Here is a 575,293-nt window from a genome sequence, read left to right as displayed (position 1 = left end):
GTGGTAGGTTGTTAATCTCCGTACGTGGACACCCAACTAAGGAGGCCACTCGTCAGCCTCCCTTGCAGTGATGTGGTCATGGGAACAAGTTCTAACTAATGGGATGTGAACAGAAGTGATGTGCACCCCTTCTGCGTCATGATCTGAAAGGGAAAGGCAGCTCTCCTTCCCCTTCCCCTTTTTTTGCTGGTTTGAATGTCGATATGATGGCAGGAGCTGGGGCAGCCATTTAGGGTCATGAGATGGAAGCTACGTGCTGAGGCGGCAGGACATGAATTAGCAGTAGGCTAGCTTCCCTTTGCCTTTCAGGCTCCCTCACCATCATTGAGCTGCCTCCAACCTTATAGGAGAAAGAGAAATTAGCTTCCGGCTTGTTTATAACAGCGTATTTGGGGGGCTGTCAGTCCGTTTTGGCTGCTATAACAAAATAACATGGACTGGGTCGCTTATAAACAGCAGAAATGTATTTCTCACAGTCATGGAGGCTGGGAAGTCCAAGATCAAGGCATGGGCAGATTCGGTGTCTGGTGAGGCCACTTCCTGGTTCATACACAGCCGTCTTCTTACTGTGTGCTCATATGGAGGTCTCTGGGGTCTCCTTTATGAGGGCACTAATTCCATCACCAAGGCTCTACCCTCTGACCTAATCACATCCCAAAGGCCCCACCTCCCAATACCATCACCTCAGGGATTAGGTTTCACCATGTGAATTTGGGGAGGACACAAATATTCTACAATGGTCTACAGCAGGGCTCCTTTGTTACAGCACCCAACCCTATACCTCACTCATATAAATGGTCGTCTAAAGGAGATACGATCTCTGTACCAAGTGAACTTGCTTACTATAGACTCAGAGCACACGGCTTGACGAGTGAGCAAGTGAAGGAAGGAATAGTTCAGGGTCTAAGCAGAGCCAGCTGGAAAAAAATAAAACCTAATTTGTCTCCATAGGCAGATAGCGTGACATGCTACGAGGCTCAACATTCTTCGGAGATTATGCTTCAGACAGTGGGCTAAGCGTTCCTGCTTCACTCCTCCATCGGCCTTTCCTTCCCTACACAAAGCCACGCACTGTGCTTATTCGGTCCCCTCCTGGCTTTTCCCAAAGCCAGAGCTGTAATGCAGGTTCTCATTACCTCTTACCTAAACCATGCCACCAGCTGCTGAGCCGGCCTCTCCAACTCCCTTCCTTCCCCAGAGCTGTTGCCATGGCAATTTGCCCCTGGCACAGCGATGATCAAAACCTTCCAGGGCTCCCCGTGGCCTTCAGGTAAAAGGCCAGGCTCCTTCAATTAGCTCCTGGCGTTGGTCTCCCGCTCACCTTCGCCATTTCGCTGTCCCGCGACACGCTTTGCCTCCTCCTTCCCGGATGCCTTTTTTCCAGGCTGACCTCTTCCCCAGAATGCCTTCCTTCTTCATCCAGCCTCACCCCTCTCTCTGCCTGTTACAATCCTACCCTTCTTTCAATATGCAGCAAAGGCCTTTTCTTTATGAGACTTTTCTATGTTTTCAGGTCAAAAGTATTCTGCCCCCTTTCTGGACATTCCCAGCCTCCTGTATTCCTAATACGGCACTTGTCACGCTGGGATTAGGACTGGATGAGGGGTGGGATGGGGCTGGGGGGGGGGGGCGGAGATAAAACAAGCAATAATTTAACAACAATACTAATGTCTAACCAGTCCTGAGGGCTTGCTGCGGGCCGGGCTTCTCCCCAGTGTTCTAGCTACATCAAAGCACCCACAGCCTGCTGCAGCCCTGTGGGGTAGGTACTATTGTCTCCACGTTAAGATGGGGAGGTCAAAGGCACAGCGAAGTGAAAGTCACCTGCCCAGGGTCGCACTGCTGGGACTTTGAATCTTGACCTGACCACTTGCCAGACACGTGACTTGAGGCAGGTCATTTCACCCCTCTGAGCCTCAGTGTCCTCACGTCTCAGCACAGCACTCGTAGGACATGTCGCCCAGGAAGCCCGCAGGCCAGGTCCACGTAGGTGGTAGGCACTCAATTCATGCTCTCCTCTTGTCTGCAGGGTTATGGCTCCTAAGTCATATATCCAAGGCTTCTCACATATTTCCCTGAACATGGTCGGTGCCCGTGAGCTTCTGTTTTGTCTCAGTGGTCGGCGTCCCGGTCACGCTCTGTCCACTACCTCACGGCATGAGGTCCAGTAATGGGGTCATTTAGGCACGGAGTGCCAGCTGGCCACTGATAATCCCTTCTTTAACCTTAGTAACAACAGTACATCTTAACCTAACACGGGCATTTGCAGGCTCTCTTGTTGCCAGACAAGACCTCACCAAGGCTGTAAGAGCAGAAGTGACGCCACGTGCTTCTCCTCCCCCTCCCCACTTCCTGCCCCTGGGGATGAGGATTTGATGCTGAGTCCTCAGGCGCCATGCAGATGAGAGGCTGGGTGATAAGATCCAAGGGCCTGGTCCCTGACAGCTTGCGTTAAGACTGCCGGGGGAGACACTGGGTGCTACATGTAGGCGATGAATCACTGGAATCGACTCTTGAAATCGTTATTGCACTAAAGGCTAACTAACTTGGATGTAAATTAATAATAATAATAAAAAGAGCGACGCGAGAGAAAAATGAACTTGTGGCTTGTTTAAGCCCGTTCTCGAACCTCTGACAGCCACCCAAACGGTACCCCAGCTGGCATGGTCTCACAAGCCCAGGAGGGCACGGCCGCACTGCTTCCTGGCTGAGTGGCCAGGGGAAGGTCCCCCAGCACCAGCTTTTACGACAGCAAAAGCACCTGTGCTACAGGGTTGTCGGGAGGATACATGAGATCGCGTGCACCAGCGGCTTCGCACAATGCCGGGCATGCACTGAGAGCTCAATAAATGGTAGTGACTGTTATTCCAGGTCAGCTAAAATTGCAGCTTTCCAGCTCCCCAGCCTGGATGTAGCTGGGCCACCGTGCTGCTCCTGAAATAGCCAGCATGATGATCTCATCCTCCCTCCCGTCTTGATCGAATCGACTGCCCCAATGTGTTTCTCTCCAGTCCCTCCTACTGATGTTGTCATCGCCCTCCCCTCCCCTCGCCTGGTGCACAGCATGGTGGGACTCATCCCAGTCCCAGCAGGAGAGCGGAGGAAAGTCACAACCCCGTTACCAAACGCGATCTGGACGGCTGGTGGGTCTGCAGGGCACACACTCGGCTCAGCAGGGGCCGAGGCAGGAGCCGGGTCCTTACAGAGCCACCCCGTGGGCTGGCCCTCTCCTGGCACAAGGCACCTAATCCTCATTCCGCTCTCTGGGGTCCAGAGCTCTGGATACAGTTGCACAGACGCTAAGACCAAGGATGAGGGATGTGAAATGATTGGTTCAAGGTCACACATCTGGACAGTGAAACACTAAGGTGGCAAGGAATGCATGCCCAAAGAGATCTCTAACTTTTTTTTTTTTTTTTTAACGTGTATTTATTCTTGAGAGAGACAGAGACGGAGCATGAACGGGGCAGGGGCAGAGAGAGGGAGACCCAGAATCCGAAGCGGGCTCCAGGCTCCGAGCTGGCAGCACAGAGCCCGACACGGGGCTCGAACTCAAGAACCGTGAGATCATGACCTGAACTGAAGTCGGACGCTCAACCAACTGAGCCACCCAGGCGCCCCGGGGTCTCTAACTTTAATTAGAATAGCTTGCCACCCGAGGAGGAGAGAGCGCCAGGGCTCAAAATTGATCTATCTGGGTATTGGGAGGGGAGTTCTCTTCCGAGTAGTATTTCTGCCCTCCGCTTCCTGCTTTTAGTAATGAAGCCCCAAGAGCCTTCACTGCTGCTGGGACTCCCAGTTTCACTTCCTGGGCCACCCAGTTGCCATCCTACAAAAGTTGCTGCCTTTCCAAACAACATGCTCCCTGCTCCCCAGGTTGTATTTTGCTCTCAGGTTAAATTTAGGTGTGAGTAAAAGAGAATCCAGATCGTAGGAAAGGATGTTTCCTTCAATAAACAAAAATGGAACATCTGTGCGCAGGGCCTGTTGGGGACGTGCTGGGTCCTGTGGTTTGGAAGCCCTCGTCCTAGGACCCAGGGAGGGTCACAGGCCCATAGCAGGTGAAATAGGAGGACATTGGGGCTCAGGGAGGTCACACAGGCAAGGCGCTGTGCTCCCGGCCCTGGTGGCTACCCAAGCAGCTTAACTATGATCTGTTTCATACATGGGGATTTTACCTAAACCTTCATCTCGGAGAGAAGAAGCGTCTGTGTGTAAAAATAACAAACAAGGGACACCTGGGTGGCTCACACAGTTAAGCGTCCGACTCTTGATTTTAGCTCAGGTCATGATCTCACAGTTCATGAATTCAAGCCCCGAGTTGGAATTCTCTCTCTCTCTCTCTCTCTCTCTCTCTGTGCCCCCCACTGCTTGAGTGCATGCGCTCTCTCTCTTTCAAAATAAATAAATACAACTTAAAAATAACAAAAAAGCTCCCCAAGCCTTGGTATATTAGACAAATCATTCACAGGGGATAGAACAATCCTTGCTTCTAAGCCTTGATCCTCTGTCATGAGTTCTTAGGCAAATTCCCTTACCTCTCTTTCTTTGCCTACCCTTAGAAGTCAGTGCCCTCGTTTGCAAGATGGGAAATCCGAGTTTCAGTTTGGGGGGTTGTTTTGAAAACTGAGATGACACGTGGCTGCCATCATTAGCCCCCGTCCGGAAGTCTGGGATCCGTGTGGGTTCTCACCCTCTCTCCTGTCAGGACACGCTCTCAAGGAACCAAAAGCAACAGCCCACAGATACACCGTACAGAGCCACTTAAGCCGGCATTTCTCAGGAAGCTTGCTCAGTAATAAAGTACTTGTTAATAATGTAGATTTTTGAGTTCGACCCACAACCACCACATCAAGACTTCTGCGGATGGGCCGTGAACTCTGAATCCACACTTTGAGTGAGCAGCCCCGGGGTAGTTGTTAACGCACACGGAAATAAAAATAATCCTGACTGGGGTGCCTGGGTGGCTCAGTCTGTTGAGCATCTGACTTTGGTCGGGGTCATGATCTCATTCTTTGTGAGTTCGAGCCCCTCATCGGGCTCATGGCTGTCAGCGTGGAGCTCGCTTCAGAGCCTCTGTCCCCTCTCTCTCTGCACCTCCCCCACTCACACTCGCTGTCTCTCTCAAAAAGAAAATAAAACATTAAAAAAATATTAAAAAAATAATCGTGACTTGGGTGATAAAACCCGATGGTACCTGCATAACCCAACGAATGGCTCAGGTGAAAAAGTCTGATGCCACCAAATTTCAGCAAAGAAGGAGACCAAATGCTTGGGGTTGCCGTGCATACCTGGGGAGGCTTACGGTGGTTGGGCAACCATAGAGAACCCTTGGGCAGCATTTACTAAAGAGACGGAAGGAATTTCTATGAAGCCGCACTTCCTCTCCCGCATAGATACACTCGAGAGAAGCAAATGCGTGTGTCCACAAAAAGACACGTCAAGGAACACTCATAGTAGCTTCACTCTCAACTCCAACCTGCGAAGAATTCAAATACTCATCAACAAGCAAATGGATCAATGAATTGAGGCTCATTCTGATTCTCACAGATTGCACGTTGATGAAAAGGAGTCAAACACAAAAGAGTGCATACCTGACAATCCCGTTGGTGCAAAGAACAAAAATGGGAAAAACCAGTGTATGGTTTTAGAACCGAGAACAGTGGCTTCCTCCGATGGATGGGTGTAATTAGCACCCAAGGGACTCTTCCAGTTGGTGAAAATGTTCACTGGCTGGAGTTTTCAATGGTCACAAGGGGGTATACATCTAGAAAAACGTCAAGATGTACGTTAAAGATGTGTTCCCTTCTGTATGAAAGTGAGTTGTTTTGTTTTTGTTTTTTAAAGCCGAACGTTTAAAGGAAATTAAAAGATGGTACTTAATCCTTTTAGCCATGGTGTGGCGCTGGTCTACACTGCTCTGGTCTCCCCCCTGGAGCTGGGTCCGGTGGGAGGTGGGGGAGCCAGATGGTCCCTGTGGCTGATGGCTTCGTCTCCGGGCACCTGCTGGAAAGCGTCTCCCTGACCCAAGCCCCCTTCCGGAGCCGTGGCTGGTGACACACTTTGTCACTCTTAACAGCTTCATTAAAGTGGCTGAGGGCAGAAATAACCCCAAGTCCAGACAGCTGGGAGCAAATAGATGCTACTCATTTTAAAGCTCAGCAAAATGTATTTTAGGGAAGCCCGAAAGAGCTTTACGGGGAGAGTCTGTCAAAAATTATCGCCGGCACCCGTCTCTGAAATGGCCCTATCAGCAACATCTTTTATACAAAATCAAAGCAAAACAGAATCGTTGCCTAGAAAGAAAATTTCAACGACATCCCAAGACTCCTCATTTGGAGGAATCAGTCCTCGACTCCTTCTAGAACATCTGCACCAAGGGATCGTCCAGCCTTTATGACCGACAGGGCAGCTCCTAGCCTCTCAATGTTTAGCGACTAAAACCCACTGAGGACTTAACCTGGCTTCATTTCATTTAATCCCTACAACGTCCCAGTGAAGTAGGTACTATGTGACTACCTTTTCACAGATGTGGAGGCAGGATTAGCCAGATTAACTGACTTGCCCAAACCACGCAGCTGGCGAGGGGCGGGGCCGGGGTTCGTGCCCAGCTCTGCCTATCCAAGGCTAGACCACATAACCCCTCTCCTGGGTTCCCCTTCCATCCAAACCAATTCCACCCTGTGACAGTTCTGATATTTAGAAAGATCGTCCTTATAATGAAGACAATCTGCCTTTTTTAATAGTCTTGCTTCCATGGCCTCTGCTGAGTTATTCTGCCTCTACTCCTTGGGGCCACACGGAATCATCTCTTTTTCTCTTACATGTGAGAACCCTCCAGATATTTGAAGACAGCCTTCACTTCCCCCTTAGTCTCCTCTGTGCCACAGAAAACATGAATGTTACCTGACAGCCACCAAGTGCAGGGACTGAGCCTGGGGGACTTCCAAGGCTAAAACCTGGATGGTCCCAGCACACCAGGCGATTGGTCACTCGACTTTTCAGGGCCTCCTAGCGGTATTACCTGCTGCATAGATGGTTTTTTTCTTTACAGGGCTTGTTCTATACAACTACCATATCATTCAAAACTCGTGTGGCAAGTGCCACACTCAGCTGGCTCAAACAAAAGAGGCTTCATAGGGTCACGGAGCTGCGGAGCTCGGGAGTTCCCGGAGCAGTGGAACCCAGGACTCGAACGCTGCGAGCAAGCCCTCGCTCCTTTCCACCTCTCAGCTCAGCCTTCTTCCATATTACTTTTGCCGTCAGTGGAGCTCTGTCCAGGCTTTTATTCTCCTCACCTGGTGACCCCAGCAGAAATCACGCCCAACACACACAGTTTCAACAAAACCGCAAGGACGAATCCCATTGGACTAACTCGGGTCACCTTCTTTGGCCGGGGGAAAGGACTACAATGGTTGAACAGACCTTGATCTCTTGTCTACCCGTGAGCCATGGGATGGGGAGGGGGGAAACTCACCTAAACCATTTGAGCTGGTAATAAAGGACAAGTGTTCCCTACAGGGGGTACTCTCATGCTATTCTGGGAAAGCAGGAGGAAGACCGCTGGTCAGGGGGGGACAGGGGCTGGCCATGATGGCACCTCTGCTCGATGGGTCCCCTCCATCCATTGGGACATTGGAACAGCTGGGTGTGGCCTTCGAGCCCTTCCCGGTGTGTCCGTCGCCCCCTCTCCGGTCTCCCCTCCCCTCCTCTGTCCCTGCCAAGCTCTAGACTTGCTGCTCCCAGACATGGGATCCCATTTCTCGCCGTCTACCTTTGCTTCCACGCCTCCAGTTCCTAGAGAAAGTCTCCACGTGTTTAAGGTTCACTCCCTTCAAGAGACGTGTCTCCGCCAAACCTCAAGCTCAACTGGTAACACCGCCCTTCGTATCACCTGTCTCCCTTATACATCTTTCCCCGGGGGCAGCGGTCACCGGAATAAACTCACTTATTACACATCTGTCTCCGCCATCAGACTGTGAGACCCTGAATATCAGGGTCTGCGTCCTGTTTGTCCTCTTTACTTCTCCCTTCACCTCGCCCTTCGCATGGAAGCCGCTCATTGAAGAAGGCGGATCAGAGAGATGAGCAGTTGGATCCAAACAGTCGGAAAGCGTGAACCTCTCATTTCATCCCTGGATTGCCTGCTCCCGGCATCTCTGTGTGAGAGGGAAATAAACATTTTGTAAAACTACCGCTCTTTGAGTTTTTCTGTTGTACGTGTTATATACAGATGACTTACTTTTCGTTGATAATCCACGAACTGTTTGCATAAAGGGATACATGTGTGCAGGTACGCGGGTGTGCAATTGGCGAAACAGCGGAAATTAGATCCGCTTTCTGTTAAGCAGCTTTCAAACCGAAGGGTCTTCTTTTCCCTCCTGGAATGGCAACTCTCTCGGTTTTCGGTTTAGACGGTTCTCCACCACCAAGATGAAGCATGAGTCGGTGTCTGTAATGTGTGTTCTGACTGAAGAGTGCTGGAGAACTTTGCTGGAGAGGAATGGCTGGCCAGTGAAGAAGGGAAGGTTAATGGTGGGTCTAAGTCGTTTGACAGGAGGGAAGTCTTCTGTGTCTTTGTACGAAGTCTTTCGTTCTGGGGTAAGACTTGCGCCTCCTGGTTTAGGCGGAGGTGAAAACTGACCCTGGTTGTCACCCTAAAGGTGACGGAGGGGTCAGATCTTGAGAGGCGTCCGCTTCCGGTGAGGCCTCCACTTAAAGGTGAGGTCTTTATAGTATCTCCATGGAAGAGGAGGCTTTATTCTCTCTTTCAGGGGGAATTCTCTCTTTCTGTCCTCTTAGCCCCAGGGTTTAGGAGAACATGGAGTTAGAAGTTCCCCATTGTTGGGGCACCTGGGTGGCGCAGTCGGTTAAGCGTCCGACTTCAGCCAGGTCACGATCTCGCGCTCCGTGAGTTCGAGCCCCGCGTCAGGCTCTGGGCTGATGGCTCGGAGCCTGGAGCCTGTTTCAGATTCTGTGTCTCCCTCTCTCTCTGCCCCTCCCCCGTTCATGCTCTGTCTCTCTCTGTCCCAAAAATAAATAAACGTTGAAAAAAAAAATTTTTAAAAAAGAAGTTCTCCATTGCACCTGCCCAAATGTCCCGATGTCGGGTCTCACGGTCCCCCTCTTTCCCTGTCATGGTCTGGACTCTAACATAGGACAGCGGTCTGGATTACATCTCCCTTCTTTGACACCCTGCCTTGGCAACTACTCAGATGCTGGAGTTTATCTTCAGCACACCCTGCCCGCGACTGTTGGAGACGAGACGCTCCCTTATAAAACGGCCCTACAGTAGTCTGGCTTTGATGGCAGCTTTTGTTGGCAATTAAGCACTCTTATCTTCTCTTCCTCATTTTTGAAGACGTGAATGCCATGAAAAGAGATCACCCCGTACCGAACTTCTCACAATCATCATTGCCCCCACACCGGTCAAGCGCGACTGCTGTCTGACTTCTTAAGCTTTGCACCGCACCTCGATTCAATTAATGCTACGTGAAACTTGAGTAGTGCTGATGCCATTTTGTGTGGGACGGTATTACCGTACCTACCAAAAGCAGTGGGGTTCCTATTGCCTTCTGACTCGTGGGAAATTCGACTCCAAAACCTCATCTAGAGGGTCTGTTGCCTTGGATCACTTCTGGACCCCACCGTCTTAGCCTGGATTTCCTCAAAAGCAAAGACTTAGACTGAGCTTAACTGAATGGGGTGCAACCCCAGGAGAAGAAACAAGAGGCAGGGAAGAAAAGGGAGGAAGTGCATTTGGGCCATAGCTTCTCGTTGGCGGCTTGGTCGTGTGCGGTATCTCTGGAGAGGCTGTATGGAATCACTGCATCAAGGGGAGGAAGGACAGGGATTTTTTTTTTTTTTTTTTTTTTTTTTTTTTGTGGGCTTCTGCTCCTCTCTGACCAAAATCCATCGCATAATGGCATCAACATACCTAAACATTTGATTAGTGGCTTTTGGCTCCCATGGGCGTCCACTGGGGAAACCAGAGTTAGGATGGGTCTAGTTGGCTTCCATCAAGATGGCGGAGGAACGGTTCCTTTGAGGCCAGTCCTGAGAGGAGGCTGCCCTAATGGCAGTGTTAGGATATGGAACTGTCGCCCCACTGGCTTCACAACATGACGGTGGCGTGAGTTATAGGTCTCCTGGAGACAGAAAGCCACAAGAGGCCTAAAGCGTCGCATGTCCTGGATTGGTGGTACCCATGCGTTAGCTGTTCTGCATCTGTTTCCCCAGAACCCCATTTATTCTTTGCTTCTCTCTGCTCTGTGCCCCGAGGACTGAATTACTCTTTCTCTCTTTCCCTGTCTCTGCTGGTTGGATTCAGTCAGTGGGAGACACCAGCAGGGGATCAGAAAATAGAGCAAAGAGTTGTGGAGGATTTCTCTGCCTCTGTCTCCCTGACTGTTGCTCTGATTTTAGCAGTGGCCGGAGCCCTCTGTGCCAATTGGATGGCCCTCCTCCCATGCTTCTGGTAACATGGGTTCTTCTTGTTCTTAGAAGCCGAGGATTGGTAACAGCTTCTTACTGTCACCAGTGTTTGGGTGTCTCAACATTCCTCAGTGGTATCCTTTATCCTGAACAGACTTCTGTACTTGGACCTTGATTCAATTCTCTTCAAAATCCTGGCTTAAGTGCCTTCTGTTTTCTATAGGGACCCTAAGTCTAAACCGTCTTTGTTCATCTCAGGCTGTTCTGTTGTTTTATCAATTTCTGTTTGAGCTTTTACATTTGACATTAACGTTCATACTAAGTTATTCTATAGCAGGAGAATTAGGACACACGTCCTTCCCTTCTATGAGTCATGTTTTCTTACAGGTTGGGGTCTGTGTCTGACTTCTGCAGGCCGTGATCATTTTGTAAGTATATTTATTTCTTCTGTGCTGGGTTTGCTTAGTCACTGTGTCATTCATTTCCATTTGGCCAGTGCAGGGCCAGCTCTGGGCAGATGTTCTGTTTCCTCTGATACCGTGGGACTGATCACTGACCCTGTTCTCACTGTATCTGATATCCGATTAAATTGTCCTCAAAGGTTCATTTTGAGTAAGGAATGGGTGTTTAGTGCTCTCTCCATTTCTGCAAACTGGTAAGAATAGCTCAGATACATATGTGTGTGTGTGTGTGTGTGTGTGTGTGCGCGCGCGCACATGTGCACACAAACCTCGGAGAGGGTCACTGAGGTTCTCTCTCTCTTTCTGCCTTCTGCAGAAAGCCCTATGTCCTTGACACCTCCTCCTTCTTCTTGCCTGGGATGCAGGATGCATATGATGCTAGATGTATAGCAACCCTTGTAAACCAATGAGAATAAAAGCCACATGTTAGAAGAAGGCAGAATAGCCAGGTAGAAGGAAACTGATTGTTTCACAGCATCTTTGAGCCACTGCACTTACTTTTGGACCTTTGAAACATGAGAAAAATAAGTCCCTTTCTTTTGAAAGTCACTGTGGTAGGATCAGTTATAACTCACAACTGAACTCAACCTACAGACACAGTGAGATCATCTGCACTTATTCCAATTTCATTCCTTTCAAGCCTCAAGGGCTCCCCTCTTGTCCACAGAACAGGACAAAGCGTGGTGAAAACGTGCATATTCTGACCCGGAAGCACAACCAGGTCCAAGATACTGAAAAGGCTGCTCATTCCTTACCTCCGTCATTTCTCCTTTCTTTAATTTACCAGGAGAAAGATCGGGCAATCATATATTTAAGGAGGGGTTAAGACTGAGTGTGGATTTGTTTTTTCCACTCGGAGTAAAATTAACTCATCAACAGAGACAATGAGTTGGTGGAAGAATTTACTTACTATTTGTTTGATATTGACTAAGCCATGGGATAAGCCTTCCAAATCTCAGCTCCCTGCTCTGTAAACTAGGGAGAAAACACGGATGGCCACTGTATCTGTTTCCCGTTCTCACTGTCACAAATCGCCACAAGTTTAGTGGCTTAACACTACACAAATGGATTGGCTTACATTTCTGGTGTAAGAGGTCCAAAAGAAGACTTCTCAGACTAAAATAAGGTGGCTCCTGTTGGAGGCTCCAGGGGAGAATGCATTGCTTGTATCTCCCAGCTGGTCATGCTGCTGGCACCCTTGCCCACGTCATTCCCTCGCTCTTCCGGTCCCTACCTCCTTGAATCACAGCACCTGCCCCTCCTCTGACGTCACGTTTCCCTCTGTGTCCCTCTTTTAGGCACACTTGTGGTTACACTCAGGGTCCATCCCAATCATCCAGGATTCTCTCTCCGCCTCAAGATGCTCAGCTTAACCACAGCTGCCAAATCCCTCCTGCCATATGAAGTGACATCCACAGATTCCAAGGATTAAAGCTGGTCATGTGGGGGGGACATTAATCAGTCTGCCACTCCTAGGACCGAAGCAAAATAGGAAGAGTGCAGGAGACGCTCGTGGAATCTCCAGGTCTCTTGATGAACGTGAGCCGGAGGGACCCCAGCAAAGTCAGGAAGCACAACTCACTCCTCTCTGCGAACACACTCAGAGGATGTAGCCCCGAGTCTATATTTGGGGGTCTGACAAATGCATTAGTAAATGCATTCAGGAATAATGCTGGATGAGTACAATGATGGCTGAGAAAGTGAACTGTGGGGGAAAGGCAGGGAGAGGAGGGTGACTTGGCACATTCCGTGCAGGACCTACGGCCCCTACAAGGAAGACGGTTTGCCTACCTGGGTCCTGGGGGATAAGTGTCCCCTACTGGGCCACTCCCCTGTGATGGGCTCCCTGCCTGAGCTTACTAAAGGGCTCTTCGGCCCTGCAAGGGAGCTTTGATCTCTTGCTCACAAGGGAGGGAACCCCAGGCGCTGGGTACCCCAGGGAGTGTGTCGCATGCTGGGATTCAAACCCAGCTCCTGTCTGGAGTCTGGGGAGGTTTGCAGCAGACAGGAAGGCGGGGTCCTCGGGGGAAGGGGAGGGACACCCATCTGCTGAGTGCCGGTAATGTGAGGTCACTGCTCTCAGCATTTCCCCCCTGGAGGTCGTAGCTTTGGAATAGCTCTACCAGATCAGCATAACGGGTCCCCCGACAGGAGCAGGCAGCTGGGACCCGAGACATGAGGCCCACTGCTCCGAGTGGAGCACCACTGGATTTGAGCCCGAGGTGCCTCCAAAGCTGTGTTCCCAGCCTTTGGACGAAGGTGCTGACATGGGCTGAGAATGAGGTCCCCGGTGCTAAGGAACGGGAGGCTGTCTCTTTCCTAGTAGAGCCACGATTCTCTCCAGAGAGTTGGGAAGACGTGATTAGGTAAGGAGAGTGGCAGTCCGGCCAAATCGCACTCTGGCTCCCTAGATGCACGACGAGGAGGCCTTCTATCCCGGGGGGGCAGCGCCGGGCTGCGGCTCTAGCCCCACAGCTCAGGGCCCGGAGGGCACTGCATGCGGGGAGGTGTAGGCTGGTTCGGGAGGATAAACCCCACCCACCTCAAGGCTCAGAGGAGCAGAGGGAGAACGCTTTGGGGGACAAGGTTCCCATTCCAGCGATGATTTGAAGAGGTGACGCAGCAGGGAACCTCCGGGGAGGCCAAGTCAGTGGCCGGGGGGAGGCCAGGCCTCTGACTGGGGTGCTGTGTGACCTGAGACCGCTTTCTCCCCTCCTCTGGGCCTCAGCACCCTCCAATTCACCCTCTAAGCTCTGGGTTCTTTCGGCCCCGAGAGTCTGGGACAGCCAGCAACACAACCAGCCTCTGGTCACGGGGAATGAGTCAGTGCAAAATGCAGTTTTTGCGTCCTTCTAAGAGCATTTGGCTATTCGACAGTATTGACAGGAGCCTTTGATTTTCCTGGACGTGGGGAGAGCTCCCCTCTGGCTGATGTAATAATAACTTTGACCAGTTCCTTTTTTTTTTTTTTTAAGTTTATTTATTTTGAGAGACAGAGAGACGGACAGAGAGTGAGCGGGGGAAGGGCAGAGAGAGGGAGAAAGAGGATCCCAAGCAGGTTCCTTGCTATCAGTGCGGGGCTCAAACTCGCAGACTGTGAGATCAGGACCTGAGCCCCGATCAAGAGTCGGATGCTTAAGCCACAGGCACCCCGCCCCGCCCCGCCCATCTCTCCAATTGTGCAGAGATCATAATCCCATGGCTTCAGAAGGGCCCAATTTGCCTCTCGCACCGGTTGTGATTAGCCGCCACTGCGTCTTCGAAACCAAAGCCCAAACCAACAACAAGCTGCCCTTACAGAGGGCAATGCCCTCACCGCCTTGCCATGGGCGCCTCCCTCCTTTGTCTGGGACCAGATGGCTTTTGAGTGTGTGCCTGCAAATTAGACACCTGATTTGCATTCCAGAATGCTGGTCCAAGCCTCCACGTCTCCTCAGCCTTCCCCACCCGAGGCAGGTGGGGTGCAAAGTGCAATTTGCGGGCTGCCCTTTCACTGAAGGACGAGCAAAAAAAAAAAAAAAAAAAAAAAAAAAAAAAAAAGAAAAGAAAAGAAAAAAAGCCTTAATCTTGCCTTGCCCTGTGGGGCTCTGCCCAGCGGCCAGGCCCCCGAGGAGCCAGAGAGCAGCGGGAGCAGGATTCTCTCCCATTCATTATTCACACCAGTGCTTCCCTTTCTATTTTTAATGTTGAGCGTAGAGCGGTTCCCTCCGCCAGCTATTTTTAGCAACGGTTGCTGCCAGCTGACGGCAGAGACAAAGGCACCGAGGCACCTTGAGAATGACAAATGGCAATCTGGGTGATGAAAATAGAAAGGCTATTTTTCTTCCTGGAAAGAAAGAGAAGCAAACGGCCACAGTGGCAAAGTTGCCGGGGCTTGAATTGAATTTATAATTTGGAACACGCAGCCGGCCACACACAGAAAGGATTTCCTCACTCGGTCATTCTCTCCCTCCCTCCCCCCCCCCATCCTTTGTCCCAGATCAAATGCACCCTCCTTTGTGAAGCTCTCCCTGAAGGTCCTTCTGATGAGCCCTGCTTTCTCTAGATACACCACCTCCATTAGTGCCGTCCTTTTCTGGAACCGCTTGAGGGCAGGGACTTTGATCTGGGGGGGGGGGGGGTAGGGGGGCGGGGGTCCAGCACTAGCAAGCCAAACCCACCGGGCACTCACGGAGGGGCCATTTCATTCTCCTGTTGCACGGCAACAATCTCACAGAATCCCAAGGTCAGACAAGGCTACTCTGAGACTCGGGGGTGGGGGCAGACGTCCCCCTCTCTTGGCTGAAAGGTGTTACCGTGACTTCTTTACCAGTCAGTCGTCCTCGCTCTGCTCTGCCCACCGTCCCCCCGGTAAGAATTAGTGAGATGTCCAGCTGTAGAACTGCACCCCCTTTCCGACTGCATCCAAACGAGAGCTGATCCCTGCTTCTGCAGACCAGCCCCAAATCTCCGAACAACCCCCCAGACCTAGACCTCGCTGCAATGAGTAATATACACAATTTGTTTAACTCTGGGGGTGGTGCCTTTGCCGGAGAGGGTTGACCTCATGGCTTGCACAAAGAGAAGGTCAATCGCGTTTGATGAATAATGGGAGTGGGAGGGGGGGCAGCAGGGACATGAGCCCCCAGGCATCTCCTTTGACCCACCCAAGTCCCACCCTGCAAGCGGCTGAGGGCTGAGTAGTTACTTTGTGTGGCTCTGTGCCATTACCTAGTTCCATCTCACAACAATCCCATGACGTAGGATTATTCCTATGGTTTCCATCAACTTTCTGACCTGCAAATAGATACTTCAAGACGCCAAGCACATGCCCCAGGTCAGCGAGGTCTTGAGGGCCAGACAAGACCCTGTGCCAGGTCTGGCTGTGCTCCTGCCCATCGCAACATACCGCATGCGCGTGTCTGAAAAACGGATACATTTAAACGCTGTCACAGGCTTGCATGTCCTAATAAGTATTTTAGTTTGAGGACTCTACCTGCCTCTAAGGTGCCGAGCGTGGTGAGAAACAGGTATATAAGGAAGGCACTGCTGGTGCCCTAGGGAACAGTCCACTCTAATCCCGTGTTTCCATCCTCCCTGCCGGTGACGGGCTCAGAAACCAATATCTGACCCGGTTCTAGGAACCGAGACGCCGTGTGACTCCTGGGAAATGGCCTGCTGCCCCCTCAAAATGAGGTCCTGGAGGACCAGGTCTTCTCCTCTCCATTTCGCCTGGTTGGGGTGTGACCTCCAAAGGTCGCTGCAGCCTCCGTGGTTCTCCGACCCCAGGGTGAGGCCAGCCCCTCCTTCTGGGAGACACAGGTGTCCTCGCTGACCAGGCCGGTTCACCCTGGACAGTCTGAAACTTGCATGTGATGGACCCTGTCTTGTTCATCACGGCATCATCACCGTCTCAAACAGTGCCGGGCACGTTGGAGGCGCCCAGAGAATATTTGTGGGATGCACTGACAAACGGAAGGTGCTGGAATGACTAAAAACCAGGAGTCTTTTTGCAAAACTTCAACAAAGTCCTGCCCTGAATAATATTGTTCAGGGGTAGATGTTGGGGTGGAAGGGAGACAGACTGACTCACCCAGTTAGAGGGAGAGAAGCAGCCCAGTGTCCAGCCGGGGGGGTGGGGGGGGGGTTGGGGGGGGTGAGTTTTGAGTCCAGGGCACTTGTTCCTCAGGGGGTGGGTGTCAACCCTGGGGTGCAGTGCACACCCCGTGTAGAAGACGCAGTGAGCCATAAAGCTGATGGTCCCATCTTATTCCCCATCGTCCAGTCCACACATGGCGTCGTGGGCCAAACGCTCAGTACCACACTGTGACGCGGGGAACATATTTAGAGAAACTCAGGATGAGGGGTCCTGAGAACTTTCAGGGAGCTGGGTATGTTTACACGGAAAAGGGGGAGACAGGAAGAGTGGGAGGGAAGAAATGGGAGTCTCCAGGGCACTATAGTCCCCCTGAGCGGTCACGTGCTCCGTTACTAAAGGAAACACTGAGAAGGGAGCGGGCGTGCGCGCGCATGCGCCCTCGCCTAAGGTTGCAGATCGCTAGAATCACGTGTGCGAACCTCTGGAGGTCACAAGAGGAGGTCCTCCGTAATAATCTCCTTTAAATGTGTCGCCTTTCCTGTCAGTGCTTTTCCCACTACGTTGAGATGGTGGTTCAAAGACTTCCTTGCACCTGCCTTTGGCCACCTCTTGCCATTGGGTTAATAAATTCCCTGTCGTAATTATCAGCCTGGAATCCCCGGGTTCCCCATCGTCAGCTTTGCGGTTTCCATCTCTCTGCTTCTTCGTGGTCGCTCTGGGCTCTTGACTTGCATTCTTCCATCCCTGATGTCCATAGGCTGGTACTTTGAACTTGGGGCCCACAGGACAGTCCTCTTATCTTTCTGACAGCTTTTAACCTCTCACATTTTCCGCACAGCAGCCATTCTGGGCCTGCTTCAGCCTGGCCCTACTAGGGGTAAAGGACATGAGTGTGACCTTAAGAGGGACTGCCATGTGAAACAGGCCCATGGGCTGAAAACCACAGAGAGACAGATTGCAGCTCACTATTAAGAGGAAGCTTCCCATATTGGGAAGAGCAGCTCAAAGATACAGCGGACTTCTTTTTGAAGTAGTGAGATGCCCAACACAGGGAGCATACAAGCAGACACCAGAATTACAGAAATGTTCGAGAATACCATCAGGGGTTATGGGAGTCTGGAGAGAGTGTTAGCGGCATCAAAGGGCTGTTAAAAGTAATTGCAGAGTCTGAATCCATAGGCTTCCTCCCTGGCCACCCCTCTCGCGAATATATATCGTGAAATGTACAGAAATGCCACTGTGATTCATAAAGTAAAACTTTATTTAAAAGGGTTACTGGACTTGTAGCAGCATAGTTTCTAGATCAATGGAAACTAACAATACAACTACTATTTTGTGGGGATCTGAGAGGTTTTTTGACTCTACAAGTGACCTTTAATTCTTGAAAGATTTGAGAAGCACAGTTTCAGTGGATTCAAATATCAGATAGGAGAAATCAGGTCAGATGACATTTACCTCCCTTCCAGACCAGCTTCCAAATGCTAAGTAAGCATTCACCTTGAGCTGACATTATTGTACAAAAGAGGAAAAGTAAGCAAGCTTTTAGCAACAATGTGATTTCTTTGTGTGTGATTTATCATGTTACCGAGAATAATGGATTGTTGAAAAAATATCTAAGGGCATGCCCATTTAAAAAAAAAAGAAGAGGAAAGGAAACTGCGCTTAGTAATTCAATTGTCTACATATTTGTAACCGACATTAATTTAAGAATTCAAAAAAAGAATCCATTTGGTCAGGCCACGCAAATGTCACTTATGTGGTCCTGAACTTTAGACTTTTGCTAAAGTGAAACACACAACACGCCCAAGTCTGAAGGAAGGAAAAATTCGTCATGGGGCATTTTCCAACCCCACTGAGGAGCTGAAAGAAACAGAGGCAGAAGTTACATCAGCCACAAAGTAGGACTTTCTGTCAACTTCCACAGCACTTGCTGGATGGGCAAAAGCTCTCCTAAGAGCCGAGTGTGGATTTTCGCTTCTGTGGGGTTTGTGCTAGAGAACATGGTTGGCTTCTAACCTAGGAGGTCACACAGCATCTGCAGAACGAAGAGTAGGTTTCCCGAAGCAAAATTTTAGTACATTTAAGGGAGAAATTACAAAACCTGCATCTATAGCAGAGAAAGGGTCTTTGGAGTGAGACAGGCGACCCGTGTTCCAGCTCAATTCTGCACCCAGCCTCGGTCTTGGCCCCAGTTTTCCGTGGGCCTGCTTTAATCATATTACCTTGGGTGAGGCATGGCGAGGCCAGGTGCAGTTCAAAAAAGAGAATCAAACTGCAAGGAGCAGACTCCCAGCTCCCTGGGGACATCACCTCATGCCACATGGGGTCACTCTGGATGTGGTGGGGTCAGCCACGAGGCAGAAAGGGAGGAGAGATCGGTGGGCAGGCACTTTTTATTGTGGTCTCCTTGGGTAGGGACATGCGAAGGCAGGGCAAGCGGGCTCCAGACTGGCTAGTTTGGTGGGCTCTGGGGCATCGGGCTGTGCCTGATAGTCTGGGTGGCTGTGGTGACCCAGAGTATGAGACTCAACGGACTTCTCAGGAAGGGGAGCTAACTAGCCTCTGGCCAGCGTCCTACAGCTAGGTGGGCATGGCCTCTACCAACTAATGTGTTACGCAGGTGTTCCACAGGCCTTGACCAAACCACCTCCCCTCTCGGGGCCTCAGTTTCCTCATCTTTAAGAACGGACTAAAAGTTCTTCAAACTCCCCTGAATTCTGAAGTTATTCCCTTTGACCAAAGCGCTTTCTGAGGTCATTTGCAACAGCTGCAAGAAATCCAGCGCTCTCCAGCTTGGACATGCTGAGATTCTAATTAAAAAAAAAAAAAAAATTTTTTTTTTTAATGTTTATTTTTGAGACAGAGAGAGACAGAGCATGAACAGGGGAGGGGCAGAGAGAGAGGGAGACACAGACTCTGAAACAGGCTCCAGGCTCTGAGCTGTCAGCACAGAGCCCAACGCGGGGCTCGAACCCACAAACCGTGAGATCATGACCTGAGCCGAAGTCGGATGTTTAACCGATTGAGCCGCCCAGGCGCCCCGAAGGATTCTAATTTAATATTAACAAACCGTTTTCAGAGTATTGCCGGTGTTGTCTGGAATGCAAAACGCACCACAGAATAAATATGAAACGCAGATCTAATTTGTAGTCGAAGTGTCTGAAGCCCTGGCCGACAGGTGGTTCACCTTGGCAGTGTTTCTGCCTCAAGTACAGACTGATGCACCAGAGGATGTGCCCCGGGTTTTCCTCTGTCTTGTCTCCAAGGGTGTACTCTTCCCTGTTCAATGGATTGTCATCGTCTTGGGGATAATGAATGTCCCTGTCCATTCATTCATTCAGTCACTCACCACCCACCAACTGACCCGAACATTCTATTTACCAGGTACTGTGTAAACACGGAGCATGCGAAAACAAAAAGCTAAGGCACCCCTTAGCAAACAGCTGTGTGCCCCTCAATGATTTCCACAGCTAGCTCGGGGAGCTCTTTGTCCCGACAAACGTGTTAGGGAAAGTGACAGTGAAAGAGCAGAACTCAGAACACTCTCACGGTTGTCCATGTGTCCCCAAGGAATGGCCACACACATTTCTGTGTATATGGAAAGTAGGAGAACGTTCTGGCCTTGTAGAAAACCAATGTGTGAAAGAAGTGATGTGTGGCTTTCCCTTTCCGGGCCTCTGTCTCTTCTTCACCTCTTCACCTCCCCCCCCCCACCCCGATTACCTCAGTCTCCACGGGTAAGCTACTTCCTGAACTCCCCCACCCCTTCCAGCCACCCCAAATTTTACCAAGCCCATGGTTCATCGGCAACATCATGTTGGGGGGGACAGCTTGATCAAGTTAAAAATTCAGACTTGAGGGGCACCTGGCTGGCTCAGCCAGTTAAGCATCTGACTCTTGATTTTGGCTTGGGTCATGATCTCACGGTTTGTGGGTTCGAGCCCCGTGTTGGGCTCCGTGCTGCCAGCTCGGAGCCAGGAGCCTGCTTTGGATTCTGTGCCTCTGCTCCTCCCCTGCTTGTACTGTTTCTTTCTCTCTCAAAAACAAATAAACATTAAAAAAAATAAAAATGAAATAAGAATTCAGGTTTGAGCCATCATTGTAGGCTTCAGAAACCCACTCGTTTCTTCTAAAAGTTCATTCTTTCTTTCCCTTTCTTTTTCTTTCTTCTTTCTTTCTCCGTCCACCTGATCGCACAAGCCACCAATGTGGAGGCATCCTGGGCTCCTGCCTGCCCTCCTTCCCGCTGCCTCCATCCCCCCCCTGTCACCCCTTTCGTGTGCCCGCCCCTCACCTCCACCCCTCTGGCACCCCTCCACCCCTCTGGGTTCTAGCTCAGACCCACACCGCCTGAGCTGGGACCTCTGCAGAGTCTAGGGAGGGCCCCTTAAGGCCCAGAGCCTTCCTTTGGGTCAATGCACTTTCCCCCCAACGACAGCAACTTAGACTAGCTGTCCCGGAAGCAGACACTGACGCCAGGATTCGGGTGCAGATGAATTTCGAGGACATGTTTGCAGGACCACCTGGTAAAGGAGCAGGGGAGGCAGAACAGGGATCTGGAAAAGAGTCCTGGGGCGGGGGGGCGGGGGGGCTGCCATTTCAGGTCAAGTCTCCAGCCTGCTCGTGCAGGAAACGCTGGGGTATGAGGGAGTCCGCAGAGAGTCTGTCCCGACTCGAGGAGCCGGGCTTCCCTATCCTGCACCATTCGGTTCTCGGCTTGTCTGCGTGGGACGGACGCAGAGGCAGACATGAAAACTCAGGGACATCAGCTATTTCCCCAGTGCCCCGCGGGGTAGGTGGGGGAGGGGTGGAGCCAGGCAATCTGGGTACATGGCTGTGTCCCCACCAGTCTGGTCCCCCTGCTGATTCTTCTTCTGTGCTCGGGGCACAGAGAGGCCAAGTGACTTTCCTGAGTTTCCACAGCCAGGTAGTGGCAAAGTCACAACTCGGCCCCCAGGTCCTCTGGCCCTGTTCGGGGACGCGGCAGGCAGCACAGGGCGCGTCTCAGAGAACGAAGCTCTGGCCAGTGAAGCGGCCGCTGATGCAGGCCGGGGATCCGTGTTGCCCTGGAACACCTCCAAACACCCTCGCCTCTCTCCTTCTTCCTGGAGCAGGACACGTAATGGCCAAGCGAGGTCTGAGTTCTAAGGATGCTTCTGGGGAGATCCTGGGAGCTGGGAGCAAAGGTCCCAGTGAGGAGGGAAAACAAATGAGTCAGCTCACCTCCCCAGCCGCCCCGATTGTGTGCCTGTTAAAATGCAAGTCAGTTCATGTCTCTTCTTGCCTCTGACCTTCCACTGGTCTGTTTTACCTTGGACAGAAGCCATGTCTTTATGAGGACCTCTACGGCCCTCTACAGCCTAGCCCTGCCCACTCCCCTCTTTCTGATCTTACTTCCAACTCCCCCATGCTCACCTGGATCGAGCCACACCTGCCCTCCTGCTAGGCTTCAGCTCGGTGCAGTCCTGCCTCAGGGCCTTTGCACTCGCCTTTCTCTCTACCTGGGATGCTTCTTTGTCAGATAACCACCTCCTTCCAGACATTATCCCCGGGGAACCCCATCTCAAGGCAACCTCCCCCGTCTCTTCCCATTACTATTCCCTGCTTTAATTTTCCATTTCTATCATAATTTTACTTACTTATGTTCATGATCTGTCCGCCTCCTGCCCTCCGCCCTGCCACACTTGGAAGCCCCCAGAGGGTAGATGCTATTTCTCTCTCCCTCACTCCCCGTTGTATCCCGGTGCCTAGAACAGTGCCTGGCACACACAATGTCCAAGAAATTTGTTGTCACCAAGAGTGAACTGCTCTGCGGGGTCGTGTCTGTGAAGTTTCCTCCCCCCCCCCACCCCCATCCCAGAGCTGTGCTCTGAATCAGACAGGCTAGGCTCTGACACTGACACTCAGAGTTAATGACCACGTGGCCTTGAGTCAAAAATCTCATCTCGGTCATTGAAAGTCTCATTTTTAAAGCAAGTATTATTATTCATATCTCACTGGGTCTTGGGAAAACTAAGACACAAAACATTGACACATGCGAACCACATGGCGGGTGTTGCCTGGGGACCTGGGATAATTTTAAAAATCTCAAATAACCACAGACCTGCGTACTTAGTCTCACCTCCGAAATTAGCTGTTAAGTGTGAAAAGAAGCTAGCAAGCTGGTTTTGCGGCATGAAGTCTGAGATGTTGCCTTATTATGTCAATCAACAGGTCATTTTAGTAGACACGTTAACAACATTTAAATAGAAATTTGGGAGGCTTCATGAAAAAATAAGACATAACGAGGAGGGGGGAATGTCTTCATTGTCTAGGCTTCCCTTCCAAAGCACCTTAAGAAACCCTTTTGCATAGATAGTTCTCTTTCATATTTAATATTGTTTCCTCTTGACCCCCTCCGTACATTTATGCTGATTTAGTATGTATATTCATTAAAGTATATTTAATAAAAAGCCTCTCATGTAAGGGAGAATCCCTCCCCTCTCATTCACGCATTTACCCTGCTTCATTCATTCACGGAACAAATGCTTATCGGACGTTTAACGGGTGCGAGGCCCTGTGCTGGACCCTGGGGTATCACGGGAGTAAATAATATAGTCTCTGCTTTCATAAAGCTCACGATTTAGGGAAAGAGAGATACTGAAACCTGCATGCAAATATCAACGATCTAATACTGAAAGTGATCCAGGGGGATACAGAAAAGGCACATGAGAATTCAGAGGAGGGGACAAATTGCTTCCACGTTGAGTCATCCAATGGCACGCGGTCCCCTTTGGCAGAGAAAACCTTCTCTCTGCTGGCTCTGTGTTGCACTCCAACAGAATGAGCGGGGGAGAGGCAGGGGGTAGCTCGCATATAGGACGGCCGCGAGCTGCCTCCGCCACCTCGGCCCCTCTGCCAGGTCTCGTGCGGGTCACTGTCATCCTCCTGCTTGCCACCTCCTGAGGCTTTTCCAGTACTCGTGTACGTGGTCATGGAGACAATGACGGAGAAGACAGGTACAGCCGTGGAGATGCCCAAAGAAATGGTTTGGGAGCGGCATGTTTTGAAGTCCTGTTGTACTTGGCAGGTCAGTGTAAAACCAGTAAAGCTAGGAGACACGACTGGCCACCTCCTCCAGGAAGCCAGTCTTGCCTCAGCTTCTCCTGGTTCGGTCCCCACCCCTTGCCCTGTCCTCTGGGTTCATCACTGAATCACCATCCTGTGATCATGACTGCAGACCAGGGTCCCTTGGGCCTTCTTTGTCTCTCGAGAAAGAGAAATCTTCCAGATCACAGAAAATACTGCCTCATCCACAGCATCATGCATTTCATTAGCGGCAATATTAGTTAACGGCATTTGTAACACAAAAAAAATACAATAAAATAGGACGAGGGGCACAGAATGAGGTGCAAATGGCTCCCTGACAAAGAGAAGACACGACTTAGACTAGCCATCCATCGCTTCCCACCTGAAGCCAGGGCGTGTGCATGGAGCGAGTCCTGACGGGTCCTTGACCTAGGGGGTCACACAGGATGTGAAATTGGATAGCGTTCACGGACTCGGGGGCGCTCTTCTGAGCTTAACGGAACCTAACATCCTGCCACGGGACTCCAGGTGATTCTGGAAGCACCGAGAAAGCAATGCCTTACGCTGAGCAGAGTTGAGATGCTAGAATTGCCACGGCGGGTGGGGAAGGCTCGGGGCAGGGGGCATCCCGGAACAGGTTCCTACATTGCGGAAGGCCCACCGGGTGATTCTCGTGAGGGCTCAGAGCCCAGACCATTGGCCGCAAACGAAGAAAGCTGTTAGGAGGGCACCTGCGTCACGAGAAGTCGGGGAGCGCCTCTGTGGGCCAGGACCAACGCAGGGGAAGCTATGAAAGAGCTTGGCTTGCAAATAGCCCTGCGGATGAAGGGACCCCCCCCCCCCCAAACAGTGGGGGCCAGCTGGCAGCACTTAGCCATCAGAAACTAGGGGGTTGCAACTATTCCAAGGGTTGAGCAGGAGGGCCTGACGCCCAGAGGACTGTGGAGACGGTGACGACAATGGGGCATCCTCAGGGGCGAAGCGGACAGGGGACGACGGCAGTACTCGGCCGGCACCAGCAGAAGACATCGAGGACGAGTGACCGCGATCTGGCCGCTGAAGGTTACTTGTTTGTGTAGCTGAAGGTTACTGGGTCCTACTAACCTCCCTCCATTCTAAGAGTCCCCTTGGGAGAGAAGCCCTCCAGGACGCTGGAGGCCCGAGTCCCCAAGCGTGCATGCGACGTGGATGCGAGCAGGGCATCGGGAGGACCGGGGTATACGTGTAGATGTGCTGCCCAGCTGCTTTTCCCGGGAAGAGCTGGCGGCCCGTTACGAGGGTGCGGGCAGCACAAACCCTCCTCTAGCTTGCTCCTTCGGGGTTTGCCTGAGCTGCCTCCCCAAGGTCACGCCCCTCCTAGGGCAGCTAGTGACCAAGTGAGACGGTGACCCCCCCGCCCCGCCCCTGCGTTCAACTAGTCCTTCGCAATTCTCCCACGGCTTTCCCCTGCCTTTATGAGTAGATAGTCCTCTGAAGAAGCCCTTCTTGGGCTTACCGTCATTGGAGAGCACCCAGGCTCTGACTGACACAACGGCCGGTAAGACCAGCACATCCTCGGAGACACCCAGGCCAACGCTCTGGGGGAGGCACGTTTTGAATTTAGCAGGTTAGCATAAAACGGGCAAAACTCGGGTTACAAACAGAAACACAGGCCTGCGATCTGTATGCTGCCCTGAGGTTTTGGAAAGAGTTTTGCCTGCGTTCTCAGCAGCCTATATAGATGGGGCATTGTTGTCTCCTTCCGCGCTGCTGACTGCCCGGCTTAGGTGTCACCCCCTGAACGGGCACCGACTGGCCACCCTCAGTCGGCCTGGAGTCGATGTCTTTTCCACACTGCCTCCCCTGCCAGGCTCAGGAAAACATTTGTTCTCTGGGGGCTTCCAAAAATATTGACAGTTCTTGGAAGAGATTCAACGCTAATTTGGGGGACTTTCTCTTTCTCTTTTCCATGGTGACAGCTTTCCTGACAGCATGAGGCCAAGCATTTCGGCTGTTTCAATGGTGAGTTTTGTTTTTTTGTAAAGATGGTGATGAGCTCATCTCTGTAGCTCCGTCTGGGTGGGTATGAGTGGCACAGACATCTCACACGCCAGGGCTGCGTAACGAGCTCTCGGGAGGACGATGAGCTCATCTGATTGCTACCGTGACCGTGGTCTTGGGGTTGGGCTGCCTTCTGCGTATCCGTGGCATCCGGGTTCTCGCAGACGGGCACCTTTGCTTCTGAAGATAGCTCAGCTGGCATTTTCTTTCCCAGCTGGCCATTGGCAGCTCTTCCCCGTAGAAATGATTCTTGCCGCGGACGCCTTCTCAAGCAGCGGTGGACGATGCCCTTTGTCCAGTGTGCCCTTTGCTGTCCTGTCTCCAGACCTTAGCTGTTCCCTCCCCCCAGAATGCCTGCTCTGCTCCATCCACACGGCCAAATCCCCATTGTCTTTCGATCGCCACTGTCGCCATGAAGTCTTCCCCCAGCCTCTCACGCTGGATTTAATATTCCCCTTATCCAAACATCCACAACAGTGTAGTTCTCTGATAACTTAGAAATAATATCTGGGCAGTATTTCCGCTTTCTAGGTATTTCACACATACATTATCGACCCTTAAAACTTACGATGTTATCCCATTAGTTGCTGAAGGCTTGTCAAAGTCATTGATTCACGGAAATTCTCAGTTCTCCCTGCCCCTATAAAGTTAGGTGAAGCCACGTGACTTGCTTTGGCCAAGACAACAAAACCGAGGGGCGCCGGGGTGGCGCAGTCGGCGAAGCGTCGGACATCAGCTCAGGTCACGATCTCATGGTTCGTGGGTGCAAGCCCCGCGGCGGACTCTGTGCTGACAGCTCAGAGCCTGGAGCTTGCTACGGATTCTGTGTCTCCGTCTGTCTCTCTACCCCTCCCCTGCTTGTGCTCTGTCTCTCTCTAAAATAAATAAACATTAAAAAAAAATAAAAACAAAACAAAGCAAAACTGATATGTCATTTCTGGGTCAAAGCTTTAGGGGCCAGGGTGCCACTGGCCACACGCTCTTTGACTCAACCCCGTAAGACCAGCAGTAGCCAAGGTCATGGCTACTCTGACAGTGGCCTGGATTCTTTGCTGGGTGCTGAGAACACAAGATGGTAACGTGGGTACAGCCTTGGAGATGCTCGTGGGCTGGTGCAGAGTGCCCGAGGGGAGTGCGTTACCAGTGCTGAAATAATGGCTATAATGGAAATATTTTCAGAATAATGGAGGGAGGTGGGACGGAGACCCTAAAGGATGATTCGACGTTAGCCAGGCCCCAAAAGCAGGAGTGTGCTGTTCCCAGAAGCCTGGGAAAGTACAAAGACAGGAAAAGAGCTTGCCACGACAAAAAAAACATGAAGGAAATGAATGGCCTCCCAAGGAGATCACAACGAAAGCCAACACCCTGGTGTCTTTGTCAACGTGTATCGTTATTACGGTGCCTTTATTACTAATGGCATAAAGGAAGCACAGAGTAAATGCTCATCCCCATGCCTCCCTCCCCAGGTCAAACTCTGTTCTGTGGTTGAGGTCAGGGACGAGGGCCGTTTTCATATTTTCTCGATAAATGTTGGGCAAGGAGACCTGGGTCTTTTCTCCCCAGTGCCTGCCTCTTGCTTCTTTTTTTTTTTTTTTTTTTTTTTAATTTTTTTAAGTTTATTTATTTATTTTGAGAGAGACAGACACAGTATGAGTTGGGGAGAAGCAGAGAGAGAGGGAGAGAGAGAGAGAATCCCAAGCAGGCTCTGTGCTGTCAGCACAGAGCCCAATGCGGGGCTTGAACTCACAAAACCATGAGATCGTGACCTGAGCTGAAACCAAGAGTCAGATGCTTTACCCAACTGGAGCCACCCAGATGCCTCACTGCCTGTTGCTTCTTTAGTCAATGCCCTCATTCAAAATTGTCAGTGGTGCCCCACGACCTTCAGAAAGGAAGTTCACGCTCCTGGAGAGGCATTGTGGCTCACTCCCAGTCCGTACCCAACCTACCATTCCAGGATCTAAGCGCACTGTGTTCCTACAGAAGCCCGTGTCCTGAACTTCCAATTCTCCGGGTCTTTGTTGATCATTCCTCCACCTTGAAGACCCTTCGTCCAAACCATGGCCATCTTTCAAGGCCCAGCTTACGTCTCGCCTCCTAGGTGGAGCCAGACTCTTGCCTGACTCCCTGCCCTCCCCCCTGCAGGGTAAACCCCTCCTCTCTGTTACTGTTGTTCTTTGCCCTGGTTGTTTCTAAGAGGCTGTTTCTCCTTCGGTTTTTGGCAGTTTTCCTATGATGTGCTTCGCCGTAATTTTGCTTTTCATTTATCCCATTTGGGATTTGTAGACATTCTGAAATCTCTAGCTTGATGTCCTTCGTCAGATTTATAAACTTCCCACCATTATCTCTTTAAAAATTGCTGCTGCCCCATTCTGGACCCTCTGTCCTTAGGGGCTCTGTTACCCTCTCTTCTGTATTTGTCTGTCTCTTCTCTTCTCATTTGATTCTCGGTATCTTTCAATTTACAAGTTCTCTTCTGGGCTGGGCTTAATCTGTTCAAGAAGCCCATAATGTGTAATTTTAGTTACTATATTTTTTTTCAGTTCTAAGATTTTAATTATTTGATAGTTTCTGATTCGTTGCCAAAATTCTCAATCCTATTTTTTATCTTCTGGCTGATGCATCTTTATTTTATAACTCCATTATTTATATCACCTATGGTTTGTTTCCATTGCCTGTTTTGTCTTCCATTAATATCAGCTTGTGTCTGGCGTCTTTATTGAGCGACATACATTGTTTATGAAGAACTGGGCAACGCGGACAAGGGACATCGCATGCTATGATTCCTGAGAGACAGGAAGTATGTGAGATGAGCCCAGGATTGTTCCAGTTTTCTGCCTTGGGGAAGTTTCTAGAATATTGCAGAGGGAGATGAAATCCAAAAAGAATGCAGACGTCTCTGTGCTCTGGAGCTGCTATCAGGGGTGGAGTTTTTAGAAGGGGGTACCGCAGAGAAGGAGGGAGCCATACATATAAGGAACTCCGGAATTAGGCACAGGGTTAACTTAAGTCTGACCAAATACTAACGTGTGCATGCAGAGCGGGATTCTACACAGCCCAGCAGAAAATAACTATAGCGGAGGAGTGAGCTGGATGGAGATTCTGGAGGCCTCCCAGTGCCGGGGACATAAAGGCGTTCAGACCAGCCGGGCAGACCTTGAAAAGCCACCAGACCACTCAGCTGACATCCCCCCAAAGCCCCGTGTACATCGGAATGTCCGGTGAGGTTATTTGGTGTTGGTTATGCATCGCATGCTGGGGGCGTGGGGAAGTTAACTTGCCCGTTCAGTTTATGGATCTTCCATCTGAGAAGAGCCATATTCAAGGAAGCGCACCCCGTGAGACTCGTCAGCACCCGGACCCAATTTAGGTGATGGGATTCCGATCTCACAGCTGAGACTGTAATGGTACAGGATTTGGGGGGATCTTGGGAAGGGGTGAGTGCATTTTGCACGTGGGGAAATACTTTATGACCGGAAGTTGGACTGTCGTAGAGATGGCCACAGATTCTCACACTCCGCCCATCGGGGGCTGGACTCATCCCTCTTCCGTTGACCGCTGAGAACAGCTCCTAGGCCAGCGTGCCCTTCTGGGCCCGTTTCATGTCTGTCTCGGGAAACCTGGATTCAAGACGGGCCCTCCTCTGTTTGACATGTCCCCACCAGGTGCTCTTGTCCTTCTATTGGTGATGTAGGGATAGACCACAGTGTGTTGGCCAAGCAGAAATTTCACTGAGGAATCAGCCTCTCCTTCTTGCTGGCTCTCACCAGTTTTTATGAGCCATTCTCTCGGCCCCTCTTTCCCTTGGCTCGTTAGATGATCAGAGTTAGAACTCTGAGGTCATAGGGCATAAACGGACTTAATATTCTTGCCACATCGTGGAAATGCCCTTTCAAAAAGAGGTTACAGCCGCTGACTCAGCTCCAGCACCAGGCAGGAGAAGCCCCTGTGGCCATTTTAAAGAGGAATCGGGGGCGCACGGATTTTCCCTGTCCTCGGAGAGTGACATCATCTCTTGGTGTTCCTGCCAAAAACGATTCCCTGTTGGGTGGACTGTGAAGCATGACTGTGTTTAAAAAGCCAATGAAAGGCTCTCAGAAAAGGGGATTTTGCAGTGTTTTCAAGTGAGTGGGAGGCCAGTTGGCTCTGGATCTGAGCTACGAAGATTTTTTGAAAAAAAAAAAAAAACGAGAGACTCACACAAGGGTTTTCTCTTTACATCTAAAACCTCCAACAGAGCAGGAAGGCACTTGGCACTCAGGGGTGGTTTCCGAACTGGGTTCAAATCCTGACTCATTAGCTGGATGAATCTCATCGTTTACCTCGGTAACTGAGTTTCCTTCACTGCACAGCGAGGTGAGTAACACCTCTAAGTGTTGCCGAAGCATGAGGAAGCATACCTCCCACCCTGCCCTCTCCCCTGAATTCCAGACTCCACCTGCCCACACAACCCTCCTCAGGTATCCAAAAGGTGTTGGCAGCTCAGCACACCCAAGGCCAAGGCCACATCCCCCCGCACGACCACGATCCCCTCCTAACTCTTCCAGACCTCGGTTTAAGTCGACTCCTCCTCCCCGTTTCTCAAACACTTCAAAGTCACTCTCGACTCCTCTCTCTCAAGAACACACACTCCATCTGCAAATCCTGATGTGTCTCTCCTGAAAACATGCACAAAATGCAGTTAACGTCTCCCAACCCCTTCCACCACCCCGTCATCTAAGCCAGCACGGTCTCCCTCTGGGTCGTCACCACCACTTCTAACAGGCCAATGGCTTTTCCCATTGCCCCTGCAGAGCAGCTAGGGCGGGCCTTTGGGAAAGTCTTACACTCGCTCCCACCCTTCAGCGTCCTCCCCGCCCACTTCTGTCTCAGAACAAAAGTAGAGCCGGCAGAGTCCTCTGAGGTGCCCTGTAATCTGGCCCCATTAACTCCCTGACGGCATCTCCCCCTGGAGGTTTCCAGCCATGCAGCCGCTCTGGTCACTCCTCCACGGAACTCCGATCATTCCTACCCCAGGGCCTTTGCAGTTACTGCTAAATCTACTTGGAACCCCCTTGACCAAGAAGTCCATTCTGAGTCTGACAAGTCAGTTTATTCTTTGCCCAAATGCCGTCCTCGTGACCACATTATTTTAAATGGCAGCCCCCGTGGTACCCTCTAGGCCTCTCTCTTATTTATTCCGCTCCATTTCTCTTATACCATATGGTTGGCTTGTTTATTTATTTGTTTGTTTTCTGTTTCCCTTCAGTCAAATGTAAACTCCATAAGGTTGGAGATTTTTGCCCATTTTTTTTTTTTTTATTGCTGTGTCCTTAGCCTGGAACACAACAAGCGTTCAATCAATATTTGCTTGAATAAAGTGAAGGGCGCACAGCAGACACTTAATAAATGTTAGTTATTATTATTCTCATTTTTACAATATTAGATTAGCTTCACTTAACCAAGTATGTCATGTGAAGGATGTGCGGTTGAGCCTAATTTTCTGGTTTAACATGAATTAAGTCATTGTTGATGAAAGAACACATTTAAAATTATATTTTACAAAACAACTCTTCTCTAAAAATAGGGACTGACTAAAATGACTTTTACTTGCTTACTTAACACCCCCAACTCACAGAATGACCTTCCTCAGATCTAATGAAAAAACAACGGCAGCTCTTTGGCCCTTGCCAGCAAGCGCCGTCTCTGCTCTCTCCTCTCTGGAGCTCCTAACAAATCTTATGGAGGGACAGAATAGTGGAGAATACAGACCAAGGGAGCACTGCTCACTCACCTTCTAAGAAGTTTGGTTTCTCCTTTTAGATATAGGCAGAGGCTGGAAGTGTTCATGTGCTGCAATGGCTGACCTCCTGATTGCATCATCACCATCACCATCACCATCACAATCACCATCACCATCACCGTGATCATCACCATCATCACCTTCATCACCCCCATCATCACCACCATCATCATCACCATCACTGCGATCATCACCATCATCACCATCATCACTATCATCACCACCATCATCACCATCGTCACCACCATCATCACCATTGTCACCACCATCACCATCACCATCATCATCACCATCACCGCGATCATCACCATCACCACCATCATCACCATCATCACCATCACCATCATCACCACCATCATCATCACCACCGTCACCACCATCACCATCAACATCACCATCACTGCGATCATCACCATCATCACCCCCATCATCATCACCATCATTGTCACCATCATCACCACCATCATCACCATTGTCACCACCATCACCATCACCATCATCACCATCACCGCGATCATCACCATCATCACCATCATCACCCCCATCATCACCACCATCATCATCACCATCACCATCATCACCACCATCATCATCACCATTGTCACCGCCATCACCATCATCATCACCATCACTGCGATCATCACCATCATCACCCCCATCATCATCACCATCATCGTCACCATCATCACCACCATCATCACCATCGTCACCACCATCATCACCATTGTCACCACCATCACCATCACCATCATCATCATCGTCACCACCATCACCATCACCATCACCGTGATCACCATCATCACCTTCATCACCCCCATCATCACCACCATCATCATCACCATCACTGCGATCATCACCATCATCACCATCATCACTATCATCGCCACCATCATCACCATTGTCACCACCATCATCATCATTGTCACCACCATCACCATCACCATCATCATCACCATCACCGTGATCATCACCATCACCGCGATCATCACCATCATCACCATCATCACCATCATCACCATCACAATCATCACCATCACCATCATCACCACCATCATCATCACTATCACTGCGATCATCACCATCATCACCATCATCACTATCATCGCCACCATCATCACCATCGTCACCACCATCATCACCATTGTCACCACCATCACCATCACCATCATCATCACCATCACCGCGATCATCACCATCATCACCATCATCACCATCATCACCCCCATCATCATCACAATCATCACCATCACCATCATCACCACCATCATCATCACCATCGTCACCACCATCACCATCACCATCATCATCACCATCACCGCAATCATCACCATCATCACCATCATCACCCCCATCATCATCACCATCATCATCACCATCATCACCACCATCATCATCACCATCACCATCATCACCACCATCATCACCATTGTCACCGCCATCACCATCATCATCACCATCACTGCGATCACCCCCATCATCATCACCATCATCGTCACCATCATCACCACCATCATCACCATCATCACCACCATCATCATCACCATTGTCACCACCATCACCATCATCATCATCGTCACCACCACCATCATCACCATCACTATTATAATCACCATCACCATCGCCATCATCACCACCGCCATCATTATTTTGATAACTAACAGTTACTAAGATGCTTACTATATGCCAGTAGCTTTATATGCATTTTATCCTCACAACAACTCCATGAGATCAGCATTATTATACACCGGATCTTACAGAAGAAGAAACCAAGGCTCAAGAGAGGTGGGTGGTATTTCCAAGATCATACAGCTACTAAGTGTCTCAGCAAGGATCTGCCCCATCTTTGTAAGAACCCACGTCTGCCAGGGGTTTCTACTGTACCATCATCCCTCCCTCAGCTGCAACCTTCCCGTGAATTTTGTGGTCCCTCTCTAGCCTGGAGGCAATTGTTTCCGATCATTGGACAGATGGATCTGGCCTGAGTTTGTTCTTTTCTATGAACAGCTGAATGAGTACATTTTCATTTCAAATCAGATTTTTAAACCTTATAAGACTTCTAAGGACTGATATTGGCCACGTTGGGAATCACTGGAGTTTATGCTGGGGAGGAAATTCGCAATCCAGGCTCGGCTGCCTAAAGACCTACCTGGAGAGAGTTCCACTTGGAGTCCCCCACTGAGCCCCGCTTTGTTCTGCTACACCCCCAGCATCTCTCCCATCCAGCATGGGGCTCCTGGCAGCTTAGACCCGGCACTGAAGGCAGGGCTAGTGTTTCCATGGTGCCAGGGAGTTGCCCTGACCTGTCCATTAACACAACTCACAATTGATCTAGTTGCTTGGAGACGCAATGTGCTCTGTTTAAGGGGTGAGCCAGGGACAGAATGATTCCAATTGGGAACAACCAGCTCTGGAAGCCCTGTGCCCTGCGTGCTGGGGATAGCGCACCTGTGGGAGCAGGGTGATCGGAAGGACACTGGTGGGCAAGGACGGCTTCACTTCTCTGACCCTAGGATTCTGCTGATGGCTAATGCAGACCTGCTGACGTTTCTGCTGAGTTCTCATTCCTGTCTGAAGTCAGCAGCAAAAGGGGTGCTAACTGCATTCAGGTAACACTTCAGAAGGTAATTTCACGCCCTGCCTCAGTGCTGATGAGGCACTATTAATTTGGGGACACTTTAACACCACTTCACTGTGCCAGCTTAGCAACCTGGCTAATTAATAGGGGGAGAAAAGGAAAGAATAAGGAGTTGATTTAAAGAGACATTGCAATGCAATATTAAAAAGTCACTGCAAATGTTCTGATACAAGGAGAGAGTTTGGGATTCTTTATATGCGTAGGTAAGATTATGATCTTATTAATATACAAATATAGAATTTTGTATATTTTTCTTACAAATCAGTATAGAATAGTATAAAGCAAGCATGTGCAGTGGGAACGGCATGGATTTGAAGTAAGATAGATCTGAGTTTCAATCCAGACTCTGTTCTTCCTAAAACAGCTGGAAGTCATTCAAGCTCCATGAACTTCACAGTCCTCATCTGTAAAACGGGGCTAAGACTTCCAACGCGGCAGGGTTATTCTGATTGGAGACTGCTGTTGACGATGCGCTTAGTGTTGCGTTGGCCCCCTAGCAGGCACTTTATAAATCGTTTATCAATGATCGTCAAATATGATAATGTTCCAAACTAGTAGAAGCATTCTTGAAGTGGATTCTATGAATCCAGAGTTTTTTGGACATACCACTCCACTCATTACCTTCCTGTACCAGGAATTGGCTGGATCAGACTCGAGAAGCCTGCTGGGTGTAGGTGGAGAGATGCTGTCCATCGCGAGCTCACCTGAGTGTCTGAACCGGCTCAGGGTCAGCTGGTCCACATAAGAACCAGGCTTTCAAGTCCAGAATATCCAGCCCCTGGAGGTTTTGGGGGAGGGCAGTGAGACGAAAGGTAGAAACTCTGAGGGCAGCACGGGGGAGTCGTTCAAATAGCTGATTTTGAGCCAAGCTCTGTGCAGATTCTTGAGAACCACTCCTAATTTTTTTGAGAGAGAGGGTGCAAGTGAACGAGGGGCGGAGAGAGGGAGAGAGAGAGAGAATCCCCCAAGGGGAAGGGGGGTGGAGAGAGAGAGAGAGAGAGAAAGAAGTGGGGCTCACCCAAAGCGAGGCTCAGGCTTGCCCAATGCGGGGCTCGAACTCACGAATCGTGAGCGGACAGCCTGAGCTGGAGCCCAATGCTTAACCAACTGAGCCACCCAGGTGCCCCGAAACACAATTTTTAAAAGGACGCATGTGTACCAAAATAAATGCAAGGGAGAGAGTTTGAAAGGCATAAACTAAATAGACTGGATTGGATGCCATGGAGGAATAGAATGGGTGTGGGGACGTGGGATTACAGAGAAAATAATTAAGACACATGCATGCATACAGACATGAAACACACCACATAGAGGCTTTGCATTAATTAATTATGACCTGTAATGAGCTGAAGAACATGATTGACTGTCTTCAGAAAGCTTAGATCCTAGGGGAGAAGGGAAGGTGAATCAATAAATCAATATTCATTCCTCATTTCTATAGTGCTGTTAGGAAATCTGAGGAATAATTCAGCCAACTGGAAACAGAGGAATCTAGATTGGTAGTCACTTAAATCTTTTTCCACTAAATATGAGGAATCCTTAGTATTAGCAAGCACTGTTCCAAGCCCTTGGGGCCACCAGTGACCTATAGGAGCTCATTCTGTGAACAGAACCTGATGTTCTAGTGGACAGGAAGTTGTAAAATCTCTCAAACTAACTGTCCCCATTCAGAGCTGCGCTCCAGGCCTGGCCTTAGGATGGGGAGGGCATTAAGAGGCAAGAACTTTTATGTCCCTCATTAAACAACAAGCCTGTTACGATTAAGACCTGCTTTTTTCACTTACGTCCCTCAGTGCCTGATTCGTACTATGAACCCTTGAAATGGCTGTCGAGGGAAGGAAATCGAGGGAGACAGGGAGACAAAGAGGCAGGCGATCCGTGTTATTTCAGAAGGTTGGAGAAGATGCCAAGCATCGCAGATAGCGTGCGGGAATATGTAACCTGCCACGACTACTCCTGCCTCGTGAAACCCGCACAAAGTCTAACAGCATACATTCTTATGAGATTCCTTGTCCCCCTCTTCGTTAAGACTTACTGATTTAGGTTTTTACCTCTAGCCTTAGCTAGGCAGCGACCTCTGAATTATTCCACTTTATTTTCTCCTCATCTCCCCTTCCCCTTGGGGGATTCTCTCTCTCTCTCTCCCTCTCTCCACCCCTCGTTCACTTGCGCCCTCTCTCTCAAAAACATTTTGTGTTTCAGCAAGTGTGTAGTCTAAAAAAATACAAAGATTATACTATGTGCTTTCAAGATCTATGTTTCTGCATGTACATCTAGCTCGCAGCCCCTGACAACTGAAAAGAAGGACATCCGAAGCATAGATATCATTATATTCATCCATTCCCCTGGATGTCGGGCCCCTCCAACTCTGTGCTGCAATAAACCACACTTCCCCGCGGACCTAGACGCGAGTCTTGCCGGGATACGCGTTGCAAGAATGGTTGGCGTTGATTGGCCAGGCGCCTGCTGAGGGTGTATTGCCCACTGGGCGCCACTTGTTACCTGATTTGACCGCCACCCTCCCGGCACCAAGAGCTGCAGACAGGTTTCCAGAGGAGAGCGAGCGTTCCCCTTTCTCCACCTCTTCCCAACACTTGATAATGACAAGTTTTTCTATCTCCTTGTTTAATTGGTCTCTTCTGATTGCTGGTCACGTGTGCTTGTTAGCGTTTAGATTTTGCCGTCTGTCCACTTCCTAGTCCTTTTTTTTTCCCGATCTAAGTTTCTCATGTGATTTAGACACTAACTTCTTATGGTTTGAGACTTTCAAATAACTTTGGATATAAGAGGTCGTGTTGAAGACGTCCTTCCCCTATGCTGAGATCCAAAATATATTCACCTACATTTTTTTCTATCACATTTATAGATTGGTATTTTGCATTCACTTCTTCATTCCGTTTGGGATTTGGAAGCAGAGGTTCCTACTTTTTTTCCTTCCCAACACTATTTACTAAATAATCCAGCTTTCATCCATTTGTTTGTGATAATTTATTTGTGATTCCACTGCTGTCACACATCATGTTCCCAGGGTCTATTTTTCATTTCTTTCCTTTGTTTCTATTCCTTTGTCAAAATCACAATACTTTTATTTGTATTGTTTAATATGCATTTATGGTTATGGATTAAGGGAACCTCTTGGTATGTCGCAAGGTGAGTCTGCAATTCATTTTGTTTCATTTTGTTTTGTTTAGTTGATTTATTCTGAGAGAGAGAGAACAAGCAGGGGACAGGAAGAGAGAGGGGGACAGAGGATCTGAAGCGGGCTCAGTACTGACAGCAGAGAGCCTGATGAGGGGCTCAAACCCATGAACTGTAAGATCATGAATGGAGCTGAAGTCAGATGCTTAACCGACTGAGTCATCCAGGCACCCCGTTTTGGCTTTTATTTTACGATTTGTCTTAGCCATTTGCTGACCCCCAAGTTCTGCTGCTGTTTTTATTGGAAGTGAATCGAATTAACTATTGAAGTTCTGACACATTTTTAATGTTTCATCACCCCTTCCCTGCACAATAGTGCATAGACACTTGAGTAAGGGCTTTTTTCATGTCCATTAGATAGAAGCTGTTTTTGTCTCAATATTTTTGCATGTTTAGGATAATTCTTAGGTACTTGATAGCTTTTGCTGACAGATGGCAAACTTGTTTGTGAATAGCAGCCTGTATCCTATCCTACTTTTAATTCACTGTCACTGATGTAGAGGGACACTATTAATGTTTTTGCATACTGATCTCACAACTGGGAAAATCTACTGAACTCAGTTGTTCTAACAACTTGTCTTTTTCTCTTAGGCTTCCTGGGAACATAATCACATTATTTGAAAGCAAGGTCATCCCAATACTTCTTATTTCTTACTTGGTTGTTTTTATGTTTTGTTTTGTTTTGCTTTCCCATCAGAACACGCAGTAGCATGCTGACCCAGAAGAGAGGTGGAAAACACCCTTTTTTGTCCCGAGCTTAAGGAAGTGCCTACAAATAAGTGAACTTCACGAAGCGTCATGCTCGCTATAGGTTTTTGGAGGAAGAAAAATCTTAGCGGGTTAAAGAAATTATTTTTCTTAATGCCCATTGTTCTAAGAGTTTTTCCCTTTATTATTTTTTTTAAATTTCCCCTTTGAAAATCATAAATAACTATTAAACTTTAGCAAAACTTTGCTGCATCTACTGAGATGATGATATGATACAGTCCTCCTTTATATCGATTAATGTGCATTAAATGGATAGATTTCATGATGGTTAAACCATCCCTGCATTCCTGAAGTAAAGATTACTTGCTAGTGGTGTGTAATTTTTATTAATTGATTGATACTGTATTTAAGAGTTTCATATCATTGTTCACAAATGAAATGGCTCCATATTTTTTTTCATGAACTGTCTTTATCTGGTTTAGTACGAAGATTATTCTAGATGGCATCTTAATAAGCAATATTTTCATCTTTTGTTTGCAGGGGGACCAACTTAGATGGTCTAGACTATTTTGTCCTTTGAAAATTTTATAGAATTCTTATAAAACTGCTAGAGCCTCAGAAATTTGGTGGTGGGGGAAGGAGGCTGAGGAGGGAAGTTTTTGCATTAAGTGAAACTTGGAAAATTTTCAAGATTTTAACAGCTATTGATTAGGTCAAGTTTTCTATTTTTAATTTTTTTATGTTTATTTTTGAAAGAGAGAGAGAGAGAGAGAGAGAATGAGTGGGGGAGGAGCAAAGAGAGAAGGAGACACAGACTTGGAAGCAGGCTCCAGGCTCCGAGCTTTCAGCACAGAGCCCAACGCGGGGCTCAAACTCCCGAACCGCAAGATCATGACCTGAGCGGAAGTCGGACGCTCAACCGACTGAGCCACCCAGCACCCCAAGTTTTCTATTTTTTAAGGGGTTTTTGTCATTAAAATGTTTCAGTGTTTCAGAAATTTCCAATGTATCAGTGTCTAGTTTCCTTAGTATTTTATTGAAAATTTTAAATTTCTATCATATAGGTCATGGATTTCCCTCCTTTCCCTTTTTTGTTCTCTATTTTGTTCATTTTGCATCATCTTCCTGTTTCTCTTGACCAGTCTTTCCAAATGAACAGTTTTCTTTATTATTTGCTTCTATTGTTATTCACGAATTCGTGGATTCGTGCCTTATTTTCACGATTGATTTCTCTTCATTGTTGGGTACATTTATAGTATGTTTTCTAGCTTCCAGAGATAAATCCCGAGTTTGTTTCAGTCTTTGATATATATATATATATTTTTGATAAATGCACTTGAAGTGTCAAGAAAAACTGAGGAATGCTCTGGAATGGACAGATACAGACCACTGACTGGGTGGCCTGCCCGCACAACTTCCTGTGTTACTTCCGCCTTCCATCCTCTGATTCACAACAGGACCAGCTGTCAAAAGTTGGGAATCCTGCGGATTGTGTCAGGTGTGTCAGGTGTGTCAGTCGCCGCCCTGTGGACAGACAGAGCTGTGTCTGTCTGTGAATTCATGACAGCAATCCCTCCTGCCTCTATGCTAGCGACTCACAAGTTCCCCTCGGGACCAGTGGTAACATCCTACTGGCTCACTCATTAGTGAGTTAAATACAATCTTTGCTATTTATTTATTTATACCCACGGGGGAGTTATAAATTTACCTATTTAAAAAAATGGTTTTGTTTTTTTTTTTTTAACAAAAGCTATAGATTTTCTTCTAAGCATTGCTTTAGCTTCATCCTTCAGATTTTGACCTATGATGCTTGACAGGGAGCTCACACTGAGATGAGCCCGAGTCTGGAGCCCTCGGGAAGCCCGGGCTACGTCAGATAGCACGGAAAGGTAAGGCCAGAAAAATAGTTCACTTGTGAACAGCTCAGTACAGTATCACAGTTCACTGCTGCTCCCAGAGAAATATGACCAAAGGACATTTAAAAAAAAAAACTAAACAAACCAAAAAAACCTCTTTTTTAGCTTTATCTGCGTGACCTCAGGAACATTAAATGGGATCTAATTCATAACTCTGAACAACCCTTCTAGATGGCATCCAGCGATCTTTATTTGGCCATGCATTGTGGTAACTATTTTGATTTATAGAGCCCGTCATAGGAAGGGGAAGCAGCCGATGGTCCCCTCCCCCCACCATTGGCCGTATCTTTTATTCATACACCAACAGGAGAGGAACCACTTCGTGTTTTCTTTGGGAGCAGGGAATGTTGCCTAAACTGGGGTTTCGTGGAGGATGAGAGGCGCTGAGATGGCCTGTGTTCTCCTGACAATGTCTCTTGTCCTACACGTTCTTCCGGAAGCTAGCCACTCCTCCAGCAAGATGTAGGGACTGAGTCCTCTCCCCTTGAAGCTGGATCAGGGTATGACAGAAGTAAGCTGTGTCACTTCCAAGGCTAGGTCATCAAAAGGCCACGCACTTCCTCGTTCTTCTGGGATGCTCGCTCTTGGAGCCTATCCATCGGGCTCTGGGGAAGGCTAGACCAGCCTTCGTGGACACGTGTCGGTGTTCTGGCCATCAGCCCGGCTGAAGTCCTGGTCAAAAGCCAACATCAGCTGTCAAGCGTGTGAGTGAAGACACCTCCAGGTGATTCCAGCATCCAGATTTCAAGTGATCCTGGGAATAAGAGAGAGAAGCTGGCTCCACCGTCTGTATCTCTGACCTACAGAAACTGGGAGTATAGTAAAGTGGTTGTTCTTTGTCACTAAGTGTGGAATGTGTGTTATGTGGCCAATGTAACCAGAACGGGCATTCTAACTTTTCCCTTTGGTGGTGGAGGTGAGCAGAGCCAGTAACCTGGTTCTCCATAACCCTGAGTGCTATCCGGGAGTCCCTGGGTCACTCTGGTCAGAGAGTTCTCCCTTCAACAGACCATGGGCAGGTGCACGACGGGCAGGTGCATCTCGCAGATGCAAGATGATGGCCCATCAAGTTGGTCTTAATTTGTCCCCGAAAAGGGCCCCATTTGTGTATAATTATCTCCACAATTGATGCTCTGGTCAAGTAACGGGTGCCTGTGTGTTGGCTCCTGCCTTCTCAGGGCCTCTACGCTGTCCCCGGACCTCGGCAACATCATCCGACTTCTGGGCAGCCCTGAGAGGGCTCACCTGTGCCCTCAGATTCAGCACATCGCCAAGCTCAGCTCAGTGATGCCGCTGACAGAGGGCCAATGCACACGTAACCCCCCGAATGGTGACGACCTTGGTGTAGTGGGTTCGAGGTGCCGGGGCGGCGGGGGCGGGAGGGGGGGCGGTGTTGGGAGATGCGGCCTCTCAGCAGGATGGGGCCCAGGTCTTGTCCTCCAGGCAACAAAGGGGGTACTTAAGTCGAGGAGGGGTGAAGCGGGAGTCACGTCGACAAACAGATGGCAGGAGAGTGCATGTGAGTTGTGGAAATGGATTTGGAGGAGACACGAGAAGCTCTTTTTGAGGCAGAATTGACAGGAGTGAGTCGCCACTTGCACGATGAACACAGGACGCAGTGATGGTGTTTTCCAGTCTGGGTGAGTGGGAAGCGAGGGCGTAAAACAAAAGCCAGAGGGCGGGAGGCCGGACAAGGTGCGAGAAGATGATGGACGGGCGAGCGTTGGAGCAGGAGGAGTCGGGTGACCTTCAGGAAGGCGTCGAGGGCCTGGAAGGGGGATTTCAGGAGCGTCAGCCTGGAGCTGGCATGGAAGCCACAGGAATGGGCCCAAGCGTCCCAGGACGGGGTGGGACAGACACACGGGGAAGAGGATGGGGCCGAAGGGGTCCCCCGGGTAGCAGCCTCATGCGATGACTGGACGGAGAACCGGGAGAGTGGGCTCTCAGAAGAGAACTTTCCCTGGCACCCGGTATGGCTCCTTGCACCTAGCAGGTGCTTCGTAAATGTCCGCCGAGCGAAGGGCCGACCAAGGCTGATCTCTAACACGAGGAAAGCGCCAGACCAAATGAGAGGCGCAAAAGTTAGGGAGCGAACTTGGAAAAGAACAGCTGCTTTTGGCAAAGGTCTGCTCCAGGAGTGCCAGACACGTTGGCCTGACAGGCGTCAACTGGAGACGGGCTAGCACTTTCCATCCAAATGTGTCAGGCAAGCTGTGACAGACTGCGAAATGGTGACAGACACACGCCGCGGTGCAGCCCCAGCTGTCACGCGGAGGGCAGCCGCCCGTGCGAGGGGAAGGAGGGCGCTGTCGCCCAGACCCTGCGGCCGGAGCAGTGCTCACCACCCCGCCCCCCGTGACGGCCACGGTCAGCAGCCTCCGGCCATTCACGGGCCACTCGTTTGCGGGGGGACCTGCTGAGGGGAGCAGGAGGCAGAGACGGGGACAGCCGTGCAGGGGACGGTGGGACATGATGGTGGAGAAGGGACAGTTCTTGCTGCTCAGTGACACCTAAAAAGAGAAGCAGGAGGAAGAGTTCGTGGACTGGAGAGCATCTGGGCATCGGGACCCGAAGCTGGCCCCCCACCGGGTTGGGGGGGCAAGGTTTCCTCTCTCCTGGGGCCCGTCCTGGCCCTGCAGAAACTGATGTGGGTGCATAGCCATGAGCCTTCCCAAGGTAGAAATGGCGCAGGGAGGGCGCCTGCGTGGCTCAGTCGGCTGGGCGTCTGACTGCGGCTCAGGTCATGATCTCGCCATTCACGGGTTCGAGCCCCGCGTCGGGCTCTGTGCTGACAGCTCAGAGCCTGGAGCCTGCTTCTGATTCTGTCTCCCTCTCTCGCTGCCCCTCCCTCACTCATGCTCTGTGTCTCTCTCTCTCTCTCTCTCAAAAATAAACATTTAAAAAATTATAAAAAAAGAAATGGGCACAGGGAGAATCTGCAGGGAACCAGAGCACCCACCCTGGAAGTGCGGGCCATCACTCGCACGAACCTAACACTGAATGCTCACCTCACCTCGCAGCAGTGATCGAGACAACGCATTCACACCTCCCGCTCTGCCTTTCCCCTTCCTTCCTTCCTCCGCGGCCCTCACCTGCCCTGGAGGAACATGCAGGCAGGTCCTAGGGTGTTTCCTCCTGCTCAGGGGGAACAGATGACCCTTTGGCGCTCAGTCCCTACTCGGTAATGAGACTGTCCCCCGTGACAGTCCCCTACCTGGCATGAACGTTTTCCACTCCTCTCCCTCCCCTGCCAGGGTCCCCGGCTGCTTAGGTTGGAAACCACAGCTGAAGAAGAGGGGACGTGTGGCCGTCCTCTCACCCTGCTCCCCTGCTTCTCAGCCGGACTCCTGGCTCTCCTGCTCCGTCCCTGAGTCCCGGAGGGCAGGGGCGGGTGAGGGCAGAGAGGCGAGAGGGAGTGTGTCAGCTCAGTTCATTGCACCCTCTACCACAGGGTGGACCCTGGGAACGGGACCTCTAAGGGCCACACTGACAGGCCCCCTTGCTCCTTGCCTCTGGTTGTGTTTGGCCGGTGGGAGACCCTAGCAAGAGATTGGAGGGAAGGAGGAAAGTAAGGTTAAGGCATTATTCCCCCAGCTCGTCCCTGTCCTTGGCTGTCTCTCTGTGGCCAGGTGGCCACTCCCTCTCTTTACCCATTCAAGTCCAAGGTCAGGAGCTGCCAGGTGCAGGTAAGATGGTCATCACACAGCTCGGTCAGGCTTCCTGCCCTGCCAGCCGAGGGGATAGGTGAAGCGGACGTTTCTGCCTCTTGAGGCCTTTTCATGGACTCTGCAGAGGCTCCCGGGTTGCCCTTCTCCTATGACCCGGATTCTGGCCAGTCCTCCCAGCTTCTTTCCTCAGCCCCGCACACAGCAGCAGGCCTCCAGCCTCCTGCCTGGGCTCCTCACCCCTCGGGGCAGCCCACATGGACAGCACCCACGACACCCCACATCTGGTCCTTAGCAAAGGCTCGGGCGTCCTGCCCCCAGCCAGCCTTGGGAGAGGGCCACATTCCCCACTCCTGTGGCACAGCTTTTCTCTGCGCCCAGGGGTGATTCTCCCGGCAGGATGGGACTCCGGCCCATCGTGGGCTTCAGGTTTCTCAGGCACGAGTCGGGCACCAGCCTGCGTGTCCCCAGCTTCAGGAAACACTCTTCAAAGCTCCCTGGTGCAATCCTGTGAAGGTCATCTCACGAAGTTTGGGCTACAAAGGAGGAACGCCGAGTCGGAGGCAGAGCTCACAGAAAGGTAACAGCTCCCTCCAAAGACATGTGTTCGTCCTTCTTCACCCCAAAGTCCCCCTGGAAGCCACACTCAGCAGGATCCAAGTGAGGACACGGCACGGGCCCTGCCCAAGGGTCTTAGAGCTCATGACCCCCAAAGACAGCATCCGCCACAAAGCCTTTCTACCCTCACACCTCTTTGCATATTTCCCAAGGGAGTGAGTAGCTTTAAGATTCACGAAGTTGGGGGCGCCTGGGTGGCGCAGTCGGTTAAGCGTCCGACTTCAGCCAGGTCACGATCTCACGGTCCGGGAGTTCGAGCCCCGCGTCAGGCTCTGGGCGGATGGCTCGGAGCCTGGAGCCTGTTTCCGATTCTGTGTCTCCCTCTCTCTCTGCCCCTCCCCCGTTCATGCTCTGTCTCTGTCTGTCCCATAAATAAATAAAAAACGTTGAAAAAAAAATTAAAAAAAAAAAAAAAAAGATTCACGAAGTTGGTTTGCATCTATCTTCTTTGAAAACATCGGCATGTGAATAGTCCCATTTGCTTGGGGAGGGAAAAGCCTTCCAAGGGGGACACTGAGTCCAAAGTGACCTAGAGACGATCCCATTCTAACATACTGTTAAGCCATCTTAGGGCAAGCCACCTGGTGTTTAGGGGCCTCAGTCCTAAAATGCGAGAGTGAGTTCAGAAGAGTTAGCTTAGTTTGCTCGTGCAATCGATTCACATTTGTCTGCATCACGGAAAAATACGCTCAGTGAAACCCAAGGCCTGTTTCCTTTGGTCCACCATTATTCTCCCCACACTTGGTCCACGGGAGGCACATGCCTACTGAACGAAGAATGAGCAAATGCTTAGTTGAGAGGATTTCTCTGAAGATCGGAAATGAAATGAGTCTAGGGAAACATTGGGCAAAAGACCAAAAACGCAACACTATGAAATCCAAAGATGCTCTCTCGGGAGCGGTGCGAATTTCCCAGCTGTAGGCGTGTCTTTTTAGGTCAAGCATGGTTGGGCCCGGCTCTCCACTGGCTCTCCCTTCTCTGATACTCTGCCTTGTTCAGCCTGCTCCAGTCCCACTGGCTTTCTGGCTGTTCCCGAAACCTCGTGCCATCCCAGGCCCTTGCACTCGCTGTTCTAGGTTTTTAGGACACTCCTCCCCCAGGATTCCACAAGGCTCACTGTCTCATGCTTGGATCTCACTGGCGATCCCTGCCACACTGTCCAGATTTTATACTGTGCATCTCCCACCTGGCCTGCTGCAAAGGGGCCTTGCGCTCACCCCAGATGACTGTGCATTAACAAACAGAGTTTTCAGGCATTTCAGGGACACTAACTCTGAACGGATGGTAATTCCTTGGAGACCCAGAACAGCAATGTGGTCCACGGTCAGGGTGAGGCTGTTTGTATTTCGGCTGGGGAGAGACTGGGAGGGGAAAGTTTTATTTTGAACCTAGCCAATTTAGTGCCTTTATACTTTCTCTAAACGCTGCTTAAAAATGGACGAATTATTTGTGTCTTTTGCCTTGCGGCTAAAGGCACTAGTGGAGACTTTGGCATTCTACATGGAAATCTCCTTCCCTAAACCTATGAGGGCAGTGGGTACACTTACAATGTTTCCATGTTACCCCGGGCAACAGCTTTGCTAAACTCTCTTCCCCTAGGTAAGGTGGGTCTCCTTTCCTCCAGCACCGAAGAGCACCTTCCTCTTTCTCATGAGCCCTCATGGCAACCTCCTCAAGGCTGGTAGAGCTGCTGTGACCTTCTTCTGGCCGATAGAGGCACCCTGCTCGGCTGTCCCCAAGAGAGAACCCGCACGACGTGCGCAGAGCACCCCAAGTCTCCCACTGCGGCCACCACTCTCTGGGCAGGTGGCTCCCAGCCAAGGACTGAGTGTGGCCGGGGGGTAGCTGGGCTCGACCGTCTTGACCCAACGGGCTCGTCCTCTGTGGACAATCCTGCACTAGAGCGCCTGTCTTCTCCGAGCTGTGTGCTGCCTTCCCAGGCTCCATTTAGCCCACGAGACTTCCACCTGCTTCCCTCTCGTTTTGCAGATGTCAAGCCCGTACCTACAGCCTTAACGGCTTTCGCTTCCTACTCCTGCCAGCTCTCCTCCTCCTCACCCCAGGCATTACCACCAGTAATCACGAGAAGAAAATTGAAACACCGCTAAAATCATATTAGAGCATTCCGATTTGATCTGAAATTACAGTTTTAACTTCTGAGCTTGACCAATTTGCTGAAGCACCGATTTAATAATCGGTCCTTTTATCTCCGACTTCGTCTCTCTGCATTAGCAAGCAGTTCTGTGATTAAAAATCAGCGTCTTAATGTAAGAGTTCTATGATTTACTGAACGTTTGCCCTAGCCAACATTTTATTATAGGCAAATGAGCTGTAGCATGTTAAGGTATGCACTTGAACGTCAAACTGGTGTAAGAATATTACTGCATAAAGTAGAAGTGAGACACTGGAGTAGTGATGGTGACAAATAACTCTGTGTTTACCCCAAACGTGGCATACTACACACTGTGCACTGAGGAAACGGGATCGGGTGGGTCCGTCCACCTGGCCTGATGTTTCAGATCAACGGGGGCACTTCAGGGTTATCTTCAAAGTCTGGATCTTCCTCACTTGGTATAATTTTGGGTTCAGATCGAACTCTTCGGGGCGTGGGGTTTTTCTCTCGAACTATGTTAGCCACATCAGGGAAGGAACGCTTGCTAGGATCTACTTCTAATTTCTCAATTCGCTTGCTTCTACAACAGAAAAAAAAAAAAAAAAGCAAGAGGAAATTGAGAGATGTCATTTTAAATTAAATTTCAAGTAGACTCAACTCGTTCATTCATTCATTCATTCATTCATTCATTCATTCAGCAAACATGGGCAAGTGCTCTCCTTAGAGTATGGAGATAATAGTAAGAGACTGTCCCGGGTTTCAAGTAGCTCGGAACCTTGTGGAAGCAAGAGTCTGACCTGTGGGGAAGTAAAGTGCTGATGCATGGGCAGCTGGAGGGGAGGTCGGCTGAGAGGCTCTGTTCACCTGAGAATATTTTTTTTTCAAGATTTTTAAGTAATCCCTACACCCCATGTGGGGCTTGAACTTACAACCCTATGATCAAGCAATGCGTGCTCTACTAGCCAGCCAGGTGCCTTGCACCTGAGAATCCTTAAATGGTGCTACAGCAGGCAATCCCCGCAGCCAGGGTCAACAGTAGAATCCCTGTAGGCAGGTCTTATGTAGGCTCAATGTAGCTAATCAGCCTCCTGGTGATGCAGACAATCCAGCCTGTGTGCTTTTGCAGGGGCGTTTGTATAAATTCAGGTGCCTAGAAATCTCCGCCCACCAGTTTCCCCCACAAGATCCCACCCCTGCTGTCGGCACCCAGTTCTTTCGGCAATGGCTATGTGGAAACAGAACAAGAAAGATTCCCGTATTGCCGTCATTAGAAAATTCTAGATAATATGGGTCATTGGGCTGCCGCCCTGTCAATTTTGATCTGTAGGCCTGGGGATGGGGCCCAGTACTTTGCATTTATATAAAGCCCCCCCCCCCCCCCCCCCCCCACCTATCCCCCAGGGATACTGATAATTAGTCAAATTATTTTGGAATCACTGCCCTGGTCACCCGGCCAGGCATTCAACGGAATACATTAAGTGCCTCCCAGATTCTAGACACCAGAAATCCCATGGTCTGTGCAAATAGGACGTTTCCTGGTGACATCTAACAGTGCAGCAGAGAGCTCGAATAGAACATTTATCACATTATCATGTAATCGTCTCATTACTGATCTGTTCTCCCCATTAGAACCAGCATTCTTGAAGCAATTATATTGTCTTTTTCATCTTTGGCATATAGCATTTGTGAATACTTGTTAAATAACGAAAAAAAATACTCTACTATGGTGCAATCATGAAATTAAATCAGAAACTGTCTCTGACCCAAAGAGAATCACGGTCGGTCTCATCCGGGAGTCCCACACTGATGTCCTGAGACCAAATTTAGGCAACATACACAAGGTATTGGGAGGAGGGGGGGGTCCGACTTTCTCTGGGAAGTGTGAACCCTCTGTTGTTCTTACGGCCCATCCCCCCTCCTTTCTGTCAGCCACTTAGCCCTTGAAGGCACTTGAGGTTTCAATTCTTCTCAGAATTTTGACTAATGCACATGGACCCGCTGAAGGAAAGTATCATGTATACAAAGAGTATAAAGTGTAAATTTTCCGAAGACCCAGATAGTACACTGTAAACTCTGAAGGAAATTCTAGTTTTTGAAGACCTATATTACAGTCATTATTAAATATGGCTCTGCTTTTTAATTACTGTGCTCTTGTTTAAAAGGCTGCCATATCTATGGCTTAATCAAGTAAATAGCGAAACTCAACTGTTATAATTATGTTGACTTTGAGGAGAAGCAGCGTCTCTCCTCATGCCTGGAAGTCCAGGCATGTATCTCTCAGGCCATAATGTCTGGATCTTCGTAATAAAGAGTGAACTCAGCCCAGATGCAGTTCTCCGTGGCTCACCCACTTCAGATGTTGTGAGGAGTAATTTGCACGCAGGACTTGAATCGGTCATGAGTCTCTGGGTAATAAACAGTGAGCCCATAAGGCCAGAAGCCCCAAAGGATCACACTAATCCCAAAATAAAGAGGAGAGGGCCTTTTCTCCCCTACTGTTTCCTCCCTTAATGTCAGGCACCCGACGTGACTGTTTTACCCACCACCTGTCTGTCAGGGCCAGAACCTCTAGAGTCTAGTCAGAATGACTGGTTGGGCAAAATGAATATTTTCATCAACGGTGGAAGAAAGAAAAAAAAAAAAAAGACTATAATCACCAGGCATAACACATCAGAGATTGAGTCCTTCTACTAAAGAACACAAGGAAAGAACTTTCTTCTGGTAATATGGTGGGCTAGCATACATGGACCAAAGATTCCCACCTCCCACTGAAAACCCTCGGGAGATCAGGAAAGATGTGATAAGATGATAAGGAACCATGAGGGCAGGATTCAGTAAAAGGAGGGACCAGAGAGGAAGTGGGTCCCTGAAGCCACCTTTGGCCTGAGGGCATTTGCTGAGCCCCTAAAGTGGTGCTTTGGTCTTGCTGGCCTTGCGGAATCTGGGAACAGAGGTCAAGGTCCTGAGCATGCCAGGTGCACAGTGATGGGACGCCCTCTCCCCTAGAAGGCTTCGCTCTCACGTAAGAGTGAATGAACAGTAAACCCGCTGTGCCTGCCCCCGCAGGCACTGTGAGGGAAGTAGGACACAGAAGGGCTGGGCTGTCACCACAGCTGGGGTTTCCACGGGTTTATAGCGGCCACAGTTAAAACCCAGCCACCTTGAATTTAGCGTAAAGTGGTTCCGAACGGGCAGGGTCCTCAGGTAGCGTCTGCCCCAGAGCGCAGGCCAACGCTCCCCGGGTGAGCACTTTTCGGGCCTCTGAGAAGCCCCTAGACTATCTTCTAAGGCAATTCGGGCAGCTTGTAGGAAAAACGAACAAGCACTCAAGGAAAAAGGGCACTTAGCGTGAGAACCGGCAGAAGCAACAAGAACGCGAATAGAGATGAGAAACTTCAGATTTTGAATACGACAGCACGGATTATGAAACCAAGGAAATGCTTCAGACTTAATACTATAATGTTGAACTTTTCCTCTGGGATCGGCAAGAAGACAGAGACGGTTGCTGTCACCTCCCTCCCACTCCGTCCTGGTGCCTTTCCCTATGCACTAAGGCAGGAAAACAAAAGGAACAGGATTAGGGAGAAAGAAACTCCACATTCTCTGTAGGTAGACAGAAAATCCAAAACAACTAACAAATGAATAAAATAGTAAGAGAGATCAGCAAGGCTGCTGGGTACAAAATCAAACACAAAAGTGAGTTACGTGGTGGGGGTGATACAAATACTGTGAATATACTGAATCCCATTAAAAAGTTGTACATTGTTTTTAATTTTTTTTTTAACGTTTATTTATTTTTGAGACAGAGACAGAGCATGAACGGGGGAGGGGCAGAGAGAGAGGGAGACACAGAATGGGAAGCAGGCTCCAGGCTCTGAGCCATCAGCCCAGAGCCCGACGCGGGGCTCGAACTCACGGACCATGAGATCGTGACCTGAGCTGAAGTCAGACGCTTAACCGACTGAACCACCCAGGCGCCCCCAAAAAAAGTTGTACACTTTTTAATACTCGAGACGATGAATTTGATGCAATATGTATTTTACCACGGTAAAAAATTCATTGCAAATCTATATCCTAGCAACAAAAGCATAGTTATGATAGCATCAAAATATCACACACCTAAGAAAAGTAATACAGTATGTGTATATTAAAAAAAATTTTTTTAGTGTTTATTTGTGAGAGAGAGAGAGAGAAGAGAGAGGGAGGGAGGGGGAGCACAAGTGGGGGAGGGGCAGAGAGAGAGAGAGGGAAGACACAGAATCCGAAGCAGGCTCCAGGCTCTGAGCTGTCAGCACAGAGCCTGATATGGGGCTCGAACTCATGAACCGCAAGATCATGACCTGAGCTGAAGTCGGACGCTTAACCGACTGAGCCACCCGGGTGTCCCCAGTATGTGTATATTTTATTTTATTTATTTTTTTTTTTTAAATTTTTTTTTAATGTTTATTTTTGAGACAGAGAGAGACAGAGCATGAATGGGGGAGGGGCAGAGAGAGAGGGAGACACAGAATCGGAAGCAGGCTCCAGGCTCTGAGCCATCAGCCCAGAGCCTGACGCGGGGCTCGAACTCACGAACCGTGAGATCGTGACCTGAGCTGAAGTCGGATGCTCAACCGACTGAGCCACCCAGGCGCCCCGCCAGTATGTGTATATTTTAAATGAATTTAGACATAAACCTGCGGCCTTCACAAGAAGTAACTCAAAATGGATCACTGGCCTAAACACAAAAGGCAAGACTGCAAAACTCACAGAAGGGAGCACAGGAAAAGAGCTGACTGACCCTGGGGGCGGGCGATGCCGTTTTAGATACAGCAGCAAAGGCACGAGCCCTGAAAGAAGTCGTCGGCGAGCTGGATTTCGTTAAATTTACAAACTTCTGCTCCATGAAAGACAATTTTGGGAGAATGACAAGACAAGCCACAAACTGGGAGAAAACATCCGATGAACAGCTGTTATCCAAAACATACCAAAAAACCCTCTTCGAATGCAACGATAAGAAAGCCGTGTGATTGAAAGAAGGGCCAAGGATCTTCACAGACACGTCACCAGGGAAGATGTGCAGATGGCAAATACACGAACGGAAAGAGGCTCCAGACCATGTGTCGTCACGGAAATGCATTTGTCCAAGTCCAGGGAATGAATAACACCAACTTTGAACGCTAATGCCCACTATGAACGTTGGGTGATAACGACGTGTGTCAATGTAGATTTATCAGTTGTAATAAATGTGCCACCTTCATGGGGGGATGGGGATAATGGGGGAGACTGTGTATGAGTGGGGGCAGTGGATATATGGAAAATTCCTGTGCTTTTCGTTCAAGTTTTCTGTGACCCTAAAATTGCTTTAAAGAAGAAAGTCTACTAAAAAAAAAAAAAAGACCTCGTGAAGAGAGGAGGAAGATGAGCCAAAGAATGGGCCCAAATTTATCACTCTGGCTCTGCTTTATGATCTTGGGCAGATTAATTTCTTTGAGACTCAGTCCATTAGGAATAAGAGGATTTCTCTTGTGGTTATTTTGAAGATGAAAGATAGGTGATGGATAGTATCATGTAGCACAGAGGAGGCACTCGGCACTCAACAAACCCATCCCGAGTGAGGTATGTGTCCCTCCTTGATCATACATACAGTGTCACAGGACCACAAGAGTTCACGGCATCGGTGACCTGCCCCACAAAACACGATCTCCTCCGGTCCCAAGGAACGGAACCTTACTCCACTGATCTTCCCCTCCGGTCACTCTGTCTCCACAGCATGAGGAAAGGGCCGCTCTGGCTACGAAAGGATCGATGGGCCTCTTCTGGCCCTCCCGGCGTATCACTGTGCCTACCGTCTTCCCGTCCCTCAAACTGACAACCTGCCTGACCTCATTCCCACGTGCGGCCTTCTTAGTTCACGGGATCGCCCAGCCAGAGGCTGAGGTGGTGTGGATGGTCCAAGTCCGTCAATGACTAAGGAGCACGCAAACAACCTTCACACAGACATGTTAAGTGTGGCTGCAAGGTGATTACTTCTCAGTAACAAAAATGAAAACAGCTTTACGGGGCGCCTGGGTGGCTCAGTCGGTTAAGCGTCCGACTTCAGCTCAGGTCACGATCTCATGGTCCATGAGTTCGAGCCCCGCGTCGGGCTCTGTGCCGACAGCTCGGAGCCTGGAGCCTGTTTCAGATTCCGTGTCTCCCTCTCTCTCTGCCCCTCCCCCGCTCATGCTCTGTCTCTCTCTCTGTCTCAGGAATAAACATTAAAAAAAAATTCAAAAATGAAAACGGCTTTGCAAACAGACCGTAGGAAGTACTACCATAAAGAATTGTGCTAAGACATCTCTAGTCCTCAAATGTCATCACCGTAATGGGGATTTTCCCGGGGTCTAAAGACCAGCTTCCACACTGGCTGCCCCTCCCTGATCCTTCACAAACGGGAGTCACACTCCTTTCATGTGTGGATGCTGCTGGGGGGTAATTATGACCATGAATATTCATGCTAGCAGAATACCCTTGAACCTCTGTAAATTACACTAATCTGGGAAATAGGAGACCAACTGGTCTCCAAGGTTAAAACCAGCAACCCAGCTTTCAGAAGGAATTCAACTCCGTACCCGTCGTTCAAACAAAGCCCACGTTCGAAAGTCCGCAAAACTTCCACAGTTGACTCGGGATGTTGTGAATGCCTGACGGCTTCTATTATGCAAGACGTAAATATAGCTCTCGTTCAGGTATTTTTGTAATGATAATTTCAGCATAGACATTTGTATCACAAAGATAGTTTGCCTGGGTTCAAAATAGATTTTGCCATCTGGACGGTAACAGTCTGGAAATCACGACAAGTGGAAGGAAAGTCGAAAGGCCCGGGATTGTGCATTCGAAGGACGCACTGAAAGAACGAGAGCTTTGTCCCAAATGCTTGAAGGGATGCCACTGGTCACGGGTGCTGAGCTTCGTTCTGAGGGCATTCAGGAGGCACCGCCGGGATCTTCAGTTAGGAATGAGGAGAGGCTTCCTGTCACCGGGGGAGTACGGACAGCGGGAGGGGTCCTGGTGTGGAAGAAGCTGAACCAGAGGCTCGCAGATGATCTGGGGGTAGGAGGTGGGCGGGAGGGCACATGGTGGGGACTCTTGGTCCTGGCAACCCTGAGAGCTTTAGAAGCTATGAAGTGACATCCGAGCCATGAAAGGGTAGCGTGAGCAGCATTCGACGAGGGCTCAGCAGGGCTGTCCCAACGTGTCAAGACTACCTGACCTTCAGGCATTCTAATTTTTTTTAATGTTTACTTATTTTTCAGAGGGAGTGACAGAGCACGAGCAGGGGAGGGGCAGAGAGAGACAGGGAGGCACAGACTCCCAAGCAGGCTCCAGGCTCTAAGCTGGCAGCACAGAGCCTCACGCGGGGCTCGAACCCACGAACCGCGAGATCATGACCTGAAGCCGAAGTTGGACGTTTAACCGACTGAGCCAGTCAGGCGCCCCCAGACCTTCAGACATTCTAAACTTCTCTCCCTCATTTTGCCCATCTGTAAACCGAGGATAAAAATGGTGAGGATTAAGTGTGTTACTATGGGTGAAGTACACACGATACTGCCTGATACATAGTAAGTGCTCAGTAGATGTTAGCAGTCGTTGGTGTTGACCTCACCATTCTCACCATTATTGACACAAGAAATTGGGGCCTGTATGCCCACAGATTTGTTTTTTAGGGATCAAGAGCCCTATAAATCCAGAGTCTAAGTTTTGGGAATAGACATGAACATTCACAGCGTGAATCATCTGTAAATGCTAAATAACTGTATCTTTGAGGAAGGTGCATTCTAGCCACCAAATGACAATGAAGAGAACTATAAGGAAGCTTCCGATGGCTGGGGAGGTGGTACCTTTGGTTTGTGTGCTCTCTGCTGCTGTCCGAGGGACTCGTCCCAGACTCTGACGTTTGTCGCCAACCTGTGATGACTTCGTCTACCTAAAATAAAAATATAACACACACTGAGTGGTGCATTAGTCTTGGACATATCCTCAAAAATATACAACATTTTAAGTTTTGCTACGTACGCCATGAAAGAGTCTAACTGTAAGCCCCTGCATGCGGTATGAGAAAGTTATATCACAGACTGGATCTGTCTTGCAAAGCCACAAGCTATCCTTCATTTGCCAAAGGCCAAGCAGGGGGGATATGGTGAATTAATTCACATAACAGATATTTTCTGAGAGCCAGAAACCTGCCAAACACTGCTTGGGGTGGTGGGGATTTAGGCGTGGTTGAGACACTGCCTCTGAACAGCTCCCCTCCTCCACCTCCACCTGGCATGTGTTGCAGTGGAAAGCAGGCTGAGCTGGAGGTTCGAATCCCTCCCTTCCCAGCACACTGGACCCCCAGGTCATCCTTCATAAAATGAAGGGATGAGATATGAGCTCAAAGGCCCCTTTGGGTATGAAAAGTTCTGTAATTCTTCCACTTTTTTGTTTCAAGTTTATTTATTTATTGGGGGGGAGGGGCAGAGAGAGAGGGAGAGAGAGAATCCCAAGCAGACCTCACGCTGTCAGTGCAGAGCCCGAGGCGGGGCTAGAACTCGTGAACCTGTGAGATCGTGACCTGAGCTGAAATCAAGAGTCGGACGCTCGATCGACTGAGCCGCCCAGGCGCTCCTTCTTCCACTTCTTCTAAGCCAAATAAGCTCAGTGCTAAGCGTGTTGAGGTCTCAATAAATAAAACTGACTGATATGATTCAATGAAGATTATTCGCACCCAGCACCTCCTACTAGAAAGCTCAAAGATCTAAGACTATGGGGGCGGAAGAGAACAGGTGGCCACTTACTAGACCCCGACACCATGCTGGACACATGCCTGCCTATCCTAGGCAGTTCATGTGTTTTATTTCACCCCCACCTCCCAGTATAACTATAAGACAAGGATTATTTATAGGCAGAGAGAAGGAACTCTCCTCATGTTGTTTTGGTCTGCTGATCAGGATGGGGGCTTCTGCCTTTTCTCTCCTTTCTTTCTTCTTCGTCCTTTTTTTTTTTTTTTTTTTTTTTTACAAGAGGCAGAGCATGAGCCGGGGCGGGGTGGAGGGGGTGTGCAGAGAGAGAGAGGGAGACACAGAATCAGAAGCAGGCTGCAGGTTCTGAGCTGTCAGCACAGAGCCCGATGCGGGGCTCAAACTCATGAATGGGGAGAGATCATGACCTGAGCTCAAGTCCAATGTTTCACTGAGTCACCCAGGCGCTCCGGCCTTTTATTTCCAGGGAGGAGAAAGATCTGGAGCGTGTACATTCCTCTCTCCATCCTAATCATCCTAATCATTTCCCTTTCTTTGGGGAGGAAGTGCTTCGTTGACTGGCCCCATCTCACCGGTGGGCAGGGTCATTCCCCTGCAGGTGAGGGACGCCTGCTGCCCTTCCTCTGTTGGGCCGGAGACTTCACTTGCTGCCCAGCAGCGAGAGGATCCATGAGGACACAGACTAGGCTTGGGCTGTGAGGGTCTGGTCACCACTCCTACCCCCACCTGCTGGCTCGGGCAGGCTGCACTCACCATCTCCGTTTGGGAAGCGAATCGGAAGCCCCGAGGTAGCCTCAATTCTAAACCAGATTCTCCAATCCAATCTTTACCCAACTTCTGCATCAGGGTGCTGGCCAATTAACCAAATTAATAGACCGGGTCGTCGGTTTCCCATTAGGGGCAGAGAGAGAGAGAGAGAGAGAGAGAGAGAGGAGGACAGAAGATCTGAAGCAGGCTCTTGAGGGGACAGCAGCAAGCCCAATGTGGGGCTCGAACTCACAAGCCACAAGATCATGACCTGAGCCCAAGTCGGATGCTCAACTGACTGAGCCACCCAGGTGCCCCTAAGAACCAGTGTTTTAGATAGTGCAGAGTATATTTATCTATCACATTTGACAACAATTCAATCCGTGTTTGTATGTGTGATTTTGTTCCACTCCCTTACACAGAGGAACACGCACACAGGCTTGCCTTTCCCTTCCCATAGACCTCACGGGAGGGCCCGTGTGCAACGCAGAAGGGAAAGATCTGCCGAAATGACACATTTCAACCTATGTACTGGACACCCGACCAGGAAAAATACCTTTAAGTACCACAAATGGCGTGTGCAATGGCCAGACTTTTGCTGAGACTCTGGGAGGAAGGAACAATGGACACTGCGCGTACTAAAGACGCTAAATTTCAGGTCCAGAAGAGTTTGTCCGGAGACATTTTCAAAGAGAGAGTTCCAGAACCGAAGAGGCCACACAGTCAAGGACCACAGACGAATGAGGGGTAGTCGGCAGAACACAAACTTGTAGAATACTGTGGGGGAATCAGCAACTCAAGCCACCAGTGCGATATTTACTGAATACTTAAAGGAGGTAATTCATGGAAAGGTCTGCCCAATGAAGCAGATTCTATCATCGTCAAACACAGGTTTTGGGGGGAGGAGGTTAATCCTAAAATGTTTTCTTTGCTATGTTTTAAAATATATTAATGTCATAATTTTGTTTTCCGGGCATTTCTCGCCGGCTAATGACTGATGCTGTATTTTCGGAGGTTAACGACGGTAAGGTATGAATGTTAACACTCTTTGAATACAAAAACTTAACTGGTTTTTGTCCTTTTCTTTAACAGAATTAGTGTGATGGATTCAAATATTTCCCCCTCCTTCCTGGCCCATCCTTAACGAGACGGAAACACTTTTTAGGTGCTGTTGAGTCCAGTTCTGGCTTGTTAAACCATATTAATATCAAAGACGAAGGAAAAGATCGATACGAGGGGGCTAAACAGACATCTCCAGTCAAGGGGAGCAGAGAGAGGCCATAGATGTTAGGGTGTTGGGAACTGGCACCTTCCTCCTGCAGTGTCTGAGGGAGACCGAAGCATCTCTGGGAGACGCGGTTGTGCAGAGAGAGCATAGTGTCCACTAGAATCTTCTGCAACGATGGAAGTGTTCTGTGCTGTCCGACATGGGGCTCCTGAACATTTGAGACGTGGTTAGTGCACCTGAGCTACTGAAGGTTTGATTTTATTTAAATTGAAGTAATTTTAACTGCCCAAGCCAGAGGGAAGGGAACATGATTACAGTGAGCCCCAAATGCATAGGGGCTTCTGATTCTTCTTCGGGGTGAAGGACGTCCATCCACACCAGTTACCCCTAATTCACCTGTAGTCCTTGACTCTGTGGCCTTTTCGGTTCCGGAACTCTCTGCTGCTCCCTTGACGTGCCTGGGACCTGGTACTCTTATGGACGTATGAGAACCCGGAGCCTGTGTTCCACTCTCTCTGATCACTGTGGGGTCGAAGGTTGCTCCCCAAGCCTGACTCAGGACAACTCTAGAGGACCTTGTCAGCCGCAGAGCTCGCTGGGCGTCGGCTGAGGTCTTTGTCAGGCCTCCACGGCAGCTCGGTTTTCCCCTTTCCTGCTCCTGGCCCCTTCCCTCCCGCTCACAGGCACCCCGCATGCTCCCCTCCATCTCAGACCTGTTCCTGGGGAGCCGGGGCACCTTTGCATTTTTAAAACTTGTTTTGAATATTTTAGTTACACTAAACGAGGCCAATGCTAGTGAAAAATCATTAAAATGTCAGTTTTAAGAACAAAGCTCTTGAGCCAAAAGTACAAATTTTGTATTGCTTCACATTGTAAACGCACTAAAGAGAATGGGAGCATGTGCATAATGAGAGTCTTAAAACACCCCGTTTCTAACACTGTTATTTGTCACATAATAAGCTCAGACAAAGATACTCTGTGTTTATGGAGATGCAAATAGCATCACAAATTTGGAACTTCTCTTCACAGGGAATTTGCTGTGCACCAGAATCTAAATGTGTTTCTTATTTTTAAGAGAGATTTTCAGCTTATTTAGTTCCAAAGATTCTTTTAAGTTTAAAAGTTAGAAGGAACTAAGGAAGCAGCACGAAGAAAAATATTAACACCAACATTCGTATCAACGCCAAAATTCATCCTAACGCCATTATTTATATTCACAGCAGGTAAAACACTTCCAATGAGCTCTGACTTTCCCCAGCAGAGGACCACGAGGTCCTGCAGTAGTGACCACTGTCTTCCTACCACACCCACAGCACCAGCATCGTTCTTCCTCTAGGAAGTGATGGTCATTAACATTAACCATCTTATTCATTTGCACTAAGTGTGTTTAGGGATGACTGATGGACGGCTGCAAGGGCCAAAATATGTTCAATAAATTAGATCAGGGGGACTAATGGTTTCCTGAATCCATAGAAGGAAATGTAATCGGCTTCCTGAAAACTTAATTGTGGGCCAGGCACAAAGGTACAAATTAACATTTTAATGATGTGATATTACTTTAATTCGCACAGAGTCATGTGATTTCGTGCAGCTGAAAGTTGGGAGTGGACATGGAGGTAGGAACCAAGTCTCCTCTACAGAAGGCAGAAGTCGCTCCTAAGGCTTTTCCGCCAGACGACTTTCCAGTCTTTGCTGACACAGTACCCTGGGATGGCGTCTCATGACTTCCTGAGGTAGCACTCAGCGCGGAGACAATCTACCTCTACTTATTTTATTATTTTGTTTTGTTTTGTTTTATTTTATTTTATTTATTCCATTTTATTTTATTTATTCTATTTTTATTTTATTTATTTTATTCCATTTTATTTTATTTTATTCTATTTTATTTATTTTATTCCATCTTATTTTATTTTATTCTGTATATTTTATTCGATTTTATTTTATTCTATTTTATTCATTTTATTTTATTTAATTTATTCCATTTTATTTTCTTTATTTTATTCTATTTTATTTATTTTATTCCATCTTATTATATTTATTTTATTCTGTATATTTTATTCCATTTTATTTTATTCTATTTTATTCATTTTATTTTATTTATTTTATTCCATTTTATTTATTTTATTCTATTTTACTTTATTCTATTTTATTTATTTTATTTTATTTTATTCCATTTTATTTTACTTATTTTATTCCATTTTATTTTATTCTATTTATTTTGTTTTATTTATTCCATTTTATTTTATTTATTTTATTCTATTTTATTTATTTTATTTTACTTATTTTATTCCATTTTACTTTATTCTATTTTATTTATTTTGTTTTATTTATCCCATTTTATTTTATTTATTTTATTCTATTTTATTTATTTTATTCCATCTTATTTTATTTTATTCCATTTTATTTTATTTATTTTATTCTATTTCATTTATTTTGTTTTATTTATCCCATTTTATTTTATTTATTTTATTCTATTTTATTTATTTTGTTTTATCTATCCCATTTTATTTTATTTATTTTATTCTATTTTATTTATTTTGTTTTATTTATCCCATTTTATTTTATTTATTTTATTCTATTTTATTTATTTTATTCCATCTTATTTTATTTTATTCCATTTTATTTTATTTATTTTATTCTATTTCATTTATTTTGTTTTATTTATCCCATTTTAGTTTGTTTATTTTATTCTATTTTATTTATTTTGTTTTATCTATCCCATTTTATTTTATTTATTTTATTCTATTTTATTTATTTTGTTTTATTTATCCCATTTTATTTTATTTATTTTATTCTATTTTATTTATTTTATTCCATCTTATTTTATTTATTTTATTCCATTTTATTTTATTTATTCTATTCCATTTTTACTTTATTTATTTTATGTGCCTTGAGAACTTGTTTGGAGTTTCTAGCAGGGAATTGCAGCCACTCGTATACCCTTGACTAAAGAATGATCCTCCTCTGTCAGGGAAGGTCATTTTCTTGGACTGAGCGAAGCTTTCGGAGGGACACACCTGGAGCAGTGAGGGAGGAAGGGGACACCCGCCTCGCCGGCTAGATCAGCCAAACCAACCCTGGTGATCAATGGGGTGACAGAGGTCGTAGCCAGATCACCCTCGCATCCATTTTTTTTTTTTTTTTTTACCGTAGATTATGTATTTTTTTGTTTCAAGTTTTTATTTAAATGCCAGTTAGTTAACATACAGTGTAATATCAGTTTCAGGAGTAGAATTCAGTGGTTCATCACTTCTGTACAATACCCAGGGCTCATCTCAATGAGTGCTGTCCTTTATGCCCATCACACATCTAGCCCATCCCCCTCCCACAGCCCTCAGTTTGTTCTCTGTTGTTAAGAGTCCGTTTCATGGTTTGTCTCTCTTTTTCCCCCGAGTTCATCTGTTCTATTTCCTAAATTCCACATATAAGTGAAACCATATGGTATTTGTCTTTCTCTGATTTATTTCTAGTTCAATCCACATCATTCCAAATAGCAAAATTTCATTCTTTTTGATCGCTTAGTAGCATTCCATTTTATGTATATACCACATTAAAATATATAACTTATTGTCAAGTTAGCTAACATACCAGCGTATACAGTGTGCTCTTGGTTTTGGGAGTAGATTCCCATGATTCATCACTTACGTACAACACCCAGTGTTCATCTCAACAAGTGCCCTCCTCAATGCCCATCACCCATTTTCCCCTCTCCCCCGCCCCTCCATCAACCCTCAGTTTGTTCTCTGTATTTAAGAATCTCTTACGATTTGCCTCCCTCTTTGTTTGAAACTATTTTTCCCCTTCCCTTCCCCCATGGTCTTCTGTTAAGTTTCTCAAGTTCCACATCACACACTTGGGCTGATGAAAACTTGGGCTGAGTGAAAACATAGGATATCTGTCTTTCTCTGCCTGACTTATTTCCCTTAGCATAATACTCTCCAGTTCCATCCATGGTGTTACAAATGGCAGGATTTAATTCTTTCTCGTGGCCAAGCAATATTCCATTATATATAAACCACACTTTCTTTCTTATTAGGAAACTGTCTAAATCCGGGGACTGGTTCTTATTAGGAAACTGTCTAAATCTGGGGACTGGTCATCAAACTTATTGTACGAATTTATTGTCGATGGACACTTGGGTTCCTTCCATGTACCTCTACTGTAACAAAATGTATGTGGTTGCTTTACCAACTACAGAAATTACTAAACCAATGAACCAAGACTACATGTGCTGTGTAAAATATAGTAACCAGACGCAAGGGAGAGAGACCCAGCTCTCGATCCTTTAGATTGAACCACAGGAATTACCAATACCTGACCATTTTTGACCTACAAAACAGTGATTTTACATGGTTCAACTTAACTGTTATTTATATGAAGCTGAGTAAGAATGAGAAAACAATCGCTCCACTTTAGATGAAGGCTTGCTATCGTGGTAAATTAAGAGAGCAAATGGACAAAGAAAATGGAATCTAACCAGAGATGTTCATTGAAGAACAAAATATAAAACAATCCATCATTTAATTTTTTTCTTGTGAATTTACCCTGGTTTCTCAAATCACAGTATTTAGGAAAATCAGAAGCAAATTTCTCTTTCTCTTGGATTTTTACTTGGTACCACGGTTTCAGCTATTGCCGCTATTAAATCTTCTCAAGAGATATTTACTGAGCATCTGTTATGTGCCAAACATAGGAGCAAGTGGTAGATATGGAAGGATAGGTTAAAAAATTATCCTTGATCATCTCATGAGAGATAAAGACACATTAGCAGTGAAAATGCATTGAAGGAAGTATGATTGACAGGTATGTGTGTACATTAAATATGGAAGCCCAAGGGAAGGAGGGATGTGCACCAGTGACATGGGGAAGGCTTACTGGAGGATGTGAGGTGTGATATGAATTTTAAAGAATAAGGAGGAATTTTCCAGAAGCTGGAGATTATGTGGTACATTCCCTACATCAGAACATTCCAGACAGAGACAGCAAGCCTGAACAAAGACAAGAAGGTAAATGACCACATAAACTAGCACAGAATATTGGGCAGATAATGGATGGAAAAAGGGCTGAAGCACCAGGCAGACGTCAGGTCTTGAGAGAGTTGATTTTAAGGTGCTTGGACTTTGCACAGGAGGCGACAGAGACTTTGCTGGTTTTTTTTTTTTTTTTTTTTTCCTTCAACTCAGCTGAAGGGGCAATATTCTCAATACACTCTTATTTTCATCAGCCCGAGTGTGTGATGTTAACAAAAATATTAAGTGCAGTGGCATGATGGCTTTTGAAAGAAAGTGTTTCTTTCGTCGCTAGGTAAAAAATACACTGTTTTGTTTTTGTTTTTGCCATTACAGCTAAATTGCTTTCTCCTCACCCCAAACTTCACTCTGAAAATACTACTGACATGGAGTCTTATTAGGAAACTGTCTAAATCTGGGGACTGGTCATCAAATTTATTGTACGAATACGTAACATGCGAATCATTGGCTAACTAATCGGCTCTTCCGGGCTTCTGTTGGCCTGTCCACTACGGATGTGTACGCGTTTCTCTGGCTTCCCGCTGTCCCACGTAACGTAGGTTTTAGACTCTGCATTCAGGGTCCCCTGGCACCCACACACCCTCTTAGAAGGCATCATTTACACGAAGGGCAATCCATTATTCACAATTTGCCCCAGAATGGGAGAATAGGAGACTTAAATGGAGATTTTTCCCTTAAAAGAATTTAACAGTAACAATTGGCTTTCGTACCCTTCGGGCCAGGCCTCTGCGGTATTTTAACGAGGGTGTGATGTGGTATCCACACTCACAATACAGGTACTGAGCCTGCGTGCAGTTGTGTCCGTTTGTTCTCCTGTCTCTGCTCTGCTCTGGAGAGTTCCGGGTCACGTGGCTCCCAGCTGGGCCTGGCCAACAGGAAGCACTGGAGGGAGGCTGGAGCACCTCGAAGGAGGCTCCAGGTGTCTCTCCCACAATCCCTGTCTGCGTGAGCGACTCCACTCCACGGAGGGAGGATCTCCTCCGTGGCTGCCCAAGAGGCCTCTGCGGTTCCGGTTCCTTCCAGGTGACCTGGTGCGTGTTTTCCACCACCACCACCTCCTCCCTCTGTCCTGGGAGAGGAGGGACCCACCTGATGTTACGGCTTGTTCACCTTGTGTAATACATTTCCTGAATTACTCCCGCAAGGTACATTCCTGTATACATTTCCTGTATGCATTTTCAGTGTTTCCTGAGTTTCCATCAGACCCTTAACTGACTTCCTCCGTGTGTCTCACACCTCAGGGTACTTGTTAAGACACACACTTCCACAACATCTAATTAGAATCCTCAGGATAGTGGCCTGGGAACCTAGTTTTTTAACAAGCTCTCTCCAGGTGATTCTATGGATCGGGGGAGTCTTGAAAACAGTCTTTCTGATCCCACAGCTTCGAGGCTTTTCCAGATGCCATTCAGTTACACAAGCACATTTACGGGACGTGCGATGGAAAGCCACTGGTGGGTTTTAAGCGTGAGCATAAAATGATCTGACTTACGTTTTAAAAAGGTCACTGTGGCTTTTGTATGGGGAAGGAATCAAAAGGTGGAAAGGACAGAAGCAGGGAAACAGGGAGGGTCCTGTATGAGATGGTCCAGCTGGGAGATGGGATTAGCCCGGACACGGCTGAGGTGGGGAGACAGGTAAGTAACTGAATTCAGTGTATGTTCGGGCGGTAGTGCTGACGACGTGTAAGGGTAAGAGGTAGGCCAAGGATGCCTTCTAATCTTCGACTTGGACAATTGAGCCTACGATGATGCCATTTTCTAGGACAGGGAAGACCGTGGGAGGAGCAGGTCTGCAGAAAGCAATTATGGGTTCATTTGGCCATTTGAAATCAGTCCGGCGGATTTACGCTTTCAGGCGGCTTATGAGTTGGCAGGTGCATATAAAATGTCTTTGATTCTAAAGCCTATACAGTTTGCTAATATTTAAAGCTTTTATTTTCCAATTAATAACTCTAGTTTGTATTTCCTGTGAGGTTGAACAGCACTTGGGGACAGCATTTTGAATTTCCCAATTGTAGTTAGTGGTTTACTCTGTATTTTATGCTTAATATTATTTCTAGGGACTAGTAATTAAATATAATTTCTGTAATTTTTTCTTTTGGAAATGAGAATAAGCTTTTTGGAGGGTTTTGTCTATTATGAACTTTTCAAATTATCTTAATTATATTGCTCAAATAATAAATGGTCTTACTCTTCATTGATCATATTTATCAAAGACAGAAATGGGTCACAAATCTTCTAGTAGAGCTGACTGCTTATCTGTCCTTATGTTTATAAGACCCTGGGCTTTCTACACTTAAATAACGTACAATCAATGCATATAAGGCCGTGAGTTGGATTTTTATTTTATATAATACTTTTATTACTATAGAATAACTCTTATTCCATTTTATGCTTCTTTGCTTTAAATTGTCATGTCTGATATTCATTTTGCCATAAGTACTCTAAATTTTGCTTGCATTCACTTCATATAGTTTTGTCCATTCTTTTGTTTACGTATCTCCCAGGTCTTTGAGTTTCAGGAGTGTTCTTTTGAGCTGGATAGCATAATGGATTTTACATCTGTTACTTTCTTACCAATATTCTGATTTTGTGTCTCCCTCCTGGTGTTTTTCCACTCCTAACTGTATTGACTTTTGTTTACATTTATTTTCTGTAATGCTTTGTAATTCATACATTTTAATTTAATTCCACTCATTTTCCCTGAGAATATTTATATTAAATTTCAACATGAACACAGTGCACTGAGAAGACCTAAATGTGAGACCTGGAAACATAAACATCCTAGAACAAAACGCAGGCAGTAACTTCTCTGCATTGGTCGTAGCACCACTTTTCTAGATAGGTCTCTTATCCAGAAAACAAAAATAATCTTGGGACTACATCAAAATAAAAAGCTTTTGCACAGTGAGGGAAGCCATCAACAAAACTCAAATACAACCTATGGGATGGGAGACGACATTTACAAATGATATACCCAGTAAGGGGTTAACATTCCCCCAAAACAAGAAGCTCATACAGCTCAACACCAAAAAAACCAACAGTGTGATTAAAAAATGGGCAGGGAGGGGCGCCTGGGTGGCGCAGTCGGTTGAGCGTCCGACTTCAGCCAGGTCACGATCTCGCGGTCCGTGAGTTCGAGCCCCGCGTCAGGCTCTGGGCTGATGGCTCGGAGCCTGGAGCCTGTTTCCGATTCTGTGTCTCCCTCTCTCTCTGCCCCTCCCCCGTTCATGCTCTGTCTCTCTCTGTCCCAAAAATAAATAAACGTTGAAAAAAAAAAATTAAAAAAAAAAAAATGGGCAGAGAGGGGTGAAAGGGCGGGCCTACGCCGGCCGACTCCATCTTGTTCTGTGTCCTTCACCTTGACCACACCTCCTCCCCTTGAGTAATCCCCGCCCCCCTCACCTGCCTAACAGGACTCGGACCCTTCCCCAGCCAATCGGCTGAGGCCACAGCCATTACCTCACCAACTGCCCCTAGGCCCCAATAAAACCTTTGTCCTTTTGAAACTCGCTCTCTCTCCCCAGTATCTCACCACTGCGTCGGGTGCAGGTAGGGGATTGAGCTCGAGCTAGCTCGAATAAAGGCTCTTTTGCTTTTGCATCGGACTCGGCTCCCTGGCAGTCTTTGGGGATCACGAATTCTGGGCATAACAAGGGGTGCCTGGGTGCTCAGTCGGTTAAGCATCCTATTCTTGATTTCTGCTCAGGTCATGATCTCACAGTCATGAGATAGAGCCCCATGTCAGGTTCTGCACTGGGTGTGGGGCTTGCATAAGATTCTCTCTCTCTCTCTCTCTCTCTCTCTCTCTCTCTCTCTCTCTCTCTCTCTCTCTCTCTCTGAAAAAAATACATGGGCACAGAACCTGAATAGACATTCCATATAGACATGAAAAGATGCTCAACATCACTGATCCTCAGGGAAATACAAATCAAAACCACAATGAGATAACACCTCACACCTGTCAGAATGGCTAAAATCAAGAAGATAAGAAACAATTGTTGGCGAGGATGGCGAGGAGAAAAAAGAGCCCTCGTGCACTGGTGGCAGGAATGCAAACTGACATTGTCACTTTGGAAAACAGTATGGAGATTCCTCAAAAAATTAAAAATGGAAATGCCATATGATCCAATAATTTCACTATTGGGTATTTACCCAGGGAAAATGAAAACACTAACTCGCAAAGATATATGCACACCTATGTTCACTGCAGCATTATTTACAATAGCCAAGATATGGAAGCAACGTAAGTGTCCATCAATAGAGGAATGGTTAAGGAAATATGGTGTATATACACAATGGAATATTACACAGGCATAAAAAAGATGAGATCAGGCCATTGAGACAACATGGATAAGCCTGGAGGGTATAATTCTAAGGGAAATAAGTTAGACCGAGAAAGACAAATACCATATGACTCCACTCGTAAGTAGAATCTAAAAAAAAAAAGCAAATGAATAAACAGACAAAAAGCTGAAATAGACCTATGAATCCCGAGAACAAACTTATGGTTGTCAGAGGGAAGCAGGGTGGGGGATTGGAAAAATTGGTGAAGAGGAGAAGGAGGTACAAGCTTCCAATTTTGGGAAAAGGCACAGCACAGGAAATACAGTCAATGATACTATCATAGTGATGTAACACGACAGACGGTAGCCACAGCTGTGGTGAACACAGCACAATGTACAAACTTGTCCAGCTTGAGTATAGTTAGCCCTGAAACTAACTATACTCAAATAAAATTTAAAAAGTTAACGGTATGTATTTGGTGGTTGCGAAAGTGTTCATATGTTTGTTCTCCCCACTCCCAGTTTCCCTGTTTTCATGTTTTAATCTAAGTTTTAAAAATCATACAACTCTCTTTCTTATATCTTCTTCACTACTTCTTCCAAGGAAAATAACTTTCTGACTCATTTTGAAACTTTACTCAAAACAAGGACAACTATTCCTATAAGACTACTGAAGTAGTTGAGGAGAGGGATGGTGGCTCAGTAGCAGGGCATTAATGGTGGGGGGGACCGGAGGACTGGGAATGAGAAGCCCTCCTTAGGTTTTCAATGCAAGCCAAATAGCAGGAGGTATTACAGATTCGATCCTAATTCTACACGAAGATATCCCTACACAAAGGTATCCCCTATTAGGGGAACCTAATGCAGCACAAGTCTTACTTTTTCTTTGCATTTCCAAGAACCTACCAGAGCACACAGTAGGTGATCATTAAAATATATGGAATGGCTAGGTGGATGGTAGGATAGGTGGATGGATGGGTGGGTGGGTGGATGGATGGGTGGGTGGGTGGATGGATGGGTGGGTGGGTGGATGGATGGGTGGGTGGGTGGATGGATAGATGGGCGGACGGATGGATAGATGGGTGGACGGATGGATGGATAGACGGATGGGTGGGGGGGTGGATGGATGGGTGGGTGGGTGGACAGATGGGTGGATGGATGGATGGATAGATGGATGGGTAGGTGGATGGATGGGTGGGTGGATGGATGGATGGGTGGGTGGATGGATGGATGGGTGGGTGGATGGATGGATGGATGGATGGATGGATGGATGGATGGAAGGATGGATGGATGGGGGTGTGGATGGACGGATGGGTGGGTGGATGGACGGACGGATGGACGGATGGATGGGTGAATGGATGGAGAGATGGGTGGATAGATGGATGGATGGATGGATGGGTGAATGGATGGATGGATGGACAGATGGGTGGATGGGTGGATGGGTGGACGGATGGGTGGATGGGTAGATGGATGGATGGATGGGTGAATAGATGGATGGCAACTAATAGGACTTATAGAAAAGACCCCTAGAGATGCCTGTTCTTGTCTTTTTGTCTACAAATGGGGAAGAGGCAGAAGTTCTATGAGAGCTGCGGCTTCATGCATGCTGAGCTCTGCTGGTGCTGGGCCTACCTGGAGGAAGGGGCATGTGGGGAGCCTTGGGAGATCCCATAGGTACAACTATGACACTCATCTCTGAGCCAGTAACATAATTCCAAGTTTAAGCAGAAGGGAAGAGAAGCTACTTAAGAAGAATCTGAGCCTTTTTGAAACTGAGACTTAGGAAGTGAGGGGTGAGGGCAGATCTGGGCCCGCAGGTGGTCACGGTCAGTGAGTGGATTCAACAGGGAGAAGACAGGAAGAACGCCCTAAGAAACCCACGTCTTTTTTTTGGTCTCTTCCACAGTAATTCACACAGTGCTTTATTCACACTAAGTGCTTAGTAAATCTTTAATGGATTGACTATTTTAATTGATTGATTAATAATTCATTGATTTTTCTAAAGTTTTTCATAATTTGGCAGGAAGTTTTTGAGTTCTAGCGCCTTACTTCCACACATGCTAAATAATTCCCTCATCTGATACAAAAAACTTTCGTATAACTTATTAATGGGTGTAGCATGTCTTTTCTCTACCACCGTTCTACTTAAGTATACACATGGCAGTGTCTTCCCCCATGCCTCATAAGTGATTTCTAAAAATGTCTCATAAAGCTTCCAAACTGCCTAAGTCCATTAAATACCAACCTGCACTGATGTAAGCCACTTACCTGATCTGGACGGTAGAGTAGTTGAATCAGTTACTGGGTAAACAGGACTCAGCAATAAGGCCCAGCCCTACGCCTGAAATAGACTTATTTTCCACCAATCCTGCATCAACTACAGAGGAATTGGGTCAGTCGTAAGTTCTCCACCTTGTTACATGTTTCTGGTGTTTATATTTATTAGTTATCCATAATTCCAGTGTTGAACATTTAAAAATGTGAGGTTCAGAGTCCCGGAAGAGAAAATTATTAATATAAAACTTCAGAATCTATATAATTTTTAATTTGCCTCTGGCATTAGAGGAAGTTTACATTAATCCAAATTCATTGTTGATAATTTAATAATTTCATTCTTTCTTAACTGTGCCCTGATTGACTTTGCTAAGAGAAGCATGTAATTCACTGAGTCTAATGAAAAAGATTTCTTTAAAGAAAACAAAATGTTTTTTCTATTTAAAGAAAGGTCATTAACCCACAATATTAGAAAATATATAAATTACCATAGGAATGTTATTTAAAAATCTTTGAACAGATAAAAATACCTATATAAATTAAACATTTTTGAAGTATATTCCATCTCAAACAAGTACATACCTGGCAGCAAAAAAAATTTAAATTTTAGAAAAAATGATCAGAAAAATAAGAAAGATAGAAATATTGGCTATGATCCCAAAGACACCCGAGTAGTCTGAGGAAAATTTTAGAAGGTGCAATTACTGACATTTATATGTAAAATCAATATGACAGTTGCAGAAGACAGCTACATGGCTTTGAAATAAAAGTAGAATCAATCTAACTATCAAACAGTTCCTCCAAAATTCTTTTATACTTGTTAATGCAATCTTATCTGACAGATCCCCCTGGATGATCATCTCCGCACAACAGCCTAAAATTGAAGACGGTATTTTATTAAGTTAGGGCAAACATCAAGGATGATAATGATGCTTCAAAAGCAAAGACAATATCCTTTTACAGTCTTGCAAGAGATAGTCTCCGTGGGAGATATCCTCCACGGACCTGGAAAAGTTCACGGTTTTTCCTGCCAGCAGCAGTTTGGAATTGCTGGGGTGTTTATATCATCCCCTTCCCCCCGCCCCCACCATAGGTTCTCAGGGTCGGTTTATTACTCTTCCAGTCTCTTCTCCGCTTAGGCGGAGCTATCCTGAGGTGTTCTGCAATATCTCCTAGAGCTTTCCCCCTGGGGTAGCTAGCTTCATAGAGCGCTCTCTGCTGGCTACCTTCCTTTCCTTCCCTACTTCCTGACCAGCAGTCCCTTACCACTCAAGTAAATTGCCGTACTCACATCCCTACACTAGGTTCCTCTTGGGGGAGACCTGAAATTAAAACAGTATTTTACAATCTGTGTCTCACAATTTAATATCTACAATAACTGTGGCTGTCTGAAGGTTCCCGGCCAGAAGGAAGAGCGGCAACCTGGCAGAACCAGATTCCAAAACACTGGTCGTGTTTCAACTGGATCCCATTCACGTCTCTGTGTGCCTAATTTATCTTTGAGTGTGCACTCGATAGTTACTTAAAAACTACCTATAGATGTGTGTGTGTGTGTGTGTGTGTGTGTGTGTGTGTATAGTTTAAAATAAAATGGTTGAATGGATAGATATTCACATACATATATATGACCAGACATGGTACTCACCTGAGACTACCTTCACTCAAGTTCAAGGCTCAGTTAGGGCCATTTTGATAGCCATTGAGACAGGCTGCTAGACCTTCTGAAGGGCTGGCTGGCTGCTTATTCACCTTACTCTTAGGTTACAGTCCATCAGAGTCCCCTCTCAAAGCGGGTATGGTTTACCAGAGTCTCCACCCATAGACTTATGCTTTTTTCTTCTCATCCCTGTGTGGCCACTGAAAGCCATTCCTTCTGCATCAGTGGACAGTAACTGTTCACTGCCATATTCGGTACTGATATTATTCAGGTGTTTCAAATATGCAGCCCACCTTCCTCAGTTTTGTTCAGCGTCATTATTGCTCCTGATGACCTTGCTGGCAATCAGCAGATGATGTAGCTCTCGATGTCATTCAGAGTCATGAGATGAGGTGAGATTCCCGTAGGGAATGAGTATACGTAGGGAAGAGAAGGGGTCCCAGAAATGAATGACCGCCACGCCCACTCTCTGAGGCCAGGGTACGAGAAAGAACCAGCAAAGCAGCAGGTAGTGGCAGAGGACATCCAGTGAGCAGGAGGATCCAGTGGCAGAGGAAGAGAAGCGAGTAAAAGTGGTGTGCATCTAACGCCAAGTAAACGAACGTTTACAAATGGAGGGACCGATCGTGGTGTAAAAAGCTTCGGAAAGGGCAAATCAGAAGATGAGGGTTTAGTAACGTGGAGGAGACTGGAGACCTCAAAGAGATGTTTCCACGGAGGGGAGGCGGGGGGTGTGAATGCCTAGATGGGGTTGGTTCTTTCTGACGAAAGAACTGAAGCAGCAAAATACAGATGTCCGTTCCAAGAGTTCGGCTGCAAAGCAGATGATGGCACTACCTAGAAGCGGATGGTTTTATTTTGTACCGGTTCATTTGAAAGAAGGAAGATGTCTTTAGCACGTCTTCTAATGCAAGATGCAGAAAGGGGAAATTCAATTCTTCTCTCTAGAGAGAAGAGAAAATTGTCAGAGAGAAAAAAAGGTCTTTCAAGAGCCAGTGGCAATGGGACCCAACACACACACGGAGAGTTTGGATAGATCACAGCCAGGTGGTTGGCCGAGGAGGCCAAACGAGGGAAGACGCGACCGTTGGGGTATGTGGAAAGGACTTTTTTTTGCTTCTGTTTTGTTTCAATGTTAGAAGTTTGAGAAATGAGCTGAGGCTAAGAAATGTTCAGAAAAAGGAGAAGTATGAATGGAACAGGAAAAGCTAGCAAGATGAGCAGGCAGCCGTCACTACAGATCCACTTGAAATTAATAATCAGAGAGTAGAAGTGAGCTTAGGTCGGGTGTATCATACGTATATCCGAGTCGAGGGCAAGTGCCGAGAAATACGTGTCCAACTAATAAAGAGAAGGGAGTCTGAGACTGTGTTTTAGGATCATGGTCTGTGATGTTCACCTTAATGTGTGACCTTCACCTCCAGTGCTCAATATAGCAGACTCCAGCAAGATGTTCACCAACTGAAGCCGTAAATATAATTTGCTGTTCAGTTGAGATAGCAACTTCCTTAACCTCAGTTAATTATTCGGAAAGAACACCCAAAGGAAATCACGAAGCGTATGCTTGGAGTGTTCCTGTAACTTGTCAGTTGAGAATCTAGATGGGAGTTTAATTTAATGACTTGGAGCAAGCTTCTCAGTGAATACAAAATTTCTGTTAAATCTTGTTAAGCTGGACTGTAATGAGATCATATGCCAAATATTCCCAGGCTGATGAGGGTAAGATTGTTTATGTACATGTAACTTAGTCTGACCACCCATTTAAGAAAACATTCTGAAGGCCAAGCATAAACTCAGGCAATGTGATGGGAAATAATTCCACATAAAATAGGATTACAATCCTATGTATGGGACCTAAAAATAAACCTCAGTAAATCTGTAGTAGCTCTGGAGAGAAAATCACACGCATACCAAAAAAAAAAAGTTCTGAGGGATATAAAATAAGAATAATAAATGGAAAAACATACATTATTAAACATACGGTTTTGGTTATGTAAATATATTAATTCATTCCCGTAACCATCTATAGATTCAATAAAATATCAATCATAAAAAATGTTGATTAATAGAGGAAGGGACGTTACCAATTAATGGGACAATATTAGTCACTAGTAACAACGAATAACATGAATTAACAGTAAACAGAAATGCAGTGTGTATTATGTCCCAAGTTCTTCTAACATACAAAAAGCTACATATATTAATTTATATAATCCTCACAATAACATTTTGTGACATGAGTGATTATTAATATCATTTTATGGACAGGGAATCTGAGGCACAGAAGGATTAATAATTTGCCCACGGCCATACAAATGCTGAGTACAATTACCAGGGTTTAACCTGGGTTCTCTGGCTCCAGAGCCCCTTCCTTAATCATTTCCCCTGCTTCTAAACTGCAATGACAGCAAAAATCCCAACAGCACTTTTGGAAGCAGAATTAGATAAAACTATTTTAAAGTTAACCTGCATGGAAAAATAATAGGGAAACGGTTGGGGGAGAAAATAATTAAGCAGGAGATTCACGTTCCAATACTAAATGTATTTCATCTATTTTTTAAATTCTTAAAATTTTTTTTTTTTTTAAATTTTTTTTTTAACGTTTATTTATTTTTGAGACAGAGAGAGACAGAGCATGAATGGGGGAGGGTCAGAGAGAGGGAGACACAGAATCTGAAACAGGCTCCAGGCTCTGAGCTGTCAGCACAGAGCCCGACGCGGGGCTCGAACTCACGGTGTGTGAGATCGTGACCTGAGCCGAAGTCGGCGGCTTAACCGACTGAGCCACCCAGGCGCCCCTAAATTCTTAAAAATTTTTAAGGTTTATTTATTTTTGAGAGAGAGAGAGAGAGAGAGAGAGAGAGAAAACATGAGTGGGGGAGGGGCAGAGAGAGAGGGAGACACAGAATCCGAAGCAGGCTCCAGGCTCTGAGCTGTCAGCACAGAGCCCGACGCGGGGCTCGAACTCACAAACTGTGAGATCATGACCTGAGCCGAAGTCGGGCACTCAACCGATTGGGCCACCCAGGTGCCCCATTAAATGTATTTCAAAGATGCACTTAAGGTATTCACTCATTGAACAAAACTTAACACCTTCTCTTTGTCAGGCTCTGTTCTTGGTGCCAGTGACAGAGTACTACTGATAAGAACAGACAAAAATCCCTGTTCTCATAAATCTTAAATTCTTGTTGAGGGGGATAGACAAAGAAATACACAAATATATAGGCTGTTAGGTCGTGATACAGTCTATGAAGAATATATAGCAGCAAGAGGGATAGTGAATGCTAGGGTAAGGAGGGGATGCTTTCTAGATACAGGGATCAGAAAAGACCCACGGATAGGAAGACACTTGAACTGAAACATGGAAAAGTTGAGAGAGCAAACCATGAGGGTATCTGGGGGAAGAGCATCCCAACAGACCGGACGCTAGGTGCAAGGGTCCTGTGGTAGAAGGCTGTTTGTCCTGTTTGTAAAATAACAGGGAGGCCAACATGGCTGGAATGATCGGAAGGTAAAGTGGTACAAGATGATGTCAGAGGGATAATGGCAGAGGGATGATGTCAGAGGGGGAGGTGGTCAGGACGTCTCGCCTTTAACTCTGAATGGTATGGGAAATGGGACTTGATCTGACTTACATATATTATAAAACCATCATTCTGGCGGCTGTGCTGAAAAAGGAATTACCAGCACTTCTCCAAAAAAAAAGACTGAGTTTGATAGAGGACACCCAGGGGCCATGTCCCTTGACTGGATACATCTAATGTAATAAAAGGCTACACACACTGGAACTGAGATTCCCTCTACCACGCCCCCAAAACTAAGGCTAGTGAGTAAAACAGTGCTAGAACCTAAGGGAAAAAATGCCACTAACCGGTGAACAGGACTGCGAAAAAACTCACGAAACAGAAAGTTTCCTACTCCTCTGCCTGCCATCTGAGCAGTGGATTGCCCGATGCTTCCCTGCCGAGAGAGCTCGAGTACGTCTTCATCCACTACCGCACTCGTCAACGGTAGCCAAGACATTGACCCTTGAAGTCATGGTGGGGAAGGTACAGTAGGGGACGGCATCCTGGGAGACACGGCGCCCACAAGTGAAGTTATAAGACGGTACGTGAAGACAGAGGAATTCTAGCAGCACGCTAGGGATTGTGACGTTTGTATATCGATTACATCTATCCACAGGACACAGACTCAGTGGCGGATGTCGGGAAGCATCTGGTGCTGTAGATGGCAGGAGGGGAAAGCCTCTTGGAATGTGGACCTGAGCTGAGAGGACCCACTGGCATGTCGGCAACAGAAAATTTAGCCACGACCCGAGACAGGGAGCAGACTCGATAAAACTTGCCTACAAGTACGCAGTCTGCAAAGATCCAGCCCCATTTAGGAGTAAGAAAAGGGAAAATTATTAATTTGATGTCTAAGACACAATGCTGGAGGAAGGGTCTGATGAGAAATATTATAGCATTTTGTGGATTCGATTACAAATTTTATGTCCTTGGAAATCGTACACACCCTTGAATTTCCACCAATAAACACAATATAATCGTCACAACACAGACACAATCAAACAGGTCAGCTCTTTGCAGTATTCTTTACAAATATTATCATAAAAGGGAACCAAATATCAAAGCTGATCTTCTTTTCGTTAATTTAGAGTATCCCAATATTAAAAACTACTAAAGGGCACGTTGGGTATTTCTGGAACTAGGTTATCAATATGTTAAGTAATGACAACACCATTTTGTGAATGAATCAAAATTGTACCTAAGGGTCTACCCGACTTTTACGAGATGCTTTACAATTCCAAGTTGCTGCCTCAGTAATTACAATGCAGCCAGATGCAGTCAATTCCACAGTAAGTTAGAGGCCTGGACATATAAATAGCTCAGTAGTTTGGTACTTCAAGAGTTTCTATGACGATGTCAATTTTCAGTAATGCATACTTTTAATAGTACGCATAAGTAAAGTCAGGGTTCTGGATTTTTCACTTGTGATGATGTTTAAGAGAAGGGTTTTGTTCTTTGAACTTTATAGTCCTTGCAAATATCTCACTCATGAATGAAAACCAACTATTTTGGGGCAAGAAATTATTCTCCGCAGGTTGTTTTCACTGACTATCTTTCAGTTTGAGGTGTGCAGTTCAGTGATTCGACAATTAAAGTCTTAGAGGAGAACACAGGCAGCAACCCCTTTGACATCAGCCGCAGCAGTCTCTTACTAGGTATGTCTCCTGAGGCAAGGGAGACAAAGGCAAAAATAAACTATTGGGACCTCATCGAAATAAAAAGCTTTTGCACACAGAAAGAAATAATCAACAAAACTAAAATTCAACCTACTGAATGGCAAGAATATATTTGCAGATGACATGTCTGGTAAAGGGTTAGTATCCCCAAAATACAAAAATCTTATAAAACTGGGGTGCCTAGGTGGCTCAGTCAGTCGAGCGTCGGGCTCTTGATTTCAGCTCAAGTCACGATTTCGCAGTTTGTGGGTTCAAGCCCTGCATCGGGCTCTGTGCTGGTAATGCAGAGCTTGCTTGGGATTCTCTCACTCTCTCTCTCTCTCTCTCTCTCTCTCTCTCTCTCTCTGCCACCCCCCTCACTTGCTCCCTCTCAAAATAAGTAAACTTTAAAAAACTTCCAAAACTCAATACCCCCCAAACAAATAATCCAATTAAAAAATGGGCCGAAGACCTGAACAGACATTTTTTCCAAAGAAAACATCCAGATGGCCAACAGACACATGAAAAGATGCCCAACATCACTGGTCATCAGGGAAATACAAATCAAAACTACAATGAGACATCACTTCACACCTTGTCAGAATGGCTAAAATCAACAACACAGGAAATAACACGTGTTGGTGAGGATGCGGAGAAAGGGGAGCCCTCTTGCACCGTTGGTGGGAATGCAAACTGATTATCTACCTTTTAAAAGTAAGAGACATATAAAGGAATGCTAAGAGGGATTAACTGAATAATAATTTAAAAGAAATAACAACAGAGATAACGCGCATCAATGTTTGTTGAACATAGTAGTCTAAAACCTTAAAAATAGATACCTCAAAATGTTATTTGTAGTTTATGAGTGAGAGCAAAATAGAACCATTCTGAGTCCCTCTATGTAAATTATCTCATCTTCAATGGCGCTCTTCTAGGATGCTTTTTAATAAGCCGCTTTCTATACTTATCATGTGTCTTTAACATGAAAAATTTCATGTTTCAGTTCGAATGGAAGTTGCAAAAAAAAAAAGAGATTGCTGATCACAGCATCACACACATGTGTAGATCAGAGGACTGAGGTAATTAGGTTATCTCTCAGAGTTCCCTATGGGCTATCCTAATTAGCATACAAGCACTTCCCTAACCGGTCGTAGTTACCAAGGACAATGTGATTCTTACGGCTGTGTTTGCCCTCTTATTGCCCGACAGCACATTGTATTTGCTTTTTTTACTGACTCAGAGCAAAAATACATACTTGATCACCCATAATTGATCTGTTACAAATCTGGCTATGGGAAAATGAAGGATTAATAAATTATTATCGAAACCTTACTGGTTAATCAAGTTTATTCTCTGGGGCAGACACCCCATCCCCATTGTCCTGTTTTTCCTCAAGACCAGAACCCCATTTGACTGGCTCATCTACTCTGCCCCTTTGAAACCTGAGTGACTAGGGCAAAGCTGACCCCACCCCAGGTCATGGGAGGAGATAATAGTAACCAATATAAAATAATAGAAACCAAACAAAGTGCTACTATCCCTTTGGCCAGAGATGGGTTTCATTGCCCAAGGTTAAGTTAATCAAGACTTGCTGGGCTCTTCAGCTAAATCGTCCTGATTAGTCCAGAGGAACTTTTGTTCCAAGGTGACGGGGAGGCTCATCTCTCTGTGTCTGTCCCTGATTCTCCGTTTTGTCTATCTTCATGCAAGGGAAGGACAAGAGAGCGTGCTATCCCCGTGGCTGCGAGTGCTCCTCTCAGGAAGGAAGCGAGTCTGAGGACAAAGCTAACATACTGGAGAGACCCTGACCCTCCCCTGCCCGAGCCCTCCCTACTTTCTCGAGATGAAACACTTCTTTATGGTTAAAAGTACTGATCGCCATGTAATAGATGTGCTCGTGAGACCTGTCCCACTTGGAAGGACGAGGGGACTCACACACACCAACCCCACCGCCGCTCTGGCTGCAGAGGTGGGAGGGGGCTGCAGAGGCGAGAACAACTGGCCGAGTGGTGACAGGGTGAGGCCCCCCGCCCCCCGCCCCCGGGTCCCAACTGTGCCCCGGTCTCAGCTCTGTTCTCACACGTCCTGGTTCTCCTGCCTTAGCTGGGGTGAGTGGATCTTCTGGTTCCCTCAACCAAAAGCAGCCATCATTAGCTTTGATAGGTCAAGTTCCTTCAGGAGCCGACGCGTCCAGGCTGGAAATCGATCCAAGTGACAAGTGACATGGCCTACCTTGGGCATGCAGATCACCAGATGCCCTGTCGTCTGAGATCGCTTAGCGGAGCTGCTGTCCGGCTTCACTTCGGCAGGAAGAACAAGCTGAAATGGCTGACGACAAACAGGAAGTTTGCGTATTACGGGAGAGGGTTACTTCAAGAGGCATTTTCATTACAAATTCAAGATCCACCGTGCCATTTTAAAAACAACGTGCTTTGGGGCGCCCGGGTGGCGCAGTCGGTTAAGCGTCCGACTTCAGCCAGGTCACGATCTCGCGGTCCGTGAGTTCGAGCCCCGCGTCAGGCTCTGGGCTGATGGCTCGGAGCCTGGAGCCTGTTTCCGATTCTGTGTCTCCCTCTCTCTCTGCCCCTCCCCCGTTCATGCTCTGTCTCTCTCTGTCCCAAAAATAAATAAAAACCGTTGAAAAAAAAAATTTAAAAACAACGTGCTTAGACTTAGGAAAAAAAGAACCCATGTCCGGGCTATGCTTGATATGCAGGAACTGTTCTACCTGTTTCAATGGACGGTCTAAAGAACAGTCATCAATCACAAACAGCAAAATAGCTATTGGTCCGTTTATGTTGACATGACTAATAATAAAGGGTAAAACTCCTTGTCGTGAACTATCAACGTATTTCCATTTTAAAGTCTTTATAGGACTCCTGTGAATGCTCATAATCAGCCAAAAATACTATTTCAAACATTATAAAATTACAATTGCTGTGAATGAAATCATCGACAATTTAAAGCGGGTACATAATTTAAATATAATCTCAAGCATAGGCTACGACATATATAACCATCTACTCAGCTTTGGAACAGTACTAACACAACAGAAATAAGTTAAAAATAATAATTTTATGGAGCTGCACCGTGGCTGGTCAACAACCATTCCCACCGTATACCATTCCCATTGTATAAAATCATGTGTCCAGGGGCGCCTGGGTGGCTCAGTTGGTTAAGCATCCGACTTCGGCTCAGGTCATAATTTCATGGTTTGTGGGTTCGAGCCCCACATCAGGCTCTGTGCGGACAGTTCGGAGACTAGAGCCTGCTTTGGATTCTGTGTCTCCCTCTCTCTATGCCCGTCCCCTGCTCGTGCTCAGTCTCTCTCTCTAAACTAAATAAATATCGAGAAAAATTGTTAAAAACGTTTAAAAATCATGTGTCTAAAAAGTAGCTCTCTGATTGGGCTTCTTTTTTCCTATTTTCATATTACTCTCACCATTTTTGAGGCAACCTAGCTGAGTTGTAGACTTAGCTTTTGAAATTGTTAACAGTCGACTGCATTATACTTACCTTCCCTTTGACCATGACCCGTACGTAAGTTGGTTGCACATCTACATCGATTAAAGAGGTGTCCATATACCTTCAAAATCAAACATGTCCAATCTTAGAATTTTCACAAACATTAAGCTTAAAGAAGTGCAAATAAAAACTAACATTTAAAGAACCGTGTTAGGGGCGCCTGGGTGGCTCAGTCGGTTGGGCGTCCGACTTCAGTTCAGGTCATGATCTCACGGTTTGTGGGTTCGAGCCCCGTGTCGGGCTCTGTGCTGACAGCTCAGAGCCTGGAGCCTGCTTCTGATTCTGTGTCTCCTTCTCTCTCTGCCCCCCGGCCCCCCACTTGTGCTCTGTCTCTCAAAAATAAATAAACGTAAAAAAAAAAAATTTTTTTAAAGAACCGTGTTAAATGAAAGAGAGGTTTACAATTTCCATGCTGAACAGGTCTTAAGAAGTTTGTCTTACGTTAATCCCTAAACCAAAGGAAATTCAATATATCAGCAATTTCATTTTTAGAGCCACAAGTACACTTGGCATTGATTGCCCCTCACCTAAAAATATCTGCGGCCTGAAAACACGAGAGGTTTGCAAAGAAAAAAAACAACCAAAAAACAAAAAACAAAAACAGCTTGCCAGTTCTTTCATGAATATTTTATTTTAAGCCCTTAAGACTGACATGAATAGCCAGGGATGTTGAGCCTACTACGAGTGGGGCCTGCAGACCCCCACTCCCTCTTCCTTAGCTGCTCTCTGTCCCCACAGCTGTTCTGCAGCTGCCACAATGCCACCCCCCCACCCCCGCAAGACTGGCTTTGCTTCTCCCTGCCAAGCTACCTCCTGCTGATTAAGCAAAGCCTTCCATCTATGGCAGGGACCCCAGGATCGGCTGGTAATTGTTCTCCTTGGCTTTATGAACAAATCAAAGATTCAGGCTTCATCTCGCTTATGTAGACAAACGATTATACGTATAATTGGACATTTAAAAATATTGTGTTGGGCGCCTCGGTGGCTCAGTCGGCCGGATGTCTGACTCGGGCTCAGGTCAAGAGCTCACGGTTTGTGAGTTCAAGCCCCACGTCGAGCTTGTTGCTGTAAGCGTGGATCTTCTGTCTCCCTCTCTCTCTCTCTCTCTCTCCCTGCCCCTCCCCTGCTCACGCTCGGTCTCTCAAAGATAAGTAATCATTAGAAAAATACTGATTGTGAACTTTAGCGAATGCAGTGAGGATTCAGAAATCACAAACATTAAGGAGAACACCAGGGCCGCAGGCACAGGCCTGGGTCACACAGACGGTGAGGAATTGACCCCACCCCCTCTTCCTCTGTTACCTTGGACGACATTCCTTAACCCCTCCCCGCCTGTTTCCTCACCTGGAAAATAAGGATGGGAAGTGCCCCGCCCCCTAAGATCGCAGTCAAGACCCAGGCATAGCGCCTAGTCCGGAGCTGGCGCTGACAAAGCATCATGCTTGTAATAATAAAAATAAAAATTCTCGTGACAATACCAAGGCTGGGCAAGGTCTCCCCAGACCTCGTTGAATATCTACCACGCTAACGGATCACATCTTCTCGTTCACGCGTGGGGCCTCCTAAAGCATTCATCTGCCCTTACCTATGAGGTCCTCGCGTGCTGTTCGCCTCTGCCCAAGACCACCTTCTGCTGGTCCTCTGCAAAGCCCACCACTTCTCATCCCGCAATCGTCAGCGCTCAGTCCAGCAGCTTCCCTGAGCATCCCCTATACACGGACCACCGGACTGCAGGACCCCCGGGCGCCACCCCCGGACTCTGGCCCTTCCTGTGAAGCACCCTGACTTATTAGACGCCTGCCTGTTTACTTCTGGCTCCCCCACGGGGCCGTAAGCTCTAGGACAGCAGAGACTGTCTTTGGAATGTGCCAGTGACAGCCTCCCGTCCCCGGTACATAGGAGGTGTTCTACTGACATTTCTGGATAGAGAGAAAGAATATACGGACGAACGAATGAACGAGCACATGGACGAACGAACGAACGAATGAATGAATTTAACTTTCAGAGACACATCCATGCGCCAATGAAGATCACGAGGAGTGTTAGTGTCATCAGTTCAGACAGAATCGTGGGAAGGGAAGGGAGGGATTTTACTACCTAGACAGGAGAAGTCGCACCACTCCTTGAAAAAGTGCACGACAGGGGCATGAGGAAAGTCTTCGTTCGGGAATCGAACATGAAGAGGCCAAGAGAGCTACAAAGCGAAAGGGGTACACATTCATTAAACTCCAGGAATATGACCAAAAAATGGGAAGAACTAAAAGGATGAATGAGAGTGTTTAATGAGACACAACAGAAAGGGAGCTCGGGTTGCTGCAGGGTCAGAGGACACGAAATCAGGAGAAGAGCTCGGCGCTCTTTAAAGGCAGATGGACTGGCGGTGCGTGGGCAGGAGAATTAACAGGAGGTGAGACGGGGCATCTTGTCATGAGAAGGAAGGAACACACGAAGGACTGGCCCTTCCTCACCAGAGCCGAAGGTGGAAACAACCCAAATGGCATCAACCGGTGAGTGGGTGAACAGAAATGTGGTCCGTGCAGACAATGGAGTATTACTCGGCCGCAAAGAGGAAGGGAATTCTAATACCCGCTACAACACAGATGAGCCCCGAAGACGTTACGCTACGTGAAAGGACACAAGACCACAAGTGATTCCGTTTATACGAAGTATCGAGAATTGGCAAATCTATAGAGACAGAGCGCAGGCTCGCGGGGGCCAGGGCACAGGGTACGTTTCTCATTTCCCTGTGAAATGACCACTTAGTGGCCATGCACTTCCGTTCTGCGGTGATGAGGTTGTCCTGGGGCTCAGCGGTGGTAAGGCCTCACGGCATCGTGAAGTTACCGAGTGCCTCCGAATCGGACACTTGAAATGGCTGAAATGGCAAATTTTAAGTTGCGTGTATTTTACCACAAGTAAACAAAGTGGGATGTCAGGCTGTGAGTACATGTCCTGGCCCCTCTGATTACTGTAGTTACTTTGACGAGACTCGCTCTCTGGAAATTTACTCCCTTTTGGATGAATTTCGGGATAACAATCCCTCTTCCTTCACTGGGTTACTGGAAGATCAGATGAGATAGAGCCCACAAAACGGGCCTCAGAAAGAGAGAGGACTGTATTAAAATGCATGCACGTGAATGTTCACTGGTTCCCATTACCAGTATTCATTCATTCGCTCACTCAGGCGTTCATTCGTTCCTGCGCTCACACCCTGTGGGTGCTGGAGACATAAGGAGGGCCGAACAAACAAAGTTCCTGCCTTGACCGCACATTTAAAAAAATGCAAGTAAATTCACAGTTTGTCAGGTAGAAATCAAAAAGCGCGAAGAGGTGGGGGAAGTGCTGGGGTAGGGGTAGGCACTGTTTTACATCGGATAGCGGGGCACAGGGGCCTCCATAATGAAGCGGCATGTGACCAGAGGCCCGCAGGAAGTGAGGCAGCCAGCCACGTGGGCACCCAGGGTGACGGCGGTGCAGGCAGAGGGATGCATGGGTGCAAAGTCCCGAGGCACCAGTGTGTCTTGAAAAGGCTGGAGAAGTGGAAAGACCCTATACGTGGACCCTGAAGTCAGACGCATGAAGGACAGCGAGCCGAAACCTACGATCCTAAAGAAATGAGGCAGGGACACAGCCAGGGGGGAAAGTGTCTGCTGGAGGTAAAAAAAAAAAAAAAAAGCTGCAGGGGGTACCCCTGGGTCTCTAAGAGGGGACTGGGAGGCGGGGGCCACCACCCGCTGCCTGGTGCTTACTGTCACATCAGAGTGATTTGGAAAAAACAAGGAGGAATATAAAAGGACAGTGGCAGTAGGGAAAGGCGAGGGGCCCGTGGTATCAGCGTTAGGAAACAGCAAAGCTGTGACAATTATGTAAACTAGGCCTGAGCGGCAGGGCCAGGGTGGCTCAGTCGGTTGAGCTTTAGAGTCTTGGTTTCAGCTCAGGTGGTGATCCCAAAGTCATGGGCTGGGCGAAGAGCCTGCCTGGGATTCTCTCTCTCCTGTCTCTCTGCCCCTTCCCCTGGTTCATGCGCCCTCCCTCACAAACAGGATTAAAAAAATTAAAAGTAGGGGCACCTGGGTGGCTCAGTTGGTTAAGCCTCTGACTTTGGCTCAGGGCATGATCTCACAGCTCGAGAGTTCGAGCCCCATGTCGGGCTCTGTGCTGACAGCTCAGAGCCTGTCGCCTGCTTCTGATTCTGTGTCTCCCTCTACCTCTGCCCCTCCCCTGCTCATGCTCTGTCTCTCTCTCTCTCTCTCTCTCTCTCTCAAAAATAAATAAACATTTTTAAAAATTACAAAAAAGGTTAAAAGTAAATAACTAAACTCTGCCTTCCAAACGGAAAGTCCAAAGTTCGTAGCCCTGGGATTATGGGTTTATTTACCTCTGCCTTTGTTTCCATTTTCATGCTTTTTAAAATTACGGTAAATTCTCGGGCTTAAAAAACAAAACAAAACTTCTTCGTTTGGCAAACCAAATTCCATTACAAAATACTTCAGGACTCAAGAGATGGCACTGAGAATGACACCAGAGAAGCCATTAAGTAAACCCATAATAAAATGACTTTACCTATAGACAGCAAGGTCCAGGATGATCTGGTTACGTTTTTCATCATCTTTCAAGGAGAAGTCAAGTCTAAGGAACAATCAATCCGTTGGGGGGAAGAAAAAAAAAAAGATGACGTCTTTAGCAATACTGTACAGGTATCCCACCCCTTATCAAAAGTAAACTTGATAATAAGTATATACTAATCCCCGATGACAAACTTATTCTGGGAGGTGTTATTTAAAACTCTCAACGGAAACCTACAATACACGCATAAATTATTTATTTACCTTGTTGAAATGTGAGAATCCTAAGGCAAACTACATACAAAAAAAGTAGCATTGGTGCAGAGATAGAGACATCTGGTGGTTAAAGCTTTCTTTTCGATTTCATTCAAGTTTGTTAGAAGCAAAACTAAAACGCTGGGATTGTTTATGGGGAAGAAAATGTCATATCTGCCTCCCTTACCCAGCGTTCTATCCCTTCCGTTTTAAATAGTCCTGTCTTCCTTCTTTCTCCTTGCCATCTTTTTTTTTCTCCTTTCATTGTTGACCTTTGCACCACCTTGGAAAATGCTGAGACACTGCCCATGATCTATCACCTCCATATAGACGAAGAAACAGAGGTTCGAGAGGTTGACACAGCTGGGAAGGCGGCCATGTGAGCCTGGAGAGGCAGGATTTCAAAGCCCTACATCTTTCAACTATACCGTACGGCTCGGTCTGAGGTATAACTTCCATAGTGTCAACATACCATTCAGAATTATTTGGCTGGTTTATTTTGAGCATTTCACTTGTCATACCATTCTGTAAAGTATACAGTAAAACAATATTAAAGGATGTATGCTAAATCGTTTGGAACAATTTGGCCATCAGCAAGATGTCTGTGTGGGGCCGTCCCTTTTGGTGAGTTCAATGACCCAGCCATGTGGGACTCCTTCAGTTGCTCAAATGACCCATCCCTTTGTGATCTCCTCTCAGGAGCTTTCTTATGTGCCGGTCCCTCTGCCTTGATTGCTTATGCCCCAATTTTCCAGCCAGCCAACTTGAACTCTCTCTTCGCAGATCATTTGAAAGGTAATTTCAGAGAGGTTTTCTACGGTAGAGATTGCTATTCATTCCCTCACGGTCCACTTCCCCTTTCTCCACAGTAATAGGACCCCTGATTTTAACCAGGAACATGGCCATGCAGAATAAAGGTGACACTTTCCTGCGCCCCCCGCAGCTGGATATAGTCATGTGATTTAGTTCCCTGAAGGAGAGCATTATATGGCACTCTCCAGGAATTTCCTTAAAGAGAGGGCGCATGTGTCCTTTTCTCCCTCTCTTCTTCTTCCTCCAGTTGGATGGAAGAGACTATGGGAGACCCAGTCATGAACTACAAAGACTACTTAGCAAGCTACTGCAACTCTCCGGGCAAGAGGCAGATGACACGTTCTAAGGTGGTGGGGGATGGCGTTAGTGAGAAACCGTGGATTCAGGTGATATTGAAGGAAGAAATTATAAAGTCACTGATAACATGACAGAGAGAAGAGTCAAGGATGAATCCAAGGTGGATGCTTGCTACTGAGTTGGAGAACCCTGGGGAACGAGACGGAAAGTGATCGTGGGGATAGAAATTAGGACTTCTGTTTCTGTCATGGTAAGTTTATAATACCTATCTTATAATCACATGGCGAGGACAAATAGCTCATTAAACATCCAAGCCTTGAGTTCAGGGAAGAGGTTGGATCTGGTTGTAATGTATAGATGGTGTTTAAAGCCATGGAATTTGGTGAGAGCTTCACAGAGTCAATGTGAAACAAGAAGGCAGCTGAGGAGTTGGCCACCACTTAGGTACATCACAAAGAGAATCTGGCAAAGCCTATGAAGACGAGCAGGTAATAAGGTCAAAGAATCTGAAGCAAAGGGAAGAAATTGCTTTAAGAAGGAAGATGATGATCAGTTTGGTCAAATTTGCTGGGTCAAGTACATAGGGCCTGAGATTTTAAATGATGTGACTGAACATAGGGATAATGAGACCACGGAACACAAAAATGATGTGACCATGGAACACAGAGATGATGAGAACACAGAACATGGAGATGATGTGACCATGGAACATGGACATGATGTGACCATGGAACACGGAGATGATATGACCACAGAACATGGGGGTGATGTGAACACAGAACACAGAGATGATGTAAACAGAAAACATAGATGTGAGGTGAACAGAGAGCTGATGTGAACATATAGAAATGATGTAACTACAAAAGTTTTATGTGACAGGATATGCAGACATGGTTTTAAGAAGGAAAGCGAAGTAGGGAACTGGTGACTGAGTCCAGGCATCTCCATGAGGAACCGCAGCTATAAAGAGGGGCAGAGAAATAGGGCTGATGCTGCAAGGGAAACTAGAGAAAGGGAGCTTTCTTATTTTTTTTTTAAGATGGACAATATCAGGGCACCTGGGTGGCTCAGTTGGTTAAGCATCTGACTCTTGGTTTCGGCTCAGGTCATGATCTCATGGTTCGTGAGTTTGGGCCCCAAGTCGTGCTGGATGCTGCTGGTGTGGAGCCTGCTTGGGATTCTCTCTCTCTTCCCACTCCCCTGCTCATGGTCTCTCTCTCTCTCTCTCTCTCTCTCTCAAAATAAATAAATAAAACTTAAAAAAAAGATACACGATGTCACAACATGCGTATACTGATGAGAGCAATTTGGTAGGAGGGAGACAAGTGATCCGGAAGAGAAGGAATCATTGCAGAAGCAAGTCCTCTACAGGAAGAGGTTTGGGATCAGTCCACCAGCAGAGAGAGTCACTCTGTAGGGGAAGTCCACCCATTGCAGCAGGAGGCAAGAGAGTATGTGGACAGGTCCAGGGACACTGGTAAATTGGATGGGAAAACTTCCGATTGCTTCTGTTTATGGAGTAAGAAACAAGGTCCCAGTCAGGACCACAGAATGGAAGTAAGAAGGGAGCAGGCAGTGTGAAAGCAGGCTACGGGAAATCAGAGGAGTGAATTACCCAAGAAAGTACAACATGATTGCCGGAAGTCCGCTAGAGATCTATGGTGGTAAATTCACAGTAAGACCGGCAGGGAGAGTTGAATGTTTTCTTCCAGCCTCACGAGGGCAAGTCCAGCAACAGATGGCATGGTAGATTTGGTTGAGATTACGAGAGAGGACGCGGGAAGGAAAGAAGGACAAGGGACTTGAAGATCCATGTCAAGGACGAATCTCTGAGACGAACCATAAAAGCATAGCGGAGTGACAGAAGATAAGAACACGAGGGGAGGGGGGAGGCAGGCAGGAAACCAGCAGGCTGAACAGATTCCTGTTCTTAATGGCGCTTCTGATTGTTGGGCGTGCAGGGCGCTCCCCGGGAGCACAGGAGGTGGTGCCCAGTGGGACACTCGAGGGAAGATTCTGGAGGCGGAAGAGATATAGAAGATGGCAGGTCTGAGAATAAGAGTGGGTTGTGTGGCTGGCTGAGGGAGGGAACGATGGCAGGGAGTGAGGCAGCGGGAAAAAGCAAGGCTTTGGTGGATTGTCTACAAGTAGGACAAAGTCACATGACCAGTGATGGGAGGAGAGGCAGAGGAGGCAGAGAGAGAGACAGAGAGAGAGAGACACTTGTCCGGGCGGGGGGTGGGGTGGGGGGGTGAACATGGTCTTCTGCAGCGAGTGGGGCAGAGGGCGAGCGTGAGGGCTGGGCAGGGCTAAGCGCATGACCGCGATAAGGACAGAGGTGGTATTATCTAGACGGCCCCGGCTCCAAGGGGGCTGGGAACTTTTAGGGAAAGGGAAGAAAAATGGTCTGAGAGTGGCTACCAGGTTCAACTTGCCTCGTGGTGTATGTACGTGGCGAGGGAGAATACGGAGGGCAGCTGTGGAAGCAGAACCCTGAGTTTCCCTCAGTGAAAGAAGATAAAAGGGACGTTGAGAGACAAGGTCGAGGATGGAGGCTTTGCTGACCAACACATACTCCAGAGGGCACAGAGGCAGGGAAGGAGGGGTCAGCAGGGGGGAAGAGAATGAGGTGTACAGAGCCACAGGGGACTAAGTTTCTGGTGGTGACGGATGACCCAGGAGGGCAAGGAAGGGTGGTGACGGCAGGATGGAAGGTGGTAGGAGGAGGTGATGGGTGTTCAGTTCTTCACAGAACCCCCCTCAATACGGTTAGCAGGAGGGGCAGGTAACGTGGACAGTGTGGTAGGGGGAGAGGTGGTCTCACCCGGGGCCCAGAGGGCTCTGAGGGTCTCCCTTAAGCCCCCTGCTATAGGCTGAGAGACAATCTTCCCACTAGATTTCTGAGCTCAGTGAATGCAGACACCTGTCATATTCACTGCCATATCCTCATGCTTAGTATCGTGTCTCAGGCTACGTTAATTTCTGCAGGAGAGAGAAGGGCTGTGTGTGTGAGGGGCTGGTAGATATGAACTTGATCACGGAAGTCACTAGAGCTGGGTTAGCACGAGCAGGTCAGTCACACCATCTATTAGCTACATGGCCTTGGACAAGCCACTCTACGTCTCCCAGGGTCAGGCTTTGAACCTCTGAGAAGAAAATACTGCCTGGCATGTAAGATTGCCACGCAGATGGAAAACACGATGCCTGGAAATGATCAGGACGGTCTCTTTATCCTGGTCCTGGTGTCGAAAACGAAGTACTGAAAAGAAACAGGCTTTGAGCAATGAAACGAAGCCAACGAGATTTAGTCCAAAGGCTTTTTGGTCGGTATTTTGGCTATAAATGGCCTTTTTTGGTTTTTTAAATTTTGCCTGCTTTCTAGTTTTAGATTTTAAGACAGCCAGATAGGGCAGCCATCATTACACTTGAGCATTTCCAGGTCGAATATTTTCCCTCTCTCATTAACGTCCCTGAAGGATCTCCATCAGTTTCTTTCCTCAGCTCTCACGTGCTTTGTAGATGTGTCCCAGAGCGTCCAGTAGAGGGACACATAGGAAAGGTACCAATACTCTCAGCCAGCTTGTTCGTGTGGCGCTTTACAAATTAATAGACATAACAATAATGCACGTGGAATTTTCAGGCAGAAAAGCGTATAGGGCCCAAAGTTTCCGCGGATACATAACTAAGATTCCCATATGTCAAGATCATTTTCTGAACGCCAAGAAAATGAAATATAACGTTATGCACTCGAAAACATCAGAGATGTTCTACTCTCAACTATGCACAAAATGACATTCTTATCGGGCTCCTCGAGCTGGTGAAGAACGCTTAGATATATTCTCCGCGAAGCAAACCCGCAACGGAAACCATCATCAGGACCACCCCCATGCGCTTGACTTCTTCAAGCCTCTCTTTGGCCTCACGTACTTGGGGTCATTCACATTCAACACTTTTCCATCTTCAGTGATCAAAATCCTGGGTGGTTTCACTTTCTTCTTCTTTCCACTTGAGATGGGAGCAAAGGGCAGTGGGGAGAGAGAAAAACAACGTAAAAGGAATATTTTTGTGACACGTTTAAGAAAAATTGATCAGGCATTTGTGAATACATGAATAATTCACTGTTATGAAGTCCATTCTGTTACTCCTATGCTGGGAATTGACAGGGCAGATTTCTTTATGATCGTTATCTGTATCTTTAAGGCAAAAATGTGACCTAGACAATTTGGCAGTTAATTCAAAAGGGGGAAAAATCCTCTTTTTCATGAAATATCCATGAATATTTAAATTCATCTATTTCATGCATGATTTACCCAGATAACTGTCGATTCTCCATTGGCGGATATAGCCTCTGCTTTAGTTAAAGTTTTAATTTTTAGGGGTGCCTGGGTGGCTCAGTCAGTTGAGCATCTGACTGTTGACTTTGGCTCATGTCATGGTCTCATGGTTCATGAGATTGAACCCTTCGTGGCTGTCAGCACAGAGCCTGCTTGGGATTTTCTCTCTCTCTCTCTCTCTCTCTCTCCCTGCCCCCCCTCTCTCCCAAAACAAATAAATGAACTTTTAAAAAAATTATAATTTTTAAAATGCCAAGTAGATTCGACTCTATAGAAATAAAAATACCAGTACATGAGATTCTACATAAACAAATGTCTATCACAGAATTACTCATAGTGGCAAAACTCTGGAGCTATGAGGAAAACCCATCAACGGAGGAGTCAGTGGCCTAACTATATTCATGCTATGAAATATTTTGCGGTTGTTAAAAACACGTGTCTGCTCTTTACCTCACTGGTCTAAAAAGTGGCAGAAAACGTGGATGGAGGAAAAGAAACAGTGCAGATAGGAAAGACTCATGAGATAACATAGAAAAATGTAGAGCGTAGTCCTAGCTATTTCAACATCACTGAAGACCTATAAAAACCTAAAAAAGCCTGTATGGACAAGCTCTACAAAACCACATGGAGGAATGTGTGTAGATGACAGAACTGTAGGCAAGTCTTTGCCTTGGATTTCCATTCTTCTAATCCCGATTTTGGATAGTGAACTGTATATGAAAATGTACATTTATTCACATTTTGCTGCATTTTAAGCTGGTTCTCCTGGTCCAGGTAAGTTAATGTGTCCATGTACCACATTAGTCTCCATGACGAGGACAATCCAGGGGCATCCTCCAGAAGGGGCAAACATCGCAGGGACCCATGGGACTGGGAACACCACTGTGCACTTGCACAGAGTGGCTTGGTCTTCTATCCAACCCAGCTGTATTTTTTTTTTTTTTAGGCTATCAGGGAGAGGAATTTTTTTTTCCTGGTTTCAGGCTCAATACAATGTATTATACGATATACTGTACTATGTATACATTTCAGGCATGCATACATATAGACATATATTGCATATACATGGGTGTATATGTGTATATATGTTGGAAATACAATACATATTATATAAAAACATGTAGAATTTCCATTGCAGAAGGTTCTTAAGTCTGCAGACCACTTTTACATTTATTGGTTCCTATGATTCTCTCAACCACACAGTGGAGTAGGGAAGGCAGGGAGAGAATCCCTGTTTAACAGACGAGGAAGGAGTTGAGGAGAAGTTGGGTATTTGCCAACATCGCACAGAGAGTAAGCAGCAGAGTCGCCACATGGACCCACATTTTCTGATGTTTTCTGATGCTCTTCCCAAAGCACTGGGTGGCCTGACCGTATATAGACCGCCAAATTTCACAAACAAGCATTTTGGATAAAATTCAATTCTCGTTTTTGTACCTCCCTATCTAGCTACTGAATAAAATTGTATGAAAGCAGCAGAGATTGCTAATGGTTGTGTTCACTCTTTCAGTTTCTTGCTCGCAGGTGACAATCACAGGGAAAGACACTGGGCTTCGTGCCTGTAACTGCCGTGCAGACGACGGTATTTCAGAGCTAAGTGATCCCATCCCCAAGCACACGAATTGTAAGCATTTCCGTAAGTGATACATTTTACGTACTAGATTTGAGCGATGACATGAAATGGAATGACACCGAGTCGAGCTTTTAAAAAGCTTCCCTGACAATCAGAGCATAAGCGTTCGAGCTTCTAACAAATCGTCAAGTTCGATCTAAACAGTTTCAGAAGTGAAAGCGTGCTGTTGAATGTCCAAGACAGTTGTACTGGGAAAACAATGCCTCATAAGACTGCTTTCTAATTTTGCAAATTATGAGACACAACGGAACTTATTCGTCCCGCAAAGTGGCCTTTTCCTCGGTGCCATGATAATCAGTATCTCTAACCCGGGACATCCCTACTGCTTGATTCGTTGAAAGTTGTTAAAAAAAAAAAATTTAAAGACATCCAAAAGACATCCAGCAGCACTATCAACGATAGCCAAAGGATGGAAAGAGCCCAAATGTCCATCGATGGATGAATGGATAAAGAAGATGTGGTTTATATATACAATGGAGTATTACTCGGCAATCAAAAAGAATGAAATCTTGCCATTTGCAACTACGTGGATGGAACTGGAGGGTATTATGCTAAGTGAAATTAGTCAGAGAAAGACAAAAATCATGACTTCACTCCTATGAGGACTTTATGAGACAAAACAGATGAACATAAGGGAAGGGAAATGAACATAATATGAAAACAGGGAGGGGGACAAAACAGAAGAGACTCGTAAATATGGAGAACAAATTGAGGGTTTGCTGGAGGGGTTGTGGGAGGGGGGATGGGCTAAATGGGTAGGGGGCACTAAGGAATCTACTCCTGAAATCACTGTTGCACTAGATGCAACTAATTTGGATGTAAATTTAAAAAATAATAATAATAGGGGCGCCTGGGTGGCTCAGTCGGTTGAGCGTCCGACTTTGGCTCAGGTCATGATCTCACAGTTCATGGGTTCGAGCCCCGCATCAGGCTCTGTGCTGACAGCTCAGAGCCTGGAGCCTGTTTCAGATTCTGTGTCTCCCTCTCTCTCTGCCCCTCCCCTGTTTGTGTTCTGTCTCTGTCTCAAGAATAAATAAACATTAGAAAAATTAAAAAAAAAAAAAACTTAAAAAAATAATAATAATAAAAATAAAATAAAGGTATCAACAAGGAGAAAAAAACAGAAAAAAAATTAAAAACATCCAAACAAGACCCTATGTAAAATGCCATAATTCATGACATCCTAAAGAAGGCAGTTTGATATTAACAAATGTCAGTAGACACAATTCAACAGGAAGCTGAACTTAGAAGCCAAGTCAATTAAGTGATGGCTAACAAAGATTGAACACAGAGAAGGAGTAAACCCTGTGCAATCAAGAAAATACAGTCCATAGCAGGGCATTGCCTCACTGTGGAATACCTTAATTTTTCTTGGTCTTTCCGTTGTTTTTCCATATGCCTAAGTGTTTCCAATCTAGATTCAGGAGTAAACAAAGAGGGCTTGTTCCAGAATTCCAGGTCATCTTCATTGTCCTTGAATCTCTTTTGGTTGCATTCCCCTTCTTGTCCTTCCTGGACATGGTCTTTGTGCTCTACTGAAAACGGGCTAGGAAAGAACAAACGGACACACAGAGCATGTGAGACCAGTACTGGATGTCTGAGTTTCATCCTAAATGCCGCCCCTTCAATCTCTGACACACTTTTCTTGTGTTGTCTTCGTACCTTTGAGTGACAAAACACATCTGAAAGAGAGCCAATGTAAGCCATGCTGGATGAACGTACTGTCCCAAATGGGACAGGCCCTCATCATCTAACACGGGGCATAGTGCAGTGATCGGATGAGAAGCTCCCAGGCTGGTGGGATCTGAGTCACCTGCGGAGCCGTGTGAAGGGCACAGATGCCTCGACCTGCCACCAGAAAGTCTACTCAATAGATGTGGGGTTAGGCCCAGGAATCTGTGTTTTATGACAGCTTGCAAGAGGTTCTGATGATCAAACTCAGGGACCACTGGGCCTTCCCAGGCACCCCACTTCCAGGCTGGGACCCTCAATTCCTGCCTCCACACTGCTCCCAGAGGAGTCTTGTCAACAGGCAAATTACATCATATTAGTTCCAGGTTCTTTAATGATGCTCTCTCTCCAAAATTCTCCAGTGGGATATATGAGATTCGTGGTATGGTCTTTTATGGACAACTTCTGATTTCATAGCTTTGTATAGGAACAGTGCTGTGTGCTCTTTTTTTATTCATGTTTTGTGGGTTGTCAAGGAGTTCTATGGTGTCTCTGACATCAAACGGGTATATGAGATATTCAACAGTCATTCAACGTGGATTCGAGAAATATTTCTTGAGCATCTCCTCTGTGCCCAGCACCAGAGATCCAAGCCCAGGCAAGACAGACAATGACAGTCCTTTCAGGAGATCCTATTCTAGCAGAGCAAAAATGACACCGTTCACATAGTAAGCACTGGGGAACAGTGTTCCTCACCTCTCCCTGCAACATACACTCTATTTCGAAATAACATTGCATGAAAAAATCCACATGAAGCCTTGAGTACCAAGCATGACAAACAGGAAGTGCTCACTGAACGTTACGTTTTGTTATTGTTACTGAAACGAGATAACACAAAAGGCTCATTTAGTTGACCTTCAGATAAGATGCTTTTTGAAGGGATAGACCAAAAGTACTAGAGCTTGAGGTTTAAACAATATAAATAGAACAGAGAATGATATCTGCTAACATTTTTTTTGCATATTACAAAATGTAACTAGTTTAATAAGCAAAATAATGCAAACTTCTGAAAATGAATACTTTGCCATATAGCTACAGTTCTCTATGGTGTTGAAAAGGCAATCTATTAAGGGGATTTATAATATCCTATCACATCCTAGGTAATCATCACTGAAATAATTGGTTCCATTTCCAGTTAAAAGAATTTGTTTAAAAAAAAAAGAAGAATTTGTTTTTGGGGGCGCCTGGGTGGCTCAGTCTGTTAAGCGTCTGACTTCGGTTCAGGTCATGATCTCATGATTTGTGGGTTCGAGCCCCACGCCGGGCTCTGTGCTGACAGCTCAGAGCCTGGAGCCTGCTTTGGATTCTGTGTCTCCCTCTCGTTCTGCCCCTCTGCCCCTCCTCCACTCACACTCTGTCTCTCTCAAAAATAAACATTAAAAAAAAAATTAAAAGGATTGTTTTTTGCTGGAAAGTGACTAATTGGTTCACTTTTCTATTTTGTAAAATGTAAAAAGATAATAATACACATAAACATCATTGCACTTAATAAAAACTATAGAAATATCAGCTAAATAACTTAAGTCTCCGAAGGCAAAATGCATGGAAATGTGAGCAGCCAGGAGACAAAACAGACTGATCTCATCAGGATACAAACAAACAATGGGCTCCTCAGCCACTTCCTTCACATCTGTGCTCTCAGAACTCTCTTCCCACTCGTGAGCACATCCCACAGCCCTATGGTCCCGTTTAGAAGAGTCCCATCTCCGCTAACGCTCATTTTCGGGAATTAGAGGCCTACAATTTAATTTAATTTATTATATTTTAGACAGAGAGGGAGTGAGCGGGGTAGAGAGGAGAGGGAGAGAGGGAGGGAGAGGGAGAATCCCAAGCAGGCTCCACACTCAACACAGAGCCCGACTTGAGTTCTATCTCACATCCCGGGATCGTGACCTGAGCTGAAATCAAGAGTCTGATGCTCAACCGACTGAGCCACCCAAAGGCCTACAGTTTAAACAAAACTTCACTTACATCCAAATCGAAGCCCTTGCCCTCCCTCTCCAAACCCCTCACCCCTCACCTAGCTCATGACTGGGCTGTGCATGGGGAGAGGGGCACGGGCTACGCCAACCCCCCTTCGCTCACCTACTCCTTCCCTCTGTATCCCACCTCGCTGGCTTCTTCAGGTCCCCCCGACTTCAGAAATTTGGGCCTGGGACAATGGATGGGGAGAAGGAGGCAAACATCTCATCTGACACTGATGCTCTTACACCTTGGCACCTGGCTCCCTTTCTAGGGCCGATGCCCAGTTACCGGTTTTGTCTTCTGAGCACATTTACTGGTTCTCAGAGACATTACAATGGCCTTCCAAGTACACTGTTCCCTATCAGAGTGACCAACATACTACCCGGCTGGTCATTTATGACAACTCAGCTTGGGCCACTGACAGTCCACCCCACGGTCCCTCATTGCCGCTACTCACTTGGACAGTATCCTTTCAAAGAGAGCCAAGTGCAGTTCCTTCTACCATGTGTACTTGGCCCACGGGGTATTCCCAAATCCTCGACATGACAGATGCTGAGGCGTGAGTTGATTCCATTGACGCCCACTCTCCTGACACTCCTGCTCTAGGCTATTCCAGGACACATCACATCATTTCAAGTCTCCAGGCTGGAAGCAGGCTGCCTCTAGTCAAGGGGTGAGATGACTGTCTCCCCTTCTTGCAGTCGCCCCCTGCATCTTTCTGGCATTTCTTCTTGCAGCGTTAAAAGGGAGTGGCTCCCTACTCCTTTCTGACTAAGCGGATGATTCACTATTTTGATGACCGTCCGCCAGAATGTCTGGATGTCTGTGCAAATAGGCTGAATGCAGTCATGGGAGGAACGGAAGGACCAGTCAGTCCTGTGGAGAAGTAATAGCGCAAGAAACCAACCCAGCCGTGTGCTTCTACTCAATGCAAGCAACAGCCTGCTGTCAACATTTGTCAACTTGTATGAAGCAAGAATAGTAGATGATCCCCAACACATTTTATGTGCCTATTATAACTGACGCAAAACACTGGGGAAAATGCAGTGAAAAAAGAATATTACAGCATAAACTCACGAACGTAGGTTTAAATATTATAAATAAAATATTAGAAAAATGAATGCAGAAATCTATTACAAATATATCACAGACAAAGTGAGTTTCTTCTGGAAATTCAAGGATGGCTTAATATTGGGAAATATATTAATGTGACTCAACACATTAATAGACAAACATGATTATTTCAATAGAGGCCAAAAAAAAAAAAAAAAAAAAAAGAAAGCATTTCATAAGATCCAGCATCTGTGATGATAAGAGCTCTTCATCAACTTGGAATCAAAGGAAATTCACTTAACTCTACCAAGACCCCACAGCAAATGCGTTACTTACTGATGAGAAATTGGAAACCTTCCTTTTAAAGTCAGAACCAGATACAGATTCTCACTCTTACTGCTGCCATTTCGCCCTCTACTGGGGCCTTAGCAGCCACCATAAAGAAAATCACAAAGCAGAGGCCTAAGGATTGGAAATTCTTTAAAGTTGCCATTTATTTTTTTAAAAAAAGTGTTTTTCCACATAGAAAACACAGGATCAGGGGCGCCTGGGTGGCTCAGTGGGTTGAGCGACGGACTTCGGTTCAGGTCATGAACTCACAGCTCGTGAGTTCGAGCCCCCGTGTCAGGCTCTGTGCTGACAGCTCGGAGCCTGGAGCCTGCTTTGAATTCTGTGTCTCCCTCTCTCTCTGCCCCTAACCCACTCGCATTCTGTCTCTGTCTCTCTCAAAAATAAATAAACATTTAAAAAAAAAAAAAAGAAAGAAAAAACACAGCATCATCTACAGACTACGGCACCTTTTTAAAAAGGTCAGCAAGATTGCTTAATACAATACCAGTATATTCGCCTCTTTATCCAACAGCAAGAACCAATTACAAGGGTATTTTAAAAATGCCATTATACAAGATACTTAGAGATAAATCTAATAAAAGAAAACCTTTATGGAGAAAAATTATAGAACCTTACTGAAGGACTCAGAAGAAGGTCTAAATAAATAGAGAAAGCTATTCCACAGATCAGCAAGGAAAGAATCAAAGTCATGAAGATGTCAACTTTCTCCTAATTAACATATAAATTGAATGCAATTTCAATCAAAATTACACTAGGGATTTTTTAGGGAATTTGAATAGCAGATTGTAAACTCCTAACAGAAAAGTAAAGAGCTAAGAACAGCCGAGATAAATCTGAAACATGGGAATACCTCCTACCAAATATCAAGATTTACCATAAATCTACAGATTAAAACCACATGAAGGTACATCCACGGAGCAGTCCAGGGAGCCCAGAAATGGACACACAAGTACGCATGTAAAGGGTATATGGGAAGGGTGGTGTGACAGATCAGGAGAAGAGCACCTTCATAATGGAGCAGACAATCAGCTACCCATCTGGGAAATGACAGGTACCCTACTACCCACCGTAGTCACAGCTTAATTCCACACAGACAGATAGGACACTGGAGTAATGAAACGTTGCCTAAATGAAAAATTTCATAAGTGAGACCAAAAAATACAAAAACAAACTTGACTATATTACCATTTTTTAATTCTATAAAGCAGAAGCACTTACTAAAATTAAACATAAGTCAAAGGCTGGGAAAAGATATTTGCAAAGCACATAACACTAAAGAATCCGCATCTAGAATATGAAATAACTGTAAGTCAATAAGAAAAAAACTTAACAATTTATTTAAGGTAGGCAGAGGGCCTGAAGAGTATATGAATAGCCAATACAAATATAAGAAGACACTTAAGATACTGAAACTCACTGGTAATTCTAGGAATACAAATTAAATATTAGGTGTTACTTAACAAACAACTTGATTGGTCCATGTTTTAAAATATCATATTATCCTGGGGTGCTTGGGTGGCTCAGTCGGTTAAGCGTCCGACTTCGGCTCAGGGAATGATCTCGCAGTTTGTGAGTTGGAGCCCTACGTCGGGCTCTGTGCTAACAGCTCAGAGCCTGGAGCCTGCTTCGGATTCTGTGTCTCCTCTCTCTGCCCCTCCCCTGCTCACGCTCTGTCTCTGTCTCTCAATAATAAATAAACATGAAAAAAAGTGTTTTTAAATATCATATTATCTAATATTGGCAAAGATTAGGAACTCTCCTATACTGTTGATATAGGAGTATAAATTAATGCACTTTAGAAAACAATTGGGCAACGACTATTAGGTTGAAAAATGTTCCTAATTAATGATGTGGCAATGTCACTGCTGAGTGCTCTAGAGAAACTTTCATACCTTCATAAGGAGACATGAGCAATATTGTCTGAAAGAAACAGAAGAAGGGAAACACCCCAGGTGGCCACCCAATGAGGGGAGTCCGCACCTGGACTGGTCTGCAGCTGACCCCAGCTCCGAGGGCCGTGCAGGTTGTTAGAGCTGGTGCACATCTGATTGGTCAGGGCCAATGAGTCACTAGCTGTTAAATATTTTGAACATCACCTCTGGGATAATCTGTGATTTGTTCATCCAATGGATTACAGAGTCAGAATGAATAAACTAGTTCCACCTGTCTTTATACGCAAAAATCTCAACAACATAACATTGAATACAAAGCAAAGTTGTAGAAAGATATTGTTTGTGCTAAACGCACACACACGCACACACACACAGCCACTCTTGTTCAAGGAGGCATAATTATATCACAAATATATCTAAAATATGGATGGGATCACATATACCAAATACACACTTAACTTTCAGGATGGCGGACCCCCTGAAGAGGAAAGCAGGGGATAGACTCTCAGTGATGTTATATCTTTTTATCGTTTTTAAAAAGATACAGAGCATAAATGCAAACTACTGATATTTATTAAATCTGGGTGGAACTATTGTGTCTATTGATTTTTTAAATATTTATGCATGTCTGAAATATAATTATTATTTTCTCAAGATTAAGAGATTCTATTTTCAAACTATTTAAAGCTTTCACCATATGGAATCAAATCAACTGACTGTGGCTGTAATTCACTTAAAATAAACAAGTGTGAAAAACTCTGGCTTGTAAAAAAAAGACCAATTTAGAGGCTTATTAATCACATTAAAATGTATTCATTATATAATTCACAAAACAGAATATTTTATGATGCAATCAAAATTGTTTGATTTATAATAATGTGATTTACATTTAACTTTTCTGAAATACCCGTGTTAACTCATCTTTCCTGTGCATCTTAGAGAGATTCGTCTGAGGATAATTTTAGATGCAAAGGAAACTTGGGAAGGAAGGAAAGCCTCAGAGAATTGTCACAAACAATGAGGTGTTCATACTCTTTATTCTCCAAATCGATCACCTGAAATATGATACTGTGAAAACTTTGGGAAGAGAAAAGCTGCTTTTAACTGAAGTTAAGTAGAAAGTAAAACCCTCGTAATTTGCGCACAGAGTGGCACTGATGTCTGCGTACCTCTGTCCCTCGAAGACTGAGTGCCTTCTCTCCTTGGCCTCATTTTCATCCTCTTCTCGAAGTTTCCTCTGAGCCTCTTCCTTGTCTTTGGCCCGTTTGAGGCGGTAAGCTTCCTCTTGCTCTCTGATTTGTTGTTCAATTACTGGAAAGTTCTGCAAGGCCTGAATCCTTTCTGAACGCTCGATTTCTTTACCGTCCAACCACTTGAATAAAAAACAACCAACATGGTGTAGTTATTCAAAAGTCACAATTTGAATCACGTTGACTTTGACTGGAATACTGTAAATTTAGAAATAACAAATAATGCACCTTGGTGATATGGAATTAAAAGCAAAGTAATGAATGGGAAACATCAGAAACTTTGATCTAAATCAATGTCTATTTCATATAATTAACAGAGTTACAGAGTATCTTTATGGGTAAAATAATAAGTATGTTGTCTGTTGAAACCAATTATTAGTGACAAGCTCTCAAAATCTATGGATTTTATACCTGCTCGCTATATAAAGAACATCAAAGCTTCAGGTCAGACCACAGCTCCAAAGTATAACGGTGCCACCTCGAAATGCTCTCTACAAAAAGGGGTCTTGTATATTAGACAGAGTTGGGCTCCAATACGAATGGGCCCATTTTCCACCCTCGACAACAAGATGCACCCAGTAGGTTGTCAATTGTTATGGTCACTGTTTATACCTGGTATTTTCAAAGTGATTTGCCAAGCTGAAATACTAAAATAAAAACACCAATTAAAATGTGAAGTTTCAAAGCTACTAGTTTAAAAACACCTATGTATTTTGCCCAGCCCCATTGTATAAAAAGAGGTAAGGCATTAGAAATGCAAGGTAGGCTGTATAACGGCCCCTCAAGAATGTTCACCTTCTCATCCCTGTGAATGTTACCTACCATGGCAAAAGGGTCTTGGTAGCTGTGATTAAGTTAAGGGTGTTAAGATGGAGAGATCATCCTGGATTATCTGGATGGGCCCGGTGGAACCACAAGGGTCCTCATAAGGGAAAGAAGAAGGCAGAAGTGGCAGGGTCAGAATCGGGGAGAGATCAGAGGAAGCCACCACTGCCGGCTTTGAGGCTGGAGGCAAGGGCCACAAGCTCACACATGCAGGCAGCCTCCGGAAGCTCAACGTGCAGGGAAAGGAGTTCTCCCGGAGGGAGGGCGGCCCAAGGCACGCAGCCTTGCCAACACCTGAACATCAGACTCCTGACTCCGGGACTATAGCGGCAAACATCTGTGTTGTCTTAAGCCACCACGTTTGTGGTAACTCACGACCACAGCAACAGGAAACTAATGCACAAGGAAAAACACACGAAGCTTGGGTAAAATAGAAATCTAACAAATTATCGGGATCGGTAAAATCATAAACCAAGATCACAATGCTGACATTTGGAAAAAGAATTTAAAATACGCTTTGGACACAAGGACCCATGTGGCTGTTGTGGATGGGCTGCCGGTGTCGGGCACGTGCCCGACAGCTGTCACAGGCTTCTAGCCTGACCGCCACAGCAGCAACCCGGGGCTCGGCTGGGCTGGCCCCTGCACCCTTCCAGGGATGTGGCTCATAGTGCTATGAGCCTGTTTCTGTGCAGGGCCTGTTTCTGTGATATTCTGGTTCTCATCAGTTCATTTTGTTAGTACGTCACTGGATAATGAAGATCAGCTTGGGTTATGTTTGAGCTCATTTATCATTTTATTCTAAATATATGTTCTGGATTCAATTACCTGAGTGACTCATTCTCTTAATCAAAAACATTTCACATTAGAAGAAATGTGCTCCGTTACTCCAGCAATCTCGACTATGCAGGACACGGCAGTCTAAAAACAAACGTCCTCTGAGAATAGAAGAAAATGCCTATGGTGAAGCCAGTGCATCCATGCGTTTTCTTGCAGAAGCATGGGGCCACACGCAGGTCAGACATTCTTGGAATTACATGAAAGTTAACATTACTCGTTTAATGTAAGCAGGTATAGGATTTCTCTAGAAACCACCTGTTTTTTCCCCAGGTTCCAAAAATATTAGGTTAGGGGAGATACAAGATAAGAGATTAGCCACATCGGGTAGAGGTTGTCAGATGAGTTCCCTGGACCAGCAAGCATCAGTGAAGAATCCTCCGGGGCGCCTGGGTGGCTCAGTCGGTTGGGCATCCGACTTTGGCTCAGGTCGTGATCTCGCGGTTTGTGGGTTTGAGTCCCGCGTCCGGCTCTGTGCTGACAGCTCAGAGCCTGGAGCCTGCTCCTGATTCTGTGTCTCCTTCTCTCTCTGCCCCTCCCCCGCTTGTGCTCTCTCTCCCTCTCTCTCTCTCAAAAATAAATAAATGTAAAAAAAAAAAAGAAAAGAAAAAAGAAATGAAAGAATCCTGTGTGCCACATCAGACCTAAAAATCAGAAACTCTGGGGTGGGGCCCAGCAAACACCACCCAAGTATTCCAAAGCATAGCAAAGTTTGAGAACTGCTAACACAGAGAACGTGTTAAGAGAAAGCAATGATAAAAAGAAAATACTTATAAAAGCACAGTAGCTTAAGACAGTGTAATACAGAGGTATGTAGCTGTAGTAATCTCAAAAACTCTTTAAGTTTTCAGTCTGCTATTAGTAATGATGAATGCCCTCCATGACTCTAATTTGCATTCCTCAACAAACAGTTTAGGGGCGCCCGGGGGGCTCAGTCAGTTAAGCAGCTGACTCTCGGTTTCAGCTCAGGTCATGATCTCACGGTTCGTGAGTTTGAGCCCTGCATCAGACTGCACACTGACCGTGTGGAGCCTGGTCGGGATTCTCTCTCTTTCTCCCTCTCTCTCTCAGCCATGCCCCCCCGCCCCAATCGTGTGCACTCTCCGTCTCTCTCAAAATAAATATATACACTTAAAAAAAAAAAAAGAAAGAAAGAAACAGTTCAGTTAAGCTCTGTTGTGTTCTGAAAGGAGAAATGTATTTAATCTATTCTTCAGAGTTTATTCAAGCTATCAAAACAACTTTAAAGTGTCGGTACGTCGAAGGGTTGGTTTCGATTTTCTGGAATCTTCCCTCCTCTAAAACTACCCCTTCCCCGACGATGCCGCGAATGAATCAGGCATCACTGCGGCTGCTTGTTTTCCTTTTTCCGAGGTTTCTGCATCATTAAAATAAGCGTACCTTTAACTGCTGTAGCGTGGCCACCACGAACTGCCTGTAGCCGTCAAAGTCAGCACACGGGTTACCCATGAGAAAGAGCTCCTTCAGGTGGATATTGTGCCCAAGCGTTTTAACGCTGCTCAGCTCTCCAATGAAGTTTACGGTCAGGTCGAGTTTTGTCAGCCCTTCACATCCTGTTGAAAGGAGTGGAAAGAACACAAAGCAAAAAAAAAAAAAAAAAAAAAAAAAAAAAAAAATCACACTGGTAATAAAATGTGTGTAACAGTTCATAGCAGAGACAACGGTTGGAATAGTTTAAGCCTGCGGATTAAGTGCATCACCCAACAAGTGGGTGTTCAGAAACAGCACCTCAAAGGGTTAGCTCTAATTCCTGTCTCAATCTGCACTTCCCTTTTGTCCCTGCGGCCAGGGGAAATCACTTTCCCTGCTCATATCTGCGAGGCCAGGGGGGAAATAACTTCCCCTGCTCATATCTGCGAGTCCCGGGCTGGTAAACATGTGCATTTGGTCACCATGTGGTGTGAAGAAAGCCAAGTACCAGCTGCTGCCAGGGAGCACCCGACATCAGGACGAAGATCCCTCTAGAGAGGACACCATCAATCTGTCTGAGAATTCTTCCAGGTAGGCGAGACACATCTCGCCATGAGGGGTGATGGTGGCGGGAGGGTTCCCTAAAAGGAAAAGGCGGTTCATAAACCCCAGGCATCAGAATTAATGTTCATGAAGTCACAGCGAAGACACAGAATGGCTCCAAGGCCACCGAGAATGGCACTGCAAGTATCAACAAAGGTAAAGAAGAGTTTGGTCCTCAGGGGAGTAACAGAAAAAGGGGCAGTCGCTGAAGCGGAGCTTGTCGTAAATCGGCCCCACCTACCTTCACTAGAGGGACAGCCGGATGCTACGGAGATCTGAAGCAACAGCCTTCACTCAGGTTCCCTGAGAGCTTGGTAGTTAGGAATGCATCCTGGAGAATTAGGCAGATGGGGGTTCAAGTCCCAGCCCAGCCTCGTCCAGAATTTCGTGTTTTCCTCCTATCTGGTCATATCCCAAACCAGAATCTTCCAAATGAGACAGTGCTAGCTCAGGGCTTCCAGATGGATGTAGGACCTCACCCTCCATTCATTCATTCATCCGTCCATTCATCCAGGAGTTACTGGGTACCCACTGTGACCAAGTTAATGAGCCAGGTCTTCAGGATAAAGTGGTTAAAAAAAATCCACGGCGTTTCACCTCAAGTGTATGTTTAATATAGGGAAAGGAGAAAAAAGATGGGCATTCCAGGAAAAGAAGGTACTTGGTGCAAAGGCACCGAGAAGTGAATCTAGAGGAGACAGAACCAGAAGGAGGCAGTGCCCATTGTTACATTATAAACCAGCCTAAATCAATATGTACTGGTTCTTCTTTTTCAATTCCCATTCATTGTTCAGCCCAGCGTTCCTGGCTGCCATCCCCAACATTCTAGTGGGTTTGTTCCTCTACAGGGGACCAAGGACCTTCGTACCGACAAAATTAACAGACCCCTCAATTCATTATGTCACTAGAACAGTCTGCTGACATGGCCTGATTAACCACAAATTCTCTCCTTTAAACATTTTTTACAGATTGATTTTCTTTGTCTTTTTAGCTTTATTTATTTGTTTACATCTAAATTTTTCATTGCAGTTAGTCAACATACCATGCTATATAGTTTCAGGTGTGCAATACAGTGATTCAACAATTCCATACATCACCTGTTGCTCATCACATCAAGTGCATCTCTTGATCAACCATGACTTCTCTTTGAAATGTTTCATCTGTCTTGGAAAAAGTGATACTGCTCTCTCCTTGTCCTCTTTTATGATGCAGTTTCTTCCTCTTGATCCCCATTATAGACTTTTCCACTCCATCAATGGTAATAGAGCCCAGATTTCCATCCTTGACCCAGTATTTTCTCTCCTCATGGCTCTCTTGACGACAACAGTTGCGTTCCTTGGTTTAAGCAACCCCAAATTCTGATGAGTCCCAAACAATAACTTTGTATCTGACCATCCAACCGAATGTCATACTCCTCTTTCCAAATGCCTGTAAGACATATCCCATTCGATATGTCTAAAAATGAATTCTCCATTTTTCCTCTCACTCTCCACTCCTCACGACAGCTTTCCTGCCTCCTTGATGTCTAAATCCTGTCAACGCCATTGCCATTTTGGTATCAGATGTGTTTGCGGCCAAGAGTCAAGCCAGAGTTAACTTGAGTGCTAACCTAAGTTGTTCCCTTAACCCCTCCATTACATCAGTCACCAAGCCGCACAGATCTCAATGGCCACGTTGTCCTACCTACTTCTTGTCCACTGTAATCCTGTGACCAACAGTACAGTTCAGGTTCTTATCCTCCTGTGCATGCAACATAGCATATGTCCTAAATCATCTTTCTATTTTGAAAACAGGAAGGAAGGACCAAAAGAAGACAAAGGGTGACATTTCAAAGACTCCCAACAAGTTCAAAAATGTATATGTATTTGATTTTATTGTAATTGTTTCCATGAAGGACCCTCCAAATGTTCATTATGGTTTTCAAAGTGATAAATCTTAATTGTTTTTCTACTTGGCCTACCCATAAGAAATGAAACCCCATCCGCCATTCTAATGAACAATTCTTGCTGAACTAGCCAGGCGTGAGAAAGCCTCTTCTTTGAAGTTAAGTACTCCTTCCTTTAACTGATTCCTCCCCTCCATCTCTCCTGTTCTTGGAAGATCCATGTCAGTGGCCCGTGGGGCTGAGAAGGTCATTGAGACAACACTGATCTCCCAAGGGGGAAAGCTCACACTATTAGAAACCCCACCTCTCCTTCCAAGTTAGGGTAAGGAAGAGGGATGGAAAAAGAAGACAGTTTATTATATCCCGGTGAATCCACGATGGAGGGGGGTGCGGGAGGTATGCTAGCTAATTCTTGCCATCCAGCAAAACATAAAAATAAACAAGTGGATATCCATCTTTTTAAAAAAATTTTTTTAACATTTATTTTTGAAGGAGAGAGAGAGAGACAGAGCGTGAGTGGGGGAGGGGCAGAGAGAGAGGGAGACACAGAATCTGAAGCGGGCTCCAGGCTCCGAGCCATCAGCACAGAGCCTGATGCGGGACTCGAACTCACGGACCGTGAGATCATGACCTGGGCCGAAGTCGGATGTTTAACCGGCTGAGCCACCCAGGCGCCCCTATCCATCTTATGTCTAAAATTATACTGCAATTTACTCAAGTAGGTGGGCTGAGTCTGTATATCCATCTTTCCCCCCCTCTTACCTCAAACCTTTAAAATTAAACAAAAAGTGTACATTTGCCAGCCAATATGATGCATCCTCCCTTCCTACTGCCCATCCCCCCAAACACATCCTCCACCCGCGCCCTGCGGCCTCCCTCTTAGAGCTGGAAGGTGGCGCCCCCATGGGAGAAGCGTCCAGGAAGAGGCCTGCGTGGGCTGTGGACTACGGTTCCCCAAACTCAGACAGACAACAGTGACAATGCTGCCCTCTAGTGGCGGATGTGCAAAACATACCGGAAAACAACTCTCGGCTTCCTTTGAGGTATTTTAACAAAAACAAGCCTTGGACAGGCCGACTGAGAGTGACAGTTTGAATTACTTCTCTGCCATCACAGACTGACATTTTACTACCACAAGACGCGCATACAGAGTCCATTTTTCCATCCCACTTGTTCCCATGAGAACGTGGAATGGGGCTGTCGAGTGGCAGCTGGGGGAGAAGGACGGCTCCAGTTCTCATGCAGAAAAATGCCCATGATGGAAGAAAGAGTCTCCCCAGTTCCAGCACTGATGATGGCTTTGGGGCCTTTGACAGCGATGACAGCTTAGGTTTCGAGGATGGACATTAAGAACGTATGATGAACACTTAGGTCACTGTTGGCACGCAACCTTGACAGCCACTGAAACACCCATTTCTACGCTGGGCGGCAAACACGCTAAAATCTACCACCCTAAGTAAAGTCCTCCTAATTTTAGCTATTGGCAGATGGGAGTGGGGTGGGGAGAGCAGCCTGCCTGCCTCTGCTCCGAGCCCCTGTACTCCAGAGTAAGGCCTGCCAGGCGGCGTGCCCAGCCCACAGCAGCCCTGCCAGCCAAGCGGGAGGCCGGATGTGGAAAGAGAACCTCACAACTGCAGAAGAAGCCAGCACTGGCCACCGGATCGGCCAAATCCTTTGATTGTGAGCAGACACCAAGTGTTACCAGACATCGCAAAATAAATAAAAGCACGAGACAGAAGCCCGCAAACTGAAACAAGAAACCTTCCAGAATGTGGAGTGACAAGACAAAGAGGTTTACATAAGGAATACAGGGTAAGAGGCATGGAGAATCGATCTAGGATGACCAAATCCATTTTAAGGACATTCCAGGGGAAGTGAGAGAAAAAAGGGGCTGGATATGTCTATTCCCTTGATCGTGGTGATGGTTTCACGGGTGTGTGCGTGTATCCAAACTCAACAAACTGTTCACTACCTATGTGCAGGTGTTTGTGCATCAATTAAACCTCAATAAAGCTATTAAAAAAAAAAGGTTGTGCTCCAAAGAGCATCAAGAAAGTTGACAAGAAGACCTCAAGATGAAAAGACGTATCTATAAATCATGTATCTGACCAGATATTAGTATCCAAAACCTATAGATAGGCCTTACAAATCAACAATAAAATGACAAATCACCTAATTAGAAAGTGGGCCAAGGTTCTGAATAAACATTTCTCCAAATAAGATACACAAATGTCCAAACTCATCCGTCATTAGGTAAACGCAAATCAGAACCATGATAAGACACCCTTCACATCCATCAGGATAGCCCCTAGAAAATAAAGAAAGAAATAAAAACAGGAAATAACAAGTGCTGGAGAGGATGTTGAGAAGTTGGAGCACTCAGAAATTGTTGGTGGGAATATAAAATGGTGCAACTACTTTAAAAAATAGTTTGGCATCTCCTTAAAAAGTTAAATGGAGAGTTACCACATGATTCAGCAGTTCCCTAGGTATGTACTAAATTAAGTTAAAACATATGTTTATGGGGCTCCTGGTTGGCTCAGTCAGTTAAGTGGCTGATTTCAGCTCAAGTCATGAACTCACAGCTCGTGAGTTTGAGCCCCGCATCGGGCTCTGTGCTGACAGCTCAGAGCCTGGAGCCTGCTTTGGAGTCTTTGTCTCCTTCTCTCTCTGCCCCTCTCCCGCTTCCCCTCTCTCTGTCTCTCTCTGTCTCTCTCTCAAAAGTAAATAAGCATTTAAAAAAAAAACCACGTTCATGCAAAAGCTTATACGTTAATGTTCATAGCAACTTCATTTATAACCAAAAAGTGGAAAAACTCAAACATCCATCGACTAATAAATGGGCAAAGTGTTGTGTATCCATACAATGGAATGTCACTCGGCCACAAAAATGAATGAGGTACTGATACCTGCCACATGTGGATAAACCCTGAAAACACGCTACAGACACAAAGGACCACATACTGTGCAATACCGTTTACATTAAGTGTTCAGAGAGAGGAAATTTATGGGCACAAACAGATCAGGGGCTAGGTAGGGCATGGAGGAAATGAGGAATGAATGGCAGTGGATACAGGTTTTCATATGGGGTGAAGGAATGTTCTGGAATCGGATAGTGATAATGGGTGTACAACCTTGTAACTATACTAAAAACCCTTGAATTGTATAATAGAAAAAAAGTGAGTTTTATGGCATGTGAATTATACAGCAATTAAAAATAAATGCTTCAAATATTTCAACTAAGAGACATCCTGAGAAAAAAGTACGATTTTCCAAATTCATCTTATTTTATTTTATTTTTCATTGAGGTATAATTAACACACGCATTATACTCGTTTCAGGTGTGCAACACAGGGATTCAATACTTGTACATATTGTGAAACGATCAGTCTACTTAGCATCCGTCACCTTACACAATTACAGAAGTTTGTTCTTTGTGATGAGAACTTTTAAGATCTACTTTCTTAGACATTTTCAAATATGCAGTACAGCATTATTAATTACAGTCGCCATATGGTGCATTACATGCTCATGATTTATTTAGTTTATAGTTTTTTAAATATAATTTATTGTCAAGTTAGTTAACACACAGTGTATCCAGTGTGCTCTTGGCTTCAGGGGTAGATTCCCATGATTCATCACTTACATACAATACGCAGGGCTCATCCCAACAAGTGCCCTCCTCAATGCCCATCACCCATTTTCCCCTCTTCCCTGACCACCCCCCCCCAGCAACCCTTAGTTTGTTCTCTGTATTTAAGGGTCTCTTATGGTTTGCCTCCCTGTTTGAAACTATTTTTTTCCCTTCCCTTCCCCCTTGGTCTTCTGTTAAGTTTCTCAAATTCCACATATGAGTGAAAACATATGATATCTGTCTTTTTCTGACTCACTTTCTTCTCAAGTGCACATGGAACATTCTCCAAGACAGATCACATACTGGGTCACATAACAGCCCTCAATAAATATAAAAGGAATGAGATCATACCATGCATATTTTTAGATCACAATGCTATGAAACTTGAAATCAACCATAAGAAAAAATTTGTAAAGCCTCCCAATGCATGGAGGTTAAAGAACATCCTATAAAGAATGTATGAGTCAACGAGGCAATTGAAGGAGAAATTTAAAAATATATGGAAGCAAATGACAATGAAAACATGACAGTCCAAGCCCTATGGGATACAGCAAAGGCAGTCCTAAGAGGAAAATACATTGCAGTCCAGGCCTACCTCAAGAAACAAGAAAAATCCCAAACACAGAACCTAACCTCACACCTAAAGGAACCAGAAGCAGAGCAGCAATGAAAGCGCAAAGCCAGCAGAAGAGAAATAATAAAGATTAGAGCAGAATTGAACAATGCAGAATCCAAATTAAAAAAACACAGTAGAACAGATCAATGAATCTAAGAGCTGGTTCTTTGAAAGAATAAACAAAATTGATAAACGCCAAGCCAGACTTCTCAAAAAGAAGGGAGGGAGGACTCAAATAGATAAGATCACAAATGGAAGAGGAGGGATCCCAACCGACACCACAGAAGTACAATTATTAGAGAATACTATGAAAAATTATATGCCAAAATACTGCACAACTTGCACGAAATGGACAAATTCCTGGACACCCACACACTACCAAAGCTCAAATGGGAAGAAATAGAAAATTTGAACAGACCCATAACCAGGGAAAAAATGGAATCCGTTATCAAAAATCTCCCAACAAATAAGAGTCCAGGACCAGATGGCTTCCCAGGGGAGTTCTACCAGACGTTTAAAGCAGAGATAATACCTAGCCTTCTGAAGCTGTTCCACAAATAGACACGGAAGGAAAGCTTCTGGACTCATTCTATGAAGCCGGCATGACCTCGATTCCCAAACCAGGCAGACCCCACTAAAAAGGAGAATTATTTTATAGTTTTAAGGTTTGTACCTCTTGGCTCCCTTCCTCTCTTTTGCCTGCTCTGCCCACCCCCACCCCTGACAACCACCGAATCTTCTGTTCTGTGTATCTCTGAGCTTGGTGTCTTGTTTGTTTTGTTTTATTATTCAGATTTCACATATAAGGAAGATCATACGGTATTTGTCTTTGGCTGACTTATTTCACTTAGCATAATGGCTTCCATGCCCGTCCACGTTGTCATAAATGGCAAGATTCCATTCTTTTTTATGGCTACATAATATTCCATTGTGTACACGTGTACGTCATTTTCTTTATCCAAAAACGTACCCTTTTACATGATAAATTTGAGAGGTACTAGAGATATTCAATGTAAAAATACAATCATTAAAACTAGAACTTAATGTAGAATGTATTTATATTCAGAAACTATAAAGAAAAAGTGAAAAGTTGAGTCTATTAAAATGTAATACTTCTGAATGATGCTAGCATCATAAATGGAACAAAGGAAAAGTAGCAGACTCAAGAGAAAATATTTATAGCATACATAACAAAACATTAATATCTGGAATGTTTAAGAGCAACTAAAAAAGATAAACCAAAATAAAAATAACCAATAAATGTAAAGTAGAGGAGATAAGAAATACAAATACTCTATAAAAATCTGAAGGATTATATGGACACTCAATACTAATAAGGGAGATGTAAATAATTTAAATAAATATTTGATAATAATGCCTTTGTTTGTTTGGTTTTTTTAAAAAGATTGCTTATTGGGGTGCCTGGGTGGCTCAGTTAAGTGTCCAACTCTTGGTTTCAGCTCAGGTCATGATCTCACAGTTGGTGAGTTTGAGCCCCACATTGGGCTCTGTGCTGAAAACCTACAGCCTGCTTGGGATTTCTCTCTCCCTCTCTCTCTACCCTTCCCTGGCTTGCTCTCTCTCTCTCTCTCTCTCTCTCTTAAAAAAAAAATATTAAAAAATTGTTTACTAAAATTATTAGTGAGGTTGTGTAAAAATGGGTACTCACATGGACAATCAGTACAAAAGTAAATTGATATAACCTTTTTGGGGAATAACTTGGCAATTCTTATCAAAATGTGCGTATTTAAACCTAGGAATTCCATTTCTGTGTGTTTATCCTATAAACACATGCACACAGAGCGAACTGTGAAGAATCCTCATTGCAGCCATGCCTATTATACAAAATGCTGGAAACCACCCAAATGCCCATCTGCAGAAAAATTGTTAGATAAATCAGTCTACCATCATTCTGGTAGAAAGCCCCCGTGGTTCCTGGATGTGAAAGAACAAGGTAATTTCACAGAAGAAATCAATTCTCAAAACAATACTCATAGTATGGTCCCATTGATAAAAAGCAAATGAAACAAAACTAGCTTGTATTCAACCAAGGTTTATTTTTTTTATAAATGTTTACTTATTTATTGAGACAGAGAGAGAGAGAATCAGAGAGAGAGAGAGAATCCGAAGTAGACTCCACCATCAGTGTGGAGCCCGATGCGGGGCTTGATCTCATGACTGTGAAATCATGATCAACCAAGGGTTAATTTTAACACCACTATCTCTGTGAGGGAAGCTGGGTTAGGAAGGCATGAAGTGGACTTCCATTTTCGAATTCATAGATCTATTATTATTTGAACTTTCACCAATAATTAATAAACGTAAGACTTCGGTAAAATGTTAATTTGAAAAGTACACCTATTGTTTAAGCAGTACGGTTTAAATCTAGATGCAAATCTCAATTTTAATTCATAATAAAATGTAAGAAGAAAATTCTTACCTTCCAAATTTTCAATTTTTTCAATGTTGTTTAAAGCTAAGTTCAAATATTCAAGTTTCTTGAGTTTGCTAACATTTTCTGAAAGATACAAATAATGTAATCAATTAACCTTCAAGATAAACGCTATTGTCACACAATCTACTGTGAAAATGATAAAGGGAATCTAAGCATTATTATGGTTATGAAAACCGTGTTGCTTTTTCGTGTCTGTACTTGGACATGAGAGATTGTTGGTTGCCCAAAGCAACACCCATGTCTTTCTCCGTAGCTCCTAATAGAACCCACTTCTGCTCTTGTCCCCAGCCAGCTCTAACTCCAGAGGCTGGCTTCACCAAGCTGGGCCAGTGCATAGCAACAGCATGTCCCTTGTTAATGACAATTCAGGACCTAGGCTTAAGCCAACCAGCCCCCGGCAATCTCCTGGCAACGTGTGATGCAGGAGAAGACATGCAAATCAAGGTCTCCCAGTCAGATAAGAGGGAAAGGTCTGTGTTCCATGCTTGGGGATGGTCTTTTCCTTTTTCCTGCTGGATGTTATTAGGGAAGAAAGTGATACCCTTACAGATACTCACAGTCCTCTTACAGCCACGAGGAAACCAGCAGCAGGAGGGAGCCCGTGCTGTGGTTGGGGAGCAGAAAGAAGGCATCGCCGAACCCTGGAGACTGTCCTATCTCTGGGCTTACCGGTGGGTAAGATATGTGATTTCCTTACTGGTAAGCCGCAATGAAGCTGGGGTTTCCTTCACGTGAAATCAAATTTACCCTGATACATACAGGATTATTGTTTTTAACAAACACAAAATCTCTTAGAGGCAAAATGATAAGCATAAATAAGTCAGAGAATTTCTGTAGGACGGGGACACTTAAAAATGCTAATAATACTGGGGCGCCTGGGTGGCTCATTTGGCTCATAAGCTTCCAACCTCGGCTCAAATCACGATCTCGCGGTTCAGGAGTTCGAGTCCCACGTCGATCCGTGCATCAGGCTCTGCACTGAGAGCTTCGGATCCTGTGTCTCCCTCTGTCTCTGCCCCTCCCTCCCTTGTGCTCTCTCTCTCAAAGATAAATAAACATTTTTTTAAAAACTGCTAATAATACCATAGGTAACATCATTGAGAGCTTATTATATGCCATGTATATTTCTAAGCATTTTGCATATATGATATCATTTAATCCTCTTAACAACCCCGTGAGGTAAAAATTACTGTTGTCCCCTTTTCCAAATAGGAATACGAAGGTGCAGAGAATTAATCACTTGTGCAAGGTTCAGTGGCAAAGCCAGGAAATCTTGACTCCTGAGTATATATCATGACACCACACCCTAAAAGCACAGTCCTTTCTAAGAGGACACGAATGTAGGAAACCCTGCTAAGGAATGTGGATTTGGGAATTCCTCACTTCAATAAGGCTCCTTCTGCCCATTTTCCATGGAGATTAGGAAGATCAAATATGATAAATTTATAGTTATCATCACCTTTATCATTGTTACATTTCGTTTAAAATTTAGAAAATGCCACCTACGTGTTCCCCGTAGACCTAAGAGTAACACTTTATCTCTCTAAGCCTCAGCGTACTCATTTGTTTGAAACGAGGATCTGGGAATAAATTCCTAGAGTTTCTCTTAGCAATTAGATGATTGTAAGTAATACTGATGTTTCCAGGAGGTTCTCTAGGCAACACTGGAGCATTCAACAGTCAACAGATTTGTGAAGCTCTGTGTGCAAACAGAGTGTCTAGTCTGCACCCTAAACAAAAATACCTGAAGTTATTACTGTTAAAACTACCAGCCGACAACAAAATACTTGCTCCTTCCCCACATTTGTTACATGTATAACCTTCTAAATGTGAAAAGGGTCTTCTGATAAGGAAAAAAAAAGGAAGATTTGTTTTAGGAGGATTTCTTAAACTATCTCTCAAGAATAACGGGCTGAAAAAAAAGGAAAACAGGCTAAGGAGGGGAGCCTGGGTGGCTCCGTCGGTTAGGCGCCCCAACTCTTGATTTTGGCTCAGGTCGTGATCTCAGAGTTCGTGAGGTTGAGCCCCAAGTCGGGCTCCGCACTCTCAGCGCAGAATCCTGCTTGGGAGTCTCTCTCTCTCCCTCTCTCTCTCTGCCCCTCCCTCCCTGTCAAAATAAATAAATAAACTTCAAAAATTAAAAAAAATTAAAAAAAAAAGAATAGGTTAAATTGGTCAGGGGGAGAAAAGGCTCTGCAGATAATAACACACAGCACTCTTGGCAAGCGGGAACGGAGGCAGCCAAACCGTGGTTCTAGCCCAAACCATCCTGGAAACAGTTCTCACCCATGGCCATTACCAGACCCACAGACTTGCCCTGGACCAAAGCCACCCCCTAGTGCAATCAGCTCTGCTCTCAGGTAGGCCTCAGGCTCACTGGGGAGCCATTGCAAATGCAGATTTGGGGAGCCCCCCAGCAGGTTAAGTCAGGAGGTCTGGGAGGGGGCTGGAGCCCCAGGTTAACAAGACCAGGGGGGTCCTGGGCTCACCCTGGGACCAGCACTAAGCACAGCCCCCCAAGCGAGCCCATGTGCACCCCGCAATGAGGAACAGAGCTTCAGGAGAGGCAACCATTTTTTTTGCAAGCTCCTACCTCGAGGGCACAAGAGCCAGTCTGAGTCCCGGAGAAACACTTTTGCTTGCTAATAAAGTGCCTAAGTGCCTATGGGTGGAGTAGCACTGAAAAATCCCATTATTAGGATTTAAAAGAGTGTTTAATTCAAGAATACTTTGGAAGCAGAAATGTAAGCTTTCTCACAGCTCTGAAAAGGCCTGAAATACTATGCCGCTAATTAGTAATTGTGATGGACCCAGCTGTGGAGATTGAAATTTCGGGAACTCTTTTAGATCTCTACAATTAGGACGGCTCCTTAATGCCCCCCCCCCCCACCCCGCAGAAAAGCTGGTGGTTTTCTCTAACAGCCTTTTTAATTGAACAGTGTGCCAGAGTTTCTAATCTCTGGTGAAGTGAAAGATGCCGAAAATAATGATCTGAAGAAAGATAAAGAATGTTAACAAATCTTCAAAAAATAATGCAGATTCCAGGCTTTTTTTTTTTTTTTTTTTTTTTTTTGCAACCCACCAGGGTTTCTCAGCCTCAGCAGCACGAACACTGTGGGGCCAGCCCGGGCACCACAGGACAGTTAGCGGTGTCCCGGGGTCCCGGTACAGGACATGTGGCGGCACCCCCTCCCCGCCCCCCCCCACGCCTGTGGCAACCAAAACCGTCCCGGGTGTCGTCAAACACCCCTGTCGAGAACCACACCGGGGCAAGTTCAAATGACCTTGCAGGCTGACCTCTGGTGCCAGTGCCAGAGCCACGACCCTTAGGTGACCCTTATGTCCGTCCCTTTTCCCCCCCGCCTCTGCCCCCGCCCCCACGTGGCCAGCCTGGGTGGATGACAACATTAACAGCAGTGGCAGCAGACAGCATCTGGGCGAGCGCGGAGCTCAAGAAGTAAGTGCGTTGTTTCACGCAGTCCCTGGTGTAGACACGGCAAGACTAAGTTAACAGACTCACCTGATTTCACACAGGTTTTTTTTTCCCCCCTTTTCCTTTTTGAGAGAGAGAGCATGAGCAGGGGAGGGACAGTCTGTGCTGTCTGTGCGGACAGCAGTGAGCCCGACGCGGGGCTTGAACTCACGAGCCCTGAGATCACGACCTGAGCTGAAGTCGGGCGCTCGACCGACTGAGCCACCCGGGTGTCCCCTTCACACAGTTTCTAGGTGGCCGAGGCAGGGATCAAGCCCATCAGGGCCTGCGCTCTCCTGAGTGTGGGAACACTCCTGTTTCCACCTGGCAGGTCCCCCTTCTCCCTGCCCCTTAACTCATTCTTCCCCCTGGGACCGTGAGGAGGGCCCACCCATCCGATGGATGAACTGGGAGAAGGAGCCGGGCAATGCCCGGTCCCCCTCTGTCCTGGCTTCTGGGCTCCTCCCACCAGCAGAGAGGACGCGCTCCTGTCCCCCTACTGCCATACGCAGGGGGCCTGCCAGCCTCTGGTTGCCCAGCCTGCATGTGACCGGGTGGACACATTTAACCTGAGGGCATTTTTAGGAAGCCCCCGTGGCGGCGGGTCTAGGCCACCTTCTCCAAAAGGTTTTGTCAGTTACGATGCTGACATTCTGATCCGTCTCCCCGTCACTTCATTCCTAACTGGAGCAGTAAACAGGGGTGTGGGTGTGGAACCCTCTCGAGACCCAATACGGAGCACACGGCCTCGCCCAGACACGAGCTCTGTAACCACGGCAGAACCAGCCACCATAGGGAATCTGACGAGGGTTTACTCAACTCCCATGCAACCCTTTCTGTTCCACGGAGCGGTGTGAAACCAGGACAAATGCCTGGATTCTATTTTCCTTCTTTCAAACTTTTACCAAACCCTGGCTACAAACGGGCAGGTCGACAAACATGCCTGAACATCGCAACTCCTCGATGGCGTCCCTGGAGAGCCTCAGGCAAGGGGACTAAGCAGCGTGGGAGCTCAGAGAAAGGTCCAGGCAGGCTCCCGAGAGCTGGCCGTGTCTGTTTGCCCGGGTGGTTCTTTGTCACCCGTGTCGTCTTTTTCTAAGAATCACCCTGCAACTTCCCCAGGTTTCCCCACTCAAAACGTCGAAGAAACCATGAGAACAAAATCCTGAACACTTACCAATTTTTCCAATGAGATTATTTTGAAGATAGAGGATTTTTAAGTCCCGGCACCATTTGTCAATATGCTCTAGTCTTTCTATTTCTTGCTGATGCAAGGAGAGCTCCTCCAGGGAAAAAATGACACAGTCATTGTGCTCGGAGTTCCGTCTAATAAGATCTTCTGTGACTGAAAGAAAATTTGTTATGTGTTACGTCTCCGTCCCTATGTTCATCATCAGGTTATGACATGACGAATGCGTTGGATTTTCTTCCCAGTTAAATGTCAATCCCCCAGGCCCGAGTGATTTTCAAAGGGGAAGAGAACAGACAAGTGTTGCCTTGTCTGGCGACACCATGGTGAGTCAGAGAGATTTTGCCTTTTTTGCCCAAGGTCTACCTACATTTTCCTCTAGGGATGGAGACAGAGTTGGTGGGTAATGACCATGAGAGTGTTGCTATGGCATATGTTGACATGACATCCTGTGGTGCTATCATGCCAAACTGGACGAGACCCGCTAAGGAGACCACGACAGGGCAACTTGCGACTAAGTGGCACAGTCTGGCCACCAGGGGGCCAAAAACGTGTAAGCAGCTCCCAGCGTTCAGTAAGGAAAGGTCTGTCCATTCAACCGACATTGATTAATTGAACTCGAGCTGGAGAGGGAAGAGGAGCACGCTAGATTTTGCACTGCAATCTTGTAGAGCAGCTACCCTGAGCTCTGTTTCCAGGAGGAATGAAAGGAGCCGCTCACGGGAGGGGGGGTAGTAAGAGTCCCTGCCCCTCTGACCAGAGTGCTATGCGGCACTGGGGGGGGGGGGGCTGGCCTGCCACGGGGGCACCGAGGGAATGGGGACAATTCTCTGGTCCACAGTTGGAGCCAAGAGCAAGACGGGAATCCCCTTCCTAAGACACACCCAAGTTAAAGAAGTGATGACAACGGAGAAACCCTGTTTTCCAGCGCTATTAAAAAGATCATTAATCCATTTTAATGTCCTGCCTTTTAGGTGGACAGTGGAATGCTACATGTCCAGCCCAAGAGACAACAAAGATTCATTTGTTGCCACATACAAGTGCCAGGCACTGTCCTAAGTGCTTTGCATGTATTAACATACGAGTACGTATAGGGGGCAGATGAGGAATTGACGCACAGAGAGGTTCAATAACTTGCCCAGGGTCTTGGACCTCTACAGGCTCCTCTAGCCGAGACAGAGTTCTTCACAGCACCCTCGGCTGCCAACGTCCACGCCACACTCTTAAAGGTGGACTTGCCCTTTTGTTAAAAAAAAAAAAAAAAAAAAGGAGTGGGGTAGGGGGTGCCTGGATGGCTCAGTCGGTTCCGTGTCCAACTTCAGCTCAGGTCATGATCTCACGGTTCGTCAAGCTCCGCATCAGGCTCTGTGCTGACAGCTCGGAGCCTGGAGCCTGCTTCCGATTCTGTGTCTCCCTCTCTCTCTGCCCCTCCCATGCTCATGCTCTGTCTCTCTCTCTCTCTCAATAATAGATAAACGTCAAAAAAAAAAAAACACAGTGAAAACAGCTACGAACTCGATCATCTGTGTGCAGGAGGCTGAACCCCTGCTATTTCTGGTGGTAGGAGATGGGGGTGCTTGCAAAGACAGTTCTTTGGAAGTCAGGGGAAACGGGAAGGTCTGGAGATTAACACACCATGCACGGGGCACGTCCTGCTGTTCTACGTTTTGGCTCAACTAGCAGGCAGAGGTGGCTAACGGACCCCCAGCCGGGTCCCGGGGAGAAGCGGGCCCAAATGGCAGGCAAAGGGACTAACAGGGAGTTCTGGCCAGTCCTGGCCCCCCGGGGTCCCTACTGCCTGCTGCACTCCGCTGTCTCCGGATGCCACGGCTAGCACGCAAACCAGCGTAAACAGAAAACAGCTCTCTGGAAACCAAACCTCTACCAGAAGGGCATGAAAACTAGTCTCCACACATCCCACTCCCAGAGTTGGCTCTACTAGCTTCGGTCAACTGATAGTGGATGGACGGGTACAGCACGTTGAGGACACAGCAAAGCTGTTGCGTGAAGTCAAACGTATTACCTGCCTCTGTAATTATCTGTAAGAACTGTCTTAGCAACGATGCAACAGGGATGAAGGGGTTGGGACGGCACAACCAATGTTATTTCAGCGAATTCAGTGAAATGTGGGAATTATTCGCTACTACGGGTAAGACCCTCAATGACCAGGAGGGTATGTGTAACCTTAACTACACCAATCCATGGAGCAGGGGGCCGGGTTTTTGGAGGCCTTGCCGCCATCAGACCTGGAGTCCACGGGGCCAGGAGGATGTGCCCATCCGGAGCCCATGCCCTTCTGTCTAGAACACGTCCCAGGTGGCGGAACAACAGAATTCTCTGCCCAAGGGGCCCCAGGCCTGCCTCCAAGCTCGACGCTGGCCACTTCTCCAGGTCCATCCCAGACCACACCATCAGGTACGCAATCCCAAAGTGTCCAAGGAGCAGCTGTTTGCTGAGATGTGGACGGATATGCAGGCTGAGTATCCACCTTCATACGTGGGCTTGAGGGGCCAGGATAGGGCCAGAGATGGGAAGAGAAGGGAGGGATGGCCGGGGAGCCAGCTCTCCCCAGCCCTGCCCCCCCAGCTCTGGCACAGATCCCAAGGGGTTTGAGAAACGTATTAAATGTAGCCTTCTGGGTCGTTATAAAGGTCTCCTTGTCAAGGGTGGAAAATGCATTTTATGCGGCAGTTTGATTATAACTTGATACATGGGCCTTGTTATAGTCTTTCCCTGGGTCCCCAGTTGCCCCTGAAGGCTTAGTGGGTTATTCATATTGAAGATATAAACCCAACTTGAATCCCACAGAAGCCGTCATCGGTAAGTACGGTTAAGTCGAATGTGTTCAGGGGAATTCTGAAAACACCTTGTTAAGCATCACCGTCTCTGGCCTGCAAAAGCTAACATCAGCATCTGCGCAGCCCCCCGGGGGCTTCCTGGGTCTCAGAAACACTAAAGGTATCTCAGGCCTCTCCAGCTCTACAGTCTTAAAGGCTTTTCCGATTTGTCCGACCCTAAAGGCCAGCAGCTTCCTCTACGGACACCAAATATCCTTCCTACATTCCCTGGCTACACCTTTCCTAAAATTCAGAAACCCTTTTCATTATGCTATTGCATGTGTGAATTTGATCACTTCCATGCGATTGCCAAACCCTCCCTTTCAGAGGCATGTAGATATTAGGAAGGAATTATGTTGATCCGTATCTCCTAGCCGCAACAATTAAGATGATAAAAGTCACCATTAGTCAAAAGGAATGGGGGGAGAGGAGCCCCGGCCCGTAGCATAATCACTAATTGGTGTGTGCATGCACACACAGGAGGGACCCACAGCTGATCTGGCACCCCAGGGACGCCTGCCCAACAGCAACAATTACAGACAATTAGGACAGATGAAAAGAAAATGGAGAATCACAGAGGAAGGCAAGATCTCCCAGCGGCCTACTTCTGGGCTCTTCCATATTAAGCAAGCTGACACGTGGCACACCATTTTATGGCGCTCAGGAAACTGCTGTTACGCGGCACTGCCCGCCTGCAACGGCAAACGTCAGTGAGGAAACCAGCGTCCCCAGGAAGAAATGTGCAAGAGCGTCCACGCGGTGGATGGGGACAACAGTGTTCCGCGTCTCACGACAGGAAAGCATTCTGTGGTTCTACGCACCGTGTAATTCAGACCAAACGTGCTCGAGCTCCCGGGAGCACGGTTCACCTTTGGGAAGCCCTACGCCGAATACGACAGCACTGCATTTACACGAAGTCATTCCAGGGATTTAAAACTGTTTTGGAAGTCTCAGTGGGTCGTCATAACGCTATTTCGAGAGAGATGGTGTGGGCGATGCCCACCACACAGTGGAGGGAGAACATTCCCGGGTAGCGGATGAGAAACAGTGTGCTTTCACGTCCTGATTTTGGAAAAATTCGCAGAGCAAAACGCAGGACTTGAATGGATTCTGGGAAGTGTCTCGCCCACGGGGGGGTGCTAACCAAGATATGGCTGGAGCCGTCGTGGCGGGTAAAACCACTGACAGCGTAACCACGGATTCGCACTTCTCTCACTAGCAGAATGCTACTAAGGATTCCGAGGGTTTAACCGAAACTCACCGGCCAGCCCAGGCTTCTTTTCGATTCCTTACAATGACAGGGTTCTCAACAACTCCAGGGAGGGCAATAAAATGACTTTGTGGGGTGGGGGCGGGGCAAAGGGCAGAAGGAGAAGGTTTCTGGAGTCCCAGAAGTTGTCAGGCTGCCGTTTCTACCAAGATTTTTCAGTGGCTTGAGCAAAGTTCTAGAAGCTTCCAAAGCCGCCAACTTAGTGTTCACTCCTTCAGGCTTTATATCGTGTTTTGTGAACAGCCCTCGATTCCTCACTAGATTAGAATAAAGTCAATAATCTGTGTTCCTAGCAGGTTTTGCAGAATGTTTAAACATCTCGGAAGACGCAGCAGATACATTTATGACTTAACAAGAGACGAAGGGGTCACAAACAGGAGAAGGTCACCTCTTGTAGCATCTAAACTGTTCTTTCTTGTATGGTTTCCAATGGACACTTTTCAAAACAGGATTGCTCATTTGCTCTGCCTTTTTTTACTGACTCGAGGTCATCAGAACGTGCAACGCTAGCCACACGACCTAACGCAACGATACCCTCTAGCGTCTATTCACACAGAGAATGCTAGTAAAGACCATGGTGAAGTGCCATGGGGCAGTGACAGAAGTGTACAGAGGGAACAGGGAGGACAGAGAAAGGGGGGATCAGGGCTACTGAGTGACAGGAGGGACGTCAAAAGAGGCATCATGGAGAAGAAGCCTGGGCTGAGTGTTGAAACGTGAGTAGGTATTTGCAAGATAAACAGATGAGGAAGGGCGCTCCGGCTACAACGGACACTATGTTGCACTTCCCAGATCCCTCCTTCCAAACTGAAGGATCAGTTCCTCCAGCTGCTGGGAGTGGTGCCAGTGGACTGCCCTCAGGCTGCCCACTTTCTTCATAAGTCACTCCGCTGAAATGACACCCCGACCAACGCCACGCCCCTTCCCAGGAAAGCCCATATCCAACGACTGGCTGATGAGGGGCCATAAGGGCCCAGCGCTCTCACCCGAGCTTGGGAAAATCAGAATGTCCATTTCCAGTTTAGACCTCCAAGTATCCGGGTGGGTTTGTGGGTAAGGCCTTTGTTAAAATGCATCATAGCCCAACGTCCTTCCCCGCCCAGTCTTGCCTCCTTCCCTACCCGCTCCAGTAACGTTCCCGAGTGAACCTCCTACACACTAATCTGCATCGAAGAGTCTGCCTTCCAGCCAACCCAACCTGAAAGGGTTGATATCAGAAGTGGTACGTGAAGGCAGACGCTAGCCACGACGGGCCTCCGGAGTCAGAGTCGGCTGCCCGAGTGGCAATGAGGACACCATTACTGGTGGTAGGTGGGGCACAGATGGCGTCGGGCACAAGGCAGCTGGGGGACGTTCAACGCTTGCACTACAGTGTCAACCCATTTGGAATACTATAACACAAGTGCCGTAAAGCAGGTGGATTATAAACTAGAAACATTTATTTCTCACAGTTCTGGAGGCTGGAAGTCCAAGGTCACAGCACCGGCAGATCTAGTGTCTGGGGACAGCCGGCTTCCCCACTGATGGTAATCTCACACAGTGGAAGGAGCAAGTCAGGTCTCTGGGGCCTCTTTCATAAGGGCAATAATCCCAATTATGAGGGCTCCCTGCTCATGACCCACCTCCTAATACCATCACATTGAGGATATGAATGGGGGGGGGGGGACACAAACATTCAACGTATAGCGAAGAGGATAGTCATGGAAGAGATCGCACCAGTAAGTGTGACGTGACACACTGGGCAATAGAGAAATACAGGGGACACTATAACTCAAAGGACAGCTGTATTGGGTGGCTGCTGTTGTGGACACTGTTGGAAAGGAAAGGCTGGACGTGATTCATCGGACAGTTAAAAAAAGCCAGAGTAGCACACTGGCAGCGTATAAAGAGGTTTGCTTCCTAAAACCAGAGGGTAGAGAGGCCAGACAGCAAGGACCAGGACTAAATCATAAGAGGAGCAGGAACTTCATGTTCCAGACATGATGGAGTCATAGGGACAAGAAAATCCAGGAAAGAAATATATGAAAACACACACACACACACACACACACACACACACACACACACCCCAAACACTGAACATCAGGAAATCCAAAGGGAAGTCAGAAAGTGTCTTGAACAGAACAAAAAAAAGGTGGGACGCCTGGGTGTCTTGGTCGGCTCAGGTCATGAACTCAGAGTTCGTGAGTTCAAGCCCTACATCGGGCTCTGTGCTAACAGCTCACAGTCTGGAACCTGCTTTAGATTCTATGTCTCCCTCTCCCTATGTTCCTCTCCCACTTGCACTCTGTCTCTCTGTCTCTCTCAAAAAAAAAAAAATATATTTTTTAAAAGGCATATCAAAATGTGTGTGATATGGCTAAAACATAAGTTGGGGAAAATTAACAGCACTAATGCCTATAGTAAGAAAGGAAAGAGGTCTCAAACATTAGCTTCCTCCTTAAGAAGCTAGAAAAAGAATAAATTGAACCCAAACTAAGCAGAAGAAAGGAAACAAAAAAGAAAAAAGATTAGACCAAAAATCAGTGAAATAGAAACAAAAACAATGGAAAAAGTCAATAAAAATACATAAAAAAAATAAAATTGGTAAACATCTAGCCAGACTGATCAGTAAAGAGAGAGAAGACAAAAATTTCCATTATTAGCAAGGAAAGCATGACATTAGATTATACAGAATTAAAAGGCTAATAAGAGAGTAATCTAACTATGCTAATAAATTCGAGAACTTAGATTAAAAGGGAAAATTTCTTAAAAGACACAAACTACCAAAGCTCACGCAGAAAGACACAGATGAATCAAACAGCCCTGCATCTACCACAGTAGTTGAATATGTAGTTCAAACCTTTCCACAAAGAAAACCATAGCACAGGCATCTTCACTGATGAATTCTACCAAACATTTAAGAAAAAATAATACCCAGTGTACAAAAACACTTCTATAAAATGTACAAAAATTTAAGAACTTAAGAAAATTTAAGAATGCTTGCTAAGATAATTCTACAAAGCCAGCATACCCTGAGCCCAAAACTAGACAAATACAAGGCCAAGGCTGACCACAAGAGATGCTTTTAAAGACCTGGGTTAACTGATAGAAACTGGGATGACAGACTCCTAAAACAATGAAGGTCAGTAACAACACTTAACTTTAGAAGCTAGGTGGATAGATGTTCTAATGAGGGACAAGGTTGGGGTGGGGCCAGTGGTCTACATCCACGGAGGGCAATGGAGATGGTGAATAGAATATGACATTCCTAAGGACAAAATAGATGCTCAGCCAACAAAGGTACTACTCAATCTGTGCAATCAAAAGACAGCAAGGATTGATGACCAGAAAACGAAGGACAGTTGCCTCAATAAAAATTCACAATTTCTTGCCAGTCTCCAGGCCTTAGTGAGTTTTGGGACCCGAAACGAGGGTTGCCAGATTTAGCGAATAAAAATACTGGGTGTCCTGTATTTTATTGGACAACATGTTGTCTAAAAGAGAGGCTGTGTCCCCAAGAATAGTTGGTAAGGATTCATGCAAATCCTTTCCAAAAGGCCTGCTGGCCATTTACTTGAGTGACAATACCCTGGGGAAGGGGGAATACCAAATCACTGGGACGCTTGGGGGCTTAAGATTTGAGCTGCCATTAACATCTGGAAACAACAAAGCATTGCCTTACCACAGTGGGGACCTGTGGGGGCCGGGTAATAAATGGAATCATGCCCGCGACCAATTCATTAACACATGTTGAAGAATATTTGGGTTGTTTCCATTTTTTAGCTACTATGAAAGCAGTTGCTATAAATAGTCACACACAGTCCGTGTGTGTACAAAGGTTTTTGTTTTCCTTTTGTAATAGCTAAGGATTACACGGGTGGGAGACAAAGTTTTCGTTTAATTTTTACCAACGTTGGTCTAATTTTTTTGTCTACTGTTTAGAAAGGAGTGTGAGAACAAATACCAACTGGTTTAGGATCGGGGCTTTTCCTATTCACAAATCACCCACCCCCTCCACCACCAGGCTGTGAGCTCTTGCACGGAAGAAACCTCATCATCAAGCACAGTCTCTTGATTTTAAAATATTCACTATGACACTTCCACCAGAAGTGAGCAATTAGGCTGAACTGTACAAAATTGTAATAAAGGAGAAGAGAGTCGAAGATGGTGTTCGCGGGCAAATAAAGATGTTAATCCCCTCACGTTGCACATTCTGCGGGTGTATTTTTAAACACTTAGCAACGCTTAGCCAAGTCGGTAAAACGGTTCTATTACTGCCTTCGTTTTGGAGTTGGGGCTTAGGCCCACATGGGTGAAGTCACTCGCTCTAGGTCTCAAGGCTGCCAGGTGGAGGAGGGGGCGCCGGCTTCGGTTCCCTCCACCCCCGGGTACGATGCCTAATCGAACAGTGTGGACGCTGCAGCCCTGAGACAGTGACTAGCCCGGGACCACCCGGCGAGCAAGGAGGCGCTTGGGCCCCGAACCGGATGTGTCTGACGCCAAGCCCTGGACCTTCCACCACCCCCTCTCACGAAGCCCCCGCCTTTCTCGCCCACCGCATTTTATGGACGAGGAACCTGAGCCCCGAGGAGGCAAGGCTGCCCGCCGGGTCGGCGGAGGGGCTGGCCCAGCCGCACCTGAGGAGCGCAGGGTTGGGCCGGGGTGCGCGGGCGGGAAGGGGCGGCGGCGGCCCGGGTCCCCTGGGACGTGGGACGATGCCCGGAAGGGGGACGGTCGAGGGCGGCAGGGAGGAGGGGACGCTTACTCCGGCCCATGGCGCCTCTCGGGTTCACGGGCCCGCGAAGAAGCTCGGACTCTTAGGACTCCGTACACGCTTCTCAGTCACGCCTCCGCGCGTCCACAGCGGGCCTCGGGAGCCATGGCAACGAGGACTCTACGGCGGCCGCACTGGGCCAGGCGCCGCCGCGTTTCCCGAGCTCGCGAGAAGCAGGGGGCAGAGACTCCGCTACGAGCGCTCTCCCCTCCCCGCACCCCGTCCTCTTCCCCGTCCCCACCCCGCCTTCCCCGGACGGGTCCCCTTTCCCCAGATCGTCTGGACTGTCTAAGGAGAACCACGGACGCTCGCTTCCAGGTGGATCCGCCTCCCAGGCGTGCCTCCCAGCCCGCCCTCCACTTTCTCCTCTCTGGGGAGTTAACGCGCTCCGGAGCCAAGGGGGTCAGGATGGCGCCCCCACTGCCCTCGCCGGCGGGGCGGGCTTAAACTTCTCATCTGTAGGATGCGGGATAATAAAAAACTTCAGGAGATCCTGGTGGAGGTTTTTAAAGAGATGATTTGAGTAAAGGAAAGACACGTTTTAAAAACAGCCTCCCTGTAAAGGGTAGTTGTCCTCGTTGGATTTCATCTCCTTAGTCACAGCCCAGCACCGATCTCCTCCTAACAGGTTTTCTAAAAACACCACCCTCAGCAACTTTCCCTACCCACCCACCACTTTGTGGCTGCCAAAAATAGAAAGTGCATCTCCTGGAATTCCCATTACTCCTCTTGCATTTCCCCAGACCCCTCCCCAAAGTGCCCAATTCGCTTTACCCAACTCTGGACTAGGAAGGACATCAGTAATTCATCCTCGGTTAGCTTCATATGTTCATATGTCAGCGCTTTAAGGGATGACAAAGTTGTTTGCTTGTTTATTACCACCTTCACTCATTTTGTACCCCCCCCCCCAGCCTCTGGCAACCAGAACTGATTTATTCTTTGTATCTCTGAGTTCATTTGTTTGTTTTTAGATTCTGCATATAAGTGAGATCCTAGAGTATTTGTCTTTCTCTGCCTGACTTATTTCACTTGATGTAATACCCTCAAGGGTCATCCATGTTGTAACAAATGACAAGATTTCCTTCTTTTAACGACTGAAATATATATATATATATATATATACACTATATATATACTATATATATATATACACTATATATATACACTATATATGTATACACACACATAGAATCTTTTTATGACTGAGAAGTATTTCATATATATGTATAACCACATTTTATTTATCCATTCATTTTTAAAATTTTTTTTTAACATTTATTCATATCTAAAAGAGAGAGCACGAGCAGGGGAGGGGCAGAGAGCGAGGGAGACACAGAATCTGAAGCAGGCTCCAGGCGAGGAGCTGTCAGCACAGAGCCCGACACGGGGCTCAAACTCACAGACTGAGAGATTGAGAGATCGTGACTTGAGCCAAAGTCAGACACTTAACCAACTGAACCACCCAGGCGCCCCTATCCATTCATTTTCTGATGGACGCTTAGGTTGCTTTCACGTCTTGTGTATTATAAATCATCCTTCAAGAACACGGGAGTGCAGGTATCTTTTTGAATTAGTGTTCTCATTTTCGTCAGATAAATACCCAGGAATGGAATTCTGGATCATACGGTAAGTTCTATTTTTAATTTTTTAAGGAACCTCCATAATGTTTTCCACAGTGACCACCCACCGATTTACTTTACCACCAATAGTGCAAGAGAGTTTTTTTCTCCACATCCTCACCAACCCATGTTAATGCTTGTCTTTTCGAGAATGGCCGTTATAACAGGTGTGAAGTAATACCTCATTGTGGTTTTGATTTGCATCTTCCCGATGAGCAACTTGTCATGTGCCTGGTGGCCATGTGTACGCCTTCTTCGAAAAAATATTGATGCAGATGTTCTGTCCATTTTTAAATAAAAAATTGGCTATTGAGTTGCCTGAGTTCTTTACATTTTTGTCTATTAACCTTTTGTCAGATACATAATTTGCAAATATTTTCTCCCATTCCATAGGTTGCCTTTTCATTTTGCTTGATGTAGTCCCACATGTTTATTTCTGTTTTGGTTTCTTTTGCTTTTGTTGTCAGATTCTCCCCCCGCCTAAAAAATCTTCACTATGACTGATGTCAAGGAACTTACTCCGGACATTTTCTTCGAGGAGTTTTATGGTTTTGTTTTGCCTATATTATCATTACAAAGTAATTATTACCCTCTGTCCCTTTGCAAAGAGAGAGAGAGAGAGAAAGTATGTGTAAAATATTGTTTAAAAACTTCTTCCATCCCAATCTTAGTAAATAGTACAGAGTCCGTGGTCTCATCTTGAAATGTATGTGATGTTTACATTATGAAAGAAGATTCATAGAGTAACGTGGAGCGTAAAGAAATGTGTTCTTTCAGCAGGAACCTGTTAAGCATTCACTGTTGCTGAGTATTAGGGTTTGCCAAGTGGCGACAAGAACTTGAAGTGAGGCAGAGAGACAGGAGCCAGGAGGGTGGAGGGCAGGAGGGGCTGGAAAGCCAGTCAGTTTGGCTATGGGCACAATTGCATGGGGTGATCAGATGAGGGGTGATGGAGGCCGTGAATGCCAGCTCAACTAGAACAGAATGGTGGGATCTCAGGCACTATGTCCCCACAGTGGGAGAACCATTTGGAGCTCCAAGGAGACTCCCAAAACACTCCAACTATCAATTTAGGTGACATCCACCGATCCTGCCCAAAAGCCTGGTTCTTGTCGTTTCACTGTGTTTTGGAAGCAACACGTTGCCGGGCGAGGAGCATGAGCTCTGGCCTCGGAGACCCGGTTCAGATCCACAGATCTGCTACCGCGTGGCGTTAGGCAGATGACTCCACGTTCTTGAGCTAATGCTTCCCCCATTTGTGTGTGGAGCTGACCATACAGGCAACGTATGGCTGTGCCACCAAGAGAGGGGTCTGTGAGCTGGCGTCTGGTTGCTCACGGAGGACGTGACATTCCATCAGCCACAGGCGAGGTTAGCAAACGGGCCTATGCCCAAGTGACAGCGAGAGGTTCATCAAGGCTAAAAAAGGGCTATTTCTGGCGGGGAGCTGGTCCTGGGGGATAAACCAGGTAGAAGGGTAGTTTCTGAGATGACAGAGGCATGAAGTCAGGACCAGTAGAAAGGACCTTGGCCTCTGGGTCACAAGAGACAAGAGGGAGATATTCTAGGACTCTAGAAAGTTCTCAAGACCAGTTGCAACCCAGATATCTGATGTGTTGGCTCTGAACTTTCATCCTCACGCTCACACGGACTCACTCTTAAACCCTGTGGGGGTGAAAAGGGCCTGGAAATTTTCCTATGAAACTTAAAGTCTGTTACCTATGAAACTTAATATCTATGGAGCAGGGGTCTTCTATCCATTTAGATGCAAGTAAACGAACAACAGAGCTGTGCTCAACATGGTCCAGTGTTTTGAAAGTGTTAGTTAATTCTTACATTAACCCTTCGAGGTAGAAAGTGTTACCATCTACATATTGTCAATAAGGAAACTGAGGCCCAAGGAGATTATATTACCAGAATTTTATGCCCCAAACTGAATTCTCTCCTGCATCACTTTTGAGGGCAGGAGGGAGTTTATTTTTCATCTCCGAATCCTACCTCTCAGCACAACTCCTGATACTCACTAGGTGCCCAATAAATCTTTGTTGAACGATTTAATGAGCAAGTCAGTGAGCCAGTCTCTTTAAGAGCGTGGCACCCTGGATGCACACATCTCATGACTTAAATAGGATCACCACAGAAGTGTCCATGTTTTAAGAGAATCTATCAGGTTATCCAGGAAGGGTGTCCCATTCTTTGGGTCATTGGACACGTCCTTGGCTTAATACCTTTTCCCCAAAATCTAGGATAGGAGCTCCTTTGGGGAGCAAGGTCTTGACGGATTGTTCTCCACTCTGGTGGAAAGGAGAAGAGCCTCAGATGATAAAGCAGAGAAACAGGAATATCTACTTCATGATTTGTCATGGGCCAGGCCAGGGTGGTTTTGATGTGTCCTCCCTCAGCCCAACATCACAGTCACTCTGTCTCTTAGGAACAAAGGACCCATGGGGCACATAGGACAGGTGTACGATGTGCTGTGATTGTTACAGTCCTTGACAGAAGGGAAATGGGGGAATAAATCACAATGTGACAGCTCCAGGCAAATTGGAGTTTATTTTACTCAAACTGAATGAGATTGTTTAGAGTCACGGTGTGTGTCTATTTATGCAAATAATTATTCAAAACAGACTTGTTTCTTTGGCCCCTGGAAATGTAACTAGATTGAGTGAGGCCTCCTGGGGAAATGACTACAACATTTTTGTGTACATAAGTAGGAGAAGTAAATCTCAGAAAGGGTTTTTTTCTTTTTTAATTTCCAATAACAGCAAAATGATCCTCCTTCTTCTTTTGCGTTGGATAAATTCAAGAGACGACCTAGAAAGCTATTTGGTTCTTATTATTTTCATTATTATATATAATTTAGTATTTTTATGATGTGTCACAAATACTGTGGTTACATTTCAATGGTATTAATATTCCGCCAGAAGAGTTTCCTCATTGCATCTTCATGACAGGTAAATCCCCAAGTTTACCAGCACCTCTATAATATCAATTACTTGCTTGCTTGCCTGCTTGCTTCCTTTCTTCCATCCATCAGCAAATATTTATCAAGTGCCTTCCAGGCACAGTTAGGAGTAATTGAGACAATGTATGTAAAGCTCTTAGAAGGGCACTTGCCATTTAGGAAGCGCTCAGTAAGGATTAACTATTCCTGTGGGTTGGTGGGGAGAATGGGTGATGGGCATTGAGGAGGGCACTTGCTGGGATGAGCATTGGGTGTTGTCTGTAAGTGACGAATCGTGGGAATCTACTCCTGAAGCCAGGACTACACTGCATGTTAGCTAACGTGACAACATATAAAATTAATAAAAGGAAAGGAAAGGAAAGGAAAGGGAAAGGAAAAGAAAAGAGAAGAAAAGAAAAGAAAAGAAAAGAGAGAAAGGAAAAGAGAAGAAAAGAAAAGAAAAGAAAAGAGAAAGGAATAGAGAAGAAAAGAAAAGAAAAAGAAAAGAAAAGAAAGAAAGGAAAAGAGAAGAAAAGAAAAAAGAAAAAAGAAAGGAAAAGAGAAGAAAAGAAAAGAAAAAAAGAAAAGAAAAGAAAAAATATGCATAAGTATCTAAAAATATAAAAATAGGGGCGCCTGGGTGCCTCAGTGGGTTAAGCAGCCAACTCTGGCTCAGGTCATGATCTCACGGTTCCCTGGTTTGAGCCCCGCTTTGGGCTCTATGTTGACAGCTCAGCGCCTGGAACCTGCTTCGGATTCTGTGACTCCCTCTCTCTCTGCCCCTCTCCCGCTCACTCTTTTCTCTCTCTCTCTCTCTCAAATAAACATGAAAAATTTTTTTGACATAAAAATAAATATGCATTATCAGATGTGAGGTCCTCAAACCTCAGACTCTCCGATGATTCCATGCAAGTACAAAAACATATCTCAAAAGCAAGTGTAAAATGATTATTAAATTATTCTCCGCAAGTTCTCCATCTGTTAACAGATAAAGTGAGGTACACTAAAACCGTCAAGAGTTTGAGCAACCATGGGTTTGAATCAGGCTGTGCCAAACTGAGTGGTCAGGTGTGCCTCCCTCCCAGGAGCTGGTGGACAAGTTTTTATAGAGAAGACTGGAAGCAAAGCAAGGAAATCATTGGATCGGCTTATAGCTTAAACAGTTGCCTTATTTGGGAAAGCCCCGTTGGCTGTGATGGGTTGTCTGTAGGTTCCGCCTCGGTCACCTTGAGGCATTTGTAGGAATTGACTCTGGCTTCAGTTTTGGCTTACTTACACAGGCTGCCCAGGCGACAGAGCCACCTCCGTGTACTTGGCTCCTCGCCTAAGCACCTGAACACCTCCAAACTTTTTGCCTGTCTTTGCTAGCTTGATCCAAACTGCTGCCCGTCTCCGTTAGCTCAATACAAGTAAGAGTTGACCCTTCCGGACGGCCTTTTACTAATCTGCACCTACTCAGAGCAGAGTCATCGGGGTATGCTCCTCTCCCACTGAGGATTCAACAATTCACTTGACTTTCTTGTTCCTTCATCTGTGAAATGGGAAAAGTAAAGGGCCTGCCTGCTTGTGTTTCAGAGAGGTTTACAAGAGAGAACGTGTCAAGAGTTTGCCTCCACTAAGTGCTCGGCCCGTCTCCGTTTTTGTTGTCACGCGCGAGGAAAGGTGGAGGGCGATGGCTTGTCCCAGGGAAGACCCCCGGGTACAGCCAGTGGTTAGACCAACAGGGGTCAGTCATGCCTCCGTCACCGTCCCGAGAGTTGGACCCATCAGCACACGTTTCCACTGGAGGAAGAGGCTCTTGATCTCGGAAGGCTGCCGACCAAGTTTTTCCCTGATTCGTTTATTAGTTTGTTTCAAGTTCGGGGGTTTTGTCATTTTTTTAGCCCTTCTTGGAAGACACGTAGTAGCAGGTGCTGAGCCCCCCCCCCAAAAAAAATTGGAGGAGAAAAAGCTAAAAAATTGTATGCACTAATTTAATTTTCTCTGAGAACTGGGCGAACAACAGCTTTGTTCCGTTTGAGTGTTAGAACACCTGGGGCCAGCTCACAGAAAACCCAAGATCTTGTCTGAGAACCACTGAGCTCTACCAACAATGGGCAAGGGTGGGAGAAAGTGAAATCCACAAAAATTAAAACTCTATCTCCAAAAACATTAATCCTGCCTTAATATAATCTACGAGGATACACTTGAAATGAGGACCCCGGGTAAATTTGCAAGCAACTGCCAATTTTGCTAATGATAATAAGTTTATTTTAATTGCTAATATATCCCTAATTACTCTAGTTCTAAAATGTTTACTTGGCTGCCAGTCATCTTTGATTTATGTTCTTCGTGGAAAGAGTTTGTCATATCAATCAACCCGTTTCAAGTTCGGGGGCAGCTGCTGAAGATGATCTCACCTTCCTTGTCACACAGCTCGGCTGGGTACCATTCGTCCAAAGGCAGAGAGAGGCCTTCCCCACCAAATCTTCTAGAATTCATAGCTTCCTGTTTCAGCTGGAGAAGAGTCGTATTTTTAAGACCGGTTACATAAGCAAAAAGGACTGACACTATCCATTCCAAACTCTCTTTTTAATCTGATCTCCTGCCTGTTCCGTCTCCTGTATCTATCTGAATGCGTGCGTGTGTGTGTCCAAATCATTGTTCCAAGAGCATCATGTAGTCCGTGTAAAGATTCCTAATCTGGGGGAGGGGGTGGTGCATGACAGGATCCCATTGACCTATTTTCTCATTTTTCCCCTCTTTCAACAAACATGTGTCGAGCCCTTAGGCCTGGGGTGGTGTGGTAACCAAGATTGACAAGGTCTTGACTATGCCACAGCCATATACTCATAGAAGGAGACGTACAGTAAACAAGTAGATAAACAAATGCTCCGTAAGATGATTGCATGTGATATGTGTTAGGAAAGTGATCTTTCCTAATATGTGTTAGGAAAGAGCGACTGGGGAGAGGCTGGCCTGCTAACAGACAGAATAAGGCAGCTCGTATGATGGGGAAGATGTGCAGAGAAATGTTAAGGGGTAGGTAGGAGGCAAATAATCGGGTAGGACCTTGTAAGGAGACAGGATGTTATTCCAAACGTGATGGACACAGGTGCGTACAGAGAGAAGACCACGCGAGGACCCAGGGAGAAGAGCCTAGAATACGCCCTTGCCTCACAGCCCTCGGAAGGAACCAGATCTACCAACACCTTGATCTCAGACTTCTCACCTCCAGAACCACGAGAAAACAAATTTCTGCTCGGTGGAAATTTTGAGAAGGCGATGCGGGTCTCTGAATGTGGAGCGGAGATCCGAACTGGAGATTTAGTTGGCCCGGTTCTAGTTGACAGATGTGTTGACACCCATGCCCGTGGATGAGAACACTCTAGAAGTGAGTGTAGCTAGAGGAGAGGGCCAAGAGCTAAGCATGAGCATTCTCTGAATTTTGAAGTTGGCACAATGTGGAAAAATTAGCAAGGAAGACATAAAACCAGTGGGGTAGGAGGAGAAGCCAAGTAAGAGAATTGCTTCCAAGAAAGAAGGACTGACGAAATCTTTAAAATGCTGCCATGGGTCAAGTTGAGTGAGACCTAAGACTTGATCACGAGATCAAGCATCGTTGAAGGGTGTCGCAGCTTTGCCAGGGGCTGCTACGGTGGACGGTGGGCTTATAATCCTGACTGGCGTGGGTTCAAGGAAGACTTGGAAGAGAAGACTTGGGGACAAAAAATTGTGGAAGAAAAACCTACCGAGGAATTTTGCTGCTACTGGGAACAGAGCAACGGAGAAAGAGAGCAGTTATAAGGGGTGTGGAGTCCGAAGAGGGCTTAATTAAGACAGGTGTTATGATAGCACATTGGCATGCCACTGCCTAGAAGAGAGGGCAATTCTTGGAGGAATCTCCATAAATAGAGAGGAGGGGGCGGGCTGCAATCGTGAGTGGTGAGTCGGCCTTAGATAGCAGCAAGGACCTTCCAGCCACAGCACAGGGAGGGAGGACAGTAGGAGCAGATGCCCGTGGGTGGATGAACACAGTGCCAATGGCTGGTTGAGTCTTCTTAGCTGTTTCTATTTTCTCAGCGAAATAGGAAGCAAGGACATCAGCCAAGAATGGCTTGGAAAGGATGTCTTGAGGGTTCGAGGCGGAAGGATAAGGTAGCAAATGGCCAGGCTGGGGACGGGGAGAGTGAATACACAGAACGGGCTAAGATGATTGCCAGGCATCACCACACACACCTCGAGGGTTGTGGTCATGCATTTAAAGACAGCCTCCCTCGTGTTTGCTCGCGAGCCATCTTCGGCGTGCGGAAAACTGCGTAACAGGCATAGCTTCAGATGCAACCAGAGCTGTGGGTTTACCGAGAAAGCGCAATGAGTGGAGGGACATGCAGGGGAGCGACAGTGACGACGGCTCATGGGACCTAAGGTGAAGAGGTGCGGAAATGAAGACACCATGGAGTGGTATCAGGACCGACGGAATTTGACGTGGTAGCATTGAAAAATTGTTGTAGGTGAAGAGGTGGTGAGCTGGAATAGCAGTGGTGGTCAAAAGTGGAATGTTTAAGAGGTGGCCGGGTGGCTCAGCCGGTTGAGCACCCGACTCTCGATTTCAGCTCCGGTCACGATCTCATGGTTGGGGGATCAAGTCCCGCATCTGGCTCTACGCTGGGCATAGAGCCCACTTATTCTCTCCTTCCCCCTCTCTCTGCCCCTCTCTTGCTCATGTGCCTGTGCATGTTCTCTCTCTCTCTCTCTCTCTCTCTCTCTCTCTTTCCCTCTCTCTCTCTCTGTCTAAAAAAAAAAAAAAGTGGAACGTTCAAAATTGAGACAATGGAGGAAGTAACGGCAGGGTCCAAGGTCTGACGGTGATAGTGTGTGACCGTTTTAAGGTGGAAGACCAGATTACAAGCACAGAAGCAGTAAAGGAAGTGAGAGGTCAGACAAGAAGCGCATGAAGGATGCTCGACATTAGCCACCAGGGACTGCAAATCCCTCCGACGGTAAGTACCACTATACTCCTTTAGGGTGCGGCTGAGATCAGAAAGATAGACGTCACCAAGTGTTGGTGAGAACTGGGAGAAACTGGAACCTTCGCACGCTGCTGGTGGGGATATAAAATGATGAAATTCCTTTGGGAAATAAGTTGGCAGTTTCTTAAAACGTTAAACATAAATTTACCATGGGACCTAGCAATTTCATTCCTAGGTATCCACCAAGGAGACATGAAGACGTCTATCCCCACAAAGACTTGCGTGTGAATTTCCTAGCAGCCTTATCCACAGTGGCCAAGAAGCAGAAACAACACAAATGCCTGTAATGAATCAATAAACAAAATGAAAAGAAACGAAGCAGTAATTCATGCTACAACATGGAGAAACCTTGAAAACATTATGCTAGGTGGAAGAATCCAGACCCAGAAGGTCACATGTTGTGTGATTCCATTTATATGAAATGTCTAGCAAAGGCAAATCTGTGGATATGGGAAGCAAATTAGGGCTTGGCTGGAGCCGAGGGGTGGGAGTGAAAAGTGACGGCAAATAGACAGTCAAAAATGTCTTAAAATCGGGCTCTAGTGCCGGTCGCCCAACTCGATAAATTCATTTAAAATCATTGAGTTGGGGGGGGGGGCCTGGGTGGCTCAGTTGGTTGAGCGTCTGACTTCAGCTCAGGTCGCGATCTCACAGCTCGTGAGTTCCAGCCGCGCATCAGGCTCGCTGCTGTCCGTGCAGAGCCCGCTTTGGATCCTCTGTCTCCCTCTCTCTCTGCCCTTCCCCCCCACTCTCTCTCTCTCTCTCTCTCTCTCACTCTCTCAAAAATAGTAAACATTTTAAAAAATCATTGCGTTGTACACTTGAAATAAAGGAATTTTATAGGATGTAAATTATAGCTCAATAAAGCTGTGTGTGTGTGTTTTCATCAAAAAAGGAAACTAAAAAGGATGAAGGAAATCGAGTGGCCCGAGTATTCAAGGGGATAGCTGTGTGTGTATTGACATCTCCAGGAAGATTGGCAGGAGTCATCCTAGAAGGAGTAACGACCGGGGAGGTGCTAACGTCTTCAAGAAAAGAGGGGTCAGTAGTCGATGCACCAAGAAATGGCAGCAAATGACGCGGTCTGATGGCCTGAACTCTAAAATCAGAGGTTTCACGGCAACCGGGACAAAGATCCAGAAATGGCCATGAGAAGCAAGGACACCCAGCCTGCTGCCAGGTTCAGGGATACGACGACTCTGGGAGAGAAATCTCAGTGCACGTGCTTATCATTTATAATGAATCATCACAACAGCCCGGAGAGGTATGCGGGGGAAGATCCCGGACTGGGAACCGGACACGGGACCCTAGTCTCAGCTCCTCCAGTGGTTACCGATTGACCTCAACTTACCCTCTTGGACCTTCAACCATAAAATGAGAACAATAATCACTCTCAACGTCGCAGCGTTGTTCTGAGGGAGACCCAAGAGTATTTACAAATCCACCCCCACGTTTCATAATGGGAGGCCACAGAGCTGTTCTTCGCAAATACTCTCCATTTTTTGCTGAGATGGAGAAACCTGAAGTTCAGAGTGGTTAGGTGATTTGTCCAAAGCCACACAGCACAGAGAAGACAAGAGTTTTATCTCCTCCCATCCTCCACGCTGCCTCCCCTTGGCAAAGCCTCCTCCCAGGAGCAGCACCCCTCTAGGGTTCCTATGCCCACTCTGAGAGAGGAATAATAAGTAAACATCCCATGTCAGCAGTGCCACAACATAGTCAAATCTCAAGAAGCCCTAAAACTAAAGTAGACTAAGCCTGGTATACAGAAGCCTCTTGGAAAATCTGGACTCAGCCATTGTTTCCACCAGAAGCCATGGACCTCCTGCTTTCTTTCTCTGCACCAGCCACACCGTAAACCTCGCCATTTCTGTGCTGGATCATGTCCAGCCATCGGCCCTTTAAACGGTGACTTACCGATTCCTTTCTATTTTCCAAGCAGTCTTCTGTGCACTGAGGATTCAAAGCATTCCTGACCCGCTTGGAGCTTTTATTCTGGCGAATTCAAGAGGCCAGAGCAGGAGGAAATCAAAGACCAAAACCACAGCAAGCAAATAATAAACTCCGTATACAAATGAACAGGCAGGAAATGAGACAGTTCAGTTTCCGGGGGCGGTGGGAGTGGATGGGGAGAACATTCCTAGAGTGGTTGAGCAGGCTTCCCCGCAAAGGTGGTATTTGCCTGATGAGAGGGAGCTGGCCTTGAGAAGTTCAGGGAGAAGAGCGTTTCTGCCAGAGTCCGGCAGGTGCAAAGGCCCTGAGGTGGAGGTGGGCTTGGTGTATTATAGGAACAGAAAGGGGAGCAGTGCCGTGGCCATGGCATAGTGAGCAGAGGGGAATGTACTGTGGGATAGAGTGTCTTCAGCAGGAAAGTGAAGTGATCTGATGTACCTTTGAGAAAGATCACCGTATGTAGCTGTTGTGTGGAGGACCGGACTATGGCCTGGATGATTAGAATGGGCACAGGCCAGCTAGGAAAATTTCTCCCTTCAAGTAAGTGCCTCCCTGGTCTTCAAATGTCCCTTCCCATTTTCTTCCGCTTCCAAACTCATGCCCCTCCTTCACGAGTATGTCAGAAGGCTGCACAATAGCCAGAAGGCGGAAACGGGTCAAATGCCCATCGGTGAATGAATGGAGGAACAAAAGTGATGCATGCTTACAAGGGAATATTATTCAGCTGTACTGAATAATCAGGAGTACCGATACCTGCTATGGTGTAGACAAACCTTAAAAACATCACGCGACGTGAAAGAAACCAGACACAAAACGCCGTGTATTGTACGATTCGATTTATATGAAACATCCAGAAGGAGTAAGTCCATAGGCAGAAAGCAGACTAGCTGTTGCCAGGGCCTGGGGGACGGGTCATGGAGACTGACTACTCGAGGGACGTTGAAACTGTTTTGGAGCTTGATCGAGGTGGGGGCCGCACAACACTGTGACTGCGCTAAATGCCGCTGAATTCTGAACTTTCAAACGGCTCATTTTATGTCGCGTGACTTTCACCTCAATTAAAAACTTTAAAGGAAAGAAAGCGGGCATTACATGTGTTTTTCTAGCAGGCAGGATAAATGTATTCCGACTGACAGCAGTTGGGAGGAAGGATCTATTGGAAAGACACCGATTCGTCAGAGACTTCCAGAAGGAGCTGGACAACCAGGCAGTGGGGGGGCTGGCAGCAGGTTGAGTGCAGCCCTGGCTGAGGCCAGCTCGTCCCTGTCCCCGGGAGACAAGAGAATCTGATCGGCCAAGCTGTGCCCCGTGCCTCCGTGCTCCCCACGGTCTGCGATGTGGGTATGAGATCACAGCCTTCCCCAAACCCACACACTGAGGGCGGCGTCACTGAAAGAGGGGAAGAAGGGATAAGAGGCAGAACAAGACAACAGATGTCACCACAAACACCCTTCAGCGTGGCGCGTACATTCTTTCACTGCATCTGTCTGGACAATGTTTGCAGCTGGCACTGCCCGGGCCCTGGGGATAAAAGTGGTCTCTGCCCTCCCGGAGCTTGTAGTCGTGAGGAAAGATGGTCACCAGCCCTCCGCCAGTGGGCAGGACGCTGTGCAATGGAGTACAGGGGACACCAGGGAAGCTTTTCTGTCTGTCTGTCTGTAATCCAGGCAGAGGTAGGAACTCCATACCTTCTTTAGGCCTCTGGGGCCACCTCGAGTCACTTCTGTCTTATTGCTCTTCATACTGGTGTCACTGCGTGTCTGTCTACGTCACTCATTGGACAGTGAGCCCTGAGCTGCATGGAGCTCAGAACTAACACAGGGGCTAAGAGTTGGAAAAAAAAAAGAAGGAAGGAAGGAAGGAAGGAAGGAAGGAAGGAAGGGGAGGAAGGAAGGAAGGAAGGAAGGAAGGGAGGAAGGAAGGGAGGGAGAAGGAAGGAAAGGGAGGAAGGAAGGAAGGAAGGAAGGAAGGAAGGAAGGAAGGAAGGAAGGGAGAAGGAAGGAAAGGGAGGAAGGAAGGAAGGAAGGAAGGAAGGAAGGAAGGAAGGAGAGGGAGGGAGGGAAGAAGGAAGGAAGGAAAGAAGGAAGGAAGGAAGGAAGGAAGGGAGGGAGAAGGAAGGAAAGGGAGGAAGGAAGGAAGGAAGGAAGGAAGGAAGGAAGGAAGGAAGGAGGAAGGAAAGGGAGGAAGGAAGGAAGGAAGGAAGGAAGGAGAGGGAGGGAGGGAAGAAGGAAGGAAGGAAGGAAGGAAGGAAGGAAGGAGAGGGAGGGAGGGAAGAAGGAAGGAAGGAAGGAAGGTAGGAAGGAAGGAAGGGAGGGAGGGAGAAGGAAGGAAAGGGAGGAAGGAAGGAAGGAAGGAAGGAAGGAAGGAAGGAAGAAGGAAGGAAAGGGAGTGGGGGACGAGGGAGAGAGGAAGGGGGAGGGAGGAAGGGGGAGGGAGGAAGGGGGAGGGGGAGGGAGGGAGGAAAGGAGAACACATGGATATACTGGATACACTACATTTTAGTTTGTTTCCTGCTTCCTTTTTGATAAAGGGCCTTTAAAACTAACTTTTGTTGTGTGGCCATCTTGAACTCCACACTGGGGGTGGCTATGAGATGACTTTCCTACAGGGTGACAGCTGATGGCTGCCCTCTCACTAAATCATAGCAGGGGGCTGGGCCTGACATCTGCCGGAGCCCTCTGCTTCCAACAGGACAATGGCAGCACGTTTGACCCCAGATGGCGGCTGTTTCCATGCCCAAAGTCCTTCTCACCGGGTGGCTTGTTTTCGTATCTCATCAACCTTGTAACCGAGACGGGTTTCTTGGATAAACACCAAGATGTTGGCAGTGGCCGTCTCTGAGTTGAAGGATTATGGGTAACTTCTTCTCTCGTTTATTTGAATGTTCTCATTTTTTGTTAAAAAAAAAAAATGATGGTGAATCACTTCCAAAATAAATAAAATCAGATTATTCATTTCATGAAAGTGAATCCTTCCTCATGCCACTGTTTAAGCTCACTTTCTCTTGCTTGGTGTTCTCCATGACAGTTCAGTGATAGTCCCCTCCCCTTGATAAAGAACCACAAGGCATGGCCTTAGGCCTGTTTTCAGAGAAGCTGTTACTATATACCTAGCATCGGGGAAGGTGGGCCGCTCTAGGATGTGGTTCTTGATTTTTCCTTTCACCAAAAAGGAGAAGAAAGAGAAGAAGAAGCTGGTGAGGCCGCTGGCACGGAGATTCAGCTCTCTCCCCTTGCCCACAGCAGAGCCCTTGTAGACTCAACCCGAGTGTCACCCACAGGGAAATGTGCCATTTCAATCTGCTTTGGGCTGGAAGATGGGTCACCTTCCCTCTCCACAATGCAAATGCAAGATGACCTTCTGCATTGAAAATAAAAGTCCAGAGGCACCAGCCTTGGTCTCCTCCCCCCCCCAACCCCCACAACTCCCACTCCTGCATTTCATTTCCTTTGTTTTCATTTCTTTTAAGGCTCCCAAAGGGTAAGAAAATTTTTGCCAGCTTGTAGTATCCACCTGCTAAATCGCTCCCCACCCCCTAGGTACCCACCGGGTCTGGCTCCCTGGCAGGTGCTGCTTGCAGCTGTAGCCCATTTCACCCAGCACGGGACAGATGGAGGGGTACAGCCATCACAGTGGGATAGGGTTTTTTTTGTGTTTTTTTTTTTTTTTAATACGCGATCAGACCTTCATCGGGGCCTGGTAGGGAAGTGTGGCATCGAGGCAAAGTATGCCAAGGTAGCAGGTGTCTGCTCCGCCGTGTTGCATGAGCAGTAGTGGGATTCCTTTCGGGGAGGAGGGGGGTGGTTGGCATCCCCTGCGGCACAGGCAGATCGTTTTGCATCTGAGTTGCTTTGAAGTAACCACCGACCCTGCCCGGAGAAGCATTGAGGGGAAATGACACTGGAGTCTCCAAGACCTGAGCGGAACCCGGGCTTCGGCGATCGTGAGTTGTGGGACGGCACGACGCTCGCATTCTGAGGTCTGCCTTCCTCACCTTTAAAACGTGGCAGTGGTGGAGTCTGCGAGAGCCCGCGGGGCATCCACATGCTCCCCTACACGTCCCAGCTCTCCCCCCACCATGGTTGTGTACCTCTCACCTTCACTCGTGGTGCGGAAGGGAAGGGATATGTCCCTCCCCAGTCTAAGGCAATTAAGTGGGCAAGCTTGGAGGCCAATGGCTTGGTTAAAAGATAACGGAGAGCCAGTCGGCCCACATTAGTCGTTAACTGTTGTCTGGTCACGGCAGCTACAATATGAAGTCAACCTTGGCAGGACCTCGGTAGGGATTATAGAGAAGGCGGGTACAACGTCTCGCACGTCGTACAGGTTCCGTCAAAATGGCTGGTCTTCCCATGAGCCGACAGCTATGGAAGCTGACACGAGCAGAGGGCCTCCAGCAGACGCGACGGCGCCACGTGACCTCTCTCTCCTGTGGCGTCTGGGTCGAGTCATCCCTCTGAGATTTGAGAATCTTGAGGTACGAGAAAGAGGGCAAAGGTCACAGGTTGGCTCTGGTCATTTAACCTCTTGCCCCCCGGGACACTTTTTCCCGAGTTAGCATTTCTGGAGAGAGTGACGAGGGCAATATTTAACCTTCCGGGTGCCAGGCCGTTCACCTGTAACGCTTCCAGCAGCAGTCAGTAACGGGCAGGGCAAGGGCCGAGGGGTCACACAGACCTGGGCGTGACTCCTAGGCCCCCTACGTGCCCTCCTTGTGCTTGGGAAGGTTATCAAAGCTCTCTAAGCTTACTGTAAAATGGTGGCTATTATTCCTGCTGAATTTGTTGGGGTTATCCAGAGAAACAGAACAGGATGTATGATGGGTGGATGAATGGATGGATGGATGGATAGATGTAGATCTACACAGATCTGCATCTAGATATCTATGGATATATATACAGATGGTCGCTGACTGACAATGGTTCTTACGATTTTTCAACTTTGCATTGCCGAAGCGATAGGCATTCAGTAGAAACCACACTCAGAATCTGTGCAAAGGGGCTTTGCAGACGGGATTAAGTTAAGGATCTTAAAATGGAGAGACTATCCTGGATTATCTGAGCGGGCCCAACATAATCACAAAAATCCTCATCAGAAAGAGGCAAGGGGTCAAAAGTCGGAAAAGGGGGCGTGACAGCAGAAGCAGAGGGATGTGTTTTGAAGAAGGAGGTAGGGCCCGAGGGTCAAGGAATGGAGGCAGCTTCCAGAATCTGGAAGAGCGAGGAAATGGGGTCTTCTCTGGAGAGTCCAGAAGGAACGCAGCCCACTGACGTCTTGATGAGACACTCCTAAGACTCATTTTGGGGCCATCGGACCTTCAGAACTATAAGATAATACACTTATTTTGTCTTAGGTCATCAACTCTGCGGCAACGTGTCACTGCAGTGATAGGAATCTTAAATAATTGGGGAGGAAATGTCCCCGACACAGTAAAGTCTGACATACTTGTAAACAATCATTTTTATTGCTGCATCTAACTTTGAAAGGTATTATCATGTAAACGTAGTGACCCTCTGTAAAACCGTGCACAACACAGAAGACAGGCAACATAAGCAATTCTCAAGGTGTGCTCTCCTGACAGAGCATCAAAACAGCAGGCTCTCGGGGGCGCCTGGGTGGCTCAGTCGCTTAAGAGTCCGACTTTGGCTCAGGTCATGAGCTCACGGTTGGTGAGTTCGAGCCCCGCATCGGGCTCTGTGCGGACAGCTCAGAGCCTAGAGCCTGCTTCGGATTCTGTGTCTCCCTCTGTCTCTCTCTGTCCCTTCCCCACTGGTGTCCTGTCTCTCTCACTCTCAAAAATAAATAATAAAACATTAAAAAAGTTTTGAAAAAAAGAACTGCCTAGCTGGAGAACAGCATGCAGAACCAATCTGAATCGCAGGCCCCATTTACTTCGAGAACAGGCACCACGTGAGAGCAATGACAGGGAGCGTCTTGTCCAACTCTTCCGCTGGCTGTACAATTGTACCGTGTTTATGCATGTCAAGGCACTCAAGTGTTTTGCCTTTTTTTTTTTTTTTTGACCCTTAAGGATCTTCTTCTGTTCTATTTTTAATAGCACGTGAGTGAAAGGCTATCATGAACCCCAAGAAGGTTGCAATCTTGGCAAGGAAATGGTTCAAAAGAAGAAGGTGCTTTCCCAAAGAGAGGCTCTCTCCTGCCCATTTTTCACGAACCCTCATCTACTGTCACCAACTCCCATGAAGCTGCTCCCTGGGGACAATGAACTTTTTCTTCACTGTATTTTATGTGCAAACTGCAATTTATTTACTTTGCTATTCATTTATTCGAGAGAAAGAGAAAAAAAGAGAGAGAGTAAGCAGGGGAGGGGCAGAGGGAGAGAGGCAGGGAGACACAGAATCCAAAGCAGATTCCAGGCTCTGAGTTGTGAGCACGGAGCCCGACACAGGGCTCGGACTCATGAACCGTGAGATCGTGACCTGAGCTGAAGTCGGATGCTAAATGACTGAGCCACCCAGGCGCCCCATATTTACTTGCAAGTTGGTATTAATTGAACAGTTCAGCAAGGGAGAGGGGTTTGTAGGCAGGCCCAGGAATTTGCATTGTTAAAAGCGCCTCATGGAATTCTCTAGATGAAAATTCATGTATGAAAACAATGCCTCAGGGAATAAGAGGGGACCATCTACCCACGTGGTTGGTTCTCTATCACATTTCCCAGCCAGTTCCCTTTCAACTGCTAGCGTTGGCAAAGTAAAGACGAATTGATATTATCTTCCTGAGCAGATTACAATTTAGGAAAGCAAAAATGAGATTTAAAAAAAAAAAAAAGACACATAACCAAATTAAAATGGTTTTTTCTCAATAATGTAGTTGCTCACTCCCTTCCAATAAAGCAGTTGATTCCAAGCAGACTGCAAATCAGACAATTTCTGGATATTCAGATTGAAGTCATTCGTCAGAGACCGTCCTACGTGGTTGGCAAATTTTGGCAAACCTGGAGCAGAGAAAAGAGAAAAGAAATACATGATTCATCCAGATAGACAGGAAACGCGGTAACTGCTGAAATCACTGTGCACACGCACACGCACACACACTAGCTTGAGTAATCATAATTAGGAGGAGTAGAGCCTCAACTTGGAGGAGCTTTCATTTTTATCCCAGCTCGGTGCTTACTTAACCACCATTTTATATTGTTTTCTTTCCCCACCTGCACCACTTCCTCTAGAACAGAAATCCTTACAGGGTAACAGGTGGGTTTTCCCCATAGTCTATTCATTCATTCGCCAGTGACGTAAGCACACATTCCAACAGGTAAGAGCAGAGAGAACAGAGGTTACCCATCTTGTTCCTCTGAAGTCATAAAAGTGCAGAATGCGCCCTGCTGATGCTAACGCACGACTGGCAACATGGGACAACTGTGATGGCCTTCATTTGGAAGGGACGCTTGGGCCACTGGTGAACGATACAGACAGTCCCCAAACTCGCAGGCTTTAAATTTAACAAAGAAGGTGGATGAATGAAAATCGCATTACGGGGTGGGAAAGGTTTGTTTGAGAACTATGAAGTGTGAAAGGATAGGACCCTAATCTAATCTACTATGCACGCTGCAAGACAGGCAGGGGACGGCTGTTCCGCTCATGAGTGTTGAGCTGAATTAAGTGCTTGTCCTCCAACCCCTTAGATTTTCATCCTTGATTGTTGGAGGAGCCTCATGAGTCATCCTTGACTCTCGATATTAATAACCATGTCTTTGGCTTATTAGCTTCTGGATATGTTTATGTGCGAGGGAAAGGGTTGCAAAATCTTTAAGATACAGACATGGAGCTTTTGGCTATAAAGGAAGTACTTTAAGAAATGGTATAGCAAATCCATCCAATTTAATGAATACTTACGGTGTATCTATTCTTCTCTTTTTTTACGTTTATTTATTTTTGAGAGAGAGCATGCATGGGGGAGGGGAACAGACAGAAGGAGACACAGAATCCGAAGCAGGCTCCAGGCTCCGAGCTGTCAGCACAGAGCCCGACGCGGGGCTCGAACTCACGGACCACGAGATCGTGACCTGAGCCCAAAGTCGGACGCTTAACCGACTGCGCCACCCAGGCGCCCCTGGTGTATGTGCTATTCTCAAGACATTCAGATGGATACAAAAATGAAGTCAACAGTCCTTGTTTTCACGGGTCTTAAATGCAACAGTGTGTGTCCATGAGGCTGGGGAGGGGGCAGCAAATAAGAAAAAAAAAAAAATGGAGAGGGAACAAGAGAAGAACAAGTTAAAGTATGAACACAAATAACCAAAGGAGGAGGGATCTTATTGAAGCTGTGGATGAGAGTGTGTAGGAGAGAAATATCATCCTAATCCTGGTCTAATTTCTTTTAGGAGATAACAAAATGAGGAGCTCAGGACAGCGGGAGGTGCCCTGAAAGCGACAGGTGACACTATCCCCTGCAGGTCAGAGATTGGCATTCCAGGAGGCCTTCCCTGCCTGCTTCCCCCATCCTCCTAGTCTGGCAGAACTTCTGTCCCGGTGTTCCCCTAGCCTCTGTGCTAACTCTGTACTTGCACTTAACCCTATTAAATGCGACTTTACCTTGCCCTTTACATGTCTCTTTAGACTCAGAAATCCCGAGGCCTTGGCACAACAACCTTGGCACCTCGGGGAAGTGTGCGACCCTTGGGAGAGACTCCATCAATGTCTGCTGAGCAGAACTGGACATTCAGCGCAGCGCAGAATGTATCGTAAGTTCTCAGCAGAGATTTAGGAAGGTTAAGTGATGCCACTTTAGAAATCAAGTGGTAAAGAAGTTACAAACCATCTTTCCAGGGTTCTCACAGTTGATGTGCAAGGAATTACCCAGACAGGTTGTTAAAACTGAAGATCCCTCAGGAATTGGATTCAGAAGAGCTGGAATCAGGATAGACGCTCCCCAGTTGGTTCTAGAACAGATGTCCCCGTGCCATGCTTTGAGAAACTCTGCTCTCATTACAGTCCCTAACAAGGTGAGGCTGGTCTTTTCAATTAATTGCACAAATTCATCTTAAAACCCAGAAGGAAGGGATTTAAACCATGCACACCATCTGCCAAGCAGTGACAGTTGGACGTTGAGTTACGAAGTGGCTCTGTGGCTGGAAGTCTTTTGTGTAGACCTCGTTGGTTGGTCCGGTCCTGAACAGTGCGACATCACAGCCCAGAAAGCTGAACATGAGTGCCAATCTGTCCTCAGCGCTGGCTGAGGTACACTTCTAAGTTCTGCAGACACGGAGAATAACCCGCATCCAGAGGGTAGGAAGTGAGGGTCTTAGAGGAGTTTTAAATAAATGTTATTAATAGACAAGGGCTAAAGAATAAGAAGTTCTTGGGTGACCTCAGGACCCAATTTTCTAACCACGAGGTGGACCACATCTTGGCTATATCAAAGCCTGTCCCCAGAAGCCTGGAATGCCAGGAAAGGAAGGGAAACATCGCTCAGACTGTCAGGAAATCAATACTGGCTGGAGTCCTAAACAAAATAAATCTTCACCAAGTCCCATTGTGATTTCAGCATTAACACAGTGATTTCGTAAATAGGGCGGCACAGCGTCGAGAGCAAAGGCCGGTGAGCTAATTTGAATTATAGAGCTCCGTCTCTAAGCTATGGGAGCTGGCCTCTGGCAGCCATATAGAAGAGGGGGTCATTAACACAATCCATCTTGCAACGGGATGGGGTTTTGCAGGCCGTTTGAAATTCTGTGAGCATCTCACCCAGACCCCAACAACACTCTGAAATATGATGAGCCAGGGCAGTCAGCACGCAGGGGGATCGTAAAGTGAGTGAGAGGTGGCAGAGACATCACACTTTGCAAGCGAGACCATTTCATGGGCAGTTTGCCAGCTATTTGGGGAACTGTAAGATAAAGGCCTCTTAATAGGTATTTATAAAGTGCAGTGCTATGAACCTATAAAAACACTTTAACAGGGGACCTACGCATTTTAGGTTCACGTTATTTATTAAGTCCTACTGCCTCGAAGCTTAATTTTCTCAATTTTGAAGAACTGGTAAAAATGTAAGAGACTGGATGAGAACGCTATGAGATTTTAGCATTAACAGAAAGTATTCTTCGAGACAGATGACGGGGACGCTTCCTGTGCGTGGTCATTGCCATCCATTAGGCAGCCAAAAGCAGTCTCAGGTAGCTGGCTACAGTCAGCTTCGTCAGGATGATGGTAACACAGTCAACACTTACTGAGCACAAGTGGTGGCTTCGAAATAGTCGGCAAGGCTGAGAAACAACGACGTGACAGTATCTTGGATAAGAAAGAGAGAATATCTAAGAATCGCTTCAAAATGACCAAAATTGGACTGAAGTACAGGGCAGGGATCAGAGGAATAATTTGAGAGATTGTTACTTACAGGCAGTAGTTATCACCAATGGGCACGTGAGGACACTGGCAAATATCCCTCCCAGAAAGCACCTGAAACAACAGAATTTCCCAGGTTTCGTAAACTAGTTACGCATTTCCAAAGTGTGGGCTGTTCTTTTGGACTAACGTCTCGTAATTTCAAGATTTGCTATAAAACTTCAGTAATAAACATAGTGTGGTTTTGGCCAGACAATAGACATACAGGTCAATAAAAGAATGGAGAGACCAGAAATGAGCCCATACAGATACAGTTAAGCGAGTCTTAACAGAGGAGGAAAGGGAATTTCATGGATAAAGGATAGTCTGTCCAACAATAGTGTTGAAACAATTGTACATCCACATGCAAAAGAATGAGCCTCCGCATATACATCACAGCCGAACACAAAATTTAACGATTTAACTCAAAGCGAGTCGTAGTCTGAAATGTGACCACAAAAGTACAAAACGTCTACATAAAACAAAGGAGAAAATCCAACTGCTTTACCACCTCACCCCAAAAGTGTGTTAAAATGTCAGGTTTTTACCAATCTGATGGGTGTTGCTTCAGAGAGTGGATTTAAAAAAAAAAAAAACAAAACAGAATAATTTCTTGGTTGTTTTTAGTTTCAAAACATGAATCACTGGAAAAAGTCATAAATACATACAAAGGGAAAGGAAAATATCATCGAAAAACTCCATTGGCCTAAAGCAGCCACTGTTAAATTTTTTTTTTTTTTTTGTTAAAATTTTTTTTCAACGTTTATTTATTTTTGGGACAGAGAGAGACAGAGCATGAACGGGGAAGGGGCAGAGAGAGAGGGAGACACAGAATCGGAAACAGGCTCCAGGCTCTGAGCCATCAGCCCAGAGCCTGACGCGGGGCTCGAACCCACGGACCACGAGATCGTGACCTGGCCGAAGTCGGACGCTCAACCGACTGCGCCACCCAGGCGCCCCGCCACTGTTAAATTTTGATGAATACCCTTTTTGACATCCCCTTGTATGCCTTTAAAAAATTCGTTTAAATTGAGATTTGAAAAATGTACAGTAAAGCCTTTAAAGTGCACATCTCGGTGGTTGTTTTTTTTAACCTGAACTCCTGCATTCACCACCCGAGTCAAGATATAGAATTATTTCCAGCAGTCTCTAACGCTTCCTTTGCCATCCTTCCTATTCTTTCCCCCAGAATTAACCACTCTTCTTTTATCTATAATAATGGATTCCTTTCGCCTTTCCTTGAATTTTGTAGGTATCTGAAATGATACAGACTCATGTCTGAGACCCATTCATGCTATTACCCATGTCGATAATTTTTCTCGTAACCATTCTCTCACTTCAATAATCTTTTTATTTTTCAAACAACTTTAGATACACAGGGAAGTTACAGACATAGTACAGAGGGTTCTCATACACCTTTCAGCAACTTTCCCGATTACCAGCATCTTACGCTTCTATGGCACATTGTTGGAAGTGATGAGCCAACATTGCTGCCTCGCTATTAACACCATGTGCCATTTGTAACTTACGGTTTTCCCTAATTTGCCCGTGTTCCATGACGGCATCCGGGATGCCTCAGACATTTAGTCATGGCTCCTTGGGTTCCTCTGGGCTATGACAATTTCTCAGACTCTCCTTGGTTTTGATGACCTTGACAGGTTTGAGGAGTCCTGTCCAGATAACGTGTAGAAGGTCCCTCGACCTGAGTTTTCCTCTGGTTAGGCTGGGGTCCAGAAGGCCACAGGGGTGAAGTGCCACTCTCATCACCTCGCATCAAGGGTACATGCTATCCACGTAACTTAGCCCTGTTGATGTTAACCTTGACCACCTGAGGTCACATTTGCCCGGCTTCTGAAGTTTCCTTTCCCCCTCTTTCCAGGTTCTGTTTCTTGGAAGCAAGTTTCTAAATGCAGCTCAGGCTCAAGGGACAGGTTGTCCAGTTTCCTTCTTAAGAGGTGGGGGCACGGCGGGGGGATGGGGAGCATCTACAGGAATTAACCGAAGAGGAACATTTCACTGACAGTTCTGTGAAATCACATAAAAGGTCCCATGATCCACGATGGTTGGGAAACGCTAAGTTCAATAAAGCCAATCATGTTTCTTCATGACGTTATTTCACCGGGCCTTTATGATGCTGGTGCACAAATGGTCCTCTGACCTGGGATATACAATGCAGACTTTTGCAAATTTATTTTTAGCGCACGACCTCCCCCACGTTTCGTTCTTTTGGTCCCATTGTGATCCAAAAAGCCTTAATACTTCTTAAACCTCATCATTATTTGGGACGCTTATTTTAGAATACAGATTCTCACTAGATCTAAATTCGTATCACAAGGGTTGGGATTCAGGACCTGGTATTTAAAAACACAACTCTCCCAAGTGATGTGAGGTATCTGACCCTCAGGAGGCGGGGTGTGACAGCAAGCAGCATTTGCTGACCGGAGCACAAGCACCACAAAGACCCCAGGTCTGGACCACTTATCTCTGTTTCACTGATTGACCAATATCGATGAGCCCCTGGCACTGGGGATACAGAAGTGAAGGAGATGCTCTCAGGTAGTTCACATTCTTGTGGAAAGAGATTGATCATTGACATTTAAACAGCTGAACATATAACAGGTCAGGTGGTAAGTGATAAGTAAAGACAAGTAAAGTGAGGTGTGTGTGTGTGGAGAGAGTGGCAAGCTATTTATACGGTGTTGTCATGGAAGATCTCGCTGATGATGTGACCGTTGAACAGATTCCAGAAAGAAGTAAGGGACACGTGTTAAGAAGCTTTTTAGAGAAGATCGCACTAGGCGGCATAAACAGCAAGTGCAAAGGCCCTGAGGCACAAGTGCACTTAGCACAGGAGGGATATGACCATTGCCCTTGGGCAAGAAAAGAATAGGAGGAGTATGGTGGACCGAGGCTAGGACAGAAACATGCCTATAATCAGGCAAGAGCATCATGTGATCTGAGGTGCTGAGTGGACTTCCCAGGAACAGACACTTTATGTTAAGGTATAAAAACATAATGAGAAAGATGGAGTCCCAGTGGGGACTCCAAGTGCCCTTGAACTCCACGCGGGATTACTTAGTTTGTATCCGTAATAGGGAGTCACTGAGGATTTAAACGAAGGATGATACATAATAAATTCCAATTTCTAGCAAGATCCACTGGCTTTCGTATGCTTTGTGAGATGATGAGAGGAGGGACGTGATCGCAAAAGGGGCACTGAAGGGGCACGGGCAAATGAACAGATCTTAACCACAGAGCTACCGAACATGCATTGTGGAATAAGGCAAGGACATTATCAATCAGTTACAGCTTCCTTAATTATGAAACACTGCTGCGTGCAAATAAAATCTGAATTACCTTGCACATGCACAAATGATTAAGCACGCGGCCAGTAGAAATGCTTGAAAGAAGATGTCTCTCCACAAACTGGTTTCTAAGAGGAAAAGTAAAAATAAATGAATTAGAAACCATCGCTGATAATCTTGGTACAACAAAATTGTACTGAAGTTTCTTTTTTATATAAGAAAAAACAGACAAAAAGACACCACAGACACCGAAACAACAACGCGGTTTTCAAATGTATGTCATCTCGAGCAATTTGCCCTAAGTAACAAGATAAAATTATCAAATGCTGTACAGGTCTACTCATTAGATAATTTCAGCAAATAATACATTATTTCTGTCATTACAAAATGATTCTACTACGGGGCTCCTGGGTGGCTCAGTCGGTTCAGCGTCCAACTTCGTTTCAGGTCATGATCTCACGGTCCGTGAGTTCGAGCCCCGCGTCGGGCTCTGTGCTGACAGCTCAGAGCCTGGAGCCTGCTTCGGATTCTGTGTCTACCCCTCTCTCTGTCCTTCCCCAGCTCCCACTGTCTCTCTCTGTGTCTCAAGAAATGAATACATGTTTTAAAAAATTTAAAAAAAAAAGATTCTATGACATAAACAGTTTGGGGGCTTGCCTTTTACGGTAATGTTGGGGAACCACTTGGAAGAATGTAGGCCAGTGTCAGAAGTCTAATTCTGAGGATGACGCCTAAAACTTGGACAGCGCCTTGTCATTCACAAAGAGCTTTCATACCTCAGCTCATCGAATCAACACAACCGACCTGTAAGGAAGGAACCATTGTCCTCACTCTGCACGTGAGAAGACCAAGACTGAGGGAAGATGAAGTTTGTTCAAGGTCACACAGCTCTGAGGCGCCAGAGGCAAGATTTATAAACCACGTCTAGCCAGAACATAATGTTTTGCCTGAAATGGGGCAGGGAAAGAGAATGGCCACTTTGCATGCTGGGAGTCTCCAAAGGACAGAAAAGAGAACGTGTATTATGAACTATTTGTCCCCGCAAAACTCTGCTATCAGCAAAGGATTTCGGTGTTCTAGAGCCACGGTGGAGATGACAGCAAATCCTCCAGCCGTTACAATCGTAGGCGTTAAACCAATCACGAACCCGGCTATTATTCCAATCACCTGAAAGAAATCAGGGCTGGTTTAGGGATGATCACATAAAGATCCAAGGAAAAGGATAAACGGACCTTACCTTAATTTTCCGCCCAATGCTTCAAAAGCTCAAGTTTGCCACAGTTGTTTAAAACTTGGAGTGACTTTGTGCGGCGAATGTGTTTATTTTTGCTATTTATGCTATGAATGAAGATTGAGTCAGCTAACAAAGCCTACTTAGTCCGTAATGTGGGCGGAATACTGAGGATTGGCAATGTGAAATATAGCAGTTGTGAATGATGTCACTGCCAATGTACAGTATTTCATGTATACTGTGAATTAAATAAGTTATTGTGGGCTCAGCCGAACGCTCAGCCATCCTTCTGAAGTGTGTTTGTATTCTTAGCCGACTCTGATTTGACGTGGAATTTGGAAAACATTGCCTCACAGAAACAAGTCCAGCTTGACAAACTGCTAAAATCGTTAGACTTTGAATAGTGAACAGAGCCCGGTTTAAATTCCAGTTCTACAAAGATCCAACTGTGTCATTTGGTACAAGGTATGCACTAGTTCATCCCATCAGTAGCCACTCACGTAGTATCTAGATTGGCTTAGCGCGACTGTCACTTCCTTCAAGAAGCCCTCCTTGATTCCTTCCACTCGGCTGTGGCCCTCAGCTGCCCCCTCTGCGTACCCCCTTATCCCTCGTGCATTTCCGTCAACAGTGTTTTCATACTGAATTAAAATTGCTGTTTTCCGGGGCACCTGGGTGGCTCAGTTAGTGGAGCGTCTGACTCTTGATTTCAGCTCAGGTCATGATCTCATGGATTGTGAGTTCGAGCCCCGCATCAGGTTCTGTGCTGACAGTGGGAAGCCTGCTTGGGATTCTCTGTCTCTCTCTCTCTCTCTCTCTCGAAATAAATAAAAACTCTTAAAAAAGTTGCTGTTAAAAAAAGTTGCTTAAAAAAGTTGTTTCTCTAGATTTCCCCACTAGATCGCAAGCTCACTGAGAACAGTCAGCATCTATCTGCCGTTCTTGGTGGCAGTGCCCATATTTTTCTGGGGACCTACCTCTCCCTCCTCAGCGCGTGGTTCACGTGGAGACTGAGTTCCCTCCCAGCATCGGATCCGCTCCCAGCCATTTGGAGCTTCACAGACTTACGGACAAAGTGATTGGCTTTGTCCTGTAAAAGCGACCCTTCCAGAACCAATGAAAACTGGGCACCTTATCAGAACTTGAGAAGGTTCTCATCTCTTTCCGCTGGACTGGAATCTGGGAAGTTGCAGGCACAAAGCCACCGAGAACCTCCACGGAGTAATAGCTTTTTGAAAGAGGAAAGTACACCCAGAAGACAAGAGACAACACAAGGAGAGACCGACAGGAATCTGCAATCTATGCCCGGAATTTTCATTAATGAACCAATAAACCGTGTTACTGATTAATCCATCTTTAGATGGGTTTCCATCCACTGGAACTCAGAATATGCTGACCGACAAAGATGATGTGGGGCAGGCCTACATCCTAAGCTGGTAGAACATAGCCTGGGCTGCACATTCACAGTCTACACGCGAAGGAGATAGAATTGAATCGGAGGGAGACCTTGTCCACCCAGGGCTTCATAGCCAGGTGGAGAGGAAAACAGTCTCCGTAGAGATAGCATTCAGAGCGCTAGGGAATCGGAGGGATGTGCTACCTCTGCCAGCCAGAAGGGGGCAGACGAGGCCCCACAGAGGTGTTCTTTGCTTTGGCCCTTGAAGGAGTAGGAGCCTTCCGGGAACAGCAGGTGGGACACACATTCCAGACACAACAAAGAACACGTACAAAGGTTTACATGACCTGTCTAAACTTGGGTATTCTTATCTCCAGAATGGAGACAGCACACCTGATTGGCCCGCCAGTTTCGGAGCACCTGCTCTGTGCCAGGCGCTCCGTGGGCAGGTTGGCATCCACAGATGACTGAGACACAGTGCCCATCCTCAAGGAGCTCCCAGCCTGCTGGACAAGACGCAGAAATTCACATGCCACCACAGCGGAGGGAACGGGCACGAAAGAGGGGAGCCGTGAAAGCCAGATGAACACACAAAAAAGGGTCGCTTTAACGAGCTCCTCCCCGGAAAACGGGGTGGGGTCCCCGGAGCAGGTGGCTGTGGATGATCCAGAAACCGTCTAAACGGTAAAAGCCGCGTTCTCTGTCATCCCAACACCTGGAAGGGACCTACAAAAGCCTTTCAACACTCACCTAGTAGCTGATCTGGGATGGTCAGTAAGGTTCACGGTTTGGTGGAGACAAAGAGGAGACACTTTTTCTGTGTAACCTCCGTCTTATGTAACATAATCTCACATATATTTTGAGTACTTCTCTACATGACACGTGATGCGAAGTGCTTATTTTAGTCATTACAAGGTAGGATCTAGCTCTCTCCACTTACAGATGAAAACCCTGTTTGAGAGAGTTCAGTTAACCGCTCCTGAGTTGCAGCTACCACGCGGGGGGGGGGGGGGGGGGGGGTGCTGGGCTTTGAACCTTGACAAGCCGAGGACACGGCCTTGATGCAACCCTGTGGGCAAACGTGACTAATCCGACGTTGGCGACCTGGAGGTTGAAGACGTTGCTGGCTGAATTTATTTCGGATTTGCTCCGGCAGGAAATACCAATGCCTCTATATCTTTTGACTTTTCCTTGCCAGAGGCATTGCATTAAAGGACCGTGTGTTTCCTTCTTTTCTTCCTTTTTCCTTTTACATGGCAAATTCACAGCTAAGCACGAAGAAGAAAATAACAGACACCTTTGTACGTACTACCCAGCTTTAGCAAAGCTTAACATTTTGCCAAATGTCTTCAGGGTGTTTAAACAATAAATTAAACGCTGCACATCCAGTCCTTCCGGTGTCTCTAAGAGGACATCCTAGAAGGAGCCGCCTCCTCTGCGCATGCGTCACCCGGAGCTGCCCCGCCCCGTCCTCTGCGCCTTGCAGGGGCTGATCCTTCCCAGTCATCCTTCCTTGCAGGGGCTGATCCTTCCTTAGTCATCTCTAAGTCATTCTTTGGCCCCGCGAGGAAGAATTCTTTGGGTGTGGCAAAGATTTTCAAACAACAACAACAACAACCGAACTCACTTGCGTGATCCAGAAGGTTCCCCGGGAAATGTTCAGAAGTTGTCCCTTGAGACTGAAGGGCCAGGTCGTGGGAGTTCTCTGGCGGAGTCCGAGACGCAGCGTGGCTGGAGGAGGAGGCTGCCTTCCGCTGCTCTGCCTCGCGTGCATCAGTCGCAGAACCATCGCGATCGTCGCCTGGAAAAGGAGAAGGGCTCGGTGTGCGCATGCGTGTGTGGGGTTGGTGCCGCTGGGTGCGTGGTAGCCGAAGGCCATCCCCCTAGCGACGCTTTGCGATTAGGGTGGGTGAGTCTCCAGGTCAGGTGGCGTTTCAACTTGCCCTCGTCTTTGAAGGCTGCAGAGGAAAAGGCTCTTCAGGGCAGAGATGAGCAAAGGCCAGAGGCATAGAGCGTTGGGAAGGTAGCCCATTCCAGTGTAGTTAGAACGAAGGGACCCGGTGGAACGTGATGCTGGGAAGCTAGACTGAGCACAGGTCACTGGAGGCCCTGACTTCCCCCCGGAGGCATTTGGAGTTTATGTGGCGGGCAGTGCAGTGACGGAGCGGCTCTGGGTGACTGTGGTGCTGCACACACACTTATGTGGCACATTCATTTAGATAAAGTAATATGCGTTTTCGGTGTCTGGTAAAATCCAGGCGGCCTCCGGCCACCTGGGTGGCTCAGTGGGTTAAGTGTCTGACTCCGATTTCAGCTCAAGAGTTCCCTGCTTGGGATTCTCTCTCTCTCCCCTTCTCTCTCTCTCTGCCCTTCCCCTGCTTGCTCACTCTCAAAATAAATAAACATTTTTTAAAAATCCAGGTGGCCTTGCAAGTAATCATGAGAGAGTAGCCTCAGACTCATGTACAGAAGATAGACCATCTCACCCACAGTCCCCAAGGGAGTTGGGGGTTGTAGAGGTGGGATTGGAGAGTGCGTGGTGGGTCTATGAGCCTCTCATCTGTATCACACCAACTCCTTCTGTTTTTCATTCATTCATTCATTCATTCATTCGTTCGTTCATTCATTCAGCATTTACTGGATGTGGTTATGTACCAAGAACTGTCCCAGCTGCTAGCTTCCAATGGTGGAGATGATGCCTTTGCCCTCATGTGCCTTCTGTTCTGGTGGGGAAGAGAGAAAATGGCTATGGTAAGTGTCGGGAGGGAAACTCTCCCTCTGTAAAATACCTGGAAATGTTGGTTAAAATGTAATAAACACCTTAAATTTCTTTTTTGCGTTCAAAGAGGCTGTGGTCTGGAGAGGGACAGACATATATGCCAACAATTCGGAGGCAGTGGGGTCATTGCTACAACGAAGGGCAGGCGGAAGGCATCCGGGGAGAGTCTAGGAAGGAGTGTCTGAGTCCGTCAGGGGCGATTCAGGCAGGCTTCACACATGAGATGGAATGAAAGCGGAAACTTGATGAGGAGTTCTTCCAGAGAGACAGCAAGAAGACGGAAGGTCAGAGACAGAATAAGGAGGGAGGGAGGAGGGGAGAGAGGAAGAGGATGAGGATGAGGAAGGGAAGAGGAGAAGAAAGAACTCGTGCGAGAACACAGCAGCGTGGTTCCCAAAGGAGCAAGTTCTCTTATGAGGCTGGACGTGGGTGTGGGCACTTCCGGCAGGTGATTCTGGCTAGGCTGCCAGGTCATGAAGGGCCTCATGGGTCCCACTCAGGGGCTAAGGTTTATGCTGTGGGCGATCTGGAGCAGGAGTCTAACGCGAGGACTGTTGGGGGTTCAAGTGCTCGCTCGGCAGTGAGAGACTCCCAGCCCCATTCCAGGAGCCCAAGAGACACGTGGGTCCTCCTATAACAGGTCCTTCTTCACCGGAGGAGGTTTATCCCCCGGGGACAATTGGCGATGTCTAAAGATGTTTTTGGCTGGCACTCGTGGGGGTGGGGAGGATTGCAATTGGCAGCTAGTGAATAGAGCCCAGGGATGCTGTTCACGTCCTGTAATGCACAGGACGGGCCTTGCGATGAAGGACTGTCCAGTCCCGAGTGTCAGTAATGCTGAGGCTGTGAAACCCCGTCACGGGGGGAGCAGACCCAAGTGTAGGAGTCTCGATCATTAGTGCTCTCTCAGCAACTCTGGTAAGCACTTAGGAGCGGAGAACATCTGCATTTTCCTGCATTTTCTGTATCTTCCTGATTGCCCTTACTCTTGTCAAAACGCCCCACGCTCCACCTTCTTAGGGCAAATCATAACTGATGATTTTGTAATTCTTACGTAAACACATACTATATGATACGTAATTTGTGCGGTTTTTGTTTAATATCTGCCTCCCTTACTAGACCGAAAGCCCCAGGAGAAAAAAGGTCGCTGCACCTGTCCCAGCCCCCGTCACCAGCAATGACACTTAGTGTGTTTGTTAGCACTCGCTAAGATGTGTTAATAAACAGAGAGTTCCGGTGGGAGGCAGGGAGGTTGAGACACGTGAAGTCGGCCGTGAAGGCGCTGTAAGAACTCGGGCCACTGTCACAGGGCCATGGTAACCATAGAGACAGGGGGTCACGGCTCATCTTCGTGGAGGCTACGGCCCGATCTGAGGCAGTAGGAGAGCGGCCTCCAACCCCGGGCTGATGGGCTGACTCCCTCCGTGAGTGGCGCTGCCCTCCCACGCGGCCTGGATACTGAGCCAATGAGCGGGTGCTTTGGGACCGGGGAGTTTCTGCCAGCCTTGCAGTCTCCCTCCCACGATCCCACCCACGACCTGTGGCCGCTTGACGAGGCAGTCTGCGGAAGCATCCTTGCCGGTTGCCATAGAGAAAGGAAACGGCCGAGTGAGACGTGTGGATCATCCGGCAATGACCGTGCGCAGAGGAGGCCGTGGGTCATGAGCACCGCGGCACCGTTCTCAACAGCCTACCCAAACGACCCAACCATCAACAGATGAGCGAATCAAGAAGGCCCTGCCATTTGCGACGCCATGGATAAACCTGGGGGACGCTGTGCCAAGTGAAATCAGTCAGTCACAGCAGGACAAACCGTGCCTGAGTCCACGGACATAAAGGCACCTAAGATTGTCAGCCACAGAGGCTGACACAATGCTGGTTTCCAGGGCCTGGGGGGCGGGGGCAGGGGTGGTAAGGGGATTGCCGTGCAGCGAGTGTAGAGTCTCAATTACGCTAGATGAACAGGTTCTAGGCATCCGCTAAATCCTTCACAACTGTGTTGTGCCCTGCAACATTCGCCGGGAGGGTAAATCTCAGGCTGATTGTTCTTACTACACACAAGCGAACACACACCCGGACACATACACCCGGACGCAGGGAAACTCTGGAGTTGTTGGATATTCCTATCGCCTTGATTGGGGTATTTGCGTCTGTTTGAACTCATCCAATTTACACATTAGATACGTACAATTCTTTGTGTATCAGTCATATCTCAAGAAGGCCGTTAAAGAAGAGAGAGAGAGAGAAGCCTATCCGGTCAAATTCACGCGGGCGTGAGAAAGAGCTGAGAACTTTCATGGCTGATTATTCCTTCAAGAGTGACGCTTAACACAAATCCGCAGAGATATAGATGGGAGAGATGTGAGAAAAGGAAAAATGTTCCTGTGCTGTTTGTTGCCCAAGCCTGCCTTGTTGAACTTATAGCTTTGCACCGGGAGCCGGAGGAACTAAAAATGTGCCCATGAGGAATACTAGAATATGGCACAGAATTTTCTGGAAGAAGAGATGGCATTAAAGAGAGGAAGCTACAAAAGATAAAACCTTAGCATGAAAGAATGATCAAGGCATTTTCAGCTGTGGAAAGACAGGGTTTGCCCCCAATGTACACTTTCCCTAACTGACATTTAATTTTTGTCTCCACCCTTAACAATAAATGAGAGGCTTCTAATGCAGCTCCAGCTTCAGCAAATAGTTTTTAGATTACATTTGAAGATACTCATTTAGTTTCTCCTGATTTATTTAAATTCAATGTAGCTTTCTTCTGTGTTTTTTTAATTTTTAATTTTTTTAATGTTTATTTATTTTTGAGAGAGAAAGAGAGAGACGGAGCATGAGCAGGGGAGGGGCCGAGAGAGAGAGAGAGAGAGAGAGAGAGAGAGAGAGACAGAATCCGAAGCAGGCTCCAGGCTCTGAGCTGTCAGCACAGAGCCCGACGCGGGGCTCGAACTCCCAAACGGGGACATGGTGACCTGAGCCGAAGCCAAACGCTGAACTGAAGGAGCCACCCAGGCGCCCCCGGCTTCCTTCTGTTTTCAAAGGGTCTGTTTCTTCCAAGCATATTTCCCTACGTTTGCATGTAAAATGGGCATTATTGTTTGCCGTGGAGGGAAACACAAAGCCACGTACAGATGTTGTCATCAAAGATATTTATAGGAGAGGCATGCGCTCTGGAAAAAAATCACAGACCTCAAGCTGGGAAGCCCTGCCCGTGGTTGTCTTGCCTTGCCTTTCTTTCCTTGGACCGGCAGAAGCGGAGCGGGCAGTCCTGATCAGTCCTCCCTGCCCGAAAGCTTTATCTTCTTTCCGTGTGACTCACAGCCTCTGGGAATGTCTCCCAAACTGCAGCCTCGGGGTCTGGGAAGCTGCTAAATGCCACGGCTAAAAAAATGAATTGCGACTGATGAGGAAGGTGGTCTAGACACAGCTGCAGAAGGGGTGAGCTAAGGATAAAATAGGCAACCAATGAAAACCCTTGTTAGTCTGAAAAACGAGGGACGAGCAAGTTAGGGGAAGTAAGTTTTGATTGCATCCGTGGCCCCGGAGAGAAGACGGCAGAACAATTTAATTTTGAATTTTTCTTGAGTCTTCTAATGAGGCGACGTTGGCAGAGAAAAATAAATTGCTGATAAAAGTCACGGGGCCTTGGGTAAATCCGGAAAACCAGAAGTCTGGGGAAGATTTGATTACATTTGACAGCAGAGATGAGGGATTTCAAAGTCCTGTGAGCCCTCCGTTGCCTAATTACTGATGTTGGAGGGGGGTGGCTTGATTTGTTATATTTAGAAGATATTTGGAAACCATGAGGATTTTAGCAAGATATCTCATCCTCATGCAGTGCCGCTGTGGTCCGATTGCTTTCCGATTGTTTGGACATATTTCCAGGAGGCAACTACAGGAAAGCTAGATGTTAATTTCCAAATATGCGGAACACTGCCTTCGGAACAGCGATTCCCAAACTTCCAGCCTCCAAGCATCATTGTCCCGATTTTTGTCGTATCCTGGAGCCTGCTCACTCTTAGCCATTTTTTATATTTTCTCTAAATTGTTTTGTTAAACCCCTTACTTTAAGGGAAACTTGACATCAATCACTTACAGGCCACACAGAGAAAGCAACTTAAAATGGACTACAATGAAAATGAGAGCTTCTTTAATTTGCCCTAAATATTGTTGTACCACAAAGCTCTGAGCCTGTTCTTTGTTAAAAGAACTTTGTGAAAACAAGAGTAGCCAGAGTTTGGAACCTTAAAGCCGCCAAGATTTTAAACTGAGACTTTCTCCTGGGTTGTGTTAGAAGGACTGAGGGAATCGGAAAAGGTGTCGGAGATGCTCCGTCACTGTGGGATTCAGGGTTCGTGACCTCTGCGTCCCAGACGTGTCTGTCCCCCCGGCCACACACTTCGGGAAATGTTGCTTTAGAACCAAGAAGAGACTTGCCCCGTGTACTCCAGAAAGCCAGCCTCGAACCGAGGGATGGAAACTTTCAAACAGCACATGATAGGTCAACGTGGGCAACCCACTGCCACAACGGTATTACCAGTGGGAGGAAGAGGCAGGCTTAAAAAGTCACAGCAGTCCCAAATGGGGAAATTCAAGGAGACAGAAAGTGGACTTAAGGTTGTCAGGGGCTGCGGTTGGGGAGGGGGCACAGGAATAGGGAGTGGCTGGTAAGGAGTGTGGGGTTTGTCTTTGGGTTGATGAAAATGTTCCCGAATTAGAAACTGATCCTGGTTGCCCGGTTCAGTCACGGTGGAAAATAATAGGGAGGTTCCTCAAAAAAGTAAAAATAGAACTGCCCTCTGTCTTTACCCAAAGAATATGAAAACATTACTTCGAAAGGATTCATGCGCCTCTATGTTTATTGCAGCATTATTTACAGTAGCCAAGACAGGGAAGCAGCCCAAGTGTTCATCGATACATGATGGATACGGAAGATGTGATACGTATTATACAATGGGATATTGCTCAGCCGTAACAAAGAATGAAACCTTGCCATTTGCAACAACATGGACGGATCCGGAGAGTATAATGCCAAGCAAAGTAAGTCAGTAAGAGAAAGACAGATACATACCATATGATTTCACTCACATGTGGAATTTAAGAAACAAAATAAGTGAACAACAGCAACAACAAAAGAGAAAAGCCAAGAAACAGACTCATAACTATAGAGCACAGATAGTCCCCAGAGGGGAGGTGGAGGGATGGGGGTGGGGGATGGGTGGAACAGGTGAAGGGGATTAAGTCGCTTATGATGAGCACTGACTAATGTATATAATTGTGAATCACTATATTCTGCACCTGAAACTGACTTAGCACTGCATGTTGACTATACTGGAATTAAAATCAAAATTCTTTTTTTTTTTAAATCAAAATTCTAAAAAGCGGTCATGGTTGGACAAACTGCCTTGTGCATATCATTTGAAGAAACACTGAATTGTACACATTAAAATGGGAGATTTTATGACATGTGAATTATATCTCAATTAAAAGGCAATTCGTGCTCTTTATTACTGTAGGCATTTGTGCCAGGGACGTGTAGGCATCTGCCAGGGATGCCAGGAGTAGGCAAGATAACCTCTATGTTGCCTTCCGATTAAAGATTCCATACGTCTCTTGTTTATCGGAGACCTTAAAGCTACAGGACTCTTGAATTGACTCCTTTAGTAAGCTGAACACCATTAGCCATATTCTCCTCTTTGATGACATCGTGCTCTTCGGTTCCCTGCCTGAGAAATTTTCCCCATATAGCATAGTGACCTATGCTCAAGACTCTTGGGTTGGAATCCAGGTGACACTATTTCCTAGTTGTGTGCCCCTAGGGAAAGGACCCAGTCTGCCTTAGTTTCCCTCTCCATAAAATAGGGAGGAGAATAATATTCTCTCCAAGTTGCTGTAAATGTAGGATTTCCTTTTTTCATGATGCTGAGTAATAGTCCCTTGTACGTATATACCATATTTTCTTTACCCATTCACCATGGATGGACACTGGGTTGTTTCTATATCTTGACTCCTGTAAATAATGCTGCAGGGAAGAAGGGAGTGAGAATATCTCTTTGAGATTTCCAATTTCTCTTGAGTCCATGCCTAGACGTGGGATTGCTGGATCATATGGTAGCTCTATTTTTAATTTTTTTGTGAAACCTCCTCATTGTTTTCCGTAGTGGCTAGACTCATTTGCATTCCCACCAACAGTGCACAAGGGTTTCCTTTTCTCCATATCCTTGTCAACGTGGACGGGTCTAACACACACGCACACATTGTAATATACCCTCACCGACACTGGAGACGGGATCTACATAACACAGATTGGTTGGGATGGCTGGCTGGCCCATGGCACTGATTACGGTAGGGAAAATTATAACTGGAGTTTCTGTTCAACCTCCTCAGTTCCTTTCTAACTCCCCTTTCTGCTCATTCATGTTTTCCGTAGGTAGATCCCTTTATTCCAGAGACCTCCACTACTTTTCATATTGGCTTCCAAAGCAATATCTCTAGGCCCTTCCTTGCTCTGGAACTCCTTTGTTACATTTCCAAACCTCCCCTGGCCATCTTTCCACTTCCCATTGGTAACTCAAATTCAGCTCATATGAAATAGAATTCATTGCCTCGCTTTTCTTTCTTTCTTTCTTTCTTTCTTTCTTTCTTTCTTTCTTTCTTTCTTTCTTTCTTTCTTTCTTTCTTCCCTTTTACGACTAATATGTCCTGTGCAGAACGCCAGCCCCCGTGCCTAATATGTACCTTTCATGAACTCATGCATTTCATCCTCACAAAAATTCCATGTGCTACTATTTTTTCTCTTTTGTATATGAAGAAATGGAGGTCATGGGGATTTTTAACTTGCCCGAGAACACTGAGGTGGGAAAAGATGGCGTCAGGACTTGAATCCCGGCCCATCCAGCTCAAAAAGCCTTATTAACCTCCTCATCATTCCAACAGTACTGTCTTCCAGGCCTTTGTGATGGCAGAACTTTTCATGCCGCCCTCCCCTCCCCCCGCCCCGGCTTTCTTTGATTCCCTCCCATGTCTCATCATTACATTCATTCACCAGCCTGTCCATTCTGCCTTGAAGAACATTCCTTAAATCTCCTCCTCCCTCTCTATTTCCAGAGCCACGTTCCTTAGGGTGCCCATTGGTTTTAATTGCCTCTGAGTGCTCACTTGGTTTTCTTCATTGAATCGTCACTTCATGTTATTGTAATCTTTGAAAATTCAAATCTGATCGTGTCATTGCCCCGCTTAAGAGCCTTCTAAGATACCCCTGACTGAATAGGATAAAATCCAAACTCCTCAACACGGCACAGAAGGTTCTCCAAATATATCTTTGGTCTATCTTTCCAGGCTCATTCCCCACCTCCCTGCCTCTTTCTCTTCTCTTTGTGCTGTTTATACATCCTTGTTATCGTGAGAACTGGGATACCCTCAATTTAATTAATCTCGTGTTCGTGTAAGAATTGTGTCTTCACTTCACAAGCACCCTGTTTTGAAACTAACCCAGGATTACACCCATACACACACACACACACACACACACACACACACACAAGCGCATTTAAAGCCTTAATCATATTGTGGCAATATACATTTCCTGGTTTTGATAATGACTGTATATAGTTGAGTAAGTCGTAACCAGTGAGGGAAGCTGGATAAAGTATAGGCAGACCTTCTCTGTACTATTTTTTGCAACTTCTCATGAAGCTATAATTACTGCAACTTAAAAGGTTTTTAAAAATTGGGGCGCCTGGGTGGCGCAGTCAGTTAAGCGTCCGACTTCAGCCAGGTCACGATCTCGCGGTCCGTGAGTTCGAGCCCTGCGTCAGGCTCTGGGCTGATGGCTCAGAGCCTGGGGCCTGTTTCCGATTCTGTGTCTCCCTCTCTCTCTGTCCCTCCCCCGTTCATGCTGTGTCTCTCTCTGTCCCAAAAATAAATAAATGTTGAAAAAAAAAATTAAAAAAAAAATAAAAATTAATGTAGCATTGTGTTTTCTGCCCAGGAAGCAGGTTAAGAAAAATGTAAGACATGTAAGTACTCTACCTTTATTATTACATTGTTGTATTACAGGACTCGTCTTGCTTGCTCTTGGAGCCTGGGCTAAGAGGTCTATGTTGGAAAGAAAAGCAAAACCCTTACTAGAACTAGAGCTAAGACCAGGCTTTTGAACCAGACAGACCCACATTGGATTCCAGTTCTGCTGTTTTATAAACTTAAAATTAACTTGGGCAAGTCACTGAACTCCAAACCTCACTTTCACCATAATTATAAAAAGTGAGGGTTTGGGGATACTTAAACAAGGTAATGTATATAAACAAGGTCATAAACTTAAACAGGACAAAATGTAAAGTACTTAGCTTATGAATAAACATGTTTGACTTCTCTCTCGCCACATCAGCAAATCCTGTTGGCTCTTTTTTATTTTTCAAGTTTTTTTTTTTTTCAACGTTTATTTATTTTTGGGACAGAGAGAGACAGAGCATGAACGGGGGAGGGGCAGAGAGAGAGGGAGACACAGAATCGGAAGCAGGCTCCAGGATCTGAGCTGTCAGCACAGAGCCCAGCGTGGGGCTCAAACTCACAAACCATGAGCTCATGGTTTAATACAAAGGGTGGGGCTTTTTATTTTTTTTATAGTTTATAATTATTTTGAGGGAGAGAGGGAGAAAGAGCGTGCACAAGTGACAGAAGGGCAGAGAGAGAGAATCCCAAGGTGAAAGCACAGAGACCAACATGGGGCTTGATCCCACGAATCGTGAGACCGCGACTTGAGCGGAAATCAAGAGTCAGACACTCAACCACTGAGCCACCAGGTGGCCCTTAAGTGACTTTTTAAAATATGGCCCATTCTTTCTTTTTTTTTTAAGACAGGGTTGTTTTTTTTTTTATTTTTTTTTAACGTTTTATTTATTTTTGAGACAGAGAGAGACAGAGAGTGAACAGGGAAGGGTCAGAGAGAGAGGGAGACAGAATCTGAAACAGGCTCCAGGCTCTGAGCTGTCAGCACAGAACCCGATGCGGGGCTTGAACCCATGAACTGCGAGATCATGACCTGAGCCGAAGTCAGACACTTAACCGACTGAGCCACCCAGGCGCCCCTGGCCCACTCTTTCTATGAAGTGATGGTCATCTCTGGACTTTACATTTGGCTCAGGACCACATGGTTGCTGTGGCCCATTTGCAAATGATACTTCACCGTGGAAAAGGCGATTCAAACTCACCGATATCGTTGCAATGGTGCGTGTCCAGCCTCCCGACCCCCTCCGACCAGGTGTCCTCACTTTGGGAAGAGTCAACATCACCAAAGATATTTCCATGCTGCCAGGATTTAGAGGCACCAAGGCTGAAGAGATTAGAAAAGGAAGGGCGGATTCTCTTTTTCTTTCTAAATATCCTGGAAAGAAATGAAAGCATGATACATAATGAAAAGCAGCCCCCTCTGGTTCAACACCGAGAATTTAGTGAGAATGATTTGATCCATAGAACACATCTGCAAAGCTCATTTCATTTGTTCCCTCTGTTAACCCCACAGAAGTTTCTTAAACTTCTGTGCGCTCCAGGTGCCTGGATCAATATCTAAGATACTGAGATACAAGATCCAACCTTGGGCACAGAAAGTTCACAACCCATTATAGGAGAAAGACAAGGATAAGGCAGACGAAGCTAATGCCTTCATAGAGCTTTTTCTGCACCAGGGGTCTTTCTCAGTGGTTTACATATGATAACTCACATTATCCTTGGAACAGCTTTGGGAGGTAGGTACTGCTGTGACCCCATTTTTTCAGATCAGGAAACTGAGGCACAAAAGGCTAAGCAACTTGGCTGAGATCATCCAGGAAGTGTCACAACTGGGCTGCAAACTGAGGCAGGCTGGCTCTATGGTCTCTTCTCTGCATTACCAGTGCTATGTAGGGGGCTTGTGCTCTGATGGAACTAACTAGAAGCTGCACTGAGAGCACCAGGGGAGGCATTGCTGATCGGGAGTCAAGGGAGGCTTCCCGGGGGAGGAGACCACTGAACTGCATAGGACTATCTGGTCTATTCATTGAGGAACAGGTAGGTCTTATATTAAGTCATGCTAGGAAATAAGGCTGGGGAGGTAAAAATAAGGAGGGAATGAATGAAGAACCTTGAAAGTGACAATAGTGGAGAAACTTGAATGTTGTGTGAAGGAGTTGGGTTTTGACATCGGAGCGGAGGGAAACCACTGGGCACGATGGTGATGTAATTTGTTTCACATTTCTGAAGGATTTTGACAACTCACACATCCACACTGCCAGCAACGTGTCCTCTACATTGTAACCAGTGTCACCGTGCTAAGGATAATCCGGTCATTTGTCAATGGTTCCTCTTTGCCTACAGAACAAAGCCCAACCCCCTTAGCTGGACTTGAAAGTTCTCTGCTCAGCCCCCGTGTCTGCTCAGTGTTCTCTCGTGTTCCTTCCACCCTGAGGTATATCTCTGCCCAACCACCCGCCATTTCCCAAATTGTACAGGGTCTCCTGGAAGTCTCCTTTGCTACTTTCATTTTAACTGAGATCCTCCTTCTCTCCAGACTCAAATCCATCTTCATTATCTCTAGGAATCTTGTTTTAACCGGTTTCCCCGCGTGAAATAGCCTTCCTTTCCTTTTCTCCTGCCCTGCAGTCTATTCAGACCTCCGCCCCGGCACCCGTATCACTTGATCACCTTGGTTTATTTTCACGTCAGCTATCCCTGCCCCTTGTCGGTCTTTACGCTTCCATGGTCTGGAGCAGGAATGAGCTCTCGTAAATCATTGCTGAATGAACAAATGAATGAATGCATAATTAATGGATGGATTGGATTTTGGATTCTTTGACGTATTATCCACTACTTACCTAACTAAATTCTCCTTGTAAAGAACACTGGCCTGGGGTGGGCTCAGAGTTATGTTGCCATCTTTGTCACAGAGGAAAGGGTCCTCTGTCCAAACATAGTAGCCATTGGAGAGGAGTCTGGGACTTCGGCGACAGGTCACATGGGAGCCCGTCAAGAGAGCTGCAGAGCAGCCCTCAAAGGAACTGTCACCATCCAGGAAATCACAGGCAAAACTAAAGAGGGAAGAAAGAAAGTAGTTTACACCTCCACCCACCATGTCCAGGCCCATAGGAACCACATTTCTAACCACCATGAAGGAAAACAGCTCTTTGCGTTCACGGCTACCTCTGTGCATGCATGCATTCAGCCACCCTGAGAATGTCACTCTTAATCTGGGCTTCATCTCCTCGCTAGTGACAGCATTGGACAACAGGGCATTTAGCGCTTCGTTCTGTTTGAAACATTTTGATGAAAACATTATAGGCTCATCAGTCTCCTCGCCATGGGATGCAACTACACCCTTGACAGTAATCCATTTTCTTGGATGGAGAAATTGCAGACTGGCCTATTTGGGGTGCTTATTATATGAGCTTATTTATTTGGGGTGCTTATTATATAAGTTTATTATTACAAGCTATTTGGAAGCTTACAGTCTCCACCCCCTTCCTTTGAATAGTCCTCCAATTGCCATATCCTTACTCTTTCCCTGCAATAGATAAATTACAACTGTGCAGCCATCAGATATATATGAGTTACAAGGTGAACACGCAGTCAGAGAGATCTTTTTGACTTTGGCCAATTTCCCGCCTGGTCAGCTACCCAAACGACCATACAGTCTGTGATTTGGTATCCAGGGAAATCTCTTAATATTCAGCTGGGCAAATATCCATGTGTCTTAGGTTTGAAAAACAATCACATGCCTGTGTGATTGAAAGGCAACATCATGCCGCATGCTCTACTGAATTTCTGGTAAAGTGTTAAATGTAGAAGCCTGTCCGCAATTAATACATGCACTAAAGTTAGTAAAATACTATTTTAAATGGATATTACTTATTGAAAATGTACTGTGGACCTGGCTCATAGTTAATGCTTTATCTACTTTTCACTAACCTCCCCAAAAGCTAAGTATTGTACGTAATCATCATTGTACTGTAGGAAAAAAAATGTATATGTATATGTATATATATATATACATATATACACACACATACATATATATATACACATATATACACGTATATATATAATGTATATATACATATATACATATATAATATATGTATATAATATATATATAATGTATATATATACATGTATATATATGACATATATACACGTATATATATATAATGTATATATATGTATATATATATAACGTATATATATATATACGTGTATATATATACATGATGCAGAAGGACAAATAACTTGGATATTTTATAATAGCCAGTAGGTGATAAAACTAGGATTCGAACCCCTATCTCGAGTGCTCATTCCACATGGCTGTTAGTTCGTGCTTCGCTGACTCATTTGACGGTAGCGAGAGGCCTGGCATTTACAAACAAGGGCAGGCTCTAACTCCAATGCATGATTCCTTTATACTATTGGCACATTTTACAAAATGCTAGAGAAAACATCAACTGAGGCCTGCGTAAGGAATAAAAGACAGAGAGAAGAGACAGGGGAGGAAAAAGGAAGGAAAAGGAGACTTCTTGGAAGAACTTGAACAAAACGGTCGACTCGACATGTTTTTTTTTGTAGAACATGGCATTCGGCCAGCTGGTGCATTGGTGTGGGATTTTGTTGCTCTTATAAATTGAGATAGCAAAGCATATTTAGGAGAACCTTAGTTCGGGAAAAAGTAATCAGTATTCGGTAGTTTCTTCACTCCCCAAACAATTCACTTTGGCTTACACACTCACGGCCATGCCCCACCCCCCACCATTCCGTTATTAGGTTATGCAAGTTTTCATTTTGTGTGTGCATGGGACTGAAGATTTATACCCACGCCAAAGCTGGATGGGAGCTAAAACTAACATTTTTAAACCAGGAATACAAGAAAATGAGACACACAGGGAGAGAACCGTGATTGATGTGGCTTGCGAAAAGTCCCATGGAATACCTTGGGAAAAGGCATCTGGGAGACGGCTCTCCGGTGTATCTTCTCTCAGAGCCTGAAGAACCTGCAGAAGCAAACGGGAGACAAGTGCAAATTTATCACACCTCCCCACCACGCATGACTGCAAATAATGGAAGCTTTAAAGAAGGTGTGAGTAGTTCCTGCCTCGGCAGGGAATCCAACTGGTGCGGCCATGCAGTGAAATCAGGACTAACCCAACTTGTCACCGGGGCCGAGCCAGAAATAACCCAGGGGCTTCTGTCATCTGTTTCTCCTCTCACTCCGTATTCCTCTAGAGGTTTCTTACCGGAGGATGAGGGCAATAATAAACCATTAACATCAAACTGACTCATCACGAAAAGGAGGAAGAAAGTACCTTGTGTGAAACTGTAGAAAACCAAAATCAATTACTCGGTGTGCTAGCTTTTTTTACCTTACTCAGTAATTTGAGGAATTCAATCATTTGCTTAGATTGTCTCTTATTAGCGCATTTTAAGGCACTCCCATTGTAAACTAATGAGGAGAAGACATTAGGGAAGGAAAAAAAATAAAGTTTTGTTTTGTTTTATATTAATAATTTTCCAACGTATGAGGCCTGTGAATATTCTTCATTAAAAATAAATCATCCTTCCATTCATTTAGCCATTCACTCCACTTTAACCAAAGGCATAGCACCTAATTTCAGCTGGGGAAAGTGCAGCTAATTAATATTCTACACTCTAAAGCACGATTTTATATAGTCATGTGTGAACACTTCTAATAGGCTCGGTGAAACTTGATTCCGTTGTGGACGGTTAGTATCTAAGACAAAGCAAGGAGCTTAGACTTTCAGATTGGGCTGGTTGGTTTGTAAGGAGTAAATTGTAGGTGTGTGAGGTGGGGTTAGAAGCAGGGTTTGGGGAGAAAATGACAAGAGGAAGGAAGAAGCTTGAAACCACTGCCGTTTGAACAACGCCCTTATTTTCTGCAAGTAGCTATCAAAATCATTCAGTATTTTTTATAGACAGTTTTGCATCTTAATAGTAGCTGATAAACAATCTCCTTTCACATTTATGCACAAGCATCTAGAAAACCAGTGATTTCTTTTTCCCCCACTAAAAAGACAAATACCACATTTCTCTCCAGGAAAGAAATGAAGTCAAAATCATTGCCAAAGTGAACACTGGCATTTAAGAAGCACAAGCTACTGACAGATGGTTAATGGTATGAGTATCAGCAAAATCAAAGCAAGGAAATTGCTAAAAGAAGTCTAATCGTTCGAAAGATAATTGCGCGTAGCAGTTCTCCTACATTTACTTGCCACTGGTGTTGACATCAGTTGAGATATTCGGTACATCTTGGGAAGGCTGCTTGTTCAAACTTCACAGATTTTCTGAAAGAGACATTAAAAAGGAGGTGGATTATATATTAAAAATAGAAAAATGATGCCAAAACAGATGGCATCTACTAATTGCACTAGTCAGGCTTGTTTACTGAATGGTACAGAGATTTAGGGCTGAAGGAGGAGACTGGGATGAATGACCACCAGGGTTGCACCTGCTACAATGTTATATTACATTTTCCATCGTCTGGCTTGGTGCATACAAATAACCTTTTTCTGTAAATAAGAACAACATCTTATTTGGGAAACCTAGATTGATGTGGTTGATTTGTAGTCAAAATAACTAATGAAAATGAATTATTTGATTAAGAAATCGGAAAAAAAAAAGATTGGTTTTAGAGCCCTCTAACTAAACGTTTTTGTATTTTCGTCATGCGACGCACATCACCCTCATTATCAAGTTTCAAGTGACGCTTGGGGATCGGTGTCCGTCTTTCGCACAACACCTCGAACCCTTGACAGGTGGTCATAGAGAGGGCTGGTGGTCTTTAAGAGGTGCTGTCAGCCTGGACATGCGCAACCAGTGCAGGCAGCATTGCCCTAAAAATTGTCTGCCACCAGGCAGATTTCAAAACTCAGTTTGCATGAGCATGTAATTTACTCTCTCAATTACAAATTAGGCATATATCCAAGTGTGTAAATTACGTCGACTTTGATCATATGCCATTCACCGCATAGGTCCACCTGCTGTGGACCATGACACTTTGTACACAGCGCTGGTCTCATAGCCTTGCAAGGTAGGACTGAATTCTTGTTCTGATTCACCACCTCTATCCACATTTTGAAAATGCGATGTCTAGTAATGGATTGTTTTTGTAGCTGTCACACATCAAGTCAAACCAGGATAATCCTAGAGCTCCAAATGGATTCTTTCAATAAATCATATGCCACAGCTTTTAGAAAATATAGATCCTAGCTTCTAGAGACCTTTAGGGGAGTCAAGAGAACTTTCTGGCATTCCTTGGAAGATCTCTAAATCAAAGCACACATTCGTAGATGTCGCTCATTTAGAATATAAACCAATATTGGGGCGCCTGGGTGGCGCAGTCGGTTAAGCGTCCGACTTCAGCCAGGTCATGATCTCGCGCTCCGTGAGTTCGAGCCCCGCGTCGGGCTCTGGGCTGATGGCTCAGAGCCTGGAGCCTGTTTCCGATTCTGTGTCTCCCTCTCTCTCTGCCCCTCCCCCGTTCATGCTCTGTCTCTCTCTGTCCCAAAAAAAAAAAAAAAAAAGAATATAAACCAATATTGTTTGCATCATAATATAAAATAGTTCGTCACTGTCCTTTTGACTTTTGATCAATATCATCTGAAGTGCGCAGCCCAAATTACACCGTGTTAGCTTTCCCCAAGCATTGAGTTTCACTTTCAACCAACAAGACCTGTGGCCGAAGGCAAGGTTTTCCTGCTATGTCTTACAATATTTGCGTCAGGCCACAGACAGTACAGTTGATTAAGGACTAGTCACACTGGAAAAGCCTTCAGTAACAGCTCTAAATCTTTTCAAGAAACAGCTTCTGTCTACCAGTCCCATCAGAGTCACACATCCGTTCTGAAAAATAATCTGTCCATACGTGTTCCTTCCAAAGGGAGTTCCCAGTTTCCTCTTCCCACTGATGAAGAGGAGAATTACTGAAGTATGAAGCTTCCTGTGGCTGACGGTGGAGAAATCCAGGATTCAGCAGGCTGTCGGCTGAAAATAAAGACAGAATGTCAACAGGTGCAGGGAAGTCTCATAATAAAGAGAAATCCCCTTCGCTCCTCCTAACAGATGCTTGCACGCATTACCGTGGGCAGGAGTGTGCAGAGAGGTTTTGTCTTCAGCGGCCTCTTGCTGTTTGGGTTGTTTCCTAGAATAAAAGGGCATGTCGTTCTTGAGAAAGTCAGCCTTATAACCGCTCTTGTTTTCTTTCAAAAACAGCCTGTGTCACCAGAGACTGAGAAGCAGAATGAGGTCACACTTCCTGTTGGGCTCACATCAGTGGCATTCACGCCCAGGAGGATGGTGAAACCTCCAGTCTTCTGGACCAGCGACAGGTGAGGTGCGGCCCACAGATCAGACCAGCTGGATACATCATGGTCGCTCGAGGGATGCTTTTCTGAGCTACCTCGTCACACCGAGCTGTAAGAATGTGAGAGAAACTTCCGGAGAACACTTCTCAAACACTTCTTGCTTGTCATCTTCTGGTCCTTTCCAACATGAGTACTGCATAGTTGTGCTCTGTCCAAATCGACTCAGTTTATTGGCGATAATGCACGGATGCTATTAGATTCAGAGTTTTATTCCATACCAAGAGCTGGATTTTATGAAAATGTCCGTCGTGGCAATATGTTGATTCACCAAAGGTTGAGCTTTCCAGGAAACTCCCTGGGTGGCATTTTACATCTTATATTTACATTTTAGTTGAGCTCAAAGAATTTCCTGCTGTCGGTGGGTCCCTACAAATCTCTGCTATTGTAAATGATAAAAAAAAAAAAATACGTTCCAACAATACTGAGGTGCATTGGGTAGTGGAAAGAGTGTGGGTGCAAAGCCCCAGGGGGTCAGCCCGGCAGAAGAGTTAATCTCATTCTTTCTTGGGGTTCTCCCAAGAAAGGGGTCCACCTTTCTCCCTGAGATGCTGCCAAAGGCAGGATCTTCTATAGAACATGCTCCTAGCAACAGAAGCTGTTGGCGGAGCAGTCACGTCGAGTCTTGGTAGAAAGTTTGCAAAGATGACCCTCAAAGATAGTTGTGTGATCTCTTTCCCTTCAGTGTGGGCTGAAGCGAATAACTTGCTTCTCCTGCATAGATGAGACACAACTGATGGGTTGGCACTCCCACGATTAGGTTACAAAAGACTACGGCTTCTGTCTTGTTGGCCTCTCCATTACCTTCTAGGCTTACACGCTTTGAAGAAACAAGCTGCCATGTTGGAAAAGCACACAAGACCAGAATCTGAGGGGTTATCTGAAATGCCAGTGAAGGACTGAAGCCCTCAGTCCGATGGCTGGGAATCCACTCAACCGCCACGTGAGTGCCTCAGAAGTAGATCTTTCTCCAGCTGAGCCTTGCCATGACTACGGCCCCAGTCAGCCCTTTGATTCCAGCCTTTGAACACCCACAAGCAGAGAAACCAGCTCAGCATTGTCCATATTTCTGACCTGTAGAAACTATGTGATAAAAAATCGTATTTGAAAGCACAAAGTTTGGGGTAACTTCTCACACAGCAATAGATAACTAATACATAGTCCCAACAAATGTGACTTCCCGGGCCATTCGTCGTTCCAGTCTATTTGGTCACGGTGCCAGCCTTAGAATACAGGCACGTTTATTCGAGGCTGGGGCTGGTCACATCTGCCTACATTTACCAGGTAGCCATTTTGCCCAATGGCAGTTCTGGGCGTCTGGTACCCTCTTTCTTGAAACCCATAGCTCTCCTCCTTCTTGTTCTCTCTCTGTGTCTCCTATTCTTTCTATTTTCATCCTCCTCCTTCCAACCCTGGCTAATGTTTTCTAGAGGAGGAAGGGGAAAAAAAAATCCTTCTGACTCCTCAAGACCCTGGGCTCTGCCCAAGTCCACAAGTCCCCTTTCCCAAAAGACTGACGTCAAAAAGACTTTAGTCTATTCCTTTACTGATCTGGAACATATCAGGACACCATTAATGATCACAATCATTGCTAACTTTATGGAGCCCTTACTAGTTCCCAGGCGTTGTTCTACTTCCTTCACAGATATTATTAGCACATTTAATCCTCATACCAACTCCACGAGGGAGGTTAATAACATTAACCTCATTTTACAGATGAGAAAACCGAGGCACAGAGAGTTTGATACTTCGCTCAAAGTCACGTGGCCGGTGAATGGTGAGCTGGTAGAACTGAGACTACGAGCCGGCCTTCTTAACCTGTGAGCAATAACGATCACATCAAACACGTCTGAGCATTTCCTATGAGGCAGGCACCGTATGAAACACTTCGTGTGTGTGATTAAACCTCACCCAGCCCTAGGAAATAAGTACGATTATTACACGCAGGCAAGATGGAAGTTTGGAGGGTTTACCTACACCATCAAGTGTCAGGGATGGAATTCTCCTTGCCGTTCCTTAAATGCCAGACTCGTGCCTGCTCCAGGATCTTGTGCTCATTCTTCTCTCTGCCCAAGATGTCCCCCTGATAGTCACAGGGCGTTCTCTCACCTCCCTTGGCTCTCAGCTCAAGTGTTTTCCGTCACTAACTAAACTGCCCTCCACACACTCTCCTCACTCGTTCCCTGCTTTATTCTTCTCCTTAGTACCTTTCACTCTGTCACATACCACAACTTTTATTTTTTGCAGTGATAAATTCATTCCTCAGCCAGACTGTAAGCTTTATGAAGGCAGAGAGTTTTGTCACTTTGCTTCATTCCTGGAGACCCAACATCAAGGATCCTGCCTGCCAAGAAACAGGTTATCCAGAAACATTTGGGGAATCAATAAATAACTGAAGTAAAAGCTAGGTAGAACTGAATTGAGCCCTCTATCCTGCATGCTAGAAAGCAGCACTTTTATTATTTTTTTAATCTATTTTTAGTTTTTTGTTTATTTTGAGAGGGAGAGAGAGAGGCAGAGAGAGGAGACCGAGAATCCCAAGCAGGCTCTGCACTGTTAGTGTGGAGCTGGATGCGGGGATCGAACCCATGAACCACGAGATTCTGGCCTGAGCCGATGTCAAGAGTCAGACGCTTAACCAGTGGAGCCACCCCCGTGTTTTCAAAAGTATGTTATGGGGCACCTGGGTGTCTCTGTCGGTTAAGCGTCTGACTCCTGATTTCTGTTCAGGTCAGGATCTCAGGATCTCACCTCTCCATCCCGACAGGTGCAGAGCCTACTTGGGATTCTCTCTCCCCTCTCTTTCTGCTACTCCCTCACTCTCCCTCTCTCAAAATAAAATAAACGTAAAAAAAAAATAAAGTATGTTCCCCAGAATGCTCAATCCTCCATTATCAGTGGAGGGTATGTGTGTGGAAGGGGAAAAGTGTAAGCAGTAAATATAAGCCTGCTCTCACCACTAGAAGTCCTACCCAGAGCAACGAGGCAAGAAAAATAAATAAAAGGTATTCAAATCAGAAAGGAAGAAGTAAAATTATCCATTTGCAGATGACGTGATCTTATATATAGAAAACCCTAAAGACTTAAAAAGAAACTGTTAGAACTCATAAATGAATTCAGTAATGTGGTTTTTTTCCTTTTTTTTTTTTTTTTTAGCATTTATACAAGATTTCTTGCAGCTAGAATTCCTGTCTCAAAAATGCTCTAGATACGTCCTTACTGTTTGCTCAGCGTTCATATTTGCATTACGGTGGAAATTTATTATTTTTTTTAAGAGAGGACGAGAGAGAGAGAGGCTGAGAAATGGGGGGGTCGGGCAAAGGAGGAGGATGGAGACAGACTGATCAGCTCACAAAAACCCTAAATAAGAGCTTGCGTTCTTGGTGCAAGAACAGGGTTCTCTTCGTCTCTGTCATCCCCAGCGGCAAACACAAGGCGGATGCAAAGCAAGTCCTCAGAAGATGCGTGTGTTCATGGAGTCACAGAGCATGAACGACCACCCTCAGAGACGCCAGTGACTGGAAACACGTGTCCCTGTGACTGGTGGCAAAGAAACATCAAGAAATACCTGGCATTGGTCTATCGATTATAATTTGCAAAACGTGTAAGGTTTGTTCTATCGAATTCGATGTTCATCACAACCCTGTGAAGTAGATTTCCAACCCCCATTTCTATGTGAGGAAAGGAGCACCAGAGAAGGGTCTGGTTCCCAAACACTCTGGTAAAAGTGTCGGGTTTAACTGAACGACTCCTGGTTTTATTCCAAACCCCTTGGCTCTAGAATGCTTCATCATCTTAAACTGCTATAAAAAAGAAAAAAATAATAATGGGGCGCCTGGGTGGCGCAGTCGGTTAAGCCTCCGACTTCAGCCAGGTCACGATCTCGCGGTCTGTGAGTTCGAGCCCCGCATCAGGCTCTGGGCTGATGGCTCAGAGCCTGGAGCCTGTTTCCGATTCTGTGTCTCCCTCTCTCTCTGCCCCTCCCCCGTTCATGCTCTGTCTCTCTCTGTCGCAAAAATAAATAAACGTTGAAAAAAAAATTAAAAAAAAAATAATAATGGCAAGAAATGAGTTAACGCATGGATTTCCTTTAAACGTATATGGTCTCCTATGATCTTCCTGATACCCGTAGTTCTAAAAAAAGGAAAGAAAGAAAACCGAAGGGTGTTTACTCTGATCCTGAGGAAACGAACTCTGTTGAATGTTTTGCAAAAATACGAAAGAGGAAGTAATCCAATACCTGACCACAACGCGGTGTGGCTGCAATATTTTTTTAGCGCGGCAAGCCAGTCAACTGTGGCCATGCTTGTACAGGCAAGTTCTCTGCCCCTCCCCCAGAGGGGAACCTTTTCATCTGCGCGTCAGGCGTTTACTTTGGAGACGGCGGCATTGTGTTCGGGTCCCGACCAAGAGAGCGGACGCTTAGACCAATGGCCAAGGGACCAGCTAGAGCACATACTCTGACCCTGCATGTTCTTGCATGCTGACAGTCAACGTTGTAGCCAACCCACCTGTTTGTCTGTTTCACTGCCCAGTTCAGTGCCTCAGGATGGGGAATTAAGCCTATTTATCGTCAGCTCCTGGGGCCTAGCACTGACTTGGCCCATATTCCATAAATGCCTGTGGCAAGGAAATGGAAGCAGAATGATATTTTTTTACTTGCCAGAGCCTGAATCAAAGCTATAAAGAACTAGAAGGCAATAATAATTTTAGAATCTGCATGGGCCTCTTGTTTGAAGCTTACTCCTCCGCAAAGTGTTTTCCAAATGCCGCTTCCTCTCTGCGGTCTTCCTTGATTTGCGGAGTCAGCAGAAGCACACCAAGATATGTCTATTTCAAACCAATGAATATTTAATTGAATGTGAATATTGATACCGGGCTTGGTTGTTTCTATACCCATCGCCCCATCATGGCAAGTTACCTTAGAACTGGATACCTGGTTTTATTTTTCTTCCTGTTCTCTCACTGTGTATTGCCCAGTTCCTAGCACTCGGTAGAATTTCAGTAAAAGATTGTTGGGTGATTACACAAATAAATGAATAAGGGAAGAATGAAAGCATGCCGTCTGCCTTATCTGAGGATGCCACCGAATTGTAGCTAGCTCCGTTCTCAAGGAAAATGACGATCAGCAAGGGGTTAAAAGTGTTTGCTGTTTGATTACTATTTACCTGTGTACTTGCTATTTTCTGTTGCCCACCCTCTCCGTTCCCAGTTTTAACCCTCCCCGGCAGTGGGGTGTCTGGGCGGCTCAGTTGGCTAAGCAGCTGACTCTTGATCTTGGCTCAAGTCATGATCTCATGGTTCCTGGGACTGAGCCCCATGTCAGGCTCTGTACTGACAGTGCAGAGCCTGCCTGGGATTCTGTTTCTCCCTCTCTCTCTGCTCCTCTAACTCCTCAAAAAAAAAAAAAGTAAACTTAGAAAGAAAAAAACCCCACAACAATCCCCAGCAATGTGTTTCTACAGTGTAGAGACTGCCTCTAAAAGCAAACACGTAAGGAATCGGGAACGTGAATGTTGAGTCAATCCCTTACTAGATTTGCTTTCCTGGTTTTGCAAACCAGGACAAGCATTGTCAGTTCTGTTGCATGGCTGTGGGTTGTAATTTGGAGTTCCGGTCAGTATATGCCAGTTGAGAGGAGTATTCGTTGCTTTGCTGTCCAACTTCTATTCTCTTTCTTTCAAGTAGTGGTGCTCCAACTCTCTTTAAAGGACCTACTCACCCCCATCTCTCAGTCTATGAGGTTTGGGCCAGTCTCTACTCCCACTTGCCTGGTTGGGGACGGGATCCACCTGATGGCAATCCAAATGACTCCCATGGCCAACACGCTTGGCTCACAGGTGGGCACCTGACTTAATTTAGGCCAACGACAGAGTGACCGCCAGAACTCCTTTTTGTATCAGGATGTTGTAATGACAAGGCTGAAGCTGCTGGGGGCCTGGAAGTGGATTCTGGGAGTCAAGCTAACCCCTAGGAAGCAGAATAAAAAGATGTTGTAATTCGATCCCTGAGTTAAACTGCCCCAGAAGGCCTACTGATCCCTTCTTGATTCCACAAATACAAACTTCCTTTATGCTCATACTTGTTTACATTAAACTTTCTGTCGCATGCAACCAAATGAATCCTAGCATGACACGGTTCTGAAACTTCGCGTACCTAAGAATCATTTAGGATGGCTTTGACACTGCAGATTGCTAATCGCCAAACCTATGATGCAGGTTAGGGCCCCAAACTTGCATTTTAACGAAGAGCCCAAGAAAGTCTAATACAGATAATTGGTGGGGCAATGCTCAAAAACACTGATATAGTTAACGGAAGTCGTAACAGGAAACAGCAACCCAAATCAGAGGAAAGGCAAAGCATCATAATTCTTCATGCTTTAGGTAGAATGATTGTCTGTCTCACGTGGTCTGGGACTGCCTGGAAATACATTTGTTATTCTGACATAATTATAATAGTGTGCCTTTTTTTTTTAATTACTCTTCTAAGTGTCCAGGCTTGGATGACAAATTTCTGGTCACTCCATTGTTTCAGGACAATCTGCACAGAAAGGACTTCTTTATCATTCAGATCTTTTGCTGCATTTCTAAGCTTTTGCTGAGTGAAACATTTTTTTTTTTCTATTTTATGACCTTTACTAGCAGAGGCTGATAGCTCAAAATCATTCCTGCCGAGTCACAAATTCTTAAAAATCTCAGAAAGCCAGAGGGCTTTTGAGGAGCATATGAATCTCGAGTAAAAGTAAATAAATAAAACAAAGTTGTTTATCATTTCCGATCATCTTTAGGGTGGACTCATTCTAAGAAAGCAGCATATAAACCCATACATCACACTGGGAATTATGTAAGAAATGAGAGCATGATGCTGTGTGGACATATGGGAGAGATTGTATCTTTCCAGTCCATTCACATGTGGCCTAGAGGTCCATTAATTGAGAGATTAAGCCTGGAACAATGATCGCTTCTGTTCAGTTGATAAAGGGACAGCGTGACAGGCAAGATAGGTTCATTGGCAGGTGAAGGAAGGGAGGTTAGTGCCATTCTCAACGATTTTCAGGGGCGCCTGAGTGGCTCAGTTGGTTAAGCGTCCGACTTCAGCTTAGGTCATGATCTCACCGTTCATGGGTTCGAGCCCTGCATCAGGCTCTGTGCTGACAGCTCAGAGCCTGGAGCCTGCTTTGGATTCTGTGTCTCCGTCTCTCTCCACCCTCCCCCACTCGGGCTCTGCCTCTTAAAAATGAATATCTATTGTAACAGTTCAGATATCTATTCAACTAGTATATTTAAAAAAAAATCAACTTTAGAGAAAAACACACAAAAAAATGGCCTTCTTGTGTTTCATATGTAATCGAAGAATATGTGATATTCAGTAGTAACTTTTTCCCTCCCTTAAAATAGGTATATAGAATTGTCAAATATTCCAGGAAATATAATGGTTTCATATTTATAGTTTTCATGTTGGAGGAATTTAGTTCAGTGATTTCTGCCTAAGGACTGTTGTTTCAAGATAATTTGCTCGCTGCTTGTTTGGTTCCACTCAAACACAGCTGTAAGTTCTTTCTTTCTATATTTGGAGATGAAGTGACTGATGGCTAACATTAACCATCTGGATGAGGGGTGTGCTGGGTGGGAGAGGGGGGTGGGGACATAGCCATGCAGAGCTTCACTGCATGGCTGGGGAGTCATCTCTAGACTTTCCTACATCTGGGATCCCTGCGCTGATCCTGAACTTTGACTAGGCCAGAAGAGGCATGGCCAGAAGAGGCAATGATCGCCTATATGAATTTTCTTCAGCTTTATCAGACCTAACGCCACCTCTGTGAGTTAATATCATGTAACACCCTCTGAACTTTTCTGAAATAAATTCACAGGTGGTATAATCAAGCTCGACACGTTGAAAAAAAAACTTAACACGATGACATAACAGTGACAGAAGAACAAACTTTGTGGAAATAACTCATAATAATAAAAGAGGAAACTTGGTGGAAATATACATAAATGTTGAGCCATGATTCGCAAACATAATGAAGTAGTCAAGGGCTAGCATCAAAATTTACGTTTACCTTGAATGTAACAACTAAAATGTAGGGTGATATGTGTGTATTCTATCAGTGTCTCAAATACCACGAGTAGCTTTGCATTTGTGGCTTGATTTTTAAAAATGGGATAAATTCTTGGACATTTTCATAGAAAAGAACAATCTTCCCTCATATTACAAGGTTGCTTCATTCTGGGAAAATTGAGTGTGTTTTAAAACCTTGCAAGGGGTGCCTAGGTGGTTCAGTCAGTTAAGCGTCCGACTTTGGCTTAGGTCATGAGCTTACGGTTCGTGAGTTCGAGCCCCACGTCGGGCTCTGTGCTGACAGCTCGGAGCCCGGAGCCCGCTTCGGATTCTGTGTCTCCTTCTCTCGCTGCTCCTCCCCCACTCATGCTCTTTTTCTCAAAAATAAATAAACATTAAAAAAATAAAAAAAAATACCTTGCAAAATACTTTGTGCTTTGGTACAAAACCGGGTTCTAGGCTTAGGCAATTATGAAAAGGGTTTTGACCTACCTGAATGGTCAGAGGGACGTTCAAAGTCATGCATGACCTTGGGCAATTCTTCCAGGTATGGGACTGTACTGTGCCTCTTAGGATGTCTAGGCAGCCCTTGTCTGTCCCATTAAATTGCAGTCGTGCCCTACTCCAACCATGTGACAACTAAAAATAAAGTCCCCTCTCCATTTTCAAAGTGTCCTTTAGAGGATGATATTAAGTTCATTGAAAATACTCAGCTGTACAATTCACAAGCCAGGAATCATTTACCTAAGACCTCGTTTCCATTTTTTTTTTCTTTCAAGTTGTGTTATTGGAGCTGTCCCTTAATAAGTCTCAATTAAAATGGGATAATCATATTTTCAGGGTAGATTGGCAAATTCTCAACAAACAATGGAGAGTGGATAGAATCTATATTATCCTTTATATATGTATTTTATTTAAATTACAAACAATCTCGAATTTTCAGTGATGTCAGCAACAGATATTTCTTTTTCACTTCCTGGCTTGGGGGTCAGCATGGGTTCTGCCAGGGTTCGGTTAGTTAGCTCTAGCCTGAAAGTCAGAAATTTGGTCCCTGGCACTGCCACTGCTGCTGGAGAAAATGTTCCTTATTTTGAACATCACTAGCAGCTTCTCATACACAGAATTCAGTGAGAGTCAAATAAATGTAGCTGAGAATAGCATTTTAACTGGAAGGGGAACAGGGAAGTGAGTTTCTGACATTTTCATCTTACTTAGTGTGAGGTTGACTCTGCCTCCAAAGACTCAAAAGGTGAATGTATCGGTCAGTTTGTGTTAGCTTATGCTGTGTAACGAACAACTCCCAAACTCTCAAAAGCTTAAAACGGCAGATTTTAATTTTTCTCCTTACATTTACATATCATTTGCAGATTAGCAGTGAGTTATGGGCTCATCACGATCTGTCTAGAATCTGGGTGGCTAGAGCAGTCACCATCTCAAATATTGCTTATCACTGTGCCAGAGACAGAAATCTGGGTGAAGCGCCTTTTAAAATTACCAGCTAGCCATGACAAAGCTCACTTCCAATTTCATTTTATTAGCCAAAGCAAACCAAATGGCCACACATAATTCTAAGGAGGGCACAAAGGGTAAGCCTGTCATGTATCCAGAAGACTCTGGAAATATATGGCATAATGCATTAATGACAACCATGATGGTAAATTTCCCAAACATGGGTTGGGAGTTCAGATGTTGGGCAACTCCCATACAAGACAAATGTCCACTACAGACTGTCTTATTTATATCTTTTCTACGTATTGCCATGCTCACTCTAGCTCAGTAGCTATTAGTAACACAGTAAGTACTGAATGAATGTCTTTGGAATAAAAGGATGTGAATATAGTTGTTTAAATTACCAAATCTGACTATAATTAAAGCTTAAAGAGATACTTTGCTATTTTAACTCGACACTGTAAAGCATGATAAATATAAGTGTTATTAGTATGCAATGTTGCATTTAGAAAGCTTGAGATCCAGAGTGGTACATTGGGAAGAGAGAGAAAAAAGATTTTCAGCTCAACATCGCTTTGAACGTGTTCACTAGTTGGTTTCCACAGTGGGGAACACTTTCTCCTGTGCCTACTCCAGAGTTTGGTACATGGCAGATATACAATGAAACTAGTTCTGCCATCATTACCTGGGTAGTCTTGGGGAAGTCACATCAACTTAGCCATAGGTTCTTTACCTGCACAACACACACAAGTGTTAATGGCTACCTTTTGTATTGTAAGGATCGCCTATACAATAGAGAACAATACAATTGGGCGAAAGCAGTTGTCATGTAATGTACTAATAACACAGCACCTGCCACAGAGTGTCCACTCAATAGCTGTTTGTTGACAGGGACAGCAAACATTCGCTCTATTCTTATTGTGGAATGGGGTGGATATCTAAGAAATTGCGTAGTGTAATTACAAAAGTTTGCCCAAGTGCTGGGGTTGAGCTTTGGCAATCTGTTTCCCACCAAATCAACCATGATAATACTCAGTGGGCCCTGTCCTCATCTCTCAAAGGTCAACAAACACTTCAGAACTCCTAATTGGCTCCCGGAGCTCGCTTTCCCTCTTTGCCTAATAGCGGCCCCTCCCGCTAGCCATCAGCCAACTGCCGCCAAGCCCCGCCTCCCAGGGGTACTCTCCAATCGGAGGCGCGGCCTGGGCCCAACCCTCGCGAGTCACGTGACGCGCCCAGGCCCGCTTCCGGCGCGTCGCGGGCGGCTGACGTCGCTGGGCCCGGCGTCGCGTCAGGGCTGGCCGGCGGTGGCGGCGGCGGCGGCGGAGGCGGCGATGGCAGCGGACACTGAGCGGGCTTGAGGGCTCGGACCTGCTCCCTCCCGCGCGACCTCGGGCCCGACCCGGCGCTGCGGTCCCTGCTCTCTCGCCTCCTGCTTCCTCCCCGGCCGCTGCCTGGGCGGAGGCGGAGGCGGAGGCCCGGGCTGGCCGCCCTGCTCGTGCCCCGGCTCGGCCCCGGACGGCCCGGCTGCTGTGCGGAGAGGAGGCCGAGTCGGTAAGAGGCGGCGGCGGTGGCGGGGGCCTGGAGGCCGCCTGGATCCCGTCTGGCCGCCCGGGACGCCCCCGCGCTGGTGTCTGTCTCAGGCCCGCTCCCCTCTCGAGTCCCTCCCCGTAACTCGCCGCCCCTATTGTCTAGGCGCCGCCGCTCCCTCTCCCCCTCCCTACCTTCCCCCACTGCCGCGGGCCGGACGGCTGTCAAACCTGGAGGCACCTCCCGCTCTTCGCCAGCGCCGTCTGAGCCCTTCCAGCCCGTCTCTGCCAGCCGCTCCCGCCCCGCGTCAACCCCCCTCCTTCTGTGGCCCCGCGGCCATTCTCTGACCTTTGCTTCACTTTCTCGGTGTTTTATCTTCTTGCGAATTTTCTCTTCCCTCCCAGTTGTCATCTCCTCCAAGTTTAACCATCCAGATAAATTTTTTTTTTTTTTTTTTTACCATTCTTGTTCGCTTTCTTTTCTGTTTATGTTCCTCTCCGTTCTCTCTGTCCCCTTTTCTCTTCTTGCTTCACGTACCCCTTCCCCCCATAGACTGTCTTACTTTGTCTTTTCTTTATTTCCGATACCTCCCCATCCTCCTCTCTCCACCCAAGGAAGAGGAAATCGTGCCTCATCCCAAAGTATCACTGGAAGTTTATAGGTCTTAACAACATCACTTTTATGGGTTCGAGGTTTTGTTGTAGAAAATAGTGTAACTGGTAAACTACCCCATACTGAGTTCTTCTTCTGAAGAACAGTAGAAAAGGTTAGATTTCTACACAAATAATTTAAGTAACTGCCTTGTATGTTACATACGACCAGCCTTTTAAAAACAATTCATGCTTTTGTCCCTTTTGCACCAAATACCCTCTGACCTAGCTTCCTGTTAACTTTAATGTATTAATCTTTTTTCTTGCCATGGCCAGAGGATAGTCTCCCCTCCCTCCCCAGGAGTATTTAGGTTTGAGTTTACATATTTTTATGGCAAGTATTGGTGCCATGTTTAACCCTTACCTATTAACAGAGGTTCTTTCAAAGAGGAAAGGACAGTCAGTTTTTATGTTTACTGTTGTTATGTTTTGTCTCTTTTGAATTGTGAGAAAACCATTAAAAAAAACCCAGAAAACAGTTGTGTTTTCTTTTTTAACCTGGAGGAGAGCAGCATCCTATTAGTAATTCTAAATATCACGAAGGTTTTAGGGATCTCTCTTTTCCCCCAAAAATTGTAGGTTTGCGTTCCTGATTACCGTTATGTTTTGGTCTAGCCTGTCTCAAAGTGCATCCATATTCCTAAAGTACTAGTTAGTGACAAAGTCTGCTTCAGGTGTTCTGGCTGTCCAGTGTGGCCAGAAGGGGAGTAAAGAGCCTACAAGTCAATGATCTAGAGAGGAATAGATAGTCCTTGGTAGTTTGTTGTTTGTCTAAATGTTACGACCACTTTTATTCATCAGTGTGGGCGCTATGTTGAAATAGAGCAGAAAGAAATTCTTTAGTTAAAAAAACCCATATCATTGTTGCTTATTGAACGTGAAGTGTAAGGAAGAAATTTCCGACGCCACTTTGCATGTTCAGTTAAAATTACTGACTCATTTGCTACCAAAGTGGGAAATCGCAGGTAATGAAGAGTCCTGATCACAGGAATTATTATTGAAATTGTCACTGGCAGAGGAGTGTGCTACTGCCTCTTCCTTCTTTGTGCCTTATCTAGTGTCGTGTGCTACGAGGCACTCACACATTGGTTGAAAAACTTGATTAATTTGTACCCTTCAGAATTTCAGTAGTCCCATTCCAGAACCCTCAGGTGTCTTGATTTGTCCAAGACAAAAAACAGCTTCAGCTGGTGTGGAGAATTTTCTTGGGTATTTTCAAGTTCAAATCTAAAGCACGTTAGCCATGAGCAAGTTTTAATGCTCATCTGTTCTTTTGAAGTGGTTCTTTTTTATGTCCCTTCCCTTAATTCATCATCCAGACTGCCTGCAAGTTGCACTGTACTTTACCTATAGATGTTGGTACTCATCATTCCCATTTCTTTAAAATTTGGCAGTTATTTTAGCTTCTCGTGTGGGGTTTTAAAAATTCTGTCTTACTCCCTATGCATCTTATGCATTGGAGTCTAACTTTTTTTTTTTTTTTTTTTTTTGTTCCTTCCTCCCGAGGTAGTGAAAAGCAAATACGGAAGAAATAGGATCTCAAGATGAGTAAAAAGCCCCCAAATCGTCCTGGAATCACTTTTGAGATTGGTGCGCGTTTGGAGGCCCTGGACTACTTACAGAAATGGTATGGAAAACCCGGAGCCCTTGACCTGAAGCACCGTATTGGTAGCCTTAGAGTTGTTTCTCAGTTGCTCTTCTTCTGACCCTGGCAGAAACATTAACGTGGTCACGTTTTAAGTACCCATGCACTTTTTTAGCTTTCCTACTCTTCAACAGGCTTTGCAGGTGCAGCATGCCAAAGCTATTTGTAGTCAGAATCACTGTAGGTATTGGGAACTGAACTGAAAACAATGATCTACAATATGAAGTAGAGAGAGCGTATCAGTACCCTCGTGTGCTTACCATGAGCTATGTTGGGGGTGGAAGGGAGGGGATTAATTTAGATAACCCAAGATTTGGATAGAACTTGATATAAATCTCTTTCCTTGGCCTGTGTCAGAGGTAGTGTTTCAAAATACTGTGGTTGATGGTTATGTTGAATATGTTGATGGTTAGCACAGTCACTGCTCGATCACTGTCCCATCGAAAATCAAAAACCAGTTTACATCCTCTTTTCCCCAGAGGGTGGTGAGCTAAAGCCAGGTTGTTACTGTCCCGTACTAAATGGGCAGCACTTTCAGACCTTTTTAAATTTCTTCTGTTCTGGCCACGTGTGATAAGTGGTGAATTTAAGCCCCTAACACACCCCTAAAACAGCGGTGTAGGGATAAAGCCGTCACCGGAAAGGAGAGAGGGGGAAACAACACACAGGGACACCGGGCCACAGTAGAAATGACAAGGATTCCCTCGTTCTCCTAGGGAATGCTTTCCTCATTCTCCTTAGCTGCCCCTAGTTCTCCCTGGGTGGAAGTCTGTTCTTGCCACCCTCAGCCCACTCTCTGAGAGGGGCATTGGAGAGCTCCTCTGCAGGCAATGCGGTTGTCTGGCTGTCTTGAAGCCCGTCACTTTGATGAGGGATCTAGTGGCTTAGCAACTCCAGGACTCTGTCCACCAGACCTTCTGACATTTTCTCTCACGACGACTCCCTTCAAAACATGGCAGGCATTTTATAAATGCGCTTTTGATGGACTTGCATTATGTCAACCTCCTGAGTTGGCAAAAGGCAGGCAGAGAAATCTTGTTTAGTCATGATATTTGACTTTAGACCAGTCTGGGATCTTTGTCCCTTAGTATCTGGCTTTAGAATTCTGCACGTCTCTGATTCCCAGGTTGACGGGCTCTGTCGTAGGCACTGCTTTAGGACAGTTTAAAACTACAGTCTGATGTGGGAAGGCAGTTATTTGGCCCCATGCCTATAAGGTGCATCTCAGAAGATAGTTCTTTTTAGGGGACTTCATTGTTATTTCCCATCAGGTGGAGAGTGAACATAGTAGTTCCCAGGTGGGGTTTGGGAATCACCTGGGCCTGGCAGTAGCATCTCTCGTAGTCATGAAGCTAAAAATGATCTCTAGACATGGTGGGGTGCTCCCTGGGGGGGCACATGTGCTCCTGATTGAGAAGCGCTGCCTTGGTTAGTCAGTAGTTGGCCCTCTTTGGTTCTCATTTGACCCAAAGGAGCTTTTTACTCTGAAGGCACACGGTAAATCTCTGTGTGGTAGGTATGAGAAGTGATACTGCTTCTCTGATGCTCATCTTTGTCTCTTAAGTTTTGGTTTTTTTTTTAAGTTAGTAGCTTTTGAATCACTAGTTAATTCATATTAACGTATTTTCTTAGGCTTCTCAACTGACAAAGATGCAGTTGAAGTAGCTTCCGGTTTTGGACAGGGACCCAGTTTATTAATTTTCTTAGAGGTTTCCAGGGATATTAACATAATTTCAGCATTAGTAAGAAATTTGCTTTCAGTGGTGAAATGTTTTCTAATTCAACAATTGTTAAATTGATGGCCCCGTAGTTAAAACGATTATAAAAGAGAACTACTTTAAAGGTGAAGCCCGAAAGTGCTTTTAGAGTACTTGGAATTTGAGAGAAAAAATGATCATTGTAGCTAAGTTTTTCCATGGTCTTTTGCTTCGCACCAAGAAATTCCTAAGTGTTTAGGTAGTGTGATAACATGCATACGTAATCACTGATGAAGTTTAGCTTTCATTTTAATGACTCCAGTAGTAATGGTGTCTTTAAAGTACGTAAACATCAGCCAGAATAATCTTAGATGATAATCAGTGAAACATGTCATTGATTCGATTTTTGTGAGCTCATTTATATGAAGATTTTAGTATTCTGCTATGGTTGGCTCCTTAATTAAAAAGGAATGAAGAGTATTGTATATACATATTCTAGGTAGTTAAATAATTTTCTTACTGTGACTTTGTTTATTAATGTTGGTAGTCTCAAGAACTAGGTAGCTTTGGGTGACCCCTGTCATTTAGTATTAAAGTGCTTTACTGTAAGACAACTAATTGTTAAGATTTAGTGGGTTTTAGATGGGCACGAAAAGTTCTACGAGACACAGTACTCTTTGGCAGACTTTATTTTTAAATGAGGCAATAAACCTTATTCTTTGTATCATTCCATCTGGGTCATTCTGTATTTCATATAAATGCTACAGTTTTTTGCTTGAATGTCAGGTAAAAGTGTAGAAGGATTATTTGCGTGTTGAGAAACCTTAATATTTTTGGGAGGAGCAAAATAGTTAATCACTGAAAATTTGCTGAAATGATTCCACTTTCACCCCTCCCTCCCTGTTTTCTTTCCTGTTCTCTTCTGGTGCACCCATATAGGATGCTTCATCGTCCATATTTACTCCGTACAGCTGGGAAAGTATTGGGTTCCTATTTGACATGGAGGGACATGTAGGAGTGCAGATACTGCTTGCCGTCTCTGCACACAAGACACTTCCAGTAAAGCCGTGTGTCTCTTATGAAGGAAATAACATCACGTGTTGATAGAGAAGTGCGAAGGGAAAGTGGTGCGAGTGGAGCACCCAAAATGTCAACATGTCCTGTATGTAGAAGATGTGTCCTATATAAAAAAAGGAAAATCGTTATTACTGTGTGCCCTAGACGTAAAAAGATAAATTCTGAATTAAGTGGGCAGAAATCAACAGAAATAAGCTTCCAGTTTTAGGTTTGGGGGTAGATTTGATTTCATAGGAAGATACAATCCTTTTCATATGGAAAGTACATGGTTACTGCTTGAGCAAACCATATTACATTTTCTTTAAAGTTCAGAAAGGTATTTCATCCTTGAAAATACAGTCTATACATTTTTTAAAGTAGTGATTTGTTACTTTTTGTTTTCAAAGTCATTTTAGAGCTACATTAGGAAACTCATTGATAGTTGGATTACCTATGAACACTCATGAATGTAGGCCGTAGGAAGCCATTGAGAGGCCAGCTGTCTTCAGTTACAGTATGTGATTTTTGGATTTCCTATACTGACTGAACCTAACTCCTGCTGAGTAGTTAGGTTGCTTAATTTTTAATTAATTTTCTTTGATTTTTAATTTTTAATTTTTAAGTTATTTTTGGGGGGTTGCTTAATTATAAACTGTTACAGTTTTACGTAAAATAGTTTAGTTTCTCAACAGCCTTTTAATTTAAAAGACTTTTGTAATATTTATAGCTAATACAGTCAATCATTTTCTTTTACTTTTTTAAATATTTTATTTTTAAGTAATCTGCACCCAGTGTGGGGCTCGAACTCACAACCCTGAGATCAAGAGTCACATGCTCTACCAACTGAGCCAGCCAGGTGCCCCCACAATCAACCATTTTCTGTCTTACCTCCGCAACCCCGGTGTATTCAAACTGTGACATACCAGATTTATAATCTCTTGAGTGCAGTAACATCATAAGAATGAAAAAGAATGCAGGTGGTTGATACAGGAGTATATTTGGAGAAATAAAGGTCAGAGTTGAAGTTCTGTTGGAGATACTGGAAGTGAATTCTAAGGACAAACAGGTAGGTCCAAAGTCAGACTGTCACTTTCTGATCCTGTAATATGGATAAGTCCTTGACTTCAGTTAGTGTATCAGTAAAATGGAAGCAATGTTACTGTCTTTTCCTTAGAGGATCATTTTAAGGATTAAATAACGTGTGTAAACTTGCTTCAAATTCTACAAAATAGTGCATAATTATAAAGCACTGAAGTAAATACAAGGGAAGAGGGAGAGTTGAAAAATAAGTCTTTGAGGATCTGAAGACTTAAGTGTGTAAGTTTTTAAATGTAGCTTTAGTATTGAGGTGACAGTGGCCTGGAACGTACGAGGAAAATCATGTCATTGTAATCAGCTATAAACTGTCTTTTTTGAGGTGATAATGAAATGTTTTGTTACTGCAGAGCTTTACAGTTGATAAAGCATCCTTGCAAATATTATAGTTTCTACTTATTCTGAACATTGGTCAAGAAGAAAAGTGATAACGTCAAACTGGTTTGGACTACTGATTTAACTTCTGTCTTTTGAATGAAATTGAAATAGTTACTCTGTAGCAAGTGATTTAGTTATGAAGACAAAGTAAATATGCTCTGAAAATTTGAAATATAGAGTTAATTTAAAATATTCAGATAAAAAAATAAAATATTCAGATGAGTTAATGCACTTCTGAAATTTTTTGGAATATTTCTATTCTCTTCTAGATATAAAGGAAAGGAAAATGAAAAAAAAATGTGGAGATATCTCCAAGTATCAGAGTTTGATAGAATAGTGTGAACTTGAATTGGCAAATGCTGTTTCCACACATTGGGAGTGTTTTGAACTGTATGGAACGTTTGCAAATGTGAGTTTTTAAAATGCTCACAAATAGAATTTTAATAGAGTGGGAAAAATTGAGGAAATTTAGATTGTAGCAAGTACAAATACTTTCTAATTTGAACAAAAGTACATATTTTCTGAATAAAAAGGGTTGCTTTTTTCTAATTGAATTTAGTTATTCAAAGGCAAATATTAATAGAAGTAAGTTGTGTTATCTCTATTTGCAGTAGAAAAATGTTCCTGGGAAGTAGTAATGTAGACCAAATTTTAAAACTCAAGTCATTTTTAAATTATATTAGTTGAGTTCAAAGTTTGTAGAAACCTTAGGTGAATTGTTTTAAAGTAGGAAATCTTTTGCTAATATGAAGAAATTTTTTGTATATTGGGTTTCCTTAACTCTGTATATTTGAAAAGGTTTGATTCTTATTTTGAGTCACTACGTACCTTTGAAAACCTAATTTTAGCTGTAGACTCAGCAAGATGTACAGTCACACTTATATACCCCCAAAATTGAATTATATCATATGGGTGGTCATAGAAAATTTATCCAGGGACTCCAGATTAAGGACTCTTCTTGCAGAGAATTTCAGATTGAAACCTATGTGATTTTTTTTTAATTCCTAGATTTTTCTATTCAGAAAGTCCCAAATTTTGAATCTTAAGATCTAAGTGAGTCCTCATTTTCGTCATCACATAGGTCTGCATCAGTGCACAAACGTAGTTTTTTAATTTTTACAATTTTCGCCAAAAAAACCCCTATAAACTTTTAAGGGTAAAGATCTCTGTCTCCCTTCTCTTCCCTCAAAATATGGTGAAAGCAAGGTCAGATGCAGGGGCAGAGTATTTGTATTTATTATTCTTGTTTTTACTCTGATGTTCTTTTCATTATATTGATGCATTTCCTATAGAACTTCTTGTTATTTGCTCAGACTTTTTGCTCATCCTAGTTTTCTTGGAAGGCGAAAGAAAAGGAATATTGGAAAACGTAAATTACACTGGAAGTCAGAAGATGTGAGTTCTGGGTGCTCTTTGACGACGAAGTGTGCTGTGTGACTTTGGATAGTTCCTTCTCTGCTCTAATGTCCCTAAAATGAGGGTGTGGCGTTCAGGTCCCTTGACATAGAAACTGAAATTTCTTTGATTTACTTTCCATCAATTCAGGGATGATAGATTTTTATAATCTCACTTTTCATTGGGTAAATAATACAGACTTGAGGCAAAAGTAAGACCGTAGAAGTCCTACGTAGTTTGTTCAAAACTGCTGGTCACTCAAAGAAGAGAAAAAATGAGTTGACACAGTGGAGAAAGTTGAATCTAGTTTGGAACAAAAACGATAGTTTTGAAGTTTGGGGGACAGTGGTATTGGGCACACGGTTGTCCTTTCTCCAACCTGCTCTCCCACTCATTTAAATACTTTTCATTATTTAATTTTGAAATTACTTAGAACCATAACTATTGGCTTAGAAAAGTGTATTTAACCAATAGGATGCCCTAACTCCCTAACTTTCCATGTGTTAACAATTCACTAATTGATTCTCTTACAAAATTCATGGATGTTGTAGTTTTGAAAGTGATTCAGGTGAAGTCTAGAAGCGTGAGCTTTAGCAGCCTCTGATTCACCTACAGGGTTTGTTACACACGCATCACTGGGCCAACGCCCGCAGCTCCTGAATCAGTAGATCTGCACTGGGGCCCTGCAGTTTGCACTTCTAAAACGTTTCTAGGTAATGCTGGTGCTGCCGGTCTGGAGACCACATAAGAGATTCACTGGTCTAGGGCATACAGAATTGTTAGCCCAAAGATAAAGTTTATGAGGTGGATAGCAATGGAAATGGTCAGGATTGTTTTTGAATTTATAGTCTGTTGTTATTATGTTCGTTGGAAGAAGTAAAATATAAGTACATTGCAAAATGATGCATGATTCAAAAACCATTTTTTGCTGTTTTTCAGTACAGTAGAGTATATTGACCTACATGTGCTTTGACAAAGTGCTTCAGTTTTCTTGCTTGCTTTCTGCTTTATGTAATCTCCACCGCTACATGGCTGGATAGTTGGTATTTAGGTCCGTGTTGACAAGGGGCAAAAAGACCGTCTATGGTTATAGTTAATTATGGATTGCTGTTGTGAGATGATAGCTTCTATACTGATTCAGGATATATGGAAATATTCAGTATGTCACTTGAGTTTTACAAGGAGCCTGTCAGGTCTGGGACACTCTTTGCCGGTTTAGAAATGATGTGTCTCAGGTTTGGAGATATTAACTGTTTTCTTCCAGCTCATCTAGTTAGAAAAATCCTCCTGTACCCAGGTTCTTTTGACTCTCAGTCTTTTGATCTCGTTACTATAACCCATTGCCTCATATATGGACACCCTGGAGTTTGAGCCTCAGCTTCAGGGGGTAAATGGGCTCAGTGCTGATAGGCTACCTTCATTCCTGACTTTCTCTGGTGACATGTGTGTATCTGGTGTTTAGAAGGGCCCCAAGAGTCCAGCATGCCCACGTCGCTCTTTTTCCATGGAATTATCTTCTACGAGGTAGGTTAATTTCAGGCCTATCTGGCCTAGAAACTCTCCCTCCCAAGCTTACCTTCAAATCAAGCCTTCAAGGTAATGATTTCCTAGCTTTCTTCACAAATGTGTAGTAGTGTAAAGTCCAGGAACCTTGGGCTTATTGTAGTGTGCTCTCTGTGTGTGCATGTGTGTTCATGTAATGGCAAGAGTTGGACTGAAAGAGAAGACCATTGTATTTGCTCATCTGACATTTGGTTGAAGGTCAGCCATTGTATATCACATGCATCCAACTCTATTCATTACATCATTCCTGCTGAATATTATTATGTGTTGTGAGATTTTACACTTGCCACATCAAATTAGATGCTACTTTATTTTGTGATCAAAGCCACTAGTTGGGAAATAATTTATCTGGGTGATAGTCAACTCTACTAAAGAGAATGGCTGGCAGTTGTAGTTTTGCTGAGGAGACAGAACTGCTGTCTATAGATGCTGATAAGTTTTTAACTTTGTTTTTAATTGATTTTTTAAGTGAGGGGGAAAATACTAAGTTTTAAAGATCAGTATAATTTTTTTAAAAAGCAATTAACATGATACTGAAAAGGCAGTTTAGTTTTGCTATTTTTCATAAGGGTCCCAGTTTTTAGTTTTTCTGTATGACTTTTTATTTTGAACAACTATTGACCATCCCTGCTATCACCTCCCATACATTATTAGTCATCACGTAGAACTTTTCTTTTTATTAAATTGGAAATTGACATGCAAGTGTTATGTTGTTTCAGTAGCTGTAACTCCTCTTTGAGAGAATTGTTGCAGTGAAATTGAAGAAAGAATGTGGATATTTATTTAATATTCGATGTGTCTTAAAAGTCTGTTTTTTCACCGCAAGAAAGCTAACCTTCTTGAATTAAAAATAAGTGTGTTCCTGGTTTATCATGGTTAGGGAAGGTACCAAAGTATCAGTACTTGCATGAAATAATACGTATGTACAAGGCCTAGCCCCTTTTACTCCTAAAGGTGCCCAGCAAAGTTTATTGAATTTTGACAGGTTTAGTAAAGAATGAGCTCAAGAATTTTGGGGGTATCATGATATCTGGTTACTGTTTCAGAAATTTTTGGCAAATGAGTTGTGACTGATGGGTTGAAAACTAAGCGTAGGATTATATTTGTCAAACTAGACTAGTAAATTTTATTTTTCAAGTCACCTAGTGTTTTTCTTAGTTCTATAGCAAATCATCCCCAGGATTCCTATCTTAATTTTTAAATTTATAACAATTTTGAAACATCCTAAAAGTTAAGCCACTTGCTTTTTTCAGACTCCTTCATTTTAATGTGATATTTTGTACTTAGGCACAATTGAGGTATACACCTTTTGGGAAATTTTAATAATAAAGCAAAAGAGCCTTTTTGTGCATGGGGTTTTTTTTTTGTGTGTGTGTGTGTGCAGTGTGATAAAAGCTGTTTTCTGTACTCTTTGGGCTAACAAAAATCAACTTTAGCCATTTTGTATCAAAAGCAGAAGATTAAAACTGAATTTACAAGAAAAAGTAAACATAATATCTGATTTTCTTATTATTTTTGTTTTCAGTACCTGTCAGTAAGAGCCCCCTATATTTGAAACTGCAGTAAGTGTGATAGGTGAAAATCATCAGTTGGCAAGATGCACAATATATATTGAATGTCTTTAATGTCAGACGAACCTCATTTCAGGGATGTACCACTTAATTACCTATTTTTACTTGAGCAAGTTACTTAACAGTTCAGAGCCTCTATGACCCCTCTGTAAAATCTGAGAGCAATAATAGTACCTAACTCAAAAAGGCTCTTTGGGAATTAAGAGAGTGCATCTTAAAAGCTTATCATGGTTTGTGCCACATGGTAGGCACTTAGTAAATGTTAGCTTTAATTATAATGACAGCATGAATCTAGTGGGAGAGGAGTCCGTGTAAATCTTTAAAACTTCAACCAGTAGGTGTATAAACATGTATAGTTCCCTATAGTAGTAAAATAATTTTTAAGTCTGGAATATTAAGAAATAGAAACTGAGTGGACCTCAACTTGCTAGAGTTTGGGTTTTGTGACAAAATTGAGTAAAAAAGGCGTTTGGTCCTGTTAGTCTGAACAAAGTATATAAAGTACGTAAACTTTGGGTACAATACTGGTGGAATTTTTTGGTGGGGTAGGAAAGGAATTTTTGATAGTCTGATTGATTCTTGTGGTGGGAGTTGGTAATAAGTAGAAAGGCCATGGTGTAGGCATTTTGATTGATTAAAACTGACTGTGGATGAATGTATGCGTGGCAGGAGATTCAGGTGCTAAGGAGGTAGAGGGAGGTAGGACTTTATATCGAGGGATCTGAAATGAAACCTTAATTTGAAAGGTGGCGGCGTCACAGTTCTAAAGGAACACACGTAGCTAACTCTGATCTTACCTGTGTGTTGCTGCAGAGGTGTGGACAGGTAGGCATCAGGGTGGTCTGGCAGCTTATACTGGACACGTGTCCTGGGGGTGGATGCCTCTGAAAAAGCGACCTGACGGGTGATGTGATGAGACACTTAGAATTCTGTGTTGGAGAAAATGGGAGTTTGACATATAAGCTATTAGCTGAATGTTTTGGAAAGTCTAGATTCTTTTGTATTTACACTTCATTTTGGAATGTCAAGTTTGGATAAAAAGAGTTTTGTTTTCAGTGTGTTGTTAAAGTGTGAAACAAATTAACACGCAGTATCTAAAAGCACTTCGTCTAAAAACACTGGAACACTAAATGACATTGTTCTTGTAGTTTAATCAGTGAGTGGAATGGGTGAGAAAACCCTTTTGAAAATTACAAAGCAGACCAATAAATTTAAAGTACTCCCAAGAAGCTAAAATTTTAAAACGTTATTTTTATTATTTGGCAAATAATCCTAACAATTGTATGTAAGGAAGTTCTTACCTCTGTAATTCTAGTTCTTCTAAGGTGTTTCAGTCATTTTTTACGACACCGTGTTAGAGTTTCTTGCTTACAAAGTGCTTATCCACAAAACTGTTTGGAGTTGTTAATCTAACTCCCTAAATTTCTGCTAACATTTAGATTATGTGTAAGGCATATTTCAGGTGTGTTTCATTTTTTAAAAATCAGAGACCTGGGGTGCCTGGGTGGCTCAGTCGGTTATGCATCCGACTTCGGCTCAGGTCATGATCTCGTGGTTCGTGGGTTCAGGCCCCGTGTCGGGCTCTGTGCTGACAGCTCAGAGCCTGGAGCCTGCTTTGGATTCTGTGTCTCCCTCTCACTGTCCCTCCCTTGCTTGCACTCTGTGTCTGTTTCTCTCTCACAAAAATAAATAAACATTTAAAAAAAAAATTAGAGACCTACTTTAGGGGAACATCTAATTTAGGTACTGTTTTTGTGTGCTTCTGTAATATATCTTCAATATTCTAGCTATAACATTGTATTGTAATTGAGTTAATTTATTTGATTCTCGTTTTCTTTTCCTTCCCTCCTGAATTTGAGTTTATTGATTGGAATAATATCTTACTTTTATTTGTAGCTTTATTCCAACTTCAGAGTCTGGCACATAGTGAATTAGATACTCCCTGTTTGTTGAGTTAAATGAAATGAATGAGGAAGTGTCAGTTTTTAGATTTATATAACTTGGAAATTTTATTGTCTTACCAATATAGACAAAAAATGACTTATTTAAAACAATTTGAATAACTTATTGGAGCAGAGTTTTAAAATCCTTTGCCTTTTGGGGGGCGCCCGGGTGGCTCAGTTGGTTAAGTGACTGACTGCGGCTCGGGTCCTGATCATGCAGTTTGTGAGTTCGAGTCCCGCGTCGGGCTCTGTGCTGACGGCTCAGAGCCTGGAGCCTGCTTCGGATTCTGTGTCTCCCCCTCTCTCTACCCGTCCCCTGCTCATGCTCTGTGTCTCTCCATCTCTCAATAGTAAATAAATGTTAAAAAAAATTAAAAAATAAATAAAATCCTTTGCCTTTTTGATTAATGTGGTACTTACTCAAATGATTAGTTAAATCTCAGAGTGAATTCTGATGGTCTGTAGGACATTAACAATGTAGGCTGGCCTTGTTCGGTGGATCGTTACCTATCAATGAGTAGTTAACAACTCTGTCCTGTGGCTTAAGTGCAGGAGATCCTTGGCCCTGAGTGTATCAAGGAATTTCTCTTGTCATGTCCTCATGGTTTGCCTTTCTTGTTCAATACAGGTAAAGATCTGGGTATTACAAAGTAGATGACAAATCAGAATGAGTTCAAATAATGTTTGTTTTACTGTTAATATATTGAATATATATATATATTTTTAATAGTTCCATGCCCATTATTTCTTTATTCTTCCAAGGATAGCACAGCACCTATGGTATGAGTGTTAATAGATAATCTTGCCTTCCAGAAGGACTTTTTGTTTCTGATCATGGACCCCTTTGAAAATCGGATTAAAGTTGGGAATTCCCACTTCAAGAGAATATTGGTACATATCTACACCAAACAGCATTTTGCAGACAGTCTCAGGGCATCGTGGTCTCCTGATTTAGTGAGTGAATCAGGACCTGCCCATGTTAAACAGTTACCAGTGTACAGGAATTCATCTGTAATGGTAATTCCCATTTTAGATTTCTCGTATTCTCCTTGTGTTTTGACAACACTCAGGAGTCAGTGCTGTAGGGAACTGATGCAGTGTATTCAGTGTATAGCCAACCTCTTTGGTCAGCATTTGGTTCTTAACGGATTGCGGATTTGGTCCAGAATCCACAGATACTGCTATGCTGAATGATCTTGTATAAGTGGGAGATCCCAGTAACAGTGTTAAAATGTTGGTATTCTTAGGTGAGGCAATAAAGTATTGTAAGCATTCAGAAATGATTTTTATTCTTGGTGATGGATTTGTTCTGCTCTGTAGTTATAGCCACAGTTTAACTTGACCCTTGAGGTCTTTGACTATACTAATTCAGAGAGGGTCCTGAGAAATCAACCAACAGATTATGGTAGTAGAATTGCACGCGTGAGGGGCGCCTGGGTGGCGCAGTCGGTTAAGCGTCCGACTTCAGCCAGGTCACGATCTCGCGGTCCGTGAGTTCGAGCCCCGCGTCGGGCTCTGGGCTGATGGCTCAGAGCCTGGAGCCTGTTTCCGATTCTGTGTCTCCCTCTCTCTCTGCCCCTCCCCCGTTCATGCTCTGTCTCTCTCTGTCCCAAAAATAAATAAACGTTGAAAAAAAAAAAATAAAATAAAAAAAAAGAATTGCACGCGTGAAAATACCGTTCAGTTCAGCAAAGATCACTGTAATATCTTCTCAGAATTTCTGAATGCTATTTGTTTCCATTAAGCCTAATAACCAGTTTTAGAGTGGATCATTTTTCTTAAGTTCGTTATACTTGCTAGGAATCAAGTGCGAAAGACATGAAGGTGTGGCAGACAGACCTAGAGCAATGAAGGCAATGCCTTGTTTTCCACACAAGTGAAGATCATTGAAGCAATGCATGCGTTGCAGAGTGGGATTCGAATAGGGAGGGTAGATAGTAGAAATTTGATAGGGTTGTGCAGTAACTCATGATAAGGGGTGAGAGAGCTCTACGTAGAATTTTGGCACTGAGGAATCATACTTCCCTCTCTTTTGAACCCTTAAGAAATGCCAACCACGGTGTTTTCTTCTTATCCCTCATTGAAACCCCAGTCTCCCACTTCTCAGCTCTTTTCCCAAATCATTCATAAATGTCTGGGACTCAGCCTAATCACTGTTCTTTAACACTTTTCCATGATGTAGCCTTTAAAAAAATGGCAAAACAAAAACATTGTCACCACATCTTCCAAATTCATTAGAAAAATTTTACATTCCATTCACACTCAATTATAATGAAAACTAAATTGTACATCAGAATGATTGTGCTGTAGGTCAGGATAGAGAGGCATTTGTAAATATGTTTTTTTCAATGTTATTTTTCATTCATTGTGTGTATCAAAGCATTATTACTGTGGGTCATTTGCTAGAATAGGGAAATCACTTCTTTATATAGAACTGTCTATTAATTTGCCATTTTGTACATTTGACATGTATAGCAGAGATCTTGATGTTGTTGTTGTTGTTGTTTTTTCTAAAGTATAACTGGTAACCAAAGTAAGGGATTTCCTGTTGTTTCTAGAATGATGGAGCATTTCATTACTTTGCTATTATAGAGCCCTTCAGTTTGAACCTAGCTAACAAGTCCAATCTGATGTCCCACTATTCTCCTTTATTCACCCGATTGCTTGTTTCGACTGCTTGCTTCTAGCCAGAAGAAGCGGTTTCCTTGAACTGCCTCCCAGTGTCTGGTCATGAGGTTCTTGAGGATAGAAATGTCATTCTGCTGGTCTCTGAATCCTCATTATCTGGCTGATTGCCTGACTTTGGCTTTAAGTAAATGAACATTGGCAAACTGAAAGTGTGTATACTTTACCTTTGTTTGTACCAGGCTCATTAGGTCTAAGTCCTGGAGGCTGTTACTAAGACCGATGTAGATTAGGTCTCCCAAGAACATGCAGTGCACTCCCCAGTTTTCTCTGAACTGTTAATAGCATCTTATCGAAAATTTTTATATATACTTAGCAGTTTACCATATATGATATAATTACTTTGATACGGGCCTTATCCCAGTTCTCCTGTAGGCTTTTGTGCCAGTTGGTTTTGGCTGCGAATGCTCTGCCATGTGTATTCTTGGACAGTCATCTGTGAAATGGGGACTGTGTTATCTATACCTTGGATGGTTACCAGGATCCAAGGAGAAAAGGTATATAAAGAGTAGTTGACACTCAGTAAGGAAAGAACAGAGAGCCTAACGTACATGTAAATATTCTGAGTCATCTCTCTCCTTGTCTGACTCTAAGCTAAGCTCCTTGAAGACAGCAGTTAATTATGTTTCCTTTTTACCTACCAACAGTGCCTAGCAAGTTCCTTAATCTTATTAGATGCCCAAATATGTGTTGACTGAATGAACAGAAATTCAGTCATTGTTAATAATGGTAATACTTATGGCTCCTTTATTTAAGATTCAGAATTTGATTAGTAAACATTGTAAGAATGAAAAGAGATACGAATCTTGGGTATGTGTGTTACTTACTTAATTGTTGGCTTTCATCTGAAGTTTACCTCTCCATCTCTGGATATTTATGGAAAGAGTATAATATACTGTAAATTATCCTGAAGCACTTCCCCACAAGTCTGGTTGTTGCATCAGGCATCCTGTCAGTGAAACAGAATTTGAAAGATTTTAGGAAAACTGTAAGTTACTTAAAAGTGGAGTTCAGATTTAAATTATATGAACTTATTTAGATTCTGACTCTGTGCTGAATTCAGTCATGTTATGAAAATAAAGATGTGTTGGACTCTTCCTGTGGACCATTTTCACTTTGAGAAATGTTTTAAATATGTGGAGTTGTTTACATTTAGAATTTGAAGGAACCTAGAGGATAAACCCCTAATGTTTTGCTCAATAATAAAAAGGTGTGATAATAAACACGTGGAAGTATAAATTTATTCATTTTTATAGTTGAAAGAAAATCTCTTTTTATAGTGGTGAAGTGGCTGGTGAGCGTTGGAAAATAAACTAAAGGGCAACCTTACCTCTAGGCTTCCCTCGGCGCTGTTGACAGTTTTTATGTTGTAAAAACCAGAGGAACAAAACCATACAATCAGAGCAGTGTTGCAAGAGACCGGCATTACGGCACTGGTTCTGAGTGGGTAGGGTCAGTGTGTTCACCTTGGGGAGTATGTTAGCTCCCTGGGTTTTGGGGTTTTCTTGTTTTTCTGCCTGTCTTTAACAGAATGTTTCCTCATCCACGCCGCCCCCCCGCCCCCCGCCCCGAAAGACTAAGAGTAAGCTCTAACTTAGGGCTGTAAGGTCGACAGCCTTCTTAGTTATGAAGAAACGTTCAGGTGGTCTTTAAGGTCACTTCTCACTCATTCTGAACTTTCCCCGAATGGCGGCTGGTGCTGTGTCTGTCACTCGGCTAGATGCTGGGGGATGCAACGATGGACGTGACTCTGTTATTCCTTGAAGCTCACAGGCCAGAGTAGCTTCTAAAATCAAGTCCCTTAGATGTCTGCTAGCACGAGAGATGTTAACAAATGTTCCATGATGAAAGGATTACATATTTCTTTAACTTCAGTACTAGTAAATGTTTCATCTCTCTGTTGTTGACAAGACCAAGAAGTCTTTCAATAAAGAAAAGAATTAAACTTTTTAGCCAGTATTTTCCCAGGCTGTTTAACCATCAGACCCTTTCTGTGTGTCACCGGTCTTAACGTTGCAAGGGCTGTAAATGCTCTGCAGCACACGGTTTGGGAGCCTGCCCTGAGATGGTTCTGGCCAGGTGGGTGCAGGGAGGGCTGCAGGGGCAGGGGGAGGGGGTTGCACATTCAACCGGGTCTGGAATGAGGAGTAGAAAGGGGAAGGGGAGGCCGCCCAGGGCTGGGCCAAAAGGACGGAAGGTACAAAAGCACGAATGTTTGACCTAGCGTGGGTGCGTGGTGTTTTTGAGGAGACCCCAAGTGGGAAAACCCAACCTACACCGGAGCCAGGAAGCTACCCCAGAGGAGGATTCAGGGCCCTTGGAATGCTTAAGAAGCTTTGAATAGCATGAGTGATACAAAGCTTATAGTAATCAGTTCCTGAATTTCGAAGCTGTGTAAGGTCTGTCGTGCTTATGCTGAAAGCCAGTTTTCTGTAGGGAGAAGAAAAATTCCAGATTTATCACAAACTAGCAAAAATATGAAATAAACTATTAGGGCTGAATCATCTATGTGCTACTGTTGAATTCTTATGGTTATTTAATGATAGTTTTTAAAAACTTTTGAGTCATCTGTGAACATTTAATACAGTACATTAGGAAGGATGAGGCAATTTTCCTTGTTGAAAGTTTCAAGTTAACTAATTTCTATTTTGGATTTTAACGTAGGAGAGTCATCACACAGACAGAACAATGTACTGTTGTTTTTATAATTTAGAATTTAAAGTTTAACTGAGCTTTTCCCCTACTATCATTAATGTGCATTTTATGTATTTATTTATTTATTTTTAGTTTTTGAGAGAGAGAGAGAGAGAGAGACAGAGTGCAAGTAGGGGAGGGGGAGAAAGAGAGAGGAAGACACAGAATTGGAAGCAGGCTCTGTGCTGACAGCTCAGAGCCTGATGTGGGTCTTGAACCCATGAACTGCGAGGTCATGACCTGAGCTAAAGTCGGATGCTTAACCGACTGAGGCATCCAGGCACCCTGATGTGCATTTTAAAATATTGGAAAGTACAGAGAAATAGAAAAAACAAAGTGATTTTGTGTCATAAAGAGACAAATGAACATGTTGGTATATTTTGCCAGACAAATTTGTTTTACTTATAATTCTGCTGAACACAGTGCTGCTACTTTACATTTCCCTATGTAAATTTTTTGCAGATACCACATTTAAAGACTGTAATTTTCCATTCAGTGGGTATGCCATTGTTTGTATTTTTTTCTAACCATATTTTTAGGTGGCTTGTATTTTCTTTATTAATGTTTTGTATGTATAGTTCCAGATTTGTAATGATTGAGTCAAAAAGTAGCAATCTGTTAAGGCTCTTGAAGTGTGCTTTCCAATTAAAAACAGTGCAGGTAATTTATAGTTCCACTGGGAATGTATTGAGGTATTTTTTTAAAAAACTTTTTTAACATTTACTTATTAATTGAGAGACAGAGGGAGACAGAGCATGAGCATGGGAGGGGCAGAGAGAGGAGGAGACACAGAATCTGAAACAGGCTCCAGGCTCTTAGCTGTTAGCACAGAGCCCGAGGCAGGGCTCGAACTCACAAACTGCGAGATCATAACCTGAGCCATCCAGGCACCCCTGAAGTATTTATTTCACTGGATATTGAGACCAGACATTAAAGACAAATAATAATAAAGCAACCTTTGTTGGTTCAATTGTTTAAAAATATGGACCATATCGTTTTGTTTATGGATTTAACGGTAAGCAGTGTTTTCAGTTAAATTATCCTTTTTAATTTTTTTTTTTCAACGTTTTTTTATTTATTTTTGGGACAGAGAGAGACAGAGCATGAACGGGGGAGGGGCAGAGAGAGAGGCAGACACAGAATCGGAAACAGGCTCCAGGCTCCGAGCCACCAGCCCAGAGCCCGACGCGGGGCTCGAACTCACGGATCGCGAGATCGTGACCTGGCTGAAGTCGGACGCTTAACCGACTGCGCCACCCAGGCGCCCCTAAATTATCCTTTTTAATACTTTGTGTAAACAAATGTAAGAATTTTCTCTTGATGTAAGCTCCTTTTTATCTTGGAGGTATCCGTCACGGATTGAAAAAATCGACTATGAGGAGGGCAAGATGTTGGTCCATTTTGAGCGTTGGAGTCATCGTTATGATGAGTGGATTTACTGGGATAGCAATAGGTTGAGACCCCTGGAGAGACCCGCATTAAGAAAAGAAGGGCTAAAAGATGAGGAAGATTTCTTTGTAAGTAGCAATCTTCTTCCCGTTTGCTAGATGTGTAATGACATATTCTAAAAGGAATTCTGTTAAATATTACAAAAGCTTGTTTTTATAAAGGAAATGCTTATTTATTATACATGGTATTGATCTTAAAAGTTGTTTAAAATAGGATTTCAAAGCTGGAGAAGAAGTTTTGGCTCGTTGGACAGACTGTCGCTATTACCCTGCGAAGATTGAAGCAATTAACAAAGAAGGTATGTATTTGAAATGATCTTAGATTTAAAATGGGATTGATAGTAAAATTTAACTGTTTCTAATTTTAATTCTTGTAATTGTCACCACTGTTACTTCTGTCTGTCTTATACTTAATGAATTGCCTGCTAATACTCTTTTCTGGGAGTATTTCATTGTTACATATCGTATAGAATAACATGATACATGATCTGCTTACCACCTAAATAAACTGTTTAAATTAGAAGTGTGAAAGTTGGTTAAAATTGTTCAGCTTTTAGTTGACAGGCTTATATTATGTGCATTTTATTTCTCCTTCTCTGTTTCCAGTTTGCCGGCCAAGTTATTTTTATGAGCAACTCATCCAGAGTGTTAGGGAAGGTTAAGGATACAGGAAAATTCAAGTCAGTTCAACTTGGAAATAAAATACAGTACAGTGTTTTTTCTGAGGAAAGAGTGTGGGAATTTATCAGTTTGAGGATTTCCTTTATTGCCTTTTTCCACTGCCCCTTTTTTCTTAGTTTCTGTGAATAATTGAAAGGGAAATTTCCCGATAGCCTTTGTGGCATCTAAACATTCATATTGAGCAGAAATTACTGAACTGACCAGTGATGTTGAAAATAACACAGGAATCGGGTGTGTTTGTGTGGCCAAGGCTAATAAATCTGTGGGGCGGATAATGTATTTAAGAAAACAGGACTTGAAGACTGAGGAATTTGGAAAGGCATGAGAATTAGTATTTAAATTAGTATTGGAACTATGCTTAACTATTTTATTTTTTAAATTTCTTGCTTAAAAATCTCATTTTAATAAGTTGTGAAATACTTGTAAGTATATTTCCAAGTCAAGAATACACCCATTTTCTGTAACAATTGTTTCTTAAACTTGACCACTCATCCGTTCTGTTTACTAAAGAAACACACATTGAGTGACAGCTTCTTTGCAAGAGAAGGATTTAAGTAAGGGGGCACTTTAAACCCGAAAGACAAACAGGTCAGCTAAAGAGGGAACGAAAGGCTTTTCTGACAAAAGAAATGAAATGGCATATTGCAGAAGAATAGAAGAGAGGCCCGCTGCTTTTTAGCAACTGCAAGACTTCGTTGTAACTGGAGTGAAGGAGTCCTTTGAAGGGAGTAGAATATCAGAAGAGCTGGGAGAGAGAAGCAGGGATCTGCGTATGGAATGTCTTGTAATCTTGCTACAGAATTTGACTTTTTTTGGAGGTGATGGGAAAGAAACGTGGAAGGGAGTTAAGCTGAGGATTTAAAGTAACAACAAACTTGAGAAAACATGGGAGGTAAGAGGAGACAAAAGAGGAAAACATTTAAAAAGAGACATATTAAAGAATGTTAGGTGTGAAAAAGCAAATCAGTGTTGTCTACCAAAAAATTATGATACAACTTTATAAAGCCCTATTCCAGTTTATTGTTTTAAGGAATTGAAATAACAGATATGGCTATGATTTTACCACCACCAGTCACCTTCCTCCTGCAGGAGTTGAGGGACGTCTCTGTTAGGTTTGCAGGTTACTTTTCCTTTCCTGGTATGCTTCACCTCACTGTGCACTTAGCTTCTTGAGAGCTCTGTTACGGAGCCCATGTTCCTGTGTCTAATACACACGGGCCCTCCAGGTTTATAGCATGTGGGCAGTCAGCAACAGGTTGTGGAAAGAAAGGAGGCAGTAACGGATCAATTCTTTGGGATAATTAATAGGATCCACCCAAAATAAAAGAAGATGATGCAAAATTAAACAACACTCTCCATTTTATATTTTTAAAGTTCATGTTTATTTATTTTGAGAGAGAGAGAGATTGAGAGAGAGGAAGTGGGGGAGGGACAGAGAGAGAAGGAGACAGAAATCCCAAGCAGGCTCTGCGCTGTCAGCACCGAGCCTGATGCGGGCTCGAATTCATGAACTGTGAGATCCTGACCTGAGCCTAAGTCGAGAATCGGACGTTGAACCGACTGAGCCACTCAGGCGCCCCAGCACTCTGTATTTTGATGAAGAGCCGTTTCTTTGAGTGTGGAGAGCTCTGAGATCTTGTCTCCGTGCTTATACTCCTTGGGAGTGTAGCATATACAAGTACACGTGTACACACACACGCAGTGCACTCAGAAGCAGAGCCGTCCTATTTTGTCCCATCCCATTTGTCCATGGGCATAGAGCACAGAAAATTAAGCTTGTATTCGTGGAAGAGTGGTGACGCTCACTGCAGGCTCTGCCGTTTTGGGAGCAGTTTGAGCGCACCCTTAGTGAAGTGTTAGCAGATACGATTTCTTTTTAAAATACCTCCACTAGATGGGGCGCCTGGGTGGCGCAGTCGGTTAAGCGTCCGACTTCAGCCAGGTCACGATCTCGCGGTCCGGGAGTTCGAGCCCCGCGTCGGGCTCTGGGCTGATGGCTCAGAGCCTGGAGCCTGTTTCCGATTCTGTGTCTCCCTCTCTCTCTGCCCCTCCCCCGTTCATGCTCTGTCTCTGTCTGTCCCAAAAATAAATAAACGTTGAAAAAAAAATAAAAAAAAATAAAATATCTCCACTAGAGGTCTTTATTTTGCGATTTCTGTATGTCCCACGTGACGGATGAGCCTGCCCACCATGTGCATTCTCTCCCCCCCCCCCCCGTCCCCGCCCCCGCCAAGGGAAGGCAAAGGCAAAGGCAAAGGAAGCCTTCAGGAGGCCTTCTGTTCACTGTAAGAGCTAAACAAAACCTGCAGTTACGAACGTTTACGTGTTTGTAATAAGTCTTAGAGGAGTTGAAGAGGAGGGGCGAATGTGTAAACCAGAGGGGACGGGGAAGTGTTCATGTCACGGGTGGGATTTGAAGAGCTGATCCTCGAAGAGTAGGCTGAGGGAGGAAAGGAGGAAGGCATCACAAGGGCGGCACCGGTGTGATCAGCAGCAGGGAGGGGTGAGTGCCCGGCTGGGGTGGCGTGGAACCTGCTCTCATCTGGAAGGCGGTTCCTGCGGGAGGAGTTCAGGCCATTGCAGGGTGGCGGTGGTCAGGTGTCAGGTGCACGTGGGGTTCGGTAGTCTCAACGCTTTCTCAGTGTCTTTACGTCCTGGTTACTCAGCTCATCAGTTTTTTTCAGTGACTTGGGTTTAGAGCCTATACGTGCAGCACTGTGAATTATGCTAATCACAGAAAATATGAAATGAAATGATGTTCACATTACAAAATTAAGGAAAATGTTTTGTAGATACATGTCTGGTTTGGTGCCAAGTTCAAAGCCAGTGATACCAATTATGACACTTACTGTTTTGACTTGTTTTGTAAAGGTCCAGTACATGTTTACTTAAAGGGGCTCTCAGCCATCATTTGTACAGGAAATGATAGAAAAACGTTGGAATTTCTTAAGTATAAAATCTACGTAATTTATGCTTTGTGGCAGTACTGACTTTTATTGACTTGAAAGCATGGACTCTGTGGCAAAACCTGAATATACCTTGTGGTTGTCATTAAGGCAGGGTGTTGAGTCCTGAAGGCAGGTTGAGTTAGTGGGAAAGGCCTCGGGATGGGGGGTTGGTTACAGCTGTGCTGCTGTTCGGCTGACTGCTGTGGGTGCAGTGTTCAGCCTCCCTGGAAATCAGTGTTCTGATCGGCACAGGAACACTTTCATGTAGATGGTCTGTAAAGTATTTTCTGCTTAAAAGCCTGTGGATCTAATTCTTACTTACCAGTTCACTAATACGGTGAAAGGAATAATCTTTTCCTGAATAAATGATTTTCCCCCATATCAGTTCTTTCTCTCTGTTACTTGGAAAGAAACTTCCAAAGAGAGCAAATGATAATTCTTATAGAAATATTATATATGTTTGTAAGTAATGATCTTATTAGAAGGGAAGAGAAAATAAACTTCTCCAACTTCCTGCAGTTCTTAACGGGTGTGTGTGTGCAGTTACTGCGATCAGAGTGTGTTTCTTTCTGTTAGGGCGTTACTTGTTAGGTTTCAAGTGTTGCTATAAGATTCAGTTGTATTTTCTAATGATTCTGACTTGCTCCTGTTTTAGGAACATTCACAGTTCAGTTTTACGATGGAGTAATTCGTTGTTTAAAAAGAATGCACATTAAAGCCATGCCCGAGGATGCTAAGGGGCAGGTAAGAGAGTTCAGCATTCCTAGCTACCCAAAGGGATGTCTTCTTGAATGGTGACCAATCAAAAAAAAAAAAAAAAATACATATACATATATATATTAAAGGGAACTAATTGTAGGATTATGTGCTGATAGCCCCAAATAGCAGCAAGAAAAAGAAGCTTAGAATGTAAGATAAATTACACACTTGATTTTTGCTTCTTTGGCTTTAGACCTGCTAAAGTTATAGGTCACTAGTTTCTGTTCCAGGTGAAATCCCAGCATCCACTAAGCTGGTGTTGTCCTATCGACCCAGCTGGATCGTGGAACCAGTCTATGGGAAGTGAGGTAAGTGCCTTTTTTTAATTTTGTTTTGTTTTTCCTGGTATATAGTATCATTTAGAAAGTTAATTTTTAATATAAAATTTTATATTGAGTTTCTTATCTTCTTTCCTTTTATAAATCATAGTCATTCATCTTCTTTTAAAAGGCGCTTACCTGACACTCTGTAGGCTGCTTCAGGTAGGGCTCTGTGAGTCATAGGATGTAAGCAGTGTGTTAAAATGCCTTGTCACTGCTCAAAGCAAGAATGATGAACGGTAAGCATTGGAAGGAGAGTCTGGGATGAAGTGAAAACCATGATTCCATTGGTTGAGTATGTTTCCTGAAATACTGGAGAGAAAAGGTGCCACTAGAAATTTAAAATATTTTCTTTTATGTTCTGCTGTTATTTGGGATTTTCAGCACCTGGACCTACAATTAATTTTTAGAATTGAAAGTAACCTATGAAAGTGTCTAATATGGAAATACGCTTGTATTTGTTCCATACTGTGCAGTGAAAAATGTCATTCTGAAACGTGTTGAAATCATCTGGTCAGCTCCAGCCAAGTGTATACATTTAGTAATCTAGAAATGTGGATCACTGCAATAAAAAAAAAAAAAAAATTCCTCCTATCTTCTGAGAAGTGTGATCGTTTTAAATCACCTGCTTTTTAAAAATTTAGTTTTGCAGTGATCAGCTGGCATTTCTTCCCCAGTTAATATGGAAATGCAGTTTAAAATGGAAATGCTTTTGACCGGGAAATTGCTTTGTGTCTTCCTACTTGTATGTATAAATAAAATGTTCCTTTAAGCATTCAGTGGTGTGATTTCTTGGTTACTGCATAGAAAGATTAAAACATCGGGAACTTAGTATGTGCCTGTTTAATTAAACAAAATTCTCTCTCTCTCTCTCTCTCTCTCTTTTTTTTTGTTTTTTTTTTGTTTTTTTTTTTTTTTGCTTTAAGGCTATTCTTTATTATTCTGGTTATTCACATGTTTGTGAGATGGCACTAACTCTAAAACTTCATTTTTTTCCAACGTGAGATACTAAGCCAGTTTGGTTTGTGGTAAAATTACAAGTTATAAAAATTCATTGGATGTATTGGGTGTTTACTTTTAATAAGTAGTTACATTATGATGTGTGTGAACGTTAAAATCAATCCTGAATATAATCTATTGAAAGAACACGGGTAGCACTATATCCTTAATTTACATTTTTCTTCATAATTTTTAATCACAAGCATGCTAAAAATATTTGTAGAATTGTTTTTTTATAAAACGCTCTCTTTTCAAAGTGTCTTTGTTTCCCAAAAAGTTTTGCCTTGTTTTCATGTAGGAAATAGACTAAGTCAGGTGTTGTGTGGGAAGTGCTGAGAGAATCCAACTTTGCATATATTTTCTAAATTTTTAGTACCTTGAGAATTCCTTTGTAAAGATATACAGTAAATTTATGAAACTAGCAAAGGATAAGTAGATGCGATATGGAAATACTCTTCTCTAAACTTCCTGTGGCTTTTTCTATCCTATCTTGTCTTTTTGCAAGTGTGCTGATGTAAAACTCACTAGTATTAAAGCTTTGCTCATAAGCTCCTGTACCATTTATGAAACTTTGTTCTGCATACATTATTTAATTGGGTTCCCATAGCAGATCCTTTGACATAGCTGTAACTGATACTTCTGTTTCACATCTGAGGAATTCAGAACTTAGGGAATTGAGTGACTGACCTAAAATTTCACTTAGGCATCATGTGCAGAGTAACTCTGAACTCCCATCTAGTTTCCAGCATGCTCCATATCTTGTGCTGCTCTGTTACCTACAGGGAACTTTGAAGCATATCATGAGTTCTAATTCGTGGAAGGATCACACCAGTTATTAAAAGAAATTTTTTTTTTAACGTTTATCATCTTTGAGAGACAGAGAGAGACAGAGCATGAGCGGGGAAGGGGCAGAGAGAGGGAGACACAGAATCCGAAGCAGGCTCCAGGCTCCTAGCTGTCAGAGCCCGACGCGGGGCTCGAACCCATGAACTGTGAGATCATGACCTGAGCCGAAGTCTGATGCTCAACTGACTGAGCCACCCAGGTGCCCCCACACCAGTTATTTTTAATAGTGAATCTTACCTATTTAAAAGTAGAAGGGGGGAGTGCCTGGCTGGCTCAGTCGGTTGAATGTCCGACTCTTGATTTTGGCTCAGGTCATGATCCCAGGGTTGTGGGATTGAGTCCTGTGTTGGGCTCTGTGTTGCATATGGAGCCTGCTTAGGATTCTCCCTTTCCCTCCCTCTGCCCTTCTCCCCAGCTCGCGCGTGCTCTCTTTAAAATAAAAAATATAGATAAACCAAATAAATGACAAATAGAAGGGCAAAATAATGGGAGGATTCTTTAATGACACAACTGCATTGATTCCATGATTAACAAGTCACATGATCAGGAACTTTTAAAAAATATCGAATTGCACTTTTAAGAGATACAACACGAATCTCTCCCAGTTTGCTGTTCATTGGAAAGAGGAAAGAGCTGGAGTAGCATTTACTTCTGGCATTTTTCAGCATTTCTGTAACATTAACTTAAAATTTTTCCCACAACATGGAACCCAAAATTAAGCACTCTGCTCTTAATAAGACTGTACAGATCTCTGCTGAATTTAACACTTTGCTTGTCTGGTTGTACTTTTGTTTCTCTTTCTGCGTTGTTGATTACTGTCTGTTTCATTGGTGCTTTCTTTCTCTAGTACTGTAATGTCAGTCTCAGAGTTCAACCTAGACGTAGCACTTGGGCTCCCCAGACCACTTCCACCCCTTGTGCCTATTCGCACATATTCTGATCGTCATGACTTTGTCTAATGGTTTCCTTCTTGCTTGCGGTGCCCTTGGATGCCTTTCCTTCTGCCTTTTGCCTCAAAGATATCTGCTGTAGGGTTCAGCTCCTCTGTCATGTTCCCTGAAGCTTTCCATTAGCCTTTCTCTTACGTCACAATTAATCTTTTCTGTTTTGTTCTTCCGTGGTATTTTGTTTATTCCTCCACTGCCTCTCCTATCACACTGTCTTATAGTTAATTTTATTTGCCTTTCAATTCCTTACAGGTAGGACCAAAAAACGTGGCTCTAAGTAAACATGGGGTTGGACAATATTGGTTTATCTGGTTTGTTCTGAGGTGTTTTTTGTTTTTGTTTTTTTGCCAACTAGAGACATAAATCTGTATTTTACACCTGTGTCTTAATTCGCTTTCTAATAAGACATGTACTGGGGACACAGTTTAAGTACTGAGGAAGATAGATGCTGGGCATTTTCCAGGGAGGAACAAAGATGTGGTGACTCCGGGGCTCATGCGTTTTAAGTCCTTTCAGGCAGCATCTTTTATAAATTGATGTCTCATGACTGCTTAGCGTGCTTCCTGGCACATGTAGCAAGGTGTTGAACAGAACTTTGGTGAATGAATAGTTTGGTGCAATCATACGATATTTTTAGTTCATTTCAATCATGGGGGAGAGAAAGAAACACAGGTTCTCTTTGTTGGTTGTTTATTTTTAGTGGTTATTGTCTTCACTATGTATTTTCAAGACTGAGCAACCATCAGCCTCTATTGACTAATGATTGAGGTTTGTTAATATAACTTGTGAAGTAAATGTATTTGATGTTGAGAAGTAGTTTTTAGTTACTTGGACTAAAAATTTAGTGTATTACCCATTTTGGTTGAATTTGAGCTGGTCTCTTTGAAGCTTAGTGGCCTTAGAGGAAGATTAACTGTAGAAATACTACAAATACTTGTTGTAAGAAAATTTTCTCGGTTGTGAAAATTTAAATGTTAGCACCACGTTTCTTACATAGTTCCTTTTTTTTTTTTTTTTTTTTAAGAGAGACCGCGAACGAGCACGGGGGAGGGGCAGGATTGGGGGGAGAGAATCTCAAGTGGGCTCCACGCCCAGTGCAGAGCCTGATGTGGGGCTTGATCTCTTGACCCTGAGATCATGACCTGAGCTGAAATCAAGAGTCGGATGCTTAAGACTGAACCACCCAGGAGCCCCTCTGTATTTTTTACAATAAGCATTTTTAGTTTAGAAAAATTATGTAGCAGTTAACTTTAAATATAAACACAGGAAGAATAAATACTTGCATCGCAGAAGAGTGGTAATCAGCACAAATCCAGGAAGTCATAGAGTGAGGGAAATTAGTCTGGAGCCTGACCGTATGTATGTATGTAAGACACCTTGGTCAAATCACGCGGCTCTTTTTTTCTTTAACTAGTAATATTAAGCTGTTGTGATACGTTGGTGTCCAAGCTGTCAAAGCTTTAAAAATTAATTAAATCATATCTTGAATTCTGTGAAATTGTCCATACTTTTTCTTCCAAGAATAGTAATTTGTTCACTGGGAGTGCATTTCTTTTAACCTTTGCAGAATTGCAACATAAGCATTTTTCTCTCATTTCTTCTACGATTTGTTGTATTCAGAAAAGAAACACAGTTTACCATTTAAATCTAAAGTACTGAGACAGAATGTCATGTAATGTTCCATATTTGTTAAAGGGTGTCCCTTTTATTTTAGATTTTATTCCTCTGAAAATAATAGCGAAGGAATATTTGTTATTGAATATTTACCTGTTTCATGAGGGGTTATATAATCCCACTAAGCCATTAGATCATTAAATTTGATAATTACCATGTTGATGATTTATCTTGTAAATGTAATTAATTCAATTTTTATATTTGTGCGAGAGTAGCTTTGAAAATGTGATACGTGTTTTTATTAGTGTAATTAAATTTTGATTAATTTTTTAATACTTTACATGTTTTGTGTTTTTCCTTTGGAGGATTGGATAGCTTTAGTCAAAGCAGCTGCTGCAGCTGCAGCCAAGAATAAAACAGGGAACAAACCTCGCACCAGCGCTAACAGCAATAAAGACAAAGATGAGAGGAAATGGTTTAAAGTACCTTCAAAGAAGGAAGAGACTTCAACTTCTATAGCTTCATCAGAAGTTGAGAAGAAGGAAGATCTGCCTACATCTAGTGAAACATTTGGTACAAAATATGTTCTTACGTTCATTCCTATGGCAGGGTGAACTCTCATAGTGAGTAAGCCAGAACCCCTGGCTACCTGTGATTTGGGGGTGTGGTTAAATGATTGGGCTCCCCCCCCCCCACCCCAGCATAAATGGTTAACTTTTGTAGCGTGTAACAGAGCCAGAGATAACTGGTCTAACATGGGTACTGGATAATAGGTGCCCTCAGTATTCTTGAATAGAAATGGGTTCAGATCTTGACTTTTAAGTTCTTGTTAGTAGGCTTTGGAGTTTTTGTTTGTTTGTTTTGTGTGTGTGTGTGTGTGTGTGTTTTTTTTTTTTCTTTAACTTTTTAAATGCTTCTACATGTGTTTTGGTATGTAATATGGGAAAAGCAGTAAGTCCTTTTCTTCCTGCTTTTCTTTCCTAAAGAATAACTACTTGGTAGTTTTTTATTTCTAGTTTTCAGTCTGGAGAAATTTGTGTTGTTTGAAGTTCTATGTCAAGCACTGGGTTAAAAAAAAAAAAAAAAACATAAGTGCAAAGCATTTTTACTATTTTGCTATTTAAAAAAAAATATCATGTGTTTTAACTTTGGATTCTAGATAAACTCTCATATATGTATTCTATTAAAAGTAGGACTTCATGTAGAGAACGTTCCAAAGATGGTCTTTCCACAGCCAGAGAGCACATTATCAAACAAGAGGAAAAATAACCAAGGCAACTCATTTCAGGCAAAGAGAGCTCGACTTAACAAGATTACTGGTAAACTACAATGATTCTTTTGGTTTGGGGGGAATGGAGGGGTTGATTTTAGGGTAGTTTGTTTTTAATAAAGCGAAATGTATCTTTTGTTTTAGTGTAACAAACTGCTTAACGAGGAAGACAGGTACTTTATGGTTCTTCAGAGTCAACATCCTTCAACGCTGTCAGCTTTTTCTATTGTGAAATGTGAAACCTGTCACCTATTTTCTGCCTACCTCACAGGGATGTTGTGAGGGTGGATAGGATCAAATGAGATAAAATTCCATAGTTTTTAAATCACCTTGGTGGCAGGAGTAGTTTCTATTAAGGCTCAGATCATCTGCTATTGTCAGCCTGGTGGGGTCACAGTCTCTGAGGTTCTAAATGTTACTACACAAACCTTCTTACTCTTGCCTGGGCTCATTAAAGATGGCAGCAAGTATGGCTGGAAAGATGGATGCTCCACTGAATTCAGGTCCTGAATCTGTTTTCCCAAAGTAAAAGTACTTCTAGAAGTTTCTTACACTTTTCATCTTCAGGTTGGTTCCTAGAATCTCATCTTGTTTCTCGATGCCTGCCTTAATCTAGGAAGTGTAGGGTGTTAGGACGCCGAGAACTCTGGCAGTCTTGGCGTGGTTAGTGGTCATGGGAAAAGCGTTGGAAGCAGGGTCAGTCATACCAGGGCCCCATCACTTGCAGGGCCTGTTCAGCCTAGCGATTCTAGCGATTCTTTACAAAGAAATTGTAAACATGTTTAATTTTTCTGAGTATATGTTAAAAGGAGAGTTAAGATACTTTTAATTATTCAATCGTATGTTCTTATTTTAAGGACAAAATGGTTTTTAGTGTCTTTGGCCTAATAAAGCTGTATAAACCTTTGTTGGCATTCTTTTAAATAATTTGAAGAAGCTTGGTTTCACTGTCAGATCGAAGAATACATGTCAATTAAACATTCTGACCATTTCCTGAAGAATAGAATCCCATTGAAAAGTGACTGCAGCTGAGGGTTCTTTAGAACCACTGTTTTATCGCAGTGTTCTTCTTAAGTGATTATGATTGGTTTCAACAGGTGAGAATATTTAGTCTTTCCATTTGTTATTATTTTTGTGCCTTTTGCTGATAAAGGATATTTTGGCCCCAGGACAGGAAATATTTCAAATCAATTCACCCATTCCACCCTTTCCTTAGAAACTGTTAGCTTCGGAGAAAGCCAGGATGTCATCCGGTGATTGTGGTTCCGATGGCAGCTTGAGACTTCAGTTTGGCCCTAGCAGAATGGAAACTAGGGCTGCGTGCGCAGGGGGAAGAAGAGGAAAGCGCTTCCGGCTCCGGTGCTACCAAGACTAGAGCCACGCTCCCGCAGGGGCCAAGACCAGGGGCCAAGCCCGAGGGAGATGGACATGACCCTGACGCTGACGCTGACTCACTCGGTGTGCCTGCCAGCTTACCAGCCTCGAGGGTTTTCCTGCAGTCTGGATAACCTGCTTTTAGTTTCGGGCAGTATATTCTTACATGTGCCTTACTGAGAAGTTCAAGCCCGGCATTTAAAGAAATAAAAGAAGAAAATAGCTCAGTCCACAACAATGTGTTATTTACATGTGGCCTTGAAAAGACAATAGCGGGGGAAAAAATCATTTTACCTTGTGTCTCAAGGAAGTTCTAATATTGGTTGCTTAGTAACACCAGGTGGAGGGACTTTGTCCTTACTTCCCCTTGGGAATCTCGAAAGAACAAGTGATAGTTTGGCAGCAGTAGAAAAGAGTAAGATTTCACGGATGTGAAGCCATTATGGTTTTTTTCCTTTACTTACTTTGAAAATTTGAATGTATGGTAATCCTTTTAATAGTTCATCTGTTTCTCTTTTCATGTTGCAATTATATCCTGCAAAAAGACAATAGATCTTATAAGACTATTTTCAACGGTTGAAACTCAGGCTTGCCTCTGTGTAGTACATTTCATTTGCAGACCATACAAAGAGATGAGAACAATACAAGATAGTGATTTTGTTACGGAGTTTTGGTGTGTTTTAAATTTATGAAGCTCACTTCACATGTGTCTGTCTGCCCCTTTGCTACTGAGAGGAATAGGGCTGTGATCATGGCAGCATCTTAGCTGCTCTGATGTGTTTCCCCCCACTCCACATTTTTATTTTTGAAATCTTTCTACTAGCTGGAAATAAGCAGATCAGCCACTGGATAAATTTAATTCCCGTCTTCACTCTTTCTGTTCACTTCCCGATGGTCACACGCTATAGAGATTCTAAACGTGAATTCTGTTTAGGGGATGGTACAGGATGGCTTTTTTTGAAGTTTCCAAATAAGTACATACTGAAACGGTAGTGGCACAGTGTATAGATGTCCTTCCAGAGACTTGTTTTTCATTACGTGATATACCTTATTGATAGTTAATATACTTTATGCATACTGATTTCCAATTGACGATTTTACGGAGCCGAGTCAAGAGCCCATGCTTTGGGACAAAGTTGCAAGCAGACTGACTGCAAGCAAATTTGAGTAGATTTTAAAATACAGATTGACAAGGGAGCGAAAGAAGAGACATCAGCAATTGGCACATGGTCTGATTCTACAACTGGTAGGAGTTCCTAGAATTTCAGCCAGCTGAAAGTTTGTGCAGCTTAAGGAACTTTACAAATAATTTGAAAAAACCCAGAGGTTGGAACGGGCCCGTACATGTTACTGATAATAATGTCAAGAATATTCGATTCTTTTTCCCACAGCAAGAATGTTGTGTTTGAGTCCTCTGTCTGAATTCCCTGTGTTGGAATCCCTGGTTGAAAAGGAGAGCACAGATTTAACGACTTACTTTGTCCTTCCTGCCATTTGCCATCCCAGGGTTCTCTGGCCTCTGTTCTGTGCATTCCTATTAGCAGAGGCAGACAACTGTGATATTGCAGCTGAAGTACAGTATTGAGAAATTGCAACTTTGTGGGTGGGACTTAGGACTATTTGGTATTCTACTTGTATCTGATATTTGCGTAACATCTTGAAACTGAATAATGCATTCTGTTAAGATCGTTACAGATATGTTCTTCTGGAGATGGACCTGTTTAGTGATATATAATTAATAAGCATTTTCAAAGAAGTAAAACTAACTTCATTTGTATCTCTTTCCTTTCACTTAATTCTTCTCATTTTCTAAGGATATTGCATTTTTACCCAGAATATTCACAGGCCAGGAAAAACAGATTTTCGACAGCCTCTTAAGGCAGCAGTAATCAGAGACCTTTCAGAGACTTTTATTTTTGTCCTCTTGTTTGTATCTGGTACCTCTTTTGTAAGATAGCATGTATACAAAGTGTGAAAAGCTTTTTCTCGATCATATTTGAGGCATTTGAATTCACTGAATTCTAAGTATTGCAATTTTCTAATCTAATTTTGAGTAGTTTTTATTAAATGCGCCATTACTTTTTATAAGAACATTACAAAGCTTTATTTTTCCATCACAAACCATTAGGTGGGAATTGCTTTTAATTAATTGGGTCTATAATATTCTAATTTAAATTTGCAAATATGTCTCAATTAGTTTCTTTTAAAACTTGTAGTACCTTATTTTTGTAATTTGAGATCTCTTCCATGTATTGATGAGATTTAAAAAATATTTCTACCACCTCTATGAAAGGAAACAAAATATAAGATACATTTAATAGATTGAATAGCCAAATATTTGTCCTGTTTGAGTAAACATTTGAAGTGGAAACTCTACTCATTTCCCTGCAAAAGAACTTGGTTCCCTAATTATTTTTCTTTTTATTTCAGTAGTATTGATTCTCAAAAATATTAGCTAGAGAAGAAAAACCTAATGAACATGGTTTTAAATGTTAAGGAAATACACCATGCTACATCTGTCTCAGTCATCTAAAACTATGTTCAGATGTGATATTAATATAATCAGGATTGAATCTATGGTTTGTAAGATTTTGATAAAATTATTTCTATATTGGCTTTCCCCCCACCCCCGTTTAAATCTACATTTAATATCGTGTGAGCAAACTATATAGATTGTTACCTCAGACTGGACCAAATACATTTTTAATATCAGTCACTGATCTGTCAAAAGTCAAAATCATTGTGTAAAACAATAGAAATGGAAAGCCCCTTTTCTATTTTAAATTACAATTCTGGGTGCTGGATATTCAACTTTCTAGAAAAGGAAAGGTGCTTTTGGCCTAATTTAACACTTGCCTGTAGTACTGCTTTAAGGATACGTCTTTACTATCTGAATTCCTACTTAGATCACTTAGCATCTTCAAGATAGTTACCTGAAAAAGCCAAGAGATGTTGCCACGTGGATAGCTCAATGTTATGTGGCATCTGGGGGCACTTTTTCCCCCTCCTATTAACTACACTGTATGGGCCGCTTCAGGAGTCTAGGTGGTATAATTGCTGCAGTAAGTTAACTGTTACGTTGCTGATTGTTAAACAGGCTTCCTTTGAAGCAGAGGTTTTGTGTAGCCAACTTTGTTTAAAAATTTTTTTTTTTTTAACATTTATTCATTTTTGAGATTGAGAGAGGCAGAGCATGAGCAGGGGAGGGCAGAGAGAGAGACACAGAATCTGAAGCAGGCTCCAGGCTCTGAGCTGTCAGCACAAGAGCCCAACGCAGGGCTCGAACTCACAGACCGTGAGATCATGACCTGAGCTGAAGTCAGACACTCAACTGACTGAGCCAGCCAGGTGCCCCTTGTGTAGCCAACTTTGTAATGGTAGAAATGATTTTTGGGGCCCTTTTATGTGCCCAGTGGTCATAAGCAAAGACGTACTTGTATTATACAAGCGTTATAAACTTGGCTATATTGACAGTGCTTGTCAGGTGCTTAGTAAAGAATCTTGACCAAGTAAATGCCTTTGTTTGTTTGTTTGTTTATTTATTTATTTATTTAAAAAATTTTTTTACATTTATTTATTTTTGATAGAGACAGCACAAGTGGGGGAGGGGCAGAGAGAGAAGGAGACAGAATTTGAAGCAGGCTCCAGGCTCCGAGCTGTCAGCACAGAGCCCGACGTGGGACTCGAACCCACGAATGCAAGATCCTGACCTGAGCCAAAGTCGGATGCTTAACTGTCTGAGCCACCCAGGCGCCCCTAACTGCCTTTAATTTAGAAATTAAGGCAGTTTTATTGTCTTATAACATTGATTTATATACTCTAGGTAAAATATTCTGTCCTCGAAAATTGAGAATTAGTGATACACATTGGAGAAAACTGGAATTCCTAAATTATTTCATAGTTTATAGAATGAGGCTCTATAATATTAAGTTGAATGTAGGAAGGACCTGCACTTTTTCCCCCATTAACATAGAACAGATCCATCAGTGTTTTTGGCACTTTTGCAAGAAGATAAGGTACAGCAGGGTATAGGGATGAACCCATAAAGCTTTGGTCAAAGGATCCATGTGGAAATAAAAATTGGGAGTCGTCGTTTAGCTAATAATATAACAACAGCAAAGTCTTCTAGATGTTTGGAAGGATTTCTCAGATCTTGATGTTAACTCTGTATTTCAGTTGTATAGACAAAGCCCATATTATGAGTATTAGTTAATCTAACCAATCTTCGGTTTCTAGACATTAAGTCGTAGAATTAAAATGTGTATGCGTATGTTTTTTTTAAGGATATCTTTAGGAGTAATTCTTTTTTTTTTTTACAGAGAACTGATTGTGTAAAAAACTCAAGTTCTGATTCAGTCCCTTGAGTCATTATAAAGGGTGTTCATGTTTTTGACAAGTAAACTTTATATTAAATCCTCTATATTAAAAAGGATGGGGGATGTCAACTGCTAACATTTGGGGGAAGTTGATTATATCAGAAGCCAGTATTTTTTCTAATAAGCAATTTCTGTACAATTTTTCTCAAGGTTTGTTGGCATCCAAAGCTGTTGGGGTGGATGGTGCTGAAAAAAAGGAAGACTTCAATGAAACGGCTCCAATGCTGGAGCAGGTATGAAATGGTAGCATTTGATTTTTTTCAAGGTTCCCAACTGGAATGATCACGGAGCTATAGTATCCACGTAATTGAAATTGCCCTTTTGATTGGATATGGGAATAGGAAGCTAATTAATTGATGATATATTTTTAACTCTGCCTTCTCCGAGGTACGCAGATAAACTACAGACTTTGCTAGTGTTTGTTTTCGGTAGACTGGCATTAAAGCCTTTATCTCCAACATTTGAAGGCCTGGAGACAGGCATCCCAGGGTATAAGCTTCCAGCTGGATCACCTTTAACTAGCTTACAAAAAGACCCTTACACAAATACTTTTCATTTGTGAGTTAAAACAGGGTTTTTGACATCTAATAAAGCTTCTTTTGTAAGAAGTTTCTTTTATATTGTAACAATTGGTGTTGTTAGACTGACTATGTGTTTTATGAATTGATCAATGAGCCATACATTTTTGCTAGGATGTATATTTTAATAACTACAAAAAAAAGAATTTTAAAAAACTATTAAGGGTCTGTCTTTAAACCACCTAATAGAGGAATTTAAAAGTGAAGGTTGCAGTTGCTAGATTTTGCCTTGGCTACCTTCAGATTCCCACAGTACCTGTACATAATGAACTGTGCATGCTTTTACATTCTCTAAGGGCTTAACTTCTTGGGCACTGTAAGACTATAAGAACACAGTAATAGCCATAACTGGATTTCCTTGGTTCTCCTGTTTTAAAATCTGAGCCTTAATGTAGTTTTAATATATCCTTTTTGTATTAATTTAATTTTCTTTATTAGTAGCCTAATAAAGAAGACTTTAAAATGAGTATCTTCTGCTCTTCTCTCTATGCGTTTTAAAAAATAGTCCAAATTTAATTGATATTGTATTGAGTTTTTCAGGGTTATTTTAGGCCTGATTTGATAACAGTGCATTGTTTTGGTGCCTCCATTAATGTTGTATGAAATCAATGGTCTTTTAAATTGATTAATATGTCAGCGAATCATACCTTCTGATTTTCTGTGATCATCAAGCGGTTAAGTCTCTGCCGTTATTGTCAGTATATCAACCAAATTTTAAGTGATTTTTTTTTTTTTACTGTGTATTACTATATTCAACGTCCCATATATAACAATATTTTGTATTTTCACCACTGTTTATGGTATTCTCAGAATGCAATAAATCAGGGACTTGGTAATAAAATGTTTCTGGAAAATTCATTACAATGTCAATCTTTCATGATGCACAATCCTGCTGCGGTGAATGTGATTGTGAAGATTACTTCTTCTTTGTGGAAATTAGTGGCGAGGGCAGGGCTCATTTCAGAGAGAAGTACAGAAAACAGCATTCGGAAATTGAGTTTATAAAAAAAAGAAAGACAAATTGAGTAACTCGGCTGTTTGTTTGCATCATTAAGGCATTTTGAGAGTCCTTGCCAGTTTTGTAACAAAGAGACCAACAGTCATTACTGAAAACTTTGTAAATTATTTTAGATTTTTAAGGAACATGATGCTGTTCCCTCATTTTTTGTCATTCAGATTGATATCATTGTGAAAATGTTTTGTAACCCAACAATTTTTATGCTGTTCGCCCTGCTTCAAAGTTAAAAAGCCGAGTTATAAAACTCTTAATTACAAGTGCTGGTATGAACGATAGACTTAAAGGAGAGGCATCGATTGTCACTAACCTCTGTTGTCTTAATGAGTAAAATCATGAATGTCACTCATGACATAGATTTATAACAGGCCTATAGCCAGAACTTACTGTGCTAATGGATTTTCTTTATTGACACTTAAAAAAAAATCAAACTGTGGTCTTGAACCCCAATTCTCAGATATTAATTATAGATTATTTAATTGTATTAGGGAATTGTCATGTTATATTTACTTTTGGATAAAACCTGCATTAGATGCATAATTCAGTAAGTTTTTAAAAATGTTAATTTGTCCTTGTTTAGAAGTTAAGCACCTTATCAAGATACTAATTTCAGTTTTCAATCTTGTTTCATAACTTTGTAACTTGAGAGTAATGGATGCTGTAGTGATGTCTCTCACATATGTGAAGATGAACAATAAAATTGTTTATTTACAAGTAATGGCTCTAATTACTTTTCTGGCAACACCTTTTATGATAAGTTTAGGACTCCTTTCCATTTATGGAGTACTTTTTCAAACGATTAATCTGCACTTGTACACACGCATGATGAGTAAGTTCAAGACTAGAGATGATGACAACCGATTGAAGGGGATACTTGCCACCAGCCCTTTCTGTGGCGCGTTCAGCATGCCACCTGCAGAGCATCGCGAGGTGCTCTATCTACTTGGCACCAACTGTGCATCAGACTTGGAGCGCCTTGTCCGTTAGCGGGAGCAGAAAGCTGTTTGGTCCCCAGACGATGCTCTTTCATGTTCCAGAGAACCACAGACTGCTGACCTGATGGTCATCCCTCATAAAAGATAAGGAAGTAAAAAGGTTTCCTGGGGACAAGCATGCTGTTAATAGCGTTAGCAATTTAATTCTGTAGAGAGGCCTATCTTAGCATAGATTATTTTTTAAAAGGGTATCTCCTATTTTGTTCTCAGATCCGTGTATCAGAAAGAGATACAGCCCAGGCATTCCAACACCATAGATTGTAAATCCATCCAATGTGGCTATTCTCTGTTGTCTTTGGACACATTCACATAAATTTCTATATAATAGGGAGGAAATTATACTGCCAAATGAACCAAGATATCCTTTATGAAAGAACTGACAAAGTTCTAATTTTTTTTTAAAAGTATCAGTTGGCAGGAGGAAGGTAAAAATTCTCATCTAAGAATGCGACGTATTTTGTTTTTAAATCCAATGTTTTTAACTTACACTTGGTTTTACTCCTTGGTTTTTTTTGTTGTTGTTGTTGTTGCTTGTTTTGTATTGTTTTTTAGTCTTTTAACTCTGTACTGCTGGTGGCTTTGATTTCATGACGCACTATGCTTATGAAACTCTAGCTTTCAGCACTAAAATGAGTTAAAGATAATGTTTCGTTAATTTGGTCATTGTTTTCCTGTTGAGATCTTTCTTTAAAGGGAAGCTGTCTACTTAGACTTCTGCAGTCAACTTGATAAAGGAAATTGTTTTTTAACGAAACATCTAAAAGTCAGAAGCTTAAATGTATTCAATTAAACGCATCTGAACAGTGGAAATGCTGTTTATTTACCTGTTATCGACGTAGTTGGTAATTAAGTTTCAAAAGAGGTGTATTTCAGTCTAATACCGTGAAAATATTTGTCCGTCAAGCTATCATTTTATATTCCGAAAATATGATGAATAATACAGTTTTTTAAAAAAACCAAATGTAGACCAAAAGCCGACAGCATCCCTTTAAAGATAGCCTATTCAACTTTTAGTTAATAATTTGTGGGGTTCTTTTTGGTTTTTCATTTGTAATAGAAATGTTACATGTTGCTTAACAATGTTTTTGGATACTAAAGTTGCTTAACAATCAAAATAGAATACAAGAACAAAAATGAAGAAACCAAAATAAAAATATCAATTTTTTATTATTTATTCAGGCGATTTCACCTAAACCTCAAAGTCAGAAAAAAAATGAAGCTGACATTAGCAGTTCTGCCAACACTCAGAAACCTGCACTGTTATCCTCAACTTTGTCTTCAGGGAAGGCTCGCAGCAAGAAATGCAAACATGAATCTGGAGATTCTTCTGGGTGTATAAAACCCCCTAAATCACCACTTTCCCCAGAATTAATACAAGTCGAGGATTTGACGCTTGTATCTCAGCTTTCTTCTTCAGTGATAAATAAAACTAGTGAGCACAGATTTTTAAAAAATAGTTACTTATCCTATAAGATACATTAAAAACAGTTTGATTGTAGTTATATTGTATTTTTATGAAGTTGCTTTTTAAAAATTCAGACTTAAGTGGATCTGACAGGGAAGGCTTAAAACTATTTTCAGGGGCAAAAACCATATACATTTCTGACTGATTGACTGTACAGAGACTGTACATTTCATGGCGCAAATTCTGTAGTTTGACTCTCCTCGATTAATAGTAATCCGAGCACAATGAGAGGCCTGATTCATTACAAAAAACCAAACCAAAACAAGGAGCTAGGAAGAGACTCACACTGAATGTTTTTCCTCAACTCCTAAGACTGTTCTCATGGGTAGATTTAGCTCTTGTTCCCAGTTGTCTGTAGCCCCCCGCGATAGGTTTTATTCATTCTTGTTCTGGGATTTGGAGTTCAGACTTCCGTGTATTCTTACTGAGGAAGGGAGAAGAACGCTTCCTTCATCTTATTTTTAAAGATTTTACTGTTTCAGTACCACTGATCTTTCAAGAGTTAACTTAGTCTTTTTAAAAATAGCCTTCCAACGTGGGTCTGGATATATAAACGGAGATTTGTATGGACCCTCTGCTTCTCCGGTTAGTTCCGTATTCTCAGTTAGAGACGGTTTGAAAAGCTGTGACCTGGGAAGTCGCTGGATAAAAGATACTTCCCTTCGGCAGTTCGCACAAGCGAACTAGTATCCTGATTTGTAAGTGAAGACACATGTTCTTAGGAACTCTTCCATATCATGTTTTCTACAACAATTAAAAATGTTGGCATCGAGGAGACTTTCACCAGCCAAATATAGTCTCTTTCTCCCAATTCAGTTGCCATATTTTCTACCAAACTGTATTTTTGAATTTTTGAGCAGGCGTTGGTATTTTTTTTTTTTTTTTTTGTTTTGGTTTTGTTCTTTTTAATAAATGGGTAGGGAGAATGGGAACAGAAAAACTCAGTCGTTTCCTCGTAAGCTTCATTTCATTTTGGCATTTACCACGAAATAACATAATGCTGTTAGTAGTCACCACAATGTCACGTGACATTGATAAGTATTTTATTTTGAAATGGTTTTATATTTTGGTATTAATAGCCACAATGTTACAGCAATTGAATTTTATTCTTTCATTCTTTTTTCAATTATCACCATGTCTTTTTTTTTATTTTGATTTTTGTAATATGATTTTTAAGTACCCAAAGCATCAACCACTCTTATTTCCTCCTTCTCAGTTAACATGAGTATATTGGCCTGTGTTATCCTGTCTGTTCTAAATTCTTCAACATGTTTACATGCCCCGTAGAAAGAAGAAAACTAAAGGTTAAAAAAAAACCCCACAGATTTCCAAACTTTTGTGTTACCTAGCTAGAAGATGCTTAATTGACCCACCAAATTAGTTATTTAAAAAGAAAAAAAAATGGGGGCAAGAATGAACAGTGTTATATCTTAAAGTCCTCATTATTTGCCTATAATAAGTACTTAACGTTGTTTGTGTTCAATTTTTTTTAATGAATCAGGCCCAAAATGTTTATAAAAATCCATTTGTGGGAACGAGGGTGGGATAAACTTAATGTACGTTAGTTTTATTTTGGCAAGTAAAGCACTGACTCTACAATGCATGTCAGATTTTTGTCACCTATGCCCCCTGCCTTTTTGTCCCTTAGAGTTTCTAGATTTGTAATATAGCTAAAGAGATCTATCTATCTATCTATCTATCTCTCTATATATATTTAATTTTTTTAAAAATCTCAGCTATACAGACTATTTTCCCAAAGGAAGAATGGCAACTAACACAATGATCTACAATTAGAGAATTAACTGTAGACTGTCACTTGGGAAACTACCTGAAATCCATGTTCCATGTTATTTTCTTTTGGTTCTAGTAGGCCTTAGACCTTAGAAGTTTTGATTAGCTTTTTGTGAATGAGGGCACAGTTTTTGCCTTTGATTACTTTTGGAACATGCTGTTCCTTGTGGATACCTAACACCATCAGAGGGCAGAATTTGAATCATTTTTCCCATTTATCTCCTTAAATATTATAAGATGATCCTGGCATGTATCTGCTTCGTGAACATTGAAGATCTTTTTCTAGGTTCTCCACAGCCTGTGAACCCCCCTAGACCTTTCAAGCATAGTGAGCGGAGAAGAAGATCTCAGCGCTTAGCCACCTTGCCCATGCCTGATGATTCCATAGAAAAGGTTTCTCCTCCCTCTCCAGCCACTGATGCGAGCATGTTCTCCATCAGTTCTCAGAATCAGCAAGAGTCTTCAGTACCAGAGGGTAATGTATATTGATTTCGTATAGAACCAAACAGAAAAGAGATAAAGATTATTAAAATATTAAGAAGTTACTACTTTTTCCTTCTTCCATCTTTTAGACTTAAAAGCACTTTGTTTACAAATATTTATTGAGTGCCCTTAGGTCAGGCGAGATTTGACGCAGATAACATTTTACTCCACATTGATACTTACCGAGCCCGTCGACCTCTGTTAATATTCTGTTACATCCTTTATCTTGTGTAGTGCCCGATGTTGCACATTTGCCACTCCAGAAGCTGGGACCCTGTCTCCCTCTTGACTTAAGTCGTGCCTCAGAAGTTTCGGCACCGCCCGTCCCAGAGCCCGTTTGTCCTCATGAATGTCCCAGGCCAGAAAAGGAAGACGCACAGATGCTTACGAATCCCTCTTCCAGAGCGATAGCTGATGGAAAAGGAGCTCCAACAGCATCAGGTAAAAAAAAATAATAATAAAAATAAAGATTCATTTTATAAGGAGGTAGGCTTGCACTTAGAGGGCATAGACGCTCTGATGTTTGCTTCCATGACTTTAACATGTAATTCCTTTTCATAGATGCTCTTATGTAACGTCTACGGGAGAGAGGGTTTCACTTTAAAGTTCTTTTGTGCAATCATTTACCATCAGCCTCCCTGGACTGACTTCCTGTTTTGTCATTTTAATCTACTTCCTTCTCCTTGCTTCTTTCTTATATCCTGTTTTTGTTTTTAATTAAAAATAGGAATTGTTAGAGCTGACTATAATGACATAAGTTCTTGGGTTTGAAGCCAGAAAATACCTAATGGGATCAGTATTCAGGTTTAAGGGTTTGAATAGAATTTAGTATTTAAGAAACACGTGGCTTAAATTTAACTGTATACCTTAAATATAACCCCCTATTTGCAGGCACACTCTCCGTAATTTAAATGTCCTTTGTTACGAAGTCATCTGGGGAGCCTAATGTGCAAAAGCAGCCAGTAACACATTTTGGGGACAGTTTTATGATTCTGTAACCTATGATATGGTTACGTTATTTTATTTGGAAGTCTTACAAGATTTTAACCTCAACCAAAGAGTATATATGATTTAAAAAAGGCGAATACTAACTTCATATGTTCTTCTAGTAAATTACTAATTTGGAGATAGAGGGATGAAGGAAGTCGGAATTGAGCCAGTTCAGAGCTGGAGAAAAATGTAAGACTGTTTCTTGATCTGCAGCCCAGAGCATGAGGGCTGATTGTTTTAATAGCACCCACCCTGGAGTCACTTTATCTACCAACTCATCAGATGAAGCAGAAAATAGAGCTTGCTCTTTCCTGGTGGTGGCGCGTATGAAAATAAAATGATTGAAGTAACTTACCTTTTAGATTACTGCCTTTACCTTCTTTCAAAGTAAAAATGTAATATTAAATACACAGTTTTCTGCAGTTTGATTTTATCAATAAAGATTGAAGTCATTTTGTTTCTGTATTTTGTTTAAAAATTCCAGTGCCAAATGTGAAGATTTATAGGTTTTGAAACATCTGTCATTTCCCAAGTCCCATCCGTTGCCTTTTGACTTTTTTCCAAGCCCCTTCTATCCATAGGGTAATTTTTCTTTTCCCTTTTCCCACAAAATTCCTGAATTACCTTGACTCTCTGAGATATTTTTCCTGATGAAGGTCTTACACAGTTGGTTAATAATCTGGACTTTTTCACGGTACTGAATATATGAAAAGTATGTTAAAGTTATAATCTATATCCATTGGGGAAATTATTTTCAGATGTGCCTTTGACGATATTTGTATTTTCTTTAAACATATACATATATATTCTAATCGTAACGTGACTGAAACGTAGACCAATGTAAACAGCTATATAATAATGAAGAGTGATTTTAGATTACATATCCTAAAATGTCAAAGTAGTGATGGCACATGAAGTGGAATCCTTGGTTGAAATGACTTTACTTCTAACCAGAGTGTTAGCCTCGTCTTTTGTTAGAATTTCTAGCTTATTTGCGGACTTACTTACTGCTAATTACGACTGGGTGTGGTTCTTGTTTCTCATAATAGTGTGTGTGGGGGGGGGAGGCATAATATTCTTCTCCCTTTTAAGACTTAGAGATAACTTGGAGAAAATCAAAGTAGTAGGACAGAATTCTGGAAAAGTGAATGGTAGAGAGGAGCTGAGATTTGCAAGACGACGAATTTGTAGATGCGTTGACGGGTGAGGATCTTCTGGGTGTGCCGACAGCTGGCAACCTTCATTGCTTAAATCGAGGAAGTGCATGGCTTAAATGTTAATTACTGAAAGGCCGTTTATTAGAGGGTTGAACACAGTCACAGTATTCGAATGTGGCATGATGGGGGTTCTGATTTATTTCTGTTAACTTCTTGTAATTTTTTTATTTTTGGAGGAAGTAGTGAAATTCAGGTCGTATTCTAATTGGACGCCTTTTTATTAAAACTTTGTGAGCCTCTCTGACTTGCATTAACATTCTGAGTCATTGGCATGCTTTTATCTCTTACCAGTTTTGTTTCCTACCTTCTTTCCACTGTTTTGCAGTCTTGTTGGACTTCTGTAGTCTTTCATGTAGAATCACAGTGACAGCTGTTTTTGTTTCTGTCGTGTTTTGTTGTTTTTTTTTTTCAACGTTTATTTATTTTTGGGACAGAGAGAGACAGAGCATGAACGGGGGAGGGGCAGAGAGAGAGGGAGACACAGAATCGGAAACAGGCTCCAGGCTCTGAGCCATCAGCCCAGAGCCCGACGCGGGGCTCGAACTCACGGACCGCGAGATCGTGACCTGGCTGAAGTCGGACGCTTAACCGACTGCGCCACCCAGGCGCCCCATGTTGTTTTTTTAATATATGCATGTGTGCTTGGTTGGTTGGTTTCCATCTTCATTAATAAAAGGAAATTTTGTTACTTCCATAGCAAGCGTTATTTACTCGAACTTGAGTCAAAGACTTTTCCTGGGGTGTTTTTGTCAGATTGAAACTCTTGGGTTGTTGAAGAGGAGGAGGATGTTAGTCATAAGCCGGCAAATAGTTGAGCAGACTTAGATGTTCATTATTCATGTGTCCGAGGTACACACACTGTTGAGTTTCGCAGTCCTGGTAAAGGATTCATGAGATTATGCAAATTATCACATACACCTGTTCTGAAAGGTTTAAACCTTTCACGGTAGAGATGAGGCGTTTGAGGCCATCCTTCTGCGTTCTTTCACGGGCGAGCGTGCCCACGTTCTGTCTAGTCTGGGTTAAGAGTGCTACTGCTGCCCACGTTACCAAAAAACACCAGCGGTACCGTGGTAAAAACTGATGCCTTTGTTCTCGTTTTACTGTTAGAGTGCTGTATGTAATGGAGCCGACCAGTTTTAGGTTAGGATGAGTCTTAGTTTTGTTGCCGTCTGGAAACGTTTGCTCATTTTCTCATTTATCTACCGAGTGTGTGTGTAGCAAATACTGAATTACTCCAGCCTCTTTAAGGAGTTCAAAGATGTTGAAGCTCAGTGGACGGAAGGGTGAGCCAGTAATTATCACAGAACCTCTGACACGTGGGCCGCTTGCCTGTGCTGTGGTGCAGCGCTGGCACTTTAAATAGATGAGTTTTAGTCCAGTGCCTTACCTCGACTTTGCATTTACTCTGTAAGAGACTTGGGGTTTTTTAAGTGTTTTTCAGTTTCTTCCCTTGTTATTTGATTTGTTTATTTATTTCAGAATTGGGCAAAACAAAACTACAGCCAGGGACCCCACAGTCTGCTTCTACTCCCACACCAAATGTTCCCGGCCCCTATGGAGCCTGGGGTTTCCATGGAGAGGCTCAGGGATAGCCTCGTTTACCAGCCAGAGGAATTACAGATACTCAGCCTCCTGGAAGGGGCTTGAGAAACCAGCGTGCGCTGCCGGGTTTTCCGTTGTGTGCGAGCAGACACGGTTCAGAGACCTACCTCCCTGAAGGGCCCCATCTGTTTCCATTGCTCATATTTTCGGCTTTTGTAGTCTGTGTTAGACTCTCCTGTCATATTTTGTTTGAAGAGAATGTTGTGTTGAAAAAAATTCAGCTTAAAAATCACACTTCAATAAATCGAAGGCCTCATTATTTGGCTCCCAAATTCCAGCACATGGGGAATCCAAGGATGAGGGAATGAACTTCTCATAAAACAGTTTTTTCTCTTGAATTCTAGAACAGATCAATTTTATTTGTCTATTTAGGTGTGTTTTTAGAAGTCCAGCCATCATTATTGCACGTATGAATATTTTAATATCTTTGCTTACATAAAATGTTGACATCCCTTTGTCAGCCCCTCAGTGTTACGTCTGAAATTGTATCAGTTGAGAAATCTAAAGGTTTAGGAACCACTGGAACATGTGAAAAGTGTACGTAGACCTGATCCTGCGGAGAGCACTGTTGTGTTTTGCCGGCCTGTGTTCCCGTGTTCCAGTGTTCCAGAGTGTTCCGGAGCAGACGCTCCCAGCCAGTGCATTTGTCCTTCGAGTACCTGAGGGCTCCCACACACAGCCCCAGGCGCACAGGCAGCCCAGGAAGCAGTTTTCCTTTGAATCACCCTTGATTCAGTGCTCGGGAGGGGGAGACCTTCAAGGCAATAATCACGATCAAGTGCTGCTCCCGAGTATTGAGTTGAGAAGCTCGCGTGTGCCATCACTGAGGACTGGGAAAGCTTCTTTCTCACTCTCGGTCTTGTAAATGTCTTATTATTTTGAAGCAAAACGCATCAAACATGTAGACTTTTTACGGTGCGGTAATTAGTAGTTAATAAACAGTAATTATTTTTGTAAATTTTTTTTTAAAGTTTATTCATTTTTTATAAAGAGAGAGAGAACAAACACAAGCAGGGGCAGGAACAGAGAAAGAGGGGGACACAGAATCCAAAGCAGACTCCAGGCTCTGAGCTGTCAGCACAGAGCCCGATGTGGGGCTCGAACCCACGAACTGTGAGATCATGATCTGAGCCAAAGTCGGATGCTCAACCGACCGAGCCACCCAGGTGCCCCAATAAATAGTAATTATTAAAGGAAGTGATGCATTTGTTCAGGAGTCTTGACAGTAAGGAAATTCAGTTGTATTTCTCTTTGTGCTGATGTTCCTTTCATTTTTTTTCTTGTGAAAGATTTTTTGTTTTTTTGTCACAGATACTATCAGTATTCTTAATTTAAAACTTATTAGAGTCTTATTAACATTTAATTCAATTTGAGTGGTATTTTTGTATTTCTATTAAGTTTTTAAATTGTATAAAATATTTGAAGTAAGGTGCTAGCTTTTTTTTTTTGTTTTTGATTCTGTATTGGAATGTCTTGAAAAATCAGCAGCTTTGTAAATGGCGATATTAAAGCATAATAGACCGAAATTGTATATTAAATGTACTTTAATATTTCTCTTAGATTAACCTCAGATACACATAAGATATTGGCATTGGAAATGATTGAGTATTGAGTTGAGAAGCTTGGTTAAATGTCGGTGTGTCAGCTATACTGTTATTGAGAGTACTGGTTGAAAAGATATTTTGGGATATTAGTTAATGGTACCCAAATCATTAAGGTTGAGTATTTTTAATGTGCAAATAGGCCTCTGTGTGTTCCTTTTAGAGAAAGACCAAAAATGATTTGTAAAATAATTGTTTTGGCTTTTATCATTACCTAACAACACATTCATGATGGAGTTCAAAGGTACTAGCTTAGTTTAGGCAACAGAAGTTAAATATCAGTTTAAAAATTTTAAACAGAGTTGTTGAAAACCACTATCCTTTAATAAGAAGTTTAATTTTTCCTCTGGATGACCTAAAGAGCATTCGTGTCATAATTGTCGCAGAAGCAGAAATGTTCCACGGACCTACCACTTGGGTGCATTTCAGTCTCAGGATTGCCAAAGGCTGTGATGCCAGAAGAGATCTTTACTGATTGCTCAGTGCATTCATCTGTCTTTTTAAATGTTTGAACCCATGTTCGTGCTCTTTTTAAAAAGGATGTAGTCTTCAGTTATTACCCCACCACAGAGGAGAAACTGAAAAAACAAAAAAACAAAAAACACTGATTATTATTAGTCAAACACTGGTCTAAACATCTTACGGATTTTGACTCACATAATACTGATAATGATGTGAGATAGTCATTCCTATCTGGTGGAGAAGGAAACCGAAGCACAGACGAATTAAATGATTTGCTCAAGGCTAAACAGTTAACAAATGGAGCCAAGATTTTAACGTGGGTAGTATGAAGAAACAAAAATCATCCTTCATGTATCAGTTTTGGGGAGCGAGAAGTCCCACCTCTTTGTTACTAGTTCAGGCAATAAAATAACGTTGACCCTTAGGAGAAAAGAGTCTTAAGTAGACTTCTGTGAGCACTTGTAATGTAAACTATTGTCCCCTACTTTTAACCGCTTCTGACTAAACTTAACGTATTTTTCCCCTAAACCTGCAGGACTATCGAAAACAGAAAAAAAAGTGAAATTGGAAGAAAAAAGCTCAACAGCATTTGGTATGAACAGAAAGTAATCTTTAAGCAAAAGACTATAGATGGCTTGGCAGCGGGAGGACGTAGTCTGTCCCCTACTTTTTACCTGTTAGTGCTCCTTTAGGTGTCAGTGACCATCCGGGTTCGTATTTATCAGTGCTGTTCAGTTCCACATACGTATTTCTTAAACACATATTTTCATAGTATAATGTGTATTTTTTGTTGACGGAGTCGAAGGCTTCCTCTGAGAATTTTGTGTTTCTGAACATCTTTGTAGGATGGCTCTTTAAAAATAAGCCACTGTCTAATATTGTTGGGACTTAGGGCATGGATGGTAAATTAAGAGAGTCATTTTTCTCAGACTTTCTTCTTTAACTGACCTTATAAAAATGTCAGTGAGTTTTCTGCTTTCTTTTCTGTCTTCTGTGCTATAATAATGAAACATTTTACAGTAATGGATGATAGTCTTAAATATTCTGTAGATTAGCCAGCTGGAGTTGGGTCCCTGAGAGTGGATTAAATATGTTTCATAAATTGTAGGCTCCATCATTCTGATTTGGAACAGTAGTTGAGTATATGTGATGAGTCAGTTTTAAGTAGAATACCCTAGGATATTGCTTTCACATCCATTCCTTTTTTTTTAAAGTACACGTGAATGGGAAGAAGGGTATTTTAAACTTTGGGGGAAAAATCAGTTTAATTAAGTAAGTTTTTGCTCTGTGTTCCTAGCCTTCATTGTACACACTGGGAAGTATTGGAAGACTGAAGGATTTACTTACGGATTGATCTAGTTTTTTATTTTTCCAAAGGAAAGAATTTCATTACATTCTTTTTAAAATCTGATCTAATTTCTCGTTAAATTCTCCGTGGAAATGCTGAGTCTCCTCAGTCAAGTCTTTCTTAAATTATGGAATTTCTTTCTTGCCACATCAGGGAACTGAGTATATTACTCATTTAATATTTTAACTACTGTCTGTGTTAACTTCAAGGTGTCAGGAGTTGGGATTTCTCAACACTGCTAATGAAGACCCCCTCTTAGAGCCCAGTAAGCTAATCAGGAGTTCCAGACCCATGACAGGAACAGTTTAATTGAATCCATCCACTGGGCAGGTGACTGGAATAGCTGATTAAAACATAAATGCTGCTTTTAGGTTAACCACAGAGCAACGACTCAAGATCAGTCACGATGGCTAACTTTGTCACTCCTGTCATGTAGGTAAGAGAAGAGAGAAGGATAAGGAAAGAAAAGAGAAGAAAGACAAAGATCACTACAAACCAAAACAGAAGAAGAAAAAGAAAAAGAAAAAGAAATCCAAGCAGCATGGTAAGTACGCTAAAATGGTGATTACTGTGTCTTAAAATTCTCAGATTCTGTCGCTTTTTCTGTGTTCTTCCACCAAAATGGAGATAGGACAAGATCCTCATATTGTTGAGGACCTGGGAAGTCCCTGTAGATTGTCTTTGGCTTTTGCCAGTTTTGAAAATCTGTAACAGTGTTCACTGTAGTCTGTGAATTAGTCCATCTGTACACCAGTCATCACAGCCGATTAGAGATTCTCATTTCCGGCATTATGGGGGACTAGATACCCTTGTCAAGTATGCTTCAGTATACTGAAGGAATTATTTTCAGTCGAGAATTACAATCCCTAGAATTAGCTTTCAAAAGTGAGGATTAAATAAAGCCATTTGTAGAAACAGTTGAAAAAATGATTTTTATTATCAATAGCCTGTCTAAAGGATATCTTCTTAATCCTGTACTTGAAGGCTGAAGGAAAATGATGACAAAGGAGGGTTTGAGATGTCGGAAGAAATGATAAGCAAAGAAAATGTAAATACGTGAATAAACCTGAACACTGATTATATAAGTCATTTTGAGTTGTGGGCAGAAACAACAAAATGTTAGGGAACAGAAATGTGTAGCAATAATAACAGCTTTTAAATTGAGAGGGGCATATGTGTATTTCAGTGTTTTAACGGTCTTGTTTTGGAAGAGGAAAAGAAAGAAATGTATTGCTTGAAGACTCCAACAGGTTAAATCTGCAGTGTAGAATTGCTAATATGAATACTAAAAGAATGGAAACATGGGGTATAATTTCCAGAGTAACAGTAAGAAAATGTAATGAAAAACCCATCCAAAGGAAGGTGATACAAAAAGAAAAGCATCAAAGAAGAAAAATACAAATTACAAAATAGAACAGTAGACATAAATCCAAATATATCCATAATTATAGTGAGAGAGATGATCATAATTGATTTAAAAAATCCAGTTAAAGGTTATTTTTAACAGACCAATCTAAATATAGGAATAGAGAGGACAGCAATGTTGGGGGTGGGGGGAAAGCATGGGAAAAAATGTGAGCAAATACAAACCCAGGGGAAAGTTGGAGTAGATGCATTCATGTCAAAGAAAGTAGTCATTAAAGGAAAAATCATTTCTAGAGATAGGCGACTATGTAATGGGAAATGTTCAATTCACTTTATATCTTTCTAGATGTAAAATTTCCACATTTTATTGCTGAATAAATTCATCATATCTCTCGTAGTAATTAATGAACAAAACTCAAAAGTATTCTGTAAGGAAAACAAAGGTGGTGGCAGCACAGGTGACCTCACAGTCCCTGTCAGGGACGCTGAACTCAGCAGCTGCAGAGCAGAAGGGTTTTCTCAGTCGCCAGCATGTATTAAAGATGACTGCCGACAGCCCTGAGCAGATGTCTGCGCTCTCTAGAGATGGGGTGACGCAGACTACGCTTTCTGACTGCGGTAGAGTTAAGTCAGTGTTAAAATGATAACTAGAAAAACCTCGTATGTTTAGAAATCATGCCACACATTTTTAAATAATTCATGGATCAGAGAATGGTATCAGAAGGAAGGGGAGATGTTAAGAACTCACGAGACGATGAAATTACATATCGACACTTGAGAATGTGGTTAAGATGGCACTTTTAGAAGAATATGTATTGTCATAGATATTTTTATTAGAAAAGAAGGCTGAAAGTCAACTAAGCCTTTAGCTTAAGAAGTCAGACATGAGCAGGTTCAAAACAAGTACTAGTAAATAAACATTCGAGTAGAAATTAGTGAACTACAAATAAAATTCTAGAAAGAAATAAAAAATGCCAAAATTAATTGATTACAAACTGATAGAATGAGCAAACCACTGGGAACACTGGTTAAGGAAGAAAGACAAAATGCACAAATAAGTGAGATTAGAAACCAAAGGGAATAGAACTACAGATGTTCCAGACCTAAAACGAAGAAAATATAAACAACTTTATGCAGTGAACTTGAGAGGTGTCAACCTGAATAGTCCTCAAACCTGAAAAGAAATTTAATTAGTATTTTAAAATCTTGCCACAAAGAAAAAGCCCTGACCCAAAAAGTTTTGTTGCCAATTTTTACCAACTGTTAAAGGAATAGATTATTCCAAACTTACATAAATTATTTCAGAATTTAAAAAAAGAGAGAACATTCCTTTAGTAGGGAGAAAAGTGTCCCTTGAAAATCTATGTCTAACTCTCGGTCCTTGTACCTGTGAATGTGACTGTATTTAGAAGTAAGATCTCTGCCGATGTGATTAAGAATGAGATAGTCTGGGGGCGCCTGGGTGGCTCAGTCGGTTGAGCGTCCGACTTCGGCTCAGGTCATGATCTCACGGTCCGTGAGTTTGAGCCCCGCGTCAGGCTCTGTTCTGGCAGCTCGGAGCCTGGAGCCTTCTTCAGACTCTGTGTCTCCCTCTCCCTCTGGCCCTCCCCCGTTCATGCTGTGTCTCTCTGTCTCAAAAATAAACATTAAAAAAAAAAAAAAAAAAAAGAATGAGATAGTCTGGGGGGCTCCTGGGTGGCTCAGTCATTTAGGCGTCCGACTTCAGCTCAGGTCATGAGCTCACGGTTGGTGGGTTCGAGCCCCCTGTTGGGCTCTGCGCTGACAGCTCAGAGCCTGAAACCTGCTTTGGATTCGGTGTCTCCCTCTCTCTGCCCCTCCCCCACTCACACTCTGTCTCTTTCTGTCTCTTGAAAATAAATAAATGTTAAAAAAAAAATTAAAAAAAAATAAAAGAATGAGATCATCTGGGATTTGAGTGGATACTAGAGCCAATGAAAAGGAGGGGGAGATTTGGAACCCACAGGGGAGAAGGCTGTGTGAGGACACAGGCAGCGATCGGAGTGATGCCGTCCCAAGCCAGGGCACTCGAGCCACCAGACACCGCAAGAGGCAAGGAAGGATTTGCCCCTAGATACTTGTGAGGGAGAGGGCCCTGTTGACACTGAATTTTTTACTTCTGGCCTTCAGAACTATGACAGAATAAACTTCTGTTGTTCTGATCCACCAAGTTTGTGATAATTTGTTGGAGCAGCCCTAGGAAACTAATACAACTCCGAATTCATTTTAGATTATTTAAATAACTTGGCTCAAAATCAGAAGAGAACAGTATGGGAAAGCTCAGTTCTAGGCATTTCTCATTTGTGGACATAGATACAGAACTCACGAGCAAATGTTATGGAATTAAGTCCAGCAATGTATTAAAACCTATGACCACATAGGGTTGGAATGCACAGTTGGTTTGACATTAGAAAATCCATTGGTGAAATTCACCACAGTAACAGTTGAAGGACAAGAAACATTACTGTCTTTCTATATGTAGAAAAACCATTTGATACATCCATGTGTCCTTACACTTAGCAAAAAAAGTTACGACTAGCTGATTATAAAACTTTATTTAGAAACATTAAAGAAGGACTAAATACATGGGAGATAATTCACGTTCATTGGTTAGTAGATTCAATATTGAGAAGATGTCACTTCATGCTAAATAAATTTACAGGTCCAGTGCTGATTTTAAAACTTAACAGTGGTAAAGAGCCTAAAATAAAATAGCCAATCTTGAAGAAGAATGAAGAGAAGAATTACCATTTCACAATAGTTTAAGGCAGTGAGGCATTGGGAAAGAATAGACGTATTGATTAAGGACAGGCTAATCCAAAACATGTACAAATATAAAACCTTGGTTTGTACAGAGCTGGCATTCTTAGATTAGATAAAGGGTGAGCTTTTCAGTGATTGGTATGAGAACAGTTTTACTCCCTAAAAATGAAATTGGACTGCTACTTAACACCGTACCCAGAAATCAGTTCCAGGATGATTAACGATGAAATGTGTGGAAGACAAAACTGTAAACCTTTGAAAGGCAGTATAGGAAAGCATCTTTATGATCTTTGAGTAGGGAAGGATTTCTAAACAAAAAGTTCTAATCTTAAAGAAAGGGGTTGAAAATTTGACTAGACTGAGATTGGCGGGTTACACTTGAGAGGGGTCCAGCGACAACTAGATAAAGCAGAAAAAAGGATCCATGAACTCAAAGACAGAGCAGCAGAACTCATCCAGTCAGAGCAGCAAAAAGAAAAAATGAAAACAAGTTACAATAGATTAAGGGGCTATGGGACAACATCAAATGGACTAACCTTTACCTTATGGGGGTCCCAGAAGGTGAAAAGATAATTCATGCAAATGGAAATCAGAAGAAAGCTGGAGTAGTTATATTCCTATCAGACAAAATAGACTTGAAAACAGGCAGTAATAAGAGGCAGAGATAGGTGCCACATAGTGATAAAGGGGTCAGTCCAACAGAAGGATACGAAATTCATACATACTTATGCACCCTACATAGGAGCACCTAAATACAGAAGGCAGCTATTGCCAGATCTAAAGGGAGAAGTACACAGCAATACAATAATAGTAGGGTATTTTTAACATTGCACTTCTATCAATGGATAGATCATCCAGACTGAAAATCAACAAGGAAACCACCTTAAATGACATGTTAGATCAGATGGACTTAACAGATATATTAGAACATTCTGTCCCAAAGGAGCAGATAACAAATTCTTCTCAAGTGAACGTGGAACATTTTCCAGGTTAGATTATATGTTAGGCCACAAAAGAAATCTTAATAAATTCAAGGGGATTTAAATCCTATCAAGCATCTTTTCTGATCACGATAAATAGTATGAAACTAGAAATTAATTAAATGGAGAAAACTGGGAACTTCACAAATATGTGGAGATTAGACTACATACTCCTGAACAATCAGGGAGTCAAAGAAGAAATCAAAAGAGAAATAAAATGCCTCAAGACAAATGAAAATGAAAATACGCCAAAATTTGTGAGCTATAGCAAAAACAATTAAAAAAAATTTTTTTTAATGTTTATTTATTTTTGAGAGAGAGAGCATGAGCAGGGGAGGGGCAGAGAGAGAGGGAGACACAGAATCTGAGGCAGGCTCCAAGCTGTCAGCATGGAGCCTGGTGCGGGGCTTGAACTCATGAACCGTGAGATCATGACCTGAGCTGAAGTCTGACGCTTAGCTGACTGAGCCACCCAGGCACCCCACAAAAACAGTTGTAAGACAGGAGTTCCTAGGGATAAATGCTTACTTCAAGAAACAAGAAAAGTCTCAACCTAACTATTCATCTCAGGGAAATAGAAATAGCAGAAGAAACAAAACCCAAATGTAGTAGAAGGAAGGAAATAATAAAGATTAGAGCAGAAATCAATGAAATAGAGACTAAAAAGACAGTAGACAAAATCAGCAAAACTAAGATACTGGTACTTTGAAAAAGTGAACAAAATTGATAAGCCTTTAACTAGATTTACCAGGAAAAGAGCAGAATCAAATAAATAGAATGGAACAGGAGATGTTACAACTGATGTCATGTATTTAAAGATTGTCAGGCACTGTTGTGAGCAATTATATGCCAACACATTGGACCACTTGGAAGAAATGGATAAATTCCTAGAATCATACTAACTACCAGCACTAAATAAAATGAAATAGAAAATCTCAATCGACCGATTACTAGTAAGGAGATTGAATCGTAATCAAAAACCTCCCAACAGAGAGAAGTCCAGGCCTCACTGGTGAATTCTACCAGGTATTAAAAGAAGAATTAACACGAGACTCTTCTCTCAAAGTCTTGCAAACTCTTCCAAAACACAGAAGAGGAGAAACTCTTTCAGACTTGTTTTGTGAGGCCAGCATTACCCTGGTGGTACCAAAAGCAGATAAGGACACTTTAAGAAAATTATAGGCCAGTATCCCTGAGGAACACTAATGCAGAAATCATCAACAAAATGTTACCAAACCAAACTCAGTAATCTACTAAGTGGATCAGACACCATGATCAAGTGGGATTTATTCTAAGGATACAAAAATGGTTCAACATCTGCAAATAAGTCGGTGTGATATGCTACATTTACCAAATAAAGGATAAAAATCATATCATCTCAATAGATGAGGAAAAAGCATTTGACAATATTCAGTATTTATTTATGATAAAAATGCCCAACAAAGCAGTACTGTATACAGAAAACTCTAAAGACTCCATCAAAAAACTATTAGAACTAATAAGCAAATTTAGCAGATTTGCAGGATACAAATCAATATACAAAAATCTTGCATTTCTGTACGATAACAACAAACCACCTGAAAGAAATGAAGAAAACAATCTTATTTACAACTGTATCAAAAAGAATAAAGTACTTAGAAATAAACTTAACCAAGGAAGTGAAAGACCTGTGTATTTAAAAAAAACAACAAAACTATGAGATGTTAATGAAAGAAATTGAAGAAGATGCAAGTAAATGGAAAGATATTCTGTGCTTGTGACCTAGAAGAATCAGTATTGTTAAAATACCCATACTACCCCAAACAATCTACAGATTCATTGCAATCCCCATCAACATTCCAAGGGCATTTTTCAGAGAAGTGGAATAAATAATCCTAACGTTTGTGTGGAACCACAAAAAAAGCCAAATAGCCAAAGCAACCTTGAGAAAGAACAAAGCTGGGGGCATTGCACTCCGACTTCAAACTGTACTACAAAGCTACAGTAAATAAAACAGCATGTAGCTTAAAAACATACACCTAAATTAATGGAGGGTATATAGCCCAGAGGTAAAATCTCACGTATATGGTCAACTTATGACCGTGGAGTCAAGAATATACAACAGGGAAAGGGCAGTTTCTTCAATAAGTAGCACTGGGAATACCGGACAGCTACATGCATGAAAATGAAACTTGACCACTATCTTCTACCGAACACAAAAATTAACTGAAGGTGGATTAAAGATGTGAACATAAGCCTTGAGACCATAAAACTCCTAGAAGAAAACATAGGTGGTAATCTCCTTGCCATAGGTCTTGGTGATGAGTTCTTAAATCTGCTACCAAAAGCAAAAGCAACAAAAGCAAACGTAACTGAGCAAAAATAACATCCTGCTAAAAAGCTTCTTCACTGCAAAGGAAACCGTCAACAAAATGAAAAGGCAGCCTACTGAATAGGAGAAAATATTTGTAAATCATACATCTATTAAGGGGCTCATATCCACAATATATAGAAAACTCGTACAACTCAATAGCAGAAATACAATTCAATTAAAAAAAATACAATTCAATTAAATAATACATCTATTAAGGGGCTCATATCCACAATATATAGAAAACTCGTGCAACTCAATAGCAGAAATACAATTCAATTAAAAAAAAATGGACAGTAGATCTAAACAGACATTTTTCCAAAGACATACAGATAGATAGATGGCCAAAAAAGGTGCATGAAAAGATGCTCAACATCGTTAATCGTAACAAAGATGCAAATCAAAACCACAATGAGATATCACCTCACACCTGTTAGAATGGCTGTTGTCAAAAGACAAAAACACAAGCAAACAAAAAAAAAAAAAAACCAAGTGTTAGTTTGAATGTGGAGAGAAGGGAACTCTTGTGTACTATTGGTGGGAATGTGAATTGGTGCAGCCACTGTGGAAAACAGTATGGAGGTTCATCAAAACATTAAAAATAGAATTACCGTGTCTAGCAATTCTACCATGGGCTCTTTATCCAAAGAAAGCAAAAACACTAACTCGGAGAGATATTTGCACCCCCGTATTCATTGTAGCATTATTCACAATAGCGAAGATATGGAAACAACCTAAGTGTCCATTGATGGATGAATGGTTAAAGAAATTGTGGTGTATACACACACACACAAGTCAGTCCTTAGGAAAAGAAGGAAATCTTGCCTTTTGTAAGAACGTGATGGACGTTGAGGGCTCATGCTACATGAAGTAAGTCAGAGAAAGACAAATACCACATCCTCTCATTTGTATATGGAATCTTAAAAAACAAAAAACCAAAAAGGAACAGCATATAGATATGGAGAACAGATTATTGGTTGTCAAAAGCAGGGGACGGGGATGGGGAAATGGGTGGGGATATCAAAAGATAAAGGGAAAAAAAATTAAAAGAAATTCCCTTACAGAGAACAAAAGGAAAACCTTAAATAGAGTGAAAAGACAACACAAGCCACGAGAAAATACTGCACCACCTATATACCTGACACAGGATTCGAATCTATTTTCAAACTTACAAGTGAAAAATAGAAAAATATCCAGTGTGAATATGGGCAAAGATGTTAGTAGGTACTTCACAGAATTGAAAATCTTAAAATGATAACATGAATATGTAACATGACGCCCAATCTTATGAGAAGCTGGGTTCGTGTAATTTTGAGAACCCAGTGGACTCTCTTTCCCACCTGCTAGACAGGCGAAAATTACAAGGTGGGCGTGTCAGATGTCGCTGAAGCAGTGGAGACCACCGTCCAACCCCTGTGGAAAACGGTCGGCCGTCGGCAGGTTGTGCCTGCCACGTACCTACAGTGCCTCACTAAGCTCACGGGACCCATCAGGAGGCATTTACAAGAATGTCCATATCTACACTGGCATCGGCCCAGGTGTCCATCAGAAGTCACACATCCATTCCTTGGAATCCATATCACTTTGTAAGTAAATGAATTATATCCACAGGAATCCCAGGAACAAAATGATGAGCTAAAAATCAAGTCATTGAAGAAGAAGACGTGTGATATTTTATTTACGGAAAGATCAAAAAGTTGTAACATGAAACTGTGATAGAGATGCAAAATAGTGAGAGCATATGGTAGCAAAAAGTAGCAGAAGCATAAAGAAAAGCAAGAACATGGGAAACTTTCCAATGGTGTTGTATGGAAACCAATTTGACAATAAATTTCATATTAAAAAAAAAAAAAGAAAAGCAAGAGAATGGTGAGCAGAAATTCAGGACCTTGGTAACCTCTGGGGTGGGGAAGGGAATTCATCAGTTCAAATCGGAAAATGGTACCAACGGGAACTTCAGAAGTGATGATAATATTCTCTTAAACTGCATGATGGGCACCCAAGTATTTTGTGTTATTGATATGCTTTATGTCCTACCTGGGTTTTTTTCGTATTTATGAAACACTTTTTTTTTTTCATTTTTATTTATTTTTGAGAGACAGAGCACAAGTGGGGAGGGTCAGAGAGAGAAGGAGACAGAATCCAAAGCAGGCTCCAGGCTCCGAGCTGTAAGCACAGAGCCCAACGCGGGGCTCGAACTCACAAACCGTGAGATCATGACCTGAGCCGAAGTCGGACATTTAACTGACTGAGCCACCCAGGCGCCCCTATGAAACACTTTTAGAAACCAGTTTTAAAAACTGTAAAGCCAACTGGGAAATTTCAGAGTGACTCATTGATGGTAAATTCTTCAGACTTTTAACTCTGTGAAGTTTCTGCATTCTCTATCTCTAAAGCTGCCAGAGTAGATACGAAGACATAGGATCAAACAGAATTGAAAAGCTTTTTGAAACCACTTTCCAGAGAGTGTCTCAAACATGTCCGGGCCTTCCTGTGCCTACATTGCCCCTTGTCCCTTCTCCCCTCACCCCACCCCTTCACGTAGAGCTCTGTGGGGCCTAGACTCCAGAGAACCTTAAAGTCAGGAAATTCTGGCACTTCAGAAACAAAAACCAGTAAGCACAAACCCATTTGATTCAGGATTACCCTCCCGGGAGGATGAATCCTAATGTAGGCGTGAGAGAAGCTTCAGACTGCAGGTAAAATGGCCAGGGGAACTCCCAAGTGACCAGAGGCTGTGGGGATTTGGTGGCCTTAGGTACTGCTGTGGGGACAGGAAGTGCCCAGGGCCGGAAGGGCCGGCTGTTCAAGTCCCTGTGTGCCATGTCAGCAACAGGTCTGTCCCAGGACTCGCTGGCAGACACACAATCCTAATATGCTAGCCTCCTGAGAAAGTGGGGGAAAGATAACAGAGAGGGGCTGGCAGGGAACAAGTGAGGAGTGGGCCTCCCTTAGCTACGCAGTGAGAGAGCATTTATGAGGATGCAGGGAGTGGTGGTCTGGAGGAAAGGAGGCTGATCAGGATTAGTAAGACTTGGAGAAAAAATTGGACATTTGCACCACTGAGTCGTGTTCCGCTAACCCTAGTTTTAAAGAGCCATTAAAAAGTAATCTTGGAAAACAACGTTAATATATTTTTATTTTTTAATTAAAAAGAAAAGAACTTTATTTTTTTTTTTACATATTAAAATCGGACCGATAGGGGCACCTGGGTGGCTCAGTCGGTTAAGCGTCCGACTTCGGCTCAGGTCATGATCTCACGGTCTGTGAGTTCGAGCCCCGCGTCGAGCCCCGCGTCGGGCTCTGTGCTGACGGCTCGGAGCCTGCTTCGGATTCTGTGTCTCCCTCTCTCTCTGCCCCTCCCCCACTTGTGCTATGTCTCTATCAAAAATAAATAAATGTATAAAAAAATTTTTTTAGTAAGTAAAATCAGACCTATAAATGAAAATCTTAACTTTGTAGATGGAATCCTGGCAAATACTTAAAGATGCACAGAAGCTGTGCTCTTTATGCACTTTATACTCAGCAGGTGCAGTGCTGGATAATCACCGGCATCCTTGCAATTGATGATCACTTTGACAGTTTATTCTGGGCTATTTATATTCATCTTGGATGTGACACTCCTCTCCACATCAAATTAGGAGGGTAGTCTTTAAGCTGGAAATGGGGGGTTTCAAATAATTTTAAAGACATCTTAATTTTAAAACATTCACATTATTTTTCCGGGGCACCTGGATGGCCCAGTCAGTAGAGCATGTGACTCTTGATCTCAGGGTCATGGGGGGAGTTCAAGCCCCACTTTGGGCATGGAGCCAACTTCAAAAACAGAAACATTATTCCTACTTGAGGTTCCTAATACGATACGTATTTTAATCTACAGTTACTACCACCAGGGAGTTTTGAAAATTCATCCTTAACACTGAGTGTTATTTTGCATATCCTGCCGGTGCTTATTATGTAGATGATACAAGCAGTTCACATTCGGTGCTTTGTTTCCTCTTCACATCCACTAACTCTAAATTTAGTGGGGCCTCTTCTCCCCATCTTAAACCGTGAGCCGAGACAGAGCGTCGCCCAAGCCCACGTGGCTAGTAAGTGGTGAAAGGCAGATTCAAACCCAGGCCGTGTGGCTTCGTTCTCAAGTTGGACTTTAACCATCATGCTCTGTTGTTACGCTACTTCCTGTGCCTTCGAGAGTGTTTGGCAGGTGGCGCGGCCTTCCCTCTAGCAAGCGTTGGCTGGTCTTCGCTGGCGTAGTAAGTTCTCTCGGTTGTCCGTATGAGCAGCCACCATGTTGGGATTTAAGAGTGACGTCTTTGCCAGTTTTTACCTTTGTCACTTTGAGCCACGGTCGCTTCATCTCTTTGTCATATATCTGTAAGTATGAGAGAACCGAAGGCACACAGAGAGTGAAAAGAACGAGAGTGAGAAATGCCAGGAGAGTCCAGAACACTATGTAGAGAAAGCAAAGACTCCCTCCCAGACGCTTATAAGCAAGCCTGTCAGTAGAGACAAAGAGGGATAAGAAGCATGCGCGGCTCTCTACTGGGAAGGTAGCAGTGACACAAAGTAAGTTCTGTGTATAGTGTAGAGAAGCCCCGGTGGTCGAGGAAGGGGCTTTATGTGGAGGGCTACAGCTGATCTGACCTTGAAGCCAGAGGTAGCCTTTAGTCACGGTAGCCAGTGGGGACTAGAATGCAAGGTGCAGGTGTGGTGTAGACTGCCGAGTTTTGTTTAGCTGCTAATCCCACGCGGAGGGATGGTATGTCAGCGTGCCTTCTTTTTAACACCAAATTGAGATTTCTCCCGTTATTTTTACACTCCGGTGTAGAAAGTAGACTCTGCTTCTACTTTTACTCGGCTGAGAGAGCACTAATGTCGGTAAAAGGGCAGCTTTCAAAGGTGAGCATTGGGTTCAGTTCCTCACCGTGACATCGATAGCTCACGTGACCTTTGGCGAGTTATGTTAATGCTATAAACGTCAGTTTCCTCGCTTCGGAAATGGTAATAACAGTGCCTACCGTGTGGTTTCATTTTTAGGATTCAGTAAGGTAATCGTTGTAAAGTACTTAACACAGTGCCAGCTGGCATTCAGCAGACGGCCTTTTCGCGCCTGTGTCTGAGTCATGGCATTGGGTAAGCCGTGTAGAGTTGCCGGGAGGCCGTGAGAGACGTACAGGAACCACCGTGCCACTCCGAGACCGCTTTGCAGTCTGACAGCGGTATCCGGGAGTGTCCCCACTCCTGACCTGCTGGGGGTGAGGCCCAGGCGTCAGCTTTAACAAGCTTTCCAGTTTGTGTATACGGTAAACGTCGAAGTCCCCTGGTAACACTTTCTGGTTGAGCGTAAGGCTCGGTAGTCAGAGTCAGGTTTGAAGGCTGGCTTTGCTGCGGAGACAGATGTACTCTTCGGCAGTTTAATTTACATAACCTTTTCTGCCTCTGCTCTTCCGCTTGTAAAATGGCACCAAGCCTGCTTAGCTCCCTTGTCGGATGGCTGTGAGGACTGAGACATTTTTAATATACCCGAAGCACTTGGAATCATGTTTGGCACACCAGGGTGCCCAAAGAATGCGGCTGTGCTGTAGTATTTATGGTGACCGCTCTATTACTGTCCGACTGCTGCTGTCACGGAAGTCTATGTATCGGTGACATAAAACAACACGAATTTATTAAAGTTCTCTGAAGGTCAGAAGTCCATAATGGGCCTCGGGGGAACTACATTCCTTTCGGGAGGCTCTCGGGGAGAAGCCATTTACTTGCCCTTCCCAGATTCCCGGGGGCTGCTGCATGTGTTGGCTCATGCCCCCCTGCCATCTTCAAAGCCAGCAACGGGCCACTCAAGTCTTTCTCACTTCACGTCGCTGCGACACTGACTCTTCTGCCTTTCTCTTGCACCTTAGGGACTCTTCTGACTGCATCGGGCCCACTCCGATGATCCGGGGTAATCTCCCTATTTTGAGGTCTGATAAGCAGCCTCAATTCCCCTTTGCTCCAGAGCCCCGCACACTCACAGGTTGTGGGGATTAGGACGTGGACGTCTTGGGGGACAATTATTTTGCTGACCACAACCACCAATGTCACTTGGATGCACACAGTGCCCACCAGCATTGGTGCTGCCCTTCTCCTGGAGCTTGCTTTCCTACCCTCGACCTTTCCTCCACCTCTTCCGCTCTGTTCTCCCTCTTTTTAGTCCTTAACCTGCCTCCAGTGACCTCTGCCTCACTCATACTCAGTTGAGGAAATAGCAGCCACCAGATGAGAACTTGCTCATCTGACCCACAACTGTGCACTTAGCTGCTTGTATCCATTTTCTCCTCCTTTGCCTCTACTAAGAGGGAGGCAGTGTCTGTCTTCAGTTCTTAAAATCCTGGCACTTGTCACCCTGCCTCTCCTCATTTTTAGATTTTTGAGACAATGTATAGGGTCTCCCATCTTTAAAAAGCCCTCCTGGGAACCCACATTCCTTCTCTGGTTCCTCCACCTCTCTCTTACTCGTCAGCCCCATCTCCGAACCCTGCTTTCACACTTGGCAGTTGAAGCAGAAGCCTGGAGATCACCCTCTGACCCTGTGTCAGCCCCTCCCCTGCAGTCCCCAGATCCCAGCATCTGCCTGTCCGACTCCACGCCCTCCTCCTTCCTCCCCTGCCGGGCCCTGGTGCCTCCGCCCGTGCCTCCCTGCGCCGTCTCTCACTGCACAGCTCCAGTGGGATTTCAGAGCCAGAACCGGACTTGTGTCACGCCCTTTTTGCTGCATTTCGGGCAGAACGCAAAACGAAAAACATGTTTAACCTGACCTGCTCCCGCCACTCTAGCCTCGTTTCTCCCTCCCCCCTTCACTGCGAGGCAGCCACAGTCTCACAGGTTGTCACTTGTCAGACGTGCCAGGTGGTCGTCTGCCTCAGAACCTCCTTGTCTGCAGGACTCACGCTAAGTTGAGGAAGACAGGACTGGCATTAATTTCATTCAGAGGTTTTCTGCTGAAAAATTTATCAATGGATTGAATTGTCAGTGTAATAATTGACATGCTACCTACTAGGAGCACCTCTTTACAAATTGCAAAAGAAAAAAAAAAAGTCGATTTTCCATCTTGCACCTCTTACTACAGACATAGCCTTGATTATAATGGAGAGAAACTGTAGAGATAATCCTTTTTCACTTCTGCACTGGTTAACAGGACTTTATTGGTACCAGCTAGAACACGGTGCTCCCTGGTATGCAAATACTGCCCCGGATGTATTTCCCAGGTGTTCTTGCCAAACCCGGTTTATCAGATACACAGTGATCTAGCCATTCCTGGGTAAGGAGAGAAAGAGGTGACATGGTTATCTTGTGTCTTGTAAAACATGGCTCTCTCGTTATTTTTATAGTGATTCTTCTTGATTACCTGACACTTTATTAATATTTCTTTATGTATCTTATGTTGCAGACTATTCAGACTATGAAGACAGTTCTCTAGAATTTCTGGAAAGGTGCTCTTCTCCACTAACTCGATCTTCTGGGAGTTCTCTGGCTCTGCGAAGCATGTTTACGGAGAAAAATACAACATATCAGTACCCAAGGGCAATTTTGTCAGTTGATCTTAGTGGTGAAAGTATGTGTAACTATGTAATGCTTAAAACAAGTCTTAAGATCCTTAAGTGTGGAACTGAGATAACAACATACTTTATTAAGGGCTTACGTGAGCAGGGCACGCCGTTTCAGAAGTTCTTCCATAAACTAATAAGAAAATCTCAGCATTAGAAATTTGAACTACTTTTTAAAATCCTGTAAAGTAAAATTGGCTTCTGTAATTAATTGAAGGGCAGATGGTAAAGAAACTCTTAGTGTCCACCATGTACTGGTCATAGGTATTTGCACATACATACTGGGAATCTGCCGGGTTTCCCCGAAAGCCCGGTCCTGACCGCGGGGTTGTTATCTTACCTTCCAGTGCTCTCAGCAGTCCAAGGGGAGCCTCTCCCGCTGGAGACCCTGACGGCAGTGGCTTGAGGACGACAGTCAGGGAACGAAGGATAAGGGACAGGGTCTTGGTCTTGGGATGGTTGTGGCTGAGCTCACTTCCTGTCTTTTCCTTTCTGCTGAGGGCCCAGCGTGGTTGGTGCCGTGCTTCCTTTTGCACTGCTGCCTCCTGCTTAACCCCCAGGCCTGACTGCTGTCGAGCCCACTACGGAGAGTAGCATCTTCTCCCTTTTCTCCTAAAACAGGCGCCCAGCACTTTAGAGATGTATAGTCTTAAAATATGGGCGGGGGTGGGGGGGGACAGAGGATTAGGAAAAAGACCTCCCTCTGTTTCTAACAAACACCAGTCCCCTGTCCCTTTTTGGGCCAGTGGCTCTTAAACCCAGGTGTGCGTGATCATTGTTGCTGTGATGCCTTCCGAACCCCGATACAGAGACCTGTTGCGGAGCATGAGGCAGATTTCTGGAAGGGCAGATGCGGTTTTTGGCAAGATACAGTTTCCGAGTGATTCTTTGGGGCAGGGTGGCAGGGGTTGAAAATCACCTAAGAGCACCCCAGTTTGAGCCGTGAGGGCCTGAGTGTCCTCCTTATACACAGAGCGCTGCTGGAGAATGGAGACTATGTCCGGGCGGGCTGTGTTGCCAGAACTAGATGCTCGAGAGGGGAGGGAAAGGGTGTCGCGGGCGCGTGCTGTCGGTTCTGCTGTGTCTTCTGCCCCCTGTGTGACCGAGCACTGACCTGTGAGGGGTGTGGGTCTTCGGCCAGGGCTTCTCAGACGTTAGCGTGCATCAGAACCACCTGGAGAGCTTGTGAAAAACACTTTTCTGGGCCTCACCCTCAGAATTCCTGATGTCAGGTGAGTTCCCGGGTGACGCTGATCTGGAATCCACACTCGGAGAATATGTCTGGGAAGACAGTGATAGATCAAGGGGTAGCCGTTGGAAGAGGATGGTGTTCTGTGGCCACTCAGTTGGAGCTGTTGTCCAGATGCTATTTTAGTGCGAGAGGGAACTTTGCTTTTGTAACTCTGAACCCTTGGACCCATTTACTCTGCCCTTAGAATTCAGCCAAACGTATGTTTGATGCTTGGGAATTATTCAAACTAGGTTTTCTGGCCATTATGTTCAGTTTACATTCGAACATCATAAAACCTGTGATTTTGGCCATGAAAGCATGTGTGAGATACACACTAATTCCTTTCAGTGATAATAGTTTTAAATTTATTTATCCTGCTACGATTGCCATCCATATCATGCCACCTACATGCTGCAACAGTGTTTGTTTATTCATGTCCTAGTCTGCCATTTTGAAACATGAACTTGCATTCAGGAAGGCCTGAGAGAAAATACTGATTTTGGGTTTATGCTAGCAAGATGATGAATGAATGAAATCTCCTCTTTAGGTTCTTAAAACTACTCATTATTATTAGGATTTTATAATGCATGATTGACTTACTCCTTCTTGAAAATTTTCCTATATTTCTCGACCATTATTTCTACTGACTTCTCTGAGATGTCCTAAGACCCTAAAAAAGACATTTTTCTATAGAACATTAACTTTTTGTAAATCAAAAACAAAACATTCAAAAACAGAGTCAGGGAAAAAATAAGATTAGAAGCTGATAAGAGAAACACTAAGTCATGAAATATTTAAGTTATAAACAACATGATTTTTTTTTTTTTTTTTTTTTTCAAATTTGGCCAACTTCTTTCTGGTCTGATTAAAGAGAATTTTCTCTTTATATAGACCCCCCCCCCCCCCCCCCTTTGCTCCTCCAGAAGCTGGAGTGGCTTTACCGGTATAGACCAGGCTCCACTGTAAGAACTAGATGTGGAGCACTCAGTAGTGCAAAGCCCTTGCTCTCCCAGCCTGTTGATGCCGCCCAGAAGGAGGTGAGCAGTGGGCAGGGGAAGCAGCGGGCAGACCGAGACCAGAGGCTGGGACACTGGGGCACAAGGAACTACCTGTCGCTGCAGTGCTCAGCTGATTAGCCCCCAGGTGCCCCGCAGCAGCGGTCAGGTGTTCCACTGCACAACTCGCGATGACTCAGCTCCCTTATATCTCCATCCACACTCCTGCAAGATCTCTAGTGTCCGTCCTCATTTTTTCCCCTTGGTTATAAATATTTCCTTGTGTGTGCCTCAATTGTTTTTGTTTTTTCTCAATAGCCTGAGCAAAATTGTGGTCTTTGACATCAATGCTGGCACAAATACAAACCTAAAACTGGGCGTTTGAGTCAAATTCTATGTAGTGGTCCTCTATATAATCTAGTTTCTAGAATATACTTTAAAAGATTTTTATCAAAGTGAAATTTTAAAACTTTGCAAATTCCTTAGGGAACTCAAGATCCCACCTTAAGAAATACTGGTGAAGTCGTTAAGAACGCAGGCTTTGGAGTCAGGTAGTCCTGGTATGCAGTCGGCTTCACCATTAGCTGGCTACACTCCTCGAGCAAGTAATAGATCTTGTGTTTGGAGTGTTTGGTAGAGTATCTGGTGCATATTAAGTGCAGTGGTGGTTGATGATCCTGATCCTGTTAAGAATAGTAGCATTGATATCGGACTCCAGGCAGTCTCCTTCCCTTCACTGAAATGCCCATGTCTGTGGTACAGATAACGAAACCCGTTCTCTTTATAACCCGTGGTTCTTGGGAGGATCAAAAGGACTAACGTTTGTGAGAGCGTTTGAGAACTATGCGTATTTAAGTTACCAATATCAACCTTGGCCATAAACTCTATAAGCACCAAGGCTAGGGGATCCTCTGCAAGTTACTTGTAATAGTGTATATGAGAAGACGCAAAGTCAGTCATAATTACCTTGGCCTCAAAAATCCTTTGTTTCTTTGTTTAGGGACAAGTGCTCTATTCTCATTTGTCTGCCCTTCCCTTCTAAATATTTAATAGCTTACAGTCACTTCCTTTAGCTCCTTTCTATCTGGAAAAGTGACACAAACCTGGAAAAATACTTGCTGAGTATACTTTTGTGTATGTTCTAGACTTATCGGATGTGGAATTCCTAGACGATTCTTCAACAGAGAGTTTACTTCTAAGTGGGGATGAGTACAATCAGGACTTCGATTCCACCAATTTTGAGGAATCTCAGGATGAAGATGATGCTCTTAATGAGATCGTGCGATGTATCTGTGAAATGGATGAGGAGAACGGCTTCATGATCCAGGTAACCCGTCTTCCCTGCCCTCCGGAGCCATTACCTTCAGGTGCTCAGCAAGTACAACCAGGGCTTCCGTGTTTGTCACTAACTGTCCTGTTGAAGACAGAGGTTTTCAACTTATCACAGCGTTTCAAGTCCCAGTAGTACTGGTGGGGAAATCTCTTCATCAAAGGAGTAGACGGCTGTCTCACCTGAGAGAGCTAGTGTTGAGTTTGAGGTCTTCAGGCTGAAATTCTGGAAGCCAGTCTTTGAAGCCATTAAGATGGCGAGCATCCGCGTTGAAGGGTAGAGCGTAGCAGCCCTTCTCTTCCTGGCCCGGGTCCCTGTTTAATAACATTGTGTCGTCACCTTCCCAGCCCCTCAACCTGCAGATCTGGAAATAAACGTGTCCACTCTTCTCAAAGTTTGTTGCGAGGATGAAGCGTTACCAACCACTGGTGTCTCCCTGTAGAAAGGGTATCTTTCTAGGAACAGGGAGAAGCATAACCCCATGTTCTGTGATGACATTTAGAAGATTTGGAAATGATGGTCATAGGAATGAAGAAAGAGTAATCTTTTTTCTACCCCTTTTCAAAGGTTTTCTCAAATAAGGGAACTACAAATTTATAGCATCACCATACCGGTTGAAGTCACTGCTACAGGCACTCCTATGAACTTGCCTTTTAAAAAAAGTGCACTCTAATAGGCTATTTTTTTTTTTTAATTTTTTTTTCAACGTTTATTTATTTTTGGGACAAGAGAGAGACAGAGCATGAACGGGGGAGGGGCAGAGAGAGAGGGAGACACAGAATCGGAAACAGGCTCCAAGCTCTGAGCCATCAGCCCAGAGCCTGACGCGGGGCTCGAACTCACGGACCGCGAGATCGTGACCTGGCTGAAGCCGGACGCCCAACCGACTGCGCCACCCAGGCGCCCCTCTAATAGGCTGTTTTTAAGAGTTTTAAGGATGTAATTGCCTAAAAATTAGTGGGAAATAAATGAGAGAACTAGTTTTATGATTGTGTGTGTGGTTTAAGTAATATGTCAAGGTACATAGCTTGTCAAGGTAATAGCTGTGGCAGGGGGAAGTTCGTGAAGCATTTGAGTGTTTCAGAAAGAAAATGCATCCTGAATCCGCGTCCGCCTCGTCGCGTGGACGAGACTCGCAGTGCAGGGGGGGGGGGGCCAAGAGCCTCACGGCGGGGAGGGGGCGTGGCTTCCTCGCTGGGGAGCAGCCCAGTGACTGCAGGCGCCCCTGTGTTTTCTCGCAGTGCGAAGAGTGTCTGTGCTGGCAGCACAGCGTGTGCATGGGGCTCCTGGAGGAGAGCATCCCCGAGCAGTACGTCTGCTACATCTGCAGGGACCCTCCCGGTAAGCCTGAGCCCCGTGTGGGGGGCTGGACGCCCGAAGATCTGGGTCCCAGCCGGTGGTGTGCCGGCTGCAGGAGACACCGCTACTTGGCCGGGCCGGTTGCACTCTGCTTCCGCGTCGGCGTCTTTAAATATTTTTCGCTCTCTGTTACAGTTTTATTTTCCATGTTAATGACCTAGGCCAAAACATTCGCCTCATTTCCCACCGCCTTTCGGGGCAGAGTTAGGACTTTCTCTGGGAGAAGAATTCACCCCTTCGTGTGTCCCTGTGTATTGATTTCTAGATAGGTTCCTGTGTGACTCTTTGAGTGGAACTGTATTCGAGTGTGCACTCCTCATGACGTGGCTTGAGGAAAGTTCCTGAACATGCTGTGTATCCAACTAATTTTGGGTAGATGGGATCTCAGGCTCTCCTGTTGGGTCCCTTTATCTTGCCAAGGAGGCAGCCGGGGCTCAGAGGGTTGGCTGCGTGCCGTGTGCACAGACCCGAGATGGAAACCGGTGCCCTTCGCCTCCCTCTCCAGCACCTTCTTCCATCTAGAGGCTCTTTGAGTAGCAAGGTTTTGCATATTATGTACACATTCAGCTGCCCAGGCAGAAAATAACTAGGTATTCTCAAATAAAAGCCTACCGAATTTTCTCGTCTATCTTTAAAACAAAAACAAAAACAAAAGTAACATTAAGAAGCTGGAGAATGATTCAGAGCTATATGAATGTAGACATCAGTTTACTCATTCAGCAGCATTTATTGGATGCCTTCTCTTTGCCAAATGCTGGTAAGAGGTAAGAGGATTGAATCTAAGCAAGCCTTCCACTGTCTCATAGTACAGCGGGGGTCACAGACACATAAGCAACTAGCTTAATAGGATACAGTTAGTATCGATGGTGAAAATACAAGATTCTGCAGGGCCCTGTGAGATCTTGGAAAGGGGTCCAAACATCCACTTAAGCAAGTCTCTGTATTTCATCCAGTTCAAAACAAATGTGAGTGAGAAACAGGCACCCCATCTAGTTTCTCTCCAGCCCTCTCGACCTTTCTAGAAGACAGATGACAGATATGTAAAAAATGGGAGGCAGTACACTCAGGGTTCTTTGCAGGTGTCCTCAGCCCCTGACCACATCCCTAACGGACCGTGTTCTTAGCGGGCGGAAAATCTGAAAGTGCGGGGGAGCATCACAGCGCCAGCGCCTCAGAACACTGTCTTGCTCTTTCGAATTTGCTCTTAGTACTAGAGCTCCCCTTGCTTTCTGAATGATGTCAGTGGGGTGACAGTGGAAGGGGAATCTGAGTAAGTGGGATCCTTTGTCATTTGAATGTCCCCTTCATCTGCAGGTCAGAGGTGGAGCGCAAAATACCGCTATGATAAGGATTGGTTGGATAACGGGAGAATGTGCGGGTTATCATTTTTGAAGGAAAATTATTCTCATCTCAATGCCAAAAAGATAGTTTCCACACACCACCTGCTTGCTGATGTCTGTGGAGTCACGGAAGTCCTGCACGGGCTACAGCTGAAGATTGGAATTCTGAAGTAAGTGAGGAGAGCTGGGGGTCACAGGCGGCATGTATCCTAATCCAGAGTAGTCGTCAGCCTCTGGAAGGTTCAGATTAGCAGCTTGGAAGACAGAAGAGATATCTGAATACATTTTGTCTTTAAAAACAGGAAAGATGAATAACTTTTTGGATGAATAGCTGTCTTGTGCCTGTTGTCCCGGAATAAACAAACATGGCTGAAAGTAAATACCGCATCAGTGTTTCAACAAGTGATAGTCCCTGCCCCACTGTTCTGTGTGCTCGCCACATGCACAAAAGTAAGTGCAGGTGCTTGGCGAACCCTGTATTTCATGTCCTCCTTCAGGAATGGTGTCAAGATGAAGTAGGTTTAATAGTATAGTTTTTAATTACGTTAGGGTTGACTTTGGAGGGAACAGGTCATATAATCCATCCCCGTGCTGTGCACCGAAGGTGTTTTAGTCATCGCAGACAATTTTCCCTTAAAACAGCCCCCAAACCTGAGCCTCCTTAAGTAACAACAGGGTGTTCTCAAAGTCCTTGTTTTCAGTTCTTCCTAATTCCTGGCTAGAGTCCTTCTTTAAAAAAAATATTTTATATAGAAACAGGATGATTCCCTGGTTCTTCACAAGATTTTCTTCATTTCGACTCAACTTGCCTGGACCAGAAACTTGTCCTTTCCCCTTCTTCTCTCCCCGTCCAGGTTTCACCCCAACTTTGTGCGTCAAGGGCACTTGGCCATTGTGATTGCTTAACACGGTTCCGTGCGTTCCCGTGTCTCTCCATACTCCCCGCCCAGGCTGTTCTGTTCACATGCATGATTGTCACACTTCTGAGTTCCCTGCGGCTCTGGTCTCGCACTCTTTGAGTTCATCCTTCTTACTCTTGCCACTGTGAGCTTAGTAAAAGATGAATATGAGCTTGTCTTTGAGCTTCGTATCCCACCGTGCCTTCCCGGGGCCCAGCGGACGAAGTCTGAGCTCTCCGGCACGCACTCTGAGTCCTTCCCTGGGACCGTTCAGTTTTGTTGCCAGGTCTTTCCTCCCCCAGTGGTTTTCCCCAAACATCGCAGCTCTACCAGACCATAATCCCTGGATGAAGCCTGCTGTTCCATAGGTACGGCCCTTCCACGCCCACACCCAGAACAGCCTTCAGCCATCTTTCTGGCAGATGCCTTTTCACGATACCTGCCCGGCCAGGGCTGATCACACCCTCTTGGCAAGCTGCCTGCACCCTGGTGTCGGCGTGCGCTTCGGTGCACTTTGTTCCCCATGTTTGTCTCCTCTTACTAAACAGGAGTTCCTTTAAGGGGGGGCTTGGGCCTCATTTCATCCTGGTACTTAGTGTGGAGCTAAGTCCTCAGTGATTGTTCCTTGAATGTGATTTGCTTCTGTTGTAGGTCATGAATCCGAATGTGGATTTCTTTATAAAAAGGCCATGCAAATGCTAAAACTCAAGGGAGGAATGAACTTATTAAACTAATAAAGCTTTTGTTTAAAAGCCCAGTTGTAGGGGCACCTGGCAGGCTCAGTTATAAGAGCACATGACTCGTTTTCTTTTTTCTTTTATTTATTTTTATTGCTACTTATATTTAATGTTACTAGGTAATCTGCATTTAACTTTTTTATGATTATGAAAATGTACACACACACACAATAGTGCAGTGAACCTCCATATACTCATAACTTAAGTTCAACAATAATCGTATCTTGCCACAGATTCATCTATTTTTGTCCTTTGCTGAAGTATTTCATTTCATTTTATTATTTCTTTTTTTTTTCCTTGTCTCAGGTTTTTTGTTTTTTGGTTTTTTTTTAAATAATTTATTGTCAAGTTAGCTAACATACAGTGTAGTTTTGGCTTCAGGAGTAGATTCCTGTGAATCATCACTTACGTACAACATCCAGTGCTCATCCCAACAGGTGTCCTCCTCAGTGCCCATCTCCTATTTTCCTTGCCCCCCACAGTCTCCCCCCCATCAACCCTCAGTTTGTTCTCTGCATTTAAGAGCCTCTTATCGTTTGCCTCCCTCTCTGTTTATAACTTATTTTTCCTTCCCTTCCCCCATGTTAAGTTTCTCAATTTTCACATATGCGTGAAAACGTGCTGTCTTTTTCTGACTTATTTCACTTAGCATAATACCCTCCATTTCCATCCATATTGTTGAAAATGGCAAGATTTCATTCTTTCTCATTGCTGAGTAGTAGTCCTGTGTGTGTGTGTGTGTGTGTGTGTGTGTATGTGTGTGTGTGTGTGTGTGTGTATCACATCTTCTTTATCCATCCATCAGTTGATGGACATTTGAGCTCTTCCCATAATTTGGCTGTTGTTGATAGTGCTGCTATAAACGTTGGGGTACATGTGCTCCTACAAATCAGCATTTTTGTATCTTTTGGATGAATACCTACTAGTGCAATTGCTGGGTTGTAGGATAGTTCTATGTTTAATTTTTTGAGAAACCTCCATACTGTTTTCCAGTAACAGTGCATGAGGATTCCCCTTTCTCCACATCCTCGCCAGCATCTGTTGTTTCCTGAGTCGTTAATTTTAGCCACTGACCGGTGTGAGGTAGTATCTCAGTGTGGTTTTGATTTGTATTTTCCTGATGATGAGTGATGTTGAGCCTCTTTTCATGTGTCTGTTGGCCATGTGGATGTGTTCCTTGGAAAAGTGATTATTCATGTCTTCTGTCCATTTCTTCACTGGATTGTTTTTCGGGTGTTGAGTTTGGTAAGTTCTTTATAGATTTTTGATATGTCATTTGCGAATATCTTCTCCCATTCTGTCAGTTGCCTTTTAGCTTTGTTGATTGTTTACTTTGCTGTGCAGAAGATTTTTATCTTGATCAGGTCCCAGTAGTTCATTTTTGCTTTTATTTCTCTTGCCTTCAGAGATGTGTCAAGTAAGAAGTTGCTGTGGCTGAGGTTAAAGAGGTTGTTGCTTGTTTTCTCCTCTAGGGTTTTGATGGTTTCCTGTCTTACATTTAGGTCTTTTATCCATTTTGAGTTTATTTTTGTGTATGGTGTAAGAAAGTGGTCCAGATTCATTCTTCTGCATGTTGCTGTCCAGTTCTCCCAGCACCATTTGCTAAAGAGACTGTCTTTATTCCATTGGATACTGTTTCCTGCTTTGTCGAAGGTTAGTTGGCCATACATGTGTGGGTCCATTTCTGGGTTCTCTATTTCACTGATTTATGGGTCTACCATGGGTCTACGGTGTATGGTATTTGTGCCAATACCATACTGTCTTGATGATTACAGCCTTGTAGTAGAGGCTAACGTCTGGGATTGTGATGCCTCCAGCTTTGGTTTTCTTTTTCAATATTACTTGGGCTATTCGGGATCTTTTCTGGTTCCATACAAATTTTAGGACTGTTTGTTCTAGCTCTCTGAAGAATTCTGGTGTTATTTTGAGAGGGATTGTACTGAATGTGTAGATTGCTTTGGGTAGTATTGACATTTTTACAGTATTTATTCTTCCAGTCCCTGAGCATGGAATGTTTTTCCATTTCTTTGTCTTCTTCAGTTTCTTTCATAAGCTTTCTATTGTTTTCAGCATACAGATCTTTTACCTCTTTGGTTAGGTTTATTTTTAGGTATTTTATGGTTCTTGGTACAATTGTAAGGGGGATTGATTCCTTGATATCTCTTTCTGTTGCTTTATTGTGTATAGAAATGCAGCTGATTTCTATACATTGACTTAATATCCTGCAACTTTGCTGAATTCATGTATCAGTTGTAGCAGATTTTTGGTGGAGTCTTTTGGGTTTTCCATGTAGAGTATCATGTTGTCTGTGAAAAGTGAAAGTTTGACTTCTTCTTTGCCAATTTCTATGCCTTTATTTCACTTTGTTATTTGATGCTGAGGCTAGGACTTCCAACACTGTGGTGAGAGTGGAAATCCGTGTCGTGTTCCTGATCTCAGGGGGGAAAGCTCTCAGTTTTTCCCCATTGAGGATGATATTAGCTGTGGGCCTTTCATATATGTCTTTTATGATGTTAAGGTATGTTCCTTCTGTCTCAACTTTCTTGAGGGTTTTTATTAAGACAGGATGCTGTATTTTGTCAAATGCTTTTTCTGCATCTATTGACAGGATCATATGATTCTTATCCTTTCTTCTATTAATGCGATGTATCACATTGATTTGTGAATATTAAGTCAGCCCTGCAGATCAAGAATGAACCCTACTTGATCATGGTGAATAATTCTTTTACTATACTGTTGAATTTGATTTACTAGTATCTTATTGAGAATTTTTGCATCCATGTTCATCAGGGATATTGGCCTGTAATTCTCCTTTTTACTGGGATTTTTGTCTGGTTTGGGAATCAAGATAATGTTGGCTTCATAGAATGAGTCTGGGAGCTTTCCTTCCGTGTCTATTTTTCTGGAACAGCTTGAGAAGAATAGGTATGAACTCTGCTTTAAATGTCTGGTAGAATTCCCCTTGGAAGCCATTTGGGCCAGGGCTCTTATTCGTTGGGAGATTTTTGATAACCGTTTCAATTTCTTCACTGGTTATGGGGTCTGTTCAAATTTCCTATTTCTTCCCACTTGAGTTTTGGTAGTGTGTGGGTATCTAGGAATTTGTCCATGTCTTCCAGATTGTCCAGTTTGTGGGCATACAATTTTTCATAGTATTCTCTCATAATTGTTTGTATTCTTGTGGTGTTCGTTGTGATCTCTCCTCTTTTCATTCGTGATTCTATCTATTTGGGTTCTCTTTCTTCTTAGAAGTCTGGCTAGGGGTTTATCGATTTTGTTTATTCTTTCAAAAAACCAGCTCTTAGATTCATGGATCTGTTCTATTTTTTTTTTTTTTTTTTTTGGATTCTGTTTTGTTTATTTCTGTTCTAATCTTTATTATTTCTCTTCTTCTGCTGGCTTTGGGCTTTCTTTGCTGCTCTGTTTCTAGTTCCTTTCGGTGTGAGGTTAGGTTCTGCGTTTGGGATCTTTCTTGCTTTTTGAGATAGGCCTGGTTTGCAATGTATTTTCCTCCTAGGACTGCCTTTGCTGCATCCCAAAGGGTTTGGACTGTCATGTTTTCATTTTCATTTGCTTCCATATATTTTTAATTTTTTTTTCAATTTCCCAGTTGACCATTCATTCTTTAGTAGGATGTTCTTTAATCTCCATGCATTTTTCTTGTGGTTGGTTGCAAGTTTCGTTGCGTTGTGATCTGAAAATATGCATGGTATGATCTCAATCCTTTTATATTTGTTGAGGGCTGTTTTGTGACCTAGGCTGTTACGTGATCTGTTTTAGAACATGTTTCATGTGCACTTGAGAAGAATGTGTATTCTGCTGCTTTTGGATGAAAAGTTCTAAATATATCTGTTAAGACAATCTGGTCCAGTATATCGTTCAAGGCCGTTGTTTCCTTATTGATTTTCTGTCTGTATGATCTGTCCATTGTTATAAATGGAGTATTAAAGTCACCTACAATTACAGTATTATTATCAATAAGTTAGCTGTTGTTTGTAATTAATTGTTTTATATATTTGAGTGCTTCATATATTTATTTACAATTGTTTATAATTGTTGGGTCTTCTTGATGGATAGACCCCTTCATTATGATATAATGTCCTTCTTCATCTCCTGTTAGTCTTTGGCTTAAAATCTAATTTGTCTGACATAAGTATGGCTACTCCAGCTTTCTTTGGACTTCCAGTAGCATGATAGGTGGTTCTCCATCCCCTCACTTTCAATCTGCCTGTGTCCTCAGGTCTAAAATGGGTCTCTTGTAGACAGCATATAGATGGATCTTGGTTTTTTATCTATTCTGATACCCTGGGTCTTCTGATTGGGGCATTTAGTCCATTTACTTTCAGAGTGACTATTGAAAGATACGGATTTAGTGTCGTGTTATCTGTAGGTTTTGTGCTTGTGGTGATGTCTGTGGTCCTTTGTAGTCTTTGCTGCTTTCCACTCACAGAGTTCCCCCGTAGGATCTCCTGCAGTGCTGGTTTAGTGGTGATGAACTCCTTCAGTTTTTGTTTGGGAAAGCCTTTATCTCTCCTATCCTCAATGACAGCCTTGCTGGATAAAGGATTTTTGGCTGCATATTTGTCCTATTCAGCACATTGAATATTTCCTGCCACTCCCTTCTGGCCTGCCACGTTTCCATGGACCGGTCTGCTACTACCCTTATGTGTCTGCCCTTATGGATTAAGTCCCGTTTGTCCCTAGCCACTTTCAGAATTTTTGTCTTTGTATTTTGGCGGTTTCGCTATGATATGTCATGGTGTTGACATGTTTTTGTTGATTTTGAAGGCAGTTCTCTTGTGCCTCCTGGGCTTGGATGTCTGCTTCCTTCCCCAGATTAGGGAAGTTCTCAGCTATAGCTTGTTCAGATAAACCTTATTATGAGGTTTATTATGTTTCATTGAATCATTTAGGTCTCTAATTCTCCCCTTGTGGTCTAGTCATTTCTGTCCCTCCTTCTCTCAGTTTCATCATTTTCCATATTTTTATCTTCTATTCTGCCCTCTGCTTCTTCCATCCTTGTTGTCACTACATCTAGTTTATTTTGCATCTCATTTATAGCGTTTCTTAATTCGTTGTGAGTCTTTCTTAGGTCCTTGATCTCCGCAGCTAGAGATTCTCTTCTGTCTTCTATGCTTTTTGCAAGCCCAGCTATTAGTCTTAATGACTATTGTTCTAAATCCATGTTCAGATACATTTTTTTATATCTGTTTTGAGCGGTTCTCTGGTTGTCATTTCTTCCTGGAATTTCTTTTGAGGAGAATTCTTCTGTTTTGTCATTTTGGCTAGTTTTCTTTTATGTGTTTTAATAGCTTGTTATATGTCCTATACCTGCGAGCACTACTATATTAAAAAGGGGTCATATACTGTCCAGGGCCTGGCCCTTCAGGAGGTGTTTTTGGAATGTCTTGCATGCTCCCTGTTGTTGTGACTCTGTTTGCGTTGTTTCCCTACTCGTAGTGGTGGTTTGGACCTTCCACCAGCTGTGCTTTGATTTGTTTCTTGAAGTAACCCTGGAAAAAAATGGAAAAAGGTGGAGGAGGGGCTGGAAGAAGCCTTATCCCATACAAAGAGAGAGATGACAGAGGTGGAAAAAAAAGACCAGGCAGAGAATCAAAGAAACTATAAGGCTTAATCCAGAGAGAGAGAGGAAAATAAAGAAGGAGTTACAGAACAGGTGTAAAAAGAATAGAGTAAAATGCCTGATTAAACAGACAACCCGAACAGAGAAAGAAACATAAAGAAAAACACACACACACACACGCACGCACGCACACACACGCACACACACATTCAAAATAAGAATTGACCAAAAATCAAATCAGAAAATGCAAAACTGCAGGACAGTTGGGTGTCGCTGCCTGGGACTGGTGGCTGTGCTGGTCTGGAGGAGGGTCTGTCCGATTTAATCAGTGTCAGTCTCTCGTAGATACGCAGTTACCGGGCACAGAGGGGTGAGGTCCCCCCTCCACTGCGGGGCCGCTGTCCTGTTTCCTGAAACTCCACCTTGTTGGTGATGGGGAGAAAAATGGCAACACCCCAGTCTATCCTCCCTCTACGGGGTGTCCCAAACCACACTGTTCAGGCTGTCCTCTCAGGGCTGCGCAGGCACGGGTAGCCGGTTTGTCCCGCTCCACAGTCTCTCGTGCCTCCCAGGCGCTTGGCTGAGATTAAAATCCTGATGTCTTAAAGGATCCCACTCTACGTGGCCTGGTTCTCCAGAACCATAGCGCCACTCCCCTAGTCGACAATGGGCCTCTGGCTGGCGCCTGCGGGGTCTTTTGTCCTGACCCTGTATACCCTCTTCCCACAGTACTCAAGGGAGGGTACTGCTCTCTCCCAGTGTGCCCCCAGATCATTACAGAACCCCCGGGCCAGCTCCTTTTCCCTCCAGGGGCACGCACACGGTGGGCTCGGGTCCGGACCATGTCATGCAACCCTGAAAACTCTGATCTTCATTCCTGAGGCTGTAGTTTTCATTCTGTCTGTGGTCCAGAGAGGTTTTTCTCTTGTCCAAACACAACCCCACTCTTCCACAGCCTCTCTTTCTCTTCCTTTTGTTTCTCCATCAAAGGGGTTCCCTTTTCTCCATGCCTACGCCACATGTTTTATCTCTCCCAATTTTCAAACACCCACCTCTGTCCTGCCAAGCTGTCTCCCGACACCTGGGAAGATGTTTCTGTCACTCTGCAGCCTGGGTTCCTGGAATTCCAAGTGTTCTGACCTCAATACTGCTGTGTTTGAGGGATGAGATAAATTCCAATTCCTCTACTTCTCCACCATCTTGACTCTCCTTTGTTCAGTGTATTTGCATGTGCACACAAGCCGGGGAAGGGGCAGAGAGAGAGAGAGCAAGAAAGGGAGAGAGAATCCCAAGCAGGCTCCACACTGTTAGCACGGAGCCAGATGCGGGACTCCAACCCACGAACTGTGAGATCATGACCTAAGCTGAAACCAAGAGTTGTACACTCAACGACTGAGCCACCCAGGTTCCCCCGAAGAGCATGCGACTCTTGATCTCAGGGTTGTGAGTTCGAGCCCCATGTTGGGTGGAGGGATTACTTTAAAAGAAAAAAAAAAAAAAAGTAAACTTAAAAGATGAAAGCCTGGTTGTCCTTGATAGGAATTTGAATTTCAATGCATTCATTCTTTCGATAAGGGTTTAAACTGGACCGATTTGGCCTCATGTCTGTGGCCTCTCTTTATGTTAATATTTCTAATGATAGAATTTGTTGTCATTAGCTATTTATTGAAAGTCTGAAAATAAAGTCTACTTCATGCCAGAAATCGGTGCTTTCATACGAGATTTTATTTAATCCTTAAAATAAGCCTGAAAAATAGATCCTACCTCATTTGATAGGTGGGTAGTCAAAGACAGAGGTTATGTAACTTGTCTAGGATCCTCAGTGGCACAGTAGGATTCGACCCACTGGACCGTTAGACTATAAAACCAGCTTTCTGCTATGTCTCTTACTGGGTAAGAATTTTAGTGTTTTCTGTTACTAAATTATTAAGGGTTCAAAAGTTAAAATTTATAATTTCAGAAATAATACTTGGGTATTAGAAGAAAACTAATTTGACCCCTGGGTATTTATCTAATCTGGAAATAATTCACAAACATTATTGAGCCTTCTGAAAGGTTTATGCCTCTTGAATATCCTCCTTTCTTACCACCTCTGATGAAAGAATTCCTGTGTACTCAATGAAGGATTTTAATGATGAATTAGCTGTGCAGTGTCACATGCTCACATGTTTAGTGAGGATGGGGGTAGATAAAAGGACGTCATTGTAGACTGTTGGTGAGGGTGTAATTAGTACAACCTCTTTGGAGGCCACTTGGGCAGTTACTTCCCAATTTAAAACGTGTACCCATTATCTAGCTGCTCCATATCTGACTGAAAGTCCCCACTTGTGTGCAGCGATCACACCAACACGCACGCACGTCGGTAGGTGGGGGATTGGCTGGTGAGCCCAGACTGTGGCACATTGATACTGTTCAGCTACTAGAGTTAAGGGAAACGTCTGTGTCCTGATGTGGCAAGCTCCCACATGGGTCATATGCGAAGAAGGCAAATTGAGAGCCCCATGCGTGTAAAAAGAGAAAGTGTATGCTTACCCCTTTAAAAAGAGTAATTAAACCAAAAGTAGAAATTCTTTGTCAGACCTATAGTTAAAAAAATATATAGGTAAAATATAATTTTATATGTATAGAAAATGTCTGAAAGGTTATGCCTCAGTTTTTTTATGATTGCCACTCAGGGAGGTTTTTCCTTTGTACACATTTATTGCCTGAATGTTTTATCAGGAGCAAGTATCACTTTTTGATCGAAGGAAGCTGTTAAAATGGACTCACATAAAAGTTTTTCATGCCATACGATTTTAAAAAATCCAGTGAAAAGTCAGAAAAAGAAGTGCACGTATATGAAGTATTGCTGTGAACTGTCCACAGAATTACATTCACCATTGCTTTTCTTCTACCTCAGTATTATTTCTGTAAAATCGTGAGAATTCCAACTTTGGCTTAAGTTCTGGGGCAGGTTAACCTAAAGCGTACATCTGCTTTTGTCTAGAGTCCCTGCCCTCTTCCTAACCCGGTTCCCTGGGTGGGAGTCTAGGTTTTCATTGGGGAAGTGGGGTCAGTCTGCCTGAGCGCACACACTTGGTGTGAAACGTCAGTCTGCCTGAGTGCGCACACTTGGTGTGAAACGTCAGTCTGCCTGAGCGCGCACACTTGGTGTGAAACGTCAGTCTGCCGGAGCGCGCACACTTGGTGTGAAACGTCAGTCTGCCTGAGTGCGCACACTTGGTGTGAAACGTCAGTCTGCCTGAGCGTGCACACTTGGTGTGAAACGGGCACGGACAATGAAGGGTTACCTGTATCATCTTACATTCTGAAACTTGTCTTTTCCTGAACTGCTCTTTCTCCAACTTTGTTGTAAGGAATAAACATCATCCCGACCTCCATCTCTGGGCTTGTCCTGGAAAGCGAAAAGACCAAGATCAAGGAATTGCGGGGGTAGAGAAAAAAATGACAGCACAAGACACAGGGAGTGTTGAGGAGAAGAAATACCATGTTCAGAACCATAAAGAACCACCTCGTGTGCCCCTAAAAATGGAAGGAACTTACATAACAAGTGAGCACAGCTACCAAAAGCCACAAAATTTTGGTCAAGACTGCAAATCTCTCGCAGACCCTGGGAGCTCAGACGACGACGATGTTAGCAGTTTTGAAGAAGAACAAGAATTCCGCAGGAAAGATAAAAACCGTTCACAGTATTCAGTGAAAGAAGATGGGATGCCTGACAAGGTAGAACTATCTCATTTGTTTTGGCTTGGAAGATAGGATAGAATGTAGGAAAATTTTCTAAAATCAGACAACTGAATTCCCAGTAAAATTATGCTTATATTTCCAAGTTCACGGGTGCCTGGTTAGGGTGAAAACATCTTTTGCATCTCTATAAGAAAACACTGGCCATTTGAACATTTAATTATCCCCTAGTTCAGAATTGTAGATGCAGTCAACTTTTGCCCTCACCAAAGTCTCAGTTTTATAAATGCACTTAGATGCCTCCGAAAACCATGAGCCACAGTTTTTTCCAAATGAAGATGTCTGTGTGTGAGAATGTGTGTGTGTGTGTATATGTTAATATAATTTGTCTGCTCTTTTTGTGTGTTTCAGATAAAAGATGGTGCTCTAACCTTTTTAAAACCATAGCACATTTGTGTCTGCGTATCAATTCCATTAGGCGATACAGTGGGTTTTTATAGCTCTTTGTACACTGAGTATTTATAAACTTCTTTCCTAGTCACAGGGATTGTCTTAGTGATGCCGTTTCCTCATTTTTCATTGATTTTCAGCTAGTAATGCCACTAAAATAATCCTTTATTTTTCTGGCCTATTTCATCAAGAAATCACGGTAAATAAATTTGGGAAGCTTACATTTCCTGATATTTGTGGCAAATTATTTTGTGAAATGCATATCCCTTTTATGAAATGAATTCTTCCTGGTGAGTCTCGGTTCAGATTTTCTGTGTATGTGTTAAGCAGTTTACACTTTTTTTAAGTTTTTAAAAGATTCTTAACTTTCTCTTGCCTCATTGATTTAATTGCAGCAGTTAATTACAGCCTGCAGTTAATTTGACTTTAAACTGGCCTTTGCCAGTTTTCATGATTTTTCCGTCATTGCTTTCTGCCTTCACTCCGCTTATGTCCTTAGTTTGGATTAATCGAAGAAGGGGTCAGTCTAAAATTAGCTGGGCTTTTTAGTTACAGAGTATCATTAGCGACTTCATTTCTTTAGCATGTTTTATTGAATGACTTCCACCCTGTGTGGCCCTGTGCGAGGCATCGTGGAGAGACATGGAAGGCATTTTTGCTCTTCTAAGGACCAGCAGATAAAATGTAATTATATGCTAGCACTTCCTTTAAGACTGTTCTGTGAGTCAGGTTGGATTTCACTGATCATTGTGGTAATGAGGTGTTTCATGCTGTCTTTCCCATTATGACATTATATTTCGCCCCATTCTGTTTTTTTTTCCCAATGGTTCTTTGGAGAAGAATCCAGCTGAAAGGAATACGGTATTTATTTATAATGATAAAAAGAGCACTGACGACTCAGGACACGCACATCTTCAGTGGCAGCTCAATCTCCTTACACACATAGAGAATGTCCAGAAAGAAGTTGCCAGCAGGATGGACCTAATAGAAAAAGAAGTCGATGGTAATTTTAAGAAAGAACTAAAATACAGTGACTCTAGTATGTAAAGTGTCCGTTGTTGTTACAGAGACATTATGTGAAGTGTTATGTGAATTACGGGGTGGGAACTGTAGATCCTGTCTGTCCTGATGGAGCGTCTTGATCATTTACATCTCGTTTAACACAGATGGCATTCGGGGTGTTTTAGGCTGAAGACAGTATGACTGGATATTATCTTGGTTGTTTTTAAGTTGGGTGTTTATTGGACTTTAAGACACAGAATAGATGAACATAAGGGAAGGGAAGCAAAAATAAGATAAAAACAGGGAGGGGGACAAAACATAAGAGACTCTTAAATATGGAGAACAGACTGAGGGTTACGGGAGGGGTTGTGGGAGGGGGGATGGGCTAAATGGAGAAGGGGCATTAAGGAATCTCCTCCTGAAATCAGTGTTGCGCTATATGCTAAGTTGGATGTAAATTTAAAAAATTTAAAAAAATTTTTTTAATTAAAATTTAAAAAATAAAAACAAATAAAAGCTAAAGTTGGATATTTATTAAATACTGCCCATTTGCTGGATGCAGTATAAAGCACATATGGAATATTTATTAGTTTCATTGAACTGTGATTTTTTTTTTTTTTTTTTTTTGGAAGTTAGTTTACGGACCTTAAGCATATTTAAAATATGGGGGAAAATCCTTTGTATCTTTGCTATCACTTTGGTCAGTAGGTCAGTAAAATTAACAACAGGAAACTCCTGCAAGCTGGATAGGTAAACCTTAAGTGTGCAGACACATTTTCAAATGGTTTTCTTTTATAGTTTTGTTTTTATCACACAGGAGCCTGAGGGTATAGACAGGAAAGTTGAGAAAATAGGGTAAGATTACCTAATTCCTAATCCAGTGTTTTGGTTCTTTTCCTAATGTCATACATGGATTATATTCCCATTTTTATTTTTTTTTTTTTTTAATTTTTTTTTCAACGTTTTTATTTATTTTTGGGACAGAGAGAGACAGAGCATGAACGGGGGAGGAGCAGAGAGAGAGGGAGACACAGAATCGGAAACAGGCTCCAGGCTCTGAGCCACCAGCCCAGAGCCTGACGCGGGGCTCGAACTCACGGACCGCGAGATCGTGACCTGGCTGAAGTCGGACGCTTAACCGACTGCGCCACCCAGGCGCCCCTATATTCCCATTTTTAAATTTCACCCCACACTAAATTAGAACTCCTACTGCTTTGTTTTTCCCTGAGAAAAGAGTAAATGGAAACCCATTTCAAAAGCATCTTCCATTGGGTTTAAGCTAGCTTTTTGTTACTTTAATGTTTTGAGTAGATTTCTGAAGGGAAAACAATGTGCAACTTGACACTGTCCCTTATTATTAATAAAAAGTGTAGAATAACTAATTGTATTCTGCCTAGACTTCTAATGTGCTTGCACATTTTTAAAAGTAATGATAAAATAGTGGGACTGAAAGGGCCACTGAGAAATTGCCACCTCCTTTCCTTTGTTAAGAACTTCCTGATTTAAGAAAAACAATGGTGAGAGTAGCTAAATTTCATTGAAAATGGAGTGGAGAGGATTTAAATCTAAAATAATAGAAAGCTTCAGCAGGCACAGGGAACTGTTATTTCCTGTTCAGAAGAGAGTAGAAGGAGATGTTCAAAATGAAATTAGTTTATACCTAGAAAGGAAAGAACTATCTAAAATAACAACAAAATCACCAAGAAGCACTAGAGCTCTTGTGGGATAGGTGGAACGGATGCTATACCCTTGGACAGGCGTGAGTCTGTTGGCCCTTCTAGAGGAGGGGACGTCGTCTCTGTCTCCACCCTCCCCCAGCCTCCCAGTTACACCATTTTGTGGCTCCTCCCAGTTGCCATTTCAATCTGCTTGTTCTCTTCTCTCCTTTAGTTCTGGAAAGCTGGCTTGATTTCACAGGGGAGTTGGAGCCACCGGATCCTCTTGCGAGACTGCCCCAACTTAAACGCCATATCAAACAGCTCCTAATCGACATGGGCAAAGTGCAGCAGATAGCGACTCTTTGCTCCGTATGACAGCAGTGAAAGCCGAATGAAAAGAACGTGGGTCTCTTCAGGCGATCGTTTTTATTATCCACATGACTGCTACGTGGATAGTTATAAAAAGCTTAGTGTTGTTTGGTCATTTACTGATTTGTGACATCAATAGGATGGCACCTTGGAAAGGAAAATGAAGAACAGCTTTATCAAGGAAGCTGATGTTAAAAAAAAGCTTATGAGCAAGCTACAAACGATAATGTGATCTATGCCAGGGATCAATGACGTGGAATATAACTTATGCCAAGGAAATCGAGTTGGCGGGAGTTTTGAATAGTTGCTTACATGAAGCTCGAGATACCTGTAGAAAGAAGTATGGTGTGTTTATGTAATTTTTAGTAGAGAGGTCCATGTAACGAAGCAGAATTTGGCCTACAGCAAAATTGTAGAGGAAATGGAAATACCGGAGAGTTCCGTAAGGTTGCTTATACGAACTGTCTTCTCCACAGTTCGTCCGGCTGCACCGCAGTTTAGAGTATTTAAACTTCTATAGGATCATGAGCTGTTTATTAGGTGATGAATGTCCTTAATCAGAAAACTGACAGTGGAAGCCTCACTTCCCAGGAAAACAGTTGTGGAATTCTTGCTTCATTATGATCACATATTTAAAAACAAATGCCAAATAATTGGAATTTATTTTGCAGGCAGTAAGCTCATTGTAAACAGAATGGCTCACAGAAGGGTCAGCGTGCCAAATGACGATGACACTGCTGGGGAGAGAACGTTAAATACCCCGGGAGTTCTACTCCCAACGTCTTACATAGGCCGTCAGCCCATCAGACACCCGATGTCCTACACGGGACACACGTACTCTGTAGAGTTGAATGCGGTATTCAGGCATCGGCGTACAGCTTGATCCTGAGTATGCTTGGTGTTTGCCTTCAGATAAAAATTGTAAATAACCTCAGCTGGGATGAGGAGTGACAAAAATGTCGAAACAATTTGTGGCTGTGGATTTTTTTAACTGCTGGTAGTGGAATACTGGAAACGCTTCATTTCTGAAGATGAATTTTATTTTTAAAAAATACACGCGCACTCAAAATGTTTAGCTTTGGTCACAAATGGACAAATTTCTGAAACCAAAGGCGACTATAAGTTGCTGAGTTAGCTCTTGCTGGAGTTCGGGCCCGGGTCCTCCTGTCTGCCAGTGCCCTTGTGAGTCGTGTGCCACCATGCTTTGTGCGCAGGTGTGCGTCCGCGTGTGCTTGTTTGAAACAAACACTCAACGTACATATGTACATAGTCTACACATATTTATATCTACACATATCTAGTTTTATTACTATAGACTATAAGAGTTGGTGGTTAACATGAAATGTTACCTTTTAACAGACTGTTTTTAAAAATTAAAAATGTATGTACAGGTTTTGAAACTTTTTTAAAAAGGGGGAAAAAGACTGTTAAGAGGAGGCTATTTGATGATATAACACTTGAATATTTTATGCCTCATTCTGTTTATCAGTTCTAGCGATCTGTGTAAATGCATTGTAGAACTGATACACAGTAAACTTGAATTTATCTTTGATAAGAATACATGCCACTGTACATTCAGATATTATTTAAATTTGCAAACACACTGTTCTATATGTAAGGTACTGTATGTAAAACTCTTTATTAAAACTATTCCACATATCCTGAAATTTCAGCTTGCCTTTTTGTGGCCTTATATTTTGATGTAAAGACGATTAAAAGAATGTGCAAAACAGTCATTCGAAATTTTTATTGCCTTCTGACATTTTCCAACTTGATAAATGTGCCAAAGACCAACAGACGTAACATAAGGTCCTGTGTATTTCACTCGTTCTGCATTCACTTTGTCAGAGGTCTTACTGGGAAATGAAAAGCTTTCGTAGAGGTGATTGGGATACTTGCTTAAATTTGCATATTAAAGTAAAAAAAAATAATAATAGTGCCTGTATTCCATGTGTGGAGTAAACTTGCTAATGCCTGTATTTCAAGATTGATAACTATGTCTTTCATTCGTGTTAAAAAAAAAAAAAAAAAAAAAAAAAAAAAGAATGGCTCTAATCTTCTCTCTGTTGTAGTTAAATTCCGGATATTGAACTTGTATCTTTTTCTTTTCCCCTCCAGAGTGGAGCGAATAGCATCCTTAACCTATGGATAGTGGCGTTGCCTAGGTTCTTGTCACGTACACAGAAACCCTTTGTGCCTAGTGATACCTGTCTTCTCAGTCCCTGGGAAGGGGCCACAGTTAAATCGACATGCATTTGTTCTTGGAGTACATTGTAATCGGATCCCTTTACTTGTTAGAAGCCAGCAAACGGGAGGCTTCCCATTAATACCTAGATTACTCAGTTTTGGCTCTGCTTCTACGTGTCTGAATTGAAAGTCTGAATTTTTTAATTTAGATTTTTAAAGAAAATCTATGCCAGATCACTTTCACGCACATATCCTTTCGATATAGAGTATATCAGCAATTGGTTGACGTCTTAGCAACGAGTTGGCTGAGCCTTTCCCTGTTTAAGAATATGAATTCGTTTTTGAGAAGTCAGTCCATTGTGAGAGGTTTCAGATGAGTGGATTAAAAAAATCTGTGTATTTAAGTATAAGCAGTAAACTAGAGAGGGTGTTTCTCGAAAAGATAACTTTCTCCTTGCTGCCCCGACAGAAGAGAAGGAGCACTGGTGGGAGGGATCCTTAGCGTGGTAGTGGCCAGGGGAATCTGCTTCCTCGTACTTGCGTGCGGTCCTTCTGACTTACTTCCTTAAAGGAACTAGGTCCCTCTCCTCATTTCAGGTAAAGCCCTTTTTCCTGACACTCTGTGTTTTCACTGACTTATTTCCTCTCCACGTGCATGCTCTACACGTTTGAAACGAAGCACCCCAGTTCCCCTCCAGTGAGCTGGACCTTCTCCAGCTTCACTCTCTGCTGTGACAGGACGTGGAGAGAACCCCCTTTTGAAACCCCGTATCCGTCCCATCCCCGCCTGTGCTGACTTCTTCGCCGTCCCCCTAGTTCTTCAGCACATCTTGCTATGGAGGGGTTACTTCTGGCCCCTGAGATGCTAACCTTGTTTGTCTTCATTGTAATTCAGGAAAATGGTCCCTGCCAGGCCAGAGGATTAAGACTTCCTGAGTGCCTGCTTCGTGCCGGTGTTGTACGTTACCTGCAGAACCCGATTTCAGGCTTGTGTGCTTGGGGGCAAACAAGAAGGTTCTCGGGACAGGGAAGCTGAAGCGTACAGACACTTAGACACCTGTCCTGGGTAAGGCTTCCGTGGCAGGTCCGAGATGCAAACCCCGTGTTCTTCGAGCCCATGGTCTCTTCCTAGCAGAGGTGGGTTTCAGTTTCCTTCTCTGAAGCCACTGGTGACCATTTCAAACCAAATCCGTTCTGTGTGATCTGCATCTCCAGTTCATTTCAATTCAGCCTCACTTGTAGACTGTGCTTGCTTCCTTCTTAACATTTCCCTCTTCTGGGAGGTTCTCCATTGTTGTGTTTCTACAAACCCCGACAGTTATTCAAGCTTCGATTTCTCTTCCATAGTCGAGGCCTCCGACCTGCAGTCCCCTGCGTTGTGCCTGCCGTGGAGGGGCGGTGTCAGTGAGCAGTGACCTGGCAGTCGTGGGGCAGGCATGAGCTTTGCAATCTGCCACTCGAGTTTTCACTCGAGCAGTTTAGCAGCAGCGGTCTCTGAGCTTGGCTTTCCTTATCTATAAAATGTGGATAATGCCTAACGACTGTTTTGAGAGTTAAATGAAGCAAATAAGGTACCTAGAAGCTCTTATTAAATTATGGGGTTGCAAATTAAGTGTAGTCACATTTCAGTGTCATCCGTGTTCCAGCCATCAGGTTATGTGGCTGGATATAGAATCAATAAAGTCCTAGTCTACAGGCTAATAGAAACATAAAAAACCTATTTTTTTCAAAGAGATGGGTGGTATCAGTGCAAAGAGGCAAAAGAAAGGAAAGATAATTAGATTTGTAGGTGGAGGGGTTTGGGGAAAATAGAATACGTTAAAAAAAAATGGTCTTTGGATGTTTTTTGACCTCTGCATAGGAATTTTGAAAAATTACAATCCACTCCCGGTACTTCTGTCTTGGGGTACCCCTAAAAATGGATCTGAAGACCAGACTTAAGTGTACTTACTGTATTTAAGTGATCGGCCAAGGAAGTTTTGGAGTGAGGAAGAGGGAAGTGGGGGAGTGGGGAGGAAAAAGCCAAGATCTGCACAACTGAGGGCACTGCTATGGGCAATGGAGCTTTGATTCTGCCATTTAAAACTGTTCATTATAAATGTAAACAGTTGCAAAGGGTGTGATTTTGAATTTGTAAATATTGGCATATTGAAATCAACATGTTATTTTTAAATGTAATAAATCAACTGTTCTGTAGACCAACATCTATTTTCAAAACAAGCTCTTCCTTGACATTGGGAACTTCTACATGTTTGTATATTCTCTTTTTTGCCTTTCCCAATAGAATGTTATCTTCCTTTATACTTACAGGTCTCTATCATTCTTTTGTACACACACACACACACACACACACACACACACAACAGTATATTACAACAGAAATGTATTTATACGACTAATAATAGGACACTAATACTGCTGAATGGAAAATGGAAAAAATCTACAATTATAGTTGTGGATTTCAACCCTCCTTTAACACTGATTGATAGAACAAGTAGAAAATCAGGACATAGGACACGAACAAATGTGAACAGTCAATTTGGTGTAATTGACACAGAACGTTTGACCCAGCAACATGAGAATAGAAATTTCCTTTTCAAGTGCATATGGAATACTCAGAAGGATAGGCAGTATACTAGGCTATAAAACAGGCCTCAATACATTTAAAATAATTGAAATCATACTATGTTCTCTGACACAATGGAATTAAACAGGAAATCAATTTTGGATCTCTGGAAACCAACCCCCCCTCTCCCAAATGTTTGGAAATTATCAACATACTTGTAAATCACCATGAGTCAAAGAGAAAAATTACAGGCAAAATTAGAAGATATTTTTAATTGAATGAAAAGTAAAATGACATGCTAAAATTTGTGAGTTGCAGCTCAAGCAGTATCAGAGGGAAATGTGTCGTTTGAAATGTTTATATTAAAAAGGTAACACGGATTTTAACGAGACCTATTGTGATCGTTTCACAATATCTACAAGTATCAAATCATGTACATCTGAAACTAATATTTGTCAATTGTACCTCAATTTTACACATTAGAAATAGAATGTAGTACAAAATCACCCATCTAAGATTTGAAAACTAGAGAAACAAAACTGAAATAGAAAAGGAAATATGCTGAAATCAATGACCTACTAAATGTGCAAACAATAGTCAAACAGTGTAAACCAAAATGATTCTTTGAGTAAACCAATGAAATTGGTTAACTCCTATGGAGACTGATAAAAAATTAGAAGGAAGAGGGAATGTTACTACGTGTCCAACAATTTTTAAAAAGGGATATTATGAAAAACTGTCAAATGCCAAATTTGACAGCTCATGTGAAATGGAAAAGTTCCTCAAAAGACACAGGCTACCAAAAGTGACTCAAAATGAAATTAAACAAATTGAATTTGTTAATAAAAACGTTTCCTCGAAACTCCAGGTCTGAATGTGAATTCTATGAAACAAGTAAGGAGGAAATCTCAATTTTGCACAAGCATGGACAGAAAATACGAAAGGAGCACTTATTTTTGGAGACCAACTTTGACCTCATGCCAGACCAGGAAAAGACACCAACAAGGGGAGGAAATCAGACCAATACGTGGTCTTCTTGACTAGACACAAAAGTCTTCAACAAAATATTAGCAATATGAAGCCTGTGACCCAAAGTAAGGATGATCTATCAAGATCAAGTTGAGTATTCCATTGGAATACAAATTTGGTTTAATATTAGAAAATCAATGTAATATACCGTCAAAATAAATATCTGTTCATCTCAATAAGCTAAGCAAAAGCGTTTCCTAAATATCAGCATTTATTCATGATTGAAAACTTGGAAAAGGAATAGACAGGACTTTGCATTCCGATAAAAGGCATCCACTGAGAAACTTACCCTTAATGTCATCGTGATAAGTGAATACTTTCTTCCCTAAGATGAGGAGGAAGGCCAGAAAGTCCACTGCCACCACTTGTATCCAGTGTTGCTCCAGAGGTCCTGCTAGTGCAATAAGTCACTGAGCAATAAAGGAAGAAAAATAAAAGGCGTACTACTTGGAAAGGAAGAAAGAAACATTTTGAAGTGACCTGCACATGAAAAAAAAAAAAAAATCTAAGGACTCTACCAAAATGCTACTAGGACTAACATTTCTATACATTAGCAGCAAACTATCAGAAATTGAAATTTTTTAAAATACCATTTTCAGGGGCGCCTGGGTGGCTCAGTCGGTTAAGCGTCCGACTTCAGCTCAGGTCACGATCTCACGGTCCGTGAGTTCGAGCCCCACTTCGGGCTCTGGGCTGATGGCTCAGAGCCTGGAGCCTGCTTCCGATTCTGTGTCTCCCTCTCTCTCTGCCCCTCCCCCGTTCATGCTCTGTCTCTCTCTGTCTCAAAAATAAATAAAACGTTAAAAAAATTTTTAAAAATACCATTTTCAGTGGCATCAAAAATATGAATGCTTAGGGGTAAATCTGAACACATGTATGCTGAACCTGTACACAGAAAACTACAAAACAATGCCTAGAATAAAGATGAGATAAGCAAATAGACAAATATGCCAAGATCATAGACTGGAAGAGGCAATATTGTCATATGTCAGTTTTCCCAGAACTGATGCAATTCCAAGCAAAATCCCCACAGACTTTCAGAAACAGAACTAAGCAAGCTGATTCTAGAATTCAAACAGAATTGCAAAGGTCCTAGAATAGCCTAACCTGTTTTGAAAAAGAAGAACAAAGAAGGACAATTCCTGATTGGGGGGGCTTATTATAAAGCCATAGTCATCAAGTGAGGGAAGAGGCAGCCACGAGATGGAGGTCTAGACCCATGGCACAGGATAGAGAATCCAGGAATAGACCTACTGAAATACGACGGGCGGTTGAATGGGTGAGAGTCTGTTACTCTCCCTCCTCGCCAGCATTTGGTGTTGCCAGTGTTCTGGATTTTAGCCATGCTGATAGGTGAACAGTGGTATCTCGGTTTAATTTGCGTGTAAGTATCCAACTGTTCCAGCACCGTTTGCTGAGAGTATTATTTTCCCTTTGAATTGCCTACGTGCCTTTATCCCAAATCAATTGACCTTGAACACACAGATTTATCTGTACCCTGGATTCTCTTCCCATTGCTCTACACGTCTATCCTTAAGCAAATACCACACTGTCTTGATTCCTGCAGCTTCATAGGAAGGTTTGGAATCAGTGTAATTCCTCTCTAAGTATGTTCTTTCTTCTTTCTTTTATGCCTGTTTATTCAGGGGGAGGGGTGGAGAGAGAGGGATAGAGAGAATCCCAAGCAGGCCCTGTGCTGTCAGCACAGAGCCCAACGTGGGGCTTCATTTCACGAACTGTGAGATCATGACCTGAGCAGAAATCAAGAGTCGAATGCTCAACCAACTGATCCCCCCCAGGTTCCCCTAACTATGTTTCTTCTCGAATGTTTTTGCCAATCCCATTTTTTGCATCTTCATAAAAATTCTAGGATCAGATCGTCAACTGTTAAGAACATGCTGGGATTTTGACAGGAATTGCACTCAATCTACAGATCAATTACCATTTTAACACTACTGAGTCTTATGATCCAAGAGTATGGTATATTTCTCCATTGATTCAGGATATCTGTTACAGTTTTCTCAGTAATATTTTGTAGTTTTCAGTGTTTAGATTTTGTGCTTTTTGTTGAATGTATTTCTAAGTATTCTTGGTATTGTAAATGGAATATTTTTTTAAAATTTCATTTTCATATGTTTACTAGAATATAAATAAAATTGTTTTTTATATATCTTGTGAGATTGTTAAACTCACTTAATAGTCTTAGAATTTTTGTATATTCCTTAATATTTTCTAAAGAGGAGGCTAAGAAGATTTTATAGGTGAATGGAATGTAAGATTCTGGATTGGATCCTAGAATTAAAAAGGATATTCATGGGAAAACTGGTGAAATTCATTGATGTCTGTAGTTAACAGTATTTTATTGATGACAGTATTTTATTGATTTTATTGATTTTATTTTATTGATGACAGTTTTTGTTTGGTAATCGCAATATGACTGTGTAAGATGTTAACATTCAGTGAAATCAAAGAGGGAACTCTACCATTATTTCAGCCCCTGGATAGATTGAAAAATTATTTCAAAATAAAAAGTTAAGACACAAAGAATGAAACTTCATGCAAACTATGGACTTAGTTAACAATGTCTAAATATTGGTTCAATAATTGTAACAAATGCACCACAGTAACGTAAGATGTTACTAATAGAAGAAACTGGGTGTGAAGGAGGGTATATGGGGACTCTCTGTACTCAGTATTTCTGTAAATCTAAAATCTATTCTAAATTTGAAAAAGTTAAAGAGAGAAGAATGCGAGAAGATAATCACAATATGCCATCTCTGTAGTTTGAAAAAGAAAAGTATTCAGTGAAATTCTTACAGACCCACAGGCAACTTAAAGTTCATTCATCCTTGAAATACTCTGTCTCTAGGAGTCAGACTTGCCCGGGAAATCACGGAGGAAATGGAGTCATTAAAAAAGTATGCTTCGGGGGCGCCTGGGTGGCGCAGTCGGTTAAGCGTCCGACTTCAGCCAGGTCACGATCTCGCGCTCCGTGAGTTCGAGCCCCGCGTCGGGCTCTGGGCTGATGGCTCAGAGCCTGGAGCCTGTTTCCGATTCTGTGTCTCCCTCTCTCTCTGCCCCTCCCCCGTTCATGCTCTGTCTCTCTCTGTCCCAAAAATAAATAAATGTTGAAAAAAAAAAAAAAAAAAATTTATAAAAAAAAAAAAGTATGCTTCGATGAAATCAGCACAGGAGCATTGGGGGATTGAAAACCATCTTTAAAAAAAATAGGAGAACATGAGAATACGGTGTGGGAGAAAGGCTGAGCCCTTAGAAGGCCAACTGGCCAGATTTCAAATAGACAATGGGGCTTTGAAGACCAGAGCGGACTGGTCAGTCAGGGAGTGGAGTTGCATGGCAGATACAACTGCTTCGAAAAGAGGCAGTAGAGAGAGCAAATGCCTCTTAACTGTTACCGAATCAGAACAGACTCGGAAAGATTGGGCCAGGCTGCACTCGGAGATCTCGGCTCTCTTGCTGGATTTCCCCAGAGACAGCACTAGGATCACGGGACTGTTGAGAAGTTCCATCCTGAGAGCCACCAAGTAAGAGTGGGCGAGCCGCTTGAATGGGCTACCGAACAGGATGCTTACAGAGAATCTAGACACATGTGGGAAGACTGGACCAGAAACAGTACAGAACCACTGACCCCATGGGTGGGGGGGGGGGGGGGAGTTCATTACTGCCCGGCCAGGATGAAACTCCCGCTCCCCATGTGACCCTTCTGTCACCATCCTGGCAGAGGGCTGGGGAGCCTCCCTACGGTTAGGCAAAGGTGGGATTCTACGGTCCCCCCTCTGGCCTTGGCTAGCATGGGTGGAGGCGGAGCCACAGTTTTCTCTGTGAGGTTTGCTAGAATAGAGCAGTTATTGTGAAAAAGGTTTTGTCTTGCCAGGCTGCCCCTTTTCTGGACCATCAGCTCAAGAAGCTTTCCTTGGTGCTTTTTTTTGAGCCCTGTGCTTATTGGTGTCTCTAGTTGCCGGCTTGTCCCAGTCTGAGAGACGTGAGGCAAAATAAAGTCTGGGGACCTTACTTCCATATTGTTCCTCTGTCCTGAGGTTGCTAGCTGGCTGTCTTCCTTCTACCTTTCAGAGTCGTCTTCTGTTTTACGTATACTATCCAAGGGTTTTAGCTGTGCTTCGCAGGAGAAATAGGGACAAGTGTGTCTATTCCATCTTTCTGGAAGCAGACTTCAAGCACCAGGAATTCTATTTCCTTGGCAACCCAGGAGGAGCGATGTGGCTCTGAGTCACTGGGGATGGGGCTGGTGGGGGGAAGCTGTCCAAGGCAGTGGCCTGGTACCCAGCAGGAGGGCAGCAGGCTGGCTTAGGGGAGGGGCGGCTGGGAAGCAATTCCCCGCCCCCCCCCCCCCCCCCCCCCGCGTTGGGCGGCGGCTGATGAACCTCACCAACAGTGGCATCTGACATTGTAGTTCACCTAATGTGAGTTTGCTCCTTGGTGAGTTACAGGTAGAGAAGACATCAGGTGGAGTTGTCACACAAAGGAACCTATTTCCAGCAAATAAGGAGAACCCCCCCCCCCCCCCGGGCCGGGGATAGCTTCCAAAGTATGACTCCCCAGGAAGGGTGGAAAGGTTCCTTTTATTTAGGGTTAGGTGACTATTTATTTGTCAAGATTTTATTTCTTACGTGATCTCCACAGCGAGCGTGGGGCCACAACCCCGAGATCAAGAGCCTATGCTTCTTCCCACTGAGCCAGCCAGGCCCCCCCAGGATGATGATTTAGATAGTAGGGCAGCCTTGTCATCGTAAGCAGGGGCGGGCACAAGGTCGCGGGTGCGCCTTCAAAACCAAGCCTACACGTACATCGCGTGTTCGTGTTCGTGTTACGTTAACGACCGCGTGCTCCTCCTCGGTGGCGATTTTAGCATTACAATGAGACGACGCGAACCACAGGTCACTCCGGGGTCACTCCAAGGCCCTTCTGCGCAGGCTCAAGTTGGGGGTGGAGCTCCAACTGGTCTGGGTGGTCTGGGCCGTCCTCACTGCCGGAGGCGAAGTTTCTTTCCCCACCAGGAGGTCCTTTGGCCGTGGGGTCTTTGGCCCCAGATGAGAGAGAGAAGCTGGAAACTGGAGCTTCAGAAAAATGTGGACAGAGGGGGGTGGGTGCAAGCAGGTGGGCCCAAAAGTGAGGGCCCGGCGTCCAGCTGGCGCGCGCACGCGCCTTTTGAAGCGATTTCCTCCTCTTTATTCCAGTTACTCCCCCCCCCCCCCCCAGTCTTCGGTAAGCACCCCAGTATCGGGGCAGGAAGGCGCGGAGGCAGGGTTCTGGGTTCGACCCTCGGGCCCGTCTGAGCGTCGTGGGCTTGAGCCGGGAGCGGGTCGGAGAGGAACCCGGCGGGCGTCACCGCGGAGGAGGCCTGCGTGTCCCCGCGTGTCGCCCCGCTCGCGGCGGGGGCCGCTGAGTCACGGTGAGAAGCCGAAGCCCGGCGCCGGCCCCAGCTCCACGCTCTGCTGCCCGCTGGAGCCGAGCACCTCTCCTGCGCTCCCCGTGCGCACCCCTGCGGCCCCCAGCACTGCAGGGCTCCAGAGCCAGCCGAGCGGGGACGGCGGCCGCGCCAGCGGCAGTGACTCAGCAGGCGCTGGGCTCCGGGGCTCAGAGCAGGTCATGCCTCGCGGTGGCCCCTCACCCGCCCTTCACTCCCGGGGTTCAGTTCTGGCGGGCAGGTCCGCCGCGCTTCCGGAAGAGACCGCCCTCCTTCCAGAGTTGGGGGACCTCTGCAGGTCGGGCCACCCCCCGGAGGTCAGGGGAGGGATCCCTGCAGATGAGGAGGCGCCGCTGTGTCGCCAAGAGGTGTTGCTGGCTCCCCACAGTGAGGGGTGTAGGACGGGGGGCCTGGTGGGGGAGGGGGATTCTTCCGCTCCTGCCTCCTCCCGTAAATGCCAACACACCTACCCGCTCAGATCATCTTTGCCTCAAATCTGAGTCTCATTATCGGTTAGCCTCCCCAACCCTCCCACAGCTACACGGTTTTCAGGAGCGGCCCGTGGTCTTGACCTCCGGGACACCTGCGCAATAGTGACTGTCCTTCCCCCCCCCCCCCCCTGCAGCTGGAGAAGCAGCCTGGTGAGGGGCCAGGGTGGGAGGCCCTGCGAGTCCAGAGCCCGTAGCCCAAGGTGCTGTGAGGAAGGGTCAGGCCCAAGGCGGGGGGAATGAGGGTTTGCTGGGAGGATGTGGCGGTCGCTGGCCGCCATGTGAGCGGAGAGGTTAGGATAACACTCAGGTTTGCCATTAGAGAGATGGAAAGAGCACAGTGAGGTGCAGCGCTGGAGGAAGCGTTGAGCAGCTTGTTGTTGTGGGGTGTGTTGAATTTGAAATGCCTGTGGAGCATCTGGGCCGAGTGGACCTGAAGCTTAGCCACCCATTTTGGCTGGGCTGGGGCTGAGGCCGGGGCTGGTGCTGAGACTGGGGCTGTGCAGAGCAGGATTTCTTACCCAGTTTTGGTCCCCCCCCCCCCGCCCCCACCACCTAAAATAAGTGTAGAGTTTTACTTTCTGTGCTTTGTATCAGGAACATAATAATGATGCTGGTAACCAACCCTGGGCAGTTACACGCAGGAGCTGTGTTAAGCACTTGGCATATGTGAACTCTTGTAAGATTCATAGCACCTCTGTTGGGTAGCACGATCCACTTCTGCGGCTAGGGCCCTTCATTTCCCTCCTGGGTGGGGAGCCTCCTCTACCTCCCAGCCTGGCCTCCTGGCCTTCCCCCACACCCAGGTCCCACATCCTCAGCGGGGCCTTCCCTTCCCATCTGCTACCCCTGCCCCTGCAGGGTATCCTGGGCGCCTGTCACCCTCTGGCACCACGTCATTTGCAAGATGAGAAAATCAGTGATCTTAATTGCTAGCTTCTCTTGTGCACATACTCATCACCTTACAGCAACCCTATCGAGTAGGTACACATTATTATTCTCCTTGTATTTCTTTTTTCTAGAGGAGGAGGCAGGGGCTGGAGAGGATGATGTGAGTTTTCCATGGTCGCTCAGGGAAAGGAGGAAAGGAAGGAGGCTGGCTTTGCTAAGAGAAAATACACTGCTTTACAATCTCTCTGTGGGAGACACAGTGCCTGCTCCCTTTAGGTTGGAGATTCTGAGGTCCTCGGACAGCGGGCAAGGGAGACCACGGATGAATAGGAACCTGTGTCTGTGTGCTTGGCTTCCCTTCCTAACGTTCTTACCTTCTATACTAGTCGTTTTGCTTGTTCTCTGACACAGTCTCATTGCCTGGAATAGTGTCTGTTGCTGTGGGGCTCTAAATTGTATTGGTGGAAGGAAGGCAGGGAGGAAAGTGAGGGAGGGAGGAAGGGAGGAAGGAAGGAAAGGGAGGGAGGGAGGAAAGAAGGAAGGAAGGAAGGAAGGAAGGGGAGGGAAGAAGGAAGGAAGGAAGGAAGGAAGGAAAGGGAGGGAGGGAGGAAGGAAAGGGAGGGAGGGAGGAAGGAAAGGGAGGGAGGGAGGAAGGAAAGGGAGGGAGGGAGGAAGGAAGGGAGGAAAGGAAGGAGGAAAGGGGGGGAGGAAGGAAGGAAGGAAGGGAGGAAAGGGAGGGAGGGAGCGAAGAAGAAAGGAGGGAGAGAGGAAGGAAGAAGGAGAGGAAAGAAGGGAGAGATAGAGGAAATGCTTTGTTCCCGGGAGGCCTGAGCCTGTGGCCCACAAAACCATAGAACTTTCTTCACCTGCAAAGATGAATTTCAAAGTCACTCCACTAGGTTCTGCTTCACAGAGCCTCAACGAGATTCCCGTCCCCCACTGGCCACACGAGTGTCCTCAGAGGGAGCAGACGCAGGTGGAGGAACCCCTTGTGACGGGCAGAGAAAACACAGCTTCCCTGAGTGCCCGTGGGGGTGGGGGTGGCGGTGCCAGAGAGGCTCTATAAAGGCTCCCTGGCCAGAGCCTAGGGCGGGCAGTGGCTTGTTCGCCTTCGTCCCCGGACGGGCCCACAGAAATGGTCCTGGCCCCGTGGGTCCTCAGTCTGCTGGGCTCAGCCTGCTTGGTGTCGGCCAACATCTTTGGTGAGTTGCGGGTTCAAGGCCAAGGAGCAGAGGGTCTGGAGGGAGCTCTCGGGTCACAACCCCGACGTCAGTCAGCCAGGCTCTGCCCCTGCGCCTGGGAACATTTGTGATCTCGTTTAGTCCCCACCGTGTCCTGTGGACGGTTTTCCGATGAAGAGACAGTGGTTTTGAGAGTCGGACTAAATTACCTTGAGGGCACGGAGCCAGCGACTGGTGGGAGAGGAGGTGGGAAATCAGATCTTCCCAATTCAATTTGAGCTCAGCCCACCCGATCCTGTTAGTGAGTTTTGGCGTTGATACCTGGTTTTATTCCCTTGGCGGTCTCGGGCCGAGGTCATCCACACGAGGCGTTTGAGAAGTCATCGGCAGGTAGTGAAGAAAAACCACAGCAAACCAAAAACCACATCCACCTGTGTAGTGAAATAGAGGCGGTGAAATAGTGAGCAGAGGTTGGCCACTTGCTGTGGGACTTTGGATAAGTGTCAGCTTCCCTTTTCTGTTTGCAAAAGGAAGACAGGGACACTAACCTCCCGACGCGGTCGTGATCTCCAAGTGCGTGCCTGCATGTCACATGTGTTCTCAAAGGAGAATACGACGAGGACGCCTGACCCACAGGGGTTGCTGATTAATTTGCATTCCTGACCTGGGCCGGGAGAGGCACTGCCCACAGGGAACTGCTTGATAAATTCAAGAACACCGTCTTTCTGGCGCTCGGACGCCGTGGTTCGGGGGAACGCAGTGTCTGAGGGTTGACTTTGAACCCTTCTCTTTGCAGCTGTGTGACCTCGAGCAGGTGGCTTTCACAGTGTTAGTGCCACGTGGGGAAGATGCAGGTATCACCTCCCAGGAGAGGTTGAGGGTTAAATGAGCTAAAGTCCTACTTGGAAACGTGTGAATCGCGAACTTGGAAACAACATTGCGAGTCAGAACGTAATTGGTGCTGATGACGCCAGGAGAGCACCTGTGCTGCAGGGACCCCCATCTTTGCTACTGGAATCCCATCCACACCCCTCCTTGATGAGCTGCTTCCCTTTTCCCAGAATACCAGGTGGACGCCCAGCCTCTACGTCCCTGCGAGCTGCAGAGGGAGAGGGCGTTTCTGGAGCGAGCAGACTATGTTCCTCAGTGCGCAGAAGACGGCAGCTACCAGTAAGGCTGCCCCAGCCCTGTGCACTCCTGGGGCCCCCAAGAGACCTTAAGGCCCCGCACTGAGCCCTCACCAGCCCCCCTCCCCCCCCAGAAACGTGACAGGTGGCTACTGTCAGGTGGGTGGGGCCCGCCTCTAGGTTCAGTTCCCCCAGGCTAATGGACTGGATAATATGACCCAGAGCGCCCCGGTCCCTGTTTCATCCCAGCCAGGGCCAAGAACTTCTCTTCTTTTCCTGCCCAAACTTTCAGCCCATTTCCTTTTTTTTTTTAATGTTTTGAAATGTTTATTTATTTTTGAGAGAGAGGGGAGGTAGGGGCAGAGAGAGAGGGAGACGCCGAATCTGAAGCAGGCTCCAGGCTCTGAGCTGTCCGCACAGAGCCTGATGCGGGGCTTGAACCCACAAGCTCAGAGATCATGACCTGAGCTGAAGTCAGATGCTCAACCGGCTGAGCCACGCAGGTGCCCCAGCCCATTTGCTGTAATGAAAGGTTGGGGGGGGTGGGCGGAGTGATTTCTGCTTTGGCGCCTCTTTCCCGCATGTGCTCTTGAGAAGTCAGAGCTGGAGCCAGGGCTCCTCTCTGGAAGGGGATTTGGGCTGCCCTAATGTGAACTCGCATCCAGGACCCTGTCCCTGTAGAGTGGAGAGGTAATCTGCGGGAGGGTGGGGGATACCCTGCAGGGGCAGGGGCTAGTGACAGGTAGGGGCAGAGGTAGTGGATGGGAAGGGAAGGCCCCAATGAGGATGTGGGACCTGGGTGGAGCAGAATGCACGGGGATCCTTCATGCGGGCTTGGATGTTCACTTTCCCTGCTATTCTGGTCACACCGGACTCGGGGAGTCTGTGGACTGTGCTCTGGGAACCGCCCCCCCCCCCCAGGAAGCATCCCCACCTCCCTTCATTTCCTGTGCGTTCTCAGCACTCTTCCCCCCTCGCAAGAGCACAGAGACGCTGTGCTCTGCTCCCTGCTTGGGCCTCTGGGAAGGGTGGAGGGGCACAGGAGGTGCGGGAAGGCTCACCTTTGCCAGCCCTGTTTATGTCGCCGTAACGTCGTGACCGGAGCCGAAGCGGGACCCTTGACCGACTGAGCTAGGCCAGGTGCCCCAGTTTCTCCCTAATTTAATTGAATTAAAACTTGACAGAAGGGAAAGGGAGAAGGAAGGGAAGCCGGGTTGTGGCTTTGGGGCCCAGTAACTCTGTCTGCGTGTGGTGTCTCTCTTGCCTGCAGGACAGTCCAGTGCGAGGATGACGGTGGCTCCTGCTGGTGCGTGGGCGCCGAGGGCAAGGAGGTGCCTGGAAGCAGGCAGCCCGGGCGGCCGGTGGCCTGTAAGTGCGTGAGGGGCCGTCCGAGGGAACGGGGGTCTCCCTCTGGCTGCTGGATGTTCCTCTTCCAGTTAGGCTGGGGGTCCCGCACCCGAGGCCCTACTTCCTGAAGGGCTGCAGTGAGAATCCAGTGGGACAGTCGGTCAGCTACTGAGCTCAGGGGACACTGGGGGCCCCTGGAAGCGGGATTAAGCCGTATACACCTGGTGTTTCTCACATCAGGTGCGTCTCAAACTTGAGACTTCGGTGAACTCTTCACTGTTAAAATAATCATTATCGCGAATAGTGGAAGACACGCAGCCCTCCCCGCCCCCGCCCCCGCCCCCATAAAGCATGTCACGGCTAGGCCTAAAACAAAGTTCGCTTCAAGCTGGTCATCTTAAAATGTGTGATTGAGCCCCGAACCAAAGGTCTCCTTTAAGGAGGAAAGCTCCGTTTTGGGTGCTGGTTGTTTGCTGCCAGGCTTGCGGGCTTGGGGGTTGGGCGGGGGGGGGGGGGGGGGGGGGGGCGGGGGGGGCAGGCTGGCTCCCCAGCGCTGTCGGGCGCAATGACCCTGGCCGGGTCCCCTACCCTCGCTGAGCTGGGGTTCCTCGTCTGTGACAGGAACGTAGGCTCCACCTCACCGGATTTAAAGCATGTGTAAAACACTGGGCACACAGTAGGGATTCAGCGGGGGTGGTGATGGTCAAGGTCACTAATCCACATGCACACGGACACCGAGGAAGGCAGTTGTGTCTCAACCCTGGAGGCGAGAAGGGAGGCCGGGGGTGCTGCAGGGACTCCCAGGCCCACACAGCGAAGGAGTGGGCAGGGCCGTGGGATGCCAGCAGCCAGCCCACAGTGCATTCGCCCCTCCCCTCTGCAGCGCGCGGGCTGTGGGGTGTCTGCTTGACTGACAGGGCACCGTGGAGCCCCCCACCCCCTCACTTGGCCCACAGGCTGCTGGGAGAAATCCTGGGATAAAGTTGCACAGTCGGAGCGCTGGGCCTGAGCCAGCTGCCTTCTCTGAGGATCCCTGGGTTGTTGTGGGTGGGACGGTTGCGTCCCCGTGTCCGGGGAGGGGGCCCGAAGCTCTGACCCTGCTCTGTGCACCCTCAGGTCTGTCTTTCTGCCAGCTGCAGAGGCAGCAGATCCTGCTGAGAGGCTATGTTAACAGCACGGCCACATCCTACCTCCCTCAGTGTCAGGATTCGGGGGAGTACGCGCCCGTGCAGTGTGACCCGTGGCGGGGACAGTGCTGGTGCGTGGATGCGGAAGGGATGGAGGTGTACGGGACCCGCCAGCCGGGGAGGCCCACGCGATGTAAGTGCCAGGGGCCCCAGCGTTGCACACGTGCCCAGGGCGTCCAGCTTTCCGCACGTAACCGTGACTGTGCCGGGCCTCCCGGCCAAAAGGCAGAGGACCTGGGCCTCAGTACAGACAATGGGAGCATCTTAGGAAGGCTGTGCCCTGCTCATATTTCCACGTGGTGGATCGATGTCACGCGTGTGGTGTGAATGTGCGCGTCCGGACTGCAGAAGTGAATGTGCCTCCTTGTCCCTAAGAATGCATTTATTTATTTATTTATTAAAAATGTTTTTATTTTATTTTTGAGTGAGAGAGAGAGAGAGAGAGACAGAGTGTGAGTGGGGGAGGGGCAGAGAGAGGGAGACACCGAATCCGAAGCAGGCTCCGGACTCTGAGCTGTCAGCACAGAGCCCGACGTGGGGCTCGAACCCATGAACGCAAGATCATGACCTGAGCCGAAGTTGGATGCCCAACCGACTGAGTCACCCGGACGCCCCTATTTATTTATTTTTTAATATCTATTTTTGGGAAAGACAGGGACAGGGTAGCACGAGAGGGGGAGGGGCAGAGAGAGCGGGAGACACCGAATCCGAAGCAGGCTCCGGGCTCCGAGCCGTCAGCACAGAGCCCAATGTAGGGCTCGAACCATGACCTGAGTCGAAATCGGACGCTTAACCGACTGAGCCACCCAGGCGCCCCTCATACCTAAGAATTTAAAATTTTTCCTCTGAAATGTGTAGGTCCCAGGAGCTGCGAGATAAGAAACCGCCGTCTCCTCCACGGGGTGGGAGACAGGTCACCCCCTCAGTGCTCTCCGGATGGGCACTTCCTGCCGGTCCAATGCAAGTTTGTCAACACCACAGACATGATGATTTTCGACCTGGTTCATAGCTACAACAGGTAAGGGGAGCCGGCCTCTGGCGGGGAGGCCCACCCCCGGGCCATCTCTTCCTGTCCCTGCCAAAGCTCATGTGCGTGCGGGCTGTCACATGCACAGGCTGCTGGGGACCTCTGAAAGACGACAGTATTTTTAAGGAGGCAAGTGGGCAACAGCCGTTCAGATTAAAAACACGTGGATGCTCCCGCCCAGGCAGCCCAGGGAAATAAAAAGACCCCAGGGTGAAGACATATGTACCGGGATGTCTTCTGTCTTGTTTTTCACTGTAGCGGAAAACTGGGGACAAAGTGACCGAGAAACCCAGGGTGGAGGGCTGCATAGATGTGCACCCCCCAGAAACATGTGCGCAGCCATTACACAGAACGCACTGGAACTATACCAGTTGACTTGGACGGGATGCTGCCGCACGTATTATGATAATATGGTAAAAGGTACTAGGCGCTTGTGTGATTTTTCTTTTAGAAAACAAGTAAGCAAACATCCTTTTATGTGCCTTTATGATGACCCAACGGCCCTAGTGTCTGTCCAGGACTGGCTGAGCACAGAGGGCAGTATGAATCCACACTCGCTGGGTGGTTACCACGGCCATCGGCTGGGTCAGGTTGCTGCGGAGAAGCAGGAGGAGGGAGAAGGGAATTGGCAGAAAAGGAAAAAAAAAAGATATCACCATGGCAAGCATGGGTGTGACCGTATTTATACAGTTTTGTAAATGGTGTGCATATAGGCACCTGTTAAATAAGTTTAAATTTTTTTCACGTTTATTTTTGAGAGAGAGAGAGAGAAAAAGAGACCGAGTATGAGTGGGGGAGGGGCAGAGAGAGAGGGAGACACAGAATCTGAAGCAGGATCCAGGCTCCGAGTTGTCAGCACCGAGCCGGCTACGGGGCTCGAACCGCGAGATCGTGACCTGAGCCGAAGTCGGACGCTCAACCGAGGGAGCCACCCAGGCGCCCTGACCTATAGATAAGTTTAAGGATTTAAATAACAAACGTAAAAAGGGAGATACAGGATAGATCTTGGCCCAAATAATCGGATAGTTTCTCGGTGTTCAAGATGGCTGCTTTATCACTGTGCGAGGACGGCACAGACCTGCACACATGATTGAAACATCCTAAATAAAAGCAGTAAGCATATTAGGCTGTGAAAACGGATGGGAATTCTCCGAGAGAACCTGAGCCGCGATGTGGCTGGCTTCCAAAACAGCCTGTTTCTTTCCTTCTGCAAGAGAGAGGATCCCCAGGGGCTGTGCTGGGAGGGGTCACAGGCTAGGGGCCTGTGCACAGGGACTGTCCATAGAGAAGTCTTATTTGAACTGCATGTTATTTTAAAAACTGGAAAATTTCAAGTTAACTCTATGAAATTTCTGCTTGTGGAGGTAAAAATAGTTGAACGTCAGCAATTTTGTATGTTTCACCTAATACGTAAAATCTGAATTCCTGAATCCTCCCATGGCACCAAGAAGCTGGCCTTGAACTGTTCTTTTTGGACTGATTACACACGGTCCAATGCTCTGGGTCCCTCCAGGTGTCCTGTTCCCTGCTTTCGTCTGCATCACCTGCCTGGGCCCATAGCATTTGCCTTTGTGACCCCCATTCTAACTCTGCCACTGCTTGGCAAAGTGACCTGATCATTTACCCTCTCTGCATCTCTGTGCCTCAGTGTCCCCACCTGAAATAAGGAGACAGCACCTGCTCCCTAGGTCGTGGTGAGGATCTGATGGGGCCTCGTCTTTGAAACCACTGAGACAATTGTGAATTATAATGCAATGATCATGATTACTCATGTAGCACCCAGCTTTAGCAAACGTGGGTTAGGGTGCGTTTCCTCCCAGGCTTAGAGAATGGTCTTCCCGTGTGCACATAAGAATTTCCAAACAGCCTGATTTACTGATACTCATGGATGCAAACCAGTGTGTGCTCAGTTCAAGTTCAACTGAGTGCTTACTGTATACAGGCAATTGGACAATCTTTTGCCTACTTTAATATTTACAAAAAATAATTGGACAGTTACATTCTCTAGCATACGGATGAGGAATCTGAAACACAGAGGCTAAGGAGCTCCCCCTGGGAAGCATAATTAGTGGGTTCTAGAGCTGTTTGGCTCTGTTCACTCTCCCACACAACCTTGATTCAACTCTCTTTCCCTGCACAGTAGGCCCGCAGTCTGTGCTTATAATCAGCCTGTGTGCCAGCTTGAGGCACGGTTCATAGCTCCTTCCACAAGAGGGCAGTCGAGTTAAATACAAAAATTCAAGACTAAGCATCCATTGTTTCAGACAGACAAACAAAAAAAACTTACTCCTGAAATGGGATCCTTTCCTTTATGTAAGCAAGTATGTCTCTGGGGGAATTCCGACTTAGGAAGGTCATGGGAAGGGTTGGGTGGTCGGTTACTGGAAGCCCAGCCAATTTCAGGGATTTCTCGGTAAGCTGACCTGGGCATGGCCAGGCCCAGCCGCTCTACGGCGCATGATGGTAGGAGCCACAGAGGCCGTGTAGAGAGTCTAGACTTAGTACCTAAGGCTGCTGATAAAATAAAGGACGGCCAGTTCTCTTTGAATTTCAGATAAGCAAGGAGTAATTTTTCTAGTATTAGTATGTCCCCAACATTGCATCAAGAATTTTGAGCCTGGGGACGGAGATTGGGTATATCTTGAGTTTAGGATAGAATGGACTGGCTGGGGAAGAGCAAAGTGGGTGCCGGTGGGGGGAGCTCTGTGAGCCCGGAGGCTCCTGCACTGGTCCAGGTGAGAGACGACGTAGGCGTGGATTAGAACACGTGATGGGGGGGGGGGGGACTGTGGGGGAGACAGGGCGGCGGGAGAAGCCTACACAGGATAGAATCCACAGCACTCATTGAAGGTGGAGGGTGAGAGGGAGGAAGAATCAAACCAAAGTCTGGCTTCTAGACGGATGGTGCAGGATGAGTTTGGAAAAGGAAAGTCACAAGTGGGATCGTGGAATATTGAGTCTGAGAGGGTTTCTTCGGGAAATTCCAGCGGAGATGTGACACGAGGTGGTTGGCTTACTGGCATGGGACCTGGAGGGGAGGCTGGAAGCCTGGGGGGTGGGGGGCTCATCTGCCAACCTGCTGTGGGTTCTTAGACGTGCTGGGTGACGACCTGTGCTTGAACGTGGCTGCAGTGTCTGTGCATTTGAGGAGGTCCTTTGCCTCCGGAAGGCCACGGCTCACTACACCTATTCGGCTGGTGACTTAGAAAAACCATGTGTGGTGGTGAGTAAGCTTTGGTAGGTCTCCCGACTCTTCCCTGCCTTTCGTGTTGCCCTCGTCCAACCACTAACTAGGGAAACGCTTTGTACGTAAAGGTCTTAAAAGCCGATGCCATTGCCAAGGCCTTAGTGGTCTGAGCTAAAATTCAGTTAATTTGTTTTTGTTCTTAGTCCCCGTCTTTAGTGACTAAGCAAACTCAAATTTTCTTAGCAACCAGTCTTACCAAGGATGTAACCCCCGCTAGTCAGATAACCCAGGGAGAAGGATCAGATACATCTTAATGCGTCGCCAAGGGTCACCGTTACCGGAATATGTGGAGAAGTCCTTGTAGACTGACCATCGGAGACAGCCGTGCTGGGTCAGAGCTCCTACTTCAAGGGGCACTCTTGGCTGTCAAGGAGACAGCCAAACTAATTGCTAATTTGTTAAGGGATGGCTAGGTTTCTGGAGGGCCCGTCTGGGGGTGGCATGGAGAATCTGACTGAGCCATGGTATCAGCTACCTGAGCCCAGGGCACGGGGGCCGCTCTGTATGCGACCAGGACCAGACGCCTGCCAGGGCCTGACGTTTCGTGTTCCACTGAACCATAGCCGTGATTTCTCCAACGCTGGGCTGGCCACCATGTGAGGGCACCAGGCCTACCATCCTGTCCCCGCCCCCCCCCCCCCCCCCCCACGCTACAATTTTCTCCCTTGAACACTTTCTTACGATCATTCTGAGCTGTTCCTTTTTATTCAACAAAAAGGGCACATCCTTTTTCACTAGGTGAAATATGTCCTTTTTGGTTTTCAAGCTCTGTGTTGATTTTCGCTTCCTCTTTTCTTCTGACACGCCCAGAACGGGAGAGAAAAGGAAGAGAGAGGAAATTGTAGGGAAGGCAAAATCAGAGTAGAACGTACGAAGGAGCCAAGGCAAAGGTTGCACATACGGTTCATTCTATAAAGTATTCTTATCACAGGTATGAGCGGCTGCTTACTTATGTCTGGGAGCCTTAGAACCAGAGCAAGAGAAAACAGTCTAAGTTATTTGGTTTCTGCCAGATAAAAGGAAACCTGTTTTTCAGAAGAACACAATCTGTTCTTCTATTCAAGATGGGCAAAGCTTTTTCGGATCCTCATAAAAGGGGGTGATGCCGTGTGCCGTAGGGTCCTCCGTGACTTGACCGGACAGAGACAGACAGGACAGTCAGTTTCCTTAGCCCCGTGCCCAGAAGGGGAGTGGGCAGGGCACGTTCAGGAATGGTGTGTCCATGACAGAGATGCTTGGGTTCCGACATTCTCCTCCAGATCTGTGGCCCCCCGCTGCCCCGGTGACTACCAGCCTCTCAGCTAATCCTTCCGCCCACACTGTCCTCTGCCCCCACTTTGGAGTTGGAGACGGGCTAAAGATCCTTGTAGACGTGTTCTCCATTCTCTCCTTGTCAATTCATCGTTCTTAGCTTTGCAATCCCACTCAAGGCTCACATCCTCTGGAGCCTTCTTTGGCCTTACAGCAGGTTCCAAACCTAGCTGGCCCATGTGTGAGGATGGGACCTTTCTCCCTTTCCCGTGGACCTCGGGTTCAGTGTTAATGGCTGGACTTCTGCTGGGGTGGCAGAGAAGGGTTGGGAATCCAATGAGCAGGAGGTGGGAAGCACGGCCAAGGCCCTCCCGTCCTGGCTGCCCAGAAAGCACCAGTGACGATAGCGGAAGCAGCTACAAAGCCACCCTCTACGCCGTCACCTGCTACCCTGGGGGAAGAGTCCAAAATTCACGGCGGTGGTACCGTTTCAGAGATCAGCCACAAAAATCAGATTGTATCAAATCTGACTTTGGGAACTAAGGAGATCGAGGAAGATTCAGAGCTTGAACTTCCCATTGGGTGTGGGGCGGGGTCCCCTGAGGACCAGGCTCCGTTTCAGAGGCAGCCCCCCTTCCCGCCAGCTGCGGACGTCCACCCCCGGGTCTGGGCTGGGTGATCTTAAACCAGTCTGTTCACCACTCCGAGGGCCAGCGTTCTCGTTTGCAAAGTGCAGCTTTCTAAGTGTTGTCGTGAGGACTGAGAAGGAGTGAAGAGGGTGCTTGGTGCAGTGTTGGGTCATCCAGTACGTTCCCCCCCGTTATTATTTTCATTCGTAGTGGTTAACGGCAGTGACCACATGTGGCTAGGCCAAGGCCGGAGCTCTGGACTCTTTTCAGTGCACGCAGAATTGGCAAGGAGGGGTTACAGGCGATGGTGCAGGGGGGTTTCCTGGGAGGACGCCCTCCAGCTAAAGCCACAGTGATCTCCAGTATGCAAGAAGCTGGGACAGCGACCGTGAGGTCCATGCAAAAAGCACATGGAGGTCCAGGAAGTGGGTAGCTTCTAAGGCCGGAAACCGAGGGAGGAGGACTCTGCCCCCAAAGTAGTGGGATGAAGAAGGCTCAGAATTCCTTCTGCTGGCACCGGCCCCGGGACATGACGCTGAAGAGGGCCTTTGGGGTGAATTGGCAGAACGCGGGACTAGAGTGACTGGAACCTCCCGTGTCCCCTGTTGTTACGGGTTCAGAACCCGGGGCCAGCCAGGTGGCCCATTCCTGTGTTCTCCAGCGCGTGTGTGTTCCACATCTATTAGCTATTGGGAAAGGGCACACAGGGGAGAGTGTCCGAACACAAGAAGAGTCGTGTGCCTCTGAGAATGTGCGACGGGAACCAGGTGTAGCCAACACCCAGTGAAGAACACCACTGGCAGACAGAGGCATCACGTGGGGCGTAAGACCTGGGTTTGCAGTCTGTCTCCCACCGCTATTTCAAGATGGTGGCCAGCATACTTTACTTTCTTAACCTCTAAAATGGGTACCAAAAAAGTCCACCTGCCTTTTAGGAGTGTTAAGTGGGTTAAACAAGTCAATATGTAGTAAACATTTGGCAGGTTGTCTTTTACAAGATAGTGTGCAACGAATGGAAGTGATTATTATACTACTGTCACCTCTCTTAGAATTGAATTACCCCAGGGACACCTGGGTGGCTCAGTGGGTTAAGCATCCGACTTCGGCTCAGGTCATGATCTCGCGGTTGGTGGGTTCGAGCCCTGCGTCGGGCTCTGTGCTGCCAGCTCAGAGCCTGGACATTGCTTTGGATTATGTCTCTCCCTCGCTCTCTGCCCTTCCCCTGCTCACACTCCGTCTCTCTCTCTCTCTCAAAAATAAATAAATGTCAAAAAAGAGAGAGAATGAATTATCTCAGGTTTCGATTCATTTTTTGTTTTTATTATATACCTCTAATCCGTGACGACTGGGTGAAGGGAGGTTTTAGTTTCTGTTACGCAGAATTCACTTACTACAACACCCCTTTTTATTTAGCTTATAGATACACAATGATCAAAGGCACGGAGAAAACAATCCATAACCTCACAGTGCTCTTGTAAGCTTGTTGCCTATTCATTGCCATGCAAATTAGCTAGGACCTTCTACGCCCCCCGTTCAGGCTCTGAGTGATTCCTGGGTTGCCTGTTGCCTTCCAATGCTGCTTCATTTCCGTTGAGGTCGTTGTGGTGTATGTACAGGCCATTTTGCAAGCTGCCGTCTTCGCGGAGTGTTACGCGTGCGTCCATTTAGGAAATTTACTATAATTTGCTTCTTCATTTTCCTATCGTCGGACACTGAGCTTGTTTTCAGTATTTTGCTGGAACGGATCACACAGCAATGGATCTGTTTGTGCAGAGAGCTGCCGCTTTCGCGAACTCATTGTTTGGGGATGTATTTCCAGACATAGGTAGGTGTGCCAACCCCCCAGGGCACGGAAACGAATCTCTCAATGTCGCCTAACAACGAAAAGCGCCTCTCCGGTTGCTTAATCACTGCACACGGGAAGAACTCTTTAATAAAGTTTCATGTCACCTCAGTTTCATCTTCCAGGATGGGGAACCCAGCGAATTAGCTCCTTATGAAACCTGCCAGGTCAGACGTGGCTTGGGCACACTCTCCCCGCACGTATGGAGAGGCACGCATAGCCCTTGTAGTGGCGTCATATTGGTTCTGTGTTGTTTTTCTCAACTATGGAGCGGGAAATGTCCTTAAGAATTTCCTAGGGTGGAATCTGGCTTCTTTTCAAGCTCTGGAAAAGTCATAAAGGGCCCTGAAGTTGTTTGATCTCCCCCGATGAGATCATCCACAATGTACCATATGTTTGTAAAGCCAACTTGGCTTTTGGTCCCTCGAGTTACAGTCTAGTAAAGTTACGCTCCGGTCATGCGCCGTTCATTACCTGTTTTCTGCCTGACCCCGTGAGACACACGCGTGGGTGTGTTGGTGAAATGCCACATGTGAGGGAAATGACTAGTGAGCAGGTAACAGCTGAGCACAGCTTTGTTTTTCATCTGTCCAGCCGAGCTCGGGCCAGGTGAAAACCCGGTTGAGAAAAGAAACACATTTCCTGCAAGAAACAGAGAGCAAATGGCATGAGATAAAAAAGCAGACATTCCTTCTCCCCAGATGAGATGAGGCCACGTTTATTTATTTCTGTGAGCGGCGCTCGTGAGGATTTGATGAAGCAGGGAGCAGACATCTCCTTCTCTCCTAGGTTTCCAGATGCATTCGTGACCTTCAGTGCCTTCCGGAACAAGTTCCCTGAAGTGTCTGGGTATTGTCACTGTGCTGACAGTCAAGGGCGGGAACTGGCTGAGACAGGTAAGCGCACCTCAGGCAAACTGAGGGGGGTGGGTGAGAGGCACCTCCCAAACCCGAAAGCCTGAATATCGTTACCTGCCAAGCAGAAAGAGCAGCGTCTGGCTGCTCCCCGGCTAAGCCGCACAGTTTGCAAATGCTCATCTCTGGTGCCTTGGACACAGCTGCTGGCCCATGTGGAGCCTCTGTGCGCACTGGAAAGAGGCGCCCCACTCTGGGCAGATGCAGCTCCCAACCTGGAGAGTGGAGGACAGAATGGCTTTCCTCTTCGCAGTGCTCCTTTGTGCCGTGAACAACCTGCACAACCGTACAGGGCAGCCTTGACTTTGGACACTATTAAAACCTTGATCAGGCCCGATGCCTACGATGCCCAGGAAGGCTCTGGGCCTCCTGAGGTCTGTTTGAACAGCAGAGTCAGGACTTGCCTTTCGGAACGAACCCGTCCCTTGAAACGCTTCTGCCTTTGCTCAGGTCTGGAGCTGTTGCTTGACGAAATTTATGACACCATCTTTGCTGGCCTGGACCTCGCTTCCACCTTCACTGAAACCACCCTGTACCGGATATTGCAGAGACGGTTCCTAGCGGTTCAGCTCCTCATCTCTGGCCGGTTCCGATGTAAGTAATAAGCCGACAGCAGACGTGCGTGTTTCTGCTTGGAAGAAACCGCTGGGTTTTAAAGTTGCTGCGGTCTCTGTGGCTGTTTTGCCTAAGTGGGTGCAAGGATCTAAAACCAGGGCGGGTTTTTTTTTTAATTTGAGAGACAGAGAGAGCGTGCACACAAGCAGGGGAGAGGCAGAGACAGAGGGGGAGAGAGAATCTCAAGCAGGCTCCTCGCTGTGAGTGCAGAGCCGGGTGCGGGGCTCAAACTCACGACCTGAGCCGGAATCAAGAGTCGGCTGCTTAACCGGCCGAGCCACCCAGGCGCCCTGAGGATTTACAACGTTGTGAAAGCACACAGAGTGCATGCTGGAAAGACCATAGCCCTGTTCACACACTGTCCTCTCCTTTTCCCGCGTGGCTCTGCCCTAGGCCCCACAAAATGCGAAATGGAGCGGTTCACAGCGACCAGCTTTGGTCACCCCTACGTTCCCAGCTGCCGCCGGAGCGGGGACTACGAGGCGGTGCAGTGCCAGCGGGCAGGGCCGTGCTGGTGTGTGGACGCCCAAGGAAAGGAGATCCATGGAACTCGGCGGCAAGGGGAGCGGCCATCGTGCGGTGGGTTGCCTCTCGACAGCCTCCTCTTTTGCTCCCGTCGGGTCATATTACTTTAACTGTTTCTCCAGACCAGCCGCTCCAGAACCCGTGAATTCCACTGCCTCCTGAGCGTACCCAGAGGCCCTTCGAGCCCACCACGGTGGAAAACCCACTTACCGCCATTAACTTCCGACGTGTTTCTCATCCTGTGTCAGACGTGGTCGATTCCTTCCTCAGCGAGCCCAGGGGATATTGGGGGGCCTCACAGGTGAAGGAAAAACAGAATTTTGTTTACTTGTGCCACGAGAGAAGCATCGCAGAGCAGGGTAGGGTCAATTCGATCTTGTGAAGGTGTATGAAGAGGAGACATTCAGGAAGGCTTCATGGAAGAGGTGACGCTTGGTTAGAGTCTTCTAAGATAACGACGTTTTCTGAAGGAGGAAAGTAAGGAGAGGTGTTCTCTATCTATGGAGCAGGGAAGTATAAGAACATAAATGATAGGCATTGCTCTGCTACTGGGCACCGAATCTTCAAGAAGAGTAGAGAAATAAATTGCTGAGTGTGGTCAGGGTGGGGCTCTGCACTACAGGACTGGGGGAAAATGGCGGGGATGAGACAGTGAGGTCTTTCGTACCGAAGCAAAGGCTTGGGGACTTCTTCCTGGAGGCCAGGTGGTGACGTTGAGGGGTTTTACGCTGGAGAGTTCCATGGTGGGTTCTGTGTGTAAGAAAGACCACCCGGGCACTTTGAAGGAGAGCTTGAAATCAGTGTTAGACTGCAGGCCACGGGGCCAATTTGAAGGTCATTGCAATGTCCTGAAGAGAGATGAGGGGACTATATTACTTTCCTGGAGCTGCTGTGACGAATGAGCGCAAATTCAGGGGCTTAGAACAATAGTTCTGGAGCCTAGAAGTCCGAAGTCAAAGTGTCACTGGGCTCATGTTCCCTCTCTGAAGGCTCCAGGGCAGAATAAGAAAAAGGCCTCCTGGCCTTTTTCCTGGCTTGTGATAGTTGCCGACAATCTTTGGCATTCCTTGGTTTGTGGCAACGTGGCCCCAAATTCTGCCTCTGTCGTCACATGGCTGTCTTCCCTCTGTGTCTGCCTCTGTGTCTCTTCCTCTCTTCCTACGACGACACCGGTAATATAAACTTAAGAGCCCGCTCTACCCTAGTATGACCTCGCCTTAACTAATTATGTCTCCAGTGACCCTATTTCTGAATAAGGTCACATTCTGAGGTTTCCAGGAAGGATGTGCATTTTGAGGAGACCCGATTCAACTTGGTACAGGGACCAACACTGAAGTAGCAGCAGTGGTCTGGGGAGAAGGGTGTGGACTTGCGAAACGTCACAAGGCCCTCCAGTGAGGCCATTCCATTTTACCACTGAGACCCTGAAGGGAGTAAGGGGTGAGGGGGATGGAGAAATCCAGGAGCGCTTGTAGGCTTCCCACTTGGGTGAGCTGGATGGATCCCGCAAGGTCTCAGTGAAGGAGGAGGGCAGGTCTTTTTATAGCCTTGACACAGATGAGCATTCGTGTTCATTCAGTAATTCCTGTTAAGTCATCGATTTCTCCAGCTTCACGTTTTGAGTATTCTGCTCGGCATTTGGTAGTATTCAGTCTACTAAGCGTGGGAATCTAGAAGAAGAAAAATTTCAAGCGCTGCCCTGAGGGTATTTATGATTACATTGTCGTTGTCTTAAAACCTAGAGAGTATGGTGCCCTCCAGTTTCCAGGTGGACACAAAGAACTATGGTTTTCCAAATTAAAACCAGAATGCTACCAAATGCGTGCATCATATATTTTTATTTTTTCCTCTCTGGCGTATCAGTCCTATTTCCGTGGAAACGAATGCCACATGGAGCTGAGATCTGCATTTTTTTCTTTTTGCCCTGGTAACACAACATAACAAATGAACGGAAGGGATATGCTCTCCATGTCGAAACAGAATAAGCACAGCAGTGAACTTTATTTCTTCCATACCTTCCTGTAATACCTTCCATTCAAGGAAGCCATGCCTGGTTGAGGAATGTGTTACGGGTTCTGATGTTGCCAGTATTTTTTCTCTCTCCGACTACAAGTTCCAGTTCTTTCTCTGTTGCCTGGTGACAGAGGGAAATTGGCTGACTTCCTTTTTGGCATCCGCGTGAACCGAAGGAAAAGAATTAAGTTGGCGGTGGGTGGGTGGGTGGTTGAGAAGGACTGCTGAGATTTATGGTTTTACAGAGAAACGTGGAGCCTAGTTCATTCCACCCGAGTGACAGAGACACTTGGAATTTGAATTTAAGGCCTTTTTTCTTAATGTGATTACTGTCCACTAGAATATTCAGACTGAATGACCTGACCAGGCATGGAGTTGACTGAGTTGATCACCCTTTAATTAATAATTTCAAGGAAAGATCAGGAAGGCTAGAAAAATGTGCTAAGTGTGTTTGCTGCATAGACATTACTGTATTATATTTTGGGAAATATATTTCCTATAGTATGTTATAATATTAGATATTACAACCTAGGAAATGTTTCTTATTATAGGAAATACTCATGGCATTTAAAGTATGGTTCTTATCTTCAAAGAGACTATCAATTAGTTAGCCTAGACAAGCCTACCCACAAGGAGGGATTAGGCAGCCGCACGAAGAGCAAATAATGAAGCATTAAAGTCCATTAAAAATTCCAACAAGAGAATGCTGGAAAAAAATTTTTTTCATTACAAAACAAATGGGAAATAGGGTTCCTGGGTGGCTCAGTCGGTTAAACGACTGACTTCAACTCGGGTCATGATCTCGCCGGTGGTGGGTTCGAGCCCCGCATCGGGCTGCGTGCTGACGGCTCGGAGCCTGGAGCCTGCTTCGGATTCTGTGTCTCCCTCTCTCTCTGCCCCTCTCCCATTCCCACTCTGTCTCTCTTATCTCTCAAAAATAAGTAAACATTAAAAATGTGTTTAAAAAAATAAAACGAAAACAAATAGGAATTTGTTGGTGTATGAGTTCCCGAGGGCTGCCGTCACAAATTACCACAAACTCGGTGGCTTCATCCGATAGAAATTTATCCCCTCCCAGTCCAGAGGCCAGACATCTATAACTGAGGTCTTAGCAGGGCTGGGCTCTCTCTGAAAGCTCTAGAGAAGGATGTATCTTTGTTCTGTCCAGTTTCCGGGGGCTTCCAGCGACCTTGACTTTCTTTGGCTTTTGGTATTCTTTTTTGGCATTCTTTTGACATTCCGACCCCATCTTCACGTGGCCGTCTTACGAGCACATCCATCATTGGAGTTAGGGCTCGCCCCAGTTCAGTGTGACCTCATTTTAACCGATAGCACCGGCAAAGACCCTACTGTCAAGTGATGTCATGTTCTGAGGTCCTCAGTGGACGTGAACATTGGGCTTGAGGAGGATGGGAGGACACCGTTCAGCCCAGTACATCTGGGGCATGCATTTGGTCAGCTTTTCCGAAAGTGGGCGGGCACCAACGAGCCTTGACTCACAAGGGGGTCACCCTCCCGTGAAAGGTAGGAAGGGAAGTCACGTCACCTGGAACATTCATTCCCCCAAACGGCTGCCACAGACACTGCTTGGGGGAAAGAAAAAAATAAATAAAAAGGCAGGGAAGACAGAGGTACAAAACGTAGGTGTTCTTGACTGAACTGTTGGACATCTTACTTCGAGAAGGATCTGGGGGGTTGTCTCAGGAGTATTTGTTGATGTTAAAACCATTTCTCCCGTTTGCTCTGTCTTGTGCAGCTGAAGACCAATCCTGCGCCTCTGAGAGGAGGCAGGCCCTGTCTAGACTACACTTTGGGCCCTCAGGCTATTTCAGCCAGCACGGCTTGTTCTTGGCTCCCGAGGGAAGACGGGTCTCCCAGAAAGTAGCCAGATTTGCCACATCCTGCCCGCCCTTGGTGAAGGAGCTCTTTGTGGACTCTGGGATTCTCCACCCGATGGGAGAAGGGCAGGGTAAACAGTTTTCTGCCTCAGAAACTCTCCTCAGAGAAGCCATTGGAGCGATTTTTCCCTCCCGAGAGCTGGCTCGTCTTGCCCTTCAGTTTACCATGGACCCAAAGCGACTCCAGCAAAACCTCTTTGGAGGGAAATTTTTGGTGAATGTTGGCCAGTTCAACTTGTCTGGAGCCCTTGGCACAAAAGGCACATTTAACTTCAGTCAATTTTTCCGGCAGTTTGGTCTCCCGGGCTTCCAGAACGGAGGGACCGACCTAGCTGCCAAGGCTTTCTCCTTGGGACTGGATTCAAATCCTGCCGCAGACCCCCCCGAAGCCTCTGTGAAGGGAGCTGCTAGGAACAGGCCGATGGTGGGCAGCTTTGGCTTTGAGATCAACTTACAAGAGAACCAGAACGCCCTGGCATTCCTTGCGTCTCTCCTGGAGCTTCCAGAATTCCCTCTCTTCTTGCAGCATGCCATTTCTGTGCCCGAAGACATAGCGAAGGACTTAGGTGACGTGATGGAAATGGTGCTCAGCTCCCAGGGCTGCGGGCAGACGCCGGGCAGCCTTTTCGTCCCACTGTGCTCGGCGGAAGGAGACTACGAGGACGTGCAGTGCTTTGCCGGGGAGTGCTGGTGTGTGGATTCCCGGGGCAAAGAACTTTCTGGCTCCAGGGTTAGAGGCGGACGCCCCCGGTGTCCCACAGAGTGTGAGAAGCAGAGGGCCCGCATGCAAACCCTCGAGGGCAGCCAGCCCGCGGGGTCCAGGCTGTTGGTCCCTTCTTGCACCAGCGAGGGGCATTTCCTCCCCGTCCAGTGCTTCGGCTCTGAGTGTTACTGCGTTGACCGTGAGGGTCAGCCTATTCCTGGAACTCGAAGCGTACTTGGAGAACCCAAGCAATGTGAGTCTGTTGCGTGTTCAGTCCACAAACCCTGATTTGTGGGGCCCCGACTCAGCGCATTACGGAAAAAGTGAATTCTATTGTCGCGTAAGCCCCGACTTCTGCAGCGGCGAAAACTGCCACTTAACGTAAAGATTGTCCAGAAGCGGGTCGATACTGTTAACCATTCCCGGGATTGAATAGGGAGACTCATTTGGCTTTTCAGGGGCTGCCCCATAGGTTTCTGCAGAGCAGACAACAGTCTCAACAGTGCCGTTTCAGTGACGGGGATGCACTCTGTCTAGATGTTATTTACAGATTTGAGGCTGATGGGATTTCTGTGGCCGTATAAGGTTTCAGATGGGGCTTGGACCGTCAGGGGTTTGCATCTTGGCCTCGTGGGCTCCCCGCACTTCTTTACCTGACATACCTCCTCCTTGTTCCTCCCAGGCCCCACCGCCTGTCAGTTACAGGCCGAGCAGGCCTTTCTGCGCACAGTGCGAGCTCTGGGCTCTGACTCCAGCCTGCTGCCCACCTTCGCCAGCATCTACATCCCGCAGTGCGGCACCGGTGGGCAGTGGAGGCCCGTGCAATGCGACGGGCCCCCAGAGCAGGCCTTCGAGTGGTACGAACGATGGGCAGCTCAGAACAACGGTGGCCGGGAGCTGACCCCTGCCGAGCTGCTCATGAAGATCATGAGCTATAAAGAAGCAGCTTCCAGAAGCTTTCGTCTCTTTATTCAGAGTCTGTATGAGGCCGGCCAACAGGGCATCTTCCCAGGGCTGGAGAGATACCCTTCTTTCCCAGACGTCCCACTAGCAGTGATGGAAGGGAACCTGACCCAGCCTGGAGGGAACGTCCTCCTGGAGCCCTCCGTCTTTTGGCAGATCCTGAATGGCCAGCTCAGCTGGTACCCAGGGCCCTACTCAGACTTCAGCACTCCTCTGGCACACCTTGACCTTCGGAGCTGCTGGTGTGTGAATGAGGCTGGTCAAGAACTGGAAAGCACCCGGACAGAGCCAAGCAAGGTCCCAGCATGTGAGTTACACCCCGTGGAGAGCTGAATTTGTGCCTTTATAAAAAAGATGTCTGGTAGGCGTGTACTGAGTGTCTGAGCTGGAGTGGAGATCAGATACGGACAGGTATATGTCCCTTCAATGCTCGAGGCACGCGGATGCATTAGTCGGCTCGGGCTGCTGCAAGAGTACTGTAGGCTAGGAGGCTTAACCAACAGGCATTTCCCATAGCTCTGGGGGAGTGGAAGTCCAAGATCAAGGTGCTGGCTGATTCCGTTCCTGCTGAGAGCTGTCTTCCTGCATTGCAGAAGGAACTGTGTATTCACATGGCAGAGAGAAAGTGCTCTTTTTATAAAGACACTAATCCCATCCAGAGGGCCCCACCCTCATGACCTCTTTGAAACCTAATCACCTCCCAAGGGTCCCACCTCCAAGTACCATCACTTTAGGGGTCAGGGCTTCAATACAATACATTTGGGGGAGAGGGGGGATGCGAACGTTCAGACCAGAACGCCAACGCTCATAGAAACGAAGTGACTTCCCCACATTCACACAGTTGGGTGTTGGTGAAGTTAATGTAGTTCATGTTTTTAAAACGTTTATTTATTTTTGAGAAAGAGAGAAACAGAGCATGAGCAGGGGAGGGGCAGAGAAAGAGGGAGACGAAGAATCCAAAGCAGGCTTCAGGTTCTGAGCTGTCAGCGCAGAGCCCGACGGAGGGTTTGAACTCACGAGCTGTGAGATCACGACCTGAGCCGAAACTCTGACGCTTAACCGACTGAGCCACCCAGGCGCCCCAATGTAGTTCATTTTTATTTTTATTAAAAAAATTTTTTTTTACATTTGTTTATTTTTCAGAGACACAGAGACACAGAGCATGAGTGGGGGAGGGGCAGAGAGTGAGGGAGACACAGAATCCGAAGCAGGCCCCAGGCTCTGAGCCATCAGCACAGAGCCCGACGCGGGGCTCGAACTCAGGAACTGTGAGATCATGACCTGAGCCGAAGTCGGACGCTCAACCGACTGAGCCATTGAGGCACCCCAATGTAGTTCATTTTTAATGTTCATATGATCGATTATTTAAATCAGTGCCTCAGATTTTAATTGAATGTCGTCTGTGTGCAAAGCATGATCTCAGGACCGATGAAGCCTGTCACGTGGGTATGACCTGGCTCTTGCCCACTATGGCTAACACTTGAGTAATCTCTCCTAAATTAGGTGCACCACCATTGGATTAACCAACATGGATTATGATCCTCCTTACAAAGACACTGCTAGGTCCTCCAGACCTCACGAAGTGCCTTTACTTCACTTGAGGGGTTTCGTTATAGGACTAATTGGAGAACAGCTGAAGGAGGTCTGTAAGTTCGGCTCTGTGGCAGGTGGACTTAGAGGAAAGCTGTGGTGTATGAGGCAGATGCAAAATGAGGCTGACTCTGTCCGAACTTCAAATGGCTCATTACCAAGTGGCCACACCAGCAGCTGGAAAGAACAAGGCGGATTCAGCACTGTTATTTTTTTCCAATATATGAAATTTATTATCAAATTGGTTTCCATACAACACCCAGTGCTCATCCCAAAAGGTGCCCTCCTCAATACCCATCACCCACCCTCCCCTCCCTCCCACCCCCCATCAACTCTCAGTTTTTAAGAGTCTCTTATGCTTTGGCTCTCTAGCACTGTTATTATCAAATGAGAACCTCCGTAGCCAGCAGTTGCTAGGTATTACAGGTAACAGTACAGCTGTTCAAGCCCAAAGACATCTCTCAATCCATTCTTTGCAATGTTCAACATTGTCCACGCCTTTCTGGCTAATGCTGAAATTAATCAGACGATGTTGACATTAGCCAGAGTGTAGGCTTGAGCAGAAAGTGAGATTTTAGGATGTTCGATCATAGGAACACGTGGTGAGACCAGGAGTGTCCTGCCCCCCGGCCCGCCCCTGCCATCCACGACTGGGATTCTCCCCTGAAGTGTCAGGTCCCAGCAACAGGCTGACCCCTCCCAAGTCACACACAGATGTCGGCATGCCTATTGTATAAAAAGTCTTATTCAGATTTTGAGAGTCTCTATACCAATGGTCACGCCTATACAGGCACATTCCTATAATTTCAGATGCTTTATAAACTTAGACCTCTTTGCATCCAATTTTTGCGCCTGATTGCTGAGGCCAAAAGCACCTTGTCACGTTGGTAGCTAGGTTTGCTCACCTTGGCCTGAGTGCTGGGCAAAGCATCAAAACTGGGCTGAGAATATGCTGGCCTTTGCAGTGAGTCCCAAGAGGTGTGGAGGGTAGACCAAGATACAAGATAAACCGCCAGGAAGCAAAGATTAGAACGTCCACCTGTATGCCGTGTTTGTTCTTTTCCTTCTAAAGTCCTATTTTTGGTTTCGCAATTACATGTTATGAACAGCTGAAGAAAAACGTACCTAGTGTATTAATACAGTTGTATGTGTGTTTCGCTTTACAAATACAGAAATATGCATTTTGGGGGCACATGTTCAAACCCTTGTTGATAGGGCGTATTATCAAAAGGGTGTGGCGACCATGGGCTCCGAGCCTTGATATCCCAGGCGTGGTTCAGTAGCATTAACATCACTTCGGGGAGCTGTGAGAAATTTGGAATCTTTGAACCCACCTGCTGAATCTATGCCTGCATCTCTACAAGCCCCCAGGGGGCTCCGATGCTCCCTAAAGCCTGAGGAAGGACTGGTCTCGAGGCCACGGTGCTAGTTCTACCAGAGTCTTGAGCCCTGTTTCCACTACCTACCCCTCTGTGGCCACAGTCACACTGTTGGTTTAATCTGTGAATTTGAGTTAGGATGGATAACTACCTCCAAGGTCGTTGTGAGAATCGTACAAGGTACTCGATGTGAAGTGCCAGGTCTGGTACATAGAAGGTCCTTCATAAATGGCTGTATTAGTACAACGGACGGTGAGTAATACAGTGACCAGTAGCCAGTGACCAGTGACCGTAAGCAGGGGGGATGATACCTGCCTCCAGGGGCATGAGGTCCGGTCCTGTCCATAGCATAATCTCTGGCCGCTTTGGAATTTCGCTCTCTTTATTTAATGTGCAATTATGGACAACTGCTGTATACACTGTGCTGTATGATGGGAAGACAGTCATGAGAAAGGTGTGGTGTATACTTGGAGGGGCTCAGGAACCGGTTGGGGGAAACTGACATGTCACCATGTCATGGAGGATGCCCAGAGACTGGAGCTAACTCCCTGGCTGGGAAACTGGGTAAAGATTGGCATGGACTCAGCTTCTGGATTGCGAAGGATGTTTGCCCAGCTTAAAAAGGGGGCCGGGCCCTTCCTGACAGGGGAAATAGCATGTTCGAGGTTAGGGCCGCTGAAAAGGGTCCGCTTTGTTGGGAATGGGGTGGTGGGGGTAGGTCAGTGTGTTAGGAAGGGAGGGGACTTGGGAGGGAGTGATGGAAGAAGCTACAGGTACATTTGGGCCAGATTTTAAAAGGTCTTACGTGTCAAAAAGAAAAAAAAAACAGTCATATATCCAGTTACAGAATATTCATACTTTTTTTGGAAGAAATGGATAGCAAGCATAGATTTTCAAATGGGAGTTTTTGCTTCAGCTATTCTCAATCCCTGGGATTGACAGAAGAGATTATTTGATCAGCAACACCCACAGAAAGCAATAATGTCTTCACATCCCAGAAGTCAAGGGTTTCTGCTGATTCTGTGCTCTCAAAAGAACCCAATGAACACATTTCCTGTTGAAGTCACAAAGTGACAGGTTGAAATAAATATGGCCAGTGTGGTTTTTGTTAATAGTGACAATTTCAAGGACAACATGGGCCAGACACTGTGCCGAATATTTCAGATGCAGCACCTCATAGGATAATTTTAAAGACCCTCTGAGGGAGATGCCCCAATCATCCCCTTTTCACAGATCACAAGACTGAAGCTCAGAAGAGTTAAGCACATCATCCAAAATTACACAGCTGATAAGTGATCAAGCTGACATTTGAATCCAGAAGTCTGTGAGAGCCATGCTCTTTTCTCTTTAAAAGAGTATCTCTCTACTGACCTATAATGCCTCCTTTCAACCTTTGAAATCCATCCATCCATCCATCCACTCATCCATCCATCCATCCATCCATCCATCCATCCACCCATCCATTTATCTACTCATCCATCCATCCATCCATCCATCCATCCATCCATCCATCCACCCATCCATTTATCTACTCCTCCATCCATCCACCCATCCATCCATCCCTGTCCATCCTTCCATAGGAGGCAGCTAGTCCAGATCTCTGGTTCTAGAGTTATACTGACTAGATGAGAAATCTGAATCAACTACTTGCTAGCTAGGATGGAGCCTACGTGACTTTAAGTTTAAGTGATATGACTTCTCCATGCCTCAGTTTCTCATCTCTAACACACAGATAAGAATAGTATCTTATTGGGCTGTTGTATAGATTCAATTGGATCGTCTGTGTACATGTGCTTAGTACGATGGCTGGTGTAGAGTAGACATTAGCTATTGCTCACCTTCTTACACAGTAGGTTCTCCATAAATGTTGAGTGAAACGAAACACAAGGAACATTCCAGGCCGTAAAAAGAGCTGGGTGAAGGAAACAGCTGTGGCAGAAATGTGTGCATGCGTGTATGCGCACGCGCCTCTGGGGGGGTGAGGGTGGTCAAAGCGTTCAGCCACGATGTCTTTATTCCCCTAGGTCCTGGCTCTTGTGAGGAGGTGAAGTTTCGTGTCCTGCAGTTCATTAAGGAAACAGAAGACATTGTCTTGGCTTCCAACAGTTCCTGGTTCCCTCTGGGGGAGAGTTTCCTAGCAGCCAAAGGAATCCTGCTGACTGATGAGGAGCTCTCCCTTCCTCAGCTCTCTCCCTCCCGGGCCACCTTCTCAGAGAAGTTTCTGAGCGGGGGCGATTACGCCATTCGTCTGGCAGCTCAGTCCAGTGAGTCTCCTGTACTTCTGGTTTCTTGGTCCATCTCGTTGGGGAAGCAAGGGCTTGAGTTCGTGGCTCTTCAGTCCTCAGAACTTTGGCCTTGGTTTCCCCAGGCTGGTGGGTCCCTGGGAAAGCAAAGGCAAGGTGGGTTTGTGTCCCAGGCAAAGCTAGAATGGTGCACCGCTCTCCACTGTATTCCCGAATCTGCCGGCACAGCCACTTGGGCGCGGGTCCCCATGCCGCATATTGAAGATGGTGCCCATAGCCCAGCAGGCAGCCACACGTACTTGCTAGAACGTGAGGGGCCCCCACCCGAAATGCTCGCGGCCTGTTCCGAAGCTTCCCTCCACTTCCACTGGGGACAAAGGAGAGGAACATTTATTACCAAGAAATGAGTGGGTTTCGGGCACCTTCCACGTGTGGTCTCAGCTAAATCTGACGGGGGCTCCAGAGAGCAGGGCTTACTGCCTGCATGTGACAGAGATACGCTCGGAGGGCCGACAGCGCTCTAGCCTGTGATGGTGGCTCAACATTACTTGAAACCCACCGCTGGCCAGGCGCTGCCTGTGCTGAGTAGACGGCCGGCCCTTTGCATGTCATGCTCCAGCGCTTCCACGAGAACAGCGCTGCAGCCACCATCCGTGGTGCTTCTCAGGCCCAAGTTCACCTGCCCCAGCTGACCCAGCTCACAACCAGCGGAGCCTGGATGGTTTGGACCGCGAGCCTCTGTCCCCTGCCCAGCCGATCCCTGGTGCCCGGAGCCTGCGTCTGGCTGGTCCCGGACGCCCTGCCCTTCCTCCACCGCCCGCAGCCTCGCCAGAGGGAGGGTCCGACGGCTCCCCCAGGTCTCTCTCTGACCCCGCCCCAACTGGGCAGGGGCTGACGGTTCCTGTCCTCCCAGCATCCCGGGCTCCCTGCTCCCGGTCAGAAGATCTCAGCGCATTCCCCACCTGGGATTTTCTGGGTTCCGGTCGCACCACAGCAAAGCCGTGCTTCCCGTGATAACATCTGTGCCGAGACGAGAGTCCCCCATCCTGCAGGCCAGGGCCCCCCTGCTTCTCCCTTCAGGGATGTCTGCTGCCCCCTGGGGACGGGGGCTCAGGTGTTTTTGTTCTCTGCACCCCAGTGGGACTCGCCCAAGTGCCATGTTTGGTTCCTGCCTCTCTTCCACACCAGTTGTCTCTTCTGGAAGATGAGGCACCGCGTCTCACTCATCGTTATGTCCCCTGTCCGGGCGCAGTGCCCGACAGACAGTGGGAGCCTGCTAAATGTTGCTAAACAGTCCTTCTTGCTTCTTTCGTCACCTCTTTCTTTCTCCTCCGTCTCCTCCCCTCCCCCATGCCCAGACACTTCTTGTCTCTGTTCCTCGGGGACTTGGGGATTTCTACTTTTGGCAAGAAACCGGGTTTTTGTTTTTGTTTTTGTTTTTCAATTTTGTTCCTGGACAGACTTGATGTCATCAGATGGATACGTGGGGTTGATGTTCCTGCAGTTGTGGCCCCTGGTTAGAGAAGGGGAGAAAAAGTCGTTGGCGCCATAGAAATTTCGTTACTGAATGGTGAGCTGGCTGAACTTGACTTCAGAAGTCAAGTTAAGGAAGTCACTGCCCCCCCCACCACCCCCCCACCCCCGCAGCCACACGCTCTGATTTTGCATGTCTGAGGCGGTAGTGAAAAGAGGAAGGGTCTGTAGGGAAGAAGCAAGGGTGCACTTTTTTCTCGAATCCCTCGAGATGAGAAGAGGCGTCTCTACTCTTGCACAGGCGAGGAAGCTCTTCGTGTGTAGCCCTCCTGTCCTGGAGAATCTGGGGATTGAAAGCCCAGGACAGACAGAGATGAAGGGTCATGGAGTGTCTTGGGCCAACAGGACACGGCAGTCGTGTCCTCGGGTCCAAGGAGGGTGAGGGAGAGACGTGGGAGTCATTTTTACCCAGCTGCTCTTGGCATGAGCTCGGTGCTCAAGTTCTCGTGATCTAAATGTCACGCTTACCCTGTGGGGTATTAGAGCCAATTCATCAATGGGGAAACTGAGGCTCAAAGAGGTTGGGGATCTCACTCATGACCCCGAAGATCACTCACGATAACCAAGAGGGGCTGTGCCAGGATTCAGGCAGAGGCTCATCGGCTCCCGAGCCCCATCCCGTGCACTAGGCCGCTTTCTGGGGTCCTGGTCTCCTGAGGGGATCTGACCGTGGGCTGCTGGGGTCCCCCCTGGGGAGCCGTGAGCCCGTCTCTGAGAGGAGCAAGTTGGGTGATGTGACCCTGTGTCACCCACAACCCTGTACCCCACAAGCCCACCCTGAGCGCCAGCAGGAAGGGAGAGGAGGTGGAGGGGGTCAGACCTGAGAAGGGGTCCAGGGGACAGTTCCTGGCTGCTCAGGAGGGAAATGGCGCTGGGGGGCAAATCACACTGGGGAGGGAGCGCTGGGAGACCCAGGCCCGCTAGCGTCTGTCTCACCCCCCGCCCGCCCTCCCACCCCTTCCATGCCTGCATTTCTTCTTTTCCACTCAACAAATATTTCTTTATTTTTTTTTTTTTTAAAAACCTTAAATTCAAGTTAGTTTACGTACAGTGTAATAATGGCTTCAGGAGTAGAACCCAGGTGATTCATCTCTTACATATGACACTCAGTGCTCATCCCAAAAAGTGCCCTCCTTAATGTCTGTCGCCCATTTACCCCAACCGCCCCCGCCTCCATCAGCCCTCAGTTTGTTCTCTGCATTTAAGAGTCTCTTGTGGTTTGCCTCCCTCTGTCTTTTTATCTTAGGTTTCCTTCCCTTCCCCTATGTTCATCTGTTTTGTTTCTTAAATTCCACATATGAGTGAAATCCTGTGATATCTGTCTTTCTCTGACTGATTTCGCTTAGCACGATACACTCTGGTTCCATCCACATTGTTGCAAATGGCAAGATTTCATTCTTTTTGGTGGCCGAGTAATATTCCACTCTATATAAACCACATCTTTATCCATTCATCAGTCGGGGGATATTTGGACTCTTTCCATAGTCTGGCTGTTGTCGATAGTGCTGCTATAAACATTGGGGTGCTTGTGCCCCTTTGAATCAGCATTGTTGTATCCTTGGGATAAATTCCTGGTAGTGCAATTGCTGGGTGGGTCGGGTAGTTCTATTTTTAATTTTGGGGGGAACCTCCGTACTCTTCTCCAGAGCGGCTGCACCGGTTTGCATTCCCACCACCAGTGCAAAAGAGATCCCCTTTCTCCGCATCCTCGCCAACATCTGTTGTTTCCTGAGCTTCAACAAATATTTTTTGAGTGCTTTCTATGAGGCAGACACAGCTCTGCACACAAAATGAGCACAAATCTTTGCACTAAAGGGCGTAAGCGCTGGCATGGAGGGGACGAAGCAAACACATACAATGTCTAGTATGTCAGTAGTGGAAAGTGCGGTGAGGGACAGCCAGGCAGGGCAGGGGACGCCGAGCACGGAGGACGGGCACAGTCTGATGGCAGGGTGACCGTCGGCGAGTCATTTCGCCTGCCCCACCGAGCCCGTCCCGCACCCTGGGGTGACAGTGCAGACGACCTGGGCTGTTGTGAAGACCGGACCCGATTTTGTGGGGAACAAAGCCTTCGAGGGGCCGGAGCACTAAATTGTGGGAGCGTGGTGGGTGTCACCCCCTGACCTCTCGTGTTCAGAGCCACTCCGTCCACTTCCCGGCCGTGGGGCTGGGGTAGGCTACGTGATCCACCTGTTCTGTGCCCATCAGATGGGGTGATGTGACCTCTTGTAGAGGGTTGCCATGAGGATTCATCAGCTAAAACCTATATTCGGATTGTGCCTGCTGTTGTAGGACATGTTGAATAAGTGCTGTCTACGGGTCTCCCCTTTCATGGGCCAGAGGACATCTCACCGACCTAAACGGCCTCGTATGAAAGTGATTCGAAAGAGGCCAGCAGTGATTCCTTCAGACTGCAGCCTACATCTATCTATCTTTCTATCTATCTATCTATCTGAGAGACAGAGAACGCATGCTCTTAAGTAAGCTCCTCCCCCAGCATGTGGAGCCCACCTTGGGGCTCGATCTCACGAACGCTGAGATCATGACCCGAGCCGAAATCAAGAGTCAGATGCTTAACCAACTGGGCCACCCCAGGCACCCCTACATTTTTATTTTTGAAGGGCAGCCTGATGAGTGCCTCTCCACTGTTTAAGGAGCCTCTGTCCTGTTTTGGGAGGCACTGTTTGTCACATCAGTAAGAAGGCCTCCTCACGTTGGAGCAAGAATGTGCGTGGGGCCTGTCAGCGGCTGAGCCCACACTGCTGAGGCTTTTCCAGCCTTCCGGCTCACGTTTCTGCTCCCCTCTCTCCTGACTCCAGCCCTTGACTTCTATCAAAGACGCGCCTTTCTCCGGGGAGATGATTCCACGCGAGCATCCGCCCTTCTGCGGCCCGGCCCTTACGTGCCCCAGTGCGACGCGTGGGGACGTTGGGAGCCTGTGCAATGCCACGCCAGGACTGGTGAGCGGGATGGACACCACGAGGGGTGGAGTGACACCCTCCTTTTCATTTAGAGGAAAGGGCTTTGCACTGGGGCCAGTGAGCTGGACTCTGGGCCCCTCTGGCAGCTGGTGACAAATCCCTTAGTTTCTCTGGACTTTGTGCCATTTGTGCGATGGAAGTTGTGACCTGCCAGCCTGAAGGTCAAGTGCGTGGTTGCTGGGGGGATTGGGGTGTGTGATTGTGCACATGGTGGGCAGGGGGGACAGATGGGAACCTGCTGGCCCTGCTGTGGGTGCACAGAAGGAGAGTTTTGTGCGAGACCCCTGGGGGCGAGTCCCCCAGCGCACTTCCTGAACCTCTGACCCGCGGCTCTTTCCCAGGGTACTGCTGGTGTGTGGACAGGAGGGGAGAGTACGTCCCTGCCTCGCTGACTGCCCGCTCCTCCCAGATCCCCCCGTGTAAGTGAAGCCCGAGGAACTGTCCCGCCTGACCCTGTGTATAGTCGCTGTCATGTTTGTTCTAGGCTGGTCCAGCCGTTGTTGTCACCCCACCTTGGGGATGCTCGTGGGTCAGCCCCCAAGCGCCCACAGTCCAGCCCCCGAGGGCAGCCAGGCCATGCTTTCCCGCATTCCCAAGTCTGGACGACTCTCATGATCTTGGTCCTTCGTGTTCTGTGCACCTCGCTTCCTAGGTGCAGAGAGTCCCCAGTGACGGTGAAAGAGCCCGGGGTCCCCTCCTCCCACCTGCTCCCGGGCATTTTCATTCACTCTTCCAGTTTTGACAACTGTCTCACACTTGCCCTACGGACCGGCCTCTCCGCATGTGGGTCTCTGTCCCTGAACCGTGGCCTGATCCTCCTCTGAGGCTCCCTCTGTCTGTGCAGGACACCTCCTTCTACCCTGACTCAAGCCTCTGACCCCCACCCCCCAGGCCCATCTGGGCTCCCTGCTCTCCCACGGCCAGTCTGTTAAGAACTCCCCTCCTCTTCCTCAGGCCCCACCGCCTGTGAGGCATCTCGAACCAGTGGGCTGCTTTCCAGTTGGAAACAGGCTGGGTCCCAGGGAAACCCATCTCCAAGAGACCTGTTCATCCCAACCTGCCTAGAGGTAAGGCTCTGAGAGCACAGGGATGGTTTGAGGAGGGCAGCCAGAGCTTTCTCATGTACACTGGGGATGATTTTTCTAGTTCTCAGTATACTTGTTTCACTTAAAAACTCCTAGGTCATTCTTTACCCTGACAGACCCTGGCTGTGTGACCTTGGGCAATTTGCTTACCTTCTCTGTGCTCCAGTTTGCTTTATCTTACCCTAAGATTGGGCCACACTTTTATCCTGCCTAGTGCTAGGATTGTTCGGAGGCCCCAAGGAAATACTTTCCATTTCTTTGCAGAATAAATCTGCATGTCTATAGCTGGTGACATATTTACCCTAAAGTCATCCTGGCCACATTGTATGGCCAGTATATCTGTTTCTTCATATAAATGGGAGGCATTAGACTGTTACCTGCTTTACATTGCTGGATGGGTGCAGAACTGATGTAAAAAGCCCCCGAAGGAAGGATTCTTGCTGGAGTCTTAACCACTTACATGCCGAGTGATGGCAATCTCTGCTCGGCCCCTAGAAGTTTCTGAAAGCGAGATGACTACAAATCACTGAGCAAAAGTTTCCTTATTATTATTCTTTATTATTGTTGCTGTTTGGAACTGTGACGATGGACCCCAGTTATTACTGATTTTTGTAGAGAAATTGGCCTCTTTAGCCTTTTATCTTGGCTAACAACCCCCGATGGCTGGAATGGAAGTCTGTTCCATTGTCCTGGGTACCGGCCTCTGTTGGCACAGAGGGTGAGGTGGAGACCACAGTTTCTGACAGAGGGAATAGTGATTCTGAGCAGGCTGTGATCAGGTGGTCTCCCGGCCTGCCTCCTGTGGAGGCCCCAGGTGCTAGGGAACAGGACCCAAGCCTTCCACAACCCAAACTGGGTAGCTGTGCCTTTGACCCAAGTCCCTAGGAAAGGTTAAGTTAACGACTAGAATGTTCTCAATTTTTTTATTAATGCCACACATTTTATTTATTTAATTTCATTAATTAGTTAATTTCATATGAAATTTATTGTCAAATTGGTTTCCATACAACACCCAGGGCTCATCCCAACAGGTGCCCTCCTCAGTATCCATCACCCCCCTTCCCCTCCCTCCCACTCCCATCAACCATCAGTTTATTCTCAGTTTTTAAGAGTCTCTATGTTTTGGCTCCCACCTTCTCTTTTTTTTTTTTCCTTCCCCTTCCCCATGGTCTTCTGTTAAGTTTCTCAGGATCCACATAAGAGTGAAAACATATGTATGACTTATTTCACTTTCTCTGTAAGACTTATTTCACTTAGCATAACACTCTCCAGTTCCATCCACGTTGCTACAAAAGGCCAGATTTCATCCTTTCTCATTGCCACGTGGTATTCCATTGTGTATATAAACCACAATTTCTTTATCCATTCGTCAGTTGATGGACATTTAGGCTCTTTCCATAATTTGGCTGCTGTTGAGAGTGCTGCTATAAACATTGGGGTACAAGTGCCCCTATGTGTCAGCACTTTTCTATCCCTTGGGTAAATTCCTAGCAGTGCTATTGCTGGGTCATAGGGTAGATCTGTTTTTAATTTTTTGAGGAACCTCCACAGTTTTCCAGAGCGGCTGCACCAGTTTGCATTCCCACCAACAGTGCAAGAGGGTTCCCGTTTCTCCACATCCTCTCCAGCATCTATAGTCTCCTGATTTGTTCATTTTGGCCACTCTGACTGGCATGAGGTGATATCTGAGTGTGGTTTTGATTTGTATTTCCCTGATGAGGAGCGACGTTGAGCATCTTTTCATGTGCCTGTTGGCCATCCGGATGTCTTCTTTAGAGAAGTGTCTATTCATGTTTTCTGCCCATTTCTTCACTGGATGATTTGTTTTTCGGGTGTGGAGTTTGGTGAGTTCTTCATAGATTTTGGATACTAGCCCTTTGTCCGATATGTCATTTGCAAATATCTTTTCCCATTCCGTCAGTTGCCTTTTAGTTTTGTTGATTGTTTCCTTTGCAGTGCAGAAGCTTTTTATCTTCATGAGGTCCCAATAGTTCATTTTTGCTTTTAATTCCTTTGCCTTTGGAGATGTGTCAAGTAAGAAATTTCTGCGGCTGAGGTCAGAGAGGTTTTTTCCTGCTTTCTTCTCTAGGGTTTTGATGGTTTCCTGTCTCGCTAGAAAGTTCTCAATTTGAAGCCTTTGTCCCATAACATTTTCTCAAACCTTTCACTTGGCTTTGAATCTTACCTGTTTGGATTACAAGGCATGTAACCAGGGGCATATCATCTGATTTCTCTGGGCCTCTCTGGGTAGAATGGGGACAGCAGGGTCCCTGCCTCCTAGGGACGCAGTGACACCCTGGGAGTGGGGGTGATTCACACAGAGTGGCCCTTGTGGTCATGTTCCCTGTGAATGTCGAGTGTTATTACTGTCATTTCTTGCCTGTGAACAAGGCACAGCAGAGTATGATGTGAAAAGCAGCCAACAGAAGCTCAGGGAACCAGTGACAGGTAGCTTGGGGCTGCTGGTTTTCTCCAGCACCCTGCTTCCTCTTAGGGTTTTCCGTTACAGATGCAGGAGATGTAACACTTTCTACCACCAAGAGTTCCTAGAAGGAGTGTGTGCAAACATCAATCTAGTCCTGCCTCTTTTTTTTTAGCGGGGAAACTGAGGCCCCACTGGCCTTGCTCTGTGTTCCCCAGGTGGTCCCAGGACAGTCTGGGAGAGACGGGCCTGGCCAGATAAGGTCTGGGTAGCTGTCTTCTACTGATCCCCTCATTGTCTGTTACAGGTGCCAAAGGTCCCCTTCCTTCTAGGGATGCGTGCTGAAAATCATTTCTGGACCTGGGGGGAGCTTGGTTCAGGACAGTGGCTGGGCTTTGGGGCCGGATGGGTTTAGACCCAGCCCGGCCCCACCATTCTCTCCCTATGGGACGTTGCTCTGTCTCCTCCCCTCTCTGAGCCTCAGTTTCCCCCACCCGAAAATGAGAACGCTGTGGGCCTGGCCTCATGGGGTTGTGGTAACCATCAATTAAGGAGCGGATGTAAAGGGTCTGGACCAGGATAGCGTCTTCTCCGCCTCGCCTCTCTCTGTTTGGTGAAACCGTCCCCGGTGGTTTCGGCAAGGGACATTCTGGACATCTGCCCACCGACCTGTGGGCTGCAAAAACGTCTTCCCTGGGGTGAAGACATGAGCTCGGCTTTGTCTCAGACAGGAGAGTTTGCCAGGCTGCAGGAGTCGGAGACCGGCGCCTGGTGTGTGGACCCAGCCTCGGGAGCGGGCCTGCCTCTGGCCACCAACAGCAGCGCCCCGTGTGAGTAGCTACCCCTCCCCCTGCCCCAGCCCCGCCATGAGTGCTGCCTCCAGCTCCCCGCTCTGCTGCTTCCAGAGCTGTGGGAGCCTCTGGCCTCCCTGGGCCTCAGTTTTCTCATCTGTAAAATAGGGGCAGTAGGCCCTCACCTCCGTGGGTTCTTGAGAAAGACACGCGTGGCAGGGAGTGGGCTGTGCTTTGTAACCAAGACATGCAAACCGGCTCTGGTCCCCATTAAAGTGGCGCTGAGGCCACAACCAGCCCCTGCCTCGCCCCTTGCCACCCCCACCCCGCCTCAGCCCCGCAGCCTGGGTTCCGCACCGAAGTCACCAGGGTGTCCCCCAAGTGCCAATGTGCTCTGCCTCCTCCAGGGTCCTCGGGGCCCAGGCTCCTCCCCGTGGCCCATCGGCCCCTGCGTGTCGGGCTCCCGCTCCTCTCTTTGCTTTTCTTATCTCATCATCTCTCGCGCTCAGGACCCGGGTGTTGTAAACTACAGCCAGACTTTTCAAGAAGGGGGACGCTGGCTTCCCTCCGGGCCTTCACGTGCATTCTGCTTCAGTCCCCTCCCCACCCCCGCTTCCTACACGGATCACGTGTCAGTCCCTCCAGACGCCTTCGCGGCCTCCCTTCCAGAGCTGAGCGCCGTGCCTTTCTGCGGGTTCCCAAACTGCCCTGCTCATGGCCTGTGGTCCCCCCATCACTCTCAGCCACAATCCCTTCCTCCCTCCCTAAATCTCCTTAAAGACACGAAGTTCCTGGAGGGCAGAGAGTGTGTGTGTGTGTGTGTGTGTGTGTGTGTGTGCGCGCGCGCTTGTAGGGGAGTCTGGATTTGGGCGGGGTGCCGTCTTTGGCCTGTCCTAGTCCAGCACCCCAGACCCTGGAGGGCCCTGCAGGTGGGTGTGACAGGTGGCGGTGGGTGGAGGCACCTCTGTGGGCCACGGGCCCATTTGGCTTGTCTTTGTGTCCAGGCCCGAGCCTCTGTGACGTGCTCCCGAGTGGAGTCCTCCCCAGGAGAGCCAGCTCGAGCTCTACCCCAGCCTGTGGGGAAGAGGATGGACGCTCTTCCCCCGTGCGCTGCGACCCGGCCCAGGGCAGCTGCTGGTGTGTCCTCGCCACCGGAGAAGAGGTGCCTGGGACCCGCGAGGCTGGGCGCCAGCCAGCCTGTGAAAGTAAGCTGTGACCCCCGAGGGGCTCCCCTGGGCTGCTGGGTGGGTGTGCCACTCATCTCTTCCCTTACGCAGGCTGGGGAGGACTCTTGAGGCACCAGGACAGGGCAGGTTGGGGGGGAGACAGGGAAGGGCTGGAGGGATGTGGTTTCAGATGATTCCCATGACGCCAACACTCGTGTCTACAAGTGGATGGGTGTATCCCCCTCTCTAAACAGCACCAGGCTGGGGCTCCGGGGTGGCTCCATCGGTCAAGCGTCCGTCTTGGGCTCAGGTCGTGATCTCACGGTCCGTGGGTTCGAGCCCCACGTCGGGCTCTGTGCTGACAGCTCGGAGCCTGGAGCCTGCTTCAGCTTCTGCGTCTCCCTCTCTCTGTGCCCCTCCCCTGGTCTCGTGCTCTGTCTCTCTCTCTCAAAATAAATAAACATTAAAAAAATATTTGAAAAAATAAACAGCACCAGGCTAAGGGGAAGTGTGGCCCTTGCCTGCTAGGGTAGCGGTTAGTTTCAAAGGACCTGTGCCCAAGTCCTGGCCCTGTGTCTCTAGACTTCCATTTCTTCATCTATAAAAGGAGGATGAAAATGCCACAGCTGCCAACTTCATAGGCTTGTTTTGAGGAAGGTAAATTAAGTGTCAATCATGACAGAGTTTCACAAGCTCTACAATTCATGGTAGATATCAGACATCACGGGTGTAGGAAGCTTACCCTTGTAATACACCAAGAGCTGTTTCCTTGCTCTGAAAGGGTTAATTCACATCCTGAAATTCCCAGTGCAGGCGATGATGTGTTCTTGTTGTTAACAATCATCGTCATCATCATCATCAGGACTCACATTAATGACTATTTGTCTGTCATGTGCCAGTAACTCCTCTAAGCTCTTTATGTCCCTTAACGCATCTTGATTCACACCATCCTTCGGAGGTAGGCAATATCGCTGTCCTCACCATTTTATGGGTGAGAAAACGGAGTCACAGAGAAGTTAATTAACTCGCTATAGGGCGCTCAATGATCCCACTGAGTGTGTCTGTTCTTTCGTTTACTCGTTCAGCCACTTATTTAACGTACATTCCTGGAGCTTGTGTTCTGGGTGAACAGGGAGGGGCGCCCTCTTTCCTCCCTGGCTCCGTGCAGCGGGGAGACCAGCGTGCACATGATTAGTCTTGAATGACTGACAGCATGGAGGTCCGCAGCAGGAGGCCCGAGAGCTCGCTAAGTTCGCCCTGGGGAACCGCAGAAGGTGTAGAAGGCAGGAGATGTTGAGTTGATGATGGAGGCTTGAAAAAAAGGAATATTCTAGGCAGCTGGGCAGGCAGAGGGCATGGGACGTTCAGGGAAGGGGAGACCCGCGAAGGTAGAGCGGCAGGAGGAGAAGAGATGAGAGGAGGGGGGAGGGGAGGAGAGGAGAGGAGAGGGAATGGTGGGTCAGTGGCCCTCAGGGCAGTCGAGAGCCCTGTCCAGCTTCGCTGCAGCTTCTGTGCTGACAGCAGGGACTGGATGGGTTGTCTGATCCCGGAGGCGGGGAGCCTGGTGCAGAAGCTTCCGTAGGTAGCAGTTTGGGAACCGGTGGCTGACCCTAAAGGAAGGAAGTGCACGGAGATGAAAAGTCGGGACAGGTGATCTGCAGCCCTCGCTGGTCTGCGGCAGAGGGGACGGGACCATCTAAGGTGCTGCCACATGTGTGGCTTGGGACAACTGGGGTTCGTCATGGGTGGAGCTCGGGACACCGAAGCTGGGGGAGACGCGGCCGCAGGCGAGGAGGTCGGGTGTGCTGGCTCTGGGGTGGAGAGGCCCCCTGGCAACTGGATGTCCAGATGGGAAGGAGCTGCGGGGACCCAAGCTGGACACGAAGATGTGGGAGAGGGTGTGCTCAGGAGTCTGTTAAAGCAGGAGGATGGGCTCACCCGAGAGGAGGGCGGGGAGGGAGGGGGCCCCGGGAGGTCAAGGCTGGGAAAGGGCGAAAGGGGAGACGTCAGGCCCCCCTTGTGCGAGTGGCACCCACAGTGGCCCTCTTTGCTTCTAGGCCCCCAGTGCCCGCTACCGTTCAACACGTCGGATGTGGCCGGTGGAGCGATCCTGTGTGAGCGAGCCGCGGGCCCCGGGGGATCCGCCATCCAGCGGTGCCAGCTGCGATGCCTCCGGGGCTACTGGAGTGCGTTCCCGCCAGGGCCCCTGCTATGTGGCCTCGAGGAGGGACGCTGGGTGTCACAGCCGCCCCAGCCCCACGCCTGCCAGCGTGAGTGTCTGCCCCGCACCCTGCTTTCTCCCTTGGGGCTCAGGGCTGAGCACCTGCATTCTCCCCACCCGAGGGTAGCATTTCCACGGTGAGCCAGGCGGCATCAGGAACAGGAGAGGGGGCCCAATAAAGTGTTTTCTTTCTTTCTTCTTTTTTTTAATTAAAAAACACTCATTTATTTTTGGGAGGACGCAAGTGGGAGAGGGGCCGAAACGGGGACAGAGGATCTGCGCTGACAGGCTGACAGCGGAGAGCCCGATGTGGGGCTCAAACTCAGAAACTGCGAGATCACGGAAGTCGGACGTTCAACCGACTGAGCCAGTCAGGTGCCCCAGCATTTTCTTTTAGAAGGAGCAGATGTGTTTCACAGACTCCTAGGGTTACGCTTTCTTTTGGGACAATCTGCTCCTTGGGAGAACTGCCGCCATTTCAGGCTTTCCTGGGATGCCTTGGATACAGAAGTGTATTCGGGAGGTAGGTGTTCCAATGGCCTTATTGGCTACTCTGGTGTTGACAAGCTCAGAGCTGTTTGTCTGGACTCTGACCCACTGGGCTCACTCCCGGGTCCATCTGGGGCTCCACACCTAATGCCTGGCAGATCTGGGGCTGGACCCTGCTCTGGGGCGGGGGGGCACCAGTTCTGGTCAGTGTGTGCCTGGGCCCTGTTTGAAGATGGGCCGAGCCCCTTTTCCCTGCTCTCCCACGGAACCTGTTCTTACACCCCCACAGCTGTGAGGCAGCATTGAGCTCTGACTGCCTCTGCCTTGGCTAAGGCTGGCCACAGTTACTCACAGCCCGGCAGAGCAGGGGCGGATGCCGGGACCGGGCACTGGGTCCGGGGTGGTGTCTGAGAGAGAGGGAGACCCAGATCCTGGGACGGTCACAAGGTTCCGGGGGGTTCGCAGAGTGTCAAAAGGCAGTATTTCCGGCAAATTTCTGGGATAGAAAATGGTATCCATAAAAAGGCCAGTATGATTTGGACAAATAAGTGGTCTGTCCCCCTGGCTGTGACAAAGTGGCCTAAGCCGAAATTAAGACCAGGCTTGTCAAGACTGGCTCTAGAGCCAGGCACTTGGGAGAAGAGGGGCACGAGCCTCGAGCTCTTACAGTTAAGTGCAGGGCCACCGTGTACTACTGTGCAGGTTGTGCACTGAGCAACCTTAGAGTGCGGCTCTCATACAGTCTGTGGGGTCTCCCCTTAACTGGCAACATCGTATGCGGTGGCCCTGTTGGAATGCAAGATAATGTGGCAGACTTCCCAAGAAGAATGTCCAGGTCCCCCCCACCCCCCCACCCCCAAGAATGTCAAGCAGCCTGGTTTAGAGGCCGAGGCCGGACTGAGCTCGCTGGGAGGGTGCGTGCTCAGTAATTTCAGAGAGAAACCACCGTGCCGGGAAGGGGGCCGTGCAAGCTGGGAGTGCTTGTGCGTTCCGAGCTAAACGAAGAAGGGCTCCTTTTGCAGAGGCAAAACCAAAGAGGAGAGTCTCACGGGTCTGCTGTCCGCGTCTGCTGACCTCTGGCGCTTGCCTGCAGGGCCCCAGCTGTGGCAGACCGTCCAGACCCGAGCGCGGGTCCTGCTCCGGCTCCCGCCAGGCAAGATGTGCAGCGCCGACTACGCGGGCTTGCTGCCGGCTTTCCGGGTCTTCATATCAGACGAGCTCGTGGCCCGGGGCTTCTGCCAGATCCAGGTGTGCGCCTGGCCTCCCGCGCGGGCGGGGGCTCGGACTGGGCTCGGGGTCACCGTGTCCGGGGGGCCTCGGGGCTCAAGGGAACCTAGGGTCCCGCTCCCACTCATTCTACCGATAGGCAAACCGAGGTTCACCCTGAGAGAGACCTTTGGCCAAGGCTAATTACGTAGCGGCAGGGATGGAATCCGCACTCCTTACCGGCGTTCCTTTCTGCATAGAGGTGACAAACCAAACGTGTGCCGAGCACTTACCGTGTGGCGAGCCCCGTGCGCTGTTGGCCGGGACTAGCAATGCTCGCGGGGATCCTATTACTGTTCCCGTTTTGTGGATGAGGGGGCTGAAGCCCGGAGGGTTAACGTAATTGTCCAGAGTGACACAGCTGGGGATGGTGGAGCCCGGCAGATGACCTGGGGACAGAGCTGTGAACGCCTGTGCCGTCCTACCAGCACCTGCGGAGGAAGGGTCCGGGAACGGGGTGCAGGAAGACTGAAACGCCAGGATGCGCACCCTGAACCACTGTGCCGGATGTGTCTTGACCAAACCTGCCGGAAGGCATTATGGATTCCCCCCTGGAAGGAAGATGCTGCCTTCCAGAGTCTTTAGCTGTGTAGTAGGCAAAGGCTTCTGTGATTTGAAGTCACAAGTATTCACAGAGGGAGTCTTTAAAAGTCACTCAATTAGGGGCGCCTGGGTGGCTGAGTCGGTTGAACGACCGACTTCGGCTCAGGTCACGATCTCACGGTCCGTGAGTTCGAGCCCCGCGTCGGGCTCTGTGCTGACAACTTGGAGCTTGGAGCCTGCTTCGGATTCTGTGTCTCCCTCTCTCTCTGCTCCTCCCCTGCTCATGCTCTGTCTCTCTCTGTCTCAGAAGTAAATAAACATTAAAAAATAAATAAATAAAAGTCACTCAATTAAATAAGCGACTCGTTCTGCTCCAAGCTTGTTAACTCAGAGAGCAACGCAGTTTTAACACCTCATGCTAAGAATTTTGGAGAACGTACATTTTCACGAAAACAGATACAGACAGTTGTGATTCTAAAACAAAGAGAAACATACTTTGCCCCCTTTTATTCAAAGAAATGTACTTGGCAACAATGGCAGTGATAGCTATTCATTGTTGAGCCCTGACTGTGTCCCTGGAACCATTCTAGAAATTGTGCATTTCTTGTCTCTAATTACGTCAGCACCCTGCTCAGTGGGCCTTAGTGGCCCTTGATTTCTAAGTGTATTAACTAAAGCCCACTGAGGGTACGTGAGTTGCCCAAGTTGGATAGCTAATCCAGGTCTGTTTAGACTCTTTCGTTGCACCAAGTTCTTTCTTTCCTTCTTTCCTCCTTCCATGTAACAAATGTTTGAGTGCCTATTACAGGCTGGGCATGATTGTAGGCCCTGAGGATTGTCAAAGACGAACAAAGCCAAACGCTAGTTAAAGTGGTCGGGACGGATTTTAATCAGTAATATACTAATGCAACAGGGAAAAAAGAATCCGGCGTGAACCAGGATGAACTTTGACTTGTGCGGAGGTGACTGGACCCTCATGGTTCTCTAGGGAAAGGGGGTTGATGGTGCCTTTTGCCCCCTCGGGTGGGTTGAAGGGAGGTTGGAAGGAAGTAGCATCCACCACGTTCTGGCGCCTGGTGTGGGCTCAGCAAAGCTGCCTCCCGACTCCGTGTTCTAGAACTAAAGGTATCTGTCTCCATGCAGGCAAAGACTTTTGGGAGCCCCGTTTCCATTCCTGTCTGCGATGGTTCCACGGTGCAGGTGGAATGTGTGAGTGGCGAGCGTTTAGGAGTGAATGTCACATGGAAATTGCGGCTCCAGGACGTTCCCCCAGCCTCTCTTCCTGATGTGCGTGACATCGGTATGTTTTCCTGTGCTTCTGCCTTGATGGCATGCAGCCTCTCTGAGACTCAGTTTCTCCATCTGTCACATGCCGGTGGAGCCTGTAATGCCTTCCTACGAGGATCTAGTGAGAGAATGATGTACTTGGCCCTTGGAGGCGCCAGTGATTAAAAAGTACATAAGGGGTTCCTGGGTGGCTCAGTCGGTGAAGCGTCCGACTTCGGCTCAGGTCATGATCTCACGGTCCGTGAGTTCGAGCCCTGCGTCGGGCTCTGTGCTGACAGCTCAGAGCCTGGAGCCTGTTTCAGATTCTGTGTCTCCCTCTTTCTCTGACCCTCCCCTGTTCATGCTCTCTCTCTCTCTGTCTCAAAAAGAAATAAATGTTAAAAAAAAAATTTAAAAAAAAGTACATAAAAATGAACGATGTTCTGTTAGTGGCTTACTACAGTTAAATAATATCACCTGAGTATACTTATGTGGACACTTTTAAATTCTTCTCTTGATTTTCTGGGCACCGACGGGGAGACAGGGGTGAAGCAGGGAAGAGGAGGAGGGTGACAGTCTGTGTTGGTTTATAATCTGTGTTCTGCGCACTTGTAATTCTAAAACATCTCAGACCAGTGACAGTATTTAAACCCATTATTATACTGTGTAAAGTGGGCAGGTGTGTGGATGGATTGAGAGAGCAAAAGGATCCAAGGAGTGGACTTTGTGACGGTGCCGGGAGCCAGTGTAGACAGAATCCATATCGCCGACCGGAGAATGGGGAGCCCCCACCCCTGCTCTCCTACCATCCGGTCCAGTGGCCAAACGCCCAAGGTCAGGACTGGCTGCAGCCTGACCTCTGTGCTACCGGGGGGGCTGGGGGTCCCTTTTCATCTTCTTCTGGAAAGACCCAGGGCGATTCAGGTACGTCTGAAGCTGCCAAGAGAGGAGATGCTTATTCCTGGTGTCCATGCTGATGACTGTGGTTTCGGGCCCTGGGTGGGCTTTACAGGAGCCTGCCGGAGCATGGATGTTCATGGCGTGCAGGGATCCGTCCCAGCTCCAGATGTCGTGCTCATCTGGTTTCTTCCTAGGCAATACTTAGGGGTCAACAGCGGGAGGCCGCTTCGGCGTTTAACTAACCACTGCCTCCTGGAGGCTCCGGCTTCTCTTTGAGTGGCCCCATCATACACATCCTCCCTCATAATCGTCACCAACTGCAAGAGAAGCATTGCCAGCCCCATTTTGCAGATGAGGAGACCGAGGCTCAGAGACGGTGGCTTGCCACAGGTTAAGACAGCCGTGTATCTACGTGGTGCGCCTGAAATTCGTGACTGAAGACACGATAGCTCGTACCAGTGGGGATCATACTGATGCCACAGAGATGGCAGGATCCAGAGACCCGGGTTAAAGTCTCAGTAACGCTTCTGACTCCGGTGTGAATTTGGGCCCGTCCGTCCCCTTCTGTGGGCCTCAGTGTCTCCCCCTGTAAAATGAGAAACCCGGCAATGCTTACATCCCCTTTCCCTGTGGACATTCTGGGTGGCTCTGCCCCTTGACACCCCCCCCCCCCATCCCGGGCCTTGCAGAGAACAATATGACATTCCTGCCTCATCGTGTGTCTTACAGAGGAGGCCTTAGTCGGCAAGGATCTCATCGGACGCTTCGCGGATCTGATCCAAAGTGGAGAGTTCCAGCTTTATCTGGATTCCAAGACATTCCCAGCAGACCCCTCCATCTACTTCCTCCAGGGAGACAGCTTCGGCACCTCTCCCAGGACGTGGTTTGGGTGCCTGGAAGGATTCCACCAAGTCTTGGCCACCGGCAGTGCCCCTCGGGACCCACCGGGGTGCGGTAGGTCCTTGCCCAGCCCTGGGACTGCTGTTTTCGGACACGTGAGGCTATGAAAAGGGCCACCAGGGCACTGGAGGCGGTCCCTCCGCACCTAGAGAGTGGAGAATCATCCGTTTAGCCGCTCGGCAGGTCTCCCGGTAACCCACCGTGCGTGGGCACGGAGTCATTACCATTAGGTGGTAGCTGAAACCAGAGGCGTGGGTGGCATGGCAGAAGGAACCCCTGATGTTGAGGTGACCCTTCTTCTTCGTTCTTGACCCACTTGGACTTTGGGGTGCGGGCCCCACTGTCTTTGTGGAGAAGGTTGACGTCCGCCCCGTGCACTCCCCAATATCTCAGTCTGGTTATGGCACCGCGTCACTCACCACCGGGTCCGAGTGGCCACTGATCAGCCCAGGGCTTGACCACCAAGGGGCGGTGGTTTCTGACAGAGGTTTACTGGGGTTGCCGTCCTGGCCTTTACCCCAAGTAGCTTTGGAAGTGGTTTTTTTTCGAGAACGCGGCTGCACATTCCTTGAACGGGAGCTGCATGGGTTTCCTGTCGCTACCGCGACAAATCGTCGCAAACTCCGTGCCTTGAAACGGCACACATTTATTACCATACGGTTCCGCAGGTTTGAATTCCTCTTCGGGTCTCCCTGGGCTAAAACCAAGAAGTCAGCAAGGCCTGCCTTCCTACCGGAGGGAAGCTGTTACCTTGACTTTTCCAGCTTCTAGACGTGACGTTGCCCACATTTCTTCCTTCATCCCCAAAGCGACAGTACCATAGTAGCTCTCTGGACGCGCTTCAAATCACACCTCATTGGACTCCCATCTGTCCCTTCTGGGGACCCAGTGGTCACACACAACTGGGCAATCCAGGGCACCCTCCCTATATTAGGGTCAGCCAGTTAGCAACCTTGATTCCGTCTGTGGCCTCAGTTTCCCTCTGCCGTGTAGCCTAACGTGTTTGCGGCACCCACGGATCAGGATGTGGCTGTCTTTTCGGCCTCCTACTTCCAAGGGCTCGCAACGAGAAGTCTTCCTCCCACGTGGCACGAGACAGAGAGGCATTGTTGCGGAGCTGAAGCAAGGGGAGATGTTTCTCAGTTATTTATTTTTCCGTTATTTATATCGGTTCCAACACAAGAACTACATGACTTTTCCTTTTGTGAAGCCCATGCCAAGCTCTAAAGTCCACATTGGATTTAGGTTGCAGCTAATTCTTTTTTTTTTTTTTTTTTTAAATTTATTATTTATTTTGAGAGGGGGGCGGGGAAGGAGAGAATGAGTAGGGAAGGGGCAGAGAGAGAGCGTGAGAGAGAGAATCCCAAGCAGTGACAGTGCAGGCTTGATCTCACAAACCATAAGATCATGATCTGAGCCGAAATCAAGGGTCAGACGCTCAACCGACTGAGCCGCCCAGATGCCCCGAGATGCAGCTAAATCTTAACGCAGAAGCCAGAAACGCACCCGGTTCACTCACTGCTGATATTTACAGAGGGTTTTGTAGTTTACGAGGCACTTTCACAGCTATTTACTGCTCACAGTGGCCCCCAGCGACCGGCCATTCCGCCATTTGACAGATGAAGGGGTTGAGGCTCAGATGAAAGGAGACGCAGCATCTCTAGGGTCCAGGGCAGGGCCGACTCAAAGGAGGGACTCGGGTTCGTGGAACCAGTTGGCTGTGCCTGAGTAACCCAAGGTCCTCTGGGGCCAGAAGCCCCGCTCTTCCTACCTCACAGAGCTGCCCAAACAGAAAGGATGAGAAGTAGGAGCAGGGGTGGAAGGTGCCCCCTGCCAGGGTGGGTGAAGCAGAGTCATAGTGACTGAGGCATTCAGAACACCCACCACTGTGTTCTTGGACTGACCGTGAAGAACCCGGCATCTACTGCCAAGGGCATGCGTGTGTGGGGGGGGCTGTGTATGGAGGGGCAGGAGTCTGATTTTATGGTCACCCAGGTAGCGCTGGGAAGGGGGTCTGGGAACCCCATCTGGGTGCACATCCTGGAGTGTGGAGCCCAGGGGTGGAGGGAAAGGACATGGGACAGGTGCTGGTCAGGGGCCAGGTCACAGGGCTGTAGTCTGGCTCTGCCTTTACATTCCCTCCCAGGGCCCATTCCCTGCGTGTAACAGAAAGCGCTGGTCCAGAAATAGGATCCTAAGTTTCCTTCTAGGGAACTCTATTGATTATTAGATTATTACTTCCTGCCTGACAGGATGGGTAGCCCAGCTCCACTGGGAGGAAGGAGGGGAAGCTGAGTTCAGAGCTCAACAGTCTTGTCTGAAGGATGTCAACCAGTGGGGGCCACAACTCAGCGTGGCTTCAGAGAGACTGGGAACCACAGGGTGGCCTGGAAATTCGACTGAATGACAGGTTCTTCTGGGCTACATTTGCTGCAAGACAGGAGTTGGCCAGTTTCTTCTATAAAGGGCCGGAATGCAAGTATTTTAGGCTTCGCAGACCCTATGGCTTTTGTCTCGATGACTTAACTCATCCATTGTAGGGAGAAAAGCATGGCTGTATTCCTTTTTTAATTATTTTTTATTAAAATTTTTTTTAATGTTTTTATTTATTTTTGAGAGAGAGCAAGACAGAGGGCAAGCAGGGGAGGGACAGAGAGAGGGGGAGACCCAGAATCCAAAGCAGGCTCCAGGTTCTGAGCTGTCAGCACAGAGGCTGATAATGGGGCTCGAACTCACGAGCCACGAGATCATGACCTGAGCCGAAGTTGGACGCTCATCCGACTGAGTCACCCAGGCACCCCGCGTGGCTCTATTCTAATAAAACTTTATTTGCTATGCAGAAAGGTGAGCCGAATTTGGCCCACGGGCTACAGGTTGCCAATCCTAACTTTAGATAAACCTACATTCTGTTTCTCAGCTGCTGTAGCTTTTCGTGACTCAGAAGAATTGTCGATCATGCCATGCAGCCCTACCTCCTTACTCCAAATAGTTAGAAAGGTCTGGAATGGAATTCACGAAAATCCAGCCCTGGGAGCCCTGGATTTTCTCCCGTACTGATGACAATATCTATTTGTTATTGAACTTCTAATACATGCTGGGGCCTCATTGGGTTTCTCCGGTCTAGAGGGCCAGGTACTATCAATCCCATTGTCTGGATGAGGCAGCCAGCCGCATAGAGTTAGGAGTATTGGGAGACTGCTCTTTGACGTCAGGTGGAGCTGGGTTCGAGTCCTTGCTCCGACACTTTCTCTGTGTGGGTTCTTGAGACATCACTTACCCTCATGAGGCATCCTCTGAAGAAGAGGGATGATAACACCTGTTTCCTGGGGGTTGTGGTTTGCCTGGCATGATGCAGTCAGTGCGCCTCTTCCTACCTGGTGGCCTCTCAACGAATGGCCTTTTTCGTTGACCACACTGGGATCCGAACCCAGCTCTCCTGATTCCTGATTCTTCGTCCCCTGCCTCACACTGCTGTCTTCTCAACAAGGGGGTTCTTCGTGAAATCATGCCCTTGGGTCCTTGCAGCTCCTTTAACTGGCCCTTTCTCCTTCTGAAGCACATCTGGGACACAGCTGTGGGGCTACAAGCAGAGCATTGTCCTGGGGAGATGAAGCAGGGTTTCTGTGTATCGTTTCCGGGGAAGGCTAATCTGCATGATCCCCTCGGAGGGCAGTGACTGGGGGCTGGTGGGGGCTGAGGGTGGGGAGCATCCACCTCCTGTGACTCACGCAGGCCTGGCGGCTCTTACCCCGGGAACAAATCCTGCAGAGGAGGCCTGGGCTCTGTTTGCAGCTTCGACAGGGTCGGTTATGTCCCCCCTCTTGCCTCAAGGCCAACCACGCGGCTTCCCTTCAGAATTACCTGCTGGCAACTTCCATACCCGTTTGGTCCAGTAAGGAGAATGTCAGAGAAATTGTCCAGGTTTTCCGTTCTCCATTCTGGACCACATTAACTTTCATTCACTACAAGTCCTTCGAACAGAGCTCCTTCTCTATGGGTGTTTTTTCCCCCCGAAGTAACATGTTACGTCTTGTTTCCTTCCTCTTCCCTTCTTCCCTCTTCCTGCCTTCTTCCCATCTATGGTATCCATCCATCGAAGCTTTCAAAGCATACCTAGGTGTTAAGCCCCGGGTTTCGTAGTCATGGAAGCAAAGGCCAGAACTCCACTCTCAATGAACTGACAATCTAGGTGGGGAGAGAGAAATGAAAAGCCAGCTAGGTGTCAGTGAGAAAGGCTTCTCCATCCCTGTCCGGGCGGGTCAGGGAAGGCTCGCTGAGATGCCAGGTGCGTCGGAATCGCTGCTCAGGGAAGAGCAGGCAAGGAGTGGGGTGTGCACGCGTCTGTGTGTGCATGCGTGTGCATGTGTGTGCCTGTGTGCTGAGGGTGCTACCGTGCGGAAGGGCATTCTGGAAGTGGAGGTTAGCGCAAGGAGTCACGAAGCTGTGGCCGAATGATGACAGAGTCGGTGGTCTGTATGGCTGGAGAGTGGGGTGTGTGGGGATATGGCGGCTCTCAGAGAGAGAGGCAGGAGCCAGGGAGGGAGAGGCCAGGGCCGGCCAGGGGTGGCCTGCTGGGGGTGCCGGGGGAGAATTCCAGGCCGGAGAGTGACAGGGCCAGGCGCGGGGTGGAGCGGAGCGAGCTGAGGGCGTGAAGGGCTGTTACACTTCCTCGCGGATACTTTTCGTCAGCAGAGGCATGGCTGTCATGGTTGGGGGCCCATGGGGACAGGGTGATTGGAGGGATGGCCTGACCCGGAAGCTTGGTGAAGCCCTCGAATTCCAATAGGCCAGACTGTCTCCTCTTATGAAGGAGGGCACCGAGACCAAAGGAGTTTCTGACGATTTCGTGGAGGGAGTTAATTGAAAGATGGGTGCCAACTTGTTGCTGTGGACGGAGGGGTCTTGGAGAGCCCACGCCTGCCGGGGGAGAGGGGAGGCTATCGAGCCTCACTCTGACCTGAGCACGGCGTTCCCGTGGGTGGAAAGGCTTTGACGGCACAGGCAGAGAGAAGCAGGACGCGGGTTCCTCGAGCATCGTCGTGAGGCCTGCAAGTGGCTGAGCTTACAATGAAAGTGAGTCCCCGCTCTCTCCTGCTGCCCCCCACCCACCCCTCGGGTTGGGAGGCCCGGCAGCTGGAACCGGTGGAAGAGGCTTTGTTTTCCCTTAGCGATGAATTCGGAGACCACTTGAAAAAATAGTCCGCGTCCTCGGCTTAAAATACTCGAGATGATCAGGGACCTGACTCATAGGAGTAATGAAACCCCACTGTCTGGGGGAGGGGGTTAATTGCTCAGGGGCAGACCGGAAAACACACCGTTCGGTTTCCAAGATGTGCCCTGAGTTTCCGATTTAGTCAGACGTGCCGGGCGTGTGTGCGTGAGAGAGAGATGGCGGTTGAGTCAACATTGGCTCCACGTCCCACACGTTCGCGCTCACTTTTTTTGTGGAGGGAAGGTGCTCGAACTGGCGGATGGAGAGAAGGCTTTGGTTTTTAGGGAAGGGGGCTCAAATGCACCTCTTTCACCTTATCGCCCGGCCCACTTTGACCTTGAGCTTCCGTTTTTTCCAGTCTAGACAGAGGATGGTACCTTTCTTAGAGGATCGTGGCACCACGCTTGGTGTGACGTGTAATTTTACCTCCCCACAGCCCTTCGCATGAAGCATGCCAGGGAGTCATGCACGAATGTCCCGAGGCTCAGCTTCCTCATCTGCGACATGAGGGTAAAACACCGACTCACGGGTGTGCTGTGGTTATGGCCATGAAGCCCACAGCAGAGTGCCGGGCCCAGGGAAGGGGTCCCAAGAGCAGACAGGCTTCCGGCTCTCGCCTTCACTGGGTAACAGCTCGCTTCTTCTGGAAGTCATTTGGCAAACTCCTGGGAACACAGCCCAGAACCAAGAAAGAAAGCAACAAGAACCTCTTTTCTCCCCACCCCTTCTCTGAGCCATCAGTATCAGTGTGGCCAAACTTATGCATTTTCCTAAGCTAGAGCTCCCGGACCCTAACAACTCTTGGGAGATATGCGTCTCTCTAGTTGGGGTTTCTGGTTCCTCAGCCCAGATCGTAGTAGAGGAACAGATGAGAAAGGACTAGAAATGTGAGAATCAGAGGGGGCAGAGAGCACTGAGAATCTGCAGATTAACAGGGTAGCACAACAGGGAGGCGAGGAACGAGGCCAGTGAGGCCTCCAGGGGGCGTGATGTACGGAGGCCTCCCTCTCAGGGTCATACTTGGTATTTCTGAGTAAATCAGAAACCCCGCAACCCGACAGCGAGGGCCTCCGTGAACCCTGTGCCCTGGGGGTCTCACCTCACCGTGGTCCCAGATCTGAGCAACACCATCGATGACCAACCGGCGGGGAGAGGCCGCATGAGTCTAATGAGAGGGTGCTGAATTGTTGAAATTGCCCTGTTTGGACAGCGTGGATATTGAGGCTGGCCGATGTCAAGGAAGGACTCCCTCGAGTATAAAAATAATGATGGGTGGGAGAGTGGGGGAGATTGTTGATGGGGATCAAGGAATGCACATGCCATGATGAGCCCCAGGTGATGCAGGGACGTGCTGAATCAGCAGATCGTACGTCTGCAACTAATATAACACTGTAGGTGAACTCACTGGAATTAAAAATGAAAAACAAAATAGCGACCATTTGTTGAGTGTATATGAGTCTGGCATTATGATCATCATTACATTCCGACGGGATCGTATTATTAATACCTTTCACAGAGGAGAAAATGGAGCCTCCGGGAAGTCCATAGTCATTTAGGTATCGCGGGGAGAGGGACCTGAGCCAATCCTTCTAACCCCCAAGCTTGCACCCCAGGCTGCACCCCACCATGCCCTCCAGTTAGGGCAGCGTTCCCATGGCAACTGAGGGATGGACCCTCATCTTTCAAGTTGTTCCCAAACCTCGTCTCAGGCCAGTCTTCCCTTTGTCTGCTAAGGTCTAGCTTAGTAGCTGGCTTTGTCTGGCTGTTTTCGTTCTGTTCCTTGACTAATCCGAACTCACTCCTGCCTCAGGACTTTTGCACTTGCTGTCATCTCTGCTTTGAATACTCTTTGGCTCTTTGCCCAGGGTGCTCCCCATCATTTGGTGTCAAGCATCACCTCTCAGAGGGCCTTCCTCACTGACGTACACTCCTCTCCTGCCTCGCTTTACCCACATTTGAAGTTCTCGTCGGACAGCCTCTTATCCTACTAGCCCGTCAGCTCCTGAAGGGCCGGAGCCTCGTCTACCCTTCCCACAGCTTACCCTCGACTCTGAGGGTCTGACACATTGCAGATTCTCACTGGGCACTTGTTCAGTGAGTGAGCTTTTGTCCTGCTGCTGGGATTTCACATGGCCTGTGTGCTCCGAGGTGCACACAGAATCTCTTCTTTGTTTCCTTAAAAAGTTTTTTTAACATTTTGATTTTATTTTTGAGAGACAGAGTGTGAGTGGGGGAGGGGCAGAGAGAGAGGGAGACAGAATCTGAAGCAGGATCCAAGCTCTGAGCTGCCGGCACAGAGCCCGACGCGGGGCTGGGACCCACAAACCGTGAGATCATGACCTAAGCTGAGGTTGGACGCTCAACCGACTGAGCCCCCCAGGCGCCCCCAGAATCTTTTCTTTAACATCATTTCTCTGTTTCTCTCTTCCAGTCAAGTGTCCTGAGGGAAGTTACTTTCAGGAGGAGATCTGCATCCCCTGTCCCGTCGGATTCTACCAAGAACAGGCAGGCAGCGTGGCCTGTGTCCCATGTCCCAGGGGCAGGACGACCGTTTCTGCTGGAGCTTTCAGCCACACTCACTGTAAGTGTCGCCAGGTCCCCGCTTGAAAGAGAGTCCCTGCCATGCAATGGGGACACAGCAGGGTGGTTCAACCTTGGCCCTGTTGAAATCTGGGGACAGAAAATTCATTCTGGGGACCGTGTTCTGTGTGGCACGATGTTTATTTAGCAGCATCACCGACCCTTACTTGCTAGATGCCAAGAGCATATCCCCTCCCAGTTACGACAAGCAAACATGTCTTCAGATGTTGCCAAGTGTCTCTTGGAGGGGGACACAATTGCTGGCCGTGGAGACCCAGTGGGTGCAGAGCATAATGATCAAAGGGGCACCACCTCCGTATGCCTGTACCCTGCCAGGATCTAGGTCAGATGGCTTAAATCCTATCAAATCCCCTTCTGTGTAAATATTATTGGCCCAACTTTTGCGTATAAGAACGCTAAGGCTCAGAGAAGTAATTTAGCCAGAGTCCCTCCCCTAGTAAGTGGCATAACCGGCCTTTGATGTTGGCGTTGTCTGCTTCTGAAACTTCTGATTTTTGTAAGCCAAGCTTATCAGATTGAGAAATGGAAGAAATTTTCCACCCACAGTCATTACCAGTCATTACAACTGTGTTGCTCACATTCCCTTTCTGGCCCTATAACTTTGTCAGGACCGTCGGTACGTGTGGCCTTCCCATATGTCATGTGATTTCACTCGGCCTACGTGATAGTCACCTAGGTGTTGTTGGGTTTTTCCTGGCAAGGGCGCACAGCTCGCCTCGTTGTGCATCTGAAACTGTGTCAACGCGGAGCAAACCATTAATGTTTTAGATCTGAATAGATTTTAGAATTCTAAAATGATTAATTGAAAGAGACCAAGTCAACTTCCCTGGTAAGGGCAGTTTCTTTTCTTTTTTTTTTTAATTAAAAAAAATGTTTATTTATTTTTGAGAGAGGGAGAGGCAGACTGCAAGCAGAGGGAGGGGCAGAGAGAAAGAGACACAGAATCCGAAGCAGGCTCCAGGCTCTGAGCTGTCAGCACAGAGCCCGACGCGGGACTCGAACCCACGAACCGTGAGATCATGACCTGAGCCGAGGTCGGCCACTCAACCGACTGAGCCCCCCAGGCACCCCCAGGGCAGTTTCTTTAGGAGAGAAGTGGTAATAGTGTGATAATTCTAAGACAACCAGAGGGATTTTATAGACTAGGAGTCTGACATTGCTCCTAGACATTAAACTCTTCACCAGGAAGGCAGAGTGTCCCTGACGTCTGGGCATCACCCTCAGCTTGGACGCATTGATTCAGCCATGGATTTGAGATGAATTGAAGTGTTATCACAGTGCTTAAGGAAGGCTTTCTTACAAAGGGATCGATGCGATGTGTTGATCCTTGTTTATGGGAGCGGGGGGCACTACAGAAATGACAGAGAACAGAGGAGAAACCTGAAGTTTGACACCAGCCAGACCCAGGTTGGTTCCCGCCTCCGCACTGGAACTATGACCAAGGCCACGCCTCCTTCTTTCTCTGAATGTCAACTTCCTTATTAATTAGATGGGGCCGATGATACCCCACTCATAGGGTGCTTATAAACCATGTCTTAGTTCCAGTTGCTACATACAAATTACCATAGACGGGGTGGTGGCAGCAGCTAACGTTTATTTCTTATGGTTCTGGAGGCAGGAAGTCCAAGATCGAGGTACCAACATGGTCAGGTTCTTGGCGAGGGCCCTCTTCCTGGCTATGTCCTCGCGTGGCCTTTCCTTGGTGCATACATACAGAGTGAGGGATCTCTTGTGTCTTCCTCTTTTTATTTATTTATTTATTTATTTATTTATTTATTTATTTATTATTTTTTTTTTCAACGTTTATTTATTTTTTTGGGGACAGAGAGAGACAGAGCATGAACGGGGGAGGGGCAGAGAGAGAGGGAGACACAGAATCGGAAACAGGCTCCAGGCTCCGAGCCATCAGCCCAGAGCCTGACGCGGGGCTCGAACTCACGGACTGCGAGGTCGTGACCTGGCTGAAGTCGGACGCTTAACCGACTGCGCCACCCAGGCGCCCCTAAAAAAAAGATTTTTAAAGTAGCCTTTGTAATCTCTCTACTAAATGTTGTAACTAATCAATGGTTAGTGCTATAACTAATAGTCTTACTATATAGAAAATTAGATGTTCTCAAGTCTCTGGGCTGCCATGAAAGAACATTTTTGAACCTACTTCCCAGCCCTGGAGAACCATGTCAAGACACTCTCTTTCGGTATCATTCATCAAAAATGTATTAAGCACTCTTTTTTGTGCCAAGTTTTTACTGGGTATATAGGAGACAAGTGATGGTAATTTCCTTGTCCTCAGGGAGTTTAGAGTCTGATAGGAAAAGAACATAACGTTTGATTAATAATATGATGTGTGTAATTAATAATATAATGGACATGTATGTTATATGATCTTGTCGTAGCTAGCACTGCATCTTGAAGGACAAGTGGGCATTAGCCATGGGGCAGGTGGAGAAGGGGCTTCTGGGCAGAAGAAATAGCTGAAGGCTAGGAATAGAGGTATTCATCCATGGATTCAGGTAGTATTTATTGACTGGGTTGTTTGGGGGAGGTTCCGGTACCCAATTCCAGTGTGTGTGTGTGTGTGTGTGTGTGTGTGTGTGTGTGTGTGTGTGTAGGGGGTAGTTTCCCCAGACCAGCAGCAAGCAATCTGGACATGATCCTCTCAGAGACAGTACCAGATCCCACAGGTTGAGACCCCACTGCCCCCATCCCCAATCGAAAGCCCAGGTTACTACCTGTGCTTCTGAGGAACAAGTTACACACTGGACGTTCCAACAACCCCCTCGGGCACCGGTCCTATGTCTAGATTGTTACCTGTACTTCCGACCAGCTGACTCTAAGTCAGAGGTTCCCATGGCCTCCTCCTTGGGTTGACTAATTTGCTAGAGCGCCTCCCAGAACTCACCGAAATTACCAGTTTGTTATAACAGGATATAACCGAGGAACAGACAGGTAAGAGATGCACGGGACATGGTCGGGGGGCGGGGGGGGGGGGGGAAGGGGCGGAGCTCCCATGCCTCTCCAGGTGCACCGCTCTCCCCCACCTCTCACGTGTTCACCAACCCGGAAGCTCTCAGAGCCCCATCCTTTTGGGGTTTTATGGACGTTCCATTACATAGGCGAGCTTGATTAAATCATTGGCCGTTGGTGATTGGAGGTCAGGGAGAGGGACCGAAAGCTTCAGTGCCGTAATCACATAGTTGCTTCTCCTAGCAATCAGCCTCTGTCCTTAAGAGCCATCCCAAAGTGACCTCTATACTGTAACAAAAGACACCTTTATCGCTTTCACCACTTAGGAAATGCCAGGAGATTTAAGGGGCTTTGTGCCAGAAACGAGAGGAAGGCCAAATATATATTTCTTACTACAAATCCCGGTATTACAGCGCGGGAGCTCGTGTCCTATGTCAGACCCTGAGCAAGGCACTGGGATCCAATAAGGAACAAAACCAGATCAGGTCCCTGCCGGCCTGGAGCTTCTACTGAGGGGGAGGCGGATAGTTCATTCACACAGACAGATGGAAATAGTAACCACGGTCCAGCAGCGAGGAGAGGTGTGGGTGGATGGGAGTGTGTAACGGTCGGATGTCGGAAGCCTGGGGCTTCCCTGAGGAAGTGAGGATTGAGGGGAGGGCTGATAGGCAGTGAAGGGGTATCCCATTGAAGCTGGAAGAGAACGAGCACCAGGAGGTGGAGCCCCGGGAGCAGAGCCTGTGTTTGGGATATGGTGTTGGGTATCCGCAAGAGGGAGTGCCCCGGGGACTGAATGCCGTGTGCCCTGTGGAGACACAGAGCGCGTGGAGTGAGACAGGTGGAGCCAGATCGCAGGGTCTTAGTGGCCCAACAGGGGGCCTGGACAAGATCCTTTGACCAAAGGGTGGGAACCCTGAAGAGTTTGACGCTGGAGGGTGTCTGCATCCGTCACTTGGACATGCGATGTCAACTACAGGCAGTCTGGGGGCCCCGAGGGGAGGGGTCCCAGAAGCACGTCGGTGATGGTACATCTGTCTCTCCGTTCCAGGTGTCACTGACTGTCAGAAGAGTGAGGCGGGCTTGCAGTGCGACCAGGACGGCCAGTACCGAGCCAGCCAGAGGGACAGGGGCAGCGGGAAGGCCTTCTGCGTGGACAGCGAGGGACGGAGGCTGCTGTGGTCGGAAACGGAGGCCCCACTCTCGGAATCCCAGTGTCTGAGTATGTGCTGGGAGTTATATCAGCCACGTACCTGGGGAGAGGGCATGTGCTCTCAAGGGCTTTCTAGAAAGGGAGAGAAGTAGGAGATGCATTTGTCTCCAACATTTTATTTTGCAAATTTTTAATCTACGTGGGAGTCGAAAGAATAGTAAGATGAATAAATAAATACCTGTCACCTAGATCCAAAAAAGTTAGCATTTTCCACTTCCTTTTTCTTTCTTTCTCTCCCTCTCTATTTTTGATCCTTGGAAAGCAAATTTCAGACATCATGCAACCTCACCCCTAAATACTTCAGTGTGTGTGAGCCATGAATTTTAAAATAATTCACGAGCTGAGTTTCCTTTTCCTGTGGGTGCTGTGCCTCTGCAAAGCTGGTCAGCTTTTCTCTCTCAGCTGGATGTTGTAGGAAGACCCGAGTGCCGGTCCCGATTCTGTAACTTACCTGCTGGGTGACCCAGAGCAAATTGCTCAACCTCTCTCTGATCCTCAGTCACCCCAGCAGCCTCCTGCCTGCCTCCTGGGACACTGTCAGGGTCAACAAAACCATCCTAGGAGGACAACCAGCCTCCACTGAGCCCCACCCTGTGCCGGGCACAGCTCTTCAACGAGGTGATGGGTGGGAAAGTCCTGGGTGAACCGATCGATACCTGTCGTAGAGCGCTCGGTGGGATGGGAGTGGGGTCAGGACTAGTTTAATCTCAATGGTGCCCTCCATTAGCTATGTCGTCTGAGCAAGCCACTCACCTTCAAGAGTTTCCTCATCTGCTGAATGGGGCTGTTAATGCCTGCCTTGCAGGGGGGTCGGTGTGTTAGGGGTGACATGACAGGAAGAGGCAATAAATGTTTCAGGACAAGGAGGAGATTCAGGTTAATCAAGGAGCAGGTGGAGACAGCCTGTAAGTGCCTTTAATTCTGACCTAAGTCTTCAGGACCCTGCCCTACCTTTCCGTAGAGTCGCCTTCCTGCCTGGGGTCTGGCTTACCTTTGTAACCTTGACCAGGTGGAGCCGGTGCCGGTGGCCGGGGTCTCTCAGGTTTCCGTGTGAGGCGAGGGCCTGATGTGCACGGACTTACTACGTGCCAGGCCCCCTTGCGGAAATTTTAGACAGGCAGTCATGGGTGAACTTCACAGTGGGTCTGAGGGGTAGATATTATTATCCCCAATTATTTAGCTGAGGAAACAGAGGTGTGAATGTCTAAGCGACTTATTAGTCAGGATATAACATCCCTGGCACGCGAGCCAGAGTGTACCTGACCCCCAAACCCGTTCTTTCCATGACACTGATCTGCTTCTACCTGGATTTAGCTGCTTCCTCATTAAGCACACACCTGCACACATGCACACGCACACTTGTACACACGCCTCACAGGCGCACACTTGCACACGTAGCCTATCTGCTCTCTAAGGAAGTGGGTGCAGCGAATCACATACAACACTCGAGAAAATCCAAGAGGGACATTTTCATTTTCTTTTTTAATGTTTATTTTTTGGGAGAGTGAGTGAGAGAGAAAGAGAGGGATGGAGAGAGAATCTCAAGCAGGCTCCGCACTGTCAGTGCAGAGCCGGACGTGGGGCTCGAACTCACGAGCTGTGAGATCAGGACCTGAGCCGCAACCAGGAGTCGGACGCTTAACGGACTGCGCCACCCAGGTGTCCTGAGACATTTTCATTTTCTAACGCTCAGAACAATCATTTCCTTCTCTGGCAAAGCGCTAAAGATTCTCAAGGACTTGTGTGTCTGTGTGTGTGTGTGTGTGTGTGTGTGTGTGTGTGTGTCCCTGTGGATAAACTGCAAATCCAAGGAGAGTCTAATTATTTTTTCCAATATTCCTTTTCTTGGGCAAAAACTGCAATCAGGGGAGTTAAAGCTGGAAGGTGCCTTAGGCCACAAGGCAGGCCGATCTTACCTGCCCATCACAAATGAGGGAGAGGCGGGGAGAGCCGTTTGCTAGGCCCAGGCGACTCTGGGCCATCTGGGATTAGCACAGGAGTGCTTGCATTTTCACTCCCCTCCTCTTTGCTTCCCTGTCACCGCCTCAGCTGCCAGGATTGTAATCTGCATTTTGCAAAGCCTTAGATGCTTTGTTCAGCCCAGAGTACCCCCCCCCCCCCCAGAGCAGAAAGGACAGTGTCATCAGTAGCACCAGAAGCGTTAATGAGTAAGAGCTTAGCCTTGCCAGCTTCCATGATGCCTCCCCGAGGCTCTGGCTGATGAATAGCCTCCAGATTGGACCTTGGAGTCTCGGAGTCTCGGGCTTCTTATGCAAAGCTCAGAGGGAGTTTACTGCTCCCTCTCTGGATTTTCAGAAGGATTTCCATGTTAAGCTGGGTCCCCACTGGCATGTCAAAAGCCTCTTCTAGGAATCCAATCGGTTTGCTTTTGAGGGGAGCTTCCTCTTTGAGAGTGGAATTGCAGTCCTAATTTTGAGGCATTTATCTTCCAGAAAAAAAGCAAAGGGTATAGAGGTCAGCTGTATCCCTGGGGGAGACTGGTGGCCTTTCCACCCGCTTTGTGCGGGCCTGGGTTTCCCCCCATAGGGATTATACTGTCACCTCCCCTACCTTGTCCTCTTGCCCCAGGGTGGCCCCCCCACAGCCCTTTTTCTGCAATGCTTTGCAACAATTACTCCAAAAGGCAATTCTGGGGGCACCTGAGTGGCTCAGTCAGCTAAGTGTCCGACTTCGGCTCAGGTCATGATCTCTTGGTTCGTGGGTTTGAGCCCCACCCACATTGGGCTGTCTCCTGTCAACACAGCCCACTCTGGATCTCCTCTCTCCCTCCCTCTCTGCGGCGCTCTGTCTCTCTCTCTCAAGATTAAATAAACATTAAGAAGAATAAAAATAAAAGGCAATTCCGTTTATGCAATGCCCTTCACCACCTTTCAGTGGTTCTGCATTGCTCTCGGAGTAAAATAAAATTGCATACCTCACTCTCCTCTCCGGATTCTAGCCTCCTTTGGATAGTATAATATCATCGGATATTCAGATAATATCATCCTTTGGGGCTAGAGTGGTACCTTTTTGTTCTATTCCAGAGTGGCTGGTGCTTGTTGACAGAATGAATGAATTGCTGTTATTATCTGGGCCTGTTTGAAATTCCTTCCTAAATGTGATCAGGGAAGGGGACTCTCCTGCCACCAGAAGTCCTGTAGCCAGTTTCACAAGCCCTGGCACTTAGGCAGGTGTCCTTGTGGGGGGGGGGGGTGGGCGGGCAAAGGGACTTGTCACTTACTGAATTGTTATATACCAGGTTTTCCACATTCTTCTATTTAATCCCTACAACCACACAACCGGGCTCTCAGAGATTGAAATGTGCCCCAGGACACAGGGCCGATGAGGGGTGGTGGCGAAAGGACTTGGACGGGGGCTGACTCCAGAGCCAGCACTGCCTGCCTGGTCTCTTCCTGGCGGTCCCCTCCATCTTCTCTATACTGCCTGTGGCAAACCCTTTGTTTACCTACAGAGTTAGTGGTTTACTCTCTGACCTTGGCCCCTGGAAATATTGTAAGCTCCCCTTCCTTTAATTCTGGACCCAGTTTTCTAATTCTGCTTTTCGTTGACCCTCACCAAAGGTTCCATATCGCACGTCAGGTGCCCAGAGGTATCAGCTGCTGTTGGGGTGGTGTCGTCTCCATAGGGTTCTCTCCAGGTTTTCGGGCGTTGCGGTGGTCTTGGCAGTCATCTGTTCATCAACGCATCCACCCAATAAACAAGAAACTCATGTTTCTGTCACAGGCTCAGGTAGTAGGTGTTCACGTACTCCCAGAACATTGTCCTTGTCTTGGAAAGAGACAGACGCGTAGCCATGATCACATATAATGGCTCTCGTGTTGACCCTCTATGCTTTCCAAGACATTTGTAAATATCTGCTAAGTCAAAACTTGGCAGGTGGGAAATTGTACCAATAGAATGGCTAAAAATTTGCCAGCTAACTCCGTATTCTATGGAATTATTGGCAACTTCGTGCATGGATTGTTTCTGTTCTGTTTGGCAATGAGCTTCCTCACCGAATGCTCTAGCGTGAAGAGACCTTCATCCCTGAAGGGTCCCTTTTGTGGAAGCCAGCAGATTGTCTAACTGGAGTGCTAAAGTGACTGCGTTTTCAGCCTCTGGGAAGACTTCAGCTGGAAATTGAGAGACCCGTCAAATTTTGTTTAGTCTCCTGCAATGTCGGGAGTATCTGTCCGTGCCAGTTACACCTGAGGGACAAAGGGCTGAATATTGTGTGGTGTTTGCTGGACCGGAGCCTGCAGTCTCTACAAACAAGATAACCAAGGGGTGTAAACACAGACAAAAGAGAGAAAGAGAGGAGAGCAGAAGAGTTGACTACGGGCCAAGCACATGAACTTGGCAACTTGAGTGATCAACACGGAAGGACTACCTTGTAAAATCAGAATTATTTTCTGCATCAGAATTTGTGAAGGTTTAAAGCCTGCTGTGTCTCTTATATTAGCATCCCCTTCTCCCGACTTTATCCCAAAAGCAATAAACTTTTTTTTCCCTGCATTTATTACGAAAATGGAAAAAAGGTCGCTGGGTGGTCTTGAATTTATTGACGTGATAAAAACCCATCTAGACACAGGTCTGTTTTATAAAGCAACAGATAAGTAGGGGAATGGGTGTTCTTGTACGTTTAGAATTATGTCTGCAAAAAATTAATACTGGTCGACTTCGAGGCTTGGTTTCTGAGAGTTATTTGCAAAACGCTGACACCTCTGGGCATTTTTGGTTTTGGAAATGAGTCTCATTCCCGGAGAGTTATCTGCAGTGCTTTTTTGCTGGGTCAAGAATGAGTTCCGCGTCTCATCGCCTTGAGATCTTATATTTATTTCTTCTCCCCTGTTTAGCTCCAGGAGCACGTGACTGTGTCATTCCTAGTGGAGAATTCAGGCGTGTTGATGGTAGCTAGAAAAACCGATGCTAGTATGTTACTTAAACACCTACTATCATGAAAACGCCTGAGCCACGTGTCACGTCTTCAGATTTACATGAACCCGCATGTGCCTGTTTTATTTGTCTTTTAAAAGGTAACTTACCTCTGGGGCTCCTGGGTGGTTCAGTCGGTTGAGCGTCCGATTTCGGCTCAGGTCATGATCTCGCACTTCGTGGGTTCGAGCCCCGTGTCGGGCTCTGTGCTGAAAGCTCGGAGCCTGGAGCCTGCTTTGGATTCTGTGTCTCCCTCTCTTTCTGCCCCTAACCCACTCGTATTCTGTCTCTGTCTCTCTCAAAAATAAACAAACATTAAAAAAAAAAAAGATAACTTACCTCTTTCCAGAAAGAAGTAAACATTGTTTTCTGGAAGGAAAACTTTCAACAGCATAATTATAAGAAAATTTTCACTCAAAGATCAAGACACGAAAATATAAATTTAGATAGAAAAATCACCATCAGTGAGGAAAAAAAATGAGTGGTAAGGACTAGCATAATATTAAAATTTCTCCTTACCTCCTGACAATGAGGTTGCAAATGGAGACATGAAAATACATAGCTTTCTGCATCAGATATGAGGCAGCATGCTGGAACTATTTTATTTTATTTTTTTTTAATTTTTTTTTCAACGTTTTTTATTTTATTTTTTGGGACAGAGAGAGACAGAGCATGAACGGGGGAGGGGCAGAGAGAGAGGGAGACACAGAATCGGAAACAGGCTCCAGGCTCTGAGCCATCAGCCCAGAGCCTGACGCGGGGCTCGAACCCACGGACCGCGAGATCGTGACCTGGCTGAAGTCGGACGCTTAACCGACTGCACCACCCAGGCGCCCCTGGAACTATTTTAAAAGGGAATTCCTCTCCTAGGGACATTTGTGTGACCAAGCACTGTGAATGAGACAGACACATAGACGTGATTTCTTGGCCTGGCACTCTTCCTGGCTTCTCTGTAGAGAAGCCTTCTGCCTTTCAGAGTCCAATGTCATCATTCTGCTTTTCTTTCAGTGATGCAGAAATTTGAGAAGGCTCCAGACTCTAAGGTGACCTTCCGTGCGGATGTCACTGTGGCGGGCAGGTCCAGAGTCCCTGGTTCTGGGTCTCCACTGACACAATGCTTGACAGGTAAGGGGTGCTGGGGAGCCGGGCGTGTGGGAAAATACTCTGTGCTGACCTGGGAAAGACAAATCAAATAAAACCACTGAAACCGTAATGAGAAAATACACTTTCTCAAAACATTTGGTAAATGGGTCGATTCCCCAAGTGTATATTCAATTCATAGTTTCACCTCAGAGTTCATAATGCATATACTACGTACTGAGAACATTGCTGTGCTAAATGTAAGGGAGCAGAAATGATGGACATCGGTTCCTTGTAGAGTTATTTGTCTGTCTGTACCAATGTCATGGCCAGCAAAGGGTGATAACAGCAATGATATTTATCGAGCATGTATGTTTACAAGGATTATCTCATAACCCTACAGTCTCTGAAGGTCATTGAAATCCATGTTACGGATGAGTGTGTGTGTGTGTGTGTGTGTGTGTGTGTGTGTGTGTGTGTGTGTTTGGGTGTGTTGGGGGCAGTGGGGGGGGGTGTATGTGTCCACCTGCCCTCAGCATCACCTGAGAGAGACAGGCACACTGACTGTCCCATGGTGCTTGCAGACTGTGCGCTGGATGAAGCCTGCAGCCTCCTTGCAGTGTCCACAGCGGGATCAGAAGTCTTGTGTGATTTCTATGCTTGGACAAATAACCACATGGCCTGCACAGCGTCTGCTCAGGTGAGGCATGGCAGCTGTGTGGGGGTTCTGCGTCTCGCCCTTTCTGTGTCAGACATGCTCTGATTGAGTGGACACCAGGCTGGTCAGGTGGTGGAATGAGACTGTCAGCAGCCGACCCCGTGTTGCGTCCATTTCTTCAAAGTGATGAGACTTGGGAAAAATACCCCAGTGGACCAGTGATGGCTCAGGATGAAGCTGTCCCGAGGAGTGTCCGTCGAGCAGAATCGTTTCCTAACAAATGGGTCAGAGGGATTGTCAATGAGCACTCCCTTCTGTTACCCACTGGCAGCTTGGGCACTGGGCGTGAAGGGACGTTGTCCAGAGCCCTAAGTCCCATCTGTCTCTCTGAGTCCCGGACCCCAGCATTCCTTTCCATTGTAGAAGTAAAATATGATTATAGCTTAAGAAAGAAAAATGTTAAATATTAGTTAGAACCGCATGAAATTGCTGTGTCTGTAGGTCAAAGCTGGCAATTTCACCGTCACTGTGAATTAGGACCGAAGGGTACGCTAGCTCCGAACCACATGCAAATCTCCATTTTTACTGTCCAGTTTTTCATGGAAACTTCCATAAAATTTCTATATGTTTATGAGCATCTTGTTGTGTTTGCTTACGTGTTAATATCTTACACTACATCTTCTTTTCTACCTTGGTTTTCTCACATAATGTTTAACTTTCTCCATCTTTAAAATGAACCTTGTTCTTTTTAATGGCAGCCTACCAGTCCATTCTGTGGATGCACATAATTCATTTCACATTTTTAAAGGGCATGTCGATTTGTTAGCAGTTCTGTGACATCACTGACACGGGTGGATTGCCTGCCCTTAGCACATGCACCTGTGCAGGTGTGTGAGTGTGTGTTCATAAGCAACATCGCAGGAAGGGGCTTGGAAGGTGGGCCCCTGAATTTTAGGATTCCAGCCAGGTCTATATCTGCAGGATCTAGAGAGGAGGCAGGGAGGGGTCTTAGACTGAATCCCAAACCTTGTCCGTTTGGGGCTGTCAGACCACGTGCACGTTCCTCACCTCAAACTCTTCATCTATAACATGGAGGCTTGACCTCGCAGGCTTCTGGTGAGGATTCGAGAAGTTAACACAAAACACACAGCAGTGGAGGCAATGTTAAATCCCTTGAGTTTAAAGGTCAAAGCATGTTGGGGAGGATGGCCGTGCCTTTATTAGTTTTTTCACTACCATGGCCCAGACCTGCCTTCAGATGTATCAGGGGGACATGGGGGCCGGTGGGCGGGGAGGGAGGATAGGCTGGGACACTGGTGATAGTCGGCCAGGACCCGCTGGCATTAACGCTGTGGGACAGTACAGACTGGCTGCATTTAATTGCTGTCTGGGGCTTCCAAGTGCTGTCCCCTCACCTTGGCTGGTCCGAGTCAAAGTGACCCTACTAATGGGACACCTCTGTCCACACCTCCCAGAGACGCTTGGTGGTCGAGGGGCCTGAGGTCACAGTCAGTGATGGCGCTCTCTGGGCAGCTAGCTGCCAGGTCCCTGGGCATCTCTGATCTAAGGAAATTCTACTCCTCTCTCCCTCAGGGATCAGACCCGGCATGCAGAATTATTAGTGATAGCAAAAGATAGCTGATAGCATCTATTGAGTGCTTACTAAGCACCTCGCATTCCTCTGAGCCAGAGTAGGAGAGTGTCAGTCGTTGGATCCTCCGATGCCCTGACAAGTATAGATTTTAGTCAATAAGAAATAAAACACTTCCTCATTAAAAAATAAAACTAACAAAGCCAAAAAGGAATGCACTCTCCCCCCAACTCCTTAGCCCACGAGAGACAGCCTCTCGCAGGAAGTGTTATTAGGAGGTGGCCCTGGAGCTTGGCTGCCCGGGTTTGGGTCCCAGCCCCACTGCTGACTTCCTGCCCTTCACCCCTTGTTTCCTCGGAGCCCTCACCTATGATGCAGGGTGGTAATGGCACCTCAGTTATCGCGAGGATTGAGTAAAGTCCTACGTGGAGAAGCTCACACAACAGTTTCTGCCGCAGAGTAAGAGCTCAGTGACTGTAATAGCTGTCACCACCGCTGTTAGTATTGTTAACAGGCAGGCAAGAAATGCCATCTCAGCCGTTCCAGGCTCCCCTGCAGGGCCCCCCGGGGCTCTCGGTGCTGTCCCGAGACACGGGGTCAGGTGTCTTCATTGATGGGGAGTGACCTGGCCGGTCTATGCTGCCCAGTGTTGCAGCCACAGGGCCAGGCTCCTCGGAGCCTTGTGTCTGGGTTGGGTGTGGGGTGTGCAAGGGACCCTTTATCAAGGCAGGAGCCTCTTGTTTGGGTCTAGGCTGCAGGTGTATCATCCAGCTCACACTCGCCCCACCGCCTCCAGGGGTGGGGGGCCCTGCAGTCTGGGACCTGCCACCCACACCCTTCTCAGGAGTGCAGGGCCCTTTCCCTCTCGGGGACCCTGCCCCCCTCCCCAGGTCATCATCCCTCCACCGCACAGCCAGGCAACTCAGGCAACTCTGAGAGGGGGGCAGAACCCTGGGAAAAAAACCACAAATTGATGAAAACAGATTTATCCTGCCACCCCCACCCCCCCCCCCCCCCAGCCCCAGCAGAAGTTCTGGAAACAGGCAGAAAGAGGGATCCGAGATTAGCGAGAATGGCAAGGCGTTTGGACGTCTGACCTCATTTCCAAGCTTACAGACTTTCCCTTGATCCTCACTGGACGTGAGCTGTGCCCATAAGGATGCTTCTGCGTCTGTCCTCTCCCGCCACTCTGCCTCTCGAGATTGACAGTCTCCAAGAACCACAGGCTCTAGTCCTCAAAACACCACAGAATTCTATTATTTATTTATTTATTTATTTATAACGTTTATTTATTTTTGAGTAGAGGGAGACAGAGCACAAGTGGGGGAGGGGCAGACAGAGAAGGAGACACAGAATCGGAAGCAGGCTCCAGGTTCCGAGCTGTCCCCACAGAGCCCCACACGGGGCTCGAACTCCCAGACCGTGAGATCATGACCTGAGCTGAAGTCGGAGGCTTAACCGACAGAGCCACCAGGAGCCCCAAAACACCACAGAATTCTTTGTCGTCACTTCCGCCTCTTACTTTGCTTAAAAGCCCCTTCTTTTATTTCCAACTGATGAACTCTTACTCATACGTCAGTACCCCACCCAGATTCACTTTTGTTCTGGGAAAGTTTTCAAGCTCTCCTTTCTCAGGAGAATTACTGGTTCCCGCTTCTGTAATCACCTCCTCTTGACTTACATGTGTCTTTGCAGCTAACACTCTGGGCCGGAATTTTCTGCTTCCGCGTCGGTGTGCTCCAATAGACAGGGAGAGACTAACGGGCAGGAATCTTCTATTTTTACCTTTGCAGCCCCAGCGCCTAGCCACGGTCAGAGTTTGGTGAATGTTTGTGGAACTGCAGTGACCATCTCTGGATAATAATGCATCCTCTTTCCATCTCCAGCATCAAGACACCCTGGGGAACTCAGAGGCCACCGGCTTCGGGAGTCTTAGGTGCCAGGTGACAGTGAGGAACGGGACTCCGGACTCTCCGGCTGTGTATTTGAAAAAGGGTAGGTTGGCTGAGCTAGATGGTTTGGGGCCTCGGGGGTTTAACTTGACACTCGTGTTTAGAGCTGCTTCCTGGCAGGGCGAGTTCAGGGAGGGGACCACACTGTCGGGACGGGGAGGCTTCCTCCATAGGTGAGGAACTAAGTGACAGAGCAGACACAAGGGGTGTCGATGAGTGGGGAGCATCCCCAGCAGGGGTGTGGACTCCAAGCTCCCTGCAGCTGCCTCTCTCACGCCTTCCCTTCCCGTTGGTCTCCACCCTCCCCAGAAGTTACCAGACCTCACAAGGGTCCAAAACCTCCAAGGACTGTCTCCCTCACCAACCGGGGCCTCCTAGAGCTGCAGCACGCTTGCATATTACCTGGGGGGTTCATAAAAATGCAGATGCTGAGTCAGTAATTTTGCCTTTCAAATAAGCTCTCGGGGAGGCCTGGTCCCCCGGCCTCAAGTTGAGTAGCAAGGGCATATCCTCGCAGTTTACAGCTCACTTCCCTAGACTTGTTACATCCACCTTCATAGAAATTCTTCAAGGAAAGCGAAACAGGGATCATAGCCCCTGTTTTACAGATGAGGAGACTGAGGCTCAGAGAGATTAAAAGAGTTTCACAAGGTCTTACTGTTAATCAGTTGGGGAAGTGGGTGAGAACCCAAGTGTGTCTGAATTCCCCTACGTGGCTTCACAGAGCGGGGACAGGGAAGCCCGCCCTCTTCTGCCCTGTCCTGCTCACCTCCATCAGGGCCAAGAGAGGTTGGGAGCCCTGGGCCACAGCTAGGCTCCCCATGAGCTGCGGCACATGGCTGGTCCCTGCTCCCCGGGCCCTCCCTCACTCGGTTAAGGGTGAGGGCGCTGGAGCCCGCCTGCCTGGGCTGACCCCACTCTGCCACCTACTAGCTGTGGCCAAGGTCCTTGACGTTCTGGGCCTCCAGTTCTCCACTGGCAGAGTAGGAGTCACAAGTGAAGCGAGGAGATTGGAAGGTTGGGGTGAGGTGACCTGTGCCGTTAGAGCATGGTCCATAGCAGGTGCAGATTTCTCAGACCGACTTTGTTCTTGCTGACACGTTTCCTGATGACCCGAGGTAAGGGCACAAACCAGAAGGCGGCCCAGGGGGCCTGACTGAGGATCTGGGGGGTGGACTGGGGAGTGGCAGGCATGCCATTCTCGCAGATCCGTAGCTCAGGTGGCCTGGCTCCCAGCAGCTTCAGACTTGTGCAACGTGGAGACGATGCCACAGTCCAGACCCAAGGCCTCGGCTGGCCTCGCACGGTCTGCAGCCCATGGCAGAGACAAGTGCGTGTGGCTTTTTGCCTCTGGCGCTTCCTTCGCCTAATGCCTCCATCCTGTCTTAGGGGAGGGCTCCCTGGGAGAGTGGAGTTCAGCAGAGCTGAGATTTCTCTCATCTGTGGCCAGGGGGGACTAGAGTTCCTGCCCCAGGGTTTCTTCCAATTATTTTTTTATCCATTACAAAACATAACAGCACATAGAGACTTTATTTTTGTCTAAGAAGGACAACCAAAATAAAACAAGTAACCCCTCCCCAAAATGTTCTTTAAAACCAACCCTTGGAGTTTCATCGCATTTTTTTTTAATGTGATTGTATTTCTTTCTAAGTGTTTGTTCTTATTTTTTGTCTCCTCATCTCTGATTGCAAGGGAAACGGAGACTCTTTCTTGTTGCCAAACTAAATCAGTGTGTTTCTTGCTTTTTTTGTTTTGTTTTGTTTTACTTTTTTTATGTTTTTTTTTTTTTTTTTGAGAGAGAGACACAGAGCATGAGTGGGGGAGGGGCAGAGAGAGAGGGAGACACAGAATCTGAAACAGGCTCCAGGCCCTGAGCCGTCAGCACAGAGCCCAACGTGGGGCTCGAACTCACAAACCACGAGATCATGACCTGAGCCGAAGTCGGACGTTTAACCGACTGAGCCACCCAGGAGCCCCCTACTTTTTTTTTTTTTTTTTGAAGCAGGAAATGCACAGACACAGACGTTCTGCTTCCTAGGAGAGCAAACACAGAAGGGATGTTCAGATTCCTGCCTCCTCACCTGATCAGGAACCACTTCTTTAGTTTGCGTGCCATAAAGGGCGTAAGATGTCACAGCTGAGGAGGGATATACGTGGCTTTTGAAAGCCTCCCGTGTCAGTGGTGCTTAGTAGGTAGGCAAGCACATCCATTCACACACCTGACCCTAAGCGACCTGGAAGACAGGACACCTTGGTCCATCTCCCAGTACCATTCTGTCTCCGTGCACCTAAAAGCTGTGGCTGGGAACGTGGAGGAGAAGCCATGTGATCTTTCAGAATCAAAGGAAGACAGTGCTCAGAGGTTCCTTCTAGACGGCCTAGCCCAACCCCCTAGTTTCACAGAAGAGGTCTAGAAAGAGGAAGCACCTTGCCCCTGCATCAGGGTGGAACCTGGGACTTCAGGGCATAACCGCTTCCAGCTCTGAGATTTCCCCCAGACCTGCTCTGTTGTCTAGGACTCGACCTCGTGTGGACCAGCTCGGCACTGGCACTTTTCGTAAATATTTACTGAGGCGGGATATGCACTTTGGCAGGCACTGTGGATGCAGCTGTGAACAAAACAGACAGAATGACTGGTGAAGGAATCGATCCAGCAATAAGATCATTTCCGAGGGTTCTAAGCGCTTTCGTGAAAATAAAACAGGGCATTGGGTCAAGACAGACACGGACATGGGCTACTAAGGCGGTCAGGTTCACGGAGACAGGAAGTAGAACAGTGGTTACGAGGGACGGGGGAGGGGATGGACGGTCAGTGTTGGATGGGTGCAGAGTTTCATTTTGGGCTGAGGCAAAATAATAGAGACGGATGGGAGTGATGATTGCACAACAGTGTGAAGGTACTAATGCCATCAAAGTATCCACTTAAGATGGTTACAATGGTCAATCTTATGTGACATGTATTTTATGACAACTTAAAAAGGAAATGAAAGAAAAACGTTAATTGCTAGAGGCTGGCCAGGGAAGGAGCCTCGGAGGAGAGGACGTTGGAACTGAGACCTGAGGCAGAAGAAAGAAGAGGCACTTACATGAAGACCTCAGGGCAGGAGGTCCCCGGTGCCGGGCAATATGGCGGATACCGGGGGTGGGGCTGAGAGATAGCCCTACAGTCCAGGGCTGCGGTCCCATGGAGCTTTCTTCAGTGATGAGCATGTTCTATAAACCCTTGCTGTCCAAAATGGCCACACGTGGCCACCAGCACTTGGAATGTGGCTACTGCAACATGAATTTTGGAGAACTGAAACAGACATTTAAATAGTCACGTATGGCCAGCGACTATAGGGTTGGCCAGCAGGGAATGGCTCTGGGGAGTCTCAAGCTGGTTACGGAAGCAGACACTGTCTCGAGTAGCTTAAATACGGGGTGAAGGATGACGGAGATGATGGAGATGAAGGAAGCTTAAATACGAGGTGAAGGATGAAGGAGATCCTTGAGATCTAGGGAGGGAGAAACGAATTCTAACTGTAAAAATCAGGGAGACGGGGCCTTGAAATGAAGCTGAGTTTTGGTGACAAGGATGGGCTTTTCAGGCTCAGCCAGTGAGAGGGCGGTCAGGCAGAAGGGGCGGAGTGAAGCAATGTGAGGGGGCAGAAGATGTGGCCTTCTGGAGACCTGGAAAATGCTGAGCATCAGCCAAGTGGCAGACCCATTGCTCAACCCGTTTATGTACGGTCTATCTTTTTATCCCCTCAACATCCAGGAGGATGACACACTGTCATCCCCATTGTACAGAAGGGGAAGCTGAGGCTCTGAGGTGCCACAAGGATTTGCACCCAAATCTGTCTCATTCCAAGGCTTGTGCTCCTGGGTTCCTCGCTCTAAGCCTCTCCACTACTTCCGGGGGCCTGAGTCGGTTAAGTCCTGGTGAACGGCAGGGTGGAGGGGAGGTCAGGATGGGGAAGGCCTTCCGTCTGCCACCCACCAGCTGTGTAAACCCAGGCAGGACCGTTCACTCGTTCAGGCTCTCTTGCCTCACATGTGAAAGGGACATAATAATAGGATAGACATTTTGGCCGTAGATCTATATATATCCCTCCCTGAAAAATCTCGTCTTTGCACAATGATGCTCTCAAAATAGCAGGGCTTATGGGAAAACTAGAGTGAGGGACAAGCAAAACCCAAACCTTGCCATTTTTAACTGAGGACTGACAGAAGCTATCACAATCCTATTTAAAATGCTAGCACAATTTTTAAAAAGACATCGAATCCATCGCAGAGCGACGCCTCAGTAAATGCTAAAAGAGCCACGTAGCTTGATGTGGGAGGGAGGAGGGAAGGGGGGGAGTCTGCCGAGTTAGGGAGGGGAAAATTGGAATTGTCGCTTTGGAGGCAGAGACGGTGGCCAGAGGAAGAACGTTGGCCAGTAGGCGCTGTGTACCCTACCGTGTTTCTTGCAGCCGCGCTCCGCTGTGTTTGCGTGTGCTGTGTGCACCTGCCGTTTGACGTGCCGGGAAAACCGTAGATCGACCGATGTGACTCCAGCGTCACAGCTTCTCGCCCGGCCCGCGTTGGAAGCACAGAAGCGCGTGTGGTAGCGGGCAGGGCACGCTGAACCTCACCCGTAGGGCAGTGAAGACGAAGTGAGGTCGCGTAGGCAAATCACGTGTCACGGTGTCTGTGTGCACAGTTGGAGCTCAATAAATGTTTGCTGGTAATGGTAGAAACAATAACAGGTGTCACTTCTCCACGCATCCCCTCTAGCACTTCAAAGATGTGAGGGGCGTCTGTCCAGGTCTGCTGGGCGCCCCCTCCTTCACGCATGGGAAATCCAGAAGTTTCGCGGCGCAGAGAGCGTCGTATCTTGGACTCGATGCTGCCCCTGGCCCAAACGGAGGGTCCGTTGTCACGTGACCCGTAAACTGTGGCAGACTCCGAACTGTTTTCAGATCTTTAAAAAAAACTTTTCTCTGCCTTTTCCCCAGGCCAAGAATTCACCACAACAAGCCGGAAGAGCTTCAAGCCAACGGGCTTCCAAAACGCGCTCTCTGGAACGTACGGGGCCGTCGTGTTCTCAGCCTCCGGAGCCGATCTGACCGGGGCTCATCTCTTCTGTCTTCTGGCGTGCGACCGTGATTCGTGCTGTGATGGCTTCATCCTTGCGCAGGTCCAAGGAGGTAACTAATGTGGCAGTGAGGACGGGGGCCCTCCGGTGCCAGGACCCGTGGTCTGACAGGAATAAGCAGGGTCGCGGAAGCCAGGATATACAACTTGGAGACGGCGTGGGGAGTCACAGCACGAGGTGACCGCTTAGCTTAGGCAGACCCGCGGGCTTCAGTAGAGGTGGTTTTGATTCTAAGAAGAATTGTAAGCCTTTGAAAGTATTTTTTTTTAATTAAAAACAATGTTTTTTTGAGAGAGAGTGTGAGTGGGGGAGGGACAGAGAGAGAGAGAGAGAGAGAGAGGGAGACGCTCTGAATCCTAAGCAGGCTCCAGGCTCTGAGCTGTCAGCACAGAGCCCGATGCGGGGCTCGAACCCATGAGCTGTGAGATCATGACCTGAGTTGAAGTCGGACGCTTCACAAACTGAGCCACCCAGGTGGCCCGCTAATGACAGTGTGAAGGAAAGGAATGCCATGATCAGATACGAATTTTGACACTTTGTCTTGAGAAGGTGATAGATGGGGAGTTGGAGTAGATGTGGAGTTCAGTGAGGAGTTACACCCTGCCGTCCAGGTGAGAGGGGGTAGCTTGGGCTGAGGGGACAGCAGTGGAGATGAAGAAAAGGGGACAGATTCAAGGTATCAATAGCAGACAAACCGACAGGACTTTGGACATGAGTATTGAGGACCATTCTTGGCTCTCCAACTTGTTCACCTAGATAGCTTGCTTGTGTAGTGAATGATGGGAGATGTTGGGTTTGGTAACGGGAGACAGAGATTTGGGAAGGTCATGAACCCATTTACACTGTGCTAAGTCTGAGACGCCTTTAAGACAGTCACAAGGTGGGACTGAGCTTTTGGGGACGAAGATCCAAAGCTCAGAGGGGGAGTCGGGGCGGGAGATGGAAAGGCGTGCGTTCCCGGTGTCGAGGAGGTATCAGAACCGTGGGTATGGGTGGGATTTCCTTGGAGGCGGGCCCGGGGTGAGAAGATCAAGGGTGATGGGGGCCGACCCCTGGTGAACACCTACATGATGGGGAGAACCTTCGAAGAAGACGGAGAACTAGCGGCCAGACAGCAGGGAAGAGACCCGGGAGGGTGGTGCCTCACGGAAGCCGTGGTGCAGAGGGGTGACACGTGGAGGAATTTTGTCAACAGACTTGAATGCTGCCTGGGGTTCAAACAGGGTGTTTGCTGAAAACGCTGAGGCTAGCTCCCTGCGGTCTGCGGGGGCCGAATGAGAAAGTGTTGCAGTGGTAGGGCAGGAGCCTGGACTGGACCAAGTTAGAGTCTAAAATTCCTTTTAGGCCTGATGCTCTGTGATTATATGACGTGCATTCGTGTTAGTGTTTAGGTAAGCAAAAGTATATGCAGAGAGAGAGAGATTAAACCCACACAGACACGTGTAAGCATGGACATGTGTGTCAGCGTGTGTGTGTGGGAAACACTGCGGTTCAAATCAAGGATGCCTTCTGCCTTCTTTTCTGAGGATACCGCAATTTCCCCAGATGCTCCATTACTCACCAAACCATATGGTTTTTCGAGTTGGAAGGTTCGTTTCGCTTTCCTTAGAATCCTATATGGAAGAATTATTGTGTTCCATGGAACAGTGAGCCCACAAAATCCTTTTTTCCATGACATTTCTGGCTAGCAGCTCGCTTGCTTTTTCCTCCAAGCGTAACCTGTGATCCGTGATTTATGCCCAGCTGACCGACCACCTCACAGCGCCGCGAGTTAAGCTCTCCTCGAGACACACATAAAACATCAAGGCAGATGTTTTCCCCAGTCTCGCCCGACGGGCAGATTTGGAGCTTTAAATTATGAAAGTGCTGGCTGGGTCTGCCGATGGCCGGGAACAGAATCCTGCTACCGCGGTCTGGAAAGTCATTTAACTTTCTGGTGGATTCCCCCCTTCCCCCTGCCTCAGTGGCTTTGTTTCCACTGACTAGTAAGGACAATTCATGAGGCTTCTGTACCTACGTGTCAGTGGGGGCTTCTTGGAAGCGGGGCTCAGAGGGCCTCGCGCGGCTCGTGGTACACGGGCGTGTACCCGAAGCGGGCAGTGTGTGACCAGCAAAAGGGACTTCCAGTCTCTAGCTGGCACCCATGTCTCAGACACACGGAGATCTCGTTGACACTTTAGCACTAAAGGACAAAGCTGTGTGGGTTTCGCTTTCCAAGGTCTGGAGCAGAAGGAAAAATCTACCCGCCTCTTGTTTAATCCCATCAGTCTGCGTCTTGGCTTGTGAGAGGATGACCCCGGTGCTCAGACTTCCTCTGGGCCCTCAGCGGGCTCCTCCCGGCCCCCACTGAGGTCCCAGGCCCTCGCTGCCGGCTGGCTATTCCTCAGTAGCTAGCAAAACCAGTCCCCTTTCCCATGCCTCTGCTTCCTCATCCGTGGAATGAACTGGGCTCACGAGGCGAGGGATTCTAGAATCCATCCGGGCACCAGAATCACCTGCGGTGTTGGTTACAGATGCTAATTCCCAAATGTCACCGCCTCCCACCCCTCCAAGACCTACAACCTACCCACCCACCTACAGAGTCAGAAACCCTGTGGTTGGTGCTGAGGAACGAGCATTTTCAGAACTCTTCCTGTGCTGTCGATCGGATCGGTCGAAGCCCCCTGGTTTGAGAGCCACCAGTCAGAGGGCCTCGAAGGTGGTGTTTTACACAGAGGCGCCCTGCTGTTCTTGCTGCTGCTGATTTTTTGGCAAGTGCAGGTTAAAAGTGGCCAGTGGGGGGGTGGGGGGGGGAGGACAGGACGTCAGATTCATAAGGCAGGCGTCTGCGGCATCTACTTTGGGGAAATTTGGTGACAGATGAGTTAGAAATGCTATCTGGCTTTGGGTAGAAATGAGGATAAGGAGGATGGAATGGCATTACGGAATGAGTATTTCCTTTTTTTTTTTTTTCAGGAGAATCTTAACAACTATACTACCTAATGGGATTATTGATCAAAATGATATATAGGGGCACCTGGGTGGCTCCGTTAAGTGTCTCTTGAATTCGGCTCTGGTCATGATCTCACGGTTCGTGGGACTGAGCCCCACGTCCGGCTCTGCACTGACAGCACAGAGCCTGCTTGGGATTCTCTCTCTGTCTCTCTCTCTCTCTTTCTCTTTCTCTTTCTCTGCTCCTTCCCTGCTCATGTGCTCACTCTCTCCCTCAAAATAAATAAATAGACATTAAAAAAAAAATAAAACTTCGGATATTTATATATTCAAGACAAAATGGTCTGGTGCCTACCCTAGTTAGAGATATCTCCCTGCACGTCCTGGACACGCGGGCACACAGCCTGTGCTTGAATGCCTCCGGAGACGAGGAGCTCGCTTCCTGATAGGGAAGTTTGTGCTGTTGGTGCAGGGCTCTTGGTTTTTCATAGTTCCTTACTTTGAATCTGAGTCCCTTCAAGGTTGATGCGTGTGTGTGCGTGTGTGTGTGTATGTGAGGGGTGGTGGGGGCCTGCTGTTTATTTGCTCCAGGCCTCAAAAAAGCTCTGCGTGCGGTGGGGGTAGAGGAGGAGGACAGAGGATTCTGGCACCGAGACCCCCAGTGGTGTTGAGGTGTCGTCACTGCTGCTGACCCACGAAGAAGGCCTCTGACGCACAAGGAAAGTTCGGCAGTCGCACTGGTGGCTCTTCCTTGGGCAATTTGCCCCAGTGGCAACTGCAGGCCTATCAGGGAAAAGTAACCCAGTTGAAGACCAGGCTCCTGAGTTCCAGGGTCCCTCTGTGCTCCCGAGGAATTGTTACCTGTCCCCATCCTCCAAGCCTCTTGGGGCACAGACGTGAGTCCCTGGTGGGCGGGGGCCTTCCTGTCTCTATCACGTCAGCCTCTCTTCCCTCTTGTGACTCTACAGGCCCCCTCATCTGCGGGTTGCTGAGCTCCCCCGACGTCCTGCTTTGCAATGTCAAAGACTGGAGGGACCCCACGGAAGCCCGGGCTAATGCCACGTGTCCGGGTGTGACATACGGCCAGGGGAGCCGCCCGGCGACACTGCGGCTGGGAGGCCAGGAGTTCGAGAGTAAGTCTCCGCCTTCGGCTTACGTTCCTTCGGAAAGAATTTTCCTCAGCAGCAAGGTCTGCTGCCCCTCCCCTGAGAGCCCTTCTTGTACCCTGAGAAATTTCTCCTTCTGAAAAGAAACTGGACCAAAGATGCTGCATAAAACTCGCAGACCCCAGGGTGGCTGGAGGGGGGGGTCTGGCTCTGCGGGGAGGCTACTCTGTTGCAGGTGGTCCCGGTACCAGCCACACTGCCCATTCTAATTCCATGGGTGCAAGAGACTGTGCCCCTCCCCCCCCCCCCCACATGGGCTCCATTGACAGAAATCACCATCCGGCCCGTGCCTTCCTCTTCTTTCTTTCAGAAGCTCTTCCAACCTTTCCCACAAGCCTAGAAGCCTTAGATCTAGAAGTCGCTCTGAGATCGTTTGCCCGCCCCCTCATCTCACAGGAATAGGCATTAGCGAGGCGGCCAGTCAGATCTCCTCTCTGCTCACCCCAGCCCTGCCCTCTCGGCAGGTGTCCCTCAGGGAAGAGTCCTGAGCTGGAGACTGACCACAGCAGCAACACTCAGTGCGGTCAGGACCGGCGGGCTCAGCATCACCAGAAGCTCCTTAGAAACACAAGTTCTCAGGTCCCGCCCCGGACCCCCAGGGTGGCCCCAGGAGTGTGTTCTAACCGGCTGTCTAGGATCATGCTATGCCTGCCGAGTTTGAGAAGCGTGAGAAGCACTGACGAGGTGACCTGGGAGCTTCCTTCCGACCCGAACAGTCGGAGTTTATAGTGAGAACAGGGCCCAGGGATCCCTCGCTCCCGGTTCCTCTGTGAGGCTGGTGGCAGCCTGGCTCCCTCTCTGTTTTCCTGCCAGCACGTGGTCCCAGCCCACGCTCTGCGACGGGAGGGGTGAAAGCCGCGCGGGTGTCGGCTGGACAGGGCAGGGAAGGGGCTGCGGGGAGGTCAGAGAGCCCTTGGAGATTCCTGTCTCTACAGGACGTGGCGGCCACCGTCTCCTGCCTCCAGGGGAGGCCTGCAGGACCTGTTGCTCAGTGGACGGCAGCTCTTGGGGTTCTAATGGCAGACAGCTTGCCACCTCCTCCAGCAGCCCTCCCTGACTACCCTGCAGAGTTTGTTGCTTCCTCCGCCGCAGAGCATGACACACAGTTTACGAATCCCTCTGTCGGGCAGTGCGGGGGGCCGTGCGGGGGGCAGTGCCCTGCAGGTGTGCCTCTGCCTGTCCACGGGTCTCACTTGCCAGCCGGGAGTGTGCCTGTGGTGGTGAATCCCAGCTTGGGACCCCGCGTGTGTGACCTGGGGCCGGTCAGTAAAGGTCTTCAGGCCTGATGGCTTGGCTACAAAATGGGGTGAGGACAGGACCCGTCTCCCTGGGCTGTGGTGATGGCGGAAAGGAAGATATTGGCGGTAACACAGACGTGTCTCCCATCGTGCGTGCGATGAGCCAACCCCTGCTCTAAGGCCCCGGCCACTGCTAAGGCACGTACCCCCCACACGGTGCTTGTGGGGAGGCACTGTTACCAAGGCTCCCCGTTTTACAGCTGAAGAAACTGAGGCACACAGAAAGCGAAGTCTTCTTAAGGGCTCAGAACTTCCAAGTAGAAGGGCTGGGACCCGACACGGGGTGATGTGGTTCTAAAGCTGATGGGCTTGCCCACTTCTCTGTAGTGGACGCTGCGGATAATACAGCTGTTTGAGGACTTTGTAGGGTGTCTGACACTTAGTACTGATGTTAGATACTATTGTTTTCATTCTTAAAGTTGTCACTGCGTTTTGCTATTTTAAAGACCTGGACCGTGTCTTACTAATTTCTGGATCCACAGCGTCAAGCATGAAACCTGGTGTAGAGAATACACATAATACCTGTGGAGTGACTATTTACCAAAGCCTGAACAAAAAATATTGCCTAATTAGGTGGGATTCCATGAGGCTTAGTTTTCTGGGGGGTAAATAAAATCAAACAACTTATTTATAGGATAGACAGTGAACATATGGTATCCATTATTCTGAGAGGTAGCCCAGGGTGAAAACAAGCATTTGAAGAGAGACGTATGATATGTTTATGGGCAGTAAATCCAGAGTGAATTGCTTACCATGGAGCATGTGCTTGGTGTGTGCCCAAGAAATAAAGAATGTGTCCTTGTCTGGCCTCCCTGAGAAGGAGTGATTACCAAATGACTTTTGAAGTTTCGGGTTCTTTCAGTGCTCTGTGTGTCTGTGTGTATTTTGAGGTGCGGGCAAAGGTTTCTTTTTTGTTTAATATTTTTCATGTTTTTTTTTTTTTTTGAAAGAGAGAGAGCTTGAGTGGGGGAGGGGCAGACAGAGGGAAAGAGAGGATCTGACGTGGGCTCCGAACTAACAGTAATGAGGGGCTCGAACTCACAAGCTGTGAGATCACGACCTGAGCCGAAGTCGGACGCTCAACCGACTGAGCCACCCAGGCGCCCCTGATGTAGGCAAAGTTTTTCTTTTTTATTTGTTTATTTATTTTGAGAGAGAGAGACAGAGAGAAAGAGAGAACATCAGCAAGGGATGGACAGAGAGAGGGAGAGGAAGAAGGAGAGAGAGAATCCTAACCAGGCTTTGCACAGTCAGTGCGGAGCCAGATGCAGGGCTTGAACCCAGGAACCACAAGATCATGACCTGAGCCAAAGTCGGACGCTTAACCGACTGAGCCACCCAGGCACCCGTGGTGTGGGCTAAGTTTTACGAAGGGTGTGCTTGGATGGGGATTTCAGGCACCCTGAGGTATATTCATGATGTTCCAAATTAAGAGTTGCCTTATTACACAGACTGATCAGGAGGCCCTCTCCAACTGGGAACAGCAGGGCACAAATCTTCCTGTCGTGGTAATTGGTCAATTCTAAGTACAATTAATCCCTGGGAAAAGAAATGAGATTTAAGTTCTTACTAAGATGTGAATAGCTGATAGATTCCCTTTTCTAAGAACAGATATTGATAGAAGGAAAGAGGAGTGAGGATTCCATGGGTCCAGACGGCAGCAGGGGAGGCCACAGCAAGGATCGAAAGCACATGGGAAGGAGCTGGGGACAATCCAGACGAGCTCTGCCCCTCTCAGCCCCTGCCTTCCCATTTAGCCATTGGTTAGATGGTCTCGGCAATACACACTCTGGAATTAGACCCCGGATTCAAATCCCAGTGTGGCTGCCTTTACTCCTTGTATGACCTTTCTGGGCCTTGGCTTTCCCAGTTATAAAGTGCAGATAATGATGACTTTGGGAAGGGTTGGAAGGATTAAGGGAGGAGTGTGCGATGAGGCACTGGAGTGATGCTCGCAGCGAGGTGGGCACTCAGCAGATACTAGAGATTATGGAGCAGTGGCCTGCCCTGAAAATACTGGACACCAATTCTGCTTTTCTCCTCCAGCTCCGCGGCCTCGCTCGAATGCACATTAACCTCTCCTAGCCTCAGTGTCTCCATCTGTAAAATGGGGGTATGCTTTTTTTGTATGTTACGGAGTGAAGTGCTCATATTCCCTCTAGGCCATAGTTGAAGGCATTGCTTTCTGAACCTCAAGTCCCGGGTCCCCTGACGGCACATCCCGCAGAGGCACCCTGTAGGACTTCTGGTCCGGACGTCCGCTTTCATCCGTCAGCTCGCGGGTCCTTCGAGGGGGCTGGTTCAACAGCTGGCCTGGTTAATGGAGAATCAGCCTTCACGTGTATAAGCGAGTTGATTGCCATTTGTGGGAAATTGTAACCCAGTGGAATACACTGAATCAGACGGGAAGCACATCAGAATCCGTGTTGCGTTTTGCGAAACGCTTTCACACCGAGCTGCTCACTGATGCTTTTGACACTTGGGGGAGGCAGCTGGTCGCATCACAGTTGTACGCACGAGAGTGCAGTCACAGCTGTGATGTGGTGTGCTTAAGGAAACTGTCATTGCTGGCACCTGCACCTTAAACTTGGGAGACCAGAGCTATCAGCGAAAGCTCTCCCCACCGCCCCCTTGGTGCCACTTGCTTGGGTTACTTGAGTGATTCCAGCAAATTAAGGAGTCCAGTGATGAAGAATGTTGCTCCTCGGCCATCTCTCTGGGCTTGTCTCCTCCAGACATTGGGTCATTAATGTCAGCTTCTTGCATGTTCTACTTTGAGGATTATTTAAAAAAATTTTTTTAATGTTTCTTCATTTTTGAGAGAGAGAGAGAGAGAGAGAGAGAGAGAGAGAGAGAAGCGAGCATGAGTGGGGGAGGGACAGAGAGAGGGAGACAGACAGACAGAATCTGAAGCAGGCTCCAGGATCTGAGCCTGACACGGGGTTCCAACCCACGAACCATGAGATCATGACCTGAGCTGAAGTTGGACAACCAGCCGACTGAGGCCCCCAGGCGCCCCCAGAATGCCTCTTTAGCACGTTTCTCTTCATTTGTTAAGCCAAACAAATATCAGGTTCACATCAAACAAATACACCCACAAAAAACCCCCACAAATTACGGAGAGGCCGTTTTATCCAATATGAAGGCCCAGTGCTTTTCCTGGTTGTGAGATTTCTCTTTCCCGTCATCAGATTTCTGTTTAAACATCTCCCTCAAGATCAGAACCCACCCACGGTCGGCATCTCCCGCGTTGCCAGTGGGCATCTTTGGATGTTTCAACTACTTGGTGCTGGCTGGGTCCATCTTCCCTTTTCTAAGAGGAAAGTCTTGGAAAGCTCTGGAATGGCTTATGGCTCCTTTCTCACAATGTCTTGAAGTGCAAATGAATGAAAACAGGCAGATTAAATGTCCCCTAATGTCCATAGAGACTTGACATTTGACAGGAAAACACAGGCCTTGGCAGAACACCCCTGGCTTTATCCTGAATCCCAAAGGCTTCATGCTTTGGGCAATGGTGAGGCTCAGGCTGATGGCTGGCATCCCCTTCGCAGGAGTCTGTTTTGTATCAGCGATTGCTATTGTCTCGGGGTGCCGGGAGCTTGGTGGAAAAACTTAACAGTGCCTCTGTGATGCTCTTTGTCACCAAATGCATTTGGAGTTGATGTCTGATGAGCATCTATAAATAGGCTGACCCTCCTAGTTATTTACAGGAGCTGTCCATGTGCTTAGCACTAAGCAGAGCCTGAGACAAGGATTCGAGAGTGCAGTTTGTTTAGGAGGCGCAAAGAATATACGGTGGGCTCTGAAACCTGGGCTTTCTGGCTTAGGACGCTGCCCACTCCCAGGCTGTAGATTCAAACTGAGCCCCCACTCCCACCCCAGACACAGCACATGACCTCTGCAGAAGTGTTTTGAAGTATATTAAGACCACACAGCACCCATCAACCCCCAAGAATCAGGCTCCGGGCCAAACCCCAAAACTTCTAAATGTGTGTGCGTTCTTGCTGCCTTGATTACCGAGAGAGAGGTGATGAGTCAGTGTGGAGCCCTGTTTGTGTAACAGGGATGTTCTAACTCAACTATCACGGAAGGAATGGGACAAATGTCTGGACAGTTAAAACTGTTTTTGCTGGGGCGCCTGGGTGGCGCAGTCGGTTAAGCGTCCGACTTCAGCCAGGTCACGATCTCGCGGTCCGTGAGTTCGAGCCCCGCGTCGGGCTCTGGGCTGATGGCTCAGAGCCTGGAGCCTGTTTCCGATTCTGTGTCTCCCTCTCTCTCTGCCCCTCCCCCGTTCATGCTCTGTCTCTCTCTGTCCCAAAAATAAATAAACGTTGAAAAAAAAATTTAAAAAAAAAAAAAAAAAAAAACTGTTTTTGCTTTAGGGGCGCCTGGTGGCTCCGTCAGTTAAACGTCCGACTCTTGATTTCCACCCCGGTCGTGATCTCACGGTTTGTGGGTTCAGGCCCTGCATCGGGCTCCGCACTGACAGTGCAGAGCCTGCTTGGATTCTCTCTCTCTCCCTCTCTCTCTGCCACCCCCCTCCACTCTCTCTCTCTCTTACAATACATAAATAAACTTAAAGAAACCTGTTTTATGTTAGACTATTGCTTAGCAGAAAAGGGGAGGCATAACGTTTGCTTCCGTTCTGTGTTCCTCCTTGCAATCAACGACAGCTCTGCAGCAGGGATTATGCTCGGTGTGGGTGATACAAAGATGAAGAAGGCCCCGTTCCCAACCTCGGAAAGCTCTAGTACATTCAAGGACAATTACAGTCAAGTGTGAGCTTAAAGACAGAGGTGTTTGTTGGGTGCTGCGGAGATCCAGAGGAGGGGTACATAACCCAGCCAGGGGGGTTGTGGGGGCCTTCTAGAAGGAGGTGATGCAGATCCTGATTCTTTTTTTTTTTTTTTTAAAGACTTTTTATTTTTATTTATTTTTGGGACAGAGAGAGACAGAGCATGAACGGGGGAGGGGCAGAGAGAGAGGGAGACACAGAATCGGAAACAGGCTCCAGGCTCTGAGCCATCAGCCCAGAGCCCGACGCGGGGCTCGAACTCACAGACCGCGAGATCGTGACCTGGCTGAAGTCGGACGCTTAACCGACTGCGCCACCCAGGTGCCCCAAACAGATCCTGATTCTTAAAGGGTGAATGGAGGTTAACCAGGTGGCAGGGGACAGGAGTTCTAAGCAGAGAAGAGAAGCACACGCAGTGACGCAGGAGCCTGAAAGCACGTGTTAGGTGTAACTGGGAAGATGGGCACCTTGCAGACGCCGGGCGGCTGCTCACACTTTCAAGAACCTGATCGCAGGGAAGGGAATTCTGAAATGTGTAGCAGCTCTTGCAAGACGGGGGGTAGGATTGCCTTTCGGGAAGGATACCCGGGTGCTGTGTGGCTCGGTCGGGGGTGGGGGTGGGAAGGAGTCAAGGGAACCAGTGAAAATCTAATCGTGTCAAAAGATGTGTTAAAACTGTGTGAAAGGGTGGTGGGTCCCTTGGCAGGGGCGGATCTGAGACTAGTTTAGGCAACAGGTTGGTTGGATGTGGAGACTGATGCAGGGGAGGAGGGTGGCTCCTAGAAGGTGAGCAGGAAGGAGGGGGCGCCATCGACCGATCTGGAAAGATGGAGGAGGTAAGTGTGGATATGGACATGGGGTGGGAGATGGGGCAGACAAGAGAGAGCGCAGAGCCATTCTTTTCGTCCCCGTGTTTCCTGCGCACCCCTGTGGAGACCGGGCAATCATATCCGTAGTTAAAATGACCAAGGCATCATCACTTTCTCTGTGTGACTTACAGACACCTACGTGCCAATCTTAGATGTTGGTCGGGTGGTTTTCTGGATCGACCAAGGTGCTCAGTGTTCGTGTGCTGAATTTACCTGAATTCCATTGGATTGAGCTGTGTTGAAATGGGCAAAAACCGAGGATGAGATTAAGACTCGCCATATTTTCCAGGCTAGAAGTCACAGGGCTCCTTTGCCTCGAGATGAATAAAAAGTGGGTCAGAAGGTCCCATTCCCATCACAGCGCAGTGCATTCTGGGCACCCCCCCCCCCCAGTACAGTGTGAGATCTGTGTGCACCTGTGTGGAGCACCTGTTCTCCTCCGGGTGATGGAGGGCACTGTGATTTTCCCTGCCGCTCCATGAAGGCAGGACCTACTCAGCACACATCGTCAAGATATGCTGGACCGCATGAGAGTCTCACCAACTCACCCAAGTCAGAAATGGGAACTGCCGAGTGGTGAAGAAATCCCTGAGAGATTGTTGCTCTTGGGAAGAAGCAGGGGTGTGGATGTGAACTAATACTTGTTGAGGGTCCCCGATCCAAATGCAAGTACCCCTCATGGTAAAGTACGTCATGAAGTGGTCCTTGGTTTTAGTCTTAGGTTTGAGAGCACTAAAGCACCCTTCTGCTAAGATGCGTCTCCTGCTTTTACAGGATAAGTAAGAATCCTAATGGATGGCCGACGCTATTTTGAAAATTGTATTGACTTTATTTACTTATGTTATTGACATTTATGTTACCAAAAGCATATATTTGTATATCTATATTTACATCTTCCTTCCCTCCTTCTTTCTTCTCTCTCCCTTCTTTCTTTCTTTCGTTCTTTCGTTCTTTTGTTCTTTCGTTCTTTCTTTCTTTCTACTTCCATCCTTTTGAAGAGTCAGTATGCCAAATATATTTAGTGTAAAAAGACTTAAGACACAAATTCCCTAATTTCTCTTGGGACAAAGTCCCCTAGTCTGACCTTCATCATAAGCAAATGTGATCAGGAAAGATGGCGGAAGCAGAACAGATCGAGCCCCTGCTCGGTGTTGGTGTTGGAGGAGTATACAGTGGCTCCTCTGTACTGTGTAGAGTGAATTTCACATTTTCAGAGATCCAGGTCTCTATCTTCCAGATATCATAGGTTTTAACTTCCCCAAAGTTTTATAAGTGACAACCACCCTCTGAAGAGGGCTTTGAGAGAATTATGAGTAGGTCTTCTAAGGAAACATGAAATCCCAATATTGGGTAGCGTGAGATGTTCTAGAATCATTATTTATTCCCAGTTTAGCAGGAGAACCAAGTGGAAGTGCAGCTCAATATTTTTGATTCACCCCCGTGGCCCAGCATGGGGTGGCCACGCCCCATGGGAGGGGCAAGCATGGTAATTCTTGGTGGGGAAGGGCTCATGACTTTAATAGCTGAATTTCCCAAATAGGTCACTGTTTAATTGAACTTCTTTAAACCTCCTTAAACACCTCTCTAAACACAAGAACCTTTACAGATGTTTGCCATTTTGGAGGGGCAGAATTCTAAAATATGTTATCCTCTCTTTGGTGAGGTGATTGAAAGCATGGGGTTTGGAGCCTAGAAAGTGGTGTTTGAATTCTGGCATTGACCTCTCTGGATTTTGACCTTCACCTGCAAATTAGGGGCAAAAAATGCCTACCTATGAGGTCTAAATGAAGCAATATCTGGAAAGTGCTCCTCATAGTGTTGGGCAAATGGCAATGATGCTTAATAATAATTGGCTATAATAATATGTCGTTCTTAATAATAGTGAACAAGACGTGATCACTTCTTCATGTCTCAGACTGTGAGCCAGGTGTTTCCTGCCATGTGTGGGGTTGTCTGCCTCAGAATCTGTACTTTCTGAGCTCTTTTCTTAGCCTCTCATAACACAGGGGGATTGGCAGGGTCTTAGGGCTGAGCGGAGGCAAGAGAGGCTGCCCTGACCATCAAGGAATGGTGTGGCAAAGCCGGTCTCATCCAGGGGTGATGCCGGAGGAGTGTCGTTTGGCAGAAAAGGACACTGAATAATATTAGTAACAAATTAAATAATGGCAGCTACCAACCATAGGGTGCACATCAAATGTTGAGGATACAGAAGAGACTTCACAGTATTCCCAGCCTCCCATCATCAGCCCCATTTTCCCCCAAGGCCAGAGCCTCAGAGGACTGAAGTGACAGGGATGATGGATGCAGCCCCAGGGTCTCCGTGGACTTGGTTCTCTTTTGGCTAATCCCCGGTTCCTTCGGTAATATTCTGTCTCATGGTTTCCTGGCCTCTCCCCACGACCGTCTCTTTGATGCCCTGAGCCAGACACCTGGGGTCTGACCAGCTCTGGCTTTGTACCAGAGATCTGGAAGATGGCTCCACGAGGCTCTCTCTTTGAGTGCGCCTCGATGGGAAATAGAGTTCTCAGGCAAGAGGGGCCCGTGTGGGAGCGGTGGGTCAGCGTGGCCATGGCGGGTCCCCCGTGAGAACAAGCACATCGAAGCTCATGGAAATAAATATCTCCCTTTGCAGTTCCGGCAGCCCTGGAAGGAACTCAGGATGCCGTTACCAGCTTCCAGCAGGTTTATCTCTGGAAAGGTGAGCTGTGGATATGTGTTTGGGGGAGAGGGAGCGGGACCCTGATTACGCGAGACTGTCTGGCCCCACCTCTCGTTCACAGGGCTCTCACTCTGCTCCCCAGAGAGACAACTGTAGAGATTTGCTTTCCAAGTGAGGGCTCTGTGTGGCATAGAAGGGTTCGGCTCTCATCAGATAAGATACCAAACCTTAGAAAGAAAAATGGAAAGTGTGGAAACCCCAGAGGGGATGGGGGAAGGAAGCGTGGCTTCCTGTGAGGTCACGTTCGCTGCCCACAAGCTGCCCTTGCTACAGGATCGGAGCTCTGAGGCCCCAGCAGACTAGGGAGGCATTTCCCCAGGGGCCACGGCCACGGCCACGCTGAGGTCAGGGTGAGGGGACAGGACACGTGGTGGTGCCTTGACCCTGCTTACACGGAGTGCTTCTGGTAGTGCCCATTTGGCATCTCCTGACTGCTTCGTTTGCCTCCTCTGAGTTTACCCAACGTCGACCAAGTGCCTACTCAGAGCCCGGGACACGGGATGGTTCAAGACATCATGGAGGAGAGGAGTCTGAGTGAAGTAGGATGAGAGGGAGAGCTAAGGCACAGCTTTCACTGTGGGGGCTCCAGCCTCGGGCAGTGGACCCTTACAAGCCATGGCCATGGGGCTAGCAGGAGGGTGAGGACAGATCCCGCCCCTACAGCACTTCCCTCCTCTTCCCTTGATCCCTCCTCACCCACGTCAGGTCCCCTTAGAGACAGGACTGTTTCTGTGCCCGCGAGCTGAGATCGTGGGAAAGAACACAGGGCATGGGGTAGAGTCCCCAGGTATGGTTTCTGGTTCTGTTACCCACCACCTTGTGACCTGGTGCACATCAGTTATCCCCCCACCAAGCCCTGGCTTCTGGCGGGCAACATGGCGGTAAGAGCTCTCGCCTTCCAGGGTCGTGTGAGCACAGCCAAGGTAGTTGCAGGTGAAGTGCAGGGAGCAGTGCCCCGAGCATCCGTGCTGCTAACTCATGCCAGTGGTGGTGAGGACGGAGGTAGGGCAGAAGGAAGAACGAGGGAGAGGAAGGAACGGAGGGTGTCCACCATAGTCTCGTTTTAAAGTGATTTAATGAGATTATGCACTTCTGTCTCGGTCGTCCCTGTAAGGTGGCTATATAAGGGGGTGACATTTGATCCATTTTGCAGACAAGAAAAACAAAGTGTGGCGAGGGTCAGTGATGTGCCCCCGGGGATTGCTGGGGGTGGGACCCAGACTCTGGCTCCGAATTCAGTGCTTCCTCGTTACCTAAATTTTCTGATAAATAAGCAGCTAGCTGGTGAAGAATGAAGGAATTTCTCCTCCCTAGGACATTTGCAGCGCTGAGCAGAAGCACCCACAGGCTTGTCTAATGCCCTGTTCTCCCCATAGGCTCACTCTGCTTTCCTGGAAGACAAGTTCCCAACTTGAGGGTTTTATTTAATTTTTTTCAAATTCGAACACACCTACTTTCCACCTGCATATTCTGGGATAAGTCCTTTCATCTCTACACAGTTCCATTTTTCGTTTCTAGAGTAAAATGGGAATCTTCCTCCTTGCCTTCATGGGGTGTGTTAAAGGCCAATATTTATGAACACATTTCGTTAGCTGTGCAAGTGGTAATCATTTCAAAAGCGAGGACAGTCACGGTTTCGTTATTGAGAGGTTGGCTGTTGTTCCCTAAATGGCCAAAGGGTACAGTCCTCTGCCCCTGGATTTGTCCCAGATCCTGTCTTAGGCACCTGGCTGTGGACCGTGAGGATTTTCCACATTGCCACGTTGTCGATCCCTTTTTCCGCCCCAACATAAGGACAGCAACACTTCCTTTTTACTCCTAGATTCTGACATGGGGTCTCGGTCTGAGTCTATGGGATGCAGAAAAGACACGGAACCAGGGCCAACGTCTCCAACAGAACCAGGTACCGGCCCCGAAACCTTTTATATACTTGGTGTGTGGCTGGAGTCAAGATGGCGAGGCCAAGGGTCTAGTCGGTGGATGGACTTGTTAGCATCGCTCCGTTACGTAGCCATGGACGGCCCTCTTAGCTTTTAACCCCAGTTATTCACTTCACAAATAGGGACAGCCATTCAGTGGGGCCATTGGCACAGAAAGCAAAGTGAGATCATGGCCACGTCAACAGTGCTACTGGAAAGCAAAACAACCCTCATCCCAACACCGGCAAAAATCGATTAAAGGGCAAGTTTCATCTGACTGTGGTCAGTGAGTGTGAGCAAAAGGTACCTAATCTGGAATTGTGCAGTGAGTGGGATTTCTAGAGAGTCTTTTGAGAAAGGGTCATTTCGTGCAGCGGACGATAGAAATCCATACATCAATAGGGACAGAATGTATGTGCGGTCTCAGACGCTATCCCTAGCTGTTGCAATTGTTGTTTCTTAGGTGGGGCTAAAACTCAGGGTGGAAGCCAGAAGGAGGAAAGAGGGGAGGGGAAGGAGGAGGAGGAGGAGGAGGAAGAGAAAGGACGGGAAGGGAAGGGAGAGGAGAGGCAGGTTAGTCTATCGGCACAGGGGAGACAGCATGGCCCAACGAAGGGAACACCACATTGCAAAGCAGATAGATTAGGACTTGAGCCTTTTTTTTTTTTTTTTTTTTTTTTGGCCACTTACCGCTAACTCCACGGCCATGGGCACTTTGCTCACCTGATAAGAGCCTTGATTCATCATGTGGAGAATGTACCTTGCTTTCCGCTAATCCCATCATAGATGACATGGCAGTTAAAGCCCCTGGCATATCGCCTGGTGCTTAACAGATGCCACCAAATTCATAGCCTCTTCCTCCCTCTACCCAGGGCTTTTGTCCAGATCCAATGAGATAATGTACAGAAACCACCAGCAATAGGGCTCATCCCATAGAAGTTGGGCAATTATGAGTTCATTCCGCATCCCTAAGAGTTGCAGGACCCAAGGGTGGAGCCCTGGTTTAAACTGCAGGTTCTCAGCCCCGGAGAGCAGGGTTCAAACCCCACCTCTGCCTCTATCTGCCTGTGCAACCCTCAGTCACCTGCCCTGAGCCTCGGTTTCCCCTTCAATAAATGAGAGAGGGAGCGGTACCCATAAGGCAGGGCAAGTGTGGGAATGGGAGCAAGTAACACTGAACTTGCGGTGGCGCAGAGCAGGTGCTGAAGAATTAGTGGCTGTTGTTAGGTGGTGGCAGTGATATCGGTGATGATGATCCAGCACGAAGCCTGGCTCCTAGCAAGCCTTCCTCAAAGTTCTGTCCTCAGGCCTCTCTGTTCCTGTAACTGCACATCAGACAGCAGATCCCAGTTCAGGATGGAAACTAGGGTCAGAGGACATATTCCTGTCCGATGCTGTTAGCAGTGATGTCTTCTGAACCTTCAGAGGTTTTCCAGTGGAGGCTTTAATTTTGCCAGCAGGGTGGTGGGAGTGGGGGGCGGGGGCGGGCGCCTGTGCAGAAGGCCGTCCCTCCTTTGATCTCATCAAGCTCCCTCTCAAGCATTTGGCCTCGTGTCTTCTGCACCATGGCCTAGACCTTCGCCTTTCTGATCTTTGCCCCAGCGTACTGGCAAATGCGTTCTGCCCTTCAGAGCCTCCCAAACACGAGGCTGGTGTTCAAGTTTATCTACTGCCGGCCATTGTCTTCTGGCTGAAGCAAGGGTGAGTTCAAAACTCACGAGGGAGGGAGGCAGAAGAGAGCAAACCCCCTTCCTGAGCCTCCTGGTGGCGGGCCCTGCACTTGGTATTTTGTGTGTATCTCTTCTCGCAAAACTTAGGACAGTTCTGCCGACCGGTATCGTTGTTCCCGCTTTATCAGAGCGATATGAGACTCCGATGCCTCGGTATCCCCTGTCAAAAGCCAGTCCAGCCCGAAGCAAGCAGCGGTGCCAGGTTTCAGACTGTTGCTCAGCTGCCTCCGAAGCCTGGGTTCTTCTAGATCACCGGCCACTCCTTGGCTCGGACGGTGTCGGCTCCAGGGCTGACTCCTGGTGGCCCCCCGGTAACTGAGCAGACGGGGTTTGGTTTGATTTGCAGAGCGAAATTTCTTATTTTCTTATTTTTTTAACTGAGCCAGTAATTTTAAATTGGGAGACTTTATATAAAAATTCAGATTTCAAGCTTCTTGGGAGGAAAACAGAGGAAAAAGCTCTGGCAATACAGGCTTCAAATTTCCGCCTGGCGACCGTCCCCCGAGCGGAGTTGAGCTGCCCCTGCCATCAGGGACATGGCTCTCCCGTTTGCGGCAGTCCCCGCCCTGCGCTGGGTGCTTGTACTGGCCCCTGCTGGTCCTGGGCCGCCTGTGTTAGCCGATTCCCCCCCCCCCCCAGCCTTCGCGGTGCCGCGGGGGTCCTCGGGGCAATGAACAGGTGAACGACTTTGGGGCAATTCTGGACGTTTTGTAAAATCCATCATTACACACTATGTCAGGCCATATCTCTAAAACCATCACATGGCTCCCACAGGAAGGACCCATCCCCCCCCGCCCCCCCCCCCCATCCCCACCTCCTGCCACCACAAAGGGAGCTGGGCCCCTGCCCAAGACCTTGGAGGGATCCAGGCTGAATAGACCCAGCTCAGCTCGGTTTTCCCTTTCCGACTGATTACATTCCTGGGCTGAGGAAGATAACACCCCTGCAGGAGGGGCCCCTTTGATCTGCTCCTCTGCAGCCCGGCCAGTGCCATTTCCGTGGCTTGTTTACCTGGCCTGTGTCCCCAAGAATGGCCTCCCCGATTCAAAGCACAGGGAGCACTTGTCCCCTTTCTGCTCCAGTGTTACTTCAGTGAGTCTGAGTGTTTGGGACACACACAGGGAAACCAGCAAGAGCAACCTCCTGTCTGGCCAGGCCTGTACCGGCCTCCTTGCCTCCCGGGGGAGTGCGAACAAGAAGGCAAGGAATTCTTCCGAATAATGCCGTGTAAACCAAGTACAAACTGAGTGGGCTACGTATTCATTCTACCGTCCACCAGACACTTTTTGAGCACAAGTGCCATGCCCTCGGACATTCGCAGGCTAGCGAGGACTGCCCCCGTGCCAGCCATGGCATGACAGCGTAGCAAAGGCTACAATGGGGACAGGTGTCGAGTGTGGTGGGGATGCGGGGGTAGGAGGATGCTGAGCGGCCTGAAGGGGTCAGAAAGGCTTCTCAGAGGAGCCTGGGAGGATCCGCCAGGCATTTCCAGCCTCTGCGCAAAGGCTCTGAGGGCAAAGTGATCGAAGGGACTTCAACTTTGTCTTCAGACCTCGTGTGTTCTTTTTTTTTCTTTCTTCCTCTGCTGTCTTAACAAGTGATATCACGGGCAGGCATGCAAACTGCCCATTGTACAGTAAGAGAGCTTTGTTTTCTAAAAAATGTTTATTCATTTTTGAGAGAGAAACAGAGAGACAGAGTGTGAGCGAGGGAGGGGCAGAGAGAGAGGGAGACGCAGGATCCGAAGCAGGCTCCAGGTTCTGAGCTGTCAGCCCAGAGCACAATGGGAGGCTCGAACCCACAAACCGTGAGATCATGACCTGAGCTGAAGTCGGACGCTTAACCGACGGAGCCACCCAGGCACCCCATTTTTTAAGAGAGCTTTTTTTTTTTTTTTTTTTGCCCATTGTACAATAATATTAAGTTCAAGAACCCAGAAGGCTTGGGAGGCACAGAGAAGGGCGACATTGTCTCTGGGGTCTCTGCCAGGGCTAAACTTCTGGCCTTGGCAGATGTGAGTAAAGATGTCATCTCCGTTGGTGGTTTTTGTTGGTGAGAAAGTTCAGTCTTCATGAGCCTGCTCTATGGAGCATGGAAAGTGGGCCTCTGGAAGGTGCTCAAGTCCAAGGCAAATGGGGGTCCATACGGATGTGATGCCAGATCCCTGGGCTAAGGGGCATTGTAAATGGGCCCCACCTCATCCCCATGAACTGCTTCATGCCCCCAGGTAAGCGCCTATGCAAAGTCAGACCTCTCGTGAAGGGAACATCGGGCCCCTCAGCACTGGGGAGCCTCTTTAGAGTGCTACAGCACATCAGGGCAGGAGGGAACAGCATTGGTCCTTGAAGCACAGGAGGACTAGGTAGGTGAGGAAGAGGGGTGAGCACAGTCAACAGTCCTGGGGCAGCAAGCGATGTGACTGTGCTCCTGGAGCATGAGTCGAGGCAACTGCAGATAAAGCTTAAAACGCAAGTGGAGCCTGGACCAAGAAGAAGGCTGCACTTCTGTCCCGTGGGTGGCAGGGCACCCAGAAAGATCCCGAAGCCAGCGATCATGGTGAGGATACGAGGAACGACTAAGGGATAGCAAAGCTGCAGCTTGCGGTGTGGGGCCGGGCAGAGCTGTCTTCACAAATGTAGGCTGCCATCTGGGAGAGAGACAGCACTTCTGCATGGCTTCAAAAGACAGGAGCATCAGTGGCTCAAAGTGACCAATTGGACTCCACGAGTCCCCAGTGGTGGAGTGGCCTGCTATGGTCAGCACGGACGCGTCACACAGGGCTGCAGGGGCACCGGCCAGAAATACCATGGGGGAAAAGTCCTGCCTTGGGTGCAAAGTTGAACCAGATGGCTCCCAAGGTGTCTTCCAAACTAAGATTCTAAGATCTTGCAACTCTATAATTTTAGGACTTTCTGAAAGCTTCCGACCCCTTCCTGCCTGGCTAGACTCCCAGCCCTATTGCCTCCAGACCTGTTCTGGCTTCACACAGACTAAAAAAAAATGTGTGTGTGTGTGTGTGTGTGTGTGTGTGTGTGTGTGTGTGTGTGTGTGTGTGTGTGTGTGTTGTGTGTGTGTGCGTGTGTGTGAGAGAGAGACAGAGACAGAGACAGAGACACAGAGGGAGAGAGAGAAAGAGAGAGAGAGAGACTCACTGTGGAGATAAAGCAAAGGAAGTTGACCCTCTCCTTCTTTTTCAGATTTGACAACAGAACTTTTCTTCCCCGTGGACCTTAACCAGGTGGTTGTCAATGGAAGCCTACCCCTGCCCAACCAGCAGCACTGGCTTTTCAAACACCTGTTTTCCCCTCAGCAGGCAAACCTGTGGTGCCTGTCTCGTAAGTATCCTTAGAACACATCCTTCCTCTTCTGGATCCTCTGGTCAGACAACACAGACCTAGTTTTACGACTCTTGAGAAATAGATAGGATGAGACTCAATGGCATAACTCAGGAATCACTTCAGTGTTAGTACCAGGGGTGATACAAAAGAAAGACAGGACATAACCCATCGATTCAAGAAGCTTATAGTAGAGATAATCTCTACTCTACTCCCAGAACCTATCATCCATCTATCCATCCGCCCACCCATCCACCCATCCTTTACCCAATAGGCATGTGCTATGTTTAGCATATGCTATGTTCTAAGCCTTGCATTTGACCTTGGGGATGAGAAAACAAAAGAAGATGAATAAACTATAATCCATCCTTGTGAAAAAACTGTATGATCTCACATATACCAGTGGGAGAGTCTGACATGGGAGTGGAACAGGGGAGATCATTCACAGAGTTCACAAAAGTTTTATAGTCCCATGGCCTCAGGTCTGAAGATCCCAACTGCCTCTGAGATGGTCCTGGGTAAAGATCCAGTGGAATTTTGCTCTCTCTTCCCCTGTATTTCTGAGTTCACAGCTCACTCTTCACCTTCTTAGATTCTGCTTTCATTCAGAGTCACATGGACTCCCTGTTTGGTGCACAATCGTCTCCCCAGCTAGCAGAACTCTAGTATTTTCTCTTGGGCCTTTCAGAATGGATATTCTCAACGGTCCTGGGCCTCTGTCCTCCAAGGAAGAATCTCTTCCCGGCATTTCTTCCCAGTAGATCCTGTAGAGGTTACTTTCCCTCAGGCCTCCCAAGGACCGAAACCCACTGCTCTCTTGCCTGCAGGCTGTATCCAGGAGCCCTCTTTCTGTCAGCTGGCGGAGATAACAGACAGTACACCCTTGTACTTCACCTGCACCCTCTACCCAGAGGCCCAAGTGTGTGACGATGTCATGGAGCCCAATCCCAAAGGCTGCAGACTATTCCTGCCCCACCAGCCAAAGACCCTGTTCCGGAAGAAAGGTGGGTGCTTCGTGGGATTTGCGCAAATGGCATTTCCAGTGGGCTACTGGCTCCTTGGTTTTAGAGATATCCACATTAACTTATTCTTCTTTTTGAAATTAAGGTTACTCACGCTCCTTGGAACAATGCGACACCATTTAGAAACACATCAAGTTGACCATAGAGAATAATCCTGTTCTGCAATCGTACTCCTTAGAGAAAGCCACCATTAATGCACCTATCAGTTCAAATTCCATTCGGCTATCTGTTACGGAAAATCCCAACAGTGGCTTTCACAAGATAGAAGTTGATTTTTCTCTCTGAGGACATTAATGCCACTTTTTTTTTTTTTTTTTTATGGAGTGTTTTTCCCCTGCACAGTCTCCATTTCTTCTGGGATATTATCATGCTTTGTTTACTGTTCTATCTCTGCTGGAGTTCTTTCTCAGATATCTGGTGACCCTCGGTTTTATATTAAAATGTAAGAGAGGGGCCCAGAAACTGATTGGGAAGCTCAGAGTGTGTGGTGAGAGCTCACTGCCCATGTCTAAAAACCGTGGCTAAGTTACTGATGCTAAACACAAAATTTAGCCATGCTCATCCAGGCATCTGACACAATCCTACAGGTTTCCCTGTAGGATAATCTAGTTGGGCCACACTTTGGGGGGATCCCTCAGGTCTTTATTTATGGGTCCTTCCCATGAAGGAATCTTGTAACACCTGGCCTGAGGCCATGAGCCTGACTGCTGTTGGTTTGGATGCCAAATAAGGTTGGAAGATGAGAGTCTCAATTGTCACCATGTAGGTGGATCTGAAAGAATCCCCTAGTTTCAGTGTGGGATTCCCACCACAAACGCCACCTGGTGCATCGAAGAGATCCTCTCTTTTTTGTTCTTTTCGGAGAATAAGCCTTCTATCTTCTGCAGTGGGGAGAAGGCACTTGTCTCCTGTGCAGAAGCGGGGAAGCTGTCCGGAGACCTAACTGCTTCTTCTAGAGATTTCCGGCCTATCCTGGTTTAGGCCACCTTCATCCTAGTGATGTCAATACTTAAACTTTTGGGGATTCCAGAAGGTGTATAAGGTTTCTTGTTCTTCCCACAGAAAAGTTGAGGATTCAGCTTTCTTAGCTCCTGTGTGTGCTCTCTAGCTTCCAGAGTTGTTGCTGTATCCCTTCTCCTATTCTTTGCAAGTTTTTTTTTAATGTTTATTTTTGAGAGAGAAAGAGAGACCGCAACAGAGCACAAGTCGGGGTGGGGGGCAGAGAGAGAGGGAGACACAGAATCCGAAGCAGGCTCCAGGCTCCGAGGCATCAGCACAGAGCGCAACGCGGGGCTCGAACTCATGAACCGCGAGATCATGACCTGAGTGGAAGTCGGACGCTCAGCTGACTGAGCCACCCAGGCGCCCCATCCTATTCTCTTTATTCTTGTGTGTGGGAGCCTTTACAAGAATCCCCTCACTGTCATTTTAGTGAGATTTGTGATAAGAACAGAGAGTAAGCATGTGAGTTTAATATGCCATCTTTAATTGGAAACTCTCGATCTATTGTGTCTACCCTAATCTTCATATTTCATAGATACAACAAATCTCTCTCTAGATAATATATAATTTCTTTCTTCCCCTGTGTAGTTATACTGCGAGATAAAGTGAAGAACTTTTATACTCGCCTGCCGTTCCAAAAACTGACGGGGATTTCCATTAGAAACAAAGTGCCCATGTCTGAAAAATCCATTTCCAATGGGTAAGCTACTTCTGTCCTCTCAAATCTTTATTGTTAAGACTTTTCTGCTTCCGTAAGAAGGTGACTTAATATCAACTAAAGGCACATACATAAGAAACTGTAAAACCCAACGCAAAGAGTGGAAAGGTAGTGAGGAGGTGACCATATCTAAAAACCGTGGCTAAGTTACTGATACCAAACACAAAATTTAGCCATGCTCATCCAGGCATCTGACACAAAAGGGAGACACTGACCAGTGTCTTATCAATTAACAGATATTATCAAGTGTTGTGATAAACTTGATCGGCAAAGTCTCACTATGCCGTGTGCAAAATCTGGAGAGAAGGTAGAACTTCTAACAAGCTCATAAGCTTATCAGGAATTGTAATTTGTTTGATGTATTATTTTTAAAAGTATGTCATTATATATTTAGGTAGTTAGCTGTTATTTAGTTGTTTCACTTGAAGGTGATGTTTCTCTCAGCCTGGTCTTTGGATCCCACCCATCAGAATCGCCAAGAGGATGTTTTGCAAACTACATTCCTGGGTCCTTTCCTGGACCTACTGAGTCAGCATTTCCTGGGATGGGGCTCAAGAATCTGAATTTTAAGTAAAATTCTCCTCCAGGTGATTCTTTCCTACTTTAGAATTCGCGAGTCCTTGGCCTATGAACTGTTGGTTTATGAAGTGTTGTTGATTTATGAAACTGTGTCATGTTGCTGGTGGTTGAGATCTGCTTTTGAAGGGGCGCCCGGGGGGCTCAGTCGGTGAAGTGTCCAACTTCAGCTCAGGTTGTGACCTCACGGTGTGTGAGTTCAAGCCCCTCATCGGGCTCTCTGCTATCAGCGCGGAGCCCGCTTTGGATCCTCTGCCCCCCTTTCTCTGCCCCTCCCTCCCACACTCTCTCAAAAATAAATGAACACTTAAAAAAAAATGTTCATTTATTTTTGAGAGAGAGACAGAGCATGAGAAGGGGAGGGGCAGAGAGAGAGGGAGACACAGAATCCGAAGCAGGCTCCAGGCTCCGAGCCATCAGCCCAGAGCCCGATGCGGGGCTCGAAGCCACGAACCTCGAGATCATGACCTGAGCCAAAGATGGGCGGGCGCTCAACCAACTGAGCCACCCAAGCGCTCCTAAATGGACATTAAAAAAAAAAGATCTGCTTTTGAAAATGGACTTAAAAGGTTGATATGGGGTAGGCTGTCTTGAGATCTGGCAGGGCACTGCTTGCAATGCTGGGGCAGGGTCAGAGAGAGAGGGTTGGAACCAGAGATAGACGCCATACTGGTGCTGGGGATGGTTTGATGGGACAGCACATCATCCAGGCTGGAGCTCAGCACTGGGCTTCCAAGAGAGGAAAACACAGTGGTGGGTGGGCAGGTGGGCAGGACTCTGGGAGAGGGAGCCACGGGGCAGGTGGTCCACAGCCATCAGGGCAGAGTTGCAGCCAGCATTGGAAAAATCGTCCAAGACACGGAGGCTTTGTGCACCACAATGCGAGTTGAGTTCAGGGGCTCCTAAGACAAAGAAGGAAAGTGGCAAGAATGAGGCAGTTTGCCCCCACCGAAAAGGAGCTGAAGGGTTGAGCGAGCTCTGGCGAGTCAAGGACGAGCGATCAGAACTGGGACAGGCAGTCAAGGTGAGGGGAGTTAGAGCTGAGCCCGGGAGCATTGGCTTGGAGCCACTACGTTTCTCCAGGACTGGTCCTAGAAGCTGAGGGAGGGGTCTAGCAGCCACACTGGGTTATTCGGCAAAGTAGGTTCCCGAGACGGGGCCTGGATACGCTGACCCAGCAAACCAGAGTGTGATTAGCCAACATTACACGGCACATATGAGGGGAAGCTGGGTCAGGGGAAATGTGCCGGTCTTTGCCGACAGACATCTGGTTGGATCACTCCGACCGCAAGCCCATGGGGTCTCCCATTTCTGAAGATGGCTTCTCTACCCTGTCTTCCTTTCCCCAGAGCCCAAAGCCAAACTTTCTCACATTCAGGATGCTGGGTGAGCTTGGCTTAGAGACCGGCACATAACAGGCACAGAATAAATGCTTGATGAAAGAGTGAGCCAATGAATGAAAGATGCCAAGACTATGTTCCTGAGAAAAGAGTAGAATTTTGTTTTTATTTAAAGAAATTTTTTTTAATTAAAAAATTTTTTTTTTTTAATTTATTTTTGAGACAGAGGGAGGCAGAACACGAGCAGGGGAGGGGCAGAGAGAGAGAGGGAGACACACAATCCGAAGCAGGTTCCAGGATCTAGGCTGTCAGCACAGAGCCCGACGTGGGGCTCGAACTCACGGAGTGTGAGATCGTGACCTGAGCTGAAGTTGGACGCTCAACCGACTGAGCCACCCAGGCGCCCCTAGAATTTTGTTTTTAGAAGGACCCTCAAAGCTAGGAATCCACTCATGCATACTGGCCACAGCACCCCCACTTTACGGAGTCATGAGGAAAGGAACTCCCGGAAGTAAGAATGACTGTAATTCAGTAGGTCCTGGGCCACTCACAAAACCCCTCTTGCCCGCTCTTTCTCTCCTCGTGCCAGCTTCTTCGAATGTGAACGGCTGTGCGATGCAGACCCGTGCTGTACTGGCTTTGGCTTTCTAAACGTGTCCCAGCTAAAAGGTAAGAGCGAGAGCGACTCCGCCTGCCTGAGCACAGCACTTGGCAGCCTGGAAAACCTGCTCCCACATCTGCTCTTTTTGGGGTGGATGGGGAGGTGCCGTCCTTGTTCACACATGGGAAGTGGGGGCCTGGGTGGGGGCGGTGGCTAATACATGGAACAGCCGGCCGGCCGTGGCTCCTGGCCCACCGACCGGGCACCTTGACACGGCACTTTGCCTGGCTCACATGGCCTCCTTCTAGGCTCCCAGCTCATCTCTCAAGATGCGGCTCAGGCAGCTTGGTGGGATGAACTCTGCATCCATCCATATGACCTGAATTTAAAACTGGATTCAGTGCCTTGCTAGTGATGTGATCCAGGAAAACCCACTTAATCCCAGAGCGTCTCCGCATCCCTCACGTGCAAATGGAAATACAAATCCCCCTCACGGGACTGTGTGAGGATCGAGTGACGGGATGCCAGCAGAGACCAGCCCTGGGCGCGTGGCGGGCGCCCCATCAGGATAAGCTCCCTCTATCCCTGCGCTCTGAGACAAGCTCGTTGCAGTACCCGGGTTTTCACGGGTGGCTAAGATCGTGCCTGGAGTCCGGTAGAGCACCCCAGGCGCCTGCTGGAGGATGGGTTTGCAGGATTTCCCTCATTCAGTTAGCAGTCTTCCCTCATGATCGTCTTTCTGGTCCCGGTTACTCCTTTGCTCCAGGAGGAGAGGTGGTGTGCTTGACTCTGAACAGCCTGGGACTTCAGACGTGCAGTGAGGAAAATGCAGGAACCTGGCGCATTTTGGACTGTGGCTCCCCTGACACTGAGGTCCGCACCTATCCCTTTGGATGGTACCAGAAACCTGGTGAGTCACCCGCCCCTTCTGGCTACGTGGCCGTCTTCGGTTTGCTGCCTGCCAACCATGTATTAGGATGATGTCCTTGGGCTGGGAAGTAGACCAGCCGGGATTCGTCGGGTCCAAGTGACAGAAATCGATCCTATAGAACTTCAGCAGGGAGGGAATTTATCTGTTGCTGATAGACTCAAAGCAAAGATGACTCACCTGGTCTCAGCGACCGGGATGTATTTAGCAGGAATGAATGGACAGTGTCTCCATCATCGGACTCTGGTTGTTGTGGTCAAGCTTTAAATTCAAGGCAGGGAGTTTGGCCCAGCTTGGGCTCTGTGCCCTCCCGCTGCCAGAGGGAGGGTGGGGCAGCCCGAGTGATGTCCTCTCAAGACGGTATGCACAGTGGGAGAGAGGAGGGTCTTCAAAGTATGGTTAAGGGGCTGTTGCTGGGCAGGGGAAACCAATAGACGTGCACTCTGCCAAGTTCCCTTGTGTTTTTTTTGGAACTTGTCAATTAGGGTAATGGAACACACGGCAGTCTTGGGGAGGGAGAGGGCGACACTGGTGTGTATTTGACGATGTACATGGAGTTAGGATTTCAGGGTCAAGGCAGCGTTGCCCCAACGTGGGCGCTTCATACATACGTGCTGATTGTATCCCAGCCCGTTTGGGGAGCTCAGTTTGAAATCGGCCAATGAACGAATGGATGGTCTGCGCGGGATGATGGAGAAGCTCTGTACTCAAATGAAGAGATACGAGTGTCTTCCCAGCTTGCCATCTACTGTATGTTTGTCTTTTGGAAAGTCTTCCCTTGCGTCTGTTTCTCTGTTGGTAGAACAGTGATTGAGACTCACTCTGGTCCCGTCAGCTCCTACCTTCCAGGTGTTTCTAGGTGCGGGTACAGTTGGGGAACAGTGGGGAGCTGCCTGGAGACTGGGCACGTTCACCCTGTGTCCTGGAAGCAAATCCAGAAGGATGTGCCGGGTACAAAAAGATTGAAAACCCCCTCTGAGTCGGTGTCCAATGGAGAGGCTGAGATGAGATTCGTTATCTCCAATCATGGCTTCCTCCCTCGTTTCAGAGGCAATATAGGACTGATGCTGGCCCTGCCAGGGCACTTGTCCTGGAAATGGGACTCATGGAATGTGCAGTTTGGAGGAAACTTAGAGATCTATAACTTGGATCTCTACACCCTTCACCCAACGCAACGCGTTGCCCCAAAGGAGGAAAGGAGGGGAAAACTGATATTACGTGTCTGCTGCGTGCCTGCACGCGCCGGGGCTTCTACGGGGGCGTGGAATTTAATACCCATGAACGGGCATTCTCTCCTCCATTTCGAGATGAGGAGAGGGTGGCATAGGAAGTTGGAGCTACTAGACCCCAAACCACACAACTAGAGTCAGGCTACAAGGCCAGAGCTGGTGACCCTAGATGTCACTCTTCTCCGTTTCCACGTTGCTGGCAGGTCTTTCCCATCCCGTGAGTGATTGGATGTGACAATGTCCAGACCCTTTGACCGGTTTTCCCCTAACTCAATTAACTAATAAGCAATTTATTAACACATTGAAAAAACAATAATAAAACTAACTAATAAGCTAAGAGACCAAACCCATCAGTGGTGTGGCCTCTTGCTCCAGAGCTGTATCCAACTTGAAGGGGCTGGGATGGGGCTCCGTGGTAGAATCTGGCCCCAGCCCTTGTCCCTGAGCCTACTAACCCCCGAGGCATTCCTTGGCTTTAGGGCAGATTTATGTGGAGTTAATGACTAGCAGGCTGAATGGAATCTTCCCCGCTGATGTCTACCTTGAGCATCTTGTGACTGATCCTTGATCTGAATTCACTGGGGGTCAGGGTCATGCTTTTAATTTTATTTTAACATCCTGATTTATTTTAGGAAAAACATCAGGGTTGTATGATGACATAGCCTCGCTGGGTTTCTATTTAGAGAAGAATGTTCCATCTAGGCTTTAACTCACAGGGACAGGGGAGAAGTGAATGCTTGCTTAGCACTGCGGCCCCCCGGGAGACCCCAGGGCCAGCCCTGCGTATTTCGGGGGCTTCGAAATGGAACCCTTCGTCTTCAGAGCTTCCCCGCCCGTCTCTCCTCCCATCCCCCCTCCCATCTCCTCACCCCGCAGAAGGCTGAAAAATGTCTTTCTCGAGAATCTTCATCTGGCTCAGGGAAGACTTGGGTAAAAAGAAGCTTAAGATATAAGTCATTTGTTCAGAAATATCATGGGAATCGGACCAGGGCGTTACGACATCATGGCAGGAGGTGGCAGAGAGAAGAACCCAAGGTGCTCATTGTCCCGGTTCATTCCATCTGTTCTGTTTCTTTTCATCGGACGGCACAGACCCCTAGCTTTTTCCAATATATATTTTGTGGGGTCAGGCTGGGGACTCAGAGTTCTGTCCAGAAACTGCGGGCTGGGGAATTAAAAATGCACAGCGGTGCTCTCTTTCAAAGGACACTGACTGAGCATTGGCCATGCCCAGGGCCTCTGGTGTTACTAATCAGCCTGTATTCATCAGATTCTTTCTGTGTGCCTGGCTGGATAAAGCATTTATAAGCCTTATCTCATCTAATCTTCACAAATGCTGTTAGATAAGGAAAGGGAGGTTCAGAGAGGTTAGGTCACTTGCCCAAGGCCACACAGGAATCACATCTTATTCAGACCCAACCACATAACATAATGATTCAGTCAGTCAGAAAGACCTAGGTCTGAACTCTGACTCTGTCATATGCCCACCTGAACCATGAAGGGTGGAAAGGACCCTTATCTCCTCTCCATCAGTTTTGGCACACGCAACGTAAGTTTTTATGGAGGAATTCTTGGAAAGAATTTCCATAGTAGGCTTTGGCCCTTGCTTCAGATCCATGGCTTGGCCTTTTAGTCTGTTGACATCTATATTGAGTGTTGACCACAGGCCCCAGATTAGACTCCAGGCTGAGAGCCAGAGACGAGAGGCATAACCCAGGACCCGTTTCTGAAGAACCGCCCCTGAGGCAGGGGAAGGGAAGTGATACTCACCAAACTCCTGATACACGTTAAACACCGAGGAAACATGGGAGGTAGAAGGTCCTGCCTGCAGAGGGTTTAGCTGGGCTGAGGGGCCGGATACAAGAGAAATGGAACATTTCTTAAGTGCTTACTATATGTCAGAAACCACCTAAGAGTGCTTTTTTCCCCTGTATTAATTTGCTAACCCCTGTGAAATGGGCTGTATTCCTATCCTCCTGCGAGGAGATAATTATTCTCTCTGCAAGCAGAGATGTAGCTGAGGTTCCCGTGGGGGCTGCACGACGGTGGGGTCAGGGGGCTTCTGGAGCACGAAAGGGGAAGAGAATTCTGTTCTACAAGGGATTATGCAAAAGTGTCTCCAGGGGTAAAGGAGAGGGGGCTGATGGGAGCAGTGACCACTGTGTGGGGACAGGCAGCAGGCTACGGAGGTGGGGTGGGCCAGGGTCCTGCCCTCACAGCCCTCAGAGTTTCAGAGACCCGCACACACAGGCAATGGGGCAGTCACAGCATAACGATGGTCCCAGGCTATTCACAGAACAAAGGCCAGGAGAGAGGCACAAACCTGTCTGGGAGCACCAACAGGGGGTCCCAGAGAGCCCACGGCAATGCACTATGGGACTCTGCGGTCCACAGTGAGCAGAAAGTTCCACGTGTCGGTGCAGAACAGAGGCTCAGGCTGAGAGAGTGTGAATGCAGAAGAGGCTGTTCATGGGCCTGCCCCAGCAGGAGGGCCCAGGGAGCACGCCCGCTTCGCATCCCGGGTGGGAGTGGCCAGTGCTGCTCTGTGGTCGAGCAGTGCCCCAGAGCCCCGGCTTTTCTGGAAAGGGCGGGCCCCCGGGGCCCTCGTACCTTCCCTTTGCTCTTTAAAGAGAACGAAGGCTGCCCGTTCTCTCCGCAGCTGTGCATGGCTGGCAAGCGGCGCAGGGTCTCTGGTTTCTTGATAAAGTCAAATGTGGCTTCTAAAAAAAACAGTCGAAGCCACACAGTTCCTGCTAAGCAAATGCACTTGGACCTTGCAGCAATTCTAGATAAGGGAACATAACCTGGGTAGGAAATGAAAAGCCCATGCAATTAGGCCTGTCTGCAATCCACGTCGAAACTACCACATGGAGGTAGGGTTACTGAATGGCCCACTCTCTGTCCTCATTTGCGTCCTGCCCACAGCTCCTGCCAAGCGCTCAGCGCCAGGTTGGCTCCAGGCACCAGGCTGGCATTTCGCAACAGCATCTTCTTTAGTCCCCAAGCACCCCTGATGAGATAGGGCCTATTGTGAACCCCATTCTGTGCTGTGCTGGCCAATATTTCGCAGCTGGCGAGGGTGAGTGGAAGCCCTGATTTGTGGCGATTGCCACTTGCCGTGGTGGAAATGTCCCCACCATGGCCACCAACTTGCTCTCTGTCTTACCCCAAAAGCAAAACCCTATTAAGAAATACTGCTGAGGGGGTGAGAAAGGGTAAGTAATGCAACAGCAGTAGAGCCACGTGGTCTGTTGTCTGCTGAGATGAGCTGCTGGGTGGTGCTCCCTGGTGGTGCTCGCTGAGATGAGCCGCTGGGTGGTGCTCCCTGGTGGTGCTCGCTGAGATGAGCCGCTGGGTGGTGCTCCCTGGTGGTGCTCGCTGAGATGAGCGCTGGGTGGTGCTCCCTGGTGGTGCTCCCTGAGATGAGCTGCTGGGTGGTGCTCCCTGGTGGTGCTCGCTGAGATGAGCTTCATGGTGGTGCTCCCTGGTGGTGCTCGCTGAGATGAGCTGCTGGGTGGTGCTCCTTGGTGGTGCTCGCTGAGATGAGCCGCTGGTTGGTGCTCCCTGGTGGTGCTCGCTGAGATGAGCTTCATGGTGGTGCTCCCTGGTGGTGCTCGCTGAGATGAGCTGCTGGGTGGTGCTCCCTGGTGGTGCTCGCTGAGATGAGCCGCTGGTTGGTGCTCCCTGGTGGTGCTCGCTGAGATGAGCTTCATGGTGGTGCTCCCTGGTGGTGCTCGCTGAGATGAGCTGCTGGGTGGTGCTCCCTGGTGGTGCTCGCTGAGATGAGCTGCTGGGTGATACTCCCTGGTGGTGCTCGCTGAGATGAGCCGCTGGGTGGTGCTCCCTGGTGATGCTCGCTGAGATGAGCTGCTGGGTGGTGCTCCCTGGGAATGTGCTGCGTCTTGCCTACTGGTTCTCATGGTGTCAGAAATTTCTATAGTTCCTGGTGATTAGTTAGTACCATGAAATAAACGTCTACTGTATGTATACCATATGCATTCTTTACAACACAACATGATACAATACAGTACAATTCAATACAATGTTATAGCATAAATGTTTCCTTTGCAAGCTGAGCTCACTTTGCATTTCAAGATACATTTCCGGAAGCAGAATCACTGGGTTCAAGGGTGAGAACACTTGAATGCCCTTGATATAGATGGTCTAGTTGTTCTCCAAAGTCTGCGTCAACTCTCAGGATCTTTGCTCTGAGAACTGCTCTCTTCCAGGAAAGACAGATATTTAAACAGGCCAGCCACACTGGCCCACTGGGTGCAGCGGAGCATGGCCGTGGTTAGTAATTCTGAGCATTGCTTGAGGAGCTCCCAGAATGTTAGATGACCGAGGACACCGTAGCTCAGTGGTCCTTAAAGTGTGTCCTCGGACCAGCAGCTTCGGTGTCACCTGGGAATTTGTTAGAGAGGCCAGATTTCAGGGAGCCCCCCAGACCTGCTGAATCAGACACTATGGGGGTGGGGCTAGCTCGGGGTTCTTACCAAGCCTGGGAACCAGGGCCTTAGAATGACTTGGGGGGAACAGGTGTTTCCAGGCAGGTGGAACCATACCAAAAAACAAAACAAAACAAAACGAAAAACAATACAACTGGAGGTTCTAGAACCAAGAGAGGCTGGGTTATGGCTCACCTGACCAAAGTGAAGAAGGCAGGGGAAGGGCAACACCTTAGGGACCAGACGAGATTGTGACTCTAATGCATGCTTTTTTTTTTTTTTTTTTTAAATGTTTTTTATTTATTTTTGGGACAGAGAGAGACAGAGCATGAACGGGGGAGGGGCAGAGAGAGAGGGAGACACAGAATCGGAAACAGGCTCCAGGCTCTGAGCCATCAGCCCAGAGCCCGATGCGGGGCTCGAACTCACGGACCGCGAGATTGTGACCTGGCTGAAGTCGGACGCTTAACCGACTGCGCCACCCAGGCGCCCCTCTAATGCATGCTTTTTATGGAGGGAGAATAGGACAGCAGTGTGTCACCGTAGAAGGGCAATGTTAAGAGCGGATAATGGCCAGCATTTATTGAGTGCCTGCCTACTGTATACCCAAAGCTTTACACGTACCAACTCATCTAAAGCTCATGAGCCTGAGAGAGGTATTGTTGTAAGCCCTTTTTACAGACAAGGACATTGAGGACAGGGAGGCGAGATAACTTCTGGAGGGCACAGAGAAGGAAGAGGCCAAGCCGGTCTTGCCCTGGGCAGTTGACCCCTGAGCCCTGCCCTTGACTGCTGACCATGCCCCCCGCAGCTGAGCATGCAAGAAGAGCCTGGTTTGGGCCGCTGGGAGAGCATAATGATGAAACTTTCGATCTGTTCAGTAAGGGGAGGGGAAGAAGATAATTAGCACTTATGGACCATCTGTCGGGTGTGCGCATTTCTCTGTAATTTTTACAACATCCTCATTTTGTCAATGCCAAAATTGGGTCTAGAAAAAGTCAGATGACTGGTCCTTCCACGCTGCTTCTAAGTGGCACATGGAGACTCGGGCCCAGGTCCGTCTGCATAAAGTCTGTGCTCTGTCCCCCCCGCCATCCTGCCTGCCAGGAGCACCTGTCATTTACTGGGCTCTTACCCTGTGCCTGGCACTACGTGATCTCCTGTCATCGTCATGCGATTCCCAAGGTGGGTCGTATTGTCCCATCGCGCACGTGTGGAAACATGGGGTTAAGTGCCTCGCCCAAGTGAATGGAGTCGGAAAGTGACGGCTGTAAGCACGTGTACCGTCCTCTGCCTGTCCCCAGAACATGGCCGGACTCTACCTGCTCAGCCCCCGGCCTCATTGCTGGCTTTGGTCAGCGACCCGTGTGCAGATGAGGGATGTGTCCCTTGTAGGCAGAAGCCACAGAGAAGAGCGACGTTTTCTGCATTCGCTTTCCCTGCCTCAGTGTTGTTGAAGCGGGGGGGGGGGGCGTGGGGGAGCCTTCCTCCCCCCGGGCCCTGGGGGGATGACACAGAGCCAAGCCCCATCCCGCCTACGGAAGACGCGTGGTGCAAGACAGAGGCCACCCTGGGTGGTGGCGGCTTTAAGCCGCTGAGATGTGACTGTCACCTCGGCCCAACCTAGCCCATCCTGACCAGTTCAGGGTGTCTCGGGGGCTGAACGCAGCCCGTCTGCCTTCCAGGTCTGATTTTGCCATTACTGCCGTGAGCCCCTGTTGACACCTTTGAGGGTGGAGGGGACCTAACCGGCTGCCTCTCTTCTTCTTTTCAGTCGCTCAGAACGATGGTCCCAGTTTTTGCCCCTTGGCGGTTCTGCCTTTCCTCCCCGAGAAAGGTAAGTTGTCTTTTCAGCTTCTCTCAGGAGAGATCCACCTTGCTTTTCCTTCTCCTCCTCTCTCTCTTAGTTTTGCCCCGTCGTTGAGAGCTCGCCTGGGCCTCAAACGCTCATTGATTTGAGCTCCTGGCAACTGCACACACGCATAGATGGGGCCCTGCTGGCCCCACGCCCATTTCACAGAGGAGGAAACCGACCCCCAGTGAATAAACACCTTGGCCAATAGTGCAATCAATTGGAGGCAGAGGACGGCTGGGTCCCGTGCCTGCAAGTTTCATCCCGAGGGTTGTTCTCACCCTGTCCAGGAGTGGCGAGACCTGCACGGTCCCAGGCCAGTGTCAGGTACTGTGGCCCTGTGGCCAAACAGGGAAAGAACCAGCTAGTGCTGAACCAGCTAGTGAAGTAGAGGCTCACAGCCCTCAGTGCACTGGGTGGCACGGTGACATCTGAGGCGGGGCCCTGAGCCCGGGAGCATGGCCCAGATTGAGGCTGCCGCCCCCCCCCCCCCGCCCCCCGCCCCCGCCATGCCCCGTCTGGTCACGAGGCAGCAGGAAGTGCAGGCAGGTGGGCGCAGTGGTTTCTGGAGGCAGGTGAGCTGGGAGTGGTGCCGGAGAGCGAGGGCCTGGATGCAAGGCCCTGTTCTGCCTTCTCTGAGTCAGGAAATGACTCGAAGGGCCCAAGCGACCTTAATTCCTGCCCCGTGACATGATGTCTGAGGAGCTCCAGACATCTGTCATTACAGTGCTGGCTGAAGACACAGAATATAGAGCTGGTGTAGGAAGGAATCATTTAGCCAAGGCCGCGGCTAAAAGTATACATGTCCTCAGCCCATGTTGTTTCTTCCACCTGGCTCAAAGAGCTAACTTCGGAGATCATACACACACACACACACACACACACACGCATTTTCTGCACAGTCTGTACAGAATTCTATCTGTGTCTAAACCCTTGGAGACTTTATGTCTAGGACTTTGACATAGGACTCCAAAGTGTCCACTTTCTAAAGTGCTGTGACGTAGGAGTTGCCTTTGTCATGTCACGAATGGCGGAGGGGGTGCTTCGACCAAGCAGGGGACACGTATCCCAACCAGACTTGGGTCAGAGTTGATATTGAGGTTTATCAAGATAACGTAAAGACAACTGAAATGATCACATCGTCTCCAGAGATTCAGGGTTTAGAAAAACCCGACCGGTTCCTTGTCCCACGTCTACCGCCTGCCATTTCTGCTTCCAGAGGCTATTGTGGTTAAAACTCTTAAAGCTGTGTTTTTCTCGCCCTGGCCTCTCCCCTTCTACCTTACACATGAATCCTGCTACTCCTTGATTTGTCAATCTTGGAAGTGACCGTGGGGGTTCCTTCCTGTCTTGATAGGTGAGGAGTCGAGGTTCTCTTGTAGCACCCTTTTTCAATTTTCCTTCTTTGTCTCCAACATCTAGTCGTGTCAAGACTTGGGGTCGAAACAAGAGTATTTTTGTTCCGTCCGTGGGCATGTGGCTCACTGGGGAGCCCCAGGGAGCAAGAGGGATCTCCCGTTGCCGTCACCAATCACGGGGTGTGGGCAGCGGACCCTCCTGTCTTTGTCCCGTGTTCCACCCCTGCCTTCCATGGTACCCCCCCCCCCCCCCGCCTTCTTGGGCTTCTTGGGGTGCCCGTGAAACACACAGGTCGGGTCTGTACCTGCTCTGCAGGGACCTGGAGTGTTAGCTCCTCTGTGCTGACGTGTCCATCAACACACCTCCCTCTTCTTTGCCCCACTGAAAAATTTGTCGAAGTGTCTTATCTGCTGTTTGCCCGTTCTTGTTTTCTCTTGTCATCTTTGTGGGTCTAGACTTTTTAAATTCCTTGTCTTCATTTTTGTGGGAGGGAGAGAAGAGACGTGAGCCTCATTGAATTAAATGCGACCGTATAATCTTTTCCGAAACGTTTCAACGTGTTTTGTCCGTTTTGTCCTCCGTCCTGCACCAAGCATTTGATCTTCGCACAGACCTCAAGAGACAGGTCCTCTTTTACTATCAGTTAGTTGTGGAATGTTCGAACCATGCGGAAATAGAGGAGAAAAAAAAATCACAAGAGTTACTTAGAAGTCATGTGGGTTCAAACATTGATTTAGTTGCTTCTAATCTCCTTAGCCTTTCCTGTGGTCTGAAGTACTTGTAATGTCTCTACAATGTTACTCTTTCATTGTTACCTAACAGAGCATCAGGTATATATTTCCAAATTGTTACTTATCTCTCTGAATAATGCATTCACCATGCATCTATTCATCCGTTCATTCATTCATTCATTCATTCCTCTGTCCACATTCCTACTTTCGTGATGCTCCCCATCTGGTGAGGAAGATGCAGACAAAAACGGGCCAGTGTTGTCAGCTTCCGCATTTCACACTGCACTTCACTAACTTGCACTATTTTTGGGCATTTGATTGTTTATGACTCCTCGTCATTAAGAAGATACCATAATGAGCACCTGGGTCCATAAAGCTCTTCCGAATGTCCAGGTTACTTCCTGGGGGACACATTCTCCAAAGCAGAATTACTGGGTTCGACCACTTTATATTTTAAGACTCTAGCTTTGTGTTGCCACATTAGTCTCCAACGTTGTTTCTAGTGATATCCTCACTAGCAGTGAGTTCGTTTTTCCATCTTGGAAATCTTGAATCCAAGATTGGAATCTTTCTCATTACAAAAGTGTTACTTATTCAGCGCGTAGATAAAGAATGCTCCAGGATCTGAATGTCAAATGCATACTCTTAGATACGAACAAATCAAAGTGTGAACACCTTCAGGGGCTTTTGCGGTGCTTCTGCTCTGTTTTTTTTTTTTTTTTCCCCTGATAATTTGTATTCCTGGGACTCGAATTACCAACACAACGGAGCAAAGGATGTAGAGTTTCGCATCCCCCTTCACACATGCAGTCTGTGGATCTGAGTTGAAGTTTCCAAGGCAGAATGACATGTCACAGGCTTCTGAAACAAGTGCGATTTTGACAAGTGCGATTTGAAAGCAGGAGGGACGTCGGAGTGTGCGTTCCATCTGGGCTCAGAGTTCCCAAATTGGCGTGGAGAGTCTGGGTATGTTCCTCTGACGGCAGTCAAGCGAGGGCACAATGCCGCCTCTGGGGTATTGATATGTGAGCGTGATTCTGACACGGATTGTGCATGCGTGAGTGCGTGTGCGTGCACACACTTGCGTGTGTACCCCATGTGTATGCAAAATGCTCATCTTTACGCACTTCCTATCCGGAGAGGAAAGGAAATATTTATTAAACACCAAACATTTTACAAATCCTTTGGTGCTCATCAGAAAGTTAGATGGTGGCGAGGTGTGTTTCTCAAATAAGGGAGCTGAGGATCCGAGAGGTTAAATGAACCCCTGGGATTTGAGCCCCCGTGTATCTGGCCCCCCTCCAAGTTAGACAAGAACATCTGGCTTGAGTTTCTGGAAAGGGTGGCAGAGGTAGACTTCCAGCCCTAGACTTGTCCGGACACCTACCGCTTGGCCCTGTGTCTTGTGATGAGTTGGTGTGCATTAAGCCACTCATTCAAAGCCTCTTTGAAGAAGGATTCTGATGCACTGATGGGTCAGTGGGGGTGAGGGGAAGGGGAAGGTGACTTCCGAGCTCTCACAAGTCGGGGAGGCTTCTAACACGCTAGGTGGTTTGAAGATGGCAGGAGTTTGTCCAGTGGCCAAGTTTCAGTACGTCTTTCCCTCAGAGAGAGTGGTTTGTGTGTGCAAAGGCCCAGGGGCATGAAACAGCCTGGGGCGTTCAGACGTTGGAGACATTTCCATATGGTGGGCCTAGGCTCGTCAGTGAGATGAGGCAGAAGGGCCGTAGGGAAAGGCTTTCGCTCGAGCACAGGGCTGGCAGGAGACTCTGTACTGCGTTTGGCACTAGACCTTGGTACGATGACCTGGGGTGGGGGCGGGTGAACGTGGCAGGGAGCTCTAGGGCGGACGAGTTGGAGAAACGTGTTAGGGCCAAACAGCTCGTCCTTCCCTTCAATTTAGTTCCCCTCCATGCATATGTCTCTGCCAGCCACTTTTCGGGTCATGGATTCTGAATTTTCACTTACATTCCAGAAAAGGCGCTGTGCTGGGGGCCAGAGGTCTTGACTGCAAGGACAAGGGCCGGCCTTCTAGTTGGGAGAAAGGCACAGGAAGTCAGAACTGAAGGAGCTGAGCCACTTACCACAGTGGGGGCCTCGGGAAGCCTCCCCCAGATTCACCGCAGACAGACGGGGAAAGTACCAGAGTGCATCACGGCCCCATGTTGCGACATAGAGAAGGAGCATACGTTCGTCAGATGTCAAGGGGGGAAAAGGAAGCATCCTGGGTAGAGGGAGGTGTGCAAAGAGAAGCCCAAAGGTGTGCATCAGTGTGGCACATGATGAACTAGAAAGAGAAGTAGTTTAGGACTGCAAGGCCAGAGAGGGGCAGGGAGAGGCCGGATGGGGGACGGGGGCCGGAAGCCAGGTGCCTTGGCTGCCACGCTTCCCTGAAGGCCTTTACACAGTTGCACACTGAGCTTTCAGACTGTTCAAAAGCCCTCCTTTGGGGCTGTAAGGGGAATGCGTTGGTGGACAGACAAGCTCGATTTTGAGAAAACGTGCACAGGCGTGTTATCTGTACGTAGAATACCATTTTACTCTCTGGGGGGAATTTTGTACATTTTTAAAAACCAGTGAAACAGGAAAGCTGTCATTTCTTTATCCAAGAAGATGTCCGTTGCTTCTTAAAAGACCAAGCAATCCAGAGAGGACGTTCAGGGTCAGCAGGAATCACCTTCTCAGAGGCAGGAGCCCACTGTAGGTGCCTCAATCTCCCCCTCTCCCGCCTGCCCAAACACCGGATCTTCCGCGGGCTTATTCCCATGACAACTGATATGTCGCTTTTCATCTACCATTTCAGAAGCACTTGCTCAGAGGTGCCGCTGAAGCAAATTGAGTATTTGGATTGCCCACCAGGGGAAAACACGGATTATGAATCTTTGAAAATCCGTATCTGTCTTCTCAGTTCATTTTACCCCGAGACACTTCAAAATGCCCCTTAGAAAATGCTCCCGGCTCTCGAGCGGGAGCCCCCCCCTTGGAGTGGCAGGTATGACACAGTTTGCTCCCTGCGGGGAGAAAGGTGCCTCCTTGCTGTTGGCCCCAGCCCAGCCCTCCAGCTCCTCTCCTCACCGCCTCCCTCCCCGAGCTCGGGGACAGCTACAAGCCTGAATTCCAGGTGATGGAAGTGTCTGCACGGACAGTCTTTCAGGCCACACAACTACTGTCCATCAACTTTGCCTCGCTGTGCCAGTGGGGTGCTGGAATTCGGTTGATCTTTTCTGCGAATGTTTTCTATTAAGCTGGAGAGTGGTGTGATCCTAAAAAATGTGAGTGCTGGCAGGGAGCCTGCACATCTTCTAAGTGAGGGAAGCATCGGGACATGGCCCGGCCACGGGCTTTGAAGTCGGTCCATGCAGCTCCCAGTCCTCTTCTAGGTCTTTCTCAGCCTGGCAATGCCTCTGTTTGCCTCTCTGAAAGGGGGGGATGATGGTAGAAAACAAGAGAGATGAATCTAGCGGGCTTGTGCTGAAGAAAAAGTACAAGGCTCCACACGGAACCTGATAAAGGGTGAGTGTTTAAGAAATGTTGGCGATAATTCACAAGTCCAAGCCCATCTTTCTGGGGAAGGGGAAATGGGCAGAGAGAGAAGATGGCTCTAGTAAGTCACAGCCAGTTAAGGGCAGAGGTACAGAACTATATACTTTAAAAACTCCTACTTGTTGGCTGTCGCATCAATCACTGTGCTAAATGCTTTCCGTATTTTAACCCTCGTGACTGCCCTGTGCGCACGACTATGTGCATCCTACAGACCTGGAAGCTAAGGCTCAGAGAGGTCCAAGTTCAAACAGCTAGCAAATAGGAGAGATTCAGACCCAGTCCGAATTCGAACCCAGTCTCCCCGCCCTGCTCAGTGTGGCTGGCTGGGTTCCCCAGGAGCCAGACACTGAGGTGCAAAGGCACCCACGGGGGGAAAGGGGGGAAAAGGGAAGGTGCAGGGCTGGCCAGAGGAGACGGTGAGCTGCAGAGTGGTCTCAGTGGCATAGAGGCCTCCGCCGCCCTTTCAGGGATGCTGGGATGACCTTCACATGTTCTCCGCCTTTATTTCGGCGACGCGGGGATGTGGGCATGACCTTCTGGAGGGCCGCTCTCCCTGCAGGGGCTGACAGCTGGGCCAGCCTGCCGGGAGCATGCACCGCAGCCGCGCAGACCCACTTGTTCCCGACGTCACAGCGTGCTCCGCAGGGCTGGAGGGCTTTAACGGACTCCGTGGGGGCTCCTGCAGACCGTGCAGGTGCACTGTCACTAGACTGGTGACACGGCAACCCACACCAGGGCTAATTCTTAATTCTTCGGGTCCTCGGGCTGGAAGGCCCCAGGGAGCAGGCACCGACTCCAAGAGCCTGTGGAAAACGTGCATCTCTGTCCCAAAGCCGCACAGGGTTTCCGTGCGTGTGCACCCGCCGCAGAGGCTCCCAGTGCAGAGTCTGCAGCCACCCCCTGAGAACTGCTGTCCGGGGATGGGTCTCGTGCCCCAGGGACAAGCTCCCTCCCCAAGCGGGGCGTGCAGCCCGGAGGCTCCTCTCCCACAGGGCCACGCTGGCTGGGCAGCTGCAGTTAGCAGGGCCGAGCGGGCTCCAGGCACAGCTTCCTACTAGCAGCAGCCCTCCACCCCGCCCCACCCCCACCCCGGCCCCGATCTCCCTTCCGAGACCCCTGGGGGCTGAGGAGCAGAAGGACACAGCTGGCAAACCGGAGCCACAGCAGCGGCGGGTGGAAGGAAATGGGAGATGTGAGGAAAGTGGCCCCCAGGTGGTCGGTTTCACGTCTCCGCGTGGATGCGGGCGGGAGCATCGCGCCAGCTGCTGGGGTGCAGGATCGGGGCCACGGTTATGGTTTCTCGTGCCTTGGCCGCCACTCCCCCATCTATCTGCTCATTCATTCTGCAAGTGGTTAGTGGGCATTTCCCCTGGGCCAGGCACTAGGTGCAGGGGCTACAGCAGTGAGCAGAGCCCACAGATAGCCCTGCACCACAGGACTTCCTCCTAGCACGTTTCCGTGGGGCCCCTTCTCTGAGTTGACATCACCCCTAACTCCGCATCGAAGCAGCCCCCTTGGGCACTCTCCACTCCCTCAGCCTGCTCTCTTGTCTGCTGTGAAATTTTCTCACCTGCTTACGTCTTGAATGTTCGTCTGCCCTTCCCCCAGAAGGGAGACTGCATGCGACAGGGGCTCGGTGTCTCATCCACTGCTGTAGCCTCAGCCCCTAGAAGGTTCCCTGGTACCTAGTTAGTGCTCGCAAGGTATTTACTGAATGAATGAGGGCCTGCTTCTTGCTTGCCAGATTTCGTGCTCCCAGAAACTGAGTTCACAACTTGGGGCTTGATCCTTCATACTTAGCACGGTGCCTGGTATATAGTGGACACTGACTGTTATTTTCTTTATCATTTGTTAGGTTTAAAATTCTTTTTAATGTTTATTTATTTTTGAGAGAGACAGAGGGCGAGCAGGGGAGGGTCGGAGAGAGGGGGAGACACAGAATCTGAGGCAGGCTCCGGGCTCCGAGCTGTCAGCACAGAGCCTGACACAGGACTCGAACCCATGAACCGTGAGCTCATGACCCGAGCCGAAGTCGGACGCTTAACCGACTGAGCCACCCAGGCGCCCCTAGAATTTGTTAGGTTTAATACGTATATATTCAGTTTGCTCTAGGTTAGTATTTAAAGCTAACAGAGGTTCAGTGTTTGTTGGAAAGGTGTATAAATGAACGATCTTGACCAATTTAAAGAAACTTTCTGAGTCTCAGGTGCCTCACCTTCAAAATGGAGATGATGATGCCTAATTCAACGAGGTTGTTATTAAGCTTGAAAGAGATGTGCCGTGTAAAATTGCCTCGGCCGGTGCCTGGTGAAGGTGGCAGTGTTGGAACAGCTAAATTAGGTCAAGTGCTGCCTGTTCTAAGGGATCTCTTTCACAGGTAATATTTATAAAAGCTGCCTCTGCGATATAGTACAGTGTACAACCTGTGCAGCTGTACATGGTGAGCCCAGGAGGCACTGGATTAATGTTTGCTGATTGATTGTGTCCTGAACCCTTGTTAGACCTTAGGGGCTGGAGAAGACTTAGGATTTTCGTCAGAAACTTCCTCCCCGGATGGTTAGTGCCAGTTGTGTACCTGGTCCGTCGGGGAATTGTTCAATCAAATTTAAGGGAGACAGAACCAAGAAGAAAATATGCCAGCTTAAGACCTACCTTTTGGTTTCGGTTGTTTTGGCTTTAGCTTTAAAGATTTCTTTCAAGTGTCTTGCTTAGCTATAGAAGGTATATTTTTAGCCTGGAATCAATCAGATACTACCCGATAAAAAATGAGCACAGTCAAAACTGTGAGGTGGAGGGAGCTTTTGGTTCCTCCCGATTTTTCCCCCCTTCCTATTCCTGGCCTCCAGCCCACTCTGGGAAACTCATGACTGTCTACTTCTCAGCACCCCACCTCCCCGCTGCAACTCCCATCCCAAGGCAGGCCTCTCTGACGACAGAAGTGGTTCCTCTTTCCTCTTTCCCTCCCACTCTCAAACCAGCCCTGACCAGCTAGCTGTCACGGAGGAGATGCACCTTGCTTATTTATTGTTTTATTTCCTAGTGCTCTGCTAGAGAACTCTCGGCAGACCCAGTGGAGTTGGGGCACCTGGGGGGGGCTCAGTCGGTTAACCGACCGAGGCTTGATTTCGGCTCAGGTCATGATTTCGCGGTCCGTGGGATCGAGCCCCGCGTCGGGCTCGGCGCTGGCAGTGTGGAGCCTGCGTGGGGTTCTCCCTGTGCCCCTTCCTCGCTCAAAATAAATGAATAAAACATTTAAATGGAGTTGAGGAGTTGACAAAATAATTCACGCTGCAAATACTTGATATTACTTTAATATGATATTTTCTACAAGAGTTTTCACATTTCAACCAGCGGATAAACCAGAAAATGGTTGTTTCTCAGACGATTTGACCAGTATTTAGGAGAAGTGTTTTAGACAGGTTGCCTTTCCTAGAGCCCCTCAAGTCACTCTGCATAGTGGTCTGTGAACCCAACCGTCCCTGAATTGCAGTCCATCCACAGGGGTAGATTTCCTTTAGTTTCATGGATTATAATAATATTAACCGTTGGTTCAAGATAGTAATGCCATGTTCTAAGCGGCTAGTGCTATATTAAGTTGTGTTTTGTTTTAACGATTCTGTGGTCATTCCTCATTTTCTTCATCCCTACTGCCGAGTCTCCGTGGAATTCTGACCTCTGACCCCCTTGGAGGAGTGGGATTTGATTTATGAAGGAGGCAGTCACCTTCCCTTCTACATGGGCAAAGTCCAGGAGACGAGAGGGCCCAGCTCAGAAGGGATTGAGGGAAGCCTTCAGTATGGATCGGGGCATCTGGCATCCTGAGGGGACCAGTGAGGGACGGGGCGAGAAGGAGATGGGGTCAGATGATGAAAGGAGAAGGCACTGGTGATCTCGCTCTGATGGAGATTGAGGTGATGAGCTCCCCATCACTGGAGAAGTCGAGCCTGTTGGAGATGCCCTTGCGGTGTGAGGAGGTGGCTTAAATGGCCTCTAAGCTTCCCTCTGAGTTTTCTGTTTTTGTAATTCTGACGATTGGCTCCGTTGTGCTTTAAGGCGTGGCCTTTGTTTTTCTGTTTTTGTGATAACTTACGCACAGGCAAGCAGTTTTGGGCAGATGTTTGTAGAAGTAGGAGCAGTGAAGCAGAGAGACTGTGGCATGGATGGGGTGAATCTGGGTTTCAATTCTAGTTCTGTTCTTACTCTGTGTGACCCAGGGCACGTCACGTTACTGCTCTGAGCCTCAGCATCCTTAAGGCAGACTTCCTAATAGCCCTGCCTCCACAAGTGGCTGTGAGATTTGGATGAAGCATGGAGGGCAGTGCTTAGTACAGTGCCTGTCACACGCAGCCCCTAACAGACAGTGGTGACAGCCGTAGCTGCCCTTACTGCCACTGTGCCCCGAAAGGCAGAGCAGAGCCTCAGGAGTCTGCCCGCCTGGGTCCAGACCAGCTGCGTGACCTTGGGCGAGTTACCCACAGTCCACTGAGAGGTCAGGCCAGCGTCTGCCTGATGCTCTTTGTCCAAAAAAACCTCTGCACTATTGGAATTTCTCTGATTAGCTCACGTTGGTGCTCCATATGCATTTATGCCTCTGAATTTCGGCAGTTTTATCCAGCACCCGGGATCACACGCAGTGACCCCAAGAAAGAGTTCACATGCTCCCAGAAAACCCTGTTATCGTACCAGCTCCCCGGTCGCCTTTGTATGTGGGGGGGAATTTGGAGGGGTCCATTTGATAGGAGTCAACCTTCCCAGAGAGAAATCAGGTTTATCCCGAGCCTTTGAATTTCCAGTAGGAATTTGGCTTGTGATGAACTTAGTAGTTTGTCAGGAGGACACGGAGGGCGGATTGTCCCAAGTCTGGTCCCACGTGCCTGTCTTTTTCTTAGTTAGGAATTTTCTCCAGCAGTGTCTTTGAAGTTGGTGTAAAAGATGATTACTCACCCATCCACAGCTCATAACCTCGGCAGAGGCTGGCCCATTTCAGATGTCTGTGGAAACCTTTGCCTGCAAAACACAGGCGGGGAACACAGAAAGGGAACCACTTTGTCTCTGAAGTGGAGTCCCGGGGAGAGAGGGGTAGCTGCGGCGAAGTGGGTACTGGGAGGGGGAAGTCTTTGTTAAGCCTTTGGTTTGCTAACCACGAGCCGTGACTGTGGCCACGTCCTACACCAGCTCGGAGCCTCAGTTCAGTCCCTTGAAAAAGAGTGACAGTAATACCGTTGATGCATAGGCTGATGTAGTGATTACATCTCGTAGTGTCAATGAAATGTTTCATCAACTGGAATGTGCCACAGAAGAGTGAGATCTTATTAAATTGGTGGACCATGATTTGTTTCCTAGGTGATCAGTTCTGCCACTGATCCACTCGAGGTCTTGTGGTAGGCGAATAATCATAGTATTAATCTTTATAGAGATAAAAAAAAAAAAATACTTGGCATCCCATTCGTTCTTTACCAGTTAAGGAACTTCATCAATTCATTCATGAAATACACATTTAGGACGCAAAATACACGCAAAATATTGATATTATTGTTCCTGTCAGCACACGGAACATTAACAAGTGCCACCTACAGCTATGTTACTATTTCTATTGTTGAGATTTTTATATACTATTATGATAGGGCTCAGACAAGCAGTGAAAACTGAGGCGGAGTCTTTGGTCTCCAGGAGCTCATAATTTAACAGAGATAGAAAACATAAGGAAATTGCAGTGCAGTCTATTCGTAGAACAGTAGACTTCTTAGTGGAACAGTAGACAGATCAGTGGAACAGGCTGGCGGTAGTGTGGGAGCCTCAGAAGGGTCTGCGTATGAAGTGACATCTGAATTACGTCCTAAAGGATGACATGAGTTCACTGCGTGAATAAACTGACTTCACTTACCAAGCGTATGTCAGATGAGAGGAACAACGTCGTACAACACGGGGTGATTGGCTAGACCTCCAGACGTGAGGTTGGGGTGGTAGGGGGTAGAACGAAGAGAGATGTGACTGAGGAGGTAGGTAAGGGAGGCAGCAGACAGATCTCGAGAAACGTTGGAGGCCATGTTTTGGCTGGATGTGTTTTCCGGGGAGAGCGTCCACTTATGATGGTAGAACCTGAGATTTAGACTTGAAAGAGTATTTGTTTTAATTTTCCTTCTATCAGGTCCTTTCTAGGTGGACATTCAGTCTACCTGAACACCGGTTGGGGACAACATTTAACACTTCAGGTTGGGCAGTCCCATGGGTAGTGGGGCCAGTTCCCGAGACGGAGAGCGTAAGAAGGGAACCAGGTGAAGACCGTGGCTAAGGATGGAAGTAAGAGTAAGCCCTCAGCTTTCAACAGGCTGAGTTTGGGATACGTCGTGGCCACCTGCTGGGAGTGGTCTGCTAAGCACAGACTGTCTCGGCATGGCGCTTGGGTGAAGCTTCCGGCCTGGAGATGTGCTGATGGTCATCAGTGTGTCAGTACTTTAAGTCATGGGGACAGTGAGATTGCCCGTGGAGAGTGTGTCAGATATCAACAGTGAAGGTCAAGGACAGACCCCTGAGGAACAACAGCATGGAAGGGAAGAGAAGGAGAGAAGCCAGGGGAAGCAGGAGGAATATAGGAGGCATGCTGGTGGCGTGGGGTGTCACGGAAACCAGGGAAGGGAGATGTGACCAACAATTTCAAGGACGATGGGGACTACAGACATTCACCGGGCTAGGCAAGCACTTTATGAATGTAGTGGGATGATGAGGGAAAAAGCGAAATAGTAGTGATTTGAGAAAGTAGAAGCTACAAACTTTTCCCAAGAATGTTGGCTCTGAATAAAAAGAGAGGGCAAGATTGACAGCTAAAGGAGAAGGTGGCCCATTCGTTGGTAACTATCTGTCCTGGGCCATGACCCCGCCCCCCGATAATGTATTGAAACAGTATGCCCCTCCATACATACCAGATTTTGCCTCTATTTTCAGAAAATCAGCCCTGGAAATCTAACCCCCAAGGTAAGAAACTGTGGGGTAGAATAACGTCTTGTTTTCAAGGGGGGGCATTTGAGTGTGTTTTTATGCTAAGATTCAAGTGTCAGTGTCCAGGGATGGACCAAAGACAGAGGAGGGGTGGGAGCAGGACTGGCCTGGGGGTGTAATTGGTTGCAGATGCCCCTGGGGGGCGGTGAGAAAGAACGAGCTCTAGAACACAGATGGGGGAACCCGTCCCAACAGCCATCCTTCCTCCGTCTAGGAGAAAGAAAGAAAGAAGACGGGATGATTCATAGAGAGTGGAGAGGGGGACACGGAGTTGAGGACAATGCTGAGGACCGTCCCTCTTTTCTCTGGGAGGCGAGAGGTTGGGCACCTGCTGAAGGTGCAGGGGCTGTGACGGCGCTGGGCCTGGACGGAGCAACAGGCACCAGAGGTGGTGGATAGAGAGAACAGAAGGAGGTGAGGACGAGGGTGCCAAGGGGTTGACGGTTCAGGTGAGGCTGGGGATCCAGAAGTTGTGAAGGTGCCGATCTGTCCGGGGAAGTGGCTTGAGTTGTGCTCAGCTGACCAAGACAAGCTGCAGACAGAGCAGTCCCTTGGGTTAATCTAACCAGGAAGACGGGGTTGAGGGCACTGGCAAAAGGGAAGCTGAAACAGCGGACCAGTGGGTGGCCCTGGCTTCGGACAGACCTGTGAAGATGGGTGCCCTAGAGGGGGGAGGAGAGAGGCATCGCAGCGGAAGTCGGGAGCTGGTTTAGGGTGTGGATGTGGCCGTGGGCGTTCTGGGCTGGAACTGGTGGACATGAATGTCTCTGGGACTAAAGGGGTCAGGAAACAGACCAGAGTGGTGAGTGGACCATCGACAGTCCCCGTAGATGGTAAATTCACCCAAGACTTCAGCAGGGTCTGGGTGGAAATGAAAATTGTGAGCTGAAAATTATGGCAAAGAATTTGAAGAATGTGGTCGAATGACCAGGCATGCCCTATTGAGGGTAATTAATTACTGAGAAAGACTAGAAGTTTCCATAGTCAGGAGGTTGTGACCCAAAGCAGGGGAAAGGGGACATTAGGCCCATGGTCAGGGCCCTGGTTTCCAGGACACAATACTGGGGAGGGGAGAGCTAGGGTCGGGTCAGCTGTGACAGCAGTGACATGATTTCAGCAGGAGGCTGGATCCGGAGCGAGATGAGGCCACGTGGGTGTGGAGAAGACAGGTGGGCTTAACATTCTCCTCTTGGATTAGTGGCTTACCTTGTATTCTCGGACAGGTCACGGTTGCCAATTTTTCATTCTACCAAATAAGAACAATTTTGAAAAAACAAAGCAAACAAATCATCATCTTTTTGTAAGAGTTAGGAAGCACATCCATCGACACAGCAAAAAAGCAATTTTACCTCCCAGATGACATCTCCCAGACCAGCCCTCATTTCTGGAGAAAGCACAAAACTCCTTGTCAAGTTGCCTGTTGCAGTTCTGGGTCCCAGAACGTAGACCCCCACCCCCACCCCAACCCCTCGTGCCACGTGCATCTGAAGCCCACGGCCCTCACAGCCCAGTGTTGGCAACCCATAGCCTACAGCCTGTTGCTGTGCAACCCGTGAGCTAAGAAGGGCCTCGGACAGTTGTAAAGGATTGTATAAAAGGATAGAGAAGAACATCTGCAAGAGAGAACAAACGTGGCCAGCGAAGCTTGAAATGTTGACTGTCTGGCCTCTAACCGAGAAATCTTGCCGGCCCCTGGCCTGGCCTGAAGAATCGTTGTCTTCTCTTTATCCCAAGTCCCTGAACTGTTTCACTGGGTCTTTCCTGGTCCTCCTGGGCCACAAGGCTGGAGCTCTGCCCCATTGTGTGATAGTCCTGACCGGGGAGGTGAGGGAGTGTCAACAGTCATATCAGTGCTATTGATGTTTGTGGTTTGGTTGAAGATGCCTTTTTCTTATTTTATTTTATTATATTTTATTTTATTTTATTTTATTTTATTTTATTTTATTTTATTTTATTTTATTTTATTCTATTCTATTGTATTTTTAATTATTTTAATTATTATTTTAATAATTCAATTACTTGTTTACAATTATTAATTATTATTTTATTGTCATTATTATTTTATTAATTATTATTTAATTATTAATCATTATTTTAATTAATTTTAATTATATTTATTATTTAATAATTTTAGTAATTTTAATTATTATTTTTAATTGTTATTTTATTAAATTATTATTTGTGTGAGACTGGGGAAGAGGGGCAGAGGGAGAGAGAGGGAATCTTAAGCAAGCTCCACGCTAAGCATGGAAACTGACATGGGGCTCGATCCCATGACCCTGGGATCATGACCTGAGCTGAAACCTAGAGGCAGACACTCAACCGACTGAGTCACCCAGGCACCCCTACAATGCCCTATTTTATAAGCATATATGCCCTTGTGCATTGAGCAACACGGCCTAGAAGGAGGAGTTCTGGCTTTGGAGGCTGAGACAAAGGGCGTCAAGTCTTTAATAAATGTTGAGCACTTATTATGCACCAAGCCTTTTGCAGGGATTAATCCATTCAGTCCTCACCCTGTGTCCAGAGGGTGACTGGACACTGACGTTTTCATGCCATGACCCACATTGGGGATGATGACGTCTGCATTCAGATAGCCAGGTGAGAGGACCTGCCCTAGCTGCCTCCACCCCTGCCCCCCAGGGAGGCTAGAAGGATCAGTAGCAGACCGTGGCCCTTAACATATGGGAAGCTCTGCCCTAGGACACAGGTGACATGACTATTCCAGTTCATAGATTAAAACAAGATAACGTTTGAAACTTAGAGTGTAATTTATGCAAAGTCAGAGCTGGCGGTAGGCAGAGCCAAGATTCAGCCAGCCAGAATGCTTCCGGAATGATCCCTCTTTAAAGCATGCAATGCCAGGGGCACCTGGGTGGCTCAGTCAGTTAAGCATCTAACTCTTGGTTTCAGCTCAGGTCACGATCTCACGGTTTGTGGGATCGAGCCCCTCATTGGGCTCTGTGCCAACAGCGGGGAGCCTGCTTGGGATTCTCTCTCTCCCTCTCTCCCTGCCCCTCCCCTGCTCACACGCTCTCTCTCTCAAAATAAATAAACTTCAAAGAGCATGCAATGCCGCCTCTCTGAGCAGAGGTGACCGCAAAGCCATGTTCACAGTTGTGTGTGTATTAAACCAAACAACACATACAGCACATTGCGGTGTGTCTAGTGAATAGGAAATTCTTAATATTAATATTGGCCACTGTAATTGTATTACTTTACATGGTAAGTCTTATCATCGGGACTGGCTTTTCCATGTCCGGGCACAACAGTGAGGCACAGGAGACTGTCTGTGAATCAAGGAAAGGATGTTTCTACTGAGTATTCACCCGCCGGATTAATCCGTTAGGGTTGCCACAGCAAAATGCTGCAGACTGGGTCTGAAACAAGGGGAATTTGTTCTCTCACAGCTCTGGAGGCTGGAGTCCAAGATCAAGGTGTGGGCAGGGCTGGTTCCTTCAGAGAGCCACGAGCGTTGGCTCTGTTCTAGAACCATCTCCTAGGCTTGTAGATGGCCGTCTTCTCCCTGTGTCTTCACATCGCCTTCCCCGAATGTGCCATGCTGTGTCCGAATGTCCCCTTTCTATGAGGACACCAGTCATTCTCGATTAGGGGCCATTCTCATGATCTCATTTTAACTCGATTACCTCGGCAAAGACCCTATCTCCAAATAGGGTCATATTACGAATGACTGGGGGTTAGGATTTCAAAGTATGACTCTTGAGGGAACACATTCCAACCCCCAGGACTCACTGTCATCCCTCGGCTAAGCTCTGGAGATGCAAAGGGAAAGACAAAGCTGTGGCTGCCTGGAGAGCTCATAAATGGCGATTTGGAGGCTGAACAGAAGTAAACATGTCTCTAGGTGTTTTTCTGGTGTTATACGTTGCAAAAGAGGCCTGGCGGGGTCTGCTGTTTCTCCCTGAAGAAATGCCAGACCCACAGGCACCTCAGGTCCTATTTGTATCTTTGAAGCCATCACACGGTAACACGGATCTCTCTTTCTCTTTCTCTCTATCTCCCCCACTGTCTCTCTGTAATCAAAAGAACATCTGGTTTTTTTCTGAGGGCTAGCAAGGGCAAAAACAGCCCAGTATGATGTGGTTCTCATTTGAAAGACAGCGTCTGGTGAGAAATCAGGATGCCTGACTGTTAGTCCTGTCCCATAATGACTGCGCGTAGGGGGATCGTCTCAGCAGACAGCGCCTGTGGCTGTGTAGCTGTGAAAGCCGGATCAGACGGTCCGTTACGGCCTGCTCCCGTTCAAGGTCGTGGTGGCTTCCTGGTGCCTGAAATACTCTTCCTGCTCAAAAGGTTTCCAACTTGGATGTTTTACCCCAGCCAGCCGGCCTGGGCATAGAAACCGCCTCCAGCCTTCCTCAGGCTTTCTCCGTATTCAGCTCCCATCACTTTGATAAGTGCCGAGGGGCTGATGGGAATTCTTTTTGGTTCTGAGTGCGAGAGAAATAGAGCGAAACCTGTGTGTTTTCAGATGCTATAGAGCTTGCACTCTTTTTTTTTTTTTAGATCTTTTCATTGACAAAATGGGTCTGTGATTATTTGAATGGTGGGAGAAGTGAGTATTTGCTACTGGTCTGATATGTCTGCACTTTGATGTGCTTCGGAAACGCTGGCGAGCACGCCCGCAGTTTTCAAGTGAGAGAAAGGAGGGCCAGAGCAGGAACTGACACCCGGTTACCCGGCCAGGCAGCAACTGACCCGTACCTTCTATAGTAGCATAGATTTGCAGGCGTGTGTGTGTGCGTGTGTGTGCGTGTGTGTGTGTGTGTGTGTGGCTAGGGTAAAGCTATTTTTAATGGTTGAAAAACCCCTCTAAGCCTTGAAATCAAAATCAAGCATTTCCTCCTTTAACTGGTATCGGGAAAGAAAGGTAGGAAGGAATACAGGAAGGAAGGAAGGGGAGAGAGGGAAGAAAAACAGAACAGGATTAACCATGATTTTCCATATATTTGAACATTTCAAATATACTGGAGTCTCGTGATTTTGTTTTTACTTAGTCTACATTTGAAGGGAATACAGTGTTTTCCGGAAGGGAGCAGAAGTAGCTGGATATTCCTGGAGGCCGACCTATGTCAAGGTTGCAGCCCATGCTGCCCCAGAGTCACGGAGGGGTCCGCCCTGCCACCTGCTGCTTTCTGCCCTCCTCCCTCCCTCCGCTCTGCCCCCACCCACGTCAACAACTCTGCGGGGTGCGGTAGAATGCCAGGCCACAGAGCTGACCAAGGCTCAAATGCTGAGTCGGCACCTCTTAGCTGTGGGGCCTGGAGCACATCATCGGCCCTCTCTGGGACTCACTTTTCTCTTCTGTAAAATGGGGATAGAATGCACGTGCTGCTGGCGAGGAGGGCTGATTTGTGGGTCACTACCCCACTGAGGAGGTCCCAGGCTATCGTGAGGCAGAGGCGAAACCGCACAGCTCCTGAACATTCCCCTATGACCTTGGAGAGTCCCCTGTGACCTTTCCTCCCTGTGGCTCCGTGTCCCTATCTGACGCGTTTGGTGTGTGGGCGAGAGTGAGGAGCACCCAGGCGCCCCCTGCGAAGGTGGGGGGTGTCATGCAGCTGGACTCCGCAGTGAGCGTGCCCTGCCGACCACGGCTTTGCCTGTTTCCCCGAGGACGGTGGGCAGTGAGTGCTGTCAGATGGGGTGGGGGGGGTGCCCTGGCTGCAGCGCAACGGTGGCTCGAGAGGGGCAAGAGTGGCCAGAGGGAGGTGTCAGTAGGCGGAGTGAAACTGAGGAGGCTGGAATCTGGGTGGGAAAGAAGGAATTGTTCCCAGAGGGGCCGAGCAGGCAGAAGGGACAGGGCAAGGTGAGGCCATAGGACCGTAGGATGTCGGGGGGGGGGGGGGATTTCCTGAGGAACAAGAACACCACATGGGGGTAAACACCAGCATGGAGGGCTGTGTGAGGGTTTCGTTTTGGGTTGTGCTGAGCTCATAAAACCTTGCTGCTGTATTCAGCAGCGGATCTGCTGTGGAAACTGAGGCCCAGTGAGTATTCAGGCAGGCATGCTGGCTGGTTCTACTGTGCCTATGACCAGTCGGAGGAGTCACCCGGCCAGAGGGCAGAGAATGAGGGATGGATGGGCAGGAAGCCAGGTGCCCAGGGACCAGGCTGGGGTGGGGCAAGAGGGAGCAGGGATTGGAAAGAGGTCAGGATGTCACTGGCAGTGCTTTGGGCTCCTATACGCCTTGAGGAACTTCCCCCTCACCCCCCATACTTGGGTGTGGCTCAGCCCTTCATAGTTTTTGAGAAAACAGACCGAAATGCCTCAGAGGTGATGCGATTGGCTGCGTTCACTAAGCTCCGCCCCCTGCACCTGCGTGGTGGGGAGTAGGGGGGCCACCTACCCCCCTGGCTCATTTCTGACTACCGCTCTAGGAGGAGGTTTTCAGGGTGTCCCTGGTTTGCCGAGGAGGAAACAGAGGCTCGGAGAGAAGGCGTGGGCTGCCCAAATTCACGGAGCTGTTGGATGGGGATCTGGGATAAATTCAGGGAACCCGGAAGCTTCACCACGTAGGTCTCATTCATGACCTGCGCTCAGAGCCCACCGTTCCTTACAGCTGCTTGACGTGTTTGCTCATCGTCTGGCTTCGGGCAGTTTCAGGGGCAGGCTCATCACCCCCCTGTACTCTCCCCTTCCCGGTAGTGGCTCCTGGGGAGTTTCCCTGGGGGCAGCGGAATCTAGCACACCTAGAGCGCACGCCCATGGGGCTGTGGGGCAGCAAAGCCCTGGGTACCCCAGGAGGCATCCGTTCTTACCAGGCTGGGCGGTCATTCTAGGGGAGCCAACCTCCGTCTTTTCCTCTGCCCACTTCCCTTCCTCTGCTCTGGGGGAAGGGACTAGTATCTTGAGGCCGACTCAGAAGGGCTCCAAGCAAAGAGGCTGATGAGCACACTTACAGCAGGATGTTAGTGGTCACATGCCATTCACTTGAAGGCCTTGTGTTTATTAGAGATTCAGAGAAAGAGCAATGTTTAAGACAAAGACATGAGGTTTTTTCAAGAATGGAGTTTCTCAGAGTGGTTAAGGAACTTGCCCAGGGACACACAGCAGCAGGGTAAGTGAGATTGGATCCCAGATCTGTCTCTTTTCACCAGCCTAAGCAGTTTCACCATCAGTTATGGCCAAATCAAAAAAAAAAAAAAAAAAAAAAAAAAGAATATTTCAGAAACCGAGGAAGGCAATTTTCACAACTTGGTTGTGTGTCAGACTCACCTGGAAAACTAGTAAGGAGCACAGAGGCGAAGGCTCGTTGACGTGGGGACAGCACCTGGGCTGTGGAATTTGTACCAAGTTCTTTATATTCACCAAAGTTTGAGAATTACTGATGGAAAGGAGAAAGGATCCTAAACTTTTTAGCTAATTAGTCCATTTTTCCAGGCTCTACCTTTTTGCTATCAGGTCTAGTACCTGGAATGTAGGAGGAGGCCGCCGAGTGGCTGTTGAATAAATGGACAAATCTAGAACTCAGCTGGTTACCGCAGAGGACTGCTCAACCAGAGACCCCCGGAGGCAGGTCACTGCTACATCTGCAATCCAGTTTGGGCCCCATTTCCAAAGTAGCCACATGGACGAGAGCCTGCCCTTCAACCATGTCTTCGGGTTACATTGAGGGAGTTCAGGATCCTGTCAGAAAATAAACACACACAAATAAAGGGCTTTCCTTTACGCCAGCAGTAACTGTTGTATAATGGGGCAAACGTTCCATTCCATTCTTAATGAAATCAAACCCTAAACATAATACAATCTAAAATCTTCCCAAGTTCGTTTTTAATTTGAAGGACATTCCAATTAATATCCCAAAAGAGCTTTCTTGAAACTTAATATAATGGCTTTGAATTTCATCTGGTAGAATGAGTAGCCAAAAATAGCCAAGAAATAGATTTTTAAATTTTTTTTTCTTCTTATTTTTAATGTTTATTTATTTATTTATTTTTTTTTTTTTAATTTTTTTTTTTTTTCAACGTTTATTTATTTTTGGGACAGAAAGAGACAGAGCATGAACAGGGGAGGGGCAGAGAGACAGGGAGACACAGAATCGGAAACAGGCTCCAGGCTCTGAGCCATCAGCCCAGAGCCCGACGCGGGGCTCGAACTCACGGACCGCGAGATCGTGACCTGGCTGAAGTCGGACGCTTAACCGACTGCGCCACCCAGGCGCCCCTAATGTTTATTTTTGAGAGAGAGAGAGAGACAGAGTGTGAGCAGGGGAGAAGCAGAGAGAGAGGGAGACACGGAATCCAAAGCAGGCTCCAGGCTCTGAGCTGTCAGCACAGAGCCCAACACGGGCTTGAACCCACAAACTGCGAGATCACGACCTGAGCTGAAGTCGGATGCCCAACAGAGCCACCCCAAGAAATATTTTTTAAAGAGAAAGTAATCTGGGAAGGCTTTGGTGATAAAATGCTTAAAGCAGCATGAGGGCGGGGCTAGAATTTACAAACAGATGAATAAAAGAAAAGGTTACCCAGCAGACAAAATTCATTTATATGTAAGTACTTAATATATGATACATGTGGCATTTCACATTCAAGGGGAGATTTTTTTTTTTTAAGGTGATGCTGGCATTGCAGTGTATAAAATATATTTGGAACAGAAGTGGGGGGGGAAGGAAACTCATCAATATGCCACAGATAACATCCTTTGGGTGGTTCTGATGGTAAACTCCCCCCCCCCCAAATGCTTCCAAGATCCCCCCAGCTTCCAGGCTTTATCGTAGGTTTACATGCACAAAAAACTTGTTCTCGGAATTTGCATGAGATGCATGAGCCCCAGATGCTGGGTTCTGCACAACAGCAGCCGCCCGTCCTAGGGTCCCCGCCAGCTGGGGGGAAGGGGACAGGACGAGGGTGTGGCAGTGACTTGGCTCCAGGCCCTGGGGTGGCGACGGATGAGCAGACTCTCACTTTAGAGATGAAATTTACCCTTCAATTCTAAGCGCTTTCCCCCAGACATCAAGCTAAACACGGAGTGCGGCCAAGGCTTCCATTTTAAGCCCGTAATTGGCAGGATGGTCCTGCAACCCCATCATAAGTCTTCTGTGAAATTGCAGTGTCCTCACCGCCTAAAAATATGCAGCTCAGTTTGGTCATGTTGCAAAAACGCCACTTGTACTGACCATGAAAATAGTAACGCGTGGAGGACGTGTAAGAAAATGAGAGCCCGGGGTCTGCGGCAGAGAAGCTGGGTCCCAAGGTCAGAAAGACGTGGCTCTGGAGTCTGAGGACGGCCCCACAGCTCCAGGAGGGGGTTCGCCTTCTCCGGCTGAGTCCATCGGAAGTCTCGTATCATTATTTGATGACTTCTTTGGATAAACCCTTTTACTCTCTTTTTTCTTTTCTTTTTTTCTTTTTATTAAGAAGAAAAAGGTGTGGTCTAGGTTGTTTTACCATTCTAATTTTAGCGCTCTGGGCGTCAAAGGCAGATTCGAGATAAAAATGACAGGCTTCCTTATATAGCTAAGAGCGTGGTACTGTCCGAGAGAAAGACCTTTTCATACCTGGGGACAATTTTCCGGGAAAGGTGCTCAGCTATTTAGGAAGCTTGGAGGGGGTGGAAAGAGTGTTGGCCGAGAGCCAAGAGGGCTGATTCTGTGTCTGGCTTGGTCAAGTTCAACTTAGAAAGTCACGTAGCCTTTCTGTTTCTGACTCCTCATTTGTGAAGGAGGCCTTGGAGTCCCTACCCCACCACTCAGGCGGAGCTCCGTGGGAATCGGACCCAATGACATCTTGCAGATGGGAAAACTGAGACACTGGGTTCACACACTTAAAGCACTTAGCTGATAAGTGACAGCACTTTGCAAACTGTAAATTGCTACACCTAAGGTGGCCATACTCTTCTTCTAGCACAAGTGAGATAAATGGTCACAAGTACTTACTATAGGGATAGAGCCACTGTGGTCTTCTGACAACGAAACCAGAGACAGAAAGGAAAAGTAAATGAACACATAGATTTTTCTCCATTAACGATCAGTGAAGCACCCCCCAAACAGATCTGGAGAATGCTAGAGTTAGCGCTCCCAGCGATCACGGAGGGCTGGGTTGGGAGGCAGTGTTTTGCCCATTTTAGTGCTCTTCGTGGACAGAAAAATGCATTCATCCACCTAGACCCACAGTCCTCCCTCATAGTGGAAGCTTCAGGTCCCTGTTCAGGGTCACCTCTGTCCTCGCAGGGACACTGGTTGCTCTGGCAGGTCTCTTCGCCCGTGCCAAGCCATATGTCTGACAGCTGCACCTGAATCCCTCCCTGCTGGTGTGACAGATGTACAGATGGCGGGAGGCAGCGCCCTGGAGCCGCGGAGGGCATGGGCTGTGTGCATGCAAAGCCCGGGTTTCGCTCTCGCCCCACCCCTGAAGAATGGAACTCTCTGGGGCGAGCCCAGTTAACGTCTCTGCATCTCATTTCCTTCATCTTTAAAGAGGATGTTTTAGCTGCTGATTTCCAGGAAACAAACTCAGTGATGGAGATTTGCATGCAGGATGTTTTGTGCGCGGGGCTCGTGGCCCCTGTAAGGAAGCGAGGGGTCAGCGGGAGACGTAGGGCTTCTGTGTCGACCAAACCCCGGCCCCGCGGATCCCTTGGTGAGCTCTGAAGCTGGGCTGGCCCTGCAGAGTCATCCCATCTTGGGGCAGGGGGTTGGGCCTGTGCGCACCCACACGGACTAGTTTGGGGACACAGGCTGACCCTGAGAGGGGCAGCGGCTCGCCTAGATCACAGGCAGTTCCTGGAGGGGACGCGGCTAAGAGCCCCCAGACGCCAGCTTCCCAGCGCTGGGGAGATGAGAGGCTGGGTCCTGAAAGGTGGCCCGGGCTGCACGCCACAGCGTCCGTTATGAAGGCAGTGGTCTTGGCTCCATTCGAGGGCTTGGGGAGGATTAAGTGACACCGTGTCTGGGAAGCCCTACATCCGCTATTGTCATTGTTACCTAGCTTCGTTCTGATTGTTGAGTCGTGACACCTGCGTTACGATGCTGGCCTTCTCTGTTTTACTTCTCCCGCGCTCTACTGGGAGCTTCTTAATAGAAACAGCCATGGTTTGTTGTCGTTGTTTTATCTTCGTATCCGTAGACTTGGGCATAGAACTTGGCTCCTAAAAACTTGTACTAAATCACTGCAGATGGAAACATGGATCAAGGGATGGGGTCACAGGAGAATGGAGGCCGCAGGGAAGATGCCCTGGGGCTGCTTCTTCGGGGTGCCAGGTGGCACCCCGTTGTCTTTCTCATCACAACATGGAAAGCTGCGTGTGACTAACGTCCCCTGCTCTCCCTCCTAGTCGCTCTGGGCTCCTGGCAGTCCCTGGCCCTGTCCGCAGCAGTTGTCGACCCGTCCATCAGGAACTTTGATGTTGCCCACGTTAGCACTGCCGCCACCAGGGACTTCTCTGATGCCAGAGACTTCTGTCTGTTGGGTAAGGGGAGTTTCCCACCCCTCCCTCCCTCCAAGGTAGGGTGGTTGATTGGGACGGGGCCTCACACAGCGCTGCCAACATCCTGACCTCAAAGCACGTGGGAGACCCCAAGATGGCCTGGCATGCTGGGCAGGAAGGGATGAACCTGGGGACAGACTCTGGGTGTGCCCTCCTCTATAGTACTCCTATCCTCCTGCAGGGTGGACCATAGTCAAGGTCTCCAAGGGGGTAAGCTGGCCAGAAAGAGAACAACGTTGAGCCAGGTCAGAAGATGATGAGAGGAAGGATCTAGGAGGCTAGCCGGAGACAAAGGAGATGAGCAGAAGCCGGGATAGCTGTCCTCAGATTATAGATGGGCCATCATGGCAAGGAAGAAATGTACTTGTCCTGGCCAGGCTCACAGGGCGAAGCTAAGACCTATGGGGAAAACTCAAATTTCAAGAGATATTTTTCAATACAAAATAAAGAAGCTTCTAATAGGCAAAGCTGTCCACAGACACATACTTCTTTTAGAGGGTTTCTGGTCACTGGTATTTAAACAAAAGCTAGATAACCATGTGATAAAAATGTTCTACAAAGACTCTCTCTTCTGCAAGAGTCTGAGGTTGAATAACATTCATACTCCTCCAATTCTTTGATTCCATGAATCCCCTCACCGACAGGGTTGGATAGAAATACGCACATCTTACAGAAAGGGCCGTGTATAGATGTACAGGTTGTGCACTGCACAATTCTGTGTGCTGCCATAGCACAGACTGGGCTGTGAATGAGGCCCTTAGACAGTTCACAGCTTGCCCAAGTAAATGAGTCAACACCATTTTCACAGCTGTTCTTAGGACTGAAAATCTTTAATGCCATGAATAATTTGAATTCTCTAGTTCAGGACCTGGTGCACATGGAAAATGACATAATCCCTGGTGGAAAATTGTGGGTATGATGGGGGAGCTGGACAGGGAGATAAGGCTGAAGAGGAAGACAAGGGCTGGAGCATGGAGAGCTTTGTCTGGTATGACTTAATCCCAAAGCCAGTGGGGAGCCAGGAAGTTGCTTCAAACAAGGGAATGACAGGAGCACATTTGTGAATTAAATAAACAACCCCAAACCTGATTTTTGTGTGGAAGATAGATCGATAGAAGAGTTGGGTTCTACCCCCCATCCCCACCACAATTCTATTTCCAGCCCCTGGCACAGTATCAGGGATGTATAGTAGATGTTCAAATGAATAAGTAAGTGATTATATATGTATGTATGTATGGATGGATGGATGGATGGATGGATGGAGGCATGGGCAGATGGTTGCATGGATGCATGGGTGGATAGATGGATGGATGGATGGATGGATGGATGGATGGATGGATGGATGGATGGAAGCATACATGATTAGATGGATAGACTGACAGGTGCACGGATTCATAGATACACGACTGGATGAATGGGTGGACTGATGGATGAATAGATGATGTACGGGTTCCCGGATGCACGATTGGATGCCTGATCAAACAGAAGAATGGCTGAGGTGCTATCTCTGAGGCCCAAGCCTCACTCTTCTCTTATTCCGTAGAATGTTCCCGTCACCAGGCCTGCCTCGTCACCACTCTGCAGACCCGACCTGGTGCTGTGAGGTGTGTATTCTATGCTGATACTCAGATCTGCACACATAGCCTGCAGGCCCAGAACTGCCGGCTTCTGCTCCGTGAAGAGGCCACCCACATTTACCGGAAGCTGAGTAAGTCCCAGCCTGTGTCTTTGTGGCTATTTCTGAGGGCCTGGATATAGCTGGGAGGGATCGTCCAAGCATGTGACTTGTGGGCAGTGGCTTTTGAGGTTCTTAAGGAAAAATTGGCCAAAGTTATCCTGGGCAAGATGGCATTCATTTGGGATGGACTGAAGGAAGATGAAAACCCTGTATGTATATGTACATACATACGTACATACATACACACACACATATACAATTATGGTTATTTTATTTTATTATATTATATTTTATTTTATTCTATTGTAGTTAGTTAACATACAGTGCAACATTGGTTTCAGAAGTAGAATTCAGTGATTCAGCACTTACATATAACACCCAGAGCTCATCATAACAAGTGCCCTCCCAGTACCCATTACCCATCTGGCCCACCCCCACCCACCTCCCTCTATCTACCCTGAATTTGTTCTCTATTGTTAAGAGTCTGTTGTGGTTTGTTTCCGTCTCTTCTCTTCCCTCCCCCTTCCCATATGTTCATCTGTTTTGTTTATTAAATTCCACCTAAGAATGAGTTTATATGACATTTGTCTTTCTCTGATTTACTTATTTTGCTCAGCATAATACATTCTAGCTCCATCCACATCATTGCAAATGGCAAGATTTCATTTTTTTGATGGCTGTGTAATATTCCATTGCGTATATATGCCACATCTTTTTTACCCATTCATCAGTCGATGGACATTTGGGCTTTCTCCACAGTCTGGCTATTGCCGATAGCGCTGCTATAAACACTGGGGTGCATGTGCCCTTTCGAATCAACATTTTTGTATCCTTTGGATAAATACGTAGCGATGCAGTTGCTGGGTCATAGGGTAATTCTATTTTTAATTTTTTGAGGAACCCCCATACTGTTCTCCAGAGCGGCTGCAGCAGTTTGCATTCCCACCACCAGTGCAGGAGGGGTCCCCTTTCTCCTCGTCCTCATCAACAACACCCGTTGTTTCTTGCATTGTTAATTTAGCCATTCTGACAGGTGTGAGGTGGGATCTCCTCGTGCTTTTGACTTGTATTTCCCTGATGAGGAGCGACGTTGAGCATGTGTTCATGTGTCTGTTGGCCATCCGGATGTCTTCTTTGGAAAAGTGCCTATTCATGTCTTCTGCCCATTTTGTCACTGGGTTGTTTGTTTTTTGGAAACCCTGTTTCTAAGCTAGAACTTCTCTGTGCTGCCTTTATTCATTTATCCGAGATATGGAAGCCACTGGCCTTTGAGTTTCATAGCAAAGTAATCAAATGGGCTACTATTTATGATCATTTTATAGTTCAGACACTTCTGTCCCGTGCCTTATCTCAGCTGGTCCTCACACCAATCCTGAGATAACAAGATAAGGCTTTCATCCCATCTTAGTGATCAAGAGACTCTGGCCCAGGGAATCCACTTCTCCGATTTCACACAGCCAGCTGTGACAGAATGGGAACTTGGAACCAGGTTTCCTATCTCTAGATACAATCTGCTCACCCTAAACCACCTCGCCTCACTACCGAATCATAGTCACCATGGAGAGGGCAGCTTTTCGTGGCTCAGTTTCATTTAAAAGCATCCAGTGAGGTGCTGTTACATATCCGACGTTGTGCTAGGTGCTGGGGATACAGGGATGAAGCCAGCAAGGGGAGAGCAACCTAGAAATCCATCACTAACTGAAACATCTAAGAACCCTTTAACAGGGTTCGTGGGAGCTGGGGATCTGGGGGAAGCACCTCCCCCATTAGACCTGCTTATGGGATGGAATTAATAACTTTTTTTTTTTTAATGTTGCCTTTTTCTGCCATCTTATCTTCTAGAGCAGAGACGGGCAAACTTTCTCTGTAAAGGGCCAGATAAATATTTTAGGCTCTACGCGTCTGTTCCAACTACTCAACTCTGCCACTTTAGCGGAAGAGCAGCCACAGGAAATACATAAATCAATGGGTGTGGTTGTGTGCCAATAAAACTTTATTTACAAAACCAGGCACCAGCTGCATTTGGCCCCACCCTGCCCTAGAGCACTGGTGGTTCCCAGGCCTGTCTTGATCCAGTGATATCCTCTCCCTCTGTCCCCTCCCCTCCCTCAGCCTTTAGACCTTGGGGGTGCTTTCCAGGCCTGGGAGGGCTTTGATTGCCATATTGTGGTCTTGGGCCTCTAGTCTCAAGTCTCCTCACCTACATAGACATTTATACTATTTAGTCAGGTCAGATTGCAGTAGTCTATCTCACCCATAGTGTAGCTAATCTGCACCGTAATCCTGCTGAGGAGAGATGCCTAGCTTTGAGGTTTAGCTTCTGGAAAACAAATTAAACTGTTTCCCTGTTAATTCTGTGCAATGCAAATTCAGTGTGCAGAGCTCACCTCCAGCTGAAGACGCCTGCCCATGTGTTTCGGCACAGGCATCACTCACACCTCGTGCACACATACGGCTACTGACCGTTTTCTTAAGCTAAGTAGTCATGTGGCCTAAATATGTGGCTCTTCTAGAAAGAGTCCATCATTTTCTGCAAACCATTTCAAAAGAGAGAACTGCACATCTAACGTTTTCCCCATGTTGGAGCTCATTCCGTCTGGGATTCGTTGGACAGCGTCTGGAGGGAGGGTTGAATACCAGTGTCCGTGAGAAAGCAGGCTTGCGTGCCCTCAACAGTCTTTAGCTTTTATATTTTCTGTCTTTGCTCCTCCTTCAGAGATGCCACGTTCGTGAAATGTGGCTATTTTCCTGCAAAGGAAAGGGATGGAGCCTGAAGGTTCTGGTGCTTTACCACCCTCAGTCCTGAGTGCTTGCCCGAGATCCTGCGATTTACAGCTGAAGCAGGTCTTGGGAGAAGGAGCTGTGGGCTGAGAACCAGGTTAAAACGTGTGACCATTTGCTTCCATCCTGAGTTTCCATTGAGTTCTTACTAGGACCGCAGTGTTTTTTAACAAAGTTTCACTCATGGTTTCCTCCCTCCCTCCCGTCCTTCCTTCCTTCCTCCCTCCTTCCATTCCTTCCTTCCTTCCTTCCTTCCTTCCTTCCTTCCCTCCCTCCCTCCCTCTCTCCCTCCCTCCCTCCCTGTCTCTTTTTTCTTTTTTCTCTCTCCCACTCCCTCCTACCCTTCATTCCTCCCTCTCTTCCTTCAATTCATTCATTCACACACCTGTGGAGCCCCTGCCACTTGCAGGCGCTGGGCTTGGAGGACCACAGACATCATGTTGTTTATTCCCAACATCTATGTATTGTAGGGACTGCTACCACTCCTCTTGTGCAGGGGGAGATAGAGGGTCAGAAGAATTAGGAAGTTTTCCCCGAGTAGCTGGTGCATCACATCAAGCCCAAGTCCGCCTGCCTCCTTGGACCATCCACTGGTTCCTCCTCACGATGTTCCTCGGTGGCCTGAACGTCCTGAACACACGCCATCCCAGGGCTTCTCAACCCTCGCACCATGCACTTCCGGGGCCAGACTGTTCTTTGCCGTGGGGGCGGTCCTACAAGTTGCAGTATGTTTAGCAGCGTCCTTGACCTCTACTCACTAGATGTCAGCAGCTGGCATCTCTCATAGACCCTTAGGACAACCAAAAATGTCTCCGGATATTGTCAAATGCCCCCTGGGGACAAAGTCACCTCCAGTTGAACCTCTGCATTACGCCCCGCTCGTGAGGAAGGGGTAAACATCTGTCCTGTCTGTCTGCTTCCTCTCCTGTCCTCATGGGAACAGTATGTGGAGACTGATCCGCAGAGCAAGCAGCAAAACTTTTCTCAATCAGCCAACAGTGGAGCTGAGCAAAGCAAACACACCTGCTGGAAATAATAAGAAATTTCTCTCTCCCCGCCCCACGCATGCGTACACACACACACGCACACGCACACGCACACACACGCAGTGACAGAAATAGAAGATCTCTTCACCAGCATTTAGCGTTTCCTTTGTGCAAGGCCCTAAGCCCTGTGGGGAATCAGACACAGGCCTGTTCCAAGTCCCAGATGATGGTATTTGGCCCTGAGCCAGGGTCCCAACAAAAGTTGACTGACTCCATCAATGGATGCCAGAAAATGTGGTGGAGGGGATAAGCGAGGACTGCAGAGAGGGGGGTGAGCATTACAAGGAGGGGGTGGAAGGTGCTGGAGGTGGGGCAGGCTGGCAGGTGGCGCTAACTTTGACCTGATGGGCCAGATGGACGTGGGGAACACAGGAAGGGAGAGAGGGTGTTGCAGGCCAGGGCAGTGGCCTGGAGAGGGGCCCCCGAGCTGGCCCTGGACCCATGTGAACTGGCAGCGGCCACAGTCGGGGGCCAGAAATGCTTTGAATCCCACACCTTGATGTCCTGGCAGCTACCCACCCTTGGCCCCTAAATCTGTTTTCTTAGGAGTGAAATGCAAATAAGGACCCACGGTGCCTCAGCATCATTTCTGCAATCCCGAAGTTCTAAAACTTAGAAAACAATTTTTCTGTGGCTGTGTGAATTTGTAGCAAACTTCTCTGGTGGCCAAATCTGCCCGAGAGTAACTGAAGAAATCAGATGCTCTGTTCATCCCTGTTCGTATGAGTAAGCCACACATTTCGCCCCGGAAATAACTGATGTGTTCGATGGTGGGGCCTGACTCCAGACCTTGCACGTTCTGTATCCCTCTGTTCTTTTTAAAAATCCAAGTAATCCTGAACGATAGCTCACGTCTAGCCCCAGCGAGCTGAGGAAGGGCTCGGATCCGGGGTTAAGCTCTGCCTGGCCTCCGGTGGCGAGAATCAGCGAGGCAGCGCACGTAGAGAGGGGATTGGTGCTGTGAGCTGCAGACATTCAGTGTCTCGTGAACATCAGCTGTATTTGCTATTAATTTTTTTTTTTCACATTGGAAAGTAACCTGACTGGACTCAGGCTGTTGGGGTCTGAGTGAACTACCCGCATTTTTACAGTGTGAAAGCAGTGTTTTGTCTGAATGCAGCACCCACTGTCGTCTCCTTCCCTCCCCGCCCCCCATCTGTCCTCCTGACAGGCAACCCTCTGCTCAGCTCTGGGACACCTGCACCTTCTGTGACCATCACCCCCCACGGCCAGCTGCTGGGCAGGTCCCGGGCCGTCCAGGTGGGCACGTCATGGAAGCAGGTGGATCAGTTCCTGGGAGTTCCGTATGCCTCCCCGCCCCTGGCCGAGAGCCGCTTCCGGGCACCGGAGCCCTTGAACTGGACAGGGTCCTGGGATGCCACCCAGCCACGGTGAGAATCTGGTGAAATACATTTTGGTGAATGCGCAGAGAACTCCTCTCCCGTCCGGGTCCTCCAGAGCGAGACTCGGTAACAGAGCCGTGCGTTCCGGTTTGAGTAGTGAATGGGGGCGGGGAAGTGTGTTAAGGCAGCCTTAGGTGCGCTAACAGATAAACCCTCTGGATAGCATTATCTTGCCCCCGTAAAGTGAATTTGGTGATGGAGCGGCCGTTGTGTTCTGCCCCATGCGGTGATTCGGGGACCCAGGCAACGGGCACCCCCCTTCTTCACGCACATTCCTGGACTTTGCCTCCAGGAAAGAGAGGCTTCGGAAGGGTCCTCACGGACGATTCCTGTGGGCCGTGCCTGCGGGTGTGTGTGATACGCACATCGCTGGCCCTAGTCTGCAAATAGTTGGAACTCAGCCCCCTGGCCATACCTGGCTCGCTGGGGCTGAGAAATACAGCAGAGAGGGGGAAAAAAAGCACATGAGCTAATGAAAAACATTTAAAAAGGGCTCTCCCTCCCAGTAGGAACAGCCTTCAAAGGAGTTTTTAGAAAAAGGAAAAAAAAAAAAAAAGGTCAAATCCTAACTTCCTGCCTCATCCACCGCGTCGGTTTCCCTTACCGCCTCCCACGCACACACCGCTTTAAACGGTTGCCACACTGGAGATTTTGCCATTTTCCGAGCCAGTGTGTGTTCACCTGGGAAAGAGCACAATTCTCCGCTCTCCCTTCCTGCAGCCCTGCCCTGAGGCAGCTGGCCCAGCCCTGTCCCTTGTCCCCCATGGCTGGCTGGCGGGCCGGTCCACAGCCCACGGCGGCAGAGAGGGGGGGGGGGGGGGTCCCGCTGTTCCTCTCACATGCTGCCACTCCCTTTGCCCGTCGCCCGAAGCCGCCCAAGTGCGGCAGAGCCTGTGGCCCAGCGGGCGTTTGGCCGGGGTAGTGGGTTCTGGCCGACAGTGGGTGGGAAGGGAAGGGAAGATGAGGCCTGTGCCCTCGGCCGTTTACCTGGAAGTCACAGAGTCCGTATCCCCAGGGCCAGCTGCTGGCAGCCAGGCGCCAGGACACCCACGTCTCCCAGAGTCAGCGAGGATTGCTTGTATCTTAACGTGTTTGTCCCTCAAAATGCGGTGAGTTCTGACGCCCTTGACTGCCCTGAAAACTGCCCCGTTAGAAACCCCCTGTCCCCGGAGTTGCCAGGCCCTTTAAGCCTCTCCTCCGTGGCCTGCTCAGGTCTGCCCCCCCCCCCCCCCCAGGGCTGTCCTGTCTGGTTCTTGGCTCTGTGAATAAGCAGGGGTTCTCCTGGTTCCTACCTGGCCTCACCGTATCCTCCCCACATCCCCAGGTCACCCGCCCCCCCCCCCCCCCCCCCGCCACGGGAGATGAGGCACAGTTGTCCTGCTTCGTTTCTCCGAGAAATACTCACAAAGGGCTTGTGTTGGGGTGCACTGCTCTGGGTGGGACGGAGCGGTGCTTAAAACAGAGGGAGTTGCATCTTAGTGGGAAGGGCGGAAACAGAGAAGCAAGTATCGATCGACTACTGTGTTGAGAGGACACAGTGACAGGAGGTGTGTTGGGCAGTGTTCAGCAGGTGCCGCTTGAACAGGGGTGGGTGGGGAGGCGTGAGGCAGGCAGTGGGTGAGGGTCAGTGATGCGGGGCTCTGAGAGTGGGAGAGAGCCCGAGCAGGAGCGGGGGGAAAGGGCGGAGCCTGACTCCCGTTCACCCACGCATGAGGAAATGAACAGCACTGTCCTTGGAAGACCCTAGGAGGGACCCCTAGGGAATTCCCCCCCCCCCCCCCACCAGAGTGTTGTTCGGGGCAGTCCTGGAGGGAAAGGCTTGGCGCTGCGACCCTGACTCTGGTTCTGTCCCGATTTGAAGCCTGAATCTGCCTGAGAAGCAGCCATGACCCTGGTGTTGAATGTTTGAGTTTCCTGTTTTGGGGGGAAGGGTCAGAGTGCACGAGAGAAAAAGGAACTGATAAGGTTTAGGAAACATGAGTTTCTGGTGACGCCAGCCCAGTGTCGATAGACGCCATGGTGCCGGTGACCACGCTACAGCGTCCTGGTCCCCTAGCCCGCTAGCAGTGAGATTCCACTGCCCTTTGGACGTTTGACGTCAGCAAGATGGTCTGAGTAAGCTTGGTCATGAGGCCTCTCAGACGTCAAAGCTCCCGTGGGCTGCACCACTAAGAACACAGAGCCTAGGATAAGGGAGACAGCAGGTCCCCTCTGCCTGGTGCTGGTCACCCCATACCTGGGATGCCGGAGTAAGGTCCGGCGCCCAGCTGGACTTCCACTGACCCCCCCCCGTACCACTGGCCTAGAGAAGGCAATCACGTTCTGTGTGCTCCAGTTACCGGTTCTGAAAGTGGGAGAGAAACAACATCTGGTTCATAACGTTCTCGCAAGAATTAAATAAAACATTGCATGGAGTCTCATGAGTCAGGAGATGGCTGATGGGGGACATGAGATGACCACGAATGGGACAATGTCACAGGGGAGTGTGCTGGGAGGGGGCTGAGGCTGCAATTCTGGGTCAGCCACCTCCTCCCCGTACGTGTTTTAAACAGTGACTTCGCCGCTCTGAGCCTCAGCGTTCGCACCCGTGGAGTCGAGGTGCTTAGGGTCATTAGAGCATCGGCCTTGTGGGGCGGAAGCTGTGAGGGGGCGCCCGAGGTGACCACACTTAGCGTGCCATCCATCGGGGCGGGTCCTCAACCAGTGTTCGCTGTTGGTGGGGAACGCATGCGTGTCAGAGCCCGTGGCACGTGGCTGGAGCCGTCACAGCACAGGGAGGACTGAGTGAGCAAGACGCACCTGGGGTCCTGCACACACCGCGGCCCGGAGTCAAGTTCGGGTCCCCCAGAGGGAGCATTATATTCTAACAGAAGGGTCAGCTTGGGTTTAAGTCCTGCCTTGCCACTCCCTCCGTCACTGTGTGATCTCAGACGAGCTATGTAAGATCGCCAGGCCTCTGCCTTCTCATCTGTAAAGTGGGCACGGTAACGATCCGCATGCTCCTGGAGCTTGAGGACTGAATAAGGAACACATGTAGGTGCTGAGCCCAGTGCCTTGCTCTCGGCGCATGATAGAAGGTGGCTGTGTACCCCCAGGGTGGGATTCAGGGACACGCTGGCCAAACTAAAGAGGCTCACCGGGGAGGACCCAGAGGGCCTTCCGGAATGAACTAGGGGCGAGAACCGAGGGGCTGGAGGACTGCATAGCTCCAGCCGATGGGCTCCCGGTCTGCCGTGGGCTGCCGTTTCCGCCACCTGCTCACGTTTCAAAACAGCTTATCGGGTGACATCAGGCCGATTAGTGCACTGGTGATGCTGTAAGACAGCACTGGCCGGGAGACGTAAAGAGAGATCTATTTTCTCACGATTCTGAAGGCCGGGGATCCAAGACCAAGGGGCCGGCAGGGTTGCTGGCTTCTGAGGCTGCTCTCCTCAGCCAGTGGATGGTCATCTCCTCCCTGTGTCTCCACATGGCATCTCTTCTGTGTGTCTCCATCCAAATGTCCCCTCTTTTTTTTTTAACATTTATTTTTGAGAGACAGAGAGAGACAGAGCATGAGGAGGGGAGGACAAGACACACACACACACACACACACACACACACACACACACACAGAATCTGAAGCAGCCTCCAGGCTCTGAGCTGTTTGTTAGCACAGAGCCCAACGCGGGGCTTGAACTCACAAACCGCGAGACCATGACCTGAGCCGAAGTCAGACGCTCAACTGACTGAGCCACCCAGGCGCCCCTAAACGTCCCCTTCTTCTGAGGCTACCAGTCATATTGGCTTAGGGCCCACTAGCTTAATCACTGCCTTATAGGACCCTCTCCAAATATAGTCACATTCTGAGGTCATGGGGGTCAGGGATTCAAGCTGTGAGTTTTGGGGGGACACAGCTCAGCCGGTAACGTGGGACTCAGTGTGCTTACGAGGCAGAGTTGCCAGGAAGAGTCACGTGTAGGCTCAGAATCTGGCACTTTCTTCGGAAAGGTGCCCTCACCAAGCTCTGCCGGCTGAGAAGGGGCCAACGTGTCGCCTTACATTTGTCCGCTCCCCACAGGCCCCCAACGCGTCCGTGCTGGTGCTTTTCCACAACACCGTGGAGGGCAGGGGGAGTGAAGGGCAGCTGGCCATCGACGGCTCCTTCCTGGCCGCCATTGGCAACCTCATCGTCGTCACTGCCGGCTCCCGAGTGGGTGTCTTCGGCTTCCTGAGTTCTGGTGAGTTGCTGGTGTGGCTGCTGACCCCTGAGCCGAGGCCAACTCTATGTGTGTGTCCAACCCCTTCTTCTCAGAGCCCCATCTGTCCCTTCCTGGTCCCCGGCCCTCCTCCAGCCTGGTGAGCTCTCAGTGGAATGTCCAGCACACCATGAGACCCCTCCAGTGATGCTGACGCCCTGTTGCCACCGACTGAACTTACTTTGTGCTGAAGCTGTTCCAAGTCCATTACGTGCTTTATCTTCTGGTGTGTGTGTGTGTGGGTGGGTGGGTGGGTGGGTGTTGAGGTCCCAGAAGGTCAAACCCTTGTTTAATATCGATAGTTAAGAAACAACAGAGCCAGGATTCACCACTGAGATTGACTTGCCTCTAGAAAAGGATAGAAATGGATTATAGGTCCTGGGCCCACAGGGAAGCCATTTGACTCCGCGTGAGGGCGGGTGTCAGTAATGCTTCCTGTTTCCTCTTGAATGCCAGCCTCACTTGGGAATGTCATCCTGTCCCCTATCCAGTCACACAACCGTTTGTCACCCTGGTTACACCCTCCACTTCCCCCACCAGCACCCAGGGCAGAGGTGAGGCCCGGACACTTTCATCATCTGCCTCTTCCTCCGCGTCCAGCCCCCACCAGTGGTGGGTATTTGTCAAACAGCCATGGCCAGCGGTGGACACGCTGGCCTGGGAATCTGAAGAGCTGAGGGCCAGCTCTGCCATTCATTGTCTGAGTCTCATTCATAAAACCCTTCGCTTCTGAGTCTCAGCTTTCTCCTCTATAAAATGGGAACGATTTCACCCAACTTCCAAAGTTACGTAAGGCTCCAGGGAGGTCGTACATGTGAAAGGGCTTCAGATACGGTAGTGGGTCCTCCAGGTAGGCACTGAACTTCATCTCTGTTCTCCAAGGATCTCACTTAAGACCTGAATGCCTGACCTGCTAAGTAAGGACGGGCAGGTAGAAGGTAGCATGGCGAGATTGATGAACTCACCTAGGGTGTGGTGAGTGGGTAGGTATCCAGCACGGGCAGGAACTCAGCAGTGCTGGGGAACGAGGGCTGTGTAGACCACATGGCGTGAAGCCTCAAGCGCCGTGAGAAGATTCTAGGCCTGCACGGCAAACCCAAAATGGGCGCCAAGTCAAGGCGAAATACCACCAGATGCCAACGAGGGAAACACGGATGACAAACAGATTTCAGATTGTCCTTCGGAGGGAACGGGGTCGACTGCTAGAGCGCTGACAACTTTGCCTGGATTTTCTTTCCTCTTGTCAAACACGAGACTGACGATGATTTGCGAAGTCAGTAGCTCCCAGCTCTGAAGAGGCGGGTGAAATTCAGAACTCATCCTGTTGAACGTGGTCGGGTGGAGCTTTCCACAGACAGGGCCGGCTCCTTGGCACAGAGCCTTACCAGACAGGGAAGAGTAAATTTCCATACGTCCCCTGTGCCCGAGGGGTGGGGGGGGTGACGGTTTCGTGGAGTGTAATCTTACTGAGGATTTGTGTGCTTCTGGGAAGGCAGACTCATTTCTGCTGCCGGTGGAGACAGTGTTGGGGGAGGCAAAGGAAGTTTCCAGAACGCCCAACCCTTCTCCTTCCTGATCTGGAATGCTGCCTGTTCATTGTGCTTAAAGCAAAACTGCGAGGGAGAAGGAAAGTCACAGTTGAGAGTGCCGGTCTCCACCAGACATTTCTCCTGGATTACCTCATTTCATTCTTTTTTTTTTTTTTAAATTTTTTTTTTTTCAACGTTTATTTATTTTTGAGACAGAGAGAGACAGAGCATGAACGGGGGAGGGGCAGAGAGAGAGGGAGACACAGAATCGGAAACAGGCCCCAGGCTCCGAGCCATCAGCCCAGAGCCTGACGCGGGGCTCGAACTCCCGGACCGCGAGATCGTGACCTGGCTGAAGTCGGACGCTTAACCGACTGCGCCACCCAGGCGCCCCAACCTCATTTCATTCTTAAGGCAGCTCTGTGAGGCCAGTACCAAAGGGCCATTGCGCAGATGAACCATGAGGCTCAGAGAGGTCGAGGAACCCCATGGCCCACAATTAGGAGTGCGTTCCGGGCTCTGCATCCTGTTGCTCAAACAGCAAGGAGAAATCTATCGTGGCTTGCTCCCACAGATGTTTACAAGTGCCCTTTGGGTTCCCTGTTCTTCCGTGTACAGAGTAAGATTGGTCTTTTACATCCTTTTAGCCACAGATGGTTCTTCTTTGCTTTATTGACCAGACTCCCCAGCTCCCCCCACATTCCCGGGCTTTTGCCTCTCTTCCATTGAGCCGCCCTGCAGTTCGCCAGGAGAGGGGAGTGATGCCTCCGGAGAGACACTGAGACACAGAGGCGCTAGGATGCAAACAACAGCCTCTCTGACCACAGTCAGCCCGCCCGCCCGCCGCAGTGTGTCCCCTGACAAAGCTCTGCAGAGGACGCAGGTGCCCGCAGCCCCAAGGGATGCTCAGGAAGGGGGAGGGACTGGTGTGCGATTCCACGAACCCCCCAGTAAGTTTGTGACACCCAACACACCATCCCCTTTACCATTTACATTGAATAAATATATAATAGGCAGGCGCCTGGGTGGCTCAGTCAGTTAAGCGTCCGACGTTGGCTCAGGTTGTGATCTCACTGTTCGTGAGTTCGAGCCCCGCATTAGTCTTGCGACTGTCAGTGCAGAGCCCGCTTCGGATCCTCTGTCCCCCTCTCTCTGTGCACCTCCCCTACTTGTGCTCTCTCTCTCCCTCTCTCTCTCGCTCGCTCAAAAATAAATAAACATTTAAAAAAAAATAAAAGAGGTATAATAGATTTTACCATTAAGAGTGGTTTTAAGTTTACAGAATAATTGAGCAGAAAGTGTAGACAGTTCCCATATACTCCTTCTCCCCCTGCCTCAGTTTCCCCCATTGTTAACCTTGCGCGTGGGTGTGGCACGCTTGTTACCACTGATGAGGAGACACTGATAGTTTATGATTGACTAAAGCCCACAGTTTGCAGGAGGGGTCGCTCTTTGTATTGTACATTCTACGGTTTTGATAAATGTATAATGACACGTGTCTACCATCGTGTGTCTTACAGAATAGTTTCACTGCCCCTAAGGCCTCCCTGTGCTTCACCCGTTCGTCTTTCCTCTTTTCCATGTTATTTTTTTTAACTTAAAAAAAAATCTTAATGTTTATTTATTTTTGAAAAAGAGACAGAGAGCGAGCAGGGGAGGGGCAGAGAGAGGGAGACGCAGACTCTGAAGCAGGCTCCGGGCTCTGAGCCATCAGCACAGAGCCCGACGCGGGGCTCAAACTCACAAACTGTGAGACTGTGACCTGAGCCGAGGGCAGACGCTTACCCGACTGAGCCACCCAGGCGCCCCTCCCCTTTTCCAGTTTAAATAGTTGGAAACTGCAGTTCAGCACGCAAGTCTGGAAAGAGACAGGCTAGTTTGAGTCGAGCCTGAGCCCAGTGTCCTGTACGGCTCGGACTTTGTGTCTGAGCAGAACGGGGTCTGAGAGCAGCTCTGTGGGACCCAGGGGCTCTGGGCAGTTCCCTCCCTCTGCCTCCACTCACAGGTTGCCCATCTCTCAAACGACACTAGGACATATGGGCAGATGATAGGGTACAGTGGGTGGAGGGCAGATGCCTGGCACCCAGCAGGGGCTCGCAAGGGTTAATGCCCCGTTTCTTTCCCTGGATGGAGCTTCTTCAAGGCAGGGCTGTGTTATGGTCATGACTGGCTCTGCATCTGGCCAGTAGCTGGCACAGAGCTGCCCCTGGACCACAGCAGTTGCAATGGCCCCTGGCACTTACTGAGTCTATGCACATTATCTCCTGTGATCAACGTACACAGCATCTTCCATGGTAGCCCAGAGTGAAAACAGTCTTCCGAGAGCCCTCGACGCCAGAAGCGCTTTTCATATTTTATTTTATTTTTATTTCTATTTATTTTGAGAGACGGGGGGTGGGGCAGAGGGAGAGAGAGAGTCCTAAGCCGGCTCTGAGCTGTCAGCACAGAGCCCGACACGGGGCTCAAACTCACGAACCGCGAGATCGTGACCCGAGCCGGAAGTCAAGAGTCAGACGCTTGACCAACTGAGCCCCCAGGCGCCCCAGAGGCACTTTTGAAAGGGGACGGAGGAAGAATGGAAACAGAAGCTCACGCCCGCCCTGCGGCTGACTAGACAAACTCACGTTCTCAGCAAGAAAAGGAAAAAAAAAACCATCAGCACTTCAAGGGGGCCCTGGTTCCTGGTGAGCTGAGCAGTCGGAAGGGAATTGAGGTGGTTGGTGCCGGGCCGGGGTTGGGGTGTTTCCCCAGCCTGGATCTTGTGGGTGGGGACCGACCCTCGGGGGCACAGGCCACAGCGATTGTCCTCTCTCCGGCAAAGCAGTGCGGCGAGGGCAATGGGGCAGGTGGTGTGCAGGCTCAGAGGAGGAGTGGGCAGGGCGGCCCGCGGGCCCTCTGCAGGGTGTGGGGACAGAGGAAGTGTGCTTTGGCCAGGGGATCAGACAGAAGGCCACTCCCAGGACCATTACCATCACCTCGTCATCCCTGGGGCACACGGATGCCTCCCGAGAGGCACTGCCACCCTCCAACCAAAAGAACGAGCACAGAGTCCTGTCTCGGCGGCCGCCCCTCCACAAGGGCCATTTCTGCTGCAAAAGCCAAGCCAAGGCCAAGGTCTGCAAAGACCTGAGACAATGCTGGCGCCTGAATCTGGTTTATTCAAGCAAAGCCAAACAAATTCTACAGTGCTTTCTGCCAGGCGCTGTTCCGTTGCCTTTCCAGTCCTGAACTAATTCAAGCATCCTAACAACCTAAAGACATGAGTATGGTTATCATTTCCACCTCCCAGACAGGGAAGATCAAGTCACATTCAGGAGCTTGTCCAGGGCCCTCTGGCTCTATCACCTGAGCGCTTGGCCCCCTCACCTGCCGCCTCTTACCGACGGCCATCAACAAGACCGGGTGAGGGCCCGCTGTGAGCCCCGAGAGCTTCGGGGGGGGGGTACTGGAAGAAATCCAACAAGCAAGTGAGAACCAGTTAGGGATCGAGGGAACAGTTAGATGCTTGCTGGGCTGGTTCTGTGGTTCACAGGGGCAGGACACTGGAGGTGGAAAACAGGTCAGGGCAGCAGGGGCAGGTGCACAGGGTTGGACATCTGCCCACCTCTGTCTCCCTACTGGACTCTATGTGTGGCCAGGGGGGGAGCCCCTCTCCAGTGTCATGGGGGCACCGCACAGCTCATGTGTGGGCAGGATGAAACCAGGAGGACCCCCGGTCGGCCACAGCCAGCCAGACTGCAGGGGGATGAACTTGGCCTTGATGGCTGGGCAAGGGTCAGTGTAGGAGAGTGAAGGGAGCCCAGACGGCTTGGACGGGCCAAGGCCATTCTTAGAGGATCTCAAAAGCCAGGAAGATGTTTAGACTTGACGCAGTAGGAGCGAGGGAGTCAGGAGGGCTTTCGAGCACAGAAAGTTCCTTAAAGAGAGCACTTCAATTTTTTTTTTTTAATGAAAATAACACAGTGCCTCGCACATCATTCCAACAAGTGTTTGTTGAGTTGGACTGAGCGTTAGGACAGAGAGTTCTGAGTATGCATCGGGATCTAAGTCCCGACTTTATCTTACGTTTGCTTCTTGCACCAAAGCAAACATTCCCCTGGAGTTTCAGGTTCCTCCTCAGGGAAGGAAGGGGTTGGTGCAGCCTGCCAGAGACCAGCCGGCTCACTGCCCCTGCGTGCGCTGCTGACCCTGTGTGACCTGAGGGCCAGGAACATGCCTGTCTTGCCCCCCTCCCCCCAGAACCAGGCACAGCGCCTCGCACCAGGCAAAGCCCAATTCAGACTGTCTGAAGAGCAGCCCTTGAAGGCCCCCTCCCCCTCTGACTTCCTGGGGGTTTCTAGACCCCACAATGTCAGCACTGTCCTTGGGAAGCTGATATAGGGGAAGGGAGAGTCAGGGACAGCGGCCCCCAGCCCTCCTACATTGTCACTGGAAACACAGGCTGCAGGCGTCACTTCCCAGATGTCCCGGACTGGGTCCTCCTCCATTGGCACCTGCTCTCCTGCCTTGCCCAAGACCTCAGAAACAAACGCATTTGTCCTAACAAGCGGAACGGAAGCGTGATCCAGAAAAGTCATGGTGAGGACTGTGCTAATGTCTTCACCAAACCCAGAACACAAAATGCATTTGAAGAAATGCTGAGACTATTCCCAGCTGGAAGAGTAATCTGAGCTATTATGTCCCCAGAGCAGGCGTTCTCAGCAGCTTTGTGAGCGCCAGGTTGGCAAATCGGGGTGCGCGATTCTTCTGGTTTTCTGTTTGGGACTATGGAGTCTCGCTGGTAGTTTCTTGCTGGATACTGGACCCTGTTGATCATAGCTCTGGTCATTCATTCGCCTGACATTTACTGAGGACCTGCTGTGTGCCCCTGATTTCAGTGGGGTACACGGTCTAGCAAGGGAGGCAGTACCCAGGGTGACAAGTATCCAGATTAGGGAGCCCTGCTTCACTGGAGGGCTGCCTCTGAATTCACGGCATTGCTAACACTTGAAGGATAGCTGGGCTGGAGGAGGAAGATGAGGAAGGCCGGGGGAAGGCAAAGGCTCTGGGCAGAGGAAACCCCATGTGCCAGGCACCGGCCTGGAAGAGGGTGACCCCATGTTTGAGCAATTGATAAGAAGCCAGGCCCGGGGAGGAGATGAAGGGGGATGGGGCCCAGGGGACAGACACCCTAGTCCCATGTGTGTTGAATGCACTGGGAGAACTGAGATCATGTCCTAATGGGATGAGATGGGAAATTTTAGATAGGATGGGGAAGTGTGTGTGTGCGTGTGTGTGTGTGTGTCTGTCTGTGTGTGTGTATGAAAAATTATGCATTTGAAAGATCACCCAGGGGGTGCCTGGGTGGCTCAGTTGGTCAAGTGTCTGACTCAGGTTTCGGCTCAGGTCGTGATCTCGCAGTTCGTGGGTTCTCCAGCCTGCATCAGGCTCTGTGCTGACAGCGTGCGGCCTGCTTGGAATTCTCTCTTCCCCCCGCCCCCCGCCTCTCTCTGTCCCTCCCCTCTCAAGTGTGCTCTGTCTCTCAAAATAAGTAAATGAAAATTTATTTATTTATTTTTTAATTTTTTTTTTAATGTTTATTTATTTTTCAGACAGAGAGAGACACAGCATGAATGGGGGAGGGGCAGAGAGAGAGGGAAACACAGAATCGGAAGCAGGTTCCAGGCTCTGAGCCATCAGCCCAGAGCCTGACGTGGGGCTTGAACTCGCGGACCGCGAGATCGTGACCTGAGCTGAAGTTGGACGCTTAACCGACTGAGCCACCCAGGCGCCCCAGTAAATGAAAATTAAAAAAAAATTAGAAGACCACTCGGGATGTGGCACGGAGAATCAGAGGGAGAGACGCACGGATACCTGAGGCCAGTGACAAGCGCCGAGGAGATCGGTGGGGAGAGAGCCTAGAGCATCTGGGGAACAGAAGGGGTCAGGGTGGAGTACAGCAGGTGTCAGGGAAGACTCCAAGGCCGTGCAGGAGCAGACCAGGGGGGTGGTGCCGCATTAGAAGGAGGACGTGAGAAATTCCACAAAGGCTACTGGCCGCATGCTCAGGGCACTTGGAATCGATTCCCTTTGGGACTCAGTGCACTTGAAGTGCCTTCAGCAAGGTAGCCTCCTGGAGACTTGAGGAGCCGGAACTGGGAGGGCACTCTGTGCCCCTGATGCTCCCGAGTCATCAGCAGGTGGGTGGTGATCGGGGGCATGGGAATCTGCTGGCATGTCGCTGAACAAAGTGGGTGACTCTCAGCTCAAGCTGGAAGACGCCGGGTATTTCAGAGTGGTCAGCTGTGTAGACTGACAAGGAGGATCCACTGGGTTCAGAGGATGGCCAGAGGGCATGGGCATGTGATGTGCCAAATGCTGAGGAGAAGAATGTGTTTTTGCTATACTATACATGTGTGTGTGTGTGTGTGTGTGTGTGCATGTGTGTGTTTGAATCATGTCATTAGAAAAATAGTGCTGAGCTCTTCAGTAAATAAATACTTAACTAAATTCTGTGAAAAGAGAATAGAGAGATCAACTCTGCTGAATGATCAACATGCTGAATGTGCATGGGAGAAGAAGCAGTAGGAAGGAACTGGATGGAGAGCCTCAGCCAGGCCTGGTCCTTGTCAGGGAGGAAGAGGTGTGGAGAGCCACCACAGTGGGCCGAGACGTGGGGCATCCCCTCTGATGTGCCAAGCCAGCTGGTACTCTGAAAGTGCCCTGACTCTAATGTAAACGGCTGCCCTAGCAAGTGCCCTCGCCTATGGTGGGAACGCTGTGGGCCAGAGAAACAGAAGGACAACGTCAGGGTCTCCTACCCAGCAAAGGCTGGATGCTCCCGGTTCTGGAGCCCATGCCGCTCCCACCATCCTGATCTGTGCAGACAGGAGGCCAGGTCCCCCAGAGGTGCCGTGTGCCTGGCTCAGACACCACCGGGGGTGACTAAAATCCGGATTGTAAAATCGCAAAGGGTAAAAGGCTTTCCTCTTTCTGCAGGTTCTGGAGAGGTGAGTGGCAACTGGGGGCTGCTGGACCAGCTGGCGGCTCTGACCTGGGTGCAGACCCACATCGCAGTGTTTGGTGGGGACCCTCGACGCGTGACCCTGGCGGCAGACCGTGGTGGAGCCGATGTGGCTGGCATCCACCTTCTAACCACCAGGGCCTCAGACTCCAGACTCTTCCGGAGGGCTGTGCTGATGGTGAGTCCCTTCTTCCGCCTTCAGATTTGTTTTAGACACGGGTGAGGCGAGGGGTCCTCACTTGCCTTTTAAGACCAGTTGACTTCAATTGCTTGGTTTCCTTTATCCATGCTTGCTCTTGGCCATCTTTCCATGTACATGTGATTCCAGGATGCCGAGGAACTCCCCTGACTACTGTCCATCATTCTAAACTGAGCAAAATTCTAGATGGGAAAGTGTTTCTATTTTGGGAGATTGCCTCAGTAGGGCTTAATGATCTGAACTCTTGAAGACCTCTTTTGCCAATCGACAAACATAAGGGGGTAGACTGTAGGATGAGAAGCTTTCTGGTGGAAGGAAAGCTAACGATGAGGGCACAGTTTAGCCAGTATGATGCTCACGACACCCAACAGTATTGCTCACGACAGGGGAGAAGTGGAACAAGAGAATTCTCATCTGCTCCCCAGTGTCGCTTCCCTGACCTTCTCGGGTTTGAACTTAAAATCTTCCCTTATGCTGTCTGGTTTCTTCAACCGCCCATGCTCCAAATCTCCTGCTGAGATTCTGTTCTGGTGGCATTTCTTTGTGGAGCACTATTGGGTGATTCATTCCCTGTATCTAATCCCTTCTACCTCGTTGTTTCCTTTGCCTGAGGGGTGAGGGGAGGTGGAGACCCCAGAGCTTGCCCCCATGGTGGATCAAGGAGTGGCGGGCAGCTGGGTCAGCAGCCACAGGGTGAGGCATGGAGCTCCCAAGGTTTGGCCAACTGGGTCACTGACTGTTGAATGAAGGCAAAGAATAGAACTCAGTACTCATGGGTCTACTGGGTGGTCTCATGAAGTTCCTGGTAGATGGTGATGATGGTGGTGATGATGATGGTGATGATTATGATGGTCATAGTGATGGTGATGATGGTGATGATGATGATGGTGGTGACGGTGATGATGATGATGGTGATATCATACCGATGATAGTGATATAATGATATCGATCATAACAGTAACTATTATGGAAGAAATAACCTGGTTGATCACAGCATAAGCCCTGATGGTTATTCTGTCATTGATGAGCTTCTAATTTTATGAAGCATCCAATCTGTGCCAGGTGCCATGCTAGGTGCTGGAAATGCCATGCCAAATAATTCATGTCCTAGTTCTTAGAAGCTTGTAGTTTACTGGGGGGTGGGGGACAGACACTTAAAAAGCAGATATTTAGAAGAGGGTCTTAGGGCAGCTCAGAGAGAAGCCCCCATCCAAGCACAAGGGAGGGGGGGAATGTCCACGGACACCTCCCGGGAGAAGGAATGTCTGAGCAAAATGTGAACACTGTGTAGGCATTGAACCACAGGCAGAGTCCCAACACTAAGGGGCAGCTGGGCTCCTCACGGAGGTCTGCCAGCCCTGGGCTGCAGTGGGGGACAGGGCAGTAACGGAGACCGGGAGGCAGAGAGCAGCTGGACTGCAGTGAGCACCTTGGGTGCCATGGAAGGGGTATGTTTGTTTGCTTATTTGGTTTGGTTTCATTTGGCTTGGTTTCCTATTTTAACCATTTTTAACTGTACAATTCAGTGCCATCAAGTATAATCAATTGCAATGTCATACAGTCATCATATTAATCATTTCCAGAACTTTCCATCATCTCAAACAGAAACTCTGTATATGTTAAACAATAACCCCCATCCCCCCTGCTCCCCAACCCCTGATAACATCTATTTTGCCTTCTGTCTCTATGAATTTGCCTGTTCTAGGTACCTCACATTAGTGGAATTGTACAAAATTTGGTGTGTGTGTGTGTGTGTGTGTGTCTGGCTTATTTCACTTAGCATAATGCCTCCATAAAGGTTCGTCTGTGTTGTAGTTTATATCAGAATTTCCTTCCTTTCTAGGTTGAATAATATTCCATTGTTTGCATATACCGCATTTTGTTCCCGTATTCATCTGTTGGTAGACACTGGGGCTATTTCTGCCTTACTGTGAATAGTGCGGCGATGAACATTGGTGTGCTCTCAAAGGGTTTTTCGGCGAGGGGGAAACTCGCTTCCCTTTAGGAAGACTTGTCTTAGAGCTGAGTGGAGGATGCATTTAAGAGGGACAGTCCTGAAAGCAGAGAAAGCAATGCTGAGATCATGAAGTAGCCAAATTAAGGCATCAAGACCAATGCCATGGACCTGCTAGCAAATCTAAGGCCATATGACCACACTGCAGCATTGCCCAGCCCTGCTGGGATCCAAACCCTTGATAGGAAGGAGGACAAGAGTGACATCGTTTGGGCCTCAGTGCTGCTGGGTCAACATCATCACCGTCCCCAAAGGGAAGCGGTACCACCTGCTACTTGGTCTCTCTCCTTCAGCCACTGGAGCCTTCCAACATTCCTTGAGGGGCCCATGCTCTGTTTTGCTTCCTAAGGACGTTTCCTCTGCGTGCCACACTTTTCTCCCATCTTCCTCTTTGCCCGCTCTGTTTGTCCTTCAGGGAATCCTTTCAGACTTTTCAGCCCAGAACCAGACCCCCTTTGTATGACCTCTGCTGCCTGTACTTCTCTGCACATCATGTGTCACGATATCCCACCAGGAGATAATTATTCCCACTGCCAAATCCGTCCCTCTCATAAGACGGGAAACTCTGGGAGAGCAGAGGACAGCTGTGCCCTGCTCTTACAGGGCCCCAAGCACTCAACACAGCTGTCTTACAGTAGATGCTCCAGAGTTAATATCCGGGAAGCGAAGGAGCAGAGGAATGGGCACGTGTGTCCAGGGTCTTACAGGCCAGGACTCCTCCCTCCCCACCACCACTTTCTCGTGTCCCTTTGTTCCCGATTTTCCTCGGTCTCTCCCTCCATCTTCGCGGCAGGAGGTCTGAGCCCAAACATCTCTCAATTCCTGGTATTGGAAACAGAACTTCCTGACTTTGAGTTGCTCCTGAAGGGATTTCCTCCGAGCCTTCTCAGCAACCAGACACTCGGTGGGACCTGGAAGATGCCAGAAATACCTTCCAGGAGGCCCAGGAGGCCGAGTTTTCTTTTTGAAAAGTCTGGAGAGTTTAGGTGTTTGGGGGATTTCAAAGACTAATCTGTTTTAGCAAATGGCAGTGTATTTAAAAATAAACTCCATCTGTTTCAGTCATTTAGAAGCAGCTTTTACAACCGCTCCCAGCAGTCTTTGAGATGCATGTGAAATTATTTGGAATCGAGAGAACGAAAATACTTCAATATATTAGCGGCTCTTAAACTTGTTCTTTACCAGCAGATGTTTGGGGGAATGGATGTGAGTTGGTGATATATTCTTGGACAGAATCGTAAGTATTTCTGCAAAGCTTGAGGCCAGAGCTGTTAAAATGGAGAGACAGGCCCCTGTGATAATTAATAACTTTATTGAGCATATTTGGGGCCACAGAGCACCTCCCATATATTATTTCATAGATTGTTCACATTGCGTGGCACAGGGTCTTTGTATTATTTGCAATCTAGAGGTAAGAAGTCTGAGGCTTAGAGAGGTTTAGTGACTGGCTAAAGAACACACAGCCGAGAAGGAGCTGCATTAGAGGCTGGCACCTAAAATCTCGTCCTGTGTCTCCCCCAACTATGCAGCGGCTTCTCTAGAAACTTGCGACTCTTTCAGGGTCTTAAGGTGGAAGGGGAAAGAGCCCAGGCCTAGCATCAGAATGCTTCACTCTTGCATTCTTTACGGATAAAATCTGTGTGATTAATTCTGTCTCCCAAAGGCTTGGATGGTTGGCATCACAGTAGGTGTGCAGAATGTTCTGGAGTTCCCGAACTCCAGAAATCCAGGTTCCGCCTCGCCTTGCTAAGCTAGGGCAATGCCAAGAAAAAGCACGTCTGGGGATGCTTCACCTGCCCAGGACGCCAGGTTGAAGAAGAGAGACGGGTGACGTGTTGCAAACATGAGCTGTGTGGCTCTGATGCCCCGGGCAGTTTTAAGAGAAGACAGAGGAGGTCATGTCCTATGTGGTATGATTCATAGAGTCCAGGAGAGATTTCCACTGCCCTCCTACAACACTGCCCCAATTCTGCATTCCTCAGTGCGAGTGCCAGGCCCCAGGGATTGGCCCCAAGCTATGTTTTCCTGTCTCCTTTTCTGCTGCATTCCTGCCTGAGCCCTGCACTCCAGGCTCACCGGTAATCAACATTCCTAGAAAATGCCATGCCTTCTTCCACGTCTTTCCATCGCTGTTCGTGGTCAGCTCTTCGCAGCCAGTATGTCTGCTTCTCCACCTAACGAGTCACTTCCTTCTTCGAGGCTTGGCTGAAACGGGGTCGCGAAGCCTCTTCTCCATCTCTTAAAACAGAGTGACTCTCGCTTTGGTGAAGAGACTTCTATTTGGCAATTTTTAGGAACACCGCCTTGTCTTACCTACTGGTTAGTCTTCTAATGTATCTATTCCCATGCTGCTGTGACTGAGTGCTTAACTGGGAACGTGAAATTTTCCTCTTAGAACTTCCTTAACACTTAGCACAGCCCTGGGCAGAAGAGGGTACCGAAGCGCAGGCCGAGTTCTGTTAAACTGGTGGAGGGGCCCAACCACTGCTTTCTCGTGTTTTCACACAAACCTCCTCATTCAAGCTCGTTCTCCTCCATTTCTCTTAATCAAAATGGACTGAGGGGCGCCTGGGTGGCTCAGTTGGGTAAGCGTCCGACTTTGGCTCAGGTTATGATCTCACAGTCTGTGGGTTTGAGCCCCACGTCGGGCTCTGTGCTGACAGCTCGGAGCCTGGAGCCTGCTTTAGATTCTGTGTCTCCCTCTCTCTCTGCCCTTCCCCCGCTCATGCTCTGTCTCTTTCTCTCTCTCTCAAAAATAAATAAACATTAAAAAAAATTGACTGAGCTATTCATGGGCTCCAGTGCTCTCATCTATATTTTGGAATAAGTTTATTGATTGTCTTTCGATAGTCTTGATGGGAATTTGAATGTATTTTCATGGAATTTTTCAGTTAATTCAAAAAATGTCTATGGTTTTATAATGTTAAATCTTGCATCCATGAATCAGGTTGCCACCATTACCACAACAGGATTTTTGTCTCCTTAGGTCTTTTCGCAGAGTTTTGAACTTCTGTCCACAGAAGCGTTGTGAAGTCATGGTGGGCAAGTCCCTACCTGTATTCTCGTTGGGTTGGTGTTGTGAACGGTGTCGTATTTTTTATTGTACTTCCCAGTGGTCAATCCTGGCATCGGGGAGTAGAGTTGGCCCTGAATTTGCTGAGCCTTCTTACCACTTCCATTGCTTGATCTGTTGGCTCCACTGGATTTTCTATGACATTATTTCATTATCTGTAAATGTAGGCAGGTCAACTTTGAACAAAAATGCTCAGCTGCTCTAGCGAAGAGACTCAACACTTAAGGACCTTAAATAACAAATGTGTTTTCTTTTGTTTTGTTTTACTTTATCGTAGTATTTACCAAGGTGTCTCACGATCTCTCGGGACATGTGTTCCTTCTAGGTGTTTCTCTGCCATCTGGGGGCCTTGTTCCCATTGGCAGGGCCATGTCTGGGCAGCTTAGACATCCAGGCAGGGGCAGAGGGGTGGGGGCCGCCGTGGCTGACTGTGGGAGGGGCGGGACCCCCCTCCCTTCCCCCACAGAGACCCCCTACATGCAGCCCTGCGGCTGACTGGCTTTTCTTCTTCTTTGACATGATCTTTCTTGCTCCTGTTCATCTTTGACACATTCATCTGACCATTTAAACAAGGTTTTGCTCTGGATCTTGTTGACGACTGTATCACTAGAACTTTCGTTTCACCCACGTTTACCTTTGTCATCTTTTACCCGCTCCTTGTTTCCACGACAACCAGTTCTTTTAGCCTCTCGGGTGGAAATCCAACCTCATTACTGTTCATTCTTCGTTTTCTGATCAGTGGATTTCAAGCCATAAATGTCCCTCCTACTATTGTATCACTTAAGCCCTGGGGAGTTTGAGAAGTAGGAACATGCCCTGTATTTCTCAGTCTTTTACTATTTCTTGTGTTGTGTTCTTCTTAACCCAAGGGGATATCTCTTTTTCCCCCCCTGTAAACGCTTGTTTAGATTTGTAAGATTTTTACCCATCCCTTTGGAAATCAATTTTTAATGTTGTTTCATTATTATCATGGAGCATGAGTCAGTGAAAGCCGACTCCGAAATTTATTAGGACTTCCTCTGTGACCTAACTTGCTCCTCATTTGTTGATAGGAAAGTTGTATAGTGTTATCGAAACCTGCTATTTACCTATCTACTTATCTTTGCTTGATTGCTCAGTTTCTGAGAGTTGTGTGTTTAAACCTCCACATAAAATGATTCCTTTATCTATGTGTCCCTACAATAGTTGCCTAATATATTTGGAAACCGTATCGTTAGATTAACACAGGTTCAGTCACGATATCTTCTTAATGTATCATTCCTTTTGTAACGTGTCTCTTTGCCCTTAGACAATTTATTTTCACCTTAAATTCCGTTTTGCCTCAAAATTCAACACTTTCCCTTTGTTATTTCCGTACGAAAAATTTTCCATCCCTTTATTTCAAGTTCTGCATTCTTTTGTTTTCACTGTGTGTCAAGTAGGTAATACAACCCCCAAATTTTAAGTACATATGAATTTATTTATTTTAAGTTTATTTATTTATGTTGAGAGGGAGCGAGCAGGGGAGGGGCAGAGAGGGAGAGAGAGAATCCCGAGCAGGCTCCGCACCACCAGCACAGAGCTTGACACGGGGCTCAAACCCACGAACCGTGAGATCATGACCTGAGCTGAAATCAAGAGTTGGACACTTAACCAGTTGAGCACACCCCACACCACCAGAATTTGAAAAATTTATTCTCTTCACAGTGACCAGTATGCTCTTTAAAACACGTGGGTGACACCATAGCACTCCGCTAACTAGATGGTTCCATCGGCTTTGCATTTCTCCTAGAATAGACCCTAAACCCCTATGCTCCCATCCGGGGGGGGTTCTGCGGGACCCGCCTCCCTCCTAGTAGCCCTCTTCCCCACACTCCAGCTCACTCAGCGCAGTCACCCGGGACCTTCTTCCGGTTCCTTCCACATGTGTAGCCTTGCCCCTGCCTGCATGGGGCACCTTGCTGTCTCTGCTGCCTCTGGTTTTCCTCCTGGACATTTGCATGGCTGTTTGCTGTGCATCCTTCAGGCCTCGGCTCAAATGGGAGCGTGGCCTTTCCTAACCAGCCTTGCAAACGATCCCTTCCCCCTCCCCCCTTCCCCCTCCCCCACGCCTACACACACTCTGTGTTGCTTTCTGCACTGCACTCCTCACGGTTAGGAAGTCTCTTGTTTATTGATGATCTCCCTCTCTGTGATATCAGAGTCCTCATCTGGTTCTCACTGCTAGAGCCCAATCACCCAGAGCAGTATCTGGTATTTAATAGGTTTCAAAAAAAAAATTTTTTGTAGAAATAAATTCTTAGAAGAACAAAAAAGCAGAGATCTCGAAAGTGATTCGCAGAAGTAACGTAGTGAAGGCAGAATGTTCCTAACAGTCGCTAAGAAGTTGTTCTCTCCCCCGGCCCCCTGTGTCCACCTTCGAGTTTGATAAGACACCCTCAAAATTCACAAAACCCGGTTTTTTTCAAGGCTGCACTTCCAAAGAAAGCTGAGCTGCTAACCAGCGTGTTTCCTCTTGATGTTCCTTGCTTTCCTCTCTCTCTGATGGCGAGTTTATTTGAACATTCAAAATCCAAAGAAGCTTCCAAAGGAACCACCCATCCACCTTGCCCAAGAAGCTCTCACCACATCCCAAGGGTTAAATATTTATTAGGTATATTTTAATCAGAAATAAATACATGATTTAGCAAAGTGTAATGCTTGCCACTTAGAAATACCTCTGAGTGCTCCCCTAAAGTTCCCAGCACACTAGTCACAACGGAAAACGACGCCTAAGACACCGTCCAAACATCTGGCGTTTGCAAGGTCCCCCTGCCTCGGGCTAGAAGTCAGCATCCACAGTGTTACATTCACTTCCCATACATCGGCTGGTCCCTTTGTAACAGCCTTTAGGGATTGTTGGGGAAACCGTAAATGTCTTCTTGTATAAACACACGCGAGTCTGATGATACAGAAAATCACATAAATGCATATACACATATCACTAGCACAGTGATCACAGATCTAAGGAATGCGTGTGGTGAACAGATTTCTCGTATCAGTCAGCGAGGGGTATCTCAGGCACCCCTCCTCCCCCTGGCCCCTTTGCAACAGGGGAGAATGAGTCACGGGTGTCTCTGCGGACCCCTTCCTAACAGGATCCGGCTGGGCAGCCTAGAGATAAAGACTTCTCCTTTTCTAGAACTTTACTGTGCTTTCTCTCTCATCTCTTAAAATTAGTATGACAGCATTAAAGCCACTCTGACTCCCTTCTTTCCTGGAGCTCAGCAGTTTTATTCATGCGGCTGCCAGACCCTTTTTAGAATAAAATACTGGAGGAATTAATTCTTTAGAATTAATCAGTTTCCTTTTTTTTTTTTTTTTCTCCGAAAAAGCCAATCATTCTCACCTGCTCAATCCAGCTGAACTCATACTCTATGAAGTCCAACTGAGACGTGAGCTCATGGGACACCCTTACCTGCTCCGGTTTCCCCACCCCCGAGCCACGAGCTGATTTCCTTTTTATACCCGGCTTTCACGATATTGGTTTGTACACTTTTTTCCCTGTCTACACTGAGTAGTCTCCGCTGATCCTTCCTTCTTCCCTTCCTTCCTTCCTTCCTTTCTCTGACATGGGACCCAACACAGTGCCTCTTCAGGCAATCATGAGTGAATAATTGATGCATTATTACTGGTGAGAATCTCAGCGGGTCAGAGAAGCCCTTCCTGTGCTGCAGAACCATGGCTGGGGGCACCACGAGTTTGCCCTGTTCCGGGGCTGCCCTCACACTTCCCTGTAGGCGGCCTCCCTCTCTCCCACCCGCCCTCTGCAGAAGCAGGGAGGCCATCTGACTTCTGTGCATGAGGCTCTGACACCAGGAGGCCAACAGGATCTCCTGCTTCAGGGATAATAGGGAAGATTAACGTGTTTAGTGTCACCGAATTCCCTTAAAAAGAGGGGAGCTGCATACCAACGGTCCGGTTACGGTTGGGTTAGAAAAGTTGAACGCAGGAGACCAACTTGCAAACCTAGACTGGCCAGGCCACAGCTTTCAGCTCATCTCCTTCTCAGGCCTTCGTCATCGAGAAGTTATCTCTGAGGAGCTCAGAGTGTGACCATCTGGACAGTTTGTTCGAGGACAGTCTTGTGCCCTTTCTTGTCAGATAATGTCTTTATCTTTCCCACGAGCACAATAAGCACACACGAATGCGCAGGCTCTTCTGAACTGTTGCCAGATCACATCCTGATTCAGCGACGTTTCGCGACGCCTCAGTACTGATCAGACGCTGGGGAGGGGCTCCCTTGGTGGTGATGTGGCTAGAGAAAATGTGAGTTCAAGTCTCCAGGTGCCTTCTCGTGGCTTCTGGAAGGTGTGCAGTTCCCCAGGGACCAGGGACCCGGGCGCCTCTGCCAGATTCCAGGTGACGGTTCAAACCTCCGTTATTTGGGGCACACACCACGGTGTCTGTTTCAGGCTAGTCTTCAAAATATGGTGGCGAGAAGAGCGAGCTCTTCCTCTTACTGCCGCTGTATATCAAGGACATGCTTTTCTTCTTTCGGTCAAAGGACGTGCTGTCATCGCTGGTCAGGGACAGGTAGGAAGCGATGCTTTCCCGAAGGCCGTAGCTGAAAAGGGACTCATCCACGCCAAGCGAGTTCCTGGCTCCCTCGGGGTCGTCTTGCAGTCTGCGAGTGGGAAGGACGGTGGCAGAGGAAGGGAAAAAAGGGAGGGACATAGGACGACGGAGAACAAGAAAATGAGAGAAGAAAAAAAAAAGGGCTGGTTAACATTGCTCTAACTTATTGTTCTAATTCTGCTTCTTACATTTGTGGCTGTGCGATCTTGGAGAAATCACGTAACCTCTCTGAACCGCCATTTGCTTGGATGGCTACACCTCCCAACTGCAAGTTTGAATGAGTATTTCTTTATGATATTTACAAGGAAGAGCAGTTTTATTCATCTCCCAGGCAGTTCTGGTCTCTGATTTTCCTTGAATTTGCCAGTGGAATGTCTGGATCGGTGTTTGATTAAGATAGCTCACCAATTCCCAACGACAGATATCCCTTAAAAGGTGATCGCTGTGAGGCCACAAGCTGGGTCTGCCTCCCAGGGGGCAGTGGGGTTCTATGGGTGTGCACCTGCTCAGAGCACCCACCCTCCGCTTTCCACAGGGCTGGCTCTAGCTTGCCCTGTTTTCAGCGGTGTGGCTCACACACTGGTCTGGGGTTCATACATTCATGTGGGACACACACATACACACACACACACACACACACACACACACACACACACACACATAGACACCCCACCTGGCTACCCTTTTCCAGTCAAAGGTCTTCTGGCGCAAGGTGACAGGCGAGTCGGGGGCCCTCACTGCCGGGGCGGCCGTGCTCTGAGTGAGGCAGGGTGTGGTCAGCACACAGCACAGACCGTCAGCCACCTCTGAGGAGAGAGGCAGACGCCTGGTCAGTGACTCCAGGATGCCCCAGCCAGCCTGGGATGCGGGCCCCGGGGGACCATCCAGTACAGTGCCCGAGTTGTTCACATGGGGAAACTGAGGCCAACATAGGAAAGAGGCGTGGCGGAGCGGAGAGTCACGCGCCCAGTTGAGTGTGTGAGAAATGCCAACACGCCCTGAGTACGCATTGGGCTCAGCTGGGTGCAGGTGGGGCATTAAGATTAGGATCCAACATCAACTCAGCTGGGGTTTGGATTTCAGCTTCGCCCCTGTTAGCGAATCCCCTTGAACCTCTCCGAGCCTCAGTTTCCTTGACTGTGCACTGAGAGGAACAGGCTAACAAGTGAGAACAGCTCAGGCATGGCTCCATCAACCGCATGGTGTCCGATGCCTGTCCCCGAAGCCTGCAGAATGGCACATCCTCCTGGCCAAGCAGCTCATCCGTGGGCAGGAAGTCAGGAAAATAAAAGACACGTGGAAAGAAGACAGGAAGGAAGGGGGAGAGAGTAGGAGGGAGGGGGCAGGGGAGGGTGGGTGGGGGGGGAGGGAGGGGAGGAAGTAAAAACAGAACAAAAAAAGAAAAGACGCAGGAATAAAGGAGGAAGAAGACAAAGATAAGGGCAAACAAGGGAAAGCGGAAAAAGGGAAAAAATGAAGAGAAATCTCTCTTCCCTAGCCTGGATACGCATGCACAGAGGATGAGGAGGTGAGGGAGACTGAGCCAGACATAAAGGCTGGGGCCACCCAGTGCCAGTAGACAGCACCGGTGGGGGTGTGAGAGGTTAACCCTGAGGGTGAGCCGGAATCCGGGCCAAGAGAAAAAGCACTGAGGCTCCCAAGCACACGCAGCCCGAGCCCGGCGTTGAGCTGGCCTGAGCGCTTCATTTCAGCCAGCAGCACGTCAGCTCTGAGCAGTCAGTATCCTTACACCCACTTCCAGAAGGAGGAAGCTGTGAACCCTGGGGTCAAGTCACTTGCTCAAGGTCACAGGAATGCGGTCAGAACCTGCCTCGTGGACTCAGAACCAGGCACTTGTTCCAAAGGCAACTCCTTACCTCTGCAGTGGAGGAGAGAGAAGTCCCACGTGCATCTGGGGTCTGGACACACCTTATTCTCTCCACTCCGCAGAAGTTTCCAGAATGCTCACTCCTCTCCCACCCTTGGGCTCCCAATGACTCTACTACATTCAAGGGTCCCCCTTTTCAGCCCCTCGTTTCCCTGGCCATATTTGGGAACTTGTGTCCTGCTCCATCTGCCCTCTCAGTCACCACCAGGCACCAGATCCTTTGGGGCCAGACATCCCACGCTCCTGGTTTTCTTTTTGGTCCTAACAACAATCTTCCAAGAGGCAGTGCAGTCCCCATTTTATAGATGAAGAAACCGAGGCTTCACGATGTTAACACATTTACAAACAGCACCAGGTAATAAATAAGTGTCTCTAGATACACTCTGGTGGGAGGTCAACTTGGCCACATTGTTTCCACCATGGGGCACCCAGGGGCACAGAAAGTATTTCGGCCATTCGCAGCAGTGGGCTGATGCTGTGAACCATGGACCGATGCAGCGAGCAGGGCCACATTTCTGGAAGGCATTGCTCCTGTAACCAGAGCAAGCACCTTGAGCGCCCTCGCCCTGGAAGCCTCGTGGGTCTCCCAGGGTGTACCATCGTTGCTGGGGCAGCCTCCTTTCCGTGTTTGCTTTTGTCTATGCAAAACTTATGGTCTCCCCACCTCTCGGATGATTGTTATTAAAAGCCAAATACCACAACCAACCTTTACTCATAATCAGTAAAAGTTGACCATCTCCAGGACTCCCTTCCTCTTTCATTTTTAGCTAAGCTGCTAGGTTTCCAGGTATCACAGAATCAACATTTGGTATGAGTTATTTTGAATCTGCCCCGCTGCGGGCTGTGATGGACACATTACATTATTGCAGGGCACCCATTATATGAACAGTCATCGCACCCACCTGCAAGGGAACTGTTTCCATCCACCTTCCATGGCCCGGGAGAGGCGGAGTCTCTGCCCAAGGTCTCACAGTGCCCAGATTGCAGCTTGGGCCTGTGTCTCCCAAGAGGCCATTCTCCTCAATGCCCCGCCTTCTCCTCCATGCCCTGCCCTTCTCCATGCTCTGCCTTCTCCATGCCCCACCTTCTCCATGCCTCGCCCATCTCCATGCCCCGCCCTTCTCCATGCCCCGCCTGTCTCCTCCATACCGCACCTTCTCCTCCATGCCCCACCCTTCTCCATGCCCCGCCTTCTCCATGCCCCACCTTCTCCACGCCCTGCCCTTCTCCATGCCCCACCCATGCCCCACCCTTCTCCATGCCCCGCCCTCTCCATGCCCCGCCCTTCTCCTCCATGCCCTGTCCTTCTCCATGCCTCACCTTCTCCATGCCCCACCTTCTCCCCCATGCCCTGCCTTCTCCATGCCCTGCCCTTCTCCATGCCCCACCTTCTCTTCCATGCCCCACCCTTCTACATGCCCCACCTTCTCCGTGCCCTGCCCTTCTCCATGCCCCACCCTTCTCCATACCTCACCCTTCTCCTCCATGCCCCGCCCTTCTCCATGCCCCGCCTTCTCCATGCCCCGCCTTCTCCCCATGCCCCGCCTTCTCCTCCATGCCCTGCCCTTCTCCATGCCCCACCTTCTCTTCCATGCCCCACCCTTCTACATGCCCCACCTTCTCCGTGCCCTGCCCTTCTCCCTGCCCCACCCTTCTCCATACCTCACCCTTCTCCTCCATGCCCCGCCCTTCTCCATGCCCTGCCCTTCTCCATGCCCTGCCCTTCTCACTGGTCTTGTGTGATAACCCAGGCCTTGTGGGCTCCTCTAACCTTGGAATGCCCTTCAAGACCCACAGCCTACAGAATGCTAGCAAAGATACCCAGGGGTGTGAGGTCCGGAACCCAGATGTGGGAACACGCATATGGAGTGAGGGTAACTTCTTTCTTCCTCCCTCCGATAGGCAGGGGAAGGGGTGGGGGGGGAGGAGGAGGAGGAGACGCCCTGGCTGAGGAACAGAGCAGCAGCCCGCTTATGGGTCAGGCCCTCTCCTCAGTGTTTTCCCCGCGCTCCCGCCCATGATTTGTCACAACATCCCAAGGAGTAGGGACGTTACATGGAGAAGAAAATGAGGTACGGAGGTGAGCAACCAGCCCAGGCTGCCCAGAAGATCTGGGATGTGAACACGGAGGTTCTGGAGAGAACTTTTTACCATTTCTCCCTTTTCCGTGTAAAATGTCACCTCCTGGCATTCTGGCCTTTCACAGTCTACCTCTGAACTCTTCTGACTACTCTTACCCATCACCTCCATCAAAACCTGTCCTGCTTCTGCCATCGTGGAGGGGACGCTCCCCATCCTGGCCAGCGTGGAACACTAGGACCTCTCTCCTGGGCCCGGGGAAGCATGTCCGAATGAACAAAGCTCAGCCCTGCTTTGAAGAGCTTTCTGGGAAACCCACACCAGGACACCGTTCACTGGGTCGCAAGGCAGAATGACCCAGTTCTAGGGAATCACCTAAGGCAGGCGGACAGTCCTGTAAATGCGTATCAAAGGAGGTGGCTTCCTATTGGTTTGAAGGCTAAGGAAGATTTGGCCGGACAGAAAGAGGGAGCAAAGCACCGGGGGGGCCCGTAAACATGTGGTCCACTTCAGGAAGTGCCAGCTGTCTGTGATTGCAAATATTGGGGCAGGCTAATTCTCTTCATCTGCAGGTAGAAGGAAGGTGGGGTTGAGATTAGCTGCGTTTTACCACTTACGCAGCATTCACAGGCAGCCTGTTTTAGTGTGAAATTGACGGTCTGCATGAACAAGAACAGAGGGCGTTGAGAAAGCGGGGTGACAGCAAAGTCGATCACCTGGCAGGTATCGGTGACCCGTGCACATCCTAGACACAGGCACCGCAGGGCAGTTAGCAAAGGGGGGGGGGGGGGGGGCTTCCCTGATCCGTCCCGACGGGGTGTTTCTTACCAGAATAGTGATTCACCAGGTCTTCCAGGCACTGGAAGGTGAGCCTCGGGGAGATGTAATACCAGTTGTTCGGAAGGCGGAAGATGCGGTAATGCTTCACCTGCCTGTGTCTCACCGAGAGGGAATAAAAACCTGCCGGAAATGGAGGACAGGTCAGAGATGTCCCACATGTCCCCGCTGAGGGCGATCCGCCCAAGAGCCCCCCACCACGGTGGCGGACAGACTTTCTCAACCTTGTGATACAGCAAGAGTACCCGGACGTGCAGTCCCGGATTTGGAGGAGCAGACGCCAGAACCCCACCTTTGGGGACGTAGCTCACTCTGCAGAGACCATGGGAGCCTGCTCCTTTAGCAGCCACACTGCAAACAGGTTTTCAGGGGCACCTGCTTAGTCTTTGTGAGGTTAGCATTCGGGGTGCTCCCACGTCCTTTTCTGGAAATTACACGATCCGAGCTGGGTTGTGCCCTGCAGGTCAGGATCCGTAGCTGGTCTCAGGTCCTTCCCAGGCGCACAGCGTTTCCCTCCCTGTGCCATCAAGGCGAATAGGTCATACGGCTTCCCGGTCCCTACTCCCTCTTGGTTCTGCCTTATGCTCGGCTTTCTCAGAAATTTGGAATAAGCGGCAGTTGAGACTTTTTCTGGGCAGTCTTAAGAAATAATGTAAAACGTGCTGTTTTTCCTTAAGCGTGGGTTAGTCAAGTAGAACTTCGGGCGAGCGCCTTCCCCTCTCTTTGCCTTGATTTCCCCAAGCGGAAAGACTCGGGCCTAGGTCATGTTTGAGAGTCCCTTCTGCTCCGTCTTCTGGGTCTCGGGAGTGAAAATGTTCATGACGCAGTGAGGGAAGGAGATTACTAGCATTTACTGACTCTTTGCTGTCTGTACATGCTGCTTGGGGGCTAAGCTATTTCCAAACAATACTCTCTGTTGGTTTTTAGAAAGATTGGGATGTGTCGCCGCCCGATATTTTTTATAGGTGGAGAAGTGAGGCTCAGAGCCCCTAAGTGCTATGGCCAGAGGCACGCGGCCTGGAAATGGCAGCTCCGGGGTCTGACCCTTGTCCTGAACGGGCTTCCTCGAACATTCGGATGGGCGTTCCTCTCTTTGCCCCAGGTCTGCCCTCTGAAGCCCAACATGTGTCTTCCTGTAACGAAGACAGGAACTAGAAGTATGGTGAGCGGGTCAAAGGTGGCAGGTGGAAAATGATCAGAACTTTGCATACCCAGCCCCCGCCCCCACCCCAGCCCCCGCCCGGGCTCGGCTGAAGGTCTGCCTCATAGCGTCTTTATTTTTAGATCAACCCTGGCACCCCAAACTGGACTCTTCCCTTGCTTGGCCATGCCTGCTTACAAGTTCCATGTGAGTCTGGGTCTCCTGCCTCCGGGGACCGCCAGGACATGCACAGGAAGTTTGGTCTCTGCTTTTTCATCTTGTTTCCCCCAGCACCCTCGAGGTTTTGACACAAAAGTTGTCTTGAATTTATTTTTTTTTATCATGTGTATATGGTCCATGCTTCTCTAAAGTCAGGCTGATGCTCATTTTAGTGAAAGGTCCCAGCACCAAGCCGCGCTGGCCCTTCATAGGTACGTGGGAAATAGTCTCAGATACCGCGTTTTCTCTTCTTTGATTGTGACTATACAAGAAGCAGGCTAAGAACCTGTGAACATGTCTTCTGTTTTTAAAAAGGTGTTATTTTTAGTATGGGGAAGCCCTAGCTGTTAAGTGTTTTGTTCCTGTGAGTTAAAGTGCTTACTACCTCCCGGACTCCGTGCTAAGCACCTTCCTAGTGTTAATCCCACGTTATAGGAAAGGGTTAGCGAGACAGGTGCCTTCTCAGGAATTCTTACAGCCAAAACTGGAGCTCAGAGCCCGTCTCTGAACCATGACAAAGAGCGCCGCTATTTTGTTTCCACTGAATTTCTTTTGTTTTAAATGCTTATTTCTTTATGTTGAGAGAGAGAGGGAGGGGCAGAGAGAAAGAGAGAGGGAGAGGGGGAGAGTGAATCCCAGGCGGGCTTCATGCTGTCATGGATCCATGTCTCATGGTTCATGAGATGGTAACCTGAGCCGAAACCAAGAGTCAGATGCTTAACTGACTGAGCCACCCAGGCGCCCCTTGCTGAATTTCTTAACGTGTGGGCCGTAAGGAAGTTGTAACAGTAACGATCATAGCGAGTGTGTGCGAGTAAGCATCTGCCTGTCCTGATTCTCTAAGCTCATCGGAGGGCACAGTGCGAACCAGTATTGAAGGTCTCCTGTGTAGCAAGATTATTTTCGAGTGGCACCGTCGAGGAGAATGCTGCCGTGGCAGAAGTAAATGCCCCGCTCAAGGCCCAGAGCTTGAGAGCACAGGCCAGGCCCAGGTGGAAGCCTGCTCGCTCTGGCCCGGGGCTGCCTACACCCGTGTCGGCTTTCCTTCCCAGGCGATGGGGACATTTCCCAGTGGAAGCCTGTGGAGCTCACTGAGTCTGGCAGGTGGCCCCTCCGGTCCAGGTCTCGGCCACCTGCCTCTAGGCTTCCCAACGCCAACGCTGACGCTGGCCTCCCCAGGGGCTGTGTGGGCTGCAGGGAGCTCAGCCCCATCGGACGGGCTTGCATGCGCCCTGGGAGGCGGGAAGATGAGCCGGGCCCCGAGTCAGCCGGGAACAAAACGTGCCCCTGTCAGCCCTCGCGTGGCAAGAGGAGTCAGAGGCGCCTCACCTTTTTTGGTCTCACTCTCTCGGATCATGAAGGAGCCCATCTTCGTGTCCGGCAGCAACAGAAGTTCCTCCGCCTTGTCCCTGCCCAGCCCTTCAAACAGCCATCTGGGGAGGAGAAAGACGGCGTGAGGGTCCTGAGCACGCCCCCTCCCCCCCCCTGCCCGCCACACAGGCAGGTGGTACCAAAATTAAGAGCAAGGTCAAGTTCATACAAAACTGTTGGGATTGAAAAGAGGAGGGCGATGGACTCTTTGTTCATTCTTTCCTGTCTTCCTTCCTTCATACTTTTATTTTTTTAATGTTCAGTTATTTTGAGGAGAGACACAACCAGCAGGGGAGGGTCAGAGAGAAAGGGAGAGAGAATCCCAAGCAGTCTCTGCACTGTTAGCACAGAACCCGACGTGGGGCTCGAACCCACGAGCTCTGAGATCATGACCTGAGCCGAAATCAGGAGTCGGGTGCTTAACCGACGGAGCCACCCAGGGACCCCCCATTTGTACTTTTAATCTTTCACATAAAATTCCTGAGTGCCTACTGCACAGCAGGTATTACACTGGACAATGAGGGCACAAGGCAACGAGGGGGTCTTTCTCATCCTGTTCTCGAATGCCAGCTGGACTGGGCCCGGTCTGTATCATATAACATACAAGCATTCCCAAACATGATAAGGTACCTGTCCCTTGTACCGTAATCACACTGCCCCTCCCTCACCACCCCACGAGGGCAGGGACCCTGCCTGTTTTGGCTTTGTCTTTGTGTCCGCATCTTCGAGCCTGGTTTGTATTTGTGAGTGTATAAGTGGGCACAAGAAATTTTGAAAGAAAGATGCCTAATCCCACCAATTTCACAAGCCCCCCCCCCGCCACCTTGCCAGGCATTCATTACATTTCCCTGCTGCCTTCCCTCGTCCAACATGTTTTAAACAAAGTTGTCATCGCGCTCCTGTGCATTGACATGGGTTTCTTGCTTTTTTTTTTTTTTTTTTTTTTTTTTTTGCTCACCAGTAAAAAATTGTAAAAATCTAAAAAATAAAGCAGTTGTAGTACCGTGATCCGGCTTTCCAACAGAATGTTCAAGAGCCAGTGCTCTTGAATACGCATGGAAAAAGAAAATGCTTTGTTAGCACTTGGCCGGGGCGAACTGAGAAACAGTTATACATCCTTTTTAACAGTTTCCGTATTTCAGGGAGTGAACCTTGGCTTATTTAATCCCCAGGTCTGAATTAGCGCTTGCTGGGACATATTCACTATGTTGTCTCCTGTGGCATCCCCAGACCACGCAGACGGGTCGCTGGAGCTCTGTGGCTGGGAGAAGACCACAGCCTGATAATCGGATGCTGTTTATTTATGTCCTGGCCTCCGAGGATGATCTGTGAAGATCCTGATTCGGCCTGATGGTTCAACTGCCCCCTTAGTTTTGCACCATGCATGGTGTGTGTTAATTAATTTAGTGTCTTGACAGACATTCATCCTCCCAAATCCTTAGGTGAAAGTCCACTCATAAGAACGAATACACTAAAATCCACAGCGATAGCCACGTGTGGATACTAATTATGGGCATGTTAAGTGCGTGAAATCTGATCCTCATCTGAACCCCCTAAGACAGGTAGCTTTGTCTCCCCTTCACTGATGAGGATGCTGAGGGTCAGAGTGAGCAAGTAATTGGTCCAAGTTACCCGATGTCCACAAGTGGTAAAGCTAGAATCGCAAGGCACTCTCCTGGGACATCGCATTCCATAACCATTCTGTAGCACCTCTCTCCCGGTTCTGTATGTTCAAGACATTTATTGCCTCTGCCAGTTGGAAGCTTCCTAGGGCCGCGATCACATCTTACTCAGCTGGGTTCTTCAGCACCCGAGCCTCTGCCAGCACACATCTTCAGCGTGCGGGTGATGATCCAGGTTTGCTAAATGAATCAATGGGTCAGTGGACGCACGGCTGACGTGGGGGAGTTTACGTGACTGACTCTTTCAGAACGTGGCTGCCAAAGCAGCTGCTGCCCCACTTCTGCTCCCCTCCATCATCCTAAGCTCAGAAATGGCATCTGGTACTTATCCTCAAAATCCTGCGATTAAATGCATGGGGTTGCACGTTCTTCAGAATATTCAAGCCGTTATCTCTGCTTCACCAGGTGAGCATGGAAAGCGGTTATTTCTGGTTCCCTCCAAAAAAAAAAAAAAGATGCTTTCTTCCTTCCTTCCTTCCTGGATGCCAAGGTCTGGCCTTGGTAGCTTGACAAAGGAGGTGACTGTGGCTCCAGGAGGCAAAGTAACTTTTCCCTGGGTCTCGTGGGAGACTCCTACCCCGGAAGTCAGTCGCTGAGCTAGGCACACTCCAGCCCAGGAGTGCCGGCTTCCAAAGCCACCTGTCGTGCTGCAAGGCCTCCCTGCCCAACCGCAGGGGAAAGCCCCAGGCTTTCCATGCCTGATGGTTTAGAGTTTCTCCTTTTCTGCTTGGCTTCGCCATTTGCCAGGTTCTGTATGTTAAGCATTTCGGGCGGTAAGCGTTCTCTGTGTTCTGGATGGGATTTGATAAGAATATAGCTAATACGTACCGAGCACTTACTGTAATGCCAGGCATCCTTCCAAGAGCGATCCACGTACGACCCGACCTCACTGTCCTAACAGCCCTGCACTTTGGTCTTCTTGTGCATTACAGTCCCTGTCGTTCTGTATTACGATGTCTATCTGACAGGTGAGGGAAGGAATCCGAGCCATAAAGTGTTGAGGAGCTTGCCCACTGTCACACAGCCAGTAAGTGACAGGGGCAGGATTGCTGCCCAGACAGGCTGACTTTTCAGAGCTGCGTCCCTTTGATCGCAGTCTCTGAATGTTGATTGCTACGTGCCAGGAACACAGTGTTGGAGCTGAAAGGTTCAGCTCCCTTCATCTTTACTGACGGGAAAGCTGAGTCTCAGATAGGGCCTGGGGTTCGCCGAGGTCACACCCTTCCTTGTGGACTGAGCCAGAGTAAGAGTGAGCCTCTTGAAACTTCCTTTCTGCCGTGTGCCCTCACACACCACTAGCATAAATATTGGGCTTTATTGATGCTATTTCAGAAATGTACTCACCCATGGTAAACTCTGGCCACACATATTCCAGGAATATAACTCTCTCGGCCAGTGGTAAGGGAAATGGCTTTCCACCAGCCCCCTTCACTGTAAGAACAAGAACAGACAGGAAAGGGTGGACAGGTGAGTTGCAAAGCAAAGGAATGAGCAGGGTAACCAGATTGAACCTGGGGCACATAGGGCCGTTTCTTTTTTAAGACCCATTGTTGATCGTGTTGACCTCAATTTCTCCATAGGGAAATAACAGTTTTTAAGTATATCCCTTATTCCAAGCTAACCAGGAATGCTTCTCATGCTTTGGCACTGAGCCATCTTTTGGGGACCCACAGGTGATATGCCAGAATTGGAGGCTTTTAAAAATAACTTTACTATGTAGAATTATACCCTGAGATAGAACCAAGATAGTTTAGTTTGTCTGTGTCAATGAGAATCTAAATAAAAGGATTTTAGAGCCCCCTATTTGTTCTGTAGCCCATTTTGAGTCACGGAGAGGCAACAGGATGGGAGTCAATACTTTCTGTTTACTTTCTGTTTATCATCAGACATTTTCTTAGACCCCTGGGTCCTGCTGTCTGAGCCCAAACTGCACCAGTCTATAATACCAATGCTGCATGGTGGGAGATGAGACCAATGTGAGAAACAGACGCTGGATCACAAAGGGTCTCAAAAGCCACGTTAAGGAATTTGAATTTTATCCACCAGGCAATGGGGAGCCATTGAAGGTTTTAGAGCACTGGCAGCATTAAGGATTAAGCGCTTAGATCTTCTGTGTGGGCCAATTTCTTCACCTCATGATTGGAGCAGGGCCCAAGTGGAACTGGACAACTATAGCTAAGATCCAATGATCCCCATTCAGATAGCGCTCCCCCCCTTTTTATAAAAAATATTTTTTAATGTTTATTTTTGAGAGAAAGAGAGAGAGAGAGGGACAGAGTGCACGTGGGGAGGGGCAGAGAGAGAGGGAGACACAGAATCGGAAGCAGGCTCCAGGCTCCGAGCCGTCAGCACAGAGCCCGACTTGGGGCTCGAACTCACGAACCGTGAGAGCCAAAGTCAGACACTTAACTGACCGAGCCACCCAGGCGCCCCAGTGCTCCCCGTTTTTAAGGGATCGTGAAACATTTGGAAAGCCAACTCACTCAGAAATCACGCGTAGTTTCTCCCCTCGGCGGAATATGGGGGGGCTGATGTCAGGGGATGGGTAATCACTCAGCACGGCCAGGAAGTCACCGTCTGGTCCTGGGGAAACAAAGGCAAGGGATGTTCTTCTCCACAGGGAACCGAAAGGCAACCCCAGGAAGGGGAGGACTGAGATGAGTCCCTCCCGGGGACTTCTCAGCCGGAGATCATGATTTGCCTTGGAACAGCAGTTTAAAAAAAATTTTTTTTAATGTTTATTATTTTTGAGAGAGAGAGAGAGCCAGAGAGCAAGCAGGGAAGGGGCAGAGACAGAGGGAAACACAGAATCGGAAGCAGGCTCCAGGCTCTGAGCCATCAGCCCAGAGCCCGACGCGGGGCTCGAACTCACGGACCGCGAGATCGTGACCTGAGCTGAAGTTGTCCGCTTACCCGACTGAGCCACCCAGGCGCCCTGGAACAGCAGTTTATAGCAGGCCCTCCTCCCTTCAGCGATGGAGGCACAGAGAGCTTGAAGGAACCCCAAGGTCGGTGACCTCCTCCCATTCACAAGCCTGCCTTGGCCCTGCCGTTCTCCTCTGAGAAGGAGGGGATCCAGAGGTCCTGGGGCTGAAGTCACAAGATCTGGCTTCAGGCTTTAGTCATTGTGTCTACCGATCCAAGTGATCTTGGACAAGTCCCCGAACACCTGTGAGCCTCCATTCCCCATCTTTAAAGTGGGGCTACGAATACCTCAATCCGGGGTCCGCACGAGCTTAGGCAAAAGTATGTAGCAGCACCTCATGAATGATAAGGGGCTATAAAAGCATCTTTAGCCTTCCTGGGGCTTGTAGGTCCCCATCTGTCACATGTGTGGGGGCGGGGTATGTCACAGTTGGGCTACATGAGTTCTGAGGACCCACTGGGACCCAAGACTCTAACTCTGCAGGTCCTCAAAGCACTTCTTCCTTGTAGAATACCAGGCACCGTGTTGGGGATCTATTTAATAGGGACTTTGGGGCGGGGGTGGGAGAAAAAGTAAGTACCTTTCATCCTCTGTACCTTGAAAGTAATTCTGGTGAAGTTTTGAAAAGAAAGGCATGCTGTGTGGTTCACGCGAGTGCTGCTTACCGTGGGCTGGAGAGGCGATGATGCACTTTGGGGCACTGAGCAAAATCCCTGGTTCCCAGCCCTAGCAGGTTTGCCGTAATCCAGGCGCATCAGATGCAGGGTAATATTAGGGTACATCTTGGGGGAAGTATTATGCCTTACACACGGGTGAATTCAGCACCTGTTGGGCTTATCACTCCATCTGCCGGCTGGGCATCTGAACCCAAAATTCTGGGGGACTTTAATCACGTGTTCTTTCATTCTGCAATTGTTTACTGAGCACCTAACCGTGGGCAAGCTCACATTCTAGAGAATACATAAATAATCCTGGGAGGGGGCTTCACCTGCCCTCATCACCCCAGGAAAATCTGGAGAAATCCCGGCACTCGGGCATGGCAGGCTGGGTGACCCAAATTGGCCACGTTCTGGGATCCAGACACCCCCCCCCCACCCCACCCCCGCTGGGACCTCTAGACTTTGTCCCTTAGAGATCTAGATCTGGGACTCTCCAGCTCACAAGTGCCAGGACAGACGAAGCCGAAAGACGGCTTTGGTAGTCAATGGGTAAGATTGAATCAGAAGCCGGCTGTCAGCCTGGAACGGCACATTCAGACGTATTGCTCGCTTGGGGAAGCTGAGCTACACGCAATAAAGCAGATAAAAGCAAGCATTTTGGGGCACGAAATGGAAACCAAAAGTGATTCGTGGTAGCCACAGTCACCAAAAAGAGGCCAGGTCTCTGACCCGAGAAGGAGCAGTGCCCGGCCAGGGAGTAGCCGACCCTGAGCCTGTGGGGACACCTCCCTCACATACATCCTGCTTTGCCGAAGGAAAACAGGATCTTGTGTCGCCTGCCCCCGGCTCGACAGCAGGAGGTAGTGCCTCTGTCAGGCTTGAAGCCGGGAGTCCTGAGATCTGATAAGGGGTGCATCCAGATTTTGTGGGGCATGACACTCATGCAAATTGGGAACTCCTCCTTGAGAAAAGGAACAGAAAGGAAATTGCGAAGACAAGATCGTGCATGGTCCCTAGGAGGCTTCTGTGCCTTTGAGGAAGGACCTAGCACAGAGGATTTGTTCAGCTTCCCAGGAAAGCCGCCCCGATTCCGAGGCTGACCTGGCCACTCTGAGTGCCAGTGCGCCCTTTCCCTCTTGGGCCTGCATCAGTCTGGAAAATGAGGCGTTGGAAAATGTCTTCACGATGGAAATCTGGGCTGATGGCCCCACACATGAAGGGGGGCCACTTAACGTGTGTTCTTCTCAATTTGCCAGGACGCCCCGTCCTCAGAGGCTGTGACCAGTCTGTGCCCTCTGCCTTGAAAGCGCCTGGTCTCCCCTTTGTCATCCCTCCCACCCCCAGGAGGTTTGCCTGGTGCTCCTGCTGTGACCCCCACCCCCCACCCAGGACCCTAGGCTCTTCCTTTGAGGCCCAAGTTGTGTTCTGGGGTTTGCATGACTCTGGGGGACTGAGTGTGAACTCCAGGAGGAGCCGTCTTGCAGCACCCCCCCCTCCCCAGCACCCACTGCCCGGTCTCAGATGCTCAGGGCAGGTTTGAGGGATGAAGGCAAGGAGACGCCCCTGTGCTACTAGGCTCTTAAAAGCTGCCGTTGTGCTGCGTAAAGTGGTCCAAGAGAAGGAAACCTGTTTTGTGGCAGCCGCGTGGTGGGTGGGTGGTCGGTCATCACAGAACCAGCCCCTTGTGCAAAACAAGTGTTGGAAGGAAAGTCCCAGCATTCATTCTCCGTGATAATCACAGAACCTTGACGTAGACCACACGTCTCCACGGGGGCTGGGCCTTTGATGTCTGGATTCACGACTAAGACCGTGAAACAGAACAACCATCTTTCCTTACTTTAAAAACAGAAACAGAAACACAATCCCATTGTAACAACATTGGCTCAATAGTGGAAAGAGGCTTCAGGGGCTGGAGAGTTTCAATTGCACAATAACAGCGTTGAGTTTCCTGTGGAATTTCCGAAACGGTGATGTTTTTATAGCTGTAACACTTAAATGTGGCTGAGAAAACCTTGCTCTGGGCCTTTGCTTAAAGGTAATGGCCTTGCTGTGGGCCTTTGCAAGGGATTTTAGGTCCGTCCCTGTCAGCTGTCTCACCAGCACCGGGAAAACAACACAAGTTCAGTCTGCACTTCCGCGGGAAGGGCAGGCGTTCTTTGTAAAGTTTATTTATTTATTTTGAGAGAAAGAGAGAGAGAGAGAGCAAGCAGGGGAGGGACAGAGAGAGAGGGAGAGAATCCCAAGCAGGCTCCATGCTGTCAGCGCAGAGCCTGGCATGGGGCTCGATCTCGCGAACTGTGAGATCGTGACCCGAGCCAAGATCAAGAGTCGGACGCTTAACCGTCTGAGCCACCCAGGTGCCCCAGGAATGCAGTCATTCTAAATAAGGTCCGGTGCCAGGACCCCATGGAAGTCTTCCCTGAGCTTGGGAAAGTAAGAAAGTCAAGTTTGCTCAGAAAGCTGAAACATACTGTCAGGTGCTCCTGGAGCCCCAGGTTTGAAGGAGAGCTGAGCACTGGAATTAAGTCAGATAAGTGATTGATACCAAAGAGAGGCGTGGATAGGATTACTGAAGGTTTAAGATAAGGAAACAGAGTGAAAAATATGTGATGTGCATGAAGGAGAAATCCAGAGAGACTTTCCGAAGAGAGAACGGGCTTTGGAATCAGTCAGACCTGCCTTAACTTCCACCCCCACCACGTAATTGTTCTGCGATTTGGGGAAAGATTTATTTTTAACCAATCTGAGCTTGACTTCTTCATGTATAAAAATGGGAAATATCGAAATCTACCCTGTGTGATTGGGTTTGGATTCACGACGCTCCTGTCCCAACGAGAAGCTGCTGCTACCGTGTTTATGGGGTGGGATTATCATTACATAATCCAAGACCAATTTCAGCCAATCGTGCCCTGAAGTTTGAAAAGCCTCTACGATGTGTAAATTTGAAAATATTCTGTTCTTCCAAAAACAAACTCCATGTGGTGAGAACAGAAGATGAAATGCGGAAGACCAAATATTTACTGATACTGATATTGAGTCGGACTGAAGAAATTATACCGAAGAAATAGGAAGTGAATCCAAAAAAGGAGAGAGAACCAGGCAAACTTACTAGCCGCTTGGCCAAAGGAGAAGAGGCTTTTTTTTTTTTTTTTTTTTTTTTTGGCATTATTATTCCTTGTCATATCATTACCATTTCTTTTTAAATGCTAGAAACCTTTCCGAAGATTCCATTTATAGTTCTAGCAAAACCAGCCTTTCATTACTTCCAATGCTCCACACAACCCTAGGGACAACGAAGAAACAAATGCCGGGGGAGTTTTAGTAGCGTGTGCAGGGGAGGGCATGAGGGTTGTCAGGCTCCTGGTCATGTCCCTGAGCCACATAGCCCTCCTCGGCATGTAATTACCAGGCTGTCCCCAGTTAACGCTTGCTCCTTGACAGGTTGGGACAAAGGCTGGCTCTAAATGAGGCTTCCAAGTTGGCACCAGCCGCGGAGTGCAGTTGGTTGGCAAAGAGCTAAACAGCCCAGTGCTTTCAGATTCTGGTTTTGTATGTGCCTTGAATCATGCCCAAATCCATGGCCTCTGGAGAGTCAAAGCAGGCCTTACTTTTAGCATCTTTTCCGGGAAACACACACACACACACACACACACACAATGAACCAGTCAGACAAGGCTGGGCAGATTGGTCCCATAGAAGGTCTACCAAGTTCTGTTGATTACCACGAACCCCAGGGTGTACCTGTGGGTCCCATATTATGGGCTGAAAATGAGACGCAGCGGCCCACCTGTTCTTTCCTGTCCAAAGCCTTGGCTTCCCCACCTATGAGAGGGGGCGGATGGGGACTGATTAGATCCCGAGGCTCCCAGATGGCACAGCGAGGCAAAGGCACTCGCTTGGGAACCCACAATAGCGAGCTGAGTGCCCGGTCTCAAAGCCCAGTAACCTAGCAGCAGAGGGTAGACCCTGCTCTTGGCCACCTGTTCTTCTGGTTATGCTCCTGAACACCACCTGCACCACAATTAACAGCGTTTTTGTGTGCATTTGCTTTAAAAAATCTTCGGTCCCATTTTATGCAACGTGAAATCATGGTTTGACGGACCAGGTATATTTTGTATGGTATCCATGACATGTACAGAAGCTGTATATTCAGTGTAAACGTTGGACCTAGAACCATCTTATGGGCCAGAAGTGGGATGAGTTAGACCCTGGTTGATCTAGTCAAAGACCTGATGCAGGTTCCCTTATGGGGCACTGGACTGCCTGTGAATTCATCTGGTGGCCGTCCTCCCTCAGCTTAGAGAGCGCCCATCGCCTCCCAAAACACGTGAGCTTCTTGGAATTCCGTTGTTCGTAGGCATATGATGTGGGGGCGAAGGGACGGACTCTAGATTCAGACCCCCTGTTTCAGATCCCAGCTGTGTGGCCTCCCGACAAGTAATTGAACCTTCCCGTGCCTCGGTTTCCTCAGCTGCAAAGTGGAGGTGATAATAGCGATCACTTGCTGCAGCTGTTGTGGGGAGGAAGCGTGGACGTGTGTCAAACAATTGGAATCGTGTCTGGCGTGTCACAGGCACTGAGTCACTCCAGTTGTCCCCCATTTAGAAGTGAGACCAGAGAGACACTAAGGGGACAGACTGACTCCTCTCATCTCTCATTGTGTGTTAAGAGTCCAGGGGCGCCTGGGTGGCTCAGTCGGTTAAGCGTCCGACTTCGGCTCGGGTCACGATCTCGCGGTCTGTGAGTTCGAGCCCCGCGTCGGGCTCTGGGCTGATGGCTCAGAGCCTGGAGCCTGTTTCCGATTCTGTGTCTCCCTCTCTCTCTGCCCCTCCCCCGTTCATGCTCTGTCTGTCTCTGTCTCAAAAATAAATAAACGTTAAAAAAAAAAATTAAAAAAAAAAAAAAAGAGTCGGGGGCAGGACTAAATGCTGGGTCCCATGATGCAAGCTTTCAGCCTAAGCCGGGGGTGGGGGGAGGAGTGGGGGGCGGCTTGTAAGAAGTTCCTCGGGTTGTTCCTTCCCACTATCGTCGAATTCTGACCAGCACATCAGGGGCGGGGCCCAGCGATCTGCACTTCGGACAACTTTGCAGGGGATCTGATGCAGGTGGTCTGAGAATCATTCACTGAGAAGTGCCAGGCTGGGTCTGAGACTTCCCTGCCCCCTGCCTCTTCCTCCCCAGGGCCCCTCCCGTCAGCTCTTTCCATGGGGCAGCACCCATGATGCTATGTAAATGCACTGCTTAGCGCGATTTCTATCCTTGCATGGAAAAGGGGTCTGAACGGTGTCTGGGTTTACGTTACTGCCTCTTGCTTCAGGCCAGGGTGATAAAAGGTGAGGAGGGGAAAGAATACAAAGGCAGGGTGTGGGAAAAAGTCTAAAAATTCTCTTTAAGGTAGAGATACGCTACTTCCCCACTACCTGGGACTCCCCTAGGCCCTTCTCAATTCTGTGCTGCCTGTGTCTGGCACAGAGCAAGAGTCTGAACTGTGGAGAGAATCGCAGAGAAAGTGAGTTCTTTGGGATGATTCGGAAATAAGTCCTGGAACCCCCAGTTCAACCACTTTAAAACCTCTGGGAGGCATGCCCATTTAGACATAGCCTCGTGCAATCAGATAACCCCAAGTGGAGTTAAAAAGAGGGACTCCCCCCACATTTAGCAGGTAGCTATCTTGTGCTGTGATTGCTGTGAGGAGGGGAGGTTCTGACCTCCACTTGAGAGCTGAGCCCTGCCTTCTGGGAGGCTAAGTGCCTTACCCAAGGTCATTCGGCTTCGGGGGGCAGTGCCGGAAGCTCAGCAAGGTCATTTGTCTCTGAGACCTGCCCCATTTCCGTGGGTTTTGTGATATTGGTCTCTGGGAACTAGAGTAACCGGGAATGTTCTGGAAGGCTTAGTTAGGAGAACACGGATGGGCAAAGCCACATTGCAAGGCATCCACAGTCCTGGCTTGGGGTCGAAAGAGCTCTTGAAAGCTCACAAAACTCGTCTGCCTCGAAGTTTACAGATAGGCCTCCTGCTGATCCGTGTAGGGCCTGGGGCTTTGGATGTTTTTAATTCTCCTCCACTCGGGCTAACGACAGGGGAAGCTCCACTTGTGCGTTGGCCTAACGCCATCGGCTCCCCACACTACTTCCTGGGCATCTGAGCCTCACTAAACGAGTAAGCACGAGTGTTAGCTGAGTAGATGCCCTGTGCCATGAAAACCCCAACTCTTTGCATCATTTGACTAGAAACTAATAAATAACAGCATGAACTACAACCGCTTTCTTCTCCCTTCTTCAAGTGGATGTCAGAAAAAAAAAAAAAAAAAAAAGAGGAAATCAAGTTAGGACCGATCACAAGGGAAACTTTTCAGGGGTGGGGGATGAAAAGCCACCCGCTAACGCTTGATGTGGTAGCCTGGATCACGAACGGGGTCCCACCTGGGGAATTCTCTTAACCAGGGGGTGGAGGGCCGGGGAGACCCCTCCACCTCCTTTTGCGAGGTGACCTCCCACCCACACAGTGGAAAAAAGAGAAACTTATTTCGTGAGAATTTGCATTTAAAAAATAAGGGCAAATGAGCAAGCCCTTGGAGGCCCGTGTTTTCACGGGGTTTGCTCAAGCATGCCACCCCCCCCCGCCCCAGTGTGAGAGGTTAGCGTGACAAAATGGCTTCGGTGGGTGGGTGCATGGCCCCTGGGCCGGCCTGGGCCCTGGGAATTATAGTGTCCATTTTCTAAATCTCTTTTTTTTTTTTTGAACGTTTATTTATTTTTGGGACAGAGAGAGAGACAGAGCATGAACGGGGGAGGGGCAGAGAGAGAGGGAGACACAGAATCGGAAACAGGCTCCAGGCTCTGAGCCATCAGCCCAGAGCCTGACGCGGGGCTCGAACTCCCGGACCGCGAGATCGTGACCTGGCTGAAGTCGGACGCCTAACCGACTGCGCCACCCAGGCGCCCCAGTATAGTGTCCATTTTCTATAAGGAGCCGTGGCCGGAGGGGAGGCTGTGACTTGAGGTGGTTTGGAGAAGGTGGGAGAAGGGCCCAAGCTGGCCCCTGGTGGCAGCTGACTCGGCCGCTTTGTGTAACGGCACCCAGTTCAAAGCTGTGCACAGGAGATAAAGGGGCCCAGGGTGCACACCAGCTGCCCCGCCCCATCACATGGAAATCTCCTTTGTCCAGAAGAACATTCTTTCTTAGGTTTAAGGAAGGGGGGTGACCGGGCTGGAACAGACAACCACCAGTGCTGCCCGGCATCTGACTGGAGGGGAGGGCCAGGTAGCAGGGTCTCTGGACGCTCACTTGGGAGCATCTGAGTGATCATGAGACCATGTATAACTGGGGTGTCTCCATTTTGGAAGACGTGAAAAGACATCCCCTGTCTGAAGGAGCCACAGAAGTTGTGGAAGGAGAGACAGGGCACCCGACGCTGTCTGCTCCCGGCAGGCAGGATGGTGGACGTCTGTGCATGTGATCTTTGCTCGGTGCAGGGTTGTGGGGGACCCGGGGGACCCAGGGCGTTAGCAGAGGGAGACTAAGCCTGAGCGCTGTGCTGTAAGATAGGAGATGGAAATGTCCCAAGGGGACTCACCCTGGGGACACCGATGGATCTCCTGACCTCCTCATCACCCCCTTCCCAAGCCCCTAGAGGACCCACACAGTGCACCACCGCTGCCCCACCCAGAGCCCCGTGAGTTTCACTCCCAGCCTTTGCCTTCTGCTTGCCTTGTAGCTCTCTGACCAATCTCCAAAGGGCTCTGTCGCTTGAAGAGTCCACCTCGACCTGGCAGCTCCATGGGAACCTGCCTTCTGACATCCCTGTCTGAGCTGTGACATTGTGCCCTCCCCCTAGAACGGGTGGCCTCCTGATCCTACCGGGGGGACACAGGATTCCTTCCTTTCCAGGGAGATTTCCTCGAGCTGTATCTAGCTTCATCGAGTTGCTCTGCAAAAGCATTTGCAGAGCTCTGATAATACTAACCCCATGATCATATCCTATCACGGGCTGGCAGGGTGTGGTAGGCAAGAGCCCACGTTCCAGAATCAGACCGGCCTGGGTTGGAAATCTGAATCTCTGATTAGCTAATTGCATGCCCTCACGAGTCTCAGTTTCCCCACTTGTCAAATAAAGGCGGAACCGGCTGCTCTCGAAGGTCCGTCACACAATGCCAGAGACCCAGCCGTCACCCCAGGCGCCACCGCTCAATCTTTTTTAACACGTAGTTTTGAAATGTTAGCTACAAGCCAAGCAAGAGAGGCAGGTGCATTGAGTGCCCAGGCGCCTGGTGCCCTGTTTCAACAACCGTCAGCACCCCTGTGGCTCAGTCTTGGCCCCGGCTGTCAAGCGACGGAGTGAAGCATCACACCCGAGACCCAAGAAGCCAGACTTACCATCTGGGCTGGGCACAGGCCTCTCGGGGGGTGCCGGGGTGGATCTCATACTGTTTCCCATCGCTCTGTCTCTCCGGGCTGTCGAAGATGCGGGACGCCTGCAGCACAGGGGATACACACAGCAAGTCAGCCACGTGCCGACCCCTCTGGGTGAAGAATGACCCAGTTTAGAGTACATCGTGCATCATTTTTCGGCAGCTCACTTCTCGAGGGGCGGGTGTGTTCACGCGAAGATGAGATTCGTGAATGTTGGTTACATTTGCTCAGCCCTGCTTCTTTTATCAAGGGAATGACAGAGAAAACCACAGAGAGGGAAGTTGCCAGCAAATGCTGTTGGTGGCAGAAGTTTCCATTCCTCCGCACCCTGGCTGTCGGAAAGCAGCCAGTGGTGTCTGTGCAGAGCGAGGGACCTTTCAGATGGGCCTCGGCTTCCCCACTCCCGACCCCGCCCCCAACCCTCCCCTCCCCCCATGCACCCGGAGCTCTGGGCGCCCAAAACTCGGGAGGCACCGGCCTTACAATCAAAAGACGGTGAGGAGAGGGTACTTTCTGCCTCAGTTTTCTTCTACGTGAAATTTCTCAACATGCTGTAACCAGTGAAGAAGGGAAAGTCCATAACGATGCTGTGCGATCACGGCGGGCTTCGTGCACACATCGCCACAGGAGACACGTACATGTGCCGTGACGTCTGATTATCCTAAAGTCCCCGCACCAGTAACCCCCTTTGTGCAGTGAAGGCAACTGAGTGCCTGAGAGGGTAAGGATCTTGTCTCGGGTCACGTAGCACGCGACCCACATTCTGGGTCTGTGCGTGCAAGCTTGGTGACCTTGGGCCTTGACCCTTTCCTGCCTGTTTCGGGGACTAATGATACGACGACATTCGGTTGTGGCTGCAAAGTTAGCAGATAAAGCACGAGGAGCACTTAGACCGTGGCTTGGCATGAAACCCATGTTTGTGATTGCCACCTGCGGGGTACTTTCTGGGTGTCCGTCATGGTAAACCTTCAAATTCTGGGCCCTCATACAAGCATTTTAGAAGGGAGCTGAGGTGATGACAGAAAACGTGTTTTCCCGGGCTCTTTGAAGCACAGAGAAGAAGGCCCCACCCATGCACAGGAACCATTCTTGTCTCTTGGGGATAAACAGGAGAATCGATGGGGGCAGGTTCCCCCAGCTGGTGCCCAGCCCAGCTGGAAACTTCGACTCCACCCCTTTCTTCTTCTGCAGTTTGGGGTCGAGGCCTGAGTAGCGTGAAAGGGTCCAGATGTCAGCCAACCCAACCCCCCACCCTGGCCTGAAATCCTTCCTCGATGCACTGCAAGTTCAGATTCTAGAAAGATCTACGTTCGCAGCAAGGCTTTCCAGAGATTGAGGGAGGTCTGCATCACTCCCTAGTTTAGAGAGGCGGAGGTGGTGAGGTGGGGCAGTGTATTGGGAAATGAGGAAAGCCAAAATTAGTTTTGTTTGGAAGTTAGTGTATTTTAAATATTTACATGAATAGTCCATCGGTCGTAACTCAAATAGTTCAGAGTATAATTGTGCTCTTTCTGAGATCATTACAAGCTGGCAAGGGCTCTGAGCTCAAAACGCACCACGGAAAGTGTGGCGGGAAGGGGTCACACATTCAAATTTACGAAGCCCATCTTCTGATCCTCTTTTAGGGGTGAGGCCCCTCCGGGCGTGAGTCACTCGTTTCCTCTATCTTGCCACCCCTACACAGCCAAAAGGACACCTTGGACCCTGGCAGGGCCCTTCCCGCAAGCCAGGCAGATGTTAACAGCATCCCCTGGCTCCAGGAGGCAGGGACCGGTTGTCTAAGTCCCCAGCTCCTACAGCCTCGTGAAGGCACTCAAGAAAACGTGCTCCTCAAAAGTGCTCGAGAAACCACACCAGTGGAGCGGCTGGGAGCCTCATTCCCTGCAGCTCGGTGCTGGCCCTGAGTCAGCGCCCCGAGAAAGGCAGGCCCCTGGGATCCCACCCACCTGGCGGGGAACTCGGGCCGCCTCTGAGGCCCCACCTTAGACATGTCCAGGGAAGGAGCGAAGCAAGCAGCCTGCGGCTCGGAGGAGAAGCCTGTCCCGCACAAAACCCCGCTCCCGTGTGCCGTGCAAAGACGTCCCACAGAGCCCCCGCCACCTCTGTCCTGCTCCGAGCGCTGTCCTGGAGCCCATCAGCCACCTCAGACCCCCAGCTTCCCTGGCTGTCATGGCCGAGGCCTGGAGAAGGCTCTCAGGACGGGCTGGGGAGAGGTCGACTCTGACCCGTGTAGGCTAGCCTCGCCCCTGTCTCTCCCATGTGTCCCCACGTCGCAGTGCGTGCTGTCACCAGACCCCCTAGCAGTGCCGTTCTGTTCCCCACAGCCAGACACTTGGCATTCAGCACCAGTTAAACGCCAGGGGTCATACCTTTCCCCTTCCCCCACCCCACTTGGGGTGCCATTTCCCACCCACCGGACATCCCAGCACCCTCCCCCCCGCCCCACCTTCTCCCTTGGAGCCCCTTTCTGGCGACAGCCCCCGGCCCCCATGTCCCCCTGTCTCCTTCCTTCACACCACAATTCCAGAACGGTCGTGGGGAAAAGACCTTGTCATCTAGCAAAGTGAACTCTGACTTCACTCCCTCCCGACAACTTTGTAATTCTCAAGGATTCGTTTGCAATTTGGGGCAGGGGGGAGGGGGTTCTTGGGATCCAGGACAGGGAAAAGAAAGACTTGAAACTCGCATTTCTCAGGTGGGAAAACTGAGGTCCGTCCAAGAAAAGAAACATACCCAGGGTGGTGACACGAGAAAGGTCGGGTAGGTCCCAGAGGTCTGACACACTCCCTCCGCCCTGCTCCTCCAGCTCTGGTCTCTTCCGTCTTGCAGGTGCACGTGTGCACCAGCCCACTATATCCCGCGCCGTTCAGAAAACCCCAGAAAGTCTCAACAGCCCTTAGTGGTCTTCTTGTGGGCTTCCTGTAGTCTCCAGGAAGGAGTTAACTTATCTGAGAGAGGCTTTTATTTGAGCAGAGTAAAAATGCCCCCAGAGACCGAAAGCCGGAGTCTCCCTAATGAAATGGCTGAGCAATCTGATTTAATCTGTGACAGTTTTATGCAGGGGCTGGAGGTGGGAGAGAGGGTATGAGGCACATAATTGCTTCCAGGAACAAGAAAGAAAGGGCAAAAGAGAAATGAGTTAATTAAAATTAGCTCTGAACGTTTGGTTTCTTTCTCCGTTTTCTTTGGGATGTCAAGGATCAGAGCTGGCATTTGCCTCTTACCTTCCCCCTAGTGTTTAGAGCAAAGCTGTTTTCTTTTTTTTTTTTTTTTTTTAATTTTTTTTTTCAACGTTTTTATTTATTTTTGGGACAGAGAGAGACAGAGCATGAACGGGGAAGGGGCAGAGAGAGAGGGAGACACAGAATCGGAAACAGGCTCCAGGCTCTGAGCCATCAGCCCAGAGCCCGACGCGGGGCTCGAACTCCCGGACCGCGAGATCGTGACCTGGCTGAAGTCGGACGCTTAACCGACTGCGCCACCCAGGCGCCCCAAAGCTGTTTTCTTTGTGAGAACTTGGGCCTCAGTTGACTCCTCTGGAAAGCGAGATGAGTGAAAAAGATGGTCTCCAAAGACAAACCACTTAGCCCCCCTTTTTTAAGTTTATTTTTTTTAATTTATTTGGAGAGAGAGAGAGTGTGTGTGTGGTGGGGGGGGGGGGGTAGGGGCGGGGAGGGAAGAGGCCGAGAGAAAAGGAGGGAAAGAATCCCAAGCAGGCTCTGAGCTATCAGGGCAGAGCCCAAGGCGGAGCTTGATCCCATGAACTTCAAGATCATGACCTGAGCCAAAATCAAGAGTCAGACACTTAACCCACTGAGCCACCCAGGCGCCCCGCACTTAGCCCCTTTTAATTCTAGGAGTCAAGACTCCGTGACTTTTTAAGAACTATTAATAAAAGAACCGTCATCACTTCTCTTATCAAGCTCCATTACAGAATCCTTACCCTGTCTTTATATTCTTCGGGGTCAAGGGAAGGCTGTTCTGTGCTCTGCCTTCTGGTGGGCAGTTAGAAGACACACTGCATTTAATCTCCCAGCATCCCTGGGGCTGGGAGCTGTGGGGAGACTTCCTCTTCCACCCTCTCGGGGCGGAGGTCAGCTGGTGAGCTCACCTTCCACACTCCGGGAGCTAGACGCATGCAGGGCCCGGATGCAGGACGCACACCTACCTCTCCTGACTTCGGCACCGACGGCCTTTCCCAGTGGCCGTGCCTCTGCCTTCCTGCACGGGGAGGAAGAAAGATCCCCAAGGACCTCTGGGCAGTGCAGACACACAGCACGGAGAGGTCACACGGCTGCAGGGAGTTGCCCTCGGTCGTGTGGGAGGCACTCGCCAGCTACCCTTCTCTGGCTAGGTTGCTGTTGGACCAGATCAGGGATCCTTTCATTGTGCGTTCTGCATTATCTTTTAAATACAGCAGTCAGACTTCTCAGAACCTTCCATTCCCGGATGGCATCCCAGGACAGTTCTCTGTGCTTTATCCACTTCGCGCTTCCATTGCCCGGGCCTCAGTGTTGGAAAGGACCGTAGCCTGAACCCCGCCCCGCCCCCCACCTTGGGCGCTGGGGGCACAGAGTTGAGGAGCCCCAGCCAAAGGAAGGTGGGGCCGGACTCTGTTATAAAACCAGAAACAGCTGGAAAACCTTATCGACATGCAGCCTGCCCTTTGACCTTGGAAAATCCCCCCACAAAGCGTGACAGCGTAAACCCACTCGCATGACCAGCTTCTAAGGCGTGGAAGCGTGATGCCACCGGTGGGGAACGTCACCATCCGCTGTACCCTGACCCCAACGACGGCAGAAGTAACCAGAGCCACCATCACCACCGTGGCGGATCAGATTTTGCTCCGCATTTTCTAGCCGCCATGTCCCAGGTTGCTCCAGAGGTGAGATAAATTCACTTGTCCAGGGCTATACGACTCGTAAGAGGGAAGCCTGGGCTTCAAACCAGGTCTGCCAGATCCCAAAAGCTGTGCTCTCACCCTCCGTGAAACGCTGTCTTGCTTTCCTGCCCTCTGGTTCTCAGAAAAGTGATTTTTGAAAGCCATCAAAGTAAACTTCTGGGACCGTAAACTTCTGGGGGAAACTTTAATACAAGGGACAGGGAGGTCCAGAAGGCTCTCTGGGACGTCAGGAGGCAATGTTTGGGAGCCCGTGTCTGGGAATCTGGCAGGGGCGAATCATCCAGGAGAGAGAGGCAGTTAAGGTGTGCTCAGGTCTCAGTACCACCCTTAGGTGGCCTGTGTGGTCACAAGAGCCAGAGTGAGTCATGTGGAGTGTTTTCCACCCTTTCACAGTATTATTTTAAAGAACTGTTAAATGCTGTAAGGGGAGGGGGGACGGAGAAACAAGAAACACCAACTGTGCTTATAGTAGCCCGGTGTTGCAAAAAATTCACACACATTTGCTAATACGTGTACAAAAATATGAAAGGAGATGATTTCCAAGATGCTTTCAAGGGCTCTCTCTGGGTGGTGATTTTCTCAGGTAAATGTTATCGATTTCTTATTTACACCCTTTCTAAAAACTCCAGGTGTTTCCCCCACGGGCATGGCTTGCTTTTATAATCAGAAGCGGAGCTGGGAAAGAATAAGGAATCTCTGAAAGGGTTTTCAAGGCAGGCAAGCCTGAGTTCAGATTCCTGCTCCCAACCTACTGGCTGTGTGTCCTTTGCCAAGTTCCCGCACTTCTCTGAGCCTTGAGTTTTAAATCTATAACTTTGGGAGACAAATATATGCCCTGCAGGGTTGTTTTGAGGGTTAAATTATAGATCATATCTAAAGCGGAGATACGTTTGGTAAATCAAACAGCTAAAGACTTACCAAAGCTAGATCCCTTGGTGGTATTGGGTGGCCAGCTAACTCACTGCAAGCTCGAGCGGGTCTCTTCTCCTCCTTGGCCTCAGCGTTCTCAAATACCGTGGGGAAAGCGTTGGGACAGACAATGGCTCATGGCCCTGTTGCCTCAATTGTCCGTCCACTGTGACGGGGACCTGGTACCCGCCCAGTTGACTTGGGGCTTGCTTGGTGCTGCCTGTGGTCTGATGCTGTGCACCAGAAGCGAGAGCTGGAACAGGGGCTTAGCATTGGTTGGTTTCCCTGCCAAGGATCTCGCAGGATTTCCGGGGGCACCCCCCCACATCCTGACCTCACTCGACAGGTGCACCTGTGCTGTGACCCACATTGTTCCCTGCTCTCCTCTCAGGGCAGGTGCAGCCACAGCCTGTCCTCCCTATCCCCCAACCCCACCTTGTTCTCCTTTCTTGCATGGCGGAGGAGGGCTGTGGTATGGCCTTGGCTCCTGGGACACTGGCCAGGACAGGCAGCCGGCTCAGAAAGGTGCTCGAGTGCTCCCTCTTCCTCCTCCTGCCTAACTCAAAACCAGAGCCTTTAAATGGCCACTTGGAGGAGACCTCAGGATCCTCTCATCCTGGATACTCCAAACCTGTTGGTTGAAGAGTTTCCCCAGGGGCGCCTGGGTGGCTCAGTCGGTTGGGCATCTGATTCTTGATTTCGTCGCAGGTCATGTTGTCACAGTTTGTGGGATAGAGCCCCTTGTCACGCTCTATGCTGTCAGCGTGGATTGGAATTCTCTCTCTGCCCCTTCCCTGCTCTCTCTCTCTCTCTCTCGCTGTGTGTCTCAAAATAAATAAGCTTAAAAAAAAAAAAGAGCTTCCCCAGAAGCTTAATATGTAAAAATAGATAAAAGCAAGCTGCTGGTTGGGGACTCAGGGTTCAGGACTCTTACCCCTCCACTCTCTTGATGGGACAACCGAATCTGAGGATATCGTAAAGCACCAATTGAAAAGTGGCAGTTCAGTGCCCTCATATCACAAAGAAAAGGCTCAGAGAGGGCAAGCAACTTGCTCAGAGTCACCTGGGAAGTTTGGACAGGGACCAGAACTCCCTGTCCAGCACTCTGTCCACCATTCTGCCTGACCCACGTGTCCCTGAGCCTGTGTTCCGGCTCCTTCTGCACTTGCGTGCCCAGAAAGGGATCCCCTGTATTCTCAGGCCGACAGAGAGCCTCAGCTCCACCCTAAGACTAGGATAACATGTTAGGATGTCATGGGAAGAAGCCAGATTCGGGGCCAGTTGGTGCTGAAGCAAATTTCAGCCTCACCCGTGTTACGTCACTAAGCCTCTTTCCATCGCTCGTTTTTATTTTAACAACGGACCTAACAGCCACATCTGCCTTGCTGGGTTTTCACAAGTAAGATTTCGAGAGAGGAGGTATCACGGGTGGCACACATCCTGGGGTCTGTGTGGCTGGCCTCTGCCAACAGTAAATGCTTCACGAGCGAGGAAGTGTGGTCCGTGTGATGTGGGGTCCGGCATGGAGAGATAGGCAAAGAGCCAATCCCCGCGTGGCTTTAGCATCGCATTGAATAAAAAGAAGAAAGTCTCCCCACCATTTGTTTCTTTTCTCCATCAGCTTTTTATACACAGAGGCCGCCAGTATACAGGACCGTTATAAATATATAAAACCCATTAGCTGACATCATAAACACTGACATCATAAACACTGAAAAAAGTCCGTCGTAAAGATAATTATTTTGGTATCAGATGACGCAGGTACACAATTATGCAGAACGGAGAAACAGTAAATATGGGTAGGCTTTTTCTTTTCCTTCCAAATACAGATACTTGGGAAATGCATGTTTCCATAGAAGGAGGGGGGGGGGGCGCTGCAGACTCGCGTACAGATGCTAAAGGTCGCCTGGACACGGGGGCCCAGGGAGGTGAAGCTGGAGACTCTCTTACTACACCACATTGCACAGCAGGACTTCGTTTTGCTTTTTATTCACACACACCAATCAACGGGGTGGCTCATAAACTTATCAAACAAGCTGGAAATTGGTATTTTGCTAACGACATCATTTGCATATGCTGAGCCACCTGCTCCAGGGCCTTCGCCCCTCTCTGTGGATCACTCGTCACAACACAGATGCGGGGGTCCTACCCTCCGGTGTTCTTAGACGTTTCCTCTAGTGGGGCGTGGGCACTGGTCTTTCTCCAGAAACCCCAGGATATTTGCATGTGCTTCTAGGGATGAGAAACACTGAGCTACTCTTTTTTTGTTGTTGTTTTTTTAAAACCTCCTCAGGAATCCTGCATTGCCCTTTAAGTGGATTATAATTGTAACAGTTACTTGTGTGATTGTTCAACAATGACCCTAAGTGCTGTAAAGACAGTGGCCAGATCTGATTTTACCCGTGGCTGGAACACAGAAGCTACTCCATAAAACAGAACAGAATAGGTGGAGAATAGAGGGACAGTGTGCCCAGGAGAGGGAGAGAGAGAGAGAGAGAGAGGGAGAGAGGGAATGAATTCGTGGTGTGGTAGTAAATGTTTAACAATCAGTGATGGGCAGAGGGAGGATGATTCTGATCTGTAAGGGTTGCTCACCTCTGGGGTGTAAATATTCCCACCATGGCTGATTTCCGGCTTGCAAGGTGACCTCCCCGGACGCGGAGTTAGGAAGAGGTGCGCACAGTGGGCCCTCACAAGCCAGGATGCACTGGCTCCAGGCACCGGTGGAAGGAATCGACTTTCTCCCAACAATCACCCGTATCCGGAACAGCTACCCAAAGACATCTCCGTCGCTTTCAAAGAAGAGACACTGATCTCGATGATGACCACCCACTACATGGAGGGTCTGAATCCAGTGTTTGAAGTACAGTGACTCATCTGATACCCCAAAGAGCCCACCATACGTCGTACAGATGAGGAAACAGAGTCTCAGAGAGGTTGAGTAAGGTGCTCAGGGGCACACAGCTCATTCAGTGGCCGGGCCAGCTTTCAAACCCTGATTCTTTTTTTTTTTTCCAATGTTTACTTATTTTTGAGAGAGACAGAGCGTGAGCGGGGGAAGGGGCAGAGAGAGAGGGAGACACAGAATCCAAAGCAGGTTCCAGGCTCCGAGCTGTCAGCACAGAGCCTGATGCGGGGCTCGAACCCACGGACCGCGAGATCATGACCTGAGCCGAAGTTGGCCGCTTAACCGACTGAGCCGCCCAGGTGCCCCAAACCCTGATTCTTTTTACTACCAACCCTGATTCCTTCCACCACCCTCGTCCCAGCACTATACACTTTTAAATCAGCTAACAAACACCCTAAGAGCTAGGATTGCCGGGAGACGAGAGAAGGCACACAGGTCTGGGAGTCGGCACGTCCCCTGCCTGTGTCCTTCAAGGCCCCTTGCTTCCGACCACTGCGAAGCCACTGCTGCTCCTGGAAGAGCCGGCTGTCGGGCCCTTCCCTCACACCTCTGCCCCTCTGCTCCGAGCCCTGAGGTACCGAGGGGAACTTGGCGACTTTGCGTTAGCATCATTTGGACGGGTGGGGTGACTCCAGCACGGGGAGAGGGAGCATTAACCCATTTCTCCTCCCTAGTTTTTCCTCATGTTTACTTCCCGTACGTTATGGCTTTGGAACCCACAACGGGCCCGCTAGCCTCTCGGAGACGTGGGGTGAACCACCTTCCTTCTTCGGGTATCGGCTTGCTCCCCTGTAAATAGCAGGTAGACCAGAGGGAGGGCTCCGTGTTCCTCACAGATCCGTGCCGTCTCCCCATGGGCGGAGCATATGGCAACCGGAGAAAATCCGGAGCCTACCGTGTGCCGAGGAAGGGTTTTACACGGACCCACCGGACCCCCACGACCGGTCTACGTAGGACACATCACCGTCACGCCGCGCTTCGTAGAACTAGGGAAACTGAAGCCTGAGCATTTCTAGAACCTGTCAGAGGTCCGTTTGTAAGGGGTGGAGGTAGGATTTGAATCCAGGCGTCTGGCTCCCGAGCAGGGCTCTTAGCTGTGTGCTCGGAGGCATGAGGGAATGGACAGAGGGTCGTATAAAGCTGAATGCATCCTTTTTTTGTGAGGAGGTCGTGATGCTATTACCTTTTGACGTGCGGGAGGCACGTATGTAATAGGTATTCTGTAGGTGGACCCATAGGTGTGTTGATAGAGCCGACCCCAAGAATTGGGTCCTGATGCTCTGGGTGCTTGGAGTTTGCATTCAGAGGGTGTTAAGTCCTAAGCGATTGTCCCCGTGACTCAGAGGCCTTGGCTGGGGGCGGGGGAGGAGTGGGGAAGCTGGCAGGTCCATACATTGGGAACAGGCACGGCCACCGCCCAGGGTAATGAGAGCATTCAACCGAACCACCGGTCTACCTGCACTCTTTGTCCTGGGCTCTGTTCCCTTCGCGGCACACACACCATTCCCTATTTGTTTCTTTAAGTGTGTGTTAGCCACCCCTGCCTCAGGCTGTGAACTTCCTGAGAGCACGACCCACGTCTAGTATATTCCTCGATGAAAAAACCTTTACCTAGCAGGTGCCTGGCACAGAGTAAGCGCTTGCTCCATCTGGGTGAGTGACCAAAAGTATTGTCTGTAAAGTGCCTGGCAAGGTACAGGTGGAAGGGGCTGTACTTTTCCCACTTTCTTCTAACGCTCTTTGGGTCTCTCCGCCTCCCCCCCTGCCGCACCCCAAGCCCTCCAGCCACGGACCCTGCTGCCTGGAGGGCGCCAGGGAGGAAAAGTATGACTTTGCAAAGCTGTTTGACAAGTTTCTGTCTGTAGCTCAGTTACCATAATGAAATAAGCCCCCTCCCTTGGCGGTTCTCAGATGGGAGGAAGTGGTTGGACCCAGTACTTAACTTCTTCGGACGCCTGGGGAGGTGAGAGGGAGGAAGTCGGTCACATGGTGTGGCCTTGATGCATATTTATTAAGGGGAGGGAGGGCTGGAGGGATGGCTAGAGGTACACCCAGGGCCCACCCTCAGCCCGCCGGTCTTGCCTGACTTGCCGTAAAGACTTAATGAGAATTTTCAGCTCTTAGCCTCTCTCGGAGCCGGGGGAAATAAGTTCTTCCTGAATGTCAAATGAAAACTTAAAAAACCAGCAGCGTCTATTAATGCAGGAAACTGATTAGGGTTCACCACAGTGGATGCTTCCTAAGTCTTTAAAAAAGACACCCTCCCCTCGGAAATACGCTGCCAGCTCTCAAAACTCAAGAGTGGTGAAGTTGGGTTTTTTTTTTTTTTTTCCTTTCTGTTTTAGAGAAATGATTTCAGTTTGCCGCAATTCAAACCTACCCGTGTCTGTTTCAGTTAATCACCTGGAGAAAGATGCAGAAATCAGCATTCAGAGAAATCAAGGACTATCCTTCTCGGCTGCTCCTACTTAGTCCTTAGAGGGCCTATAATTTAGATTTCTTACAAACATGCAGGGCTTCTTTTTATGAGGAGGAAAGTAAGACTCAGAGAGGCAAAGTGACTGGTTCGGAGTCACACAGCTCATGGGCAGCTGACCTGGAATGTTGACGTAGGTACGGCTGATTCAGTCAGCGGTCTTCCATGGAACCCTTTCCTGCCCTGAGTCTAGATCTGTTTAAAGCACAGAAGTCTAAATAGATTTCTAGTCTGTTAAGTAGGTCTTTAATATTGTTCTCGTTATACTTCTAGAACACCTTAAGCACGCTTGAATAGCATTCTCCTAACTAGAGAAAGTCATTTGCAAAGGATTTTGCCACAACTTTGATGAGGGCTTAGCTGCCCAGGTTTGAAAGCGCCATAGCCCGCCTTATAGGTTTGCAGCTCAGCGTCTCATAGCAAACCACAGAATGCCAATTTGCAGACTTTGGGATACATATCTCTTAAAACAAAGAACACCTGCCATAGTACGCACTTTGGTCCTTCATACACCTGCTGTAGCTGAGACCCTCTTCTTCCCCACCTCAGCCCTTGGAGCCCTTACAGCCTCTTGCCAGCTGTGTGACTTGTACGAATTACTCAACCTCTCTGAGCCTTGTCTCGTTTGTCAAAAGCAAGTGATAATCATAATCTTGCGGGATTGTTCTGAGGACCGTAGGAAAATAGCTTTTCATGCAGTGCCCCTCCCCGGCCACTCAGTACGGTGGACGCCATTCCTTCGCCCCCACACGCATGGTTCCGATGTAGGATCTGAGGCCAAAGCCAAGGTCATCTGGCATTAGGCTCTCTGGATGTGTTGGCGCCTAAAAGAATACGGAATGTGCCGCTTTCCTCAGGGAATTCTAGCGCTCCAAAATCTAATTCTCACATTCTATGTTTTTAGATGTTATATACCTCACATAATTGTTTTTCCTTAATCACACCCCTGCCCCCATACACACGCCACCCACTCTGATTGTTATCGGTTATCATTGGCATCTTCCCAAAGATCCACGCACCCAAGCCCTTAGAAGCACCTTGGTGAGCAGTCAGCCTACCTGGGCCCCGTCATCTTTGCATGTCATGACTGCACGTCGTTTGCATTTATTGAAAACCTACTCTGCGTCTCAAACTGGCCTGGGCACTTTGCATATGTTAGCTCATTTAACATGCCCCATACCTGTTGTATTGGGTACCATTATGCCCACTTTACAGCGGAGAAAACGAAGGCCTGGAGAGGTTTAGGGTCATACAGCTCGAAGACTGATGGCAAGCATCAGTTGCCCTTAGTAAGAAGCCTGCTATGTGCCAGGCTGCTGGCCCTTAGCCAGAAAATGCCCTCCGGCAGGAGTGTCCCCGGCCCCAGATCCCCAGCCCCTCTTGCCGTCTGTAATTCTATATCACACGCCCACCAAACGGCTGCCAGGTGCCCGGCACTGTGTTAGGTGTCGGCCTTGCTCTCCCTGTTTCCGCAGAGCACTCTTGTGTCTCCAGAAAGTCAGCGCCCCACCAGTTGTGCGTCTGAGGAGTCTGAGGTTTCTCCCCGCCCAGCCCCTGTCCCCTAAGATACCTTCAGAAGCTGGGCATGGTCTCCCCTGGGAGCAGCTACGGAGCGACTGCCAGGAGCACCGTCACCGCCTCTCCATCAGCTGCCGCTGCTCCCGCAGAGCGAGCAGGTGGCCAGGCCTCCGCGGGTGTAGAGAAGTCCAAGCTATCAAGAACGGTGGTTGCTAAAGCAGCCACACACTTCCTCTGCTAGAAATGAGGAAGGCGTGGGGCTTGCAGAAGGTCAGGTTCCTGTTTTCAGTAACCTCTCTGAGCAGGCTTCTCTCTGTAAGGATAGGGAAGACAGTGGCATTATTCTTATTATTATCATCATCATCAACATCATCATCACCATCATTTCAAAGCACTTGGGAACATATGCAGCTCGATTCTAGGGCCTGGGCCGTGCTCAGGCTTTCCGAGGCTGGCACCTTCTTCTCTAGTTAAAAGGCAGAGGAGGCTGAGAGGCTGTTCTCACACATCCCTGGAGCCCACTGGGTCCGAGGAGGCTGGGGCTCAGGCCTGCAGCTTCTCCTTTCCTGGTTTCCCAGCTTGCCAGTGATTGCTGCTTCTTTTCTGTCCCTGCAAATGGGCCCTGGACCAGAGCTTCTGTTTAATTGGCAGACTTTTGAAATAGTAGCCACCAATGCCTACTCCAGAAAGTAGCTACCCATCAGCCTTCCGGGGCAAGACACGCAGCCCCTTTGCTGTGCCATGACCAGAAGCAGTGAGAAAGGCAATGCAATGTAGTTAGCTTCCTACCCCCCCCCCGGCCTGCACCCCCCCCCACCAGGTTCTAGATTAAAATTGAGTAAGAAAACACGGTGACTGAGCGCAGTATGTGAGGCTTGGCTGGGTCCTGGATCGAGGGAAAAGACCTCGAAAGAACATTCTTGGGACAGAGGTGGCGGGGGAGGGAGGGTATTCACATAGACACTGCATTGTAGATAATATTGTGTCAGTGTTCATTTCCTTGGGTTTGATAGTGATGTGGTTATGTGAGAAAAACGTGCTGGTTCTCGGGAGATACTCCCTGCTGTATTTGGAGGTCAAGTGTCGTAATGTCTGCAACTTTCAAGTGGTTCGCTAAAAGAAAAAGAAAAAGAAAATACAAAAGCAGATAAATATAAAGAAAGAAGAAAACGAGAGAGGCCGAAAGCAAACGTGGAAAAATGTTAACGTTTGCTGGATCCAGGTGATGGGCATATGTGCCAATTTCAACTTTCTGATGGGTTAAAATTCAAATAATAATAATAATGACGATGATGGTGATATATAGCTCCCTATTCATAGTATGTGAGTCGTAAGTGGGAAAACTCAGTCACATGGGGGCTAAGGACTTAGTGGCAGGACTTCCCTACTGGAGCTGGGAACACCAGATGACTGTATTGGGGCGACCCTCTGAGAGCCCCAGCCGACCCCCCCCCACCACGCTTCACAGAGATGCCAGAGCTGAGTGTCCAGCGACTTTCCCAGAATCACACGGCTGGTCCCCAAGCAGAGCCAGGGGCCAGTGTCCAGGGCTGGTGATGAGCCGCCCCAACCCAGCCCTCATTTAGAAACCTCGCTCCGTGTAGTTGTCAGAGCTCTCGAGAACATCAGGGCCGTTTCTAAATGAAAAGGGAACTCCGCACTAGAGAGTTGCTTCCTTAGGCAAGTTGTGAAAATACCCACTGTCCACAGGGAGCCCCAGGAAGGGCACAAAGGAAATGGTGAGAAAGATTGAGAAGGGGAAACACAGGCAGGCAGAAACATGCCAAAGTGGAGATTTCCCCCCCCCCACCAGCTTCACACAGAGGAGTAGAAGAGGCTTGGACCGATTGTCAGAAGGCATGAGCTTTGTGGCAACCTAAAAAAAAATTACCAGGCATTTCCTGTGAAGGCGACACTGAGTGCATTCCCTCCTTCAGTCATTTATTCAATAAAATTTTACCGGGCCTGTTCCAGGCTCTGGAATTCAGGCAGGTGCAAAACCCGACAGAACCCTCGCGGAGTTTACCTTCTCTGGGGAAGCCATGTGAGGAAGACCCGAATACATCAACCATCAGTGGTGGGGACTGCCAAGAAAATGGGGCGGCCGGTGTGACAGAGGGGCCGGGGCACGTCACTTCCCACAGGTGGTCAATGTCCATGGTCTGCCATTAGCTGAGACCCACCGGAGGAGACAGAGCCAGCCCGGGGCAAGGCCGGCCGTGAGCAGCACGAGGAGCCACTGGCTTGGACAGACTCCGGAGGGTTCGGGGAAGCTCCGAGCCTGATGGCAGAGGCAGGCGACAGACAGACGGCGGACCACAGAGGGGTCTCCATGAAAGCACACAGACCATGGACGGGAGGAGCCCCTGCAGGAGGAGAGGCTCAGAATTTGGAGCCCCTGGGTTGTGGCCAGGGTCACAGTATCGGCTCTGTCTGTTCCCAGTGGGTAACTGGGTGACAGGGGCAGGGAGGGTGCGCCCCTCACTTCCCCCAGCTTTGGTGGTTCGTTATCTCCCTTTCCCTCCTGCGGTAACTGCCAGGAAACAAAGGCGGTTTGAGAACATGTCCCTAAAACTGCCACTGTGCTGCATGGAAGCCGAACCGTGGCTCTCGCAGCAGGTGTGGAGGAGGGGGAGCCCGGGGCCGGCGTCAGCGAGAGCAGGGGTGAAACCAGGGCAGCCGTGCACCCACGTGTGATCCGGGCTAGTGACCCCGACTTGAGGCTCCTGTTTCCACTTTCCAGGAGGGTTCTCCGTCTCGGCATTGCGGACGTTCCGGCCAGACCCGTTCTCTGCCGGGTGTGTTAGCGGAGGGGAGAGGGCTTCCCTGGGTGCTGTAGGATGTCGAGCAGCATCCTGGCCTCCACTTACCTGATGCCGGCAGCACTGACCCTGCCAGAGCATGCCAGGCATCGTCAGGCGGTGCCCTAGGGAACAGGCACCACGGGATCACAGCTGTCCCACGGAGGTACTAGGAACGTTCAGGAAGTCCACCTGCGCGCCGTTCTCTCACGGATCACAAGCGCTGCCCAGCGGTCAGCGGTCGGTTCACATAGACCCAGTCCCGCGGCCGGCTGCCCGCGATCCCTGCCGCACGTGGCGGAACGGTGGAATGCCACAGGGCCCCCTGTGGGGTGGCTTCTACCTGCCCTCCTTCTCCGCCATAACACAGGTGACCTGAGAGGCAGAGCAGGCGTGTGTCCGGGTCCGGGGTCCCCCGAGGCGCCCCGCAGCGGTGCGCGATGCGTGGGGCCGCATCCGTAGAGAGGGGCTGGTTTGGTAGAGGGAGCAGGCAGGGCGGGGGGGGGCTTACAAGACAGGCACCATGTCGTGTGGCGGGTTCGGCAAGGCTGTCCCTTCAGGGAGCTCACCGCCAACTGCCCTCATCCCCGTTTCTCCAGGCCCAGCACCACACGGGGTGCGTACCGGATACTTGGGGAATTGCCGAGTTCAGCCAACTTCTTGCGATTGCAAGGTCCTTATGCGTAAAACCCGCAGTGGGACCACAGACAGGGAGGGGAGCCTCGGACGCAGCGTGAGTGAGGCTCCACCCCTCCCTGCACTCAAGGAATTCAGGGGCTAGCGGAAGAAGCAGACACACCGTCAAAACCCCGTGGGGGCAAAAGAAAGATGCCGACAGGGAGGGAGCCAGGAGAGGCCTGGACTCCTGGTTCCATGTGGGAACCTGGCAGCCAGGAGTGGCAGGACCAGATGGGATTCTACCCCAGCAGCCTGGTTTGGTGTTCAAGGTCACTGATGTTCCGTGTCAGCACAAGAAGCAAAGACATAAAAACACTGGGCAGGAGATGCCTCCACCCAGGACCTCAAGTATAAGTATAGGGTCAGCCCCAGCCAAGTGACAGTATGACAGGAGGCCACACGTTAGGGCTCAGAGAGACACCCAGGTCCATCTGTATAGAAAGCACCTGACTCCTGGAGGGGTTTGCCAGTTAAGTAGCTATTAGGCCACAGGCCAATGGCCCCAGGCAGATCAGCAAGATGTCCTCATGGGTTGAGGATTGCTCAGTGAAGTGTGGGGCTGCAGTCACTGCCTCACTGAAATGCAACGTTCCGCGTGTTAACAACTAGCTTTACCCTCTTAACATTGTCCGGAGCCAGGTATTAACGTTCCCCACTTGGGGAGGGCTGGCAGGCCCTTCAGATTGCAGAGGGCCTCTAGGTTCTAGAAAGTTAAGCCGGCTGAGCAACGCGTGGCCGTGGCCAGAGCGCGTTGGGAAAGCCCCACGGTTGACAGCTTCGTCCAGCATGATCAGTTTCCTGGTTCTACTCAAAACTGTGTTCCCTTCTTTCCCCATCAGTGTTGGAAAGGCTAGAAGATGAGAAAGGAGACCTCAGGAACTCATAAGCTCCGTCTCAGTGGAGACGGTCAAGTGTAGGCTGGCCCACTTAGTAGGGAAGTTACACGAGCATACTCCCAATGGAAGGCGTTGTGCTGGACGCCATGAAACTGTAGAAGGGATTCTCGTATTTAAAAGGGTGAAACCAGATGAACTTCAAGATCCCACGCAAACTAGAAGTTCTCTGAGAGCCAAGTTTATGCCCCTTCTGTAGCTGGATAAGCAACTCGGTCAGTCAGTCAGTCAGTCAGCAAATATTTGTCGAGCACCTTCTGTGTGTTAGGCACTGCTCTAGGAGCTGAGTTAGAGATGTGAACAGTTGACGGCATAGAAATCACCCAAGGGAAAGGGGACACTAAGGGGAGCTCGCACCTTGGGAGGGAACTTTGAAATGAGCCCAGAATGACACCGACATGAAGATCAGGGGGAAGGACAGTTGGGGGAAGCACCGGGCAGGGAGTGTGTGCGGTGTTCAAGGAGCAGGAGGAGGGAAAGGGAATTAACATGGGGGGGGAGGTTAGCGGGAAAGAGACTCGGATCTTGTTTATGGCGCCTGTTTCTTCTTCCTGAGTCGTCTGTATGTCCAGACTTTGCCGGAAGAGACCAAGGTTCCTGGGGTTTAACTTACTTGCCCTACAGTCCCCAGCTGATAAGGGACACCACCTAGGTCCAGCTCGACAGGCTATGGAGGTGAGCTCACTGTCACTATTCTGTCGGCCTTGCAGAGGGGCTTCCCGCCCCCCTCCCCCGGCCCCCGGCTTCCCTCACACTGTTCCAGCCCTGTGTCCTCCTCAAGCACCTGCTGAAGATTCCTGCTTCCCACAGGACCAACGTCATCCCTTTTCCTGGCACTCGGTGCTCCTCGCCGTTTGTTCTCTACCCTCCCTCCCACGACAGCGTCACCATTCAAGGCCTCCACGCCCCCTCCACTGTAAGAACCTGATGTTCCCCTCTACGCTTCAGACAGGCCTCCCGCCTCTTCACCATGTACTTCGCCACTGCCCTTCCCCAACCTGTGTGGGACGCCCCCCCTCCCCCGCCCCTGCAAGACCCACCCCAGAGCTCACCTTGTTCATACATATTTCCAGAACCCCCCCCCCGCCCCCAACCAAAGGTAATTGCTCCCTCCTCAGAACACCCCTTGGAGTTGTACCTGCTCACGAGAATAAGGACACGTGAATATGGGAGTCACGAGCAAGAGAAGGGGGTTCAAGATATTTGAGAGCCGTGTGCCCGCGCACAGGTATTACTAATCCCACTGCCTTTCTAGGTCTCAGGGTCCGCAGAAAAATGGATACAGACTACCTAGCACGGCACGAGGCACGCATACGAATGTCTCCCTTTCCCTTAAAGTGGAGCCTATGCTTGGGAAGGCAGGTGCATGTGTAACATGTGACCTTGGCCCGCCCCCAGAGCGATGACCCATAATTACCTCTCATTAAATGAATAAATGAAGGCTACGCACCTGCCTTCTGAACAAAGCACCTAATTGTGAATATTGGGTCTTCACCTCGGGGGAAGACGGTAAGCCAACCATGGACATCGTCTGGGAGAGATCAGACCCTATTGTTTCTCCAGAGATGGCAGTTGCTTTTATTTCTGGAACCATCTCCAAAGCTGGAGAAGTGGTCCATCTCGATGGGCTGAATTCTACAGATGGAGTGAGGCCTGCGTGGCCTTGGAGTCCGTGTGTTTCCCGGAGAGGCCTCTTGACTTGACAGCCTTCTTAGGAAAGAGAAGAGTGAAAGCTTTGTTCTCACCGTGCTTCTTTGCTGGGACGAGTTGCACAAACGTGTTGATTCACTAAAGTTGTTCTCTTTGGTCATTGCTCAACCTAGCCCTCCAGTCCCGCCTCGGGGGAGACGGCACCACTTCCCAGCTCTGTGGAGGGTTGATAAAGAGGCCAACGGATTGCTCAGAGCTCAGGAAGTTCAGTCTTTGCAGCTTGGCCTTCTTTACAAAGTTCCTCTAGGTGCACCGATGTGCAAACCCTTTTATTTCCTAGATCTAACTCAGTCACTCGCTTATTTAGGTGAGTAATATAGTAAATGAATGTTAACCTTGGGTCAGCCATGAGGCTAAGCTCTAGGGGGACAAGGGTGATGGTGACATATGTCCTGCCATCCAGTAGCTCAGCGTGAGTCAAGTAGGGGCCGGGAATGAACCACGATGCCAGGGCAGTGTGATGGCGATGACAGAGATGAGGGAACCCAGCGGGAATGGCTGGGGTTTGCAGGCAAGCCAAAGGCTTGACAGAGGGGTGACTTTCAGCTAAACCTTGAACATGAGAGTTGTCCATCAAAACTAGACATTTGGTGGTACAGCCGGGATGTTCATTTTGTGCCTTCTCTCTCTCTCTCTCTCTCTTTTTTTTCACTATGAGATGACTTCAGTTACATCTTTTTTGGAGTTGGAAGCGACTTCCGTATCTTTCGCTCATCTGTCATACTGCCTCCTGTGACCTCCTTGCAGCTGGGACAGGCTGACAAATGGCTTCTCCTCAGATCAGCTCGGTCTCAGTCCTGTTTTGCCCCAGCCTTCCATAGCCCCCCCCCCCCCCAGCATCCTTAAGGAGCATTGTGTGGACTCCTCATCCAGTCCTGCCCCAACTTGCCTTCCCAGCTACCTGCCTCTTTCTCTAGTCGCCTGGACAGGCTCTGCCGGGTTTTGCCTCTGAGTTTACTCCTGTTGTTCCACTGACCTAGAATGGCTTTCCCCTCACTTTAGGATCTGCCAGAATCAGGGATGAGTCTCCTGTTGGGGCCCCAGCCAACGCTTTGATCCTTTTATCTTACGGAGTCAGAGGCTGGTCAAAGGGCCTGTGTTCCCTTCACTCCCTGCAAAAGGTGGGGCCAGGCCACGTCTCCCCTGCTCTTGTCCTCTGCCCAGAAGTGGGATTCTTTGATTATACAAATGGTCGGGGCCCCAGACTGGCTCATGCCATTTGGCATTGGCGGGGAAGAGGGATGACGACATCTTTGGTACTGTTTGCCTGTAGCTGAGCCTCGACCGGTAGCTATCCCAGAGGCAAGAAGTTTGCCGATCGTTATTGTTCCTAGAAGCAGAGCAGACACTGTGGGTCTACGGTGACGTCCCAGCTGGACTCTCTTGTCCTCAGCCCACTTAGAAAAGGGCCTCTTCCCGTTTTCTAGTATGATCATCTCCAAACTTTTGGTCGTGCACCCAGACAGTAAGAGTTTTGAGTAAGCACCCCCATATATGCCCATTTAGTCATGAATTATATATGCAGATGACGCTGCTAATATACACGTTATAAACAGAAAAATAGGTGCCAAGTGTAAGACTAGTTAAATAATATATTCTGGAATTTTCTTTTGGTGCCCCAGCGGACTGGCTTGTGCACTTCCTTTGGGAGACCAGGACTCTAACAGAAACATAAAGGAGACAGGCATCGTTTCTGAGCAAAGAGAGATCTTAACAAGGAATTTTGAAAGGCCACATGTTATCTTTGCCCGTGCAAATATACAGTCCGGCTTCTGGGAGGGGCACCGAGGTCCTTGTGAGCTCTGCTCAAGAACAAAGGCCCGTGGGAGTCTTCCCATGAGAGGGAAGAGTCGGGCGTGCTGCTGCTGGGTGGAGTCAGGCCCCAGGAAGAGAAGTTTTTCAAGGGTCTCTCCTAGAACACCCTCATTTTCCCATCTCCATGCTGGTCTGACTTTCAAACACTATATATAGGTTCCATGAAGGCAGGGAGCCACCTGTCTTGTCAGTGATCAGCACCTGGGACTAGCATCTTCCATAGCCAGAGCAACCTTTACCTATTACTAGAAGGAAGTAAGGGGAGAGGGGAGGGAAAACCGGAGGGAAGGACAGAGGGAGCAGGTGTAACATAAAAATAATTTAAAAAAACCCCTCCCCTCCCTTACAACTTCCTTAAGGCCTTAATCACTCCGATTCCCGGCAGCATCTGCCGTACAAAGGGGGCCAGGCGTGGAATTATCCTGATAATAGACTCACAGCATCCGAGCCGTCTGCGGCCCCGGGGAACAGCCGAAATAGCTGGCCGGACATTCAGTGATAAGGCCTCTGCGATTAGCCTCCCCTCGAGAACTGAGTGAGGCCCCTCCACTGCCCTGCCCTGGCAGTTTCATCTCCAAAAACATAACAGTAACGAAACTGGCCCAGCCGCCTCTGAATGTGCCTTACTAGCCCCCCAGTGAGGTTAAGATCCGTGACAGAATGATGATGGCTTCCCCTAGCGTCCCCTCCAACGCTCTCATCCTGTGACGCCTTAACGCCTCTGTGCGATGCGCTTTTGTACTCACGACAAGATCCTGCTGCCGTCATCTAAAGCCGAGCAAGCTCGGAGCCGGCCGTGATGTAATTTACGGCGGTGTCATCCATTCATCGGCACCTGGACGCGTGTGAAATTGTTAGCCGGCATCTACTTCATTGTCCGCTGAGCCATGACTAATTACATGCAGCGGCGTGCGTTGGATGAGGAGGACAGGGAGGGACAGGCGAGCTCGGTGGCTTAAAATATCCTTGGCCGAAGCGAAATTCAACCCCGGAAGGCTTCTTTCGACTGGAGAATATTTCCCTAGTTTTCACTTTAGTTGGAGTAGCAATACCATTATAAATAACAACTACACTCCGGATAGTGCTTTAGCTCACTTCATTTTTGGAAGAACTCTTTTGAAATGTCAATTATGAGCTTAATGATTCTTTCTTTTTTTTTTTTTTTTTAAGTTTATGTATTTTGAGAGAGAGCGAGTGGGGGAGGGGAAGAGACAGAGGGGGAGAGAGAGAATCCCAAGCAGGCTCCACGCGGCCAGCACAGAGCCTGATGCGGGGCTCGAACCCACAAAACCACGACAGCATGACCTGAGCCCAAACCAAGAGTCGGTCACTTAACCGACTGAGCCACCCGGTAGCCCCAGTAATTGCTTCTACTTATAAGAAACCTAACGTATATAACACTTCACGTGTTGTCTCATGAATTCACCCCAACAAATGCATGAGGCGAATCCTCTCCTTGCCCTCATTTTGCATGAAGGAAACTGAGGCCCAGGGAACTTAAATCACTTTTCTAAAGACACACAGCGGTGAGTAAGAAGGATTGCTGGACTTGAGCTTGGACTCGCGGACCCCATGACCCGTGCTCTGGATGTTACACCTTGAGACCCAATATGCCCATTTTACAGATGGGGAAACCAAGACCCAGAGAGTAAGGCCACTTGCCAAGTTGTCAGTGCAAGATTCGATACGATTTCTCCAATCCCAATGCCCATGTTCTGTGCAGTTTTCCTATAGCTCTAATAATTTCTATCTGTTTCCACCTGACACATCAGAAGGGGATGATGTTGGAAATAATGTGAAATGGACTCCAGGAGCTCAGCAGGAACAGGAACTCAGAGGCTTTGCCTCTTCAGCTCAGAGAGGTGCATCAACACCTTAGCCAGAGTCCCCTGGGAGTGCCTGCCTGGGAAGGTTTGGGGAGTCGGTCTCCTTGAATTGAGAGCCCAGGGGCTGTCAGGGCCACCCTGTGTTCAGGGTGGGGGCTGGGCTCACACCTCACACCCCGCTGGGGCTAATACAAGGCAAAGAAGTAGCCACCGCAGTGGAAAAGGCTGAGCCCATCCAAACGCAGGAGGCCTCAAGGGGCAGGGTTGGCGCGTGAGGCTCAGGCCTGAAGATACTGACACCAGGACAGGCCAGGCCCGAGGGTCTCAGTCCAGCTGTTCAAGCAGACACAGTTTCCCCTCAGGAACCCCAAAGAGCGTGTCCACCGTGACCTCTCCGGTGTGGATGTTGGGTGGGAGCCCCGGACAGCCCGCTTAACCTGCAGCCCATTGCCCCCCACTGCTGTGGCCGGCTCAAGGATTCCAACCTGGAACCCGGTTCCAGCACCCTCTAGCTGAATCCCCGGGGGCTCCCTGACCCCTCCCTTTGCACATGGCACACGGGAAGGCCTGTCTAGGCCGGTGCCTGGCCTCCTGGTCTTGCTTTTTGTCCAGGTGCCCCTTCTGACAAACACCCCTCCGGGGAGGGGCGAGTACCAGGCCTGTCTCCTTTCCGCTCTTCTCCCACTCTCTGCTTCAATCACCGCTGATGCCATCCGGACAGCCCAGGTCACGCCCTTTGTGTGCTGTCCTCTGAGGGGCCGCCCTGACCCCCTCGGGCCCAGGAGTCAACCACTTCCTCTCCTGCCCTCTCAAGGCCACGGGTGTTCACCAGAACCTCAGACCACACACGCACTGCACGCCTCTAGGGCAGGTGTCCTGAACCCTTTGTCCCGGTCGGGAGCCGGCCAGTGGCATTTGCTGAAGGAAAGGAAGGGAGAAGAAAGTAAAGGAAGGGCGAAATGGAGAGAGGGAGGCAGTCCGGAGGGGACTTGGAGGAAAAGAGTCACTGGACATGACTTTCTCGCTTCCAGAAGTCTTTGCTAGGTTGCGCAATCTTCCGGACCCTCCTGTTTCTTGGGGCGGAATTCATACATCATGGCTGGCTGCAGGAGTCAAACCCAGCAGGGAAAACAAGTGACTCAGGAAAATTGAGGAGGCCAGGCTTCCATGCTGGGCCAGCCTTCTCCCAGCACAGGCACCAGCGGGGTCACCTCCCTCAACCTCTGTCCTTCCACCTTGACCTCAGGTACAAGGATACAGTGCTGGGCAAGGAGCTGCCCTTGGTGCCATGCGCGTGTCAACCCCACCGGCCCGCACGACAAACCTAAGAGGTGTGGACAAAATCCCGCCTTTGCGAAACGAATTCGGTGAGGTGAATCGATTTGCCCGAAATGACAAGGCCACCACGTGGCAGAGCGGGGATTCGAATGCAAGTCTTTCTGGTTTCTAAATCCATGTCCTTGCCCGCTTTTCTACACTGGGAGTTGTTTCCAAGGTTTCAGCGTAGTGAGAGGTGGTCTCGAGTTGGTGTCGCAGGTGTCGTGCGGCTCGTATCCACAGAACTAACATTGGTAGAAGCAGAGGAAGCTGGGCAGAGCTGCTCACACGGTGCCTTTCTTGCACCCCTCGCAACAGGTCTGTGAGGCAGGTGCTCTGTAGCTCAGGGACTGAGGTGTAGAGATGTAATTTGTTCAAAGCCAAAGAATAAGAAGGTGGTAAAGTCACAGTTCAACTCCAAGCTGTGAGGCTCCCCGCCTCAGCACCGCTCTCTCCCCGTCATCTCGCTCAGCCTGCCAGCCGACCGTCCGGCCATTCATTCCAGTCCCATCCTGCTGGATCCATGTCTAGGGGAGGCCTCCAGTGCACACGCTCCGTGTTAGACTCCGGGGGTGAAGGACTAGCCATCCCAACCTCTGCCGTCAGAAGTGCGTCTTCTGGAGGCTCCAGTGCCCAGTAGTTTACTGAGAGCCTGCAGAGTGCCGTGCACCGTTTTCGGCACCAAGGATGCAAAGACAAATGATTCGGTGGCATTCCTAAAAGGCTCTCTGCAACCCCCTGGGCAAGAGCCTTTCCTGACTCTCTGTCGCTGTCCTATAAGCTATGGTTGACCACCCTCAGAAATTCGTCTCTTGCTTGGGCTGGATTCCTCTCAAATTTACTCCTCATTACGCCTCCATGCAAATGCCCCTTTTCACTCAGGAGAAAAATTAGGCTCATCCATCTATCCGTCTGTCCATCTGTCCGTCCATCCATCCATCCATCCATCCATCCCTCTGTCCATCTGTCCATCTGTCCACCCGTCCGTCCGTCCATCCATCTGTCCATCCATCCATTCATCCATCCCCTCACTCATAGTCACTGGGTCACTAATTCAAAACCTACTTATCTGGGTCCCAGGCCCTGTTCTGGGGGTGCCGGGATACTTGGGACCCATTGCCTTTCTTCTCTAGCTCATGTGGTTAATCAGTCCCCTGAACCCATCTGCCATCTGACACCCCTCCCCTAGAGTGGCTGTCTATTTCAAGAAAGTCTGGCGTGTATGTGTGTGTGGTTGTATGTCTGTGTATACCCAAGTGTGTGTCTGTGTGTATAGGTGCGTTTCTGTCCGCGACCGTGCGTGTTCCCGAGTGTGTGTGTCTGGTGTGACAGTATGTGTGAATGTGTCTTTGTGTGTGTGTAATCCTCCAGGGCCCACGCTTTCCCTCTCTTCTACCCCGTGCGCTGGCCCAGCTGGTCCCCAAAACAAAGCTACAGGAAGACATAGAAAGAAACATCCGGCACTTTTGCAAGCTCTAATTACGAAATTATTTTTAAAAAGCCACCTATACCCGCGCACGGGTGAATTGCTGATTGAGGATGGACGGAGAGCGTCCCTGCATTCTAAACGCCTTGGAAATAAGGGGCCTGTCATTGCCTCAGCCATCACGCAGAGTGTCCCTTTTAAAGGGTGATAGCTTTGCCTGGGAAACCAGTACTTTTCAGTGGCAAGCATTTAAATGGTTTCTGACAGCCAGAAGGTGACTGAGGCAATTAGGTGTAATGTTTGTGGCAGACAGAAAAAGGCATTTTGGCAAGGCCGCAGGAGCCTGGAGGAAAAAACACGACAGGAGAGCAAGCTCTGATCTGAAGGGCAGAGCCACGGCCCGGCTCCTCCCCCTTCCCGAGCTGAAGAAGTGTCTGCGAGGTGTCCCCTTGGAGGGCTCTCCTGACAAATGCCCAGGCGAGGCCTCCACAGGTAAAAGGGACAGGTGTATGGCCGAGCCACATTGGAGGCCAGTGTTTGCCACGGAGGCTGGAGAAGGAAGGAACAGTCCAGAAATCCGCCTTCATCCCCATTCCCTCTGGCAGATGGATGCTGGTGGAGCGGTGGCTGTGGAGACAAACAGCCCGAATCCAGCTCCCGACAGCGTGGACACAGTCAGTGGGGAATCGAAGTTTGCAAATAAAATACGCCAAGGTACAGCCTCCCTGCAGGGCAGTTTGGCAGCTCATCGTGAAAAACCAAAAGCGTTTTAAAAATATTTCTATGCAGAATGCAGAGCGGGGCCCCTGGGCCTTGAGTTAAGTGGTGGTTTCTTAGCTATGACGCCAAAGGTACCAGCGGCAAAGAAAAATAGCTGACGCTGCACTTCATCAATGATAAAAATTCTGAGCTACAAAAGCTACCATTAAGAAACTGGAAAAGACTGGGGCCCCTGGGTGGCTCGGTCGGTGAAGCGCCCGACCCTTGGTTTCGGCTCAATGTCACGATCTTGCCATCATGAGATTAAGCCCCGTGTCAGGTGCTGTGCTGACAGCTCAGAGCCTGGAACCTGCTTCAGGTTCTGTGTCTCCCCCTCTCTCTGCCCCTCCCCTGCTTACGCCCTCTCTCTCTGTCTGTCTGTCTCTCTCTCAAAAATAAAATGAACATTAAAAAGTTTAAAAAATAAAAAAAAAAAGAAAGCGGAAAAGACAGAATGGGAGAAAACATTTGCAAATCATCTATTTGACAAGGGACCTGTATCTGGAATATACAAAGAACACTTCTAACTGAATAAGAGAAAGACAAATAAACCCATTTAAAAATGGGCCAAGGGGCTAAATAGATATGTCTCCAAAGATGTCCAAATGGCCCATAAGCACATGGAAAGATACTCAACGTCATCAGACACTAGGGAAGTGAAAATCAAAACCACAACGAAATACCACTTTATACCCGCTAGGACTGCTGGACTACTAATAACTTTTTGAGACGATAAGAACTGGCGAGGATGTGGGGAAGTTGGAGCATTCACATACTGCTTGTGGGGGTATAAACTGGTGCAACTGCTTTAGGAAACATTTCGGCAGCTTCTCAGGAGGTCGAAATAGGGGAAGCACGTAACCCTGCAATTCTACCCCTAGGTACACAACTGAGAGAACTGAAAACACACACACACACACACACACACACACACACACACACACACCTGAACATGTGTATTCATAGCAGCATTATTTAGAATCGCCAGAAAGTGTAAACAACCCAAATGTCCTCCGGCGGATGCAAAGATAAGCTAAATAGGGGAGACGTCTACCATAGAATATGATTCAGCAATAAAACGGAACAAAGTTGTGCTACATGGATGAAGTGGAAGGATCCAGACACAAAAGGCCACATGTTGCGCGATTCCATTTTTATGAAATGTTCAGAACAGGCAAGTCTGCCGAGACAGAAAGTGGATTAGTGGTTGCCTGGGGCTGGGTGTGAGGGTGGCACTGGGGAACGACAGCTAATGGGTTCATGGTTTCTTTGTGGGACGATGAACAGATTCTAAAATTAGATCCTGGTGATGCTTGCATGACTCTGTGAATATAGCTAGAAACCGCTGAACTGTTTGCTTTGAGTGAGCGAACTGCATGATACGTAAGTTACATCTCAATAAAACCATTTTCTCAAGACAGCTGTAGATGCCGAGACACAAAGCTTTTTAAAACCTATATAAATGTTCATCACATATGTATGATACATCGTGCACAAATATTTTCCTTTAATATTTTCACACAGTGTCTCTTTAGTGAGAAACCATTAAATGTCGGGCGAGCAGCTCATGCAACACATTTTTTTAACGATCTGTCAGAAGAAAAGCGTCCTTTCTGACCTCCTAATGCCTTCGTGTGAGGAAATCATCAAGGATATGTGAATAGATTTAGCTTGTAACGGTGTATGTCCATTGCAGCTTTGTCCAGAACGTCGTAAAACTGGAAACAATCATTGCTACCGTTTATTGAATACACAGAGCTGGTAGCACACTCCACCATTACAATGCAAAGCATCTTTTGTCTTCCACAACGATCCTGCGGGGAAGCCATCGGTATCATTATAGTCCTTCCGATAGCTGAGGATAGAGTCTCCAGTCAAACGTCTACGAAGCAGAGCTGGGATTTTCATCCAGTTCTGTCAGATTCCACAGCCTTCCGTGGTTCCTGCCCTCCCTATGACTCTCCCTAGCAAAGTACCTCATTGCACAATGGCTTGAGAAACGGTCTCGTAACTGAATAGGCAACAGGACAGAATGATATTCACGGTTGACACGTAGGTGAAAAATACGGGTTCAGCACCGGTGTGAGCTCACTTATTTCCTACATATACATATATAGACAGAAGTATTCATGCATGCATATATATACACACACGCACTGACAGTATTTAACAGTGGTGTTCCTTTAGTGGGAGGATTACGTGTAATTTTCTTTCTGTTGCTCACGTATATTTCCCATTGTGGATTTTTTGTGCTGCTATTTTTACTCTAAAACTTCCAAAAGTTCTTGGGGTGCCTGGGTGGCTCAGTCGGTTGAGCATCCGACTTCAGCTCAGGTCATGATCTCGCGGTCTGTGAGTTAGAGCCCCGCATCGGGCTCTGTGCTGACAGCTCGGAGCCTGGAGGCTGCTTCGGATCCTGTGTCTCCCTCTCTCTGCCCCTCCCCCGCTCATGCTCCGTCTCTCTCTCTCTCTCTCTCTCTCTCTGTCAAAAATAAACATTAAAAATAATTCCAAAAGTTGTGTTTAAATAAACTAAGGTAACACCAGTGGATACAGGACCATGCACGCCAGGCTTTTTCTAGGGCATGAAGAGAGTTGGCATTTTGGCAAGGCTGTGATGACAGTGAGGCTGGTTTTGGGGACTACCCCTCTTAGTCAGGACTGCCTCCCTTCTCCTTCAGGGATCCTCCGTCTGTTCCACCCTCAGTGCCCCTGCAAAGTGTACTTAGATGGCCTTGGCCATGCCTCTTGCCCACTGATCGGCTTATGCAGTTAAGCGATAATGAGTGCCTTCTTCTTGACGCGAGTCCGTTATATTTTAGTATAGAATTAATATTTTCAATGTAATTTAATTTTTTTCTAATTAAAAATATCACATAAGTTCATTGGAAACAAACATAGAATATTCTGAAAGGTACAAAAAGCCAATAAAACTCATCCACCACTCCCTCGCCTTGAATTAATAGGGGATTCTGGGGATTGATACAGCTGGGCTATATCAAGACCCTGGTGGGGGCAGTAGGCAAGGGTGAGAGGGCAAAGGATGTCCATGAATTCCTCATGATCTCTGCCATCAATGGAGGCAGCATGGCATCATGGGAAAGCCACAGCATCTTGGGATAAAAAAAAAAAAAAACAACTGAGTTCTTACCCCTTTCCCCTGGTATTAGCAGGTTACTAAACTTCTTTGACACTGTCTCTTGAGTAGACCCCCAATTCTTTTTGAATAAGTGGGGAGTGGACAAAAGAATGATTACATAAGTAGCATAGTTTCCTTTTAAGTAATATCGGTTCTTTCTGCCTCATAGGGTGGTTGTGGGTATTTAAGACAATGTAAGCAAGAGCTCTATATAATGCAGAATGTGGTACGGTTGTCAATGCGTGTCAAAGCAACTCAAAGTGGTTTCTCTTGTGTCTCACTCCTTCCATGGGAGAAGCAGGCCTTCCCAGCTTTCACCGTCCTGAACACCCCTGCAAAGACCTTGTTTCTGAGTCACCAGTCACTAGCCACCCATGAGTGGCATGGAAAATAATGGTCTGTGCTGTATTTAGTTAGTGTTGTTTTTAGTGGTAGATGGTGCAGTGGAGGGAGAAACAGCAAGCCTCGTAATCTCTGGCTCTGCTACTTTCAAGCCAAGACCTTGAACAAATTACCTACCCACTCTGAGCCTCAGTCTCTCCATCTATAAAGTGGGGATGGTAATACTTACAAGGTTATCGTGGGGATCACGTGAGAAAATGCGCAGGAATGACTTTTAAAAGGCTTTTAAAAGGTGCTTTGTAAACGTTCAATTCTCCTCCCCCTCCCTTGGAAAGTTTATATAATTTATCTTATTTTTTTAATGTTTATTTATTTTTGAGAGAGAGACAGAAACAGAGTGCGAGCATGGGAGGGGCAGAGAGAGAGGGAGACACAGAATCTGAGGCAGGCTCCCGGCTCTGAGCTGTCAGCACAGAGCCCGACGCGGGGCTCGAACCCACGAACCGTGAGATCATGACCTGAGCTGAAGTTGGGACGCTTAACCGACTGAGCCACTCAGGTGACCCAAAAAGTTTATATAATTTAAAGATAGAAAGATGGAGGCAGGGGGAGGCTGAGAGGCCCAGCAGGGCTCGGCAGATACCCCACAACAGGGAGGAAGCATCCGGACAGCAAGACTTGCCTCCTGCTCAGTTCCCTGAACCACAGAGAAATCAGGCTACTTTTTGACGTTTCCAATGAGCCGTGATTTCTGAAGGACTACCCCACTTTCGTACACTGAAAGTTGTTTTCAAAGGTTTAAAAAGAGTGGCAGTGTTGGGGCTCCTGGGTGGCCAAATCGGTTAAGCGTCTGACTTCAGCTCGGGTCACTATCTCAGGGTTCATGAGCTCCACGTCAGGCTCTCTGCTGTCAGCACGGAACCTGCTTCCGATCCTCTGTCCCCCTCTCTCTCTCTCTCTGCCCCTCTCCCCCGCTTATTCTCTCTCTTCCTCAAAATAAATAATCAAACTTTAAAAAATAAAAAGAAGAGTGGCGATTAGAGTTAAGCAATGCAGCACGGACGTGTGGTTGTCCCCTGATCGTGCTAATTGAGCTTAAGGGCGATAGAGGTAGCAGGAGCCGGTAGGCCATTTTCTCCGCACCAGTTCGGTACCCAGCGCATTTCACGAACCCCTTGCAGCAAGTGTGTGAGGCAGGCGCCTTACAGCCGAGGGGCTGAGGCTTAAACAGGTGGAGTGTTTTGAACACACCCACACTTCTTCACCAAAGAAGAAGGACCCCCACTGAGCCTCCGTTCACACGCCCTCCTAGGCTGGGATTTGTACCAGGATCTAGCGTTAAGATCCTTCAAGACAACGGCAACACCGGCGCTGATGATTTTCGAAGGACGTGAGCAAGGCCGAAGATACACCCTTTTTTTTTTTCCCTCGTTCAAATTCTGTGGGCTTCCTTCCACCAGCTAAAACCAAGACCTGCTGATTCCTGAGGACAAAGAGGAGGGAGAGATGTGCTCTTACGCCCTAAGACTAGGATGTCAACGTGGAAGTTGTGTTCATTATAATCCCTTTGAAGTTTTGCCCAAACTCAAGTCCTACAAATTAGAGTAAAACTTGTGCTTTTGGGGGATTAAGAAGGTGATTTCAGTGTAGAAAACATTAGGGAGGATACTAGCACCGATGTGCGTGTATGGAGGCTTTAAGCAAAGTCCGTCTCTGCCTTAGCTTCCAGAATGCTCTTGGAGCTGCCTGGGCAGCTCAGTAATGTCCCCCAGTTCATCTGTCTGCACCATTCTGGTGGCTTCTGTGTTGGGCCCCTTCCCAGGAGGGGAGCTGGTGCCAAGCAGTTGAAGTGACGCCTGGCTCATGCCTCCTGCTTTCTCTTCAGACCCCGTGACCCTGGTGGGCTCCTCGCCTCGGCGCCGCTCTCTCCCCGTCATCCCGCTCAGCCTGCCAGCCGACCATCCGGCCATTCATTCCAGTCCCATCCTGCTGGATCCATGTCTAGGGGAAGCCTCCAGTGCAACACGCTCCGTGTTAGACTCTGGGGGTGAAGGACTAGCCATCCCAACCTCTGCCGTCAGAAGTGCGTCTTCGGGAGGCTCCAGTGCCCAGTAGTTTACTGAGAGCCTGTGGAATGCTGTGCACCATTTTTGGCACCAAAGATGCAAAGACAAATGATTCGGTGGCATTCCTAAAAGGCTCTCTGCAACCCCCTGGGCAAGAGCCTTTCCTGACTCTCCATCGCTGTCCTATATGCTATGGTTGACCACCCTCTGAAATTCGTCTCTTGCTTGGGTGGGCTGGATTCCTCTCAAATTTACTCCTCATTACGCCTCCATGCAAATGCCCCTTTTCACTCAGGAGAAAAAATAGGCCCATCCCTCTGTCCATCTGTCCACCTGTCCATCCATCCATCCATCCATCCGTCCATCCATCCATCCATCTACCCATCCATTTACCCATCCATCCATCCGCCCATTTGTCCATCCGTCCATCCGTCTATCCATCCATCCATCCATCCATCCATCCATCCATCCATCCATCCATCCGTCTGTCCATCCACCCATCCATTTACCCATCCATCCATCCATCCATCCACCCATTTGTCCATCCGTCCATCCGTCTGTCCATCCGTCCATCTGTCCATCCATCCATCCATCTGTCCATCCATCCATTCATCCATCCCCTCACTCATAGTCACTGGCTCACTAATTCAAAACCTACTTATCTGGGTCCCAGGCCCAGTTCTGTGGGTGCCGGGATACTTGGGACCCATTGCCTTTCTTCTCTAGCTCATGTGGTTAATCAGTCCCCTGAACCCATCTGCCATCTGACACCCCTCCCCTAGAGTGGCTGTCTATTTCAAGAAAGTCTGGCGTGTATGTGTGTGTGGTTGTATGTCTGTGTATACCCAAGTGTGTGTCTGTGTGTATATGTGCGTTTCTGTCCGCAACCGTGTGTGTTCCCGAGTGTGTGTGTGTCTTGTGTGACTATACTGTGAGTGTATCTTTCTGTCTGTGATTGTGTGTATCCATCTGTGTGCTTGGACAGGGGCAGGTCCTGCGTCTGAGATGACTGTAATGGCTGACGGAGGTCAAGGTCCCTTATGATGTTCAGAGGCTGCAGGGAGAAAAAGCACTGGTCAGCGATCGTGGTTTTGCTCTGCACTATTTTAAAAGTTAAAACACACACACACACACACACACACACACACACACACACACCCCAAACAGAAACTCATTGCCCTTTAATAGCTAGGTCAGACTTACATAAGCGTAGGCCCAGGGCCCAGAGGCCAAAGACTTTGCTGCCTCCAAACCCTACAAGGGCTCCTCCAGCCCTCACGGTGCTAACTGTACCATTCACCACGCGGAGGTCACCCACCGTCTTCAGCATGTCCTTAGTGACCCTTAAAGTGTGGCTTGTCATTCCCATTCAGATGAGGAAATCAAGGCCCCCAGATGCCAGTCATTTGCCCTGAGCCACTTCATCAGCAGGTACCAGGGCCGACGTGTGAACCTGATTTCTTCTGCCAGGTTCAGGCGGGACTGATGGCCTGGTCTGCGGACCCTAGGCAGGCCCGGGCGGTGTCCCTGGCTCTGTCCCCAAAGCCCTTGTTCTTTGTGCAGCTCTGCACGCCATGCCCTGCTCCGCTCCAACCGGATGCTTTAAAACAAGGGCTGAGCCGGCCGTTGACTTGCTTAACCAGTGATTTTCCATGAAGAAAGACATCTCCTTCAGCAAGATCAATGAGGACGACACACTCGAGGGAGAGGAAAGTTCTCTAAGCCATCACGCAGCATTGCTGTAACCCACGCCTCTAACCACTTCCTGACAGTATCGGGGGCCCTGGCTTTTTATAGTTGCACACGGTGCTGAAAACATTCGAGGCCCCCACCCTGAGTTCTGTGTCCTCACGCCCTACCTGCGGGCGAAGCTGGGCTCAGCGGCCCCACCTCAGCAGCCAGCAGATTACCGCTCAATGTGCAGCTTAGAACGCAGGACTGTGGGGCTCCTGGGTGGCTCAGTCGGCTGGGCATCTGATTTCGGCTCAGGTCACGATCTCACGATTTGTGGGTTCGAGCCCCGCGTCGGGCTCTGTGCTGGGAGCTTGAAGCCTGCAGCCTGCTTTGGATTCTGTGTCGCCCCCTCTCTCTCTGCCCCGCCCCCACTCACACTCTGTCTCTCTCTCTGAAAGACAAATGAACATTAAAAAAAAAAAAAGAACATGGGTCTTTGACCTTTTATACCTTGAGCGTGTGTGTGTGTGTGTGTGTGTGTGTGTGTGTGTTCTCTTAAGACAAATCAGATCCGGTGGCTCTCCGAAAAGCTGGACCCCTTGTCGTTCAAGAGATAAACCTGTGGGCTAAGTCATCTGGACCCTTATGTATTATCACCGTGGTTGAGTTCTGGCTCTGGGCTGCCCGGCTGTTTGACTTTCATGGCTACTTATTCTCACCACGAGCTCAGGCGTTCGGACTCTGTGTGTCACCGATGCTGAAACTCAGAGCAAGCTGCTGGCTGAAGATCAGTGGTGCAGGAAGCTTGCTTTGTGTGTTTCGTAGCAAACCCCACTGATGACAAGAGCCTCTGAGCTTCCCTAAATGGGTCGAGGACAGAAAACCAATGCAGAGGACCCCTCCCTATCTTGAGTGCGGGGACCAAGCAGCCAGCCCCATTCTGAGCGACCCGGAGCTGTCCGAAAGGGCTCCCAGGGACCAGGGTACGTTGCTGCCGATAGGATCCACACCCTACAGGCTCTCGTCTCTCTGGGCTGGGGTTGAAATTGGCCTCACCCCTGACTCTGGCCATGAGGTTCCTCCTCGGTCTGGACAACTAAGTAAAGTAGTAATGTCTCCACCTTCCATCAAGAAGCTGCCAGGTGTATGTGAAAGGCTGACCGGGTGGCTGAAGGCTTGGCCACGGAGCCTGACTGCCTGCATTTAGATTCCGCGTCCGTCTCCACCCAGTCCTGTGACCCTGACCAAGTCGTTTGCCTCTCTGCGTCCCGCGCATAAAAGGAGACGATAATATCATCCATAAAAGGAGACGATAATATCATCCGCCTCATGCAATGGTTGTGAGGCACCAACTAATATGCGTAAAATGCTGAGGACACGCGAGGAACATTCCATCGCGTACGGGCACACACTCCACCAGGGTTCGCCCTTCTGATTCTTACCCTCGGGGGGGCGCACGTGGTGCCGATACCACCGCAGCCATGTTACTCGGGAGGGAGAGGTGCTGGGTGACTTGTGAAGTCACCATGTGGAGTTGGCAGCAGGCTGGGGACCGTGTTCAGCTGCGTCAGACCGCATTTGGCTTCTGAGACGCAGAGCCTCAACCCTCCTGGCGGCCAGAACCAGTCCCGGCCCCCCGCCCTCTCCCCGCCCTCTGGGTGTCTGCCCCACCCAGTGCTGCCCTCAGCTGCCAGCCCTACCCGCGGGATGGCCTGGCCTCATTGCCATGCCCATGCTCTGCCCATGACCTTCAGTCCTGACTGTGAGGCATAGAGACCCCTGGGACCTCCTGGGGGCGGTTCTGGAACACACTCTGTTATTTCAGGAACTGTGGCCAGCAGGGATCTCCAGAGGATGGGTCTCCTCCCCTCTGGGCATCTCTCTATTGTCTGTTTTACACAAGGGCTAACAGCACCAATGACTCAGGTGCACACGGGCACCTTGCTGTCCAGCTTCCAGAAGGCCTTCCTCTGCACTACTTTATTCATCCTCTCAGAGACCTAGTGACAGCGGCGGCCTCGGTATACCCATTTCTCCATTTCTGCTGATTTTAGTTTCTGACGTTTTAGCCCAGGGTAGGGTCTAGAATGGAAACGTATTCTGTGGAGTCAGCCATATCAGTGTTGTCTTTACGTTGGAGTGAGAGGGTACGTATGGTTCGACTGAAGAACACAGCATCTTGTTCTGGATATAAAAACACGTGCGGCCTAATGTGGGGGGGTGGGGGTTAGAGCACGGCCAAGGCGGGCTGCTTGGACTGGGGTCTTAGCTCTGCCGGTCACCAGCTGCGTGATGTTGGACAAGATCCTGAACCTTCCTGTGCCTGGATTTCCCCCCTCTCTGAGACAGAGGGGTAAATAACCTTTACCTCTGGGGGTTGTGGAGAGGATTTAATCAGTTAATATGTATGAAGTGCTCACAACTCTACCCGAAATTCAGCAAATACTTAGTAAACGTTAGCTATCTTATTAGTTTTTGTTGCCAAGCTCCCGGTTCCTGGTACATATTAGGTGCTCAGTGAATGAGAATTTCCCTTTCCTCTTGGAGCCTCGGTTTGCTAACCTGCAAAATGGGACTGCCAGTCGTACCTACCTCATATTAGTGTTGCAGAGGTTGCGTGAGACGGGCACACAGAGTTCCCAGGAGGGTTGGTACCTGGCAGACGGCTGGAGGCAGCCAGTACGTGGCTGGCCCAGGCCCCTCAGTACAGAGCTGGGTCAGGGAACTGGAAACTCTCTGCCTGGGGTCCCGGAGCCTAACGCACTCTGGAGCCCAGCTGCCTGGATCCGCGGGCTGGCTCGGCCCCTGACAGCATTTGTGGCTTTAGGCAAGTTCCTGAATTTCCCTGTTTCTCTGTTTTCATATCTGTGACAAGGGGGACAATAACAGCAGCTAACTTACTAGCTCTTGTGAGGATTCACGAGATAAAGCGGGGGAAGCTCTTAAGAATCGGAGTGCTCGGGGCGCCTGGGTGGCGCAGTCGGTTAAGCGTCCGACTTCAACCAGGTCACGATCTCGCGGTCCGGGAGTTCGAGCCCCGCGTCAGGCTCTGGGCTGATGGCTGATGGCTCAGAGCCTGGAGCCTGTTTCTGATTCTGTGTCTCCCTCTCTCTCTCTGCCCCTCCCCCGTTCATGCTCTGTCTCTGTCCCAAAAATAAATAAACGTTGAAAAAAAAAAATTTAAAAAAAAAAAAATAAAAAAAAAAGAATCGGAGTGCTCGACCACAGACGAAGGGCCCTGTGGCTGCACCCCAGTCGAGGCACTCAGCCCACCTCTTCCGCCCTGGGCGGATGACCGGTCCCGCCAACCGTCCAGGCAGGGCGGATGGACCTCCTGCCATTGCCACCAGCCGTGTTCCTAGAAGGGAAATGTTCCCAGCAAGCCGGCGTCTGACACATTTGCACTAACTCTGCAGGCACGACTCACTTGTACAGTGACTCTGTTTCCATCACCTTCTAGGTGGGCATCTATTTCAAAGTCTAAGTCCATCTTCACTGAGCCAGGAAACATGCTATTTAAGGAGACCTGGGAGGTGGGGCAGGGCGTGGCCCCACAGTTCTCTTCGCACAGGACAGTTCTGGTCCTTGTCCCTGTTCAACCACCATTGGCCCTTGGCCTTAATAGACAAATTTACTCAGTGGATCACTCTGTCCAGTGCCCGCACTTCACAGGTGAGGAAACTGAGGCCCGGAGAGACACTCGTTCGTGATCACACAGCATGTTGATACGATATTGATCCGCCCTGACCTCCCAAATGCCTGTGGACATCCATGGGAAGGGTCCTGGGGCTTCCAAGTGTGGATGAAAGATACAGAGCCCTGATGTGGCCCTGAGGTCTCGGGCCGAGCTGGGGTGGGAGGGAGAACATCTAGACTACGTGTCCTGAGTCTGCCTTCTCTTCCAGGGTGGCTCCGCGTTCTCCCCAGCTGCTGTCATCAGCCAGGAGAGGGCTCGGCAGCAGGCAGCTGCTTTGGCAGAGGAGGTCGGCTGCCCCCCCTCGTCCATCCAAGACATGGTGTCCTGCCTCCGCCAGAAGCCTGCGAGCGTCCTTAATGACGCCCAGACCAAGGTGGGCACCTGTATGCACATTGGGGAGGGACACTCTCTAATCTTTTACAAGTGGAAAACCAGGCCTAGAAGGGACACCTGACCCACCCAAGGCCACGCGGTAGGTTGATGACCAGCCGGAACTGGAATGCACATTCCTGACCCCAGCACTGTGCCCGGGCCCAGTATGTGATGGACCAAACATGGGCACGGAAGGTGGACAGAACTGGCTGCACACTGGATTTAATCTGTAAGATATAAATACAAAATACAATAGGGGCTTTATACACTGGGAAGATAAAATGAAGTGACACGTGCAAAGGGTCTCACTTGTGCCGGGACCGTGGTGGCACGGTGTCAGGTGACAGCCACACGGATTAAGCACTGTGGTCACAGCTGCAGTGGATCGGGGCCAGCCCATCCTCTTAGATAGGACAGCTGTGCGCTCCCCTTTCCAGACTCAGAAGACCCTGCTTCCAGACCACAGTCTCGGGCTGTCCCTGACATTGATGAAGGGGACAGTAGCAGGAAACACTATTATCACCTCAGCCAAGGGCTTGATTCCTTCAGCTTTGGGCCCGGACCCACCGACCCGGAGCAGGTCTGACCCCCAGCTCCCCCGGGCGCGGGCTAGTGAGACAGCGGCTAGAGCTGATGAATTTCCCTTTTGGGTCCTGTCTCTGGCCACCGCCCGTCCCTCAGTCGGTGTCCTGCCTCCCTCACACACACCTACGGGCTCAGGCTTGCCCATTCCTCCCTGTGGATCCGTCCTCACCGTGGCACGGAAACCCTGGGCAGCTCCCTGCGGACCAACCATCGCTCAGAGCGATACTTGCCTTCCTGTTGCCTGTGGCCCAGCGTCCTTCCTACTTGTTCTTGTCATTTTCCTCCGATTTCCCCACACGGCCCCGGACTATGGATAGCCAGCGTCAGCGTCCATTATGGTTAAAACCCGACCAAGCGAAGCAATGCAACTGATTCTTCTAGAACCATTTTTTTAAAGAAAGGATAAAATCCATACACATAATGGCCTCCCTTTGCACCCAATGTAGCTCCTGGCCGTGAGTGGCCCTTTCCACTACTGGGGTCCTGTGGTTGATGGCCAGTACCTCCGCGAGGCTCCAGCCAGGGCACTGCAGAGGTCTCCGCGGACAAAGGTCGATCTGCTAATTGGGAGTTCTCAAGATGACGGGCTCATCAACAGAGCGAAAGCCGTGAAGGTAGGCGGGGCAGAGCCTCAGAGGTCCCCTGAGGACTGTGCCCCAGTGACTCTGGTCCTTAAAGCCTGACCGGGGGCCCAGAGTCATTGACTTACTTGCTCATTTACAAACCAATCGCTAAAAACCTGCTGTGGGCACAGGCTGCATAAGGACCGTGGGAGATGGTAATGGGTGGAGTCGTTTTGGACCTAAGACACTTGCAAGGTTGTGAGCAACACAGACGTCTTCGCCTCCACATCCACAAACCCCATCTGTGAGCAAATCGCCACGGGAAGCGGCGAGCAGAGGCTGACCGAGGAGCTTGTGAGCTTCAGGCTTCCAGGCTGTGGGTGCCCTTGCTCCATGAGGGATGCTTGTCCCTCTGAGGGCTGGAGAAGGACAAAAGGGTGCCCTCTGCTATCCTGGCAAGGCAGCCCAAACACCATATGGGTTTTCTTACCTGGGGAAGCTGGGCGGGGTCATACCCTGCACCTGGCAAAGGCCACTTCGTATGGCTGCTTGGAGACACAGCAAAGTGAGAGACAGTTGTGAGGTCTTCCGTCCCTTTTTTTTTTTAAGTTTATTTATTTATTTTGTGAGACAGAGAGTGTGAGCAGGGGAGGGGCAGAGAGAGAGGGAGAGAGAGAGAATCCCAAGTAAGCCCTGCACTGTCAGCACAGAGCCCGATGCGGGGCTCAAACTCACAAACCATGAGATCATGACCTGAGCCGAAACCAGGAGTCAGGCGCTTAACCCACTGAGCACCCCAGTCTTTTGTCTCTTTGAACGCTCACTTCCTGCTCTCACCAGGTGCCCTCACCACGAAGTGGCCGGCCCTGAAAGAGGCCGGGTAGGCTCTCCTCTGGCCGGCCTAGTCAAGCCACTCTCGACACACCCTTTAGGCTGCCAAGCCCGGGATGGTGACTGCCGAGTGCAAAAGAAACACAGTGAGAAGACGCACTCAACACGGGGCACTGTCTGGCTCCATTGAATATGAGGCGGCGTAACTGGAATTTAAAAAAAAAAAAGTCATTCATGCAGCCTAATGGCGTCCTGCATTGCCTCGGATTGTTCTGTTCCCTCCGGTAATATGTCTCACTTAGGGGAATCTGTCTCACAGCAGTAAAAACACCACTCTGACCTGATATATACATACAAGAGTATTTATCAGGGCGTTAATTATTGTGGCGAAACGTTGGAAGCAACCCAAATGTGCATTAACGGAGCAATGGTGGCCTGAGTTGAGCTGCACACAAACTGTAAACTATGATGCGGGAGGTGGGAGGGACGGACCGGATACATCTCTGCTGACTTGAGGGGTACGTGTGATGTGCCGTTAAGTGGAAAACAAAACAGGGGCGCCTGGGTGGTGCAGTCGGTTAAGTGTCTGACTTCAGCCAGGTCAGGATCTTGCGGTCCGTGAGTTCGAGCCCCGCGTCGGGCTCTGGGCTGATGGCTCAGAGCCTGGAGCCTGTTTCCAATTCTGTGTCTCCCTCTCTCTCTCTGCCCCTCCCCCATTCATGCTCTGTGTCTCTCTGTCCCAAAAATAAATAAACGTTGAAAAAAAAAATTAAAAAAAACAAAAAAACAAAACATATTGGGGAGCAACGTGAAATTAAGGTAGCGTCCGTATTTTTTTAAAACAGCCAGCCTGTACGCATCTGTAAATATGTAAATGCGCGTAGTTTTATGTTTCTTCCTGAAAGGATTATAGGGTGGAAAGTTCTACCTACAGCAAGCACGAACATTGGCTATCTCAGAAGAGATGGCAGTGTGAACAAGAATATTATGAATTTAATATTACTTGGGGCCCCTGGGGGACTCAGTCGGTTCAGCGTCCGAGATTTCAGCTCAGGTCATGAGTTTGTCTCGTGGTTCGTGAGTTCAAGCCCACTTCGGGCTCTGTGCTGGCAGTGTGGAGGCTGCTTGGAATTCTCCTCTGCCTCTCTCTCTGCCCCTCCCCTGCTCTCTCTCTCTTTCTCTGTCTCAAAAGATATAAACATTAAAAAAATTTTAAATAATACTAATATTACTAACCACATATGCATATATTGTATATATATATGCATACATGCTACATATAACATGAATAATATGTGTATATAGAGGTATGTGTGTAGATGGAGAGAGTAGTGTGTGTGTGTGTGTGTGTGTGTGTGTGTGTGTGTGTAGAACTTAGTCACTATTAGCTTCTGTCCAGTTGAGAAAGAACTTGTACATTTCTGATCCATTTCTGCGTCCATTTCTACATCTTTCTGCCGAGCACCCGCGTTCTACATCTTTCTGCCGAGCACCCGCGTATAACACGGCCCTTATTTCAAGGGGCTGCAACTTAATTATTGAACCAGACTAACACTCAGGAAGCCCTGACAAGATGCCCCTTCTCCACCACTGGCCCCAGCCTTTCTTCTCTCAAGTTGTGGGTCTTTGGATGACTTCTGATCTAGCCCCTCGTTAGTTCAAAAGTAGTAAGTGGAATCATTTTAGTAGAAATTGTGCACAGGTGTGCTCCTGTACTAATATGCGGCATTGCTACAAAAGATTCGTGGAAACGTAACAAATTTAAAGCATGGGAAAGAGATGAGTGTTTTTAGATTCGTGCTGCGCCATCGGCGTGCACCGCGCTGGAGACGACGCCCTGTGGCATGGGCACAGTGGACAGAAATGGCCACTGGCCTGGCCCCTTTTCCATGCAACCCCCATTTTATGTTGCCCTGCGGGGATGTGGGAATCTTTGTGCTGGAGAGACAATATGCACACAGCTCTGATTCTTTGGACTGCGTGCTGACAATTTATGCCAGCCATCTCTGACTTTAGAGAGAGGAAGGGCTACTTTTATACTCCCAGGAGCCTGGGGATCACCCTAGATAGGGGGGTGCAGGTCCTGGGACCCCTCCACTCGGAGTGGAAAAGTCTCCACGACCCGGGGGCTGCGGGCTCTTAAGAATTTGGGGCTGTGGTGGCCCAGAGGGCAGCCCTGATCTGTGTTATCTGATTATGCCAGCCCATTGTAAGAGGGTTATGTGGCCACGTGGCCACCTTGGTCTTCCCTGGTCCTCTCTTGTAGCATGTTGGAGAGTTTCCCGGCTCTTTCCTGAAAATCTGAGCCACCCACCCACCCAGCCAGGAGCCTGGATCCAGAGGGCTGGGGTCCCTCCTCAACAATGCATTTTCCATCCTCTCATTGACTTTCCCTCTGAGGCTTTCAAGAAGATGTTTCCTGGGCGCACGCCCAAAGAAAGGTTGTGTCTGCTGACAGGAGCTCACTGCCCCAGACCAGGACGTGGCTGGCAAAGTGTGCCCTCGAGCTCGGGCACCAGAATAGGGAAGGCGCTCCGAGGGCATGGCGGAGCAGCGGCCGGCCCTGTTCCACGGCTGTTATCCAAATCCCCGTCCTGGGCCAGTGCCGCCCTGGGCACATTTACTCCTGGTTAGAGCCTCCCTCTCTTACTTCCCTTCTCCGATCATTCTCCTCTGAACATGTGCTAGCGCAGCCCCTGATCTTGTGCTCTTGTGAGCCTGGTCCTGCCGGGAACCCATCCGGGTGCTGATGCGGGGAACCGAGAGGGAGCAGGACATAGTGATAGTCGGAGTTGAAGCTGGCATCTCTCTTCCGATGCCATTACGTGCTGCTGTCTCCTGAACGTGTGCCTCCAGCCCTGCCTTACACCCCCAGCCTGGGCTTCTCCCTGGGGCCCTAGACTGGTTTGGCTCACAGTCTATTTGCCATCGTCACTTACACGTCTTACAACTCCCAGCTCCTAACACACCCAGAAGCAGCTGCCGACTCGCCTGCGTCCCGCCCCAACGTGCATGTTCTCCTGCTGAATTCATCTCACTGAACAGCGATCCTGCTTCTGTGTGCCGGGCTGCAGGCTAAAGGTCGCCTTCACTCGGCTCTCCTCCACCCTGCCAGCATTCTGTCCGCAAATCTGGTTGGCTCTATCTTCCAAGTGCGTCCAGGATCCAGCCACCTCTCACTGTCTCTTCTGCCACCAGCCTTCTCCAGGACTTTCGTAACAGCCCCCAACCGGCTCCCTGCACCCACTGCGGTCTATGAGGACCACAGTGGCCAGAGCTATCCCTTCACACTAGGTCTGATCCTGTCACCCCCCTCCTACTCAAAGCCCTCCGGTGGCCTCAGCTCCTGCAGAGGAAGTCATAGTCCTTGAAAGACCACTACCCGATGCAGACCCCTATTCACTCTGTGACCCCACCTCCTGCTACCTGCCTTACTCTCTCCGCTTAATCCCAACTGATGGCTTTGGTGTTCCCCAGCTATGCCAAGCACGCTCCCATCTTAGTGTTTTGACACTGGCTGTTCCCTCTTCCAGAAGGTTCTCCAGATAACTCATCGCCTCACCTCCTTCAGGGTCTGCTTCTTCAGAGAACTTGCTTGACCCCTCAGGTGGAAAGGGCAGCCGTATCCCTAACATTCTCTCTCTCTTCCTTATCCTGCCCCCCCCCCGCCCCATCTTCCGCATTCACACCCCTTGATGTGTTAAATATTTGTTTATCTACTGTATTTCTTCCTCAACTAGACTGCGAGGCCCACGAGCACTGAGACTTTATCTGTTTTGCTTTCTGCTTTATCTCCAGTGCCTAGGAAAGTGGTACACAGTAAGGGCTCAACGACTCTTGATTAGATCGAAAGGACACCAGTGGGGAGACCCCACTGTGTGCCAGAATCTAACCTAGGAGCCTTCAAGGAAATAGTTCATCCTAAAACAACCCTATGAAGCAGGGTTTATCATCCATTATCTATTATTTATTCAGACAAGAAAGCAGCTCAGAGAGAGCAGAACTCAAATCCAGATCTAACTCCAGAGTCGTCCTCTTCCTGTTCCAGCCGGGAAAAGCCGGGTCTTCCCTCCAAGGGCTTCTCACCGGCCGAGGGTGGTGGGTACTCGTGTGCACACAAACACAGCTGGCACCAGGGCTGTGAGGTGCAGACGGCTTTGCACTTTCACCTGCCCACGAACTGGTATTTAACACCATTTCGTCGAGGAAGCGGCTTCCAGAGATCATCACATGAGTCATGGGCAAAGCCGGGTCTCCACTGCAGATCCTCTGGCTCCCAATGGGGTGCTTTGCTCACCACCCCACGTGTGCTAAACCCAGGGACGGCGAGTGCATCGGCACCCCCTGTATACCCTCCCAGACACCATCGGAGCCCCGAGGAGTCCTCGGAAGCGTGGCCAACACAGGACTGCAACACTAGTGTGGACACACGAGTGGGAACCTGGCCACCAGCTGCCCTTTCTACACAGTATTGAAACACCCTGCCCGTGAGCGCCCCTGTGTTGCCTTCCCTCGTGACCCTCATTCAGATTGGGTTTGTAGGTTTCTCCATTCCCCCCCCCCCCCCCGAGAAGGTTCCATGGTACCTGGGACCAGCTATCCCAGGGTGGCACATTCCAGAGGGCCTCAATCTCAGTGATTCCTTCTCCTGAATCCTTCCGAGTCAGCCCCGCTTCTCCCGCCCATCTGTGCTGAGAAGCAGAATGCTGCAGAAAACCACCACAGCCTAGAGCAGGTGTCCAGCGCATTTCCCCAACACAGAGATCCGTTTGTTTCTGTCGTGCGACACTCAGAGAGGTCACCTACTATGTGCCAGATGCTGTGCTGGGTATTTGGAGCATAAACACGCATTAAATCCCTGCCCTCAAGGAGCTCGCAGTCAGGTAAGGAGACAGAAAATGAGCAAAAGTGAATGATTAAAATACAGTTTGATAGGCACTCTATGGAGAGGGGACGAGGGGGTTGCTGGACCCACAGTGGCATCTCCAGCAAGAGTATCACAATGATGAAGGAACTGACCGGGACCCCATCCCCCAGGCCAGCTGTCAGCGGGCGGGGGGAGCATCCTGGATGTCCACAGAATATAAGCAGGAGCATTTGGGTCCCCCAGAACCTGAGCCGCGGGTTCCCCATCTGTAAAATTGGGAGATTATTACTCAAGACCCTCATTAAGTTATTGAATGAAACCATATATGCAGCCGTGTCTGGCAAATAGTATGTGCTCAATAAACATTAGTTTTGCCCTGAATTCTTCAGCTGTATTACCGTGATTAGTGCCCAAAGCTATTGTCCCCGATGCAGAGAATTATCCAGGGAAAGCAAGGATACAAAGGACGTACAGCCACTGAATCACCTCGCCTGACCCAAGCCGGTTTTCCAAATCGTGGCAGACGCACACACACGCTTTTTCCTTATGCCAACCCTGCATTCATACCATCCAGAGCCCAACCCACAAACACGCACCGTCCGGCTTCCCAGGGGAAGTCACAGGAGTGGTAGGCGTCCCTCCCGCCCCAAATGAGCCCCTGGACCCACCCATCACTTCAGCAGAGACCCACCAAATCCCGCAGACCAAGGAGGGTGGGTGGGCAGGGCTTCCAGCAAGTCTGTGTGAGAATCCTCACCCACCTACCACCCCAGGCCAGCTACGGTCCACACAGCGTCCCAGTGACACGAGCAAAGTTAACAACGTACCCGTGGAGCATCACGGCTGCCTGAGATGCCTGGAAAGGCTCCGCTCTCCGAGAATGATCTTATTTTCTGAAGTAGCAGCTTTCTGTTGAAATTCATCAGCCGCTGTGGTAGGGATTTTTCCCTTCTTTTCTCTCTCTTTCTCTCTCTGTGTCTCTCTCTAACTGGTGAAATTGACAGTCTGCCTACATTAACCGGGCATTAATTTGCATGATCAAAAGCAGATTTGTTCCAAGATGCACTGTTCTGCCTTCCCCTCCAAGCACAAGCATCTCCAAGGAAGGCGAGAAAAATCCGAAACAGCGCCGCCACCGTGCCCCGAGCTTGGGCAGGAGCTGGCCCCGTCCAGGAGCAGGTGGAGTGGGGGCCCTTTGGGGGAGTGGGGAGGGGAAGGCAGCCCGTCTGAGAGTTGGAAGCAGCACCTGGCAGCCCGAGGCGCTGGCACCAGCCCCAGCACAGGAAAATCAAGCCTTTGGTGACAGATTATAGCAGGGGGAGCATTCAAGAGTCCCAACGTGTGCACACCATTTCCAGTAAGAGGCCCTTGGGCAGGTGGGTGTTAGGGTCTGGACTCGGGCATGGCGGGGGCCCCGTGGAGAGCCGATGACCGGGAATCAGAAAAATGGGTCTCGATTCTTGGTTGCGGTCATGCAATTCAGGCAAGTTGCTTAGCCAGCCTGAGCTGCGCTGTCTTTATCCTTCAGTGGGAGCAGTGAGAGCAGCCCTGCCTGCCTCCTGCAGTGTGATCAGGGGGGGCTTCTAGGCAGAGGAGACAGCTCCCAACACCAGGGAGCCCTGTTCGGGTCTTGGGCTCCGGACCGCCCTGCAGCACCGTAAGCCCTCCGCTGCGGTGCCGCAGCCCCCAGGCTCACACAGGGCGCCTTGTCTGAGTGTCCTGAATCCCTGCCAGGTGGGATTACCAGGCTCGGCTCAGAGAAAAGCTGGAGATCGGCGGGGTTGGCTTGTCCCCCATGAAAGAGTAAAAATACTTTATGATCGCATTAGTGAAGATGAACGTGAGCCATGCTGGATTCATTATTACAAACTCATTATTATTACATTTCTTTCTTTCTTCTGGTCTTAAACTGAAAGGAACATTTTTTTTTTTTTTCCATAGGCCCCTAAAGTTACGGTGGGTGGGCCCTGGGCACTAGGCCTGCTCTGCCTGATGGAGAAGTTGGCTCCTTGTCCCTTAACATCCACAGCACGTGGAAGAGGCAGGAACGCCCCTGCATGAATTCATGCACACGTCCGATGTATGCTTATTAAGGGACTCTCTTCTAGGCCCTGGGGGAAAGGCGGTGTCACCCCAACAGATAAAGCTCCCAGCTTATAGAGTTCACATTCCGGGCAGAGACACAGACAATGATGGCTGAGCAAATACATTAAGAATTTTAGATCTTAAGGCGCCTGGGGTGGTTCAGTCGGTTGAGTGTCTGGCTCTTGATTTCAACTCAGGTCATGATCCCAGGGTCGTGGGATTGAGCCCCACCTCAGGCTCCATGCTGAGTTGGAGCCTGCTTAAGGTTCTCTCTCTGTCTCCCTCTGCCCCTTTCCCCCACTCATGCTCTCTTTCTCTTTCTCTCTAAAATAAAAAAAATATATGTATTTAAAAGAATTTCATATCTTGAAAAGTGCTGAAGAGAATAGAAACATGAATCCAAGGTACCTTGGCAGGGAGGACTGAGACCTGAATGATGAGACGGGCCCAGCTATGGGGACAGCTGGGTGAAGAGCTAGTGCAAAGGCCCTGTGGCAGAGATCTGGGGGACATAGAAGGCTGGAGGGCTAGGATCTCCCTCTGTGGATCACAGAGGGAGGGGCAGCAGCAGAAGTTGGATATGTTGGAGGTGACCCATTAGATGAAATCTTGTAGGCATCAGGAGAGTGATTCTGTTCTACTTTCAGTGGGCAGTCACTGGAAGGTTGTTTTTTTTTTTTTTTTTTTAATTTTTATTTATCTTAGAGAGAGAGTGAGAGAGTGAGCGGGGGAAGGGCAGAGAGAGAGAGAGGGAGACACAGAATCCGAAGCAGGCTGACAGCTCAGAGACAAATGTGGGGCTCAGACTTACGGACCACGAGATCATGACCTGAGCCAAAGTCGGACGCTCAACCCACTGAGCCACCCAGGCGCCCCTGGAACGTTTTAAGCTAGGGAGTGGTTATATTGATTTATTTTCTTTTAAAAGAACATTCTGGCAACTCTAATGAAAACGGACTATGGAGAGGTAACAAAGTAGAGACCAGATCGGCCTGGGTTAGGAAGTCCAGGAAGCAAGCTAATAAGTCAAATGGGAATGGTAGGCATGGCGACGATGAGAAATAACCAGGTTTGGGATAAACCTTGGATTGGCAGTTGGGCATACACGGTGGGAGTTCAGGCGAGAGGTCAGAGCTGTAGATACAGATTTGGAAGGAAACCAGGAAAATTTGATGTCACAAAAGCCAAGAAAAGCGTGTTTCTGAAAGGAAGGTCAAGGGTCGATGTCATTGAGCGGAGGTCAGAGGTCAGGCTGCTGGACGGCACAGGACTTGGGTCCCCAGGGACATGGATGGGGGCCATCCCGGGGGGTGAGGGGAAGGGATTGCTGACTGGATCTGGGAGCGTGGCGGGTGAGGACGTGACCACAGTGCCTCCCACGCCTTCTGCACCAGGATGCAAACCCTTAACCAGTTTTCATGGGGTGGTTTGCTCACTGATGAGTTGCCTCCCCAGCTTTACCAGCTCTGTTGCATGGCAAGAACTGTGCCGTGTTCATTTGGATCCTCCACTGCTGGCCCAGGAGGCCTTGAATTTATATCCATTAAATGAGCAAAGGAATATCTGTCTCCGTCTACCTCCGAGCTCTAGAGAATTCTGGGGTGGGGGGGGGGACATCCATTAATTCATGCCTCTATCCCTGCAGACTTGCAAGAATCAGGTGACCTCTGACAGACTGCCTGTTTTTCCTTTGGAAATTCTATCCTGGGTCTCTTCTTCTCAAACCTATGATGCCATAACCATGCTGCATGACTCCAAGAGTAACCAGTGTACCAAAATTAATTAAGGACCTTCTGTGTACCCTTCTCCCCGAATCCCCACCTGCCACAGATAGTGTTGGTGTTTCTGCTCCAGGATGGGGTAGAAGCTGATGAGGGAATGAGCAAAGATAGGGCAGGAGGAGTGGACAGGACAGTGGTTAAGACGTACTAGGATTGGGGTGCAGTAGCATGTTGGGGGAGGGGAGAGTAAGGGGGGGTCAGCTAGCGTGTCGCTTTTCAGCTGCTGGTCTTGGTGATTGAGGACAGGAAAAGCACAGGGAAAGGGTCTGGAGGTAAGGAAGAACATGTGTAGACAATGGAGTTAAACTGTGCTCACACAGAGTTCCAGGGACCCGAGAGATTCCCAGGAGGTGGGAGATACTTGGATATGCGGGGCTGGAGAGAGAGTTAGGAACCATTAACCTACCGGTCATTATCAAAGCAAAGGGAAGAACCAGTGCTGCCTCTCAGCCTGCCTGGACGGAAGGGGAAGGCAAGAGGGCAGGGATGGCAGCTGGGGGACCTCAGCAAGTGGAAGTGGGCAGGACAGCAGAAGTGTTCCAGAAAGGAGCCTGGAGCAGAGTGGTTTCCGGAAACGGAGATGGGAGGATCCCTGAGTGGAGGAGGGAAGAGAACCAGGACGGCAATTGTGAACGACGGCAGCGTTGGTCCGGGTGGGTCGAGGGGCACCATCAGTGGCCCTGGAGACGGTGGCCCGGTGGGGACAGGGCAGGAGCCAGAGGGCTGTGGGGTAAGGACTAAAGGGACTCTCCTGCTGAGTGTGCGCCCCGGGGGCAGGGCATACAGACAGAGACCATCCTTGGCAGGGACGTCCGTCGGCATTTAGCCCTCGGTGGGGGTGGAGTCGTGGAGAGCTACACCTTGAAGGTCCTACGAGAGGGGATTTGCCCGGTGACGCCACCGAAGAAGTGGAGGGGGGCATCCCGGGGGCCCTGGGCAGCGAGGCCCCAGCCCCAGAGGAAGGAGGTGTTGCCTGGTCCAAGAAGAGGGGCGGGATTCAGGGAGGGCTCCAGATGGCCATCTCTCTCCGCATCAGAGCCCCGGGGGGTGTGGGGAGATCTCTGAAGATCACCTTGGGGTTTGCAGCCGCATCAAGGGATTGGCGTGGCAGGAGAAGGGACCAGTAGGAAGAAGTGGCGAGTGAGCTCCTCACTGGCCCAGAGAGCAGGGGGCTCCGACTCAAAGGCCCCTGGCAGCTGGCTGTTCTGCCTCTCCCGGACACGGACCCCCATCCCTGGCGGGCGGCACCTGCAAACTGCAACGGAGGGCCCTTCTCCCGGCCCCTCCTGAAGCAACAGCAGGTGGGGCCACACCAGCCGCTCCGCCCTCCACTCCCTCCCTCTGTCTCATCTCTGGCTCCCCTGCCCTCTTCCCCTGCACTGGCCACACTGGCCTCCACTCCTGCCCGCTCGGCTGCTCACACCCTCACCCTCACCTCCCCAAGTCTCGGCTCTGCTGGCCTGAGGCCCACCCCGATGATCCAATTTGCAATTTCAGCCCTCGCCGTCCGGGACCCCCACCCCCTTTCCTGCCCTGCTGGCCTCGTCTGTGTCATATCCTTTTCACCGCCGAACTTTCTATATTACAAAACCTGTCAGGTACCCATCAGGCTCTCCAGCTCAACTGGAAGCCCCCAGAGGGCAGAGAATTTATCTTGTGTTGTTCCCTGATGCATCCCAAACGCTCCTGGCAGGTGCAGGCACTGGGTAGAAATTTGTTGCAGGAATAGTGGATCGAAGGTAAAGGCCCTGCAGCAAAGCAGGTTGACGTCTGTCAACCCTGGAGTGAACATAAGGACATTTATTTTCAGTGATTTACTGGCTAGAGGAGAGAGAGAAGGGATATGTGCTGTCACCTGCGTGTCAGCCGCTTGGTAATCATTCATTCATTTGATTCTAGCATCAGCCCCAGGCCCAGAGAGGAATATTCACTGAGCAGATTTATTGACGGCAGGGAATCTTGCGAGGTCCACACCAGAGCCAGGTTCGAACCCGCGCCTCTCAAACACAGACCCCGTGCTCTGGGGGCTAGGCCACGAGGCATTCCGGACCCTGGGAAGCCCTTCACGGTCTCAGAAGTTTCCTAACAGGCTGGAACTTTTCTGTAGGACATATTAACGGCAGTCCTTTCAACACACACACACACACACACACACACACACACACACACACACACACGGAGGACGATGAGCCAGCTCTTGATGGCCTTTAACAGGGCTCAGCCCCTAGCAAACCCGCTTCGGAGGCGGATTGCGCCTGTAATTACAGCTTGTGCAAGTCGGTGCTGGGAGTCACGTGGTGGCCCCCATCCCTCCTGCTGACTCTCTAATTAAACTAGAAACAGCATCTGTGCTTCGGTCCCGGCCAAGAATGAAGAGATGTGGCTCTTGCTGGAAACGGGCCCCTTCGCAGTCCCGCGTGGTCCCAGGGGGCCGGGAGGCCACACGCCATCCGTCTGGAGACTATGACCGGCCAACAAGGCCACGCCCCGGCTAGTCTCAGCCGCCGGCTCAGATCCCCTGAAAATGTGACAGCAATCACGGTCTCCTGGGCGCACAAACCAGGCCCGTCCCTCCGGCTTCCTAGCTGGGGAGCTGTTTAGACTCTTGTATGTCAGAGGCACTTCTTCCAGCACGACCAGGGCTTGGTGGTCTGCCACTCTTAAAAGCCGCCTCGTTGTGGAAATCGTTTCCAAAGAGCTCGTGAAGGGGCCGTGCCCTTTAGATGGGGCCAGTCATTCGGCAGCAGGGAAGAGGGGTTGCTGACGGGACCGGCATCGATGTAGCCTCTAAGACATGGGCATCCCTGACCCATCTGGGCGGGACACAAGGCTGAGTCTACAAACATCTAGCAATAATAGCACACGCTATGCTGAGAAGTGTGGAGGTATCATCTCGTGTAACCTCATGACCATTTCATGAAGAGGGTAATATCGCTGTGCCCACTTTGCAGAGGAGGAAACAAAGGCACGGGGAGATTAAGTAACTTGCCCAAGGTAAGACAGCTGCTAAGTGGCAGGGCTAGCATCCAAGCTCAGGCCTCTCCAACTCTGGGAATTTGAACCCAGGAGGTCGGACTCTGGTGTCTATTTGTAGCTTCGAGCCTGTGTTATCTCCACAGAGGCCGGTATCTTCACAAACCGTGTTTCCAACACATTTACCGAGAACCCACAACTAGGTGCCATGCTGAACACTGTGGGCCCCTTGTGCTGCATTGTAGTTCTGGAGCAGCTGACAAGCAAACACTACCAGCATCTGGGGATTGAGCACAGCATCACGAGGGGATGCAAAGCCCCTGCCCTAGCCTGGAAACAGGTCAATAGTACTCCCCTCTGTTGACAGTGTGCCCAGAACTGTGCTAAGCCACCCTTTCTATGCATGTCGTGTTGCAATCTGGCAACGATTCCACACGATTTTCCAATGCACGTGGTGATTTTGATACGTCGGTGAAATACGCATGTTAAATGTTTGGCAATAATGGGAGATACGCGCGTGGGTACTGGTATTTCTGTCATAAAATACTCCAAAAACTCAGAAAAGGGCAGAGAATAATATAATGCAGTTTCTCCCCTGAACTGCTAGTAGGTTATGAAGTCAGTTAAAGAGATTGCAGGCAAGATTTTGAGCAGACTAGGTTAGACTAGAATAGAATGGAATGGAAACGATCAGGTCTGTCATATATGGTAAGAGCCAGGAGCATGAGGGTCCTTCATGAACATTATTTCTGGCCTGTGTGTGTGTGTGTGTGTGTGTGTGTGTGTGTGTGTGTGTGCATGTGTTCTGGTGGATGAAATGTCTTTCTTACTATAGATTATGGTCAAAAATACTTGAGCACCTGGGTGGCTTAGCTGGTTAAGCGTCCAACTCTTGATTTCAGCTCGGATCCTGATCTCAGTCATGGGATTGAGCCCCGAATCAGGCTCTGTGCTGAGTGGAACCTCCTTGGAATTCTCTGTCTCTCTCTGTCTGCCTCTCCCCTTCTCTCTCTCTCAAACTAAATAAATAAGTAAATAAATACTTTTGAAAAATACCTGAAAGTCATTGATATAATGAATACTCTTGTATTCTCTATTCATTAAAAAAATTTTTTTTAACATTTATTCATTTTTGAGAGACTGAGAGAGACAGAGCAGGAGTGGGGGAGGAGCAGAGAGAGAAGGAGACCCAGAATCCAAAGCAGGCTCCAGGCTCTGAGCTGTCAGCACAGAGCCCGACTCGGGGCCCTGAACTCACGAACTGCGAGATCATGACCTGAGCTGAAGTCAGATGCTTAACCGACGGAACCACCCGGGCGCCCCTTCACTCTTCATTTTTAACAGATATTAATATTTTGCCATGTCTGCTTCAGATCTTCTCCCAAGAACCACACATTATAGATAGAATTAAAAGGACGCTGTCCTTGAATGCCTCTCTGCTCTCTATCCCTCACCTCCCCTGAACGGATAGACATGGCCTTGAACAGTTGTTCCACTACTTGGTCCAGCCTCTTCCGGGTGAGCCAGGCTGAGGTCCGCCCCCCAGGATGGGCTGAAAGAATGTCTCAGACAGAAAGGGTTGCTTCCCCATCATGCCCACACCTCAAATTCTAATCACAGGTCCTGTACGCTTGGAAATGTTTACAAAAACAATTTAAACATACCAGGGCGTCTCGATAAGCACAGTTCACTGTTGATATAAGAGCCTAGAAATATGTAAACACACAGCGTAGGATTGCGCAGGGGCCGAGGGGTCTCAAGAGCTGCATCTCTGACACCCTGCTGCCCCTTGACTTCAGAAATGAGGAAACTGAGTCCCGGGGAGCAGGGAGATGGTCCTCCCAGACGGCCCTGATGCAGAGAGCAGGAATGTCTGGACAGGGAAGGAAGGAAGGGGGGAGGGAAGAAGGGAAGGAGGATGGGGGCAGGAAAGAGAGAGGAAAAGATACTCGGACAAGCCTCCCCAGAGAGCTGCGTGCCTGCCTCGACCACTCCGAGAAAACTAGCCCCCACCCCATCCCTCTCAACCTGCTGTTTCCCCCCGTGGCACCAGAACCCTGATAAACTAGAATGATCTGCTTCTTTCCTGCCTCCGCCCACTGGGACGCCAGGCCCACGAGAACAGGGAGCTTCATCAGTGCGTCCACGGCTGTTCCCCAGGCCCGGCACGCAGCTGGGTCTGGAAGAAGAGGCTGTTGCTCTGCGTGAATGCGCAGAAAGCACTCCTCTGCTGACTGATCACGTCACCGGATGAGGCTCACGTTAGCTCTCCTAGCAGAACGGATCACGAGCTGGCTGACGGAGTAAAAGGATGGAGCCCAGGGTGACCCTTACCCGCTGGCCATAATGGCTCGCGTTTATGCGCACCCACTGGAGTACTTGACGCGTGTTCTCCGTTTTGGTTCATTGTGTCTGTTTCCAGGCCAGGAGAGGCGGGCACGGAGGGCCACGGCCGCCTGTTGGCGGTCACACAGCTAGAGCTGAGGTTTGAACCCTGGCGGCCTGGCTCCAACGTGCCTGTGCTTCACACCATGGCCCAGAGAGAAATTTCTAGAACAAGCTTTGCAGGATACTGACTCCAGACTTTCAGAATCTGATAGGGTGTTTTCTTTCTTTTCTCTCTCTCTTTTTTTAAATTTTTTTTTTTCTTAAGCAATTTGAGGAAAGTCAAGGCCGGACCAGTAGCAAAACAGCCTTTTACCAGGCGCTGCAGAATTCGCTGGGCGGTGAGGACGCGGACGCCGGGGTCTGGGCGGCTGCAACATGGTACTATTCCCTAGAGCACTCCACTGATGACTATGCCTCCTTCTCCCGAGCCCTGGAGAACGCCACCCGGTAAGCCCGAGGGGACACGGGCTCCTGCCGTCACACTGGTGCCGGCCTCGGTGACGCTCAGGTCACGGATGAGCACTGGACTGTGCCGGGAAGGGACGGCCTGAAGGGTGTTGCTACCCCCTGGCCAGCTAGGTCTCCCCATCTGGGAGTCTGTGGTTTCCAATCTCAGAGTCACTAGCTCAGAATAAAACGTGGCCCTGCCCACTGGGAATCTGGGAACCAGAAAGGCTTTAATTTTCCCTCGAGCAGAGAGCTCAGTTTTCAACCCTGCAGCCAGCAGCTATTTCTGCAGGCCCAGCCCCAGACTGAACTCTAAGAGCTCAACAATGTCCAAGTTCTGGACCCTTGTTGGCTCCTAACCCCGTCAGGACTGGCTCTGATCTGGGTTATTGAGAGAGCTCAAGCAGGACTGGAGTTTAGAAACCCTCGCTTTCGCTCCGACTTTGCCTCTGATGGGCTTTGAAGACATCTGTGCCCTGGGGCAAGAGCTGAGGGGTGAGGCAGGGCTGGTAACCGAAGAGGGTTTCACCAAGGGAATCCAGCCCCCCGCCCCAGCTCAGGCCCTCATTGCCTCCCAGCTAGGCTCAGACAGTGGCCTCCCTGCCTGCCCTCGGCAGTGTCCCCTCCACCGGTGCGAGCTGTGACTCTTTCCCGTAGGCCTGATTCCTGGTCCTGCTTACTACACCTCTTCTTCAGGGTATGAAGCATGGCTGCCCCATGTGCCCTTCCACACCCCAGTGACCCCACCCCACCGTAGAGCTTTCCTATAAACACTCTGGCTGCCTCCAGACTCCACAAAGGAGTTCATCTCAACAGCCAGAAAAAGGGGGAGACGAACCCTCTTCACTGAGGGACTTTCATGACTGTTACCAGCCTCAGTTGTCACAAAGTCCCTGCAGGATGGGTCCCCTAGGCCCCATTTCTCAGCTGAGGATATGGCGGGTCAAGAAGATGCTGGGGCCGCTGACTGGGATTCAGAGCCTGGTGGACCCAAGGCCGCCCGAGGTCTGTGGGGTTCTGACCAGGCCCCCTCTACAGCACGGTGCTTGAGTACCGGCCCACGCACGACCCCACCGTTGTAAGCTGGAGCTTCTGAAACATCTTTCCATCAGCCCCCAGAACGGGAGCAAACGTGAAGCTTGGGGAACCTAGAACAGCGTTCTCAACCTCCTGACGGTTGGCATTTTGAGCTGGATGATTCCTTGCTCTGGGGTCCGTCCCGGGCATTGTGGGATACTTAGCCGCCTTCCCGGCCCTTCCCCGCCGGATGCCAGTAAGAACCTTTTCATCTCCAGCTGTGACAACCACAACTGTCTCCCAAACATTGTCAAATGTCTCCTGGGCATTGGGGGTGTCTTCAGTTACGCTGGGTATATAGAGCTGCTACATATAACAAAGCTCCCTCCTCTGCCTCATTTGCCCAGGGACTACTTCATCACCTGTCCTGTGATCGACATGGCCAGGCACTGGGCCCGGAGAGCCCGAGGAAACATCTTCATGTACCACGCTCCCAAAAGCTATGGCCACAGCAGGTAAGGTTCACCGGCCGGCACCCGCTCTGTGGCCGCGCAGGGAGTCTGGTAGGGCTCCAGGTCCGTTGTGTGACCCACAGGGGAGACTGAGGTGCAAGTCGTGGCTCTGTGACATCAGCCATGTCGTTTAGCGTCTGAAAAATGAGTGTATTAGTAATGGCCACGTCCTCTCACAGTATTGTTGGAAGGGTGAACAAAATAACAGATATAAGAGGCCCTTTGGAGTTCCAACATTAGCTGTTGATGGGTTGACCTGGCTTGGGGGTGGAGGCTTTATCAACCCTACACACTTAGGCCTCTGAAACCTGAGTACTCACTTTCACTTAAGAAAATGGTTTCCTCCATTTTTTTGTGCACAACAAAAGGAAAGTCCTGTTTGCCTCTGATCTGTACGCCATTCCTACTCTCAAAATATACTTAATATATTTCAATGTACTTTATAATGAAAGTCTCAGGTGCAACAAAATAATCCCCATGGAAAAAGGAAATAATAAGCAAGTGAAAGAAAGCCCATGATAAGTGAAGGGGCAACCAGTGGGCACAGAATATAGCCCTGCCTGTTCCAGAAGCCAAGGACAAGATTTAAAAAGAAAGAACAGGGGCGCCTGCATGGCTCAGTCGGTTAAGTGTCTGCTTTTTGATCTTGGCTCAGGTCATGATCTCACGGTTCGGGAGATCGAGCCCCATGTTGGGCTCTGTGCTGGGCCAGCCGTCCAGGTTGAGCATTTGCAGATAGCAGAAGCTCATGGGGTCGGGTCTCCCAAAGATGCCAGAGTCATTTTATTTTTTCTGAGAGTGGAAGCCAGGGCTGCCGTGTGGGGCGAGGACATCGATCGCCCACATCAGTGGTCTGTTTTGCAGGCAACAGGAAGATGGGGTGTAAGAAGGCCAACTTTAGAGCTGGGCTCCTGCCCCACTACTCGTCAGCTGCAAGCTGGGCAGCATCCTTTGCCTTTCTGGTCCTCAGTGTCCTCATCTGCTAAATGAGGCTAATGGTTTCCCCTTACAGGGTTGGCATTCACAATATCTGGGATATAAATTATCTGGCCAAGCAGGCCATGTATTCCTTGGCAATGACACCAAGGGAACTCTTAACAAACATACACAACTTCTCATTGTAATTGGCAACATCCTTCTAATGGGCTGAATGTGGCCACCGAGAGATGCCAGGTCCCAACCCCGGGGACCTGTAAATGTTGCTTCATAAGGAAAAAGGGGCTTTGCAGATGCGATTAAGTTAAAGACCTTGACCCGGGAAAATGATCCTGGAGTATCCTGGTGGGTCCTAGCTGTGATCACAAATGTGACTACGAGAGAGGGGCTCGGGAAGGTACACAGAAGAGAGGGAGGCAGTGTGACCATGGAGGCAGAAATTGGAGTGAAGCACCCATAAGCTAAGAAACACCAGCCAAGAATCCATGAAACTCCACCAGATTCCAGGCAAGAATCCACAAGAGCTGCGGGAGCAAGAAATGGCTTCTCCCCAAGAGCCTCCAGGGGAAGCATGTTGACACCTTGATTTCGGCTTCATGAAACTGATTTGGGGCCTCTGGCCCCCAGAACTGTGAGACAGTGAACGTCTGTTGTTTTCAGCCACCATGTCTATGCTGGTTTGTTACAACAGCCATAGGGAACCGATACCGTCCCCCAGACATTCTAGTTTCCCAAAGCACCCACTGTTTGCCTGGTTCCCCCATAGATTATTCAGTTTATATAACACTTCACAAAAGCATCCAGAATCCTAGTGAGGTTGGCAGGGTGGAAACGGCCATTGCTCTTCTACAGATGAAGAGTCTGAGGTTCAAGGAGTTTCATGTGATCTCCCCAAGGACCAGCAGCGGTTGGTTGTAGGGCATTGGCTTACCCATAACTTCTCTGACACCCTGAACTCTCTTTCCACTAAACCGTGCGGACTTTCAGTTTCTCTGCTTAGAACTGTTTATGATTACAACCCCTGTCTACTTCCTAGATTCCAGCAGCTGTCCCCACGTGGTAGGAAGGAAAGTAAATGGCAGGCTTCTCTGGTGAGGAGGCATTCGGAAGAAGGAACGATGACGAGAGAGATGGTTTGGGTGGGGATGAAAGTTCCCCTCGTCACCCAGCGCTCACTCATGGCCGGGAGTTGTTTGTAGAATAAGCCTCGATGTGTCTCCCAAATGCCAGGGATCTCGGGATTCGCACCCAGTACAGGAGTCTGGTTCTCTGCCGTCCACCCTTTTAAGGCACAGATTACAAGAGAAGACATGATGCTCCCGCAGCAAGCCCATCAGAAGCCTTAAAAGTGTGCACACACCGTTGGGCTCCGAAATTTATGGTGGCAAACCTAGAAAGGCATCTGCTCCGTGAGGGCAAGATCAGTCAAGACAAAAAGGATCCATGTGATTTGGGCCAGGGGTGATTCGACCCCACCCCTGTTAGTCTCCTACCAGCCATAGCCAAGGTAGCCCATTCCAGTAGCCTCAGGCATTTCTTGGCTTGTAGACGGCCATCTTCCCGCCATGTGTCTGTGTCCAAATTCCCCCTTTTTATAACAACACCAGTCATATTAGACGGAAGCCCGCCCTGTGTCCTCATTTTAACTCCGTTATCTCCATAAAGACCCTATTTTTAAAAATTTTTTTTTTCAACGTTTATTTATTTTTGGGACAGAGAGAGACAGAGCATGAATGGGGGAGGGGCAGAGAGAGAGGGAGACACAGAATCGGAAACAGGCTCCAGGCTCCGAGCCATCAGCCCAGAGCCTGACGCGGGGCTCAAACTCCCGGACCGCGAGATCGTGACCTGGCTGAAGTCGGACGCTCAACCGACTGCACCACCCAGGCGCCCCATAAAGACCCTATTTTTAACGAAGGCCATATTCTGAGGTCCTAAGATTAGGGCTCCAACATATCTTTTTTTTTTTTTTTTTTTAATTCTTTCTAATGTGTACTTATTTTTTAGAGAGACAGAGTGCGAGCGGGGGAGGGACAGACAGAGAGGGAGACACAGAATCCGAAGCAGGCTCCAGGCGCCGAGCTGCCAGCCCAGAACCCGACACGGGGCTCTAACTCACGGACCGCGAGATCATGACCTGAGCCGAAGTCGGACGCTCAACCGACTCAGCCACCCAGGCGCCCCTAACGTATCTTTTGTAAGGGGCACAATTCAACCCAGAGCACCACTCTTCTCTCTAAAGTAACAGCCCTGCTCATGAGGCCCCCGGGTAGCAAGGGCCCAGAGCGGTCTGTTCCAGACCTGAGAACAATGCAGTCCTTGCAGGAGGGCTCCTTGAACAGACTCTGAATCACATGCCCCTCCGGGGATCCACGGACAGGGCTCCACTGTGCCGATCCAAAGACCCCCACCCCCCGCCCCAGTGAAAGGAGGCCATGCTCGTGAGCCAGACCCTCATGAAGCGCCTCCTGGGTCCTCACAGTCGCTCTGCCTCAGACCCCAGGGACCCTCCTGGCACAGAGTAGTGGGTGCTTAGGAAATCATGTTGGAGCTGATCCAACTACCTCATTTGACAGGTGGGGAATGAGTCCTTTCCACTCTGGTCTATAGGCTCTTGGGGGGCTCAGTTTCGTCATCTGCAAAATGGGAACAAGGAGGGGAGAGAAGTCAGGAGCACTTGACTCCACACTGGGCTCTGTGGAGCCCTGGCTTCAGGGCCCTGGAAGGAAGAGAACAACATTCTCTATACCTTGTAGACTGAGCTGTGAGTAAAGCATCGAGTTTATGCAGTTTAGAGAGGCATGAAACCCACTGGGCTCAGTCACCCGTAAGTGACTTCCGCTCTCACATGCTACCATTTGGGAGGAAAGAGACACTCAGAGCCACTAAAACATTTCACAGAGAGAGCTATTGCAATGTGTACAGAGGCAGAAAGTGTCCTGGTGACATCAGGCTCTCTGGGCCACCTGACTTGGTTAGAAGCCCAACGCAAGTCACTTAACCTCCTTGGTGACTCAGTTTCTTCACCTGAGAAATGGGAATGATCATGGGACCTGCTTCGGAGGGTTACTGTGATCATTAATTTGCACGGAGAATGAGTCAGACAGTAAGTGCTGAGGGTGTTCTATTATTCACACCCATCAGAGAGTGTCCTTGACAACTGTCTGGGTCTGTGTGATCTCTCCCACCACGGTCACGGGATGGCTCATCGTAGATGCTTAGATCAATGAATGAATCACCGAAACTAGCCCATTTAATCATTGGCAAGTTTCTCCTTTTTGCCTGAAAAGACATCTCTCTCATTCTGCCCTGGAGCTGTCACACCCCTCGTTTATTTCTGGCTCAAACCTACAGACTTAAAATATATGTGCTGCCGTGCATTTTCAGCCATCTGTCTTGTACCTCCATTTCTGTGAGCATATATTAGCTTTCCTGGCGTAGCGAGCACACAAAACGCAATAAATTACCACTTTCTTAAGACTCTCGCTAATTGATCACAGCCTGGCATGGTTCTTTAACTGCCCCTGGATTATAGATGAGCTTTTCAGCCCTGAAATTGAGGGCCAAGCTCTGGGAGGAAGGTGTAGTGGATGGGGGAGGGGACAAAGAAACCAAAATGTATCTTGTGAGAAGAAGGTTCCATTTTAAGATTCAGACTGAAAGAATCACAGAATCCGGAAGATGATTTCATCTGTGTCCTTCATTTTATAGATAAAGAGACAAAAGCCCAAGGTAAGGAATTAGGTCCCAGCCCCAGGGCCAATCAGTAGCAACCTGGACCCAGACCCTGTCTCCTGCCCGCTCTCCAGTTTTGTTTTGTTTTGTTTTTTTCAATCGTACCCTTCAACCCAAAGCCTCTTGAGTATCTGCCATGGCTAAATCCACTTACTAGCTGTGTGGCTTTGAGCAAGTTGCTTAACCTCTCTGACCCTCTATGCATCTTCACCTATATACAGGGAAAGCAAAGTACCTGTCCCATAGCGTGGCTCAAAGGGTTTAGGGGAATAGTGCCTGGATCTGAGATGTGTGTGTGTGTGTGTGTGTGTGTGTGTGTGTGTGTGTGTAGTTATGTGGTTGTGTGTATGTGTGCATGTAACACCTGGAAGTTTTTATTTCCAAGGCTGTTAACATGAAGAGGAAACATACCAGCTCTGCTCACTGGGGAGATTCGAGGCCAGTGTCCTCTGTATCTGTAGCTGTCTGTTTCAGGAAGAGGGATTTTCAATGATGACTCTAATCCAGGGTGTCTCAACTTGGCACCATTGACATTTCAGGCCGGATAATTCCTTGTGGTGACAGGCTGTCCTGTACCTTGTATGGTATTTAGCATCCCCAGCCTCCCTCACTCAATACCAGAAGCACCTCCATGGTTGGGACAACCAAAAACGTCTCCAGACATTGGCCAGGGTCCCCTGGGGGGGGGGGCAAAATCACCCTCTGCCGAGAACCACTGTTGGACTCCACTAAAACGGGGGTTATTACTAACAGCACCTGAAGGGAAGAGTCAATCCCTTCCCCAGACTTGTCCTTGATCGACGCAGGACCCCTCTGCCCACAGACACTGCCCCACTGAAGCCCGTTGAGGCAGACCATGGGTGCACCATGGGAACAGAGCATGGCTGGTGTTTCTGTTACCAAGGTGACCCGAAAGGCTGACAAGCCTCTTTCCCATATTCACGCCAGCAGGGCCGTGGCCTGCCATCCCCCCAAGTTGGAGGTGCAGGACGATCCCTAGAAGGGCTTGCCCAGCTCTGTCTCTAGGTGCCACTTCCTGAACTCAGCGAGGACTCTTCCCTCCTGCCAGCCTCCTGTTCTGCCATCTTGTAGACCCTCAGCTGAAGTCCTTCTCTTGAACCAGCCCCTTCCAAAGGACACGCCGGTCCCAGTATCTCGTCAGGTGGAGCCCTCTCCGCATTCCTTGAAGCCCATAGCCAAAGGACTTCCAGACCCTGTGGCCAGCTCAGGTTTGGGGGACCCTCCCCCCAACCCATCTCTGGGGGCCAAGTCCCAGCAAGTGTGGAAGAGGGCACTGATTTATTCTCTGGTGTTGCCTGTCCTTAGCTCTACCTAGGTAAGCCACTTACGGTGTGCCTCCGGGCAGGTGACAACCTCCCACAGCTTCCGCTTCCCCATTCGTGTGATGGAGCTCACAATAGCATTGACACAAGTATAGGAGTGTGTCAGGATTAAATAAGGCCGTGCATGCAGACTGCCCAGCTAACTCCCCGACATAAAGTTGGCACTTATTAAGTGACCTCCAACACTGTTTAATGGGTTGCGCTAGAAGAATCTACATTGCAGCTGAATAGGTCCCAGGCAAACAACCCCAGAGGAGGTGGTTTCCAGGCACCGGCCCCTGAAAGAGGAGGGGTGGCCACTTCAGAGAGCATATGGGGACCCTTCGTCATAAGATGCCTCCTAGTTCCCACGGAAATTCACCGTGGGGCTGTGTATGGGCTGCTGTGGTTGAGTTGGGTGCTGTGGTCTGGACCTTGTTTCATAGTCCTTAGTCCCAGAGCCCTGAGATATCATTCCCACATTTCAGTACCACAGAGGACATTTCAGAGACGCGAGTCCTGACTTCTCTCTGAATGGGGGTGGGGGAGGGCTCTTGGAATTGCACCCCGACCCAGGCTCCACGTAGGATGCCGGACAATTCTTTAATTTGGGAAGAAGCAGCTCAGTGGAATGGGAGAACGCATCCTTTGAAAGGAAATCAGCTGAGGTTTTAATTCCATCTCTCACGTTCATTAACGGCCTGACTTCAAGCAAGTTTTTTTTTTTTTTTCTCAGTTTCCCCACCTATACAATGAGTACAGTTACATCTCCTTCATAGTATGGAGATTCAAGTCGATGTGTGTTAAACATCTGGCATATTCTAGATGTTATGGTTATTTTTGCTTTGGGAACAATAAGTCTCTGAGAAGAAAAAAAAAAATTCAAAATGACTTAAGAGGCAGCAATGTTCTTCCTTCATGAGATGTCCTGACCCTGGAAAACAAAGTAATAAATTCTGGACTCAAGACATTTTGTGCACCACGACATTTGCATTCTAGACATGTGTGTGTGCATTCCAGGGGCCTTTAGCATTCCAGATTCAAAATATTATCTTTTTAATGGACTGTCTTGTTGAGTTTGTTGGAATTAGCGACCCAAAGAAAATATTAAGTGGCCGGATTCTTGAATGGGGTCCATGGGTCTGGCTACATCCTGGGGAATTGACAAGATTATTTACCAGTAAAGATGGAGGTAAGTCATTTTCTAAAACAGACTCCTCCAGCCTCGTGATCTGGAAGAGGGTGCATGCTGTGTGTCCTCTTTAGCACTGATTCAACAAATATTTACCTATTGCCTTCTATGCCCCAGATCCCCTTCTAGATCCTAGAGACGGAGAAACCGGCAAGACAGAGAGGGGCTATCCTCTTTATTAACACTACCGTCAGGCGATGGGACTGACGGAGGTCTAAGGATGAGGTGCAAAGAGCAGACAACATGCACATAGTAAGCAGAGTAATTCAGAAAATGGCCCTGGGAAGGAGAAAGGGAAAAGGCTCGACAGTAAAATTAAAACTAGAATTACCCTATGACCCAGCAATAGCACGACTAGGAATTTATCCAGGATATAGGAGTGCTGATTGGTAGGGGCACCTGTACCCCAATGTTTATAGCAGCGCTATCAACAATATCCAAATTATGGAAAGAGCCTAGATGTCCATCAACTGATTAATGGATAAAGAAGATGTGAGATATATATATACTGGAATACTACTCGGAGATGAAAAGGAATGAAATCTTGCCATTTGCAACAACATGGATGGAACTGGAGGGTATTATGCAAAGTGAAATAAGTCAGCGAAAGACAGCGTGTTTTCACTCATATGTGGAATTTGAGAAACTTAACAGAAGATCATAGGGGAAGGTAAGGAAAAGTAAGTTACAGAGAGGGAGACAAACCATAAGAGACTCTTAAATACAGAGAACAAACTGCAGGTTGATGGGGGTGAGGGGTGGGGGGGCAGGGAAAATAGGTGATGGACATTGAGGAGGGCAATGAACACTGGGTGTTTGTTGGGATGAACACTGGACGTTGTACGTAAGTAATGAATTACGGGAGTCTACTCCTGAAGCCAAGACCACACTGTATATAGCTAACTTGACAATAAACTATTAAAAAAAAAAGAGAGAGAGAAGGAAACCAGGGAGCTGGAGTCTATTGAGGAGAAGGAGGGTGGTTGGAGATGTGGGAGACAGGGTCTTGTAGTTCACATAGGCGTTCATATGCCGTGATAGGCAAAGAGGTGGTATTTTATCTGAGTGTTGGAAAGGCATTGGGGATTTTTTTAAATGTTTATTTGTTTATTTTAAGGGAGAGAGAGTGCACTCAAGCAGGGGAGGGGCAGAGAGAGAGGGAGAGAGAATCCCAAGCATGCCCCACGCTGTCTGTGCAGAGTCCCATGTAGGGCTCGAACTCACGAACCGTGTGAGATCATGACCTGAGCCGCAGTCGGGAGTCAGAGACTCAACCAACTGAGCCACTCGGGTGCCCCTAGCTCACTAGAAACCAGGTGTGTTTCTTTTAATAGAATTGAAACCATGTTATCCAGTGGGATGATCAGTTGGTTAATCAGAGAAGTCCATTAAGACGGGAACTCATGAGAAACGAATCGGGTAGGTGTAGACCTTAAACATTTTATCGTCTCTGTGCACACAAACGTGTGAGCATCCGCCATTCCCTCTGTGCAGGGTCGGAGGCTTGAGTCGGAATACGCTCCTTTTGAAAGTCTTACAAAACCACAAACATAACGCGTGGCCTATGATTTCCAGCTTTGGTTTCTTGAAAGGGGGGGTCTCCGCGTGATATTTAATTAATTTAATTAAGTTCTGTAATTACCACAACAAATACAACTGGCACGCACAGGTTTGACACCAACACAGTTAGTTGACTCTTGGAAAACACATAACTTCCTGGGGAGGATGGACGCACCGGGCCAGGAAGACGCAGTCTTTTCTGAGCAGTAGTTGTTATGTTTTGTGCAGGGAATAAAATGACCAGGTTCCCGGGCGTCTGGCTGGCTCTGCCAGTAGAGCACGGGACTCTTGAGCTCAAGGTTGCGAGTTTGAGACCCATGCTGGGTGTAGAGTTTACTTTAAAAAAATACCAAATGTCTAGGGGAAGGCACCAGATTCACTGAAAGCTTTGCTTGTAGCACAAGCAAAACAGCGTATCTTTGCTGGGCTTTCCGGTCTATGGAAGTGTTGCAGGTATTTCACTGGGGGCCGAAGGTGGGATTGTATTATTTAAAGTAAATCGGGGAGCTCATTTTTAATGAGCTAGTGAAACTTTTGGTAAAACAAAAGCCATTTGCAAAGCCTGTCGTTGCCTCTCGGCAACTCGTAGGCGGAATAATAATTCATAGGCAGAATCCGAACCTTTGCGTATTAGATTGGCCCAAAGAGAAGTGTGCTTATAGGCTTCTATTTGTAAGGTCGTTAACAATGTGTCAACGTGTCAACCCCTCCAAAAAAAACAACAAAAAAAAAGCCTGGGAAACAGAAGGATTCCATTCCTCCTTGTTCCTGAATTTTCCGTCGGACGAAGTTATTTAGAGATGCCGGCTAGAGATAAGAAAGGGAGTATATTTTACGGGGATGAGGTCAACAAACTTCCTCCTGCTGACAGAACAACAGGGGTAGAAATCTCTGGAACAACGGGCTCTCAGATCCGTTGATCAGATGGACTGGAGCAGGGAGCCTGTCCACAGCACAAGCCTCTTAACCCATGGTCGGTACAAGAGCCACGTTTGCGATGCAGATCCGTGGCTTGTTCGTGGTAGGAAAGATCCTCCCTACTCGCTCTCTATAGCTTGAGGGGAGCCCAGCTCAGATCTTTCCCTCGGAGGACACCACCTCCTCGGTCATTATGCTCCCTGATCAGCCCCAAAAGGCCATGGATGATGACTCCCCTGCACCGGAAACAGAGCTCAAGTCAGGAGCTTGTGCGATGACTCATCTCTGAACTGTGGCTTTTGGCTGGCCAGACTGCAGGCCTGGAGTCCACACCAGCAAGACTGAAGATGTCAGGATGGCTGAATGGGAAGCCTGGGCAACATGGTATAAAAGGCACCAACCCTCTGCCCTTCCTGGATGAATGCAGCAACCCCGTGGTTTCTCAGTTCCGGTCTCCCCGCTCCCATACCATTTCAGGAATGCTTCTGGAAGAAACACAGCTTGCAGCTTGCTTGCTTAGAAGCCACTGATGTCCCCCAACCCCTTGAAGGTGTGGCCCTCGATTCCTCTGGCCTTGGTTCTCACCCCTTTCACAGAACCGGAGTCTGCAGGACCTTAGTGAGTGAGTTTAGTGGTTCCCAGGCTTTTGGTTTTCCCGGACCAGGAAAAATCCCCATTTCGCTCTTCAGCATGAGGCACTTCTCGGTACAATCGACGAGACCCAAAGCTCTGGGGACTCTGCTGCCTGCTGCAGACCCCAGTCTGCCCCCACTCCCTCTGTGCCCGACCCCCGTCCCTGTCTGTTCCCACAGAAGCCACCCCATGACTTCCCACGCTCTGAGTCTCTGCTCCAAAGGCCCTTCCCGGCCGAGCCCACTCGCTAAACCCCTACTCCCTGACTTTCCACAAACCCCTCTCCTGAGACAGTGGGGTTGCTTCTCTCTCCCTTCTTGTGAGGCTTTGTAAACACTTTCCTCATTTGATATCTATCTGTCATACCCACAACACCTCTGAAAAATGGCGGCTTGTCTGCGTTTCCTCTTTAGCTGTGAGCTCTGTGCCCCACAGAGGCTGATCCCCAGCCCCTGTTCAGGGCACCCCCCGCAGCAGGCATTCGGCAGACGTGACTCGAGGACAGTCTTGTGCTGACGTCCTGTGTTTTGCCATCATCCCCACTGAACTGTTTTCACACCCTGTGACTGAAACATAACGCTCGTAGTCGTCCCTGGGACATGTGGCCCGTCAGTTCCTCCCACACTCTGGCTGAACATAGCACCACGGACGTCAGCGACGGTACCTTTTCCTTGGACGGCAATTTGGAACTTTTGGAGGGATCTCCATCCTCTACAGTCTCTGAGCATCCAGAGGAAGGCTGAACAGAGATGATCAGACCCATTTTACAGATAGGAAGACCGAGGCTCAGAGGGTCAGCAGGGGAAGCGGGGCTTGAGCCCAGCTCACCGGGCTCGGGGCCAGGATCTCTCCAAGTCCCCATGCCCACATGTGACAGTGAAAAGATCCAGACCTGGCTTGAGCCTGGGACGAGAAACTCTCAGGTGAGGGGAAGTCTGTCCAGAGGGTTATAACCAAAGACAGCAAATGACAGCTAAAAGTTTGGGGCGCCTGGGTGGCTCAGTCGGTTAAGTGGCCGACTTCGGCTCAGGTCATGATCTCGCGGTCCGTGAGTTCAAGCCCCGCGTCAGGCTCTGTGCTGACAGCTCGGAGCCTGGCGCCTGCTCCGGATTCTGTCTCCCTCCCTCTCTCTCTCTCTGCCCCTCCCCTGCTCACGCTCCGTCTCTGTCTCAAAAATAAACATACATACATACATACATACATACATAAATATATAAATAAATAAATAAATAAAATAAAGGAACGCCGGGCAGGACCACTTGCCTGCACAACCAAACCCCAGGTTTGGGTGTATGATTTCTCAGTGGTCACACCCAGCACAGAGCAGAGAAACCCAATAAGTATGTGCGAATGGTCAGCCCATGGCACCATGGCCACTCAGCTAACCAGCTCCTCCTTTTACCTTGTCAGTCCCTGGAGTGTTCTTCCGCGTCTCCCTCTGCTGACGCAGAATCCAAATCCTGTCTTCTCCCTCCAGAGAGTCCTGGGGCTCTCAGCCGGGGCCCAGAGTCCTCTGATCCTCAGTGCCCTCTTCCATGGCTCCCACTGTCTGACCTTCCTCCAGATGTCTGCCTTAAACTGCTCGAAATAACTCCAGCATCCTGATAACGATCGGCTCCGCTAAGGAAAAAACAAAGCAGAAGTCCTCAGCCACAACAGCCTCTCAAACTAAACAGAGCAGATGGGCTGGAAGACCAGGCCTTTTCCCAAAAGCAGTGCTCCGTGACCTGCTGGGGTCGCCTACAGTGGCAGGCTGGAGGTGACCCACACCTGTTCCCAACAGCCGTCTTTCCCCAACCCCGAGCTCCAGGACGTCAACTTGGCGGTCTGAGGTTCTCTATGGCAGCGTTGCTGACAGTATGGAAATCGGCAAAAGGCAATCGTTAAACCTTAGCCAGCACACCACTGGCACCGATCTTGAGAAGGTGAGGAAGGCGACGGAGCCCCTCCCAAGGAAGGCGATGGAGCCCCTCCCAAGGAAGCGTCGATATACAGCGTCACACCGTTTCACGTATAATTTTGGGGAACTCACGGCCCCCCGGGACCCTACAATGGAACTCTCAGGTTAAAGGCCCCATGCGTAAGTGTTCAGGTGTTTCTCAAAGCTAGAGAGGGAAAGAGAATGAGTAGATGAGCCAGAGACTGAGCAAGAGATTTGAAATCTTTTTAATTAACTAATTAATTAATTTTGAAAGAGAGAGAGAGCATGAGCAGGGGAGGGACAGAGAGAGAGGGAGAGAGATAATCTTAAGCAGGCTCCGCACCATCCACACAGAGCCCGACTCATGAACTGTGAGGTTCAAGACCTGAGCCGAAACCAAGAGTCAGACGTTTAGCCGACTGAGCCACCTAGGCACCCCGAGAGATTTGAAATATTTTATTGCCACACCTCACTTGATGTTTGGAAGCATGACGGTGTCACCATTTTACAGAGGAGGACACTGAGGCCCAGAAAGTTTATGCATTCTGTCCAAGACTTCACGGATCCTAGCTGATTGAGCTGGGATTTGAACTCTGCTCTCGACGCTATTGGGAACGAAGCTTTGCTTGGAAGAAATGAATAGCAGACAAGGCCGCTGTGGTAGGCAGAACCCTCAACATGGCCCCTCTACATGACCACGCCCTAGTCCCCACAACCCGTGACTCTGTTACCTTCCATGGCAAAGGGACTTGGCAGATGTGGTTAAGATTCTTGAGACGGGGGGATTATTCGGGGTTATCCCGGTGGGCCCCATGTAAGGACATGAGTCCTTCAGAGCGTGAGTGGGAGGGAGAGGACCATGTCAGAGCAGGCTGGCTCTGATGGTAGAGGAAGGAGGCCATCAGCAGTGGCCTCCAGAGCTCCGAGTGGCCTTCAGTTGACAGCGAGGCAGAAAATGGGAACTGTGTCCTCCACCTCAAGAAGCCCAGTTCTGTCACAGCCAGGGAGCAGGAGGCAGATTTCTCCCTCGGAGCCTCCAGGGAGAACAAAGCCAGCTGACGCCTTGATTTTAGCCCAGTGAGACCCGTGCCGGAACTTTGAACTCTGGAAACGATGAGAGAGTATGTTTGTGTTGTTTTAAGCCACTGAGTTTGTGGTCATTTCTCAGGGAAGCCACGGAAAGTTCATCGGGTCACTTCTCTGAAGGACCTCTCAGAAACAGGCCGCGTCCCTCCCACACTGTAGGGAAAGGGGCAGGCCCTGGTGTGGCAGCGGAAGGGAGAGGGCGTCGCCTACTAATGCCAAGCTACCCTGGTTCCTCTGCAGCCCACACAGGAGCGGGTAGCCCCTGGGGTGTGTAACGAGGCCAGTGCTCAGCCGGCTTTGGAATCACAAACCCGGCGTAGGTCTGGCATCGCCACTTCCCAGTGTGGGGCCCTGGCGAGAAAATGGCCTCTCAGAGCCTAAGTTTCTTCCAATGTAAACACTCTGAAAATTACTCCAAGAACATCTACTCTCAGGGCCCTCGAGATAACTGGGGGTGAAGGGAACCCATCAGGTACCAAGAGTGGCTATGGGAGAGATGATTTTTATTGCCGTCAATTCTATCTTCCTGGCTTTTTTTTTTTCTTCGTGTTCCTTTTTCCCTCTGAATCTTACAACATCACTGAGAAGCTAGGTCATTAGTACTTTTCAGTGACCCTCAGCCCCTGCACACAAGTAGATGGAGAACTGGATTTGGGGTCTGGGGGATTCAGCTCCGGATCCTGGTGCTCCCATGTCTGAGGCATGTGGTGGCATCCTGGGTCATCTCCTGGGAAATGTACGGATGATAACATTTATGTCCTTGGCGGGTCCCAAGTGTTGGATGGTCAGAAGCCCACCCTGGTACCTGGCACAACTTCGTGCTCAGGAAATGGCAACTGGAAACAGGCACTGAGTTGAGCTGGCTGTAAACAGGTGACCTCGGCCACCGCAGACTCTAGGCTTTTGTGTGCACTTGACCAAGTGCAGTACACAAATACTTCTGGGCATTGGACGAGGGACTTAGCCCTTTGGGTGCCAGGATGTATAAATATTCATGCCGCTACCCCCTTCCTGCCCCCCTGCTTGGGAATAAGATGAAAACCGTCCCTAAGTGGGTGTGGGGTGCCTAACACTGTTCGCAGAGAGACACTGCACTCTGTGGTTGAAGTTCCCCTCCTAACCGCGTGCCATTAGCCCTGTTGGTCTCGCAGGTCTCCCGTCTCTTCTGTGGCCCCTTCCAGTGTGGAGCCTAGTGCTGACACACAACAACCAAGATCATAATACTACCCAGCTCTTGTCAAAGCACTTGGAACTGGCTCACACGTGGCTGGTTCGGTCTGGTGTTCCATGATAAGCAAACTAAAACCCAAGTTGAGTGACTCATCCAGGGTTACTCGGGCAGTAAGTGACAGAGCTGACTCAGCAGAGTGACTCAGCGCCATGTCGTTCCCTCCATGCTCTGTTGACAGCCATGTGTGTGCTTGGCGATCGTACTTATGGTCCCAGGAAGGATTCCAGGCCTTGAGACCCCTCGAGGTCCCCAGGTGAGGCTAGGTGCCTGGGCGTCGGGCCCAGCCCTGTCCCTGTTGGTCACCCTAGTTCTTGGCCTGTGCAAGGGAGGGACTACAGGGAAAGTGCTTTGTTGGCCTGAAGTGTTCCCTTTTACACCCTTGAACTTGAGGGTCCTGCTTCCCAGTCTCAGGAATAACCACCACGAATCCCTCTGATTCATGGCCAGAGCCGTGCTGTCCACGAAACTTCGTGCCTGCCCTCAGAGTGATTTAACCTCCACCCAAACCACCTGTATCTGGGAGCCAGCTAGCCCGAGCCCTTTCCCAGCACATGCGTCCAGTGGGCGTCATCCTGTCATACCAGCACAGATGAGAACCACTGGTGACGCTCTGTGCCCATGGCCAGAAACTCTGCTATTAGCTTGCCGATGGTGATTACACAGGAAGTAGAAGGGTGGATACCTTTCAAGTCCTTGCTACATGTGCCACCTTATTCCAGTCTTTATAATGACCCCACAAAGCCGGTATTTATGCACCTGCTCCAAAGCATGGAATCAGGGAGGCCATGTGACTTGCCAGAGGTCACTGGCTTGGAGTGGGGAGGACTCAGACCCGGGGTGATGCCTCTGGGCTGCATGCCCCCCATCAGCTCATGCCCCTGGCAGTGCTCTTGAGCTGACTCCGCTCTTCAATTCACTGCGTGTCTCTGGGTAAGTCAGGAAACATCTCTGGACTTCATTTCCTTCATCTGTAGAATTAGAATTGGCTCTTGTGATAATCTGTGGCCGACTACAAGGTTAGAGAGTACAGTCTCCACACAAGACCATGCTTACCTCTGACACCAAGTGCAAATTCAAGGGCCTCCCCAAACCACCCTCAGGCTTGATTATTCTCTAGAAAGACTCACAGACCTCACTGAAAACTGCTAGACTCATGGTTACATCATACAGGGAAAGAAGTGAATTCAGACCAGACAAAGGAAGAGCCCAGGAGCATTCCAATGCAGAGCCCCCACAGTCCTGTCTTTGTGGAGTCAGGAAGGGTCACTCTCCTGATGTGTGACAATGCCCACAAGGTAGCACCAACCAGAGAGGCTCACCCAAACTTGGTGTTCAGAGGTTTTATTAGAGCCCAGTTACATAGGCATGATTGATTGATTGATTGATTGACTGCCTATGGTTGATCTCAGGCTCCACTGATACCATGTGGCCTATATCCCCCACCCTAAGTCACATGGTCTTTTGGCATGACCTGTCCCCACCCTAAGACTGTCAAGTGTGACCACGTTTATGGAAAATCCAGTGCAATCAGCCTCTGCCCTAAAGAGAGGTATGATCACAGGGCACAAAGGCCAGACTTCTCTTTGGGGAAAGTCAAGTTCTTTACTACACAGCTGTGAAGTCCGTTCTAGCTTTTTCACCGTGACACTCTCCCAGGGTTCACCCCCATGGCCCCGAGTACCCCTGAGCTGGTCTCCCCAAGGCCAGCCCCAGCCCAGTCCACTCAAACGTCTCATCTGGCCTCTAAATCCTTATTCTCTCCTGCATGCTGCTTATTAGATGTTCAATTCAGTCATAGTATATATTTATTGACCAGCCAGCAATGGTGTGTCAGGCACTGGTCTAGGCTATATGGATGAACGTCATCCTTGAAAAGGTGTACAAGTATAAGTCGTATGAACAAGGGCTAACACAAAGAAGGGACTCAAATTACAGACTATTTTTTAATATTTATTTTTGGGAGAGAGAGCGACAGAGCATGAGTGGGGGAGGGGCAGGGAGAGAGGGAGACACAGAATCTGAAGCAGACTCCAGGCTCTGAACTGTCAGCACAGAGCCCGATGTGGGGCTCGAACCCACAAACCGTGAGATCATGACCTGAGCCGAAGTCGGCTGCTTAACCGACTGAGCCACCCAGGTGCTCCTACAGGCTATTTTGAACAAACGAATGTTCCATTGACATTGCAAACGTCATGGTTGGAATACGGTCCAAAGAGTATTCTCTTGGAAAGTTGCTCATAGGCATTGTTTCCAGAGAGGTGATTGCTCAGCTTTGGGTCCACTTCAGCCAACAGATGTCGGCCGCCATTGGACTAAAGGCCAAACCAAATCTTAACTAAACAAACCAAGCACGGAATCCTACACGTAAACAAAGAAAAGTCTTCATTTGGGGAGGAATGTTGGTTTTCGGGTTGTTTGGCTTTTCCAGAAGTTTACGATTCCTTTAACTGTTGCTTCTTCTTATTTCCGTGTGTTTTCTCAGCCTGGAGTTGCTGGCAGATGTTCAGTATGCCTTCGGCCTTCCCTTCCACCCTATCTACGAGGGGCAGTTTACTCTGGAGGAGAAAAGCCTGTCACTGAAAATCATGCAATTCTTGTCCAACTTCATCCGATCTGGGTGAGTGGACGACATGTGCCTGCTTCTGCCATCACGCCTCCCTCCCTCCCTTTGAACACTTTGCATTAGTGGACTGCCTCTACCCCATCCCCCAGCCTTTGTGGTCACCTGCCACTGGGCTCCCTGTCTCAGTCCCCCTCTTCTAGCCAAAGCTACCTCTGTGTAGATTAACCTCGGTGAAGGGACGCTCCAGGCACGCGCTCCCTTATTCAGCCGTGTGTGATGCCTCGAGATCAGGGTTCCCGGAGCTCAGTGCTATGGACGCTGGGGCAGGATAAGTCTTCGTGGTGAGGGTGTCCTGTGCATTGCTGGCTAGTCAGCACCTGGTTCTCTGGTCTCCCACCGTGAGAGGACGGTAACCCCTCCCCCCAGGCATGAGAACAAAATATCTCAGTGCCAAATGTCTCCTGGAATACATAGTCACCCCAAGTTGAGAAGCACTGTCTTAGATTCTCAAATTCAGTTAAAATATTCAAGACCCTTCCTTATCGACCCTCGCATCCCCGCACCCCTCTGTTCTAGCCCAAGTACCGTGCCCACTGTCCCCACTTCCAAAACTGGTTCCCCCCCCACACACCTTTGTGTCCTGGCCAGACATGCTCTGGCCACCTAGCATGGTACTCAGGCCCCTGGGAAGGGAAAAGGGGAAAAAGTCAGGTTTCATCCGTAAACCACGCACAGTCTGAAACCTAAAGCCCAACCGAATTAAAAGGGCAAAGTTGAACTTTGTATAGTTTGTTGTAGGAGTTGAGCGGAAAGACAGTTCTTTTAATTCAGATTTAGAAAATGTATGGCTGGAGACATGACAGTGGAGTGGGGCCTGGAAGAATCGCAGGGTGTTCAACACAGGATGCCAGCCCAAAGAAGGCACCCTCAGGTCGAAGGGATGAGAAACACCTTGTTTGGTGAATGTCAGGAGGTCAGACCTGGTGGCAGGTGTGGGAAGGTGCCTGAGTGTAAGAGGATATGCCATCCCCTTCATAGGGAAGGTGGCTCACAAGTGGCAGACAACTTTGCCTGGCTTGCCCCCCCCCCCCCCCGCCCAGGCCTTGGACAAAGGGCCCCTAGAGATTGGTTGTGGTGTCCAGATACAAGGACGCCAGGATACAAGGGGACATGGTGACCAAGTGAGCATTCAGAAAGACAGGAGGGTAACGTGAGGTCCTGAGTAATGTTGCTGGGTCATGAACTCGCATCTTTCCTTTTCCAGAAATGGTCTGAGATGGGTGAGGTGAGTCAGGGGCCTTTCTGCCTTTAATCATTTGGAATGCGGCGGGAGAGCACAGCGCTAAACATCAGATCGGGCAGATTCAAACTCTGCCTTGACACCTAAAGATGTGTGATCTGGTCCTTAGACACTGAGTGCAACTGGAAAGTGATCCCAAGTGACAAAAGGAATGACACGTTTCCCTCGTGGATGTTCCTTTCTTGTCATTTTCCCAGAAATCCCAACTACCCACATGAGTTCTCAAGGAAAGCCCCTGAATTTGCCACCCCCTGGCCTGACTTTGTCCCACGTGCCGGCGGGGAGACCTACAAGGAGTTCAGTGACCTGCTTCCCAATCGACAGGGCCTGAAAAGCACTGACTGCTCCTTCTGGTCCAAGTACATCCAGTCTCTGAAGGCCACAGCAGGTGGGGAGGCTGGAGCGGGCAGGGGGCTGGGCAGAGGGCAGATGGGGGCTGGGCAGAGGGCGGACGGGTTGTTAACCCCCTGCATTTACTGAGCTCGCTGGGTGGCAGACGTGGGTGGAGCTCTCTGGGGCCAGTGAATCATAGGGTGCCATCGGCTCAGCATTTTTTCATGAGGAGCTCACAGTACTGGGGGTTCTTCTGTTCTGATGGGGGCAAGAAGGGAAAGTTAGAGATACAGAGAGAGAGAGAGAGAGAGAGACAGAGAGAGAGACACAGGGCGAGGACACCAGGGGCCTGGGTGTGGGATTTCTAGCCAGGGGAGAAGTGGGCATTACCACTTCTTCCTGCTAAAGAGAACTTCCTGTTGAGCAGGCATTAAGGAGAGAAAATGAATCATAACGAGGGCCCTGGGAATACAGAAATAAGTGCAATGCCTTTAAGAAGCTTCCGGGAGAGTGGGGGAGTGAGTGATGTAATCCAGCAAATGGCCCCTTGGCTTTCCCAGCACCACGATGGACGTGTGCACCCAAGCCAGTGGGAGCCTAGTGGAGGGAGGGTCTGGGAAGGCTTCCTGGGGAGGTGATGGTGGGGCTGAAGGTTTTTAGAATGGCAGGATTTCTTCACGTGGCAAGAGATGGGAGTGGAACATTCAGCAGGGAAGGGACCTTGCCCAACATGCTTTAGACGGCTAACACTGTAATAGCCTCCAAGGCCAAGTGGCTCTCTGTTGAACCTAAGTCCCATTGTACCCTTAGCATGACCGATGGTGGTGAATCTGATGTCCGTCCCCTGGAAATGCTCCGCTGTTGAGCAATCATTGGGAAGGCCCGTCAGAGGCTGGGCTCTCTTAGGGCCAAGGGGGAAGACATGGGGGGAAGACCTGATTGGACTGGACCAACCTTGCCTCTCCTGTTTCAGACGAAGCCAAGCAGGGTCCATCAGCAGAGAGTGACGCGGAGGACCCGCCGACAGGAGAGCCAGGCTCCAAGAGCTACAGCAAGTAGCTGTAGCTGCTAAGACGTCCCTGCCCAGTCTGCCAACCCCACCTCAGGCTGCCACCAAGGGCATCTTATTCTCTAAAATAGCCACTAACTTTCAATAAAATGTCTACATGCAATGACGCATGGGTGACTCGGATGTGTTTCTTTAAGACAATCCTTGGGGGACGACAAACCACATGATCTTCCTGAGGCTTGAATCCCAGGCTGCTACTTCCTTCCAGCCAATATTTGTGGAACATTCTCTCTCCCCCAGGCCCCGTGCTGATTTGCCAGGGAGGCAGGGATCCTGCCCTCTGGATGGAGAAAAGGACAGGTAAACAGGTGTTGAGAGTAACACAAGAAAGGAGATTGCATCGAGGGTGGGCTCCAGAGTTATACAGTCCCACCCGCACGTTAGAATTCTCTTGTGAAGGTTCCAGAATGGAGACGGAAGACCAGCTGGGCCGGTGTAATATCCTAAGCAAGAGACAACGAGGTCTGAATTAAGGCCGTGAGGGGCGCCTGGGTGGTGCAGTCGGTTAAGCGTCCGACTTCAGCCAGGTCACGATCTCGCGGTCCATGAGTTCGAGCCCCGCGTCAGGCTCTGGGCTGATGGCTCAGAGCCCGGAGCCTGTTTCCGATTCTGTGTCTCCCTCTCTCTCTGCCCCTCCCCCGTTCATGCTCTGTCTCTCTCTGTCACAAAAATAAATAAACCTTGAATTAAGGCCGTGAGGGTAGAAATGGGGGAAGACAGAGATCTGAGAACCCTTTTAGGAAGCAGAATTGATAGGACTTGACTGAATGTGAGCAGGGTTAGAGGAAAGGAGATGAATTATTACCCCAATTATGGTTGCTTTGGGTTCCCAGATAAGCAACAGATTTTATCACTTACCCCCCTAAAGGACACACTTATGAAGGCAAATCTGTTTAAATCTGTCTTCTCTCTCAATCACACACACACACACACACACACACACACACACACACTCCAGAGAGACAGAGACAGGGAGACAAAGCAAGAGAGAGAGAATTAACCCAAAGTAAAAGCAAATGGAGCTGGTTAGCAGTCTCTGTCATTTATGTGGTACGTCCTACGTTTACGTACATCCATCTCATTGGGGCATAGACCAGACTCACTATTGATTCATATGTTGGGACCATCACCCCCATTTTGCAGATGTAGAAGGGGAGTCTCAGGAAGGGTTGTGGTGTGCCTAATTTCATACAGGGGAGAAGGTGGACAATCAGAGTTCAACTCAGGTCTTCCGGTTTCTCTATTTCCTTGCGCTCTCTAGACTTCAGATACGTTTATAGTGACATTGTGTGTTGTGCAAAACCCTCCTGAAAGCACTGAGGACCTCAGGTAACCTCTAAGCTGCTTAGAGGATCGATCAGTTAGGGTAGTTCAGTGCCAGAACCGAACACCCAACGGAAGTGCCTTAACCAAAGGATACTGCGGGAGGGGGGTAGTCCTAGCATTGGTTAAGGTCCCAGACTCTTTCCAGCTCTCCTCTCTGCTGTCTTCAGCACATGGATGACGTCTCACTTCACTGCCGCAGTATGGCTGCCACAGTTCCAGACATCACATTTGCTCTTGACGACATCCGTGCTGGAAGAAACCAAGGCATGGTATAAAGGGCCTTCCCTTCAGGTGTCTTTTTCCTTTCTTGGAAAAATTTCTTCCCCAGAAATTCCCTTTACGTCTCCTTGGCCATCATGGAGTTGTGTCCCCAGTTGTAGACCAATCAATGACAATAGGGAATGGGCTTACCATGACCTGATGAGACAAACACGACTTATTCCCTAGAGTAGGAGATACCGCTGTGTCAACAAAGCTGGAGTGCAGTTGGCAGAGATGAATGGCGAGATACTTACTGGGTAGAAGCCTGGGAGTTTCCTCAGCCACCAGCACCTTAGTGGGGGCTTCGAAATAAGATAGACCTGGGCATGGTCCCATGCTCTGCCAGGTGTTCACAGTAGCAGAATGACTTGGAATAATTCCTTTAGCCCAGTGGTTCCCAGCCTTGGCCATTGGCTAGAATCATCTGACGCCTTTTACAAAATCCCAATCCCAATACCACATCCCAGATCAGTTAGATCAGAACCCTGGAAGAGGAAGTGGGTGGGGGCAAGGCATCAGGGAATTCCAAGGCATGGTCAAGAATGGACTCTACTCTGGGGCGCCTGGGTGGCTTAGTCAGTTGAGCGTCAGACTGCGGCTCGGGTCATAATCTCACAGCTCGTGAGTTCGAGCCCCGCATCGGGCTCTGTGCTGACAGCTCGGAGCCTGGAGCCGCTTCTGCTTCTGTGTCTCCCTCTCTCTCCGCCCCTAACCCACTCGCATTCTGTCTCTCTCTCAAAAATAAATAAACATTCAAAAAAAATTAAAAAAAAAAAAAAAAGACTGAACCCTACTCTTAAAGTCAGCCCTCGACCCAAGGGCTTGGAATAAAAATTTAAAAAGAATGGACCCTACTCTTAACTTCTCTGACCTTTATTTTCCTTACCTGTAGAATGGATTCCATGAAGTTTACTGGATGAGCAATGCTTAGCAAGGTGCATGGTGGAAGCACTTTTATTTCTGCCTATTACTCCCCATTTGTGGGAGGCAGAATAACGTCCCTCCCCAATTCGTAGACCCTGTGGAGGTCTAAGGCTACACAACAAGAAGGCATTAGGTCAGAGTTAGAGTTAAGATTGCCGATCAGCTGACCTTAAGATGGGGAAAGTGATTACCCAGGTGAGCCCAATGTGACAACAATGTACTAACAATTACACGGGGGTCCTCAAAAGTAGGGGAGGGAGGCAAGAGATGGGAGGTGAGAGACAGCAGTGTGAGATGGCCTCAGCCCAACATTTCTGGAGTTGGAGGAAGGGATTGAGTGGCCCCTAGAAGCTGGAAAAAAGCAAAGGAATGGATTCTCCCCTACATCTTCTATAAAGGAATGCAGCCTGCAGACAGCTTGATTTTAGCCCACTGAGCTTTGTGTCGGATTTCTGATCTACAGAACCGTGAGATAATAATTTTGTATCGTTTGAAATCCATACATTTGTGACAATTTGTTCCAGCATCCATAGAAAACCGATATATTGTTATCCCTCACCAGAGGTGTATTTTATCCTGCCCTTGGACCAAACCTCAGGCATAGCTCACTGTTTTCCTGATAATAAAAAGTCCACTCCAGGCTACTAACAAAACCCCAAACCCTCCATCATTGGCCCGGAAAATAGGTCGTTCTCTTTCTTTAACATGGTTGGAGGGGGTGATGGTCTCATGTGGGTGGAACCAGATGGGGCCGCCCCCTTGGTCAGCCTTGCACGACGGTCTAGCATGGGATACTACCTACTATTTGCCCTCAGCCTTTGAAAACTGAGCTAGAAAACATCCCACCTTAACATCCTGTTACAATAATAATGCCTGCTTTGCGAATCCGCCCTGCAGATTGAGGGCACTCATGTGTGTGAACGGAAAACAGTGAGGCGGTGTTCATAAGTCCTTATAGTTAACAGTCCATTCAGTGCGCCCACTAAAGGCCAGTCCAGGAGAAAGCTATGGGTGGAAAATCTGAGGGATCCAAAGGCCAGGCCATCTGGGTCCCTGCCCTGAAGCAGCTCACAGAGAAGAGTAGCTAAAAAGACAACGCACGACCGTCAGACTGAGCTGCAGGGGACCCGAGCCCACAGCCCGATGAAGTGAGCCAGAGAGAGAAGATGTGCATCCCAGGCTCCCACGGCCAGCCCCTGTCAGTGCTGGTTTCAGAATGGCGGCCCCAGGCTCCAGCTCTTTCTCCTACACCGCAGAGATCTCTCTGGAAGTCCTTGTCTATCCCCAGATGGGACGGGCCAGCCTGAGGTAAACCAGGGCGGCCCAGAGGACACCCCCTCCGCAAAGATCGGGAAGGCCACGGGACCTCACCCCAAAGCAAGGGTCACTGAAAAGTCAGGAGGTGAGCAGGGCACCATTTCACACAGAGTGACCTTAAGGATCAGTAAGAGAGGAATCAAGAAAGGAAGTGAAGAAATTCGCTGTAAACCCAGTCATCGGTCTGAATCAACTTCCTCTTGAGCTGGAAGCTAACCTAAAGGGAGAGAGAAGGCTAAACGACTTCCTCGAAGGGAAGTTGTAACATGTGCCTGCAGGGCCCTCCACCTCCCAAGCCCCTGCACAGAGGCAGCTGAGTGTCCAGAGCTCAGGGCCTCCCCCACGGTCCCCACGCAAGCTGGGAAAACAGGAACAGCTCCTCCCAGGCCATGCAAGACCCTCAGGCAGTGTTTCCAAGACAGTTACGAGCACATGAAAATCAGAGATTCCTGTTTCCAATCTTTTCAGAATGCATAGGTCTAAGGCAGGGTTCAGTAATTAGACTTTCAACTAAACAATACCTGTACCTAAGGAATTACTGCCCCGTGTCCCCCACCTGCCGTCATCCCCTCTGCAAGAGTTGTCAGAGTTTTTACCTCCACCCGGTCACCCCCATGACTCTGGATTGGTGAGTTCACCTGTTTCCACGATTTACCACCTTCACCCCAGACCTGTTGATTTCCTGCTGAGACAAGAGGACGGTTCTGCTCCCTCAGTGCCACCCAGCCTCTCCCCCCACATCTCCAAAGGCAGGATGAGAGCGTACTTATTTCTTCTTTCGGCGAATTTGGCAGTTCTTAACAGTGCCTCTTCCTTGTTCCATCCGTGTCCCAACAGTCCCTCCCTGGCACCTTCAGTGTTGAGCCTGTTGGCATCCTTAACCCTCCCCTTCTTTTCCTCTGTGGTTTTACTGTCCTTGTCCTTGGGTTTACTTGGTCCTGCACCTTCATGCGAACGAACCTTCCATGCTTTGTTCTATGGGGTAATTCCTACAATTGAAAGCCTGTTAACTTCATTTACCATATTAAGAGTTTACATACATGTAATATATAAATATATTTACATTAAATATATTTACATTAAATATATATTTATTTTATATGTTTTATGTATTTTAATTAATACACACACACACACACACACACACATATCACAGGCCAGGCAGTATGCTAGGATTATACTCCCTACAGTCTTGGCTTGTGATGTAACCCCAGGCCATCCCTCTAGCCACATTTCTAGCCTCCCGATCAGAGAGATTCTCCTGCATGATACTTCACTGGTTGCTCAAAACCGTGCAGTGTTTTAGAGCATTCTCTGTTTAGACCATAATGGCATGGTGGAGCCTCTCATTGTATCCAGCACTCATAATTGCGCTCTCTCTCCCTCCCTTTCCTCTCTCCCTCTGTCGCCCTTGAACCCTATGCTGTTCACCTTATCTTCAAGGAATCCGTATGTTTTTACACCGCCCTTACTTCGTGACTCTCAGCCAGGTTTGGGAAGCACCACCTTCAGGTTTTCGAGATAGAGGAAAAGTATTTGGGCTTGGGAGTCAGACAAAAGTTTGCATTCCGACTCAGCTGCTCAGCGACTAGATGACCCAGAATAAACCCCTGCACCAATCAGGGCATTAGCTTCGACTGGAAAATCTGGACAGCTCACTGCTCTCCTAGCATTGCTGTGAGGTTCCTGTGACGCAAGAGAAATGAATGGCCCGCATAACTAGAGATTGGGGAGCACTAATGAGAACAGGCTTTCTTTGCCAATATAGATGCTGTCCAGCTCATTCCCCACTTCGGGCCGGGCCCTCGGCTCGGTGCTGAGGCACAAAGACAGACAATCGCGTTCAGACAAGTGAGGAGCTGGTCACAGAGCAGTGGGCGGGGAGAAAGCAGAGGTCCCAGGAGCCGTGAGGGGCACCTAAGTCAAACCAGAGGATGTGCTCCAAAAGGTGAGCCCCAGCTGGGTACAAAGGACAAGCAAAACTAAGCTTAGGCGTGTGGGGATGGCGTTCTAGACACGCCCACTGCATGAGCAAAGGCAGAACCTATTCCCAGCAATCATATGGGGGCCCTGAGGGTGTGACCACATCTGGCAAGCTTCCATATGTTCAGAAGCTGCCTCGGTCATGCCCATTCGTCCCCTGTCCTTCCAAGGCTCCTGGGGCCCTGCCCACCCTCCTCTCTTTCCATGGACCTGCCTCCACGCCGCCTGACCAGGCGCTCAACTTTCCACCCCCCCCAGAGCAAGACCGCTGAGTCTACTACTGTGCCCGGCACGCCGTCCCAATTGTGCCCATGTGAGACCGATATTCTGGGCCTTTCCAAGGTTGGAAAGTGGGTGATGGTCACAATAAGGAAATAGGCAAGGGAGGTGACCAGCAGCAGGCACGGGGCCATGACCAACAGGCGTCTCTACCCAAGCGCCTGCTGGCCTGAGATGGGGTCTGCTCGGTAAGGGGAGATGGGGCCCCAGTGTCTGTCTAAGGCCTTTGTGGGTCTTTCCTATGGTGATGCTGGGGTCCCCTCATCCTCTTTTTCCCTTCGTATTCGAACTGGAGCTCATTAGGTCTTCCCTCCCTCTGAATGAAACTCGCCTCCTTCCTCCCCCGCCCTCACCCAGCCGTCAGCAACGTCTTGGAGTCCAGTTGTGTGCAAGGCCAGAGGTGAGGGTGATGAGAAAGAAGGGGCACTCTGGTCCCCCTCATGAGGAGATGGCAGATCAGCTGAAGCCAGCCACAGTAGAGCTGGCGGAACGGGGCTGTGGGCAGAAGAAACAGCCAACAGGGACGAATAAGGAGAAATTTCTCCCCCACACACTATAGGCAGAGACTTGCCACCTAATGGCGGCAAGTGTGACCTCCGACACCAACGCAGGTGTCTGGACCAACGGGGTCCCGCAGCGAGACAACACAGCATGGGAATGCCAGCGCTCAGCCTCAGGTTCCAAAACCATCGTTCCTTCCTCCTTCCGGTGTCCCTCCTAAACGCGGGCCTGGGCCCTTCTGAAGTTCTTTGCCTGTAAAACAGGAGAAGAAAAAGCCCACCGCAGAGCTGATGTGGGCTGCAATAAAATCATGGCTGGACTCAGAGGCCTTGCTGGCCTCTCTGTGTGGCCAGGGGGAGGGCCATGGCTGTGATCTGGCAGAGGCCACGCCTGCTTTTGAACCTGTAGCCTGCACCTGGCCAGTGTTGGGTCTCGGGGCCAGTTACTTAACATCTCTGAGCACCTCCTGAGTTAGGGATGAAATGCCTCTATCGACACCCCTCCAGGGTGCTATGAGGAATAAATAAATTGACATCCATGGATGGCACAGGAAAGCACTGGGCACGCTGTAACTCTTCAAGAGGTGAATCGTCATGATTGAGAGCAGTAATCGTCCCAGAGGTGAACTTCTTTTGTGATGCAGTGCCTCTTACTTAGACGTTTCTGGCTCTCTGCCATGGCCCTTCTTAACTCTGCTCGACAGTGTGTATTAAGCACCTGATTTGTTCCCAGTTCTCTACAAGTCTGAAGACTGAAGCCCACAGCTCATTACCCTTTGAAGGATGAGCTATAAATACACTGGGTCATTAAAAAGAGGAAGGAGTGCACCTGGACAGTCAAGAACATGTAAATTCGGCCAGAGGAGACTTCAGGGCCCAGAGACCGCCCATCACCGTGGTCTTCCTGGCTTCTGCAGAAGAACTCTGGACGTCCAGGTCAGGGACCACAGGTCAGCCAGCTTCCCCTCCGGCTGCCTCAGGAAACCCCCAGGGATCCCTCGCCCTCTGGGGGAAGAGGGAAGTGACCCCTGGTGGGAGGGTCCAACGCTTGGTCCCCAAAGGCATTGTGTTCCCCTCTGTGGACTGGCATGTCCTGAATGTCTCAAACCAGGAGGAGCAGAGGGGAAAGAGGGTGTGAGTTTCGACTGTGCAGCGGAAGATTTGGATGACCTTGGGCAAGTTATTGAACCCCTGAACCCCAGTTTTCTCATCTGTACGGTGGGATGCCCTTGAACGTTAGAGAAGACGCAGGAAGTGCATCTGACACATCGTAGACGTGCAACAGAAGTAGTTTCTCTTTCTCTTCCTCCTCTTTCCCTTTTCTCTTAGTGGATTATGTCCATTTTGCATCCCGAGCACTTGGGAAAGTTGCTGGCACGCAGCGAGTGCTCGAGGAATGCTTTTTTAAAGAACGGAGGAGAGCTCCAATTTCCCCAGCTTGGAGTCCGTCAGAATCACCGACGGCATTCTCACTGTGGGACAGAAGTCACTGTGGGGTGTGGTAGACTGTGCCATGGCCCTGCAATGACGTCTGTGCCCTGACACCTGCCTGGAACCTATGGATAGGTTGTTACATGACCGAAAGGGACTTGGCAGGTAAGAGTAAGGTCAGGGACCCTAATAGAGGAAGATTTCTAGAGTGGTTGCTCGGGGCCCAATCTAATCACACGGTCCCTTAAAAGCAGAGAACCTTCGCTGGCCAGAGGCAGAAGGGATGCGGCGGAAGGGGAGGGCATGGAGGTTCAAAGCAGAGGAAGGATTCGTCATGCTCTTGCTGACTCCGAGATGTGGAGGGTCTGCATCCAAGGGCCAGACAGAGGCCCCTTGGAGCTAAGGATGACCCCCAGCTGACAGCCGGCAAGGAAATGGGACCTCAGTCCTGACCCATAGAGACTGTGATCGGATGTTTCTCTTATTTTCAGGCGATTTGTTACACCAGAAATAGACAACCAATACCCTGAGCCTCCAGAGTATGGACGCTGACCTACCAAGCCCTTTGGCTAATATGTACATTCACCAAGCGTGCCGGAAGTGTCCCCTTCATCACCATTTGCAAATGTCAACTGAGAGCTGGACACCAGGCTAGTGGTTCCCACATTCCTCTCGTCCCTAAACATCAAGAGCTCTTACTGTGTGGTCACCCAGCCCCATAGCCATTAGGCCTTGGCCCCTAGGGGGCCCATCAGGGTAAATTAAAACTAAAACATTTTGGCTGGGAAGATCTTGGGGGACTTTCACTGGGACTAAACATATCCATGGGCTGGGAGTCTATTTATGTTCCAAACAAAGTCATGATTTTGCCTCCAAGATTCCATAAGCCCCGTGTTGTACCAACGTCCTACGTTCCTTCCCACTGATGGTGTCTCCTCACAGTTGTGTAACGCCTCGCAGCTATTTGACGGTCACAGGAGGAGTGGTGAGGACAGGGAGCAGGTGGAGAAAACCTTACTGGAGAGGGAGCTTGTGGCTTCCTCCATCTTGAACTTGGATATCTCCTGCCCAAGCACCGGGGTGAAAATCCACACCATAAACATAGAAACTGACATTTTTCTCCTTCCTCACCTCTCTTCTGCTCACAGGGGCTGAGACTGGACCAGAGCTTTGGGTGCATGGTGGTTTAGACAGAGAAATGGTAAACTCAGTCAGCTGGGCCAGTGACTTCCTCTTTAAAGATCTCCAGGGTGTCTGGGCCAGAAGGGAGGCCAGCTGAACGTTTCTTTCTGAGTTCATTTCCAGTTTTCAGATTAGATATCTGTCCCGACTTAAGAATTATTGCTACCCCCTCTTACTGATGGGAAAGAGAAGTTGGAAGAACGGACGCAAGTTTCCAGGGGCTCAGAAATGTCTGGAAGGAGGCTCTGCAGGGAACGTTCTTCACCATGGACCACGGTGAACAGTAACACTGACGGAGGCTGAACTTGCCAGGCCTTAACCTGTGCTGCTCGTAAAAGTCCTCATTTCCTTCTCGCGTGAAGTGATGGGTGAAACATCTCCTCTACCAAATCCAGAGGCATGAGAAATCCTGTGCGGGGTCGCACCCTGTAAAAGGGACTCAGACCTAGAAGTCTGACTTGGGGCTCAGCCACAGGAGTCCGGCCACACTACCTCGGTGCAGTCCCAGAAAGGGGTGAGTGGGGAGCCAGCTCTTGGAGGGATGGGTTGACGTTAACCATGCAGGGGCAGTGGGGGTTGCCATCAGGCAGAGGGCCGGCCCATCGGGAGGCAAAGTGAGGGGCCAGCATGCCAAGGGTAGTAGAAAATAGTCAAAATTGATCTTGAAGATCTGGGGCGCCTGGGTGGCTCAGTTGGTTAAGTGTCTCACTCTGAGTTTTGGCTCAGGTCATGATCGCACCTCACGGTTCATGGGTTCAAGCCCCATGAACCCATGAGGTTGGGCTCTTCTTAGAGGAGCTTTGGATTGTTTTGGATTTTCTCTCTCTCTCTCTCTCTCTCTCTCTCTCTGCCCCTTCCCCACCCACACTGTCTCTGTGCCTCTCAAAATAAAGAAATAAACTTAAAAAAAAAAGAAGAAGAAGAAAGAAAATCTACAGAGTCGAGGAGGCACAGTTATGGTATGGGCCCTGTCCTGTCAGTGGTGGAGGGCAGGGGTGAGCAGGCCGGGCAGGACTGGAGGTGCTTCTGGATGTTCCAGCCTCCAGGAGGGCGTAAGCGGAAGGCCAAAAATATCCCCTCATGCCTCCAGGCTTAGCCAGCTGCCCCATCTGCAGAGTTAGAGCTTCTCGAGCTTTCTTGGCACATCCCTGTGGACTGCGTCCAGAGGACGTGTCTCCCTGTGCAGGGGCCAAGGGGCTCTCCAGGGACTCTCCATCCCCAGTGACTTCACTGGCCCCAGAGCCACCTGGCCAGACAGTGGATGACATCATAACCACAGCCATGGTCTGGCCTGCCGGGTGACATCACAGGCCCCAAATAGCTCCAACATTTGTGAGCAGTTCAGAGAGTGGGCAAGGTCACGTGGGCCTCCGCCCCCAGCCTTTGCCATTCTTCTGCTCCCTGTGGGGATTCTACCCCAGCTGCTTCTTGGATCGACTGGAGACGTAACGACTTTGATCCCAGAGGCATAAAAATCATTACGAAAAGCAGACCAGCAAAAAAGGAGGGACAGGAAATCACCCTAAACCCTAATACCCAGGGAGTCACTTGTAACATCTGGGTGTTTAGAAACGTCCTTCTGTATCATAGGCACACGTGAACGAAAAAGGCCCATATACTACATAGTATTTTGTAGCTAAAAAAAAAAAAAGAAATTAATCCAATGTGGACCCTCAGTGTGTCATTAGTTACTGGAAATAATTTTTAATCCTGGCATATTACACTAGTACTGAGTCTTGCAGGGAGGTTAGGCTCTGATATCTTGAGTAAAAACCACATACAGTCAAAAATCGCCTGTTAACGCCCACTAGGTAGGGTTGTGGCATAGAGGGTGCCCCAGTGATAATGGTCAGCATTTTCTCTGACGTGGGAGCAAGGCTCTGTTTCTCTGGTTGATCCCAAAGGAGAAGTAGACAGCTTCCATTGACAGACACTTGATTTTTTAAATTCCGTATTTTCATCATGCCATGGTTGTTACTATCGGTCTAGTGCCTAGAGCTAAATCTTTACAAGCCGATCCAGCCAGGATGCAATTATACTTTGCTGAACATTCCTCAGCCCCATTGTGACCTCCTCACCGAGGACACAGATGTTCCAAGAGTCCCAAACAGTCCTGCCTCAGAGACCCAAGTATATGGGACCAGAGTCCTGTTGGAACTGTTGGGGCTTGAAGGACATTTGGAAACATCCCGTCTCCCCCTGCCATTTTCTAGATGGAAGCCGAGGCTTGGAAAGAGGAAGGGACCCCCACCCAGCAAGTCAACAGTGGCTGGGCCACATGGGCCACCAGGGTCTCCTGGCAGGCCTCGCGGGGACCCTGGGGACCATGTAACAGGGCTGCACCAGGCAGCCTGGTGTTCATTCTGTCGTTGACCAAGTGGGTCCCAGACTTCCGCTCCTGACCCTTTCATATGAACACCATCGTGTCCCGAGTGTTCACAGTCCCAGGATGTTTGTGACCTGTCAGACCCTCACAACAAACCTGGTGAGTAGGTCAGAGCACAGACTGTCACCTGCCATTTCACAGATGGGAAAACCCAGGCTCAGAAGGGATGAACGATCACAAAGCCAGGCCCAGGGGTCTCCAGTGAGTCATTCACCTGACACGATGCACCTGACAAGCGTCCCCTGAACAGCTGCGTCTACCCTGTTTCATAACACGAAGGGGAAAGAGAACCAGTTCTCTGGAAGTGGTCGGGGCAGAACCTACCAGCAGCCATGGCGGGATTAAAACACAGAGCTCCTAAGCCCAGACTGGGGTCCTTGGGACCTGTGCGTGTCCGTATAGAACATTTCGTTCTAGGGAGAACGCCCCCCTCCACTTGGTTCGTGATTTGGGGACAGACAAGGGGTGGGTTTCAGCCCCTACTCTGCGCCCCAAGAGAACCAAGCTACTGCTCAGGACACATGACTTCCTGAGCCGGACACAGAAGGCTTGTGTGCACCTGCTCCCGAGGTGTCTTCTGATGACTACAGATCCCCATCACCCTGGCTGGGCACGTGTTTGCGGAGGTCGTGGTTTTCCGTGTCCAAATCTTTGAGATGCAGAATTTCTTCCAGCTGAGGCACCTGCTCCTCAACCCTGCCAGGAACGTGAGAGAAGACGGTGCAGGCGGCCGCCAGACAAGCCATCCACTCGTCCCTTGTAGCAACGGGCTCGGGGGAGGTCGGGAAAGAGCAGGGCCAACCCAGCCCCAGGGTCGGGGGTGGGGGTGGGGGGGTCCCGCCTCCCAGCCTGAGCTCACACACGGTTTCCTCGGGCTTGGAAGGCTCTCCTCTGTTCTCGCTGCTCAGCCCCTTCTGCCTCCCTGCGGCCCCCTCCCTGCGAAGCCCACCTTCTCCTCCAGGCAGCTGGGCCTCTCTTCTCTCCCCCCCCCAACAGAACCTCACTCGCTGCAGGTTTACCTTCCCCCGGGGGCTCGGTCGGTGAGGCGTCTGACTTCGGCTCAGGTCACGATCTCTCCGTTCGTGAGTTCGAGCCCTGCATCGGGCTTGCTGCTCAGCGCAGAGCTCGCTTCAGATCCTCTGTCCCCTTTTCTCTCTGCCCCTCTGCCATTCTCTCTCTCTCTCTCTCTCTCTCTCAAAACTAAATGGAGGGGGAAAGCTGGCTTTTCTTACTCCAAAAGCCCTCCTGGGGCATGTTCTTTATTTCTTAAAATTCATTTATTGGGGCGCCTGGGTGGCGCAGTCGGTTAAGCGTCCGACTTCAGCCAGGTCACGATCTCGCGGTCTGTGAGTTCGAGCCCCGCGTGGGGCTCTGGGCTGATGGCTCAGAGCCTGGAGCCTGTTTCCGATTCTGTGTCTCCCTCTCTCTCTGCCCCTCTCCCGTTCATGCTCTGTCTCTCTCTGTCCCAAAAATAAATAAACATTGAAAAAAAAAAAATTTAAAAAAAAAAATTCATTTATTTATTATTTTTTTTTAATTTTTTTTAACGTTTATTTTTGAGACATGAGCAGGGGAGGGGCAGAGAGAGAGGGAGACACAGAATCCGAAGCAGGCTCCGGGCTCCGAGCTGTCAGCGCAGAGCCTGACGCGGGGCTCGAACTCACGGACCGTGAGATCATGACCTGAGCCGAAGTCGGACGCTTCACCGACCGAGCCGCCCAGGCGCCCCTCATTTATTTATTTTTGAGAGAGACAGCGTGAGCAGGGGAGGGGCAGAGAGAGAGGCAGGCAGAGAACCCCCAGCAGGCCCCTGGAGGTGGTGTGTGTGCACATGTGAGCACGTATGTGCTGGGCCTGGAGGCGGGGTGCACGTGCCCATGTGTGCATACATGGGCTGGGGCTGGGGGTGGGGTACCTGTGCACGTGCGAGCACGGCCGTGCGGGGCCTGGAGGCGGGGTGCGGTGCTCGCAAAGGGCAGAGCTGGAGGTCGGGTGGGGTGTGGGACAGGCAGAAATTTGCACAGGATTTGAAATTTCTCAGGCTGCGTCTTGCCAAGTGGTTTGCTCTGAGGCTCAGAACCAGGCCGTGTGGTCTGGGCTGGAACGTAGGGCTGTTGGCGACCGATCCCTGACTCATTCTGAAAGCCTGCGGGCTTGCTGCTCGCTGAGGACCAGAGCCTCCCGCTCCAGCCCGCTCACCCCGGCCTTCCGCGTGGGCCTCGGAGGACCCTTGCTCCCTCGCAAGAGCCAGGAGGGTCCGCGGGAAGCCCTTAGCATGTCCATCACCTCGACTCCCTCCCTCCTGCGGGCCCCCTTCCCTGGAACACGCTGCCTCTAGTCTGGGCTCGTGTCCCCCAACTTCAGCTTCCCTGCTCTTCCCAGGAGGTCCCGGAGGCTCTTCCAAGTCCCAGGTCCCAATGGCCCTATCTGTTCTGCGTCCCTCCCTCCACTCCTGGCACTCCCTGTGGGGACCTGCCACCCCAGAGCCACGGACGCACGACTCCACATCGCCTCTGCCCAGACGTGGCCACCGAGAGCACATCCGGCAGAAGCCATAAAAGCGTTGCTTTTCCACACCGCCGATGCGCGCCCCAGACATCTCAGCCCTTCTGGGCCCTTCCCCCGCGACCCTGGGTGAGATTCTGGGTGGGTGGGCCGGGGGCTGAGCCTGGGAATATTGGTTGAGTATATTCACACCCAGCCGGGCAGCTCTTGTGTGCTCCCACCTAGCGGCCCTGACGGTTCGTGAAGGTGGCTGGGATGCGTGGAAACCGTGTTGCTGGTTATTTCCAGGAGCAAGCATGCTGGAGGCTCGGTCTGCTGACCGGCCAGTGCCCTTGCCTGCCTACTGTTGAATATTCTCCCCTAGGGGGGAATCCCTCCCACTCACCACCCACCCACACCTGCTGACACTTCCTGCCACTAAGACACTCTAAGAGCCCCCACCCCAGACTAGCCATTGCTTCCGGGTGAGCCACGTTGTCTATTTCTGCCTGGAGCCCCCTCGACCTAGGAACCAATAGACCATGAGCAGAATCAAAGAGAAACTTCACACAGCCTTCTGTCTCCCTAAGTCCCCTCTCCTCGCCCCTCTGTCTACCGATCCCTCCTTCCCTTATCTGTCCTCGATTTCTGCATAAACTCGATTTCTGCCTGGTTCAAAAGATGCCCTAGGGAATGACCCAGGACCATCTTGCATGGACCTCCACACAGCCCGGGAAGGCACTGCCTCGTGAAAGCAAGGTTTTCTGGTTGCGTTACCCTTGCTTGAAAAGCCCTCAGACGGGAAGCTCATTACCACCCGAGAAAAACCCTCTGGTTATTAATGCGACGGATTATGAATTATACGGTCACCGAAGCGGATGACCAAAAACTCACTCAAAAATCTATTTTGAGCCCCCATTTCTGCCAGGTAACAGAAAATACAATTTAGCCGTTTCTGAACAACAAACTGTGTCACTACAAGTCCCTGCGTCATCTCTTTGGGGGTGAACAGTCGGGAGACACCCCTGCCTTTTCTCTCAGGTGCCATCTGAATTCTGGAGTCTCAAGGCACTGATGGGGATTGCATATCTGGCCCGTGTCCCCATCTGCTCCCTCATGACACCCGCCAGATAGACGTGGTCTCTGCCAGGAGTCGGTCTTTGTGTGTCGGAATCCCAGGAAAAGACTGGAAGGGCGGGTTTTGCTCAAGGCGCGAGGCAGAGCTCGGTGGCCCTTCCCCACCGCCCTCTTGGCTGTCACAAGATGAGAAAGTGAGCAGTCACTTGATTCAGAGTACATCTTGCGTATTATTTTTGGGTGTTCTACATTTTAACCCCCAGTGGTATTACAGGCAATTTACAGGAAGTTATTGAAGAAGGCTTTGCTCACTATGTAGAAGCTGCTGATCTGCAGTTGGAATCTGGGCTTTGGAGAAGATATGTGTGCATTTGCAAATGAGAGCGTGAACTCTGACACACAAACTAAAATGTGCTCAAGAAACATTCTTGCCCACAATAAAGAATCAGGGTCCAAAGGAGTCAGCCTGAGACAACAGCCACTTTTCACTGAGGGCCGTGATTTTTTTCTCTTAAAATGTCCATTGCTGCTTTAGCTGCAAAAGTCACACGGATTCATTTTTAGTGTTTTAAATGTAAACAACTGCATAAATTAAAAAAAAAAAAAACTGAACATCACCCATAATCTTTCTAGGAATTCCAGAAATAGCCATTATAAATGTTCCGACATATTTTCGTCTGGCCTTTTGTCTCCTGAGTGGGTGTGAGTAAAATTATGTCATTCTGCTAATTCTTTTACATATTATTTTGCATCCTTTTTTTGCCGCGTGTTTTTGTTTTCTCACATCTACCATTATGCCATATACCATCTACTAGTTCTTTCCATCGATCTGATCAGTTTCAGTGAACAGAACACAGGAAAAGGAAAGTCTTCAGGGGGTCACATTCCACAGGGGGGGCTCCGGGGGTTGAAAATTAACAACAAATAAAATGAATACAAACATTTCACAATGCAGTAAATGGTTGTCAGTGCTATGAAGAACAACAAGTCAGAAGGGAGAGAAGGTACGGTGGGACAGAATTGCCATTTGACATGGGGTGGCCTCTCTGAGGCCGTCACCTCAGAGAGGTGATATTTGAGCCAAGTCTCGAAGGACGTGAAGGAAAGAGCAGGATGGATCTTTGGGAGAGAACATCCGGGAAGAGGGAACAGCAGGTGCAAAGTCCCTGAAGCAAGAGGGTGCTTGGACTGTGGAGGATAGGAGGGGGTAGGAGTAGGTGGGGTAAACTGAGCCAGAGGGAGAAGGGGAGGAGATGAGGTTTTTGAGCTGAGGCCAAGGGTCCAGTCACTCTTAGAAGCCAATGTAAAGAGTCTGGATTTTCCTTTAGATGGGATGGTAAGACATTAGAAGACTCTGAACAGAGCGACATAATACAGCTCACCTTATAAAAATTCCTCAGGGCACCTGGGTAGCTCAGGTGAAGCGTCTGATTTCAGCATGGGTCACGATCACACAGTTTGTGAGTTTGAGGCCCGCGACAGGCTCTAGGCTGACAGTGTGGAGCCTGCTTGTAGCCCTCTCTGCCCCTCGCCCACCCCACTCTCCCTTTCTTTCTCTCTCTCTCTCCCTCTCCCTCTCTCTCCAAATGTAAGGAATATTACATTAAATACAACTTTAAAAAACAAACAGTAAAAAATAATTTAAAAATAATTTAAAAATAAAAGAATTCTTCTGGTTTGGCATGGAGAAAAGGCTTTAGAGGGAATCGGGGTAAAAACCAAAATCAGCAGCAGAAACCTCCTCCAATGAACCAAGCAAAAGATAGTGGGAAGTTGGGCTGGGACCACAGGAGGCAAGGTGAGAAGTGCCAGATTCCAGATCTGTTTGGAAGAAGGCAGAGAGGACTCAAGAATAGGGGAGTCCTGAATGTCACTCTAGATGACATTCAAGGCTTTCGGGTTAGATGAGATCACCCAGGGGGTGTGTCCTAAAGAAGAGAGGGACCCGGGAACTGAGCCTTGGGACATACTGACAAGCAGAAGTTGGAAAGGGACAAAGGGTTCAGGTGGTGAGACAGAAAACCAATCTCTTTTGAGAGCCAACTCAGTAGGTTGTGGATGCTGGAATCCCCATTCCAATCTTGTGGGAAACCATGTTCTCCCCACGTGACAGATGAGGGAAACTGAGGTTCAGAGAGAAGAAAGGACTTCTCTCAGGTGTTGAATAAGAAAGAACAGATGCTGTGGATGACGTATGGGAAAGCTTCTTGGCCTGGCTATGTCCTGCACCTGCACGTTGGACATGCCAATATGGAAGCTGGCATTTCTCTTTCCACACTAGTCATCAACCATGACAGAAAGGGAGTTGATTGGGATGCACATTCCAGTGTCCTCCCCTCTTGGGTGAGATAATTCTGAGACAGGTTCTACAGTCCTCCCCAGAACTCCTCAGCGGGGCTGGGTCCCTGTTGGCCACGGTCATCATCGCGGATCGATAATATTCCTTACAGCCCCTGCCTCACTTGGCCGTTTTCATAGCGTCGTTTTCCAGATCACCACTGCCCCCCCCAAAAAAAAATTCCCTTGTACTTGAATTCTTATCTTGGTTTCTTCTGGAAAAATGCAAATGTAGACTTCTTTGTATGAAGAACAAAGACACAGGCCTGGGAAGGAAAATAGACGTGTCCCAGGGGCACTGTTGTCCATGGTGAGACACGCGTGGGACACATGTATCTGGGCGCGCATCCTTATGTGCATGTGGGTGAGTGTCCACGTCTGTGGGCCGGCTCATAAGTTAAAAACAGGAAAGGAAAATGTAAGCAGCTTCTTATGTAAATATTGGGCAACCAGAATACTTTTCTTTTGCTTCTAGTCATTTCTGAGTTTCTGAAACTTTGCTGTTATTTTTGTCCTGGGGATTTCAGGGTCTCTCCCCTTATGCATGTTTCTTCTCTCCCTCCTGCCCACCTGAGCCCCCGAGGTGGGGCGGGGGGAGACCTCCTGACCCGAGGGCGTTCTTGGAACCTTGGCAAAGCAGGGGGCATCTCTGCTCCTCTGGAGAGCAGAGAATTCACTGAGAGACACAAGATCGTCCAGCGGCTGCCTCGCCATCCTGCCCCAGTGCACTCCCAGCTCCAGTGAAAAGGGGTGGGCAGGCGCCAGGGTTGAAACAGTTCTAGATTTGAGGGCAGAAACCCACCTCCTCTGAGTCTGAGAAAGGGGCTGCTAGAGCCTGCCTCACAATCCCACAAGGTGGCTGTGAGCCTGAAATGAGCCCAGCAGTCATTGGAGAGCATTTGAAAGAACAGGTTTTAGAGCCAGACAGACAGAGGTTCAAATCTTGACTCTGTCATTTCTATGACATTGAGAAGTAAATTAACTTCTCTGACCCTCTGCTTCTTTATCAACAAAGTGAGGATTCAAGTTTGTTAAATCTCATTTAATTAAATAAGATAATAATATGCAAATTGGGCAGCCTACATAAGGCATATAGAATATGCTTCCAAATGTCAATTTCCTCCTTTCCCCCTATCCCGCTACTTCCTGAAGAGCGAGAGAAGATAAAGTCAGTGCAGGTAGACAGGCGAAAAGGAAATAAGAGGTTTAAGGCTCAGGGCATTTTTCTTTGGGTTAACCAATGCAGAACTCATTAGAATATTAATTTAATCCAATTCACAAAACTTTACTGCAGCAATAATAAAGACAGCAGGTAGAGGAAACATAGCTGTAATATACAGAGATCTCTTCCATAAATCGATAAGAAAAACACAAACCACCCAATAAAGTAGGTAAAACTATAAAATAAAGCAATCAAAATGAACCACAAACATATGAAAAGATCCTTAAATTTGCTAGACGTCAGGGAAATAAAAATTAACATAATGATGAAACATCATTCTACAACCATCTGATGGACACATCTCAAAATAGTAACACCTAATGCTAGTGGAAATGCAAATTGCCTTCTCAGTTTTACAAAGCAAGGCAGCATCGACTCAAACTTTAAAACATATATTCTTTAATCTAGAGATCCACTTTTAGGATTCAGCGCCACAGAAATGAAAAGCACTGGCACACACACACACACACACACACACACACACACACACACAGTTGGTGAATGTTTAAATAAATAATATTATGCTATACCGTGGAATATTGTGAGATTACTTAAAGAATATACTCAAATTATGACAATGGGATCTATGACTTGTTATTGATAAAAATAAGATGCAAAGAGGTGTGTTTATATTATGTCATTTTGGTAAAGCAAACAATGATTCAAATGAAAAAGCCTGCCCAGGGATGCCTACGCACGCGGATGATTGGATGAGCTGAGTAGACAGTGGGAGAGAGTGCCCACCAGACCGACAACACCGCTTCCTCAGGATGGGGGTGGTCACAGGGTAAAGGAAGAGGGTGAGGAAGGCAAAGGGGGAAAGAACATGCATGACCATGAGACTGAAATCATGTGCACTATGACCCCATGTACATGCGTGCATCTAAATGCATCAAGAGGTTCAGGAAAATGAAAAGATTCCAGTAGGTGAAAAACCCACTGACTTAATGGAAGGACACTGTACATTGTTGAGTAAATGAAAGTAATAATTAGAGTAAAAACACTGGTGAGTGGGACTGGAGTTTTCGGTGGCTTACAGAGAAGACCGTCCCCACGAAGGGGGAGCAGATGCCAAGACAGAAAATGTGCATGGCATGCACCTGGCCTAGCGTGGCAAGTCCCAGAGTGGCTGCAGAGAAGGTCATGGGAGAAATGACAGCAAGGGTGACATCAGCACCACAGAAGGACACACTTTGTGCAATGGGACGGTCGATAGAAGCTGCCAGAAGCCAGAGACAGGAGAAGCACGAGGGGTGAAGAAAAATGTAGGGTGTTGGGGGTGGGGGGAGCTTGTAGACGATGAATAGACCCCACATATAGCTAATGGACCAGAAATAATTACGAAGCGAAACATAACCCATAAAAAAGCAAGGTTGGGAGAGGGAGGGGAGTGGTGATTAGTGGTCTCATCAATTCACTCAGTAAATATTTATTAGGAACCTGCCATGTGCCAGGCATTGCTCTGGGAGGGAAAGCATAGAATTGAAACAAACAAAAAGCACTAATCTGGGGTGCTTCCATTGTTGTGAAGGAGACAGACAAATGACACCCACGTATGAAGGAGCACGCTGTGTGGTGGTGGCGGTAAAGGGTGGGGGGGAGTGGGCGGGGCAAGCCGATGTCGTGGAGCATGTGGTGAGAAAGCCTCTTTAGGAGGTGACAGTGGGCAGGGGATGAGCGAGGTCAGGCCACCCTCCATGTGGATGCCCGGGCGAGAGCCATCCAGGCAGAGGAGCCAGCATGTGCATGGGCCCTGAGCTCAGAAAGCACGGAATGTTCTAGAATCAACACAAAGGCAGTGTGATAAGAGGAAAGACAGAGGGAAAAAATGAGATGGGAGAAGATAATACACACATTTTAACATTTATAAATATGGAGTATGGGCAAGCTATTTAATGTTTTGTAATTATATACCATTGGAATTATGAACAAAAAAATCAAAGATAGCGACTTCTGGTGCATGAGCTTCCCATACTGTCTGAAATTTTATTTCCCTGATAGAAATCATTTTTTGATGGTTTTTAAAAAATGTTTATTTATTTATTTGGGAGGGAGGCATGAGCTGGGGAGGGCCAGAGAAAGAGGGAGGGAGAGAATCCCAAGCAGTCTCCAGTGTCAGCACAGAGCCCGATACGGGACTCAACCCCATGAGCCATGAGATCACGACCTGAGCTGAAACCAAGAGTAGGACGCTTAACCAACTGAGCCACCCAGACATCCTGGCCCTGATGATTTCTTAAAATTAATTAATGTGTTATTAAGTGGACAGAGCAACACACGAGAGAGAGAATAGGTTAAAAAAAAAACTGACCTTGATAACAATGGCCACTGGATAGGGTATTTTCTAGAATGGACTCCAAAAGTTGCATTTAAGTTCAGCTCACTCCTCCACCTTCTACAACCACAGCCAAAGAATGGCGAGTGCGAATCCACATTCAGAATCATCATCCTGAAATCCTTAGAGCACAGTATGCTCCAGGCTGTGTGAATGCTCAGTATGTTCTATTATTTTTAAAGATAATTTTTAAATTGTTTTATTTTGTGGATATCAAAGAAATAGAGGTTTATTACAAAATTTTGAACTACAAAATACAATGAAAACACTGAACCGTGACCCCATAAGGTCTCCGGTGTCTCTGTTAACTATGTGTTTCTCCTTCCAGGCTTTTTTTCTGTAGTTGAGGTCACGTGACATAAGTAAACCGTATTCTACTTTTTAAAAAAATTTTTGCTTAATGTTAAAACATTGATTTTCTAGTTTCTTTTTTTTTTTTTTTTTTAATTTTTTTTTTCCAACGTTTTTTATTTATTTTTGGGACAGAGAGAGACAGAGCATGAATGGGGGAGGGGCAGAGAGAGAGGGAGACACAGAATCGGAAACAGGCTCCAGGCTCTGGGCTGATGGCTCGGACTCACGGACCGAGTTCGACGCGGGGCTCGAACTCACGGAACGCGAGATCGTGACCTGGCTGAAGTCGGACGCTTAACCGACTGCGCCACCCAGGCGCCCCTGATTTTCTAGTTTCTTAAAGAGAAAGAGTGAGGGAGATCATCTAAGAGATGATGAATGCCATACCTCTTCATTAACCAGCATTTTCAAAGGACTAGCATACGTCATTTCTCCAATATTCTGAAACTACAAAGTTGATCACTCAAATTGTATATATTTAGAGACTCATTTGAAATTAACAGGGATCTAATTCCATACATCAAGTGCACCCTGGGTCCAAAGAAACTTTAAAAGAGGTTTTTATCTTTTTCTCCCAAGTTCTCAAGTGCTGATTCTACTTCCTCCCTCCCTCTGATGATCAGTTAGCAGTCTGCTCCCATCGTCCACGGAGATGGGCAGGAAGCTTGGACCAGAGCGGCGGCAATGGGGAAGGAGAGGAGTCACCAGATTCAAGATCCACTTAAGAGGTAAAGTCGAGAGGCTTTGTTAAGAGGCTAGGTAAGGAAGCATCCCATTTTTCTCACATTAGCAAATGAGTGGATGGTGGGGACTTCAACCTACATGGAAAGAGTGTTGGGAGGAACAACTTTGGAGGTCCCACAAAAGCCCGGATTGGGACATGCTGTCCTTGGGATGTCTGTAATATATCCATCGGACACGTGAGTCTGGGGTTCTGAGGAGTAGACAAGCTGGAGGTGTACCCCTGGGTGTTGTTGGCACACGGCTGGCACTTCAAGGCACTGGAATGTATGAAGTCACCAATGAAGCCGAGAAGAGGCCCTCAAAGAGTTCAAAAAACCAACTCAGTTACTTCCAAACAAAATACCCATATCCTTGAGGATTTTTAAAATAAATGATACTTGGAAGGATTTCCTCCATGGCGCTGGGTTCCACTAGTCATCTTTGGCTGCAGGATTGATGTTGCTGGCCCCAGTCCTTGGCTGGCCCGCGCGGTGCAAAGCTGGCTTGGAAAGCACGTGTTCTCTGGGGGACGCCGTGCCAGGCCCTGTGATCCCACTTCGTCCTTCTCCCCCTCCTTCCACTTCCTCTCTGCTCCGAGATAATGGGACTTTGGTCTCGGAGTTCTGGAAAAGCTATAAGGATTTTACAACAAGCTTTTGCCTTCGTTCTCATATGCTACAGCTCCAGTTAATATTAGTCACGAATGTCTGGAACGGATATGAGAAAGCCAGGTCTGTAGGATTCAATTTGCAGAAAGCCTCAGGACGAGAATGAACGGGCCCAGCGGGGTGGATGTGGAATGGGGGGTAGCTCCGGCATCAGAGGTCGCTGCAGAGGGAGGAAGGTGGTGAGAACCTCTTTCCCAGGCAGAGCTTGGCAGCTGAAAACCAGCTCCCTTTCTGACTTGACTTCGCATTCAAGTTTGGGTCCAGAACAGCACTGTCCCTTGCGCTGCCTCCCACGTGCTTGATATTTCCGCGCGGGTCATTTCATCGGCTTCTCACTGACTACCTCCAAAACAAGACGCTTGATGCTTCTTTCTCCAGAGTGGACCCTCCTTCAGTCCTGCCGATTTCTGTGAATGATGTCATTCGTTATTCATCAAATTGCTTGAACCAGAAGGTTCAAACCATCAACCAAGATCCTGTCCCCTTCCCCACTGCTCACAGTTACTAAGTCCCCCAAGTTTGTGGAACTCTGCCTCCCTGACGTGTTGTCTCATGGCTCTTCTCTCCTCTCCTCATCCACTGCAGCCATCCTTGCTGCCTCTCTTTGCCTGGAGGCTCACCACCTTAATTTTCCTCCAACCACCACAATCGCTCTTCTGCATGCTGCCTGACCTAATTCATGAATATCATTCTTGTTCTCTAACATAAAACCCTGCCTGGGTCCTCCTATTCTGTCAGGATAAGTCCCACGGTCCTTAGCTATCCAAGAGCCCCCATGGCACGGCCACTGCATGCCTGCCCATCTGCCTCTTCCAATTTCCTCTCACACCTTTTGACTCAATCTTAGTGAACTACATGTAGTTTCCTTAATGCTCACTGCTGTCCTGAGCCTCCCTTTCTACCCACCTGCTTTCATCTTGTTTATTCCAATTCCCCAGCTACGTCTTTCTCGTCGTTACACCTGCTTCCCCTCGTCTGACTGAGATGCCTTTTCCTCTGAGGTCCTATTATTACGCTGTTTTGACACTGCTTTGTTCTTCAACTTAACGAGCTGCCTCCCTGACCAGTCTGTATGTTCTGTGAAGATGGAAGCCAGACCTTACTGGGATTTGTGCTTGGCCACAGTGCCTGCCACAGAGGAGAATGGATCCGTCGAGAGAACGGATGATCGAGATACCTCTCCACAGGCACATTAGTCTAGCTCCCTGCAGGAGATGGAAAACACACGGGGGACTTGAAGGTGGCATCACTGGAGGAACAACTGGTTGAATTGTAAAGAAGGGACGCGGAGGTACCAGGAACCAAGCAATCGTGGACGTCATTACCACACCTCTGCTGGAGTGGCCCGTGGAGGACACCGTTTTCCGGGGACAGAATGAGAGCCGAGTCCATGAAAGATGTGTCACCTCGACGGAGCTATAAGACCAGCTGGTGGAAACCAGGAGGTTCGGGTCAATCCTGTTGGTTTACTTGTCCGTCCTCATCATGAGATCATAGGCTCCTTAATAAACCATGTGCTGTTCATCTCTAGGTCCCCAGAGTTGAAAATCGGGCCTGACATTGAGGAAGTGTTAATTAATTCATCAGTTAGTGAGTCCTCTTATTTTCTAAGATGCAAGGAAGGTGGCCTCCATACTCTACCATTTACTTCTCCCAAAGAGACAGCTGACCACCCGTGCCTTAAAATTCTCTCCAAAAGCAGCATTCAGTTTCCACTAGATGTGTACCTCTCCACTAGGGTACAGGCTCTGGATCCTGCCTGATAAGCCCAAATAACATTCTACATTGACCACACACATGGCCAAGCAGAATAAGCCATGGCTGAAGGATCCCTGGGCTCTAGTAGAAAATTCAGAGTATTCCAGAGAATCTGAAATGACTGAGATAACCAGAGGAAAACTCCTGAAAAGCCCCATCCTGTCCTTCTGCCTTCTTGGAGCTAATGGGAAAAGTAGGGAGCCAGGGCTCAGGCTCTACAATCTTCAGGTCAATGGCTCAATAAGAACGTTATGCTAGTTTTCTTCACTTTGTTCCTGACTGATTTTTGAGTCTTCCGCTTTTCAACCTTTCCCTTCTCATAATCAAAGACTCATATTCATTCATTCATTCATTCATTCATTCATCTATCCATCCATTCATTCAATATGTACTAAGCATTCACTCTATGCCAGGCACAGTTCTGGGTACTTAGAATACATCAGGGAACAAAACAGCCAAATCCCAGTCTAATGGAAGGGAGATAATAATAAATAATCAGGTTAATAAATGAGCTAATTATATATAGTTTTACAATTAGTTCTATAATTTAAAAAAATATTAAGAAGTTCTATAATTTAAAAAAGTATTAAGTAAAGCAACAGAAAGAAGATTAGGAATGATCAGGGAAAAGAGACAACTAGAACAGCAGCAATAGAACAAGGTTCCCATCGGCATTTTAAAATTTATTTTATTTTATTTTATTTTATTTTGAGAAAAAGAACTCTTGCAGGGGAGAGGGGCAGAGAGAGAGAGAGAGAGAGAATCCCAAGCAGGCTCCACACTCAGTGCAGAGCCCGATGTGGGGCTCAATCCCATGACCCTGAGATCATGACCTAAGCTGAAATCAAGAGTTGGACGCTCAACAGACTGAGCCAGCCAGGGACCCCTCCCCATCAGCATTTAAACCTCAAACTCACTTCCTTAACTTTGTATCACTCTTTAGCTAGTACCCTCTTTTTCTCCTCTCTGTGACAGTAAAATTCCAAAATAGGATTACGTAATTCTGCATACACATTGTCCCTCCATTCTCTCCTCCAGTAGGGCTCCATCCCCATTGTCTCAAGAGTCGGATCTGAACAAGGTCGCCAAGGGTGGCTGCTACCCTCATCTCAATCGACCCCTTGACACTTGTGTTTCTTCTCTAAGCTTCTGAATACTTTGCACCTGGTTGTCCTCCTCTGTCTGAGAAAGGGGTCTCTTTCCCAGTCGCCCTGCTGCTGCTTCTGCTGCCACTTCTACCTGTAAATGTTGAGGTGAATATTTAGGTTATCTACTACCTTATTAAAATCACCCCCCAAACTCGGTCACCCAAAACAACTATTTACTATATTTTACAACTCTCTGGTTGATCAAGATATACTTCTGCTTCCTATGGTATCTCCCAGGGATGCTGGGACATCTGAAAGGTCCAAAATGGCCTCAGTCATGTGGTTGGCAGTTGGTACTGACTACCAGCTGGGAGCCTCTCCATGTGGCTCCTTGGGTTTCCTCACAGCATGGTGGCTGGTTTCCAAGGGTGAGTGTTCCACAAGAGTAAACCCCAAGGGGCAAACACTTAAAAAACCTTCACTTGTACTTTGCTTGCTAATATCTCATTGGCCAAAGCTAGTCACATGGCTAACCCAGAGTCAATGTGATAGGGGGGTACCAAGGACCCCTGTGGTTGACCAAGAGTCACCAATGTAACAGTTGTTCACAGAGTGTCTTCAGGGTTCAGACCTCACCTATCTTCTCCCCTCTACCCACCGCAGGGGATCTTACCCGGCTTTGTGGCTTCAACTGCCTTCCAAAAGCTGAGGATGTGTCATGTTATTTCTAGACCAGGCATCCTTTCTTATCAACACCTTTTCTTTAGAATCCAAAACCATTTCAAATTTAACATAGCCTTGACCCCAAGTCTTCTCTTCTTCCAACAGTTGATCAGGCCCAGATCCAAGGACTCACCTATGACCTTGCAGTCTCTCTTCTCCCACACGCAAACAAGTCTGCCTTCAAAATATATTCCAAGTTCACCATGTCTCACCACCAGTGCTATTTAACGCTGCACCAAACCACTAACTGATTTCCCTGATTTGAATGTATTCCCTTTCCACAGCCCATCCTCCATGCAGCAGCAGTCTTCTTGCCAAAGAGGATGTTGGTCACGCTGCCCCCATGCAGTGGGTGCTTATGGGAGCAAACATTACACCCAAGCCCTAGAGCCAGCAAGGCCCTCTGTGGTCAGCGCCCACCTATCTTTCCATTCTCTTCTCCCTGTACACTCCTTCCCCATTCCCACCTCCCTTTTCCTCAAACATCCAATGCTCATCTTGTTTGTAAACTTTACATTCTCTGTTCCCTCTGCCCAGCACACTCTTCCCCCAGATTGTCACATCTCTACCTCTTTCTCATCATTCTGGTCACAACTCAAGTGACAGCTTCTCTCTCGTCTTCCCTGAACTTGATGCCTTTCAGTCATTTTCTTCCATATTCCCTTATGTTTTCTCTATCACAGCACTTAGTATCGGACATTTTCTTATTTAGTTAGGTAGATATTTATACCTGACTTTCCCTTCTGGGGGTAGGACTCTGTCTGTCTCTGATTCTTTTGTATCCCCAGTGTGAAGACAAGTGCCTGGCACATCGTACCCACTTAACAAATCTTTGTTGACTGGATACTTAAAGTAAGAGGAGAGCTATTATTTAATAACTACCCATGTGTATATAGAAAGATGGTATTTTTGCAAGAATCCAAGGTTCAGATTCTACTCCACGCTAGCTGTGTGATTTGCGCAGGTTGCTTAACCTCTTTGAGCATAAAAACAGGAGGAGGAGAGGGTGGAAAGGCCACAGGAATTGAGAAGGTCAACGGTTTTTTGAATGCTGCTAGTTTTCTGATTTAATCTCTCCCATGGCTACTATGCAGTGAGTGCTTTTTTTCCCATTTTACAGAAGGCTAAAGCTCAGAGCTGCTAACTGAGTCACTAGAAGTCACACATAGGAAGCAGAAGGGCAGAACATGGCCCTGTACCCATCTAGTGATTTCAGCAGAGCTCAGGCCTCCACTGCACCATGCCTCAATCTTATATTTGGCCTGTGGGACTGAGCACGTAAGCCAGCTTTCTGAGTTAGTTTGATTTTAGCCTCTCTTGGCCTTAGTTTCCCCCTCTGCGAAATAAGTAGATGGTCTAGATGCTGCCCATGACCTGTGAGGACTCACGGGGCTGACACTGGTTCTCACGCCATTCTTGGAATGTCTGGTTGTTTTTCCAGAGTTACTCATGGCCAGGACACAAAACCAACAACTCAAGTACATGAGGTTGTTGGTGCATTTAAGTCTGAGGTCGAATGCTGGCCTTGGGTCCCTCTAACCAACCACAGATCTACCTCAAGCTCAAGGCAGGCTTGTCTTAACCAACATTTGTGGCCCTGGCATGGCTCATGAGTGATCTCATGGTGGATGATCAGTGGGGGAACCACAGGATTGGGTCAGATGGCTCCAGCACGTTGTCCAGCCATGAGAGAGAACTTACCTCTTCCAGAACTGCAGAAGGGCCTTAGACCATGGGTTTGCTATAAAGATGCAAAAGCCTGGAAAATGTTAGCTGTGAAGCATTATCAGCCAAACCTCAAGCCTGGCTATGGTTAGACTGAAAACAGGGAAGGCAGCAAGAGGGGAGAAAAAAAGGAATCTCCTCATGGAATTGGAGCAGCAGTGACAAAGGAGATAATGGAAGGGGGTGCCAGGGCTGTTCTGTTCTTCACTCACGTTCCTTATCCAGGCCTGATCTTGCCAATTCCGATTGATCTCAGACCCAATCTGTGGACTCCACAGATTGTAGCAGACTCCAGAATCATGCAGAGTGATGCAGCAGAATGATTTTTTTTTTAAAGATACTAGTAGTTAGCACCAGGGTCCCTTCAATTCATTCATTTACTCATACTTGCAAAAATAGTTATGGACCCCTGTGATGTGCCCACACTTTTGACTGAATGGATTTAACAATGAAGGTAAGTGAGTCTCTGCCCTTCTCAAATTTATACTCTGATGGGAGACAGACAATTACAAACACATAAAATATGTAGAGTATTAGGTAGGGCGGATGCTTTGAATACAATGAAGATGGGTAAAGGGGGAGAGGAGGAGCCTTGGCCATTTTTGACAAGATGGTCCCAGAAGTATCTCTCAGAAGGTGACATTTTTAACACAGACGTTTGTTTGGAGAGTTTCTTTGATCAGCAGCTTGAGGTTGGTTCTGCGACCTTGTGGACCTTAGTGAGTAGAGATAAGGAATCAAGCATTAGAAATGAAGATGAATTCAGGGTTGATGGGTGGGAAGAAAACAGAAGAGAGAGACCATGCCATATGGCAGAGAAGCTAGTGACCCAGTAAGATGAGAGACAGGTGTAATTCTAGCTTATTTTGTTAGTATTACCGTGAATAAACTTCCGTGCGTGTCCTGGAGGCTTTCTGGTAAGTCTGCAAGACACAGATGCTGTGTGTGTGTGTGTGTGTGTGTGTGTGTGTGTGCACGCGCGCGCGCACGCATGTGCATGGGCGTGTGTGTGTGAGAGTTGAGTCTAACTCTGAGTCCATCCCAGGACCATCTGCAGAGTGGAGAACAAAAATGCAGAGGTGGCAGAAGGTGGTGACAGCTGGGGGGACCATCTGTGGTGGAGGAACAGTCTCTCTAACCCCCTGACTTTTTCTCCTAAGCAGAGGGAGTGCAGTGAGCATATCACCCCCTGTTCTCTCTGTGCCTTCACACATCCTGCCTGTGGAGGAAGACCTGGGCCCCCTCTGTATAGCCCTTGCCCTCTTCCTGTATGAGCAGGTATCCCTTTTCTGCTCATCTGAGCCCAGGTCTCTCCATGTGGATCCCAAGGATAATTCCACCCCTAGAATTGGGTAGAATGACCCACTCAGCTAAATGTCAGTAATTGTTATCCTAGGGAAGCTTCCTAGAGCAACGTTTCAATGATCTACTGCCATATAACAAAGTATTCCAAACTCAGTGTCTTCAAACTACCATTTCATTTTCCTCACAATTTTATGGCTTAGGAGCATGAGAAGGGTTCAACGAGGTGGCTCATCTCTGATCCACATGGCATCCCCTGTGGCTGGAGGACCCACTTCCAAGATGGCTTCCAAGATGGCTTCCAAGATGGCAGGGATGTCTGGAAGGCTGGGCTCGGGTGGGCACCTCTACTTCCCCATGCAGTCTCAGGGCCTCTCCAGTAGGCTACAAGAGACCACGGGGGATGCTTCCCATCCTTTTAAAGTTTAGACCTCAAACTGAGTGGTTTCTGCTGTACTCTTGGTCAAGATAGTGATGGAACCAGTCCAGATTCCAGGGGAGTAAGGATTGACTCTACCTTTCACTAAAAGATCATCAAGGAATTTCCAGCCATCTGTAATCTTCCAGAGGGTGTGCCTGAGCTCCAGGACACCCTAATATTTATTGAATGCATACTATATAGCAGGTCCTATGCTGAGCACTTCAAATGTAATAACTCCCTGTATCTTTATCCCAGCCCTCTGAGGAATTGGAATTATTAGCTCATTTTAATTTGTAAAAAGTAGTTCTCAGAGAGATTTAATCACTTGCCGAATACCACACAGGGCAGAACCAGGATTAAAGCCCAGACTGCCTGACCCAGAGTCTATCCTAGTTAGACCCCCGTTTAGGGGTTGGCCAGGTAAAGGGGCTTATGAAAGAAGATCAGATCAAGGATGTGTCTTCCTGGTCAAGAGAACAGAATGAACAATGTCCAGAACAAAAGAGAGGGAGTTGGAAAGACTCCAGGCACTTGCTTGGGTCGGGGCAGAGTGTGGGAGGGAAGGCATGGGATGGAGGGCCAGGAGAGGATACACCCCAGAGGGCTCCGGACCCCGGGCTTTTGGAGCTTGGTCCTACCTTGAGAGCAAAAACACAGTTTTACAGATTTAAGAGATTGCAATGGTCCGGTTTCTATTTTAGGCCAGTGTCTCTGGCAGACGGGAGAGGAAGAGGTGGGGGAGGAGGGCCACGGGGAGATCTGGGCGGTGTTTGCTGCAAAGCGGGAGGTTAGATGCCCTGGCCTCTAGGAGCCACTTCCACTCCTGAGATGCGTTTTAGGAACGCGTGTGTGCACAGGAGGATCTGGCAGCTGCATCCAGCACGTATCGCCGTCTCGAGTCTGCCCCCTTCTCAGCCCCTCGCTATGTTGTCTTACATGTGGAGTAAACAGGACCAGAAACACGTGGTGCTGTGTTTCTTGTGCTTAGGAAAACAAAAGCAGATTTACAAGAGAAACTTCTGAACTTGTGCTTTGAAGCTTTGGGCCAAGCCCTAAGGACAAAAGAAAAAAAAAAAAAAAAAAGCAAAACACCAAAAAACAAAAAACCAAAACCATTCTCAGCAAATTCCACCCTTTCTGCCCATGTGCCTTCGGGCACGTCCCCTCACCCTTCTTCCCCCTAAATCTCTTCCTACCAGTCAGGCCACAGGGAAGGGAGCAGGTACCGGTTCTAACAAGGGCACATCTGTAGCTCCTTAGTGAGACGTGGGTGGCAACCAGGCTACCGGGTTTTTTCTGAAGGGAGGTCCAGGGACGAGCCCCGGGAAGCACACTTGGGCAGAGGTGGGGTTTGAGACTTCGGAGCTGGGCAAGCATTGCAGACTTAGCCCCTAAGAGGCCTCATGGGCTATGCAACCTGTCTCAGGCAGACTTGGGCTGCAATTCTGAGCCTGCGCGTCTAGAGTGGTACGAAGCTGGAAACAAGCTAAGTGTCCAATGATAGGGGATTGCTCGCGTAAATCACGGTACGTCTGTACACAGGATGTCACACAGCTGTTTAAACCAGGCCCTCACAGGATCCTAAAGGCACAAAAATATTTAGCTTAAAATATCAAACAAAAGGTGAATAAATGAAAGTGGCATGATTTCCATTTCTAAATATACATACGTATGGAAAAAATACTGCAATTTGCTCAATATGACAGCAGTGCTTATCTCCGGGAGTGACTCTATAAGTACCTTTGACTTTCTTCTTTAAAAAGCCTAGCTGATAAACAAATCATATTTTATAAAGTATACAAATAAATTTACACACACGCGCACACGCACACACGCACGCCTACAGGGATACACGCACGTCCAAGTTGGAATTAAAAATAGCCAGCTTTCGGGGCGCCTGGGTGGCGCAGTCGGTTAAGCGTCCGACTTCAGCCAGGTCACGATCTCGCGGTCCGTGAGTTCGAGCCCCGCGTCGGGCTCTGGGCTGATGGCTCAGAGCCTGGAGCCTGTTTCCGATTCTGTGTCTCCCTCTCTCTCTGCCCCTCCCCCGTTCATGCTCTGTCTCTCTCTGTCCCAAAAATAAATAAACGTTGAAAAAAAAAAATTAAAAAAAAAAAATAGCCAGCTTTCTTCCATCTGTCAGGCATTTGGCCAGATCCTTTATAAAGGCTCCATTCTAATTCTCATAAAAGCCCTTCTGGTCAGTTATTAGTAATTCTCACAGAGGAAGACCCTGGAAGGTTAGGTAGCTTGTTCAAAGATACCCCACAAGTGAACGGCGAAGTCTGGTTTCACACTGAGTCTTCTCCCTCCAGGCCCAGGGCGCCCTGAGCCCCAGTGCCCTCCCTGCACCCCGGAAACCTGCTGCAGCTGGGGTTGGGGTGAGTTGTTTTGGAAACCAGTCTGGGCTGTTTTTCCTGTGGAAGGTCACGTTGAGCTCACTTTTGACAAACACCAGGTTCCCACTGATCTGGCAGCTTTCTCTGGGGCAGAATTTGCTGAGACTCATAGAAAAGAAGGAAAAAAGAAGAAAACAGATGGTTTATCTAACCCAGATCTCAAAGAGCGAAGACAGGCAGCATTGTACCCAGGCAAGGCGTGTAGGCTGGGGACAATGGGGACTGGGCGCCCCCTGGGCAAGTCGGCCCACGCAGAGCCAAAGATGCCCCTGTAGTCTGCAAGGCAAATGAACTGGGTGCCATCCCAGCCAGGGGCTGCCAGCCAAGCCAGGCAAGGGGGCCGTCCTCGGTTCCCCTCATCCCAAGGAAGGTGCCAAGGTTCTCTGGGTAACTCAGGGAGTTGGAGGTGGAGGTTTCCCTCAGATGGCCTGCCCAATCTTCATTTTATGGAATGGGGAAACTAAATCCCAGAGAGGAGAAGGACCAGACCAGGGACTCCCAAGGACCTAGTGCCTGAGTGTGCCACAGAAGCCAGCACCCCGCGCCTTGATCCAAAGAGCAGACATGCTAACTCTGCACCAGTCACAGGGCGACGGTGGGCTAAGAACACAAACTCACCACTGCATGGAGGCCACACACCCATGTGCAAGCACTGTGTCCCCACTTAACAGAAGGGGAAACTCAGTGCTAAGTGATTTACCAGCTTGCTTCAAGACTGCCTAAGCAGGAATATTTGAAGTCTACCCTCCTATCTGGACACACGCAGATGTGTAAGTAGAAACAGCCCTAAATTCAGAGCCAGGCATCAGGTCTTTAGGGCCTTTTCCTCCAACAACCAGCCTAGAGACCTCCATCCTCTGAGACCATCAAACTGTAGGCTGTAGGGCTGGCCCTGCCATCCCAATGGTTTGCAAAAACTCAGATTGATCTTCAGGTGTCCCATATTTCAGATTAATTTCAGACATTAATTAATTAAATGAATGAAATTAATTCATTTAATTATACATTTAACCACAATCCATCCATTCATGTCTATCCATCATCCATATATGCATCCAACCATCCACCTACCCTTCTATCCATTCTTCCACCCATCTATCCATCTATCCATCCACCTATCCATCTTTCTGTCCATTCTTCCATCCATGCTTCCATCCATCCATCTACCCATCCATTCATCCATCCGTCCACCCACACACCCACCCATATATTCATTTTCTCGATTCAGTCATCTTTTTGTCTATTATTTCTTGTTTTCTTAACGCTTTCTTTCCCTTTTCTCCCTTTCTCTTTGCTGTCTCTCTTTCACTTTCCATTCCCCCTTTCCTTCCTATAAACACTTACCTGAACACAGGCCAAACACTATTAACACAGCTAATAGGAGACCACAGCTAAATGGGGACCCATTTCGCCCCCAAACTTCTCAGAACTTGTTGAGAGAGTTCGAAGTGTATCCAAATAATTATACTACATGTAGGACATGTATATTTTATGTGTAAAATCTACAACTGCCATTTGAACTGTATAGAAAAAAAAAATGTTATAGGAATGAGAGAGAGAGAGAGACAGAGAGAGACAGAGAGAGAGAGAGAGGGAGACCTCTGATTGAGGGTTCAGGGAAACCCACAAGGAAGAGAACATCTGAGTTGGGAAGACCTAAGAGCTTTCAAAACAGCAAGGATGGTGGCTAAAGAGCCGTCATCTGGTCTGAAACTCTGCCTTTGATTCCAGTGTAGAATCTCTGCCTTCCATCATTGGTCCATGTACGGTCAGGGACATGGACCACAGCAGGCTTATCCCCAGCTGTGCCCAGTGCCCAGCATGCTTCTGGACAGTTGAATGGGCCATTCACTTTTCCCATCACCTCTACTCCCACCTGCTTTTCTCCCAGAGGTAGAGTCTGCATGGGCTGGGTGCTCAGATTCTAAAGTCAGTCCTTAGGGTGCTTAGGGTGCTCAGAGTCCTTAGGGTGCTCAGATTCTAAAGTCAGTCCATGAGTATGGCAAAGGCCTTCCCACCTTTCTCCTTACCACTGATATAACCCACCCATCCCTCCTTCCGTTGTCCATTAACTCATCCCACATCACATCAGCTCTGCTCAGCAGCCCTGGAAGCTCCCTTGACCTGGAGGGTGAAGTCACTTCTGTCTTGACATGCTCCTCATTTAGCATCAAGCTCTGCTTCTGCTATTTGTCTCGTGTGACCTGAGCCCAGCCGCCTTGCCACAATAGCCCAACAGGCTCCTAACTGGACTCCCTGCCTCCGACACTCTCTGCCGTGCTCCTGTAGCCCCAATAGGAAACATTCTAGGAAGATCTGACCGCCTCTGTCCTGTAGCGCCGTGTAAGTGGTTCCCACAGCCCTTCAAAGGGTCATAAGGATTTGAGGGATCTGGATCCTCAGCAGGCTTCTGCACCTGCCAGGCTGAACTCACAACCCCACAGGCATGCAGTGGTTTTTCCCACCCCTGGTTCACCTGCTTTCTTCTGTCTAGAAAGCCGTGCCCCTTTGTCCGCCTCTCGGAAATCTACCTTTCCCATCTCAGCTTTCTCCCCCTGCAGGCTCCCACCCACCTCTGGCTCCACATCTCACGCCACCCTGAGGCGGAGCGACCCGTTGCCTCCGTATTCCCATAATCCCTTGGGTGTGCCTCCATTACAATCCTGTGGCACAGCGCTGAGCTCAACTATTTTCTTGTATATTATCTTTGGGGTCATGAATGTGCTGACTGCCATGGCCCCAGCTCCTTCCAGTGTCTGGCCCTGGGAGAAGCACGGTCAGTGCTGTTTCCAGCAAGAGTGCAACAGTGTTAAGGAAGAACCACACTCTGTCGCTTCCAATCCCGTCTCTGCTCCCTACTGGCTGCGACATTTGGAGCGTGGGATTTAGTTTATCCGCACCTCTGTTTACTCACACGTAAAATGGAGCTAAAGGAAGCACAGCTGTGTTTTGTTTTGCAGTGAAGATTAATGAATGAACATGTGTGAACGTCCTTAAATGGCACCCAGTACATACAGACAGCTCAGAAATGCTGGATTGCATCACGAAGGTGTGCGTTCCTTCCTTGGCCCCAAATCTGAGTCCCCGCTACGCCTCTACCTAGTGACCAGACTCCTTTTCATCTTCAATGTGCCCCTTAGAATCTGTCCGTGGCCTTCCCAAGGGTGCTCTCCCTGTCCGTGGCATAGATTGCCCTAGTCTGCCCGACGGGGAAGCTGCACATGGACATTTTATGATCTCGCACAGCCCTGCAGTGGCCAGGACCCCGGCTTATCTCCTTGCTCACCCTCAGGTACCGCCGTGAGCACAGACCTGGCCCATGGGTGGGTCGTTTTACCCAGATGCTAGTGCCAGATTCGGCAGAGCAGGGAGAACAGCCAGGCTGGTGCAGAGCAAAGGGGGCATTCGTATTGCTTCATCACAGAGATATCTGTGTCTCGTCTGTGACTTGGAAGCCAGACACAGAACTGGGAACAACTTTGAGACCACCTAGCCCACCCGAGCACGGCCTCGCTCTGCCGAGGCAAGAACCCACGACCATCTCCAGACGTTCCAGACGGTCTTGGCAGGAAAGGACACCAGGTGGGGGACACTGTCTGACTCTGGGAACCTCCCAAGTGTTCGGAGCTGCAGGGAAGAAGGTCACATTCCTGCTGGCTGGCCCTCTGCTGAATGGAGCCGAGAGTCGTGCCGAGGAGTGATTCCTCCAGCCCCGCCACAGCTCAGCTGTCCTTCTCCACGCTCTGCGGATGGACTGCAAACCCAGTAGCGGCTGGCTTCCCATAACCTTGGCCCACACGCTGCTGGGCTGAGTCATGCCGCGACGGCCTGGGCCCTGCCTCCCACCACGTCCACTTGCCCATCCCTGGAGAATTTGCCCTGATGACTGATTCAGGGGTTTTGGCAAGACGCGCGCGGGGAGCTGGGGCCCACCCCAGCCGCCACTCGGACACGGGCACAGCAGGCAGGTTTATGAGGGTGTGAGGCCGGACAGATGGCCATGCTGTGGGTGCTTTAGACCAGGCCCCTCTGGGGGTGGAGAAAGGGCTGAACCGCCCCGAAGGTCTTGGGTTCAAGTCCAGCTCTGTTGATTACCAGCCACGTGTTATGGGCTGACCTGTGTCTTCCCCAAAACTCATATGCTGAAGTCCTTGACCCCCGGGACTTCAGAATGTGGCTGCATTTGGAGATGGGCTCTTTAAAGAGGTGATTAAGGTAAAATGAGGTCCATAGGGTGGGCCCTGATCCAATGTGACTCATGTCCTTACCAGAAGAGGAGATCAGGTCACAGATACGCACAGAGGGAAAACCACGTGAAGACACGGCAAAGCCCAGGAGACTGACCTCAAGCAAACCAGTCCTGCTCACACCCTGATCTCAGACTTTTGGCTCCAGAAACGTGAGAAAAGAAACGTGTTTAAGCCTCCTGGGTTGTGGTGCTTTCTCATGGCAGCATAAGACACTGTGCGACCTCCCCGAGCCTCCCTTTCCTCAGCTGGTGCCACAGGGTTGCGGTGAGAACAGAGTGAGCCTTGAACTTAAAAGTGCCCGGACCATGGGAGATTCCCCCAGAATCTGGGACATGAGTGAAAGACCAGTGTCCTTTTCCAATGAGGGAGAGAGTCACCATAAGTGTTCTGGAAACAAGGGGTTCTATTTATTGCACATGGGGTTTTATTTATGAAATTTCAGGCATGAAAGCCTACACACACACACACACACACACACACACACACACACACACGAGTCCTGAACTGGGCCATGCAGACTTGGGAGGAACGAGATGGCAGGGGGAGTCCAAGAATAGTCTCTGCTGAGTCGGCCAGATTTTGACAATGACCGTGCTGCCTGATATGACACGTGTGCCTGATATGACACCCTGGTCTCGGCAGTTAGCATTCTGGGACTTCGTCATCCCCACTGAATTCAGGGAGCCCATTTGCTGGGGCAGCCCCGTTGTGAGCACTGGCCTGCAGAAGATGTCTACATCAGAGTCTCCCCAAAAGCTTGGAGAAGGGGGCATCTCCTGGACCTCCTGGGGATACAACTTGGGCCAAGTGAGCAGATGTGTATATTTATATTAAAAAAAATAAAATCCAGGTGAGCCTGGGTGGCTCAGTTGGTTAAGCATCTGACCTTAGCTCAGGTAATGATCTCACGGTTCGTGAGTTGACGCCCCGCGTCGGGCTCTCTGCTGGCAGCACAGAGCTCACTTCTGATCCTCTGTCTCTCTCTCTCTCTCTTCCCCTCCCCTGCTCTCTCTCTCTCACATTGAAAATAAAAACCATCACAGCAATTCAATCTCCCAAAGTCCATTATGGAACACCAAGAAAGTTCTGGTAGGTCAACTTCATTCCATATTGGCCACCTTTGGGTCCAGGTTTCAGTGGCTCTAACACACTGACTGTTAGAACCATTCCCAGCTGTTTGAGCTGAAACACCGAACCCAGAATCTCCAGATTGTGAGCTCCTGTCAATAAATGAGGCTTGACCCGCCATCATATTCCTTTCACCCTGGTCCAACATCCTTACGAATCATTTAAATGCACGGGACTCAAGGGCCTATGGATATAAACCAGCCAAACTTTGTAGGTGGCGGGTTATATTCCCTAGTGCTGCTGGAAATTGCATCTGGCGATACATCTGGATGGGTGTATCATGGGGGTCGGTGGGTTCACACATCCTGGCTGCACAGAGAGCAACATTCTAGACACGTGAAGTCCTGCTATATTCTCAGTTCTCCCCAGCTCTGGATGGGGAATGTGGGTGTCTGCCGTGGGTGGGATTGTCCATCTGAGCTGGATGCTCGGGACCGAGGGCTGAGAGTCATCGCCCCCCGTAAAGCACATCCACCCGTTCTCCCTGCCTCCTGGGGACAGTCCACCGAAGATGAAGCTCGCGTGGCCACACCCCTCTCGGCGTAGGCTGGGGCAGCCAGTCTGCAGAGCAACCTAATGCTGCTTCATGAAAGAAAGCAAAGCAAATGTATGCCCTGTGGCCCGCAGCCCCACTCCTGGGTGTAAGCCCTGAGACGTTTCCCCGAGGGCCATGCGTGGGAAATGTGGGAAGATGTTCACCCAGGATTCGCTCACACTGATGAGGGGCTGGGGGCCAGCTTCTGTCCACCTGGGGGACGTGGGGGCGCCAAATGTTGGCGACGCACGCCATAGAGTCTGGGTGGCGGTTAGAAACGACAGACAGGTGTGCCCGGGGCAACAGGGAGGGAACTCGCAGCCCGAGTGGAAGGAAGGACGGGACAGAGGAAGAGGTCCGCAGCCAGCACCGCCGATGTGAATCGAAGTCAGATGCACGCACTACGCTCCCTTCCTACAAGTGAATGCACGTGTTCAAGGGCACGTGCTGGAGACGCTGCCCGTGGCCGTGAGGGCGAGGGGCGGGGTGGGGCTGGGCGGATGGGGAACAAGACGGACCAGGAGGGAAGTTTTGGAAGCACTGATGATAGTGAGCCCTGTGCAATTAGTTACGCTCGTGATGTCCCCGGCGTCACGCCCCGCGTTCATAGACGTCACTGGGGGGTGTTGAATGGTGACTGCCAAGAAGCCGGGTCCAGGTCCTAACCCCAGAGCCTGGGCCGGGACCTTGCTTGGGAAAGGAGTCCTTCAGAGATGCAAGTAAGTGAAAGGTCTTGAGATGAGATCCTCCTGGATTCTTTGGGTGAGCCCCGGATCCAATGACGAGTGTCCTTGCAGAGACGCACGGAGAGAAGAGAGGCCACGTCAACGTCGAGGCACACAGGGAGGTGATGCAGCCACAGGCCGAGGGACACCTGGGGCCACGGGGAGCCAGAAGAGGCAAGGAAGGGTTCTCCCCTAGAATCGTCGGGGAGACTGCGGCCGATACCTAGATTTCCGATTTCTGACCTCCACGTAGGAGAGCATAAGCACCGGTGGATGCCAGCTGTCCAGGCTCTGGTAACGTTTCAGGCAGAGCTAGCACAGGACCACGTCGCTGCGCTCCATTCTCGCCCCCGCCAACGGGACACATCCTCGGCCCATTTTGCAGATGGGGAGTAAGAGGCTCAGGGAATGCAAACAGCTCTTCCAAGGTGAAATGCTGGCAGGGGCTGAAGCCAGCTCAGGCCCGCTTGGGCCCACTGCCCGCGCTTGTTTACTCGGCCGTGTTGTTTCTCAAAGCAGGCTCCGTAGAAGCCCCTCCTTGGACTTACCAGGAAGCGTTTGTTTAAAAGCAAATTTGCAGCGCTTTCCAGACCCGCTGGCTGACGCAGAACCTCTGGGTTGCAGTCCTGGGAATGTGTACGTTTTGGAAGTGAATTCCACGCATCGTTACTTTTGAGCACATCCAGACCACACTGGGCTGAATCTGAGGCCGGCCAGATGCCCAGAAGCTCAAGAACGAAGGCCGACGGGCC

The 575,293-nt window shown here is 48.0% G+C and overlaps 5 protein-coding genes and 1 long non-coding RNA gene across 30 annotated transcripts; 3 read left to right on the top strand and 3 right to left on the bottom strand.

Annotated features, from left to right (window-relative positions):
• Positions 1-46,196: 46,196 nt before the first annotated feature.
• On the bottom strand, positions 46,197-125,024 carry DNAAF11 (dynein axonemal assembly factor 11). The gene is made up of 12 exons (XM_086695994.1): positions 124,892-125,024; positions 116,026-116,193; positions 111,362-111,439; positions 102,154-102,326; positions 99,010-99,212; positions 92,209-92,394; positions 88,809-88,886; positions 83,515-83,580; positions 78,943-79,012; positions 77,659-77,754; positions 54,079-54,164; positions 46,197-46,796 (listed from the first exon to the last, which is right to left on the bottom strand). The coding sequence occupies exons 1-12, from the start codon at positions 124,899-124,901 to the stop codon at positions 46,619-46,621; spliced, it is 1,392 nt and encodes a 463-aa protein (XP_086552120.1). The 5' UTR covers positions 124,902-125,024; the 3' UTR covers positions 46,197-46,618.
• A 19,225-nt stretch (positions 125,025-144,249) lies between these two features.
• Positions 144,250-182,180, bottom strand: TMEM71 (transmembrane protein 71). 6 transcript variants are annotated; one of them, XM_086694955.1, is made up of 10 exons: positions 171,589-173,842; positions 171,375-171,493; positions 169,719-169,794; positions 168,426-168,486; positions 166,324-166,536; positions 164,686-164,858; positions 154,328-154,501; positions 150,126-150,201; positions 146,782-146,843; positions 144,250-146,675 (listed from the first exon to the last, which is right to left on the bottom strand). In XM_086694955.1, exons 3-10 carry the CDS (start codon positions 169,756-169,758, stop codon positions 146,611-146,613), a joined length of 864 nt encoding a protein of 287 aa, XP_086551081.1. In that variant the 5' UTR covers positions 169,759-169,794; positions 171,375-171,493; positions 171,589-173,842; the 3' UTR covers positions 144,250-146,610. The 6 variants fall into 6 exon arrangements, with proteins under 6 accessions (XP_086551081.1, XP_025778464.1, XP_086551079.1 ...); XM_025922679.2 differs by having other exon boundaries at positions 169,713-169,794; positions 171,589-173,838; XM_086694953.1 differs by lacking the exons at positions 171,375-171,493; positions 171,589-173,842 and adding an exon at positions 180,424-182,180 and having other exon boundaries at positions 169,713-169,794.
• A 615-nt stretch (positions 182,181-182,795) lies between these two features.
• PHF20L1 (PHD finger protein 20 like 1) lies at positions 182,796-269,846 on the top strand. 14 transcript variants are annotated; one of them, XM_086694946.1, is made up of 21 exons: positions 182,796-182,934; positions 185,071-185,187; positions 202,628-202,799; positions 202,945-203,029; positions 207,015-207,103; positions 207,349-207,426; positions 212,210-212,417; positions 213,038-213,163; positions 219,015-219,097; positions 222,632-222,884; positions 224,995-225,183; positions 225,426-225,632; positions 231,602-231,658; positions 232,851-232,958; positions 247,320-247,484; positions 250,848-251,029; positions 252,274-252,373; positions 253,706-253,901; positions 264,308-264,674; positions 265,926-266,088; positions 267,978-269,846. In XM_086694946.1, exons 2-21 carry the CDS (start codon positions 185,105-185,107, stop codon positions 268,118-268,120), a joined length of 3,054 nt encoding a protein of 1,017 aa, XP_086551072.1. In that variant the 5' UTR covers positions 182,796-182,934; positions 185,071-185,104; the 3' UTR covers positions 268,121-269,846. The 14 variants fall into 14 exon arrangements, with proteins under 14 accessions (XP_086551072.1, XP_086551071.1, XP_086551068.1 ...); XM_086694945.1 differs by having other exon boundaries at positions 213,035-213,163; XM_086694942.1 differs by having other exon boundaries at positions 213,035-213,163; positions 265,926-266,124.
• An 11,642-nt stretch (positions 269,847-281,488) lies between these two features.
• On the top strand, positions 281,489-535,804 carry TG (thyroglobulin). Its single transcript, XM_086695581.1, has 48 exons — positions 281,489-281,923; positions 282,964-283,072; positions 284,300-284,397; positions 285,493-285,696; positions 286,422-286,581; positions 294,350-294,456; positions 294,925-295,068; positions 295,483-295,668; positions 299,384-300,481; positions 300,911-301,498; positions 306,185-306,424; positions 310,756-310,896; positions 311,259-311,336; positions 311,872-311,984; positions 315,152-315,254; positions 316,220-316,420; positions 318,439-318,651; positions 320,185-320,339; positions 322,044-322,200; positions 323,796-324,020; positions 331,610-331,759; positions 335,792-335,962; positions 341,897-342,013; positions 342,553-342,668; positions 346,104-346,212; positions 351,149-351,340; positions 355,188-355,352; positions 364,980-365,045; positions 366,889-366,969; positions 371,913-372,050; positions 372,878-373,054; positions 374,663-374,774; positions 377,298-377,377; positions 378,076-378,219; positions 385,689-385,751; positions 409,695-409,829; positions 411,391-411,555; positions 416,524-416,743; positions 417,771-417,864; positions 420,816-420,975; positions 429,501-429,703; positions 497,687-497,851; positions 498,882-499,049; positions 514,189-514,370; positions 515,795-515,902; positions 532,916-533,050; positions 534,494-534,684; positions 535,603-535,804. Exons 1-48 carry the CDS (start codon positions 281,857-281,859, stop codon positions 535,686-535,688), a joined length of 8,280 nt encoding a protein of 2,759 aa, XP_086551707.1. The 5' UTR covers positions 281,489-281,856; the 3' UTR covers positions 535,689-535,804.
• Positions 437,420-527,744, bottom strand: SLA (Src like adaptor). Of its 7 annotated transcripts, none has more exons than XM_086695577.1 (9): positions 527,598-527,744; positions 473,388-473,648; positions 460,586-460,683; positions 451,108-451,207; positions 449,969-450,055; positions 446,901-447,004; positions 444,203-444,334; positions 440,081-440,213; positions 437,420-439,456 (listed from the first exon to the last, which is right to left on the bottom strand). In XM_086695577.1, exons 3-9 carry the CDS (start codon positions 460,644-460,646, stop codon positions 439,246-439,248), a joined length of 828 nt encoding a protein of 275 aa, XP_086551703.1. In that variant the 5' UTR covers positions 460,647-460,683; positions 473,388-473,648; positions 527,598-527,744; the 3' UTR covers positions 437,420-439,245. The 7 variants fall into 7 exon arrangements, with proteins under 7 accessions (XP_086551703.1, XP_086551704.1, XP_086551702.1 ...); XM_086695578.1 differs by lacking the exon at positions 527,598-527,744 and adding an exon at positions 481,979-482,114; XM_086695576.1 differs by lacking the exon at positions 527,598-527,744 and adding an exon at positions 476,206-476,779.
• A 7,718-nt stretch (positions 535,805-543,522) lies between the features above and the next one.
• On the top strand, positions 543,523-544,497 carry LOC147571821 (uncharacterized). The gene is made up of 2 exons (XR_015246630.1): positions 543,523-543,884; positions 544,211-544,497. It is a non-coding gene; the product is annotated as an uncharacterized LOC147571821 (long non-coding RNA).
• Positions 544,498-575,293: the final 30,796 nt, after the last annotated feature.

The sequence above is a fragment of the Puma concolor genome, chromosome F2, assembly GCF_028749965.1.
Source record: "Puma concolor isolate L17-30 chromosome F2, mPumCon1.1.hap2, whole genome shotgun sequence".
Taxonomy (NCBI): Eukaryota; Metazoa; Chordata; class Mammalia; order Carnivora; family Felidae; genus Puma; species Puma concolor.
The sequence above is the reverse complement of the archived record's forward strand: the minus strand, read 5'-3'. Positions and strand labels throughout refer to the sequence as shown.

Coding starts and splice junctions, on each gene's coding strand:
- DNAAF11 (XM_086695994.1), bottom strand. Junction 77,755..78,942: donor GGGTCATGGTCAAAGGGAAG/GTAAGTATAATG, acceptor GTTTGTCGTCAG/CCATTTCAGCTTGTTCTTCC. Junction 54,165..77,658: donor TGGTGATCTGCATGCCCAAG/GTAGGCCATGTC, acceptor TTTTTATTTTAG/GTAGACGAAGTCATCACAGG.
- TMEM71 (XM_086694953.1), bottom strand. CDS start 169,758: ATGTACCGAATATCTCAACTGATGTCAACACCAGTGGCAAGTAAAT. Junction 168,487..169,712: donor AACACCAGTGGCAAGTAAAT/GTAGGAGAACTG, acceptor TTGCTTCTGCAG/GTTCTTCAGGCTCTGAGAGA. Junction 164,859..166,323: donor TACAAGGAGAATTTAGTTAG/GTAAGTAGTGGA, acceptor ATTTCTTTCCAG/GATATTTAGAAAGAAAAAGA.
- PHF20L1 (XM_086694939.1), top strand. CDS start 185,105: ATGAGTAAAAAGCCCCCAAATCGTCCTGGAATCACTTTTGAGATTGGT. Junction 185,188..202,627: donor CTGGACTACTTACAGAAATG/GTATGGAAAACC, acceptor TTTATCTTGGAG/GTATCCGTCACGGATTGAAA. Junction 202,800..202,944: donor AAGATGAGGAAGATTTCTTT/GTAAGTAGCAAT, acceptor TGTTTAAAATAG/GATTTCAAAGCTGGAGAAGA.
- TG (XM_086695581.1), top strand. CDS start 281,857: ATGGTCCTGGCCCCGTGGGTCCTCAGTCTGCTGGGCTCAGCCTGCTTG. Junction 335,963..341,896: donor CTCGGAATCCCAGTGTCTGA/GTATGTGCTGGG, acceptor CTTTTCTTTCAG/TGATGCAGAAATTTGAGAAG. Junction 420,976..429,500: donor CTTCGGCTTCCTGAGTTCTG/GTGAGTTGCTGG, acceptor CTCTTTCTGCAG/GTTCTGGAGAGGTGAGTGGC.
- SLA (XM_086695574.1), bottom strand. CDS start 460,763: ATGTACTCTAAACTGGGTCATTCTTCACCCAGAGGGGTCGGCACGTGG. Junction 450,056..451,107: donor AAACTACGCGTGATTTCTGA/GTGAGTTGGCTT, acceptor TTGTTCTTACAG/TGAAGGGGGCTGGTGGAAAG. Junction 447,005..449,968: donor GTGGCCAGAGTTTACCATGG/GTGAGTACATTT, acceptor TCTCCTCCCCAG/ATGGCTGTTTGAAGGGCTGG.